Source organism: Indicator indicator, chromosome 12 (genome assembly GCF_027791375.1).
Source record: "Indicator indicator isolate 239-I01 chromosome 12, UM_Iind_1.1, whole genome shotgun sequence".
NCBI lineage: Eukaryota > Metazoa > Chordata > Aves > Piciformes > Indicatoridae > Indicator > Indicator indicator.
The window spans coordinates 20232536-20732094 of NC_072021.1; the positions used below are offsets into that span (position 1 = coordinate 20232536).

Below are 499559 nucleotides of genomic sequence, written 5' to 3' on the forward strand. Positions count from 1 at the left end.
AGGGCGGCGGCAGTAGCGGCGGTGTCAGGCGGCAGGCGGGGAGTTGGGGGCAGCATCCCCGGGCGCGGCGGGCCGCGCCGCCGCTCCGGCGGGAGGCGGGGGCGCCGGGCCGGCGGCGTGGCCCTGGCGGCGGGGAGCCAGCGCCCCGCAGGAGCCGCGCTAAGCGGGAGGAGCCGCCCCGGCCAGCGGGCGGGGGAGGCGGTAGGGCAGTGACGAGGCGCCCGCCCGGCAAGCTGGCGGCAGCCACGGAGCACCTGCCCGGGGCAGCGGCAGGGTGGTACGGCGGCGGGCGCTGCCTCCGTCCTCAGGCTAACGGGAGGAGTGGAAAAAAGCCGACAGATTCCGCGGGAGAGAGCGGCCAGGGAGCACGGGCAGAGCTCTTGGCCCCAGCCGGACACAAAGCCAGTGATAAGAAGAAAAATTAAAAAAAAAAAAAAAAAAAAAAAAAAAAAAAAAAGAAATAGGAAGGAAAAAAAAGCGCTACTTTCACGGCTGCTGCCCCGGCGCTCGGGGCTGGGGCTGCTTTATTTAGGATGATTTTAGAACAAAGCCATTAAGAAAAAGAGCAACCGTCCTCCTCCTCCTTCTCCCCAGCTCTTGACATCATCTTGTAGAAAATCGAGCCCGCGCCCCTCAGCCATCGCCTGCGCGTGTGTGAGGCTGTGTCTGTTAGTGTGGCTGCTCCGGTGTTGGCACGAGAGGCGGGAGCTCGCCCCGGCCTGCTGCGGGAAGCGGGTTAACCCCGTCGGCGCCGCCCTGTCAGGGAAAAGCCGCCGAGATCTCCCGGCGCAGTTCTTTCCCGCCTCCCCCGGGCTTGGCCACGCCTTGGCCGCCGAGCGGAGCCGGGTGGTGGCGGCGGCGACTGCGGGGCGGGGCGGGCTCGTGGCGTTCCCTCAGGGACAGCCCGGAGAGGGGCGGGCGCAGTGCGCCGGCTGTGGCCGCCCGCCAGTCGAGCAGGCGGTAGGGGCCGGGACGGGTGGTTGTGGCTCTCTCCAGTGCTGACGCTTTACGCCGGCCTGTCCTATGCTGGAGGCGGGATCGAGCGGGGCCGGCGGGACGGAGGTAAGGCTGCGGTCTGTGATACAACGCAGCTCCACACACATCCACAGCTTCACACACACCTACAGGTCCACGCACCACAGCACAAAACATAGCCCCACACAGCCACAGCTGCAAGCACCGCAGCCTTCCACACACGACAGCCCAACACCACCCCCACAGAGCCCCACACAGCACAGCCCAAGACGCACAGCTCCACACGCTACAGCACAGCACAATACACACAGCTTCACGTACCACAACCTCTCCAAGAGCACAGAGCTCAGCATACCACAGTTCCCCTCGCACAGCCTCGACACATAGGTCCACACTCCGGCGCCCCACCTCCACCCTCCCTCCGACCTTGAAGGTGGCCAAACCACTACAGACACCAAATCCCACTGTGCAGCCAAACACATGCTGCCCAACCACAGCCCTCCATGCACTGCCCCACCACCACACAGCAGCCCTCCACAGACCAACCCTATCCCATGTACACCACACAGCCCCTTCCCCAACCGCAGCATAACCTCCCCAAGCACAGACAAACACAGGCCAGGTTCCCAGTGCTCAGAGCTAGGCCTGCTCCACATCAGCCCAGCCCCATGACTCTTGAGCCACCGTGATTGTTCTGGGCCCCCTGTGAAACCAGAACTTCAGGTCAGGGCCCCTCCTGCCCAGCACACCTGGATCCCATTTCACCATCAGGTTTTCAGCAGCAGGTGTTGCCACAGAAGCCTGGACTGCTTTCATGTATGCCCTAAGACAAGGCTTTCCCTCCTGGTGTTTCCTTGCCTGTGAAAACTATAGCCTCCTCCTGCATTAGAGATAGAATTTATAATTTTAATCAATGAAAGCTGAGCTGCCTCTGGTATCTGAGCCTCAGGTGACATTCCCTTATTTTAGGGCTTTCTCAAATCCTAGAACCTTAGAGCTCCTTACTATGATGCTCCATCAGTAAGAGCAATTCCATCTGTCCCACTCCTGAGCACACACTGTTTAAGGCCTGTGGATGCCCTTATGAATACAAGGGGGCAATGGGAACATAGTTCCTTGCAAATGGATCAGATGTGCAGGCTGGGTAGACGGTCTCTCAGACTGAAATCCTCTGAAAGTTGCTTCTCAGACTGAGCAGACAGAACGTGTCACAAAGCCTTTGTTAAACTCCTGGATACAGGGAGGAGGAAGAATTTATTTCGTTATCTCAGCAACTAAAATTTCACCCAGGGCAATTTCTGCATCACATCACCTGAGCATTACCAGAACTGTTACAGCACCACATGGAGCAGGAAGGTCTCACTTGCCAAAGGAAGCCTGTATGTAACAGCAACAGGGGAAAGGAGGGGAAAGAAGGAGAAAAGAGCAAATATCTGGTTTCTATTAACTTAAAAATAGAAGTCTGATTATTGTTGCCCATTTCTGATAGCCCAAGGGAGAGAAGGAGAAGAATCATCTATAAATAGTTTGAAATACAGAAAATCCTATAGCAAAGTTGCTGAAAAAGATCAATAGCATGATTCAAGGAGGGCTCCAAATTACATCTCGGGGGAGAGAGGTGCCGAACAGAATTGATAAATGAGTTGCAAATGCTGTGTGTGTTGTGTGTGTGTAATTAACAGAGGGTGACTGGGATCAATAGCAATGAAGGAGCTAGTCTAAAAATAGCACTCAGGCAGGGATTGCAACCTGCAGGCAACAGCTTGGATGAAAATGTCCCCTGGAGTAATTAACCTTTAGATGGAAAATGGTGGTTAGCATGGGGTCAAAGTGGAGCCTGTGGGCAGCTGGGAGGATAGAGGTCTCTGTGAGACTTCGGGGCACAGAGTAGCATGACAGTTTCAGAGGGTATAGGCATGGCCATGAGATTGCACCCTTCCTCTGATCAGGCTGCAGTGTCAAGCTGGGGATTGGTGTAGTGCTTTCTGGGGAAATATCCAGGTGTACTGGTTTAGTATTTTGCTGGAGTTGTGGAACAGCAGATATCTGTAGTTCTGTGTACTTGCAAAGGTTTCAACATTGCTAAGAGAAAACTCACAGTCATTTTAAAACATCTATTTATATCCACAAGAATTTGGGAATTTCTTCTTTCTTGCTAATGGAGAATGTTATCCACCTGAAGATCTGTCTTTGCCCATTCAGACTCACCAGTAGAAGTCTGTATTTGAACCACCGAGTAAATAACATCCAAGGAGGACGTTCAGTCCTTCCATCTACATCAAAGCAGTAAAGCAAACTTCAGAGAGAAGGATTAACATTGGACAGGAAGAGCTATGGCTTAGCTCACAGGCTCTGCTGGAGTACCAAGCACCACCCCACGGAGAAGCAGAGATGTGTACAGCCAGGAACAGAAAGCTGGTTGTCAGCCTGAGTGCAGGACTGGGACCTGGGGTGTACAGAATGACTGAAAGAAAAGGAAAGCATAAAGATGAAGAATCTTTGTGAAGCTGACATGGAAAGTATAGGACAGGTCAGAAATGAATGAAGAGCTTTTCTCTCTTTATAATACAGATAGAAGTGCCTAAAAAGATCTTTTCTGGTCAAAAGTTTTCTCCATAAGGAAAAAAAAAATTATTTTATCCTATTGCAGAGGGAGACACTGAAGAAGCAAAGCTTGTTGAGTATGCACGATTCTTTTTCAGCTCCTTAAATACTCCCAATCTCAATCTATTTTAATTCAGGGGGGTTTTGAGCCTCAGTTAGCTACTCTATTTAGTGACCCATGGTGGATCTTTCTCTCAGCTATTTGTCCTCTCTCTTGGAATCTAGATAAAAGTTTTGCATCCTCAGCAAAAATTCTCATCATCCTCTAAGAAATTTAACAGATGTGTTATTCAGAGCAGGAAAAACACTCGGTTTTTATTTGTTCAGACCAGACTTCCTTTAATGATCCTCAGCCTCTCTGCTGGAAGAGAAAGCAAACTGTGCAACTTTTCCATGGTTTTGTAGAGACTTTGAAGTTCAAGAAGGTAGCCCCATTTTTGGCCACCTCTCCTATGCAGGAGCACAATCATAGAATCATTTAGACTGGGAAAGACCTTTAAGATCAAGACTAACCATTAACACTACCAAGTCCACCACTAAACCACATCTCTAAGCACCACATTTACACATCTTTTAAACAACCCCAGGGATGGTGACTCCACCACTGCCCTGGGCAGCCTTTCCAGGGCTTGACAACCCATTCATTGAAGAAATGTTTCCTAATGTCCAATCTAAAGCTCCACTGGTGCAACTTGATGCCATTTCCTCTTTTCCTATCACTTATTACCTGGAAGAAGAGACTGACTCCAACCTGGCTAGAATCTCCTTTTAGGTAGTTGTCAAGAGTGATAAGGTCTCCCCTCAGCCTCCTCTTCCTTTTAGGTAGTTGTCTAGAATGTTAAGGTCTCCTTGTCATTGGCTAGAACCTACTTTTAGGTAGTTGTCAAGAGTGACAAGGTCTCCCTTAGAACCTCCTTTTAGGTAGTTGTCAAGAGTGACAAGGTCTCCCTTAGAACCTCCTTTTAGGTAGTTGTCAAGAGTGACAAGGTCTCCCTTAGAACCTCCTTTTAGGTAGTTGTCAAGAGTGATAAGGTCTCCCCTCAGCCTCGTCTTCTCCAAGACTAAAGAACCCCAGTTCCCTCAGTCTCTGCTCTGTGTGTACAGGTGACCAAGGAGAAGTGTAGCCCTGTCTGCCCTGTAAAGTGTCTCTTGTTCTTTGGGGGAGTTTTTTGATTTACTACAATAAAAGTACTGTAAAAGGCATTGTCTTCTCCAAGGCTGCATGCTCCAAGAAAGCAGGAAATTTGCTGTGAATGTTCTTTTGAGTGACAATAGGCAATTAGTTGTCACACACAAGGAGTGGTTGTTGCCATGCTGTTTGCATGACAGGACTACTTCAGATCTGTAGCAATTCCAACACCTGGTGAGACTGGCAATACTTAAGAAAAACACTGCAATTTCAGTCATTAAGCATAGCTCAGCAGAGGTCCACCACAAAAATTCTTCCTTGCAAGTCTACAAAACTCTGTAATGAAATTGTTTGACCTCCAATGACTGTGCAAATATACACATCTGGTGGACTGTACATGGACTATGGGTTTATTTGGCTCACTGCTCAGGTAACAGGGTGAATACACTTGTGTCCTTAGAGCAATAATAGCTCAGGAAAATGATGAAGGACAGAACCTTCCCTGTGCAGACCTCATTTCATTGTACCTTTTTCCACTGATGTCCAAAGGAGGGCAACCTCTATTGGGTATGCTTAGGCTGGTCTCAAATCATTAAATAGTGTTCCTTTCCTCAGTGTTTACACAGAAGAAGGTAGAACAGAAGACTGGTGCTTTAATTTTTGCCTCCATCCACCCTGTGCCTGCAACATGACAGTCCTCTTGCAAGTAATCAGCAGTGACAGAAAACATGTACAAAGAGTCTCATTGACTTCAGGAGAGGGTGCTTGTGTGAAGCAAGTTCACATGTGGGAGGAAAAAAAAAAAAAGAGGATCATACCTACACTTTGTATTTTTCCCACATTCATTTCTTTTTACAGGGCATTCACTAATATTAAATCCACCTAGGTGGCAGGAATGTGAGCATCTGGTCCAACATAAATAGTCTCTTCTGTTCTATTTTTATATTTATATACCATTTTTATTCTGCAGAGCTTGTTCATGATGGAAAGGGTGAATTCACTTCTCAGTATACACACCAAAGGTCTCTTCCAGAACCGCTGTGAAGGATTTGAAGAATTGGAAGATGTGTCGCACAAACACAGAACTTATATATAGGCACAAAGCTTTCATTAAACATGAGCAGCTATGGGGACAGCATCAGCCATTAACAGTAATGCACACATGTCCTGTAAGCCCTCTATAGAGAAATGGGCTGCCTTGGAGAAACTGATACAGAGAAGGTGTTCATTGTTGATGCATTTGTTACTGAATTGACTTCACCTAAGTTTCCTGAGCCAACATGACTTCCAAACCTGCTTGTAGATTGCCAAATGCTTGCATTTACTGCAGATGGTGCCTCAGTATAATATTAATGCATACTTCAGATGACTACCAACACTGCCACAGAATATCTCTTCAGGGACAACCCTGGCAAAGTAGAAAATAAGATCCACGGTGGGCATCAAGATGAATGTGCCAGTCTTTTTTCAGTGGTGCCCAGTGATAGAACAAGGAACAACAGGTGCAAGCTAGAACACAGGAGGTTCCACTTCAAGAGAAAAGACACTTATTTGTGGTGAGGATGACAGAACACTGGAATAGGCTGCCCAGAGAAGCTGTGGAGTCTCCTTCTCTGGAGACTTTAAAAACCCACCTGGATGCATTCCTGTGTGGCCTCCCTTGGTGATCCTGCTTTTGCAGCGGGGTTGGACTTGATGATCTCTGGAGGTCCCTTTCACCCCCTAACATTCTGTGATTCTGTGATCCCTGTACTGGTACAGTTTTCTCCATAATCACCAAAAGAAACTGAGCCTCAAAGATCCTGAGTGCGAGGATCCTATTATATTCCTATAGCAATGAGTACTATATTTCGATACAGCAACTTCTGAATGAATTTGTGGAAGTGTAAATTTTGTTAAACTCACAACTGAAAAAGGAAATTAATTGCTTACAGGGCTTCCTGGCTAGTACAGTAAGCTGCAACAGTTACTAGGGGAATGCTGCTGTAAAGAGACAATAGGAGTTATTTCCTGTGGAATTGTCCAGAGGAAGAGACTCCATATTGCTTGGATAATAAGGCTGAATAAAATGTGCTGATAGATCTTACTTCTCTGTGTTGACTACTTCAGCAGCAGCACCTAGCTTTTATCTCCTTTGAAGAGATGGTTGATGTATACATACCCTTTTTATTTCGAAGAGATTGAGTGGGCTCTTCCACACCTCCTCCTATTTTTTTCATGTGTGAGGACACATGAATACACTCACCCTTCAGATACCTCTATAATTTTCAGAGTGCACTTTGTTCTAACACATTTTTTCTGACCTCTATTCCCATCATTTATGACCTGACAATGTATTTCTTCCCAGGAACAGAAAAACTTTTTCCAGCCAGCATTTTCCTCCTGCATATACTATTTTACAGGTATAAAGCAGGGAGTTTTACCAAAGCCATAGCGAAAGCCTGTGGCAGGTAGGGTATCCAGCTGCTGCCTTAGTCTAGATCTTTCATGAATGAAGATGGACAACCCGTGGGCTGTCCCTACTGCCTCCACTTGCATCTCTTGCAAATCTATCTCAGTGGTCCAAAGCCTGAATATTCCACTGTAATCCCTGAATTCTCCAACTGTGGGTGCAGTTTGGAGTCTGCCTGGGAAACAAAAGGGCCAAGCAAGCCTATCTTTTCTAGAGCAGGTGGAAGAACAGCATCTTCCCTCTTCGCCAGAGACATGATGGAAGTGTCAACTTTTTTCACCCAAACCAGGCAGTGTTAGGACTAACTAGTAATTAAGAAATTGATGCTAAATATTGCTATTACTGTATCTGACTGTGTTGGAATATAAGTAAGACTGTAGCAGTAGCATCAACCCCAGCTAATTCAATTACATTTGCTGTGCCAGAGTCTCTTACAGCTATTTTCAAAAATAAATTCCAAGCTGTATATGCACACAACGATAGACTGTTTCTTTGAAAGGAAGATTATAGCTTTACTTGTGTAGATCAAGCAGGATATATACTCTAGTGAAAACCTTTCCTGAGAAACTCAGTAAGCTAGGGCAAAGGCAGTACTATCTCATGAAGAGAATTTGCCACTACTGCATATTATCACTTAGTCTGAGACTGGAGGAAGGAGGGGAAATGAACCTTTAATAACTGCCCAACTAAAATCAATTTCAGTGCTCAAGACAGCCTGGAAACACACAACACATTTTAAAAAGAATTGATGCTGAGGAAAGTGAGGTGCATATTTTCCTGCTGTTGAAGTCACATAAAGCTTTTAAATACTTTCCATTTTTGAGGGTGTATAAATGCCTGTGATATTCTCTGGCTGAAGATGAGGGATTTGATTCTCAGCTCTGTTTACACGCATTAAAATCAGAATTAGCCCACTGAGAATTGACCTGGTGAGCATTTGTTGTGAGAAAAGAATAGAGCAAAAAACTTGTATAAAAGAAATCTAACAAGAGCATAAATTATAATGACTTACACTTTTGGGGCAGAAGTTGAGAGTCCTTTTAAAACCGTAATTGATTGATGAAGTGAATCACAACATGCCTGTGATTCAGCAAGTGCTTTGTGCAGCTTGCAGATGTTTCTCTGAAGCACAGCATTGTTATGTGGTTACAAGCCAAACTAATGAATTATTGGCAAAGCATGAACCAAATGCAGGTTGCTATACCCTAACTGTCAATAGAGCAGTACTTTGGGACAGCATCTCTTCCTTGCTGTTGCTCAGTATAGGCCAGTCTGACTGACTGAGTAAGGTTATAGTAACATCTAAAAAGAGTGAGAATTTCTGAGGTTTTGTCTCTCTTGGTTACTAAAAATGACAGCTTAGCATTGTCATTGTGCTTCTGCCTTTATACCTGCGTGGTGTATGTCAGAACTCATCACTCCAAGACCCATGGCTTTACTTAACAATCCTCTCTCCATTTAAGTCACTGAGCAAAGAGCTGAAAAACTGTGCTTACTAGTAGGTTTAGAGATGCTCAACTCATCACCAGGTTCAGTAACGCCATCTTGAAGGGTTAGACAAGACTAGAGATGGCTACCACCAATGGCTGACAGCATATATGTGCAAGACAAAAGATCATAGAATAATGAAATTGTTTAAGTTGGAAAAGACTTTTAAGATCATCAAGTCCAACTGTTAACACTGTCAAATCCACCATGAAACTATGTCCCTAAGCATCTCAGCTACAGGTCTTCTAAATGGCTCCAGGGATGGTGACTCCACCTTGCTTGGGTGGCCTGTTCCAGGGTTTGGCATCTGGTGAAGAAATCTTTCCTAATATCTAATTTAAACCTCCACTGATGCAGCTTGAGGCCATTTCCTCTTTTTCTATAATTTGGTACTTGGGAGAAGAGATCAACATCTACCTGGCTACCACCTCCTTTGTAGTTGTACAGGGCAAGAAGGTCTCCCCTCATTGCTCAGTGCTAGGGGCAGAATGCATGAACAGAATGACAGTGGTGTTTGTCATGCAGGGATCTAATCTAGATTGGGGCAAATAACAGACTGGGAAGAAGGTGTGGGGGACTGAGTAAGGAAGTGGGCAAAGAAATTAAGAGTTGAGGATACAGTGCTAGGAATGAGATGGTTGATGCAGTCAGCCACTTGGCACTGCGCAGAAAAAAATGCAGTCAGAACTGCAGAAAATGTTTATCAATGTCTACTTCAGCCATGTCTGCATCTTTTCCAGCTGTCTGGAGAGTCTGGCTGAATCTTTTTGGCTTTTTTTTTTTTTTCTTGAAGGCAACATAGTAGAGGAGGGAACAAATAGCACCCACTTTTTAGTTTCCCCAGAGTAACGGATAGTCTGTCATGCTGTGTTCAAAATCTAGGAGATTCTTGGAAAAGACACATTACGTTCAGTGAATTTACCATTGTACTGGCAGAATAAAGTGGTCACTCAGACCTGAACTATTTTTCCAATAGGCATTTTTGTGCCTGGAAGATTTCTGAGCACATCTCTTGCTAAGGCTTTCCTGTGGCTTGGGCATAACACATGCCTGTGCTTGCATGACAAGCTAATGGTGTGAGGCAAAACAGAGCCACAGCTCCACCAGCTCCTCTGTTTTCTGATCCCAGCCTCCCTATGCAGATGGAGAATCCGTTCATGTACTCATAGCTGAGGGGCATTTACCCTAACACATTTCTCAAACAACCCTTCTCACCATTCTCCTGAAAAGACTGCTTGGGACACATTGTTCATAAGTGAAAATTGCTGTTTAAATAGACTTTACCCAAGATTAATTTTATGCCTACAGTAGATGCATTTCCCTGCTGTTAAACTACAGTGAAAAAACATCTTTACAAGTATTTGTGGATGCCTGCCTGCAAAGCAGAGCTTTGCACAAGCTTAGTAGCTTTTCCCCATCAACAAAACAGGGCACTGTTGAGTTCTTCCTTGCTGAACCTGCTCTAAAGCTACATTAAATAATAGGCAAGAGCTACAGGTCAATAGTCTATGAGAAAATGACAAATGGTATTTCTGGTCTGCTGACTCAGGCAAAGAAGATGGGGAAGGAGAGGGTTGGGACTTTTCAGTTTTCCCTGAAGACTATGTCTTGGCAAGGATAATTATTTCTGGCAGATTGAAAAGTCCTGTTTGGCAGTCCTGAAAAGGCCTATTTGAGGCAGATTGGAAAGGTAGAATTCTGAGCTCTGAACATGAAGCTACTTGATAGCTTCATAAGACCACTTACTATCAATCTCATCCTCTTAGCAACTGTATGAACAGCAGGGCATATGATTGAATGTGTTTCATATAAACGTTGTGAAATAAACTGCACTCCATTTCCTGCTGAGGCTTCCTTCAACAGTAACTGTCACCATGCAAGATGAAACAGGGGCTGAGATCCACTCCAGATCGTGGCATCTCCTGCCTTTCAAATGTATGTAGAGCTGCCTTTCCATCAGCTATACAAGACTGAATTATCACACTTCCCAGCATATTGCTAAGTAAGCCAGAAGACTGATACACTACTAATAGTTGAGTCTTCTTATAGCAGCCTCATCTGTTATCACATCCTCCGCCATCATCCAACTTCTACTCCCACCTCGCAGTTACTCTGGCCCTCATGCTCTGTTTATCTTGCTCTTCCTTTCCTGATTCCATATCTATTTTTATATCTCTCACTTTCGTGAGTTCAGTTTGCCTGCTGACCCCTGATGTCACCAGCTCATGCAAGTCATCAACAAAAGCCATTTCTACCATGACACAACCCTGGGTGCCCTTTGTGGGATGCCACCATAGCTCTGTATTCCTGGCTCTGCACAGGGTGACTGTACAGCATGGTGCAAACATCTGCACTCCCCTAGGCCTCAGTTTCTTCATGCTTGGGAAGAAGAACCAATGGGCAGATGTTTGATTTCCTGTGTGTCTTGAGAGCTAGTAAATAAAAAACCTGGATTTGGTAGAATTATCTGCTTTCACTTGGAGTTTGCATGAGCAGAGTCTGAGACATGTAGGATTTAGGCCAAAGCATCTATTATGAATATGTCATTAAATCCATCCTAGCACAACTTATGGTTAAGGAATGGGAAACGAGTTGCAGGCCTGACCTGGAGCAGAGTCTGAGGGACCTGAGGAGGGAGGGAGAATTTTATTCTGTGTAATATAACTGCTAACTGCCACGTTGTCAGGAGACTTTACAGCAAAGGAGAATGATTATGGAGGGGGAGAACAAGACATCACTTTTATTTTTCAAAACCTTCCCATATCTTAGCAGAAGTTAAAACAGCACTTTCCAATTTTCCATTCTTTAATTCCACACAATTCTTCTCTATACTTGCAGTTAGATTATTTATTTCCCTGTCTTGTACTTATTCAGCACAGAACATCAAGTGGTTTGCTAGCAGATAGAAAAGCATGTCTCTTTTCTCCACACATAAGAGTGCATCCCTCTGCAGGACTAGACCCAGGTATTTCTGATGCTCATAGCCACTATTGCTCCGTTATCTAAATGCCTCACATTAACAGATTTCTCCTTGCATCACTTGAGTAAGGATAAATTCAGTGCTGAACTACCATCCTCATCTTACAGACAGAGAACTACATCTTAGAGTTAATTACAGCATTGACCCAGAGCGCATGGGAAATCTGTGCAGATCAGAAATCTCAATCAAAAACAATGCAGGTACAAAAGCTACAAACAAGAACCAAATCTGCCCCTCCATGTACCTCTATCTAGTACCTACAGGGACCAGATTTCCATGAGACTGCTTCCTCACTAAGCCCACACAAATGAGATTTCAAACCACTACACGATAATTTCAGAGTCATACTGAAATTTTTAGCTGACAGAAACTGGAGAAAACACACAGCTTCAAAGCTGCCAAAACCATCAATTTATACCTGCTGAGAATTTGGCCCGATCCATTCACTGCATCCAATTACACAGACAATAAACCACTGACCAAAATTGTCAGATATTATATATCTTTAATATAAGATCAAAGCAGTATTCTAGACTGTAAGATCTGAGGGATTTTTTTCTCTACTGGATTGGTAAGAATAAAATTTTTTAATGTGAGGCAAGGATTCTTTTTTTACAGTATTGCTTCTAAATTTACTAGAAATTGGGAATTTCCTTTGTGAGGAAACATGTGCTCAAGAGAAATTACTTATGAAGAAACTTTCCTCCAGCTCTGTATTTCTATCTAATATCATTCAGGATCTCCTGGTGAGGATACTGATAAACAGCAACTTTCCCAGACCCATGTAAAGTTTGACTAGGGAATGGCAGCACCGTACTCCACTACTTAAGGTGATTTTGACCTGTCAGCTTTTGGGCATAGCTGTTAACACAGCTCACTGCAGTTATTCAGGTCACAGATTTACTTTTTGATAAAGACAACAGTGATTAAAAAAAAAAAAAAACAACAAAAAACCAAAAAACAAAACACCTTGGAAAATCTGGCTTTAGCATAAGGTAGATAAAGCAGAAGTTGAGGAACATTCGAATGTACTCAGCCTTCCCATAGCACCGTGTCCATTCAAGTGCTAAGTGAACACCAAATAGTGAGTGACTAACATACCTGTACCCTTAAGGTCTCTTCTCAACACTGTACACCAGCATTTTGGCCCCCACACACACAGATGGTAAACTTCTCATTTATTTCAGCAGTGCCGTGACTTCATGCAGGGAGTTTAGATGATTCACCTGAAGTCCACAGAGCTGATCAATGGCAAAAGCAAAAGAAGAGCTCCACCTGTGTAAGAGGAGGTGCTTTGGTGACACAATGGTTTGCAAGTGCAGTGCTTTGGTAATTCTGCTCTGCTTCTGGTATTGAAGGGACTGTTCAATCCCATTTTTCTTTCTCTCTTGGAAACCTATTCTCTGTTAATGCTGTTGTTAGCCTGTTGTAGTTGTTATTCTCTCACAACGAAGTATGGCTTTATTAATCATTAAAAAAAATAAAAAAGTCTGTGTGTCTGCTTCTCTTCCTGTGGGAATTTGATCACATTTAGCTTTACAAATGCAGAAATAATCCCATTCAGAAGAGAATGCAGAGATATTCTTGTGTGTGTGTGATATCCAGTGCTTTGTTTCAGAACTGCAGGTTACAGAGGTCTCGTTTTCCAGCATCGAGACTCTTCCTCCTTAACTAAAGAAGAAGGAGAAACCTTTTCACAAGGCTTCTCATCTTCTCCCTGCCTGAAGGCTTTTCCAGCCATCTCTGGCTCCAGGTCATGTCCTTCTAGTCTCTTGTCAGCTTTCAGATTGTCTCACCTTTTCATTCCTATTTTCCTTTGCACTTCCTCATTATCTCTCTCCTTCATTCTCAGCAATCTAGTATTTGGATTAGGTAAATGTCAACTTTTCTCTCTACTGGCATGAAATGATATTTTAACATTTATGCTCTTGCTTTGCCTCAACTCATAATTAAAATGATCCAATTAGCTATTTCATTAAAGTCAATGGCCAGACTCTAATAGAACCTCTCTTTTAATATAATTTAACATCAGCATACAGTGCAATAAAGAGTCCAGCACTTTGCATACACCAGCATCAGCTAGAATAGATACCAGTTAGCTCTGAACCTAACTGAAATCATTGGATGCCACTGAGCTGGAAAATAATATTTTACAACATTTGCTGTAGTTTAAGTGTCCAAGACAAAGTATTCCAGTGCCTACATTCAACATTATGACAGGTGCCTGGATTCAACACAACAGCCATCTGATATGAATTGAGATTGCTTTATGCTACCTTCAGACTTTCCTGGTCCTAGTGGTGGCCCTTAATCTCTCTTCTATGCTATGGTTAAAACGGGCTCAAGTTTGTCAATAGATATTCCACCATCCATGAAGAGCCAGCAAGCAGCATTTGACAATGGCCTTCTTTGCCCCTGTGAGACCTATCACACCACCTCTAATATGAGAGCAGTTCATTTAAAATTACTGTATTGACTCAGTGCCTTGGAGAGATCTATGAAGGTTATGGAAAGACACTAAAACAGTTGTACTGTAATGAGAATGGGTCTGACCAGTGACAAACATGTGCTGAACATTTCCTTGAAGGGCTAGGTCAACACACACAGGAGAATAAGTGCTCTTGTATTTAAGTTATTTTGTTCTTTGCCTTTGCAAAAATTAACAACTTGATACTGGTATATACTTTGTCTTTTCAGAAGTGAATGACTCAGTACTGATAACAATAACTGAACTGTTTCTTCCAAGGGACTCGTTATTCTTTTCTAAGTATGCCCCATAAAGAGTAAGAATAATTTTACACAGATAAATATCAATATTAATGACCATACTGGGGTCTTGCTGTTCCCAGTGTGGGAAAGAGGAACTGTGAGAGAAAGGTGAGGAGTCTCTTGGAGAGTTATCCTGATGTTCATATTGCCTTCAGGAAAACCTTTCAGGTGGAAAACCACCGCCCACATGCCCTAAACCCTCATTAGCAAACCTTATTCCTTGGGACTCCAGTTTCAGCAAGTAAGTACTGTGTAACAGTCAGGTGCTCTGCTCCACTGGAAGTATTAAATGCCATAATATTGTAACTGTGTATCCCCAATCTCTACACTAATTTAATCTGAGAAACCCTCCTTAGCAATTACAATCATTACAGTGACTAGTGCAAACTACTCGGAATGCATCCTACCATTACATTGTACATGGAACAGATTTACTTCCCACAGCACAAATGCACTGGGATATGGTGGGTTTTCCTTCCTTTCCTGTGATATTCCACACTGGAATCTTTTAATTCTGTGAAAGTACTGGCAAAATGCAGGAAGTCATGCATAACTCACAGGTTATGTGAGCACTACAGGCACACAGAGGAGTGGCAGCTAGGGTAAGCACTGGGTATTTTGGAGGGGAGAAGAACCACTTTGCTGTAACAAGAAACACGGACATTGAAAATATCCTGTTTGTTAAATATGTCTCTGTTTACTTTCTTTACTTTTAAATTTTCATGTAGCCTATTTCAATGATAACTGTGCTGATGAATTTTGACTCTAGAAGCCAGGATAATATCCCAATTATTAATGTTATAAGTAACTCATCTTTGGACACAACTTTGTGCTTTCAGTGTTTCATATTTGCCCGTATTAAAGTTGAAGATTTTATAACTGCAGATGGGTGCCTGTAGAAACAGATTCTACTCAGAGGTACAGAGTGAAAAGACAAGAAGCAACGGACCCAGGTTGCAATGGGGGAAATTTCAGCTATTTGCATGGAAATGTTTTTCACAATGAAGATAGCTGAGCAGTGGAATAGGTTACCCAGAAAGGCTGTGGTATCTTCATCATTAGATACATTAAACTCATCTGGAGGAGACCTCAATCAAACTAACTCAACTTTGAAGTTATCCTTCTTTTGACCAAGAGGTTGAACTGGAGACCTCCAGAAGTCCTTTCTGATCTACAGTACTCCCTCATTCTAAAATAGTTTTGTAAGAAAATTTTATTTTCCATAGATCTTAGAAAAAGAGCAGTATTATCCATTCTAAATGGCACATTAGGTGGTTCTGAAGGCTTCTATATTTGAGCTCATGAGTTTCTTCTGCTTTTGAGTTGAAAAGCTAGCAGGTTTGGGTTTTTTTGTGAATGACATTTTTTGGAAGGGAACGTAATACACTTCTAAAAGCTTAAAAGAACAGCAAAATGTAACTGAATCAATCAGCAGGCTGATTCAGAATTTGGTTTTATACTTTTTTTTCCAGAAGGCTTTACTCTGAAGTTTCCTGCCATCCACTGATGGAAAAGAAACAATTCGTGTAACATATGTGTGTAGTCAAAACTGCTTGACCTTTGTCAATCATGCATTCATAGAAAAAGTTCATGATAGACGGAGACACAGTGGCAGAAATTGTTCAGCACATAATTCCAACCGTAGTCTATTCATGCATAGTCTGTGAAGAAAAAAAGAAAAAAAAAAAGGAAACATCAATCAGAGCAATTATTGATGGCAAATAACTCTTCCAACTCATGCTGTTCCCCATGCCCCCTTAATGTTACCTTACCTCACAGCTCAGAGGAAGGAAGGCTATTAGCCAGGCTGCTGTATTAACTGTCAGTCAACAAATGAAGAAATCATTGTATTTTGCAAACTCTGCAACCAAATCACTGTAATCAGTCTTCAGGAAGATGCACACTGACTTCACTCTTATGTAGCTGTTGGCATGCCTGTAAATAGAATTGGCATTGCTTAATTTAAAGTTTGATTTACCATCACTTACAGTGGACACATTCCCCTTTTTATTTTATTTTAATAAAAAACTAATTTCTTTTCATCTAACTTAAATCTGCACAAATATCTAAATAGTGTCATTAGGCCATTAAGGCCCAAATAACAAATTAGTTCAGACCAAAGCTATTAACAAGTTTGGTTTTGTGTTTTATCTGTTCTATGTATGCCATGACTACAGAAGGACTTAAAATCAAATGCTCTTATTCCACCCTCACCTAAAACTTTCTTCAATGATGATAAAAACTATGAAGTTGTAGCCTAGGACACACAGGATGCACTGTGGTCTAAAAAGAGAGGTGGAAACAAACCAAACCAAACCAAAACAATCCTCAAGGAAGTTTCTTCACTGAATATGTAGATCAGACAAACATCTGGTTGTGAACTTCTTTCAGTTCAATTTTCTCACAGGATCCTTGTTATTCCTGGGAGTCATGATGTTATTGAACAGGAATGGGACTACTCACCGCCTTAACATCAGGGTCTTTGAATATACCTTTAGCTGAGCTCCAGAATTTGCAGCAAAATATTGATCTATTAGACTATGTATTCACAATGTTGCCAGCAATTCTGAAGAGCATTCAGTGCAGTTGTACTTATGATCTTGAACTCAAACAGAAGTAAACAGGAGAACTGAGAGACCTGGGGCTGTTCAGGCTGGAGAAGAGCAGACTGAGAAGGGATCTTATCAATGCATATAAATAATGGTGGGCATCATGCAGATGGGGCTGGGCTCTTTACAGTGGTGGCCAGTGACAGGAGAAGGGTTAACAGGTACTAAGTAAAACACAGGAGGTTTCACCTGAATTTAAGGAAAAACTTCTTTACTTAGAGGATGATGGAGCCCTGGAACAGGCTGCCCAGAGAGGTTGTGGAGTTTCCTGCTCTAGAGACTTTGAAAACCCACCACACACGTTCCAGCGCAACCTGTTCTCGGTGACCCGGCTTTATCAGGTGGGGTTGGGCTAGGTATCTCCAAAGGTCCCTTCCAATTTCTACCATTCTATGATTCTGTGATTATTGTCCTCTTAGTTTTGTCTGCTTCACATTCCACATTCTCTTTTTCACAGCTAGAACCCTTCACGAGTCCACTTTTTCTCATGAGGCAACAGCTTTTCCAGGTGGTTCTCAGGTTTCCTTAACCTCATTATGGCATCCTTGATGTTGGTCAGAATTGGATTCCTAAGAGGGAGAAAGAACTGAGTCAGCATGTGCTGATACTTGCCCAGCCTCTGTAAACTGTCATCCAGGAATTCCTGACCCAGACATTGTGTCCTTAGCAGGTATTTTCTTCTATGAATCTGCCCAATCACTTCATGAACTCATGTAAACTTTTTCTATCTACAGTTTCCCATGGGAAGAAATTTCACAGCCTAATCATACATTACAGCAAGGAGTATATCCTCTTGTTTGCTTTGGACCTGCAATCTTCAGCCTCCTAGTTCCCCTATCATTCCCTAGTGCTTGAACTGGAATAGGACATGAAGAAAACTAGTATTTCATTTTAACCATACCACTCAGGTTTTAAAAAGCCTCTTTAAAATTCATCTGCTGCTGTTCCCTTTTGAGGGAAAAGAATCTTAGTCATCCCTCACACAGTTATCCCTTGCTGTGTCACCTTTTCTATAACTTTCACTTCCACTGTAGCTTTTTGAGATAGATGGGACACAACTCTATACAGTCATCAGAAGTTTGATAGTTGTGTAGCTAGTGGAATATTTTGTTTGCATAGAAAAGGTGTGCAGGTCTCCAGAGGAGCTTAAAACTACTGGCACACTGCACTGGAAAGGATGAAGCATCGCCTGCAAAACCCTCACAGGAATGTACACCTGTGGAAACCAGAAACTTCCACTATTGCTTTCTGTTGAGCATGTGTATAAATAAAGTTATCATACACCTTCCCCCATGCAGATGTGCACTTCTGAAAGGTACAATTGTAAGGTTTGAAATGAAATACAGATTAATTACTTGGTTGCCAGAAAAACTTTACATGGTTCATAACAGGCAGGGCACAGAACAACACCAACCATGAATGAATCAGAAAAAAAGCTGAAGTGCAAGCATCCAAACAGAAATATGACTGGGTCAAGTTTATTTCTCTGATTGTCTCTTTGCCCACTGGTGGCAATGGGAATAAAAACAGGTAAGAATATTCAAAAATGTAGAGTTTGTAAGCAAAACCCCATGCAATAAACAGGACTAGCCAGTCTGAGTGAGCAGAATGGAGCCTGCATGGTCTTCCACTGAGCTATATCTCCTGTCATTTCCTTCAGTTACTCTGTGTAGTTCACTGCCCTGTTTTTGTGAAATTCTGTTAAAGAGAATGTGTAATACAAGCAGTGATGGATTCACTGAACCACAAGGAAGGCTGACCACCTGAGAGACCCTTCAGTCACTATTAATGTGACATTATTCTGAGAGTCTTCTTTAAATGGATGCCACTACCTTCCTCATGGCTTCTCTGAGCCTTTCAGTCTGTGGAAAAAAATCCTTTTATTGTATTATAAAGACAAAATCTTTGAAAGGTTACAGGTGAAGCATATTATCCAGGCAGACATTTCAATATTTTGCAAAGGTGTGGTGTGTATAAGATTCACCTATCCTTAGTCCTATATATAAAACACAGGGTGAAACTTGACCCAAGATTAATCCGAAATGACCAGATCTAAAGTGAAGCAAGAAATCTCCTGATCTCCTTGACCACCTTTGTGCACAGTTCTTCAAATCCAATTTACACTGGAGCATACCGAGGTTATGATATAGCAGCCATTCTGGATTCAGCTTTGCCACCAACTATGGGAAGTGTGGCCATTCTGCAGATTATGCCAGCACTGGTAATACTATGATCAGAAAATGGGTACAGTAAATTCTCCAAATGCATGTTTATAAAGTTAAAAGAAGCTTTTTCTCCTAATACTTCTGCAATACTTCAGTTAGATCATGATTATGGACAGCAATGAAGGGGCCATGAACCAGTGTCACAGAGATTGCAGACCAGCCTTCTAGGTCTTTCATCAGACAGGTTTATCTTCTTCCAAAACACCTCAGATCCAAAACATATTTCAAATGCTAGGATTTTCTGTCTACATCTGCTGAATGGAGAAATGAATTTGGTGATCTCAGAGAATACTGAAGGAAAATGTGTGTCTGCCAAACCACTGAGCTAGCAAAGATTTTGCTGAAGACCTCAGCAACTTACAGCTGGCCAAAGGCCTGTTATTTAATTTACTGACAACAATGTTATGTTATTTTCCTTCAATGCATCAAGCTGAAGGACATTGTACCATACTTGGGCGGTACTCTCATGAAAGAGAGCAAAGATTTGGTTTGCTCATCCTAGATCTTCCCCAAAACTCTTTGCAGTGGTTTTCCACTTGCCCTAAAAGTAAAAGGTTCTGGTAGATGTAAATAACTAGGATATCTGGTTTATTGTATGCCTGTAAGTTCCTTCACAGGTCATACAGGACATTGTGTCCTTGGGATTTCCACTTTCTGACAAGGAAAAGTACTTCAGAAATTCTGAATTCTGTGAACCAAGCTTAGCTGGATATTAGCCAGACAGAAGAAAATGAAGTCCTGGAAAACACAGGCAAGTACCTTGTCTACCTATTTAGAATGCTTGCTAAAGTCTGGAAGTGTGTGTTCATTTTCTGTTTTGTGTCTGAGAAGGAGGACAGTGGAGCCCACATCTGCTATCCTCAAAAGCACCATCATGACTTCTACCCTTCGGGTAAGATGAGGGAGCAGCTCCATCCACTGCTTCTGTTGAAGCTGTTCCACATTGCAATTAAAAAACAAACAAAAAAACCCCAAAACAACAACAATTACTACTACTACTAATAAAACCACATTCACTCAGCACAGAAATTCATGAAAATGAATCACTAATTGAGTGATGAGTGTACTCTGCTGGGAGGGAAGGAGTTCGAGGCCCAGCTCCCCTTCAGAAGACTATGTGTTTTATGTGTTAGTGTGATGGATGCTTTTTCTCACATCCCAAGGCTTCCCCACTCCAACACTGCACCAATTACTTGCCAATCAGACTATCAGATTAGTACACACACTTTTTTTGGATGCCACCTCTGGTTTCCATAGAAACTGTTTTAAGCCTCATCCTCTCTCATTAGAACTTTTTATAATTTTTCCACCCTTATGAAATCGTTTGTGGTTCCCATGGTAATCACTGAAAATTTCTTCTCTCTCAAGTATTGCTTCTTAATCAGAGGTTTCACCAACAGCAATGTCCTGCTGGAGCAGCAAAAGGCACAAGAAGATTCTAATCCTCTTTTTGAACGACGACTCTGTCATTCTTAAGGCCATGTATCATAAATCCATATTGAGCCTCCTAACTCTGACATCAAGGTTTTGTTCACTGTAAATTTTGTTATATTCACAGGCCATCCTAAAATGTCCTCATTTTATTGATTGCAAAGATGATGCACAGAGGTTTACACTGATTTGTTCCACAAACAAAGTTATCTCAACGAAGCTTGAAGGAAAATTTAGGTCTCCTTTGCTGAATTTAACTCCTGTCCAGTTCCCTTTTCACTGGATCAGAGCTCCATGTACCCTCATACAAAACAGGTGACAGTGCTCCAAATGCCTCATGTGCCTGCATTTCATGTACAGACTCATGCACGCACACAATTTATAATGCGTATCATACACTTTCCTTCAAGCTAGACAGTAATTTTCATCACTTTACATATGCTAATCCATTACAGTATTTCCTGCTGCAGTCCCAGACTGGCTTTGGCACTAAATGCAGTGGTGTAGTTGACCTCAGTCCGTTTTCTCAAAAACCAGCCCACACTGCCCTTCTTACACAACACTACTACTGTACATCCTGTTCTAACCATTTTATCAAGATTCAGAACAAGACCTGGAGACAGTATCGTCTGGCCTTTCTGACTCAACCCCAGCAGGTCAGCAGCTTCTATCTTCATCCATCTGTGATACTATCGGACACCTCTCTGACAAAGCACTAGAGGTACTTGCCTCTTGCAGCTGAATCTGGAGCTCTTCCAGTTCCCAGTGATACAAAGTAAATTATTTCCAATTTTTATTTAGTACAGATTATAGATATATGTATATATCTTCTGATTGTACACAACATCACCTGATGTGGTTGTCTCCTGTTCTAGCAAAGCCAGGACTTCATACAAGAATTTCAAGTTGAGAGGGAACTACTGTAACTGACTATCTTTATTTCCACTTGCAACTGCTGCATTGAGTCCCTCCTTCCTCTTGGAAATAAGCAATATATTTTAAAAAATATATCTGCTCTTGACTGAAAAAAATAAAGTGAAATAACACTATTTTTCTTCTATAGAACTGTCCCTAGTAGTTAGTTACTAGAGATATGGCTTTTGTTTCCAGTTAAATGTACCACACAACACACATCGATCCTCTAGAAATTACTATCTTGTGCAGCCCTGTGTTCAATTCTTATTTGCTCCTGCTCCCTCAGCATAATATATCAACCCATCAAGACATCTCAGACATATCTTGTCTTCAGGAAGAATCTTACCATGTGTTTCAAACGTGGAATTTCTTTCTCAAAGTGACATTAAGCCAGGGTTTGGGCTGGTAGGATGTGGTCTCAGCTGTGACTGTATGAATATCATAATGTATTGGAGATTACATATCTGTTGGGACCTCTCCTCTAAAATAAAAAGGAATGTCGTCTGCAGCCCTGCAGAAAGGGTTCTTTGATGATGAAAACAATATATAGTTAACAACAACCTCATGCAGAATTGTGCCATTTTTTGTTCATCAGATCAGGTTATCTCCCATGCCCACAGAAACCCAAGGTTCACTGATCATACCCTGTATCATGAGCTGCTCTTTATGCTTCACAAGAAGCTGTGATACTGGCCTGCCTACCAGACAGGTTTTTCAACATCTTATTCTCTCCATGGTTGTCTACAGTCAAGATTTCCCAATCAGAAGGAACTGTGATTATCTTAGGTAGGCATTAGGTACTGTTCATTTAAAACAACAGAATCCTAGAGTTATTATGACACAACAGAATTTAAAAGAAGGCTCTGTAGCCTGGTATTCAAAAGGCATCTTGAACCATTTGACATTTTGGTTTGTCAAAACAGTTAAATGAATACCTGATAATCACATAACTGAACATTGGCATCCTATCATTGAAAAGGCCGGGGTAAAATTTCAGTTCTGAGAATAAATAAGTGCATATATATGTCCACAGACCATGAGATTTTCTGCTCAGAATTGCACGTGTGACGTTATTTACAATCATGTCAGTGAACACAGAACATCATCCAAAATGTTCAGCTTTTTGTATTGGCTAGCAAAAAAGTTCACACACTAAGTAAATCTGCCTTATAAATCACCTTGACAGTCCTCACAATTCAACATAATAGGCTTCTTTGTAGAAAGAATTGTCTTTCATCTGATGCAAGGGGATGGACAAGATAACCTAAGAGGAGATTATGTCTATGAAAAATTCAGTTCTTGACCCTTTTCTTATTCCTCTGTGATTCCACCCATTCAGGAGCAGTTACATCCTGAGTGTTAAGGAGGTTTCTCTCCATGAGCTCCCAAGATCTCTTTGCTAGTCAATATGCTCAGTCATTCTCCTAGTTAACATATTCTCTTTATATTCTTTGCTCCAAGACTCATTCTCCATTTATCTGCACCAAACTGGATTTGTCATCTTTTTGCCCAATTACTTAAATGATCTAAGACCTTTTGTGTCTAACTGCTAATTGTTCTTCATTATTTACCTCTCCTCACTATTTACTGTCACCTGAAAATCTTGCTTTCAAGACTATCCAAGTCATCTCTATAAATAATAAAGCCATGGTGTAACACCCATACTGAAATACCTTCCCAGTTGAGACATGGAAAACAAACACAGTTTCTGTATGTTTTACACATCCTAGTCTGATGTCTTCCTGTCACTCTTTGCTACCTGCAGCCTTCAGATGTAAAAGGCACATATTGAAGCTGCCAAAGCAAATGTTAATTTATGAGCTGACTATCTCAGGGCCATAAATCAAAGGAATATTTTCCACCCAGCTGGACTCCCTGGGTTGGAAAATAACTTTACGAGTACATTGATTGCTGTGAGACTTAGTAGTTATGTAGATCTTTTGTGCTGACTCAGTTGGCAGGGAGCTGTGGTGATTTTCTTCAAGCTACAATTCCCAACCTAACTGGAGAGGACCCCCTTCTCCTTACTGCTGTGGCATCTTCTAGGATAAAGCCAGGATAGTCAGGTCAAGCCCTTCCTTATTCTCAGGGTAACTTCCCTGTTGAAGGATAAAGGGATTGCAGGAAAATCAGATAGACACTGAAGAAATGAAGAAAAGTTTAGATGCCTTAGGAAACCTGAAAGTGAAGGCAATAATAGCAAGAGCTACAGAAAAGATCAAACAGCAAGCAAGGGAGCAAGTCTCCTCTGGTAGCCAGAGAAGAGGATACATTTTAAGGTAACATACTCCCCGTGAATGGACAGAAAGAGTTATTTTTACTTTTAAATGCACTCTCATGTTCTTGGGGTGGGCAGAACACACCACCATGACCACACACACATCCCCCTTCCCACCCTTTTAAAAGGCAGGAAGACTATATCCTACCTTTTTTAGCCAAACTCATTAGTTTTGGATGCTCACTTCATGGATGGAAAACAACCAGCAACATGTACACACACAGACACACACTCAGACTAACTCACCACAAATTCTACTTCGGCCCTCACTCTTAGTCCCCCTATCCTTTGCTCTGCTCACGCTGAGTATCACATTTAAAGCAGGTTGTAAGGTCATCCAGCATAGAAGCCATGCCACAACTATTAATTTTCTTTCCCTGATACACCTTAGTACACTTTTTGCAAGTTTACAGGCAAGAAATAAACAATCTTTACCTATACCTGTGAAGCCCGAGACCAGGCAATAACTGCAGCAGGGAAGAGCAGATGTTGGAGACACATCCTTCACTTGTGGTGACCAGTAAGTGAGATCTTTTTCTATCTGTAGCAATCCATTTTAGTCTTAATTCCTCCTCAGTCTTCCAAGTATGTGATGCCACCAAAGAAGGGCACTTCCAAATAAAATGCAGCAGCAAATACTTTCCATTCCTTCCAGACACCTTGCACAAACTCATGAAAGCCATGATGATGGCTTACATGGTTATCAGTAGCAGTATTAGAATGACAGGCATTACCTGTTTAGGCTGCTGGAAATGCCTAGATGCAGTTCTACTGAATCATCAAGACTTTCCACATTTGTTTTAGGGCAAGGTGTGGACATACTGAAGTAACTGGCAGTCCTCAGTATGCACATGCAGAATCCATTCACAGCTGAAGACCGATTCCCTTCCAGCTCTCCTGATGGAAAAAGGAAGCAGGAGCAAAGTCCTACCCCTTTCTTCCTCTCCTCCCTTTTGCAGTTAGGGCTGGTAGAACATCCATCAGAGTCATGCTGTAACTCATTAAGGGTTGCAGCAGTAAACAGGCTCTTGAGCAACACTAGGGATAGTCATGTTCTCAAGTGCAGTAGCAAATAAACAGCTGAGATGTTTCTGGATGAGCAGTTCACAGACTGCAACAGAGGCTACCAATTTGGTCAAGCTTCCCATTGTTGCCAGAGATCTCTCCTCCAAGGCTCTTGCTACATTGCAGATGCTGCTTATTGAGAATCTACACTGCTAACGTGCAGACAGATGACAACTGAGAGAGCACAAGGCATATAAGCAATTTCTTCTGGCATCTCTGCAGTTCTTACCTTTCCTGCCTTTTGGGAAGAGAGGACCATCCCCACACTTGGCTCCTTCAGGAGCTCATACAGGGATCAGAAGCTGAGGAAGGAATTAAAATGTATTTATCAGGCTTGGGAAAAAGGAGAATAGAGGATCTTGAAGTACTAGTGGTGCTTCACCAGTTTCTTCTGGAGTGTCATTTTAGATTTTAAGCACCAGGTAATGCCCATCATGAAAGGAAATGGAAGAAGGAAGGTTAGTGCATATGCAAAGGGTGACTACCTGCAGGCTTTCCTGGTGGTGTTAAGGCATATCCAATCTAACTTAACAAGCCTAACAGACAAGAGCATCAGCAGAATTTGAGCCTAGGAAGTCTAGAGCCACAATGTAAACTGTTAAACTGCTGCATTCTGCCACCTGTGGTATATATTTTAAGAGGAGCTAATCCCACTTGAGTTTGTATGTGTCTGGGTCATATATGTCCTTCTAGAACCAATTTCCATAGTTATTACCTGAATAGTTAAACTCTTTCCTTTTTCTGTTTTTTTTTTTTTCATTTCTTTCTTTCTTTTTTTTTTTTTAATTACATGTGTTTGAGAGATTTTATTTTTCTATCATGGAAATATGTCTTTGTTAAGAAATGTCAGCTTGTATAACAATGTTCCTTTTGCTCTTAATACTTGCACAATAAAAATTTCCACTGGCATCTCACTGCTGCTGGCTAGCTTGACACTTTCATAGATTTGCAGTTTCTTTCTTCTGCTCATTCCATTAGAGAAGCTGGAATGGGCCTGAAATCCCTAGTAGCTTGAGTTAATTTGGGAAGAAATAGAGTCCAAAATTCCACCAAGAAATGATGCTAAACAAATGTTCAGACAAGTAGTTTCTCCCCCTAAATATTTCATTATGACAGATTCCCAGGACACATCACTGCTCAGTCCCTACAGTAATGGACCAATCAGTTATCTTAGGCAAATTCATCTCAACTACCTTTACCTATACACAGTGTAGATGCCTGCACTTGAGGTTTTAACCTCCCATGGAGAGCTAGTGATATTCTCATGGACAACATGGAGTTCAGCATAGATCTCATCAGAGGTAGGGTCCTGACCCTATGGATCACACGGAATCACAGAATGCCAGGTTGGAAGGCACCCCAAGGATCATCTGGTCCAACCTTTCTAGGTGATTGTAGTTTAGATGAGATAGCCCAGCACCCTCTCAAGCTGAGTCTTAAAACTGACCAGTGCAGGGGAATCCACTGCTTCTCTTGGAAGATTATTCTAATGTCTAACTGTTCTCATTGTGAAAAATTTCTTCTGAATTCCAGTCAGAATCTCCCCAGGATCAGCTCTTCACTAGCTCTAAAGGAAGTGTGACTTTCTCAGGGGGAGATGGCTGCATTGTAGATTAACATGTTTAGCCATATGTATTTTAGACATGTACACCCAGTCCTGCCAACAAGGAGGCACAGTGAGGGAGTAGAGCACACTCATGGTGCAGGACATCTTAGCAAAACGTAGCATGCAGACTGAATATGTGCAAACAGATATTTCAGCAGCTTATGACTAAAATGGATGGGGATGGGCGTAATAGGAGTAGCAGAAGGCACATCCCTGGCACAAGGGAGATGTCATGTCTGCGATGGAACATCTGGATGCTGAACTTCCCACAAATCTCAGAACCTGGGCAAAGCAAGCGGTTTTTCCACTTCCACTGTTACAGTCAAATCACTTTTGCTGACATTGAGACAGATCTCTTTTAGTAAAAAAAAAAAAAAATAAAAATAAAAAAATTAAACCCCACAAATTTACCATGCAACCAAAGAAACATACAAACGAACGAATGGCAAACAAACAGACAAAAAGAAAACCCAGAAACAAGTAGCTCAGAAATAGGCAGACAGAATATGTCATCCAAAGCAGTCAAAGTTATTCCATGATTGTGCAAAATTCTGGCAAAACTTTAGAAAAGAGAGGTCATACAGCAGCAAAAGTGTCAGGTAGTTCTGTCAGCTGCACAGTCAGCTCTGACTGGGCTTGTTCCCAAATAAAGACCCAGCTAAGATTTAAAGCCTAACATTAAAACTATTTTCATTTGCTCCTTCATTTAGAGAGTGGTGGTTCCATAGACAAGAGGTTACTAATAAGATATTGAAATGGTGCAGAAGGTTATTGGATAGCTTAGATTAATCCAGGACTCACTGGTACACAATCAATTGTTGCTGTTATTGCATTCAGGGATATCTATATTTGATTGCCCAGGTTTTCTTTCACATTACCTTTAAAATGTGGTTCCACTACCTGTGATGAAGGTACCTATGAAATTAATGGGGCTCAATATTTTAATATATTTTATACTGAGTAACCCACAAATGAGGCAGATGTAACGCTGTTTTGTTAAGTGTTTAATGGGACAAATAACATCACAAGTTATCATAGTTAAGGACCTTTCTTGGCCTGAAAGAACACACTTTAAAAAAACTAACTAAATAAACAGATTTTGCTATGGAAAACCCAGTGACCAATGGTATCCTGGGGTGCATCAAGTGAGTCCAGCAGTTCTAGGGCAGTTCTTCTCCCCCTCTACTGTGACTTGGTGAGACCACACCTGTGTCCAGTTTTGGGCTCTCCAGTTCAAGAGAGACAGGCACCTGCTGGAGAGAATCCAAGGCAGAGCCATGAGGATGATTGGGGTGCTTGAGCACCTCCCCTATGAAAAGAGACAGAGCCCTGGGGCTGTTTTAGTCTTGAGAAGAGAAGACTGAGAGGGGATCTCCTCAATGTGTATAAATATCTGAGGGATGGGTGTCAAGTGGAGGGGGCCAAGCGCTTTTCAGTGGTGCACAGTAATAAGACAAGGAACAACAGGTACAAGCTGGAACATAGAAGATTTCACCTCAACATGAGGAGAAATTTCTTGACAGTGAGGGTGACAGAACACTGGACATATTCAAAACCCACCTGGATGCATTCCTGTGCAGACTACCCTAGGTGTTCCTGCTTTGGCAAGGGAGGTTGGAACCAATGATCTCTGGAGGCCCCTTCCAACCTCTAATGTACTGTGATACTGTGACACTGTGAACTGAAGTCACCCAGGGAACCACTGTCTTCACTTTTATTTAGCCCTGAAACAGCTTTTCATTTCAGGATGGGTAGGCAGGTGCTCTTCTCCAGCCCTAGACATCTGGCCACTGTTGACTGCTGTGGCATTTGCTTTTTCAGTGCCTGCCCAAACTTCCTCCAAGGCTTAACAGCTCCCTGATATTTCTTCACTCAAGACTTTCTGAGTTCTTGCCCATATAACATTACATACAAATCATCTGGTGTCAGTAGGACTGGTCTTGTATATAGACCTTTAATGCATGTGTAGAGGAACCATGGAGGGGACATACAGAAAAGGTACCCAGAGATGTGGGTGAAGGGAGCAAACTTTCCCTGCCAGAAAGAAAGAAGAGGTCACCTCCATTTCTTTGAGTCAATGCTTCATTAACCATGAATTTCATCACCTCCATGCCTTCAGTTTAGCCCTCATGCACCATCTCTCTAACCTTGATTTTGAAAATGCTGGTAAGCTCTCCTGTGTCCCAAGACAGGCAGTCCTAGCTAGGGTCCTATATACATGTACTTGACACAGGCCTTGCTGGCATCAAAATATGTAGGACTGCAGGGGCCCTCAAGCCCTCTCTGCTACTCTGCTTTGCATTTAGTTCCACAGATTCATCCCTCTTCATTGCACAGAACCCATGAAAATAGATGTGTCTAATTTACTTGATTTTCCTTCAGAAGTGCATGCCTTCATATGGAATATTGCTCTTTTAGTGCTATCATTCAGAAGGTTGCTGTCAAAAATGGTCAAGGACCTTGAGACAGTCTGCATTACTAACTGAGCCTGGGAAATTGTTATCTGTCTTACAATGCTGTACCTAGTGATGTTCTCCACAGTAATTAGTGAATATCACCTTTTTATATATCTAAAGGTTAATATTCCCAGAACTGAGGGATCCCAAGATTGGTATCTATTTATCAACATTCAGTCTGCACCTGAGAGCAAGTGGACAGAGGTGTAGAAAGACACATAGAGCTGACAGATGCATGCCATTACATGGACCACTATCAGGCTGAGCTGAGCTGACAAGAGGATCTACAGCATGAAATCAAATGGTTTGTTTTCAATTAAAAAAAAAAAAAGTAGTTATTATGAAGCTCCACAAGATCCAGGTGAGGTCTTGCCTTTTTAAATAGCTCTGTAACCTGGAAGGCTATAGAAGGAGCAAAGGGTTAAATGAATGGGCAACAGCAAGCAAGATGCAGCCTGAATAGATAAAAGGTAACACAGGATGAAGGTGAATCTCCACTCTAAAAAGTTTACCCCCAATATGTCTTTGACTATGTCAAAGAACTTCACAGAGCCACAAGTATCATTCCCCTTTAACATTTTCCTTTTAGCTAAAATTATACTGCTACTGAATTATTATTTTATCACAACTGTGTTTTTTCTCTTTCCCTCCAAGAGGCTGGAGCCAGGATTTTCTCAGTGATGCCCAATGACAGGAAAAAGGGCAATGGGTGGAAGTTGAGGCATGGGAAGTTCCATGAAAACATGAATTTTTTTTTTCCTTGTGAGGGTGACAGAACATTGGAACAGGCTGCCTAGGGGTGTTGTGGAGTCTGCCTCTCTGGAGATATTCAAAGCCTGCCTGCATGTGTTCCTGTGTGATCTGGTATAGGTGATCCTGCTCTGGCAGGGGGTTGCACTAGATGATCTTTCAAGGTCCCGTCCAGCTCCTAACATTCTGTGATTCTGTTGCATTTGCTCTCTCCTGCACACACATGCACAGAATCAATAGAAGGACATATTGAAATGCTCTATTTTCCCTTTCTCTTATAAAAACGCTTCTGCAGTGGCCAGAGGTTGTGGGTTTACAATTAAGTAGCATTGGTAACTGGACCTAGACAGAAATGGAAGTGAAACACACCAAAAGCTTGAAAATTCTAAGTACATTTAGTGCTATCTGTGCCTTGATTTTTCAGTTCTGAACCCTTTATTGAGTCTCTCATCTCTAGTGAAACAAGTTAATGGGGATAAAAGAAATGAAAAGCCCTTTTCCTGTTTTGTCTCTTAATAATTTAAGGATACCTCCAGCAAACAAAATAAATATATTTATCATCACACACAAGGCCTTTAGGCATGAACTCTAAAGAGGCACATTAGTGTCAATGCATCTGGCACACTGTCAGTTTCCAGTTTAGCTTAACACTTGCATCTCCTTTTTTCCTAACTCTTGTGTCTGTAGAGAGGCTCTCTATTGCTGCTATTTTTCAGGGAAAAAAAAAAAAAAAGAAAGAATGATATATAAAAATTTTACACTGATGGATAAATATCCTGGTCAAATTCAATAGTCTGGCTATGCAGAAGATGAGGTTCAACAATTACAATGAACACACTTGATCCAAGACCTGTGAAATACAGGTAGCCATTCCTGAGAAATCTGCTTTCATGTAAGCAGGATGGCTTCCTTCACTATAAAGGAAAAATTTATTAAGGTGCACAACACAATATCCCCTTCAAGGAATTTTCTCAGATTAAATGAAAGTAATAAGTGAAGGATTAGATCAGCAGCCCTGTCTTAGACAACAGGACTGCAACCTTTAAACCGAAAGGATTAAAAAGATACAGCAATGCATAAGTGTCTTGGTGTTCAATATCTGTTCAGAAGTCATGTTTCATGATGGAATTATGGACATCAACTTGAGGCAATGTTTCTTTTGCACCATTACATTCAGCAGCCCATTCTCATTCATGAAGCAAGTCAAGTGAGCAGTAAATGGGAAAAATTCCCACCTCTGCAGGTTAGTGAACAGTCTTCAGTCTTGGAAAGGTGGACTGCTGAGAATTCATAAACCCATTTTTACAGATAGGAAAACAAAGGCAGAGCTTCTGGGACAAGGTCATGTGGTAAGTCATTGCTCAAGGCAGACTGAGATGTCAGCACTTTTGGCTCCCAGAGCTGTGCTTTGACTAGTGAACCAAACCCTCCCATTCAGCAAGAAGTAAAACGTTAATGTCTGAAGAATGGGGTGAGTTTGCTTTGGTATATCAACAACACAGCAGGTCAGGCAGGGTAAAATCAGTGCAAGCAGCACTCCCAGAAGCCAACAGCTGCTGAACTGCAACTGCAGTCTTATGACAATCTGCAAGGGTCAGACAGTCCAGCTGCCTTGGAACACCAAAGAGACCTCTACTCACCTGCTTAAAATTGGGTACTGCAGTTGGGAACAGCATATCAGGATCCAAAAGGAGGCCACTCTCCACAACACAGGCTGGTCTGCAAGGCAAATGAAGCCACACCAAGCACATGCTTGTATTCATCCAACAAACTCAGCACAGTGCAGTCCTAAAGCCAGAACATGCCTAGAAGGACTGATTTGTGCTGTCTTTAGCCCTAGTTTCAGTAGTCAGTTCCCCAGACTTCAGTAGTGGCATCAGCCATTCTATACCTTACTGTAGAAGAAGCAGCAACACAAAGGAGATTTTCAGTTTCCCGCTGGAGCTCTTTCTTGGACACCTTCTCACAGCCAGACAGAATTATCAATCTCTTCTCCTGAAAGCTCTCTCAGGGATGGAAATCCTGAGATGCTGAAGGTCAAGAGATTTAAGGTACATTGGCAGAACTCTTTATCTCCAGCTTGCATTATTCTGGGTGCTGGCCAAAGCTATCAGTCTCTTGCCAAAAAGGAATAGCTATTATGGCATTGATTTTCTGCCACCAAAAAAAACGGGGAGAGTGACTTCTAGTTAAGTACAGCAGTAGAAAGTGCTCCAGCCTTTTACTGCAAAAAGGGCTGTGTCTTGATCTGTGATGGCTGAGACTGGCACTAAAACCTTTCTAATACCAGTTCTGCATAGTAGTGTTAGAAAGAGCCAGGAGAAACAACCAGCATGCAAAAAGTAGATTTTCAGAAATTGTTATAATTGGATCCCAAATACCAGGGGCTTCCAGTGACTGCAAAAATGTGTAGAAACTTAATAAATTGTATTGGAATGATAACATTCAGTAATAGGTTTAAATCTGTAAAATAAAATAGAAGAGGGCTGCACCACAGCCTTGATTTTTTACAGCATGTCTCTCTCTTAAAAATACTTTTATCTATTTATTAACAAAACCAAGTCCAGTCCAGGCTGCCCCAAACACTTCACATTTAAGCAGACAAAGAAACAAACCCAACAGTCACTAATTCCTAGGAGTTGTTGACTATCCAGATCACTTGGCCTCTGAGAATGTATTTTCTTACTGGATTTCTAGTGCTCCCACTCTGGTTTGCGTCTATAATGCAAGTTTTTTGGTACATCTTCCTTCCAGGTCTTGGTCAGAGTGCAGAAGAAGAGAAAGTAAGAAAGAGATGGAAAGACAGACTTGTCAGTATAGTAGAAGAGAGAGCAAACCTGTTCTGAACCTTAAATAAGTATCTACCTCAATTCAGTTTGACTCATGCAGGATGTGAAGGGTCATGTTTTATTTTTATTTCCACAGATTCAAAGAAGTCTAAGCACACATTCTCCAAGTTGAAAATGAACCTGAATTCCCTGTATCCAAAAGCAGCCTAATCCATTATCAAAGAATAAAAAAGGGGGAAAAAAAGAGCTAATTAATTTCAAAATTCACACTGATTTCTGCTGCTTTCAGTTTGTGAATAACATTGTACATGTGCTCCAGAACAGAGAAAACAAGAACACAAACAGCACTTAAATTCCTATCAGCCTGAGTTTGGGAGGATGCTCCTGGATGGCAGCAAAGGGGAGTTTAGCCTCTGTGGCCCAGCCAGTCCATGCCAGCAGCTGTCAAGGTACCATCTGCTGTGATTTTATTTTTAGTTTTAGTGGGATGCACGTTTTTGCTCAGAGACTGAACCTAGTTAAATATTTGTTGCTGATCCTGCTGCTGCTGCAGAAGGTTTCCAGCATCACTAACCAGGGCCAGATGGAGACCAGTGACCAGGTCTCCATGCATTAAATCGTGTCTACACGGACCAACGTGCAGGTGCGGAATCTCTCCTAACAGAGCAATTAGAGCACGCTGACAAATTTCAGCATCACCCCAGCCTTCCCCACTACATACACTTCTTTCTAAATCCATGGACACACTCCAGACACAAATGATTTATAGAGATAATACAAGAAGGAGACTTGGAAAAGTTGTCCAAGAGCAAATGCTGTCAAATATTGGTTCTCTGCATGGTGATTTCATGAAGGGCAAAGGAAGTAACCCTATCTTAATTGCCATATTTGATCCACGCAGATACTCAAGACAAGCTGTGTTTCCCAGCACATTTAGTCTTCCAATGATTTTGGTTCAACCCCCTGCAATGCACAGGATTTCCATACAGATATGATTCCCACAGTTTTCCTAGTGGTACTGCCAGCACTTGCTCTGGAGGATGAATTCAGGTACCCAGGTGAAGGCTAACTCCCATGAACTCTATGCAGCTGAAGATGCACACTCAAAATTTTTCATGCCGTAATCTCAAATATATTCATCCTTTCCAAAGAGCCTGATAGAAGGTGAGAGGACTCAGTACCTTCAACCCAGCATCCCCACACACGTGGGGGCTCCCAGTCCAATCAATGTGCAGGTGCTGGTAGGTGAGATGCAGAGCCAGTAACTCCTCTCTGCAAGACGGAAGGGAGGTGAGGCCAAGATCACCACCCATCTCTGCACAGAGGCCTCACATCTCTTTCATCTACATGTGTGTTTCTCAGCCCCAGCAACAAATATTCCTGGGCTCAGCCTTTGCATATGACTCATGCTTCTAGCTCTAGAGGCTTTTAATTCAATCCTAGGTGTGCTAACCACTGCCCATCATCACCAGTACATGTGAAACAGCTGTGTTAATCTAGTTGCAGCATAAAAAGGTAAAACAGAGCCATTTCTTAGTAATGAATCACTGTCATGGAGATTTGAACATGGGGACTAGAGAGGAAATTAAAGTCAGGTTTCTTGTATGGCTCATTCTCCAGCCCAGCACAGGCTCAGATGGGGGAGAGATTTGTTTTTAATTGTTAATAACAGAGGCAGATCAGCATGTGCTGCTTCAGAAGTATTTAAGTATAAACTTAAGGACTTTGGTGAACTAAAGCCTCATTACAGATTGTGCAACTCTGAGAAGGAAGTTGCCATCCTAAATTGAACATCGTGAGTCCAGCCTGGCCATCATAGAGAGGGCTCTTCAGGAGCCTTAGTGCAGGGGGAATAAGGACATACCCAAGCAATGCTACGTTTATAAGTACATACCAAACTATTGTTTCTTCTAGACCTCTGAATAATGAGCAACACAGTAATCTTATTAAAAAAGACTTTAAGGGCATGACCAGCTGCTTTCAGTGTCAAGCCTGACAGTCCTTGGAAGTGCTTAGTCACACTTTAACTCCTGTTATTATTTTCCTAGCCTTTATTTAAGTCAGACAGAAATGTGGCTTTTCATCAGCCAGTGCTATATGCCAGCATTTTTAACCATAACCATCCTGAAACAGTAGAAGGGCAGGAACTGCATCCTCTTTTACAAACTCAAAAGACACAGGCTGTCAAAATTATGTCAAGCTTTAACGTTATTGTTTCCTTCAAAACATCTGTTCTCAGGGCCAGCTTTTGCACTGATAGGGTGAAGAACCATCCTGGAAAGATTACCTTTACTAAGTACCACAGCACTCTGGAACTGCAGGGACCAATAAAGCAGAAATCTCCATGGGAAGGAAACACGTGGTTAAAACAAAAGGAAGATAAATTCTTCAACATGCCACTGAAGGGTGACAATCCCTGTTCTAGACAGTGTCACTTAGTCGTAGCCAGGGGCTATTCTTTTGATCTAACATGGCTGAAGATGTAGGAATGAAGCCAACAGATCAGGCAAATTACAGTCTTAGAAAGGAAGATGATGTTAGATTAACACCCTCCAGATGGGTGGTAGGTATGAGAAAGGCTCATATTATATTCATAAGTAACAGGCAAAACTTTGGTGTCATCATATTTAGAGTCTGTACCAGGTAAATTCCCTCTGCTCTGAAGACTTTTGTTGTTCTAAAAACTAAAGAGAGAGAGAGGACAAGAAGAGAAGGCGGAACAGAGGGAAAAGGTGGGGTGTAGGAAGTGAAGAAATAGTCTAACTGATCTCTCATGGAACATAATGATGTGATACAAAAAAACCCAAATCTGAAATCTCTTCCACCTAGCCCTAGACAGACTGACAGACCTGAAGATCAATGTCCATTATTAACTTGCTGACTTCAAGCACAATACGGCAGAGCGTGAACTTCTCTGGTTCTCTTCAAATTCGCCTTAATTGGATCACCTACAGGATGAGAGGATAATTTAGCTTGCAAAGCCAAGCACATCTTCATTGCACCCTTGAGCCTAGAACAAAGGCTCTGTTTAGGAGGATGTGGACATCTATGCAGTGAGATGCCCTGAGATTATCTGTCCATGTCTTCAAAGCCTCTGGTCATATAAGAGAGGGCAACCTATCTAGTCACTACTGAGCTGAATTCTTTCCAAGACTTTGGCTGGAAAAGTGAAATGTTGGTGTCAGACTCTTTTTGAAGGAATCCTAATGAGCCATCAAATAGAAAGACCACGTGGGCCACACTTCTGCCTCCAAACCATTCTCCTTAGGGATTTAATCTATTCTTACCGAAAGCAGTGTGAGTTTTCCACAATTTCAGTTGGCTCAGTATCCAATCTATGTGGTCAGAGTTGGAAGAGAGTTGCAGACCACAAGTGCTGCTTTTCTCCCCCTGGTCATCACTCAGAATCCTTGCACAGAAACATCCTCCGCCAAAGTCTCCTACTGAAGTTTCCCCGTAGAAAATTAACAAAGACAAATTTGGCTTAAAAAAAGAATCTAAGCCATCATATGAAATTTCATCAAATTCAGTTTGCTGCAGTAACTAAAAGAGTTTAAACCATCATTTAGAAGGGATGAAGCTGTTCATGATTTAGAAACTGGTTACTCAAAGGAGGAAAGAAGCAGCTTTGTCACCCTGGCAGTGAGAGAGCCGGGGGCACTTTTACACTTTAGCTGCAACACCCCTTCCCCGTGGTTTTGGTCTCCAGATGCTCAAACAGATCTGCCAGCAGAAGTTTTCTGTAACCTCCAGCTTTGCCTCTGTGGCCCCTGTGCATCAGTCAGTCCCTGCAGACCCTCAGGTGCCCTCTCCAGCAATGACTTGTTTGAACCCATTGAGCACAGTGTCAGAGTAATGAGGCAGGAGTTGTCTGTACTGCCACCACCTCCATTATCTCACACAGTAACAGGAGTGAAGAAATGGCTGCTGGGTTTTCTAATGGTCTGGCAGAAGCCTTGTCAATAACAATTCCTTACTTCGGCTTGTTGGAAATTACAGCCATCTCTTCTGTTCAACTCCATTTCCCAGCCTCTTGCAATGCTGTGGGAAATAGTTTTGAAACAGCTTCTATGGCTACAGAAGAAAAGAATAAAGGGGGGGGGGAAGCAAATTTGTCAGTGTTGAACATGTCTTTTCTCTTTCTTAACAACAATAAATGAGACTCTCTGGTCTCTTATCTCTCACTCTCCTGGTTCTCAGTTACGGCTTTGAATTTATTTTACTGGTCTCAACACACTTCTGGATCCCTGTGAGGAACTGATTCACACACATCTCATCAGAATCCCATGACACAGGGTCATCTCAAAGAGATGAGCAGATGAAATCCTGCTTCTATCATGTTTCCACCAAGCTGAAGTCAGTAAGGCACTTATACATCCTGTTCCCCACAGTACACTCCTCAGGTCCCATGCTGGGCCATGCGATGTTCCTGAAGCCACTTGATCTCATGAAAGATGCAATGATTGCCTAAAATCCCCTGGTGCAGCTGGACCTGTGCTGGGCTCCTTCCCTGGTGCAAGAGTTTTCTGTGCCAGTGTTAGACCTTTATTCCAGTGCTGTTCTGTTCTTTTAAAAAACAACCAGCAGAGGTTCTGGCTATGAACTACTGGCTTGTTAGTGCAAAACCAGTCTCAGCTGAAGTTCACATGAAGTCTCTTGAGGGCTGGAGACTAAGCTGATTTGAATGGTGGATGAAAAGCCAGACAAGAGCAAACAAAGTGCAGTCATAGCCCAGAAGCCCATATCCTGGGCTGCACCAGAAAAAGTGTAGCCAGCAGGGAAGTGATTCTCCTGCTTTACTTCACTTTGGTGAGACCCCACCTGCAGTACTCTGTAGGCCTCAGCACAAGAAGGACATGTCCAGAGAACGGCCACAAAAATGAGCAAAGGGCTGGAACACCTTTCCTGTGAAGAAAGACTGAGATGGGGTTGTTCAGCCTGGAGAAGGCTCTGGAGAGACTTTATTGTGGCCTTTCAATACTTATATGGAGCCTATAAGAAAGATAGGGACAATCTTTTCAGCAGGGTTTCTTGCGATAGAACAGGGGGTGATGGATTGAAAATAAAATGGGAAGATTTAGATTAGATATAAAGAACAAATTTTTTACAATGAGTGCAGTGAAACACTCGCCCAGGTTGCTCAGAGAGGTGCCCCATCCCTGGAAACATTCAAGGTGACTTTGAAGGTGGCTCTGAGCAACCTGGTCTAGCTAAAGGTGACCTTGCATATTGCAAGGGTGGGTTGGACTAAATGAGCTTTAAAGGCCCTTTCCAATCCAAATGATTTTATGAACCTGAGCTCTTCCTTTGACTGAAGTGGACCCACGACTCATTACACCAAGTGCAGCTCTGCTTTTGGTTATTTAACTCATTTCTCCTCTAGATGTTGTGCTGGCTGGCTCCTGAAAGTTTTTTCTTGCTAGATGTCCCTTAGTTTGCACGTCAGAGAGAAGCAATCTTTGCAGTCTGTTATTTTAACATCCAAAATTGCTGTAGGCGCCTCCTACCACAAATGGAAAGAGCTGGACTCTCACACACCTTTAAAACTTCAGACAGGCAGTAAAAAAGGTGAAAGTAAAGCTGTTACTGCAAGCAGTGTGTCAGCATGGTGGTCTGGCATTTGATGAGGGCAGGCACCTGAGAGGGAGGGATGGCCAAATTCAAACATGGCATCTGTGTTACGGGTTTAAGTGGTCTAAAGAACAGTGCTGCTTTAGACATGAAGAAAGAAGGCAGCAAGTCTTGCATCATCCATCTCAGCCAACAGTGCAGTGTGAGGTATTCTTCTATTCAAGAGGCAGCTAGGAATCATGAGGAGCAATCTGAGACTGGACTGCCCACAACATGTCCACCTAGAAAATGTTAATGCCATCTACAGGATTCAAGGGAGTCACTGATTGGACATGATGTGAGAAGAGGATGAATTTCTGTATGGGTCCAGTAAAGAATGGAAAATGGAGAAGGACAAAATACATGATGATGGGATGACCAATAAATGCAGAAGACTGGGAGAGTGGTGTCTTCGGGAGGCCCGGGAGATGGTGATGGAGAAAGGATCCAGTATAGAAAGCACAGACACAGACATTTGTTCAGCACAAAAATCTCAGCCAGTTCTTAGGAAATAAAGAGGAACCAATTCCAGGAGAAACACAGTCTAGAAAACAAAATAACTGGCTCCAATTAAAATGGCTTTCAGAGAGGCTGTGAATGGAAGGACTCAGCAAAAGGTTGATTTTTGTACTAATTATTTCACCTCCTTTTGAGTTCTGAGGCTAAAACACCAGCTACTTTCAAGGCCTGACAAACCCTCACTCCAGCTAGCAGGCTTTGCCCAGGCAAAGCCAACACATACCAAAGACAGTTACTGAACATTAATCATCTTTTAAGCTCAATACAGTCAGTCTAATTTTATAATTAGTTGACACAATCCAGAGAAAAGAAGGGAACTCTTTGCCTCCTCTCAAACAGCCACAGACACCTCATGGTGTCCCACCTATTTCCAGGCATTAAGTCCTGAATCCCAGTTCTTTTCTTTAACAGAGTTGAACTCCAACCATTATTAGGCAAACTGAATCCAACAGGCACATGTTGCCAGACAAATTGAATTTGCTTGCACTCAGTTAATTAGGATAAGCTTCCATGCTCACATCAACTGTTTTGCATTCATACGCAGACACAATCTCCTCTTCTGCTTCCTGCAGTTGCCAGCACAAGGCCAGCAGATATGGACACATACATCTTGTGGCTTTTCTGTGGCTGATTCAGACCTACCTCCTGGTTATCACAAGACTCTTTCTAGACTTGGATATCTAACACCTGCCAAAGAGGGGATCTCAGTTGCCATTGTCACATCTCAGTCCTTAAAAAAACAAACAAGCAGACAACAAACACAAAAATCAAAACAAATAAAAAACACTCAAGAAGAAGAAAGTTGTTGAAGAAAACATGTTTCCTTTTTCACCTTGTTCCTGACAAATAGATAGCTTTGATGGCCTTGTAGGTAAGCACAGATCAGCTCAGGAAATGAGAAACAAGCAGTGGGCTAGAGAACATTCATCCCAGGTCTTGGTGGTGCTGTGGTTGCCAGATAACCAAAAGAGAATGCTTCTTCTGTGCTCTCATATCTCAGTAGCAGGAATAGTCACACATATTGTCTGCCAATGTGCTTCGTTATGTGCTCATGCAAAGAGCCACACAAACATTATTTTATTACTGTTATCCAAAGGCCACTCTTTGCTAGGTCCCAAGGCAGGTACAAAGAGTGGTGGTTCAAAAAGAGGAGCTCAGCTAAGAAGGAGCTTTCTTTTTTCAAAATGTAAACATCCAATCAGATCTTCACCTTTTTCTCCCCTACATGTTCTGTGCACCTGAAGTTCAAGGTTATTTCTCTTAGCTGCACAAAGGTCTGCAGCATAAGGCCATATCCCTGGTCTACCCTAATTGACTTAGCCCACTTCTTTGAAGATAGATGCAAACACACAGCCTAAAGCACTGCAAAAGCTGAATCTTAACCAGAGATATTTGGTTATGCCAAGGTGCCAAGAACATCCTTACCTAGCAGCAACCTTTGTCTTTCAACTCCTCTTCCATGTGTTTTCCATGGAATCTGTTAAGTCCATGCAGCTTCTTAATCAAATCACCAAAAATGTGCTGAACAAAATAATCAACTTGTGATTACATTTTAGGGGATAAATAGCACAAGACCAGCATTAATCACTCAGTACACCCCGGGTGGGTGGCTGATTCCCAGGGACTCTGAATAAAATCTAAAAGTGCTATATTTTTCCCTGAATGCAGTAGCCTTCAACCAAATCAAATGGAATTATTTTTTATTTCAGGTCTAATTTGTTAACACTGCAGATCTCAGAATAGAATTGACAATGCTACAAAACTCACAGTTTAAAGTTATTATCCTCACTGAAATCCTATAGGCTTTTATTAGAGCTAATACAATCCCCCCAGATTCTAATGATAAAAATGTACTTTTCAAACGATCTTACAGGCACGTGATTGCCATTACTGTACTTATTGGTTTCCTTAAATACCAAAATACATTGAGGAGAAAGAGATTGTTTTTGCAGTTACATTTTCCACAAAGCATTGCATTAAGCATGCCCTGGCATATCTCTGGGATAGATGGATTTGAAACTGGGGAGACAAAAGCAGGGAAGGGAAAGGGGTGGGTGATTGCAAACTAGTTGGTGATCAATCCTGGCTGAAGATATGACATAAATTCACACACTTATGCCACAGTTTACACACCATAGAAAATCCCAGCCCCCACTGCATTCCGCTGTGCTACGCTCACCGCTTGTCCCATTATGCAACGGAGTTTCAAGAAGTGCACCCCACAGATTGCAACTGCTTTAATACTCTTTAAAACTGCTTTTTAATACTCTCATCAAGCCAAAATGTTCAGTTGTTGCAGCACAGTGGGTGGAAGGGGGATATAATCTTTAAAAATAGATCCTCCAGTCTTTTCTTAGATTGCAAAAAATTTCTTGAAAAAATGTAAAATTAAAAAAAAAAAGAAATGAAAAAAAAGAAAAGAAATCCAATCTACCACACACTCCCCCATTTGTCTGAAAGTGATTTGTTGGCAAGAATAGAAGTTTGGTTTCCAGGGTACAGTGAGAGAGCATAGAGACAGCCTGAGGAATGGGATAAATGTGCCATATTTCTCAGTTACACAAGATGCTACAGCTAAGGGGAGATGCAAAGGGGGTGCCAAAATGAAGCCACTTGCCAGAAGTGGCCCAGGGTATTTTGTGCCTTGTGCTCAGTGTTAGAGGACAGGTGTGACTCACCCCACCAAGGCTTGTGTGCGACCCTGTCTGCAGCCGGAGGACGAGACACTGCAGCTTCCTCAGACCAAATCCATGTGCCAGCTGCCCCTTGTGTGAGGACAGACTTCCTCTAGGTGTCACGGGGAGCCCCAGTGGCACTTACACTGTGTGCATTCTTCAAGGGACCTGAAGCCTGCAGGAGTTTCTGGTAGTGCTGGTGCTTTTGCTGCAAAAAATCATTATTAAAGAGCTGAAGTCCTGCAAGGGCACTTCACAGGCCATCACCACTTGTTGCTGGCAGAAATGTAACCAAAGCATCAAATGTACCACGGGACAGCCTTCAGCAGGGAGAGCCACCATAGGAACCCAGGACTAGGGCAGCAACAGTGAAAACTTGGATGTAGGTGAATGAAACTCAGAGCCTTGGAGTGGCCATGCCCTGTAGAGTTCATTGGAAAAGACTATGCATTTAATTTCACTTTGCAGAGAGCAAATCTGATGGCTCTGAGGCTGAGAGGTGCTTGGATGAGCAGTAGTTTCCTATACTGGCATGCTTTTGGCAGTCATGCTCTATGGTGGGATGGGTTTCACAAAGATAGAAGTCTTCTCAGAGCCATTTTCCATTGAGATGTTTGTTCTCCTGCTCAACCTGCAGACCAGAGGCTTTTAGGTCAATGACAATGCACTCTTCAGGTGCTGGGGTCAGGCCTGTCTGGGTTCCCTATTCCATCTCCATACAAGGTCCTCCTTTTTGCTTCTGTGGGCCCTGAGGGTTCTGGTACCCAACTGAAAAGCAGACATCTTTATGCCAGATGGCAGCTGAAGCTAAATCAGACTGTGAACAAGCCAGAAAGGAGAGCTGAGAAGCAACACAAGAGCTGGAGAGGAGATAGCAGTGTCCTTCAGGCTGCCATGCCCAGACCAGCCCGGGGAGGCCTCCAGCACATGAGTAAACTTCCTAACTTACTATGTTGATCGTTATTTCCTGCAGCATGGAGAGGTTCAGTTTGTGACCCAAATTTCCTTTCCAAGTTCTTTCTCTAGACACTTTTTTAGCATAAAATAATTCCTTTGTCTATCGATCAGCCCCACTGATGTTGAACCCTTATCAGATATGGCTTGCAAACTGATGCACACTGATGTGTAATGAGCCACTCTACTTCATCTCAACTTTCCATCTTTAGGAAGAAAAGATCTCAGCTCTTTGCCTGTCCAGACAATTCACCCATCCCATATTTCCCATACAGCAGCCCATGTAAGCTTCTGCTCAGGCTAGTGGTGATGTGAAGCCGAACCAAGCACAAAGAGATGCTCAGGATACACCACAGAGAAAGCACTTGGTAGACACTTGTGGATACCTATTTTCTTCCCCTGTGATAACCATAGAATCACAGAGAGAAAGGGGTTGGAAGGGACCTCTGGAGATCATTTCGTCCAACCCCCCAAGCAGAGGGGGTTCACAATTACCTTTGAATTCCAATTTTACCCGGTAAAAACTCTCAGCCATGGACCCTTCACTTTTTCCAGGTGGGCCCAGCTGCAAGCATCTACAAACTTCTGTGATAGCATGGGCAAAGATACCAAGTGTGTCCCTACAACCTGTGAGACCTGTTCCTTTCCCTGTGGCAGAGGGAAAGGAGGCATAGAATGAAAGAAGGCAAGACCCAGACATATTCTTACCTGAATAGGATACACCCAAAGCTTCTTTCAGGTTACTTCAAATTGTACCATCTAGGTCAATGAAAAACAAAAAACCCACCCAGCCAAACAAAACCAGGCATAAGATACCAAATGGAAGCCAAACAAAACCAGGCATAAGATACCAAATGGAAGCCAAACAAAACCAGGCATAAGATACCAAATGGACTTTCTGTACCTTCACCTAAAACCACAGCTCAGAAGTCACCCAGTTTCATGATGCCCTATCCACAGAGGGCCTAACCCAGCGCTGGCACAGGGTGGTAGAGCAGTTCCTCAGAGGGCCAGTTTGGGAACAGGGTCAGGACAACTCTCATACACCACCTTGGGGAAGGCAGGTATAGCTCAGTCCTGGGTACATGCCATAACCCCTGTTACACCCTGGGCTTCCTCTCCCTCCCCCTCAGCTTTGTCTTAGGTAGGGTTCAGCTTCCAGAGAAAAGTTGGAGGGAGCCCATCACCTTGGGTTTTGGGCTGCCTGCTGTGCCTTAGGTCTCTTTTGAGCAGCTTAAGGCAAGCTCCCTGCATTCCACAAAGGCTCACATCTCTCCACATGCCATGCAGGTACTGTTTTATCTGCTTTTCCTTCCCCACCTCTCTCTCTGGCTCATAATTTCAAATTATTTTAATATATTCCACCCCTTTATCCTCCTCCTGTTAGTATTATCGTAAGTCTTGCTGTCTGATGCTCACCCACCTTCAGAGCAGAAAGGGCACAGAAATTTTTGATGGATTCTCCCACTTCCTGGAATTGTTCAAGGCCAGGTTGGATGGACAAAAGGAGACTGAGAGGAGAACTTCTCACTCCCTACAAGGGGGTTGGAGTAAGGTGGGTCTTTTCTCCCTAGTAACAAGTGATAGGGCAAGAGGAAATGGCCTCAAGTTGTACCAGAGGAGGTTTAGGTTGGATATTAGAAGAAATTTCTTCATGAGAAAGGTTCTTAAACCAGTATTTGAAACACCTCCCCAACAGGTGGTTGAATCACTATACCTGGATGTGTTTAAAAGCTGCACAGATGTGGTGCTAAGGGACATAGTTTATCACCAGGTTTGGTAGACTTAGATAACAGTTGGTCTTTTCCAACCAAAACAGGCCTGACCGCTCTGCAAACCGTGTGAGCTCAGGAGTCTAGGACATGTCTTATCAGGAGCTAACAGTGCCAGCCCAAGCTAGGACTAGACAAAGCTAAAATTGCCACAGCTGCACACCTGCACATACATCAAAGATGGGAGGGGAGGATTATGAGTTAACCCCCTAACAATGACTCCTCTAATTAATTCACCTGCCACAGACCACAGAAGCCTCAGCTGCAAGGTGAGGAGACATTTTAAGCAAAATAGCTTTGGCACATTTAGCCCCAAGCCCTGCAACTGCCCCGAAAGGCCACCATGCTGTTATGCCACACTCTTTATGAAGCAGGGTCCTCCACTGAAGATGGAAATATATATGGTTCACAACACAGATAGCATCAAACATTTGGGTTATTTTCCTTTAATGAACCTTTCCTGAACTGAACTATTTTTCCTTTCTATGTCCCCACACCTCATCCTGCTTCCGCAAATAAAGGCATTTCCTTTTGAAGCCATAGGAACACTCCATCACTACACCAAACTACCCTACAGACTTCCTGGCTGTTTGTCCTCTGAAATGCCTGAATATGTATGAAGGCTTTCATAAAGCTGAATTGCTCACAAAAAACTAGGAGCAGAGCTCAGCAAGATGTTGAAATGCCAACCAGCACATGCCTGGGTTGGCTTTTCTCCTCATTCCCTGCCAGCATTTAGTATAACCTCTGCAGGATGGAGGGTAGGGTGTGGAGGAGTAAAGCGGGAGCAACATTTTGTGGAAGCAATGGGCTGTCTCCCTCCACTCAGCCATCCCACGTTCCACAAACAATGGGCTTTTGTTTGAAATCCTTGGGTTGTCTGGAAGGTTTATTGACTGGTGCAGCTAATGTATTGGGTAACTTGAACCATTTATTTACTTTCAGGAGAGTCACATTATGTCCTGATTATATAATTTAGGTTTTGTTGCAGATCTATACTACATTTCAGTATTAAACCACCTCTTTTCCTTTTCCTGTTTTGTTTGCTGGGTTTGTTTTTTTGTTTTCCCCAACAGGTATGAACATGGGTGATTCCTGGGTAGAGGAACATTATTGCTGTAAACCTGGACTGTGCTGGCTGTCCCATGTGGAGCATGGGAAGAGCAGCAGCTGTGGTGACGTGGTGGGAGCTATCATTTGTACTTCACTCACTGGAAAGGTCCCACCCAAACTCCATTTGTATGCTGTGACCATGGAGCCCTGCTCTAGAGAGATAACTTGGATCAGACAGGGTGTTTTAGCAGCACGGCAGGATGGGCTGCTAGACCTGGCTAGAGGGATCAGTGCAGATGGATTTCAGGCTGTGCTGCACAGCTCCTGGGGGAAGCAGCAGCACTGCACTTCAGTGGGATTTTTTTAAACTTGATTTGACTTTTTCTTGCCTGTAAAAGATTGCTGCGAACACTGAGGTTTTAAATTAAAGGGAGTTAATGAAAGTGTACCTGTGATAACTATTACTGGATCCCTTGTACATTCAACAGTCACATTAAGATGATTTCTTATTATCTCTAAATCCATTCCAGAGGCATGTTCTCACTGTTACAGCCCTCCTGTGCACCATTGCAGGTGCAGGTTTGCTGCCCAGCATGGCAGATAAAAAAAGGCTGACGGTGCTGCTAGAACCCTGATTTGGATTTTATTTCTTTTTATGAGACACATGATCTGGGACTTACCAGGAACTCTGCCTAACATTTCCCTGTGATAAAGCATATTTGTGTATCCACATCCCCTGGGCATTCTTAATGCAAATGAAGACTTCACCTAAGATGTGAGGAGATTTTTCTTTTGTTATAAGAATAGTAATGCAGCTTTCAGTTGAGTGTGTTGCCTTACATGAAACAGTATCAAACATGAAACAGTATCAAGACAAAAATGGAATATTGTGTTGGTGTAGCCAAGGCTGCTGCAACCACTTCAGTCCCTGGAGTTGATTAGACAGAGTTTATGAGCAAGGCAGACCATCCAAAATATATTTGGTGCATTGTCAGCTAAAGGTAGTCCATGAAATGTTTGTTTTCATGCAGCAGCCACTTAATTTTGATTGAACCAAGCATTCATCCCTGACCTCTTCTCTCTGATACAGTTGGTAGGGGTTGCCACAGTTTTGATTTCAATTTATTTATTTCAGGCATCCAGTTATCAGTAACTAGGTAGGTTAGAACTAGCAGGCAAGATCCATGTCTCCCAGCTTCTCCCAGCTTTGTTGGAGTGACAAATGAACAGCCACTAATTTTGTCTACTGGAGAGAAAGTGCTGAAGAGGCACAGAATACCCTCTCCACTTCTCACAGCCACTGTCTGCTATGGAGTGAGTGGCTTGATCCTGATTCATCAGCAGCTGCCTCTTCATATTGCTTGGTCCCTTCAAAGATGCTTGGCCTTGCTGATCTTAAAGGTCTTGTCCAACCTTAATGATTTTGTGGTTTTGGGGGTGAAGGTGAAGCTATTTCTTCACCCAGAGAGGGGCCAAAGACTGAAACAAGCTTGCTAGAGAGGTGTTTGATGCCCTAAGCCTGTCAGTGTCTAAGAGGCATTTGGATAATGACCATAATAATAGGTTTTAACTTTTGATCAGCCCTGAAAGGGTTAGGCAGGTGGACTGGATAATCGTTGTAGGTTTCTTTCAACTGAAATCACTTCACTTCACTTCACTTCTATTCTATTCTATATGATTCTATCTTGCTTTAGTTGCACCTACAAGCACAAGGTGGACAAGGTTCTCAAGGTGAGGGAAGGGCACATAGCTAGGTAACATGATCCCTTGCTCAAATTGCTGGTGTTGGTGCACACTGTAGCTTTCACCATAGGGTTGGACTGTCTGTAGCTTCAAGGCCTCCTCTCTTAATGTGAATTATAGTATCAAAGATGAAGACTTGAAAACAGTTTAAGTTGTCTTTATATCTTCAAATGGAAGTGAGAAAGAGAGCTGCTGAGGTGTTTCCGCCTAGGAAAGATTGGGGAGTAAAAATTAGCTTTGGGTCAAGCTAAGTGAGGCAGTTGCCTCACACTCCTGCGCTCTGCAGGGTGGTCTGATGAACCTATGCAGTGTGAATCTCCCTCCAGATCCCACTCACATGGATGTCAGCAGTACTTGGGATGTCCCAAACAAGGCAGGGAGACAGAGAGCACCACCACTGCTTTGGCTAAGCAACACGCTGCCATGAACCTGGGGATGGGGGGCAGGCTGTGCCATTCTGCAGACTTGATGTGCCCTTTAGCGTTAGGAAGAGGAGCTGGGAACGACATCACCAGCACCAAGCAGGGAGATGTGGAATTCAGCAAAGCTTAACTTCGTGCTGAACAGCAGGACTTCACATTCAGAATTTCACATGTAGCTCTGGGACTGCATACAGAGATGTTGTCACTAAGCAACAAAAGCAAGGATTTTGCAGGAGATAGTAAGGTGATAATAAATCTCCTTTCCTTCTTCCTCCTCTCCAAGGAGGAGACCTTGCACCAAGGTCACAAGAATCAGTCTTGCCCGTGTTATGGTTGGGAGACAGTGGGAGGACTGATAAACGAAGTGAGGACAACAGTATCATGGGCTAATTCAAACCAGGTGAAAGGAGAATCCAGCCAGTTAGGGGTTTTATTCTCCACCCAGTGCCTAACCTTGAAACAAGGCAGAGATCAGAGCTGGGCAGGAGGTGGACAAGCCTTTAGCAGGTGAAGGATGCACTTGAAAACAGAAAGGAGGCCTTCATCTACAGCACAGACCTCACAACTCTCTCTGACCACTTCAAACCCAGAAACTGAAGGTTAGGTCAAAGAAGCAAAACTATGCAGTCCATTTGCAGAAAAGTGACTCAAAGAAGAGTAAGGAATTGCAAAATACAGGAATTTTTTGTCAGAAAAAAATCCCTGAAATTGAAAATCTAGAGGCAGAGGGAAAAACTTTCGGAGCCAAGCCTAACCACAGCATGCTAAAGCAAAGCTCATGCAGGGGCTTTTTCAGTTTTGAATGCAGACATCTACCTGGCCTGTGATTTGTATCCAGCATCATTGCTCTTTGCATTGCCACAAAAATAACTGGCCAATGCAATGAGCAGAGGCAAGCTAAACCCCAGTAACAGTGATGGGTGACACATTTCTGTTAGCACCCTGTATGTGCAAACAGAGCACACTTCCAGCTGCCAAAACACTGCTGCCTTATCTCCAGCACAGCAAGGGGTGTGGGGAAAGAGAGAGGGAAAATGTGATGCTGCTCATTCAGTAACAGCTCAAAATGCATCTCAGCTCAGGGTCTCACCAGAGCAGGTTTACACAAAGCCAAGATAAAGCTGCAGCAGGCTTTCCCCTTGCCCCAGATACTGTACACCAGCAGTCCCCAGGAGACCTGTGTTTCCCCATCATGTGGCTCCTCTCTGACACACCACATGATGCCCTGCTAGCCCTGAAGGTCACTGCACACCTGGCCAATGGTGTGCACAGAGGAAAGGAAAAATACTGGGAATGAGACACAGTCCTGGCATTTGTAGCACAGCAGCACTGAAGAGCCCAGGTACAAACCTGGATGCCATGGAGCTGCACCCTGGATGAGGAGGGAAAGGGTCTTGTTCTGGAACACATCCAAAGAATTGAAACTTCCATGCTCATGCCATTTGCATGTAGAGGTGTCTTCCTGGGTCATTTTAAACTTCTGTGCACTTAGAATCATAGAATGGTTTGGGTTAGATCTTAGAAATCATCTAGTTCCTATTCCCTTACCATGGGCAGGGATACCTCGAACTAGAGCAGGTTGCTTAAAGCCCCATCCAGCCCGGCCTTGAACACTTGTAGGGATGGGGCATTCACAACCTCTTTGGGCAACCTGTTTCAGTGTCTCACCAGCCTCACAGTGAAGAATTTCTTCCTAATATCTAAGCTAAATCTATTCTCTTTAAAATCATTGCTTTTCATTACCCTGATAGAATCCCTCCCTACCCTTCCTGTAGACCCCTTTAGGTACTGGAAGGCTGCTACAAGATCTTCCTGGAGCTTTCTCTTGTCCAGGCTGAACAACCCCAATTTTCTCAGCCTGTCCTTGTAGTGGAGATACTCCAGCCCCCTTATCCTCTTCATGGCCCTCCTGTGGACCCACTCAAGCTGGTCTGTGTCTTTCTTATGCTGAGGGCCCCAGAGCTGAACACAGTAGTGCAGGTGGGGTGTCTGCCACATTAGCTAACTTTATCCATGTTTGATGGGACAGGGCAGGGCGATTCATCTCACTCGAATGCAGTGGTCTGGTAAATGGATGCCTCCATCTCAACTAGTGACCTTGGCCTTTACAGTCACTTGCAAAGAAAAAGGCATTTCAAGTTGGAAACATGAATTTTCTGATGCAGGGTGGGTGTTTCCTCCCAGAGGCCCTTTCTCTCTGAGAATTTCCTGGGGAGTAGAAGTGACTGCCCTGTAAATCACAGCAGCTCATCACAACAGCTCATCATGTGGCTCCCCTTCATATCTAGTGGTTTTAAATAAGAGACTTGTGATAATAACATCACTGATCACTCCTGTTGTTTCTGCCAGCAGAGCTCATGTGACCCCAAGCCCCCAGCATGGACTGAGCACAAGCTCAGAGGACATGACTTTACAGTGAAACCAAAAGCTGCCACCTTTGGAGAGCTATACCAAAGGGAGGAATCTGGTAGATTTACCCAATATTTGTACTGAAGATAATATACGAAAGCACCCACATCTCTTGTGTCTTACTTTTTTGATAATTTTAAATGCTCATTATCTGAGGGCTTTGTTTGACATGACATGGAAAAGGCCAATATTGATACACAATTCAAATACTACAAACCTGGGCCAGGCCCCTGCAAAGCCCTCCTCAACAGACTTGTAAAGACCAAGTTCTGTCTAAGACTTCAGCCAAATGGAGAAAGATAGCAGCATCTTATATCTTTTCCACTAACAAAAAGAGTTTTGAGGAGCTCAGGTCTCCAAGGCAGTGAGAGCTGGGGTGGGATGGGCATGCTTTACAACTTTACACCTTCCTCCAGGGTTTTTTTCACATTGCAGATGTCATGGTAGGGAAGGAGAAACCTCTTACCTGATCTTCCTGGTGCTGGTGGTCTGCAATGGTGGCATATTCTTTAGTAGCATCTTCCATGGTAAACAAATGTCCAGAGCTGCTGTAAGATTTATTTTAATGTATTAAATGATGCTGCTCAAGTCTCATTTCACAGCTTTTCTGCTCTACTCTTTACTTACTTCATGCTCACGTTACCTTTGCTCTTGTGCTTCCTCCAGTGATCTGCAGACACCCTGGCTGGCAATGTGACATCCTTCTGCATCCTTGGAACCCACACCCTCAAATGACACCAACATATTTCCAGGCAGGAGGGAGTGCATCCAAATACCACACTCATTCCATGACCCTTTTTACTTCTCAGCAGCCTGTAACCTCTCTAGAGGCAGGTGACAGAAAGCACTACCATTATTACACCTGTGATTTGAGAGGTATTTTTATTTTTTTTTAGAAAGTAAAAAAAAAAAAGGAAAAAAAGATGAAAGGGGAAAAGTTCCCTGTTTCACACTCCTTAAGGTCAAACTTCATATTAAGGTTCCATTTATAAAGAGCACATAAATGCTTAATACATGTTTAAGTGACTGATAAATCATTTATTGTATATGTCTATTAAACTGCTGGTCTCTAGATCTGTGAGTTAACCATCTGTAATACCTGCAGCTGCCATACCTACAGCCATCGATAGTGTCTGAACACAAAGTGTTTGCGTGCATGACGTGCTTACCACATCCAACATTTATGAAAGCTTTATAAACAATTTATAAATGAAATCTTAATATACAGTATAACCTATTTTTAATGTTGTGGCAGTTGCATAACCCATTTGGCCTCGATTCATCTCAGTTAACTCTGGGCACCTTGCAGAGGTGTCCCTGGTTGTAGCCCTGTACCATATCTCCCTGCATTTCTGCTCTGCCACTAGGTTTCTACCCCTGTGCTGCCCAAAAACGTGCTGCAGATATCTTTGAGGGGTGCTGCAGCCTCATAGGCTTCAGCAGTCTGGGCAATCACAAACCCCCTCACAGTTGTGTACATACACCACATGAAAACACTCCCCCACCTTTTCTTCCCTCTTTTCAAGCCAAATCCACCACAAGAGTTCAGCCTGGTCCAACCATGCGAAGAGATGAATCGGGCAAAGGGATGGAGAGGGAATGGCACCTGTGCTCTGGATCTGAGCTGCCGGGAAAGGAGGTGGTAAGCAGATGCCTAAACTGGGCAATGGTTTCCCTTCAGCCGTTGACTTGGATTATTCTGTAAGAACATGGGCAGACTTCAGAGAGCAAAGGGCCCTGTTTCTGACACAGATTAGTGATGACATCCTCATAGCCATTAACAAGATGCTCATTGTTAAACCATTTCAATAGTTGGCCTGATTTCTTCCTGGCAGTTGCTTTGTTCAAACTGAACAGACGCTGAGAAGGGGCTGAAATCACCCTTCCTTCAGTCATGGTAGCAGAGTACATTGGGCCATAACGAATTTTTCCCTTTTGGGGATCCAGTGCTCCCTTGTCACAAAAGTGGTGCTGTGTTTCCTCATTGTTAACATATGCCTTTCCTTCTGCCAAGTAATTTCTGAGCAGTTCCTGTGGATGTGGAGATGAGGAGGCTGAGAGGATGTTGGCGCAGCCTGTGCTGATACCAGCCCTTGGAAGAGGAACACTTGGAAGAGCAACTGCAAGCAGGAGATGGTTGAGCACTGTCTCGTCTAGTACACAGCTCCTAGGCTCAGCCTTTGGGTATAACATGATTTCCCAAGCTCGTCCATGCATATGCCTTCAAGGTTCATTATTGTGGTTGGTATAGATACACATTGAACACATCCTGGCCTGGAAGCATCTTCTGCATTCCCAGACTTGTATGTATCTCTCCTTCATGTATTAAAATGACAGTGTCCGATTTTGATGAGATGCATCCTCTTTGTACCAGGATTTCTGAGAGCCAGTGCTGATGGCCCATGCAACATAATGGCACAGGGGCCTCAACCTCAAATTTTCAAGTTCAGATGCAGATTGTGCATCTGGAAATAGGTTAAGCAAGTTGCTCAGGAGATGTGTGACCGAATTAGCTTCAATCATTTCATCTGTTAACATGCTTAACATTAGGCACATGCTTAGATACCCTGCTGAACCAGGAACACAGGAAAAAAAGTAATCAATACATGGTAAATGACATGTCACCTCCATACAGCACAAGTCCTGTTGGTGTTATGGAACTGATGCATCATGAACGTGGAAGCATAAGTATTACTCCAGCGAGCAACAATAGATGTCAATCAAATAGGCAAGGTCCCATTCAACTGAAATATCTCAAGATGCTTTTAAGAGAGGATATGAGAATCAAACTCCACTTTAACAACTGGTATTGAATTTGAAGCAAATTTTTTTCCCCAGTAGATGACCAAAATATTAGGAAGGCTCTAATGGAGATGCTGAGGAAGGAGTCAGGAAGAGGCAAAAAATAAGGTGAAAATGACAGAGGAGAAACCAAGAGTTAAACAGAAAGATGCAGGACAACCCAAGGATCCTGACCTAAGTAAGCCTCAGAATGGCTTAACCTGCAGAAGTAAACATGTATCATTGAACACAAAAATTGTCCAGATCTCTATCTGGAGACATTCAAAGTGAGGCTGGACATGGCTCTGGGCAGCCTGAACTAGTCAATGATGCCCCTCCTTAACTGCAGAGGAGGTTGGACTAGATGACCTTGAGAGGTCCCTTCCAACCCAGACCATTCTATGATTCTGTATCTGTTGTAAGAAAAGAGCCTCAATGTTTACAAATCTCTGCAAAGTATGTACCTGTAGGAAAGCCTTCAAATCCCACCTGTGCCCAAACAGCTGAACTGCAAGCCCCAAACTCTAGAAGGCCTATTTAACATCCCCAGGAGCTGGCAAATAGCACTGGGGCATGTAATGCAAGTAGGGTGGATGTATAGCCCTCTTTCAGTGAGAGACACCAGGAAGGGAGCCAGAGGCTCCAAGAAAGGGAGAGGGCAGCTGGCTCTCAGTAAGGAAAGTTAAGAGCTTCTAGATTGGGAACTGATCCTCAAGATTTTTTGACAGGAAGGAGCTCAAACAGGGCTGGATATCAGGTAGTACACACAAAACAAGTGCTTCCAAATAGTCTTCCCACCAGACATACCACCTCCATAATGTTCCTTTTTCCAGCCTTTGATCCGATTCTGCAGAGGATGGAAAGGATCATAGAATCATAGAACTGTTTGGGTTGGAAAGGACTTTAAAGGTCATCTCATCCAAAGCCCCTGCAGTAAGCAGGGACATCTTCAACTAGGTTGCTCAACCCTGACCCATTCCAGCGACGGAGCATCTACCACCTCTCTCTGGGCAACCTGTTCCAATGCCTCACCACCCTCATTGTCAATATTAGGATATGAGGCATAAGCAACCTTTCATGTGAGTGCACCTCTTTCTCCTCCACAGACAGCTAATGGACACTGGCACAGCAGCCACACCACAGAGGATAGATCTTTCAACAGCCCTGAGTTTATCTAGGGAAAGAAATTCAAGTGAAGCTGAAATTTCAGTTTCAGAGTCTAATATATTCTTTCAGAAATAGAATGCAGCAGCAAGAGATTCATTACTATTAGCAGCAAAAATACTCAAGGACAATATCAAGAATTATAGACAGAAGAGACAGGCATAGATGGTAAGTATTTATTCAGACAGTGAAGTTTACACAACCTATGCTTCTCCAATGGATACATATATTGGACCAATGTCTGCTCTCAGCAATGGTGATTTAAATTAGGAATGATTTAATTCAACCAAGTGGTATCATATCAGATTTACGTCTGTGTAACAATGTGCAGTTTGGTTCATCATGTTCAAAATAATAGCTGGGTGGCTTGGAGAAACAAAATCAAGTTCAGTTCCAGAAAAGGAGAGCAGGTCAGAAAAGTATGATTCAAGCACTGCAAGAACCAATCCTGACAGTGAAAACTTCCATTTAAAAGAAAACCAAAAGCAATGCAGTATTCTCATTTCAGTTACCTCCTCCTTCTCCAAATTACACTGACACTTAAATATTCGCCTTCTGGGCAAGTCACATATGATCCCCAGAAGGAAGAATTTCTTGAGTTTCATTTCTCTCACCAAGAGGAGAATAAGAAAACTGGGAAAGATTTCATAAAACGCCAAAAGCAACTAAGCATTGAAGCTGACAAGGCCTACTATATAATGAATAGGTAGACCATTAAGCATCATCTCACACATAAAATGATACACATATAGTAGATTTATAATAGTATATTAGAAATACACAGCTTGCTTTTGTTATAATAAAACCTGCTCCAACAGCTTCAGCAGGCTGTGGATCAGGTTCTTTTATAAGTAAAGGGCATGGGAGTGCTGCATCCCAGTACAGACTTCACAGAACATTATCCTCCCAAAAAATAAACTAGGAAATGATCCCCTAGCTGGGCAAACTGAAACATCTTGACTGCAACAGCATCTGCCTTCATAATATTTTTCTATTAAATGCAATGTGGTCCTTACAAAGTCTTAGCTGTATTCCTAGCATCTGCAGATTACCTGCTGGGAATACTGAACAAAACCGAGTTTGGATTTTGCTGCAACAGTGTTGTGTAACATAGTACAGAAACACATGTCAAAAGCAAGCTTTTATGGAGAAGACTAACTGCTTTAATTCCTGCTCTCTCAGGATCTTATTTTTTCTGTGTATGTGCCTATGCAATGACAGAGAATTCAACCTCATGGCACAAACTGGTCAACTGAGCTCCACTAATGCAAAAACGAGCCCAACTCAACTGCTTGGACTCTCTTCTTTCCATGGGTGTCTTTGGCTCAGAACCACTGTGCAAGTCTAAGGAACAGTTTTCTTTCTGGACATTACATGCTGGCAGCTGACAGAGCAGTACATCACTGCAAGTAAATCTTCAGTCTGCCTCAGATTTCCATCAATTTAAGACTAGAGACTTCCACTGTGGCAATCAAAGCTGTATGCAGAGCCACAGCTCAAGAGCAAACACTGCAAACATGGCCACAGTACAGCTTTTTAGAGATAATACCATGCATACTAGAAATACAGCCATCATGCTATAGCTACAGCTCCCTCAGACTAGAAACATATTTAGGATCAATATATTGCAGTCATTACCAAACATGCAAGGAACTGAGTTGTAAGCACTTTCATTTAGGAAATCACACAGTCACACCTAAAAGTACAACTGGGTATGGTGCAGAAAGCCATAATGATCTTCCTGGGCTAATGCTCCACAGGATGGAGCAGGGCAAGCTTGAAGTGGTGTGGCCACATTTGGATGAAGCCTAAACAAACAAAAAAATCTGCAAAGAGATTGTGCATGGAGATTTAGCATGTGTAGAGGTAACTGGAGCTAGCTGGAGCTCCTCTGTCACATCTTGGTGTATCCACCTCTGAAAGCAAATTAAAGAGTGGTGGCTGCAAAGTTAAGACTGAGACAGGTTTGAAACATATGGTCTACTAAGTAATATATTAATCATACAGCTAAGACATACCTCTGCTTTACATGGAGTAAATGTGGGTCTCTTTATACAAAAACATTATTGGGAAATTCAACAGGCTACATTTTCAGTACATTCATCCATTACTTTTATGGACAGGAACTCCATGGTCTTAATTGCCTAATAATTAAACTTAATCATTCTAAAAAAACCAAGGAAACAAACAGCCACATAATCAAGCCCAGTCTATTAGCATGAAAAATCTGATCACACAAGTTTGCAAAAACTCATGCAAGGTGAAATTAATAACCAGCTGATTAATTCTGGTGGCTCTTTAAGCATTTACAAATATTTCAAGCGATTGTGGTTGTATAAAACAGAACTGTGACAGCTGAAATTCACAGGCAAGCCCTAGGGAACCCACAAATTGGTTTGTTTTCTTTCTCAAGGACAGAACTCTTTAGCTCTTCATTGACTGCTTTCATTTCTCTTTCACAGATCTACCAAACTAAATGTGGTGACTTTACCAGGAACAAATGACACTGGGCTCAGGGGAGGAAGAGAATAACTGGAGGCACATTTGCTACTCTTACACTCAGTATCACAGGAAAATGCATCACTACTACTATTTACTATCAGGTACCAAATAGTTAGGAAACAACAACAAGCCTGTGAACAAATCTAAGAGAGAACTACACCTCAAGGATACACACCAGGGGGTCCAGTGTTAAGTCAGGAAGGAATTCATACACATATACAACTCTTCTTGAAAAATGCTTAAATTGGAATTGAGACCTTCAAACACATTGTTAAACTCAGCCCTCAAGACCCTTTCAAATCCACTGATACCAACAGTGTACATGGAAATACAATGCATATACTAGCAGTTTCCAAGGCTTTTTGAAAACAGAAGAAAATGCTAGCATAGTTATAATCTCTCTCTCTCTCTCTCTCTGAAATTAGCTAAAGCAGCTGCTCAAATGACTGTCAGCCAATTCAGAAAGTGTTCAGCTGTTCCTCTAAAGTAAGGATTGTGGCCTGGGGTTGGATAGAAACAAGCTGGGGTCAAGCAAAGGATGTGCCAAGCATTTCAGTGCACTGTGGTTAATCAAATAGCACGCAGCACATTTACAGCTCAGTTTAGACCACAGGCTCCATAGCACGGATGTGGACACTAGGAAGGCAGAACCAAGAGAGAGGCAGCTCCTTGCTGCAGTTGTCTTCATGGAATTTGATATTCAGGTAGAAATCACCTGTGTAGAGAAAGAGAAGTGCTCCAAAGTACACAGAGTCTTTGGTTGGCTTCACCTGGAAAAGAGAATAGCAATCAGTATAATTAAACCAGCAACAAAACAAAGTAATTGCACTTTGCCATTCAGTAGGTCCTTCAAATGATCTCAAAGTATTATAGATTCACATCTCATCACTGCCTTCATGCAAAAAGGACTAAAGATCTTGTCCCTATTTTAGCAATGTTAAAACTGGAGCACTGAAAATTAAATCCTGTACTGTTCTTTCATGAAGCAAAGCTGTAGCACAGGTTAAACCAGAACACAGGAGTTACTGATTCCAGAACAGTGTTTAAGGCAGAGGTCATCTAAACACAATCCTTCGACTGCATTTATCAGCATCTATATTAAAGGTTTAAATCACGGCTTGGAACACGTTAGACACATGGTTAAAGATCATTTAACACTTCAGCAGTAACAAAATCAATCCCCACTTATTATTAAGACACAATCTGACTGAAAATTCTAATCAGAATCTTTAATATTCACTATCATTGAAATAAATTTAGCAAGAAACAGCCCAGGAAATGTAGCCACCCTTACTTAAACTTGTCCAAACTAAGTACAGAGTTCACACTGTTTCTACATCTATATATTTCCATTCATAAAAGCTATTTACAATCCGTATCTTTACAACAAATACATATCTCAGTCCATGATTTCAGCAAGACATAAGTAATTTCTAAGTTTAGCAATCCCATGGTTGCTCAGCATATTAATATTTGCTTCAAAAGGAGGTTAAATCCAGTTCCAGAGTGTCAAGAATTAGGTTAAAGCTTCAGAAGATGCAAAACAAAGTCAGCACAAAGCCCACAAAAGCATTCCACTGGATGGAATTAATTAAAAAATTGTGGAACATCAACTTCATCCCAGTGGAAAAGATCAAATAAAGGGCATCTGATGCTCCTCAGTATTGGTCTACTCTCAGCCAAGATGATCTTACCAGTTCTCCTCTGCTCCCTGTACCCTGAAACTGTAGGCTCAAAATATACTCATGGGGTCATCCTTACTTTCACAGGTAGACCTGGGCCTATGTATTTTCTTTTTCTCTTGAATACTCACTGGCAATGGGCCTTTCTTTAGTCATCTCTAAACACCTCAGTGTCCATCTTGTTACAGAGTCCAGTGTTAATTCCAAATGACAGCACGACATAGCCCTGGTCAGCCAAGTCAAGACTCAAGCCCAAACACAAAGAAACTCTGGTGTTGGATCCAGGAGCACTGAGCTCTCCAGATGTGCTAGACATGATTGGATTCAGGGGGAGAAAACCTTTGCAAGGGACAGCACTAGGAACTGATGGGACATTACTGCCTGGAATAGTGAAGGGATGAAGCTAAGGCTCCAAGACAGGTTATCAATACTTTTGACCAGTCTAAAAATTTTAATCATATGGTAAACTGGGACATCAACAATAAGCATTAACTGGGAAAGTCTCTATGGATACACTTTGCTGAAGGACATCTTGCCATTGCACAGGAAGGCCAGAACAAGGATGTTGACTAGACCACGGTGGAAGAGAGGGTGGGGTAAAAAATTTTCCAGGGCTGTGGGGCAGCTCAGCAATACTGAGAACTAAAAACTGCCTATCACCATCTCCAGTGAGGAAGGTTCTCTGTAGTTTTTGGATGTGAGAGGCACAAGCCATTTGTTTCCATTTTCTTCTGTTCTAGGGTTTTTTTTAACCCTTATTGCTGGGTCCTTTAGCCAGCAGATGTGTACCTTGTATAGTTCCCACACTTATCAGGCTCTTTTGCTGAACATTCCCTAGATTTCTGCTCCTGGGCACAGGCCTGGCTATGCACAAGCAGCAACATCACCAGAGCTGGCAGATCCCAGGCTCCTTTTGGCTTTGATGCTGAGCACTTTCACTGACCTACAGCAAACTTGTATCAGCATCACATAACCTACGTCAGTGACCAGAGCAGTCACAGCTGTTCTCCTGACTCCTGTCCTTGGCATCTCCCCTCCACACTGGGTACAAGTTCTTGCCCTCTAGCATTGCGTCTGGACAAGCAGAACATCAAGCAGTCTCTCCTTTTGATTCCTCCCCCTCCTCCTGGGGCAGTCTGCCTTATTTCCACCTCACTGGAACTGATGTGGACTTGCATGCAGAGGACAGAGGGGCACAAATGCCAGCAATAGATGGAGACAAAGAGCAAATGAAGCCTCCTTGGGACCCATAACTTTCTGAAGCTCGCAATCCATTTTTCTTAATCTAGCTGTACCATGAAGAGATATCTGTAACAGCACTGATCAGAGCCCTTGACAAAAAGGAAGGTGGCTTCAGGCACATCAGCACCAACACTGTCTCCTCCCTAATTTGAAGTTCTGCCTATGTGGTTGCTTGTTTCTCTTGCCTTTACAGCACAAGTCTCTCCACCAGTCATCTTCATCATAATTGAGAAGAGCCAAGGAGGTAAGGTAGTGCTATGTGTCCTGTTCTGCCTACAGCCCGTTTCCCTTGTGCAGTGTGCACAGTCCAGACAACAATGTTCATGGTTTGGGGGCTATCCATATCCGTATCTGTACAGCCCTTACTCTAATCAACATTTGTCCTCTGAGGAAGAAACAGGGAAACAAAAGCAGCCTGAAACCTCTGCACTGTTGAGATGCAAGTGGCTCTCTAGAAGTTAGAAGTTTCTTCCAAAATAATAAGTAACTTGGGAAGGTAAGTCTGCCTCTCTAGTGGGGCTGCCTACAAACATTCTAGAAGACCACAAGTACATTAGCAGCAGTCAGCCAAACCCAACTACACAGGACTAGTTTTGAGATTAAATCACCTACGTTCAGGTGTCTTTCTGCACACTAGGTATCCAAGCACCTACTAGCATAAGAAGACATCTAGTCAATGCAGCCAGTTGAGGAAAGGCAGAATGGTCTACCTAATTCAGTCTATAGAGTCAGGATACAGGTGTATAAACATAGGCACCTTGTAACATTTGGGATGACCAAAACTGAGACACTGACTAAAACTGAAGCACCGAGACGTCTACACAGGACTGGTAAGATTTACAGGGTAACTTACAGGATATCTGACAGTATGTAGAGGCCAGGTGGGATACCCACAGCACCTAAATGACGGTAGACACCTGCTTCTAGGGAACTGAATCTTATCCCAGTTCTACTGACTGCAGACTACATCTCCATTAACTAGTGAGAGCTTAGTTGGTCAAAATCCATAGCAACACCTACTCATTCAGACCTCTCAGTCTGGAACTGAATCCACCCAAATGCCTGTTCACATCTGAGCCAGCTGTTCAGCATAAGGATTCATCTGATCAAATGTAGAATAAGGCAAAATATCTCCTAAACTTTATCAACCCTCAGGAGTTTCTCTCCTGTGAAAGGAGCTCAGGGTGACTTGTTCAGATGTGTAGGCAAGTTAGATGTTTCCTTCTGTATCTGACAGTACACACCATCCCACGGACTGCAATGCATGATGTAGATATCTATGAGAAACACAGAGATCACACACTAGTGCCTGATCCAGACCAAACCTGTATTGTCATCTGATCTAGCAGCACACGTCTGGTAGGATCATTGCCTACATGGATGCTTATAATATTGTGCCAATCTGGGATGCGGTTGAATACTTGATCCCATCAAATTGTGGAAACCAGAGATGTGAAGCTTCTACCTCAGAAAAAAAGGGAGAAAATAATGCCCACATTACTCCTCTGTTCTACTGAGATAGAAAGAAAAATTAAGTTTCTAGCTCCATCCTAATCCTTCCCTGATTCAGGCTACCATGTGGGGACTGTGATTGCTTAGAACTAATTACTACTTATTTATACTGCTGTAGTACTTAGGGAGCTCAGTAGGAGATTACAGCTAGTGCCAGCTACTGTTCACTGCCCCAAAGAGTTTACAGTGTGAGTAAAACAGTGCCAAGAAAACTAATTTGTTCCAGATGGGCCACAGAGGACCTGCCAGAAGTGAGGAAATATTCATCACAGCTTCTGAGCTGATTCAAAATGACCATCTACTAATGATTTTCTCTTCATCTCCCACCACCAATCACATGAGTTAGTAAATGATAACACACACAGGAAAAACATCTGCTTGAGAATAGTGATGGCAAAAGCAGGACAACACGGGAAGATGAACAACTGGTAGTTACAGAAATCTCCACAGAAGTTTTTTTTCTTTATTTTAATTTGGTAAGAAGTCACTCTGTCTGATTAACTAGTCAAAAAAACCCAAAACCTATTGGCAAGAAATAAGAATTTTTAATGATATGGCCAGCACTGAACTTTAGGTTTTGAACTGAGATAAAAAAATAAATCAGTAAATCAATACGATGCATTTTAATGGGTGGGAGTTCACCATGTTATCTCACATGTCAAAACACTGCACAAAAACATCTACTATCTAAATGATAACTGATGATGTCACCTTTTCTGTTAAATACAGATATAGGAAAGTAAGGATAATCAAATTAGAAGTTTTGCTTAAAAATAAAGATTTTACTTAATTCAAAATGCATGGAAATATCTCAGTAGCCATTAAAATTTTCAGTAAAAGAATTTACTTTTTGAAGTAGCATATCCCAGGGGAGAGTTTGTGACACACACTGAGACTGCTGCATTGGATTGAAGTAAGAGCACAAAAAGGTTGAGTAAGTACTCATTATGCTACCTGGACTTCAAGCCACAAGAAAGAGAAATAAAAAATTGTATGACTTGTACCCTTTAAACAACTTATATTCATACTATAAAGCAGCATGTTCATGCTGAAAATCCCCATACGTATCCTGTCTTCAAGACAGCAACAAAAACTGATTTGAAACCTTTTCATCTGGAAACAAAAAGTAATTGTGATTTGCTAAGTGTCAGACTCGGTATGAAACCACATCTAGGAATGCAGAGGGCACTTGTGGTTTGTTTGTTTGTTTTTACCACTGAGAAATCACATTCAGCTGACCACAAATAATGTTGTAGTTTCTGCACCAGCATAAAACCAGAACAGATTTCTAGTGCCTAAGAAGGGGCCTTCAGGGCCTTCTCTTGCTGTAACACCTGATGCTCCCATTTGCTTTTGACCATACAAAACTGATACAGCAAACCCCATACGCTAGTTCTCCATCCTTCCTCCCACCCAGCTGGGCAGCACAATAAACCATGCCACCACCTCCTTGCCGGTGTCAGTGTAAAGTCAGCCCAATTAGCTTAAACTGCTGATGAATGCGGGTTTTGCTAAACTGGCCAACTTTACCCAAAACCCAACATTCACACCATCTCTCCCGCTGGATCTGTTGGGGAAGATCAAAGAATCTCCCTGTACAGGGGCAGAAACAAGCACCTGGGAGATGGTGCTATCTCAAGCCACCTCCATTAACAGGACAAAGAATTGTGACCATGACCTCAGTTTATAAAAATAACGGGCATATGTTTAGGAGCTTCGACAGAGCATTACTGAATTACACCAGCAGGGAATCTGGTCCAGTATCTTAGCTTATATTTATAAAAAAGAGAAATTCTGGATCTCTTTCAGCTCACCCAAGCATGAGCTTCTTCAGATTCTTAACCAGCATTTGTCTGAGTTTCTGACAAACTCAGAGCATGAACACAATTCTGAGTATGTTCATTCCTCCCTGAAGCGTCAAATGCACAAACCAGGACTTTGTTCTTGTCTCCAAAGAGATGCAGCTTTCTCAGACCTTTTTTCCACTATGAAACTAATTATAATGGGGGATGAAAGGGCCTCTGACAACATTAGATTGAATTGAGCTATTTGAAGAATTTTATTCCATGAACAGGATTCTATGCCTCAGAAAAATATGACTAAGCATGTTTTCTAGGAGTCTGTGAAGGACACGTATCAGCACTATATACCACAAAACCTAATACTTCTTGTCTAAGAGTTGACATTTTCTTCATTTCACCTTTTTGAATGAAAAGCAGGACAAGCAGCAGAAAACAACTCTATTTTTAACTTCTGGGAGACTGTGTTTACAGGAGAAATGTCACAATATTGAACAACGGGGCAAAAGTGGGGACCGCAGCGTACGAGAAGGCTGCTTGGGCAAGCCAAGAGATATGACCTCCTGACTTTTTGCCCCACAGGAGACTCAACCAGAAGGTAAGAATACATTATGCTGACATCTCCCTTTTCCCTCATTAGCCTTGAGGGTCAGGGCCTTTGGCAGCTGGGCATCCAAACACTGCCACTCTGATTTAAAAATCCACATTGTCAGAAAGAGAGCCAAAGGAAATCATCTCTTAATTATTTCTGTTGACATATTTAAATTATTCACCTAAGAATACAGTTAGCCACCACTAAAATTGAAGTTGATGGTGTATTCCATGCTCACTGGCTTTTGGAAATATTTTCTTCCCATAATACATAACTGAAAAATACACATAGTGTCTATCCCTATGGTTAACCTTTAATTCTTTCTTAATAAGGTTCACTTATGCTTTCCCTTTTGATAGGTACTTGTGATGGTTTGAAACTGTCTTTTTAATTTTTCCTTGCAAAGTTCATTACAGAGAAAGTGAAAGAATGTAAATAAGTCACTATTGGGTGTAAGAAAGCAAAATAACGATTGTTCTAAACACTTCCATTGGATAGATAGAAATGTTTAAGAACTTATTACCCAAAACAAAGTAGGCACTCTGCACATTCTGTGTTCGGCAGTGGGGGCAGTTGCTGGGCTGTCTGGCTGCTGTTTCTTCTTCTCTTCTGGCTGAAGATAACACGTACTGACCTTGGCAGCTAAGTTAACAACTTTCTGCTTAACTAACTCTGCTTCTCTGTCCAGGGGGGTCTGGGGGGGAAGCTCCTGGGAGAGGGAGGCCCCTTTGGGAGGGTCCCCTTGGGGGGAAGCAAAGGGAGATCGATTGTGCTTTTTCTGTTGATTGTATATATTTGTGAATGTCGTGAATTTTGTATATTTGTATATATTCATTGCATTTCATTGTAGATTTTAGACTCTGCTTGTAAATACAGCTTTTCATTTGCTTCCAGACTGAGCTAGCCTGGTTATTGTTGGTGGGGGGGGGGAATTTCAGCTCACACCGACACACTTTTTATTTTTGGCGCCCAACGTGGGGCTCGATTGCTTGTGATTTATTTCTGCTCAGATTAGGAAGCAAAATGAAGCTGTTTTGGATTCTGAGTTATTCTATTTCATCTATTATCAGTGTGATTGTCTACAGATGGGCCATTTCTTGCATGATAGACAAGATTGTGAGATATGTGGCATATAAGTCATTTCTTTGGGTTAAGAACAAGTTACTGAATGTTGGTGAATTCTGTTGTGGTCTTATTGGGCTAAGAAGCTATGGTAACTCAACTATGGATCTGCTAGCAGACACATATGAGTTCGTTACTCCTCTTACAACTACAGAGGGTCTTTGTAACCAGTGGTACCCTAGATATCTTGTACTAGCCTTAATCTTAATTTTGTTGCTTCTTGGAATAATCATATGGCTACTGATAGCACTGTGTCAAGAAAGACATAAGGCTACTTGCTCTTCCAACTCTGCTGTGAATGTGAAAACCAAGCCAGTAAATTTGGTGGCCACTGTAACCAGAAAGCGTAGAGGAGATGCAGATACTGCAGGAGATGGTGCAGATGGAGATGAGGGTCCTTCTACTCAGGGTCCCTCTCTTAAGAAAGATCCTTCTGATGAGGAAAAGAGGGTTAGCCTTAAAACTCTGGTAGACCTCTTGAGACCCCACATGGATGATGGAGATGTAGGTCAGGATGTAGACCCTAGTAGATTAGCAACTGCTGGTAGTGCCTCTGAACTCAAAGAAATTCAACGGAGGATTAAAATAGGATTATGGGGACAGCGACCTCAGGATGATGATGATGATGATGATGATGAGGATGACATACAGTCAGCTAATGCACCCAGACAGGAAATTAGACATGTGAGGAAGGATTACATCAGAGGAGATAATGAGCCAGTCCTGTCTTGGCTAGCCAGGTGTTTTGATATGGGAGCCCCAGCATTGGTGGTAGGTGACAAGTCGGCCTCTCAGTTGGGGATGCTCTCAAAGGATACAGGCATAGACAGGCACCTAGGCAAGTGCATTGGTAAAGTTTCTCTGTGGGCACGCCTCCTACTGGCAGTCTCGCTGAGGTACCCCAGCAGAGATGATTTACCATGGAACCCTAAGCCTTGGACCACAATAGCTGAGGGAATCAAGCGTCTGAGAGAGTTTGCTGTGAGAGAAGTAATGTATGGAGATCATAAGACTCTGAATCCTGATGAAATTCCTGTTGGAACAGGCCTTGCCAAAAAGCTCATTAAGCTTGCTCCTCCTAATTATGCCACTATTCTGGCAAGCAGGATTGTGGCAAGAAATTATGGTGGAATGCCTCCCACTGTTGGCCATTTCACTGACCAAATGAGGCAGTTGGAGGATAGTCTTGCACGTACTTCTTTGGTTTCAGCCATTGAAACTTTGTCTGGAGAAATGAAGAATTGCATGAAAGAGCTGAAGGAGGAACTTAAAACCTCCATATCCAACTTGATGAAGGGGGATGATTCTGATTCCTCTTCCTCCAGATGGATACAAGTTTCAGCTGTTAGGAACAGACGTGCTCCAAGGAGGCCATTCCAGAATAGGTCAAACCAAAACAGACAGCAGAGGCAATCACGTGGCAGTATCTGGATAACTCTGCGTGATCAGTTTGGTGAGAACATGAACAGATGGGATGGTCAACCAACTTCTGATCTTTTCAAGAGGTTACGGGAGCTGCAGAGGGGCAGATCCCGAGGTAGCAATACCAGGAGGGTAGCTGTCGCTTCCTCAGTTTCCCAGAACAACTCTGATAGCTCTAACAGTGATCCTAATTCTGATGCTGGACATTGTGCCAGCTGTACATGTGGAGGTAATCCCCACCATTAGGGGTGCCCTGCCTTCCGCCAGGGGGAGGTAAGGGATAATGGAGATAACAGAATCTATTGGGATGTGTACATCCAGTGGCCTGGCACTTCAAAATTTCAGAAGTACAGGGCCTTGGTTGACACAGGAGCTCAGTGCACCATAATACCATCAAATTATCAAGGGGGAGAATCTATAACTATTCAGGGAGTCACTGGTGGATCTCAAGAGTTGTTTAAGATAGAGGTTGATATAAGTTTAACTGGGAAGCAGTGGAAGAAACACACTATTGTAACAGGTCCTAATGCACCTTGTATTTTGGGAATTGACTTTCTGAGAGAAGGGCGTTTTAAAGACCCTAAGGGTTACAAATGGGCTTTTGGAATAGCAACTGTAGAAATTGATGGAGGAAAATTGAAGTTGTCTATTAGACCTGAGCTTTCAGATGAATCTGCAGTTGTGGGACAACATGAGATAGAGGATGTAAAGCTGCCGGTTGCTTCTCAAACTGTGCCTCACAGACAATACAGAACCAACCGTGACTCTTTGGTGCCCATTCAAAACTTGATTCGTCAGTTGGAGAGTCAGAAGGTCATCAGCAAAACTCATTCACCTTTCAACAGTCCAATCTGGCCTGTGCGAAAGCAGAATGGAGAGTGGCGTCTGACAGTTGATTTCCGTGCCTTGAATGAAGTAACTCCACCCATGAGTGCAGCTGTACCAGACATGATGGAACTCCAATATGAGCTGGAATCCAAGCAGGCCAAATGGTATGCTACCATAGACATTGCTAATGCTTTCTTCTCTATTCCCATAGCAGAGGAATGCAGGCCTCAGTTTGCTTTCACCTGGAGAGGCATTCAGTACACATTCAATCGTTTGCCCCAGGGGTGGATTCACAGTTCAACCATCTGCCATGCAGTGATCCATGATGCTTTGGAGAAAGGTGGAGCTCCAGAACACATTCAGTTCATCGATGACATCATCGTCTGGGGTGAGACTGCTGAAGAAGTCTTCGAGAAAGGTAACAAAATCATTGACATTCTCTTGCAAGCTGGTTTCGCTATCAAGCGAGACAAGGTGAAAGGACCTGCCAGAGAAATCCAGTTTCTGGGAGTGCGGTGGCAAGATGGTCGCCGTCACATCCCAATGGATGTGATAAACAGAGTCTCCACCATGGCAAATCCCATCAACAAGAAAGAAACTCTGCGTTTCTTAGGCATAGTGGGATTTTGGAGACTGCACATTCCTGGATACAGTCAGATTGTGAAACCTCTCTATGATGTGACTCGAAAGAGAAACAGTTTCCAATGGGGTCCTGAGCAACAAGCAGCCTTTGACCAGATCAAGCGAGAGGTAGTCCAAGCGATGGGTCTGGGACCTGTCCGAACTGGTCCAGACATTAAGAACATTCTGTACACGGCCGCGAGTGACAATGGTCCAACCTGGTGCTTATGGCAAAGAGCTCCAGGGGAGACACGAGGACGTCCTCTTGGTTTCTGGGGTCGTGGCTACAGAGGCTCAGAGGCAAACTACACTCCAACAGAGAAAGAGATTTTAGCTGCTTATGAAGGAGTGAAAGCTGCTTCTGAAGTGATTGGAACTGAATCACAACTTCTTCTAGCTCCTAGATTGCCAGTTCTGAATTGGATGTTCAAAGGAAAAGGTTCTTCACCACATCATGCAACAGATGCTACCTGGTCTAAGTGGATGGCTCTGATAACACAGCGAGCTCGAATGGGAAATCTCGAAAGGCCTGGTTTGGTGGAGGTGATCACAAACTGGCCACAAGGCACAAGCTGTGCAAAACCTCCAGAGGAGAGAGTAACTCGCGCTGAGGAAGCTCCTCCTTACAGTGATCTGTCTGATGATGAAAAGAGATATGCTTTGTTCACAGACGGTTCCTGTCGTCTGGTTGGGAACAAGCGGAGATGGAAATCTGCAGTGTGGAGTCCAACGCGCAGAGTTGCAGAAGCGAGAGATGGAGAAGGAGAATCCAGTCAATTCGCAGAGGTAAAAGCTGTCCAGCTAGCTCTTAACATAGCTGAACGTGAGAGATGGCCAAAGCTTTATCTCTACACTGACTCGTGGATGGTAGCCAATGCCTTGTGGGGTTGGCTGAAAGACTGGAAGAAGAATGGCTGGCAGAGGAAAGGAAAGCCAATCTGGGCTGCAGATCTGTGGCAAGACATTGCTGCTCGCATTGAGAGAATCCCAGTGAAAGTGAGACACATCGATGCTCACATTCCTAAGAGCAAAGCTACTGAGGAACAACAACACAACCATCAGGCAGATCTAGCTGCAAGAGTTTCCCAGGTGGACACAAACTCTGATCCTGATCCTGATCTTGACTGGAAACACCGAGGTGAGCTGTTCTTAGCTCGGTGGGCCCATGACTCGTCAGGACATCAAGGCAGAGATGCAACCTACCGATGGGCTCGTGACAGATCCATTGACATTTCCCTGGATGCTATCACACAAGTCATCCATGACTGTGACATTTGTGCTGCTATTAAGCAGGCAAAGCGGATCAAGCCCTTGTGGTACGGTGACCGATGGTCCAAGTACAAGTATGGTGAAGCCTGGCAGATTGACTACATCACTCTACCTCGTTCTCCATCTGGTAAGCAGTATGTGCTGACTATGGTAGAGGCAAGCACTGGATGGCTGGAAACTTATCCAGTTCCTCATGCAACTGCACGTAACACCATTCTTGGCCTGGAGAGACAAATCCTGTGGAGACACGGAACTCCAGAGAGGATTGAGTCAGACAACGGAACTCATTTCAAGAACAATCTTGTAAAAAACTGGGCCAAAGAGCACGGCATCGAGTGGATATTCCACATTCCCTACTATGCACCAGCTGCAGGGAAGATCGAACGCTACAACGGTTTGCTGAAAACCACTCTCAAAGCCATGGGGGGTGGATCTTTGAGAAACTGGGAGAAACATTTAGCACAAGCAACCTGGTTGGTGAATAGTAGAGGTTCAGTGAATCGAGCTGGACCTGCCCAATCAGATTTGTTGCGAAAGGAAGAAGGTGATAGAGTTCCTGTTATCAGAGAAAAGAATCTGTTAGGCAAAACGGTTTGGGTATTTTCTCCTTCAGGAGAGGCCAAACCTGTCCGAGGGGTGGTTTCTGCTGAAGGTCCTGGTCACACCTATTGGGTGATGCAAGAAAATGGTGAAATTCAGTGCATTCCACAAAGAAATCTAACTTTGGCTGAGAGAGGTTAGATTCAGAGTGTTGCGCAGATACAGCATCGCGCCCAAGAGGAGAGTTCATGAGATCTACGGTGCACGAACCGTGAGAGCCCTGAGTCACCTGAGAGTCCCTGTTCCTTCCTTCGCTCCATCTGCGAGGAAACAAGCTGTTTGCTGTTTTTCCTGTGATTTGACTCTTTTGAATCATCTACATCTGAAATAGCCGGAATGGACTATGGTCTTTATTCACCTATTGTTGTAGATATTATTTTAGATTAGATAAATGATAGTAGCAGCCAATGGAATTGTTTAGAAGGGGTGGACTGTGATGGTTTGAAACTGTCTTTTTAATTTTTCCTTGCAAAGTTCATTACAGAGAAAGTGAAAGAATGTAAATAAGTCACTATTGGGTGTAAGAAAGCAAAATAACGATTGTTCTAAACACTTCCATTGGATAGATAGAAATGTTTAAGAACTATTACCCAAAACAAAGTAGGCATTCTGCACATTCTGCGTTCGGCAGTGGGGGCAGTTGCTGGGCTGTCTGGCTGCTGTTTCTTCTTCTCTTCTGGCTGAAGATAACACGTACTGACCTTGGCAGCTAAGTTAACAACTTTCTGCTTAACTAACTCTGCTTCTCTGTCCAGGGGGGTCTGGGGGGGAAGCTCCTGGGAGAGGGAGGCCCCTTTGGGAGGGTCCCCTTGGGGAGAAGCAAAGGGAGATCAATTGTGCTTTTTCTGTTGATTGTATATATTTGTGAATGTTGTGAATTTTGTATATTTGTATATATTCATTGCATTTCATTGTAGATTTTAGACTCTGCTTGTAAATACAGCTTTTCATTTGCTTCCAGACTGAGCTAGCCTGGTTATTGTTGGTGGGGGGGGAATTTCAGCTCACACCGACACAGTACTTTTCATTAGCAATCTGAAGAGCTGACCTAAGCAAAGGTCCTAAGCACTATCCCAAACAATTTCTTCTTCATGTTTATTTTATAAATTACCAGAAACACTGCTTATTCCGTACTCTGTGTGTTTTTCATTCCTGGTTTTTTTGCTGGTTTGGGTTTTGGGAGAAGGATGTGGGAGAGAGTAGCTTTGTCTTTATTTTCAGTGTCTTGCTTTAGAAGCAAAAAGCTCCTAGATGTGAATTTTCTAATGAAATTGAAAGGAAAATCAGAATCTCAGTTGTCCTAAGAAGAGACTTCTTTTTTTCATTTTAAGCATGATTTCTACTTTTTGTTATGTTTTTATAAGAGTGTGCAAAGTGATAAGGAAATGAACCAGTTCATCAGACTGGTCATTAATGTTTAGCATTTTCTTTTTTCAGTCTGTTGCATTTCTTGAGGACCTGACTAAAACTGATTTGCTGAGATCTGTGACTCAGCCTGGGGAATATTTCTTATGGACTAAAGAGAAAAAGTTACTTAAAATCTATTACAGCAGGTTGCACTGGATGGCTCAGGGGATTGGCAAAATGGTATGAAACATTTTATCTAGGTTACTTATTCACATTCAGTCAGATTTGGGGTGATCACGAGTGATTCAGTGATTTCCTGTGTCTAATAGTTTACTAGTGGTTTCCATGAAAGGAAATGACAGCCTTAAACTATTTCAGAGAGATGATTCTATATCCCCAAAGCTAGCGACACCTTTACCAATAGCTGCCATAATCATGATGCTTTCAAAAAATTAATCTGCTTTAAAAACAGCACATCATCCCAAATTGTGATACATCTGATAGAAAGACTTACTGAGTCGATGTAGAAGGTGTTAGATCCCACAAAGGTGATAGCATCTTGCAGCTCATAGTTGTGCACCCCGTTTTGGTAGTCCTGGTAGGGTGTCACGGTGAGAGCGAAGGGCCCCACGCTGTGCTTGCTCCAGTTGGTCAGCTTCACCTCCAGTGGGATGGGATCTCCTACTTTGCAGTTCACCACAATATCACAGTCACAAACCTTGCCATCAACGAGGATATCTGCAAATCAAGAAAACAATTCCATGTGATGTTGTTTAGAAGCTGTATGAATCTTGGTTAGAAAGTTAATTTAAAAAGTACCCTCCATGAGACCAAAGAATGCATGTCAGTTAACCTTAGAAAAGAAAACCCAGTGTGGTAGAGCTGTGCAGGTGCAGGGTAGTGTTACAAGGAAACTACTTACAGAAAACAGCTCTATGAAGGTCTGATAACTGGCCACAACTGTTGAAAAAGCTATGGAAAGAACCAGCTATGATCTATACACAGGCACCAGAAGAACCTTGAAGGCCAAAGACATTTCTCACACTTCTGCAAATCAACAGCATCAGGCAAAAGAAAATACAAACAGAAATAATCCATACAAATGGTAGATAGATAGATAGATAGATAGATAGATAGATCGACCTGGGGCTGGATGCCCATGTTCACATGTTACAGCCAGAATAAATCCTCCAGTATGGAGGTGACCTTTTGGAGCAGGACAGACACCACCGGAATGTGCAATGTAATACATATATTAAAGTCCAGATTATAAGGAAAAAAAGGATTTTAAAATTATACAGCACTACTACAAGCTAGTTCACTCTGTGTTTTAATTCATTCTGGAACTCCTATTTTTAGCTTTCTACTTTTCTTCCCCTTACTGGGATAGCAGAAAACATAAAGCCTCAAAATTGGTTACTGCTGGGACAACGACAGCCAGAGTAATGTGTCCACTAACCTTGCCCATTTGCTTATACAGAACCAAAATGTTTCGTTACCAACACGCTATGAAATTGCTGGTCCAATTCCCCACTCCAAAAGGGTTCCCAGATGTGCAGTATACTGTGTTTTTCAGATGAGGCTTATCTCCAATGCACTATTAATACAGGAACATTTCTATTTCACTATGGGTTCATGTTCAGAGATAAGAGAAAGCCCTGGGCACATGTAAGCAAGCATCCTCTGTGTGAATACCTGTCCCCACAATATCATATACCCACAAGGCATTTCAATCACTCCAGCTCCTCCTCAGTCACTTGCCTTACAACATACAGCACATTATTCCTCTGCTAACAGCACTGGATTTACATTAGTAATATCCCCTCTTTATGCTTCAGGAGCTTTCACAGAAAACAAAAAAAATAATCAAAATAATCCCCCTTTTTTTTTTTTTTTTTTTTTTTTTTTACTTTTTGCTGTTGTTGTTGTTGCCTTAGACAAAAAGCTACAAAATGATGCATGTTCTCAGGATGCCCTTTAGCCTGGCAAACGAAGCACGCCTTAGAACAGCAGCTGGGTTAAAAGAAAAAATAAAATAAGCTAGCACTAAAGTTCAGAAAGGTAGACTTATTCCAGAGTTTGCTGAGCCACCCAGATCAAAACCCCTCCATGACCAAAGCTGCCCAAATGCACAGCAGGTCCCAGATACAAGAGGCTTGGCAAAGGGAGAACAAAGCAACTCTGCAATGCCCAAGCTGCAGCTATGTAAACCCCAAGCCAGTGTCCCAGATGGACTTCTCCTGCCAAAAGTTTTCTTTTGAAAGGACATGCCCAACTTTTGACAAGAGCACTGGTCAGGCCACACTGGGAGTGCTGTGCCTAGTTCTGGCCTCCTCTGTATTAGAGAGACATGGACATGTTTTTTTTTTAACTGTGGGTGTGACGAAGCACTGGCACAAGTTGCCCAGAGAGGTTGGGAAGTCTCCATCCTTGGAGGTACTCAAAAGCTGTCTGGCCACAGTCCCTTGCAAATGGTTCTAGGTAGCTCTGCTTGAGCAGCAGGTTGAACCTCCAGAAGTCCCTGCTAACCTCAACCATTCTGTGAATCTATGAAAGGAAATTGTAATCACCACTGCATTTAAGGAAAGGGCTAGAAAGTCTGTTGGATGCTGGATTCTTTTGCAATAGCACACTCTAATGTTATAGGTTCTCTTGCCCAATATGATCAAATTGCTTCTTGCGGGATTGCCCTGAGATCACGGAGATGAAGTGGTTCTAATAGTATGCCATTATCTGGGATTAACTGGCTTGAATTTTTCAAAACACAAAAACATGTGCATGTGGATAATCTTTATGCTCCCCAGCCTCCAGCCACAGAAGTGAGGTCCACTTGCCTCTTTGAAAATAGATGCATTTTTCTAAATTCATTACTTACTATTAGTTTATGTTTTCAAGCTTCTCCCTGAAAGCTAACTGCTTTCGTTTAAAAAAAAAAAAAAAAGATTTTTTTCTGGTTCCTCCAGCCATCAGGTCTTGCAGATGTGTGATCAGTTAGCTTCCCAGACCAGCATAATCCTTCAGAAATAGTCAATAAGTTAAGTGGATAAATCTTTATTTTCAAGCTGTTCATCAACTTGCCTTTTACCTTTCAAATTCAATATTCTGCTGTAGGAATTGTAAATGAACCCTTTGCCCTCTGCCTCCACCCTGGTATCTAATAACAGCTCAGACCAATGCTTCCTACTATCTTCATGTGAAAACGGAAAATTCAAACAAAAGGGAAGCAATTAAATCTTGCTCAATCAGATTAATTTTCTTTCATATTCCTAAAAAAACCTCATTCATTTAAAATTGATTTAAGAGTGTCTGTGTGCACACGTGCTTGTGTACACATGGAGAGATAATTTCCTTCCCTCCCAGCACACCCCTCCCTCCTGCAGTACTGAAGCCAAGGATCTCAATGAGATGTCAGATGAGAAAACACACATGGCTGGCGTGCAAAATACTACGGAAAGAAGTGTTTAAAAACAGCCCCCTTTCATCAGAGAGAACAGCTTGGTTTGACAGGCAGCTTCACTCCCTTCCTGACACAGAAAACATCTCATGGACCATACGGATACGCTTTAATATTTTCATCCATGAACAGAGGAAAAGCCATGTGTACAGGGTCCCATTTCTGCAGATTCAGCTCACTCACACAGATGGCATATAAAAGCTGAGACTGCTCACACCACTGCTGTGAGAGTGAATCATTATTGGCTTCAGTACACAGGAGCTCTGAATCAGAAGACACAGTTCGCCAGCACAGAAGACAGTAGTGGCTGTATCTCCATCCTTCAAACATTCAGATACAAGAGAAACAGTACTTCAGAAAACCAGGAAGACCAAGTTTAATAAAACCAGCATACATAAAGTACATCAACAAGGTGGAAACATAAACTTTGTCTATGAGGGCCAAAAAAGCGCAAATCTCCTTCTAATGAGAAGTTAAATCCATTCTGAGTACTTTAATAAACCAACAGAATGCTGCCTTTTTTTCCCCCCGTCTCCTTTTCTGATCACTTACCTAAACATTGTCCACTATGCTGGCATCCTTGGGTGCCAATTTTGGCATGCAATGGTTGATAGCCTCGAAAAAAAGGAAAGATGCAGTCTTTGCCGTGCACCCACCAACAGGCACAAGACCATTTTATCTCTATCACAGGCTATTTTATCTCTAGCACCTTCTCTAAGTGATTGTTGTACCTAGAGAGAAAATGTTGTCCAACACATTTTGCAAGACAAAGTATAAGGATGATTCAAGCCACTGAGAACAGAGATTAGAAAGCTTTGATTTCTCACTGATGGCCTCAGCCAAGCCATTCAGGATATTTATGAATTAATCTTTTAATTGGAAAAGCCACTTCCATGGGCAAGCTGATAGAAGATGCTTATTGACAGCACAGAATGTCTGGGAGACCATTATATGAAAATAATACATTGGAATTCTCATAGTGTCTTTCCTTCGGGATCTCAGAACTCTCAGGGAAAGGGAATGAATGTTACTAACGTATCACCCAGAGGAACACCTTGGAAATTAATACCAAACATTATTAACATTTTGTTATTTACTCTGCTCATATTAGCACACAGTAAGTTGCTCTTGCTACTTTGTAAAGTTTCCATTTGAGCACTCACAACACCTTGGCCCATCTGTACATCCACAGTCCTGAGTCCAGACTACCTCCATTTCTGCACTAAACTCCCTATTTTCCAAGGTGAAAGTTTAATTTTGGAAAGCCATGTAAAAAGACACATTTAATCTCATCAGAAACACGTGTTCCAGCAATGTTTACTCTCCTCACTCAAGTTTGGATTGATATTAAAAAACAGGAGGTGAGATTAAAAAACAAGAGGAAGGCAGAATGTTTGTGCTCATCTTTACCGCAGGGGGTGGAGAAATTTCCATTGGATATTTGCTTTAAAACTGGATGTTGAATCCCCATCTGATGCAGCTGCAATGGCCTCTGCCATTCACTGCAGCTAGCAACCTGACTCAAGACTTTGAGCAAACACCCAACAGAGGCATGGTTTTTCACAAACAAGTAGATCAACAACACTCAAGGCAAGAAATGCCTAAAGGAGTAAAGACTTCTCACACAAAAGGTAAAAGCAATATTCGTGTCCAGAAAACCAAGCCTTGCTCAACAGTGCTGTGATACCTAGGGGAATTTTAGTCAATCAACTATTTTTAATGCTATTAAAAATGTTCCAAAATACCAGTCATACTCATCTCAGTCTGTGAACTGGGAGAGCAGTGAACTGAGGAGAGAGGAGCAACAGCAACGCTGATGTCTCTAGATAATGTCCACCAGGTACACTCATGAAGCAAAGCCAGAAACCAAGAGCCCAAGCCAGAGCTGCTGCAGTTAAAAAGTGTCACAGAATGAATCTTGTGTTCACCAATCCTTAAGTGCTGATTAAAATGTCTGTCCAGGACAGCCTTACTTCTAATTACCCTAAAAGAGTAAGGAAAAGGCCAGCCATGCTGTCTGGAACAATTTCCTCTTTTTCCTTTTTTCCTGCTGTCTTCTGAAAGAATGTTTGTTCAAAATTTTGCAAAGAACTTGAGAAGGCAAAGAGAATTACTTTTTTCTTTTTTTTCAATAACTCATTTCAAAATAGGTTCAACAATTCTGCCCATTTCTGGTCTTACATATTATACATACGCATGAAACATCAGAATGGAAAAAAAAACAGCTTGACTACAGGCAGACTCTATGTACAGGACACACTGACCCTGCCTGTCTCTATACAGGCAAGTTCCCTGTCCCTCCTTTCAAGCTCCATGTCACATCAACAACAGTTTTAGCAGAATGTTATTTGGGGTTCAGTTGGCTGCTTAGACAAGTAGCGTGTGGCATTCTCTGGAGACCACAGGCTCCTTGAATTTTCTTGTGCACATCCTCCAGTATACGAACCTAAAACTGTTTCTGTTTTCCCCTCTTCCTGCTTGCTTTCCCTCACATAGACCATTTCCTTTTCATTTTCTAAACCACCCATTCAAATTAATTACACATAGATACAGCATTTGTTCCATTTGTTTGTCCATTACAAGGTCTGCAGTGTTGCCAGAGTTGAATACATCCATACAAAGCATAATTCTATGAATATAAAAACTGTGTTCCCTGTCACTCTCATCATGAAATGCTGAATGGTTATTTAATAACTAGCACCTCATGGCTATTTGCATAAACCCTTCTGTATGTGGTTTGGATCTGCTCCTCACACCAAACCTGAGTATCTTCACTTGGAACAGCATCCTCGTGTTCATTCATTGTTATCCTGATACAATACTGAGCCAAATCCATCCCCTGCATAATTTCATTGCAGTCAATAGCAACAGAGCACAAAGATATACAGATGTTCATGTATTGTAACAGGTTCAAATGACATGAATGTCTCACCTTGCCAACCATTGCTAGTCCTCTGCTAGAAAGTGCCTTTATACTCAGAGCCTGCTGATTCAAAACCCCTATCAACCTGAAGTTCATCTCCCCTTTAGCTCAAGACCCTTGGACAGGGATGAATAAAAAAGACAGGAAAAGATATGAGCAAACTAGTACAGCTTCCTGCAAGTACCAACAACCCAAAGACCTTCAGCTAACATAGGGGCACAAACATGAAAACAGGAAAGTTGGCAGAATTGGGATGACTGAATGAACATAGGCTAGCGAAAGAGGCAGTTACATTCACAAGATCTCTGAGCTGCCTGGCAGACTTCCCATTCCCAAACATTTTACAATTGAATTAAGGACACTTTATTCGCTCCAAAAGCAATTAAAGAGAAAAACACATTTAAAATATAGTTCTAGTAACAATAAGCAATTAGTCTTTGATAATTGCCTGTATCTTCCTATTTAATCACTCTTTTGCAGTGGCCAGTATGCCGATGGCAGATCCCGACTGGTCCCATTATTGTTCTTGCCAAATTGAGTTTGTGTCTGTTCTTAACTCTGTGATGACAACAGACTGAGGATGCTGCAGCATCCCTGTAGGACTCACTTGCAAAAGGATTTTTCAACCTTGTTCATCTGCACTGAATAAGCTTTCTTCCTCCAAATCAGTAAAATGTTTATGTCCATTTTTAATTTCCAAATCTATCCTCGGCAGACGTGATCAGCACTCAATTTTAACAGTACTTGATCTTGGCTGTAAACATATATATGTATCGTAATCTTTTTCAATGAACTCTACACACCAGGGTCATGCTAGCTGAAAAGAGAAGCATGAGCATAACTGATGCTCTGGGTGTGACTGCCCTCAACTTAAACCAGCAAAACTAAAGGTACATTAACCAAGTATTTATCGAGGAAATTAATTGTTCGGTTAAACCTCCCTGGGTTTGGTGGGAGTTATTTTATTTCGTGCATGCCTTCCCTGTGAAACTGCTGGCACATGAGATGGCAGCTGCTTGTCTCATTTCTCCTCTGGCAGCCAAGATAACCTGTCATTGGGTGTTTTGCCCAATTTGCTATCAAAGTGAAAATCACTTCAGAGTTTGTGATGCTTGTGTCCAGTCCCAACCTAAATGCTCAAAGCCAGACTCCTAAAATTTGTAAAATTCTCAGTGCTCTGTGTTTTCCAATGAGCCTGAGCTCCTTTCAACTTATTTTTAAATATTCCATGACATAGTCCCATCTTGCTTAAATAGTCTCGTTTCTGAATGTAGGCCAAACCTTTTTTATCTATTTGTCACAAGCAGGTTTGCAGAAGACTTCTTTTCATTATCTGCTACATAGTCAGAAGGTCAGGCTGGCATACTGAGTATGCCTGTGGTCTGAAATTTGATGCTCCCAGGATTTGCATGTTATTTTAGGTTATTGAAAACTTTACTTCTATAGCTCATCTGTGACAGGACTATTTTTAGATCATTCCTACCCAGACTTTTGGGGGGGAGGGGGGCAAGGGAGGTAAAAAAACCAAAACAACTATATTCCATTTAAACAAAGGTAATCATCCATACTGGGATGTAACACTGTTCTTTGTACACTGGCAGCTTTGTGCAAAGCTGCAGCAGGTCACGAATGATGTGGCTTAACTGACAGCTTACTGAAAAAAAATCACCTTATACCTCACAGGTTGCATAATGAGACTTAAATTTTTCCCTTTCTGCCATTCTGCAGTGATGGATGTGAGGCAAACCTTTCCCTCTGCAGATTTAAAGGTCTCATATAAACTTTGTGAGAGTTTCTGGCATGTGACTAAAAGGTTTATGTCAAAAAAGGAGTCTGTAGCTCTCATACTCTGGTTTGGGAGTCTGTGTGCTCTCAAAGCAGGTTTACCCTAGATGCTACATAGGTTGCAGACCTCCATGGCATATTACCCTCTCTGGAAATCAATGATAAGGATGGTGATTGCAGCCTATTCCCTGTGGAGATAGTGGTGAGCTAGCACATAGTCACAAAAGAAGAAATGCTTGCTTTTATGACACAGAACAGCCTAGACACAAGACTAGGCTCCTGCACTGAATTCTGCACACGCGAAGTCAAACGTGGACTTCACCATGCTAACTTTTTTCTGGATTTTCTACTTCTGGAGTCTTGCATAGGTAAGGGATCATACTAAATAACTATTTTTTAAAATTGCTAGTTAAACTAATTCTATGTGCAGTATAATTGTCATATTTGAGGCCTGTATGATTAAATATGTAATGTACTGTCTAAAGCGGAACCCAAATGCAGATGAGAAGAAAAATGAGAAAGCAGATATTTACATGTCCAGATGTACAGAGACATAGGGGCAGGATGCTTTAAGCAAAAAAAAAAAAAGAAAAAAAAAGACAGTGATACCAATTGTTCAAAGAAAAATGATGTGTGCATGACCCATTTTCTATGCTTGTCTTAAAAAGGAACCATGAAATATTGTCTGAGATGTCTGGGCCATAAGAACTTTTGTGTCCTTGTGGAGCAGCCAAAGCCTCATGCAGGATAATATATAACTGCCTATTAAGAGGCAGGTAGATGATTTACCACGTCAGTAGCTGTGTAAATAGGAGCAGTAGGACACTGGGCCTCATGAGCCTCCTTCAGCCCCACCATGACTGAAACACAATGAGCTGAGCCAAATGAGAGGTACTAAAGAACGTCAGGTACAAACTGGGGTGCTGTATCACAGCACTGTGTGTACAGGCAGGTGTGATGTGTGGTTACTAGAATACATGTGACTAATGTCTACAGAGCAGAGTTGCTGAAAAGCAGAGGTACACATTAAAACAGTCATCTTCTTAATGAAATGTCTTTGATTGTGACTGACAGCATATTTCAGATTGATGAGTCCAAGTTGCTTTACATACAAGTGGATTGAGTTAAATTTTCACTATGTTCCCGATTTACGGTTAGGCTGTTCTGCCACATTTGCATTAAGACATGAGACAGTCATCCAGGTAGATGTCACTTGGAGATTGCTAAACTCTGCCATGGTGCTACATATTTATTCTGATTGCATCCTTCTTCTACATCATGGCCTGTCCCAAAATCCAATTTGAATCCACAAAAGAACTGCATTTAATAGACCTTGGGACACAAATCCCTATTTTTTCTTGTTAGACATATGAACACACAAATAACAATCAAAGTTTCTGAAAACAAGAAATCTCAAGCAATCAACCCAAACAACTTTTGGCCTCTCTCTGAGATCCTTCTGTTAATAATTCACTACTTGCTAAAACTGAACATGCTCAAGACGTAGCTCTTGCATTTTTCATGGAGCCCTCTCCTTTCCATACCTGTCTTAATTTCAGAAATAAGATCAGGCTCTTTCCTGACAATCTTGGTTTTCTCTTTGACTTGATCTCCTCCCATGACTCACACCTTTAGTCTGTGATTAAATCCTGATGTCACTTTCTACAAAACTTTTCCCAATTTGACCTTTTCCTCTGCCTATGTTGCCAGACCTTGTCTAAGAACTAATTGGATTATAAGCCCTAACAATTAAAATCTCTTCATCACTATTTTTGACACCTCCAAACTAGTTCCCTTCTATTGTACTGAAGACCTTGATTCTGTAGGTCTGTAACCTGGTTATGCAAACATGACACCTTGCACAGATTTAATTCCCAGCTTGTCTACTCTCTAGCTATAGCAACAGACCAGGCTAAATCCTCACATCCTGACTCAACTTTTCCCATGCGAGCTGAAACCTGAGGCCACACAGCAATACTCACAGAAATATGTTGATTGCTAGAGAGGTGGCAAGTTGTGCTCACTGCTACAACTTGTGTGCAAAACTACTTCACTCCTATTGCTCTGTTACAGTATTTTCCCCACTCCTCTTTCCTCCTAACATTTTTGTTTCCACACAACATATATACTTCTATAGCATACATATATATATATACACATACATATGTGTGTGTATACATATATAATACAAGAGTATAAGCTCTTAGTGAAAACAATATTCATGTTCCCAAGAGCTTACCAGAAGAACTTGTAAGGCTACAACTATGACCTGTTTTCATGGGATGTCCAGCCAGAGCTGCTAAAGAATGAGAAACAATAACAGAAATTACCTTGAACAAATTAAAAATATCTAAATCTATACATCTCAAATTTGAAGGCTATCTGGTGAGGCAAGGAACTAAGCATTGTACCAGTTTTCCAAATGGAGACACTAAGACATTTTAGGAAGGAGTTAACCTGTCCTGTGATGAGCACTCTGCAGTTTTCACTGAGCAGAAATGAATGAATGCATAAGCTACCCGCTGGAATTGACAGAGGAAGGTGACTTCCAGAAGTAAAGAAGGACATCTTAATTGTCAACTTTCAAAATCCCAGTGCTGGTTCACTGAGGTACCAACTCCTTACAAGAATAATTCTTACACTGAACTGAAGGTAAAGGCTGAGAATGTATAGGATATTCAGGGAAAGACAGGATAAAAAGAAATCTAAGCACAAAGAAAAATAAATTGAAAGAAAAAGAATGGTATTGAGAATTCTTTGATTAAAGAAATTAACTAAGAGCCTAGAAATCTTTTCTTTCCCAACACTGTAGTTTGAATGGATGGAGATATCAGATATCAGTCTGGTAAAGTGCAGAAAGAATGAAAACTTTGTGTTTAAATAAGACTACAAGTTAAAGAGGTGGGGGGAGGAGAAAAGAAACACTGAATTCAGCTAGAGAGAGTAAAATTAAATCCTCTCCATATCCAAGACTGCAAGACATGCCTTGGGCTTCACCTGTGAAGTGATGCAAAGCATTCCTGAAAATCCATATCCTTACAGTTGGCCATGTAGGTGGCAAAACCCTCACTCAAACTCTGCAACTGTACTCCATCCCACTGAGCCACTGAAAATGAGCAATGAGCAGGTGTCACATTTGGTCCTTTTATCTTCAGCATTTAGAAGACAGATACAATTATCTGCAAATCAGCGATTGCAGCAGCTGATTAGGTCTCTTTTCTAAGAATTATTTTCACAATTTTCTCTGTGCAGACTGGCCATAGCTATCAGCCCATTTACAGAAACAGTACTGTGTCTGCTCTACCTTCTGGAGACCCACAGACACATAAGCAGAGGAAAGAAATTATTAGCTCCTGACCCTCCATGGCAGGCAAAGCAACACTGCATTGTCTGACAAGCTCTCACTGATGCAATCTTTCAACGGTTTATGTATTTTGAGATTATGTGTGCATGTTTAGTACACATCAGTGCAACGCCTGCAGACATGAAAAGAGGTTGTAAAGCATAGAAGTGGACAAAGTCAAAGAACTGAAGCTAATAGTCTTCAAAATTGAATGCATGGAAAGATTTTATAGCTTCCTTAGTTGTATCTCTGAAGTCATGTAACAATTGGAATGTATACATATGAAGTGATACTGACTGCACCTTGCTTCTTCCTCCTACAAAACACCAATAAAAAACCCTCCTAAACCCCATCACCTCTGTACCTGGGAGGGAATGCTCTGTTGAACATGTAAATCACCTTGTGATTGTGATGATTGCATTAAGAACTGAGAAGTGTCTCAACAAAGATAACATCAACATCGTCCTGATGTGTCATCTCTGCCCCCTGAGACAGCAACTGCCCAGGGGTGTGGTAGACAACGGACAGCAAAGAGGGGCAGAGGCCGCTCGGCGCTGACCCTTGCAAACACATGGGAAAGACCCCCTGGATGTCAACCCCTGGAAGCCATGTATGCATTCTTAATGTGGGCCAGGTGGAGCTACAAACAGTACTCTGAGCTATGCCATCTTACTGGGGGGAACATCACCTGAGACATCTCAGCCTGGAGGCAGAAGCCCAGGAATGTTTCCCCCCCACCCTGATCAAAGAAAGACCATGGGGTGGTAAATATCTCTCCTGCTCTTTCTCCATTCTCTGTCTCTTTCTCTCTCCCTTTTCTTTTTCTCTGTTTGGTTTGCTCCATTCTCCCTCTCTTTAATAAACAGTCTCATCTTGATATATGACCTCATTTCTGTCTTAATTTCACTCATGGGAATGTTCAAAAAAAAGAATCACCAGCCCAATTTCTGGATTGAGACAACCTGCAGGGACTGTATTTTTAGTTTTATAAAAATCCATGGATTTACATTACCTAGGGATCTGGCAAAAGGTATTTCATGGAGTTTTTTTAAATAAAAAATAAACAACAAAAATGAAGGAAAGGCGCAAAACAGGTTTCACTGCTTTCAACTGATCCAAGAAATGAACCTATCTAGTTCATGGGAAATGACAGCTTTCCTTGCAGCCTTAATAGAAAGACTGAGGGTATATGTTGCCTTTGTTGCCACTCCAGTCTCAGAATTTCTACTAGAGCAATAGCCCTGAGAACGCAGTATTAAAAAATATCTCTTGATGCCATCTACATCATTGCTGCTCTTTGGATGAGTATAGCCTCCAAACTGTGGATATGGGACATGCCCCTTAGTGCTAACTTATCACCCTTCCATCCAAACCAAGAGAAGTTTCATATATATCATTTCTATGTAAACCACGAGAGAAGAGAGGATCATTTTGTCCTGATCCTTCCACAAAATACAAGATTTTAGTGCAAGGGATTTTTTTTGTCCTGAAATTTTCAGGTTTTTCCCTCAAGAGTTTGGGCCATACTTTTCCAGAAATATTTTTGAAGAGAGTGAAGTAAGGCTCAAGTTGGCTGGAAAATATCTAAGTAACACATGATGAAAACTGTTCCCAAGAGTATTTGCGATTTCAGCAATTACAGGGCATTGGGAGTTAACCACTCTGTTATGTGGTTTGTCTTTCCAGCATTAATTTGTGAAAAAGTCTATCTTATACACACTTGCAAACCAACAAAAGAACAAATTAAAAGAACTAAGCACATAAACTGGGCAATAGAGCACCACACCAAATGCTGCCAGCAATCCTTATTCACATTGTGTTACATGAACTGACCCAGAATTAACTATGGCTGCCCTCTCCTAGAAAAATTCTCTAAAACAAATGAAGTTCTCTCTCATCCATTTCCATTAATGGCATTAGTAGGAAGACCATAGGAGAGCATGAGAACTAGATAAACAGCTATGAGCAAGCAGTATCAGGCAACAGTAGAATTGAACTGCTTTTCTGTAGAGGTCTTGAATAAATGTTATAGTCCCTCTTGCACATCAGACTGAGCTCACTAACAAACTATGTGGTTCCTGGCTTAAAGTTTCAGAACTGATGTCCAGTGTTTGGATGGGAGTAAGAAGAAAACAACTTGCAGCCAGTTCCTAGAAGATCTTCATATTCAGAGACCTGACTGTGAGCTTTAGGAAACTTCAGTTGGGAATCTTAGTTCCCTTGAGTTTCACTGACTGAACAATTGCAATGTGAGCTCATGTGCTCTAAGAGGAGACTCAGAGCTGGCACCAGGCTCAGCAGATCATAGACCACAAGGCAAGAGCTGCTTATATGTGCTTGTGCACATCCAGAGAGCTTTTACTTCACTCTTCAAATAAAGATGGTCTTCCTGGATGATTCAAGAATAAATGAGGATGAGTAAAGCAGAAGGTAGCCACTTGCACTACATGCACCTACCTACCAATGTAGGTTGTTGCTTCCTTTTCTTCACTGTGTTCCTCTCTCCACATTGTTCCTGACCATTTCTTAATGTCTGCTGCATTTGTCTCTGAGATCAACCTCAGTGCACCACGCACTGCATGAAAACAGGCAAAACGTCTGACCTCGAATAATCAGTCTGTCACCAGTGAAATCACCACGCATGCAAGAAGCCCTTTCAGATGCCATATTAATTTGCCTCTGTAAAAAGTATCTGTAATAGAAAGCAGATGCTCCACAAGGAGTTTGCCAGCTGCTGAAGTGATATACAGCTGTTGAGCACACTGAACTCTGAACACTCGACCTTTCAGTGTGAAGAGAATTCACTCCCTGTCTTAAAAATGCATTTTGTTACCATAAAATGCAGTAAGGTACACTACTCTTAGGTTTTGTAAGTACAGAAGCAGCAAACCCACAAAACAAGCCACTGAAAAATGCTAGAAAAATAGTGGAAAATTGTCTTTGAAAGAAAAGATCCATTCCAGTTGTCTTTAATGACTTCAATCATACAACCCCTAACCCATCTCTTTGAGATCTAGTGTATATTAATACCACTATCTTCTCTAAAAAGTAGGATAAAGAAAATGAATAAAACTGTCAATTACTTAAAAATCAAGCAAGCATGAATTAGTATTACTTATTTGTCTAAGAAAATAATCCAGTATATGCTACAGTATTAATAATAATATCTGCCATATATTATTATCAACAATAATCAGAAAATCAACTTCTTGAAGGGGGACTAGCCAGAACTGAATGTTCTCTCACATCCCAGAACAACTACCACTAAAATCTAATGGGAGAACTATTGGCATTTTTTAACCTCTCAAAAGCATTCAGCAGAATAGACTGGTGTCTTCACCATCCCACAGCACCTCATTAAATGAGTGAGATAATCAAGTATATTCTGATAATGAGTAAACAGAGAACTGAGAATGAGAAAAAAACTTAACAGAGCAGACAACCTCTTTCCAACCTAGGAACATGTGTGTGGTTCATAAAATGCAAACCGTAGATTGATGAACAAAATATAAACTGTATTTATGTCTTCGGTGAGTAAACAGCAATTAACCTGGGCATAAATTCATGGGGATAGTTTCTGACAGGGATCCATGGGGACAAATTCTATCCTGCCTACAGTGTGACAGTCTAGAAAGGAATTATCTTACATAATTATAGTATCCGTTAGGTTGGGAAAGACCTTTAAGATCATCAAGTCCAACCATTAACCCAGCACTGCAAAGTCCAACATTAAACCATGTTCCTAAGCACCACATCTACACATCTTTTAAATATTTTTAGGCATGGTGACTCAACTACTTCCCTGGGCAGCCTGTTCCAATGCTTGACAACCCCAACAATAAATCTAAATATTTTAAAGAAATTACGGCAAAATCACTTTGGAAAGTCCATGTGAGATCAGCAGGAGTTTCATTTTCATGCAGCCCACTGAAATATTTATACAAATTTTGGTTCTGTGATTTGATTTGCCTGTTAATAACACTGATCAAGAATTTACTTTACCTAGACTTAGCATCCTATCAAAACAGTTCCTGTATGAGAATATGCATTGCCTGGATCTGAGGACTGCAATCTTCTCTTGGACTATTTGCAAGCATAGCTCTATTACTTGGCTGTAGTATGAACTGCCATCAAAGCCAACAAACATCCATTCCCTGACTGCCCAGTTGCTGAGCCCTGGGTAGAATAAAAAAATGAGACTGACTTTATTGAGAGCCATGGAAAACCACCTGCCATCTTCGGCTCTGACAGTTGAGCAGTTTCTGCTAGGCAGTCACATGAATAGCTTTTCTGTTGAGATTTCCAAGGGAGAACAATGCAGGCATTAATTAATAAAATAGCTCAAGTTTGTCTGCAGGTTGTTTATGCTAATAAGCAGAGCTGGTATGATGATCATGGCTTCTCATGTCACCATACTGCCTGCAGAAAGACACATAGCAAAGCAGGTAACAGTGATTATAGGAAATGAGTCCTAATATTCCTGATCACTCAAGTTAGGGGGAGACAAAAATGCCTTCCTTCCCTGAAGGCCAAAAAATTACTTTACTTGTCTAGTTGGTTTGTCTTACATTGATCTACTTTACCTTCACTTCACCTTGTCAGCACCCAAATGGATGCCTCACAAAACGTTCCCTACTCCAAGCTGGTAGCATGCACCTAACACACCACAAATCAATCAGCACTACACATTACACAGTTAATGAGCTCAGAGGCAAAGACTCGAAAGAGCTTAATCAAAGTGGCAAAATAGCCTGGCTTTATTTCCTGGGCCATTATTCTGGTTATATTAAACGCTCTTTGGATCCTGTTCCCAACCACCTATTCTCCACTGCAAGAAAAAAATAGAAGTTGCTACTTCTGATGGTCCTTAGAGCTGTGCTCCCATTTCCATCCACAACCATAGCTACGTTCTTCCTCACACTCTGCCCTGCCACCAAGGTTGGTCTGAAGTGTTCTTTTCTCTCCAGCCTTCTCCTAAAATATCAGTTATACCTGTGATGGCCTCTCCAGATGGCATCACTAGGTAACAACGTGACCTTGCTTACCACAGCAGTTCCAGCGCACTTCTAGAAGATAATGAACATTATTTCCTTTTACTGGGCATTGCACATATTTTCATAAAAGAGTTTTCCCAGCCTGATCATTTTGCTGCTCACTTGTTGCACCTGTCTCAATTTCACAGGGGCACCAGAGATCCCTGTTGTATGCATGTGTAGTGCTGACAGCCACTGGTGCTCAGATCCCACCACATTTTATTTATCATAATACAAGTTCCCACTAAGAATCCAACTCAGTGCTTCAGAAAGGTGTATTTCTTAAATTATAAAAATTCACTGTTTATCGTATTACTGATGCCATCATAGCCACTCAAGGAAAAGATGTTTCATTATGCATTATGCACTTTTTGTCTCAAGAAGTTTATAAACAATGAAAACAACAAGTCTTATTAGTTCTTTGAGTGGCAAGGCAGAGAATAATCATAGCACTTGTCTTCCCAGCAGGTAGAGATGGAATAAAACCAGAGCTCTGGTGGCTCCTTGGCTCCCCAGAAAAAGCTACAGATGTCTTCTGCAGTGCAGCCTTCAGATGATCCTATACAAAAACACAGTATCCTTTCCTCACCATAAATTCTTTCCAGTCGCACTGAATGAGCTGGATAAAGCAAAAGATGAGAAATAGTCAAAACTTAGATTAAAAAGAAAAGTGATCTCCAAGTGAGCTTCATGTGAGTCTATGATTGCTCCATGTAGGGTAACTATTCTACTTTACCCAGTCTAGTTGCAACTTCAAAATGCTAAGACTTCCACCATATTCTTTATGAAGTACCTCCACAGTTCAACAGCTCTCAATGTCAAAGCTCCTTAAGTCTCAGCTGAAATATGCCCATCTTCATTTGATCCATTACTCTTAGTTATAACCTATAGTCTAGCCTCAAAATAAATCCACTCCCACATGGTACTGGCATCAGAGCCAGTACAATCAGAGCAGCTAAAAATGGAGAAGGCCTATTAGATTACTGAATGTGTCCCTGAATACAGGATGTCTTAAATTAATCTGATACTAAAAGTGATCTAAGCCAAAAGGCCAAGAAGAATCTCATCTATCCTCTTTAACCTAGAATTTCTTGGGCTTTACACAGTATGTCTCCAAATGCTCATGCAGCAGCACCTGAAGGTATGTTAATTTATTTCTTGAAAGTCAAATTCATTTATTTTTTGTAAGAAAACGATGCACTTCCTCTTGCAGCAAACTTATCTCCAATGTGAAGACACTGGGCAGGACTTAAGAAAAGTTACCTGTCAAGCCTATATCTTCTTGAAACTTAGTGCAAAGGGAAATACTGCTGTGCCTGACTGCAGTCAGGTAGAACTGCTGCATCCAACCTCATCTGAGCTGCAGTTTCAACAAACACACATGGGAATGCAGTACTGGAAGAATATTTGATTGTGTTTGTTTACCAATAATGTTGATGCCAAGCAGCTTTGCCTGGCAAAAGAAACAAACAAACAAACAAACAAAAAAAACAAACAAAAAACCCCAACACACTGAAATTTGATTTTTAACAATACCATAACCCTGATAGGAACTGTGTTACAAGAAACATCATTTCAGGATATCAGAACGCAGATGGTTGAAATGAAGGAGCAATACATCAAAATCTCAAATCTGTAACTTTTGTGAAAGCCATTTTAAAGAGAACATAAATACGTATTCCAAAAGACAGACCATACAGCATGACTGTGATAACCAGTGGCTCCATTTCAGTCAGAGTTTGTTTTACATATCTTTGTGGTTATAGCTGAATTAACTCAAGATACAAGTCAATTCATTTCTTCAATAGAGGACCCTCAAGGAAAAACAATAGAATTATTCCTAAAATTTTTAAACCAATAAGCAGAGATCATCTCCAAAATGTCTAGCAGGCTTCAGTCTGTTACTGTATTTACTTTTAAATATTTGTCTTAAGGGCTGAAGATTTGCTTTGAAAGAATTAGACATCTCATTCTCAAATTAATTGTGTTTCTTTGAATGATCTTGATTCACAAATCAAAATTCATGAAAACACTATCTTCTAACAAAACTCTTCTTTGCTGGGTCAATTTAAAATAGATTCAAGAGCAAATAATGTTCCTTAGCAACTTAAGCAAAGCATAAAAACTGACAGTCACTACTAACTACTGAGGAAAAACCAAAGTGTTGGATTTTTTTGCTAAATTACCTTACTGTATTTTATTACCAGCCTCTTCAGGTCTATTATTTGAGAGACATTTGCTAATATATATAAATGATTGCACTACGGATGCTCTCCTTCTGCTCACAAGGAAAGGCTGAGTTTAGGTTTTCCCATCTGATTTGTTCCTGGACAACTTGAGTCACTATGATCTTCTGGTGCTCAGAGGGACCTTACCTCCTCCCTTTTCTATAAGCAGCACATTAAAAAAAAAGACATTTTAATTTCATTTCTAAATGCTCAAAATGTATGTGTAATGGAATGACTTCACATTCCTGAAAGATTAGGGGATGACCCACATCTAAATCACAACGGTGTAGAGAAAAAGGCATGTTTGTCTTTGTGTTTCTTCAGTGCCTAGTATAAGATGGTCATTGCTCTGGTGTTTTGGTTTTAGACAACATGAACAGCAAGCATTTGAATAACAGCACGTTGTTTTTTAAAGAAAAACTACTGTCAACAGCAATAATTATGACAAGCTTTTACTTGAACACTGCAATGAAAGAGATCTGCCAGATTCTAAAGAAAGAAAAATTCTCTTGTCCACAATGGTAAAAACTTACAGTGTCCAGAATATCTTTTCAAAAAGAAAAGGTTGTTTGTTTTTTTTTTTTAAATATACCTAACAGACTGTACCTGGAAGCACAGTCCCTGAACACAAGTTCAGATGATCTGACTGGCATAATCTTGATATCAAATTTGGTATCACCCTGAGTTATGGGCTGTTTAGGAAGCTGCATTCACTGTTGCCACACACTGTGGGAAAACATCCTTTTTTGTTGTTGTTAGTACAAGTTAAATGATTGTTATCTTCACATCAAGGTGAGAACTTAAAAGTCTGAAATGTGATGATCTCTAGGCAGAACGGAATTATCAAAACCATATGGGAATGGTGAAGAGACCACAAAACACTGGGAAGAATCCAGCCATGAGTCTGTTTTATGACTATCTTTTAGAACCTTGCAAATATTTATCTTCACTTCTGCTGGACAGCCAAGTTGAACCAGGTTTTGCTTGCTTGTTTGTTTGTTTTAAATATTTATGTGAATTCTATCTGGAGAAAGGGAAAAAGCAAAAGCACTGCTAATACGTAGAAGCTCTGCCACCCTATATATCACAGAGGTTTCTGTCTGTGAGAAGCAGTGTGTTTCTTGAATTTGTTCCTAATCTTTCCTAAGAGAGAAAGATGATTAAATCACATTGCCAACAGACCATAGCAGAACTGCACTGCTGATATGTGTCTCTTCGTTGTGCAGCATGCAACAGCTTTCCTCTTATTATATTGTATATGTAGCATCAGCAGCCTGAAATTTTGGTGACCAGAAGGAACCCACTAAGCCCTGCAAATGACAGCAATGTTTTACATCACCTGCTTAATAGAGAAAAGTTTACTTTGCTTCAGTGTCCTTCAGTAGCATTAGGTATCATTAAATATTGGACCACAAGGACTGACAGGAGAGCAATAGATGGCTCATGTCTTTCTCCTATCTTTTTGCCTGTTTTCCAGGGGACGGTTGCATTTTCGTTCTCCTCCTTAGCAAAACAACTGTCTGCATTCTGCTTGTCTGTGGGTCAGGTTTCAGAGTAATTTTTAGATATTAAATGAAGACACTTACACTAAGAAGCTCATCAAATGAAGAGTTTAATAACTAGTATGAATAGGGTATCTAACTATCACTCCAGACTTACAAAGCCAGCCCTTGGGGTTTTTATCATCATAGCAGAAAAGTATAATCTGGAATGATGATGATTATTATTATTAAGCACAGCTATTAAAATAAAATGAATGGGTGTTTTTCTAACTAACCTATGGCTTCCTTTTCTCCAGTATTTTACTTGCCAGTACATATTACAACCACTCACCTCATGGCCCTGGTTTTTTTAAGTGATGCTTTCGATTTGTAACCCTTTCTTTTAAGGATTAATTTAATTTTCAGCACTGTATTGTTGAGAGCTCAGTAAGAATCACGAGCCAAGCTGTAGAGGGTCTAACCATCATGCAACAGGGAGAGCTCAAGGAAACATCATGCTGCAGAGGTGCCCTCTTTCCCCAGAAATGCCTGGGCACAGTCTTGTTGTGAGTTTTACAAGGAATACATGAGTCCAGATGCTGACTGGCCTACCTCGACTTTGAGCTAGATAAAGCAAACTTCACCCTCCCTCCCAGTCTGTTTGAAATAATGCTTGCACAGCACAGAGAACTATTTAATCCTGCTCCAGCAGCTACTGTGACGAAATGGCATCAGAAACACACAGGAGAGGCCAAATGGAGGACCAGATCACAGCCTCAACAGGTGCCCTGTGGGTTTATCTTGAGATAAATTGCCTGTTCCTATCCATTAAACAAAAAGGTGGAAAGGAGGAGCTCCTAACAAATAGCAGAGTAAAAAGGATATTTCCCCACCAGAAATATCACAGAAATAGCACAGCTTTCCCATTTCTCCTATCACTTCTGACATTTGCCATGAACATCAATCCTGTTGGTAGAACATCCTCACTGTTACTGCTCTCAAACGCTGACTGCCCTTTGGTTCATTTTGACCAATAAAAATGAAAGCCAGCAGCACACCAAATGTATCTAGCAATTCTATATTGCTCACAAATTCCTCCAAATTAACATCTCATCTACAGTGCAATGATCTATAATTTTACAGCCCTCGAGCAGCAAAATAAGGCACCATTCAGAACATTTTGTAAAGTTATTTCACATCAAAATAATGCTGTGTTTGCAAACAGCTTTTCAATCCCTAGATAAGTTTTATCCATCTGCCCAAAAATCCATCTAATTTTTCAGTGTTTTGAGCTGATCGTTACCTATGCAGAAGTATTTTAGCTCCAGTTTGCTATTTGTAAAACGAGACCATAATGAAATACAACTCAGTACATTTCCATGTTGTGGCATATTTAAAGAAGGGGGGGAGGATGTGTGTGTAATGTCATTACTTTCCCAATTAAGCATTTTTGCTCTTTCTCTTTAAATGCCACAATTCCCCATCCCCTTCAAGAGCTGCAGGGAGAAACTCAGGTTGCACAAACATGGGCTGTACAAGTCAATTACTGAGATCTGAAGGAAATTCACGACCTCAGACAGCATCTCGGGTTTCACCATGAACACCGCCTGATCTAATTAGGAAACACTCAGCATCTTTGTGGCAATTACTAAAGAAAATAATTATGACATGACCACTGTCTTCCTTCAAATGGAGAAGCAGCAGAAAATGACAGGAAACAGAAGTCAGATGGGAGATAATAAAACTGCCTTTGGCAAGAGAGGAGAGAAACACCGATTCCAGGAGAAGGTACAATTTTCTCAGCCAGAAAACAAGAAAGAAGTAGCACATTGCAAGCTAAGGACCAACAGAAAGAATCCATTTAGTCATAAATGAGCCAGAGTCGCCCCATAATAAAGCACAGCTTATGCTTGCAGAGACTTGCCTGTCACAGTTCATGACAAGAAAAGAGCCTTTAGTGGGTGCCACAATTCAGTTCATGGCTGCTCTGCTGTCACACGTTTGCACTCAGGAGATACCAGGTGACAGTGCATTAACAACCCTACACCTATTAACATTACAAATTAAGTGTCTTTCAACACAGAAACCAACCTGATTCATTGAAAAAACTTTGAAGTCCTCATAGGAGTTAGTCTGGTGGTTTGCAACAGGGAAATGGAAAGAGAAATTCTTAATTGCAGCCCCAACCTTAATCACAGACTTGCTGCAAGAAATTAATCATGCTACTTAATCGGTTTGCCTCAGTTTACTGATGTGTATAATGTATAATCTTAACAAGGTGTTCTGGAGTAATCAGAATATAGCAGACACATTGCAAAACAATGAAGGTGATCAGTATGGCAGTTACAAAACACAGAGGTGTGAGTCTTAATTAATGTTTATAAAGTGCCTGAAGAGCTTGGAAGTCCTGGCACCCGGGGAATACAAAGTATCATTACACTTATTTTGCAAAGAGGTCTGAATATGTGATTATAATTTTATTACCCACGCAGATTTATACGCAGAGTTTGAGCACAAAAGAAATTAAACTTTTTGACACTTTCTCTGCAGCACAGGTTCATTATCAGAATAGTGTATCAAATGGAAGGGATTTAATAACTGGCTCTTAAGATCAGCTATGAAATCGTACCCAAATCTTCATAACTTCAGGTAATGCATAAGGAAAATATGTGTGACAAAAGTGTTTTAAAAGTTAGGATTGCTGGGTGGTGTTATAGCATGACACAAGCTGAGTACCTTCAGTGCAACAATTTATTGCAGCAACTGTAATTTCCCTGTATTTTGATTATCTTGACATTTTCAAATCATAAGAGTTATAAATTTTAAAATGATATGACAGGTATGATAGGCCTTTTTTAATGAAATGTTAAATTGTTTTTCTCCCAAAGGAAAGCTGTATTTTGGGGTTTGTTTTGTTTTTGCTTTTAGAATGCTGCCACAAATTTCTTCTGATAATACAGTTTTTGAGTTACAGCAGAGATTTTTTGTTTCAGTATTCCTGGATAAATATTGACCAAAGATGCCAGCTCTGTCTTTCACCACTGAGATGAATTAATTTGAGCACAATTAACAGCAGTTTTGTGGGTTTATCTACTTATTTATTTATTGTAGTGTCTCATATGACTCAAAAGTTTCTAAGCTGAGCTTAGAACTTTCACAGATCTTTCTTCTGAACATCTCTGGCATTATAGCTAGTCTGAAATTTGGCTAGTGGGGGACAGGTGTCTGCATGTTAAGTATGCTATTTATCCTGCTCCACTCAAATTCCTGTAAATTATAAGCTTTCTAAAGTAATCTATCCTGTATTTGTTGTCAAAGAGGTTGTATCCAGGTACTCTGTTCCTTTTACTGAGTATTCTCATTTCCAGCACCACAGGATATGAATTTTTCCTCCTAAGTTCCATCAGCAGCCCATTACCACTGAGTGCCATAGGTCAGAACAGCCTGGTTCCTCACAGCTTCACCCAAAGCCACATGAAAAGCTTTAAGAGAATTAAATACACAGGAATTGTATGGTTATGGAAAATCATGGAGATCTCATGTCACATGTCATATTGAAAGAAAGACTTTCAATACTTTATTAGCAAGATTCCTCATCTCAGACCTGATCCTCTTCTCCTTGGCAGAGGTTTTACTAATAATTAGAAGCCAGAAGGGCACTGTTGCTCCTGACTGTCCAGCAGCATTAAACTCAATGCTGTTACTTCCACCAAAAAAGACACCTTTTTCAATCCAGCTTTCCCTCTTTCTGAAAATTCAGTCCTTTCCAAAACTGCAAAAATAGTATTTTCCAGAATAACTCAAGCAATAAACTCATGAGATCTGTCCAACCCAAGAACAACATCCAAGTTTTACAAAGAACATGTGTACAAACACTTTCCAGCTATTGTATCTTATCTCTAACAGTTGTGAACCAATGTAAGAGGCAGCCTTATAACTTTGTTGCTTTCAGACAGATTTATTGGCACAAGTAAAAGCAATTAATTAGCAAGACCACACTACAGATCTCCTAACATTCATTCTCTTTTAGAAGCTATTTGTCTAATAATAATAATGGTCTCTCTGTGGAAGAGAGAAAGATATTTGGAGAGCATCAAGCTTACCATCTTTGCAGGTACCATTTGAATTGATTTTTTTCATAATTATTTAATTGCTTAGTACATAGACATAAGAGATTAAAAAAAAACCCCAACACTACTAGATGTCCTGGCAAGTAGTAGCATGACATGAATTTAGATTTGAAGCTCATTCTGATTCTCAGATGGGTATATTTGTGTGAACCAAAGACTCATTCTCTCTGCTAAAATGGCAAATAAAGAAGGTGCAGATGTCAGGTGGAAACCCAGGACTGAGATCTTCAACTATTATTTAGAAGACAATGCTTAGCAAATCTGCACTGAATACCAACTGATAGCTTAACCTAAGATTATTAACACACTGATTTCAGTGCTGAGAGCCACAGAGACCTATTCAGCAAGCACATCTGAAACACTCTTCCTTATGCATCTTTTTCAAGAGATCCCAAGTTAGTCAGGCAGACCTGTAACCCCTCCAGAAAGTTAGTGTACTGAGAAGAGTAGTACTATTACCCATCTATGTAACTCCCTAATGATCTTCTCACTAAAAAAAAAAGTCACACTGCAAAGACTTCCCTGTTTGTGGAACTCATTCTTCCTGCATACATTTACAGTGACCACACTCTTTGTTCAGACACACAGAGAGTTTCTCTCATGATACAGCTGTTTCAGAAAGGAAACAGCAAGACAGGCAAGGAAAACAGACTGCCAATGCTGTCTCTGCAGCAGAGCTGCTCTGAATGAATTCCCTAAAATACTTAACCCACAGAGAAGAGCTCTGTTGGCAACATCATTACCTGAGACCTTTGGAGAAACCAGTGTGATATGACCAAATGGTTATAAACACAAGGAGCGCAAAGTCAGATTGCCTTTGAAGTAATCAGATCATATCACTCTGTACTGTAATACAAACACAATGCCTTAGAGAAATAAAAGAAGAAAAGGATTATTTTTCTTTATTTTTGGTAGATGCTATAGTGTCCTAGTGACAGAACCATATCCCTCAAAACTACAAAATTCATAGTGCTGAAGCCTCTCAAAGCCACTGCAACTACACATTTTAAAGCACAGCAGACAAATACCCTATTTTAAATTCTGTAAGAAGAGGAAGGTGGTTTAGAAATACATCCATTTATGTACTCATTCCTGTTCTTGGCAAAAAATAAAGTTCTACACAGTGAAAAAAAGGATGGTGGGAAATAGAAATATTCTGTTATACACATGAACAACCAGCACAGAAAGTATAAAAATGTGCATTGGGCACCAGCTCAAGTTTATCTGGATTTTTAGGTCTTAATATTACAGCCATAATGCTTCATGCTGACTTTGGATATAAGTGGATGTATCCTCTCCTAAATCTTAGAAGCAGCTTTCAAGATAGTTAGCTCTGTAGTAAGAGCAAGGATATATACCTTTCATACCTTGGTTCTCCAGTCAGACTGAAAAAGCTGTATGAAGGTAGGAAGGCTCATTAGCCCTGCTTAATAAGAAGAAACAAGCACAGAGAGGTGAAACAATTTGCTTACAAGTATACTAGATAAACAGGTGGCAAATGGATCCTCAAACTCCTCAGCCCTGTCCAATATGATGCAGTCTCTATCAACCAACTCATTTCCAAAACCCATGAGAAATAATTGTTTCCAAACTTTTAAAATTTTATAAGCAAAAGAACAGCTTTACCTGCAGCTGGGCAAAACCATTTCATTCAGTTTTCTGCAGAAGAATGTCCCCTTTTGAGATTCATTTTAATTTCATTCATTTGTTCATTCCCCAGATCAAACAACAGACTCAGCACTCCTATGAAGCCACTTTCTTTGTCCCACACTGGCAATAGCTACACAGACAATTCTCTCTCCTTTAGTAAGGAAGGGTGAAATATAGTAGAGCTGTTTATCACAGGTTTAGGATATTATTTGATATATCTCTGTAAACAGCTGCAGTTCCATAGTGTATCTACTTTTATAGCTAACTTCAAAGCAACAGAGTAATAATGGATTTTCTAGGAATAAACAAAGTGGAGACAAGGAAATACAGCTCTGTGCAATGCACACTTCATGAAATGAGGCTGGCAAGAAGAAAAAAAGAAAAAGAGACAAAATCTTAATGTCAAGGTGAAGAGAAGGAACAGAGAGGGTGCATGATTGGAGACCCTGAAATTATCTTGCAAATGAAGGCCAAAGAGGCAGACATACAGACTAGAGGGAGAAAGAAAGTGGTAAGCCTGTCAGTGACAGCGTCGTGGACGGATAAAAAGTAAACAAGCAAAAAAAGGAGACTTTGCTGGTCTTCTCATCAACATTGGCTATATCATGCAATTGGAGAGACAAGAGGTAAAAGTCAGATTGCAGGGATGAGTCACCATTTACACATCAGCAATTTGCACTACATGCAAGAAGAGGGAACAGACCAGACATGCTGTTCAGTGAGTGGCTATGGTTTTGCTGTGAACTGGCAGAATGCTCATGGTACCTGCCACAACTGTAATACCCACTTTCACATCACTTCATTGCTAGTGATCCTGAGTCCCAGAGGCAGAACATGGGAATGGACCTCGTCCATTGGCACAGCAGAAAAGAAATTATGCCTTTTTAGCTGTAAGGCAGCTCTGAAGCACTTGGCAGCCACCTTTTCTTTTTTCTTTTTTTTTTTTAATTTTTTAAATTTTTATTACAGCTGCTCTGGTCAAGGCTTTGGCTAGCTGATCTACCACCCAACATGCTTCTGACTGATGCTGGTAGGTTGGACGAATTTCTGGATCTAGGGAAACATTTTTTCCAGGGCTGCCTGCAGTCCAAAACATGCCTTTCTTCAGCTAAGTCCAAATCATGCCTCTCTTCAGTTAACTAAATCCAAACCATGCCTCTCTTCAGTTAACTAAATCCAAACCATGCTTCTCTTCACTTAACTAAGTCCAAACCATGCTTCTCTTCAGTTAACTAAGTTTGCCACGTGACACTGACTTTCCTTTTGTTACCATTTCCGATTTAACAAATACCTCATTTTCCTACGTTCCTTGAATGGTCTCTAAACCATTCCTGTAGGTACTAAACCTACCTGTCCTAAACTACGTTTTTCACATACAATGTATGCATTACTGGAATTGAGCACTTAGCAAACCACCAATATTAAATATCATTTGCTACTGAAATACATGGATTTGTTATTAATTATATGCTGCTCTTTTCAGAAGAAATGTTCAAGATCTCTTCAAAGTATTTCTTTAACACCAGCTTTTCTCTGACTATGGGAAGTCTCTGCCTAGCTTGAGCTGAAATTCAGACATTTACCATCGGGCATCTGCCTGATGATCCTCGTTTAGCTTTCCTTCCTCCACCCTGCAAGGATGTCACATCAGTTCATCTCTACCAACTGTACCAAAATCTTGTGGCCTATTCTGTCTTTGGAAGATTTCCAGCTCTTGCAGAAAGCAGATTGCAGTGTACCACTAATTGTGGTTAGAAGGAGTAGATAGCTCAAGTAACTGTTATTTATTCATTTGACAGCCTTAAACATACACTTGGAATACCTACAGAGTTTCAACAAAGATTCAGTGATGTCTAAACCTGCACTTAGTTTTTTATCCCTGTAATTTGCAGGTCAGCCTTGTGGCTTCTTTCATTGCAAATAATTAAGGAATTCAAGGTACCATATTTCATTCACGAAAATTTACAATGCTCCAAGCAAACATGCTCTGGGAAAGCTGTGCTGCAAACCATTCCCACTTGTCTCTTCATGTAAATGGCAGGCACATCCCCAGAAATCAGGTACTTTGTTCCTCACTGCTGTGAGCCCTAATGGCTGCTCAGGGCTGTGACCACCCAGGTTTGAATAGCTGCAAGGATGGATGGACAGTCCACAATCTCTTTAGGCAGACAGTGCCAGTTTCAGACATCTTCACTGAAAAAAGTTTTTTTATGTGTCAAATAGCATTTCCTGAATTTCAGCTTGTGCCCATCACCTACTGTCCTTTCACTGGATTACACTGAGAAGTCTGGCTCTGCCTCTACATCCTCCCATCAGATATCTACACAAATGGATAAAATTTCTTGAGCCTTGTCTTCTTTGGGATGGCTTCTTACCCTTGTCTGAAGAAGGCCTCACCTGCTTATTCCTGAACTGGCAGTCTGGCAAACACCCACGACTGCACTGTGAGTGTGACCCAGCAGCTCCCAGCTGGGCCATCACTGGCTCCAAGGCAGAGCTCCACGAATTCCCCCTCCACTCTCACACAAAGTGCAAAACCTGCTGTGGATCCTTGCTGTCCTCCTCTGTAATTCCTATGATGGTTTTGCCACACTTAGTCAGGCAGATTCTGTCTCTTCATAGCTCTATTTGATCCTCAGAGTATATTCCATAGTCATAAAAAGCCAGATCCTTGTTATTGACATCAGCTGTGCAAGTAGTTGGTGACCTATGGGATCTGTCTGCTCCTTCTCTATCCCTCCCCCTAAAGGAGAAAACCACCGAGGACACAGCTCCTCAGCTGTGATCTGTGAAACCATGTAGCCCTACCTGATATGGTCCAGATTTCCTTTGCTGCTCAGATGGAAGTAACTCTTCAAGGACTGTAGGCAATAGAGAACAATGCATTGCAGTGCTGCATTTATAAATTTTTGCAGAAAGTGCAGAAATGTCTAATTCTCATCCCTCTGTCTTTACAACTAACAAAAAAAAGAAAAAACCAAAACCCACCAAAAAAGCAATTCTCAGGGTACTGGTTGCCCATGACTTCTTCCTTGTGGTTTATTGACTCAGAATCAGCTTGTTTTGTGAAAAGGAGGCCAAGAAGGAATCTAATCTCAGTTTACCACTACCCTAAGGAGAGTTGTAAATATGATGGAGACAGATGCTTCTCAATCATGGGTAAATGGCCTCAAGCTGGAGGTTGAAACTGGATGTTAGAAAAAGATTCTTCACTTGCAGAATAGTGTATCCCTGCAAGCTGTTACCTGGGGCAGCTCTCGAATTTCCAGATTTAGAGGTATTTGAGACTCAAGTTTGGGACTTTGAGCAGAAGGCTGGAGTGGGGATGTCCAACAGCCACTTCCAAGGGACGTTTCTACATTCTATGATATGGGCATAGTGGTGTCTGCAAAAGTTTTTGCACAGACTGCTGTTTGTTATTGCCTGTCCCTCATTTAAAGCCTCTCTCCTCTCACCCAGTTTCATATATTTGCAGGAACTCCATTGTCACAGCTCTCTACCTGTTTATCTAATTGCATAAAAGATTGGTAAACAAATCCAAAAGATGTTGAGGGATATATAGGGGAAAAAAGATACAGAAAGGGAGATGCAAACACTCACTCTTGCTTTCTTTCCAAAGAGCAATGACCACAAACTTTTTTGTTTTGTTTTGCTCCCTCAAAGTTATGCCACAGGGCAGATTGCCACAGGCATGTGGGAATTCTTGTCCTTTTCTGTATGTCCTTATCAGAGAGATATGAAGGCACAAGACTAACACTGATCTTTCCAACACTGATCTTTCCAATGTATGGTCCTACCCTCCAGCACACTCCTTTTCCTGAGGCACATGGTGCCAAATCTGCCAGACATAATCCCAGACAAGGACAACTGCTCTGACCTGGTATTTCAATTCCTGTGTTCTGCCTCTCACGTAACATTTATGTCCATGACCTGATTTGCAAATCCAGTTGAAGATACAGGCCAGGACAGAGTAGATGGAACAGCATGTTATGACCTCCAAGTGGTATTTCTTCTAATCCGCGGACTGAGCTCAGAAAACACTTTACAGTGTCAAGCTCTCCAAGATACTAAAGCAGAAATCAAAGTTAGCACATAAAACTGCCAAGTAAAAGATGTTCCGGTGCATCACAGCATTGTCAGCCAGTGAGTTCAGTGGGAAACATCTATCCATGTCGGGAAGTTGTTGAGGAAAGGATCTGGAAGTCTTATTTAATACTTCACACATTTAATTGTTCTTTTCCACGCTTAACAACAAACACAATGCGCACCCACAGAGTGCTTGAACTCACGTCTAAATTCCCAGCCATGACATTCACTGGGTTGAGAACAGATAATTCTGGCTTTCTTGGAAGAGATGAGCTAGTCCATTTTACACTCTCAGACAGGGATGCTGCCCCAGTGGGTAACAAACAGAAGACATACAGGACTCCAAGGAGCCATCTGAGTTCTGACTCCGTCTGTCATAAAATGTGTTTTATTTGTCACCACCTTTCACCAAAAACTCCCCAAACCTTTCACATATCACCAATACCAAAAGTCCTTAGGGTTTCTTGACAGCAACCTCTGTCTTGATAGTAACCCTAAATGAGAAAGAGCTTTTTGATCTTTGTTTTGCTGTTTTACAATGTTGGGTTTTTTTAATGCCTGGAAAGTGACAGCAGCAGCACTGTGAATGTCATCCACATGCTTTGTTTTTTGGAAGAAGTACAGCACTATTTATTAATGATGGTCAAGGCTTGGATACACAGCATCTGCCTGTGGGCTCATTCCAGCAGCTAAATGTGTCTGGAGCTTTCTGATCCACCTTACTCCTTCAAGAAGTCTCATTACACTACATCATTAAACAGGCGGAGCTTTTATGCCTATCTTAAGCAGTGTGAGACTGAGAAGTTAACAGCATTCATTGTTTTGACCTCAGGGGCCCCACTCCAAGAAAAATACTATCTGATGAAGTTTCACCTGGGCTTAGCGTAAGCTCAGAGACTAGGACAGATATAACCACCAACACTGGGCCAAGCAAATTCCAGTTTAAACATTTCTTAATTCTTGAGCAGAGCAATCAGGTCTTCCCTGACAGATAACAACAGTACTTTGTTCATATTCTTTAAGACTCAGGAGCATTAGTCAGCCAAAACCCACTGAGTCATTAGAAAAGCCACCCACTGACTTCCAAATTTTTATTTAGTTTTCAATCGAGAGGCTAAGACCATCCATGGCAGAGATATGCAAGAGAATTTTGTAAAACAGGTTTTCTTCTATAATTGTCTTAGCTTTTCCTATGCTTCTGAGCTCAAGCATCCTCACCCCCCCCCCCCCCTTTCTCTTTTCTTTGTTTTATACTCCTATTTGCACATGGTTTTTTATTCATGAAATTCATTAGGCATTAGTGTACATAGTTTCAAGCAGAGCACACCAAATAAAGCAGGGTGGGGTAAAAAAAAAAAAAAAGAGCAAGAGTGAGCATAATGGACCCACACGGGACAGCTAAAATCCATCTGTAGTTATTATCAGCGATAAAATTTTATAGCATGACGAGTTAAAACCAAAATGTAACTAAACCCAAACAAAACAATGCAGAAGGACCTTGAAAACAAGCAACCATATTAAAAAGATAAAGAGTAGCTGTGAATATATGACTCCTGATAAATACATTTGCCGGAATCAATCATATCAGCTAACACAATCCTACCTGTAATTATGTGGCCTCCTTTGCTACAGGCTCCAGTGGTTCCCTGTTCATTACACTTCTTCTGTTTTAAGCTTGTGCATTTCCCCAATGTGCGTGACTAAATTGTTTCCCAACATTTGTTGGAGCACTAGAGAAACCACTACTACTTCCTATTTTCTCCTTATATATTTTCCCCTAAGTTTTACCTTAAAGTAAACCAGATTCTCATGTTCCTTCATAGTTATTAAATTAGGAAATCAGAGCCAAGCAATATGCACACTTCCATTCCCAGCACATTGTCCCCAGCTGTTTCAACAGCTTTCTTTAGGAAGAACTTACTTCCATTCCTAAATTCAGGGCTGTATTCAGAATAATCTGCTCCCAGTAGCTAATTTAGGTATCATGACTGCTTTTCTCCACTGACAGTACAGACAGCCGGGTCTGGCAGTGCTGGGTTGTAGGTGGCCTGAATCACTGATCACTTTCTCAAATTCAGATGCTAAAGATAGGCTTCTGCAGAAAACCAGACTGAATATGGCCCCACATCTCTGCCAGTTTTTCTCCTATGATTTGTGTTTGCCCAGCTCTGAACCTCTCAAAATTTCATCAAAGATGCTGCAGGAATTGTTCAGCACTTTGGTGCCTGTTTCCTGGAACTTGTACCATAACCATAGCTCTTCTTCATAATTTCTATCCTTCCTCCCCCCTGCCCCCCCCATTAGTACTTCCATTAATTTGCATTATGTAATCCCTACTTGGAAATCATTTGCAAGTCATGTTTATACTCTATTCAACACAATGTACAGACTCCTACTTAGGATAAGACTGGTGTTGCACCAAGTATTACCGACCAAGTATTTCAGGTGCCCTCCGACACAACAAATATGCTCTCTCATTCAAGCTGTGGTCTCCACTTGTCTAAGACCTTTTTTTCCTTTTAGCACCTCTTCAAACTTCTACAGTTTAGTTGAGTCCACTCTAAATTCATCTGCTTTCTATTTACCAGGCTGCACTGCAGTCAAAGCCAACATAGTCAGCTGACTGACATGAGATTTGGTCTGAAATACAAAAAGCTGAGAATTTTAGCGCTTGATACTGTCAGCCTCTGTTCTAAGAAGTAATCCTTATTTACAAAAAGGGTCACCTTTGACTGAGCAGCAACAATGCTGATAAAAATCTGCAGGACTGAACTGTATAAATGTAAATTTTTGCAGGTTATTTAGAGAAAGCAAAACAAGCAGATGAGCAGACCTAGACATCTGTTTTAAAGGCAACTCTGCAAATTGTCTGGAGACTAAAACAGATTATTAGCAGGAAATGGAGTTTTCTTAGTATTGAATCTGATTCTGCCCTACTGAAAATCAATGGAATTTTGACCCAGACTTTCATAGGAAAGTGACTTAACATTTTACACTCCCAAAAACCTTACAGCACCTTAAAATGCAAAGGTACAGTAACTGTGAAGGAAAAAGTTTGTTTCTGATAAACTTACATAAAAGTGTTGATGCTGGAGAAAGAAGGAGAAACAATGGAAGACACAAGTATCAGATTCAAGCAGCATTGTTGAATGCATCATTGGAAACATTCAGCTTTCTATATGATCCACAAAGTATAAAAACCAAGGGAAAGCAAAGAAAATTCAAAAGATTTACATCCACAAGTGTGGTTCCATGCAGAAGTCATGCTCAGAGCACCATCCAACCTAACCTTGAATGTTTTCAGGGATGGGCCTTCTACTGCCTCCCTGGGCAACCCGTTCAATTTTTTCACCACCCTTATTGTAAGAATTTTCTCCTTATAACTATCCTAACTCTCCCTTCTTTTAGTCTAAAACCATTACCCTTGTCCTGTCGCAGCAGGTCTTGCTAAAAATACTGTCCACATCTTTCCTGCAGACCCCCTTTAAGAACTGAAAGGCCTCACTAAGGTCTCCCTTGAACTTCCTCTTCTCCAGGCTTAACAGCTCCAATTCTTTCAGTCTAAGTTCACAGAGATGGTGCTCCAGCCCCTCTGATCATTTTTGTGGCTCTACTCTGGATTTGCTCCAGCAGGTCCATGTCTTTCCTGTGCTGATGATTCCAGAGCTCCAAATGTTCACATGGAAAGAGCCAGTACTTCTGTTAGTGATTCTGTTTTCATTTTAGTGTCTTCAACAAAAATATCAGAATATTTTATCAACATCAATTAAGACTCAGACTGCTTCTGGGACACACATTCTTATTACAGCCATTTTTACAGACTAAAATGACACAGAGTTTGACTCATTAAAGGCCAGAAAATGAGTCAGCAAATAAAAAGAACCCAAAATCCCCAATCATCCATCGTCTGTGATAACCACTGAATAACCTCTCTTTCCTCTGGTATTAGTCAGCCTTGCGAATAAAGTCACTTATCTGAAACATAAAACTATTCCATACTTAATGTTTGCCTTTTTTGTATATTTGTTTTCCACTGTGATTGCCTCCTAACATTTCCCAGCCTCACACACAGACTGATGCACTTAATTTTGACAGACACAAAATCCCTCTTAAATCTGCTGTAGTATTTATACTGGGATGTATAAAAACGGCTTTGTGAAACAGTCTCAAAATAGAAAACAAGATTAAAAATATTTTGCAAATGAAAATTTCTCTAGGCTGTGAAAGAGTATTACAAACCTTTTTCTCTTGCTCCTGATTGCATAAAGGAGCCCCTACAGCAGAATTATTATCTTTAATCTTACGTTCTCTTTTCAGCATGTATTTTATTTTCGTTTCTCTGCTAACAATACCCTGGCCTCTTAGTAGTTCCTGAGTTCACCTCCAAATAAGATATTCCAGGATGAGACTTCTCTGTATTAGATTTGGAAAGGTTTAGAAACAAGTTGGGTGTTCTCTGTGCTAACAAACACTTGGTGGTAAATGCCTTCTCAAAGAGACTATTGCAGCAGCAATTTGGTCAGTGTATAAGCCAGTTTGCTTAACAAGCATGAACCTGCCTGGCTTCCCTGGTATTACTGAAAAATAGAATCACACTCCTAAATGGTTTCATTAAAGGGACACTGTGAGGCGGAATAGGAGATATTGAATGGAAACAGAGTGAATTTTTTTTGTCATGCCAAACCAGTCTGTGGCATCAGACTCAAAGGTTTCACTGAAAAAAATGCCTCTGTCACTTTATTTGGAGATGAACACATTTGCAATGATTCCAAAAGCTGTGCTGCCACTGTGGCTACAGAACACTCATCAGCCATGATCGAGCCAATTTATCAGAAGAACCTAGGATGAGTTATTGTCTGACAATGCCAAGACTTATACTCACTGTGGAAAATCATAATCATCCATTTCTTCCACCGATTCCAGTTGAGTTGCCTCTCCAAATTATTGTGCCACATGAAGCCATGATAGGAATAGAAAGGAGGGCTGCAGGCTCCTCCTTGAAGGAGTGTCACACTGAGCAGCTTGGAAGCTGCTTGGAATTCTGCATTTCAATGAAAACCAGGAAGAAGAGGGCCAGAAGAGTACTGTGTGAGGCAGCTGTCACTATTTTTAACGTACAACGATGCTGGAGCAAGACAAGAAGATAAGGTCTCCTGAAGGAACATCACCTATACAATAATTTAACGTGGATCATGGGCACTAGGGGTTTTCTTGCCTTTTTTTTTGCCTAAAGCCCACATCAGTATTTCTGGAAGACTGAAACATATCTCTAATGTCTTCAGGATGGTAATGGTGTAGTTGAATGAGACTTAGCTGTCTGTGACAAAAAGAGTTGATGATCTGTCCTCAGTTCCTAATTAACCTACATGTGCATTTCCACGTGGGAGAGTTCTTTACTAAGGTACAATACACTTCTTCCTCAGCACTGCTCCACAAAGTGAGTACTATCACAGTATCTTCTATATATATAAGCACTAGTATAACCATTTTCATCAATAGGATTAATCTCCTCAAACTGCAGCCATATAAAAGGCAAGATCCTCTTTAAGTTCATGAAGACAAATATGCTTCCAAAGGTTTCTCCATTTCATCTAATGTGAGAAGTTTTTGTGGGATGGAAAGAATTACCCTGGGACCGCTCATCTCACTTCACTGATGGTGGAGAGAGTGAGCACTTTCAGGCAATTGCAATTAAGGGAGATAAACATCACCTATAGTATACAAGAGAGAATTATGCACAAACTCCTACAGTCACAACTTCACAGTAATTCATTTGGATGCCTTTTTATTGTTACCAATATTTTGAAGGCACATTTCTAATGCCAAATCCACTTTCAGATAGCATGGGCATAAAAACAGTTGAGAAACATGTAGGTGTTGCAAGTGTAGGTGGGGTTTCTGCAATTCATCTTGGTTCACATTCAGTGTAAAGATAAATATCAACGCATAGCCGTACTACTGGAAGTTCTTGCTGCTGATTTATGGCTTACTGGTCATTAAGACAAGTCAATGACGTGAAGTTAGACTTCTGTATAAGCAGTCATGCAAAAATATAATGACAACAAGCAGATACAAACTTTCAATGGCTAGGAAAATTGAAGAGTTTAGCAAATGCATGATGTTACACACAAACCCCCTTAAAAAAAAAAAAAAAAAAAAAAACAGGAAAAAAGAAAGAAACAGAGAGCAAGAAAGAAAAAGACTGGCTTATTTCCCTGAACTCTCAGCCACCTTTCCTTCCAGCTTTCTCTGCATTACAAATCCAACATGTATCTCTGTCAAGCCAGCCTACGCGGTCGCACTGTAAGCTACTGTCCTCCAAGCTGGGGCCTGAAACAAAACTGAGAGACCAATAAATCATGCTACAAAAGGAAATCTCAAAGACCACACAGTGGGCTCTTTTTTCCTTCCTCTTTTGATTTCCTAGTGTTTGTTGTTTTTCTTCTTTGCTTTATGTGATGATTCCAGCAAAGGCATTTGGCAGATCAAAAAAAGCTTATACACAAAGACAGTTAATCCTCATCATCGTTAGCATGACTTGTACTAACCAATTAAATTTAAAATTATTTTCTTCATTAAATGAGCTTGGATTAAATCCTGATATTAGAAGTGACTGAACTTTCAAGAAGTGCATCAATAGGAAAGTTTTCTGATATTAAAGAATTTCAAATATCTATTGATAGAAGCTATTCATTCCACACACTGATTGACCATTCCAGTTACTGGGTAGGGATGGCTTTTCTGTAGGTTCAAGTCTGGTGTTACTTGCAATACTAATAAATTTCTGCAACTTCTTTACATGTTAGTTAATGAATTGACAGAGCTGAATCAAGCCAGTCATTCAGTGTGTCTGCCTACCTAGAGACCAAATTTGATTTTAGGCTGGGCTCTTAGCAACAAGATGAGTGTTTGGAGGTGGATATATTATGGGGGAAAAAAAACATCAAACAAGCTGACAAGTGACTACAGCATAGTCAGGGGTGGAAAGACTGATACTTGGGAGAGGATTTAACTAAGACAGGCAGAAAGTGTTGGCTACACACAAAGCATATTCATTAGAAAAATACTATCATGAAAATAAAACCAAATTGGTATAGTCTACCAAACATTTCACTCCTTTTCTTAAGACATCATGAGCAATGCTAAAAATACATCAGAGAAAAGGCACTCTTGGTACCCAAAGGTTTCTCACTCACTCACTCACTTCCACAGAAATTCCTTCAGTGAAGTCTCTTCACTCTGACAACAACTACATCTCTAGAGGGTTTCAAGACAATAACCATAATGAAGACCAAATTTCTTACCACCATGCAATGCAAAACCACGGCCACCACGGCAAAACCCAAATTTATCTCAGGATGACCATTCAAAACTTTCTGCTATGATTTTGTCTTTTCTTTATGCCCAAATTTGTTGTTGAGAGGCTGCTCAGAGTAGACAGCACCATGTGCTGCCAAATCTTAGATGCAAAATTTAGATGCAGAGTCTACACAATGGAAGTGTAAAGGAGCTGGACTGAAAATCTCAGTAAAAACAACTCAAAAGTGGGTGACATTTGCAGAAAAGCAGTAACTTAACAAATAAATGTTTCTGAGGCAATTTCACATGTCGTTTTCCAGGATCCAAGGGTCTCCGAACCACATCTTATGCAACTGCAGCTGAAAGCTTTTTGTTCAGTGTGAACAGCCCAATTTAGGTCAGATGAGTAGGTTTGCCTCCTGTACCAATACCTGCCAATATTACAGCATAAAAAGAAATTTGGATATTAGGATGGTGGTTTTTTAAAGATGGCACCTGGTTGACTACTGCAAAAACATCAGGACAGTTGTATACACCCATTTTTCATTTAAACTAAATTAGCCTTTTAAATCTAAAAATACCCTAGATTTCCCCCACCTGGCATTTTCTTCTTTGATGCTATTTCTGAGCTGATGCAAATTTTCATGAGAATTCTGTTAACCTTTCAAAAACTAAATACTGGGAGAATTCCTGGCAATGTGCACTTGCAGCCCAGAAGGCCAAGCGTAACCTGGGCTGCATCACAAAAAGCATGACCACTTTGTTCTACTCTGTTCTTGTCAGACCTCACCTGGAATACCACATCTAGCTCTGGGGTTCATAACATAAGAAGGACATAGACCTGTTGGAGCAAGTCCAAAGAAGGGCCATTAAAATGATCAGAAGACTGGACCACTTCTCCTATGAACACAGGCTGAGAGAGTTAAGGTTGTTCAGCCTGGGAAAGAGAAGGCTCCAGAAGACCTTAATGTGCCCTTTCAGGACCTAAAGGTGTCCTACAAGAAAGATGAATGACAAGAAGTAATAGTTTTATATTGGAAGAGAGTATATTCAGATTAGATGTGAACAAGTTCTTCACTGTGAGGGTGGTGAGATACTAGAACAGGTTGCCCAGAGAAGCTGTGGATGCCCCATCCCTGGAAGTGTTCAAGGCCAGGGGCTGGATGGGACTTTGAGCAATCTGGTCTAGTGGAAGATGTCCCTGCCCATGACAGGGGGGCTGGAACCAGATGATCTTTAAGGTCTCTTCCAACCCAAACCATTCTACAAATCTATGAATATATTAAGCAGAACATATAAATTAAACAGATTTTAGAAGAGTTGTAAAAGGCAAGAAGCAAACTTGGAAAAGGATGGAGGGATAACTAAGACTGATACACAACACCAAAATCTGATTTAAGTCCAGCACTCATTGGAAAAGAGTTCAGGATTCAGACCTGCAAATCCTGTTAAGATAACGGTTAACATTAAAACTGTAGTTTCCGTTCCAATTTGGGTGGACACAAGTAAATTTTTAAAATGTTATGCCTGTGCAGTGGTAGATTAGTGCACTTCACCCAAGCACACCTCTAAAAAAAGACATGATCCACAACATGATTTCCCTTTTGCAATGCCAAATCACTGAGCCAGGTGTAAAGCTTTAAGGGTCTGGATTCTCAGCCCTGTGGTTAGACCCCAGAATTAAATTACATCATCTCTTTTTTCATTTTCTTAAACAACTTTAAAAATACCTACTGCCTCAGTGTGCCCTGTTTCATATTGTCACGGATAGAAATTTTTTGTGCGTTATCTGCTTTTTAAGTCCTTCCTTTGAGCTCAAAGGATGGCTGAGGCAGGTCTACAAAATAGGGTTGAACCAGAAAATAATTATTTCCTGCTTCCAGCTGGGATAGAAGAACAGCAATGACAGCCTTTTCCATAGCACTTCACTATCTACCTTTCCATTTGTGGCCTGAATCTGTGTGTAATGCATATGATTTAAAAAGAATCTGCATTCAAAGAGAGATCATTGAAAATCTGGTATCTTTGCCACAAAAATTTTGGAGTATTTCAATAAAATGGAACCCATGAGGTTGAGTCCTGAGGTCTAGCCAGTATTTTCATTGACAATTTAATTTGGGAGTGGGGGAGAACTAAATCTAAAAAAATAAAGGAAAACCGATTCAGCCTGGAAGGTGCTACTGATGATACTGAGCACATGAATTAAAATTTAATGGGATTTTGATAACTCAGACAAAAATCAGTAACATGCTGTTCACTGAGATGAAGACAGAATACTAATCTCAGCAAGAGAGCAAATGTCAATATCTAGTGGTGAAGAAACCCTACCCGAACACCTGGCTTAGAAACCATGGAAGGCTCTCTGCTAGCAGACTGGCTAACTAGTCACAAGTGGCTTGTATAGCAAAATACTTGTGCATCCTTCTGAGCTGTACTAATGTATGAAGGAAAGTTCAGGAGGGCATTGCTCTGCTGCAGGCACCATTGCTGGCAGTTCAGCATGAAAACCAGGTTTGGGTTTGGTCCTCCCTTCGACACTTAGCACAGGTCACTGGGAAAAATGGTCAGAAGATGATAACAAGGGAAGAGGCTTTCACCTTATCAAGACAAAACCAGGAGGGAGCATGTTTGCTGACAACAGAAAATAGAAAATGGGGTGAGTGGGAAGCATGGCAACCAACCACTGTGCTGAAAGGATTTTAAACAAGATGGGATTGGAGACCTCAACAGGGCTCAAACGTTCAATGCAAATCTTGTGTTTATTACATCTTGAACGTCTGTTTCAGGTAGACTGTATTTAAATGTAAGTTCCCAGAGAGACAGAAAATCCCATTTCTCATATAAATTTTTGATGCACTTCCATTATTAAGCCAAATTTTATTCCAAGGAGCTTTGACTCTAAAATTAATCAACATACTTTTGTCGCACTCCAGATGAAGCAAACACAGAATTCCAGGAGCCTAACACAGAAACCAGACTTCTAAAAATAGACTCTGCAGAGCCTGATTTGCTGCAAGTCGAGTGGGTAGGTCACATATCACATCTCTCTCAGCTGATCAGCATCAGTCAGGTGCTGCTTGAAAGGCAGCCCAAGAGGGAAAGCAAATAGATTGATTCAGCACAGAGCTCAGAAACAGGCACTGATACCACAAGAGATAGCAAAAATTCCACAAAATAGACTAATATCTCTGTACATTTGAAAACAGAGTTTGAGGTTGATTCTGCGCCCCCCCCCTTTATTACTCTGCATTCAAATGCTAAAAATAAAACTTGTTAGTTATGAATAGGTGGGAGTTGGATGTCCATCCAAAACAAAATTATACCCTAAAACATCTATCTTGTTCTTCCCAATTTGGGCAAATTAATTCCTGTTAACAGCACAGATATTTCGCATGAGCAAAAATAACAGGAGCTATACCCAGGAACTATTTAATAATGGCCCATGCCCAAGGTCTCCCCTCTGTGCTGAAGGCAAAGCTCAGTAGAAGACCATGGAAGGGGCTTTCTGGATTCAGGGATCTAATATCAAGTCAGCAATGTTCACCACAGCAGCACATAGACACTGTGGCATTAGCTGATGAAGGGATAATTATCTAGGGGAAGAACTGTGGGCTGCAAAAGATGCTTGCAGATAGAGAGTGGTTGTTGCCTGTTCCTCCTGTTTGTGGAGTTACACAGAGCCACTGCTCACACTTGAGAGTCTCATGCTATGGAATTTGTTGAAAACACTTAAAAATGCCATCCCAATCCTCTTTTGCAGTGTCTGTTTCAGAATTTAACACCAACCGGAGATGTATGTAAATAAAGGGCAAGATAACAGTGAGATCATTTTTGTCCCTGAAAGAAAAAGGAATTTAGTCCAAAATTCAATCTTCTCATTAATTATTTGTATCAACAGACATGCTGACACATCAAACAATTTACTTGACTTCTCATATATTACCCTCAGGTGACAGCCTTCAGCTCAGTGCCCAGCAGAACACTTCAAAATTCCCAAAGAGGAGGTCAGATGATGGTTTTCAGGACTTGTTCCCAACGCTATGGGGATGTGGCAGTTCCAAGCACCACCATTCAACCACTGAGCTTCACTCGCTGCTCTCGCATCCCTTCGACTGTGCATTCAAAACCAGCAGAGTCATCCCCTAACTCACTACTTCAGCAATGGAGAGGGGAAAAAGGAAAGTTCTTAACCTTCATATCGAAGGTTTGTTCCACAAATGTTCTTTTGTGACACTGAGAGTAAAAGTGAGAGAAAAACTGTCTAAGGATATTACTTTACTCTTTCATGAGGAACACACAACACCCTCTGTCTGACTCCATTTTGGCTAGACGAGACTAGACTGTCTTCTTCAATGTATGAGACAGTACAGGAGTTAGGTCACATGCCTGGTTCAGTTCCAGCTTCAATCCAAAGTTGTTCTTGACACAAAACCAGAGAAAACTTGGCAGCATCATCTCCTGAGCTTGGGTTCAGTCCCAAGCAAAATTCCAAATGAAACACAAGGTCCCAAATCTGCATGGAGCAAACCAAAGAAAATGCTGGCACCAATGGCAGGGAGACAGCTAGCCAAGTTCTGCTGACATCCACACGGCGCTTCTCTTTCAGTGGCCCACAAAGAACTAAGGCTGCCTTACGCAGGCTATTTGTCCTGAAATTGTTATCTAAAACCAATGTGAGGGATGTCAAGGAAAACAAAACTGATGTCAGTTCTTGTGGCAGATGTGTCCGTGCGACATCATCTACTAGGCCACCACACACTGAGGAGACTGGAGCAAGCCCACAATGGGCAGTGCTGAAATCCCCAACAGCATGAAGTAAAAGGAAAAATTGAAGCATGACTAAATAGTTGATCACATCAAAGGAGGAGGCTGAGTTTTAGCTCATGAGGATAAGAGTGATCAATTCTTATGTTGTCTCTTCTTATGACACAGGATTGAGGGCTAATTGTTCCTGTACATTTTATACATGATTAGGCTAAAATTACTGAAACCATGACATCTTTGCTCAAATGAAGTAGGGTGTTTCTGCACAGTGCAGCTATCCAGAGGTTAAAACAATGCTTCTGATAAGGATGCCAAAATTGCCTCTTCATGCTTTCTGTGATTCAGCCCTCACTTGTGGCTGCCTTACTTCCTGAGACATAAGGCAGTACTGGTACCCACTGAAGTCAAAACAGGCTCTTGCGTGCCTAATTGCCATGAAATCATTGCATGGGTGATGCTGTAGAGATGCTAAATAAGCCTATGACAAGCTTCCTCCCCAAATACATGTGGATTTTCATTGGTCTAAACTAAATGGTGACCAGAGAAGAGAGTCAGACCTCTGTGGACAAGCAGACTGGAAGTGGGCAGACTCAATTGCTCCTTTTTCTTGTTACAGTTATGCCTAACGTTCCACAGCCATTGTTATATACAGCCTCTATATAAATGGCATAGATTTCTTGCTCCTTTTTCCTGTCAGTGGCAATAATTGCAAAAATCCCCAGGGCTTGGGCCTGTTTAGCTCCAATGGGAAACAGAATAGTGGACCCAGTGAAAGTAAAACAAGAGTCAAAAAGAGCAACATATTAATATGAAAACAACTGTAGCACCTTTCCAGTTTCATTAGAATGACTACCCCAATGGCAACCCAGCTCCTCAAAAAAGCATGCAGTAAATTGTTGGGGTTTTATTAAAAATGCCTTTCACCATCCAAAAGAATTGCTCCTGAGCATTGTAGCAACATCACAATACTGCACACTGAGACTCTGCTTGCAGTCATTCCCTATATTCCTTGAGCAGAAGGTTTGGAAAAGCTGATGAGGACTTGGAGCATGAATTTCCCCTGCCAGGCTCATCTCCAGGCCAGGGCAGGAAAACCGTATCTCTGTATCACAATTTGTAACTTCTGTCAGTCTGTGAGTTCAAAGTGAGGGGAGGGGATGGCCTGGGGTAAACTTTTTAACACCCCCTACCTTAAATGCACTTCTGTCTGCCTGACATACAGCAGAGGACTTGCACTATTCCCAAGAGAGGCATGTGAATATAATTTGTCTATGCAGGAGTACCAAGGGAGTATACCCCTCTACCTTCCATTTCTAACCTCTATAAACATTCCTTTGAGAGCTTGGGTAGCAAATGTAAGTTACTTGATATACCTTAAATCAGCTACTGTAAAATTCCAACATTCGTTTTATCTTCAAAAAATACATATTTTTATATATTCTTATATACATCCATCAACGTAAATAAAAGAAGACTATTTTAATTTTAGTCATATAGTGGCAGGCTTAGAGCTAGATCTAACAAACTTTTGCAGCCCAAATGAAATTTGGCTGGTTATGTTTGCAGGACCAAAGACAATTGTGGCATTAAATTTGTTACAGAGGAGAAATGGGAAAAAAACCACTCATGACTGAACAGCAGAAAATGAATGAGAAAGCTGTTTGGACTCTCATGTTCATTTTCTCCTGACTATGCAAGCAAAAGATCCATCAATAAACCTAAAAGATAAAAATTGATAGGATAAGGCAACACACACAGATTCTAATTCAATTAACCTGCAGAACTCTCTGCCAAGAGTTTCAAATTGGGGCTGATTTTCATGTGAATTAATATAGTTTTCACCATATCATCCACTAGATTTGAAATGTCACCATAGTTTATAGCACCAGAGAGTAAACTGATGGTTGTCTTTGATCAAAAAAATGCATGAATGTTCTACCATCATTAAATGGTAATTACCTTATATACATTTTCCCTCTGCTATAAACATTTAGCTTCGGTCATTGCTGGAGCAATACCAATTTGGTCCTGGAAAGATGTTCTAGTATTTACTTTAAACACAGTGACTTGAAAAAGGGGTATGTATACAAAAAAAAAAAAAAAAAAAAAAAGGTATCAGAGGAAAGGTTTCAGCCCAGGAGCTGATGGGCCAGATTTACTACCAGCCTGTGCTGCAGTGGTAACGACCAGGTTGTGCTGCTGCTCTGCACATGCCAAATTTCATTAAGATTCTCCAACAGCTGCTGTCAAAAGAATTATCATGAGAAGCAGAGCACAAAGCTATCAGAAGAGATATTGAAGAAAAATTAGCTTCATGTGAAATACTGCAATTGTTTCTTTAAGCAAGGAAGAGATGGTTTGTTAAATAATAAACTAGGACAACTCCAATAACATAAAAACTGTCAAAGCACCCTTTTTAAAGTTGCTACACAATCTTCTAATTTTGCTTCCATTACTAAACAGTAAAAGATTATGAGATTTTATCATTATCTTGTCTGGACAATATCTAACCAGCATTTGAATACATTAGAAAATGAAAGAATACCGGAAGAAAAAAATTTAATATAATTACTACTATCTGAAAATAGCTTGTGCATAACATTCACTTAATATAGCACAAATAAAGTGAGAAAGAAATCAAGGACGGAGAAATTGTTTCCTATTTAAGACCAGATAGAAACAGCTTGTCCTAACCATCTCTTTGGCACCTACTTCCCTAACCAAATGATCAAAAATAACTGCCAAAAGAAAGGACACATTACTGCCCAACCAGGAGCCTCTGCCTTAATTAAATCAAGGATTATCTGGATTCATCATCTACCAACCATGAGTCAGATGAATCCTTTCTGCAAGTAACTTTTCCTTCACAGAAAGAGAATGAAAGGACAGCAACTAAATGTGTGTCCCATTGCCATGCTGGCTGAAGGCCTGCCTCAGTCAACTGGTCAGTCAGGTCATCTTCAAAACCACAGCGCATGGTCAGGAAATTAACCCTTCTCACCATCCCCTGAAGAAGCCCCAATGCGATGTGCAGCAGCAGCAGCAGCAGCAGCAGCAACTCCCTCACACAATGCCCTCCATGTGTACACAGATAATGTTTTCCAGCAAGCAAGAAGAAGGACAAACCAACCAATTTCAGGCAAAAGCAATGTTCACTCTCCCACCTACTACACCATCACTCCTGCAATGTTAACTCTGGCTCCCATCCAGTCTTGTGGCACCCTCAAGGGTAGAGGAAACCATCTCTGGCCCACTGAGTTCTTCACCTGTGCCAAGTGGTAGGAACATGGTTATTTTTTGTGATTTCTGTCCTATTCCAAATATTGTTGAAATCAACCACTGTCCTGAAAAATTACAGGGCACAGGCATATAGACAGAGAGCATTACAGCCACTAATTTCTTTAGGAAATTGAACTGAAGACCAGCTTCCTGGCTGTTTTGCCTTAACCCCTTCCTTAACCCCCATATGTCTCTAGTACTATGTACAGCAATCCTTACTTATACCCAAGCTAAAGAAACAAGTCCCAGCTTTAGTTACTTCAATCATTGACACAGCAGCAGCTGATAACACAAGTGCACAAAGCACATGCATCTGTTTATTGCTAAGACCACAAATATCACACAGTCATAGAACTGTTTCAGTTGGAAAAGACCTTTGAGATCACTGAGTCCAACCATCACCTAGCAAGTCTGGTGCTAAAACATGTCCCTCAGCACCACATCTGTGCATCTTTTAAACACCTTCAGGGATGGCCTTTTTAATAAAAAAATTCTATCAGCAGAGAAACAAGGCACAGCTTTGAGGAAAAAATTTACTGCACTGGGTTCTTTCTCAAGGCCTTTTACCATTCCTTACAGAGAGGTGTGTGTCCTTTTTTCAACTAGTCTTGACTCTGTTGAGCACAAACTGAAAGGTAGAATAGAATAAAAATTGAACCACCAGCTGGGTCACTGTCTCTGTTTATGGAATTGATATTAGAGGCTACTTTCATTTATTTGACATTGGAAAGGTGCTCTACTCTAGCAAGGCAGAATGACATCCAGAGACAGAGGTTAAGCCTACAGAAATTAGAATGGGAAATAAAAGATTAATGATAGGGGTGGTAAATTTTTTAAGGATTTGAAAAATTCAAAGTAACATTTGACATCCTGAAAATCCTGCAGTCCTGTGTCCATCATTTCCTGGTTGAAGTGTAGAAATTAAGAAGTTAAGTAGTAGCATCTGGGATATTTAGGAACAAGACGACCACAGCAATTGTGTTTCAGACATTTCAACCATCAGATCTGTGCAAGGAAGGCAGTGAAGAGCACCTTAAAGAGAAAGCTATTCTGGTGAAAAACTAGCACCAAGTTCTGCAATGAGATTTCACGTGCAGTTTGTATATTTCCTTGATGTTTCTTGAAAATAGGAGATGGCCAGTTGCAGACCTCCCCGTGCCTCAGCACATGACACCAGTGACCCTACTGAACACACAGTGCCACGGCAGAACTCTGAAAACCTACATGTGGTTTAACATTGTGCTGCTGATATGCTAGGGAAACTGATGGGTCACTCTGTACCTTGGTTTCACCACCCATCAAGTGCAAAGGATGACTCTGATGTCTTCTGTTTAGTACTTCAGGATTTATGGCTGAAAAATATTCTACTAAAGCAAGGTTAGTGCTAGCCCAGGAAAATGTTTCATCAGTTAATTGTAAATCTTCAATAGAAAAGATAACACTGTCATTTTTGTTCTAAAATAACAGGCTCACACCATGGCAGGTATCTGCTTTAGAAATTAAATACCTTACTCAAGTAAAGGAAAAACCTTTGAAACAAGAACAAAACACTTTCTTTTTTTGTCTGTCAAATTCTTTCAGCATTTTTCTTCTATTCCTCTGCTTAAACCCAGAATGTAACAAAAATTCTAAATGATGTATCTTCAATTTATCAATGGGTGCTTCAGATTTTTGTTTGAAAGGTTCCTTACTTGCTACTTCCTGCTCCAAAGAGAACATAAAAGACTTCTGCTGCATTGATAATCTACATGTCAATTGTTAGGAATAAATTTCAGGGAAGGTTAGATGGCACATAACTTACTGGGAACCACTCTGCAGGATTGCAGGCAAGGTTGCAGTAATGTCCTTTCAACAGGACAAATAACATATCCATTCATTGCAAGCCAATCCTGTCATGTTACCTCATTTTAATCATCACTTTTATGATATAATATTCATGTGGAAATTGGGCTAAAAATATCCTCCGCCAAGGTGACTGAAGACATAAAACTGAAAACTTTATTTTGCATATTTTAAGATCAGGTTCTGTCCTGAAATAATGTAGCCTATTAATTGAGTTTCGTGCAGAGAAGAGAGAGAATGAAAGCAAGCAGAGGGAAGGAGGAGATGGTCCAGGACTTATCACCACTCCATCAATGATTAACTAGCTCAGGCTAAAGCTAACACAAGCAGAGCACTGTTATTTAGCACCATTTATTGCACTGAAACAATGAAAATTTGAAAGTCAAATGTTGGGCTTGGATGCTGTACAGATGCTCAGTAGCAAAATACAGGTGACTTGTCCTTCAACTGAGTCCCTGGTGGGGAGGTGGACAGATGTGTCACACACACACTTTCCCAGGACAAGACAGTGTTTTTTTGTGGAGGGGTAGACAAGGGGAGGGGGATTTCTTCTACCTGTAATCTTCACCACACAACAAAAATCAGATGTCTAGGGAGGTGTCATTAGGAAGAATTAAGCTTGCTTGGTCTGCTTCAAAAAGACATATATAAAGGAAAAGGAAAAACACTGACTTCATGTATCAAAACCATGTATAGCCAAAGCATTACAAGGTCTCAGAGCTGTTCCCCCAGATTGTCTTGTTCTCAGCTTGCTCAGTAACAAATCTATTTCGTGTTGTTCAGCCTGCAGCCTCTGCCTGGTGTAACAAAAGATCAGCTGGTGACCTTTCCCCACTGCAGTCCATCCTCAGCCCCACAACAAGGAGCTCAGAGAAACAAGTTGGTGACCATGCCACCAATAGAGGAAGCAGAGCAGGCACACAGGTTGATCTTTTGCTCTCCTATTGGATGTGCCATGCTGACAGTAAGGAAAATTTGTATCTGACAGTTTATTAAACTGATCAAAGTGAAAAGAATCACAGGGCATTGAGGCTGTGATAAGAACAGGGCAATTCTCTAGACCACAACTACGTGCTAAAGAAGTCCCCCTTCTTTTGCCCCCAACCCTTCAACTGAGCACACATAACCTTTTGGCAATCAAACTGATCTGAGGCTGAGCAGGCTCATCTTCCATGCACATAAAGATACATCAATACTATGCAGAACATGACAAGAACTGGCAGTTCCATACCAGTTATGGTTATGTGAAGTTTTGAGATGGTTTACAAAAGGGCATTTTGTCTAGACTAACTGCAGCAGTACTTCTGACTTTTTGCAGCTGAACTGAAACAGATGAGGGGCAATAGTAAGCCTATTAGGACAAAATTGAATATCACATTGCCTACAAAAAATTATAAGAATGATCCTTTTCCACTTTTTTATGCAATAATTCTAGTCTTCTATGTTGCCATAAAAACCTGCAAAGAACACTCTCATTCAAAAAAACCTCCCTGACATTAAGAACTGAACTTTCTCTTTTCAAGGGAAAAAGAGCCCTTGCTTGCTATAGCCATTTTCCTTTTCCATGGGTAAAAAGAAACTATCTGACCATAGCTACAGCGTTGCTACTGAGCCTGAACTTTTCACAAGTGATTACAGGGGATGTTTCTCAGGTATCCCTACTGGAGTTGATACCATTTCCCATCTTTTCCTGGCTGATTGCATGCAGGGTGCTCTCAGCAAGCTTGCAGATGACCCCAAATTGTAGAGTTAGAGCTGTAAAGATGATGGAGAATTTTACAGTTCAGAAGGACACTCAGAAGCTGGAAGAATAGAATGTCAGAATCTGCACAAAGTCCTGCATTCGGGAAAGAACAACCTCAGTACAGTCTGCAGTACAGACAATAACAACATAAAATGGACATATAATGCATATGTAAAGGCTAGAAAAACTGAGAGAGGATGTTCAGAGGGCTCCTCACCACAAATATCCCTGCATAAAGGGAACTTACAGAGAAGACAGGGCCAGATTTCCTCAGAGGTGCACAGCACAAGAGGCAATGATTACAAGCTGCAGCAAAGGAGATTTTGATCAGAGACATGGAAAAAAACCAATCCACACTAGGAGAAAGGGTGGACTCTCCATCACTGGGGATTTTAAAATCTTGCTGAAGGCAGCTCTGAACAATTTGACCTAACTTTGATGTTATGTTTCCTTTTCATAGAGAGTGAGTCTACAGGGCTTTCAGAAGTCCCTTTTAACCAAAACTTTTCTGTGATGCTCAATATCTAGCTCTGTACTCATGCACTTTTCTCTTTTCTTTTTTTTTCGTGATGGCTGTCAGTGGAAAAGACAGGAAAAGAAGTCTGGTTTCATTCATTACTTCTCCAGGAGAGAGAGATAGGGGTGTAACTTCTACCTGGCACAACTGACTGACATCTTTAACCGTCCAGAAATGGAGTAATGGGAGGAAACCCAAAACCTACTGTTCAGTAGAGCAGTACTTTACATGACCTCCCTGTTTCTTCTCATTTTAAAAGAGTGCCTTCAGCTTCTATACAGCCAGGGAACCTCAGTATGACCAAAAGCAGCTGATTTGTTCTCTCACTGTTCCCTGTGTTTCAGTCTGGGGGAACTGAGAAATAAAATAGAGAGCACAACAGCAAGTACATAGAGAATTATAAACCTACTGTTCTTCCAAACAGCAACTACCTCCATTTCCCTGTGTCATGCTTAGATCATTTTGAAAACTAGCACCCTTGCCATGGGTGCTACTGCACCCTGTAAAGTTACTGTGCAGCAACACCACTTTAATAGCCAAATCATTCCTTTTCAAGATGAAAAAATAGAGACTGAAGAACACTGAATCAGTCTGATCGTGAAGGACTGCACTCTGTGGAAGGGACCCATGCTGGAGCAGTTCACAAAGAATTGTAGACCACAGAAAGCACTCACATTGTAGAAGTTTGTGGATTGTCTCCCATGGGAGAGACCCTACACTAGAGCAGGGAAAAAAGCATGAGGAGCGGAGCCCTACCCCGAGGAGGAAGTGGCAGAACCAATGTATGAAGAATTGATTGCAACCTCCATTCCCCATCCCCCTGTGCTGCTGGGTGAGAAGAGGGAGAGAAAATCAAGAACAAAGTTAAGCCCAAGAAGAAGGGAGGTGTGGGGGGAAGGAGTTTTCATGATTTGGCACTACTTCCCATTACTCTACTCTGATTTGATTTGCAATACATTAAATTATTTTTTCCCAAAGCTGAGTCTGTTTTGCTTGTATTGGTAATTCCTGAGTGATCTCTACCTGTCCTTGTCTCACCCACAAGCATTTCCATGTATTTTCTGTCCCTTGTCCATCTGAGGAGGGGGAGTGATAAAGCAGTTTTGGTGGGCACCTGGCACCCAGCCAGGGTCAACCCACGACACCTAAGCAATGGTGACAGATTCCAGAACACATGGTTAGAGACAGAAGGCTTTATGAAGACAACACATAGACACAAACCTGATCACAAATACAAAGCAGTTTGGTAGTTTCCTTGAGGTAATACAGATAATAACTTTACTACAGGCAGGGAAACAATGACTAACTATGCTACAAGTAGGACTTCCCATAAAGTACTTTTAAGTGTTAAGTAATTAAACAACTGAATGCTTTGGTAAGTCAACAATCTTCTGACAAAGAGGTTCACTCTAAAAGCAGTAGAGCATGAAAAGGAAACATATTTTCAGTGTTTTGCCTCAGTAATACTCATGTCTTAACAACTTCAACAAAAGTGTAACACGTAATCTACACATAGCAAAACTATAAAGTTTTCCCAAATCTAAACTACATGGAGTTAAACTACCTTTATTTTATGGTTTTATTTTGGGCTTTGAGAAGCTCCTGAGGCATTAAGATGATCTGTGAAATACAAATTCAGAAAAGAAGTTAAAGACAAACCAACTAAACAACCCCCAACAAAACAATACCGCACCGCCCCCCACACTCAAAAAACCAAACCAAACCAAAAAACACCACCAAACAAAAAAAACCCCAAAACCTTGAAATTAAGTAAGTAACTGAATTAAGAGCTGGCTATTTCTTTGCAATACTTTTCATACTGGGATCATGGAACAGGTTTCATTTTTATGAAGGGTAGGTCCTTAGCAAATAGGCATACCTAAACTGTGCTTTTTTATAAAAATGTAGCCAGTGGAATTTACACATAATATATGACACTATAAAGCACCTAAATACACAGGTCTTCCACACAGGGATCTCTAGTAAAAAGCTCCTAAGAAGGCAGTCTGAAAACAGTAATAGGGAAACCAACGCAATTTCTTCAGAGCACCTGAATAGTGCCCCAAGGAATGCTATTGCTATATAGGTTGCAGAAAATTGAAAGAAAAATCACAGTATAAAAATGAAATGAAAAGTTTATGGTTTTCTTATTGCATGCACACATCTATCATAACTCCTTTACTGATTTTAACTGGTGAATCAGAGAAGTGTCATTGTTCTATTGATTAATCTCCTTGGATCAGCAAAACAGCTTTAGTTCCATTATTCACTTTTTTTGTTAAGTGATTGATTAGTTGGGGTATTGTATTCCTCTCCCCCTTTTAATTAAGATGTCCAGGGATGCAAAGCTTTCATTCAAATCAGAGAAATTCTTTGCTGCCTGCCCTGAAGCCAGAGGATGGCCTCCTCTAAAACTGTGAGACTAAAATTAGACATGCCTCTCAACAATTGATGCTGTAGCACTAATAATGTCTTTAAATTGCTGGGGTGAACTGAAACAATTGAAAAAAGAGCAAAAGCATGGATGCAATTCCTTCTCCTGCACTCATACACAAAGAAGTGTGGTGGCTTTCATTTAAATGGAAAGATTACCAACACCATGGAACGAGTATTTGTTACTAAGCAGAAAGGACTTGTGAAGGTAAGCCAGCCACCGTCAGTCTTGAAATTCCAGCTGACCATAGCTACCCATGCAGTCCTTGTTTCAGTTAGAAGGAGCCATCCTCTTGCTAACAGGAGCAGACAGGCAAGTTTATCTCAAAGCTATAAAAAGTAATGACATTTTAAGAAAACTGAGGCCTACTAATTCTTCCACAAGCTAAAAGAGGCCTTTGAAGCACGCCCCAAAATTAGACACAGTAGGCACAACTCTGGGCCCCTACAACATGTCCAGAATATTAAGAAAAATACCCTACAATCTTAACATGGGAGCAATTTCTAGCCATATAGGGGAAAACTGGCAATGCTGGGTGTGCTGGTTTGGGGCCAGACACAGATCCTCTCTTGCCCCGAAAGGGACAAAAGAATGAGACTCACACAAATGGATTGGAGAGTGATGGAAAGTTTAAATGGAAAAGCAATTGGTGAAGCTACAGAGAACTACAAACTACAAAGCATAGTGACAAAGAGTATCCCAAAGCGTACAGAGCCCGTTACATAATTCCCAAAGCTTCCCAATCCTTCCCTTCTTCCCACCTGAGGGTAAACCCAAACCCCCCAGGGCTCTTTCTTCCCCCTCCCGCTGCTAGGCAAGTCTCAGGCTGGCCAGGTCTGAGACTGCCCCCCCTCCATCCTCCTCCTGGCATTAGGCCTAGACAGGCCTAAGAGGCCTTGAGGATACTCCCCCGGCATTACCCGATAAGAGAGGACATGTCCCGTGGGAGCAGAGAGGGAAGAAAGAGGAAGAGAATGACTTTGCAGATGGCTTTATAGGGTGCAGGATTTATGGGTAGAAATACGTCATTTCCTGTGTCCACCCCTGTGGGTGGGCACCCAGGACACCAGAGGTGTATCTCATGCGGCAGTGGCAGGGGGCACCCAGCCTAAACTGCCACACTGGGTTCAAAGGGAGGGTGGGGAGAGAGGAAAACCTCCTGTTCCTGAAATTTTAGAAAGTAAATTTTTCTTTTCTGTATTTCCTGCAGAATTAGCTCTTCAAAGGCCATCTTCTTGCCCTCTGGGTGCCCTTTGCTCTGTGACATTTCATTGCCTGCCCTGAAGTCAGTCTTTCTAATATCTTGTTAAACGGGAAGGGAAACGTGCAACGAGCAAAGCACTCCAAAATGGAGGCACTTCTGCTTCCGTAAATACTTCGAGGATATATAAACCGTAAAAAAGGTTCTCTTATTTCCAAAGGCCAAACATATTTATAGAGTGCCTTCTACCAGTGTGTTGGGAAACTGCTTCCTATGCAATAAAGAAAATTGAACAACTGAGGATTTCACTGACTGCTGCATGTATTGTCAAAGATAATATCATTACTAATAAAAATAACATACTCTAAATCAGGATTCCAGAATGCAGTAGAAGAGACTCTTCACTCAAGCATTAAATTAGATGCTTGGCTGGAGACATATTTTAGTATCACTATGAAATAATATGCTAATTCATCCACCTATATTGAATGAATAAAAATTATTTTTTCAAAAACAAATAGATGTTCTTTGTTATCTTCACTTTTCCTGCAGTGAGAAATTGGATATACTTTTTCTCATCTATCAATGATTCCTTTGGTCCCTCCCCTTCCATGGGACACAGCAAACTTGAGAATCTCTTTTGTCTACAAAATTTATGCTGCAAAAGACACCAAATTAATTGCACTCAGTTAGACTGCATTTCTCATGTATCTTGTATCTTCTTTTCAAGAAGACTCTGGCTAAGATTAGCAGCCAAGCAGAACACTCCCTACTGTCTTAAAGGCACTTCAAGGGTAAAAAATTCAGGCTTTAACATTGGAACACTGCTGTTGTCAGAAAGTTTATTTAAAAAATAAATCATGGGGAAAAACCATAACACAAAACTACAAGGTGTTTAACACACAGGATTTGTAATTCCCCACTTTCATCTTGTTTTGATCTGTTCAGTAGCAGCAAGTGCCCTATGTGGTCCCTTCTGCTCAACTGTGCTTGACAGGAAGACTGTCAAGTTAAAAATTACTATTTTAAAAAAGATAACTTACAAAATAATTAATTCCCACAAATCACTGGGACAGCCACAGAAGAGAAGCAAGAAAAGAAAGCAGGAGAATTTACCACCCTGTGCATTCGTAAAATGGATACTTTGAAACAGCAGGACAGTAAATTTCTCCAGTTTCTCCAGTTGTGTTGCTCTGTAGCACAAGAGCATCAGGCTTGTAAAGTAAACCAGAGTTATGAACCCCAAGACCTCTGCAGTTCACCTCCCAGCACATCTCATCTGGCAATGATGGCTCCTCTAATCCAAACCACATCAGCCTAAAGGCAATGTGGCACACCAGGGAATTCCCACCCATCACACTGATAGTCTCTACAAACCTGTACTCCCCATGAAATTGCAAAAGGTGTGGCTGAGGTGAGACATTACTGATAGAAAAAGCTCATCATTTTCTTCCCCTGCTTGCTGCAGAGAGGGTTGAACTACATGACCTTTGGAGGGCTCTTCCAACCCAGACCATTCTGTGATTCTGTGGTTCCTTGTGTTCCTATGCACCTGGTGAACATTCAGTGAAGTCTTGACTCACTAGAAATTTTACTGGTAAGCTTTTGTCTTCAAATGACATTTCTTTCCCCTTTTATGGTTATGTCTGTCAACGAAAGCTTTATATTTCACCTAATGCCTTCAATACTTGGACATTAACAATTTAAGCTCCAGTTCCCAACCTTTTAATCAATGTAAAATAAACTTCTCAAAGATTGTTTCAGTCTCCTCTAAATCAGCATTGGAATATGAGCATCCAGCATCCAACTGTCCACGGTAACTCATTAAATTAGTATAGTATAGTATACTATACTATAGGTATAGTCATCATCACCAGAGTGATAGTATACTATACTATAGGTATAGTCATCATCACCAGAAAAGTCACTAGGTTATTTGATTAGTATTACTTTATTTATTAGTTACTGCTTGAGTGTTTGTGAATGTAGTTGAGAACATCTTATTGAAAGACACTGAAATCTATTATATATTATTCCCTTGATCAACATGCTAATCTTATGTATCACAACGTCTTTATGTTAAAATTGTCACTGAACACTTTGAAACTAAAATCTCCTTTAGCTTTTAAGTTACAACTCCCTGCATCTATGCAATTTTATACATAACTTCAGTAGTTTGAACTTCAGCTGCAGATTTTAGGGTTTTCAATGAATGACCTGACATGCAATTAATAAAATCTACTTTTACTGTTATCCTTGTTTCACACACATACTGTATTTAAATCACTTTTGTACTGGTACTCTCACATACATTCCTTCAGTATCTTGAACAACCAAGACATGAATTGTAGTCCTTTTTTGTTTGTCTGGACCAGGAGGTCCTATCCTATCCATGGACTAAACCTATTCTGTCAGGCTTCTTTTATTTGCACCCTTTTCACAAGCCTGGATTTGTTTAAAATGAAAACAACGACATCGATTTTAAAAAAGAAATGTCTGTTGTACTTAGCTTCCAATGTACAAAAGAAACACAAAGAAAGTGCATTTCCCTTGTAATGCTGGGGGACTACCAGAAACCACTCACAGCATGTGCAGATTGTACATCTCCACATTTCATATCTTTAAAGCCCCCATCTGGACAGTTTATTTTATCTTCATTTTTAGTGCAGTATAAAACCCTGTAAAAAAGCAATCCCCAGAACAGGGACCATGAGGAAGCAAGAAAAACCACCAGTGGATAACAAGACTTATTGTTTAGACTATGGAGAAAGGACAGAAATGGAAAATCATAAAAGTGATCCATGAGTTTAAGTCTCTAAAATCCAACATATTCCTACAGGAAATCAAGCATTCTTCTCATGCAATGCATTTCAATATGTGTAATATCATTCTGAAAAAGCATTTGCTATGCTATTAAGAAACCTCAAGTGATTTTTTTGGGTCCAGTTGCACGTCACTTCTATTCATCATACACATCTTGGAAATACAAACAAAGCCTATCCAATTTTTCAAAGTATCAGTTTTACTTTTGTAATCCTCCCCATCAAACACACATGACTGCCACACAAATACACAGCAATGGGTCATGAGGCCTGAAAAGTTAAGCCAGAGTTTTCAAAAAGCTCTCACTGACATATGTTCCCTCCTCTCTCCAAAGGACCAATCCTCTACCAATCCTCAAACTGGACATCTGGCAATAAAGGCATACCTAAAGACAGAAAAATTCTGAATAGTTTTTATTACTTGTGACCCCCAGCTAAACTTTTAATGTATTAAGGGAAATCCAACACACTGGAGCAACTAACTGTACAAGAAAAATAGACTCCTATGATTTGCTACAAAAAAATTTGCCTTTCTTACCCCCAAATGGTATCCACTATTTAAAAATACTATATCTAAAGACAGCGAGGTCAATGTCTTTTAGCTGTATAGAGAAACTACTACATCTTTTAAAAATGGAACAGAATTCTGATTAGTAAGGAAAAGACAAAGGTCTAAAACCTCTGCCCTAATGCCAGCTACTGAGGCATGGTGATGAAGAACTGGTCTCTGAGCATCTTGAGACAGATCACCTTGCACAAAGTCCATCATTTGGAAATGTGCACCCATCAAACCTCCAGCACTGTGGAGCAGTGAGTACTGTTTCCTTCAAAGTTGCCTTTGAAATGCATCTTCCTATATGCAGAAAAAAAGCAGAAATATCATTAGCTCTCTACAACTCAGTGTCTCTCAGTATAAAAAAATTACTGTTCTAGGACTTTTAACAATAGTCGCAGCATTTTTAATTATAGAGGCTTGTGGCCATTTGCCCAAGTAACGCCCACACAGGACAACCCTGGAGAACTTCAGAAGACAAAACCACGTTCCAAACTCGTAAGCCAGGACCATAGGTCTAAAATCAAAACGTGGAATGAAAGGGCTAGGTGGAACCTGCCACTGGAAAGGTCCACCACAACACACAACTATAAAATCAAGAATTCATGCCTAAACTGAAAAGAAGGAGTCTCTGAAGCTGATGCAACCCAGAGACGTTACCTGGCCTGAGATATAGTAAAGCTCTCAAAGTGTCCTCTTTAACACCCTTGTACATCCTTCAAGGTGAAGACTACCTGGACAGTGACAGAAGAGAAGCAACATACAGAATGCCAGATGAGCTCCTGAATGGGTAGACTTGTTATACAAAGAGAGGCTTGCTGCTCTCCTGTTCTATTAGAAGGCCCAGAGTGAGAAGAGGAGTTCTTTAGCTGTGACATCTTCCAGTCAGCCAGAAGACAGAGAGTCAGATCTATGTATCTGCACAGCTCAATGATATTACCACGCAGTGAGATCAAGGACTTTTTTTCCATCAAGTTGACTATGATGTGAGAAGCTCAAGTTGCCTGCCTAGAGCTGAAAGCAGAAAACAGACTGGATAGAACACAGAGGCCAGTTTGCCCACAGAGAGAATGCAGCCTTGCAGAAAGAAAAGTTGGAGAACCAATGACTTGCCCTACTGCCTTGGAAGCATCAGCACATGAAAGCCCTTTGGCTGAGACCATAAAAGTAAATAAGAACTAAAAGCTCATTGCCCACCTCGTTTCCTCACTGGGACATCTTTTTTCCACAGGCACGGTATCTGAAGATTATTTTTGTCTTACTACTGAAAGCTTCTACCTCTTCAGCAGCCTGGATGCAAACTGGCAAGCAGACCACGGCTGAGCTGGAGATGCAGACTCCTGACATTATGGATTATTAGGTTTCCTCCTGTTTGCTTTCCATCTCAGCACTTTGTAACACTACCAATTAAAGGCTAGATTTATAACGGGTGCGTTTTTGTAAAAAGAAACTTACTCAACACTTTTCACTTGCAATGTGATTATTTTTTTCTTCCTTAAAGTGTCCTAAAGGTGTTTTACAAAATTAAAAATTAGAGATAGCTCTAAGAAAGGAGAAAAATATTGAAGCCTATTCTAAGCAGCACAGCATCAACCACCAATTAGTGTAAAAAAACCTATTTACTTAGTATGTCAAGGCTAATTGTGGCAGCCCACTCAACACTTCCAAATAAATAATTAACAGCTGAATTTAGGAGCATGAGGTAATCAAACCATCTTCTGATTATGAAATATTTAAAAAATGTATTGGTTTTAGTTCAAAAGAGAGGAGCCTCTGCATAAAGAACATGTTATTTCTAGAACATGCTATTTCCAAGAACGAATGTGTATGTATGTAACAGGAGAAAGAGGGAAAAGTTGGAGAAAGAAAAATTAATTATTTACTTTTACTCCTAATTTATAGAAATTTAGACAGAGAGTTTATACAAGTACTCTACTTTTCTCCTCTTGATGGTAACAAAGATAGGGGCCTAAGAGAAAAGTGAGAGAGCAAGCCCGAGTCTGTTACTACTCTGATACGCACCTGATTGCATAAATGAAGCTTTAAAACAGTCCCTGTGTAGGAAATATTTTGCACTGTGAAAAGTTAACAATCAATTTAATTCTCACAGCATCTATTTTCTCCTGTGGAGTAACACACAGCCTACTCTCATTCTCAAACTGGTTTATAGTTTTGGATCAACAGACCAATTGGTTACTCCAGAAATTTTTATTTTGTTTTTAAAGTAAATGTTATTTTGACATGCAAAGAAGGAAAATATAGCCTTATACTACAGATGATGACGGAAATCACGTTCTCAAAATCCCAAAGTCACTGCTTGGCATAGTAACAGCATCAAATTCTGAATTCCATCACCCATCTGGATTACCAATCTTCCTTGTAACTCACATTAAAAAAGAAAAAAAAAAAGGCAGGACAGATTCATGAGGTACTGCTGATGTAGCTCGTGGTTAGAAGATGATTTATAAAGTATACAAAATCTTTAGGCATACAGCTCTGCAAGATCCCATGAGGTTTTTAAGTAATGACAGATCTGAGAGTGGCTGTTGAAACACTGAACTTTGTGGCTTCACTCACAACATCTCTAAAACTCCAGCTGCGTTTTACCATCCTTGCTAGCACTGGTAAGCCTTTGTCTGCTCCAAATATCAGCTATGTATCTGAAAGACTCATCTTCTCTCTTCACTCTGGCAGCAAGCTATGGTTAGCATACTGCACATTTTTCATTACATTGCAGAGATTGTTCCAACTTTCTACATATGTTTGTTCCAGATTTTGTACAGGTTCTCATTAAAGGCACCCAGACCTATTTGTATTGGGATAATAACAAGAGGCAAATACAGCACAGAGCCTGCCTTCTTCTCTGCGGTAATGTCCCCATTCTCCCACTCATGTACTGGAGTCAAAAGTTTGTTTAAAGTGCATTTTCAATTCTTCTGGATAATGCAGGTGTCCCAGAAAGCACTGAGTTAACCATCTGCCTTCTGCACAGGCTGATTGAGAAGAAATGTAGTTCTTACATGGTTCCTAACTGCACTGTTCTGAAATAGAAAATCCTCAGAAAAATAAGTAATGTCCTAATTTGAAGAATAAATTCCATTAGGGGCAGCTGCAAAAAGAGGTTAGTTCTCACTAACTTTGATTGAGTAACTGAAAGGATACCTGACTTATTTTTAACATTCATTCTTCTGTGTTTTATTTTTTTCCCCCATAGAAACTGTTGTCATTAACAGGTTAGTATGTTACCTCTTCAAGACTGCCAAAACCTGTGTCTCTCCAAATCTTTTCTTTAATTTCCTTATGCAATTTCTTGGGAAGGTGCATTCAGCATTACACTCTAAACACTTTTAACAGATCAGTGCCAAGCAATGACCCATTATTTCCTAAACTCCCAGTTTAATCAGACGTTTTTATTGTAGTAGAATACAGAACTGAAATAACCTGATTTTCACTGTAAGACTCTTTTTAGGGCTCTGAAATACTTTGCAGGTTGGTTTCTTTCAATCATCACCAGCATCATGTTAAAAAATGCACCCCCGCCCAAACCCTTTTAAGCAATGCACCCCCACCCAAACCCTTTTATGCAATACTCTTGGCGTAGAAGACCAAGCATATGGAACAGGCTACTCATCTGGGGGGTTGTCTTTGTGCCAGCACATGATGCAGGCAAGAGACAAGATCTTGCTTTTTATTTTTTCCAACAAGGAATTCATAACTGATCCTCTTCACACGTCAGTATTTGCAGAGCTGCTCTTACTCTGTAAAAGTGAATCCTTGGTATTTTATGGATAAAAACATATTTTATGTATGAAAAATAAAAACCTACAGCAACAGCATATCAGTGGGTCAAGTTTACCTGAAACTTAGAGTTACATTGAGTATTTCCTAACCTGCCTCCCAAAAAGAATTAATCAATTTTTAAATACACATTAGGCACAGAAATTCTTTACATCGAAAGGTCTGTAAGAAAGCTCATCTCAAAAAGATCATAAATAGAATGATGTTATTTGGCTAATCCTGTTTAAGTATCTGAGTCCCACTGCAAGTGGGACTCAATTAAGTGACATTACTGCTGCCGAGTTGTGGTTACTGTCAACCTGCCTCGGAGAAAAAGTACCAAAAAAACCCAAATGTCAGTTTCAAAAAGAGCCTTGTGAAGAAAATACTGTACAGAAATAACATTACATTAATTTCTTAGGAAGCACAGACATAATAATAAAAAATGAGGAGAGAGAATCTGTTAAGGGCAACACAGACCTCTCAGAGAGCTGGATTCATTCAAAGAATCATCACTGTGATGCATACACAAACAAATCCATAGATCTGTACTTCTTTAAATAACAAAGATTATTCTTTAAGACTGTAAGACCTGCCATGAAAATCAGTAGTTTTTAAACTGATGTAACAGAGTTATGATACAGATCCACATAATCATGAGTGACATGAAGTAGGTGCGCAGGGAGTGACTGCTCACAGCCTCATCCATCAGAAGCTGCAGGGGAAGTTAAAGAAAAATAGCAGGTTGCAAACAAAGAAAGGATATGCCTCACCATACCATCCACAGTTAAAACTTTAAAGTCTCTTGCCAAGACAAGTTATCAACATAAAAGGTTTCCTTGGGTTAAAAAAAAAAAAAAAAGTGGATGGACAAAAGGATTGAAAGAGAGAGTCAAGATCTGTGAAACGCAGCACCTCCTCTTAGGTGAGCCATAAACAGCTGTGTCAATCCCTCTGAATTGCTGTGCTCATTTTATTCTTATACCATTCCCTAGCATCTATCACTAGGTGCTGTCAGAGGCAGGATCCTGGGCCAAATGAGTGTTTAATCTAATCCTGAAAGGCCTTTTCTATGTTCTTGCATGTGAAGAGTCATAGGAAACGAGCAACTTTTCTTTCCAGTGCCATGTTGCATTAACAAATTGTGAAAAGCATAAACAGGCAACAAGCAGAAAGACACAATTTACTTTTCTATTTGCCATTGGTAAGATTAACTCTACCACCAGAATGTGGTTCTGGTGTCCCTTTTTCGAGGGAATGCAGAACAGGAAGGCAGAAAAATGAAAAAGAAAGAAAAACAACACCTGAAGGTTAGAGAAAATATTTTTCAAGCTTAATCTGTTCAGTTTATCAAAAAGGTTGAAAAAACCTGGTTGCTTAATATGGAGAGAAAATAGCAATAACTTAGTGAGAAATACATTACTAAAAGTAGCATCTGGAAGCTGGAGCGAGCGTTCGAATCAGAAAGGGAACAGAGGGATTACACCTATCTTGACCTCTTTGTATAGGAAGATGGATGCCTTTCTATGGTCAAACTCAAGTTATTGAGCACAATGGCCAGGAGCTAATAAGCTCCCAGAACATTGGGAAGATCACACTGAATGGTATCTCTTCACTGAAGATGCTTCTAAATCCCATGGACTCGAGGATATCCATTTGCAGTGGTTAGTAGGAGAGAAGGGAAAGACAGCAGTGAGCTGGGGCTTTCTCTGGGATAAAAGAGAGAAAGACTGTTGTCAAAACTGGGGGAAAGATCTGACAAAAATGAGCATCTTGCAGCTGTGTTGGACAAAGCTGGAAAGCCTCTATGGGAGGATGAGAAATGAAACGTGTGAAGGGTGAATGCAAATAACTCTAATTAAAGCAGTTGCTGAAGCGACCCAAGCAGGGAATGATGAGAGTGGCTTTAGCTGAGGCAGTTTGGGCAAGCCAGGAACATGGGGAACTAGTCCCTTGCCTGAGATAGAGATTCAGTCTCTGTTTGCTGCTAAAGGCAGAAGCTGAAAAAAAGTTTGTGGCTCTTGAAAGCAGAGCATGTGCCTGAAGGCATTGCTGCTGCCCCTGCTAAGTGAAACTCAAATTACATCCTCTTATTGTATTATTGTGTTCTGTTTCCTATATTGGTTTAAGTCATTTTATATAAATATACCCAGTGGGTCTCCCAGCAGGCTGGCCTGTGGACTAAGAGATTTCACTAAACTGTTTCTTTTCTTTTCCACATATTATCAAATTGCATGAAGTTAGAGTTCCCCATGCAATTCTGAAGAATTTCTGTCAACAGCACAGCAGTGGGCAGGGGTGAACTGGAAAATGCACAAGTCCTACTTCAATTTTCTTCCTTGGCAATGATTGGTACCCAAGAACAGGGAAAGAGAGGACCTTGCTGAAGCTTTGTTGTGTGAACTGGAGATTGTCACATTCTATATCCCAGTCCTTCTCACTGCTCAGTTCTCTAGTCTGCACTTCATCAATTTGTCTATGAAAATGTTATGTGAAACAGCGTTGAAAACTGTTCTAAAACCCAGACTTGTGAACCTACTGTTTTTCTTACCTCCTCAGTACCCTAAACTCCACCACCCCATGGTCACTGCAGCCAAGGGTTCCCCTGACTTTCACATCCCTGGTTGGTTGTTCCTTGTTTAAAGTGTCACGTCCAGGCAGATCGTGTCCCCTCCCCAGAATTGCAATCACCTTTTCCTGGAAGATGTCATCAATGAACTCCAAGGGCCTGCTAGAATTGCTCGTGCCTTGCCCTGTTGTCCCTCCAGCAATTTTTAGGGTGGTTAAGGTCCCCCATGAGGACTAGTGCCTGTCCATGTGAGACTTCTTCCAGTCATACAAAAATCTCATCTGTTTCTCCCTAAACAGGCAGTGTGTAGGAGGACACCCAGCACAGAGTTATCTGCATTGGTTTGCCCTCTGAACTTGATCCATCAGCTCCCAGCTGGCTCATCATCAGTTTATGTTTACATCCTTCTGTCTAAACATTTTGCTCTACTTATGGGTTTGTTTAATGTTTGGTATTAAAAGAAGAGTGACAAAGTGCTCTGGTTTATCTTCCCTGTTCAGCAACACTCTGATGCTTCCTAACTGTACTTCCAGAGACCCTGCTTAACCTATGTCAGATTCAAATGGAAAATAAAAATAGAAAAAGATGAATTAAGAAAATGACAACAAAATACTTAGTAAGCAGTCACAGCTGGAAATGTTTGTTGACCATCAATATTTTGGAGTTTCTCTCATCCTACTAAAGTTCCTTCTGTTCTCCCTGGGCCATTCAGTGTGAAAGCAGAACATTTCAGATTTGCATTTCTGTAGCCAAAAGCATGCTTATGAACTTCTTTATTTTCCTTCTCTTTCAGAAATTCTGCAAATAAAGTGTAGTTTTAACAGTCTGCATGAAAACACAGCAGTGACTAAGATCCATTACACTCCATTTCAAGCCCAGACACCTAGAGAATTAGCTAAATGTGCACAATTTAACTCCTACGTAAATGAAGACTATGGTTAGCTCTGTTGAAGTCAATGCAGTTAAGTTGGCGTAAGGTAAGATAAACTGGAGTAAAGTCTAAAGCATTCATTTTGAAAAGCAGGAAATATATAAAATAGAAATAAACAGACCACAAAGCTTTCTGCTAGAGAGCACTAACAACCACCTACATGAAGAAAGTAGAGTAGGTGTGTGTTGGTTATTATTGATATAATTAGGATTTGGTTTAAAAGACTACATTTTTATATATGAAAAGTTACATATTAAAAATACTTCTCAGCATGTTATGCAATTTTAATTATATACTTGAAAATTAAGCTTGTGTATCTGATATTTTTCTTGTAGATAAAGCTCACAGGACACAGAAGTTGAATACTACAGGATTTATTGTTGTCTTTAAAGCTATAATTTCAATATTTGATACTTTAAAAGCTGCAGAAAGACCAGAGTTTTATCTGAAACAAGAGACTGCTGGACATTGATTACCTTTTGTAAGGTGTTTTCACCTAAACAAGGTAAACTGAACAAAATGAGGCATCTCTTTCTCAGATATGAGTGTACACGAAAAAGGGTAGGAAGAGCTCTGAAAGTCTGCCAAATAGGCAGCAGAACTGGTAGGATGCAATGGAAAGGGCTAAAGCAGAACAAGATGGAGACCAATGGAAGCTAAAAGATGAGCTCAAGGAGCAGCAGCCAGGCGGCACTGAAGTGGAGGTGGTAAAATGCGACGAGTAGCCTGCAACCAGTGCCCGTTAAAAGAGATAAAAAACTGATGGAAACAGAATCAGACATTAAATTAGGAAGCCTGACTGTGAAGTGAACATACTCCAAGCTAAGAATGAAACTATGTCTGTGTTTAATACAAAAACACTGTAAATCTTATTAAGTAGGAAGCTTAAAGAGGCTTTTCTCTCATTTTGTACCTAAGAGTCTGAAAATCATTGCATTATTAGATTAGCTTGCAGAAAGGTAGTCATTCAGTATCACAATCTTATCCACAGGGGAAAATAATTGTTGAAAAAGAAGATTTATAAAAGTCACCAATGCCAACTCCTATAACTGGAGAAAAAGGATGGTTGAGCCCAGCGCTGGGCTAACAAATGCTAGCCCAGGGTACTGAGACTTCAGGGATTATAAAGTTTAAGAGAAAGCAGTCCTAGTCAGCCATTGCTCAGGTTTTTCCAGCATTGAGACAAGAATTAGTTGCAACTACTGGCTGCAATTGTTCATACTCACTGTACACCTTCTGTCTGCCCTTAATCACAGTTGAGGAGTAAGTGTTCATACCTAAAATCAGTCCTCACTCCTCGGTCCAAGCAGGACCGAAAAGCTGTATGGAGAGAAATAAATCCAGAAGGCAGTACAGAGTTTCAAGATTTAGTGACAGTGCTGTAGCCAAGGACTTGGGAGACCCAGGCTTCATTCCCTGCTCTGCCAAAGTATTCTTGCACACCTTGAAGCACGCTATCAATTTTCTCTCCTTGCTTCTCAGCTGCACAGCAGAGATAAAAGTTCCTCCCTAATTTAGGAGAGCAATGTCAGACAAAAAAAATGGGGGTGCTCAGACATAACCACACTCTAAAAAGTCAAATCTTGAAATTAAAAAATAATTTTAAAAATTGTATTCAAAACAATGCCTAAGCACAAGCTTGTTTAAACCATTATAGAATAAAAATCTAAGGGCACTTCAATTTCAGCACAATCTGATGTGTTGTCCTAAACACAGATAAACTTCTTGAATACAGCCAAAACACAAAGATGCACACCTGTCAACAGAAAAAATAGCTGAAAGGAGTCCAGGAACCGAACTTCAAAACTAATCTGATTTAGTTAGCACAGCAGAAACAGGAACCTACGAGATGATAAAAATATTTTTTTATTTCATACACTTTTGGTACCAAAATTCACATTGTTCTCTAAACTATAAATTAATTTACCATCTAGGTGTAATGGAAACTATCTAAGTATTTCAAGCATAGTCTCATCGGCTGTGACTCACTCAGATGAAACAGAAAAAAAAGATCATACACTTAGATTAAGTTCTCTAAGCCATCAAAATAACATAACCAATCTGCTCTTTTTCAGTCATTGAAGCATAGCCTCAGCAACCAGACATCAAAATGGAAGGACAGTTAAATATTTTTCTATCTGCTCTTCACCGTTGAAATTTAATCTCATATGCTACATGCCAGCCATGAAGGTATTACAGAGCTTCATGTCCATCACTTTTTAATCATATTCCTGTTGGACTTTTAACCTCTTACAGTAAAAAAAAAAAAAAAAAAAAAAATTCTATTTATCTCAGCAGCATTTCAGAGGTCTTTTTGGCTATTTCCTACATATCAGCACACATGTACTGGGAAGTTGTTTCTCTGATAGCCTTGTCAACTTAACAGTTGTTTTATTCTTTTCAATGTTATGCTTTGCTTTTGGTTAGCAGTGCTGTTCTGTAAAACTCTCTGCAGCACTGCACACAAACAAAATGGGAAAACCCACACAGACTGTCAGTGATAAACCAGCAAAAGAAGCCTCAACCAAATTGTGAGGCTGCTTGAATCTGAAAAGTCCACAGATTTTAGCTAACACAGATTTTAACTAACATAAGCTCTGTCCAATATCCTGCATGCAGGCAGTACCTACTAGCAAAGACACACAACAGTTTACACAGGATGTCTGCACCAGTCTCAGTGTTTTTTTTTTTCCTAGAAGACATCAGCACAAGCCACTGGCAAAGTCAGAGGGCACCTCCATGGCCCTATTTGCAATGCCACGTCATTGACACTTGCTAAACAAACTCCTGTAGTGCCAGAATATGGAACAATGCTGTATTTTAGTGCTGAAATATAAAACACCTTTCTTTATCTACATACAAAACAGAAAAAAAAATAAAATAAAATAAATTTTTTAAAAAGCCAGTATCCAGTATCTACTCCTGGTAATACCACTCTTTTTAAGCAAAAATGACATATTTGAGAAGTAGAACTGAATTTTTGTTTTCTCCAATAAGTTTCTCTTATTTCTCATTTCCTAGTCTTTGATGATATACATATTGTGATTGATAACACTTAATGGGTTTTCACAGTATCCCAGTACATTAGAGGTTGGAAGGGATCTCCAGAGGTCATCATGTTCAACCTCCCTGCCAAAGCAGGATCACCTAGGGTAGTCTGCACTTGAAGGCAGCCTACTCCAGTGCTCCATCACCCTCACTGTCAAGAAGTTTCTTCTCATATTGAGGTGAAATCTTCTATTTTCAAGCTTGTACCTGCTGTTCCTTGTCTTATTATTGTGCACCACTGAAAAGAGCTTGACCCCCTCCACTTGACACCCACCTCTCAGATATTTGCACACATTGAGGAGATCCCCTCTCAGTCTTCTCAAGATTAAACTAAAGTTCTGGTGAAATACCAACATGCATGAACAATTTCTCTACACCATTAATGCCACAGATACTTGATTACAATTATTACATTTCAAAGGAGGCACAATAAGCTGTTAGACAAAGAATCCATTCACTGTGTAACTTCATGTCATAGAAAAAAATTAAGAGGTTTTGCCATTTGCTTTCTATGTGCTGTAAGAGGCTGATTTTCCTTTGCTGTGTCACTCGTTTAAGGCAATGGGTTCTTCCACCACTAAGAATAGGTCTGAATCACCTGAATAGGCTTGAATAGTCAGCATCCCTTCAAAAGATATTTTGTGTAGATCCATTCAGATTCTACTCCTAAACTACAGGATTTTGAAGATTTTTTTTTCCAGAGATAATAATGAAAGTTATGAAATGAGTTTTCATGTACTATCTTGGGATATGTGGGAAACCTTCTGGTACACCCTAAAAAATACATCTTTGAATCAAGAATGATAATGTCCTGGTAACAGCAGCTTGGGAACATTTTCCCACATGAATCTCAAAATTACTAGTCTTCCTTCAGCTGTCATTTATGTCTTTGCAGTGCCTATATTCTTTATTATGTTTATCTTCATTGTAGACATAGATGGAGACCATAAATATTTAAGGTATAAAGTGAGGAGTTATTTTCCTTTAAGCTCAATCATAAAGTATAGGAAAACTTGGGAGGAAAAAAAAGTGTGATGTTTATATATGCATTGAGCAAAACAAAAACAAAACCAAAATGCCAAGACTTGCTCATTCATAATACATGTGTTTTTTTTCTTATAGCATTGCTAAGGCACTTCTCACTGTGATAGTTTAGTGCCAAGACAAACATCACCATCAGCACATTGTCTGCATAGAGTAGATGTCTCCCATCAACAGCAAGAAATGGTTTTGGTCCATTGCCCGGTTCCTCATACAGAAAATTCATAACCTCATAGAATGGTTTGGGTTGGAACAGACCTTAAGGATCATCTAGTACCAACCTCTGTAGCATGAGCAGGGACATCTTCCACTAGATCAGGTTTCTAAAAGCTCCATCCAACCTGGCCAAGAACAGTTCAGAGAGGGGGCATCCATATCCTCTCTTTGCAACCTGTTTCAGTTTTCCACCACCCTCGTAGTGAAGAACTTCTTCATTACATCTAATCTAAACCTACCCCCTCCCAGTTTAAAGCCATTACCCTTTGTCCTATCTCTGCGTGCTCTTGTAAGAAGTCCCTCTCCAGCTTTCCTGTAGGCATCCTGTAGGTACTAGAAGGCTGCCATAAAGTCTCCTTGGAGCCTTCCTCTCCACATCCTGAACAAGCCCAAGAGAAGGAGGTGCTCCAGCTCTCTGACCATCTTCATGACCCTCTGGACTTGCTCCAACAGTGCTGTCTTGTACAGATGCAGTGTTTGTTAACAACCTTGGATGCCATTTAACCCCGGTGGTTCTCAGTGTTGTACTATTTTCTTCAAATGTGTATCCTAACACCTAACTCTAAACTGAGCAGCGCTGTAAATCAACATATTCTGAAATTCACTTAAAGCCACCAAATTTCCTGTTCAAAGTTTAAGAAAAATATCATAGCATCAGTAATTCTATGGTGTGGTCAGTTGGCCCACCAGTGTATCCCAAGAAATGCATCACATCAAGATTTCTATGACTACCAAGCCTACAGTTAACCCTTTTAGTTATTTGCTCCAAGCAATTATCTAGCACTCATTTTCACTTTCTCAGTAATAAAATGAGAGCATGCTGCAGATAAATGGATTCACACAGCTACACAATTGATTATTTCCAACTGGAAAGAGATTGCTGTTGCCATGCAAGTCAGCAGGAACCTTGATTTTGCTTGCTTTCCTCCTCCTCTCTTTTTCACAAGCTCAGGCGGAGGGGAAGTATGCTGGATTTGTCAAGATGACTTTGGGAGGGATAAAAAGAATTCACAGTGGAACGAAGTGCTTTTACAGAACAAATAAATCGAACAATCTTGCATGTCTACAGGGAAGTAAAACGAGTTAACATCTAAGCCTCTCTTAAGGACTGTATCTGTAGTGTCCACCTGCTTCTGCAGTGTTTACCTGTAGTATCCATGGGGAAAAGGACACACGTCACAAGGTCTTGACAATGTCAGAGAGGTAAAAAGAAAGCAGGATGACTGTCAAACACATTCAAACCTCACTTATATGATTCCTCATACATACAGACACGTTGTTAGTCTCATATAAGGAAGCCCTGGAACCCCTGTCAGCTTTACAGCAATGTGGTTTTCAATACAAATTTTTCATCTGAGAAAGGGAAAGAAAAGTAAGAAAGCCTCAAGTAAAACATCATGGTGTGTAGAGCTTATGAGCACGCAAAGGAATGGTTTTGCTGAGCTCTTGCATATTGCATCCACACATCCTGCTTGGAGTTTGAACCTGTGAAATAACAGGAATCCGCATCAAGGCATGGTAGGTCCCCATCTATATTTTGGGTCAGGTCATGAAACAATTGTAGCGTATGAGAAACTTGAATGTCCATCAAGGTTCAAAGTCATAGCAGAAGCCTTAATTTTCACATGACCTAACTCTGTTGATTTGACTTCGCACTCTGACCAAGAACCTTATTGATGAGATTTACAGCTACAGAAATTGTGGCCTCACCTTGAAAGTGTCTTGAGTATCAGAAAATGACATTTTCTTTCCATCTGCAGAAACTAATGAGGTCATGTTATAGCTAAACATCCTGCGCCCCACTTCAGAGAATAAGGCTGCCTTAGCTGTGCTTAAGAAAAGCACAGCATTAGACTGCTGTGGTATTTATAATGACCAAGAAAGACTACCAAAGAGAGTTCCCAAGTAGTAATGCAATTCAATAGACTGATATTCACTTGTACTTTGGAACAAAGCCAATAAATTATGTCAGAAAAAAATATGCTGAAGGAATATTTGTAATGTATGTACACAAGTCACACATTTAAGCAAGAGAGCCATCAGAAGACACAGCATTGGGGTTTCATTTCAAACAAGATCTATACTAGGTGCTTGATGTGTCCATACCAAAGAAAAGGCTTTCAGTGGTGGGAACAGGAGACAAAGATGTTTATCTGCCACAGGGGCAAAAGAGTTATTGGTATTTTGTGACAACCACTCTCAAACCTCTGATGTTTCTAAGGTAGGAGTCCGTGTTTCCCAATATTTCATTTACCTCTCAAATTTGCAGTGATTTAGATATTTCTTAACTGCTTTGTAATTAAATCAGGATGTTATTTTTCCTACATTTGCTCTGATTTAAATATTTGGTTAAATACTTTTTAATTAAGGCAGGATATTATTCATATGTGAAGACTGGTACTTCACTGCATAATGATGCAAAGCAGAGAGCTGCTTTTCTCTCCTAAGGAACCATTTCAGATCACAAGCTTTTCAAAATTAGAACCTAAAATGTGAAAGCCTGAGATTTACTTCTTCCCCTGTTGACCTTAAAGATTAAAATATAAGAATTAATTTTAAAATTTGGTGTCTGGGGTGAAGAAGTCTTCCATCTTCAGAATATTGTCTCCAAAGATTACTTTTTCTTGGAAAACCTGTAAGAACTTCTGAAACTGTGATGTACTAATTTTCCAGCAATCAAAACTGCACTGAAAATAGCAATGAAATTGACATTTGCCAACAGTATCAACATTACATTATTTAGTGCTGACATTAAACAAGTAATATCTTTCACTGCCCCTGCAAAGCTTATACTGCATCTATCAAGCACTTTTCAGGTTCCCTATGCAGTCAAAATGCTAATCAAGTTAAAGAGTTTCTGGGTACCTCTTGATTTAATGTTTGCTTTGATTTCAGTACCTGTAAACTCCATATATTTGATTATTAGAACCTAAGTGCAAAGTACTACGTGGTGTCAAAGAAGAGCAGAGGCCATGAGAACCCAGTTATAAAAATGAAGAATCCACTGGCAAAGGTTTCAAAATCAGCTCATTTGGACCCAAGTTTAAAAAAAAAAAAAAAAAAACAGAGGCTGAGAGATGAATATTAGGCAACACAGACTTCCCATTTGCAAGATTAAAAAATGAAATAACTTTTTTTCCTTCTGCACAAATTAAGTCAGCCTTTACCCTCCAAATCTGCTATTATTATGCTGCATTAATAGGCAATACAATACATTTTCACTATTTCGAAGACCATGCAGGAATTTAGTGGTAAATATTTCATTTTACAGAAGGCAACACTGAGAAAGAGATGACATGGAATGTGCTTTAGATCACACAAAAAGACAGAAACATCTATTAAGGTAATTGCTTCCTCCTTAGGATATTACAGCATGCAAATGTTTCCCAATGAAAATTCAAAGTTTCAGCCCAAACACTGCATGAAAACACAGTGCACAGCCCTAGTTCCTGGACAAACAACACAAATATTTTTTTGCTTAGATATCAGCAGAAAACCAAGAATGTCCAGCGATGCCTTTCTAGCTGAACCATCAGATTTTTACAGGCCAACAGCAAGAACCTGCACCACCTGTCTGCAGTATAACAAGCTATTAGCACCTTCCTTGTAGTAATTCCCTGATAAACACAGCACTGCACAGCACACTTCTTCAGGGTGCTACATAAGACTTCTGCAGTTGGTGGATGCTACCATGACAGGACTGCCTGCTCCTGCAGGCCAAGGTTTTGTTCTCCTGATTGTCAAACTCTGTAACACCCACTAGGAAAGATGTGGCCATTGAAGCAACTCCTATAAGGATCTCCATCTATTTTACAACTAGTTTATTTATTCCCCATTAAGAAGTAACACATGTTTTTAACTGCAACTGTTTGCTTGCCAATCTCAAAACACTGTCAAAGTGTGGGTGTAAGAGGAATCCTGTAATGAGGCAGAGCAAAAGTCATCCTTTATCAGCGAGTTTGATGAGCACTTGGTCTACGCTCTCTTATTTTGCTTTAATCAATGTTCACATAAAGAAAATAGTCAAACACTGAAGACAAGTGTGTCTAAATGTTTGAGATAATGTGACATATAAACTAGTACCAGTGTTTCTTCATTAGGATCTAAATAAGGAGAGGCAGCCTGAAGCCAGAGGCATGCTATTCATTAAGGTATTTAATGAAGACTGAAGAAGGGAAAAGGTTACTACGAAGTGCTTCTCACTGCCACTGTCCAGCCACAAGAAAGATATAAAGTCTCAACATTGCCCAGAGGATGAAGCTAAGGCTCTGGATGAGGGTAGGATAAAGGACAAATCTTGTTTTGGGGAAAGGTGGAGAAGGCAGACAAAATCCATCTTGAACCAGAAATAGGAGATGCCACCTTAAAAGCTAAAAGAAACAGAGAAAACCACTACGACTTACAAAATTTCTCTGACTTTTGGCAGGGAAACATCCCTCCCTGGCACACCTTGTAACAGTGGAGAAGCACAAGTATACCTACACTTCTAAAGAGAAGAAATTCAAGTCCAACTGATTAAACTGATCTGCCTCAGGCCCTTCAAAATTTTCACAACATTTGCACATCTATCCAGAGACTTCCACCAAAAGACAGCCTCTGCATAAGAGACTTCTCATTTGGCTGGCAGACTTGGTTTGTAAGATCAACATAGCAACAAAATTTTCCTCTGATCCTCATTCAGATCATCACAGACCCAAGAGGACAACTTGCCCTGTGAAAGAACAGATACTTTGATCTGCAGTCCATGGATAGTCTTATTTTCTCCTCACTACGAAAAACACAGAAATGGAAGGACAATGTGAAGGATTATGTTCAATGCCATCAGTTTTTGTATTCTTTTCACTTAGATTAATACTTTATCCAGGACCAAATTCCTAAACATTATAGCCTAAATAACCTTGAAATTTTTACCAGAATATGTCAGGTCATACTGTCTTATTAATGACTACAGAATAAAACATATCCAATATAGGACCAACCACAGAACAAGTATCTCTTTTTACCACATCCACACTCATCTTTCACAGATATAAATAAAGCAGAGATGAACATTTTCTCCAAAAGAAACAAAGAATAAGGGATCTTTTATTTTTTTCTTTCTTTTTTTTTTCTTTTTTTTTGGGAGGAAGAATTTGGAATTTCAAATTGGTGGCTCATTTTTTAACTATACATTCATGACATCCCCTCTTTTCCTGATATTTTCAGAATACATTAGCTCAGCAGTATCTGTAGTTTGCAGTAGCAATTAGCATCCTGGGGAGTCAGTCGCAAATAACAAATTCATAAACAAAGTAGAATTAATCAAGTGTAAAATTAAAAATAAGGAGGAGCTTGCATAATCTTAGAATGACAGAGCAGCTAAGAGAAGGCCTTGCTCCAGGCAGGGATTAGTTTGTCAAAATCATGGTCAAATATTTAACTGCACTTCTTTTTCCTTAATGGTTTATGAAATTCATGACAGGTAATTATATAATTAAATAATAACTACACTATGGCCTAACAATAGAATTGGAATCATAATCACCTCACCTCTCTTCAAGACGTTCTTGCAAGTTTTTTGATTTTAGAGATGTGAAGGTAGAGATGAGATGCTCTTAACCACAAATGTGCAGGCAGGCAAAATAGTGGACAACAGTGTATGGTTTCTGGGAAAGAAATCCAAAGCACAACTGTTCCTAAACATAATGATATTGTAGGAAGGTCTTCTGCCATTACACTATTAGATTATTAAATCAACAGCATGTAAAAATCAGCCTGTCCTTTATTTTAGATACATAAGATGGAAAGGGACAATGTGTGAGAACATAGCACAGAGCTGCAATGCTATCCACTGCTTACTGAAACCTACACTTAATTAAATGAAACACCAGGTTAACTTCATTTTAACCAGGCTTTTCTCAGATAGGCTTCAATGTCACACCTCATTATCAGGTACTGCATACCAAGTTACAGCAATTGAACCAAGTCTCAAATGGATTTTTTTTTTGAACTGCAGTGAGGGAAGAGGATGGACAGAGTGGAGAAGGCAAGGAGGTCTCCTCTCATTTACTTTTTCTTGCAGTTAACAGCTCACAACATAAACTAGAATCATATTTCTGAAATCCTAGTCATGCTGCTGCATGAAGTGATACCACACTTCATAGTCTGCTATAATTACATGGTAAACCCAGCCAAAAACATTGGCTACCCCTCTACCTGGCTGTGTACTTCAGACTCACCCTGGAAGACACTTACCAGGCATTTCCACTCATTCTCCTGTTTCAGCTATTCATATTATCAGGGATATAATTTCATTGGCTGTAATTTTATTTATTGTTCCCAGTCTAGGGCAACCAGGAAAGAGTCATCTTTAAGGGGATGTTTTTAACAGAGCTCATCACGAAAAGCAGCACTCAGGGCTACAGCACTTCTGACCAGCAGATTAATGTCCCCAGGAATACCAAGCCAAGAGCTGTTTTACTATCAGAAGGACAACTTACATGATTTGGGGTTGTTTTATGAAGCTTACCCATACTTTACACAACAGTACTTTAATGAGCATATTCATAAGCAGAAAGCCATTTGGAAGAACAGTTCACAAAGTCTACTGAGACGCTTGCTGTGGTAAGTCTAACTTACCTGGGAAGTGCTGAAATACTAACAAAGAGAAACCTTTCTTAAAAAAAAAAAAAAAAGAAAAAGAAAAAAAAAGAAAAGAAAAAAGAACAAAGATCAGAAAGAGAATCATCTAAGCTTTTCAGAAAGGCAGGTAACATTGTCTGTCTTGGAAACACTTCTACTCAAGTAGACCTTGCAAACTTACAGGTAGTGTGAAGTTATTTGCATCCTTAAACAGTGGCAAGATGAGGCTGTTATTGAAGTGCTGTGATTTGCTTTGCATTCCCATTTAAAATAGTTTCCCTTTAGAATATCCTATTGAAAAGAAGAGAAGGGCTCTGAAGCATTATTTCCCCTGCATTTGTGAGAAAAAGCCTTTGTATCTAAGGCTGTCCAAGACCCACAGTGTAACAGGATTGCAAAACCCTCTCAGATCACTGATCTCATACATGAAGGCGCTGAGAACAATTCCACAGGAGCAGATTTCATACACACCATTTTAATACAGAAAAATCAAAGCAATGTTTGCACATCATTTTTTTTAATACCCCCTTGAACACTAAAACATTTGCTAATTAGACTTCCTAACACTCGTCCTGGCTGTGTAACGATTATCACCACCATTTTACAGGTTGCTAACCAAGGAGATTTGCTCAATTAGAAGTGAAAGGTTCTCTATGAAGCCATATCTCAAGTCAAAAGAACAGAAGTAAATGCAAAGTGAAGTGCTTCAGTCCATTGGGTGATGTGACAAGGTGCAATTAGTTATGCATTTTCTCTGATCAAAGACAGAAATTTCTAATGGCCTGCCCTGTGATGGCTCAATGTGTCGCTATCTTTCCTCTTTGTAACAGCAGAACTGCAGTGAAAAGCAGCTATTTTCTACAAAGCAAATCCAAAACACAACAGTGCAGAAAGCTATTTTTGCAGCTAATGCTCAATGTTTCATGACCCCTCTTTCTTCTTCAGGCAAAGGCTACATACTTCACCCACCGCAGGCTGAGAAGTGGATCTGTATACAAAATGAAGAGATCTCATGCCTTAACATGCAGCAAAGCAGATGAATCACTTTCAATTATTATCAATGATAACAATAATCCTACAGCTAAGTCTTGAAAACTGAAGAGAGATTTCTGAAGTAATTTCTTAAATTTTCCTAAGAGGCATTTCTACCACTTAATCTAATACAAAGCAAGGGATTAACATTACAAGAATTTTTGTATTTGACAAGGGAGATTTGAAAACTTTACACTCTCATTTGCATATTGGTTCAACCTATTTAAAACCTCTGTTCCCACTGTCCTTCAGCCACATACAGTAATTAAATGAAGCTCTGGTTTATCTAAATATCTGCAATATTTTAGTATTTGCACCATTTTATGCAAGGTATGTATCTTAGTAAGGGTATTGAAAAAGTATTTATGAGTTGAAACAGGAGTGATGGGGAGCTGTAAATCCACGTCAGCCACAAGGAGGTATTTTAATTTCCCAGAGCCTTGTATTGACTAGGCCTGGCTTGCCAGGAAAAATCAGTACTGGGCAGGTGCTTCAGTTCTTGGCTACAAAAATAACTCATCCTCCTTCTCCTCACATTTCTTTATTTTAAATCCTCAAAGCCTTCATTTTAAATATCTGTAAAGTCTTCTGAAAGCAAAGCTGGACTGATGGTCAAATCAAAACCCTGAAAGACTCTGGAAAAAGCATAAACCTTCCCAGATACTGTTAAAACAACAGGCTTTCTCCACTCTGTGTGTGCTTTGCACGCCATTCAGGACACGACCCAAAATGGCAGCTGGACCATCTTGGCTGTGGCAGGGAGCTCGCCAGTACAAGGAACGGATTTGTGCTTTCGGTTCAAGTGTTCCTGTTTCAGCTCATCACCTTTTGGCCAAGACTCTTATAAATAAGGAGACTGATTATAAACTAACTTGATGTATTGTAGTGATGGAAATGACATACATGAAAACACCTTTTTTTCTCTTTTGGCTATGTCTCCTAATTTCTCTGCCTTCCCCCATCATATTTTTTTTCTATTTATTCTCTTCCATATGCTTCTCTATAATAGAGAAAGTACAAATAAACTAAGAAGTACAAAAGAGACATCTCTCTATAATTATAAGTTGTGTCGTGTGATGCTTTCTTTCTGGTAAGCATTTGGGGAAACAGATTTTATGAACAGGTTCCATTAGCAGTAATGGGACAAGCTTCAAATGTAATACAAGCTGGTGTACTTCAGAAGTGCAAAGGCTTCAACTACAATGCTTCAGGCATTTTTTTTCTTTGCTGTGCAATAACTAAACCCACTAATCTAAAGAGTAAAATCTGCAGCCTTCCAGCCTCCTTTGCAATGTAATATAGTGGCCTTCACTTACTCCCACAGTGGCAAGTGCCTGCACTGTAAATCTCTGCTCAGGAACATTGATGACATAGTGTTGCAGGGAAAGAAGCAGGGTCTATTTTTGGTGTCTAAAATCTACTGGTTCATTTCCTCTGTATGGTGTTCACTTAAGTGTTCCAAGTAGACAAAACTACCCAAGAGAAGTTAACCATGTCAAAAAGCATGTTCCATTTGGTGTAAGAAACACAACAGTGGAGCATGCAAACTATTGGCACAGCCTCCAAAGGTATTCAAGCTGTGGATGATGATGTGCTATATAATGAGGCATATAACCTGAGCTGCAATATCTATTTGGTTGTGCTTCTCTAACAAGAAGAAAAAAACAGTATTTAAGTCTGCCATTCTCTTCAATAGCAGATGAATAACTTTTACTCAAAGTCGAAAAATTATGTATTAGTCTTCAGGCAGAAATAAGGATGGGAGAAAAATCTTCTCAGAGGGAAAATTCAGAAAAGTTTAATGATGTAGTTAAGGAATTGGAATGGAAACATTCGTGCAACCCTAAATGTGATGATTTTTGCAGCACTTTTTATAATGAGTGTGGATGTATTTAGGTAAAATCTAATTTTCTAGGGAAATCATAAATGCTTCATTTTCATGACAAGCCTGAGGGAGATGATTTCTACCAGCGATAACACAGGGATTGTATCAGGCACAGAATGCAATATCTTTGGATATAAATAACACGAGGAAGTACAAATGCAATTTCATCAAATATCACCTCCCCAGACTACAGACAACAATACACATACTTTGTAAGATAACTTCAGCATCTTTCTGGTATATTTAGAAGGTCCTCATTATAGCAGGATTAAAAGCTGTCCTGACTGCCATGTTTAAAACATGCTTCTCACCTGCAAGGTGCTAATGTGCTTTCTCTGGCCAGGCTTGAATAGTACTATAAATTGCTTTGCAAAATAGTACATCATGATGGGAGGCTATAAAGTGCTTTACAGCACAGCTTTGTGTCCACAGTTTATAGCTCAGTTCATCTCTGTATCTGCGAGGCTGAAATCTGTTTAGCCCAAAGTTTACACAATCTACAAGAACAATCTAAATATTTCCATGTTTTAGGAATACTAAAATGAATAGTCATTAAATGAGTGCAAATATGTGTATTTTACCCATCATTAACAAGGATACCCTCTGTTATTTCAAATAAAGCATTGATGTTTTCTCACTCTCCCTTTTCAGAGAACTATTGTAGCCCAGCTGCCTTAAAAATAGTTTTTATTTTTGCTTTCCCAGAACTTCTGTGATTACCTCTGACATTTTTAGCCATAATTTGAATTAAGGAGGTAGAAGAACAGGAAAGTTCTGAGTACTATTTCATATTCTGGTAAACATATCTTGGAAATAATACATCAGCCTCCAAACCACCAGCTCAGAAAGTGGTAGAAATCCCATTGCTAGATCTCAAGAGTACATTAAAAATAAAAGCTACGAAAGAAGTCAGCTTTTACAGAGGGACTGGAACAAGCCAGGTTTTGTTTCAGAGTTGCGAAAGTTTACTTCACAAAAACTGATAGAACTCCAAATTTATTACTGACATTAATATCCACTCTGTAGGCACACAAAACTGTGATTTCTATTCTTGTGAGATTGTTAATCCCTTGGCTAGTGGATAACCTGAAATACATCTCTGCCAGGCCCTCCTTTATAGCACATTATACTGAACACTTTGTATATGTAGGTATGTGACCAGCAGAAGGACCTGGGCACACAACCAGGAACGGAAAATCATAGTTAATTCCATGTGCCACTGGGTATCTTCCTTTCAATTCTGTAAGATTTTAGAGGAAAAACTTTATTTGTATTGTTCATTTGAAGAACATGCAGATCAAATCAACAATTTCTTTTTTCCCCCTGCTTCATTCTACACAAGATTTTTTTTTTAATCATCTTTAGTTAGATTCAAGTAGAAGTTTTTGTCTTGACAAATTGGGTTTTCATGTGAGACCTCTCCAGCCCTAGTGTTTGGTATGTCTGGCTCTTTCCACCTTTCTTCCTCTTCCAACAGAGGTTCAATAAACTTGGAAAAGCACAGTAATACGTCTTCTGGCCACTCATGAAAGCATTTTTGTTGGGATGATCCAGTCTGACTCACACACAAGCCACCTCCCCTAGGAGCTCAAGACAAATTTGCAGGAGTCTGCACAGACAACACACCCTCTCCCCAGTCTTCTCAGGAGACTTGCAGAGATGCTCATCCTTCACTGCTGTTGACACAATGCTTTGCTCATTACCAGGTTTAATGACTGAAACATCAACTCACCAAGAGGCAATGTGTCACACTAGTCTCCAGTGCACTTGTAAAGGAAGATGAAATAGAATGCTAGAACCAAAGTTGAGGAGAGACCAATTCTGCCATCAGAGAGTGCTCAGACAGTTCAGCATCAAGAAGGTATAAAGTTGTGACACGAACTGGTTTATCTTTTAACTTTGGCCCTTATGAGTATCTAACTGGAGTCAATACTCATGGTCGTGACAGTTCACAGCAGTGATTCCTAAACATTTTCAACCATAAATTCACTTCTCTGTGCAATAAATCAAATCTCACTTAACACTGCCAAGCTCTTTCCCCAATTCTGAGGAAAAACTTGCCTAACAAGGATGTGACAGCATAACCCATCACACTCACAACTCATCTCTGACAGTGTGATACCTTCAGGTTCATACCACCTGAGGCACAAGACAACTCCTCTAGGTTTGACATCCGCTCCTATCTGGAGGTTAAAGTGCAGAACCACGACATAAATTCTGTAAGAAATTTAAAATTCTGACCCAGGGTAGAAAGCATATGTGGGAGGGCAGCACAAATATTCATTGGTACCTAGCTTCTCTTTAATTATTTTAACATTTTTAGTTGATTTTTCCTTCCCCCTCAACCGGTCACTTGTCATTGGATACAGTCCTACAGTAGGACTGTTACCCCCACCTAAAAATTAAGACCTGAATTATTTGCTGGGCTATGCTGAGTAACAAAAACAAGCCCAAGCACAGAGAGCAGTATCCAGTGGCCTCTACCTCTCCTGCAGCTATTCAATAACTGTGTCTGACTTCAAAAGACATTTTAAAATTCCAAATGCAAATTTTACGCACACAAAAACACCCCATGTTGATACTACTCAGCTGATTAGTATTTTAGATGCAGTAAAATCAAAAGACAACTTCATATAAATATTTTAAACCTACTTCTCCTAAGTATGAGTTAATGACTCAGTAAAATTTTACTAACTTTCCTTTCCCTGTTAAAGAAACAGACTTACTGAAATTAATAAAGACATGGCAGAGATGTACATTTTCATCTTCAGGGGAACAGGTGAGAGTCTAAAAGGCTTATGAAGCCATTTTGTCTCTTGGCAAGTATTTCCAAAACGTCTGCTCTCAAGGATGTTCATCTGTGCTCTGGGGGACAAGGCCCATCTGAGCTGGTAAGCTAGATTTTGTGTTCCTGTTTTATTTTCCACCTGCTGTCAAGCAGGGCTGCTAATGAGAAGACAAAACAAACTAGAGGAGATAACAACCAAATTTCATGAAACTTTATTGCCTCAATATTACTTTTGAGTTTTGTACTAACAGGCACCGCAGTAATGGGGTGCATTTACTTTTGTGGGGAGATTGCTCAGTTCAGCAGCACTACAATAAACTGAGGGACATTGAAGTGATAAATCAGGAAGGCTTGGTGGAAACTACAATTAAAAGTAAGCCGTACTACATCTTAAAAATGGCTCAGCTACATAAACAGTTTGATGTATAGTTTCTATTGTTGTTTACAGATAACAGTTATCTGTTTTCTCTAGCTATGAAGTGCTTTCTGTAGTAAAGTACTACTGCCATCATAAACTACTTGTGAAAATTAACAGCCAACCTCTCTTCTGCCCTGAATATTAATTACTATATGAACATTTCTTGCCACATAGCTTTCAAAACATCCTCTCTCCTAGGATACTTAATTTCATGCAGAAAGCACTTTTGATCAACTTACACAAATTAGTGAATGAAGAGGACATGGTGCATCTATCCGCCTGTCTGAATTCTGGGAAAGCATTCCCCACTGTGAGTTATTAGACTTAAATGAAAAATTAATACTGCTTTTTATTTATAAACAAAAACTGATCAAAGGATACAGAAGAAGTCAGAATGGTAGATAGCAGTGTGTTTTTAACAAAAGCTAGAGCTGTGAGGCAAATGCTGGACCCTGATTTAGTTAAAATGAAATGGTTTTATGTATTGCATCGGAGTGGGTATTGCTAGTATTGTCAAGACAGAAAAGGTTAAAATACAGCAAGTATTACATGTGAGACACAGTAGTATCAAAAAGATATTTGAGAGGAGAGAAAAACCTTGAAAGCAGCAGAGGCTATAGGGAAACAAGAGACAGAAACAAGAGAGACAGCCTTACAACTGGCCAAAACAGCAATGCTGTCCAATTGCTTAAAGAATACAAACATTAGCCTATTCCAGACACACAATAGTTATTGCTGCTCAGCACATTGGGCTTCACATCAAAACCACTTCATACACTTCAACATCTCAGGGCTGGAAAAGTTCAGTGAGTTTTCTAAGCACAGTCAACATTAATCATTCAAAAGCTGGGAGTGCCTGAATTAGTATGAAAGATACTGCAGTAAGTGCATCTTGGCCAAATAATTATTAAACAAATTCTGGTGGAAAATAAAAAAATCAAGAAAAGACAAAAGACTGCACTGAACAACTGCTTTGTTCAAGGAAGGTGGAGCATTAAGCAGCAGAAGAGCCTGTAACTACTGGATCTTCTGCTGATTACTTCTGTATTTTTATCATGGTGAACTAAAAACTACAGTAGTTATTTTCTCTTTTCAGGCCCTAGCCCTAGAAACATTTATAAACAGCACTAAATCTCTGCTTCCACATATACAAGCCAAGGTTTCTGCAAAAATGTTTCCAGTATCCTAATTCTGATTTCTCCATCTCTGCTGAAACAATGCAAAGGTTTCATAAAGCTGCCCATAAAACACAATCTGAAAGCTCACACCTTACTTTCCCAGCAAAAGCAACTGAAAATGATGCCTCATGCTATCAATTAATTTAGCTGTTGGTTCCTTTCACTTGAGTCAAATACCTCTGCAATATTATTCTCATTTCCTTCCCACTTTGAACTGGTATCAGTCAGCTCACATTAAACATTTTGCTCAAAATTACCCTGGTCAAAACCTTTAAGAAAGAAAAAGACACCAATTTCCCCATGTTTTCATCTGTAAAGCTTCTGTCTTGCTCTTGATAGTATGCTTATAAATAATTAAAATATATGAACAGCAATAATAACAAAATACTTCCCTTATTAGGCTTGAACTCAACTTTCTAAGCATATTATCACCATGATGAGCCTCTATTTATCTTTCCAGTGGCAGCACTTCATAATGATTACATGAAGAGGTCTATTTTAGGAAGGTTATATCTTTGATCTCTTTTTATATACATAGAAATCATTTGCAACTGACAGATCTGTTACTACTGCACATGATATACTTCATTTGTAAATAAAATACTCTATATAAACAACTTAAAGAATCATTTTGCTTCCTTTAGAAAAGTGCATTCCTGCTTCCCTCAGAACATATAAATTGAATCCATACTGTGAAAATCAAAGAGGGTATTGATTCCTTAGGCAACCATGTAGAATTCACCACAGCATGTTTGTTATTTGGATTTTTTTTTTTAAGCAACTGCCACATAAACAGACCTGTTTATAAATCCTGCCTGCAAACAAGCCATTCACACAAGTGTGAATATCCCAGAAAGCAGAGATACTGAAGAAATTGAAAGTGGTTTTATTAGCTGGCCGTACTGAGTGAGCACACAGCCAAGCACCTTAAAAGCACAGGACTTAGTTCACAGTACCACTGAACCTGTCTTGCTTCCAATGCCATCTTCCCCATCATGCTCTCCATCCCCTCTCTTTGAAGCCTCATGTTACATTCTGTGGCTTTATTTTCTGTGTATCAGTCTTGAAAAAGTTCAGGCAATTACAAAGATAATAAATTCCTTCCCTAATGTCTTCAGTAACTGCCTTTAATAGCTAGTGTTCATTATCTGCTTTATCTGACTAAAGGTACAAGGACAGTTACTAGACTACAGGGAAGATGTATGGGGACAAAGCTGAGATGCTGTCTTCTATCAAAACTTACCAGTATACTTCCAAAGGAAGAAAGAGGAGAAGACCACTGGGGAAGGGAGTATTTCCCAAGATTGCAAGGACATTGTACCAAAGAAGTAGTATCATAGTGTCTAATCAACAAACTTCCATCAGTCTCTATGTGCCAAAGAAGAAACGTAAGGTGAGGAAAAACAACAATGGGGAGGAAAAGATATTGAAGAACAAAAAAAAAGAAATACATTTCTGAAAGGGAACTATCCACAGCATCAGCCAGCCAACGTGAGTTGAGGATGCTAATCCCTGCTTCATGATTAACAATGCCACCCACACAGTGGCTTTTAAAACTTCCTAACACAGCCTATGTATTCCTTTGGTAAACTGAATTGCTTCAATTCCTGAATGAGCCAACTCTCAACAGTTACAAAGGGAAGTCTTAGAAGTGCTATGCTGTTCTATTTTTATTCATAGCATCCAAAATTCCCCTGATTTAAGTCAGATTTCATTGCTGCATAAAACATGGAGAATTGCTGTTCAGATGGCATAGGCTCATGTACATTAGTCCTGGTTTGATCCTGATAATCTGCAAGCAGTTTGCTATGATCTAATGGACCACATTAATGAGACAGAACAAATGTTGCAAAGTACTTACTTATCTACAAATAAATACGTACCTGCCACTGAGAACACAGGACTTTGTCCAATACAAGCTCTAAATTTGAAAGATGGAGAAAATACAGCTCTGCTCCCCACTGGGGTACACTCTTTCTGCCAGAGTGTAACTAAATCTACTCTACTGGCAGGCTAGATTTAATAACGTTTTCCTCCTTCCCAAGAATGGTATAAAGCTGCATTAACATCCTCAGGCAAAAAGTCTCCACACAAATGAAAAGGAATATTGTTTCTATTTTAGAGATGCGACAAAACCCCGTAGCCAACCACCTACATAGTAAGTATTTCCACTCATCCTGGTTACTGAAAAAAACCCAACATTTAGATCACCTCTAAGTTTAGAATAAAGTAGTATGGAAAGTTAAACACTCAAGCAAATGCAGAATTGCAATTACCTTGGTTAAAGTGCAACCTTGATTTACCATCCAATTCTTACTAAAAATCTATCGTCCTTCCAGAATGATTACACATGATCAAAGAGAGAAGGTTCAAGTCACACAGGAAATAACATGAATTATACAAATTTTGAAGGTTCTTTCATATATGAAATCTTCAACATCTCATTGAGAGAAAATCCATAACCAGTACCACGGGGTGTGGGGGAAATCATCAGAAAAAGAAATGTAAAACAATCGCTTCAGCAGTTATGACCAGGAGTCAAATGAGCAGGACTAAAGTGCACTTCCCAAAATCCTTTAAATTCATCATCCTGGTATAGATCTCTTTGCTCAAATAAAAAACCAAACCAAACCAAACCAAACCAAACACCCACTAAAAGCCACCCAACCAGGCCAAAACAAACAAAAAACAAACCAAACAACTAAAACCAAAACAAACGAAACCAAAACAAGCAGACCCTCGATTTTGCTCACAGAAGCTTTAGGCAAAGTTTCATTGTTAATGTGGAACATGAAACAACAACTCTCTACCAACATCTAAATACTACAAACATGAGCACGTTTAAAAGAGGCTAAGCACTGGTATCTACAACATCAAGAGCTGGGCATGTTACTAACACTTGCTGCATGTTTCTGACCAACAATTTTACCAACAGGCATAATCCTTATCTATTCCACTTTTCTTTTCCAAAGCACAAGTGTAGAACACTACCAAATGCAGTACAAAAACATCATTCCTAGTTGCTTTATTCGAACACTAGCAAGGTTATGGTAATATTTTCTGGAGAGGCAGCTCTGCAGTGTTACCATGTGATGGAAATTTTATTGAGATGATATCTTCATACCTCTTCTGATTGATTGCCTGATCAATAAATAAATATATTAATATTTTAAATAAATAAGGAAATTGTAGATTCCTTCAGTCCTTCCCAAGCAATCCATAAAACTACTACAGCACATAAAAGTCCAGGAAACTTCTGGGAATTACATCAGCACTTACACAAAAACTTTGCACATATTCAAATTCCTAACAACATCAGAAAACTTCATCACTTTCACCAAGCAGGAAATACATGCAGGGCCAGCACTTAGACAACACTTTACAAAGTAGAATAACCCATGAGTGACACCTTAATACATGGCTCTTAAATTGCTAGGGAACAGAAGCATTTCTTCAGAACCAATGTCATTCTTCAGAATGGCTAAATAATGTGGTGACTCCATTAAAATGACCTGTCTGAAGTTGGTCACTTTGTCTTTGGACAGTTCCTGTAAGTCATTCTGTTTACTGACGTGATCTCTGATGCTCCCCTGTACACTATGTGCTTGCCAAATGCACGCATATAGGCAGAGGCATGGTACTGCTGTGATGCTGCAAGATGCTGCAGAAGATGCAGAAAAGGATGGTGGTGGAAGGGGTGAAATCAGTAAAAATGCCAGGGTTGATTTCAAGCTGCAGCTGTGTAGCAGGTACATCTGCATCTGATCTCCAGCCTCCTGTAACCAGCCCTGGACCTGACGCCTGGGCTTTGTGGCTTGACCCTGGAGTTTTCTCATGGCTATGGATTTACCAGGCTGTGTGACACACTGAGTAATCTCTCTGGCCCCAGTCCTGCCTTGCTGTCCTGCATTCTGGCTGTCCTGTGTACTCCATCATCACCATGATTCCTTGTCCTTTGTGGAGTCATCAGCCATTGCTGCATCCTTTGGCGTTTGGAGTCTATCTGTTCTCATACGTCATCAAGAGCACCTGAAATTCTTACAAATCTTCCTGAAGTCTTACTAGTGAGAGCAAAGCATACCCAGGGAAGGCATATTAGGATGATGATGTGACACAGCAGTTAGTGCCTTACTACATGACTACAGACTGACAGATGTAGTCCACTCCTTCAAAGTGAACTGATTTGAATGAGATTAGAAACTCCAGGAGGTAACATTAAACACCACCTGTACCTGTTCTTGGAATAAAGAGTTAATAACTTGACTTTTTATTCTTATTAAGAGCAGCACAATTACTAACATTATAATGAAAAAGATCCATGTTCCTTGTGGTACTCTGATTTGTCTGAGAAGTAAACACTGCTTCCCAAAGCAGAGACCTTTACAGTGACAGAACAGTGAGACTGTAGAAATTAAAAAGCTTTTTATCATACTAGACTATCATTTTGCTGTGTTAATTTTTCAGACAAATTTAGAAGTCAAGCAACTTCTGCTCTAGTAAGATTTGTATAATTTTTTTTTTTTTTTTTTTGCTATTGTCATCATTATCCATCCTGGCTCAATTAGTTTTCCAGCTAAGAAAGCAACGCACCACAGGGACATCCTTCCCCTAGAAGTGCCAATATGTGCCAATAACAAGATTGATCCACTGAGCACAAGATCTTTTTATTTTACATGTGTTAGTTGGCAACATGGATGACATCCTGCCCTAAACTTAAATTCCACAAAGGATTTAGAGTTGGACAGTAGGACAACTTGTTGACAATGATGATTCTAGATCCTCCAGTTTATTTTTGTTTCTAGTCAGATGTTTAACCTTTTCCTGTGACCTCAAGTGGCAGTAGATAGCTTTTGCTCAGACAAATACTGGCTCAGACAGAAAACATGGAAAATTCAGACATGTCCCTGAGATAACAGTAAATCCATAAATTTATTTGAAAACTAGATTCCCTATTCAAATGATAATTCATAAATGTCTTAGAGAATAATGATTCAATGTCACACACATGGAATTAAAAGCACAACTCTATTCTTGCTCATCTGTGGCAGTTGCATGGTGAACAGAGATTAAATGTCTTCCTAAACTTAATAGAGGCTTTTCCTAGGACTAAAAGTAATATGCAGCTTTAAGTAGGCTGATATTTATGTTTAACCACAACGTAGCAACACTAAATGCAGAGAGAAATGTAACTCAAGCTTTGGCGAAAACTGTAATTAAAAGATGAATTAAAATGAAATTAATCTTTGCACTATCCTGGTGTAATGCTTAAATTGCATTTATGAAACCTCTAACAACAAAATAAATAAATGAATAAAGAATAAATTACACATATAGCTGAACAAAGGTAAGGAAAGCTAGAGGAGAAATGCAGCAACTCATCAATAAAAATGCTTTGCCTGAGGTCAAAACTTATTCATTGCACTGCAGTTATTTGAACTCATCTGCATAGTTGAAGATGGCAATTTTACAACAAACTTCTGAAGTTTTGAATGAAGTAGACTGGCATTTGGGGAAGGGTATTTCTATAAACAAATGTTGACACGTGACAGATGGATACAAGGGCTATTTGAGGACTACTGAATGTATTCATGTCATTCACATCACATTTTTCTTTACAGGCTTCTTAGCAACAGAATTTCTAACTAAATTCATAAGAAACCACATGCTCTTTGAAGGACTCATTGCCCTCCCCCCAGGGAAAAAGCATTTGTGGGGACAATTCAAGAAAATCATTCAAGTCAAGTACTAAACAAGTGCTTCTCCTCACTAGCAGCAGAAGTACATGAGCAACCTGAACAGGTTCTGTTGAAATTTCTTAAATATAATTTTCCACATGGGATGCATTCCAAATGTGTAGCATTTTTTTTATTAAGCTGAGTGAGCACTGAAAACGTTGTCATTAGCTCAGAGAGGACATAACCACACATGGTGAAGGCGTGATTCTTCACAGGATTTACAGGGAAAAGTCAGGACCTTCAGGCCTGAGCCAGGTAATCTTACCCTTCGCTGGCCACAGCCAGTAATGCCAAAAGCTGCGAGAAACAGTAGGTGTAATACTCCTTGTGAGCTTCCATTTCAGCTTTTTAATTTCCTGTGCCTTCCAGAAATGCTGGAGAATCTGTCTGTGGCTTAGACATCACAAGGTTCAAGACCTTAGAGCTAAGTGGAGCAGCCCTGGAGAACAGGGCAAGGGGGAATGCCCAGGGAGTTGACTTATAAGTAATGACACTGAAGTTAACATAACCAAAGGTCTTCAAGGCATTAGACAATGCATTCAGCCAAATGACAAATACATACACTTGCAATTGAAAAAAAGAAAGTGCTGCAGAGAAGTCACTGGAGGATGCTGATGCTTCCTTCATTTGAAAAAGAAACAGTAAAAAAGCCAAACCATTCTGCTACAATCTGGTATTTCTGGTTTGTTGGTTTTGTTTTTTTTTTTCCAGATTTCAGAATGAAAGATACTAGATTTGCAGTGGAGATGGTCATAGAGGATTTCATCCTATTCATTCTCACACCTTTAACATGCTGCAGCAGACACACTACTTGAAGACACAAATTCAACACAGAAAAAAGATTTGAGGGCATCGAGAACACAGAAAAGAAAATAGACAAAAAATAAAGGACTATTGCTAAAGGCATTTCTATTTCTAGCAATGAACACATTTGGCTGTTGCCTTTAGGCTTACTTTTGATTTATTTTTTTTCCCTTGGAAGCCAACTATGTTTTTATGGTTCCTCAACATATTCAGCTCAAATAAGTAGATTCTGGGTATGAAACACATCTCAGTAAAAATCATGATCTACCACTGACTCACTAAGAGAGTATTTCCCAAAGATCAAAGCATGCAGGTTTAATCCATAGAGTGTGAATTTATTGGTATGAATCATTCTTCATTCACAGACCATGTCGTGAGGATCTCTTAATGGCTTAATCATGCATCAGAAATGTGAAACTCCATTAAGTGTCATATACTGCAATTACCACAGTCTGTATTTCCTTAAAAATCTTAAAGCCATGGAGATGTTCCTTACCATCTCCCCAGACCTCGTAAGACACATGCACCATAGTCCTCTAGCAGCACTGCTCAGTGTGCCATTCCTAACAGACATCTCTTCATCCTTCATTTTAACAGAGATATTATTTTAACAGGCTCCAATAGCTTAATTTTGACTGACCAGTCTGCACTGAAAATTTTCTACTTGCCAAACAGCAACTTGCCGGGAGGTCAAAACTTGCAAATAGCTAATTCATCCTGTACTTGTTCTCATTTCCACTCTGGACATCCTTTCCCAGAGTTGGGACAAGGCTTCTTCCTAGTGCCAGTTCCAAAGGACATGGTGTGTTCCTGTTACATTAATACACACACCAGGAACCCACAGGCTGTTTATCTCCAAAAGTATAGGGATCAAAAAGCTTTTATTTTTGCCTTCTAATCAAAACTAACACATAAATATATTCTGCTAAAATCTATATTGCACTCATATAACATAGGAAAGCAGATTTCTCCTGCATAGACTGTAGTCTTTTCAAGCATCATCAGCAAAAAGTTGAAATACAGATCACTGGAGGCAACGTGGACATGGATGGATGTGGCAGTGTAGCACAGCTTTCCCTTGGAGAATTCATTTAATAAAGTTCTTGCTATTACCTCAGACACCCCATTTACATATATTAAAGCCAGCTCAGTTTTTATGTTCTAGTTTTGATAATTCATATACTCTTTTGGATATATTATTGGGCATGTTTTCAGGTTCTTTTGCCATCTTGCTGTCTTCCTTGATGTGGGGGGTTTTGCCATATATTCATTATGATATGGATCATAATTTTTAAGTAGAGTATCTATTACCCAGTAGTTCACCAAGATATTTCTTAACCTCTGTCAGAGGGAAACTGTAAGTTTTCATATTTAAACGATGCAAAACCCCTCATAAACTTCTGGAATAATTCATTGGATTTATGCCACTTTATGCCTTTTAATCACAATGCCAATGACAGATGCATTCATCTCCTGCATGCTGAGTGAGTTCATGACACAGTGGTATTTCATCTTAGACTTCTAACGTCATAACATTTAAAAGTTAAAAGACATCTACCCATCTCTGGGCACTCACTTAGCAGACACCCTTAGCTATTTCAAGTAAGTGCCTCTGCAGTAATGTTTAACTTTTCCTTGATTCTTGTTATATCAAAACAACTTTTAGTGAAGACATATTTGACTACCACTGGGAAAGGAAAGCAATAAGAAATGGTGCATTCTTGACTGATGAATACCTTCAGGGATCAGGTTAATAAGAACAACGAATTAAATGGAACACAGAAATGAAAATCCATCTCCTGTTGGGAAAACCAAACCTCATAGCCCTGATCCCCCCAAAGAAACTGTACAAATTTGTTTTCAGAATTAATATCAAAGGTTGTGGGGAAAAAGGCACATATGAAATCAAAATATGTACGTATCACTGACTTTACCACAGTGTTTACCTTGTAAATGTTTCGAGGAAAAGAGCTGTGATTTCTTTTGTAGAATAGTAGGGCATACAGCAGGCTCAAACCCCAAATATGTCCCCAAACATTAAATTCTACTGTACCTTCTTGTAGTTTTGATTGCTTAAAAGAAAACATATGAAATAAAATTGATCTAACGTACTACTAATATCAGCTGCAATTATCTGGTTGAATTCAGCTTAATGGCAAACACATTTGAAAAACTATTTAAATGTACTCACCTATGTTTATCACAATATTCTGACCCAAAATGTCAATCCCTAATTTTCTAATGAAGGCATTAAGGCACAGTTCAATGGTTTGTTCAATGCCCAAAAAGACATCAGTGACAAAGTCCTATATTCTTCTCCCACCACTAGATAACGTCTCCTTACTATAGAGCTCAGTAAAGTGGTTTTGTTAAATCTCTTCCACATTTGAAATAACAGAAATAGCAATTTTTATTTTTCTGTTCCAGATCAGTGCTTTCATTTTTCATTCCTCTAAGAGAAAAAAATCTTAATTATACTGTATTTCCTGACATCACATATAAAAAAAACCCCATAGCTTCTTATTCTATTCCTTTAATAGCTTCCGTAAATTCAACTTGCAGTTTACGTCTTGGCAGTGAAAAATGTAACTAGAATTATTTCTTCCTAAGGTAACAATTAGGAAAGAAAAAAGAATTACAGAGCAACCACATGGACTGTTAATTGACTATCATCACAATTACATTAACTGAGGGATATTCATTTGAAGAAAGGGTCTTTGCAATGAGACATTAAGACAAGAATACTTTCTGTGTCTTGGGTATCTTTTATCAGAGGTTCTCTGTGCATCCACAGTCATTCATTAAGTAAAACATAAGAAGCTCCAGTGTCAGCAAGCAATTACTGCTTATCTTCCCTTAGTAAGTCCCAAATCAGGAACAAGGACAGATAATTTTTATGAAGACTTAAAATCTGTCCTTCCCAACTGACATTACTTTTAAACAAATTAGGTTTCCTAGGTGGGTATTTGAGATACTTATGAATTGCACGTGAAGCAGACAGAGATATGAAGCACAAGCTGGTGCACACAAAGGACATGAGAACCCAAAGCTACACAGAGCCAAAACACACTGTGGAAAAGTGAGCCTGAGGATTTCTGGGACAAATTCTAATCATCCCTGCCTCATAAAATGCACATCCACCCCACATTTTAGGTTTCTTTTACAAGTAAAATTGCAGTAATGGTTGAAGTTTGTAATTTCATTCATTTACACAACAGGTTACATTAATTCTTCCCCTGTCTGTTACCATTCAACTTTGCAAATTGTTTTGGACTCTCCATAAAATAAGCACTCCTATTAGAAGTAAAGATGTATAATTTCTCATTAATTTTGTTTTAAATGCCCAACAATTTTGAAGATCTTACAACAGTCCTATGGTTAAAAGAAGAACATATTTATTATTTTAATATAACTTCAGTTAGACCTTTGCTACAAATGAGAAATAAAAAGAGACAGCAGAGACTGCCTTCTGCTGCAGAGTAGGTCTTTTAAACTTATCCCAAATGAGGAGAAATATTTCTTTGTAGCAGGTAACTACTATAAATGCCTTACAGAGCAGTTCCAAGACACAATAGGTTGCATATAATGTAATACCCTTTTAATTCAGGAAGCTGAGATTCATATCTACATAGGACAGAAGTTAAATTAATTTGATGGCCTCAGAATAGACCTACTTGACCTAATTAACATGCCAAAACACTTTTAGAAACAGTACTTGAGAATCCCTTAAATGAGAACCAAAACGAAGTAACACTGTAAAGCCTGAGGTGACAAAGCTCAAAGGGAACAGTCATTTTGGTTCATGATTATGTTTTCTATAGCAGAGGGAACAGGAATGCATATTAATGAGAATGAAGGATTTGTAGAGAGCAGTAATAAAAGACATGACCTCTTCTCACAAACTTCACCTCATTTATATCCTATCAGACTATCATGGCTAGAACAAGGTTACTATGAGCGGTCCTTTTTCACGTGAGTAAATGCAGTTAGTAGTGGAGATTTTTTAAATCACATCTGGCTATATAATTTAGAAATAAACAACTTCATGTAGTTGTTGCATTTGAAAACTCGTAAAATGTTACTGAAGTCCTTTTTTGCAAACAACCTTGGATGGTTGGCAGTTCTTCATGCAGCTGCCTATGAACAGAAATGCAACAAGTTGAAAAGAGCAGGCTACCTCTTACATACAGTTTGCTCCATGCAACTTTTTACCTCCTACTTCCAGAAAATAATGATGTTAGAGAAAGTCAACTCTTGTTTCATCTGAAGTGTTTTGGAAGATGCTGTGGATCAAGATTTTTACCAGTATTAAGCAATGTGTGACTGGAAACCAAGTATCATAAGCACCATCCAACAGTAGGCTCCAGACCACATCTAAAGCAACTGGTATAAGCAATACCTCAGCCCCTCAGCCTCCACTACTAGGAGGAATCCAGTAGTGAGGTGGCTACAGAAAACCCCACTGCTCTCAGGAATACTGCTGGACGTTCATGTCCCTCAAGTGCCATTTCTTTGTCTGTTTCTCAGAATGACAGCTTTTCCTTTCAAGAAAAGCCTTACAGCTTCATCTTCAATAACTCTGAATTGAAGCTAAGCTTTGGGGCATTTTAGCAGCTCATCTTCCCCCCTTTCTACAGCTTAGTGTGATGTTTATAGAAATGTGTGTTTTTATGTTACAATCATGGGGGGAAAAAAAAAATCAAAAAATTAAGTACCTATGTTTCGCTTTTACTAGCATTCTGACCACTAGCATGTCCCAGCCAACACTGTCTGCAAAGCAAGACTAAACTAGCATACAGCTAAACCACCAAAGGCAGAGCTGAAGCACAAAATAATCCAATTCACTAACATGCAGTTGAGTTATTTACAGCTAAATGGTATTACATTGTCACAGAGGGCACCAGACCAGTCAGTTGAGTGCCATCTTCTCTCTATTGCAATTTTTTACCTACAAAATGGTGTTAATGCCACCTGCCCCTTTATGGAGTCCTTTGTGTGGTACAGATAAAGAAAAAAAAAAACCACCAAAATATAAACCAGTTACTATTCTCAGCATGAGTTACATGGTTTTAATCAAAGGAAAACATTAAATTGGGGAGATCATTTCCCTTGTTTTAGGCTAAGGGAAATCGTGTTCAAAATATAAGTGAGACAGACCTAATGAAAATGAAGTTTCTTAGGAAAAAAATACATTTAAACAATACCATATTAATTATCATTTGCTTCACAGTTTTAAGAATAGGAAACCTGAGAAATTTCACTTGTGTAACTTTGATGTCAAACAATATATCAGCCATGCAATGCATCAAAAGTGATAACTTAGCAGAGCCCCAGTGGATCAGCAAGGTGATCTTGCCTTATACTTCAGCCTTAAGTAGCCACTTGGCACATGCAGAGCACGAGACCTCTACTCCCTCTTTTCATACAGAATAGAAATGCCTCATATCAGCAGAATTACTCCATCATTTAAAACCACTTCACACCTCTCTGTTCCATACAAGGATATTATAAACTTCCAACATAAAGACAACAACCTTTGCTGTTGCAAAATAAACAGCAGGGAACTTCCTAGTTTCTCATATTCAACAGCAACAAATTTTAGTCCAGCAGAAACAAAGAGACACTCCTGCTGAAGTGACACTCACTTGATGAAATACCAAAACTGTTTTCAACCCTATTGACTCCTATTTTAAGTTCAATTTCATTGAACTATATTATTTAGGGAAACAGTCTACAAAAAGCATGATAACAAGCTAGTCTCTAGGACTTCAATAGTGTCTTTTCATGGACTTCTCTACTGAACAGTGTGGGAATACATGTGAAGGAGACATGAGAATTCACTGTGTTACAGAGGCTTGATGTGATACAGACATCTGAGCTGCTTGGAAGTCCCAGCAAGTCTTTGTCTGAGAAAACAAGTAAATAGCTCTTTTTACTTGGCCTTTATTAGAATAATTGATGTTGCTATAGAAAATATAGTCATAAATTTGATTATTCTCTCAGAAAACCAAAAATAATCTCCCTAAATAACAGTTTGAAAGCAAGTATAATAATTTAGTGGATAGAATTAACACAATTGTAACTGCAGACTGAATTCACCTTGCAAATTAAGAACCTACATGTCTAAATCTATACATTTAAAGGGGAACACAATGTTACCTTTGCTCAAGGCAGTTCAAATATCAAGTCAAATCAGAGTTGTCAGATGACAAACACTTCAGGTATTTATTTTTGACAGTTTATAGGTTCCCTTTGGGGGGAAGCAAAGGGAGTTTGGTTGTGCTTTTCTGTTGACTGTATATATTTGTAAATATTGTGAATTTTGTATATTTGTACATATTCATTGCATTTCATCATAGATTGTAGATTTGCTTGTAAGTACAGCTTTCATTCACTTCCAGACTGAGCTAGCCTGGTTATTATTGGTGTGGGGAGAATTTCAGCTCACACTGACACAACAGGAGAAAAATCATCCCAAAGAACTAAGAATCCAGTTAGACCTCAACATTATTTGAGAATTTGGTGGATAAACAACTGTTTCAACTATGAACACAGTAACAAAGGGATTCAAGGTAGATTTTTTTTCTACGCAAAATAACTTCAAGCAGATTTTCATAAAACTAAAACTGTCTTGTTATGCATCCTTCAAGTATATATGCCAGTGACTCCATGAAGGGGAGCTGGGTAAGCACCCTAACATACAATTCCCCTTGTTTGCCTGAGCTCTGTCCTGGGAACTGCTTGCTGTCTCTCAGAGGTGGACTGATATCAAACTTAGATAAAGGCAGGTTGCTCAAGACAGTCGCCACTGGAGAAACCAGCCACAAGACAGCCTGTACTCCTTTTCCCTCCGGATAGCAATTCAGTTAAAAAAATTAAAAGGATGCAAGTTAGTTTTTAACCTATCATTATCCAGACAAAACCACCTCAACTGGAGCTTTCAGCTGGTTCTATGGAATCTCTTTTATCCAGATGGGAAAATGTAACCATCTCCCCATCAATATGACTCAGAAATGCAAAACTTCAGATATTGTTACATCTTTTGTCAAGAGGAATCTATAGTTTCATTACAAAGAGATTGCTATTGTCAAAACTCTATTACCACTAAAATGGCATGTACATTAGTCACTAGAAGGCTCAAAACATTGGCCAGGTTTGATAAGCAATATTGATGCTGTGATATGTATTTTCATCCTTTCTTGCATTCCTTACCAATGCCTGTAACATTCAGCTGCTATGACCAAGACCCACTACATTCTACTGCCTTACAGTGGACAGAATTGTCCTTGCTTCTTCCTCCTACCTGATGTGACAGGAGTAGCCAACAGTTCTAAATTTAAACAATACATGTTAAGGGCATCATGTTATTTTAAAGTATCATAAGGATAGGATGCTTTAGCAGAAGCTAGTGTAGATCAGTAAGATAATTTCATGGTAGTTTGTTTGTGGAAATCACTATGCTGAATTGCACACAATATTCATGCAGTCCACCACTACCTCTGCACCAGATAGTTCAGACAGAACTGTGGGGAAAAGGGAGGGGACAAAAAATGAACAGCACACCCTTTTAATTCTTCTGCCTTGGTCCAAGAAACATGGCATTTAACAAGACTTGGCTTTTCCAACAAAAGGATCAAAATCACACTAAGCCTTTTGAAAACTTCATCACAAAACATTTACAAAACAGTGTCAAGAGCAGTTTTCCATATCTTTACCTATTTTCCAAAAATTTCTCAGTTTTCTGAAATGCGACTCAGATGGCGATTCCTTTCCACCCAGCAGAAAGAAGCTGGCAATCAGCCCTTCAGCTTCCCATTGAAACAAAGCAGGATTTTTAAGAGTCTGTAGGCATTACTTTTACAAGATCAGACAGGAAGGAATAAATTCTGTCTGCATGAGCCAACAGGAATTGCATGTCATGACTTTATGAGGAATCAAATTCCCTTCATTTACTAAAAATCCCTATATATCCTAAGGATTCCTATATGAAATAGTCAATCATTCCTAAGGCAAGATCTCCCTTTACAGTTGCCTGAGGTAGAGTCTGAGTCAGACCTTCAGAGCCGGGTTCCTGGGTGCTCAGTGACATACAGGCAGAAGTGAAAGTTTCTCCCAGCTACAATGTCATATTCTGATGAAGGGCAGATCACCTTCATTTCAACAGGAACATGACTTGGGCTTGTGACTTCTGCCCTTTAGAATCAAAATACATCAGCCTTGGAGGGAATTTTCAAACTGGCAGCTCTCTGAAGAGAAGCCCAATCTGTTAGTATTCTTGGTAAAAACTCCTCAATCTCTCTACCCTTATAGGGTATAAAATCAAACTGTAGTTCTAGTCTGGCCTGTTTCCAAAACTGGAACATCTGTAAACTTTAAATATTTTTTTTTAACTCTAAAATCGAAACAGGCTTTCCTGGGAAAGAGTTTGCACATATTCTGAAAGCTATACAGTACTGAAAAATTAACCCCCTAAATATACTTCCCTGGGATTAGAGTGCTCTATAAAAATGTGAACAAAAGAGTAATAACCTAGTAACTGTAATTCTACTTCACAGATGGGATCTTGATTTGCATACAAGGACCTGTGACTTTAATAGATGATTCAAAACCCAGTTTAAACAAAACCAAAACCAAAACAATAACTCTATTTCCAGAGGAACCCCCCAAGAACCCAAGATACTGCTGCACACTAGTGAAACAATCAACATAGATCTCATCTCAGTCGCATTTAGCTTTCTCTGTTCTATCACACCAGCATGTTTCACACCTTCTCTCCCTTGAAAGGGAACACTATGCATATTAATGGCTCTCAAAGTATCTCTAAACAGGATAATCTGGTCACCTTATCATCTCAATTTTTAGTTATTTTCTGGGTCTCTGCTGCAGAACTTCAACAGGGCAGCAGTCCATACCACCAGAAATGCTTCTTTCCCTTCTTCTTTCTGCCAATGTACTCGATGCTGAAATAGCCATTTTACCCTAAAACAGGAGAAGTTATTCTAGTAGGAGCAACAGTGTCCCAAATTTTAATCACTTGATGTGCACCTTGACAATATATTGAAGGACATTTAACATAAACTAATTATGACCATCCCTACTTAAAATTGTTCAGTACTTTTAAGTCATTAAGATATACGTGAAGCCCAGAATTGCAGGATCAACTCCTCTGAAGAGCTTTATGTCTACAGACAGAAACCAAGTGACTGCTATAACTCATAATGAATGGCAGAGACCAAAATCAATCTAAGAGCATATTTAAGAGACAAAGTAAAATAATAATGAAAGGATCTTTAAAAAATCTTTTTCTTTTTTTTTTTTATCCATTAGCAAACTCAAAGGCAAAGCCATTCCCCTATTTTACAGACAGAGAAATTTGTGTTTATTCCACAGGGCAGAGAAAAACTTGGAAAACAAAATCTCTTGACACCTAGTCTAGCACCCTGCCCACTGGACTGTCCCCAAAACTAATGAACTGTGCTCCCAAAACATAGTAACATTAAAACCTGAAGATCATCAATTAACTTGAATCATTGAAAACTGCTGAATCAAGGGATAAACACCGATTTCCTTGAGGTAAGGACTTTACACCACTTTTTGACAGTTATACCCTTTAAAAGCAAGACTGAAGAGTTAGGGAGGATGAAAGCCTCAGGGAAAAATAGGCATCTACTCTTTTTCACACACCTATTAATGGTGAAAATGTGTGGGACTGTTTGAACAAAGTATATGTAAAGAACATCCAAAGGCTGAGAAAGAGGGTTATCTTGCAACAGAAGCATGTTTCTGATAATAGCAGCTAAACCTGAATGAAAAAAATGCTCACTAAACCTGAAATACAATGTGGTAAAGGTATCGGTAATTTCTGAGCAATTATTTCCAAACAGCTTCCACCACTGGCAACTGAAGACAAAGCATGCACACCTGCCTTTGGTGTAGTCCTGTGGCATAAAGACAGACATTAAACTCAAAGTGAGCTTCAGTTACTTTCCATAAGTTATAATTACCACCAGTACTTTAATTACTGCATTTTGCAGATGACCCATACAATAACCATTGAAAAAAGTCATTAAAGCTAATGAAAATTTCAATTCCAAAAACTTCACAGGACTGGCTTCTAAATCCAGCTTTTAGAATCTTGGAATAAAACGCTTTGACAGTCTACGTCATTAAATAATTGAATGTCATATAAATGTCCTCTTTTAGTTATCAGTCATTTAATTATCTCCACTGTTGAAATAATGCAATAAACCCATGCTGATCAGTATGACTTAGCACTTAGAAGCATAGAGCTAAGAATACAAAACTAGTTACAGTATTTTTCCTCAGAAGGATCAATTTCAACTTCAGTATAATATCTTCCAATATGCATGATTATTAGCTCCTACTGCTGGCTTCACTATTCTAACTGGAGTGTAAGACAAGCATATATATTACATATAAAAAAAGTTTAGAAGAGGGTAAGAATTGCTGAAATTAACTAGGGATTGAAAAAGAGAAGAATCTATTAAAAAATAGATCAAAGTTTTTTTTCCTTTCTCTGTTATCCCTACAAAGAGATTACTTTCCCTTCTCCAGCAAGTCTGGAAGCCAATTGCTAGTTGCTCACCCTTTGTCTCTGGAGTGTAGCTGGGATTTTTTCTTTAACACTCCATGGTACCAAGATGATCACAGTTAGCCCAGATGTGAGATTTGAAGGTAGAAACCCTGCTATAATTTTTTTTTTGAAGTGTACATTTCACAAAACTCAATTTCATAATGGAGTTTATATCACAGTGGCATCTCAGAAGTTCTTAGAATGGAGAACACAATGCACAAAAAGCACAATATTTCATGTGCCACTGATTACTAAGGATCAGTAAATATGTATTTGACTATGATTCATTGGTCAGTAATGCCTTTAACATTTAATAGAATTTTAAATGGCAGAATTAAATCCATGTTATCAAAACATTTAAAACTACATTTACGGACATTCACAAATATGGATATATTTACATGTGTGCATCACTGCTACAGGTTTCTGTTTTCAACACTGAGATCCCATATGTGAAACAGAAGTACTGTTTCTCAAGGCCATAAAGTCACTTTTACTCACGTGAAAAACTTTCAGGTAAATTGATGTCTACTAAGAAGACTCCTCAAGGTTCTTTTTTACATACAAAAGGGACATTTCTGCTTGATAGTCCACTTGTAACAAAAGAAAATGCTGACTGAAATTGCCACCATTTCTTCTTAAGCATTTAACATTCCAACTTTATTCATCCTAATCTCTGGATTGTTTTCAGCAACTAACACAAAAGAAATGCAGAGTAATAACAAAGTTTCACTGTTAGCATGGAATCAATAAAAAACAAAATCTGAATTCTTACAATGTTCTTCCAATACTGCACTAACTCCTATGAAGTGTGATTGAAAACAATTTAAAGAAAGCCTGCATCCTTCTCTGATCACCACAGACTTCTACAAGAAAAGATCTCAATTCAGAAAGAAAATAAAACAGATTTAATAAACCAAATCTATATTTACAAAAGTCCTTAACATATAATAGGCCACAATCTTACCATCAATAAGCAAAGGCTTTTTCACCTCCTCTGGAAAACTCATCTTATGGCATTAAGCTTACATCAGGGGGGGGAAGCTAACTGTAGCATGCTTATTTTCAATCTAAGTCACGCAACGGGATGAATCATGTGCCTGAGAGTGGAGCAGAAAAGCTTGTCACTTTGAAAAATGATCACCCATATATGCTGGCTACAATCCATACCAAGAATATTACTTAGTAATGAAAAGGAGAACAGGAACATACGCTTCTTCCCTCTAACTGAACTTCATCTTCTTCTCATGATGTAGGCAGTGACTGTTCCTGTCAGTCTGCCTGCTACACATACAGGAAGTAGGGCATTAGAAATATTAGCAAACATTTAAGTTCACAGAACAATTACACCCGTAAGGAGCCCTGACATCAGATCAGCCATTTAGTTGGATCACACTATCACCTCTTCAGGTTGCACCACTTCTAACACATCCACCTACATTAGCCATAACTCAGACAGAAAACAGATCTCAGAATTTGCAGCATGACCTATACAACATATGCCACCAAATTCCTCCAATTTATCCGTGTCCACACAGGAACAACTTCTAGAAACATTCCAGGTGCTGAGCAATGGTAAACCAAACACCCTTCACGTGAGAGCTCCTGCGGCTAGTGACTGATTCTCCCAATTCAGAAACACTACCCAATTCAACCTTAAGCCTCCAGTCTCCAGCTGCTAGATATTTCTTTGCCATCACTAGGTTTTCTTTCCCTCGCCAGTTTTCTGTTTCTCAATGCACAGATTGTCTTAGAATCTTGTTCTTTCAATCTAAATACACTGAGCTCCCTCCCAATCCTTTAAACATGAGCATTTCTGAATGCATTCAGTTTTCCAAAACTAGCTCTTTTTCCTCATAACAATAGGATTGATATAAGCATGGTCTAAAGATATAAGGACGAATTCTATTCACATGTTGGAAACCCATATAGCTTTAACATAACATTTTAAAATTGGTATTATAAAAGAACTATTTCACAGAAAGGAAACATAAAATTAACTTAGAACTGAGGAAGTGCGAAGAGTATATAACATTCTTAAAAATTTTATTACCATATTCAGATTTTATCAAGATTACATAAGGTAACTGGAAAATGACTGAATTTAAGGCAGTGTATATGATGGGTGCTGCCTATGAACAATGACATTTTGCTGGCTAATGTTTTCTCCAAAGCTTTTTTGTGAGAAACATGGGCTAGCTCAGAGGAGATATGGAAGACATGGGATAGAGGATGTAAAGCTGCCAGTTGCTTCTCAAACTGTACATCACAGACAATACAGAACCAACCGTGACTCTTTGGTGCCCATTCAAAACTTGATTCGTCAGCTGGAGAGTCAGAAGGTCATCAGCAAAACTCATTCACCTTTCAACAGTCCAATCTGGCCTGTGAGAAAGGTGGAGCTCCAGAACACATTCAGTTCATCGATGACATCATCGTCTGGGGTGAGACTGCTGAAGAAGTCTTCGAGAAAGGTAACAAAATCATTGACATTCTCTTGCAAGTTGGTTTCGCTATCAAGCGAGACAAGGTGAAAGGACCTGCCAGAGAAATCCAGTTTCTGGGACTGCGGTGGCAAGATGGTCGCCGTCACATCCCAATGGATGTGATAAACAGAGTCTCCACCATGGCAAATCCCACCAACAAGAAAGAAACCCTGCGCTTCCTAGGCATAGTGGGATTTTGGAGACTGCACATTCCTGGATACAGTCAGATTGTGAAACCTCTATATGATGTGACTCGAAAGAGAAACAGTTTCCAATGGGGTCCTGAGCAACAAGCAGCCTTTGACCAGATCAAGCGAGAGGTAGTCCAAGTGATGGGTCTGGGACCTGTCCGAACTGGTCCAGACATTAAGAACATTCTGTACACGGCCACGAGTGACAATGGTCCAACCTGGTGCTTATGGTAAAGAGCTCCAGGGGAGACACGAGGACGTCCTCTTGGTTTCTGGGGTCGTGGCTACAAAGGCTCAGAGGCAAACTACACTCCAACAGAGAAAGAGATTTTAGCTGCTTATGAAGGAGTGAAAGCTGCTTCTGAAATGATTGGAACTGAGTCACAACTTCTTCTAGCTCCTAGATTGCCAGTTCTGAATTGGATGTTCAAAGGCAAAGGTTCTTCACCACATCATGCAACAGATGCTACCTGGTCTAAGTGGATGGCTCTGATAACACAGAGAGCTCGAATGGGAAATCTCGAAAGGCCTGGTTTGGTGGAGGTGATCACAAACTGGCCAGAAGGCACAAGCTGTGCAAAACCTCCAGAGGAGAGAGTAACTCGTGCTGAGGAAGCTCCTCCTTACAGTGATCTGTCTGATGATGAAAAGAGATATGCTTTGTTCACAGACGGTTCCTGTCGTCTTGTTGGGAACAAGCGGAGATGGAAATCTGCAGTGTGGAGCCCAACGCGCAGAGTTGCAGAAGCGAGAGATGGAGAAGGAGAATCCAGTCAATTTGCAGAGGTAAAAGCTGTCCAGCTAGCTCTTAACGTAGCTGAACGTGAGAGATGGCCAAAGCTTTATCTCTACACCGACTCGTGGATGGTAGCCAATGCCTTGTGGGGTTGGCTGAAAGACTGGAAGAAGAATGGCTGGCAGAGGAAAGGAAAGCCAATCTGGGCTGCAGATCTGTGGCAAGACATTGCTGCTCGCATTGAGAGAATCCCAGTGAAAGTGAGACACATCGATGCTCACATTCCTAAGAGCAAAGCTACTGAGGAACAACAACACAACCATCAGGCAGATCTAGCTGCAAGAGTTTCCCAGGTGGACACAAACTCTGGTCCTGATCCTGATCTTGACTGGAAACACCGAGGTGAGCTGTTCTTAGCTCGGTGGGCCCATGACTCGTCAGGACATCAAGGCAGAGATGCAACCTACCGATGGGCTCGTGACAGATCCATTGACATTTCCCTGGATGCTATCACACAAGTCATCCATGACTGTGACATTTGTGCTGCTATTAAGCAGGCAAAGCGGATCAAGCCCTTGTGGTACGGTGACCGATGGTCCAAGTACAAGTATGGTGAAGCCTGGCAGATTGACTACATCACTCTACCTCGTTCTCCATCTGGTAAGCAGTATGTGCTGACTATGGTAGAGGCGAGCACTGGATGGCTGGAAACTTATCCAGTTCCTCATGCAACTGCACGTAACACCATTCTTGGTCTGGAAAGGCAAATCCTGTGGAGACACGGAACTCCAGAGAGGATTGAGTCGGACAATGGAACTCATTTCAAGAACAATCTTGTAAAAAACTGGGCCAAAGAGCACGGCATCGAGTGGATATTCCACATTCCCTACTATGCACCAGCTGCAGGGAAGATCGAACGCTACAACGGTTTGCTGAAAACCACTCTCAAAGCCATGGGGGGTGGATCTTTGAAAAACTGGGAGAAACATTTAGCACAAGCAACCTGGTTAGTGAATAGTAGAGGTTCAGTGAATCGAGCTGGACCTGCCCAATCAGACCATGGCAATTTTAGTACTGATGCCACCTAAACAATTAGACAGAAGAAGAAAAATAAAATTTATCTAATTTTAAAATGCAATTATCTTTGAGAGGTGTAAACTAGCATTACTTCTTCTAAGTACTTGGATAAACATAAATGGGTTTCTTGGATATTCTCCAAGTAGGCAAGTGAAAGAGAAAACTGAAATATTAAAATGGAAGAGTATCACAAATCAGGCAAACAAAAATGTAGAAGTTTCTTTAGGGAAACATTAACAATCTTCAACTCATAAACTGTATTAGTACAGTTCTTATTTTCGTGATTAATACCTTCTTGGATGTTACTAATGGTCAGCTTTGCTTTTAGATAAAATATATCAAGCTTAATTGATGCATTTTATCTTTCTTGATGATACTGAAAATGGATTCAGTAACTCACTGGTTCAAGAGATACCTACTCTTGAAGTTCATACACAGTGCGACGGTACAAGTAGACATGGAACACGTCACCAACAACAAGCAAAGGTAATCTCAGCCTGGTAAACTGAAAACATAGACAGTGGGGTAAATAACAAGTGTTTCACAGCATGCAGACATTTAGGAAAGAAATAAAGATGCCCACAGCCCACCATAACTAATCTATACATTATTCTTATTCTGGGCTGGCAAAGGACAGCTGATTAAAAGTACACACCAAACACATGCATCTGACATACATGCACGCCATGCCATGCCAGATAGCTGTAGACACTCTACAAAACTTGCATCATTCCTTAGCGTGATTTCCTTCTAAATCTAAAACCTTTCTGACAACAAAGTATTTGTCTTGTCTTAATGGTAGTTTTAAAGTGATGAACTTATTTCATGGCATGACAAAAACAGCAGAGTAGGAACCAACTGGAACCTTTTAGGTTTACAATTTGTAGGAGTAATGTAAATCAAGTAATTCTAGATATCAGCATCATAAATTGAGTTTTAAGTTCATGAATACCAGAAAAATGTTTCAGACAATCAATAAGCCACATAAAAATATTTGTGCTTTATAGAGTTAATAATACAGTTGCTTACAGATTTAAAAATGAGCATTTTGGTGCAGTTAAATGAAAGAAGCAATTGGAAACCAATTAGCTGAACTGAAAATTGAAATGGTTTCAGCCCCAATCTGCAATCTGCACTAAAATTTGCATCAGCATCCTTATTTTATTTTACACTCTGAAACAGGCCTCACGTGATGAAGAACTGCAAACACTCCTTGACTTGGTAGAATTTGAGTATTTCGATATTTATCAACAGTGACAGCAACCAAACCACCATTGATGGTTTGCTTTATTTGCATTCCTAAGTTTATAGATGTTTAGTCTATTTTGAGATATGGCTTTCAGACCAGGATTTTTCACCCAAGGCTATTCCTCCATGATGGCTATTTGTAAAGGAGATGTTCTGGAATGGGTATAAAAGTGGTTATTGTCCACAGGTTGAGCCTTACACACTATTGTTAAGAACCAGCACATGAAATGTAGGTAGAATAGAAATAAAATAGAAATGTATGTAATAGAGAACTGTTAAAAAGGTAGATATCTGAGGTGATTACTGGCAATGTGTCTGCTTGTTCTCACTTAGTAAACAAACTTTATTAAAGGAGCTTGCTATGACATATTAAAAATAAATCTACTGCAATTGTCAATAACTTAAATTTATTTTCCCCCCTGTTGGAGTCTCACTTGTCTCTACTGGTAACTGGTCAGTGATCTCCCTGTCCTTATTTTGACTCAGGACCTTTATCTCTTATTTTATCTTCCGCATCCTGTTGATACAGGGAACCAAGACAGCGGCTGAGGGGCAGGTGGCCTAGGTGAACCCACTGCACCTCTCCTCAGGAAAGAACTGTTTAGGAACTTCTGAGTAATAAGGAGAAGAAAATGTACTAGACATTGGCTACTAGACAATTTAATTCTCAGCAAATATCCCTTCCACACACACCCAGAGTTTAAGTGTCACAGACTATATACTGATGGCACATGGTATTCTTTAGAAAATATCATGTGGCCATGGCCAGACAGTGGCATTCTGCCACTGGCAGTGTTGCTACTGAGCCTATAAAAAAGCTTTAACGAATTCTGACTTCATAATATCATATAAGAAGTACAGAAATGTAACGCTTGTCACATTTTGTTGCTTTCAGTCTCTTCCACAGTCTGTGCTCCACATATTCCTCTTGTTCTGCACTGGATGACTGTGCTCCCCTCTAGCAGGCTGTGTCGGTGTGAGCTGAAATTCCCCCCCCACCAACAATAACCAGGCTAGCCCAGTCTGGAAGCAAATGAAAAGCTGTATTTACAAGCAGAGTCTAAAATCTACAATGAAATGCAATGAATATGTACAAATATACAAAATTCACAACATTCACAAATATATACAATCAACAGAAAAAGCACAATCGATCTCCCTTTGCTTCCCCCCAAGGGGACCCTCCCAAAGGGGGCCTCCCTCTCCCAGGAGCTTCCCCCCCCGACCCCCCTGGACAGAGAAGCAGAGCTTAGTTAGAGCAGAAAGTTGTTAACTTAGCTGCCAAGGTCAGTGTGTTATCTTCAGCCAGAAGAGAAGAAGAAACAGCAGCCAGACAGCCCAGCAACTGCCCCCACTGCCGAACGCAGAATGTGCCGAGTGCCTACTTTGTTTTGGGTAATAGTTCTTAAACATTTCTATCTATCCAATGGAAGTGTTTAGAACAATCGTTATTTTGCTTTCTTACACCCAATAGTGACTTATTTACATTCTTTCACTTTCTCTGTTCTGAACTTTGCAAGGAAAAATTAAAAAGACAGTTTCAAACCACCACACAGGCCTGTGAGAACATCCACTGCCCACCTGTTTGATTCTAAATCAAGCTCATTTCAAGTTGTTGCTCATGCTGCCCATTGACTCTTGGAAGAGTTATACTGTCTTGCTCCCTTCTTAAAACATTTTGTTGGTGTGATGCACATAAGGGTTTCACAAGGGTAACTCTTGACATGTCAAAGACCGCTGCCTATCGTAGTGAACCACAGCATCTCCTTGTTTTCTTGAATTCTCCCTAAGTCATTCAGTTATTTTTTTTCCTCTTTTACACAGATGGTTATTTCTGGATGCGTTTTACCATTTTGTCCCTTGCAAAGTACCAGTTAAATCAGCAGGATTAGCAGGATTTATAGGTTCTATGCTAGCAGAAAAAATAAATAACTTACTAGGAGTTTGGAAAAATAAGTGATTTTGCCACTTTTCAAAGATCATCTTTTCTAATTTACTTTCCTACATTAGTGCTTACCAACGCTAATCTCTCAAAAATCAGATACTATATTTTAGGTTTCTCCTTGTTTTTCTTCTCTCTTTTTAAGTAAAAAATTATGCATTTCCTAATATTATGACTAAAACTACATCTACATACTAGAGATAGACAGATGGAAATACAATCTTGAAGGTACCAATGGTGTTTTCATTGTCAAATAGGAAAAATTTGGATCTATGCCTAGTGGCTGGCTGTTCAAAATCCTCACCAGGGTTCATAGACATGGACAGAAAAAGCAGTGTTATTTCAGGTTGCTGGAAGGAGGTCATTAGTCACAATGAACATGTTACAGTTGGTACACGTTGCAGGAGCTGTTGACCAAATGACCCTGTGTGTCCCCTAAATGCTGCCCTCAGATGCTCCAGGAAACTTCACATTGGGTTCCAGGTTTCCTAGAAGCAAATTCCACTGTGAAATTTTACCTCTCACAAGAAACATTCCTCAAATTAGTTTAATTTGCAAAGGACCTTCTTAAATAGATTTTATCAAATGGTATTGCCTTTTGGTATTATCAGTTTTACCTCATTTATAGCTTCCATGCATGGTGCTTCCATATTTTCTTTAACATTTTAATATGTATATGCTGGTATTGCTTTGGTATAGCATGTATGCCAGTTACTATTAGCACGTTACAGCATACTGTAAAGCAACATTTGGATTGGTAGTTAGTGCAAACCTTGCTTTACTTCGTAATAACTACAAAGATTTCATCACTATGTCACACCAAAGCATGCTGTATGGTTGGAGCTGTTTCAAGGCTGTCTTCTGTAACTCACAGAGCTACAGAAAAAAAAACCTTAGTTCCTTATGTACCTTAATACAGGAACTAATTGAGGATTAATTCAGCTGAACAAATGTAGATGGTTTTCACCAGTTTTACATCTGTCTGTGCTGCTCTCAGTGTCAATGGGAGAACAGATATTCTTCAGTCCTGACCCCAACAGCAATACAGGACAAGCAACAAAAACCTTGCAAGTGTTTCTTATTGTCCTTTCAGTAAGAATAGGCAGGCTAATGAAGCCTAATACAACAAGATTAGATACAGACAGCTACATCAAACAACACAAATCTTGTCCTTATTGTTTCTGTTTGAATACATCTTCCTTTCACGGAATATTACCTGAGATAATTAAAAACAAAATATCATTTTTTGGATGCTTATACAAACAAATAATAAATAAAAACACAAAGTCTCAAATGCAAGGTTATTTACTTTCTTCTTAACTAAAAGTATAAACCCTGTTTTGAATGGAATAAATTTGTTGATTTGTTTATTTCTACCACCTATAGCAGTGACACATCTTTCATCCAACAATCCTCCTTGGGTCTTTTTGATGCCAAACGGCAGGTTGGTTTTGAGGGGTGTTTTAGGGTTTCTTTCTGGGTAGACAATGACAGGGAAATAGTAGCCTGTCATAATGCAGCATCATCAAAGAGCACAACATGATGTTAACCTGCCATGGAAGCTCCAGACAGGTCAGGAAGTAAGAAATCATATGCACAGTCTTTCTTCTTTTATGTACTCATGCAGATCGGGAGGAAATTACCAGGCAGAAACTTTTAATATTTATGCAAAGAACATCTGAGATTTAAGGTTCGTATAACTGAAATGGAGAAAAGGAACTCTGCTGCTGCTCAAGATGCAAAGCAGCCAACCATCAGGCTGTTTTGCTTAAAATAAATGGAGCAGGGTAACTAGCTCAGACTTACGCATGTTTCTTTTGGAAGTTTGTCCCTGATTCACAGATGTTAGAACATATCATATTCTGTCGTCTCCTCTGACCTCTTGTACTTCCCAGGACATACAAATTCATTAACTTCTCCTACTGAAACTCCAGTCATTTGTGTTTGGCCACGAATCTCCCTGCCTGGAGATTAAGTTTATAGTCTTCCCTCTCCAAGATGTCACATATGAACCAGTCCTGGAAGATGCTGGAGATTCAGCTTCTGACCTGAAGCTCTGACAGCCTCAAAGACGAAATTGGTATACACAAATGAAATTCACCAGGCAGGTTAGAGCCATGATATGTCTCACACACACATGGTTAAATTCTCTTCCTCCCCAAAACAGTATAGCCTCATCCACGGTGTCACTGCAGGCAGTTGCTTGTTATTCCACTAAGACAATGTGTATGGTGACTGACTCTCAGCCATGCCTAGAAGAGCTGCCGGTGAAATCTTTACCGGTAGAGATACTATCTTTCATATTGCCTTCATTTTCTCTCCAACAAAATGGAAGGAAAGTATGGAAGGGGTGATTCCTCAGCAGGAGGCAGCTACTCTAGTTCTCTTATTTGTCTCTTTTATCACACAAAAAGCTAAAATAAGGCATTGTAACACAGTGCTAATGGGGTCATAATGGACATAGAGCCTGGTGCCTTTCATTTTCTGGCTTTCCTTCCAGAAACATCTGCTGATAAAAACACTTGCCTGAGAGAGCTCAGCAAAAGGACCATCTTTGCCCAAAGTAAGGACACAATTTAGAACTGCAAAAAACACATTAGGGAGTCAAATCGTTATCCAGAAATAATTATTTAGTGGTTTAACATACAGTTAGTAATTTCCTTCTCAAAGAGAAAAACTAAGAGAACTGCTGGAGGCTCTAAAGACAGAAAATCAAACTGCAGATGCAACATGGCTCGCTCCACTATCATCCCTAAAAGAGCTGATCTACCTTTTTAAGGACCTATAGTCTTAAGCATGATGTAGAACACTACAAATGAAGTTACTTTTGGCAGTTAATACAATTAATAATAGATAACACTATACAACAAATACTATACTATGCTAAATAAAGCACAAATTCAAGAGGGTAGGAAACTGTATAATATCCCTGCTTGGTTCACAGCAGTGTGAGGAAGGACCTTACTGTGGTAACTTCCTCAGGGAAATTGCTTGCATGGCAAAACCAGAATCAGTATGTGCAATGGGAATTACTATTTTGGGACCCTATGAGAGCAGCAGAAGAAAAGAAACTAGAATCTTTACCCCTATATTAATTATTTCTTATTTTTTTCTTTTTCCCTCAGTCCTAATGCTGTTTTATGCAGCTATTTACATTTATTAAATAATAATTTATTTCAGATAACTCCAAAGGAAAATAGATATCTGAATGCTTTGCACTAATGAACATGAAAACCAATATACAAACAAAACTGCTAATATGATAAAAAAATTATATCTAACCAAGGCAGAATATCAATCCTGCTGTTTCTGGCTCACATTCAATCTTATGAAGAGACATAATGAAGATTTAAAAAAAAAATTCATAAATAGCACACTAGCACAATCTAATTAGAACAAAAGCCTCTTTTTTCGTCACTGAAGATGAGGGACTCACACTAGGAAGGGTTCCAGTGCTTTCAGACATCTTACTCCTTTTGGGGATAAAGCAGAAGATACTCCCCATGGCACAGGGTATTTTAATGAGAAATAAAGCATAAGCCATGCTGGTACAGTATTTCTGCCACCACAAGTGCTGCCCAAGACAGCTCTACAAATGCCTTCCTATGTGCTCCCATTTTCCAGCTCTGCTAGGAGGAAGATGTGAGGGCACAACGAGCTTAAACAAAAAGTCACTCTGACAAATTTGCAGATGCAGGAAGGCCTAGTGGAGTAAACACCATTATTTTCTCAACCTATTTTCACAAATAAAAGTATTAATGGAGAAAGAGGAGTCAAGAGCAAAAGATGCTTAGGCGTGTATTTAGTGCACTTGCAGACAGTGACAACCAAGTGCCTTAACTTAGTCTCACGGTGACTGGCAAAAGGTCACAACCAGCTGACAAGAAAAGCAGAGAGAAAGCCAAGAAAAATCTCTCGCCTCCCCAGATATGTCTGGTTGCAAAATCATGTCCATCATTCAACATCACTTATTTGGCTTGTTGATATTCACAGCTATCTGCCAACACAATACCACAGCTGCAGTCAAGAAATAAGCATTGCTCTTCTCAGAGGCAGCTAAGCAGTACGTACAATACTTCCAGGGCAATTATGTTACATGATACTCTAAAATAAATTAAATTATGAAACAATACCATATGTCACTTCCCTCCAGCTGAAAACACAGCATGCAGTTACTTTGTTAAGAAATCAAAACCTGCTGGAGTAAGAAGTATTAGGTGTCACTAGAAAGCCTCTTTGTTTGCTGCAGTTTGGAGTGACACTGTAATTACAAGTTTTGATAAACTTTAACCTCCTCCCCAAGTACTTATTCAACATCTCTCTCATTTTACTCTCCCATTCACAAAATGCCTGTGTACCTAAGTTCTCATCTCCACATTTCTTCCTTTCCCTACAAGCACACCTGCAGCACCTGCTCTGCAGCTAACATGCAAATTCAACACAAGCCTTGATGTGTGGTTTCCCAGTGCAGCCTCCCAGGCCTCACAACCAAGAGGGAACATCACACACTAGCAAAGGCTGAATTCTTTTTCCTCCCATATTGGTTTCCACATCTGGGAAGACCACTCACAACCTCGTGCTCAAGCAGCTTTGCAATACTGCCATCTGCTCACTTTGCTCTCAACACAGTATCTGGATGCTCAGCAGGTCACATCACTTTCCTGCTCTGCAATTTACTGAATATCACACACTCTCTTATCAGCCCATCTAAATCATTCATCCTTACCCTGATCATCTCCTGCCTCAATTACTGCAACTCCTTCCTATCTGGCATCCAATTCCCACACGCTTCCTTTCTCGCCAGGTTGTTCAAATCACAGCTGCTAAAATAATCTTCCTAGTCTGATAGTCTGGAAACATCCTTCACTTCCCTCTAAGATACGTAAGTTTTACTATAGAGACTCCTCCCCTCCCACTCAAAACATCACATCTAACAACAGCATATGCATATTCTCAGTTCTGCAGTGATCCTTGCCTTGTATCTAGGATTTAATTTCCTATTGTGGCCCTTTGCTCTTTCCTTAAGCCACCAAACCCACAGGCTTTATTTTCTCCTCACTTTTGTTCTTATTGCTCCTCTATTATCCTTCCTGAATCTTCCACAAATGAAACTGCAGAGTATCTCTTACTGTAAAGTTTTCCATTAACGAAATTTTCATTACAGGAAAAGCTCAAGAACTTCCAGATAAATTGCTTTATATAAAAAAGTGGAAATACTTAATATGTTATAATCTTAAAAGTAGTCCCTTATAACAAGAACAAATTTTAGTATGTAAAAACTCCTATTTTTCTTCTTTGCAGGAATCATTACCTGGATAAATTTTACTATTTCCTTTGGGGTTTATAAGGATGCATATTATGTTATCATGGAACACTGGCAATATGGCTTGGCAATTTAAAAGCAAGTTCAGGTATTTTAAAATCTGTAAGACAGACACTCTCTGGTATTCGTCTTTTAGAACCATCTGTTAGTAGCATCAAACTGTTTTTTAATATCTGAGTTCACCTTTATGCTAAACTTGCAAAAACTATAAAAAGGAAAAAGAAGCACTAAGAGACCAGAAGCCTGCAGTGTCACTGCTTGATGCTGGTGTTTGAAAGAGGAGATGTCAAAATCTTCCAAAAATACCATTCCTTGTTCACTCCCCACCTTTACTGTTTCGGTTACAGAACAGATACTCTATAGAAGATAGCAATTACAAGTGCTCTTTCCCATAATAAATTCCCAAGGAGGATCACAGTTCTCAATAACACATGGAATTTGGCAAATAAAATATGGTTGGTTAAGTAGGAAACAGAATGTGCAGGAGACAAAAGAAGAGACACAAGCAGCCTCTGTGAGGAGAGAGGTCAACGATGAGCTGAGATCAGAAATTGTACCTCTAAAACTGAACCAAGGAGACAGGAAGAACTGGAAGTACAGGGAACTGGAAGTACAGTCTCCAAGCTAAATACATTTTAAAGCTACAAATAAGATAAGACCAGTCAAATGAAGATAATTGTAAAAAATAAAATTAAAAAAAAAATAAAAAGGAGTCCTACAGAGACCATGGAGCATGAGAAAAGTATGAAAAAAAAAAATCACAGTTATAACATTGCCAGAGGAGCAATCCTATTAAATATTAAAGCAAGCCCATTATTCCCTCCTACCTGGTAAGAAACATGCTGAACGCTGTACATACGAGATCACCCACCAGCTTAGGGTGAAGAAGATGTAAATAAATAATGAGCAGTATTCCTAGATATTCAGCACACTTTTACTGGTGCCCCTTGAAAATGATGAACAACTTTTTAGAACTAAGAGAAAAAGGGAAGAAACATAAAAACCAGAGCTGGATACCAGCATGGCTGTGATGAAAAGTATCCTTAATTGACAAAGCTTCCAATCCTAAAAGTCAAGGACTGAATACTATCTGACTATCTGAACACTATCTCATTAGCACTGGAATTAAAGCACAAGCAGATCTGAAACTTTTTAAAGAATAGAGATGTGAGGGAGAAACTAAGTCTTCTTAACAGCAGAAGACAATGTGGAGAAAAAAGTCAGATGTGACGCTTAAGGAAAAAAATGGACAGTGAAATCAGGCAATTCATTAGGAATAGTAAGAAATATCTGATAACCAGTTCAGAATAAACAGTAAAACATTTTGGACATGTTTTATAAAGGATTATGTGGAACAGATACATATTCTTTACACAAAAGACAACCAACTGTCCTATGGATTGACACCAGCTTTAGTAAGAGAAAGATGACAAGATGAGGCTGGATAATCCAATTATACATGAGTTCATGTCTGAATTTTACATGCTTTAAAAAAAGCTTTAAATCTTTACTAGCAGATTTCTTTTATATAATTTGGCAAAGTAAAAGCATTCCCTTCTCCCACAACTAAGAACAGGCAGTTGTACTTAGAAACCGGATTAATGGCTTGTTATATAAAGTTCTTGATAAAAATGTTGATGCAGAGATGTTTACCAAACTGTCAACAGATAGAATAAAAGCTATACTAATTGGATTTATGCACTTAGAAGAGGATTTATGGTAGACAAAAAAACAAAAAACATGTAGGTAATCATAGGAGGCCCTTTAAGCTGCTATAAAACATGCATAAAAAATTACTGCGATGTACGCACTGGGAATTACAAGTGGTTTTAAAGACTAATTAGATAAATCCATCAAAGAAAGTTCAGCATGACCTAATAAACACAAATCTGTGGATACAACCCCTGGCCCAAAAAGTGCCTAGGATGTGCTTTTCCAAAATGAGAAGGCCAACATTTGGGAAAATGCTGGTTTAGACATTAAAGTTCATTCCCTAAGAAAGACTCATGCCACTGGCCATAGTCATGAAAAGGACACTGGGTTAGGGTGGGGCCTCTAGTCTCACTTAAAACACATCTTGGTATGGTTACTCTTTCTAGATCCCAAAAAGCTGAAGAGAAATATTTAAGTGCTCTGTGACAACAATTCTTTTACAGTGTAATTTGTGGGCATCTGTTTGTAATTCGCATAAAGACCTTAGCCCTGTTGGATGGAAATACAGTAGGCTAACGATGAGACTGTCAGAGATGTTGCACCAGCTCAGACACGGGAATGATGCTGAGAAGTTCAGCAGGAAAATGTGGGCAATGGCTTGTAATTCATAGGTAGACAGCAGACAGAGAACAAAAAGGGCAGATACACATCTCAGTTCCAAAAATTTTGTATCGGTTTGACTAGAAAAATAAATGGAAACCTACCTTTTTTCCAGTGTGCCTTTACATCTCTACAGATCCTCTTTTGAGGACTGAAATGCACAAGCCAATAGTTATTTTTATTTGTGCTAGACTACAAAATTTTCAGATGTAGAAGAGATGAGCTCCTTTTCTTCCTGAAACGTTTCTTTGTGCTATATTCTGAGATATCCTTGGAGCTAGAAGCATATCCGAGTGCCATCTGCCAGAGTAGCCACTTTCTGGATTATGCCTTACAAAGACTGAGATGCAGCCTAGCTCTGTGTTTTAAGGCACTTGGAAAAACTTACAACATGCTTGGGATTGAAATGTGTTTGTTACCTAACACAAAAATATCAACAGTAAAACAATGCATGAAAATTATCATTTTTCATCCCACATAAATATTTCTCTCTATCCACGTGACCCTGCAATCTCCCTGATTTGGCCTACAACTGTCTACCCTGGAAAAACAAGCAAGTTTTCTATTTCTTCCCCAAAATATTGTAAATTGCATTAAATATACCTGTAGATGAAGAACTCCATATTTTGTTATTTTCTCTCCTACTGAAATTCCAGCAACAGGTAACAGCTTCCAACAGCAGGGCCTCTTAACAGTAAATAATTGCTTTGATATAGGCAAGTTTTCTAGAAGAAGTAGTCTCTTTGGTTAGACCAACTACTTTAGCTAACACAATCATCTAAAGCTCTTCCTCAGATCCTAAAGTAAGACAGAACAGCAATAATGATGCCATGAACCACAAGACTGGCCTCATGCTGAAAGACACTGAGAAGGAAGCTTCTCCTGAAGTTCCGGAAAGTGCTGAATCTCCTCTAAGAACCTTTTCGCCAACTGGATTGGGAAGGTCTCAATGACTCATGGCATCAAGTGATGCCATACAGACTGGCAGTCTAAATTTTCTTAAACTGATGTCTAGCCATGATGCAAGGCCAAAACCTATGTTATTCAAAAAAACAAAAGATTTTTGGCTTAAAGTAAGAGCGTAAACCCATCAAATTTTCCATTTTGGCTGAAGGATCCCAATGCAGAGTGACTATCACCGAGCAAATTTCCAAAACATTGCTAGCAAAAGGCTGGTAAACCATTTGAGAGAGTCCTGAGGAGATAGAGGATACTGACGGACCATTAGCCCCTGATACAAGAGATGTACATCAGAAAGAAGTGGGAACAAGATATCGAAACAATTTGCCACACAGCTGTGTCCAACAAAAAGGTTTCCATTTTGGCTTTATTTGTGCTCCAGATAATCTTTATTTTATCCAAATCTATCCACTAGGCAGTGGCTTAGCTAAGAAATATGTTGTAGTCACTGCTTAACATCACAGGACACTCTAGTGTGAAATGCAAATACTTTTGGATGCATTGGGTGAATGATACACTCTACTCAAAAGATTTTCCCGGGCTATTCCAGGCTGATCGCATGGCCAAGTGTTCAAAAGCAATCTAATTTCACCACAGATTGGCACCTCCACTGTGACAGTCAAGATCTGGAAGTTTATTGCACTGCCTATGGCAAAGCAGAGCTCTCTGCTAATGTACCCAAGCAGTAATCTTGTCCACATAAAACCCCCACATCCTCTCAACAGAAAGGTTTTGACAAGCACCATTTACATTGCACAAATATGTATAATTTTAAGGGTTACCTCTAGGCATTAGATGAGTCAGCTAACAGAGACAATTCTTTTTCTGTGGGAACTTAATTATGTCCTATGGCTTCTACACCAGATATCACAGCCAATGACCACACACTTTAGACTCTGGGTGCTGGTAACACAAGCCAAACACAAACACAACATGCCAAACACAGCCATAGTATAAACACTTCCATATAAAAATTTGCCTGCAAAGCTACTTGGGATAACTGCGCATTCATTACTGGAAAGAGAAGAAGGGGGAGGGATTTTCTAAGTTTTCTACATTTTCTAGTCATGGCTGTTTATTTGGAGTGATGCAAAAAGCTTGACACCTGGATACTCATGTAGCAGTTCAAGGAGTTACCAGCAATGAATTCTTAATTCAAACAAGAATTTCTCAACCTATAGAATAAAAGATCCCGTTTCAAATCGGTACCTTGCCTTCTCCCAGTCTAGTAGCTCCAAGAATAATTCCACATTGCCAGACATAAGCATTTACTGTCACAGAAGAACCTTGTAGTCTGTGTTTTCACAGCAAAATGGTGGGATATGTAAGTGGGAAAATTGGGATGAATTGAATAGCAATCATTAGTCCTTGATCGTTGGCCCTTGTGCTCATGGGGAACTTCAACTTCTCTGATATTTGCCGGCAATATAATACAGAAGAGAGGGAGCAGTACCAGAGGTTCCTTAGGGTGTGTGCAGGATAATTTCCTGACACAGATTGTGACAGAGCCAACTTCGGAAGGGACCTGCTATCTGAGGGTGAGGTAATGGTTGGGGCCATCTTGGGCATTTTTGTAAAAGGCACTCAACAGTATTTTACACTTACAGTACTCTGACTCCAGACCACACTGGAATATTGGACACGCCAACCACCCAAGGTATTGCTGAAGTGAGGCCAGCTTTGGAAAACCGAAACTGCTTGTCAGGTTTGATAGTAAGGAGTTGAATCCTGTCCAAAATGCTGTCTTCTCTCATCAGGCAAGTTTCAAGAGTTTCTTTCTATGACAGGTACAGCAATGCCTTGTTTTCACGATAAATCCATAAAAGGATGTGAGAGTTGCAATGCTTGTAGCTTATTTTGAGCTAATTTGAACAATTAATCAGAAAAGGCTGCAGAAATGAAACAACTCTACTAGTCATTTTAAACCAGTTGTGATATCTGGAAATTGATTAAAAATCTAAGCTAAATACCAATGGCTGACACAGGAATTATGAGAAAAATGGAATTTCAGAACATATTAAAAACAAAATTCTTTTCCTCCTGCTTGCAAATTGAAGACCTGGAGGAGACCCTTCAGAACATGCTGCACTTACAAAGAACTAACATTTTGTACTCTTATATGAGGCTAAAACATATCTAAGATTGAAGCTGAAATGAAATACATGGCTAAACTGTTATTAGCCTAATTCAGTTTTATCATTAGCTCAACTCAGAGGTTAACACACTTCATATTTCAAATTACCCAGTCATATCTGCTACAAGCATGCTGAGCAAATATCATATAAATCACAGAGCCTGACAAGATTTAATACGAAAAAGTTGCTAAATAGACCTATAAATATAACACATTACAATGCATCACTTGGTGCTGCCACTTTCTTGGAAACATTGGAACAAATTAGGATAGCTGTCTAACACCCTCTTTCAAGTTTCTTACATGACCACAGGATGAATATTCAAAACTTAAACCAGGGAACCGATCCCACACTCAGTGTTTTACACCTGAGTTACACTTGAATAAGGTGCAGAAATTTAGAGCAAACCTCCACCACCTTCCCCTGTTCTAATCACCTCTGATATGTCTGAAGCAGCAGCTCACCTCTTTGACAAGTGCACTTATTGTTATTTTAAAAACACTTTTTTGAAAGCTAGCAGTTCTGCAAACCCAACTTGCTTTGAATCTCATTCCCTCTTTTCTGGAGGAGGCAGAATTTAATATTTATGATCTCTGCTCATGGAAGGGAATATTTGCAATTCTTCTGATACATGTTACTGTGTTAATAATATTTTTTCCCCTCAAAATTTAAGTATCTTTTGTTCCTACAAGGTAATGAAGGAGAGTTACTCATCTTAATAATCAATCTTGAATTTTAATTAATCCTATTAACTGAACATGTCAAATATTTGTCACTTTCAAAGCAGTATAAAAATAACACTCAACAATAAACATTACTTAGCTATTACTCTGAGTTATATCATAGCCACAGTATCTATAACAAGATCTTTATGCTATTCTGTTCAATATTAATGTGATTTATTATGTTATAACAAAAGTATTTTATTCATTCCTCTGTACCACCAGCAGCACAAGAATACATTTCCTTGTAGAACATACTGGTGTGTCAGGTACAGTACACTGTGAAATAAATGAGCTTGCAATGGCATGTATGTACTCCCTGTCTTCCTTAACTTTGCATAATAAACTCAAAATCCACTACTTAGACACCTCTTATTCTGCAACATCATTCTAGCCAAATGAACAACTCACATGAATAAACATAAGGATAAAAGAAAGCATTTGAAAGATCGGAGCCCAGAGACTGGAAGCAGAGTGGGGATATCCTTCCCCATGTTATTTGAATAGCTTATTAAAATACATGATATGAAGGACATGAGAGATGAGAAACAGATTCTGCTCTGAAAAGTATTCCTAGAAAACAGCCTTATGGGTTTCCATGCTAAGAATCCATAATGCATCAATTCTGCTTTCTCCTAAAAGCTAGTACTTCATGATCAACTTGGGATCTAAAGAGATCTAAAAAGGAACCTGCGTGATCATCGCACATAGCACACATCGCACGTATCTTTGCACATAGCACCACCAACAGCAAACATCACAAACCCAGTGCTACACTGGTTACAACACACAGCCCTACAGTTCTTAATGCCTGCAGGTGATTTGCAGTCAAGACACCCAAAATGTCACTAAATGACACCACTTTGGGGGTATGAAATACATTCTTCAGATACAACGGTACCAGAAGAAAACTGCCCAAGAGTCAGAGGATCTATCCAAGGCTGAAGAAAATGTTAGATGTCATTAGCCGTGTACTCACATTCCAAATATATGTGAACCACAATTTTGCCTTTGCTAACAAAAACGTATCACATTAATGAATTATTGACTTAAATAGTGTTTCTACTCCCTTATATTTTTTTTCTTGGTAACATGGCAAGAACACCACTTGTGTTTATAACACAAGATGCCAAGATGGATGCAGTACAGGTAACTGCATTGAAGAGAACAATGCAGTCCAGCATAGTCCTTTCATTAAGGTTATAAAAACCTCATTATGGTGACACACAGGCAATAGCTGGCTGCCTTTGGTCAACAGGCTTCCAGGATCTCTAATCATAAAAAGCAGAAAAAACACTTTGCCACACAAATCAGCAGATGCAACGATGTGAGGACAGCCATAACCAAACTTTAAAGAGTGCCGTAAAGGTCCTTTCTAGGTAACTGGGTGCAATCAGGTATTTTCTTCTCCTTATTATATCTGATAAAGTAACTCCAGCTATTTAAGTCAAAATAGCAGCCAACTCTCTCCACATTAGCATTTAGTTTTCATTACCATTACTTTGTAGGGCAGAAGAACAAAGCCAACTAATATTGTGATATTTGGCTACTAGAAATCAGTGCTTTCACTTGAGTTTTGATGACTTTCATAGAAATGTACACATAGAAGCTTTTCAGTAAAACGGGAGTGGGGAGGGAGGGGGAGGGACAGAAAATGGAGTATTCCCCCAGGTCCAAGACAAATATAAAATAAGCTGCTTATGCAGTGGGCTTTTGATACATTAGTACAAAGCACCCAGGTTTACCCTGTTATAAAGTGACATGAACAGCAAACAGTCTTTTTACCTGGGAGTTCAGGTAAAGAAAAACTACATGAACCAGATCTTTCACATCTTCCATATTTTTGTCAGCATCATCCCAGCCTTCTGAAAAGCTGGGAAAGCAGAAACACTAAACAATATCAGAGTCACCACCATAATTCACAGTCTTAATGCATATATTCTTGTTCCATTATACAGATATTGATTTACTCTGTATTACAATGAATATTATGGAAGCACCTTGACACAGATCAGCTTGCAAGCTGGTAATCAAACAAGCATAACAAATCTATAAAGAAGCAGTTTTTACCACCAGCCAAGTGCCAGAGCAAAGCATGGTGATGCTAGAGTCATGAAGATGAGGACAATCATACAGTAGATGGATGTTCATATGGAAAACAAACAAACAAACAAAAATCCAGCTAGATCTCCTCTTCCATCAATTAGCAAAGTGTTCAAGCCAAAGTGTCCATATGGAAGTGCTTTCATTTGCCCATCTTGGAATTTCAGTGACACACATGATTTGCAGAATTACAATTACATACATAACTAGCCCTTGGAAAGTCACTGAAACAGTGGAAGTTGAAAAAATAAAAATAATTATAAGCCTTGTCTTTTATCTGAATGGAACTAAAACAAACAAAAAGAGAACAAGAGGAGTGGTAAGTGTTTAACATCAGATGAACATGACTTTGGATAGAAATAACAAGCTTTGGCCAAAAAGAGAATTAGGTTGGAAAAGTGAGATTTCCTCTGCACTTTCAAATGGATTCTGAACTCCCTGGTTCAGGCTCCACGTAACAGGAATGACAGAGGACAGTCTTGCACTAGCTGTGGCAAGATGCAGGAACCTTAACAGGAGACATGGTGGAGACCACAGAAGGTAGGAGGAAGAGGAGGAAATCAGACATCTTCTGGCAGATCCTTTGGGTAGACTTTCTCGCTTGCTCCAAGTGATAGTCACACATCCTCAGCTGAGTGCAGAGGCACACTGCATATCTACTTGCACGAATTTCAAAACTATCAACTCAGATGTACATCCTTACATAAATACTTTGCCTCCTTTTATTCCAACATTTCCAAAACTTCCCCTAGGAGGCTGTGTGCATTAGGAGAGTCCTCGAATCACTTTTGCTCAATTACTTAATCCAGCTGACCACAGTCTTCTGTGACCACCCAGAACATGCACAATTTATCACTAGTGATACACCTTGACTAGACACAAAAGATATCTTAATGACATACAAAAGACTCTTTTGCATAATCGTTTCTGCAAAAGAATTTGTTTATTATTAATCATAGAATCAACTAGGTTGGAAGAGACCTCCAAGATCATCCAGTCTAACCTATCACCCAGCCCTAAGCAATCAACTAGACCATGGCACTAAGTGCCTCATCCAGTCTCCTCTTGAACGTCTCCAGCGATGGCGACTCCACCACCTCCCTGGGCAGCACATTCCACTGGGCAATCACTCTCTCTGTGAAGAACTTCCTCCTAACATCCAGCCTATACCTCCCCTGGCACAACTTGAGACTGTGTCCTCTTGTTCTGCTGCTGGTTGCCTGGGAGAAGAGACCAACCTCCACCTGCCTAATACATTTCTTATGGACAATCTGGTTACTTCCACTGCAGGAACAACCCAGGACAGTCTTTGGGACACTCTATGCAGATCATTAACGAACACTGTTAGTCAATTAATTAAACTAGCAGAGGAGGAGGTGCTGGGCAAAGTGCCATTGGTGCTACATACAACTGGACAAGTGAAAACCTCAGAGCATAAATTCATGCAGGAAAAAAATCAGGTTAAAAAACGGGTTACAGTAGTAACAGTGTGTGTGTAACTGTACACTCATAGGCATCTCCTTCTGGTAAGGAAGGCAGAGATGAGAGAAAAGTGTGAATTTAATGTAACACAAAAAAAAAGACCCACACTTTAGATGAGAATGTAAACAATGTACTATATCCCTCAAGAAGGTCTTAAAATGGGTATTAAAAGGTATTAAAATGGGTAACATATGCATTTATTTATTTGGAAGGTAGAAAGGAAAAGTGGTAGAGATGGAGGAATCAATGCACACTTTACTGTAGCTGTAAATTAATGTGCTACCTCAGTCTCAATTCAACCCATTCCATCCAGACAAGCCTACACACTTTTTAATCTTCAGTTGGTACAGGGGGACAGAAACAGACACAACGTGTTAGCATGACCTTTTAATGTGGACAAAGGAGAAGCCATATTCAGAAAGTATTCTCTATGTAAACAGAACATGGTGATTAGGTACTCCAGCTTTGCCTCCAAAGACACTTTATTTGGGAGATTTTTACAGCATCTGCCTCATTAGCCAGCTAAGGTTGTAAATCTGTGCCTTGTGATTCAAGAGCCTGGAACAACACAGTTTCCACAGACCTCCTTCAAAATACAGGATCAGGCCTGAATGGTCAGGTGTCCCCACTCCTTTTGTGGTACTTACATCAACGATATTTTGAACATTTAACTTTTTGTATACCAAGCTGATGGGGGAGCATGAGCACCTTCTGAAGATGACTCAGCATCAACTTTCCAGGGAAAAGTGTTCTGATGTTCTAGCAATGACAGGTATATAAAGTGTAGGCACAGAGGTATTCACATCATATATAAGGAAATAAAGTGAACATGATTAAATGAATAGATTAGACAGACAGTACAGTCTATTTTAAAAGTTCTAATAATAACCACCTATGAGAAAACAAAATAATAGTGCTTCAGGAGACAAAAAGTAACATCAGCTGTCCACTGTGCTCCTGAGCTTTAGAGCCACCAACATGAAATGGTCATAGTTTCACATAATTCATGCTTTCTTGATAAACTATCCATTTCCCTACCAGACATTAGCATTTGCTTTATATTTTCTAATTGATAATCTTAAGAAAGTTCCATGACTGTATCTGTTTTATTCAGGCTGGGTGTGCAATGCACAGAGATGTAGCAGTTTGCTTATAAGGAGACCGTATCGCAATAAGAGATGCAATCACTACGAACACAACAGTTACTTCTTGAAATGGAGCACTGTTATGGATGTTACCCCATTGTGAGTACAATTTAACACATATTTTACTACGTGTAGAGCCTGCAGAGTCTAAAGAGGGAGTAAAATAAATGGGGTGTGGGGGTTTGTGTGTGTGTGTGTGTGTGTGTAATCTTTCCATTCTAACTGCCAAATTATGAATTTCTGTTTCTGTTCCTTAGAGACAAGCAGTAGCATTTCTGGTTCTGCAGAAGCAGCTTAAAAATGTGTGAAATATAAGACATGACTGGACAACATCCATGCAGCTTCACGCTGTATTTCAGTCTGCTTCTTTTTCCATACACAACAGAAGGGCTCTTGCAGAGCTTAAGGGCAGGTGATCAATGCCAGGAGAAGTGCAAACCTCTCTGATCCCATGACACAAGCTGAACAAATAATTAGCAAAACCAGAGCCCAAGTACTACTGGTGAGTATCTCATGAAGTTTTCTCCTCCTCTTCCAGATGGATTAATTTTTAAAGATAACTTGATTTTCTTTTCCAGTGGGGAAAGAGTGGGGACAGACTTCCAAAAATAGGCTAGCCTGTCACAACTGCTAACTGTCACGCGGTGCTGAGACTGAAGCTGATCTCTTGGGGAGGCGGCTGAGAACAGAGGGGAGTAAGAAAGTAGAGAGAAAGGGTAATTTCTCTTTCCATAGCCCAGCCAAAAAGAAAATGAATAGGCAACCTGCAGTCAATCACAAATAAGACGTAAGCCAAAAATCACTCATTCCAAGTAAAAACACATAAATATATCAGTTTTCCAGCAGTTATTAGCACAAGTGCTACGTTCTACTGCACCAAAAAGGATGCCCAAATGTACTCTCTGTCCAAGGTCTCATCAGGACAAATACAAGATTATTGCCTATTTAAACAAATTGATCCAGAAAATTAAACCAAAATGCTCTCTTTAAATTCAATTTTCAAATGCTGTCCTGAAAAGGCTCCTGTCCATGTGGCCTCTGAAGTAAATAGACACACTGAAGTCACAAGATGACTGGAAAAACTCATAGTTAGCCTTTTGTGAGAGGTAGCATTCAGATTACATAAATTGAGAGTTTATATAGAAAAAACATAAAATAAATAAGCCTACCTAAATGCAAGCAAAATTTGCTTAGCACTAAATTTAAAGTTACAAGAGAAGGTAGAGAAAAAGTCTACAACTGCATCATTATTAAATGAATGAGAGTATAATCTCATTCAACAGTGATCTTAGCTCTATGCATCTAATGCATTCATTTTATTAAGAGTTCTGAAGTGGAATACTTGAAAACAGAAATCTTATTAAGAAAGTCTTCATCATCCTTGCTGGCATTTTTCCTTCCCATTGCACAAACTAAATGTATTTTGTCTGTATAATCTTTGCCAATAATGGACTAATTCTTTTTCATTACCTGCCTTATTCACATGTTGTTGCGAAACTTTAAATACCCACTTTGTTAAGCTGCAACACCAGGTGTTTCCTGATGCATCCACATAAGATGCTAATAATGGAATCTTAGCATCAGCACACACACACAAAAAGACAACATAAAATTTGATATCATCATTAATTCATTGATTTCATTTCCCTTTCTAGGTCTAAAATGCAGCCCACTTGTCCGTAGACAACAACAGGTTTTTGTTGTGTAACGTCATGAAACATTTGTTTAATCCTGACCAAAACTAGATTATTCAATTGTTTTGAGCAGTGCCCATACCTAGAGGCATCATTAATGACACAGCCATGACTTTGGGTGCTGGGTACAAACAGTCACAGGACAGGCTCTGCCTAATGGCCATCTCCTTCCCTTTCTGTGTAGTGCTAACAGGATGTACAACAAACACCATAGCTAAATTTTATTATTATAACGTTTCTTGAAGGCAGTATAAAGCATTGCTTTGCTCAAGATCTGAAAGTGCAGTACAACCACTATTCGTTATCACTTTCCGTGGGTAAAAACTTGGGTGCTGCTCCAGCGATGTACATCAAGAGGAGGCAGCTCCCATGCCCAGAGTCCAGGAGGGGCCAAGAGAGCAACATCTTTAATTCCTCCTTCTCAACGACTGAGTCAAGGCGAGGTCTTCTACTAAACTTCTATGACAGCCCATTAAAATGAGGCTGACTTTATAGGGAACAGTGATGATTAAGGACTGTGATAATGGACACCAGCATTACAGTCATCACCAGTAACTAGGGACTTTAACACAGGGGTATCACAGCTTCTTCCTCCTTTCCAAACTTAAATTATAAAAACAAATGTCTTCTTAAAGAAATAATAGACAGTGTCAATTTTTATTAATGTCAGATACCAACTAAAACTAATTCCAGTAGAATCAGAGAATCACTTAAGTTAGAAAAGACCTTTAAGATCGAGTCCAACTGTTAACTCAGCACTGCCAAGTCCACCATTGTACCATGCCCTGCAGCATCACATCTTTTAAATCCCTCCAGGGTTGTGGACTAAACCACTTCCCTGGACTGACAGTTCTAGTCCTTGACAACCCCTTTCAGTGAAGAGGTTTTTCCCTAATGTCCAGCCAAAATCTCCCCTGGTGCAACTTGAGGTCATTTCCTCTTGTCTTATTACTTGGAAGAAGGGACCACCACATTGCTACAACCTCCTTTCAGGGAGCTGTAGAAAGCAGGAAGGTCTCCTACTCAGCCTCCTCCTCTCCACACCAAACAATCCCAGTTCCCCCAGCTGCTCCTCACAAGTCTTCTGCTCTAGACCCTTCGCCAGCTTCACTGCCCTTGTTTGGACACACTCCAGCACCTCAATGACTTTCTCGTAGTGAGGGGCCCAAATCTGAACCCAGTATTTGAGGTGTAGCCTCACCAGTGCTGAGTACACCAAAACCAATCCCTGTCCTAGTCTGGTTGGACACACCATTTCTGCTGCAAGTAAACCACTGCTGAACTGAGAGTCTGAAAAACAGTGCATGAGAAATACAACACACCTTCTAAACAAGCTCTCACCTGGAACCCTTTTACTCTTACACAGTAAGTGTTCATGAGAGTTTTTATGAGAACTTTTGTATGGCTCCTCCATATCATAACAGATACAGAGATTACTGTCTGAGAGAGTTTACTAATAACACACATGATAACTCGCTGTGAGCCAAAAGACTGCAATGAAAAATCATACAGATCACAAAACAGCTGAGATATGAACAAAATAAAAGTTTCCTCTGGGTGTAGCTGAAGAACTTTATCTGAAAAGAGAAGATGACTGAAGTCCTCAGGCAATTATTTTATTATCTAAAAGTGGGTTTTGAAAGTCAGATATTTTGCCTCAAAACTTGAGCAAAAGCAGTGGCTGCATGTAGGTGTAACAATTTTTGGATATTAGCCCTTTTTCTAATACAAGTAGCCTGGAGAAAACCAGCATATTTTGGGTACATCACTAGATCTTTGATGGCCTCAACAAAAAATTAGACCTAACTTCAAATAGTCTTCTGTTTTCGTGTTAAGAATAGCCAGGAAAGATTGGTGGGGTAAAAAAAAAAAAAAATAAAGAAAAAACCCCAAACATCTCTAATACAGAAGTCATAAAAAATATATACTTAAAAGACCACATACTTAAAGGAAATTATTCCATATGAAATGGGGCAATCGCAAACAATTACTGCAATTTCTTCCCTGAGTTACATCTACTTAAAGGTACTTCATGAAGGTGCCAAAGAAAAAAATACTGAAGGTACAACATGGTCACTTTCTAAAACTTCCTGAAACACTTTGGCACCCCCCAAAATTGGCATATATTATGACTTCAGCTCAGGAACTGACTCTCACTGACTATGTCCATCTTACGTAGCCATCCTTATCCAAGAGCCAGTGCCAACAAAAAAACTTCTTTGCATTTGTGGGTAATAACCTTTCAGTTCCACATTTCTAGGTGGAAGGGGCAGGATGGGAAAGATGAGTCTGTGATACTGAAACTGAAGATGCACAAAAAATCCTCTTCTAGTTATCTTCTCAGGTCAGATAAAAAGGGTAGTCGAATTGCTTGGGTACCAACAGGTATTTACCGAAGCAAAACAGTGATTCATTCTCTGCATCAGCACGTACTGCTGGTTAATACTATTTGCCAACTACCTGCTCCCACCTTTCCATTATTGAGATAGCAATGCACATATCACAAAGGTTTTTGACTGCATGACAAAGATTTTTGGCTACTGAAAAACAGTGCTGCACAATTTACAATACTGGAAGGTTATTTCAAGACAGAATTGCCATGAAACACAGTCATTTAAATAATGAAAGGCTATGCTTGCTTGCTTGATTTCTTTATCTTAAAATATTTTTTCCTGCTGTCAATTGGCAACAAATACATCTTAACATTTGAATTTCAAGCTAGAAGAGGAATCCAGAGAGTTGCTCCAAAAGGACTGGAAAATATTCTCTCTGATATGTACAAACCTATCAAGGCTACCTAACATTCAGACAGGGAACACATTCGCTGTTTGTCAGGTTCAGGACGAACACAAACTTTGCTTAGAGGATTTGGTAATTGCTCATTGTGCATTTGAAAAAGCTGTTCAGCCAGATCCCAGCCTGCAACATCCATTCAGACACTCAGATCAAAATGGAGCACTTTGTTCTGCTCACTCCCCATAATCCACAGCATAATTTATGACCAGCAGAAATAGGGTTTAAGTTTGTTGTTGGGTTGGGGATTTTTGAGAAGTGTAGAAGTGGGTAGGAGGCCTTTATCACTAGCAGTCGCTGTCAAAATCATAGGTCAAGTATTCAAACAAAATAAAATATTCATCCAAGTATCATCAAATAGGTCCACCTCTGATTATTAATTCAGTGTAATTATGAAAACTAAAATCTGGCTCAATTGCTACCAGACTTCATGTTTGCAAAGACTTAGTATCTACCTGGGACATAAGCAAAGGGAGATATGGCAAGAAATCATATTTCAACTGTTTATACCTTTGTAGGGAGTGAGCAAATTTTCAGTAACAGATGTTAGTAAGAACACTGAACTAGTGCATATGTTTGGGCAGAAGGGAAAAGAAACAAAAAACAGGCTTGATACAAATATTTGGCTATGAGATGCCCATCAAGCAAACTGGTGAAGCATTTTGTCTCATAGTTTTGAGTTTGCTGCCTCACGGGACTCAAAGCAGCTAATTTAAAAGCCATCTCACTCAATTTCTTTGCATACCATGGGCATTTGTCATGGAAGTCCCAGGCTGAAAGGCTGCAGGTGTGGCATGCTCTGCTCCCTCCCTTATGGAAGGGAGCACAGATCAAGCCTCCCTAATGATAAAACCTACCCCCAAGGCAGCTTCCCTGTCCCCTTGCTGTGATGCCATACCAAGTGAGCAATAAAACAAAACACAGTTAACATCCAGTTCAGCTGAGGAATGCACTTGGATTTACGTAATCTAAGATAACAGTTCATGTCAAATGGGGTTGTGCCACTGATTTGCTACCATGACTTCAGAGATCAGCATAAATAATTATTGTATAAATTAGCAATTAAATAATGGTATGTGATAAATAATAGGATAAGAAATCAGGTTAGGGAACTGAGTATGTGAATGATACCCCTTCAAATACACACACATGTATAGAGAGACACACATGTGTATGTATGTTTCCATTGCTGACTCACATGTTAGGTGGGATACTTTTAAATACTGACAAGTATCTCTGTCAAAAGAGAGAAAATATTGAAACAGATTAATTATTCCCCACCCCCTTTTGTTGTTGTTGTAAGCATTTGGCAGTTTCTCAGTGAATTATTTTCACTTTATTCCAATAGGGAAAATAAATCCACCATGGCCTAACTCCTAAGATTCTCGCACTCACAATTAAATCCTGACTGTTGCCCACTTCCAAGCACAAAAGAATACTAAACAGCAAAACCACAGTTTTTTGGGCTACACTGAAATTAAGAGAGAACTAACCTCCAAAACTATTTTAACACACAGGGAACATTAGAACCATAGAAGAAATCCATAAGATACAGACACCCATTGAAAAAAAAAATCACTGAGAAGTTCTGCTACAGATTAGAAAAAATGAATTTCAGGAAATCCAAGTGTAAGGAAACAGATTTCTTATCCATAATTTTTTTAACTAGTGCAACACTTTTAGTATACAGGAAGATAAGTGAACTTGTACAGGCAGAGGGTGGATGAGATGACCTCCAGAGATTGAAATTATTTTATGGAAAGGAAGCAAGTACATTATAGAATGAAGTGAGGATGGCAAATCGCTGCAGAGAAAACATCTTCCTAGGTACTTGAATAATTTATAGCAGTAGGATGCAATGCTCACTCCGGGAAAAATTCTACCATGTTCAAAGATTCTAAGAATTCAAACGTTTTCATAATTTTATATACTAAGATTACTTTTCTGCATTAATGTAACATTTCAGAATTTAAAAAAAGCTTTCACAGTATCATATCAAATGGATGATCTTAATGGTATTTAAAACACAGTATCAGGCAGAGATTCAACTTACATAGCTTTGAGGGAAGCAAGTGAATTTAGAGGCAGCTATTTATTTCTCCCTTACACTACTTTTTATTCCAGAATATAATACTGAGAGATTATAAATGCAAAAATGTAATAGAAATGCCTATTTTGGGGGTATCTAATACAGTGTCAGAAAAAGGTGAAGAAATTAAACCAGAAATCTATCTGCTGCCTATGCAATTGCTGATCACATTTCTGTCCATAAGGATCTACAAATTCACAATGGCTTTTGGGTACATTTTTTCTCAGAAACTAAAACAAATACTAAGCCAAGCTGGCAAAATTCAAAGTGATCCTCCCTGAGTTGCAATCCTACACTAAGACACAAAGGTAACACCCCAAACCACAGTTATTAATAAAGATATGCAGAAAGCAGCCCTGTCCTTAAAACTTGGAAGACCACAGATAGCTGCGGTACCCAGGAAATGGCAAAAGTAAACATAAAACTCACAGAACTGTGACCGTACCCAACTTCTCAAACTTTCCCTAACCAACCAGGACATAAAACAAAGCTGCCTTAGGATACAAAATGTGCTGTATCTTTGTGTATGTGCACATTTATACACGCACACACTGCAAATTCTAGGCGAAAAAAAAAATCCTTCAAATATTTGTTATATGCCCTGCAGTCATTGCTCATTTTCACAGTATATCATTTCTTCATAACTTGTAGCCTTTTCATGAACAAACTCAGGGATATAAGGACAGTATAGATCACAGACTATTTTTACCTGGATAAGGAGAAGTAGCGCTAGGAGTTCAGCCTGAAACCAGACTGTATCATTTTGAGATGTTCTGCACACAGAGGCCACTTGGCCATTTTCAGCAGCTCCTCTATCAGCGTATCAAGCCCATTTTAGTTTGCAAAACTGGATGCAGATCCCAAACCCTCCAGTATATATCCTGGCAAACCTGGCAGTGAGATTGCAGTGTCCATGTTCTCATAACACTTGTCTCTGCAGTAGTATTCACAAGAATACTACTACAGCTGACTGCTTGGTCTTGATGAACTAGGAGTTTATAAAGATCTTTAACCAAACGATAGAAATGTGTTCCTTGGATTATTCTCTCACATTCAGTGCAAACCTGAATATAAGGATGGCTTCAAATTCAGCAACAGAACAACCATGAACCACAGTCCTCTGAAAAGTCACATTGTCTTTTTTTCTTTCAGGTTCATAAAAAGCTCTGGTCCTACTAGCCTTAGAAGGCCAAAGTTATGCACAGACATTAAACATGCCCTTTGGTACCTTGTAGAAGACAGCCAGTGACCAGGACCTTGTAGAGCTGTAGCTATTCCCAAGGCAGTATTTTCTTTTTCTATTTTGTTACCTAGAGTCAGTCAGTAATAATTTTCCTCTCGGGATCTGCACTTATTTTAAAAAGGTGATTACTGTAGTACCTGCTCTTAACACTTGACAGAAAATCAAAATTCAACCATATATGTTCTACTTTAAACCTGTATGAGATAAACTAGAGCAAAAACAAAGCAGTTACATTCTACAATGTTATTTCAGGTCTGCTCTGAGAAAGCTTTAGAAAACTGAGATATATTTAGTAAAAATTAAGGTGGCACTATATGTCTGATTTGTTCAAAACCTCATAGGAAAGGAATCAGGAACTGAAAAACTTTTACATTCATTATCGCTTTTGTGCTTCCTGAAATGGTAGCAACCATGGCTACCAGACGTCAGTAGGCTCTTATTTTCATCACCCAGAAATACCAAAATGTAATATATTCTCATCAAACTTGTTCTTAGTTTTGTATTTGTCTTCTTTTATATTTTATGGTATCAGCTGTAACAGGTGCTCCTGCACATCCTACACATTTTGCACAGAAACTTGTGAAATCACCACTTGTATTAAAATTAGGAGTTACAGTAGTAAAAATTGGGCAGCATCCCATCCTTAAGACACCAGCGCCAGATAACAACTGGGCCAACACAATGTATGAAAAGAACTACGACTTGCTTTTTCCTCAGTACCCACTTAGTTTGGAGGCAGGACAATTAATGAGCAAATGAATGTCATTCCAGTGAGATTTAAACAGTTGTAAATGCTGCAAGGTGAACTTTGATCGTTTTCAAGCACATCCTGTTTTACCCATTTCAGACTAGAGCAGTATTTGTGGGATAACAGGCTGTCTGTCTCCTCTCCTCTCCTCTCTTCTCCCAGAATAAGTGTCTGCAGCAGCTTAATTATCAAGTTACAAATAAACATATTCAGTTTGGTGCATACATTCATTACAGATAATGAGCTCTAGACAAAAGCTATTGAACTATAACTGATACTCTACAAGCCGGTACAAAACAAGCAATGATTAAATGATATGGACTAGGGACAAGAAAATAAATTTTTATTCTTCCTTTGAAAAACATGCAAAGCAAGGAGATTTTCTGGGGAAAATGTGACAAAGAGGTAATTCTGAATCCTATTATTTTCTCTGGTCTCAATCATTTTTTCATAATATTCCAGTGAAAGTTCAAGTTGTGCTCCGATTTTTCACTTATGTTGTTGTTTCAGTGAGGTGTTTACGAGTAAAAGCTTCAAGTGCTTGCTAAAAGTTGGACTTTATAGTGCCACAAGGACACACTGTAATGTGCTACACACTTGCAAATAAAACTAAGATGAAGTGAAGCCTGCAGGCACATCATAGTAACCTCAGTAATTTTAAAAGTCTGTAGTGATAAACCAAATAAACTCCAAATACTAGAAAGTCAGGAAATTCAGACTTACAGTTTACTTTAAAGGAAATGAAAACATCAAAAGTACAGACAGGAAGAAATTAAGTCAGTGGAAAACTGACATGTGTCCAATGTGTTGGCATGGTCAGGAGCTGCACAGATTAATCTTCCTCAGCTTCAAGACAATATACAAATAGCACATGTAGTGCTTTGAGCATGTTATGGCTATGGACAGCCATGAAAATGTTTTGCTCTCTGACATTTTACATTGCCTTTTTTCCTTATAAACTGAGTTTTCATTTGCAATGGTGTAAGGATTTGAGGGTTCCTCATGCAAACCTTATCAGAAATACAGTTTTTTTATCTCTTCAAAAAGGACTGTTGCAATGTTCCATCTGAAAGGTTTGGTGTAATCCTTCATTCTGGATTTGGTTTATTCAAATTCTAAATATAAAATAATCTGGAAATATTAACAATTGCTTCTTCCTAGTATCTGTCCAGTGATTACAAGTTCATCATAATTTTTCATTTTGGTCAAGTCAGTTCAGACTGCACTTTCCTGATAGCACAAAATTAAAATCCCAGATGCCTCCTACTTCCAGCACAGCAAATCTAGGAGCACAGGCAAGTAGAATGATTACAGATCACAGAAGGCTTTTGCAAGAGTTATTTCAACTTTGTTATCTATTGCTAGAGGAGAATTGATTTCTCTGATCACAACCTGTGGCTAGCTTTAGAAAGACAGCAGCTATGACCTACAAACATCCCAATCAGCCCCCAGTTTAACTGCAAAAGGGGGTGTGGAAAGCACTGAACAGTGGAAAGGATTCAGTTTTGAAAGTTTACTTCTTCCTAGTCAACAGGACACTGACGATTTGCTACAGGTAAAAGTGACAAGTTTTCCTCCCTTTTGGGGTAGGTGCAAGTAAGTGCAATCTACAGGCAGCCAAAGAAAATTCACCTTGTACAAAATAACTTTTTCCAGTAATCCTGGAGCGTATTACCATGACAAAACCCAGCTGCTTTCTCTTAAGTATAACCCAGCTGTCAGACACAGTCTTTGAAAATACTGCTCCTTGAAAATAATTGCTTCAATAACCAATCTTCAGTACAGCCCATATAAAATTTTGCTTCATCTCCTCTTGGAGACATGCTTTGCTCTCAGCAGGTCAAGGCTAGATGACTATTCTACCCATCCTTGCTGTTGCAGCTGATGACTGGAGTTATACGTGGAAGTGATCATGGCACCAGACCTGCCAGAGGTCAAGGATTATCTGGACAATGCTCTTAGTCATATGGTTTAGTTTTATATAGTCCTGTGAGGAGCAGAAAGTTGGACTTCTGGGTCCCTTCTAACATGAGATATTCGGTGATTCTATATAAGTCTTCTTTTGTTATGGTATCAACTGATTGTCATCATCCAAGTCTTATTGCAAGGATGAACAAATCTTTGAAAGTGAAGCCAAAGCTGTTATCTGATCAGGTGATGAACTAGAATCCACATATAACTGATACAGCCAAATAGATGAGGAAGGAAGTTCACTTCACTATTTTCAGTTCATATGGTATCAGTAGGGTAGGAAAAAGTGTCTAAGGGATCAGTTAGTAGCATTTAGGAGCAACAGAATCCTTCGATCCTACCATGAACCTCTCAGTTCTCTGATGTTTTGCATCCTATGTCCATTGCCTGAGCAATGCACTGAATTCAACCCACTGCAATAAATACACATGAGATATATTTCTTTATCTGAGGAAATGTATCTGAGAAGGGTCACATTCTTTGGTATTGAGGCATAGTCACAGCCCTTTGGATTAAGGAATGAAACTTCTTCACAGCCTCTGGTTGAAATAACACACATAGGCAACTTCACACAAAGGCCAAAAGCAAAACCATGTGTGAAACAAGCTACTGTTACTTTCCTTGAGCTCCCTTTGGAGGACATTAGCACTGCTCATGGAAGAAATGTGCACTGTACTGCTCATGCTCATGAAGAGAGGGATTCAGACCACCTAGCTACTGCACCCACAGGTTCTGTCATTAATATACAACATCAAATCCTTAAATAAGGAATGGTAAATACATTTTCTTTCTTATCTGTAAGAGTTACAGGAGTCAAAAGAAGATACATCAAGTAAAATATAAAACTGTACCCACAGTACATTAAAATAACTGATTTAAATTGATTATTTAAGTGTGCACATTTAATTTTTAAATGAGTCCAAATAAATGAAAAAAATAAGACACTGGGCTGTCTTGATGTTTGGTATAGTACTAGAAGGCAGCTAGAGCTAGATCCACCAAGAGAAACGGATGTTACAGTATTCTCTCTCATCATATAATTTCAGTCTAGATGAAGTCACACACCTGAACTGGGAAGTGGAAGGACACCTGCACAGATGAGTTGCTGTTGCAAGAACCCTACAGACCCAGCCAAGCTTCAGAGGAAAAAACAAGTTCAACTGGGAGGAAACACAGATATGATGTGCATTTTTACATCTTGCCCTCAGCAGGAGCAAACAGCAGTGACGTGTTCTTTCCCCAAAAACCATAATCCTGATTTGACTCTGAAAGGTAAGTGTCAGCCTTCTTAAAGAAACAGTCACGTTGTCAAGAACTTGCTTCATGTAATTCCTTGGATTCTCCCAAAATGTGGGAACCTGCCTCTCCCAGCACCCCCAGCAAGAAAATTCTGGATCAGGAACCTCACACTTCTGTTGCATTCGTTTGAGGATCAGTAAAGTATCAATTACTCAATTGAAAAGAGGAAGACAGTGAAAATGGTTGTGATGCACTGTATTACCTTCCAGATGTGTTTCTCAGAGCAAGGTAGGTTGAAGAGTCTCTGTGTTGTGGATCATGATGACACTTACACTTGCAAATGCATATGGCCAGTTTTCCAAAAATCATGCTACCTGTGTGGTTAACTACTTCCTATATTACATCACTTCAAATCATTCAACAACTTTGTCCAGCCTTCTCTTTACTGCTTCTGTTAATTGTAAGGAATTTTCCTATGTCACAAATAGTCTGGCCACAAAAATATCCACTTAAATAATCAGCACTGAGGTCTCTCTACCAGTACACATGTATTATTCATCACTGTGTAATCTCAGCAGTTTGCTTAATGTGTCAGGGGCTTCTCTAACTTCCCACAAAAAGGCTGACAGAGAACCTTTTCTCCATTTTTCAGCATACACAAATTACAGGTGTTTTTGTTATCAATTGAGTTTTAAATTCAAAACAGCTATTTGTGATCAGCCATCAATAATGCAGGATGCCTTTGAAATAACATTTATTCTTTTCATTCCACTACAAAAAATTACATGAATGGTTCTTTACATCTTTACATTAAACTGAGCTATGGAAAAATTCTACTAACCCAAAGCATATTGCACTGCATCTAACTAAATTATTGATTCTGACTAAGAAGCCCTTCAATGACAGCTCAAAGTCATATGGCCAATCAAGAAAGAAAAATAAAGTATCTCTAAAAATCAGAGCCTGGATTTATGGTCCTTCAATTAACAGCTGACCAAGTTCTTAAATAGGCAGCAAGATAATACTCTAATTTTCTGTTAAAAATAGTTCTAGTTTAAAAAGAGATCCTGTTGATTATATTAATGTCCTCCAGTATTAGACAGAGGGGTTGGAACATCTTTTTACCACATATGACAGTGCAGGTCAGACTCCAAAGAAACATGTTGTAAAGATCACATCAGTAGCAAAAGTAACCAGGTCTCTAATGCACCTTGAGAACTGCCAAAAATGTATGATTTTTATGAACAAATACAATCTTTTTAAGCATGATTTTTCATGTCTTACAGCACTGCCCCATATGTCCAACCAAATGCCATTTTTAAACCCTGAGGATATATTTAGCACAACATACATCATCCCACTGTCGTCATTTCATCAAACAAAGCAAAACACAGGATCATGCTAAATGATGCATCCTCAGCTTGTGTCAAGAGCACAGCACTGGAAGGACTGCAATACCAATGAAGTTTCCAACACAGTCAAATAAGCTAAAGAAATCAGCAGAAGATGGCAGATATCAATGGATTTTGAATTATGAAGTCAAAAATAAAGAATGGAAACTTAAAATATGCTGACATACAAACTGTCTGTTCCTGACTAATCCCTGTTCCCCTGCCATTCACAAAAGGCACCATCTGATTGCTCAAGTTTCTGCATGCGTGATGAACTCTTGGCTAGAGCCTGGGCTAGTACAGCCAAATCTTTGTGATTCCACCTGGGCAGGACAGAATGAGAGCTAACACTTCTGATTGGCACAATTTCCTGTGCCCAGAGTGACCCTACATGACAGCTCCATGCCTCATTACACCAGCCAAGAAATTAATGTACATCACCAGCCCAGTATAGCTTATTGCCATCTCACTAGAAGCTTGAATTCAGTTACCAAAATTCAAAACAACTGAAGCCAGTTTTTGAGTTTGTTTCTTTTAAAGCAAAGTTTAACAAAGAACAAAATTTATCTGCTTGGTAACAACTGCAGCTATGTTTTGTTATTCTGTACTCAGCATCCATCACAATAAACCATTTGCTTTTCTCACCCTCCTGCTAATAAACTATCTTTCTGATGCTGTGCTCTTTGAACCATGGTCAATCATCTACTGGTTTATAAAGGATTAAGCCCCATTTTTTCCAGTAAAACTGAGTGCACAATCCTTTTTCTAGCAGAAAGACACATCAGGAAGCAAAGACAACTATTTCAGTCTTTAGCACTGCACTGCCACTGGTACAACTGGCAGATGAACACTCCAGCAGCACTGGACAGGGCGGGTTCCTGACCCAGGGGAACTTGAGAGAACTGGAGAGTCCCACCAGGAAGCTGCAGCTCACACCACAGCAGCTGAGGATACCTGGGAGGGGCCAGGAGTGATGGCAGTTTAGGTTGCTCAGTAGGTTTACAAAGGCAGTATGGGGTGACAGAGATAAGCACAAACCCAGAAAGCCTCATCCCACAGGAATCAGTCTAAAAATACAAATAAATGCAATGATAGCAATTGCACAGATTTGCTCTCAGCTGAGATAACTGCCTAAAGACTTGACTTTAAATGAAATCCTTTCTCCCATAAATCATCTTACTCAGAAAATACATGTTTCTTTTAAAAAGTATTTTGGGGAGGAAGTGGTTACTTTTATTTTATTCCTTGAATGTGTCAACTAAGACATTTGCACTAAATAAGCAAAGTATTTTCTCTCTTGATTTTGGAGATTATCATTGTCAGTAGCGTGATGCACAGTTCATCCATTTTTCAAATATAACATTAACAAGGTTAGATTAAAAACATATCACAGACTTTTTTTTTAAGTTTTACTGTATTAACGAAGGGTAAATGGTTCTCTTATTCCTCTCTGCAATAGACATTTTATTTCCATTGTGCATTTTCAGAACACTTACGCTGTGGCCTTTGTTTTCTTTTAAAGCTAACTAAAGCTTTAGTTTCTTGTTTTTAAAAATTAAATAAAAGTACAATAATCTATTTAAAACCAATCACATCCAAATCAAGTATTTTCCAACATAGCAAGATGCACATCATGCATGCAAGCTCATTTTTGGAGACCATCTCTGCCCAAAAAATAAGCAAGCTAAATCCCTTTGCCCACTTCAGTGGGCAGACTTGATCTCATCACCAAGGTGGTGCTGGTCCACAACAGCTTTTCTAGTATAAATTCACTAATTACTTCTCTTCTTCCCAAGAGCTTTGCTTACATTTTGGTATTGTTACAAGACCAGGTAGTGAAGGTTACTCTGCACAGACTGCTCTTTGTCAGCCTGGGAGATCACTTCTGATTTAGTTATGGGGTTTTTAAGCATCGAATCAGAGAATCAACCACATTGGAAGAGACCCCCAAGATCATCCAGTCCAACCAATCACCCAGACCTAAGCAATCAACTAGACCATGGCACCAAGTGCCTCATCCAGTCTTGTCTTGAACATCTCCAGGGACAGCGACTCCACTACCTCCCTGGGCAGCCCATTCCAATGGGCAATCACTCTCTCTGTGAAGAGCTTCCTCCTCATATCCAGCCTATACCTCCCCTGGCACAACTTGAGGCTGTGTTCCCTCATTCTGCTTCTGGTTGCCTGGGAGAAAAGACCAACCCCCACCTGGCTACAACCTCCCTTCAGGTAGTTGTAGACAGCAATGAGGTCACCCCTGAGCTTCAACCCCTGCTCCCTCAGCCTCTCCTCATAGGGTTTGTGTTCCAGGCCCCTCACCAGCTTCATCACCCTTCTCTGGACATGTTCCAGTACCTCAACATCTCTCTTGGATTGAGGAGCCCAGAACTGGACACAGTACTCAAGGTGTGGCCTGACCAGAGCTGAGTACAGGGGAAGAATAACCTCCCTTGTCCTGCTGGCTATATAATTCCTGATACAGGCCAGGATGCCATTGGCTTTCCTGGCCACCTGGGCACACTGCTGGCTCATGTTCAGCTACTATCAACCAGCACCCCCAGGTCCCTCTCTGCCTGGCTGCTCTCCAGCCACTCTGTCCCCAGCCTGTAGCACTGCTTGGGGTTGTTGTGGCCAAAGTGTAGAACCCTGCACTTATCCTTGTTAAATTTCATCCCATTGGCCTCTGTCCACCCATCCAGCCTGTCAAGGTCCCTCTGCAGGGCCTTCCTACCCTCCATCAGATAGACACCTGCTAATAACTTAGTGTCATCTGCAAACTTACTGATGATGGACTCAATCCCCTCATCAAGATCATCAATAAAGATATTGAACAGGATGGGGCCCAGCACTGATCCCTGGGGGACACCACTAGTGACTGGCCGCCAACTGGACGTGGCACCATTCACCACCACTCTCTGGGCCCACCCCTCCGGCCAGTTCTTGACCCATGCACGTCATGTTGCTTCAGAGAATTCAAGGAATACAGTAACTTCATAGGACAATAACATTTCTGCAGGTTCAACATGTCCCTGTTGGTTTCCAAGCTGGTGGTTTCTCTTTGAAAATCCTAAGCCTGCATTTGATTCTTACAACGTTTGGTAATGTGTCCAACTCTACCACAGTTTGCTCAAAGTTCATTAATTTGGAAAGTTTTGACATGCATGGAAAATCACCATTGAGGGCCAGGTTGCCCACTTCCATTCTGCTATAGTCCCTGCTGCTGCACTTGAATAAAACCTCATTTTGGTAACAGTGTTTGTTTTGCAGTGTTTGCTGGGCAGCAGCACTACTGCAGTCTCCAGAGCTCCCATGCCTGTTTATTTTCTGCTTATTTGAAACACCCCTGATACACCCCAGGGGACTCTGAACTCTGCTATTCTTGTAAGCAAGAGAAGTAAAATCCAAACTACTGAAACAACTCCATACAAATAGAGAAAAAAGCCACAATGTGGAGATAGATGGAGTCCAGGCTCTCGCCCACAAGAAGGCGAAGACTAAGCAATGCTACAAGTGCCAACACACCAGCACATCTGAGGTTCAGATGAAAGTCTCCCATCTAAAACTCACCACCTCTCATCATCTTGGCAATCTCTTTGCAATACAAGAAAAGAGGAAGAAATGAGGACTTCGGGGGTGAAACATCTGAATTTCAACTGGAAGATCCATAGAGAAAAGTAAACAGGGGATGGCATCAGAGTGAAGAGTAGAAAATCTCTAATAGAAGGTAAGTGGGAATGAGACGGAGCCTAGAGAGAGGAAAACAGGTATCCTGCCAGAAGAACAGCCAATGATAGCAGTACTCATCATATATACTAATTATTTCTGCTACCAAACAGCAGAGAACATGCAAGATTGAAAACTAAACTAAACTAAACTAAACAATCTAGGCATAGCAATCATCTTCTGGTTTTGACTGTCAGTTCCTTCAGACAAAAACTTAAGATTTCAGGAAATAAGAATAATTTCTAGGGAGTCAGACTGATGCCCGTGGCTTCAGATACAGAATATATTCATAGCAGGAGGGCTGTAGGGCAGAGCTTGCTTGACAGTGCCTAAGGCATACAAATCTTTCCCTGTAGCACAAGTGCTTAGATTTGCTACTCAAAATGCCTAGATTGCTACTCAGATTTTTTTTTTTTTTTAAAAAAAGCATGGCTTGACTTACTCTGAATCCAAATGTTTTCTGTTGTTACACCATAAAAGTGAACACTAAAAATAAAACCAGGCTGCAAGGTAAGGGTGCAAGTACTGCATTTACTGTTTACCTTGTGCATACACAGTGTCTCTGTGTGACACATAACATCAAGATGACACAGAGTTTTCCACCCCATTCCAGGAAGTATTCAATATTTAAAGCATGGCTGGCTCTTCTGTCCCAACTACAGAAAAGTGAGATTTCCCATGAAGCAGACTTCCTCCTCCTCTCATCATTTCTTTTGTGATCCCTTTGCTGAAGTAGCCTCTGAGCCACTAATGATATCCTTTCTGAAGCTCTGACTCCTGTTAGGAGAAACACCATGATGCATGTAGTATTTTACAAACAGACGACACCACTGCACTGAGAATAATTTGCTGGGATGCAAAGACTTCACCTGTGTTTACACGATAAATATTCCCCTTATCTAATCATAGTAATTCAGAGTAATGCATGCCACAGGAGCATGAAACATATCAGACCATTAATCTCTATTTTTAACTATGACAATTCGTTTGGGTTTTTTTGTCTCCTGTATTGCATAACCACCTTGATTCCATTAAAAGTTATCACAGAGGTTGATATTCTGAGGTTAGCTTCTCCACAGCTCAAATAAATCACTCAATGAACAGCCAGGCTTGGGAACATAAGACCGAACATGAACCATTCTTCTTGCTTCACTCTACCATGTATCTACTAAACTCTATCCAAAATAAGACTTTGCTGAATTCCTGGCCTTGTTCCCTGCCTCTCTTGCCTTTTCCTTTTTTTCTTTTTTTTTTTTTACATTTCTTTACTTTTTTCCAATAGAAAATGTTCAATTTGTTCTCTTGGCCCCACATGTGTAAATGCCATCAGATAAGCACACTTCATTATCACCTTCTCAGGCTATTGACAAAACAATAAATGCCAAAATTCTCACCTTTTAGATGGACTTTTACTGGAACACATTCTGAAACACTTTAAACACTTCAAACTGACTGACTGCATAAGCTGTAAAACAAAATCTGCCTTTCCCTTCACTCTTGAAAAGTTCTGCCTCTGTAAGAAGACTGAGGGCAATAAGCCACAGTGACATGCTGAATTACAAGGCTTGGACAAAATATGTAGAGGACAGTAAGATGTCTATGCAGCTAACACTATTCTACAATACACAAGTCCTTCCCCTTCTGTGGTCCTCACAAAGCAATGGACAACTGCAAACTGGCCACACACTAGATGCAAATGTCCTTAATGAATCTAAATATAATATTCAATGAAACTAGCTGACAGAAGAGGATAGCCAGGCTCAGCAAAGTGTAGGTGTATAGCAGCAGAGCTAGTGGTGAGAGGTTAAACCAGCTCCTGCAAAGAAGAGAGGCAAGTCAATTAGGAAGCTCTCTACTGGGTAGTGGAATAGGCCATAAAACCAATATCTCAGAGAAATCTTTTATTTCCATCAGCTGTCAGGAACTGCAACACACAGGTTCATGTTCTGGAGATGTTTTGTGGAATCCTCTTGGAAATCAGGAGTAAGGAAATTACTTGTAACAATGATTCTCCCACTAATGAATGAGTGCTTCTGCCTGGCAAATGGTTTGTGATGAAATTCTACTGTTAAGACTCATCTTCCCTCCTCCCTCAACTTCTGCAAGTCCCTATGCTTACCAGCAAAAACACATAGTAGGGGTGCACACTGAAAAGACTTATTTCATGATTCTGCAGATAGCACGGATGATCATTGTTAAGCATCAGAAAGCTGTACTCTGTTCTTTGTTTTTGGCACTGACATGACGTTTTCATTTGGTAATACATCTGTCAGTACTGGGGAGACGTTTGAAAGGTGGGAGAGAGGGCAGTTTACATCTTCCAGCATAGGCTACAGTTATTTAGTGTTTTCAATGTAAGATTGTTGCAATCAATAGCTAGGGTCAATGGGACCTTCTGTTTTGTGGTGTGCTGTATTTCTCTGTGTATTACAGCAGCACACTAAAAATGTCACTGTGTTCCCTGGAGGAGCATTGTTGGTAGGCAGAAATCATGCTCATGTATGCAAGGCTTTGCAAAGCACCTATTAGGTGTATAACATATCCATAGATACTTCCTTCTAACATTAAGTATTCTATGTAGTCTTAATAGATTAACTACTAGTAAAGAGCACAGAAATTATGTACTAGAAAAAAATAGGTTAGCTTTTAAAAATCTTTAGTCCCAATTTGCTTCAGATGCTTTTGCTTCGTTTTGTTTCTAAAGGGTAAAATTAAAACTTCTCCTTTTTTATTTTTTTCCCCCTGGAAATACTGGTAGAAACTTTATACTGTTTTCTTTTGCACTAAATAGGATAGTAAAATAGCCTGAGAACAAATTTAAAAAATAAAATAAGTAATTTATCTTGTGATCCTGGCTTCTGCTGACACCAAACTTCTTCTAAGAATATGCATTTCCTGCTCATAGTTCTGTTAATTTCTGCAGCACTCTTGTGTTATGTTCATTAACTTCCTTTTGACAGTATTCCATGCAGCTGGAAAAATAAAGGTGCAAATGGAGCAGAAAATAGAACAGGGACTACAGAAGTTTGTTAGTTAACAGTGAAGCTCCAGGAGCAGTAACATTTTCAAACAAATGCAATACAAAATCCTCCTACACTGCAGTGTAGCGATCAATTTGTTTGCCTAGAAAACTTCTAAAGCTTTTTTAAAGGAAGAAGAAAAGTTAAGACAAGTCAACAATATCATGAGATGGAAATTGTCAGCAAAACCTCCCTACAGCAAATTACAGGCAAAAAAGCCACAAAGCTTCCAATGAAAATGCATTGAATTGAAAACAATAATTAGCATCCCCGTCCTTATTTCAGCAATACTGACCATTTTCACTTGAGTCTTCATCCAGGAAATTACCAAAAGGTAGTACAAACATTTTGGGTTTTTTGCAAAACCCATACTCAGAGAGAAGACTTTCTAGTGAAAACTGTAAAGCTGTAGGAACTTGGAATGCTCCAATGGTGCCTTACTTCAGAATCAATCAGCTTAATCACAAGCTGAATACATTAAATACACATCAAAACTATGAATAAAACAACACTTCTATGCATATACTTATAAATTCAGTCATTTTTAGAGCAAGAACAAATGAGGACATACATCTGAGAGAAAGAGGAAAAGAGGACTTTATATGCATAGAGAAATATGAATAAAGGCAAGAAGCATTAACACATCACCTCTGATATTCGTATTTCCCTACAACAAGGTTCACTTCAAAGATCTGTCATTACTGTGTCCAGTTTTGGTCACCTCAATACAAGAGAGATGTTGAGGTGATAGAGCAAGTACAGAGGAGGGTAATGAAGCTGGTGAAGGGTCTGGAGAATAGATCTTATGAAGAGTGACTGAAGGAGTCGGTGCTGTTCAGTTTGAAGAAGAGGAGGCTAAGGGGAGACCTCATCACTCTCAACTACCTGAAAGGACATTGTGGAGAGGTTGGTGTTGGTCTCTTCTCAATTAGTAAGGTAATTAGCAATAGAACAAGAGGGAATGGCCTCAAACTGCAACAAGAGTAGGTTTAGACTGGATATGAGGAAAAAACATTTCACAGAAAGAGTAGTCAGACATTGGAATGGACTGCCCAGGGAAATCATTGAGTCACCTGGATGTGTTTAGAGGTTGTTTGGATGTGGTGCTCGGGGATATGGATTAGGGATGAACTTTGTAGAGTAGGGTTAATGGCTGGACTTGATGATCCCAGGGGTCTTTTCCAACCTGAATGATTCTGTGATTCTCTGATTATACATGCTACAAGTTTAAAATTAATAGCTTTCCTGAAAAAGAAATCATTCCTAAAGACATACGCTCTGCAGATGCATCAGTACCGGCTCATTTTTTTTCCCTTCTAATTAAAAGATCATTCTAACTTCTGGTTGAAATTTTCTCTGCTCCAGTAGAGGATTTTCCAGAGGGCTGCACTGACATGACTTCGCACACGCTTCCAAACAGGGCATCACATCTGCATAACGGTAGCTTCACTTCAGACTCCAATTTATTCTGGGATGGATTACATGGCAGAGATTCATTCAGCTGATTTCCATAATGACAACAGTAGCTGAAAAAAGTACTCGGCTACTAAATTGAAATGTGACATCTATATCATGGTAAACATCCAAGTCTTCTGAATACTTTATTGGCAGCCACACTATTTTAGCTTCAAAATAAATTTTCCCCAATAGCAGCTTTTATTTAATTTCAAATCCATCAGCCCTTCCAGCTTCTAATTCCCTGAGCTGCTCCTTTGAGTTTTTAATCTTATCTTCCTAGTGCGAAAGTGCTGTAGACCAGCACTTTTAAACACAATAATGCAACAGTTTTTGAAAGCTATATAAATCGTGTTGAAAACTATCCTATTCATTCCCTTTCTCATTACCAATTTTTCTCTTTTATTTACAGGGCTTGGGGACATGGAAATTCAGTTACTCCCAGGAAAGAGAGAACTTCAATTCCACCAAGACCTCCCCTCTGGCTCTTGACATTTTCAGAAACCTGTTGGACAGTAACATTCAGGGTCAGCCCAGACATGGAAATTATGTCAAGCCTAAACTAGATCAATTCTAGTTTCTAGCTCTCAGATAATGACTTTGTGCTCAAGGCACTTTACAGATACACCGCCCAAAAAAAAAATCAAAGACACCCCAAAAAAAAAAACCAACCAACCCCAAACCACAAAACACCCAACACCAAACTCTCTTCAGAGTATCAGGCTGGTAGTACTAAGAAAAAATCCTGGATGGAAAACAGGATGATAAACTGATTAAAAAGAACCAGAGGGTAAAGAGCAACTTGTAGTTTTATTCTGCTTGCAAAAACCAATATATTTTTACCAGGCAGAAAGAAACTATCCTGTGAGCTGTAACTAGACAGCTCTCCTGGTTTAGATGCAAAACGTCTACATGTAATAGATGCAGTGGAACTGAAAGCAAACTTTTATTAGAATACCATTGTTGGATTCAGCTCATTAACTGAATTCAAGCCTAGTTTTTAATGGGACTTTTGGTTTTTAAAAAATCATTCTCAGAGGAGGAAAAGGATTAAGATGATGCCACACGCCATTAATGTGCCACTGCTAAAATATTTTATTTGTTCTCTGCACTGAGTTAGGAGGAGTGACCTAAGATACTTGGAAGTTACAAATATTAAACTAAAAGACTTGTCTCTAAAGCAGCAAGTTTGTACCACTCTGATCTGGGCCACAACCATATGGATAATTCTCTATACCAGCTTCCTTTTACCTCTACTGGTGCAGTGGAAGCTGCAAACCCTCTAAGAAAAGTTTTGCATCTCTCCAAGCTCCCTGAAAAGATATGTCATGCTCAAAACCCCTGGCCCTGCCTACTCAAGATATAAATCTGATTTTGCTAGAATATATGACCTTTCATACATTAACATCTGCAAGGGTGGGCAACTTACAACACCAAATTATCTCCACCAGCACCAAATATGATGCCTACCCAACCTCTCAGATTCTCATTTGAGATAGTGGCCCCTCATGCATTTCTGATTGCAGACACTGATGGCATTCAGTGCCTTTTTAACTACCTAGACAATATTGAAATTTCACAAGTTCTAAAGTTTCTCGCCTGTGCCCCATCCAAAAATAAATCTTCAAAGATATATCTGAGTACCCTTGGGCTGCGCTCAGTTCCTCCTTGTCACAGGTTCTGATTTGCTGAAAGAATTAATTGGCTTTGTGGAGCATGAAGAAACAGAAATGGCAGTATGTACCTCAATTAGACTCTATTTTAATTTTTTTTTTTTTTTAAATTATGAGACTTTAAGGACTTTGACAAGTTTGCTTGATTCATTTTGGTCAAACAAGGTTAGGAACTCATTGTACAGGCAGCAGTTTAACTGTATTAAAATACACCATCAAGTCAACCTTTCTGTAAGTGATTTCGAAGCGCACAGTAAGCAGATCTAAAAAGCCTTGCAATTTGCAAGTGGCCATCATCATTCTGGTAACACAGTAAGAGGCTTTCTTAATTCCACTGGTGTTTAAATTCATGAGCCAAAACACATCACAAGTTGTCTTTTATCACTATCAAGAACAACGATATAGATTCTCTTAACAGCCTTTTGTAACTTACTGGTATGCTTTGAATTTCTGACATGTCTTTGCTTCACTGAACAGTAGATCGAGACTCCCATTTTTATGTTAGAAAGACACAACACAAAGTAACAACCTTAAAGCCTGCAGTCAGAATTCACTGGCTCTCTACAACCAAACTTACATCAGTTCTTAATTATTAGACACTTTCGGCATGGCAATGAGACAGGGTAAATGCTCCAACTGAGAAAGAAAAGAAAATGGTACCTTCTGCCAGAAAGCTGAGTGTGCTTTGCCATACTCTGCCAGTGCCTAAAGGAAATATAAATGCATTGAGGAGGAAACACATGATATGTCACTGATAAAACAATCTGGCATCACAATGGGACTGGTAGCTACAGCTCCACCAAAAAGATCAATAAATGTGCAAATAGCAGCTTCTCTAGAAATCATTGCTTTCCTTCCAATACGTGGTGACAAACTCCATGATAGCATTTACTTCATGCTACCAGCTTCCTCATCCACCCACAAAGCCAGCTCCAGAAATCTATGGAAAATATTGATTCTTCTTGATTAGGTTCAGGTCAAAGCTGCAATGCAATAAAATGGCTTAAGACAACCACTCCCTCTCCAGCTGGTAATCAGAGCCTTGAAACCACGTTTCGAGGTCCTGGTTTGGGATCTGTTGTCAATTCACTTTGACCTTAGGCAAGCAAATTTCAATACTTAGGAACTTGCCTCTCATTGTAAACAAGCATAGTTAACTTACCTCAGAAGGCTGATTGTTTGGCTTTGAGACTTTTTTGTTCTTTTGAGTTTTAATGACTGAATGAAATCCATTTCACTTTAAGTTCATTAGATAAAATGCACCTAGAAGTAAATTCACTATATGTGAAAGATTATGTATCTGAGAATCTACACTGGGAGTTGAGTCTCCCTGTATGTCCAGGAAGAGAAACAGGTTCACCAGAGCATGCTTTGTAGGAATCACCCTGTATGATCACTGGAAGAAGTTTTTCTTGCATTGCCTTCCCTAGGAGGACCCATTTATTCTCCTGAAAATGGAGAAAGTTTTGAGCAGCAAAGAATCACAATTAATAAAGTCAAATCAAGAAAACAAGAACTAGTGACTTTGATTATTAGTTTTAGATAAGATGCAGAACCATTGCCCTGCTACCACAAGGACTGAAATCAGAGAGAAAATTTTAGATGCATAAGTGGTAATGAGCTGTCAGCTCATAAAAGGTGCTCCTGTTGTCCAGATCAAAAGAACAAAAATGGTAGCTGCTTCATCCAATTGAGATTCACAAAGCGTGGTTTGGCATAAAGAGATACAACAAATCAGAAACAGAGTTTATAATGAAATGTATTACTTGCAGATCTAACTTACATATGCAGTATTTAATACCTAGGAAAGCTGATTGTACCAGACCTTCCATATAGCTTAGAACAGGTTTTAATAGAACAGACACAGAACTTAATTTTTTTTCCTTCCTGGATTCTATGATCCTTCTTTAAATATTTTTTATCATTAGCAATGAACATAGCACACAAACCACTTTATTCCTTTCTCCAGACAGCAGCTCATAGCTGAGGTAGGTGCACCACAAAACAGCTGCAAGGAGAACACTTGGTTCACATTCTACGCACACAAAAAGAACAACAAGGAAAAAAATTTCAGGCTATGGAAAATTTTAACATGAAGAGAGTTTACTGTCTTAAGAAGAGTAGAAGAAAAAGATTGCTTGCCTCTTCAACAGTCTTATTTGGTCTTCTATTGCTCTGCAACTTTACAGTGAATTCTGGGAAATTTCTGTACAATTCCAAAATCTGGAGGAGAATCCTTTGCACTAAAATGCTCAGACCAACCTCAACAACATCATCAGGTGTTCCTGTCTTTCCAGACTAAATGAAACAGGTCTCTCAAATGTTGTAGTAACTCTTCCAAATTCAAGCTGGCAGTCTGCATTAACATCAGGCAAGCATTAGCAATCTGCATTATAAGCCTGTTCCACTCTCCTCGTGCTGTCCACTTGAATTTTTTTAACAAGAACCTGAGCATTGTGGCATTTCTATTATAACTTCTTTCTGGCTTAGGGGCTGAATATTTAAGGCATAGCAATGTGCTTTTATGAAGTGTCAAGCATCCTTAACTACCTTGCACATAATATAGTCACAAATTCACACAAAGTCCTTGAAATGTTTAGAGTCTGAGCATCAGCTTTGAACCAAGGAGAACTATCATCATGTTTGCTATTCCTGAGAGTACAGCCCATGACAGCAGTGTGCTGACTGAGCTTGCCTAACTCTGTGATTTTAAGGAGATGAACTTTTTAGGGGCACTGTATATTCACCTGCTGAGAGTTAAACAAAACTTTCAACTTTCATTACTCTTCTGGTAATGACAGAGCTCTGGAAGGAAGCAGAGTGCCTATGTACCGAAAATATCCAGCCTATCCCATGAAAGCTAATGGCTTTTCCCATTCTTCCTTATGGAGAATGAAGGAATAATGGAACAGTTCTTGAGTCCTAAATTTGGTGCCAATCTATGCAGTTTTTGCAGTTTGGGGTTAGTATTTTTCCCAGATAGTGTTGAACATCAGCTATGCAGAGTCTCAGGACTACTTTGAAAACAGAAATGCTGTTCAAGAGCAAAACATCAAAAATACAGGGTTTTAAATCCTCGGAGCTCATTTTTGCTAGGTAGGATATGAGATGCACATTCAGGTCGTTAAACTGTCTCTCTTCAGAATATATTTATAGGAGTTCTGTGAGCAAAGAGTTCCTGCAGAGAGCTTCATTCCCAGGGAAAAACACCTGCTCCTCTAGCCAGCTGAGCAAGCCACTTACTTGGGCTCTTGTGAAACCACATGGATAACACCAGGCTGTCACCCACTATCCAAGGACTGACAGGTCTGCAATATACAGACTCACATGTATGCACATGCACACCCCAAAGCTAGCTTTGTCACCAGTACGCAGGCTGGCCACCACGGGGTTGTACCATGGACTGATTCACCTCTATCTCCCATGGCAGGACTGAAGCACAGCCTCAGCTAGAGCACACAGACAAGAGTAACTCATCTGTCTCCAAAGCAGAAGTGCTGGCTGAGTTTGGTTTTTTGTACCATTAAAAAAAGCTCTCAGTGAGCAAACACAGTAGCCTTAATTACACCAGGCATCTTAATACATTATACAGATTGAGATAGACAACTGAGGGACAATCAGTTGGGTCAGCATCACAGCAATCCTTCTAGACAGCTTCTGGACAAGGCTGCCTCAGGTGCTGGGTTCAAAGGGGCTGCAGGGAATGCTCAGACTCAAGGCTCAGAGGAGAGCTGGCAGTGTCCTGGCATGAGCTTGTAGCTTCTCTAGGTGAGCTGGGCACTCCATCACCTCCAAATAAACTGGAACTTCACACTGCAATTACAAAAAAATAAAATCCCAACAGCTTTTTGCAACTTTAAATATGGCCCTGGTTGTGCTGAAGAAAATGGAAATAACTGTCTGACTTGTAGGAGAATTCAGTTTTCAGCTAAGGAATGGACTTACACAAAGTGAATAGCAAAAGTTGTTTGCAAGCAGAAGTGCTTACCATCTCCTCTCTTTCTTTTTTTTTTTTTCCCAAAGAAATGTGAAATTGTTTGCTTCTGAAACAAGAAGGATTGCAAAGCTTCAAATCAACAAGATAAGAAAAAACAATACTGGAACAAAGCTACATTTTATTGGCTGTACAAATATTCACACCCACACACATATTAGCACAGTTTATATGCTGATCTCAGTTTAGACTAACCTGCTACCCTTTAGCTCAGAAGAACTGAACAAACTCTTAGAACACCTGAACTATTATTACATCACAAGCAATTAAAAATAAATAAATCAATAAAAAGCACCTATCCCTAACATTTCCACAGCTCCACTCACTGATTCAGAAAGCCACTCTGCTGCTTCATACAATGAAGGAACTAAACTGATGTAACTTTTGGAAGATGCTCAAATTCATCTAGAACTCCAAGTGGAGACCATCAGCTTTGTAAGAAATGCTTGTAAGGACAGAAGAATAATCTCCAGTTTCTGAAAATTAAACCACAGTTTTTCTGATCCATAAACAACAGAACTGTTGCCATGCCTGTTCCCAAGATTCACATATACAACAAACCCAGAAGAACTTGAGCTCTGCAGGGATCTGCAGACTGTTCATAACCATACATTTTGGTATTGTGAGCTTCCTCTTAGCCTCCTATTCTCTCTGGAATCCTCTCATGCTTTATCTTGGTTTTAGTTTAAATATCAGCAGTTAGTGTACTTTCACTAAACATATGAACAGGTGTTAACACGTAAATACAACTAAGACTACTACTAAACTTAGCGACCTTCTGTATTTTCATCTGTTAGTCAAATCCAAGCTTCTAAAGATGTCAGGGTTGGCTCTCAGCAAGTCTTAAGACATTCTTTGTACAAACTTTTTAAATCCAGAGCCTTCAGAAAATCTCTCGCATTACTAAATTCCAACACCACCAGGCTTAGGAGTTCTTTGTTGTTCTGTCATTTATCCTTAGACACTTTCCTGCAATCTCAGTGTGCAGTTTCTGAAGTAAGGGTAAAAATAAAAAATTTATGTTGCTCTTTCTCTAGTCTTCTGCAGAATCTGAAATATTACTTCACCACTTTTAAATTAGATGTTAGATGTTGCATCTGTGCAGTTTACTACACATCCTGCTTCCACTGTTAATTAACATCCATTGGAAGGAGAGTAAAAAATAATTGGAAATTGCTAGTAAAATGAGTCAAGGCAAAAGAACATCTCTTAACTGCATGAAACCCTTGTACTTTAGTTTATTCCTATCATACAAAGCAGCTACCAAAAGCAGACTGAATATTTATCAGTGAACTGGAACAGAAGCAGCTTTGCTGCGCATTTTCCATTTTAAATCATCTTTGTTCAAGAATCGGTTCAAGGATGGAGGAAGAATTATAAAAAGACCTAAAGTCTTGAGGGGAAAAAAAATCAATTTGATTATCTTAATGGACAATGTCAAAACCAACAGCCTGCTGGCCGATCTGTCTGCCAAATAGTATTTATTTGCATAAAAGTAAACGCCATATCCCTTTCTGTATGCAGCAGACATGTTAACACCTGCATATTTTTCAATTTTATTTTTTTTTAAGTTGGAAAGGCCAGCTATTTCCTCATGCTTCCTCTCAGGAGTACTGTAATGAGAATTTTTATATGCCATGTGACGAATTTCAAAAGTGATACTTCTTGTGCATTCTATAAAAAAGCACCTGGAGCACTGTGATTTGCATCTTCGTATTTCACTAATCCAACCTAAGACATGTCTTGATTTTTCTTGAATAAAGAATAAGTGAAAGTATAGGAAGTTAAACAATTACCATTTTGATTCTATCATCATCTAGAAAGTCATTAAATAAATTCCTCATTGCAGATTCTCTTTAGCAGTGATTTCTAGTCTGAGAAGAGCAAGAATTGACATTCAGATCACAAGTGGAATTGAAAATCAAACAGCAGCTCACCAAGATTCAAACGTGAAAATTCAGTACCATTTGCTGGCTTCATAACACGCAATACACCCATTTAAGAAAAATCTTAAATAAGGATATTTGTCTTGAAAATAATGGCAACTGTTTGTTTATAAGGCTTTATATGCAAGCAAGGAATTCAAAGGAAGTCCCATGTCTGGTACTACCAAACGGTTGATTTTGACTGCATCATAATTTCCCCAGTAATATGTTCTCCAGCCTCCCTGTATTTTTGTGGCCTGAATTTTCATTTTCTTGCTATAGTAGGAGACAGGAGACAGCATTTCCTCATGCGCTGCTTTTAGATCTTTCTTCATCTTTGTTCTCCAGAGTCTTTTGAAATAAATCTCTATTTTCTCACCATCATCTATGAAGAAGCTATGCTTCAGGCAGAGGCACTGAGCACCTCAATGTGGAGCCTTCCACCAGCTGCTTTACTCCTCCACTCCTAACTGCACTGTTCTAGCAGAGAAATCTGTGGCATGAAACATTTCTCTAAACAAGAACTATTTGGAAAAACTTTCTCTTTCAGTATCTTAATGGTTGGACTGTCTGCCACTTGCCTTCTTAAAGTCAATCATAGAACAAATGGAAACTGATCAAGTTATTTCACCGTCCCATGTTAACAGTTTCCATAGGTAGATAGGAAGAAGACCAAAGAAGATGTAATTGCCTTGATGCTCTAATCACCCCCTGCTCCCACAGATCCTCCTGAATTCAGCTGCACCTTTCAGGAAACCCACACTTTCTGAACGTGAAGAGACTGCCAAGGGCAACAGACCAACAGTTACTGAGTTGGAGAATGAGGAAAACTGAATTTTCCATCGCTGCACTGGAGCATTGGCTCTAGTACTCTAACAATGAGCACTTCTAAGTCAAAGATTCAATAGCCTAAATGCTCTTTTACCCAGATAATTGTGTATGTGCTTGCCACATAGAACTAAAGCCAGATTAAAGGTCTACATATGGATTAATCCAAGTAAGGTGCTTCCACAATCATTTCTTCATCTAAAAGATCACAATTAATTAGTTAGTCCCAATTTAACTTCAGACATGAGGAGGATGAGATTACATTTCTGATCCTTCCAATTTAATTTTAGTTACTCAGTTTGTGCCACACACACAAGCTGGCACTCACTGATTATGGCACGTAGTGTTACTTCTCAAGGATTTAAGTACTAAGTCAATGATACAGATCAAAGACAACATCTGGCAGCCCAGAACTCTGCTGAAGCAAGAAGGCTGCCTCAGACAAAGGAACAAGCTATCACTACCAAAACTTAGTACACCATGTGCTCAGGGCTCAAATTTCAATTTGTCAGTTAACAGGACAATAATCAGAGGGATAGAAGTTACCATCAAAGGGAATTTAAACTTCACTAGCATGCTTTGAATAGCATTTAAGAATGAGTAGTATTTAGGAAGCAAACCTATTTCTGAAAGGTAATATACAACACACAGTCAAGTTGTCAAAACAACTCTTAAATCCCTGTGTTCTTCACAATTCCTAAGTGATTTTTGCTCCTTTCCGTGTTTAAAGCATCCTCACTTGACCCTTCTGTCCTACATCATTTGCTGCACCTTTTCTCTAATTCCTTGACAGGTACACTTCTTAGAGAAATCTGCCCTGTACAGGGAAGACACATGAGGACAGAAAAGGGGATATATTGATGAGATGTAACACAAGGAGAGACAGCCCTTGCTGTGCTGCCAGCAGCATGTAGCTGAGGCACTCATTGCCAAAGAGCAAAAGGTATAGAACTTGACTACTGCTCGTTGTGTTAGGTTTTGTGATGTACTTTATTTCATCTTTTTAAGCAGTACAAACAAAGTTCTCAGAAACACTCCTTACACATAGCTACAGCTGTCCAGCATTGCTATGTGTCCTTCTGCAGCCTTTCACTCACAAATAAACCTATGAAAACGAGGAATCTTGGAATCCGAGTTGATGTGCCTTAAACGGCCAATTTTGTTCCGGTTTCTGCAGCTCCCAGTTGACATCAGAAAAGAGGAATTAAAGGGAAACAGATCTCTCCATTTCTTGAAGCTCAAGTCAGGACCAAATATAACTCAGGAACCTTTTCAATCAAATACAAGATTACATCTCATATAGAAGTAACCTGGAAGAAGTCTACTCTGATTTCCTGTGTTATATGGAGGAGCATGCTGTCCTTTAGACTGCTCAAATCACAAGTCTACCAAGACACTGTGATTAAAAGTTAGCTCTAGTGGTTTTGGTTTGTTTCACAGGTTTGAAAAACAGATACCTCCCCAACCATACAAATTAATTATGGGGAGTAGCTAAGCTGTAACTGCAATGAAAAGCCAAGTATTAATAAATTCTCCACACATGACCTGGAGAAAAGAAAACCTCTAAGACCAGGCTTAATGCTTTGATATAGAATATTCTTTTATTTTTACCTGATTTGAATGGTCAGGTGCAGCAGCACAAAGGTGATGCTGTCAGGTTGCTTGTACAGGCAACTCCCTGCTTTCTGGAAAGCTCCAAGAGACCACTGGCTAATTTAAGTCAAATTCAAACACAGATTTCTGTTTTTTTCTGAAAGTACTGAGGCATGCACATAGACATAAAATTAATTTGCTGTTCAGCTTCTTACATAAGTTAGATAATAACAGCTAAATTATTTCTAATTTATCCATTAAAACACTCCATTGTCTTCCAAGGGAGTTTTGTAAATGACTGAGCATTATTAAATGTCTCAGCACATGCTTTTTTTTCTATGGATTTTTAGATTTCAAAAGAAAGCTGCTGGTAATGTTTTGTTGATACATCAAAAAGTTCTATGTGTTGCTTTATAATCAAGTAAAATTTAATACTGGGTAATTAAAGCATTAAGTTGTTGAACATTAAGCTTCTCCCAAAATCTTATTTAAAAAAGTGAATTTCTAAATAAATTATATGTGGAAGAGAAAGCAGCAATTTTCCCTATTCAGCACTTAAGAGTTATTTTCCCTAAGTTTTGTTAAAACGCTGTCAGCTGATATTCCTCCAGCATAAACACTGCATCCTCTCTTACAGCTCTCAAATGTTAACAAGTACACATCATCATGAAAAACCAGACTACTGAAGCTGAGGTACAACACAAAACCATGACAAATCAATGGTGTCTAGTATTCTGCCTCTACCCTTTCTGTCAACTGCAACTACTCAGCAACATACAAAATAATTTGCCTAATTCTGCCAAAAGATAGATGTACCTTTTAGATCTTACGTATTTTCATAACCTTTTGCTTGTAGCAGAAAGACAGAAAGGTAAACACCTATCTGAAGAAAGAGATCATTCAGTATTCAACATGTTTGTGTATGTGTGAAGGCTGTGTTTTACATGATTTTATTTGAAATGCTATCTTCCAACTCTGCTGATGAAACCAATAGCAACATGTCATGATTGTGACAGGTTTTTAAACAAGTAACTGATCAGTTTTCTATGTGATTCTTCTATATTTAAGAAAGAAGACTAAGAAAAGGAAAACTAAGATTCAGTTTGAATACAGTATTATGAAAGCTAATTTAAATTTGAGAATGAACTATTAAACAGACAGGAAGCCTAGAAAGAAGTTTTGGATTAAAAAAAAAAAAATCATAAGTAACAGCCATGTTATCCTCTGTACTACACTGCAATAACACTCTACCAGAGGTAAATAAAACAGAAACTCTGAAATGTACAGGCTTCTGCTTCCACGGCTTCAGTTAAATGAAGAAATCAAGGTATGGGCTGAATTTCACTGCATCTGTGGATTTATACTGACATAAAAATGCAATGAGACAGAGCTGAATGGGAACTATATTCCTGCAGGCTCAGCTCTTTCATCTTCTCTAATAACTCCTACAGACCACTGAGTACATACTTTTTCTATTAAGAAATACTGACCTTAAGTGTGTGTGTGTGTGTGTATTCCTTGATGACAAATTACTCCTACCTGTATCACTTTCTTACGTATTTCTCCTACATCACCTTATGACACAGCTCCTGCAATTTAATGTGTTTTTTTAAGCTCACTTTTCATTCAGAACCACTTTTTAAAGTAATATTTTTGCAATGGTAAATCTCCAGTGTGAATATTGTTAGGACCTGGGTCCACTGAGTTATCTACATTTAATTTTAATCATATGAACAGTCTCCCTAAGATGCAATACTTAGATACACTTAATGCTGATCATAATTATTAATTGCTTTTGTATCAAGCACTGCCTGGAGACATTAAGGGTAAAGCGTCATTCTTCAGAGGTGCACCCAGGACTAAGAGATGATCCATATTTTGCAGCACAGCATATCACAGACTAATTAAAGTAGCATCAAAGGAATAACAACAACTGCATCGTTTGTCATTATTATTCACTACATGCTCGGGGAATCAATTTTTTTCAGATTCTTTATGAATAAAATTTAATATCTTGTCAAATGGCCCTGCAAAACCCTGTAGTTAATTTTCCTATAGTAAACAAAGAAAACTACTTTAAATTCTTCACCTCTCCACTTACAGCATAAAGTCAAGTTAGTAGGTTGTATGTATCGCTTGGCATCTTTACATGGCAAGCTTTCATCATAATCAGAGATTTAGAAGATCAGCAGACTCTTGAATCCACTCCCCCGAAATACTAACAACTTCTGCATATTATCCAATGTTTTGCACCAGAAGAGTGAGTCCCATCCATTTAGACATGCAGCTTGCTGCTAAAGATGATTTCTCACAGACCACCTCATGCCTTCTTACCACAGTACTTAATCCAAAACTGGAGAGAAGATTCAGCTCAAAATTATGGCATTTACTTTTAGTCATCTGCCTGTGCAGTTGATGTTTACAATCCCATGTTAGTGAATGGAGATCATGCTTGCATCGTTTAAGGCACTCAAGAGGAGAAGCTGGGCAGACTTTTGGGATCTGGAGACTTGCTCTTCCAGCTCCAGCCTTTCACTGTCTGAAACAGCTGAGAAGATGTGATCAAGAACTTATAGTGGCCTTCCAGTACCCTAAAGGGGGCCTACAGGAAAGATGGGGAAGGGACTCTTTATTAGGTTGTGTAGGGACAGAATGAGGAGCAACGGCTTTAAACCGAAAGAGGTTAGATTTAGATCAGACATTAAGAAGTAATCTTCACTACAAGGGTGGAGAGGCACTGGAACAGGTTGGCCAATGAGACTGTGGATATCCTGTATCTGGAAGTGCTCACGGCCAGGTTGGATGGGGCTTTGAGCGACTTGGTATAGTTGAAGGTGTCCAAGTCCATGGCAGGGGACTTCGAACTAGATGGTATCTAAAGTCCCTCACAACCCAACTCATTCTATGAGTCTATATTCTATGCTGAAGAGTCCTTTTAACATGTGTTACAGCATACATGTCGTGTGTAATGTAACTTTTTTAACAGGCAACAGTATTACCTATTACCATGTATCTGAAAATTTTCATTGATTACTTACAGGTTTTGTACACTTTCCTATGCTCTAATAGTGTTATATTTCTGTCAGGCATTCTCATTATTAAGCCTGTAGATGGATGAACATCAGACAATAAATTACAACAGCACCCATCAAACATACAAGTAAAGACAACTTATATATGGATTCTGACCTGGTTATTTTCTTGCTCTTAAATGTAATACTCAACTTCTTTTAAAGACATAAACGTACCTGCTCTGTGCTAACATTGCATGCTTGATGAAGCCATTTCACTTTTCACACACTTTTCACTTGTATGAGAAGCCATAATTTAACACTTTCAAAGATCAGCTGAAAGCTTGTAGAAAACTTCCAAAAAAGTTGAAGCCGTTTTCATAATATTTGGTATATTTTCTGTTGTCTTATTCATGATATGCAACAGAAAACTACTTTTTAGGGCAACATCTCTTTCAAAGGAGTTGTCCCCAAAGAGAACAGCAGTTTCCACAGCAATCGGTTGTGAAATCTTAAGTCCAGGATTAACACATAAATAAAGGGAAGTGTGAAGAAAAAGGTTCTTTTCTACTAAAATTGCTCTGTAGTGAAGAACCAGAGGAAAACAATCTCAACAAATAAGTCTAGTGGAAGAGCTATACACAGTTTTGGGAACTTCAGCAGTTATGCCAGCTTACCACAAAGTCCTCAGTAGTTATACTGCATCTGAAACATCCTCAACTGGTGGGCAATAAAAATGCACAATTCACAAAGTCTGTTCTTGTATCACGTTTACCTCCTAGATTTTCATTTCTCAGCATTTTAATGTCTCTCTTCCTGATTCTTCCCTTTTCATTTTGGCATAACTAAGCAGAGTTGAAGCTCTCTTGAGGTTCAAGTGTCTGAGCAGTGTGTCACATGGGAAAGAACATGTTTGGAGAAAACCCAAAGATATAAGTAGCATCACTGGGCTCGTAAAGATGGCTTTGCTGCAGGGATATGTGTAATCCCAAAAGGCCCATGTGTGCCTGGAGAGTAAGCTGAGCATCCATATGTGGATGACATGATAGCACTAAACGAGAAAGGAACAGGGAAGTCTGCTAGAACATTTGCAAGGCAGACATGGGGTTATATTTTTAAGTACAGATTAAGCAGCTAATTAATTGATTAATCAAAACAATTAACTAGATGTCAAATCAGCACAGCAGCAAATTTAAACAGTCAATTAATTCATATATTCAAAGGAACAGTAAATAATTAATAAGGAATTAAAGAGTTTGTTAATTACATAGCAGTAGATTAGTTATGTAGAAAAATAAGTGAGAAGCAATTAATTAATTATGCAGAGAATCAAATGAGCCACAATACATTTATGGAAAGAATCCATACAAATGGGCAGTTTAAAAATGGGCATTTAAAAGTAGATGGGTGGCAAAAATGCTGAGATGTAAAAAAAAAAAAAAGTTTATTAAGGATCAATTACTGGCAACTGTAGTTAGCAAAGCTATTAAGAAAACAATTTGAATCAGAAATGAAAGTCAGGTCAGAAATCAATTGATTGAGAAGAATTAGGTTATCAAATAGATTCTAAAATAAAGACTTGTCCAGACACTGGGAGTTACTACAGTTCCAAGATGCAGGTCTGGTTTGGAAACACAGGTCAGTGAAATTGAAATGGATACTAAAATCACACCTTTGCCACAGCATACTGACAGTGGTATCATAACATTGCTACCAGCTTTGCCATCTCCCCTTGCTTCCTGCCCTTCTGCTACACCCTGCACTGTATTCAGCTGAGATGATGAATTAGGACTTGTATCTTAGGTACAGATCTAAATTGTTGTGCATACAACTGTATCACCAGACAAAAGTAATACTCTGTGTATGAATATCATTCCCAAAGTTTAACTCCCTCAACATGCCTTTATTAAAAGCTATGTAATGGAGCTGAGAAAAAGGCTCCATTTACATTAGTAAAAGGGAGTGAAATGTACATTATGGCATCAATACGTCTAGAAGGTAAGCTACACAGATGCGATGCTACAAACTTGTCCAAGCTGTGCCTTCATAGCTGACTACACATAATATTAGAGTTCAAGAAGATACACTGTCTATCCATAGAAATATTTGATTTTAAATGCCTGTTCTATTATTCAGATGATTTAGATTAATTTTAAACACATCTACTAATGCTAACCTACGCAAAAAACTCCAAACCCAGAGACTATTTCTGTGTTATGAAGTAATGCAAATTTTAAAAGACAAGGTGGTGAAAATTTGATGTGGTAGGCACAGCTATAAATCATCTGGAATTTGTTCATGTTTAATGTTCAGGGTGCCACTAGTTATATTAGAGGAGGAAAGCATAAAGTGTACCACAGCTGAAAAGGTCACTGTGCCCCCTTAACAGCTACAATGAAACCCACTTTTAGAAGCCACAGCTTTACCACCCAGCTGGTTTGGGTGCCCTATACTCTTCAGTGTGTCATACTGCTCAGCACAGGTTGCCAGTTCAGGATAAAACTACAAGAAAGTTGTGGAAGGTTCTATTATGCAGCAATGACTTTTCTAGCATTATGTGGGACCTGCACTTCAAACAAAACCTTTATTTCCTCCTAGTGAAGGGCAGCTTTTCTTTCCCCACCACCATCATATGCCATATAAAGACAATTCAGAAAAAGTCACTTTTAATAGAAGGATCCACATTTTATCATGAAGTGAGAAATGCCACAATGCCTGTATTTATTGTGAAAGATGTCATAAATGGACAGGTCTTCACGTATCATCTTGTTGCTTAGCTGTTGGAAGTCCAAGAAGGATGTTTTCTAGAAGCTGATTTGTTAAAACACTGATTTAGGCTGACTACCTGATAGGTTACATATACTGCATGAGACAAATATGCAAATCTAATACTTAATGATGCCATAGAACTGTAGCACATCAGGTTGGAAGGGACCTCAAGAATCATCTGATCCAAACCTTCTTGGCAAAAGCGTGGTCTAGATGAGATGGCCCAGCACCCTGTACCACCTGACTCTTGAAAGTATTTAGTGTTGGGAAATCCATCACTTCCCAGGGAAGAATATAATACGCAAACCCATCTTGTTATCTAAAGGCAGGGAGCATCAGAATTGAAAAGCATATTCTTGTGAGCATCTTTTCTCTCGGGACTTCAGGTACTGTGATGGCCTCTTGCTCTACAAGATGCCAAGTTGTAAATAAGAAAGAAAATAAAACCAGTAAATTATACTTAAAATAGTATTAGAGACAGAGTAAAATAAAATGCTTGCCAAGTGGGAAAAAAAGAAATCAATATTATTTAACACATTTCTAAATTGCCAACCACCACGGCACATAGGAGCTTACAACAATAAAAATACAACTTCAATACAGTACCAACAGTGAGCAGCAACAAAATCGATCAAAAGCTAAATGAAATGCATGAAGCTTTGGTTCTAGCTGAGAAAGCTCTCCTGTCCTCCCAGAGCAGACTGCAAAAAAAAGGAGAGTGAGTTCTGACTAGAAGTCTTAATGCTTACAGCAAAACTAAGAAAAGCAAGGTTACAGCCTGGGCTTTATATTCATGGTTAATACTGAGGAGAAAAATATTATGAAGTGGAAGAAAAACTAATTACATGCACAGTATTTCAAAGACTCCAATACAACAAGAGGTCTACTACATGCAAATAATCCACAGTAATATTATTCAAGGGTCTCTCTGAATTCATCACAAGACCTAACGCTAAGAGGTAGAAATATATACATGTCAGGTAAAGTCATGTGAAATTTTCTTCCAGGAAGGAAAACCTAAAACATACAATGGAGAAGCCTATTGTTATCAAAGATCTTACTGTAGCACTTCACTCCACCTAAGGTCTTACTTGGAGCAATGAGTGCTTCTTATACTTACAACTGAAAGAGGTCAGCTAACTGAATTTTAAGTGAAGAATTATTTTGTTCTGAATGTTCATTCATTAGTAAATAAGAAAAAAAAATCATTGGATGGCTTTCCATACATTATGCTTTATCTGACTGGGAAATAATTTTTGTTTTCAGAGTAAATACAGCTTTTTACACATGCACTTAGTAACCTCAGCCCCCCCCCAAAAAAAAAAAATTATATGTCTACACTGTTGTGACACTTACCAGCTCTGAGTGGATGAGAAAAAGGGGGAGGCAATCTTAACCTTTTGATTTACATAAGGGCTGACTAGGTTTCCCCAGATCTCTCTGTTAGGAAATGATGTTCAGATGAATTCTGAGGATTTCTGACATCTTTCCAGATAGCTGAAAGGCAAGAGTGAGGTACTGACTCCACTTGGCAGTCCAGACATTCAACCCACAGTGCGTGTGCCCATCAACAACACGGGGAGCAACTCCAAAGCACCTGTCAAGCATACACAAATAGCATCCGAATGTGTGTTGACATTCTGGTGAGTCCAGAGCACATGTGAATCAACAAACCAATGCTACATAATGTACAATGACATTTCTCTCCAGAAACTCCTGGATAGGAATATGTAGGCATGTGCTATACATCTGAGATATATCTATAGATATAGATCTATAGAGATGCATTCCAGCTGTTTCCTATCTTCTATGCTGCCAGAGGCTCTGTTGCTTTCCTTTCTGTCGCTGGCAGTCAGAGAAGTGAGATAAAATGCAGGAGAAACAGATCTACCAAAGGGCATAGCACCATATGCTACAGAGAAACACAGGAGTGCACCAGCATCACCACAAAGCAACAAAGTACTGCAGAAGACTGATACCTGCAGCAACAGTAAGGAGAGAGGGACGGTGGGACAGCCTGTGGCCCAAGGAATCTGCAAGTGGATGTACACAAACCAGAAAACTGAAACCCGAGCTAAAGGCGTCCTACTCCTGTTTTACATACTCACAGCAGTGTCTTAATCAAATTCAAGCTCCTCAGCTCAGTCTCTGTTTCACTGCATGAAATGTAATGCTTTCAGTTCTTAAACTAAATGAATCTATGAAGATGAATTTTAATACTGGGCCTGGCAGTGTGACACCACTCATGGCAGTGTCATCTTCTCACAAACCAAACCTTGACTTTGTAGAAAGTCAAGAATAGAAGCTGAACATCTGACTCTTTGGACCTCTAACTGTCCTCAAGACTTTCCCAGTTAGATAGTCTTTATTAATATGAAGGGACATACAAGCCAAATGCTTTTATTGCTTTGCTAATCACCTTTATTGATATTTGCATGAAACCTGATTATTTTCTCAGTCCATCTGCTCCTGCTGCTCATTTATAATGTGAACTTCTAATTCTGCCTTGTTAGAACTGGCTCATATGGAGGTAATTATGTGATCAAAAACAAAGGATCGTGATTTCTAACTGAGAATGGGAAACAGAAGCTCTTAGATTTGCTACTAATGTCATTTCTAATAATCCTTAAATAGAACTAAATCCTTAAATAGAATGCTTGTACATACAGACCTTTTAAGAATGTATTGACTGCATTAAAAAGTCAAATAAAAGTTATGGTAAACTAAAAAGCAAATATTTTCAAGAGTAAAATTATTACCTTTTCAACATTTCTTAAAAGCAACCAGAGCAATAAGTAATGATTTGAGGTGTTTAGAAGATACCAAGCTAGTTTCACTCCTTATGTATGCACTTCACAAGTGCCACAGAGACATTAGACAACTCCTCATTCATATACTTAAGATATAAATACAGTAACCACCGCTCTTTATAATTATTATCTCTGCAGATCTACAACAGAGTTCCTCACTGATGTTATTTGTAAACCAACTGGTCCCATTCCTTTGGTGTCTGGGTCTCATCTATTTAAATAATAGCAAAATGTGCAACCTACACTGTACTGCAAAACTTTTGCCAGCATATCTTTAAAATAGATAAGATGCATGGCTAGCCCAGTGTACACTCCACTCTCCTGGCACAAACACCTGCTTTAGCTGGTGAACTGCTGGTGTTAAAAAGACCTCTAGAAAAGCTGTTATATAGGGAACTAGTACAGATATTGGTTTTGTCTGTCTGAATTGAAAACTAGGCAATGTGTAATCAATGTTCTTTGAGTTGCATTACAGCTTAGGAGTACTCACTCAACACACAATCTAGTGTGAGGTGTCCTTGCCCATGGCAGGGGGGTTGGAACTAGATGATCTTTGTGGTCCCTTCCAACCCTGACTGATTCTATGACTCTATGATTCTATGCCAGTGGGGATCAGAGTAAACATACATATTCATTGAACTTCAAATCTGGTTGAATACGTACAGTGAGGCCAATGGGTATCAGAGTACACACCCACAGGGTAACATACAAGGAGCAGAAGATTTGGATTTGCCTTAACTGTAATGGTGAATGGCACACAAGAATGGGGACCTGAAAGCCCTGACCACATAAACCCAGACTATCTCATCTCAAGATGATCAAAACAGCATTGTCTGGAGGAAATGGAATATTGGTTGTCCAGGTTTTCTATTAATCAAGTTTCTGCATCAACAGCAGGGCTGGAATTTGCTTTCTCTTGGAACTTGAAACAGATCATATTACAATTCTGATTGTAAAGCACAGCCAGAAATTCTTTCCTTTACGTGCAGAATACACTGGTAAGAGGGTGCTTTGCCATGTAGGTTTGGTTTCTTTCACAGAAATGCTTGATTACAATAGCCAAGAAAGGACAAATTTTGACAGCAAAAATTATATTTCCTTTATACCACCATGAAAGTTGATATCCTATCAAAGACAACTGATAATGTGCCCCATCATGCCATGTTGAACCTAAGATTCAAGCTTGCCTCACACATTCTAATCCATATGTCAAATTTTACTTTTAAAATAAAGAAATATTTTTGAGAAGGACCTGAAAATTCCCAGGGCTAAAACCAAGCTTACTCAGCAATCTATTAAATAAATGTAATTTATTTTTCATTGGGAAAATAAAATGGTGTGTGTGAGACATTCACTACTTCATGGGTAACTCATATTTGTAGTATGAAACTCCTTTCAATTTACACAGATAAATGCCTTGATTTTTTCCTCTTTGCTTAGTAAAAGCATACAGGGTAATACAAGCTGGAAGAGATGGCATTTTTCTTTGAGAAAATTCTACTCAGCAGGACCCAAATCCTTAACTGGAGAAAATCAGCATATTTTTTTTTAACAGTCTTATCTTTCTGAGAAGTTCTGAAAAATTAGACTTTTATTTTTTTATTACTATGTGAGCCTGCAGAAAGTTAAATTTGACTAGGGTAATCAATATTGCTTGGAAATCATGATACCTAATACCAAAGTAGCTCCTTCCTAGAAAATTGAGAATGGAATGAATGAATGAGGCATAGCCGCAATGCAGTGCTTCCTCTAACAGACCTGCAAACTTCCCTACCAGTTCTCTAAATAGCAGCTGTGATTTCTTTTTCTAATTACAATTCATTTTCTCTCCCCTCCTCCAACTCCAAACTAATTTTAACATAGCTTCTTGTTAATTAACTACGTTAATTGGTAACGCTTCTTGGCAAATTTAGCGGGTTTCTGCAAGCACTGGCTCTAATATCTATGTCTAAATGCATATTCATCCTGATAAAATTAATGAAAAATCCCTTCCTCCACTCTTTGCATACTTCTATGCTTTGCATACTATCTTCGCTTACCTAAAGGCTGGATGTGAAGTCCCAGAAAGTCCTGAGAAGATCCCTACTGAATACACAATAAACCAGAAATTTAAAAAGGACTTCCCATGCTATAAAGCTCTGCTCCTCAAGATACTTTCTCCTGAGGTTCTTTGGATATGTTGCAGTTATTCATGTCTGGATTATTAGGAAAAAGGCAAGTGCAAATTAATTTCCTCTAGTCCTGTAAATACATTATCAAGTGCTGAATCTTCTCCAGGGTTTGGAATGTAATGAATTAAAGAGTCCAAGTCATCTCTAATGGCATGGAGCCCTGCTACATGCAGCTGAATTTAGCCACAACCATTACTGAGTCAATGGAAGCCATTGGGATTTGCTTCACTGAAAACAGCGATTTATTTAGGAGCTCAGACGCTGGTTTCAAAATGCTGGCTTTAATTATTTCAAATTATTTTTTATACACTTATCTTCTGTTACAGCAATGCAACCAAACTACGTCATGACGACAATGTTTTTACCTAGTTCTTAGAGGAGGGTGTCTTGCATCACATCTCCTTTGATTAGCCAGCATCTCTCATTCCAAGAGCCCAAGATCTTGCATTGAGAAAGCACTAAGAACCTCCTTTGGAAAAAAATGCATCAATTGCTTTGGAAATTCTTGCAGTGTGTTATTGCAAAACTCAGTTTTCAGGTTTTGTGATTTGATGACCAGTAAAGAAATTACAATAGCAACCCCTCCACTCTCTTCTTCATCTTTCATGTTGCTTACAATCTGGAGCAAGACATGGGGTTTTAGAAAGCTACCTTCTAGAAAAGTGCAAAACTGTTCACTGCAGGAATGATTCTGCAGTACCTAGAAATGGGGAATCTCCTCCAAAAGTGTGGATTTCAATTTGTCATAATGTATGTATCCAGTATGAGTCATTCCCTCTTCCCTCATGCTGCTGTTGTCAGTACAACACTACTTCCAGTGCATATATGTAGTGAGGAAAGAAGAAAAAAAAAAGGACTTGAAAGCATTAGAAAGTCATTCTAGACAAGATTCTACAACCACATAACACTGAGTAAACAGAAGAGTGAAACCGCTGGAGAATAACTGCTAATAGGACCAGGAAGAAAAGTGCCAACTGCATCTGTATAAGAAATCACATCCACAGCAACACATTTGCCTGACCTGCAGCATAAAAGTCATTCACAAGTCTTCGTCTACAGAGGGATAAATAGCACTAAAAGCTATAAATCTTTCAATTGTTCATTACAAAGTGACAACTGTTACCATGCCAGGAAGGTGTCATCTCTAATTTGTCTCTGCACCTCTCTAATAAGACACGTCTTGGTTTTAATGTAAGCCTACGAATGCACTCTTTTAATCTTTAGAGATTTCATGATTTTGTGTACCCATTTAGATTTTTTTTTCATTGAAGTCGAGAATTACTACTGAAACTTCCTCCCCTCAAATCCAGCATGGACTCTTCTTTCAAAAGCTCTCCAGGGATGAGAGATCGCAAATACCAAAAGAGAAAGGATTGAAATAGCATCAACACAAGAGGAAGAAACAGCGGAAGAATAAAACCCACTTGATTCAAAACTGCTCTGCAGAATCTTCTTTGCAGCTCATCAGTCCAAAAACCCTGCCAAGACTATTCAATCTGTTAAGACCTAACCTACCACACTGGGAAGAGTAGACAATTGTACTAGCAAACCAAAATTAAGAATTAGTGAAAGTAACACATATACAAAGAAAAAAACAGAAATGCATCCTTAATGCAAACACAAATAGCAGTTCGATTTGGCAGAAGTGTGTCACCTTGGCATGTGGTTCAAACCAGACATCCTGGATAATTTCAGTGCCCAGCCATTAAATAGTCCAAGCCATTTCACATGACAGAAAACACTCTAGCTTCAGGTATGATGCTATATTAACTTAATAAACTTCAAAATATATATTTCCACACGGGAATTTCTCTGTGCTGTTTCTTCTCTCTGTACACTTTGAAATGTACCAGTCTTCAAAATTCATGTGGCTATATCTTTAATAAGCAGTCATACAAAACACTTTTTTGCATAAACAATATTTCATGCATTCAGCTTTTGTTGGTTTTGCCTTTATCTACTTCCAAGAAGACATGAATTCAAACTCTGAACGCTAATAAGCAGATGCTCCAGGAGTTCCACTTAAATCTTCCTAGCAGCGAAAGCAGACAATGAGAGGAAAGCTTACTTATGCACATATTCAATGAGATTTCTTGAATTTTACTATACATTGTTAAGCATCTACCATGTAATAGCCCATCTTAGCTTGCAAAGAACAGACCTTTCACTTGATCTAGTTGAAGAAATACCGTAACAAGTTCTAGTCAATGAATTTGTACTGTCACTAAGAATGGCAACAGCAGCAGCAGCAGCAAAGGCAGGACCAGCAAAGCCTTTGACTCCAGCTCTGTAACAAGGCTGAGTGCTAATTCATTGGATAGCTTATATGGGAACTGGACTTTCTTTCCCTGCCATTTTACCCATCAAAGCTTGATAGAAATAAACATGAAGAAACCTACAATACTGCAAATATCTCTGGCTCTGAACAGAATGACCAAGTGGAGATTCATAGTCATCTGTGTCTGGTAACAGAGAAGTGTTCTTCAAAATTGTTTTTTAATTTTTATAGAACTACTGAAAGTTGTTTACTTCAAAATGTATGACAGCAGCTTAACCACTAGAACCACCCAGCAGTCACACTTGTAAAGCAGCAGTGTGGAAGAGAGGGGACTCTGCCTGCCATCATTTCTGTAGGAACTTTCATCAGAAGTTGGCCTTCTCTTAGTAAAAAATAAAAACGAAAATTCAGCAATCTAAGTATGTCAATACATCTGGTAAACAGCTCTCATGATAGTCATTACAATCCACTGCTGAAATATTACCAAAGAATATTTCAATTATCAACTTTTGATACATTATGTTTTCTAGAGTTTTATTCTGCCATGGTAGCATACACTATCATACTACTTAAGGAAATACAGAAAAGGATATTAAATACAAGAGAATTGATCAGATAAAATTTGGGCTTTGAAAAACAAGATCATAAAACTGAAATATGCCAGCATTACTTCATTCTGATGTTCAGACCAGGGACATAGAGCAAATCAACAGAGGGAAAGAGCACTTATGTGCATCTAAATTTGGGGAATATCAGATGATCAATAGTTATTTGCTTGCTATTTTTCTGTCTAAAGATTCATAACACATTAATGGCTGCAGCAAACAAAACAAACCAAAAGTTATTTCATATTTATGAGCAATACCTCAAGGTTGATGATGATTCATCCTTAAATCCCCATTTAATCCACAGAGAGGCTGCACAGGTCATCGCCATGTGAACCTCTCACAACCTCACTGCAATGGGGCAATGAGCCTCTGCCCTAACCAAATCAAACCACAGAGACGATAAGGAAGTTTACAGTTTACTTCAACACCTACAAGTCCCTGCTCTGGTTGGAACACAACAGTTCTGAAAGCAATGTGCAGAAGGCAAAGAGAAGACCACCAAATTCTTCACACAGAGATCACTGAAAAGCTTCTAAAAGAGAAAGATGTTTGGATATCGTGGGGGAGGAGGGGGGGAAATCTCAGTTTGCTAAAAATATAGCTAAACTTACCTGGATTCTACACCAAGGAAACACACAGGGGACTTGTATAGCTGAAAATATTAATACACAATCTGGAAAATGATTGACTAGCATAAGGCTGAATTTTGTTAATGGAAAATTGTTCAAAATAACCAAAATCGAAAGGTTACTGTGAAAAATTGGCACACTGCACAAAGCACCTAAGTGATGGGGCAATAAAATGGCAGCTGAAGTGCAAAAGGCGGCAGATAAGTCTGAAGCCTGTATTGGGTTTGCATGGCAAGGGTTTGCTAACACTGGGGGCTACCAAGGGTGGCTCCTGTGAGAAGCTGCTAGAAGCTTCCCCCATGTCTCATAGAGGAAATACCAGCCAGCTGCAAGACAGACCCACCGCTGGCCAAGCCTGAGCCCATCAGTGATAGCAGTAGCACCTATGGGACAACATATTTAAGAAGGGGGAACAAAACCTGTGCAACAGCAGCCAAAAGGAGGAGTGAGAATTTGCAACAGAAAAAGATATCCTGGTGCCTGCAGACGGAACAGAGATTCCCCTGTAGCCTGTGGTGAAGACCATGTTGAAGCAGGCTGTCCCTCAGCAGCCCATAAAGGTCCACAGTGGAGCAGATGTCCACCTGCAGTCTTTGAAGGACTCCACATCAGAGCAGGCAGATGTGCCTGACGTAAGAGGGAAAACACTAATGTCCTACTGCACAGAAATTTATGGTCTTTGCAGGCAAAGCTGCCTCAGAGCAGGACAAGAAAAAATCAGGTTGACCAAAAAAGAGATGAAATATGTCACTTTCAACATGAGAAAAAAAGAGCAACTTGTATTTTGATTCTACAGATGGTAAAATAGGATCCAATACAGATGTATAAAATCACAAATTAGAAAATAAAGCTGATGAGGAAGCAATTCTTTATAGTTCCACATGACACAACTGGGAGACAAATGAAGTTATTCAGTAACAAAGGTAAAGCAAAACCTAGGAAACACATTTCAGACAGCACAGTTGAACTGGCAGTTCACCACTACTGGATACTGTAGAGGCCAAGAGTACAGAGGCTCAAAAAGAGATAAGGCTAATTTGTGTATCATAACACTGTCAGCAGCCATTATGTTCATTGCACCTGCAGATAAAGAAGTCCTAAAGCTAGGAATATAAATCCCAGACAGGTACATATGGGAAGGGATGCAACTGGGGGCCATTAGAAGTCAACTTGTGGGGTAGATAAATCTGTGTCCTCCACCTGCATGGCTGCTTCCATTGCTGATGTGGGTGAATAAATGCCTGCTGAAAGGCCCAACTGCTCAGGTGAACTAGGGTGTCCCAAGGGAAACATAATTTAACTGGAAAACTGGAAGGATACACAACCCTTCATCCTCCTCCTCCCTCCTTTTGTCTGCAAAGGAGAATCTTTTTTAGTAAGTAGTTACTGTACTGCTCCACTTAGTTTAGGTACTCAAAGTGCTGTACAGTCCTTTTGCTATTCAATTTACTGAACATCAGGTATCACAGATAGTTCTTCCTGCTCCTGGAGAACTTCAGATGGTCACTTCTGCTTTCCCAACAGAATATTTAAAGGCAGAAATATAGTTTATGATACCAAAAATTGTCTAGTGCTTATGATTTGTTTCTGTGTAAAGGGGATCATTCTTCCATGAAATATTAAAAGAGAAACAGAACAAAGAACAATGGCTGAATAAATAGTCTCCTCTCCCAATTTCAAATCTACAGCATTTTACACCAAAGTAATTTTAACTGAAAGGAAAATCTAAGTGGCCATTCATCACTGGAAAGAAACGCTGTTATAAATCTCCAGGCCTAGCAGCTGAAGCCTGTGAGATGCCATCGCTGTTCTGAACAAGTCAAAAATACTTAAAGTACTGATATAAAATTCTGGTTCTTCGTAATTCCATTGTGAAAACTTCCAAGAAAATGTTGACTCAGTGGACACTTGATCCATCATTAACTTATGTTAACAATTTGTCTTTTCCCTTTTTTTCCCTTTAATATTATTTTAATTACAGAGACAGATTTTAAAGTAAGATTGAAAAACTGACAGAGTACTGTTAATGCCAAAGAGGTGTGCAAGCACTCTTATAAAGAAGATTTTGGGGGTTATGTCTACTGCTGCAACTGCGTTTGAATGCTTAAGCAATTTGTAGGTAATTTGAAGATAACTACTTCAGAAAGATGATCATTAAAAGAAATTTACTTGGACACTGCTCAAATTCCCATTTTTTCATTTTCTTTTTTATGACCTTGCATTCAAGGTGCAAATTCAGGAACTTCAAATCAGAAAAAATGAGAGAATGGTACATGTATAAATGAAACAGACAATGTTGTTAAAATTTCATTTTTAACAAATGCCTTCAAAATGCACTCATAATTTGTCTACAGTTTTGTTGGCATCATAATGGAAATACATCTTCTGAGGGGCTCTGAATACCACATTGCCTAGCATTGGCCTAGCTAGAGAAAAAACACAGATGGACAGGGGCAAAAAGCTGAGAAAATATAAATTATAAGGTGGTAAAATGCAAAGCAGGAACCTCAGAGGTACATCTAAAGTCTCTCATCTAGTGATTTAAGCTGGCATCTTCTTTGAAAGTGCAGGTACATTATGAAACAACTCCAGTAAGTTTTTAAAAGAGTAGAAGTTGAAATATTTCCATCCAGTAACGTGTTAAACTTACTTCTATTCCTAAAAATCACACTATCATTCAACACACCCAGTAGTAGTTTATTAAATGCTAAGAATAATGTTCACCAATTTATAACATGGTTAAGAAAAAGACCGTTTTGAAGTTTATGTTACCTATTACTACAATTCTGAGTACAGTTTGAGTTGAACAGTTCTTTCAATACTGTTCATTATACAATTTCAGAGTTTGTTTTATCAGCAGTTTTTAATGAGATAACATCAATCGCAAGGCAAAGTTCATTGAAACCATTAATACGTGGGTATTAAAGGACTAGAGGAAGAGACACTTGGGTATGCCAGGCAAGAGGAAGGTAATGTCTCTTAGAAAACTTAAGAAGCATCTAAAAGTTTACAATAAAATTGATGAGTTACAAAGTTTTTGTATTATTAAAAGATTTTATACCACAAGCCTTAAGGTTTTATGTATATATTTGATGGCAGAAGGTTAAATGTAGTTGTAGACTCTCAAGGTTTTACACTCTTTCAAATGCAAAACAGACACCTATGTACAACTGCTCCAAAACGATTAGGAGTCCTAACAAAAAAGAAGTCCTCTTATATGTGAGTATCATAAGAGGTAAAGAAAGAAAGTAAGTAAATAAAAATAAAAAAGGGGCTGTCAAATCACCTCCAGCTGGAATTTTTGCCACACTGCTCATAATAATCAAGTCAGTCCTTAGGAGGATGAAAAAAAGCACTGATATAGCTGAAAAATCTGATTGATCATTAATTCATTGAGTTTATGCTATTCAAAAAAGAAGTGTTCATAAGCAATGTCCATGCCGTTCAGAAAACGGTGAAGTGCAAATTCTCCATTTCAAAATAACCATAAAGAGGCACATTTCAGAAGTCAAATCTTACCTCAAGAGAGTCTGTACACAGAGACATGGCAATCATTCACATGAAAAGCAGAGCTTTCCACAGCAACCAAATTGTGCCTACTAATGAAGAACTCCTCAAAATCCCAAACATTATTTTAAAAGGTCTACAGTTTTCAACAATTGAGTTATAGCTTATTGTCATTTGAGAGGTGAGCTTATATGTCACTTCTGAATTTTATCAATCACAATTTCAAAGAAATGTGACATCAAAGGTGAAATCCTTGTCGTCACTCAACCAGAAATCACATCCTTACCAACTAAAGTAAAACAAGGATATCACTCTGAGAAGATCAAACCACACCATGGGATGTACAACATGTTTCAGTACATGGAAACTTCCAGTGCTTGAGGAAGCACTTAGAAATACACTGTCCAATTTAAAAAAAAAAAAATAGTTTCAAGAAAATAATTCTCACTTCTTATTCACATGAAGGATGTTGGAATGAAAACTCAGCAGAGTATTTAGTTGTTATATTTTTGCAAAGACAATGAATAGAAAGGACAGCAAAGTTCCCCTTTGCCACAGCTACAGTTGAGTGTCTCCCAGGAGTACAAACTTTCAGTAATTAAGAGGGTCTCATCAGCTCCCAGGGCCCACCTCACCATTTCATTTTTTTAAGACTGCCAATAAAGATGGCAGTTACAGCTAAATATAACAGAACAAGATATGCTTTTGTGAAGTACAAAGAAAGATCACAGTCGATTTCAATAGGTCATCAAATACCTAACAAATTGTAAAGGGCTTTCATCACCTTGATTTGGAAAAACAAGAGAGTAAGCTTCATAAAAAAAAGCTTTCAGAGCAGTTCTGTCACAACTTGACCAACTTTGCAAAGTTTGGAGATGTAAATACATTATTTATTTAAAGGAATTAACAATATTTTAAAAGAGAAGTATGTTATTTATTCAAAGGAATTAACAATATTTTAAAAGATGCGTATGCTGAACTTCTTAATTCTCCTCAGAATATCAGTAGTGGAATTGCTAACCCCTACTATCCTAAATGAAATTGTGAACACTGAAATTAGATAATCACAGCATTTCATTTTGTCTTCTTCAAACAGTGTGGTCTGTCCTGAAAAACAAACCCCAAAAACCTCCCATATTTTACCTGCTCTATTTATTCCAAGAAGTATTTCTGTCTTTACACAAAAAGCAATTAAATATTGAAAGTAAAAGGTACTGACACTATTAGAACTTCACCCCCCTGGCTAAGCAGCTGTACAAGTAATGTGCATAGCCTGCAATTTTGCTTTTGCATGAAGAAGTTGTATACCCCTTAAGGCTGCCACAGCACAGCTGGTAATTTTGAATACCTCTCTTACGACTGGATCAGTAAACTCCAAGTGGGGATGAATAAATAAGGTACATGGTGGATTTTAAAAGGCAAGTGAGACAAAAATAGAGGAATCTTTTTATAGCAAGAAAAGCCTGGGGGAGATCTCACCACCTCCCTGCTGCAAAACGCTATTTGCTTTTTAATTAAAGCTTATACAGTTTCTTTTTGTGTCCCAGTTTTCTCTGAGCACCAGCATGACTGTGGAGATGAAAAATGCACAGAGTAATGAATTTTAGATTTGGAAGAAGTCAGCTCTAGAAATAAAAAAGCCTTCTACATGTAGCCAAGATTTGAAGGTAAAGTGATTTAATGGCTGACTCGACTCATTATAATTATCATTATTCATGTTGTGGTGCCACCCAGAGGCTCTGTGTTAGGCACCATACTAATAATATGCTTTCAACAATAAATTTGTTTGCAAAACCATGTGAGCATTTAAGAGACCAGGCAGACTTTAAGCAAGAGGAAGAGCAGATGCATGGCAAAACAATGGAAAATGAAACTTCACCAGACAACTACCAACACATTAGCCAGTTTATGACCTTACTTTTTTAAACAGAAGAGTAAAGTCTTCAAGGTAAAATAATCTCTCATACATCACTGTTGCAGGGAGTAGGGGAAAGAAGGCACCACCAGTTGTCAGACACAGCCAAACAATATATGTGCATCAGAGAGGATGGGACATAGCTCAAAACTGTGTATAAAAGGGGAAGGGTCAAATCATTCTCAGCAAGTGTTTTTTATGGTGTCTCAAATTGTCCAGGTCGTATCCTTCACTATGTCAATTACATAGCTCAAGTAACCTTGTCAACAAAATTTTGCTGTGATACAACTCATATGCAACTAAATTTTGTTGAAGTGACAGAAATCTGACTTTAATTACAACAAAAGTACCCCACTAACTTGCTATGATTCTGTCTGTGGTCATGTCTTTGGGAGCTCTGCAGTGCTTGCTTACGTTTAGTAGTTGTCCTGGAACTCTCTTCAAAGGATACCCACATGTGTTGCAAATAACAAGAATTAATTTATTTAACCTTGTGGTAATCAGATCTAACCAAAGGAAACAATAATTATACTAAAATAATTCTAACTCTTATATCAAAAAGCATGCTTTTCCACAAGTAATATGGAGCTTAGTTTTAAGACAGTAAAGCAAAATTACTCTATATTTGCCATGAGAACCTAAACTCAACAGTAGTGATATTAATGTATATTTCTGCTTAATTTCCTTTGAATTTATCACTGCTCATCACTCACAAGGTATTTTCAGTCTGTATGTGTACAATCAGGAGGTTGTCAAGTACCAAAAATCTTTAAGACAGTATTTATCCAGACTATCCTTTATGTTAATTAAAGACACACATCCATTTATTCTCAATGGCACAGTGCTACTGGTTAAATAAAATGTAACTGCAGTCAGTAATTCCCAGCCAGACCTGAAAGGATACAAGGTCAATTATTTCATCCTTGTAAATTAAAGGCTGAAAACAGCATACCAAATAACTAAAAGCCTAACAACAGACAGGCTGTTTTCATTACACTTCATATCAATAACAGTTGTCAAAATGAAAAGAACTGAATTCAAGCTTCATTTGCTTCCTACAACCCATTAGTAAATGTGTAAGTTTCTGTTTTGATAGGCAAGGGAAGGCTTTATAGTCTCATAAATGTAAAAATAAAAGATCTAATTTATTCACTCATCAACAATGGAGGATGTAGCTTGACAAGTTTATATGCCTGAACACACACCCACCAATTAAAATGGTGAGGATGGCTGATCACATAAATTTGGGGTGTATCACATACGGCAACCTTGTGAGATTGTCATGAAAATTAGAAGATCTTGATCCTGAATAAGACATCTACTCTATCTCCGTTTCCCACAAGAGGATCTTGTTACACATCATAATTTGTGAGACATATTTGTCTAGTTGGATCTCAGAGGCTTCAATGGTAAAGCTACCACAGCCTCCGAAAACACTCATCCATAATTTTGTGATAATTTACTTTTTTTTTCAAACATGCTTTATAAATCTCTTTCCCTGCAACTTTATTTCAACATATGTTTTAACCAGAAACACAAATTGTCATTTTTTGTCCTTGTCTTTATTTTATAGCAGAGGTGTTGTGGTTAACCTCCACAGGCAGCTAAGCACTACAGAGCTACTTGCTTAATCCCCTGTAAATTGGATTGAGGGGCAATCAGAAGGGCAGAAGTAAGAACACCTTTAGGTTGACATAAAGACTGTTTAATAGGTAAAGCAAACGCTGTGTGCAAAAAAAGCAAAACAAGGAATTCGCTCACCACTTCCAATCAGGAGGCAGGTGTTCAGTCAACTCCAGGAAAGCAGGGCTCCATCATGTGTAATCATCACTTGGGAAGATAAACTCCATCATTCCCAACATTCCCCCTGCCTCCTTCTCCCAGCTTGAGCATGATGAGCATGATGTCATAGGTTCTAGAATATCCCTTTGTTCTCAGCTGGGGTCAGCTGTCTTTGCTGTGTCCCCTCCCAGCTTCTTGTTTACCCTCAGTCTACTCACTGGTAGGGTGGAGTAAGGAGCAGAAAAGGCCTTGACTCTGTATGAGCACTGCTCATCAACAGCAAAAACACCCCTGAATTATCAACATATTATCCAAATCATACCCCCATGCCAGCTACTATGAAGAAAACTAACTTTACCGAAGCCAAAACCGTAACAGGTAACATATTAGAGAGCTGTTAGGTCTTCTGTAAAGTTAAATAACCTCAATTCTCTCACTCTTCCCTCAAATCACACTATAGATGTCTAATCATGACAATGACTGTACTTCGAAATCTCTATAATTAGTCAGTACCCTACTGGAAAGGCACATCAGAGATCAACAAAGGGGTCCCATCTAACCTTAGTAGTTTGTCCTTGTTCCTGCAAGAGTTCTTGCATTTCACAGTCAGGCTCTTCAAGTAATTTTGAACTTTAATTCTGTATTCTGAGACGCTTGCAATCTCTCCCGGCTTCCTTGCATCTGAAAATTTAATGTCTTCATCCACCACCTTGTTTGGCAATGAAAATACTAATCAGAAATATTTTTGCTGAGTTCCATTCAACATATTCTTTTAGTCTCAGAACAAACCACTCACACCTGTTTTCTGCAGGTGGTTTTCCAAGGAGACCTATACTCACTGTACAGCAGAGTAAACCATGTTTCTTCAGCTTGAAGTGTCATGAGAAGGAATGTAAAAAAACCTTATTAAATCCCCTAAAATACATCACTTACTGTTTTTTCTCTATGCATAATGCTTGCCACTTCCTCCTGAAAAATTAGGCATTTCTGAGCATTTCCTCCTCATTGGTCTTGATCCTCTTGTTTGAGGGTGTTAATGTCTTCGATCATTCTTTTCTAGATCAAATGGATAACCTGGTTTTACTCTATGTAAGAGTTTCAAACTATGAGGTGGACATGCCAATCTATCAGAACCTGTATTGCTATCAGTCTGATGGGCAGCAGCACATACAAAATTCACTAGAAGTGACAAACAACTCCACATGGAAAATGTAGCCCTTTGAAAGAGCAGACAAATGGAACACATTATATTTTTTATAACTCTACCATGAGAAATAAGTTATTGACTGCTTTAAAGTATGAGTACAGTGCTCATTCTTGATAGACTTCAGGTTTATGTCTCCTTTTGTGCAGTGTATTATGGCTCTGCCATATGAGTCTGTTCTGAAAAAGAGTAATAAATGGCTTTGTAGGAACACTGATGCTTTTGTGAGTCAATGCTTCTAGTCCAACAATGACTTTAGATCAAACCTGCTAAGTGTACAATTAACATTCTACTTTTCAGCTACGTACCCTCTCAAAAACTCAAGTTGATTTATCTGTCATAAAGAACAAACGTGATATACCACACCAAAACAAAGCACTATATTAAAAGATACAAATTTATATTTTCTAAACAAGTAACAGTAAAATACAGCTATCTTGTCTGAAAGCAAGTATACACTAAGACAGATGCCAAGTATTCCTGAATTATTCTTTCTTTTTAATGCTGTATCTTAACCAGATTCCCAGTGAAAAGCAAAAAAAAAAAAATCTTTTAGCTGGTTCATTTGAAAAAGAAAATAAGAAGTAGAAGTATAGCAACAGGTAGTCACACCTGCTTCAAAAACTTAGATTACTCAGGTTTCATTATAAGAAAAATCTGAGGGCAGCTCTATGTTCACTGCAGAGCGCAATTTATATGAGTATGAAGGAGAAATGGGAAATGTTATTGCAGAATTAAGAACTTCCTTCTTCCTGCCTATATACATATCATCTCTATGAAAAGACATCGTCTATGAAAGTGCAGAGATTTTAGAAAGTGCTGAGGTTTCAGAAACTTCAGGCTACTTCCCCGAGACAGAAATACAGATGAAAATGAGAAGAAAGAAAGACATTTTGTCCTGCTTTTGTAAAATACAATTCACACTTTTAAGAACAGAGTGAATTGGAATTCTTATAGTTTCACATCAGAAGCACAGGTTGCTTTAACACAGCTCACTCAGCAGAGCTTACAAACCCAAAAGGAAAGAGATCTTTAGCTTTTTCTTAGTGAACGCTGAGCAGAGTTCTAAGTGTTTCTTCATGGCAAGAGTGGTAGGCTGTTCAGCAGCATGCTTCCCACTGCATGAGCAGGTCAGAGGATGTCTATGAACAGCAGTGAGTATTGTTCTGCAGTTCAGTTTTCTCCATGCTTATTCCAGAGTGCTCAAGAGCAGAGTGGTAGTTCTCGACATCTTTGCCTTGCAACAGTTAAAAATTATAAATATTCAGGTAAAATGCCAAAGAAGACTGTAGCCATAAGAAAATGCCAAACGCATTTTCTGGAATTTGAGATTGAAACTTCATCAGGGAAGCTTGGAACTTTTAATAAAATCATTTCAGGGACACTCCTTCTGTTCCCAATTCTTTCCTCTATGCAAAGCAAAAGCCACAACAAAATAGAAGAAATGAGTTTAACACACTGTAAGACCTTTAAAACCCTGACAATTCTTCCTTGTATTTGCAAGAAATATAAAGACTTTTTTTCACAGAATCACAGAATGGTGGGAGTCGGAAGGGATGTCTAAAGATTCTCTAGTCCACCCTCCTTGCTAGACCAGCATCACCTAGGTAACACTGGATACTTGCTTAGGATGACCTGTGATCATGATAGTGATATCTTACTGCGTTGAGTGGGAAGAAAGACTTTACTGACAGTCATATTTTTCATTAAATGTTTTGTGATGAAAGAAAGCAGGCCCAGAGAAAATAAATGATAATCCATCTGTTTAAAAGCATACGGTTCTTATTCTACTGTAACAAATCTTGTTCAGATCCAAAAAATTATACACTTTAGTACTTCTCCCTCTGCTATAAAAATTAGTTCTAGGGGAAAACAACAGACACAAAGTAATTTTATAACAGTGTGACATTTATAAAAAAATAATGTTTCTGCTAATTGATTGGCTGGAGAAAAATATATGGAATCAAGCCAGCCAAGTTACAGTTTGATGACAATGCCTGCAAATTAAAAAAAAAAAAAAAATCTCAATATCTGGCTCAGATTTGCTCATCTGTTTCAGGTTTCAGAATAAAACAAGGTTTACTTAGTCACACAGCCTCCAGATTAAATTGCCCCTTTCTAATATTTTTTAGTACTTTTTATTATTTCAACCAAATTTGACAAAAAGTGTAAAAGTCTTCAAAGGATAATGTTCTGAACAGCTTCTTGAAAAATGAATGCTAAAGAGCAGAAGAACGTCACCATGTCTCACACTTAGCTAAAAGCAAGGAGAAAGCCATCCTCCTGCTCCTAAATCCAACACTTTATGCTGTTAGAAAGACAAGATTTACATTAGTTTTAAGTATAACCCTCCATCCCTGCATACCAAGGAAGATATTAATCTCCCTGCATTTCCTGTTCTTGGTCAAATCTTGCTGACATTCCACAAGAAAAAGGGAACCATGTTAATCTAAAATATCTCTTAAAGGCTCAATCTTTCTTTTTTTCCTTTCTTTACTGTTTAAAATTGTTTTCTCTCTTTTTAATTTAAGATCCTCAAACTCAACAGCAGTTCATGTTTCCTTTCTTGTCACAGCTGTGGTAACTGGGAATGAATGACAAAAATGGACATAATGAAAATGCGGGATAAGAGTCTACAGTAGGCATGAGAAGGATAACATTCAGGGAGAGATTTAGCAGGGAGAGATTTAGCAAGGTCCCAGGAAGCTATAGGCAGTGTCTTAAGTCATGAACTTGAGAGAGAAAAACTGACCAAAGAAGTCAGCTTGCATGTATGTCTACAGAATTTAAATAAAATACATATTGTATTTTTGGCATGTTAAACTAATTTTAATTAAAAAATACTTTCAATTGCATACTTTAAATGCAACTTTTAATTTGGCTCACAGTAGCTATGTCTAATGGTAAGAGACGTTTGCTCTTCACAGTACCCAAGAGTCCTGGACCTCTTACTGACAAGACTGGAAGGCTTTCTACAAATAAGGCTTCACTCACTACACATTTGTGGTTGGTCCCACACAATGTTACAACATACAACAGGGAAAACAACAGCATCATTTCTGCAGAGGACTCTGGCATACTGTAAGATAAAGCAAACACGACATTACATATAAATAAAAGCTGTTACAAGCTTTTGTTTTCTAAAATGTCTGAAACTGAAATGGGAGATATCAAGAGTTCTTCATATCTGAAACAATGCCTAAAAATCCAGCTTACAAGTCACAGAAACTTTTGTGTTCAGTTTTATTCTCTTACTCAGGGTTCAAAAAACAAAAAAGATTTTTAAAGTAAAAAATGTTCCCTGTATCATGTTAAAAAAAAAACCCAACATATCAGCATAATAATTTTCTACATCTATGTTGATGTTTCCACTTTACAACCAACAGAAAAACTAGAGACAAGACGGGGACTTGAAATTTTTCCTCTGTTGGCTTTCAGCCACCTGTCTCCACCTGTGAGGAAATTAGCACTAACTAGATACCTTCTGCTAGTTATCAATGATACATCTTGTATATTCATTTGGGGGTTCTTTAAAAGTATTTATTATCAATGCATGTTTCTGCAATTATAGCTCTCTCTGGTTTAGTTTTCTTAAAGATCTAATTTGCATTGCATTTGTTGTTCCATCATGGCAAAATCGCTTTTATTTAGACCCATATTGCTGTGAAATATGATAAATAGTTCAAAATAAACTCATTTAGCTAACTTATTTTACTAAATGAATGCAATTTGGATTTTTTTAGAGCAGTCAAAGAAAATGCTATAACTGCACATTACAACAGCAGTCTGCAAAGAACAGGCAATTTTTTCTGAAAGCAGAGCATCAGCATGAGGTTATGTTTATCAATACTCTGCTGGAATCTGGGAAAGAAACTTTAGAGAACTTTCTATTGATAATTTCCCTTCCATGGTGATTGATGGTGACCTTTCTGCCAATGCATGAGATACCATGTGCAGACCGAAGCTTTCCTCCCTCAACATCCTACAATAGGTTAATAATAATACTTTCATGTGCACAAAACACAAATATTCCATGTACCAGCACCCTATTTCACATTTCTAACTCCAAACTGTTTTTCCACCTTATGACGCATTCTCAATTCATCATTTCTGTTCTCCCTTTTTTTTTTAACTCCCAAGGGAAATTTGTGATGGTAATGAACACTTGAAAAATAAATTCCACATATTAAAAATTCCCTTATCCTACCAAGAATTACAGCTTCAAGTCACTGGTTCAGCATCCTACAAATCATTATGATGATGATTATTTCAACTGAGACTGCGTGGGTATGTTATAAACTGTAAGATTTCACACAATACACATAACAGACCATCACCATTTAAACATAACAGAACATCATCTTTAACCTTAGCTTTGTCTACACAAACCGGCTGACCCACAACAAGTACTGGCTTCCAGACTTGTAGAGCAGGCAAGTGTATTCTTATTTCAGGAGCTGAGATTACCAAATGATCTGAAAAATCTGCAGAACTACACATTTTCCCAGAAAAATCGCATCACTCAATTTTAAAGAAAGTAAATATTATTTTCTCTAAGACATCTCAACCTTCATACAAATGACAAAATTTGCAACAAATGACAAAAATATTGCAGGCTGAAGCTCTGCAATAAAACTCATCTGAGCCTTCACTGGGTATCTGGGTTTTATTAGAAGAGTCAAGAATGAGACTGCTTCATAAAGGAAATATAATTTCTTTATCTTGTTCCTTTTTGACAACTTAAGTTGCAAAGAATATTCTGTATAATCCCTTTTTCTATGCTGTACAAAGCATCCAATACAAATGCAGATTCACTGCTTTCCCTCTGATATCCCATACCAATAAATGGCTATTATTTTTTTTCTTCACTTACTATTTTTACAACTGTGGTTGTATTTGACACTTACTTCAAAGCCAGGGGCACTCAGAGTCACCCTCTTCCATCTTACCTAGGTACAGAGCCCTGAATTGAAGGAGTTGACATGCAGCTTTGGAAAGACTGAATCAATGTATACAAGAACCACCTGCTTTGTGTCTTCAGACCTCTCTACTTCCATCACAGCTCCAGGCTCAACTTCAAAACTATCCATTCCCTTTGCTACCAAAATCCTCAGTAAAATACAGCTATGGTCTGAAACCAATGAATAAAAAACTATTTCCATTATTAATGCATACCTCATCCATTTCTACTGCCAGCAACATTTGAAAACTTTATTTTTTGCTTTTTCATTTTTCTCCTTGAAAGAGCATAAATTTCTAGGAGCACAAACACTGACTTCTAGGAGCACAAACACTGACAAATTTAAGGTAAAAATAATGAAAAATAGATGAACACAAAATCTAATGGAACATTCACAGGGATGAGTACAAGAATATAACTCATTTATATTTGATGAGCAAGAATATTTTGTTATTTGCTTTGGGAACAAGAACAGGAACTTTACCTGATTTCTCTTAAAATCAGCACATATTAAAAAGAAAGATACCGAACCAACTCCTGCACTCACACTCCACCCTTTGACTTCATAGGACCATTGTTTTCACTTGTACTGATGCTTGCTCCAAAGAGAAAACATTTGCTCCAAAAATACACATGAAAAAGGTAGATTCCCCCCAGCACCTTTTTATTCTCCTTTTTTACTTTTGCTTTCCCTCTTTATTTGCAATGTTGCAGCTACACTGCTTAGCCTGTTCAGTGAGAGACATATCAGTTCCTGACATAACCCACTTTAAGACATGAGGCTCATGTGGCAGTGTGATAAATCTGGTCTCCTGTACTGAAAAAAGTGTCAAGACATAAATGAAATCAAAGGACTTGTCACTGATGTCAGAACTCTGATACATAAATGGAGGGATAGGCAAGCCACCTAGTGTAGTAATCTAAAGCTGAGTCCATCAATATTTGGGAAATGTCTGATTTAAAAAGCAACCAACCAACCAAACAAACAAACAAAAAAAACCAAACAAACTATTTTTGCAGACATTGCCCAATAACTTTGTACATGCAATGTATTATCATCTCCCTACCTAATGACATTAGAATGAACCTGGCAGTAGTCCAGTTTTAAACCTGGAATGAAAAAATAACTACTTTTTTAAATATTTGAAGAATTCTCTTATATTTTTACATTGCTTGTCAAAGGAAGGTCAGACTTGTGCCAAGCTTCCTGGTTAAGGTATACAAGTAAAACACAGGTGTACAGGAATCATCAAGAGATCGATCTCACTGCTGAGAAACGTTCTGATGGGAAACAACTGGTTACGAACCCATTACACATCCCTGCATATGAACCCACTACACATCCCACTGGAGAAACCAGATTTCAAAGCACACACGCTCGTGCCACAGCCGTACGCTGCGTTTCCCTTCGGTTTTAAAGGGAAACTCTGCCAAGATAATCACCCCACTTGTCCACACTGTTAAAAGCTACATAGATGACAAGTATGCTGTATAAACTACTGTCAGTTTTGTAAGTTTCCAGTATTTTAAACCCATTTTCTGTGTACAGAATCATTACTAATGAACAGAATAGGATGGTAACTTGACTCCAAAACAACATCACCTCTGATCACTGCAAGCAGCAACATCTAAAAACTTCAGCATTATGCACCAATCATTTTGGCCAAAGAAAATGACAGCTTTGGCCACTACCAAAGACACCTTTAAAAAGAGATTAAAAAAATAGCTCAAAAATAACTGATAGATGATTTTGTAGAAAAACTTACCATGATGCTTAGGACAGATCTCACTCTAACTCTACTCTAAAGTAAGGATTTGCTTTGTACATGGGTACAGACTGAACTTCGACCCACAAGAGTAAAATAGAAGACAATTTTTTTTCCTGAAAGTCTCTTCAGACCAAATTCCTTGTCTTGAAAGAAATATTACTATAGTAAATTGCAAATTTGCAAGAATATGTCATAGTAATAAAAGCCCATTTTGCTGTAAGAGCTAGCAGGGAAAGCAAGGACAAGTACAATTGCAAATATAGTTGTGAAATGAGACAGGACACAGCCTTCTGAATTTCTCGTGAAATTATCACCAATACTACATTTTTCTACAATATGAAGTAGAAATTTACTTTAAATAGAGTTTGCTCAGAACAGCTAGATGAGAAAGAATGAAGATAGAGGTTGAAACAAGCTTTGCTGCCATCTCCAATTGCTCTTCTTTCTGAATATCTCCTTTTTTATCACCTTTGTGAGTGGCAACAGGCTTAATCCACTCACAATCAAGCTACAGGGTCTGGCTGAGTTTCTCTTCCCTTTGCCAGCAGTCTGCTTCAACAACGTGCCATTCTGCCTGTCCTCCTTTGAAGGAGGAAAGCCTCCAATTTGAACCCCTTTCTCGTTCAGAAAGGAGTAATCCTCTCTGTCCCACGCTGCTGCTCAGCTAAATCCCTTTAAGCAATACTGAACAAATAATTTCCTATTAGAGCTGCATAACAGGACTGCTTTAGGACCTCCTGAATCCATCACGAAAACACTATAGAACTAGCATTTTTGCTAACAGTCCTCTTGGTTCTGAATTTGCAAACTACATTTGGACAACCTCAGTTTCTATCTGAAATCTGCACACAAAAGATTGTGATAGGAATGCAATAGGAGTGCAATGCTTCATTGTATTACAATACAAATTTTTATTTAGAAATATGTTATAAAGACCCTGTGAGTCCTTCTTACTTCCTTAATTTATATTAAAATCAGCAAGCAATACACTTATTTTCTCTCTCAGAAGCATTATGAGCATAGGTCATTGCGATGTCTTAGGTGACTACCACGTTGGACTTGGCCAAAGATGTAGGTGACTAAGAAGGAAGCAGAGGTTACACAGTCACTCACTGCGGTCCTGAATGAAAACAAGATGTTTCCAAACAATTTTATTTGAGAGCGAGATCTGGTAGGCTGCTAGTTTAACATGTTCTGACTGAAACAGCTGCCTATCACTTCACTTAAAAATTGAAGGAAAAAATGGGATGTTAAATTGATGAAGAAGTAGCCTATCCATAATGAACATTCTATATGATAAAAATTATTATGTTGTCCCTAATTTCCTAAATGTTAATAGATTTATCAAATTGGGTAAGTTTGGTGGCAAACATTAAAGTAGAAAAAAATGCCAGAGGAGGTGAGGGTGAGCTAAAAGCCATGGTGTGGACACAGTTTCCTGATATTTTGCACCTATCAGCAGTACAAACTACGTTACAGAAGCAGTAGCATTTCCTGACCTTTTCACCCATATATGCCCTATACCTGAGCAGTCAGCCATGTGGTTTCTAAGATGCTTCAGGAAGAACTAATTCTTGATACCATGTATGTTTCCCCTTTCAACTTCTGTCAACTCACTTACTGTGAGAGGAAGAATACGCAAAAAAGTAGACATAGAAATTCTTTCTACTATGGACACTGAAAGCAATAGCTGTCCTAGTATGTCACAAAATAATTTGGTACAGACAGCAATAGTAAAATAAACAGCTTAAAGTAATATCTTTCATGATAGTTTTGCTGCACTTACACACTGCAGAAAGCCAGTAACAACGCTCAAGATAACAGAAGCAAGTCATAGTGAAGCTCACTGTACACCAGGATAAGATGCCTGAAACAACACCCCTAAGAATAAAGAATTAGCAAAACTGCTTCTGGGTTTAATTCTGATTTTATTGCAGGCCTCTTTCAGAACCTGTCTCCACGCAGAGCAGAAAGAACTACACTGTCAAACAGTGATTTATAAATTGGGGAAGCAGAAGGAGACCTCCTAAAGGTCAATTTTCCTGCAAAAAATGTAAAGACAAAAGCAATTTTTTATATTTAGGAGGCCTGTCAGGGCACTGTGCAACCTGAAGAGTCTCTGGTAATATTAGAGTGATGGTATACAACTATTAAATAATTCTTACCATGAAGATTGCTGTTTCATCAAAACTTCATTCACCTTTCCCGCAAAGACCTCCACTTTTCCCAGAACAGAAACAAAAATAAGTTTTATGTCCTAATAGGCAGCTGGAAGTCAGAAGAGCTATGCAAGATCTAGGAAAAAAAAAAACTCTGGAAAATTATGGAGGCAGAAACAAAAAATAAAAGAATGTGGCACTTGGTCAAAGTAAGGTGGTAGCAGAATTAGGACAAGTACTTCAGGCTCCCAGGACTATGCAGAGACTAAAACCTGGCAATGCCCAAAACCTGGAAGGTATGCAATGTGAACAACACATGGAGTTCAGCACGAATACTTCTAGGTGCAAAATTACTCACTGCCCAAGTATTTAGAGAATTAAAGTTTAAATTATCAGATAAGAAGCATTTTGTAATTAAAGATGTATGCCTGTAATACAAGTTCCACATTCTGGCTTACACTACTCTCTACCATGTATGCTTGACATTGAGAGTGGCTAAATAAGTGAAGTCTAGAAAAATGCATCTAAATTATGTCTGTCCTATATAATTATTTAGAAAATGGCCTTAATTGGTTTAGCTTCTTTTAGGTTAGGCAGGAGACAAACTACAGAAGGGAGAAAATAAATTTGAAGGGGAGGGACGTAACAGTAAAAACAAAAGCCAGGGGAACTTTAACTTGGCATATGTATCACTTTACACTTTGGTTTTAGTAACTGTTTTAAAAGATATTTTCCTTGATAATTACTTTGCTTTAGATAATTGCTTTGTTTTACATTTCTTACTTGCCTGTATCCACACAATGCACTGCAACAAATACTGTTGCCCACTCGTTCAGCCAGAAATAGTGGAGAGTTAAATATAAAGCACATAGTGAGCAGAGAAAAATGCAGTTAATCTCTTCTAAAACAAGGCTCAATGATGCTGCTTGCTAATCCTATGCATTAAAGTGCATCACCAAATTCCTGACCAGGGTATTCTCCAGGCATTCCACTTAGTTAAATCAACTTGAAATGTTGCAATCAAGAAAGTTAGTATGTCTTAACAGGCACAAACTTCTTTTTTTAGCTTCTGTGTGTCACAGAATAAAACTGAAAGTAATGTTTGCAGTTTAAGCCTCACTGTGAATACATTAAAATAAAATTTTAAATTTACAAGAGTTAAGTCTTATGGTAGGATTTTTATAAATCCTGATAAATACAGTTTAAAAGACTATTTGTAAGCCTAAAGGGTTGAAGCTTTTGGAACTGAATTTTGAGACTAAGGCTATGCTAAGACCAGCTAGTGTTTCTAACAGCCTTTGTCATTGAAGAGAACGGCAAAAATTTTCACCTCAGGGTAATCTGGAAAATGGTATTAAAGGCCTCCAAAATAATTTTAAGGTACACAGGTCAGCATAAATGTCAGTATTATGAACAGCCAAGTAAATAGACTGGAGAAAGGGAGATGAGGAAACAGTGGGTAATTAATTAAGGACTGTAATGAAACATTAAAATTCTTTCTGACATGAAGAGTGATCCTGTTTGTTCGCTGTTGCTGATGAATGCCACCAATTTTGGTTCCCTTTCAATTTGCTCAAGGGCTTTGAGAAAATTTCAGCAACAAAAAACATATCAATAATGTCCTTATGGCGTTCTTCTGAGTTGGAAAATCACTACAGTATATAAAACAAAATTCAGCAACGAAAGAAGTAAGAAGGGTGCTTCAGGTGATGTAAAGATAATCATTGAAGAAACAGGTTATTGAAAAAACATTCTATTAACACCATTCAGCCCATGCATTATTTAGATAAACTTGCTTTATTTAAGACATGAGTATAGTCTCTAATGATTATGAAATTCATGTATTCAAAATAAGAATTTATAAGCTAATTTGTTGACATTATTTGTAAAGTCAACATTGGATTGCATTAGTTTGTTCACCCACAGACTCACAATTAGGGAAGAGAATCTCTGTTTCATGGTGAGCCAGTTAAAGGTTTTCAGAAGAACAAAGAAATTTTTCCTAACTATTCTATTTTAAAAGCATTAAAATTAATTAGACATCTCTCAAGTTCTATATTTCTGCCCTTTCTTCTGCATTGCTTTCCCATTCATCATTTGCCACATACCTCCATCGTGCTTAAGAATATTTGAAATATCAAATATAGAAGGCAATTCTAAGCAAAAACATCAAGTCTTGGCACTGCCCAAGATCTCAGTAATATATATATGGACCCTTTTTATTTTGTTGTGGTACATCTCACTTATTAGTGAGTTTTGAACACTTGGGTTTTTTAATTCTCAATAGTGCTTACATCAGATTTTGGCAAATGGTTAGTGTACCTTCTAGGATTTATGAAATGCTCTTTTTCAAAATGCTTGCAGAATTAGTGCGAAGCTTAAGCAAGCAATACAGAGGTTTTAATCAAACACATTATGAATTTTATACATTCACAAAGCAGCTAGTTAGAGCACACTTTCATCCCTTAAGGATTTTTTATTATTGCAAAGCAATCAAAACATTCATGATATTTAATTTATTTTCTTTAAAAAGAAAAAAAAAATTCTTCCTTTGAAACTGTCATTCATTTTACTATTTCTTCACGCCTTCCTTACATTTTCCTGATAGTCTATATTGTCCCATTGTTTGAAAAGCCAAACTCCACACCAACAAGCTTTCTTTCCAAGTAGTATACATGCTATTTTCAGCTTTGCAACGAACAAGAGATAGGATTCTGATCATACAATGGGAAACAAGTTGTAGGTTATATCCCATTAAAAGCATTATTAGGCTATACACGTTATATTCCATCTCTACTTTCACAGATAATTTATGATGGGGCATTTGCACTTAAGTACACTTAAATGCAACAAAGAGAGTTCGTGCCTCCTTAAATACAATTCCAAATCCTTGGTGTCCACCCAATTCTCAGAAGTACAGAGAACTTGACATTGTAGACCCTACCAGAAAGCTGGGGATGCTTTGCGAACTCAAACCCAGCAAGTTAAAAGTACTGTGAATTCTTTATTTTCTCTCTCTCCTTTTTTTTTAAATACATGTCTGTAATATTACCGATTTTATTTTATGTATCAGTACAGAAAAGTAGCTGGAAGAACTTTTTTTCAAGCAGTTCTCTCAGTCTTTCCACACTCATGTCCTACAGATATAACATGACCAACTTCACAAAAAAAAGTGTGAGTTTTCAATTCCACAAAAGGTCGTCACTCTCACAAAATTCATTTTGTGGTAATTCTGATGTTCTTCAGTGGGGAAAAAAAAAAAAATAATAACAGCATAATGAAGTTAGCTTGGCAACAAGCTCCCAGAAAAGAACTGGCACTTAAAAGCAAATGTTAGAGAAAAATCATTACAATCATCTCTGAAATGGAGATGCTGATAGAAAACATTCTCTGGGTGCCCCAGAAAAATGTGAATTAAAATACATAAAAGTCATTACATTTGGCCATAGCTCAGACAAAACTTAGGAATCCTAGGAGTTAGAACTGGAAAGCTTGAGTATATCATAATAGCTACAAAACTTACTTTAATAATGACAATTCTAGATGTTTTAACCTCACAGGATCAGATTCTTGGCTGAACAAAAGAACTGAATAAAGAGCAGCTTTCTTGCAACATTTTTAAAGCAAACTGTTCTGGCTTTATCATTTCCACAAAAGAAGGAGCTAAGACATACTGGTCTCTGTGTCCAATAAAACCAGACATGAGCCCCACCAAAGAAATACAAAACATACTCCAAATGTGGATCTGCAGAGGCCATTCAGTGTTGGAGGCAAGCAAACAGCATCACTTTTCTGTAGTGTCTTGCACATCCTTGTGTGCCAGTTGCAATTCTGTACACCACCAGTACAGCAAGGCAAGGAAATGTCATAACCAGAGACAGCAGAGCAAGACAGGCCACTGCTAGCTCCCTTCTGTTGCACTGCATGATTTGTATATATTAATAAATTTTATTTGTAACAGTACACTGCCCAGAATTCAGGGATGAGAAGAAAAATGCAAACATGTAACTGTAAATACTATAATTTTTCCCAATGTGCTCAGGTAAATTTGGATTATGTTCACCTAAACGTGTTGATCAGTAGGAGATGATTCTCCTCCTCTACTCCGCTCTTGTGACACCCCACCTGGAATACTGCATTCAGTTCTGGAGCCCCTATTACAAGAAGGATCTGAAGGTGCTGGAAGACAGGCTGAGAAAGTTAGGGCCATTCAGTCTGGAAAAGAGAAGGCTCCGAGGAAACCTTATTGTGGCCTTCTGGTATCTTAAGGGGGCCTGCAAGAAAGCTGGTAAGGGACTTTTTAGGGTGTGAGGTAGTGATAGGACTAGGGGGAATAGAGCGAAATAAAAATGGGTAAATTCAGATTGGATGTTAGGAAGAAATCCTTCACCACGAGGGTGGTGAGACACTGGAACAGGTTGCCCAGGGAGGTGACAGAAGCCCCATCGCTGGAGGTTTTTAAGGCCAGGCTGAATGTGGCTCTGAGCAACCTGATCTAGTGTAATGTGTCCCTGCCCACGGCAGGAGATTTGGAACTGGAGGATTCTTGAGGTCCCTTCCAACCCTAACAATTCTATAAACACTGATTACAGATATATGCTGGTTTGGATTTCAGTTTGGTTTGTTTTTTTAGGAAAAAAACCTACATTTCAAACAAACATGATGCTGTATACTTTAACCAGATGAAGTTAAATGCTAGGAAGCTAAACCCACTAGCTAAAATTTTTAAATGCATGTTCTTTTAAAAGAAAAGATGAAAGGAGGAGAAAACAGTTACCTACCAACAAAATTTTTCTGTGTCAGTCTTGCACCAGATTCAGGCAACAGACTCAGGGCTTCCACATTAGAAAAACTATTTAACTTTCACAACTTGTTTCTCCTTTCCTCATCATAACCCTATGTCCTTCATCTCAGCTTAAATTCTAAACGTAAATAATGTAATTACTGAAGAAAAATTACAGTGCACATAGGAGACCTTTGCAGATAATTATAAGCAAGCTAACTAGAAGATGGAGCTGGGGTGGGAACACACAGTCAAATCTGTCACAGGCTGACCTTGGGAACTTGCACAAAAACTGTGGTACCTCTCACATCTGGCCTGACTTGACATTTCCTTTTCATATTAAGATTGGACCTGCTCTGAGCAAGGTCTGGACCAGACAATGGCACAGTTCCAGGCCAACTACGCTGTGCTGTTTCTGTACTGTACTGTCCAGAGCTTTTCAACCTCTTTAAAACTTTCGTATCTCACTCAGAATTCTCCTTTCAATCAAACCAAAACAAACTTATCCAAAGTATTGCCACAAATTTACAATAAAGGTGGAAGACAAAATCAGATATTCTGAGATGTGGAACTTCAAGCTTTTGTCATAAGTTTATTTCTTACTTCTCACTCTGCTTTGCTTTAGTGTCTCTACCTTTCATCTACATTTTGTATTCTGAAACTATGGCTTTAGAATCATTTAGAATTATTTGCGGTATATAAGTGCATTTGCAAAGCACTTCAAAAGTGAAGTGTAACCACTAGAAGCTACTTCAGAATTTAAAAATACCTACTCGAATTTTAATACATGCCATTTTTCATTTGTCCTTATTCCTGTAAATATTTGTTCCAAAATATGCCACAAGTGTCAAATAAAAGATGTTACAATGCAGTCTATATATGACATGTATGAGAAATTATAAACAGTACAAATACTCAAAAAGGTGTTTCCATCTGTCGTTCAAAATAAACTTTGTACACAAATAACAACAATAGAGACCTCCACATCCTCTCAGATCATTATGTGGATACCAACTTTTTACTCCAGTGTTTCCAGCCCTCTGGGACAAGGCAGAAGCATCTGCCTTTATTTCAATTGCCAGTCTAACGGTATGTTTTAAGATAAATCACCCTCTCTGAATAATTAATATCACTCTCTCAAATTTGTGATTATTAAGTCATTCTTTGTTTATTTTCACTGAAGATTATTTGGTTTTCCCTTCACACATTTAGTCATACAATTCTGGAGGAAAATGAAATTTCATCAGATAATTTGCATATTCTGGTTAGAATTGTGTAGCCAGTTCTTAAGAGTTTTGTATTGAAATACTTAGCTGGATAGAGTTTCAGGGATATTCCGCTATCAAATATCTGGTATATATATATTGATATTCCGGTATCAAATATCACAGGATATTCTCCAATGGGGTTTCATATGCACAGAATCAGCCTTGGATTATGAAGTACTCTGGAAGCAGGTGGTCTTAAGGTTGGTATGATGATGACCAGAGTGAAGGCCATCATACATGACACAATTTTTCATAAGGATGACAGAAAAAAGGGTTGGAAGAGTAATGAAGGAGATACCACTTCCTTAGAAAACTATTTTGTCAATGCAATCCTCCCACCAGCCACTCAAATTGTTAACTCCACAGAAAAGTAACTGTATTACTCACTGGGTTTGTCTTCTGTCAGACTGGTGTTAAGCAAGTGCAGGAAAGTCTGGGAAGATGCAAAGTTGGTCGTACAAATTAAGTACTACAAATTAAGTAGTAAAAGTGCACAAAGTAATCAAGGAAATAAAATGTAGGAAGACTTGTCAGTGAGGGGAGAAAAATATTTTCAGTGGGATCAACTCATTAATTTGACTTGCCCAGAAGCAACAGAAACACCAGCACCAAAACCCAGGAGTTCACAACTGAGAAGAGAGGAATGCACAAACACTCCCTTGTATCAGCCCTCATCTTAGGTCAGTTGAAAGTCATCTTCAAACTACACTTGAGGAAAGAGAAGGAGTAGGACATTGCAGGATCAGGAAGTCACCAGGAATTTGACTATCTGAAGGTTCTCTGAGCCTTGATACCAAGCTGGCCTTGGAATACACTGAGCATGGATTTGTGGATGCCCTAACTGCAATTAGAGGTGGTATCTTGCAATTCCAGAATGAGGAAGGTCTTTGGACAGAAACATTGCTGTGGAAGGTATACGGACATCTTGACATTCAGGAGGACATAAACCTGCTGCCACCTAATTGGCAAACCAGTGGCAGCTAGAGGGAGTAACAAAGACTTTCTAAACAGCTGAATTACAAGTGAAAGGACTACTGTGACACACTGATGTGTAAATAAAGATACTGGAGAAAAACATTTGCTTTGCTTATTAACCAGGGTATTGCCAGAAGCAAAATACAGACCAAAGTTTTAGTTTAATTTCAAAACTGGTGTGAAAGTCAAATTTAATTAAACCCTGAATAAAAGACACTGTTCTGACCAACCATTTTCTAAGCTTTATTTACCATCATTCATTCCTTGTTCATTTTAGGCCAGTATCATGAGTCAGTCACTGGTTAAACTGGGAGATGGCAAGACCGAGCTTCCCACTATATTACTGCCTTATTTTGTAGCCTGAGGCAAAGTAATGATCTTTTCTCAGTTTGTCTATATATAATATGCATGTTATGTTTCTCACAGAGATATGATTTGCTCACTGATAAGAAACATTGAAGTGTCTCTGTGCAGAAAAACAGCATTATAAATTCATAAGAGGTAAGCAAGAGAGTGAAAACAACTGTCTTCTTATACCACTGTGGTTGGACAATTTAAAACTTACTTTTTAGCTAGAGACATACCCTTCTCCAGGGGCCAAGCTCTCTAAGGTTTGGAAAAAAAATTGTAATAATAAAAAAAATCAGCTTCCCAAGTAAACTTGCAGTCTTATAAACACAATGTTGGCCAAAAGAGTCAGAAGTTCATCCTGCCCTCAGAAAAAGATACTCATTTGATCATTTCGGGATTTCTTATCTAGAGCCAGAAGGGGTAAGGATCTTTCATGTCATCCCATGAACCCTGAGAGTGAACAGGAACAGCAAGACTTAAGACCTGTCAGCTCAAGAGGTCAACACAACCCAGGAAAAATTAAGGATATTCTGGGAAGCATATTAACATAAACTGAGTTGGAAAGTGCACATGGAAGGTTTGGGGAAGGAACCAGATAAAACAGTGAAGTTAGGATTTGCTTCTGCAGTTAAAAAGACTTGCTCATTTGTTCTATTAAAATGCCACTTCGGCCTTGGTCGGCCATGCAGTTGCAGAAACTGATACGTTTCTTCTGCTATGCACAGTACACAAGAGGAGCTCTAGCATTCCCACATAAGAATTTAGAAACATTTCTTCTAGGAACTAGTTAGAAACTTCAGCAATCAATGAGGTTATCTGCTTACACAATCATGTTTCTAACTCATATTTCACTTGGTTCCTAGATGCAATGCATGATGTCCAAAAGAGACATCTTCATAGGCTTTGGCTCCTCCACATCATCCCTACATTCTCCTTCATGTTTTAAAAATTGGTTTGGATTATTCATTTTATAGTTCCTAGACTCAAAGTTATTAGGTGAAAAGGCAAAAATTATTCTTTCATCTTCAACTTTTACTCCCTAGGAACAGATTGATTATTTTGGAAGTCACATGCACTGGTTGAGGTATTCTCTTCAGAAGCATCAAGGAATGTTTTGGAAGGAATTGTTTTGGCCTACTGTAATGCAATTTGGCAGAAACATTTTTTTCCTGGTGAAGTCTTGGCTTATTTATCTATGTTGATATTGAACATTACACAGAAAAGTTCTGTGGATTGATAAAATAAAACCAAAATATGTTTCTGTGCAGTTACTTTGACCTCTATATATAGGAATAAGCTTGTAGGTGTATTTATGGAGCAAACACAATACATGTGGGCAGGCAGACCTGACAATACCTTTTATCACATCATATCCACATTTATGGCTTGTCAACAGCACAAAGTCAGAATCTTGATCAAAGAGAAAGATTTTACACTGAGACGTAGTCATTTAATTGACAGCAAGGTCAACGAAGTTCCTTTCCAGAAATTTTTTACCCTTAAGTATCTCTGTTTAGACTTTGTTACCATAAATCACACTAGATCCCAAACACTGAAATGTTGATGCAGTCAGTCAAGGCCACCTAGAGATCTTAACTCTTTACAAAACTTGAATGGCACCCAAGTACAAGCAGGAAATCACAGCAAACGTGATTTAAGACTCTTTCAGAGATTCAGGAGAGCGTTAGATAGGTAATAAAACAAGTCACTAGTTACACCTACCATCTACTAGCAGCAAGTCATTAGTTACACATAAAACATGCCCACTTAACAAATAAGACTGGAATCAGAATTCATCCTGGCTTTTGTATTATGGAGAGAATAGTAGCATCAACAAGACTTCCAAAATGATCAAATCTAAAGGACAGGACAAATAAAATATTAGCCACCATCTGAAACTTTATTTGCAAAAGTGTCCTCAACATTTGTCCTCAGCATTGTATCCTCAACATCAAACTCTTGCTTCAGAGAGAGTTAAATGCTACCACTTAGTACTTCATTTTAATTTGACCTGCATCTACAGCAGAGATTCTGTGTATACAATACACTGAAGTCATAGATTAGCTCAAGCAGATGCTGCTCTGTACCAGCTAGAAAAGTGCCGGAGAAGTGTTGCCCTCTCTGTTAAAGAAACATATTGAATGAGAAGAAATATCCCTAAGGAATAGCTACAAGCAAGTCGAAAGCTTATGGGTAAGAATTAGAGATCAAGTGAACAAGGGGAACCTTGTGGTCAGTCTACTACAGGCCTCCAAACCAAGAGTAGCCTATTGATGAAGCATTCCTCCTTGAGCTACAGGAGGCATCACACTCACAGGCTCTTGTTCTGCTGGGGCACTTCAACCACTCCAACATTGCTGGAAAAATAACACAGCAAGCTGTAGGCAATCCAGGAGGCTCCTGGAGTGCCTTGACAATAACCTCTTGAGACAAGAAATAGACACCCCTATCTGAGGGGATGCAATACTGGATCTACTGATTACCAATGCACGCAAGCTCATCAGGGATGTCAAAACTGAAGGCAGCCTGGGCTGCAATGATCATGCACTGATGGAATCCGTAGTACTAAGGGACACAAATCAGTCAAGGAGCATAGTCAGGACCCTGAACTTCAGAAAAGCAAACTTCAAGCTCTTCAGAGAGTTAGTCAGTAGGATACTCTAGGAAAAAGTCCTCAGAACAGAGCTGGCAGATCTTTAAGAACGTGTTCCATAGAACTTAAGAGATCCAAATGTGCAGTAAAGATCACGGATTATGATTTTAAGTATTTTTTAATCATACTGTCTGCTGATTCCTTCTACACCCTAGCAGTTACAGAAAGAAACCAGAAACAAGAAACATCCTGAATTCTTTATTTTGAAAGAAGTCTTTCTGCTACCATCAAAATCCTATGAATTTTCAATTCTCTCAATACATTAAATCCATCACTGATGTTTAGAAAGGCAATGTGCACATATACACATCACAAAATCACAAACACAGGACAAATTTCTCTGTTCCATACACAATGTGTGTAACTCACATATAAGCAACAACCTACCAAGTCAGTGTTGAGATCCAGGCAGTGTCTTTCTTTTTCCAAATATCCATATTAGAAGACAGTAAATCAATAAAAAACACTACAGGATCTGAAGCTATGAGGACCAGATACCAATACAGGTTTAAAGAGTTAGAGCAGGGATGGGCCAAGCCATTTGAATGCCATCAGGACAGCTTTCGACAGTGCCTTCTCAAGACATTATCTTCCTAATGAACACTGGTACATGAGCCACTATCCACCTATCATTCCTGTTCTTCAGGTTCATCCTCAAACTTGTCCCTGTGTTTCAAATGATGGTAAGCTACATTAAGAGCTCATCACTGCAGCAGGCAGGAGGACAAGCTGGTTCCCTCATATCCTCCACTTCTGCCCACCCTGGCTCCTCACTGCACGAAGCTCCTTCCTCAGCACTCACTGCTCCTGTTACACAGCACACTGATTCAACCTCCTAACCTGAACCCCCCCCAAAAAAAAAGAAAGTACTCTTTTTTTTCATATTTTTTTCCTGCTATTTTAGTGAGCTAATTCACTGTGCCATGAAGTGACAGAGCCAGGTACACCTAAGTTCCTTTCACGTAAGACTGAAAGATGAGAGATAATGGGGCTAAGCAACATCTGTCAGGTTTGATAGGACCAAGCTATTAATGTCTTGTCTTTTCATAAAGCCATACCCCTCCCTTTCTCTGTCAAACCCTTCAGCCAACACCCATCTACCTAAATTTTGTTCCATTATAAAAGAAAATAGTTGTAGAATTTAGGTCTCTTCAGTTTCTCAAATTCCTTTTTGACAAATCCTTAATATTTGATTTATTTATGTATGCGAGCCTGAGGACAGGAGCTGCCTATTAATGTGTGCTCACTCTATGCTGCTGCCTAGCATGATTCTAGGAGACAGAACAATGTAAGAGTTACAACCACATGGATCGTCAAATACTGCCTATAGAGAAAGCCTGGAAATGATGGTGTAAAAAACTGGTTTGGGTCTGCAGAATGAGTAGAATTAAAGTAATTTCCTGATATGAAAGAACCTCTTTTAAAAGGTATATGATAATGGATTCCATGTGTCAGAAGATAAGAACAACTTCTGGCAGAAAGACCTTGAAGAAATTCTTAGAAGAGAAGCACAATTAATTTCTTCATACCCTGAGAAGAAAGAGTACCCATCAGTGTATTATCTTAGTCATACTTTTCCTATGCTACATAATGTTTGGTGAATAAAAAGGGTTACATAGCAGCTTATTATTATTAAAATATGATAGTGCCTTTGCCTCCCCAAGCAGCACAAAACTCCAGACTCATATCCTCTGAAAGATCTTTTCATTTTTATAAGCTATCTGTCAACAGGCCATTTCTTCTCTGCCTTTCCTTTGATCATACAGCCCTAATTTTCTCAATGGGGCAATTAATCTTTTTCCCCCCTGATTTTTCTATAAAGGTATTAGAAAACCCTCTGAAGCCTCCACATTGTACACTCAGCTAATACATGCAGCCTTGTATTTCCATAATTATCCCTTTTCCCCCTCCTTTCTCTGTTCTCTTTTACATATCGAACACCATATCCTGTTTTAATAGGACCACATGATCTTTTTGTGCTTGATGAGTACCTATCCAGTGTGCTATGAACTGTCCTGTAGCAGATATAATCGCCACTACTCAGGATTCTGTTCCTCAAATTAGCAATAGACACAGCCAGGCTCTTTTTTCTTTGGCAAACTCCACATTAATATTATGCCTCCCATTCAGTACCACTGCTAAGAAAATGAATGGTGTAAATGTCAGGCAGAATAGTGCATATTTAAAATTCTTCAGATTGCCTTTTGCTTGCACTAGGTCTTATCCCCTTTAACAAAAAACTTTCCTAGAATGGATATTTTGACAAACAGGTATTGAGATAGTCTTTGGGAAAATAAATCATTCACTTAAGCAGAAGGAGAGCATTTAATGTGATTGGATACATCATCCTTCCACAAGTATTCATTTCATGCACAAAATCCTTTTGATGTTTTATACCTTTAGTGTCACAATAAAGAAATCTTCTTATTACTGAAGAATGATAAGAGAGTAAACAGCAGCTGTGTGATAGCACTGATGTAGCAGAACATATTCCCGGGAGGATTCTTGACCTTTCAGCCTCAGTTTTCAATGCTGCAGCTAAAAATATCTTTCCTCCGCTGACAAACATTACAGCTACATGCTGTAGAATAGCAATGAGGAGCTTTATGCTCTAATGGCTTTACTATAAATAGAATCTCTTCAATGTTAAAAGCTCTTCATTAAAAGGAGTAGTGACTACAACACACAACAGGAACAACCGATACCAAACCTCAGGCTTTGTAGCAGAAACTTATTTTAAATTTATTAAATTTAAGATTTCCAAAGTGATGTGTGTAATTTGGTGAGTAAAGCAGAATGAAATAGAACTCTCCTCCCCATGCAACATTTCAGAGTGATGTCTTTGATATAAAATTAATAGTTTAAGGAATCAGCTTCCTAGTATTCTCATTTTCTCCAGTTCAATACCAAATTGACTGTGTAATGCAATGTCAAAATGAAGTACAAAGTCACAACAAAACTGATGTCAATACTTGAGCACAATAAATGATCAGTTATCTGCTAGAGCAGAAAAAAAAATTCTTTCCTGCTGGGTTTAAGATAGGAACACAAATTGTCACAAGGCTCAGCTTCAGCTCTGCAACACTCAGCTACATTGCAGTAAAAGTCACTCTCACTAACTGCAGTAGGAGGATGACAAACATAGGGACAACGAGTGGATAAGCAGAATAGGGATTCTGCTTTGCCACCTTTAGGGGGTTTCTTTGAGATACATGGGCAAATATATTACTAGACTGATGTGTCATAAATACTATGCCACGGGAAAAAGGCTGGAGACCAGATGTAAATCAAGCAGAAATAAGGCACATCTTTTTAAGTGATGAGTTATCCTAACACAGCAACAGTGAAGGAATGACTATGAAGTCAGAAACTTTGAGAAAGATAAATGTTACCTGCCAAACAGGAGATAAATCAACCATCTACAAATATTAGAAATAACAGGCTTTTCGAGTACTCTGTTAAAAATGTGTATGAAGCATTCAAAGAACTGATAAAACTCACTGATAAAAATGGTGGAGTGTGTGCAGTCTATCAATGAAATGCAATTCCTTCCAAGAGTAATCCTGTTTGAAGACACGCAGTAACCCTGCACATCCACTGTGAAATTTCCTTCATTCTCAGATACAGTTTACTTGCTCCCATCTTAGCCTGCACTACCAAGCCACCTTTCAATGAACCCTGACCACAATTAGCAGTGCATACAATTAGCCTTATCAATGGGCTAATACATCTTCTAAGTACCAGCTGGCCCTGGGACCATACAAGGAAGACTTCAGCCTCTAGCAGAAGGGTATTTCTTGCAGCACCTCAGTATATATGTGAAAATATTATTTGAAAGTGCTCCCGAACAGATCACAAAAAAAAATGTTGATCAGAGAATATGTACTGAAAGACTAGAGGGAGTATCAAGCCATCAAACTACTGAGGTTGTTAAAAAAAGGATCTCCATGGGTCTCTTCTTTATTTTTCATTGAGAAGACTTTGCACCACCTTATCACTCATCAATGAATTCTACTTATGGTCCTCTTCTTACTTCTGCAATTCTCTTTTTGCTTCAGTGTTTTTAACTTGTTTGAATGAAAACAGATATGGTAAGGTAATTGTAATTTTTTTAATAAAAGTCATACTTTTGCTTAGTTAGAACTAATGGCATATTGAACTATATTATGGCTTTTCCTCTTTTATATTTATTAATTGCTAGAGAACAGAAATTTTATAAAGCATAAACCAAATTTAGATTACCAAAATAGCTAAGGATAGCTTTTTCCCCTCTGACATTTAGACTAACAGCAGATATTGATTTCCTAGAAAAATTGCTAATATGCAGACCTACATACTTTTTTTTTCATTTTAAGTTAGAGGATTTGCTACTAACATGCCATATGCTGTGTGATATGTTTAACAGAATGTTACGCTTCTAATTGCATACCAATCAAGGGCTCATATTTTCCAACAATTAGCAGGGTAAAGTATAAATTTCCTAGTGTCGTCAGTGCTTTCAGGCATCCAACAGAGCTTACAATATTTTAATCTACACCTCCTCAAAATTACAAACATGGTTTAGCTTCAGAAAGAGACCTCCACACATTGAAATGGAGAGGATGAGGAGAGAGAGGAGAAGGAAAGATTCATTTCCAGTGAGAGAACCATCCTTTTAACTTCTCAGGATTTCACACAACTGTATCACAGAATCACAATATTTAGGGGCTGGAAGGGACCTTTAAAGATTATTTCGTCCAAACCCGCTGCCAGAGCAGGATCACCTATAGCAGATTGCACAGGGATGCATTCAGGTGGGTTTTGAATAGCTCCAGAGAAGGAGATACTCAGTAATGGAATAGTTGACTCCAGAAATGGGGTAGAGATCCCAGGTGGAGGTTTCTGGGGACAGCTGGGGTTTTGGTCAGGGAGGGGTAATCAATGTATATCTAGCTATAATGCCTTGGTCTTCCATGACGAGGTTTCTCTGCTAACAGAAGCTGAAAGGAAGAAATATGCAGCTCTTTCTGACATCTTAAGGATATAATAAGATGAGCTTATCTGAACATTTTAAAATCATCTAGTTTCATGGGTAAGCCCAAGAAACTAAATATTCTATATTCTTGCCAATTATAACTAGATCGAATGGGGTACAGGAATGGGAAAATCTGGAAACAGATCTCAGTTAATATCTACTTTCTTAAGCAGTTGGTGGTATCCAATCCTGATCTTCACCATACAGCTTTAGAAAGTTTTGAAGACATTTTATGCTGACACTAGCTTGTTTTTTTACTTGTATCTATTAACTTACCTGCTGATATTCAAATATCACTAACAAGTGATGAGTCTTACCATCATATCATTTATTATTTATGACGGAGCCGGAGTGAGCTACTTAATGAATAGCAAGATGACTTGGATTCATTTTAATCTCTGTTTAAAAATAGACAGAATCCCAGAAGACTTTTCACCCAGATATTATTATATACAAGTAAAATTTTACTGAGCAAACTACCTGTGTTTATTTCAGTGTTTGCAAACTTTAATAAATTCACTTTGCCATCAGAATATGAAGTAATGGCAATTAAAGACTGTCTAATCACTGCCTATAAAGATAGTTTTAATTTGCTATTAATTGCCAGATATGGCATACTCAAATTTAATTTCTATGAAATGCTCAAGGCAATTCCACTTTACCACTGAAAATGTTTGAACCCGCACTTACATCTCCTGTTTCTTCTGTGTTATCTTAGAGGTCAGAAAAGCCCTTCATATTGCCTCAGACTGAAACTTTACACAAAGGACAAAAGTCAATGCTACCTGTGGCATTTTACATCAATTCAGTAACACTACTGGATTATTAGCAAATTACCAGATCCAATGCAATACCAAAGATAGTTTAAATGACAATGAGAGGGACTTAGAATGATGCTGTCCAGTATGTCAGAGGTGCTCTTAATCTCACAACAGTACACTGCCTAAGAAACAATTTATTGCAAGAACAGAAGAAAACCTTTGAAGGTTAGCTCTACATGATGATCAAGTAGTTGGATATTTTCACACTCTCAAAATAACAGAAGAATTTCACTGTCTGTCATCATGCCTTTTGAAGACCAGCTTCCAGACTATCATCTCTGACCTCTATTACACACTGCGTACTCTAACAGGGCTGTATCGCTGCATGTCACTGTCCTGGTTTGCCATTGCTCATTTTTACCTGGCTGAATTATGCACAGCTTTCCAAATGGACCTCCTGTACCAACACTATATACCGTGACAGCTAGAAAACCAAAATAATCAAACAATTCTCTATTGTCTCATTTTTACTCCTTGCCTCGGGAGCTTCCAGCGTATTTTTTACCTTTGCGTAGTATCTCTTACTTTTGCAGAGATTTCTGAGTATCACTGGCTCCAAGGAACTGCATGGCCTGTGCTACAACCTCCTGGAAAGACAATAACTGAAAGGGAATATCCAGTAACAATTTATGGTGAGTTGACCTTGGCCAGCTGGCAGATGACCAATCAGCGCCTCATTTACTCCACCTCCATAACAAACCAGGGGAAGAAAATGGAACAAAAGAGGTCATAGGTCAAGATAAAGACAACGAGATCACTTAGTTAGCAACAAAGTAAAAAATTAAAACATCTTCCCATTCCTTTAACAGTCCTACCTTCAACCCTTCGCTCTTGCTCCCTTCAGCACCTTCGACCCTCCTCCTTCTCTGGACTCAGGGTCTCTCTGCTGCTGCTCCTTCCTTGGCTTCTTCCCACTCTGCTTCCTTTGGCCCTTTCTGAAACTCAATTTCCCACAGGTTCCTCCAGCTTGGCTACGGGGCTCAGCTGTGTCCTGCAGTGGGGCCACTGGAGTCTGGTACAGGGCAGTCCCAGCCTCTCCTCACAGAGGCAATATCTCAGCATGGACACCCCACACATTCTGATTTCCAGGATCTGATGCATGCTTGTGCCAAACCCCACAAGCATTGTGTAAGCCAAACTAAACTAAACTTGCAACTCATCTGTAGCTCTGGGCTTCTGAACAACTACTGAATTTCCAGCTAGCAACACCAGAGGATACTACAAGAAACGTCTTTTATTCTACATTCATAAGGACAGTACAAGTCATCTGGATAGACAAATGTCACTGTCACTCAGAATGCAAGCCTAGATAATAGGAAAAAATAGCTGTTATATATCTGACCACTCAGTGAGTGAGCTGCAGACATCAATCCAATTCCTACTAGACAGCCACCCAGGTGCAGGGTTCACAGACACAAATGGGCTGTTTCCTCAGCATCAGGGGAAACAGCAGCAAGAAGGAGCCTTTCCTTAAGAAAATATCTTCTATAGCAACGTCATCAGTACAGCCATGAGAATATCATAAACCTGGCAAATACAACACCATTCCAGCTATTCCTTACTACTGGCTAAAAAGGACTTCTAGTGATGATAAAACTGAATAGATCACACAGGAATTCCACATGAACAGACAAACTACATATTTGAAATGTTATAGATGCTTCTTCACAAGATGACATTACCCTTTGACAAAAACAAGGCCTGATACTACTTAACTACATGGTGTCAAGTACCTGAAAATTGAAATTTAATCAAATTAACTTCTGAAAGTTTGGGCAATTTCATTATTTTGTATTTACTCAGTGTGACTTTATTATAATCTACCTTAAACATTCAAGATGCTGCTATGTTAGGGAGACAGCAGCAACTAACCACTGTGTCGCAGCCAGATACCAACAAAATTCATACTGGTCTTAATGCATAAACTTTTAAATAAGCCAGGTTTAATAACATGGATTTACTCTATCATTGCCACTTTCAAACTAATGCCTGTGAGAAAGGCAATGTTGATTTCAACAGCGTACATCAGGTTCTGTGAAATATTCACTATGATTTTGGTGATTGATGAAGGACAACAGAGAGTCTTGAAAATGAAAACACAGATTTACTTTATTAACGCAGAGTTCATTAAGGATCTGTATTAGGAACAATGACACTGAAGATCTCACCTTGTCATCCAGATCTATGGAAACAAAAAAAACCACCCTGCTTTACAACAGACACAAAGGCCACATTGTCAGGTAGGCAATTAAAAAACCCTATGCTATCAATGAGACTAGAAGAGGTAGTCCTGACTGCTGTCTGGAAATGCTCAAAAGAAAGAGCAAGAGTGAAAAAAAGGGCAAGCATGAGAGACTGAGAAAAGTTACTTAAACTAAACAACAATATTGACATTAGAACAAAAGGGTGGGAAATGAGTCACAAATTTTATCTTGAAATTCCTGTTCAGAGCAAGCTTCTCAGATGGAGCTCAGCAAGTTTACAAAAGGCTCTTTAAACAAAATTATAATGAAATGCCTTCTGCAATCTATTTCTGAATTAAATAACATAAAGATGTGTATTTCATGTTATTAGATGAATATGAAAAAAATATGTGGACAATACAGATCACTACCTATTAAGTACTCAGAAATAATTCCTTCAACTACAGTCTTTTTAACAAAAGTAATTCATAAATAGCAAACAGCAAGCACAGTGCTGATTAATAACTTCATTAGGAGCAGATGTTCAGAAATTCACTGGTTGCTCCAGCAAGTTACAAAAAATTATTGTCACTAGGAAACCAAAAGAGGTCATTTTGCCTCCTTAACAGGTAAAGCTTAGGATGTATGCTCTAACTGACAGCAGTTTACTGATCTTACTTTCATTCAAATTTTGAAAGGTACAATTACGTTTCTCACTTTTCACAGAATCACAGAAACATTCAGGTTGGAAAAGACCCTCAGGATCACCAAGTCCAACAGATAACCCTCCTCTACAAGGTTCACCCCTAAACCATATCTACCAACACCACATCTAAACGACCTTTAAACACATCTAGGGTTGGTGACTCAACCACCTCCCTGGGCAGCACATTCCAATGCCTGACCACCCTTGCCATGAAATTTGCCTAATGTCCAGACTAAACCTACCCAGTCACAGTTCAAGACCATTCCCTCTTGTTCTATCACTAATTACCTGGGGGAAGAGACCAGTACCAGCTTCTCTACAACATCCTTTCAGGTATTTGTAGAGAGCAATGAGGTCTCCCCTCAGTCTCCTCTTTTTCAAACTAAACAGCCCCAGCTCCTTCAGTCACTCTTCATAAGATTTACTCTCCAGGCCCTTCACCGGTTTCATTGCCTTCCTCTGCCCTGGCTCCAGCACCTCCACATCTCTCTTGTATTGAGGTGCCCAAAACTGGACACAATACTCGAGGTGTGGCCTCCCCAGAGCTGAGTACAAGGGGACAATCACCTCCCTATTCCTGCTGGACACAGCATTTCTAATCCAAGCCAGGGTGCCATCGGCTTTCTTGGCCACCTGGGCACACTTCTTGCTGATATTCAGTTGCTTGTCGATTAGAACCCTCAGGTCCCTTCCTTCCAGACAGCTCTCCAGCACACGTCCCCAAGCCTGCAGCATTCCTTGGGGTTGTTATAACCCAAGTGCAGGGCCTGGCATTTGGCCTTGTTGAAGCGTATCCCGTTAACTTTTCATTAAGAGAAACAACTAAGTTTTCCTTCTGGAAGTGAAGTACATAAGGGAAAACCATGATTGCAAAGCAAGAGGTGATGCAGGTATTGGGAGTTAAATGCCATGAAGAAGTCCTCTAGGCAGGACGCTGTTCACACCCTTCTCCACGAAGTCAGCTCCCATTTTGGGAAGACTACATTTCTGAGCGGAATGAAGGAGCTACAAACATCTCTCATTTCAAGCATGGACCCTGAATCCAAGTGGCCTAATGTATAGGTATAAAGTCATGTTTTACCCAGTCTACTTGTCTAAGTTATGAGTAAGGCAAAGTTTAACCCAAGAAGCCTTGCCAGAACTCTCCTTACCCCCCAGCTCAGCAATGCTCCACCTGGAGTCTGGAGTTTGTGTGTAGCATAGAACCAACTCTGGAACTTAAAGTCCCACTAAAAAAACAAACAAACAAACAAACCCACACAAAAATTAAATGCTCCCACAGCTGGAAGCACTGTTGGAAGACTTCCAACCAGAACCATTTGGGGTTGGTGGATCCATTTCTGCTCTAAAGCTTCTGATTGATGGTCTCTGATACTTTTAATACCTGAATTTTTTCTTCGGCTTGAACAACCCAACCCCATCATTCACTCAGATAACTGACAGCTGAGTCTTTATCAAAGCACAGAAATGTAATTATCCCTTAACACTTCTTTTAATTATTAAGGATTGCTTCTGCTGCTTTTTTCTTTCCTGAAGTTTCCACATGAGGCAACCAATTATTTCTCTCTGTGTAATTTCAGACATTGCCAAGACATTTTACCCTTTCTATACAATACTAACATTTTAAATTAACATTTTCCTTTATTTCATCTCGTGTCTGGCCTTGATATAAAAGTTCTGTAACAGCTCTGTACATATCTGATGTTATCGAACCACAACTTTATATGATACTATACAAAATGGAACGAGTAACAGAAAACAAGTCGTACAAAGCCAACCTATAGAACAAATTGCCTACTATCTCTTTTATATCCTAGAATGAAAAAATAAAAGAGCCCTTCTTCTTCTGTAACTTTTTCTAATGTATCCATAGATAGTCATAAAGCTATTAAAGTGAATTTCTGCTTAATAAGGAAATATACTAAATTAAAACATCTCAGTTCAATACAGTGTCTGCAGTATCAATAAGCACAGAATCACAGCTCAGGAAGGGTTTTTTCTGCTTGACTGGTTTCCTTTGTAAAATTAAATTAATCAATGGTTCAAATCAACCAAATTAAATTCTTTCTTGCCTAAAAGTGTACAACCTTTCTCTTAAAAAAAAATGTTATGACTGCTTAATGCAAAGGTCTGGGATACAAAACAAAACCAAAAGTCCTAATTCTGACATTGTTCCACCAAAGAGGCAACAGGGAGAAGGAGTATGTTCAGAAGTATCACAAAATTGGGGGGGAAAAAAAATCTCATGCTAAGAAGTTGAAAATTAGCTGCCAATTTTGAGTGACTTAAAAGGAGAAGAGTACATGAAAGAGAAAACTTCAGTCAAAGCTTATGTCTCCTCATACAAATCTGTCTGTTCTGTGCTTGTACCGCTGAAGTTTTGACAATTGGAAGTTATTAATTTCAGTATTACAAGGCTTATTGAGTTGGATTTATGTCCTTGACAGTCATTAATTCACTTCTGCTTCCTTGATGAAATAAGGGACTACTTCAGAATAAACACTGAAAATTAAACCAACTTCCCTCCCCTCAAAAGATCTGTTTGCTGGAGAATTTCTACTGATGATAGGTCACACTGGTCTTAAGTGATGAGTCAAAACATACGGGGGTGGAGATACAACATGTGCAAATACTTGGAAATTTTGCTTTTATTAAAAAGGGGGGGGACTTTTCCTATTAACTTGATTAAGTAAAAACTTTAAACTTTGCACTTCTGCTGAGAATATCTAATGGTCCAGTCAGAAGACGTGCTTTAGCAGCAAAAAAGAGTCTGATCCAAATGACAAAGTAATCAGTGAAACACTGCTTTCATTAACAACATTCAAGGCCTTCAGTTCCAAGCATATGCATGCTTTTTTTCAAGTGAAATAAACCAAAAGCTGAAAAATGTCAGAAGCCAGATAAGGAAAGCTCAGCATACGTATCCCGGAACAAGGCCTCTCTTCCTGCTTACCTGTTGAACCTGTCCCTCCACTACAATCAGCATATTTTCCATTTCTCATTCTCTACACATTTAACTGTACAATTCATTGAATTTGCTGGGCAATTAAAATCCTACCTGATCAAAGCATCTTTCTTTCCTATCTTCTTAACATATACATCTTCTGATCTTTGTTCCTTTTTTATTAACTGTCCACAAGCTGAATCATATTTTAAAAACTTTTTATTCAAATGCTATCTTCTGTGCCCAATCAAAGTTATAGACATCTATTTCTCTGCAGATTCGGAGATACTTTTTACCAACTGTGTTACAAGGCAGGTATTTGTCTTTTTGGTTTTATTCTTTACAATTATCTTCACAGCTCTTTTTGAAGGTGTAACCCATTTTCATTATTATTTCCATAGATTTTCATTTTTTAATTTAGATGTTCAGTTAATCTATTACTCAATTTACTTCTAACAATACCTAGGAAATAAAATACCTTACATAACTGTGTCATGATTTATCATCCTTACGGTGTTCCTCAATCACTTGTTATGCCTTAACAGAAACACTGCAAGAAATACTGCTCTAAAGAAGTAAACTATGTATAGCTTTTTTTCTTTTTTTTTTCTTTACAAATGCAATGGTTTTGCAAGTGGAATACTGAAAACACAGTCACTCACTCAGTGTAACAATGTGTATTAGCTACATGTGCCTGAATCAAGCTTGAACGAGTTAATTTTCTGCTACCACAATGTCTTGTTTATTTTTCTCTTTTTCGTACCTGATGTAAACAACATTTTTGTGGTACTTTCTTCTCTACCAGTATTTCTGCTGCAGGATTGTGGTGAAAACCTTAATGGTCTTTAAAAGATCTAGACTGCACTTACTAACAGTTGAAATAGTGAACACAGAACTCATCTGCCAGATTCATTCAACTTTTGAGAACTGATCTAATTTTCTTCAGTGTAGCATCTCCATAACATAAACAACAGTAAGTCCTTATTCCTAGATCACCTCCAAAACTTTACTTTTTCCTGTTCTGGTTTGATCTGAGCTCTTCTGTAAGAAGTTTCCCATGGGAGGTTTCATTAGAGACTTGGCCAAATGTCACCTTTCTTCACAGCTGAATTACACTGGTAGCTCAGAGTAACACTTAATCAAATGCTTCCTTAACACTTAATCAAATGCTTGTAAGAAATACAGAGAGAGACTGTTCTGGTTTGAGCTAGAATGGAACTAATTCTGTTCAGTGCTTTTACTTTTCAGCTCAGACTTTTCTAAGTTACTGCACTTTCTAAGTTAACAGCATATATTTCTTAGAGACTGGCTTCTAGAAGTGGTAACACTTGGTGTTTCTAATTACTACAAGGACTGGTATGCAGAAAGGTTCTTGCTTATACTTGCTCCTATGAAGACCAAGGTCATTGCTAAAATCTGTGCACCACATTGGGTGCCACAAATTAAAGGTCTCACCTATGGGAAGGAGCAGATGGGACAGATGACTCTAAACTGACCAGCAAGGAATTCCATTCCATATATGTCACATTTGGTACAATGCTGAGGGATTACTACAGTCAAGCTTGCTTTCTTAATTGTTAGCATCCAAGGACGACTCTACCTGTTCTGACTTCGATCCCAATCCATGCATTCCTGAATTCAGTTCCAAAATCCAGCCAGTGAATGCAGCTCCAGTCTGCCCTCAGTACCTACCCAGAGCACCAGTAATGATGGTGATGTAATTGCCATCAGAGGAGTTGGGTACAATATTGATTTATTTGCATATATTTCATTTTATTGTTATTGTTTCATTACAGCTGTTTTAGTTTTCTTTTCCAGTCTGTAAGTCTTTCATTATTCCCTTTCTCTGCCCCTTTGGAAAGGCAGAAGGCTTAATAGAAAGTGTTTGCCTAGTGGGTGGCTGTCCCAGCCCTAACACTTGACAGGGGCTTCTGACAAACACCTGTAGTGACATGACAAGGGCAAAGATTTTAAACTGCTTTCCTTTTTTTTTTTTTCCTCTAGCAAAAATCACTAACAATTCAGACTGATTAAACTGGTCCTTAACCAACACTTGAACAACTCCATTACTATTTAACACTCCCTTTTCCTTCCTGCTTCTTCTCACTGCTTTGTTAGAAATGCTGGACCGGCAGCTTCAGCTACCAGCTCTGTCAGAATCTGATAGGAAGTAACAAGTGACACTCCACCCAACCTGTCTCAAGCTATCTGTCTTCACATAAGAGGTTTTGTTAATTGATTTTCACTTTAAGATGCCCTCTTTATTCATAGCATCTTTTCTTTGAAATCACTACTGTCCAAGTATGTCTGAAATAATTTCTCTACATGTTTCCCCTTTAAGTTTAGGGTAATGAAGGCTTCATTAGGAATTAGAAACAACAGCTGACTTAAAAAATACCACACAATAGCATGTTTTGACATGCAAGAACATTCTTCATGTGCCAGATGCCCTAGTTTTATCAAGTTAGTCCATTTTTTCAATTTACTACCCTAGCCCCCTAACACTTCCCAGTAGCTAAAGCATGTTGCTTGTTTAACACTGCCAAAATATCCTACAAAACAGCCCGCACACAAGCTGTTAAGATATGAAAGTGTTCCCACCTCTCTCGTATCTTAAAAATATAAATGAAAAACCTGAAGATTTTTCTAAATGGATGAGAAAGGTTGGTCACCTAGTAAAAAGTAAAATCCATTTACAACCACATTGTTTCTCCATTTCAGTCTTCCTACAAATCAGACACTGATTCTTCACCTTATAGACAGCTTAGGTTTGAGATTTTCTGTCGAATGCTTGGTTTCATCTTTCCAATGATGATAATGGCCAGACTACTGGAATTCCAAAATAGAAATAATTACAGAATAGTTTACTTTGATAAATAACATTGGTAATTTTTTTGAAGGGCAGACCTTCATACACCCTGCTAATTTCTCTGTATTTCCAGGCTTGTATCTATACAATCTTCATCCTCCTGTGGAAGACCTGTGGGGGGGGCTGATTATTAGAAGAGAAAGTAAAACTACTTCCTTACAGTTCTTATTAAGATTGTTCAAGAACAATACTGTAGGACTGACTCCACTAGAGCAAAACTGTTAAAAATTATCATGCCTGCAGAGACTGGGCTCTTTTTAACTAGGTCCTTTGGGACAATAATCTCTCAGGGTGTTAAGATGGTATCCAAAACAGACTTAGAAATGTGTCACTTTCTCATCTACTCACTGACAGACACTTTAAAATATTTTCCTCGGTATTTAGGATGCAGTGATTTGAGAGAGCTACAATTCCTAAGAGGTAAGAACGTAAATTGTGGAAAGAATTAATCATGGTTTAAGGTCAGACTGCACTGCAACATACAAAATAAAATGGGTGAGTAGTTTTAGTAAGATCCATGAAATGCATAAACAGACAAAACTGGTTCTTCCTTTGGCGCTTTCTAAAACACCAAACAAATTATCAAGATAATTTAACAGTAATAATTCTCTAAGGTGCTTTGTGAAAGGTAACCAGGTAAAACTTCCAAACAAGCTATCCAGAACCACATGCTCCTAAAACACTTCAAAATACTTTTCAATCTACCTCTCCTATTAATTCCAGCTACCTGTGAGGGACAATTGAAACCACCTTTCACTTCTGGTGGGTTGCTTTTATTGCAATACACCCACACAATGCAGGTAGACATACAATTTGTTGTGACCTTGCAAGAAAATGTCTAGCGTTCTCCAAGTAAATAATCAAGAAATAAGTTACTAACCATCACTTTTCTTAATTATGACCTGAACAGCATTCAATAGCAGTGTTGTTGGTTTTCCCTTTAATCACGTACTGGAAAACTAAACACACTGCATTGTGAAAAGGTATCCACAATTAATTTAAACAGGATAAACTGTCTTGAAATTCGTATTTATTACAAAGTAAGAAGTGATGAATGAATGAAAAAGAGTGAATGAAAAAAATATGAACGAAAGCAAAAAGCTGTTTCTGGACTTTTCCCTCAGTGAAGTTTGACAAATGTATGTTTCTTATATTATTACTGCAAATACAGTCATTAGAGTTCATATATAAACACTGATTTTCAGTTATTCACTTAGTTTCTACAGAAAGAGAAAAGTATTTGCATGATATATTAATACATTTAGGTGTCTACAATTCTAAATTCCTAAATCAAATTTCTCAAATAAACCTTCACTCTTACACATCTGAGGATCATCAGGAAAAGATGTCTTTGTGGTCTCAGGCAGTGAAGGAAGTTAAGTTCATTTTGTTTTAAGTAGGAGAATTTCAAGTTTCTGTTGTGAAATTTGTGTGCAGCACGTAAAGTGTTAGGGAACCTCTCACTTAGGAGGTACTTCTCATTTGAATGCAGAAATATCCTGAATCTGCCCTATTCTGAGTTCAACCAACAGTTTATTTCAAACTCAGACTATTTCAAGTTCAGTAACAACATTTTGTGCATAGCATTTGTAGCTATGATAATTTTGCTGTGAAATGCAGACGAGTACCATCAAACTGATAAATGTTCAGTCTCAGAATTTTGCTTGCTTGCAAAACTTAGGAACATAAATCAAACAAAAATTGAAAAAATACTGCACAGCCAGCAACTACAAATGCCTCCAGCTGATAATTTTCAAATCTAACTGTGGAACTTACACATGACTTTGAAGAGTCTTGGTTCTCCTCATTAAACTTTGCAGGGTATATTTTCTTGATTGGATGATATTAGTATATTCACCTTAAAACCACATCTACTCCTACATTTGGTTTGTTGCCCAGCAGTAAAAAGAAAATACATCATAAATTTGAGAGTACACTGAAGTTGGTAGAGTTGAACAAGATTATGTTTTTCAATTCTGTGTGATTTACTAACCAGCCTAATAGACAACTTCATTTTACAGAGATGTCCTAAATCTTAACAGCAATTTTAAAAACATATTAAGAACTCTCATTTTAGCCTTTGGCATATTTTCTATTTTATGATTCCTTATGTTTCAAATACTTTTCCCTTCCCCAGTCATTTAATTATATGAAATCACAACCAAGAGTGTTCACTAAGAGATATATTTTTTTACTCTGCAACCTTCAGAGCTGACTTCTTACTCTCACACCAAAACTCCAATACCACTTTTAATTCTACTCTTTGCCTTGCCTTTAATAAAAAAAAGAAAAAAAAGACAGGATTGTCAAATTTACATGAGAAATTATTTCAATAAGCCTTTATAATTTTAGAAATGTAATATTAACTTTAATATGAATTAAACATGCCAAATTTAAAAGGAATTTTGAAGTCCAGCTTTTATAAATTTGAACAAGTGCCAGTCATTTTTTTAATCAAAACCATGTTAAATATTCATTCATGTTTCACTGTGAGCACTTACAATAAAGTAAACCCTTCAATGTAACCATCAATACAGCAAAAGCCTCGAATTTTGCAAGTTTTCAGCCAATACATGCAAAAATTGTATTGCAGTGATAGCCAGTAGTAACAGGTTCACATTAAAACACAAGTTATTCCTAACACACAGAAAAGCAAAACTCGCACAAGGAAAGGCTGTGACCACAAAGAGTGTGATGAACAAGAGAAAAAAACCTGGCTGATACTCCAACATAACAGTAGTTTTAAAGCACCTCCTTATCCATGACATCAAAATACTAGACAAAAAATAAAATAAAAAAAAGTATTTCTGTGCAAGCAATACTTTTTGCCACCAGAACCGTCCAAAAGAAAACACCGTGTATAACTTAGAGCAAACCAAGTTATTTGGTATCTCATAGGTTCTCCCTTTCCCTCCTTTATTTAACACTGAATACTAGCATGTAGGCCACAACTCATCAAGAGCTTGTGCATCAAAAGATTTTGCAGTTATGAGGCAGAGAACATCATAGAGTTTTGTGTGGTGTTCATACATTCTGAAAACTAAAGTAACAGGGATTCTTTAAAAGAAACAAACACCAGTCTGAGAAATTACCAGCTCCACAGGGAACTAGATTGTGTTGTGTATCAGTGCTAAGTTCACGGCTTTCAGCTAGTGCATAGCTTTCAGCTAGTGCACCAAAGTGCCTACAGATATCAGCATTTAGGCAGAAATACCAGATGCAGTCATATGACTCTAAAAGCTTCTTTTAATAAGAAAATAGTGGGATTTGGCATAAAATGAAAATTGAAAGAAAACAGGAAAATAAAACAAACAAAACATCTGTTTTCACCCTTAAGGCAATCTCCCATGTAAAAGTGACAAGGAAAACATTTTAAACAGACTCCAGTCTAGAAACTTTAGGTCAATACCACTCTGCAGAACTGAGATGACTCTCAAGTGATTTGCCTGAGTTCACAACAAGAATCTGACACAAAACACTCGTTTTACTGATGAGGACCAGGGCAATCATAGCCAAAACCTGTCATACAAGCAAGTGCTACTAAATCCTTAAATCCTCTGAAGAACAGAGGCCAGGTAAGTATGAGACATGTCAGACATTTACAACAAAGAACTCCGAACCATTACCAGTTTTAATCTTCTCCCCTATAACAAAGTGCATATAAGTTTCAACATATAGTTGAGGATGGTCCACAAGCTTAAAAAACCCCAAGCATTTAAAGGGTTCACAAATACTAGTTTGGGGTTGTTTTAGTTTTCACAGTTGACATAGATAATAGTGGTGGTTCATTGTTCCTTAAAATTAGTCCTCTCAAATTGTTTAAAATAGAAAGTACAGAATTAAATCTACTTTAAAAGCTGAAGCTTTGAAACCAATTTTCTGATAAACTGGGGACTTTTTCTGAAACTTTTAACTGATATAGATGTGTTGGAGATAAAACACACCATGTTCAAAAGCCTTTGAACAAGCCTTCTTAAGAACCTCAGACAGAAGGCACATTATTACAATTCTTCAAAATCAAATTAATTCCGTATTTCACTGCTGAAATATCATTCTAAGTGCAAAATCATTAGAAACCATTCTTCCCCACTATGCAGAGTAACAACATTTTCTACACCTAAAACATCAGTAATACAAATGTCTAGACCATGATAGGAAATATAACTCAAAGTGGATTACAATTCCATATCAAAATATTTCAGAGAAATTACTTTAAAAACACTCACAGTCAAGCAAAGAGAAAATGTAAGCAGCAGCCACCTCTCCTACACACAACTAGGGCTGCAAATTACAGAAGAAAGTGCATACTCAGGTTTCATACTTACTACCATTGAACAGTGACACTGAAATACGCATCAGTTTTATATTTATCTTCAGCTAAGTAAGATATCTAATGGAAAATAAAATTCCTGGCAAATTTTCCTGTATCATAGATCGTCAGAAAATGAAAATATTACCATTCTCATGCAGCTAAAAATTGCAACTCAGTATGTCCTCTAAAAAGATCATCAATAGATTTTGATACTACTCACCCCACTGGAGAGGAGCCAACTGTAGATGCTCCAGGACCAGCTGATTAAGAATACCTTCCACACTTGCTTCCCCTTCACGCTTCAAGGAAGGGTAAATTGGAATTAAGGAAAATTTTGTTTCAAAGAGAGCATGTAGTATGTACAATTTTCATTACTGCAAATCAAAACTGCAAGCTAAAGACTCATTAAAGGTTAATGCCATGTTTAGTTTATTATGGCATGAATTGGCTAACAATAATAATTACAGTAGTTGATATAAAAAATAATTCCATTGAGTGTTAAATACAAAGATGAAAAGGTAAAATGTACTTGAACCATAGAACTACACAAAGGGAAACAAAATGGAAGCTGTAAAAATGCAGAACCTGTAATTATGTGGGGCAGGATCAGAACTCAAAATGGCAAATTAACAGCAATCTGAAAGAAAAAAAAGAAATAAAAAGGATAACATTTAAGGCAATACAAAATAGAACAAAGGGGAACTAGGATAGGTTTGAATATTGGCTTGGTGCCAGTTGTGTGGAGGTAAAGGGATGTTAGACAATGCAGAGATAGTGTCATTATCAAGGGCAAACACCATACCAGCATCACACAGAGACATAGCATGCAAGCTTCCCTTTCTATTCACTCCTGTATGAGCTCAGGAACAAGCTCAGACTGAAAGGAGAAAAAGTTAGGAAGTTTTTCTTACTCTAAGGACAGGGAAGCACTGAAGCGAACTACTGGGAAAAGCAGAAGCAGGCACATCTTCTGATTGATAATGTTCTCATCTCTGTAATTTAACGAAAAATTAACAAGTACTGCAGATAACTAATTTCTATCATAAGACACAATTTTGTAAGCTCTCCAAGAGATTTAAAAGTCTTGAAATCTCAGATCAAAATGAGATCTAACAATGAGTGACTGAGACTCAAGAGCTCAAAAAGATGATAGAGAAAAATCAATACATTATATAGCATTCTAGCAATTTTTTCTTTTTCTTTTTTTTTTTTAATACTCTCATTAAAACCACAAAAATGGCTTAAATACCTTATTTTTTCCTAAAAGGACTCCAGACGAAGAATTCATAAACCCAAGAGAGTCTGAAAGCTGTAAATGCCATTAAAGAAAAGCACCTACTTTGAAAATTGATGGCAGCAGAATATCACCTCACAAAAACATCGCTGCTGAAAAGTGAGACCCAGGGCACCAGCACAACAGAATAATTTCCATAAACTAAACTATAGGATAGAGAATACATAATTTGGATTACTTCATAGAAACAGCAGATAAATAACTCTGTTATCACATGTATGTTAGGAATATGAGAGAAAACACTAATAAAAAGGCAGTATTTAAAATAAATTTTTAAACAGAGTGGCTGCCATTAACTGTAACATTAAACTAACTTAACTGCAATTTACTTATAGCTGGCTCACAGTGGTGCCTGGAATATTACAATCTTTTACTGCTTAAAGCTCCATGGAAAGCTTAATGTCTCAGACACCATTACAAAATGACTATAAAATAGGTGATTCTCCACACTTTATCACTGGTAAATGCTATCAAAGCAGATCCATGTATTCACACAGATTCACATGGATCTACAGAGGGATCTGGAGTGGCTGGATCAATGGGCTGGGGCTAACTATATGAGATTCAACAAGGCCAAGTGCTGAGTCCTGCACTTGGGTCACAACAACCCCATGTAACACTGCAGGGTGGCTGGAAAGCTGTCTGCAAATGCAAACAACAATTTAGGAAATTCATCACGTTAGAGATGAAAAGCAACCCAAATAAAATGTCAGAGGAAAATGACAGAAAAGCTTAACTCAAGAATTTGCCTATTTTCTAAGACAAGCCTTTAGAAGCCAGTGAAAGCAAAGCTGTTGGAACAGGGGTTGCCAATACACTCTTTCATTCTTAGCTCAAAATCAAACCTTAGAAAAGACAAAAGCGTAAGATCCAGAATATAAGATTCACTGAAAAAAATTGCACAGATAAACAGAAGTACACACTGGCACAGTTAAGTCTGACCTTGTAGAATTTATGTATTTAACCAAACCTCCAAACGTTTTGCTGAAATCTCACTTGTGATTACAGACATGCTGTTCTGTAGGAGTCAAGATTGTTAAATGCCTTTGCTAACCCAGGTCTCACTTTCAACATTCACAACTTTGTTACTAACACCACATGCATCAGCCAGGCCTGAAACAGTTGAGTTCCAGATTCCAGTTGCAACTGTTCACATTTGGCAGTTCAAGATACTTTCATCTGCACAATCAAATGAGTTTCAACAAGGGCCTCAGAGCCAATCAGCCACCAGATGCTGTCCAAAAAACCCATAAAAAACAAAACCTCATTTTTCACAGTAGACACCTTTACTTCACATTTCTTTAGCAACAGGGCATATATTTTCATATTGAAAACCTGAATGACAGTCAAATGAACTAGTTATTTCCCCAAGGAAAACTCTGGGGTTTTTACAATATCTTGATTGTCTAATGTGTAGACAGGCACCCACAGTTACAGCACAGCATGTTGCCTAAAACCTAGTGCCTAAAAATACAATAGATTTTTTAAATGGTTTCTATATCCAAGTTACTCATCTTTTTTCTCTTTGCTGTGCCACATTCCGTATCTTGCATCCTTCTAAACAGATTCATTTACAATAACATATTTCTTAGTTCCTTCACATGTAAATACACGTGGAAATGCTCAATCATAAACAAATTAGCAAATGTTCATAAATAAAAATTATACAAATAAAAAACAAATTTACATGATTAATGACCATAGTCTGCTTATAGCTGCAGACTTAGTCATATTTTATGACTTGATTATTATTGTGGGACTTTATTATTAAAACAAATTACATGCAGCTATTGAGGTTTTTAAATAATAAGTTACTTTTGTAAACAATTGTTGATGCTAAGAAGCTACATGGAAATGCAATACTGCATCCATCTAAAGTACTTCTAAGGAAACCTTTACTGATGCACAAAAGTTCTACAACATGCGATACACATAACCAAATAGTCATAATTATGATCAAGATGAAGTCATCAAAAGCAGAAAATGTCAATAACAGTTATCAGTGGCTTACTGTTAAGCACAGACAGCATATCAGACGAAATGATTCTGTCTAATACACACTCATTTCAAATGAGTGATGGAGAAGATGTCAGTGCTCACAAACCTAATAAATACATGGAACCTAGGAAGACTATTTTACATGGAATTTAATGAAAAGTTCTAAGTATCATCCTGGAAGGAATCAACAAATCTATAAATGGCAGTCAGGAAAAATTATTCACTCACTTTTGCTGGGACACATGTAAAAAAATCATTCATACATTGGACACTTTTAAAGTTAGTCAAGATTAGTTCTCAGAGTAAGCACCATACATGAAATACAGCAGGTGAAGCTTTTATTCAATGACAAACCTCACCTGAAGCATTGCTTCCAACTCAGGATTCCACAAATTTAGAAAAATATAGCAACACCGCAGAACAACATCAACAATACAACTGAAAGAAAACGTGCTTTGAAAAAAGGTTGGCAATTAAGTTTAAATATAGAAAAGAAAAATCTGAGTAAGGGGCACACAGAATCCAATTTCAAAAATGTAAGAAAGCACTGCAAATGGAACAGGCTTAATATAAATCACAGAAATTCATGCTGAAGTAAGAAAAAAAAAACCCAACCACCAAGTACCAGAAAAGTTAAAAATGGAACATGCTATTTAAGGTGAGACTGGAAGTCTCATATTTTAAAAGCTGTTAGGGCTGGGTTTCTAATATTTTCAAGAAAATGACTCCAAAATGTTACAGTCTCATTTCACTGAAATAGCAATTCTTTCACAGTACATTAGAATTTACGTTTTGTTTTTTTTTTTTTTTCCTGGCTGTAATCAAACCAGGGGAGAGCAGGAGACAGTGGGAGGAAAAGGAGTTTAGTTCTCAACAGTCGCTCTCTGATCCACTCCATTTGTGGCTGCACAAATCACAGAGTAATTTACACTGAAAGGCAATTTTGGAGTCACTGTCCAAGCCTGTGCTCAAATCATGGAAAATATTGAAACTATATCAGGTTGTTCAAGGCTTCATCCAGAATTTTTCAGTATCTTTAGAGACAATTTTACAGCACTTTTGGACAGCCTTTTCCACTACTTGAGCACTCTCACTGTGAAAAGGAATTTTCCTATTACCTAACTGTAACATGGCTGTAACTTGTTACCTGGTGATATACCTTGCTTGAAGAATGAGATGTACATTGTTGACTGCTGCAACCACTGGACTTTGAGAAGATTGCCTCTGGAGGTCCATCAGCTCTTCTGGACCTCTCTGTCCCTGAGGGCAGGCTCCTGCGCAATGCAGGACCTGGTACTTGGCCTTGTTAATCCTCATACAATTGACCTTGGCCCGTCAATCCAGCCTGTCCAGGATCTTCTACAGAGCCTTTCTATCATCAAGCAGACCAATACTCCAACCCAGTTTGGTGTCATCCACAATCTTACTGAGGGTGCACTGAATACCCTCATCCAGATCACTGATAAAAATATTAAACAAGACTGGTCCCAAAATTGAGCCCTGGGGAAAACCGCTAGTTATCAGCCACCAACTGGATTTAACTCCAGTCACCACTACCATTTGGGCCTGGTCATCCAGCCAGTTCTTAACCCAGTGAAGTATCCACCCATCCAAGCCGCAAGCAGTCAGTTTCTCCAGGATGATGCTGAGGGAGATGGTGTCAAACACTTTACTATAGTCCAGGTAAACAACATCCACAGCCTTTCCCTCACCCACTAAGTTGGTCACCTTGTTATAGATGGAGATTAGATTCATCAGTCAGGACCTACCCTTCATGAACCCCTACTGACTAAGCCTGATCTACACATGTTGCATAATGGCACTCAGGATGACGTGCTTCATGACCTTCCCTGGCACTGAGGTTATACTGACAGGTTCCTTGGGTCCTTCTTCCAGCCCTTCTTGTAGATGGGCATCACATTTGCCAATCTCCAGTCAGCTGGGACCTCCCCTCTTAGCCAGGACTGCTCGTAAATGATGGAAAGTGGCTTAGTGAGCACTTCTGTCAAGTCCCTCAGTACCTTTGGGTGTACGCTATCTGGCCTCAGAGACTTGTGTATGTCTAAGTGGTGCACCAGGCCACTACTCATCTCATCTTGGATTATGGGAGCTTCATTCAGCACCCCATTCCTATCTTCCATCTTACAAGGTACAGATGGGTATCCAGAGAACAGCTGGTCTGACTAGTAAAGACAGAGGCAAAGCAGCTATTTCCTCATCCTTACCATTAAGTTCCTCCCTGCATGCAATAAAGGACAGAGATTCTCCTTAGTCACTCTTTTGTGGCTAATACATTTGTAGAAGCATTTCCTGTTCTCTTTAACAGCTGAAGCCAAATTAATTTCCATTTGGGTTTTGGCCCTTCCAATTTTCTCCCTGAACAGCCTCACAACAACTTTGTAGACCTCTCAAGTGGCCTGCCCCATAAACTCCTTTTCTCCCTAAAGTGCAACCAGATCTCTCTCTTCGGCCAGGCTGGCCTTCTTTCCTGCTGATTCATCTTTTGGCACAGAAATTCTGAAAATATTTGAATTTCTTAAGTCAATACAGATGGCACAAATCAATGGAATACTCTTAAAAGTAATTATCTATGGGGGGGCCTAACTCAGAGTGTGTAAAGATTATGAAGAGAAGTTTTGCTTGCCCTTCATCTTCTAAATGGGGAACATGAAGTTTAAGATTTTGATGATCTTTTTACTGATATCTTACAGCACTCAGTAACACAGGCAGAACTTTAGATACTTTAAAGGACACTTAGTGCTAATGCCTTGGTTCATGATTCAGAATCAACAGAGGATCCCTGAAGAAAATACAAACTGTGTTTAAAAACATTTAGAAAGCATGAAGCATAATATGAGAATATTAGCCTACTAAATGCCACATGTGCTATGTCTGTTCTAACCCTGTGTTAAAATAAAACCCAGTTGTGAAGCTGATACCAGATTTTATCTAAGATATGCTTAAAAGCAAGACAGCATATTCTTAATTTAAATGATCTCAATACACCTATAATCTCAAAGGTACACTAAATTACATTTTTCCTTAATTTTTCTTAACTGAACTGGCATGGCAGTCAGCTTGCTTATAAGAAGGTCTATCTTCCTAATAATTTTAATTCTAGATTGAATTGAATAATATGCTGTGTTGCCTTCACCTTTCGCCTTTGTCCCTCTAAAAGTATGTGAAAATACATCAAAGTTTACAATACCTTCAAAATGAAGCACTGAAAATTTCATCACTTGAAATCTTGCATATTTTAGTGGATAAAGCCATGGAAAATGGGTTTTCCATACTGGAAAATACTTCTGGCGCTCCTCAAGACATAAAGATACAACCTGAAATCCTCATCCTTTGTGAACTAATTTTGGCCCTCACAGGAGTTCCATATAACTAACTTTTCACTGCATAGACTTAGAATCTGAAGTCTTTGTTTATGGAAAGTCATGCTTTCACAGCACATAAACATGGTATCAACCAATACTGTAAGGATTTCAGGAACAGCAAGCTAAATGACACAGCCCTTCCTCTGTAAACAATGTAAGATTACTTAAAGTCTGAAGGAGTTCTCTGAAATAAACATTCCTCTTCTCATGCACATACTTAGCAGAGAAAGCTTAGCTGGAGAGTTCAAAGCAGTTCACAGATGGTAGGCACCAAAAACATCATTTGGTCTTACCATTCGAAAGACTCATGCAAGAAGAGCCTTCTCTAGTAAGAAACATAAACAAATATATCCCTTTTTATTTTTGCAAATACTTTTTATCTGTCGGCTGCATTTAGGCTGACTTCTGAAGGACACTAAGACTCATGATGCTAAGCTATCCATCCATTTCTCTGTTCATCAGCATGCCTGAAATAAACTTTGCTGACCAGTGTTAAATTGTTATGGCAGGAGGACAGATGCCTCAGAAATGAAGTTTCTCAAACTTCGCAGAAGTGAGAGGAGAAATGTTTTTGTACTGGCTCACATCTAAATGTTGCTGTAAGAAATAAAAAAGACTGACTCTAGCTGAGACATGAAATCTGGAAAAGAAAGTACACTTTTCTTCAAGACTTCTTAAGCATACTTGCAATTTGTTGCCTTCCATTAGAACAGTTTTAATTCTAGGAATAAAGACAACATTTATAACTAATCTTAAACCCACTAATACTTACACTGAAATTTACAGTCTGAATTCATGCACTGTTCTATTGGTTTTCTAAGGTACTGACTTACATATCAGCCACGACACTTTTGGTATCAACACTGGGTTTAAATACAGAACACAAAATGGATGTAAACAGTGTTGCTAAGCAACAGAAATGAATGAGGATGTATTTTTACACTCTGATAAAATTATTAACAACTATGCATTCAATTCCAGCACATGAATTCAACTATGCTATCAAAGTATATTTACATCTTTCCACAATATAAATTTTCTGAGTGAGTTCTGGTTAAATACTGACATTTTTGCACACATGAAAACCTTTCTGAAGTGTTCCTTAGGGAACCTGGACAGAACCAGGCACAGGGAATCTCATTTATGTCTCAAGTCCTGCCTTTGACTAATCTTGTGCAGCTAATTTAATAGCTACTAATGAAAAATCATTTCAGATCACTAGATAAAAGTACAATTAAAAGTATAAAAAGACATCTCTAAAGATATATCATGATTTGATTGCCACTTTTCCCTGCCACCCACTATCACATGAATTTGAAGATGATCTGAGTGAAAAATATCATTCTCCTGGAAGATGCCTGGGGGGCTGTTGAAGATAATGAAAAAGAGTATTTTTGACAAGCCAAGCACAAGATTTTTTTTAAGGAAATCATTAAATTTACAGCACACCATTGGTTTATTTTAACTTTAAACTGAATGTAATTTTTTATTGATAATCATAAGCAATATTTTACTGCATTAACAGTAATTATGAAGATTTTATGTTTAGAATGACTAAGCTATCACACAACTCCTTTCTAAGCCTTAAAAAGACCAGGCAAGATCAGATATATTACTAAATTGGTTAAAATTATTTGGAAATAAATTATGCTAATATATTTTAATTTGCTCAAATGTAATCAAATACATGAAAACTCTCAAAATCCAGATTCATATTACTGCTACTACTACTAATCATCAATCCTAACTATACTTCCTCAACTCCCTAGAAGTTGTGAAAAACACACAGGGTTTGTGGCAAGCTCAATGACTCAGAAAAAGCCATTACAGTAAGACCTAAGCACTGTCTAAATAACATACAGAACAATTAACCTTAAACAGTCTATAATTATGGTTAAGTTTCATAGTTCTAATTAATTTTCTTTTCAGTAACACTTCCATAAAGTGAGTTGAATTATGAAATAAAATATGTCACAGGGCATCTATTTATATATTTTTAAAGCAAGTATTTATGAAAGGATATAATTTTCCAACAAATATCCAGCTTGCTGTTAATCTCCAGACCTCTTGCTTGTTGTCTTTCTTCTTCCAACTGTTTTGCATTAGCAAACTGTGTCCCATCAACAGGGGATTCTGGGAAGCTCTCAAAATTGAACTTGTCCACTTGGATAGCCATACTGTAGCAGAGAGAAAAGAAAGAGAGGGGAAAAAAAACCCAGGAATTTTATTCTAACAATTTTACACATATTATTTATGCAGAAAATGCAGACCATAGTGAAACCAACTGGAAGAGGGTAAGATTTTTTGCAAATCATCAATCAACATCTTCATGCCTTTCTGAATGGTACACAAGACATTTGTTTTGCAGTTGCAACTTGTTGACTTTATTGTAGTTCTGAAAAGGTTCATCTGCCTTCACTCTTGTTACGTAAAAGCTCCTGGTATGCTTAAGACTTGGGAAAAAAGGCAACGAGAGTGGGCCAAATGCTGATGAATACACTATTTAAAGTAGTTTATTAATCCCAATCTATATACAAGTGAAGCAAAATATTACATACAAAAATGTCTCCTAAACTGAATGGTAACACACTTGAAAAGCCACATGCACTTCACTGGTTTTACGAGCCAACTTCCTGAATTGTCCTTTAAAATTTCCTTAAAAACTCAGGAAGGAAAGACAAATAACCACAGTACCAAGGTCTATATGTGCTCCTTTTCATTTTCTTTGAGAAAATCTTCCTTAAATACTTTAGAAAATACTTGCTTAATGTATCTTCATGTATTACAGGCAATACTAATTTCCTTTACCACAGTACAATTCATTGATAGCAAATGGTTAACTAATAGCTTTATTAAATGTACAGTAAGGCATAAAAGCAAATTACATTAAATATATTATGCTATAATGCATGCTAAATACTTATATGTTAAGCTAGAATCACTAATCTAATATAAAAGGGAATTTAGACCAGCTCACATCATATGAAATGTGGTTATAGCAGATCTAATATACTGTGCTGCCAAAACAGCCTTAATTTCCTGAATCGTCTGAAATAGAAAAATAATTAGGGAAGAATTAAAATATATTGCTCTTGAGATGACTTAGCCCTTAAGGAGAACAGAAGACCAAGCAACAATGGCTTTGAAAACTATCCATGATAAAACGCAAGTACAGTCTAAGGAGGGATATGAGAATAGCATTTCACAAAACCACGGGATTACTATTATTTCTTTATCTATTTTTACATATAAAGAGGGAAATATATTTTGTAAATGTTGCCAAAAGGAAAACACTAGTAACAAAAGTCAGCAAGAAAAGGCTTTGAAATCTTCCCAAACCAGAAGAGATTTTCTATGATTAGTTCTAATTTCAGAGAATCTTGACCCTAAAAGTAACTGGGAGAAAATATATGGTAATTACTAAAGCAAGGAATAAGTTTATGATGTTTAGTGTGGAAACATAAATTTGAATAGGCCCATCGTGCTTCACTCTGAGTAGCAAAATGACATCTGAGAAGCTCTTCATGTTCCCAGACTTACCTTCATCATTAAAAAGTACACATACAGCACTGAAACAAAGGTGGCACAATTACTGTTTCTATAAACTACTTCCGCAGACTGAGCCTCACATTTAAAAATCAAAAAAGGAAGAGGAATCAATATATTTCTCTGTAAGGGGTCTTTTTGTTTTGGCTATTTTTTTTCCTGCAGTAAGAGATCATTAAGAGCTCTTCATTTGACTGCAAAGACCAGCAAATGATTGGCATATAAAAAAGCTAAAATGAGCTACAAGTATATGACAGTAACTGCAGGAATGAAGGCAGAAATAAAGTAATGAACAACAACTAGATACAATCTGTAGAGTAGATTTAAAAAATATCACACCTGAAACTATGACTAAAAACATTAATTCTTACTGGCACTGAAGTGCGATTCCATTCTGCAAACACAAGTTGAGTTTCTTGAATTTTGCATGAACAATGTGTGTGGAAGACAAAGAGACACAAATGGAACTTTACAACATCATTTTTTTGTTTCCAAGATAATTTCATCACCCTGTGGCAAATGAGCAGATGCAAACCCAGTACTTGATTTCTATTACATACACAGTACTGCTGAAATCCTCACATAAATAATCACAGTTAGTTATTTACAGTCATAGTTTGACAACAAATTATCTTAGTTTCTAAACAGTAAAAAAGATTTAGAGTCCATCTCTGAACAGACCTGTAAAACAGCTCTCATCTAATTATTGTGCCACGCTTTTCTGAGTGAATAATACGCTCCTGCCTAACAATATTTAGTATGTAATTGAGGGCACTCAGATTGCATTCTTCTGTTAATAGATCATGGTCTTTTTTTGTCTTTTTTAAAATTATGTATGCATGTAAGCACTTTGTTGCACAACAGTCTAGAATAAATCCACATCAGCTCCTGGAATACAGCCTAACTTACTCTTAACAGTGGTTCATAGTATTTGAAACAACTTTTGTTAAGCTCTAAAGTATTGAAAACTTGAGTAAATATAGCTCTAGTACACAGAATAGCTATTATTTTTCCAGGTTTTAGTTGTGTTTTTATTTTTTGTGCATACTGTATTTAGAATTGTGACACCTCATGCCACATAAAAAGACACACAACTACCACCAACTACATACTTGTGAGATAGAAAGTGGCCTGAGTGAATGAGAAATGCAGAGAGAAAAATATCACACCAAACAGTATTACAAATACAGCTGTAGGCAGAAAGCAACAGAGATTTAAAAAAAATTCAAGGCTATAGCTGCACTCAGACATGACAAAATTCAACCCTAGCTCTTTTTCTTAAACATATATAACTTTTATCATCAGTATTTTGCTGCTTCTTGTGCCAAAAATATATGTATCAAGCTTTGCCTCTGGATTCTTTTATCAATAATGTTGCTCCAGTATTCATTCCTGAGCCTGTGGAATGTGTAGTAAACTGGAAGGCTTTACACAAAAATCCAAACCAAAAATAAATAAATAATCTAACCTAAATCGTTTTTAGCCAAAAAAAAGGCCACTGTATCTTCATAAGACTCCCTCCTTGAGCTCTTTTGCAGGCCAGCTTCACAGATCTTCATTGAACACAAAAACCTGATGATTGTAAATGACTTTGGTCTCGAAACATGGTAAATCAGCTTGCCTTTCTGTCCCACAGCAAGCTGGGCAGTGTTACCACACCTGTGTTTGTTGTTTTCCACGCTTCTTCTTCATTGTTTGTTGGTTTGCTGTGATATACAAGAATCTATAACAAAGGACAATTCAGACTGACATAGACATTCAGTTTATTACAAAGGGTTAGGATAGCAATGGCCCACATTCTGCAAGGGTGTCTGTATACATTGTACCGTGCCCTTCACAGTAATTACATATCAAGGGAAACATAAAAGATCTTAAAACACAGAAGTTCAAACATATACTTGCTTCAGGAAAAGGGACTAGAATTTCATTATAACCTTCTTTGCCTCATGGGTAGCTATCCAAATTTCCTGTGAGGAGGGTTTTAAATAAATCATTAGATATTTGTATAAAAAACACTGCATTATGTAAAAATATTTAATAGCCAATCCTGCAAATGCAAAACAGGTTTTGTTTCTCTCCAGCTAACCTTGCTTGTGCAGGAGGAGGGATAAGTAACAACAATTCTCATGAAAAATGAAACAATTGTGTTTTGAAACTACTGGGTTTTGTCATGAAATGAGCCCAAGACATCGTGACAGCCACTCAGACAACCAATCGTCGTTACAGGGATGCAAATTATTCAAATACAAATTAAGTGAATGAAGAAGAAAAGGTCAGCTCATTGGCAATGCTGATGGTATGTCTGCATGGTACCTGGTCAGGATGACTTATAGGGGAAAAAAAAAAAAAGACAAACCTCCTGATGATGCAGCAGACATTGCAATAACAGTTATCTAAAGTCGTATTACAGTAACAGCACAGAATTATTAAAGACATCATACAGTTGATTTTTCCACTTCTCATAAAAGAGTTTCAACTTTACTGGAAATAGTACTCTATCCCCCAACAACAAAGTGCACAATGGAAAGGACTTTGTCTCAAGGAAAAGACGTCTGTGTAGAAGACATCACGACCATTTACTCCTGAGCCAGTGCCTTGCATATCCCTCTTTACTAAAGCAGTGTCAGTTAAAATTAAGCAACGCTGACAGTTTCACAGAAGTGGCAAGTAGCAGATAAAATAGGTGAAAAATTCAGTAAGGGAGTATTGCCTGTGGTGCTATAAACTGCTGCCCTTTTTCCTGGCAGGACTGTGGGTAGGTCCCAAGCATACCCTAGTGATGCATCTTATCTCTTTCCTTGTCCTCATCTCTTATAAGAGGATCAATCTATAAAGTGAAATTGAATATGCGACACTCTCAAAATAAAACAGGGTTAAAAGCAGACATGGTATTAAAAGAAAAGCAGCAATCTGGTTAACATAACAAGATTTCATCTTTCATTAAGTAAATAAAATACTGCTGCTTAGGCTGGAAGAATAAAATCTAGAGATAGTCCTTATTCAATTATCTTTAGGAAGGAACAATGTAACTGGAGCCCAAAAACTCTTCCTCATGGCTAACTAGCTATTTAAATGCTGTAATTCACAGATGAGTTTGCAAGCTGTTCCCATAATGAAGCTGAAAGGAAGCAGTTGGAGACTTCACTCTGTATTATGTTTCCTGTTCATCCTCCATTCTTATATAAAGTAGACAGTAGGGACACAGATTCAGACCACATTATTACTACTTATGCAAAATACTTATGTGTACGAGTAGTCCCTGTGTAGTCAATGACTTTAAATGCCAGGAAAAGCTAGAAGTGAGACTGATACTCTTATTCTCACTTTCAGGAGGGGAAAAAAAAAAAACCACACAAAGACAAGCCTGCTTTAAAAAAAAGAAACTTCACCTGATTCTGTGCTATCTCAGTAAAGTTTTTATGACATCGTATTTCAGGTACACACAACTCCATCCTAAATACAAGTTCTGCAGCTGACACAAGAAACATCAGAGTAGTGATATCCCAGTATATAAACATTGCTAGGCAAAGAGACACCTTATGAATCAAATCTCTTGTGAGATGAATACGTATGTCTCACTAGATGAAAATGAGAAAGCAAAATAGTGCAAATTAACATATACCTTGGGTTTACTTCTAATTACTTTGCTGTTGCACTGAAGTGCAATCTGTATTTCATCCACTATGGTAAAATGCAATTGTAAAAACAAGTAGCTCAAGCAACTCGTAAGTAATGATCTTTCCTGGCCTAAAACTGAGTTTATAAAGAAAAAGGATTGCTTTAATATCTGAACTACGCAGAGCGAAAGATAAATTCTTCCATTAATATTGGAAAGGTCAATTAAATTAAAACATTTGCATTTAGAACTTAATTATTTATTTAAAATAATTGGAAGAGGAGATAAAAGCCAAACTATAGTGCTGAAGTCTGTAAAATTCAACAGCTTATACTTATCTAATCCAAAGCATTCCAGATGATAAAAAGTTAAACTAGGAAAGAATAGTTGCACTGTATATAATGTAATACTTCAAAAAGGAACAGCATTAACAATAGTAAGCTACATAAATCTTCTGTTTAAATGAGATTATAACACACATGCTGAGAATCATAGAATCATAGAATCAAGAAGGTTGGAAGAGACCTCAAAGATCATCGAGTCCAACCTGTCACCCTACACCTCATGACTACTAAACCATGGCACCAAGTGCCACGTCCAATCCCCCCTTGAACACCTCCAGGGATGGTGACTCCACCACCTCCCTGGGCAGCACATTCCAATGGCCAACCACTCTCTCTGTGAAGAACTTTCTCCTCACCTCCAGCCTAAATCTTCCCTGGTGCAGCTTGAGACTGTGTCCTCTTGTTCTGGTGCTGGTTGCCTGGGAGAAGAGACCAAACCCCTCCTGGCTAGAATCTAGCTTTTTAATTCCTAACTCCAAATCTGAAAACTATAAACTGGAACTGAAGAGGCATAACAATTAACTTCAACTTGTTTCATCTTTTTTCACTTGGCCATTTAAACAATATGGTCTTCTGTGGCAATCATCATGTAGAAAACTGCTAGCTGCTTCATGAAATAGCAAAAATTAAAATAATAATAATATCATTCATAGCCTATTCTGTAAATATACCAATTTTTATAGGGGGTATAAGAGACTAATAATTGATAATCACTCACTCCAATAGGAAAACCAGAAAAGCCTAAGCATAGGAATACTTGAAGACTGAGTTGAATTTCCTCCCCTTATCTACTCCACCTGAAATACACAGGGATTCTAATCCTGTCATTATCCAAAAACAGTGCCTCCTACCTCTTCGTGGAATATTGGCAAACAGAGAAATAAATTTCAAAATATGTATGTTTATATTTCTGTATTCAGCTGCTCACTTGTATAATTCAGTATTGCCTTTATATGGCAGAAAGTTCCAAGGAAAACATATGTGAATTAAAAACACAGAATTCTGTGCTGGATATAACAAGTCCCAAAAAACTCATTCTACAGTCATACCTAGTTACCACTGCAGCTTTCTCAAGCTTCTCAGGAAAGACTGAGAAGATTGCTCACCACAAAATATAAAAAGAATTTTTTAAAACAGTGGAATAAAGCAAGCATCATTTATGTTCTGAGCATCTTTCCAGCTTAGCCCCAGGTGGAGGAATCAGGTACTCACCTGCTCCAACCCTTCCCTCTGCATATGCCTAGCATTAAGCAACATGGGACAAAATCCTCAAGTTCCTCTGCTTTTGAAACACCCCAAAGAAACTAAAAAACACTGGTAAGGAGCACTGTGGTCAGGAATCCCCATAAGATCATTTCACAGCATGGTGTGTGTCCTGTCCCAACACCGATGTTTGTTGTTGGTTCCAGGGCACACAAGAGGAGTGGCCTTAGGTCTGTGTAGGAATCTGCATAGGACACCAAGACACTCAGGGAGTGCTCAAAACACCAGTACAGCCTATACAACTGAGAAATCATTCATAAACCAACTAGTCCACCTCTGTAATTGCACAAGAAGATGCAGAGTTTCACCTGAACTTTTCCATAAAGGAGGTGATTCATACATTTTGGGGGTGAAATGACAGGATGCATGAATGTTTATGTGTAAGTGTATAAATTTCCCCACAGACTGCCAACTTCAAGATTCAGTTAGACTTTATATTCATAGGGAATCATTAATTTTAAATCTACATGCTTGTCTTCTCTTTTTATACAAAGATAACATTTGCCCATTTCCCACAGCACTGCACTAGTTCACCTCAAGATGATTTACTGTGGTAACTAAATTCTTTTCTGAGTCACCGTTTTCCTGAACAATTCCCTTCCCAGATGTATGCCTCTATCCACCTGTATCCACTTCTATCACACAAGGGACCTTCACATTTTCAGGATTTCTTAAAGATGTAATAGCTGTTCAGAGTGCGCCTAGCTTAGTTCCTTGAAGTCTTGTATTAAAGTTATCCCAGTCTCCAGACTTCAGAACGTTCATTTTGTCACAGCATCATTGATCCTTTTGGTATATAAAGGAGTTATACAGATTTTATTACAGACTCTCAAGTCCCAGAAGCAAGTTTTGTGAGCAAGACCATACTCAAACTATCCCACAAAGTTGGGGGACACTCAGTACATAATCAGTTTAAGAAATCAAAGTACCAGTATCGCAGCAAACATCTTCCACTGTAGCAGCATTGTCCATTTATTTTGACCTGCAGAGCTTATTTTGTAACTAGTACCAAGAATAATGTTCACAAACATGAGTGGGGGCACAAGAAGCTTTCATCAGGCTCTCTAAATCTCATCTCCTGGTAAGCTTCACCTGAGGAGGTATACAGGATCCACAGCACTCAGCTGCTTGGCACTTTGTAAAAATTTTACAGCTCTCACACACACATACACAATTATCACCTAAACAGTTCTTTTCTCAAAACATACTGTATACGTGAGAAGTTTATTTAATGTTTCCTCCTAAATGTGTTTAGAAGCATGCTCAGGAAAAAAAAATATTTCCAGAAAACAAACTCTCCCACAGCAGCCTTAAGTCCAGATCCTTAATAAATATTAATGTGATAGCCTCAAAGCACTTCCCCTTCACCCAAGAGACAACAGTAAATAAACCAAGATATTTCTTCTACTGCTAACTACACTCAGCCTTTCGCAGCCCTGGATCCAGCTTCAGCAATATGTAGAGCTAGGATTGTCTTCACTTGTTTCTCATCATGTTTACACTGACTTACCTTTGCATGCTTTGTCCCACATATTAATGTGCTGTATTAGTTGTCTGATTTGTCTTGTATCAGAAAATGAGCACAGATCTCAAATCCCTTGTTATTTTAGCCAGAACTTCCCATAGCTATCAAATAACTGCTCAGCCAGTTGCCCTCTTAAGTCAGTGATCTGTGAGCTTGAGCTCCCATGGGACAGGACAATAAATCTAAATGGCCAAAAGCCTCAGATCTCAATGTTACAGCTAGAAATTTGGTATTTAGTTCATTGTTACAGGAAAAAGTCCTCATTTTGGAGCATGTGCCTACATCAGTCAATTAGAGCAGCAGAAACCACACATTACATGCAATCAATTGTGCAGTGACACAAGCATCTTCAAAGAACTAAAGCACATTAAAAACCCCATTCAAATCAAATGAGATCAAAGGGCTTTTTACTCTTTTTTCCTACAGTTCAGAAATAGTTTGAACACAGTAGTTTGAATTTTAGCAAGGAAAATTTCACCTGTGAGCAAAGTCATATCTGAGATGACTTTGTAGAGCAGGCAGCTAGTGTGCCACTCATAAAACAACAATCCTCAGAATTGTCATATACAGGAATTTCTTATCTGAGAATGGATTTCTTCACTACATTTGGAGAAAGTGCAGGGAATGGGGATTACAAATATTACATTGTAAGCAGTCAACTAATGGTGTCTGAGATGAAGTTACTTACATTTTGACAGAATTACAGAACCCCCCCCTAAGCTATCACATTGAGCACAAATTTCCCAGCACCCAGTTATCAACTTTCAGTTAGAAGTTCACAGTGAAAATATTATTTTTGGTGTGCTACTAAACTTTTTCAAATTTTCCTGATTTTTAAGAGAAAGCATTCTTTTTAATATGAGGAGTATCCTTATCAGGATTAAGGAGTTGTATAATTGTTTCATCTAAACACTTCACTAATGTGTACTTGAAATTATGATTTAGAAGTATTTAGCATTAAATATATATATTTACAGATTAATCTTGTCAGTGCTTCATAAACTGAGAAATAATTATTTCAAGCAAGAAATTAACTTGGTATTACATAGATGCTTTGGTAGTGTTTTAAGATACAAAAACATTGAAAGTGGTGGGTATTTTTCAGCATTTCCTTTTAACCTGTAAATTTGCAAAGTCTTTTCATCTAAACCTAAATGTTAGGGACATAAAAAAAAAATTAAAGGCAAAACTATCTGAATCTCTGTTTCTTTGTAATATTTCTTCATAGATAAACACAGCTCAGCATAATGTTATCTAAATTTCTTCTAGATATTTTTTCCTTTGGAAAAAAAAAAAAGCAAACTGAAAGGTAGAATTCAAATACACCAAACCAGAAAACAATCACCTGCAATCTCTTTTATGAAAAGTACGTATAGCTTCCACTCGGACTAGATTCTTCTGACTATAATAAAAACACATAGGCACATCTAGGTGTAGGCACATCTAGGTTTAGGCACCCAGTTCAAACCGATTAACTGAAACACATCTTGTCTCCAGCCTTAAAGGGAAGAAAAAAAATCCCTATATTTTCATTTACAGAGATCTGAAATTTCCAGAGATCTGAAATTCACATGTAGATAGATCACCAAAAATTTGTTTTGTAAACCATCCTGTCCTACCTGGTTCCCAGTTCCTGCGAAGCCAACCCCCCCAAGCAAATACTTGGGCACTAGGTTCACACACACAGTGTTAATTTGACAGTTAAAAAGAAAATTAATATTTTCCATATACAGAGACCAGGTTAACACAGAAAAATCCCAGAATCAGCTTATTCCAACATTACAGTTAGTACTATCAGACAAATCATACCCCACAGCTGGTAGTAGTTTTATAAACCTTCCCATCCACAGCCTAGAATGTGCTAATTTGCTCTGGGTTATTCAACTATACAGGTATAAATGGATTATTAAAACCAGAAACATGTATTATTAAAATAGGGTTTATAGATCATACACTAAGCAAATAATACTGTAAGCATACTAAGCAAAGATTACAAGATCTGCTTTGTTCAGAAATTAAGCTCTTCTGTATAAAGATTGCCTTTTTTCATTCTTTACTCTTCTCCATTTTTCCCATACAACCAAAAAAGAGACACCATCAAGTAGTAAATCAAGAAATAAAGCTGGAGAGATTTTTACTCCCATTTATTTCCACTAAGCCTCCCTCAGGGACATACAAATTGGAAATTGCTAAATTATCATCTAATAGGCAGAAACAACGTAGGCGAGACCAATTAAGTAAAAGGCAGAAAGTTGTATTACACATGTAATTAAATTAAATTCTTTGACTAGACTACATTAGATTTATTTCCCAAAAAGGACAAAACCTGCCTCTAATCAGTACATGACACCTTGCATGACATGTCACTAAAATAGTACACTAGGAGTTTTAACATTACTCAGAAGAGCAGTTTTCTTAATTGTAAATCAAGTTACTTCCAGGCAGTAAGCAATGGGCTAAATTGCATCATTTCTTCCTAAATATACATGAGTCTAATGATGCATAATTGAGTACAAAGTCATAGAAGAGTAGGGGGTTTTTCACCTGTCAAATCCTTCAAAGAGGATTTTTTCAGTCAGACTGTTTTCCTCCATAAATCCCAAACACTATCATAGAACGCAGGAAATCACTAACTCAAATCACCACCTTAATTGCCAATGGCAGTGTGAGTGAGAATAAGCAGGGATAATTCTGGCTTGCAATCACAAACATCAAAAAGAATAATGCAGGGCAGGGAAAGAGGAAGAATGCAGTGCAAACTATTCTCATTTACAAGTTTTCAGGCTCTTGATCTCTATCCATTGTCAGCATTGAAGCAAATAATAGTTTGCTCATTTCAGGCGCCAGCTCATGACTGCCTGGAGCCTTGTCCTTGTGCCGCTCTACAGGTGCTTTGGTCCAGCAGCTACTTCTGGAGCTGGAATGCAGGCTGGGATGAAAACATATTCCAAAGGGCAGGTACAAGGGACTCTCTTGGGCTACACATTTCAGAGCAGGAGGAGGAGCAACACTTACTTCTCCCTATGATGTTCTTCCACACTTTTCCTTTATGAAAATTGTCTAAACCAGTCAAGCAAGGCATCTTCACTCCATTTTGAGAATACAATAGGATTTAGCTAAACCAGTAATTGTTCACCTGAGAATATTGAATATGGATTAACCACTCTAAGTACAAATTGCCTTTTGCAAATAAATTGATTCTGCAATTGTTCAGCAACAAGAAGGGCAAACAGTACCTGTGTACTCCAAGCCAAATCAGTCTTTTCCTTCAAGTATTTCCCAGTAATTCACTTTTCATCTATCTCTTTTTATATTTCTTTAGACAGCACCATTTCAGCAGCAAATTTGTGACCTTTTGTCTCAAGAAAGTTTCTATCCTACCGGAATACATTTGCCAAGCAGGCTTAAAAACCCTGGTTAAAATATTATCATTACTGGAAATACCAGTTTATTGTTTATTTCATACATGTATACAAACTAAAATGGATGACTTGGACAGGAAATAGTGTGATTTGCTTTTTCAATTGAACTGTATGAAAATGCAGGAGGAAAAGAGAATAGCCACATGATTTCAATTGCCTTAGGAAAAAAAAAAGAGCAAATAGCTTATTTTGAAAATGTGGGATTTAAAAAAAGATTAATTATTTGTATAAATCAGACCTTGTGCACAAGGGATGACAAAATAAGTGAGCTTGTGTAGTTGCCTGCAGCTCTGAAAATAGCAAGAGGCAATACAAAAGACAAAAAGCAGGCCTTGTTTTGGTGAGAGTGTGTTCAGGACAGATAGTACAGACATAACCAACTGTCTAATGTCACTGTGTGCCTGAAAGTATCATTGTACAGGAGTCCAGCCTGCACAGCCTCCCAGATATGATGCTAGATAAAAGAAGCTCTCCTTCAAAACTACAGATGGCCAGGTCTATTCAGAAAAGAAGATCTAACAACAATATGCAAGAGAGAACACAGGAAAGACGTTGTCTTCAGCCCACGTAGAACAGCCTGGGAAACAAACAATGAGGAGTACTGGCATAAGAATATTCCTCATCTAGATTGAAATTCTACAATTAAAGCCTGTATGTATGCATTCATTGCCTGCTGTCACTGTTTTATCATCACTCACTTCTCACTTCATAACTTACTTTCATAAAATTCTCTATTTCATATTAAGAGGTCATGGCTCTTAATTAAATCCTGCCCTACTCAAGTCCCTGTGTATCAAGGAGGAAGATTAGTGATAGTCAAAATAATCTGCTAGTGATGACCATCTTGAGACATGCTTTCCACCAGTATGTGAAGGGGAAAAAAAGGAAATATTGGTAAAGTATCATGCACCTACTGTGCCTAATGCTGTTGAGCACAGCAGTGTTGCTGTAGGATAAGATGAGATAAAGGCTGCTCGTGAGTCATACAAAATACATTAATAAGAAGGTTTAACAAATAATTGTTTACAGAACACAGCACAATCTAGTATTTCAGTCTATAGATATTTTAAGCAACATCTCAATGACTTAACTCAAATCTAAATTCAAGTGAAAAACAGGACCTCAGATCACAACACATGCTCTCCTATCTTTAAATTAAGGTTTCTGAACTTCTTAATTTTCACCTTTCACTTCTTTTTACACATGTAATTTGCTTTTGCTTCCAGTGAATAATGAGTGATACATGATACAGAGCACACTGCTTAGGAATGAATTGAAACTGAATTCAGGGGGCCAAATGCAACTAAATTGTTGCACTCATGTCAGAATCTGGAATAGTAAGATCCAATCAAGTACCTAAAAAGAAAACACTTGTAGCAATAATGGATATCAAGTACATAAGGAAAAAAAAAAGCGCTAAAGATTTGCAAGTGCATGGAATTAATAATGATGAAACATTTACTAAATCTACAGATGTCACTGCATTCCTTTACTTCCATTTCTTTCAGAGCTCAGTAGATTTAATAATGCCATTTTTTTAATAAGGGTGAAAATTTTCAGTTTCATGATTTTACCTGCATGGGTAAGTTAGGAGCTCTTAGAAAAACTTAAAAAGAAAAAGGAGGTTTATAATATGCAGAAAAAAGGTCTGGTCAACTGGAAGGATTACAGAAATATAGTCAGAGAATATGGAGATGCAACAAGGAAGGCCAAGGCCCTCTTGGAACTGAGTCTTGTGATGGGGGTGAAAGAGAACAAGAAGAGTTTTTTCAAATACATCAATGATAAAAGGAAGAGCAGGCAAAAGGTGGGCCCACTACTGAATGATATAGGAGATGTGGTAACTGATGATGCAGGGATGGCAGAGTTGCTGAATGCCTTCTTTGCCTCAGTCTTTACTCCTAAGACCAGCCCTCAGGAACCTCAGTCTCTTGAAGCAAAGGAGAAGGTGGAGGGAAGAGGTCACTCCACTGGTCAGTCAGGACAGGGTTCGAGATCTCTTATACCATCTGAAGACACAAAAATCCAAGGGCCCCAATGGGGTGCATCCATGAGTGCTGAGAGAGCTGGCTGATACTGTTGCTGAACCTCTCCCCATCATTTTTGAAATGTCATGGAGAACAGGAAAGGTGCCTGATGACTGGCAAAAAGCAAATGTCACTCCAGTCTTCAAAAAAAAGGCAAGAAGGACGACCCAGGCAACTACAGACCAGTCAGCCTCACCTCCATCTCTGGAAAGATGATGGAGCAACTCATCCTGGAGGGCATCTCTAACCACATGGAAGACAAGAAGGTTATCAGGAGTAGCCAACATGGATTTATCAAGAGGAGATCCTGCCTGACTAATCTGACAGCTTTCTATGAAACGATGAGGGAAGAGCAGTGGATGTCATATACCTTGACTTTAGTAAGACTTCTGATACTGTCTCCCATATTATCCTCATAGAAAAGCTCAGGAGATGTGGCATAGATGGCTGGTCTGAGAGGTGGATTGAAAACTGGCTCAACAACAGAGTTCAGAGGGTTGTCATCAGTGGCACAGAGTCAACTTGGAGGCCTGTGGCCAGTGGTGTCCCCCAGGGATCAGTATTGGGTCCAGTTCTGTTCAATATCTTTATCAATGACGTGGATGAAGGGAAGTTCGCTGATGATACAAAACCAGGGGGTTGGCTGACACCCTGTCAGGCTGTGTAGCCATCCAAGGTGACCTGGACAGGCTGAGAGCCGGGTGCAGGCAAACCATGTGAAGTTCAATAAGGACAAGTGCAGGTCCTGCATCTGGGGAGGAATAACAACAGGCACCACAACAGGTTAGGGGCTGTGCTGCTGGAAAGCAGCTCCACAGAGAAAAACCTTGGAGTCCTAGTGGACAGCAAGTTCTCCATGGGACAACAATGTGCCCTTGTGGCCAAGAGAACCTATGGTATCCTGGGGTGCATCAAGAAAAGTGTGTCCAGCAGGTCTAGGGAGGTTCTTCTCCCCCTCTACTGTGCCCTGGTGAAACCATCCCTGGAGTACTGTGTCCGGTTTGGGGCTCCCCAGTTCAAGAGAGACAGAGACTTGCTGGAGAAAATCCAATGGAGAGCTGAGAGGATCACTAGGGCACTTGAGCACCTCCCCTATGAAGGGATACTGAGAGCCCTGGGGCTGTTTAGTCTTGAGAAGAGAAGACTGAGAGGGGATCTCCAGATTGTGTATAAATATCTGAGGGATAGGTGTCAAGTGGAGCGGGCCAAGCTCTTTTCAGTGGTGCACAATAATCAGACAAGGAACAACAGGTACAAGCTTGAGCATAGAAGATTTCACCTTTCATCTTTGTTCTATCAATAATCAAAATCATTTTTCAGAAGAAAATATATAGACATGTTTTTAGGCAAAACTTCAGCTCTGACCATAAATCCTCAGTTCTTACACTGAGCAAACCTGAAGGATAATAATCCTTTTTAACGGGCACTTTTATCCTAAAAAGCTATTCTACCGTTTATTGGCTCAGTGACTCCAAATCATATTTTTTTATTTATCACTTAATTCCACCCTTACAGCCTTCTAATCCCCACACTCAGATTATGAATTTATAATCTTTTTTCCATTCATCACTATCAATAATAAACTTTTCCAAAGTCTCTGTTGTGCCCAAAAGAGAAGGAAGAGCAAAGGAAGGTCAGAATTTGGCCAAATTGTTAGAATTCAGTTAAGGTTTCTTTAGAGCATACATGGTCCAGACTATAATGAAACCCTTTATCATACTCTTCCACTCCAGTGGCCAAACAGGTTTTATTATTTATAAATATGGAAAATTAAGGTTATTCACCAACCTCTGAACGTTCTTTTAAGGTGTACTGGTTAGCTTGAGTGTTTACATATTGGTTCCACTCACCTATGTGACCCAAGCTACCTTATCACCTCACTTAACACCTGACTCAAGCCATGACCCATTTGCATTCTGCTGGAAAACTACCCAAGAAAGAACCGCATATTTCCCTCACCCTCTTCAGCTTCTCTCACTGTCCAAACCAAACTAAAAAATAAAAAATGAAAACTGATGAAAGCAAGCACTCAGCTAACTTTTTAAACTGCAGACTTTAAAGAGTTTGTAACTGACTCCATCATGCTCTGTATTAAAATTAGTCTGTGGCCTCTCCATCGCTGTTAGGAAGATAAAAAAAAAATCTACCTTTTCCTGACATTGAAAAAAAAAAAATATGTGTGGCTGATTTGGGGAAAGCTTGCTGTAGATCTGTGAGTCACTCAGTTAGGTGAAGATATACTCCCCAGACCACAGACATTTGATCTGAACTTTGGGAGAGATATTGGAAAACTTACTCATGATAATATGAATATAATTAGTTTAGCAGCCTTTAGCATTCTCCCTAAGGTATTTTCAGTGAAAGCTGGAATGAGGAAAGCATGCATCACTAGTTAAAAGCAGTGAATCAGAAACACAAATGAGTGAACTAGAAACGTATCTCATCTGGGCCAGCACAGCACCCACAGCAGTCAACTATCTTGTTGGCATCCAACACAAATGGAATTCCAGACAAATGCAGTGTTGAAAATTAAGTAAAGGAGATTATCTTGGATGTTAGCTTTTCATCCATCTTGGATGTTAGCTTTTCATCCGAAAGCTAGAAATGACTCCAACAAATCAAAATGCCTTGTGCTTCATTTTACACAAGTCTCCTGACCTCACACCTCACAGTCCTATTAGTACCCATCAGGACCGGCAATATGATCATTGCTGATATAAAAGGAGCCCAGAACTCCAATGCACTTACATGTCCTGAAAAGTGAAAACCGTAACAGAGGAGGACTGAAGATGAAACAAAGGCATCACTGCTTCACAGATGCTGATCAAGTCTAACCATAAAACAAAAAGCATGGCTCTAACTTCAGTAAAGGCAGCAGCTGCACAATCATCTCTAGGAATCTTTGTACCTGTTTGAAGTATGATTAAAAAAACCCTCCACTTAACTTGAAATATCACAGCACATTAAAGGTTGGAAGGACCTCCAGAGATCATGAAGTCCAACCACCCTGCCAAAGCAGGAACACCTAGGGTAGTCCATACAGGAACACATCCAGACAGGTTTTGAATGCGTCCAGAGGAGACTCCACAACCTCTCTGGGCAGCCTGCTCCAGTGCTCCATCATCCTCACTGTCAAAAAGTTTCTCCTCATGTTGAGGTGAAATATTCTATGTCCAAGCTTGTACCTGTTGTTCCTTGTCTTATTACTGTGCACCACTGAAAAGAGCTTGGCCCCCTCCACTTGACACCCATCCCTCAGATATTTATACACAATCTGGAGATCCCTTCTCAGTCTTCTCTTCTCAAGACTAAACAGCCCCAGGGCTCTCAGTATCCCTTCATAGGGGAGGTGCTCAAGTGCCCTAATGATCCTCTCAGCTCTCCATTGGATTTTCTCCAGCAGGTCTCTGTCTCTCTTGAACTGGGGAGCCCCAAACCGGACACAGTACTCCAGGGATGGTTTCACCAGGGCACAGTAGAGGGGGAGAAGAACCTCCCTAGACCTGCTGGACACACTTTTCTTGATGCACCCCAGGATACCATTGGTTCTCTTGGCCACAAGGGCACATTGTTGTCCCATGGCGAACTTGCTGTCCACTAGGACTCCAAGTGTTCATATCCACTGGTGCAGAGACCTCCATGAAACGGAGTTGTACAGATTCCAAACTACATGTCCTTGTGCTGATAGTGGTCTTGACCTACGAAAACTTGATTCCATTTACACAAGAAAATACGAATAGCACAGCCCTCAGAAGTTGTATAGGGAGAAACCAGCTTTCCTTATGAAGCAATAGAGTATTTCACGAACAGTTTCCATATTTAACTTGAACCTTAAAAATTGCTCTCCAGCCTAAGCAGATAAGGGAGATAGACAGATCCCCTGTAAAGGTGAAGATCAATGTGGGAGCCTGATTAGGGGGACAGAGAAAATAGTAACAGTTTTATGTAAAGTTAGTTCAAGCCTCAGAGGCAGTCATTAAGCACAATAAATTGTATTGCCCTCTTCTCCACCTCTTCCACAATGGGGTTTCCCATTGGCAGAGCATTTTGTCTCTTACAATTCTGAGAAAATAGTATGTAAGCTGCAGCACGTGCCCTTCGCATCAACCTAAGATACACTACTGACACAGCTTTGCCTTAACTCAGTATATTGACTGCAGCAACAAGTGTGTAGTAAATAGCCCTTTATGGGTAGGAATAATCCAAAGACAACGGTGACATACTTCTATTAAGGTAATAAAAGGTAATAGCATTACCAAGAAAAACTTTCCAAGATGTTCTTGGAAGTCCTGGAAGTTCTAAGGCTCTGGAAGCTCCAGGGAAAGACTGAGATTTCCCTGGAACTGTGCAACATAGGGGATACTGAAGAACACTGTGACCTAACAGGCCTGCAGTAAAGCAATATTCTAAAAGGAACAAGAAGATAACTAGAAAAACACCCCTGGCAGCATCATGCTAAGAATGACACAGGTAAGTGGTCTCCTTTAGGAGGTACTACAGAGAAGTTTAAGTATTTCATGGCAAGCAGTTGGAAACACGTTAGAAAGCATACACAGAGAAATCAAAGAACAACTCAATTTAAACAACAACAAAAATGCTACAAAGAGAACAGATGTAGTTGGTATAAAGCATTATTTCCACAGCCAGTTTTCATTAACAGAAAAATACCTGAAGATCCTAGACTTTGATCAAATTATGTGTGCAGAAGCAGAAAGATATTTCATGAGATTCCAAGTCACACCTCCCACAATTCCATCAGGTGAAAAAACTTAGAATGACAAGCAGGTGAAACTGCTCCTGTACCAGTACCTTATACATCAGTCTTTTTCTGGACTAAGCTTTAATAGAGAATTTATTGAAAATATAGTGATTAATGTGTGACTAGTTAGGGTATGTTTTGGGCTTTTGTTTGTGGTTTTTTTGTTGTTGTGGTGGGGTTTTTTGGTTGGTTTTTGGTTTGGGTTGGGTTTTTGGGGGGGAGGGAGGGGCTGTTGTTGTTTTTTTTAACCAAGTTCAAATTGCTGATTGGTATAATCTATAGGCAAATCGCTGATTGGTATAGACTATAAGCTAAAACATAGCCTGTAGGCTATTTTAGGTATACTGAGCTTTGGGGCTTAGCCCAAAATTGCATTGTTTATAAGAATGATTGCCCATTAAGACAGGAAAAGATAGCATAAAGATGATACATAGTAGAAATTACACCTGGTCTTTTTAAGGGAGAAATCCACACAACCAGAGCAAGGCAGCCAGAAATCACTTTTCAGCAAACACACAGTTGTATTGAATCATTAAGTCAGTGAAGAGCTTAAAAGGATAAATCTCAGCTTCTATGTACAAAAATAATTCAACTACCAAACCATGACCACTGCCTCTTTAACACTTTAAAAAAAAAGCTACTTGGCTTTACAAATGTAAAAAAGTCAGTGTCACATTAATATACTCAACAAACAGTCTAAACATAGCCAAGATCCCTACATGCAAGGTCAGAAGCAGCAGACACAAAGAACTAAAGCTCTACAAAGAGCTTCCAACTAGGAAAATATCTACTAAAGAAGTGAGGGTGTTGCCACTTGCTTACAGCCTTTTCTGTATAGTTTTTTAGTGCCAACGTACACCAAGTTATACTCAAGGTAAAATGGGTTGAGATGCAATTCCCATCAGTGAACCACCCTACTGGTGTTCAGAGCACATTTATTTGAATTTATTAACTGAAACTAAACTTTGGCCATGTCCCATCCACTCTTAGGACATACACTAAGGTAGAATAAAGTTAAATGTGTTTAAGATGTGTTAAAGCAGAAACCCTAATATTTAACTAGTCAAAGTAGCCTATTGTGCCTTGTGAATACGATTCAATACAACTGGGAACAGCGCTGTTTATCATCTTTGTCAGTGATATGGACAGCGGTGCTGAGTGCAGGTTTGTGGATGACACCAAGCCGCATGGTCCACTTGACACACTGCAGAGAAGGGATGCCACCCAGCAGGACTTGGACGGGCTTGAGAGGTGGGCCCAAACCAACCTCATGAAGTTCAACAAGGCCAGGTTCAAGATCTTACACCTGGGTTGGGGCAATCCCAAGCACAAACATAGACTGGGTGAAGAGTGGCTCAAGAGCAGTCTCGAGGATAACTTGCAGGTGTCAGCTGATGATAAACTCAACATGCGCTGGCAGGATACACTTGCAGCCCAGAGGGCCAGCTGTATCCTGGGATGCATCCAAAGAAGTGTGACCAGCAAGACAATGGAGGTGATTCTGTTCCTCCACTCTGTTCTCATGAGGCCCCAGTTGGAGTACTGCATCCAGTTCTGGTGCCCCAGCATAAGAGGGATGTGGAGCTACTGGAGCGGATCCAGAGGAGGGACACAAAGATGGTCAGAGAGCTGGAGAATCTCCCCTATGGGGACAGGCTGTGAGAGTTGGGGCCGTTGAGCCTGGAGAAAAGAAGGCTCTGGGGAGACCTTGTAACAGCCTTCCAGTACCTAAAGAGGGCCTACAAGAAAGCCAAGAAGGGACTTTTTTCAAGGGCTTGTAGTGATAGGATGAGAGGGAATAGACTGAAGCTTGAGGAGGGCAGATTTAGACTGGATATTACGAACAAAATCTTTACAGTGAGGGTGGTGAGATACTGGAACAGGTTGCTGAGGGGACACCATGGATGTCTCCTTCCTGGGGGTGGTCAAGGCCAGGTTAGATGAGGCCTTGAGCAACCTGGTCTAATGTAAGGTGTCCCTGCCCATGGGAGGGGGGTTGGAACTAGATGATCTTCAAGGTCCCTTCCATCCCAAACCATTCTATGAATCTATGAAACATGTACAAAGCTGATCACGCTACATCATAAGCTTTGTCCATGTGGATCTTCTAATGGTTTCTTCTCCGATTTCTGGTTGAAACTAGATCAGATGTACCACAGCATAACCATTATCCTAGCACACTTCATACTTCTCAGAGTTAAAAAATAAAGTGGAAATAGTGGTAATAACAGGGGCTCAGACTTCCCTGAGATTTTTATTTTTGGCTCTAGCAGGTCTACTCTTGGTAGAATATCATATCACAAGAGAGTTCCTCTCTGTAGATCTTGGGGGAAAAAAAAAATCTAACAAGACCATCAGTAAGCATTCTCTGAACACCAGTAAAGGGATTCAACAATTTAGGAACTTCAATAATTCTGCATCAAGTCAAGTTTATCTAGCTCACAAAAGATGAAGGACTAAGTCGATCCTCCTGAGAGTTGAACCTCTGATTTTAGGAGTCTAAATATTTCAAATCTGATGTTTCAAGCATTCTCCCATTCCCTCTAGCTACACTTTTCTTTCTTACTATGCATCTCAAACTTTAATATTTTCCCTAAAAATGGGCATAGACAGTATTTGATGACCAAAGCAAGAAGTCATGGGCTGAAACAAAGCCAAAAGAAAAACCGCAGCCTGTCAAAGGTGATAAGTGCCTCTGCTTATCCTTGACTGCATTCCCTGGGCTCAGCATTTCATTAAATAGCAATGCTCTCTTTTAAAAATAGATTTACCACTGTCATGGCCTGAGGATCTTTCATGGTTTTAGCTAAAGCTACATAAGGAAATACTACTTCCCCCAGTAATTATATTTGATTTTCAGCTTCAGTGTTACTGATAAGATTTGTTAAGTTTGGGTAATACAACCTAAAACAAACCATGGAGACTAAACCAGTTTTTTGTCTCTCTTTAATAATTTCTGTTCAGCTGGCTGAATGAGAATAAACTCCAGGGAGAAACTGCAAACTGCCTTAAGAATTATGTATTAAATTAAATCAGGTGAATTTGGCTGTTACAACCTTGAAGAAGGACAATACAGTCAAACACCAATGCGTGTCAAAACAAATTAAGTTTGTTTGCTGTATATTAAAATCCTTCTATCACATTTCAGGACAAAAACGGTCTGCATCACCCACTTAATAGTGCCAGATCAAAATCTGTAGCTTGTTTGTATTGATTATGATACTGTTTCAAGTAAAATAACTGACATGGTGTTAAAAATAAGAAATATCATATATTCTTGTGGGTGGAAATCTTAACAAAATATTTAAATAGCAAATACATTTTCAAATAAATCTTTTTTCTTAATGTAATAGACATAAATGGATCTACTCTGTAGAATACTGAGTTTTTATTTACTGTTAACTGAAACTCAGAAAACACTTTCCACAAGATGTCAAATTTTCACTTCTTTTCTTTATTGGTAGAACATTCACCAAACATCTGGTAAGGTTAATGTGACATTAACAGAAGTCAGGACAGAAAGCAAAATTAAAAGACAATCCTGTCTCTAAGAAGAAAATTTAAGTTGCAGCATCCCACAGGTAAGCTTTAGAATAGCAGATAACTACAGATTAATTGCTCATAGGGAAACAGAATTATCTAGTGCTTCCTGCAAGTCAAGATGTTCTTCTAAATTGGAAACTCTAAATTGAATATTAATAACTTTTGAAAATAGTTCTGAAATGGTCTACCATCGCATTTGTAGTAACAAGATGCTCAGTCACACAAAACCTCTTTAAATCATACCTATAATTTATCCTAATAGATCAAAACAATAAGGTATATATTAAACTCCTACCACTGAAAAAGATTAAATTAAATTAAAGGAATGAGGTTTGACCTGGTATCCCAAATCAACAACTGATAACTTTTCATTGAAAATAAAGCTAAGACAACAAATAAAAGGCAATTACATGGCAAAAATGCAGTTTTGTATTCCCTTTTTGATGTAAATACAGCAGCATTTTGAAAATAAATACCTTTGGCATCACCATACCCTAAGATGTAAAAATGCAGGCTTCTGTGGCTCCATTGCATTCTATACCAATACATAAAGTATTGAGCTACAGGTTGAATTTCCACTTAGAGAGGGAAGGACAAGAAGTCACTCTAAAGTTTATTACAGAATGTCTATCCTCTAACAGTTCCGGATTCCAGGTATGTTTACTAATAAATAATTAGAAAGCAATGGGGAAAAGTCTTCAGTTGCTAATAAATAAAATATTTTTAGAAAAAACCAAAACATTAAAAGGACTGAAAAACACAGCACAAAACATTTAGAAGATTGCTCTACAGGAATAAATATTGATGTCATCTGCAAAAGGAAAGCATTTCTATTTATCAGGTGAAGTTATGCAGAGTTGGATTGTTTGCTTTTATATATTCAGAAACTTCAAAAGCTGTTGGCATAAGGTGTAGCTCAGAAAAGATGTTAACACAGTGGAAAAGTACACGGGAACCTCTGGGGTCATCTCCTGCTCATTATCTCTGCCCTCACAAAATCTGGAATTTTTCTTGTACATTCATTTTACACATTTGTTTAAATTTATCATTCTGTGATTCTGTGGTATTTCACAAAAATGAATTCTCCATAAGGAAATATCCAATTATGAGTTATTCCCAATACCTACACAAAATGTTACCTGAAGGTGGGGGGCTGGGGGGAAGAGAATCTTCTTTTGCTTCAGAAATCTATTCATTTGAGGTGGTGAGTAGCCTAACGTGAAGGGATAAGAGGTTAAACTGTGGAGTAAGTGAGAGGGAGAAGAGAATAGAAACACAACAGGTTGATGCCCCCCACCAAGGAATTTTATAATGCTGATTTGTATACATGGCTACTTAATGCACCCAGAACTGATACAGGGCAAACACAACACATAATCCAGGGCAATACCCAAGTACAGTCTAGTAGGTACCTCTGATGAATTTAACACTTGAACAGCCAGGGACAAATAAATAGGTAAGACAAATTTCTACAAGTATGCTGTTCTCAATCACCCAACACCTTTCAAAGGGAGCTCTGAACTTCATATAATGAGAGTTTTAACAGCAAAGCTCAATCATCACAATGACAGTGGAACAGCATCTTACTATGGCTTTAATTAATAGGGAGTTTAAGTTTACGAATTTACTCAACGACATTCCGTATCAGACACGTTATTTATGGAGTACTTAATAAATAGAAAACTGAGTTCTAATAGGAATTTCCTGAAGTGCTAAGTTCTACCATGCAAGGAGGATATGCTGGTTAAGACAGTCATAAGTAAAGCTAACCATAATACACCAAGATAGCTCAGACAAAACCCGCATCATTAAACTTCAGATAGATGAAGAAGTTGCTGTAACAGTAAAAAGTTCTATTCCTTTTATTTGAGAAGGTCATAGATGTTAGTCAGCATCATTTATCTTCTGGAAGCATCCTGAATCACTGAGACTTGGGATTCCATACAGGCCTTCCTAAATGGGTTCAAGGGTGACTTTCTGTTAGATTCAGAATAAAATAAAATACTCTTTGGTATTCTCTCATATTGCTGATCATCATGCAGCAGACCAACATGCAGTGCTTATAAAACTCGAAATAGCATGTTCAGTATGTGGTATCCATTCACTCTTGTCAAGACTTAGGGACAACCCTTGGGTTGCTAACTCTTCCATAGCAGACAGCTCTCCTCCACTTGAACTGCAAAGCTTCCTATTCTCACATTCTCTTTTTGAGACCAAAGCACGTATCTGACTCTGCTATCAAAAAAAACATTGCAACAATTATTGCAGTAACAGACAATTAAAAGATCATCATATCTGTACATGCTCTTTACTCTGGTTTTATTGAGCATTCTTTGTGAAATTCAAGGTCTCCAGCTTTACTTCTCAAAGTGTTCCATGTTATAGCAGTAACTATCTGTAGTTCTTTTCTTACATAAACAACGTGCCTTTCAGGATGATGTTAAATGGTTGTAAATGTTTTTCTTTAAAAAGATAAAGCATTTCTTAGTTTTTACACTTATTTCCATTAAATTAATTTTCACCTATGTAACTCTCCACAATTTGAAACACTTCAAAGATCAGTTATGAAAGCAGCCTCTTCAGTGTCCCCTTCTGCACTTAAACCAGAGTTTGAAATGTGTGTTAACCAATTCTTTTTCATCTCCTTCAACATCCAACCATATCAAAGAAGCCCTGCTCCTCCTTCAACACCAGCAGCTCCTGTTGGATCAACAGTCCCAAACACTGGCTGCCTTCATTAACACTCCCTGACAAATCAGGAGGATACTTCACAAGAGACTTGATTCTATACTGGTTTGAAAAGGCTTGAAGAATACAAATAATACCACAGTAATTAATTAGTGCCCAGTCTTTCCCACGGCTACCGCGTCCTTGACCAGTCTCATTATTACTTTCATTGAAAACCACTATATCATGTAATAATAAGTGTTCTTGAATGTAAAAGGCTAAAATAATGGAAATAAGGAGCACATTACCAAAACATTAAAACTGTTTTCCAAGGTTATACCAGTATGTTGAGAACAAATTATTTCAAATTAGTGACTACTGATGAGTGCAAGCAGAAAATAGAGAACTAATGGCAGGCCATGCACCCTGCAGTAATTTCTCTTTATTTACTTTCTCTAACTTCGACTTCTAATTCATTTCACTAGCTAGGAAAAAAAAAGTAAGGGTGACAATTGTAACACAACTCTCTATCATTATGTGGCCTTATCTGATTTATGACCATTTAATTCCTTATTGATTCTTTCTTTTTTTAATCATCCCGAAAATGAAACTGATTCTGTGCCCTCAAAATACGAAGCAGAAGACAAATAAACAAAGTTGCAGACCAGCATAATAAAGACCATTGTGTCTTATTAACACAACACTATGTAGGTGCAAACCTTTCCTTTACCATGACAGGTGCAATTCAAAACCATGCACACTGTGAAATAAAAATATTGAAACTGTCAGATATAATCACACTTCTGGCACATGATGCAAAATTGAACCTTTATTTTACAGACAAGAGAGATGTTTTCTGGCTTTGGCAGACCAAGGTCTCAAAGATGACTTGGACTTACTCTGAGGAACATAGAATTTAAGAAGGCAGATAAACACAAACCAGACAGACAAAGCCCAGTCTTCCAGTGTATGTCAGAGGGGAGTCTGCAGATGAGAGAGGACAATTTTACTTTTCTTCATACCAGCTTTATATGGGGCTGTGTTTTGGATTTTTGCTGAACAGTATTGATAATTCAGGGATGTTTTAGTTATTGTTGAGCAGTGCTCACACAGAGTCAAGGCCTTTTCTGCTTCTCACCCCATCACACCAGTGAGTAGGCTGGGAGTACACAAGAAATTGGGAAGGGACACCACAGGGACAGCCAATCCCAGCTGACCAAAAGGATATTTCATACTATTTGACATCATCCTCAGCATGTATAGTGGGGGAAGGAAGAAGACTGGGACATTAAAAGTGATGGCATTTACCTTCCCAAGTAACTGTTACATGCTATGGAGCCCTGCCTTCCTGGAGATGGCTGAACACCTGCCTGCTGCCAAGGAGTGATGAATAAATTCCTTGGTTTTTTTTGCTTGCATGCAAGGCTTTTGTTTTACCTATTAAACTTCCTTTATCTCAGACTACAAGTTTTCTCACTTTTACTCTTCCAGTCCTCTCTCCCATTCCACTGTCAGGGAATGAGTAGCTGTGTGTGGCTTAGTTGCCAGCTGGGGTTAATTCATGAGACTAACAAAGACTGAAAAACAGAATCATAGAAAGGTTTAGGTTGGAAAACACCTTTAAGAGTTTAAAGAGTTTTTCTCATGTCTCAGAAGAAAGAAGGTCAAATGACTGCTGGCTGCAAATTTGGGAGAATCTCTGCCACACAGAAATTGTCTGAGTGCAAAACAGAAGACTGAAAGTGCATGTGTATCCTTGACTTTACTGAAAAGTTGAGAATCCTCTGCCCCTTCTCTTCCTCTAGTAGTATGGTTTGATTTACTCCTACCCTGTTGCCTTCTTCATGGCCATGTTTTGTACCTTATCATAGTGTAATCACATTTCTTGCTGTTCTGCAGAACTGAACTATTGCTTTCACACTATCAAAAGTTACTGTGCTTGACAGCCCCCTGTTCCTCCTGTAACTGTTCTGTGCTGCTCCATACCCATGAAATGAATACTCTGGCACTGCTCATCAAGTCACTGCTTTGCTGTCTCAGTCTTGAGCCTGGAAAATGTAACTGAAGTCAAACAAGCAATTAAACTGGAGAGTTCTTAGTCACTAGAAATGTTGTAGCAGCAGCCCTCTAAAACACCTACAGGAAATTAAACGGTGATATCATCAGCCTATGTATAAGTAACTTTTTAATTTAACCTGCTGTACCAGCAGATGCCAGGTAACTGCATGCACACTAATATAGCACCTGGTCAGGTGCTAATATAGCATGAGGCAAACTCTTATTGTGTGGTCTTGTTTGAAAGAGACTTACTTCAAATTAGCTTTTTCAGGTCTTCAGGATATGGCGTATTCCCTTGTATCTCTGCTGGCTGTAATATCTGGTAATAAACACCATGACTAATATTTGGTAATAAACAATAGCAGAAGCCTTCATGAAACAAAACCATGTTTCAAGAACATCTATATTACTTCATATCAAAACATCTGAAGGACAAAGCATGTAACGTTTTAGTTACCACTGAAAGTTATGATTTAGATTTTTCTGACCAAGCACTGAAAAAGAAAATATAGTGTCTAGTTGCCCATTACACCTGCCCCATACAACATTTTCTCATCAACACCCATTCTGCCAATTCATTCCATTTAGGATCTGTAACTTAAATAGAGGAGGATGGGATGATCTAAAAATAGCAGCAGAAACAATAACAGAAAAAAGCCAATTAGTAGGAATTGCCACAATAACCTTTGTCAGGATAAATTTAAGGTATACAGCTCAGAGATAGTTCCTATGGCAACCACAGGCACTTGCAAGGTACTATTAATGAGAAATGCAGTATCTGTCAGACAAGGAAGTAGATGCAGCAGCAGCCTGACAGGCTATTTAAAGACACTGTTTTTTTTTTCTCTGCCCTTTTTTTTCAAAGAGCAGCAGGAAAGTAAACTGCTACACAAGTAGTTTTAGTATGTGTATTTTTCCGGTTTTGTATTCTCTTTCCACTTCTTCAGTTACTGAATTGTTAAGACCTCAGCCTCAGATTTATTCAAATTGAACAAGTTAGATTTACAGACATTACCCATGGCTTGGGTACTCTACTCTGCAAAACTAACTTGGCTCATAAGTCATACAAAAACTCCAGCAAAACGTGAAACACTTCACATAGGTACTCAAAAGATACAGCTACAGGACTTATGGTAGAATGATAGTTTTATTGTACTGTGAAAAAAGACATTCTGAAACTAAGAAAAACATTCATAAAAAAAAAAAAGAAAGGTATAAATTTTCTTATTTGCTGATGCAGTGGTGCAGCCATTACATTTACAAAATATATTTTACCAGTAGGAAATCGTCTGAGGTGTGTATCTGCTACTTTTTCCAAATGCATGTATAAAAGTACTGTGTGTGAATAGCTTTTAAAAATGTCCATTTCACTTCCATTTCTAGTGTTTACCCAAAATAAGGCAATTTCAAATCTGGACTGTCCCCATCACAAGCACCCTCACTGAAGACAAGCCTGCATTAAATTATTACTGTACACACAAAATGACACAGTTCCCGTAAGGACCCTAAATAATGCATTTTTCAGTAGTCTACAAAAAAAATTAAATGTGTGCTGATGCAGCTCCTTCGTATCCCACCTGAAGTATTGTGTCCAGCCCTGGAGCTCAGCACAGGAAAGACATGGACCTGTCTGAGAGGGTCCAGAGGAGGCCACAAAAATAGTCAGCATGTTGGAATCCCTCTGCTGTAAGGACAGTATGAGAGCACTGGGGTTTTTTAGCCTGGAAAAGAGAAGACCTTATTGCAGTCTTCCCATATGTAAAGGGAGCTTATAAGAAAGATGAGGAGAGACATTTTACCAGGGCCTGTAGTGAAAAGACAAGAGGCAACACTCTTAAACTGGAAGAGAGTAGGTTTAGATTCAATATGAGGAAGGATTTATTACAATAAGGGTGATAAGACATTGCAAGAGGTGCTCAGAGAAAGTGCCAATGCCTCATCATTGGAAGTGTTCAGGGTCATGTTGGATGGAACGTTGAGCAACCTGGTTTAGTGGAAGGTGTCTCCTGCCCCTGCCAGGGACATTGGACTAGATCATCTTTAAGGTCCCTTTCAACCCAAACTATTCCACGGTTCTACAATTTCAAATTACACATGTGGGTGGAAAGGTTTGTTTAATACCACCACCATTTTCAAAACCTGGGCCAGCTATAAGTGGTAATTCACAGATGCTAGAATCAGAGGGATACACCTGGTTCACATACAGTATCATTCACTGTATCCACTCTCCCTATTAATGCAGATACAGCTCACTAAAACTGCCTTCTCATACCATTTGAAGTTTCTTCTTGACTGAGTCTGCTTTTGTTCATAGCAAACAATCTTCATATACTAGAAGAATCCTGCTAGAAGGATCTTCTTTACAAGCTCAAAAATTATCAATAAATTATTATTAAACTTCTCTCCTTTCAAACATTGTAAATTAAACACTAAAGTATTTCTTTAAAGAATACATCTCCTAAAACCAAAGTACTCAAGAGAACACACTGCAAAAAACAGAGCAATGTTAGCTTGTGATTTAAATAGATTAAATGTGGTCTTGGCAATTTCGCAGCCAAGCTTCAGCACTGGTATTAGCAGGTGTTAGATCTCCTTGAAGCTGCAGAAGTTCTGCCAACTCATCAGGAGATGCACGACTCATTAACACCATTTTGATATAAAAGGGCTGAGAACAAAGATTCCCTGATGCAGTAACCCTGCAAGGAAACTTTGGTGATCGGCATGATTAATTTACACGTTAGGCCCTCATTTGTCAAAGGGAGAGGTTTTAGCTGAGATACATCATCCATGACTGGGATTTTGCCACACATATCACAGCAACTTAACAGAATTTATATTCTGCCATGTCTTTTGCAGAGCTGACATACAAGAAAACCACTTCAGGAAAAATACAGATGATCTAGTAAACTGTTATGGCAGGACTACTTTAGTGAGAAAGATTACCTCATCCAAGCGATGAATCAGTAAATTCTTTCCAAAACAAGATTAGTTTCTGGAGGCTTACGCAGCAAAGAGGAAAAATTATTCTAATTGTATTAAAGGCATATAGCAACACAACCCACACTATTCTGTTACACTGAGTATATCTAGTTTCAATACATACTTGCATTTATCCAATTATTTTTTTTTACTTTGCCATATAATTTATAACACTTGCAGCTGATTTTAAAAATATTAAAGTAAAGGTTGCTGCTCCTGCTTGTACACTGTTTGCCACTCTCAGTTAAAGGACAGACCTATGACTAGCTGATTTACATTAGCACAGTTCATGGGAAAGGGTATGAAAGGATGAAGACAATAAGCAACTGAGGAACATAGAAATATCATAAGATTATTTGGAGAATCCAAAAGACCATCTGTCATTGGTGAGGAAAATCTCTATTTCATTTTAACAATCCAGTATAAAAAAAATTCCAACTCATTATCAGCTTCTCCCCTCAAAGCTCCAAATCAGCAGTACAAATCTTGCATTAACTGCATGTGTTGGAATACTCCAGAAACTTCAGATCAAGAATCAGGAAGAGATCTGCATTTGTGAAGATAAACATCAATAGACCACTTTCCATTTAACCACTTTACCAATTTTTACACCAGACAGAAATCCCATTACTGAAAGGAAAATAAAGCTAAGATACTAGCAATCACTTCAGCTATTAAAGTTGAAATAGTTTTATAATTCACTCTCTGATTACAATGTGTGCTTCCTTTCATTTCCTTTTTTTTAACCCTTCAAGTGTAACAGCATCTACATTCCTGTCTTGTATTAAGTTCTATTTTATAAATATTTTTTCCTAGCACTTCCATCAAACCTAAATAGTTTTCTAGTATTACCTTAAAGCATCCTACCCCACACTGATGTAATACACCTGGTCAAAAAGATGCTTGTTTTGTATTCAACTAATATTGAACTGAGGGCAGCATTTTCACAGATGTGTTAAAACCTGCATCCAGCTCCCAAGACGATGATGAGCTCTAACCTCATCATTCACTACTTAAAGTTCAGATTCTTTTTCCACCCTGCTCATCACTTTGGATTTATTAAGACTGAAGTTCACCTGCTAGTTTATCACTTGTCCTTCTGTAATTTCTTCCAGTCAGCTTCCCTCAATAGACCTCAGAGTTTACTGTTCAGGAACTCTCCAGCTCACTGCTCCCTTCTCTTGCCACAGTTTCCAGAAAGGTTGAGCAGCTCAGGGTCCAGCCCAGATCCCACAAGGGCTACAATGATGATTATTCACTCCTCTGTCACCTTTCCCTTCTTATCCCACAGCAGCTTGGATCTTCTATCAGCCTTTGGTGGGGAACTCTGTCATATGTCAATAATTGAACTAATTAGATCCTCCTTATGCAGAAGCTCATTAGCTCCTTAATAGAACTTCAGTGGATTTATGAACTGCACCTTCCCTGCATACAAACATGTTTACTCTTTCCCAACTCAGCAGACTTATATGATGCAGATATATACAAAAAACCTGGAATAAACCAATAATTAACCTTTTATTTTTATTACAAGTAACTATCTTTCCTGAGGGTAGTCATTTATGATTCAATACATTAAATCTGGATGTTCCCATAATGTCATGATTTTTCATAGCCTGAAAGCACTATATAAGATGCACTATATGAAGGTTCTAAACACACCTACCACACCACATAGAAATCAAAGCACCACAGGATTCAGAGTTCCTCTACTTCAAGTAACAGCCCTTCTGAGGAACAGAAAATTAAACAAATCCAATGATGTTTGTTTGAGATCTATTATACTTTAAACATCAAAAGCAAGAGCAGAATTCTTCATTTTTATTACAGCTGTCAACTGTAAGATAACAAATTAGAAGCGATATGAGTTTTCAAAAACTAAGCAAACATGCTTTGAAATGCTAAGAGCATACCAAGCACATGTGAAGAAAGCTCTCCCTTGGCATGATTCAGCCATCAAAAGAGTGGGCCAGAGTAGAAAGACAAAGAGGCTGAAGAAGAAAGGTTATGGACTTATTAACATCACCCCATTACCTGTCAAGATGATACACTTCTATAGGGCAAATAATACATTGCATTCACACTCAGCAAAATATTTTTTTTGTTTCTTTTTGAATTTAGAACCTATCAATTTCTGCATTATTCCAAAGAATGGTTAAACTTTCTGCTTGTGATCCCAGTTAGGATAGCAACATCAGGAAAAAAACTAGCAAACAAAGACTCTACTGAAAATCAAGTTCTGGAGACACCTTCATAAGTGTAAAATGGAAATGTCATAAAAAGATGGCTTTATATACTATAGCATTTGCATGATGGCTTCCAGTGATCTTTCCAGATTATTGTTTGAGCTTTTGTTTCCTCTTAATGAAGAAAGAAGTAAATGGATGTCAAGACTGAAGAATACATTCAAGATGATGGAGTACAAATTTTAAATGTCTGTTTGCTTTGAAGGAAAGACTCAAAGTATCTATTTTAATTATCCTTTTGATCATCTAAAATAATAGAAATTGGGTATTTTCATTTCCAACTTCAAGAAATCTATGCTGTACCATCATGATCTTTCACAGAACACCAAAGAGCAGGCAGAAAGCCAAATGAGAGTGTAACTTTAATAAATCCTTGGCCATTAAAGTAGACACAACTGGCAGACACTCAAGACAATTTTCTTTCATCCCATTAATGCAGTCACCATGTCATCAAAACATAACAGTGCTCCTAAATACAGATATTCCTATAGGCTAAATTAATCTATTTATCTCCACATATTGATCAAACAAGGTGTGACCTGGAGCTGTACCACCCAAATGCTCACTCTTTTACTGGCAGCATAACCAAAACTGTCCTGAAAAGTCTTAGGTAGCTTCTTCCTCAAAAATAAAGATGACAGTTAATTAGGAAATGGACTGAAACTATTCAATTATCTTCACCATTTGAACTTAAGATCTCTAAAGGTTTGACCTGGCATTCAAAAATTTCACTAAGTAAATAATTTTTCCAAGCACTAAGGAAGGAAGGAAGAAGTCTAGTTTGGGGGGAAAAAAAAGGAAAAAAAAAAGTTCTTTTAAAAAATAATTTCTAAATTTGAATTCTGAAGTCAATTATTCTGAATTTTTTTAAGAGCTCATTTTTTGATTTTTCTACAACCTGTGATCTAGTTAAGATTTAAGGGGAAAATGAAGATTAGTATTTTGTATTTTGAGTCATTTATAGATCATCTAAACCAAGGATAGCAAACTCATACTCTCTTTATGCAATAGTTTGTGCAAGGGCCAACCTATCCAGCCAAGTTTACACTGCACCCTATTAAACTTAATAAATCCTGTCCAAGACAAACTTGGCCTGCACTCACAAACCTGCTGTCTTCCCAGCTGCATATGCCAAATATTAGAAATAGTGCAAACTGGGTCTCCTGAGGTGAAGTCAGTGTTCAAAGAGATCATAAAAACTGCCATGCAGGCTACATCCAGCAAGTTAGGAAAGCAGTCAATTTGCTTAGATCTACTTTTGAAGGAGTAGGAAGAAAAGAAGAATCTTACAAGAAGGCATGTAACACTAATCCAGCTGCCTACCCAGTGCAGCATCCTCCAACTGATAAAATCATTACATTGAGTCGTTCAAATGAAGCTGGAGCAGAGGAGATTGTTCTTTCCACCATGTTACATTCTAATTAAACAGATTTGAGAAAAGCCTATGCAAAATGAAAGTCTCTGCATCAGCAATTAGAGAAGTAAGGTTTATCTGTGTTCCAAATATGTCTGATTTTGACAGGAATAGAAATGCTAAATTCCAATGCAAGTCATAGGAAAGAGATTGTCTTGTACATTTGCTTATAGAAATACACCATAACTGTACATTCAGAAGAAAAGAATGATATAGCTCTGGGGAGGAAACCTATAGAGGAATATGTGTTTATTCACCTATTTGTTGCTGTATAACCTACAATGGCACTTGTTTTCCGATCATCAATGAGAGGGACAACCCTGGAAAAGGTCTTCTTGTTGGAAAGTGTGGCAATTGCAGGCAGATCTTTAGGAATTCTGCTGAGAACAAAGCAGCAGCCAGGTTCTAGAAGCAGCCAGCAGCACTTCTCCGTGATTGCTGAACTATCAGATGATGTTCAGTCCTGAAAATCTCTTAATTTCTACTCACAGCTCAAACCTATTCATCTCCCTTACCTTTAAAAGAGTCCCCTGCCTCCAACTACATAGAATATATTAATTCCTTCTACATTTTACTGCACAAAGTTAACATCTACATTATTTCCATCAGTTATCTGCACCTTCTATCATTTGATCTCTTGTACATGTGTGGTCAGAATTAACTTCATAACTCTCTTGTTTTCTATGTCCTATTGTCAGATCACTTTTTGCAGCATACACACAACCACCCTGCAATTGCCAAGGATGCCTTTGCACCTTCCCAAAGAATCAAGATTCTAGAAAAGCCAAGGTTGGAAAACGCTCAAAGGAGCATCTGGACCACTTTCCCATTGGAAGCATGAGTATTCCAACTATAAAGCAGTCCAAAACTGAAATTTCTGTTTATTATTTCTTCTATTTCTCTTTCATGTTTTTTATTGCTCTGTTTATTATGTTGCCAGGTATAATTTTTGTAGATCGTTCCTGTAACATCTACATTGTGTTGAAAAACACTTTGAAATAAATACGAACATCAGAATTGGATCCTATTATGGATCTGACCAGTGCTAGATATATCACCCTTCCCTAACGACAAAACATAAATGAAAACAAAACAAAAATGATCACCTTGAAAATACTGGGTGATTTTCATTGGTGTTTTGGGTGTTCATTGGGTGTTTTACTTAATACAAACATTTATATCATTTCATTTGGGAGGTATCAAAGAAACCTCCAATTGATTTAATAAAGAAGATACAGGGGAAATTGCTGTGAAATTTTATTTTATCTCAATATCAGCATGCCAAGCCTTAGTCATAGAAGCTTTATCTTTAAAACATAAACTAAAAGCAATGTAAGGAAAAAATCATTAATGTCTCATGCCCTGTCATAAACAAATGCACAAATTAAACAGTTAATTGGCAGCTATGAGAAACAGCAATCATGATTTACTTACATATGGACAACAAATTTAGTAAGGGAAGTTATGGTGTAAAAAGTAGCAGAATTTTTAATTCTTACACTCTTTGGAAGAGGGCTTATTTCAAAATGTTCTCACTATGTATATGCATTGTTAACTAATACTGCAGAAATTGCAGTATAACACATCACAGATTTTGCAGTTCAATTAATCAATGCATTTAAATATAATAATTAAACAGTAGTCAATGGCTTTCATTAATAGTATGGACACAAAGGACTTAAACATTCTTTACATTCCACAGTTGTCAGAAACACCATACTGTGTGATGAGAGGTGTAAAATGAAAATAGTTATTTGTTTTATTATTGATGCATTAGAGTATAACCAAAAAAAAAAAAAAAGGTTTTAAAAATACCTACTAAAAATAAATAAATTCATTAATTAAAATAAAAACAGCTTACTATAGTTCATATGTATAAATGAACTCACTCACTTATCCCTATAAACTGCTAAAAGGCAAGAACTGCCTACCCAACAAAAAGCACATCCTAAATATGAAAAAAAAAATGAAAAGTCAAAAATTCCATTATGTTTTTCACACCACATTTTTTCTTTCTTTTTATATTCCATCATATTATTTCATGGATCATCAGTACTTGTCAGAACTTCTAAATTTCGCACAAAAGCCTCTGCCTCCTGAATTACCAATAAAAACATTTCCTCATTTTGGATGGCCTGTACCAGGGATGCACCTATCCAGACGCCTCAGGACTGCTTGTTATTCTAAAGGTAACACAGCTCTCAAAAAATTTTAGATTCCATTTCAGCACCTAGTGGAGAAGACATCACTTCTAGTGGGGAAGATGGCTGAAGGATTACGAGATCCTTCACTGCTCCTCCACGACTGACACCATTTGAACCTTTTTTTCTCCAGCCTATTCTTACCCACATTCTGTTCACTCTTCATTTCTCAAACTCCTCACTTCAGCCCTAATGCTGAGCACGCAAAGCGTTAATCCATATGGTCCTCACTAGAAGGCCAAAACTGTCTGAAATCTGTAATGTCTAAAGTGTCACATCTACAGCCACCAACTGTGAAGCCTCATACCCATGAAAGACTTCAACAACTTAGCTCTGTTGTATCACAAGGACAGACGAGAAGACTGATCTACTCAGAACATCACCATGATAAATCTCCCACTGACGATGATGTTTGCCATTCCCAAATGCCAGACATACCGTGCACAGAATAGAAATGTAAAGGCAACACAGGGTATGCTGTACAAAATGGGATACCCTGGGGCACGTAATGAGATAACATCTATTACCATAAATTATGAAGTGATTTATGCATAAATGAGGGTTGTAGTGAAATTTAATTTTAATGGATTGATAATCAGGTAAGAAACGCAATAATTATCATACTTACATTTTTCAATGAATTAAAATCACTGCTAGTGGCAACATTTTTTTGTTAACATACATAATAAAATTCCCTCCAAGAGCTGTCTCCTATATTCTTCCATTTCAGAACAATTTGTTGAATATCACATCACTGTGATAAACAAGTTTGGTTTTACTGCTGATTACATTCAAAACATTTCCGTGTTCACAGCAAAGCCTCTTCAACAGCATGCAGTTGACTACCTCAAGAAACAGCTTTGCAGACAGAAGGCTCTGCTAGTCGAGACAAATACCTGAAGGCTGAACTTTCTAACAGCATATATCAGAGAATTTGCTTCCCTATCATCGCATGAAGTATACTTACCCACATAGAGTAACAAAACTTTTTGGGACCAATATGTGGTATATCAAACATTTTTGAACCTACCTTTGTAATAAACCCTCTATTTATTTTAAGGAGTTCCACAAAGGACCCTCCAAACCCCTTGCTCCTCTCTTTTCTTCAACATATCACCTAACTGTCAGGGGAGGGCAAATATCCTTTCTTTCCCTCTCCCCTACAAATGAGTCTTTTTTGTCTCTCCTCCCCATTCCAATCTTTTGAGAACAAAAGACCTTAACATAAAACTCATCACTAAGTGTCCCACAATGAGACAGGGAATATTTCAAGTCATAAAGAAACTACAAAGGGGAGTATGAAAACCACTAACATCTTCAGATACAAGAAATGCAAGCGCAAGGCTGATCCTTTCCATTTGTGTGTCTGTGGAATACTTAATGCTAAAAAGACAGAAAAATCAGTGAATAATCACTCAGCCCAAATTATCATTTCTTACTCTAAAACAGTAAGGAGCAAAGCATGTGTTCCTCTGCCCTAAAACTGAGGGCAGAGGAACATATGCTTGTATACATATCCAAGAACAGTTACAATGCACACACTAAATATTCCCAATTGATGGCTTAAAAATTACTGTCAGTTGTAAGCTTAAGAGTTTCTGAAAGCTAAAACTATAATCACCACTAGTCAGTAGAATAATCTTACTGCACAAAACCCATATATTTTCTAGATAGTATTTTAATGGCCTTAAGGTTGTCTCTTTTCCTTAATAATATAATAGCACTTTTTCATTCTGCATGCACTGTTACTGTAACAGCTAGTATTTCCCTATCTCTAGTGTTAATTGAAGCAAGCTTTAATTCAGACCTTGAAGTAGAAAGGATGTTTAGTATTCTATGTATCTATCCATTATACATAAGTAGTAATAAGTCAGAAAACAAGAGGGGGCTGGAATACGCCAAATAATATGGATATTGCAAAATTAATACCAAGGACTGCCCTGAATGGACTCAGAAAGACTTGGCAGAGCCAGTGCTGATCTCATGATGATCCCAAACATTTTTGGAGTTTCTTCTCTCCCCGCTTCGAGCACCTTAGCCAGATGTATACCTTCACTATAAATCAAACATGGTATAGAGAGTGCTTTAATAAGCATAGCATCCAGAGCCTTCCATCCCTGTCTTCATTGTACATAAAAGCAATGGAAATTCCCCCTGCAAATTCCCTCTCATCAGACACAGGAGGGCAAAACATACAGCAGTAGCCCCATAATATAGGAAAGAGAAGCATCACACATCAGAGACTTCCAAGTTATTTTACTTTCTAAACACAGAAAGTGAGAAGAAGCAAGCATAAGCAAGACAAAGCATTGCCCTTCTTTGTAGGTCTGCAGGCAGTCAATATGAGAACAATCTCCAGCAATAGGAACAGGAACGAAGAAAACCATTTCCTGCTATCTACACTTTGTCAGTACAGGAGGTTTGGAAATGATCGTGATGAATGGAGGGAGAGTAAATTACAAAAGGAAGCAATAGTGACCAAAGCTGGAAAAACAATTATGATTTAAATAAACGGGGAATGAAGAAAACATTGAGAATGGAATCAAGAAGGCACAGGGAAGGAGAAAAAAAAAATGGACTTAACTGAAGAGCCTCTTTTTAAATATTGACAAAAAATGATGTTCAAAGAAAAAATCTACAAAAGGGAATCTAGGAGTAGGCCTTGTTGATAAGCACTGTATATGTCAAATGGAAACACTTGGTTCAAACAAACTCCTGACTGCCCAGCATTACAGAAGAAAGATCAAGAACCATTGCTCAAAAAGGTGAACTTTTTAATTTTTTTAGTAAGATTAACAAGAGCCCTTTACTAGGAGAAGAAAGCTAATTTTAAGGTGCAGTGTATGTTCCACCTATTTTTGTAGCAGATCCATCTGAACAAAACTGAGAACTCCAAGCAGCATAGGAGGTATATACACAATGAGAGAAGTTATCATTCAAAAAACAGATAACAAATGAGTTTAGAACTGACAGAAAACTCAGTGGAACTTTTAATCAAGAGTACAAATAACAAAATATTTTGCGCTAAAAGTAAAAATCACTATCCTTAAAAGGTTTAAATACCAGCAACAAATATACAATCCACTTTGATGACTGCTTCAAAACACTGAAAGGGTTTACATCTACTACAATATAACAATTTAAGGATATTTAAAATTAAATTATTAAATCCATGGGAAGTTGAAAGTAAACCAGTCACAAAGATACAAAATAATTTTATAACCTTACTTGCAGCATTATTATTACTTGTTACATATTGTCCCAAAAATTGAGAGTGAAAAAGTTCACATTTACCAACTTCAAAAACAATGTGAAAGAGCAAGAGACATAAAAAAAAGACATTACAAAACTTTACAGAGAAGAACATGAACATTTACTGAATATTTAAACTGCTTTTCAAAAAAGAAAATTACCCATTTCTTTCTAAATAAAAGGTACAAGTATTATACGCTACTGATATTTTTGCCCATTCCTTGATAAAGTAAAACAGAAAACTCAGAGTTGGTTTAAGTATTTTCTTGTGGTTGCACTTTTCAAGTCATTAAGACAACTGCATCTCTTGCAATTGTTGTGGTTTTGCTTTGAACTTAGTATTTAGACTGAAATCTGAAGACAAAAAAAAAAAAAACAACTCTCTTTAAATAAGTTAATCAATTGTATAATTTAAGACAGCAGCACAACTCTCCCAAAATAGAGAGCTGTGCGTATAGCCCATGACCAAATGGAAATAATTCCTTTTTCATAGTTTCATCTTTTTAAGATGAAAATGGTATCATCTAAATGTAATGATCATCTGAAGGAGATAAACCAGATAACCTAGGGTACACCCAGCAGGAAGAATCCTAGGTAGCTGTATTATGACATATAGTTGTTATAGCTAGCTAAAAATGACCTTAATATCACCATAGTAGGGTTGTACGAACCAATACACATAACAGCCTACTTAATCTAAAACATTTTTTCCACTGAGATTGTGATTGCTTTTTCCTCAGTTCTATATTTCTTCCCTGCAGTTTTCTTCCTACAAAACCTGATGAAATGGCTGGGGAACCTCATAAAGACAAGACTATTTAAAACTGGGAAAGGATCATGAGCTAGTGAGATCAGTTTTTAACATTAGAACTGCAGACAAAGCACATGAAAATTATATTAAAATATTCTATAAAAACAAATTAAATGAGCTGTACACCTCAGAACCAACTATTTTGTATTTTGTTATTTTCAGTACCACTAGAGTCACAGCCAAAACAAATTTGCTTGAGAAATTGCTAGAACTCAGTGGTGCACCTTGAAACAGTGAAACATTTTGTTCTTTGACATGTACAATGTTTAAAACTAAAAGATAGGTCCCAAATATCATCAGTTGTGTCTAAATAAATAACAAGGTTAAAACCAGAGCCCTTCCTTTTAATACTGAAAGCACTTACCGCTGACATTCCCCAGCATGCAGAATCAAATCTTCGTTATTCCTAGCACTGATGGTCAACTCATGCTCTGTGGAATTGAAGACATCAAGAAGTAGATGACATTGCCGGGTGCTGTTCAAATGTGAGGAAAAAAGAAAAGCACAATTTCAAGTAGCACACTACAGAATTATTACACATATATCAGAATTCTTATTTATACATAAATACATATGAATAAATATTCATAGATTTGCATATATATATATATATATATACACACACACTCCAGTCATAAGAGTATCGTATTTTTTTACTAAAAGTATTTATTTCTTTTTAGTAACTGGATTTTTTTTTTTACTAAAATCAGACCCAAGTGTATATCCTAAACAGAAGTACCATGTCAATTACAGCCTGCACAATATTAAGCCTCATATTTTTTCATCACCTGTATATATTCTCACTCTTGCAGCTATAGATTTGGTTTTTTTGTTTCTTTGAGCACTCACATAAAACAGTTTTATTATTTCAAATTACCTTGGCATTATCTTTTTAAAAAACACATCTACAAGTAAAAATTTAAATCCTTACCCAGTGTCAGGGAGCAAATCCATTTGCTGCAGTAGCTGATTTGTCCACAGACTAAAGCAAGCTGGCAGCTAGCAACCTGATCTAGTGTGAGGTGTCCCTGCCCATGGCAGGCGGGTTGGAACTGGATGGTCTTTGAGGTCCCTTCCAACCCTGACAATTCTGTGTAACTAGAGTAATTTACCATTATACCAACTACTCTGAGGGAGACTACTCTGTCTCTTCTGTAAGCAAGGCAGACAGGCAAATATCACAGAAAATCTTGTATTTGTGAGGTACTGTCCTTCAAATACAAATTTCCGTAGAAGCATTCAGTATAAATAGATCAACCACATTTCTAGTAACCTTAGGAAATAACATTGACAAAGCTACAAAGTAGAAACTTTATTGTAAATTTTTAGTCTTATTTATAAGTTTTTCTTGTGAAACAAAGCACGTACAGAGGAATTGAGTGACTGTAATACAATACACATGGGAAAATATTAGAACCAGGTATCAAAAAGGGAAATCTAATCATGCAGCAGCAATAATGCTTAATCAGTCTACTCTGAAATTCAAACCTTCCTAAGAAGCTACTGAACAGAGAAATATGCAAGCTTTAGGCACCTCTACAAATTAGCTTTAGTTATCAATGATTTGGAAGATGCAATGCACATAAAACAAAATTAGGTGACAATGTGAATTACAGTATAAAGTAGTATAGCCATTATATAACCAAGGATTAAAAATCATCTCATCCCACATAATTGCTATCAGAATCAGTAAGTAGGGAAAAGTACCTTGTATTTGGTGTCAGAGGTAGAACCCACCAGCAGCATTAATTTGAGAGAGTTCCCTTAAAATCAGAAACTTCCCAAATGGGAAGAGAGAGGAATATGATGGTAGGCAAGTGTCATCAAAGCCATCCTTCAAACAGTATGCATATTCAAACTCAGTAAGATACAAGTGTGTGTTTAACTTATTGCTTAATAATTTACAATTAAACTTAAACACCAGCCATTTCAAAGGCAAATAAACTTGAGAGGTTTAAGAGTTTAAGAACTACACCTCTACTCTGGAAACAGGTTCTCTGGTTCACAAATTGATTTTCTCCTGAAAATCAAGCAATATCATTTTTAGACCACATTCAAGGGGAACCATGTTGATACCTTGTGCAAACCCATGAGGTGGAAAAACTCATAGGACAAATATGGGAGGTAAGGTTCAAGTCACAAAAGCGATAGCAATGTCATATGCAATCAGGCACTAAACGACAAGCAAGCACTGCTGCAGGACAGTAACACATCTCTTCACGAAAGTAAAAAGCAAAAGTAGGGATGGGGGCATTTTTTTAATGTATAATTTAAGGGATTTCACTCTCTTTGGGTAAAATGAATACAGAAGACAGAAGAGAATGCATGAAAGCAGCTGAGTGCCTGAAGCAAGCATGTCCAATCTCAACAAGTTGAAACAAAATAGGGAGCCATAGAGCTCTTACGATAAACTCTCCTCCTTAACAATTGACAAGAAAGAGCTGGAAGGGCATCGTTTGAGTTGGTAGCTGTCCTGCAACTAGTAAAGAATTTAAAAGAATGGGAAAAAAAGAAAAACTGGCTTCTGTCTCATCATTGGGAGGGTGGAACAAGACCTGTAAAAGACACAGCAAACTTTTGCCTCTCCCGTAGATCCCAAGTTAGGACCTACAATAGAGAATGCTAGTGTAGACTATGTTTGCAAAATTCAGCATGGAAGAAATTTCTGATTTTGCTATGGGATGTATAAAACAATTGTCTGAAATAACACTCAAGCCTTATGCAATACCTTTCAGAGGCAGAACCAAAGTTTTGTAAATAAAACAATTCCAGCCATAAATATAAAGGACAGCAGCCCTTCAGGACCAAACACCAACACTAACACTGAAAGTTCCCAAATATGAACTCTTGGACTACGCAGTGGAAATTATTAATCATCATGACATTTACTTCATCCTCCTCAAACACTACATAAAATAGACATGTAGGGGAAATGTTTCTTTCTTTCTCAATGTTAAGTTTATTCTCCAGAAAAATTCTTTAGTAAAAAGAAAATATTAAAATCAAAGTTACAAAATTATTACAGTACATTGAAAACTTAGAAGAATATGATACAGATAAAAAAAAGATTGACATTAAGACTAGAAAGAAAACAGTAGACATTCAGAGCAAATACAGGACAGCATCAAAGAGACTGTTAGAACAATGACAAACAAACACAATTCCATGTTACAAAAATATCTGAATTAAAGAAGCAACCTTCAAATACTGGAAGCTGTATCCAAGTAAGAAAAACAAACAAACAAAAAAAACACAGTTAAAGAGCAATTTCCTAAATATCTGAAAACTAGCATAAATTACTTTTTTCCTAACATGCTACAATCAGTAGGACTGCGTAGAACTGATGATGCTGAGTTACAATCTGTATGAAAATGAAAGTTCCAAGAAAAGAAAGAATTAGTGGAAACGCCAATTTAACTATTTATGTCCATTTTCACTACAGGTTAACATATATAATGCCACTCATTGAAAGACAGGAATTAAAGAACCTACCTAAAAGTGGCAGTAAATGAGATTTGAGAGGTGACTCGTATTCATGCAAGTATGATAAAGAAATTCAAACATGATTTTGCTAAACTACTACATATAGGAGGGCCACAAAAACAATCAGAGGACTGGAACATCTCTTCTGTGAAGAAAGGCTCAGAGAATTGAGGGTGTTCAGCCTGGAGAAGAGAAGTGTCTGGGGAAAACATATTGCAGCCTTGCAGTACTTTAAAGGGGCATATAAGAAAGATGGGGACAGGCATTTTAGCAAGACCTGTAGTGACAGAACAAGGGTGGTGGGTTTAAACTAAAAGAGAGGAAATTTTGAATAGATAAATGGAACAAATTTTTTTATAGTGATGGTGGTCAAATAATGGCCCAGGTTGCCCAGAGTGGTGGTAGAAGCCCCATCACTGGAAACATTCCGAGTCAGGCTGGATGGATCTCTGAGCAATCTGATTTAGGTAAAGATGTTCTTGCTCACTGCAGTGAGGTTGGACTCGATGACCCTTAAAGGTCCCTTCCAACCAAAGTATTCTATGAATCTGTGAGTTCAGTCAGCAATCTGTTGCTTACGCTATGATCTTCACCAGAGAATTTCAAATATCATACAGTTTTAAGGATTTTAAGGTGACTGAGCAAATCCTACACCATTAACCCTGGCCTCTGAACTATATAAATTAATTAATATTTTAAGTGCATAAGCATATAAAAAAAACTTAAAATACTCAAAATAATAGCTAGATATAAACATGATCAAATTATATACCGCAATAGCCTACTACTGAAATTTTTGGCTGAGGAAAACAAATCAAAACTACTGATTCCTGGAACAGGGAAAGACTATCTCACATTTATGAAATTTCTTCTTCTTTTTCCAAACTACCCACCACCATACCACAGTTTACACTAAATATTTAGTGGGTTGAAGGGGGAGGTACAGGATGAGTTACTAGCGAAAAAATCCACTCTGAATAGATTTTGGATTCTCTAAGTCTAGTTAGGTAGATGCTTGTTAGCATTCATCCCAGAGAAGGCAGAGAGCTCCATCTTCAACATCTGATGCAACGTGCAGGATCATTAGTGGCTTACCAGTCCTTTTAGAGGTTTTGGGTCATTTTGCTGTTACTAGCTCCTTTTTAAAGATCACACATTAACACCCCCTCCCCCCCCCCCAAAAAAAAAACAACCCACCATCTAGTTTTATTCCCTATAATTACATACTTAAAAGCGTTGAGAAAGCAGTATGAATTAGTAAAGAGTTTCCTATTTCTGCAAAACCCAAATAATCCACACTTCATGGATTATTTTGGAAGATACTAACAGAAATGTACTGTTGCACCACAAAAATCTCAGGTCCCAAATATCAAGATTCCTATTTCCTCATCATACACCCCAACCTACCCTTGGCTTTCTCACTTGTTCATCAGCCACAGTGGGCAGCACAATGGTTTTTTGGCTCTCAGCTCATCCATGCCAACCGGCACAGGGAACAGAGCAAGTTACTGCTGAGTCCTCACTTCTGTCCTTGCTCACTGGGACATAAATTAAGAGTATTTCTTCTCTGTCCAGTTACCCATTCTTAGGAATGTATGTAACTTTTCCCTGAAGTTGGCTGAAATTACTGAAAATGTACCTAGAGGAGAGGGGGAAACAGTTAAAGTGATCACAAAAATTTAATTTCCCTAGGAAATAAGATGTAGAATTATCCAGAGAAATACAGCAGACACGACAAATACAATATCTGTCTTTTCTGCAGAGTATGATACACACATTATTGCATTATGTTTAAAGTCCAAATTAAATGAAGATGAATTAAAGCTGTACTGGACTGTATATAGACACTAGGATGAAGAACTAAGGTTCTTTAAAGGGGTTTACTCTTCTTTCCATATGTCATTTAAACTGCTAATTGAGAGGAAATAACCCTGGGTCAAACAAACACTTTCAGAGACTAAGTGGAAGAATACTAAAAATTACAATGTACAAACATTTTCCATTTCAATGATCTTCCTTACTTGTCCATGATGTTTTGTTGAAAAAGCTGACATACATTTCATATTCAAGATTTTCTTTTGCAAGTAACACAAAGGTCTATACATCAGAAGGTTGTACAGGTAAAAAATAGAATAAAAAGAAAACATTTTCAGTTGACTGATTGATTTATAATCTAAAGGTTCTAGAATAACATGCAAATTTAAGTCAATACTCATTTCAAACAATAAAAATAATACTAATAATTCTTATTTTTTAATTGAAAATGGAGTTAATTCAACAGTGTCTTGAAAATTTATCATAGAAATTAATTTCTGTTATCCTCTATTGTACAATTCAGAATACAACACAAACAAAAGTTAGTGACATGATGAATCGTGCTGTATTTTTCAAATCTTACAATGCTAGTTATTATTCCAAAAATAGTCACAACATTGGGGTGATGGGAACTTAAGGCGAGAGACAATTATATTGTGATCTAGAAATTTCTTTCAGGGGTATTGCCACTGCCTTTCCAATCCACTCTGAAATGACAGCAGAGGATGTTCTTCAATGACATTTAACACAGAATTTAAAAACAGATGCAGCTGCCATGCTCTAAAGATGGCTCACTTCAGTGAACGATCTTACTGTGGTTCTGTTACTAGCTTAGTTTTAAGGTTCAAAGAAGAAACACTCAGGGAAGTGGGGTGGGTGGCAAGTTATCTACATTCTGACTCAGCTGTATCCCTATCAACAGAAATCATGGAGCATTTTCACATCCATGCTTTTGTTCACTTCTTTTCTGTTTTCTTCAAACAGGCATTTCTACTCCAAATGAGCCATCACAATCTGAAAAGAAGCAATAGCAATGACCACAGGCAGTGGTGTGCCAGATGAAAACTGTTCTCCAAAACCAACTGAAAAACACAGACAGCAACACAGCAAAACAACTATCTACAGTGTATTTGTTGGTGCTACTGAGTTTTCTAAGAGGTTTCTTCCATTTATATGTTATTAAATTCTCTGAAAATTAAGCTTTTGAGACTAACTTCAGATGATGAAGACAGATTATCCATTTTAGTGTTAAAAGGTCTTTTCACATATTCCAAGAACTGTCCTCATCTGACTTCTCCCAGTTGAAAACCTTTTCAATTATGCTAAATATTTCCAGCACATCTATAAATATTTGCAGATTTATGTTCTCACGTCTTCATGTGCCAAAGTGTACATACTTAACATTCTGATCTCAAAAATCAATTCCCTCAATCTGTAGGATACTTTTTGCTGCTCTTCTGTGAACTCACTGCAATGTCTTGCCATTAGCAGAATTTCAGATTAGCAAGATGATTTAACTATTGGATTTAACCTCCCAAGTGTCATGGGTTCCAACTTGGTAGAATCCATATTGATCTCAACAGTGTGTGTATAAATAAAGACTATATTCTAGAAAGACAGCCAGTCCTGAGAACATTAACAAATTGTTGTTAAATCCATTGCTTGATGGATTTTTTTCCGTTTATCAGTCTAATTGATCAAAATAAGAACTATATTTGTAGTTGAATTTGCCTGTAGTTGCATTTGACTAGATTTTATTTTCTCCATGTAGAAATGTGGCATATTAAAGGCACAGACCCCTGAAGAAGACTTGATGAGACTTGTGGATAGCTCAGAAATATCCATTACTTTAAACAGGTCATATATTAGCCTTCCTCCAAACTAAAGAGATTGCTCTTCAAGCACCCAAACAAAACAGTTTTTCTCCATCCTTCAAAGCTTCAAGACACTTGAACATTGAACTAATGAGAAACAGAAGACTAGAAACAGCTGCCTGTCAGTAGGTAGCCGATTCCAATTCTTAATGCAGTAAATATGAACATTTAATTTAAACGTTCAGCTACATAATACCCAGAAGTATTTCAGAAAATGTTACAGAATTTCTTTTATCACCTAACACAAATGTTGCTAGAACATGGATGAAGAATTATGCTGTTTGCTCTTTCCCTTTTATGACTTGTAAATACATAATGATCAGGATTTCTAACCCAATTTCCTGTCATGGAAATGTGGGCAACCCTGGAAACAGGAATGGAAATTCTGCAAATTATGTCTGATTTTATTAAGAGCCAAAGTATTATCCACCAAACTGAGTAACTCCTGAGAACCCTCAACAGTGTCAAGACTGCTCTTTTTTCAGTCTCTAAACACTTTGGTGAAACTAAGTTGACAAACAATGGATCCTAATTTTAAATACAATGAAATGATGCAGGCTTGTTATGGACTGATATCTTCTTTATAAAACCACAATATTTCATTAGATGGTATATCTTAATAGTATAAAGGAAAACTAACTTGATCCTACAGTTAGATGGACTGACACTTTGACTTGAACAGTGTCACACCTGCTGCAGTTCCTATTTTTCAGTCTGCTTCAATTAGAAGAACAGAGTCCAAGCCTCTGTAATTGCCAAAAGAGATCTGCAGCTGATGCCCTGTCAACTTTATGGTTTTAAGACAGGCAGTAAACTCCTATTCCTAAAAAACAATATTACCTTGTTCATCAACTTGAATTTGAAAAATTTAAAAGTAAGAATATTCTTACATTACCTGGCTTCTGAGCTTTGCCCAAAATTGAAGGCAGCATCATCGCTGTACTGCAGATGAACTTTATCTACAAATTCAGACCGTATCACTGCCTATGTAATAAGTAAGACCCATGATTTTCCACCTCTTTCTAGATGGCTTTTACTTAAGACACTTTTGTAGTTAAGGCATAAGAGCAAGGGACAAGAAGAGATCAAGAAGCACCTCACAGCACACAGAGCATGTCATACCTGAATTCTTAACAAATGTGCAGAGTGAAGCAGTACTTTCTGGCTTTTTTTTCATGCTCTCTGCTCTTTGACAAAGGCAGTAAGGAAGGACACTCTGTGCCCACCAAAGCTGGCAGATATGCTTTTGAAAGAAGCAACACGTATAAAGGATATAGTTCAAGATCCAGCTAGCACAAGCTTCAACAGTAGACTTTCTTAAAGCTAACAATACGTCAAAACGAAGAGCTCTATCACATCAAACTGCCAACGGCATGTTTGTCTTACACCTAACCTTCAGCATCAGATCTCCCTGACAGTCTGGGATCAAATCATCAAATTTCCCTGGCAGTCTGTAATCTAGTGACAACGGAACTGGTTGGAGACTTGAAATGACACCAGTAGTTTTGGAGCTAAGATCTGATAAAGAATTAATTAACATGATATCTCTGATTATAGAAGACAATTAATATCTTTTTACTATATAGAATTATCTGCATTTGATGGTAAATAAACAGTCAAGCAACTAGATCCCTGAAGCTCTTTGGTGATCTGCAGGTCAGTAAACTGCAGAACAGACTTGGTAAACGGAATTCCAATTATTAATTCATTATGTCTTATATCCCTTACTTAGACTGCTTTAAATACCTACATTCTTGATTATGCATCATGGGACAATCATCTCTGGGCAAGCACAAACAACCAGCATCAAGGATTGCAGGTAACATGATCAGAGGCAAACAATTTCCCAGCACAAGGCTGTTCTGCAAGTTCCTTTGGATGCGGGCCGTTGAGTTGATACACCTCAGAGCAGATTATGGCCGTTAACTGTCAGAACATCATCTCTTCTGACAGCAGAGCTGGTATCTGAATCAGAATTAGGTAACAGACTAAGCACAGCATCATGTTAAGGGCGGCATCAAGCTAGCTACAGGTGCCTCCACAGACCAGCACGGAAAACTGTTAAAAGGAACTCTTGTCAGGATTAAATGCATCTTGCATCTTAAATGCAGGGGGGTTGGACCAGATGATCTTTCAAGGTCCCTTCCAACCTAACATTCTGTGATTCTGTAATGTAACAACACAACAACAACAACAAAAATTTAATAGCCTTCTGACAGGCTTTACAACAAAACATTTTGGAAATTAAGTATTGTGGTATTTTCCCCAACTCAGTAATGCTTTTAAGAACTCTAATTAAAAACAATCACATCTTTAACTACATTTCCAATCAACAAATCACTTAAAATTTCCACTGACTCAAATACTGATCACTATGATGAACAGGCAAAGAATGAAGCAAATGCATACAACATGAGCTGGAACACTTGGCTGAATTTGAGCCACTATATATAGTATCTACTGCTACTAGGCTTGTAAAATTTACACAGCTGAACAACACAGGAATTCTACCTTTGAATTAGCACCTCAATCGATTTTTACAGATTTCAAGAATAAATACGTTCCACACATGCTAATTTCTGAGGATAAATTGACAAGGCAGGTAAGATAGTATCATCTTACACAAAACATAGCAAGGGAAATCTAGCCAGCTTACCAACAAGAGAGCTTCAAATAAGAACATCACATTGTATTTGAAGCTTTTATGGAAGGTTCACAGCTTTACACCCAAGCTACTTTCTGATTATAGGAAACTTACTGCAGTGAACCCAAAAAGCAGTCACATTGCCCATTTGAATGTGAATACAGAGTTCAAAAGGACATTTTTGACACTGAATTAAGAGAACTGTGAATGCAAATAAAGGCAAACTGAGTATTTTATCCTGTATAATAAATCTTCTTGAAAACTACTTAAAGTAGATGCAGTGGTACTTTCAGGCTGCTAATGAGGAACCACTTATTAAACCAAAACATTACAAAAGCCTAAGAATGTGCCACTGCAGGGATGAAACTCTGAACATCATTAGTAAGGTTCCTGGAATTCTACAAACATCTGTTCCAGATATTATGCTCTGACTTTGTAAGTAGCATTAGATTTACTTTATTAGGGCAGTTTGTAAAAATATAGACTATTATGCTACAAAATTCTTGACAAACTTTTTTACCGATAAAGCTGTGCAGTTTTAGGTCTCTTTTATAAGAGCTGGACACAATCTACACATTAAAATAAATTCTTGTTTGTCTCATTTTTAAGCATTTTTACAAAAAAATATTTCAGAGTTTTATGATTTTTGCCAAACTTAAAATATGTCATACCTGCTGTGAAAAACAGATACCTATCCTCTTGGCAGTATAATGAAACACTCAAATTCCTGGTCACTCCTTTTGCTTCATCAAGAACAAGAATTTCTTAACCTTTTGCTTTAGCATAAGTTACCTTTTATGAATTTTCTTGCTCTAGACTTTCTCCAACTCGTCTACTTTTCTTCATGTTTCTCCAAGTCCAAGCCCCAAACTTTTCCTCAAGGCTTTACTTCTTTTGTTTACAGGACAAAAGAAAAACTTCATGCTTTGTAAGCTACATTGCTGTCCATCCATACTTTGACATTTTTGCAGTGGTATGGTACTGGTCACACACTAGACTTATATAGCCTTCTTGACTATCTTTAGGCTTTATTTCTGGAGTCTGTCATGAAAAAGTTCCTAGGACCAGGAGGAATCTCTTGAATGGGTTAAGTTCACTCTTAACTAGTAGTAGAATTAGTAATAGTACTACATAGTCTCACTGAAATAATTTCAGAATTTAAAACTATGAAAATGCTTGGTCCCACTAGTACACAGGCTTTCTTTCAGATAATCCTGCTACTTGGTAGCTGGTAGCTGATTATTACAAAGGCATTTTTAATAAAAGCATATTCATACCCAATTTGTAGCAATTTTTTCTAATTTCATCCCTCATCTAAAAGTGTTTCCTCCTCTTCGATATTTATATCTGAGATGCACTTACACACTGAAACAAAGTTCCTTCTCACTCTTCCCTCCCACAAACCCAACCTAATTTATTCATCTTTTCAATGACAGCTGTTCAAAAGCCACCTCTGGACTTGTCAGTTTGAATACATCCCAAATACTTAAAGATTGAAGAGCATAAATTCACTTACATTAAAAATAAAAAAAAGTTGATTAACAGTAAAATAACTAGCTTACAGAATTAATTTTTGCAAAAGGTGCTCCGCTTAAGCAGTTTGTAAAGCAATATAAAATTAATAAAAACAATTAATAGGAAGTGTACATTTTGCAGCAAATCAAGATAATTTTAGATTCAAAAAAACAAACTGATTACACTCAGTGGCTGACAAATTTTAGGCAATCACATTTTCATGATTAAGCCATTTGACCATCATCACCTGTTGACATAATTTTTTTAACTCACTATGGTATATGAAACTATTCTTGGGCTTACAAGAGTAAGCAAGCACTAAAGGAGAGAATGATTGCAATTTATTCCTCACATGCAAAGACAAATATTTACATATGCATATTAGGTAAGACTGTATTAGAGAAACATTGAAGAGAAACATTGTAATAAAAATACACCACAGCAGCCAAGAAATGCAGAAAGAAGTCAACAACATCCTGTCCTGGGTAAAACAAAAAAAAAATCATGAAAAGACGTTTGAACCTCAGGAATTGTCTAATGCACATGGATTGCTTTAATGATAGCTTACAGTTAAAGGAGGATAAAATCCTGAACGAGGAATTCTGAAAAAACTGCTCACACAATTCTTTACCTACGCATTGCTGATGATAATGAAAGCTTCCAGGATGCACTTGAAGTTATAGTCAATATAATAGAGACACTGAGACAAATATACAAGAGCCAAAAGACGACTTACCTTGTTGCTGGAAGAGTACTAACACGTGTAAAGAAAACAGATGGTTCTACTTCAACATGAAGGCCTAGTGAAAGGTTCCGGTAATATCCTTCAACATGCCCTGGCCCACCAGAGTACTTAAAATTCAAAATGGCTTCCAGTGTCTAGAGAAACAGAAGAAAATTACTTACTAGCTATGTTTCATTACTATGCATTTCACAAGGTCAGTTAGATTGGACCACAGAAGTCATCTACCAACAAAGTTTCTACACTCTCAAGAATCTGCTTTCCTACCCCATTGATTCTACTATCTCATGAAAAAAAGACGGTCTAACAAATAGCAGCATCTTAGGTAAACAGATGATTTTTTTTCCTTCCCCATTCTTCTCAAAAGCTAAAGAGTACAGAACACAGCTGGACTTCCCTTTAGGTAATTTTTCAGCATACCACAACTAACACTGACAAAATGAAGATTTGTTTTTGTTTTAGCTTAGAAAAATTTAGGGTTTATTAAATGATGTGCTCTTTCCCACTCTTAAAAAATATGCACCGCTTCATTACCATCATAATCAAATGGAAAACGTTTATTGTTTCAGTGTGGACAGATAAAGATGGTACAAAAGTAAAGGCATCTGGTCTCTCAACAAGTCACTGTAAATGTGCTCATCCCTATTAATTAACAGATTAAAACAACACTGTTGAGTAGATCTAGTGCATGAACCTTTTCTTTCTTTGATGTTCATTTTATATAACATGATTTCTTTGCAAATATTATAAATGAAGATGATCCTCTAGCATTAGTTTCATGCACTCATTACTCTCAGTAATGTGTCCTTTCCCTTAACAAACAGCACACTAGTCCTCATGTCACCATCGATGTTCAAGCTCAGAACAAATCTTTGATTCATCTAAAGAGATTATACATTACTACTTCTTTCATGTGTTCCTGAAATACAATTTCTTGGAAGCAAGGCAAGAATTTCAGAAGTGTCACTAGATTTTTATTTTTATGTTTTCTCAGCTCTTATTCCAGTCCCTAGGCAGCAGCTATTACCACATCTCAGAGCAAGGACAGGGGCAGCAACAGACCTCAATCCTAAACCTATCTCTAGAAGGACAGTCATTTCTTAAAAAAGATTTAGAAACAATGCTTTTCTCCTTTGTTGTTGGCCCTTAGCTCATTCTTGATTAAAACTAACAAACTCAAATCAATCACTTATCCATCCAATCATATGTAATCAATATTCAAAATACTCTCCCTTTCAATTCAAAATTTACAAAATAATTTATGAAACTTGTTTTTCATAATCTCTAAGGAACAATAAGGATTTTCTAATTTACAACAAACCATGTATGTTTGATACCATTCTGTTCCTAGGTCTGGTTAAAGAAACAAAACCAGAAATATAATAAATTTCTTAAAATGACCACAATCAAGTGATTTAAATACCAAAACTCTGATTTAAATACCAAAATAAAGAGTTTTGTGTATTGCTGCATGTACATGATTAAATATTTTGCCTATTTACCGTTCATTTTAATTCAAGTGGGTTGACTCAAATTCCTAATTTAGTTTCATTAAAATTCATGAGTCACCTTATAATACATATAAAAAACCCTTTACTGGGCACTCCGGACATACCCATCAACTCTGTTTATGTCAATGCCTAATTTGTAGTTAATGAACTCAAATTTATGTTCTGTCAGGATAGCTAATCGATATTAAGTACAAAAAATTTAAAAAGCACAAGGCCATTCAAAACATACTTCAGGCTAATTAATCAGCTGGACCATTTAACAAAAATCAGAGCCAGACTCCATAAGTACAGGGCTCTGACACTACTTACATCGTAATGTCAGAACGGGCTTCAATTTCCATTAGAAAACTTGCTCATGACCCCATGTGATCAACACCTCATACTACAGAGCAGGAAAAAGAAATCCTAATGGTCTTCTATTAATCTAGACAACAAGAGGACATTCTCTTCTCACCCGAAAATATAAACTCTAACTAGATACATCTAATACTGAAGTTGTGAATCTGACATGTGATCTGACATCTACAAAACAATCCAATTCTCTCTCTGGTTGTGAGAATTTGCAGAGTCCGGCACACATGAACAAAGATAAAAGATCAGGCAGACTTTACATGAAGGTTGTAGATATGTGTAGGAGGGGAGCATGATTGAAGGAGATATTTTTTTCACGAGAAAGAGAGTACCTCCTTACCTCTTTCAGGTGATCAGAGAAAGTTTCCTTGCTTAGGATTCATGCAATATGAACAGAATGTAAAAAAAAAAAAATAAAAAATTCAATCTTCTTTTAACTACTCTATGCACACAAACCTTGGAAAGGACTCTGCATATGGTAAGACAGATAGAAATCCAATCTCTAGAATAGCAAAAAAAAAAAAAAAATAAAATCCCCAAACTACAATTTCATAAAATTGTAAAGATCCAATTTAAAACAATTTACCACCTTCCCTCACAGCACCTGCAGAGAACAGTCCAAGTGCTACAGCCCCCAATGATAATGTTGCGTACTTACTCCAAAGGTCTTGTCAAACCTACACCAATAACAGACCGAGATGCAGATTCTATTCATCTTCACAAATACCAACAGAAATTTATTAGATTACTCCAAAATGTATCACTGCAGACCAAAAAGAAATGGCAGAGCATCACTACAAACATAATTTTGCCTGCAGATGATCCATAAAAAAGAGAAGGAAGGAAGGCTGGAGCACATTGGCCTATCAGGGCAAGCAGCCAGGAAAAGCAGCCTATTGTTAGCTGAACACATCTGGAATTTAGAACATTTATGGACTTGGGCAGGGATTCTTGGTTTTAAGCAAAGCTGCTTTCTGGAAATTCAAAAACACGCATAAATTGCTTAACCTGTAAGATGACTTAGGCTTGATAATTTTTTTACTACTTCATTGGTCCTTCCTTCTACTGATGAAGGAAAGGAAACTGAAGCGTTTCTAAGTTCCACATGACAAGACGTTGAACCAACAACACCAAACATTAATATCACCTACTACACTGACAAGAAATTTTACAGATAAACCATTTTTAAAAACCCCTGTTTTAGTTTCTCTCACACATTTTGCCCTCAGATATATTTTCTGTATGAAACAGGTACCCTTTTTTTTTCCCCAAAAAAAGTCATTCTCTCCAGCTTGCTCATGAAAATCTACCAGTAGAGAAATGAAAGCCAAAATCAGAAAAACTATTTGAATAACATTGTGCCACAAAGGAGATGCAAAACATTTAACACTGAAGTTTCCAAACTAAACGAAAAAATGTTAGTACTCTTCTACCAATACCTCAGTAGTGACTAAAGAGTAGTGTCTTTTATATGCTGACTTCTAACTGCCAGTTCCAGCAGTTGTAATCTACCACTCAGATGAAATATATCTACTAAACTGCTACTACAATACTTTCTATGCAAAGTAGAGAGTAAATCTAAAGAGAATTTCCATATAATTCTACAGAATATTGCTACTGACACAGAAGCTAGAATATTGCTGATTGAGAACAGACCTCCCCAAAACAGCTAATAACACAAGAAACATAAAGGAGTAGGGGAAGAGCAGTAATGAAGGGGATTTCTTGTGCTAGGATGATAAATAGGATGCTCAATCCTTTCTGTATGTTTGTTCTCAAATAAGGAGGCTGAATGATTACCAATGTATTCAAAGTTATATGCAGCAAAGAACTCTAATTTTGCTCCAACAATTGGCTTAGAACAAGAGTATACTAAAGTAACTGTAACTGAAGGATGTAAGAATCCACCTGCAGAGACATAATCTTTATATCCTGTATGTCAAGGAAAATAGAATACCACAAACCATTAGCTTAATTTAACATTAGCAACTCTCATAATTAGTCTGTTTTTTTAAAGAAAAAAGTCCTTCAAGACACAAAAAGCCATGGAAGAGTAATTTTAAAAAGAAGGAATAATTGCTGAACAGCAACCTTAGATATAACTGAAAAAGAAACTACCAATAATGAGAATAATACACACAGTAACTGAATTAGTAGTCAGGAAACTCAACTTCATAGTGATAGAATGTTAAGGAGTAAACAATCCATAAAAAGTTCATGTCCTTTCCTCCTCACTGCTAAAAAATACTTTTTTTTGCATCTAAATTTTTGGATCTGTAAAATTTATAAAATTTGAAACAGTTCAGGTCAGGAGCTCCTGGGTTTAATTCTTCTATCACCTATCATGCTTAGTAGATTTGTTTCTTTATTCCTAAACAATTTTACTAGCAATAGCAGCAACTCAGCTTTTATCCCTGTGTGCATCTTACTACTGGAAGAACAAGAGGATTCTGGTTTTTAATAGTTCTTCTTACAGTATCTCATCATAATGCACACTGCATTTTGTGTTTCAGACAGCAAAGCAAGGTTTTGTCCTTGCTCTTTTTTTCCAAACTGAAACACTATTAAATATGTTTTCCATAATTCAATTAACAAATCACACTTCATAAGAAAGTCTCGCATACACTACATTTTCAAGTCTTTTCTAAATTCCCTTAGTGTAGCAGAAATGACATTAAGTAAATCTCTAAATTTAACACAAGATGAAATGCCAGTACTTAGCTACAGGCAGTTTGCTCCTGAGACTCTGCAGATACTGAGTGCAATAACTGTGAAGAAATACCAGAACATACTATTGCAAGCTCCCAGTAAGGCCTCATATTTAAAAATAAAAATAAAATATAAAAATAAAAAAGTAGCATAAAGACCAGACTAAATAATATGTCTACTTTAGCTTCTGAGCTGCTTATAGAAAACAATTCTTAACAATTTCACACAAGATTTTAGGGCTGAAAATTTGAAAAATAATTTATGCTAGGCATATAATCTTTAAATATACATTCCTTTTTAAAAAAATAAATAATTACTTGCCCAACAGTAAACTTTTTTTTTTCCCAAAACGTCATCATGCTCCTAATATCCTGCTTCTCGTGCAAATTACCATAAGCAGGACATGTTCCATGCATTCATCAGTGTTTAGCCATTCTTTCTGACCTTGAGTACTTCTCCTGATTGGATACCATTTGTTTGGGTTGGTTTTTTTCCTTAAAGAGAATATAAACTCTAATTACATTAAATTCTCCCTTCTTCCTTCCTTCTTACCTCTCCTTCTCTGACCATTCTACCATATTCAACTGTGATGGGTAATCAATGATATTCATCAGTAATAAAGAGAAATGTAAATGTATTAGTTCATCAGTTCCATCTAGCAAAAGGAACACAGAATCTCTCTCTACAAAATTAATCTCACCATTTCTTCTGTTGGGTGCCATGCTTAAATTCTTTTAAGAGTTTTGAGGATTGTATAAATAAAATCACAGTTCAGGAACTTCAGCTGCTTAACTGTAACCAATTAAATCATCTGGCAGTAACAAAGAGAAAGTGAGTTTCTCCAATTAACCACACTCTTTTCAACAGCAGCAGGTAACCCTGGCAATAAATACCTGAGTAACAACAATTAGAGAAGGGATCTGACAGTGTGCTCAGAGTGCCAACAGCACTGACGCAGACCACATCCCACAGCCTCAGCTCTATGGGTGCAGCAATGCAGAGATGGTAGCATTTCCAGGTCTCTGCCCTTTCACAGCTTCCTTGCAGCTTCTGGAACATCAGACTATGCTCTCCCCAGGGCTGTCATACTTGAGGCCCTACAGGGCCTCTGCAATGCTTCAGGCTGTAGACCACAGTCCCAAAGGTGCATTCACACCTTTTTGTGCTCCTTGCTGCCTCAGGTCAGTCCTACTCACTCACCTTTCATTAATGTTGAGAAGTCCTGTAGTTCACCCTATCCACACAGCACACAGCTATCATGGAGGGGGAGTGGGTAATTGCCCTAGGTAGACTAAATTTTTCATATTTCTTGCCATATGTGAATCCATACCTGAATTACCATCTTTACCATCAAAATTACCCAGATGAAGCATTACTGGACCAAACCCATTAAAGTGCAAGGCTTGCAAAATGCAAGCTTTCAAATCCAAGTATGTAGGATGTGCTGCAGCACCAACATGGTTCATCCAGAAATGCAGTACACTGAACACAGCTGAATCTTTTTTCAGGAAAAGACCAGAATGTGAGCACTGGGTGGGAAATGGAGGTGGTAGAGAGTTGATCTCATGCAAAAAATCAGTCCTGGAATTTAGAAACACATCCATCTCTGCCTATGTATTCATGTGGCTTTCAAAACTAATTTAAATTAGCACTTTGAGTTTTAATTTACAATACTCCAATAACAAAAGACAAATAATTGTGAATTTTGCTTCATTGTCCCATCACTGAGTCTGCAGTCAATGATTCTACAAAGTAACCTGATAAAAGATAAAGTCTATATAAAAATCAGGCTTAAAGGATAAAATCCGTGTAACAGAAAAATGAGGCTTAACAGCAGTGCTGAGAGAAGCAGCATGTGCCTTTATGTATATAAGCTGAATATCCACCTGCTAATTTGTTCTCAGAAGAATAAAATTAAATATTTTTTTTAAATCTACTTCCACATCACAAAAGAGGGAAAACTGCTGACTAGGCAGGACAGAACCTTTCAATCTCATAGGAAAAAAATCTCCAACTAAATGTCAGCAGCATCATATTTATTTACTCCCTGGTGATGACAGCTAAGCAAAGAACAGCATTACTGAAATCTGAATGTTCTCACAACATCGGACACTTTCAAGATTTGGCTGGACAGGGTGCTGGCCCATCTTATCAAGACTACATTTTTCCCAAGAAAGGTTGGATCCTTCCAACCTGGTATTCCATGACTCTATGACATGTTCTCTGGTTTCTGAGATACACAAACTCCGTAGCATTACATCTTCAGTAATCATTTGGACTTGGATGCTGGTATCTTCCAAGCAGGAATTCACATCATTTGCTGAAACACTTACACCTTCCTTTATTTGAAATACTGGTGTCAACAGGACATTTGGGAGAAGTGGAGTATGCCATTCATGGTAAGGAGAACACCAAGCTTTTTACCTCACAAGGTCTATTTCAAGCTGAGCATTATTCCAAAACTGAAAATAATCTTGTCCTCCCTGATATTGTTAGTATTTGGTACAAATCTTAGGCTGCTCAAGAAAAGCCAACAATTAGAAATGAAGATTAGAAGTGGAATATACGCACAACCATTGTGGCAGTTTAGGCTGGGTGCCTCCTGCCACTGCTGCATGAGATACACCTCTGGTGTCCTGGGTGCCCACCCACAGGGGTGGACACAGGAAACGACGTATTTCTACCCATAAGTCCTGCACCCTATAAGGCCATCTGCAAAGTCATTCTCTTCCTCTTTCTTCCCTCTATGCTCCCCTGGGAGATGTCCTCTCTTATCGGGTAATGCCGGGGGAGTATCCTCAAGGCCTCTTAGGCCTGTCTAGGCCTAATGCCAGGAGGAGAATGGAGGGGGGGCAGTCTCAGACCTGGCCAGCCTGAGACTTGCCTAGCAGCGGGAGGGGGAAGAAAGAGCCCTGGGGGGTTTGGGTTTACCCTCAGGTGGGAAGAAGGGAAGGATTGGGAAGCTTTGGGAATTCTGTGAGGGGTTCTGTACGCTTTGGGATACTCTTTGTCACTATGCTTTGTGGTTTGTAGTTCTCTGTAGCTTCACCAATTCGTTTTTTCATTTAAACTTTTCCATCACTCTCCAATCCGTTTGTGTGAGTTTCATTCTTTTGTCCCTTTCGGGGCAAGAGACGATCTGTCTGGCCCCAAACCAGCACAACCATATATGACATTTTTGACACAAAGAAAATCATAGAATCGCGTAGTTCATAAAAAGTAAATTAAATAATAAATCAAATTTTTACATTAATTGTCAGAATGAAGGTGCATATGCAATAGTCATATGCAATTTGCAGAAATAGATCTCTTCTCATTTTCTGTTATGCAAAACATACTTCATTTTCTGTATTTTTATACACAATAATTTTCTTTTTGCTAAAAATTAAATTCTGTATTTTAAGGAAAAATTAAACAGCCAAGAAAAGACAGAAAGTACCTACACATTTCTCCTAATGCATATCATGAAGCAAATCTAAATCTACTGAACACTGAAATAATCAAGGTAGAATTCCTGGTTTTCCCCAAATAGGAAAAGGAGACTCTCCAGTAGACATTGTTTTTTACAGCACCAAATAGTATAGTAAGTGATAGCATGAAGCCTGATACATGCTTTATAAAAAGGATATGCATATGTAATCATCTTGTAGTGCATATGTAATGATCCTCTAGGACTGAACTGCAACAAGCACTCTCCGTTCTAATTTTTCTCCTCTGTATTCTATTAAAAGTATATGTGGCAACTACAAAAGCTATGATACAACTCTAAATAACTGATTAAGCAATGAAATAAATTGTGCCACTGCAGTAACTCAGACCTTTTTATGTCGATACAAAGCTCATATTATTCTTCCTGTTAAACTACTTTATCAGTGTAAAGCAAAATTAAATACAATTTTGAGCACATGTGTTAATCAGGTGAATCTACACAAGCAGTCTGTTGAACAAGGTGCCCGTTGTGTTCACGCTCTAGTACAGTTTTACTCAAGTAGACCTATTGCATACACATTGACTTTCAGTAGCACTTTTTGCACTACACCAATGTTTATCTAGCTCATCCATCTACATTTATGTCTAGTTAAGCCCCTGAAGAATGAAACTGCTGCATCCCTTTGTAAAAATAGCACAAAGGCAGTGACAAGTCACTGAGGCTAAATATAGCTGCTGCAGGCATATGCTGGGAATTAGTCCATTTTAGCCCTCCCCAATCCTAAATCAGTAGGCTTCAACAAGAAATCTCTAGTGAATACACACAGGAGCTCAATAAATCCCCCTTAAGCTTACAAGGCATATTCTGAATCTGTGCTAGCTAAAAATAGCCTGTTTATAATGAGAATGGAGATGTGAGCAGAATAATATTAAGTTCAAAGACAGGCATGCTGTAGCCATTCTGCATTAAGGAATAGGGTGAATCAAAGGTCATTCTATCACACAGGCACAGATAAAATACAACATACAGAAACCTTTTACTGAACAGCACTCATATCACATTGGATTGTGCCATTCCTGATTGGTTTTTGTAGCTCACACATGAATGAGTTATTTTGTGTGCCTTTTTTAGGTAGAACACAAGCTGTTCCAAAAGGCAGAAGAAAGAAGAATATACAGCATTATTCCTCCAGACAGTATTCCCTCCTGGAGTCCAATACCCCTCCAGAAATATTCAGAAAATACAATATATAATTAATCTTTTAATATTAATCACAGAATTTGGCTTTCTTTAATTAAAGAAAAAAATTGCATCCAGGTCTACAGGGCAGTATTGCTGTAGCTGAATGCCCAAGTGCATGATGCATGGTCTTAACTGCCTCAAAGGTTTTACTTCCATCAACTTTTGATACGAGCACTACTGACCACAGCTATCCACAGTCATCACAGAGTCTGAGATACAGATGAGACAATAAAAATAATTTAAATACAAACAATTTACGTGGGACGTTCTCATCAAGAGTTTTCCATCTACTGACACTAAACTGCAGAACCTCTTCGAAAACTGTGTGCTGGGAACTTAGGCAATCCTGCTTTCTGGTCACCCTAATACCCAGTCTCTTTATGAGCATGCACAGTCACATAACAGACCCCTCAGAATTTGGCTGGAGACCACCTTTCAATGGCCCTTTATCCTGCCTTCAACCAGCTCTTACCTCAGGATGGACCTCACTTTTACCTCACAGTGTATTTGTTTCTCTCAAAGAGCCTTTTGTGAGAGTCTTTTTGGAAGTATTTTAGGTATAGCTCATGTGAGCTTCATTAAGTTCAACAAGCCCAAGTGCAACGTCCTGCACCTGGGTCAGGGCAATCTCAACCACAAATATATGCTGGGCAAAAAGTGGACTGAAAGCAGCCCCGTGGAGAAGGACTTTGGGTACTGGTGGATGAAAACCTGAATACGAAGCCAGTGATGCATGCTCACGTATGAGAAAACCAACTCTATCCTGTGGCTGCAACAAAAGCAGCATGGCCAGCAGGTCAAGAGAGGTGATTTTGCTGCTCCGCTCTGCTCCGGTAAGACCCCATCTGGAGTTCTGTATCCTGCTCTGGAGTCCTCAGTGCAACAAAGACATGGACCTGCTCTAGCAGGTCCAGAGGACAGACTCAAGGATGATGAGGTGCTGGAGCACTTCCCCTGTGAGGACAGGCTGAGAGAGCTAGGGTTAGTCTGGAGAAGAGAAGGCTCTGAGGAGATCTTACAGCATCTTCCCAGTACTTAAACAGAGCCTACAGAAAGGATGGGATGGAACCCTTTATCATGAAGCACAGCGATAGGACAAGTGGTAAACATTTTAAATTGGAAGAGAGTAGATTTAGATTAGATATTAGGAAGAAATTCTTTAATGGGAGGGTGGTAAGATACTGGAAGAGGCTGCCCAGAGAGGCAGTGGATACTTCCTCCCTGGAAGTGTTCAAGGCTAGGCTGGATGGGGCTTTGAGCTACCTGATCTAGTGGAAGGTGTCCCTGCCCAGGGCAGGGGGGTTGAAACCAGGTATCTTTAAGGTTCCTTCCAACCCAAACCATTCTGTGATTGTACAAATCAAGTAAGCAGTACCAAGGATTTTACGTTTGTTCATTACTGACAAGGCAAGCTCAGCATATGCATCAAAGAATTTTGGCACATTTGCTTACCATGATTGCCCTTCATAAAACCCTCTTTCAACAGTATCCCAACATATGTACCTTGTTATTAACTCTGTTACATTTCTGATTTTACTACAGTTACCAATTATAAGAGTAAAGTAATTGCTTCCCCGATGGCAATATAAAACTTAACTTTTCAAAATTTACAAACTTTTAAAACACCATTGAACATGACAATTGTATTCCAGACAAGCAAGGCATAGTTGCATACATTACCCTATGGGTGAAGGTTCTGACACAGGTCCAAGACCACCACCATTACCCAGTAAGCAAAATTTGGAGTTTCTAATTTACAATACACAAATCCATCCCACACAAAGGAGACACAAAAAGTAGAAGTAGTTTCCTGAAGATCTCAAAATGATCCACTGTTCAAAACAGCCTCCTGAACAACTCAGTTCCATTCAGTATTCATATACTATTTGACTCATAATACTGCTGTATTGCATGCTAAGCAAAAATTCAACCCACAACCTCAAAAGATAAAACAAATCCTCCTCTGCAACAGATGAAATAATGCATCCAGCAAATCAGAAAAAAAAATTACTGTAACACATGAAAGATTCTTGAAACTAAGTATCAGATTTTTACATAAGAGCTCTCTGGTATTCTCGCGTTAAACAATTCTTTATATTTTTTTCAGGAATTCCTGTGATTAGGCAGGATAAGCACAATTAAGTCATTGTTCAAAAGTAGCAGCATGTGAACAAAGGCTTTTTAAAACACAAATGCTTGAACAACTTAATAGATCTGTTTATTCAGCATAGTCATTAACATATAAATATGGAAGTCTGAGCACTTCAATTTTTCAGCTGCTACTTGGGTTGGAAATAGAGGCTCTAGTAGCACAATAATTTTCAAAATCAGTGAAGTTATTGAGCTAAATTTATCACTGACCTAATGAGTTTGATATGGAATAAATATTGCAAATTCCTACCCCTTAATACAATGATAAAAAACAATAACAACAAAAAACTCCAGTGAAACTCCTTTTCAGGGAATAACACTTCAGAAATCACATTTGTCCTACAGTTTTGATAGAAATCAGGCCCTAGTCTTGCAGAACAGCGTTTTCTATTCTAATGCATCTTCTTTCACTGGGCATGCTATCTGAAAGCTAATATGCCAAACAACCAAGCATCGACTGACATTATTAGAACATACAGTTCTTATAATAAACTCAATCTATGTGATTTCCTCAAAAGTCTTTCCTCAATATAGGGAATCTAGACTTAGCTCTTCAGTAAAGACAAGATGATAATTGCAGATATGAATCAGAAGTAGACATGACACTGAAATTAATTTCCTCTCTTCACCAATCCCATTTTGCCATAATTCATTCAGGAAAATCATAGCAGCACTGCTCACTCCTATTTCCACCTGCACCAAAGATTCCTGAAGGCTAAGAATAGACATTAAATTCTGTGACATTACAACAGAACAAGACAACTTTTACAAAGGCAAAGGTCTTAAAGCAGATGAAAGGCATCACAGTGTTTTACCAGAAAGACAGATTTATAAGGGGCTGGATACTGACAATTTCAGCAGCATACATCAGACCGGTCTGCAGTGTGTGTTATCATTGATTACTGAGTGTGATCATGCCATTCGGACAACACTTGGACCATCACTGTTTTTTGAGCTCCTACTACTTATTCATCTGTATTCCACACATGGAACAATTATGTTCTAAAAGTAGCAAAATGTCCTGTAAAAATACCATTGAAAAAAGGCGTAGTGTTTGTTGCTATTTTTGGAGGACATTACCATTATGTCCAGTAACTCAACATTAAAAAGACAATTAATCAATGGATTCAGAGATTTTCTCCTGAAGAAAAGAATCATCAAATCATTAAAATGGTATGGGTTCAAAAGGACGTTGAAGATCACATAGTTCAAATCTCCCTGCCACAGGCATGGACATCTCATACTAGACCAGGTGGCTCAGGGCCCTTTCCAACCTGGCATTGATCACTTCCAGGGCTGGAGCCTCCACAACTTCTCTGGGCAGCCTGTTCCAGTGCCCCACCACCCTCATCATGAAAAATTTCTTCCTAATCTAAATTTAGTTTTTTCCATTTTGCAGCCACCACCCCTCATCCTATCATTGCATGCTTTTGTATAATCACTCTCCAGCTGTCCCACACAGGTAGCCTTCAAATAACAAAATGCTGCAATAAGGGCTCCCCAGAGCTTTCCATGACAAATCCAATTCCAAAATCTAACTTGTAAAACCACCTAAAACCATCATGCAGCAATAAATCAGGAGAACTCTCCACTTTCTATCAGAAGGAACATAAAATCTTTTATTTGTGAATAGGAAACAGTCACTTTCCAATTCCTTCTTTTTTCCTCTGAGACACTCAAAAACATCGAACACATCCCCCATCTTCTAATAACTGCTTCCACATAAATAGAATTTCACAAAACAACTCATTCTCATGTGACTACTTCAGTCTCAAACAACCCTTAGTGTTGAACTGACCTAAAAATAATTCTTAAATTTAGAAGATTTTTGTAAAATATGTGAATACACATTTTTACATATAAATACACACACGTTCAAGGAGCATCTGGACAACGCTCTTAGTCATATGGTACTCCTATGAGAAGCAGGCACTTGGACTCTCCAAATGAGTCCCTTTCAGGTTGAGATATTTTATGATCTTACAAAATTAGACAGATAGGCAGGCAGGCAGATAGAACTGGTGCCTGACCTGTAAATCACTATTCTGATTTTATTAAGGATGCTAACTTGGTTTCCAGTCTAAGTGGCCAGCATCTATTTAAAAGGATTACAAATGCTTACTTAAAAAACAGTGAGTCAGCTCATTCAGAGAACTTCATAAATATGCAGCAGGAAACTCCCAAACAGTGACTCATATCTTCAGAGGTTTAAAACAGGCAAATAATCGTGCATTTTCCAACTGTTACTCATACTTGGTTAAATCCTAAGACCAAAGCATCTTGCTTCTGTGAATTCCACTTGACTACCATTAAGTTCTACAGACATGAGTGCTATGGGGAAAAAAAAACAAAAGCAAAAGCAAATAACTGGGAAAAGTGCTAATTCTTAGAAACTTGCAGGGGAAAACTATTTTATACAAACATACACTGAACCATAATTTCAAGTTAACAGGTGTAATGACTGTAAAGATAGTGAGTTCTATAAAATGAAAAAGAAAGCCTCAGAAGCTCATTCTTGCAAATCTTAGTAAAATACTGGCTTTTTTAATAGACTCTATTAGTCATTTCACCAAAAAACAAATAATCATGGGTTCAATTTAGATTTGCTGCTGTTATTCAAAACCATCCTGCCTCCTGCCAGCTTCAAAATGAAAGTGCTGGCTGGAGCAAAGTACCATGGGGTTTGAAGTACAAATTGTAACATGGGAGGCTTCCCGATTTTAGGTGTTGGCTCTTTTCCACAGGGATGGCAGTGATACCGGTGGGAGTAGGGCAGCACACTGGTTTTGGTTGAATACTTCCCAGTTATTACGGCAACACTGGCTACAAGTCAGGAACAATTTTTGGTTTATTCTCGTTCTATTACATAGAATTATAGAATGGCTTAGGTTGGAACAGAGCTTAGAGATCATCTACACCAAACTCCCTGCCATGGACGGGGACACCTCTCAACTAGACTTGGCTGCTCAAGACCTCATCCAGCCTGGCCTTGAAACACCCTGGGGAGGAGGCATCCACAACCTCATACTGAAGAACTTCCTAAGATCCAGTCTGAACCTGCTTTCCCTCAGCTTAAAACCATTTGCACTTGGCTGGTTGCTAGACACCCTTATGAGAAGTCCCTTTCCAGCCTTCCTGTAGATTCATTTCAGGTACTGGAAGGCAGCTATAAGGTCCACTAGGCTGAACAACCCCAGCTCCCTCAACCTATCCTCATAGCAGAGGAGGTGCAGCCCTTGGATCATCTTTGTGGCTCTCCTCTGGACTAGCTCCAACAGCTCTGTGTCCCTCTTATGATGGGGGCACCAGAAGGGGATGCAGAATTTGAGGCAGGGTCTCATAAGAGCAGAATAAAGGGGCAGAATCACCTCTCTTGATCTGTTGGCCACACTCTTGATGCAGCCTAGGATATGATTTGCCTTCTGGACTGCATGAGTGCACTGCTGGCTGGACATAATAGTCCAATATCCTATTCCCGGAAAATCTGCATATAATACGAAGTTCTGAAACAATTAAAAAAGAAAAAAAAAAGAGGTAAATTAAAGAATTAGAATAATTATGACAGAATTATAATTTTAAATTCAAATTGATTCGACCTGAATTATGGTGCTTTGCTTCCTTCAAAACCTAATTAATTGTTGGCAATTTTTTGTGTTTGTGTTGTCAGTTTGGTTTTTTTGTCATTGTTGGTGTCATTGTGATTTTTTTGGGGGTCTTCTGTTTATTTTGGTTTTGTTTTGTTTTCAAAAGACAGGAATAATTATATGGCAAATTAGATTTGATTATTTAAAATATCAAAAATCCACAATTTCAGCCATTTAGAAGTCCTCTTATGTCCTCTTTCCTTTTTGTAATGATGAATTATTAAAACCAGGTGATAGTTAATCTATAGGAAACTCCCTTCAGTTACTTACTGGGAAAAATTACAAATACTGACTCTTATGCCCTCATAGTCCATTACACAGCTTTTTACTAAACAGTTAGAAACTATAATATTTGGAAGTTGTTAACAGTTACCAGTAATTTGTATTATAGTCTCCCTAACAGAAGGTAAATAGTCAAAACTTTATTTCCAAGTCAAGCAACAGTCAAGGATGAATAGCTGACTATATGTTCTTGCATCTAGATGACAAGTGTCACACCCTGCTTAAAAAAAAAAAAAGTTATAAATAATCAAGTTGTTCTTGTCCATTTCTAACATTTTAATTTTATCACACCAAATGGTAAACAATCTGTTTGGCAGCTTATGATCTATTTTTACCAGGTAACATGAGGGCAACTTTTTCCTATTGAAATAAAGACACATAAGAACTCAGTTGAAATCTGTAAGCCCCACAGCTTTAACATAGAATAAGAGTAAACTACTCCTAAGAACTGTGATTGAGGGTTGGTTTGTTTGCCTAAAGCAACGTATGTCCATTCTGTCTGTAACAGAGAAAAAAAAAGCTATATGGATTTTAGAAGGGAAATTAAATTTCCCAAAGCAGATGAGAAATCAAAATTACTTTGAAAAATACAAATTATTAGAGTTAAATCTAACTAACAGGCCAAAAGGGCTTGTGTCAGTTCTTGGAGATACAGCCTTCTCTACCTGACTGTGTTTTGACTGGGTAAATTGGATTAAACCATCTCCAAAGGTACCTTGCAACAGAAATGATTCTGTGATACTAAACTGGAGGATGCACTCCATCTACTCCTAGATATTCAAGTCCATGATACCAGATTAAAGGCAATTCAAAATAAAATGTCTCATCTCTCCTCAAAAGCATTGACAGGAGCAACTGTTTCACTTCAAAAACATGCATTTTTTTGGCAACATGACTTATGATATGGCCCATTCTATTACTAGAGAGATCTAGCAATTAAATTTTTGCTATTCCCATGAGCCTCCCTGGCTGCTGAAGTCTAGGTTTCCTGATGGCAGAATTCCCATCCTTTCAGCCAAACTTCTTTCCCTGTCATGACTTCTGACCTGCTTCCACAAAGGAAAAAAACTATATTTCCCCCTCCAGAAGTTTCAAAACAACCCAGCACAGAGCAGAGCAGGAAATACTGAGCTTCTAGGTTTCTTCTCTGCTACCCAGCCATATCCTTGTAGAGCAACACAGCCAACAGCTACTTTTACCTGAATCTATTTGTGCTGGACGGAGTTACACAGGTCTTAACCATGCATTTTTAAGTATTATAATCAACTTATGTTAACACTTCACCACTTTCTTAAAGTGATGTGGACAAGAGCCTGCACCGTGCTAAATATATCCTCAATTAACAACAAAAAAAATGTTCATGTCCTCAGGCACTGCGATTTAGCATTTGTGCTTGATTTATGGACTCCATGTCCATCACCGCCTTTCACTTCTCAGCTCTTTCTCAGTTGGATTCATTAGAGCACTTGTTCAAGCAGAATAACTCAAAAGACTTCGTCAGCACACAGCAATCTGTAGGTCAAGCCTCAACCATCTGTTTCACCAACCATAAGCCTCTAATATTTTGAGGGGCAAATGCAAGAACACTGTTTTTGTATTTCTTTGTTTTGCTCTAGTTTTAGTCTTTTCAACTAAATGAGAAAAAGACATTTGAGTTGGAAGAGACCTTAAAGATCATCTAGTTCCAACACCCATGCCATGGACACCTTCCTTTAGACCAGGTTGCTCAAAGCACCATTCAACCTGGTCTTAAAAACTTCCAGGGATGAGGTGTCCACAACTCCTCTGGGCAACCCATTCCAGTGTCTCACCAACCTCACAGTAAAGAGCTTCTTTCCAATGTCCAATCTAAATCTAGTTAGATTTAGTTTAAAACTATTGGCCCTTGTCCTGTCAGCATAGGCCCTTGTAAACGGTCCCTCTCCAGCTTTCTTATAGGAACCCTTTAGGTACTGGAAGGCCTCTATAAAGTCTCCTCAGAGCCTTCTTTTCTCCAAACTGAACAGAACCAACTCACTCAGCCTGTCCTTATCCAAGGTAAGACAAGAAAGTGTTAAGTAAGATTACATAAAAGCATAGTACAGATAGACAGCATTTTAGTGTGTTTATTTTAATATTTCTATAGATAGAAAAATGACAAGGAAAAAATATAAGACAACTCTTAGAAATTTAAATAAAAATGCAATCGCTTTTGACATACATAAATACCACCTTTTCCACTTACAGGATTGCCACTTGTCTTGAATTTTGTCACAGGAGACTCCCAATTTTGATAGATCTGTCATGTGCCCTGTCAAACAAGCTTGAAAGATAGTGTAAAATTTGTAGAGGGAAGTATCTTTCTACTGTGGTGTGGCTATGACAGCTTTATGAATGACGTCAAGAAAAAAATGTTGTTCTACAGAGCAAATATATGGCAAGTTATTTTGCACTACTCACCCTCTGCCCACATTACTCAAATGTGTCAGACCTTTCTTCCCTTTTCTCCTACTTCACATGAACCCAATTCTTGCACTTTTGCACACATCAGTTTAAAAAGCTGAAGAAAGGCCAACACAACATACAACTTAAGTTTGAGAACTAGAGAAGAATCATTAGGGAGTTTAGCCTTTTTCCTTACAATGGAGATGAAAATAGAAACTTAAACAACCAAATGAGATCGAAGTGGCTGTATGTTTTCACCAATTCTCTCAAAATTCTAACACCATGTCAGACCCACTCTCGCATTTTGAAGTGCTTCTTTTAAATGTTTCATGCAAGAATCAATGCAGGAATATACGAATATAAAACAAAGATAATGTAGTTGTGACACAAATTCAAATCTTTAAAAGTTAATGATCCATACAATAATGCTAAAAACAAACCCATTTTACTTCAGATATTTTGTATCAGAAGACCCAGCTCCTGCCTATCTCCCAGTACTTGCTAGAATTAATCTTACTCAAAAATATTTAAGAGGGTGTCTTTAATGCTCATTTACTGTTCTTTCTTTCAATTAAAGGCAACTATGTAGCATGCCCAATGCTTTCCTTCAGTGGACACCTGCTCACCTCAATTTACATAAATTTACTAATATAATCTAAAAGCAAAGAGTCTTATATCAGAACTAAGATAAAAATTAACCAACGGTACAGTCTGCAAAGAAAAGTTGAGTTTTGTTCTTGTAAGAGTAGTCACATACAGTGACCAAAACAGGATTCCTAGATAACAGAGTAAGAACACAAAATACTTCCCAATCCACTCCCCAAGTCCCAAATAATAAGAGATTCTTTGAAGTAACAGTGAATTCTATGTATTCATTAACCTCCACAGAGCTGCTCTTTTCTGAATCTTTTCAGTGTTTCTCTGAAACCCATAAACACCTTCGCCATTTTCCTCCTTCAAGTGTACTTCAAAGTACTCCAGTTTGTGGAGCATATGGACTGTGAAGCACTGATTTCAGAAGAAAAATAAAAAAGCCTTGTCCCCAGTGTATCAGACATACTCATGTGTCCACCAAGTCTGTAGTACAATTTCTATCAAAGTGTCCAATAGAGACACCAGGCTTCACAGTACATGGTGTTATAGATCTGGAATTCTCAGAAAGTACTGGCATCATGTATACCATCAATCAATCCTCAAGCACAAAGATGATTGAAAGCAGGAGGTGACAAAGTACAGCAGACAACTTCATTACATCAGTTCATGGAGGTGATCTTACTGACAATAATACTGTTTTTGTTCATTCCTACCACCTTATTTTGAACATAAATCTGGATCCCAACAAAATTGTTTTCAGGGCACTTCAGACATCATCTTGCTTTTAATGTACTCTTTTGCCTTAATCTTTAGACATGCCAATTTCTTCTGACCTCTTGTCAAGTCATTCCTGATAGGCTCCTTCTATGAAATATTTTTGTATTGTACTTCTGACTGGATGCCCTCAAAAAAATTAACTCTCAGCTGTTCTGTTTCTTTTCAGTTAGCTTTTCTCATTTTTATGAATGCTTAAGTAGCTTTAAGAACCTGTGCACCAGTTCATTGACTGTTGTTGCTGTAGCCGAACATAGCAAAATCACTATTACAAGGTAGCATTTTAGCCTCATATTTTTAAATCAGGGCCTACAATTCCCCAGCAAAATGTCAGAGAGTGACTTTCTCTCACTGGCCTTCTAATAAATTGCTCCACAAAATAGACATGTCTGCAAATTTAGTCTGTCTCATGCACCAGGGCAGCACTGGTTCAACAGTAAATAGTTGGACTTATCTCCTACTACTGTATCCAAGCCGGGAATTATCTGATGCATCATAAATTCAGGATTGACCTCCTATATTTTAAGTTATTATTAATGAAACTCACTACTTTGTCTGTGCTTTTAAGTATTATTGTATCGCTTAAAACATAAGACATGTGACAGACCATGCATGCAATGCTGCAGGTTCATTTATCTACAGATGTGGGATGTTTTCTTCAACTTCAATCAAGCTAAGAAGTTGGTGACAAATATTTTAACATATAGAAACGCTACTCAAAAATATTTAGCTTTGTACTGCTGTAGATACACAGTGCCACATGGAGGAGAGCAAAAGAAATAGGAGAAAGGACTGTGGTTTCATCTTCTGTGTGACACTTGAAAATCGTCTCTTTGAAAGACATCTTTCTCTTGTAAAAAGTGCAATACTCAAAATATGACCTGCAAATGCTCTCCCTTCAAATTTTCCAAGTATTTTAACAGGAAATTGCTTGTTAAATTCACAGCTACACAAAATAAAGCTTGGTTCTGCTATTAAACTAGCAGTTCCTTTGAATGGCATGCTAAGGTTTGCATAGCAGTATTTTCATGTTTTAATGACACACATCTTCAGTACAGGCCTCAGATGTTTCTTACTGCATCACCTCAGAATGGATCTGGTTTTTCACCACTACTGCATGCTCAACTCCCTTCTCCCTTAATTTGTTCATATTTATGAATTAAATTAAATGCCATGATTTTAAACAACTCTCGACAGAATCTAGTGTGCTTGTTAATAATTATGTGTATACTGGAAAATAACAGAAAAAAAAGCACAGAACTTCTGACTGAGGATCAAAGATGTAAATAAATAAAATACAGCATCAAACTGACAGATTAAAATTAACAATAATATTGCTTTCAGTATTTGTTTTAAATTGTCTTCCTTAATGACTTGTCCTTTTCAAATGATTTGTTCTTCTGTTCCAGCCGATGTGTCAGCATGGCAATCTGCTGACTTGACTTGGTCTAAATGCAAGCAGCTTGTCAGAAACATCACCAAATCTGAAGTAAATATAAGGGTGAACCATATTACATGTACCACTTGTATTGTACTCAGCTTTACCAGTTTCCAAAAATTAAAGGAACTAGTCATTTTCTCTGTTTCTATTAATAATGGGGTTTGCCCATTGCAAGCACTAGAAGTCCAAAGGAAGCAGAAAACAAAGTAACAAGGGGCCCAGTTGCAGAAAGATTTTAGAATTGCACTTCAGTTGTAGAAGAAATTAGTATATAAAGTACAGATATATAAGCTAAAGAAAATCATCACCTTTCAGAAGGTATCACTCTTTCTTTAGGATGAGGCACTGACTTTATATCCTACAATGGTATTTAAATAAATCACTGAAAGCATTATACTTCTGACAAGACATAAACCTGGAACTCTGCCCCTCATTCTTAAAACCTGATAGTTTTTGCAAGCAGAGAAGTGTTAACCTTCATGTTTTAGACAAATTTCATTAGGATAATTATATTCCAACTAACTACTTTGGTAATTTCAAATGTTTAAGAGTCACCAAAACAAATTACATTATACCAGAATATAAGGAACTAGAAGGTCACCGAGATAAACAGCAATAGATTGGTAGACAATTGTAAATGTCAGCAAAGCAATTTTGTGTAGGATATAAAATGCAATAGAAAGCTAAGGCATTTTGGGTTTTTTTAATTATGCTCAAAAGTATACAGGTGTGATGGTTTGAAACTGTCTTTTTAACTTTTCCTTGCAAAGTTCGTAACAGAGAAAGTGAAAGAGTGTAAATAAGTCACTATTGGGTGTAAGATAGCAAAATACTGATTGTTCTAAACACTTCCATTGGATAGATAGAAATGTTTAAGAACTATTACCCAAAACAAAGTAGGCACTCTGCACATTCTGCGTTCGGCAGTGGGGGCAGTTGCTGGGCTGTCTGGCTGCTGTTTCTTCTTCTCTTCTGGCTGAAGATAACACACTGACCTTGGCAGCTAAGTTAACAACTTTCTGCTTAACTAACTCTGCTTTCTGTCCAAGGGGGGTCTGGGGGGGAAGCTCCTGGGAGAGAGAGGCCCCTTTGGGAGGGTCACCTTGGGGGGAAGCAAAGGGAGATTGGTTGTGCTTTTCTGTTGATTGTATATATTTGTAAATGTTGTGAATTTTGTATATTTGTACATATTCATTGCATTTCATCATAGATTGTAGATTCTGCTTTGTAAATACAGCTTTCATTTGCTTCCAGACTGGGCTAGCCTGGTTATTGTCAGTGTGGGGGGGTGGAATTTCAGCTCACACTGACACAACAGGATCTTTTGCAAGAATTGTATGTACAGGCCCTGGACTGCACACATTAACCCACCTGAGGTTCAGTTCAGACAGTGGCTCCTTTTACAACTTTTATTTACTAACAAAAGCTAGCACCCAGTTCAGTGCAGTTGCTTTCAGCACTTTGGACGATGAAAACAAACAAAACAACTAAACACAAAAAAACCCCAACCACACAGATTCCTGTAATATATCAGAAGAGTTAAGGCTATAATATAAAAGGTTACATTTCACAAAATAGAAAAGTTTGAGAAACGACAGAATAGGAAATGGTATTTCTCACATAAGGAACTTGCTAAGTTCAAATCAACTGCGCACATCAAGAAAATGGAGTAGAACAAGAATGTTTTCACACAGAATCAGAGAGTATTAGGAGCTGGAAGAGACCTCAAAATATCATCTAGTCCAACCCCCCTGCCAGAGCAGGATCACCTATACCAGATCACACAGGAACACATCCTGGCAGGTCTTGAATATTTCCAGAAAGGGAGACTCCACAACCCCCTTGTGCAGCCTGTTCCAGTGTTCTGTCACCCTCACAAGGAAAAAATTTTTCCCCATGTTTACACGGAACTTCCTGTGCCTCAATTTCCACCCACTGCCCCTTGTCCTCTCATTGGGCATCAGCAAGAAGAGCCTGACTCCATCCTCTTAGCACTCACCCTTTACATACTTATAAACATGAATGAGGTCACCCCTCAGTCTCCTCCAAGCTAAAGAGCCCCAGCTCCCTCAGTCTCTCCTCATAAGGAAGATGTTCCACTCCCTTAGTCATCCTTGTGCCTGGACTCTTTCAAGCAGTTCCCTGTGCTTCCTGAACTGAGGAGCCCAGAACTGGATACAATATTCGAGATGCACCCTCACCAGGGCAGAGTAGAGGGGGAGGAGAACCTCTCTCGACCTACTGACCACACCCCTTCTAATACACCCCAGAATGGCATTGGCCTTCTTGGCCACAAGAGTACATTGCTTGGCCAAAAGAGCACATTGTTATGTGGGGGGGACAAAAAAAAAAAAAAAAAAAAAAAGGAGGAAAACAAAGATTTTGGAATTAGGAAAGAAAAAGGCAAGAATAGAAAGGTGATTTTTTTTTTAATATAATTTAACAGGAAAGTTTAGCACTTACATTGGAACTGCTAAGATACCAGATACCTGGAAAAAATATATTAAGTACATCAGGGAAACATTTTCAGAGCGAATTGATTTACCTAAGATCACTTTCAAGATGCATACTCCATTACCACTGCTGATATAAAACATCCTACTGAAAGAACCTATTGCTCACTTAAAAATACATGTAACCACTAAAACACTGCTATAGTACTTGACATCCAACTACATCTATTATTCAAGCCATAATAATTTTTCTGTAAAAGCTTCTAAGGCCCTCTCTGAGAAGTTTCTATAGTTATCACAGACTATATTCATAGATACGCTCTACACTTTGAAATACTATGACTGTATCATGCTTATCTTTTGGAATAAATTAAAACCTAATGTAATAATCCAGAAGGTTATTTTCCTTTAGTGGGGAAGAGATCATTGCTCTGTTTTGTGACTAATACTCTGTTATCAATGTATCTCAGACTTAGACTTTACTACTTCCATTTGATACCACATAGATGAAAGTCACCCTTTCAAACTGCTCTACTTTTTAACCTTTGCTGGTAAGCCTGCTTTTCATCAAACATGAGATTTACTTTTTCCCTTAGTAAACTTACATATATTTTCCATAAGTAACAACGTATCTTGTTGAACGCTTCAATAATGTGTAAATAAATATGCAACCAGCACATTTTAATCCTGGCATACAAAACTGCCTTGTAGAAGAAGGAGCTAAAGAGAAAGACTATAAACAAATTTTTAATGTTTGTGAGCTCCCTCTTAATACTTCTAACAAGTTACATTAAATATTTGCATCATGAAAACAAAACTGATTGCTCTGCAATATGGTTTCTCCTTATAAGCATTTTACATTTTTATTACAGTCATTTTATAAGGGCATGTAAGTGCTTTATTTGTGATGAATGCAACTCATCCATCTGGGACTCACAAAACGCACCTATGCACCACATAGGAAGCATGAATTCAGAGTGCTTTCTTCAAGTGCTCAAAGGAGGCTGCCCATAGAGCTTGTGGAGTCTCCTTCTCTGGAGAACTTCTGTGAGTTCTTTCATTCTGATATTTATAAGAAAGCAAAATGGTTGTTTGAGGTGTTCACCTTGACACAAAAAGTGCAAGTTCAAAACCAGATACTTGAGACTCACAGAACTTTGCTCTTTGTATATAGCTTTGCATTTCTCAGCAAGCTTAGCTAAAGGCACAATAGAATTCAAGAGTCTCATTCACTTTGACAAGTTCCTTCTGATTGATTCCCCTAGTCCATCATGGCTCAGAAATTGAAAGTTCAGGCAATGAAAACAATACATGGAGTATTATTAATGTAATGATTAAACATTATTAACTGATTATTAAGGCTACTGAAAAAAATATCTAATTACATCACTCACCTAATTAATGTTCTTATGTTGTCACACTATTGAAAAAGTACTGTTTGGGTAGGTGTTTCACAGCCAATCCTGTACTTTAGACTTAATGTTTGCCTGACCTTTCATATCTACAAAAACATAAAATCTCAGAGTCAACTGAGGTTCTAAACCTATTTAAATTTGCTGAACTGTGACACAGCAAGTTGGACTGCAGAAATCACAGAAAACACTGTACAGGCCAAACTCAAGCAGTATGATGCAATCTTGCACTAGCAGCAGGATGCTAATGTGTAGTCTTGAAAAACTAAAACAACTCAGCAGAAAAGAACAAAGCCTCAATGAAGTGGTCAAAATATTCTGAAACATTAAACTTGCCTCCTGTTCGCTTGAGATATTGTATTATGTATGATAAAGTCAATGGGCATCTTAAATGAATCAGAGACATAAGATAGTACTGAGACAAAACCAGAATTTGGAAACTATTTTCATTTATGCTTTTGTTAAGCAAGCTAATAGTCAATAACCATTGTTTCTAAAAATTGTAGTGACTGTAATACGATTTAATGTCACTGTAAGTGGCAATTAGTTCTCTCAAAAAAAAAGTCACTAACACAAACTGTCAAAGGGACAACAAAACTGGCAGAAAAACAAAGTACAAGGCTGTAAGAACAACCCCAGAAGCAAAGTTTCTTTAGACGTGTAACATAGAGACAACTACCACGCTAAAGGATAGCAGCCTAAGCTACCAAGCTAAAACTAAAGAAAAAGAACAAAAAATAAAGAAAGAACTCAAAGAAATTTTCTGCTGAAAACCATATTCAGATAGCCAAAGGAAACAGACTTTTTACAGAAGATCACCTGAATGCTCTATCCCAAGTCAACAGAACTCAAGAGTTACCAAGCCCAAGGCAAAAATTACTCTCACAGATATACCACACATCTAAGCAAACTGAAATGGGGTACACATTGCCTATATACACTGCCTAGGCTGAAGTTTTTAAGGCCAGTCTGGATGGGCTCTGAGCAACCAGATCTAGCGTGAAGCATCCCTGCCCATGGCAGGGGGGTTGGAACTGGATGATCTTTGAGGTCCCTTCCAACCTTGACAATTCCGTGATTCTGTGACTTTACAGGACCATGTGGCTCCACATAAGATAAAGGTGAAATGTTTACCAACGGGGAAAATGGGTTAACACCTACAGTAAAACACATATCTTAGCCTCAAAGCTGGAGAAACATCAATCTCACTGGCTACACCTGCAGTTTGGCATCACTAAAAGATGTATTACATTAAACCTTTCCTCCATGCAAGAAAGCATCAAAAAGGCAAAGCCATCACAAAATCCAAGACTTTCCTCCACATGTTATTAAATGCAGTAATTTCAAGCTTAAGTTTTATTCAATATCGCATTAAAACTTATCTGCTGTTGATATACAAAACTTTGCAACTTAAAAATACTTCTGACTTACAAAGGTACTTTTTGGTTCAGAGTGTATGGGCTCTAATGTCTTTTAAAAGCTGTAACTTTAATTACGAAAAAATGTTGTAGTAAATCATTTAATATATTCTATCCAAGGTGACAGCTTAATAAGATAACTGCTCCAGCAAACTGAATAACCAGCTCCATGTATATCACTCTGCTACTTCAAATTTAATAGAATTCAGTCTTCTTTGAATTAAAATGCCTTTATCAATATGTCAATTTTTATTAAAAATAATAGAACTGGTGCTCAGTGCCATTAAATCTTTCAGAAGTAGTAAAAATAAATTTCATAAGCATATATAACATGTAAAAATAAAATAAACCCTGCTAGCAGTACATACTGCTAGGTTAGCCGTGCTCAGAACATCAGTACTTGAAAATACAGGCAACCAAAATATTCATGTTAGCTGCCTTCATCTCTGGAAAGAATAACCAATGCATTCAGTATTTCATTTAAACAATATCTAGGATCTTCAGAAAGGAAGCAAAAAGAAAGCAAGGGCTGGGAGAATTTATTGGCCAATTCCATATCCCTGTTTAGTTGTGAAACTGTAAAGGATTACAAATGATAATCAATTGAAGGAGTTGATACTGATTTCATGGAGGTTTAAAAAAAAATCAGTGAGTGAAATGAAATTTATGAATACTTAATCCATATATTATATCTATAATCCATACATTAAAGGGCAGATTATTTATTTCAGGGACTCTATGTTGAATTGAGTTTCTGCAATCAATACAATTATTGGTCTTAGTGCAAACACGTAAGGTGCATTTCCTGTCAAGTACTGCCTTACATCAGCATTATGTACTTCTCTGCTGGGTAATTAAAAAAGTCTATCCTATTTTCTTTTAATGCAGAGTATTTCACAAGTTTCCTACTGCTTGCAGTTTGATGAAGCAATTTAAAAATTGTAAGGGGAGAAGAACATTAGTGGTTTTTTTTCCTTAAGTTCAAATCAGTATAACATTCATTTATTTTCTCAATTCTTTTACTGCTTTGTTACACTTCTGCAATAAGTTTTTTTCATTCAATAAAAGTCTAAAGGAATAAAAATTCATGCCCTTTGAAATAAATCCTTAAAATAAATTACAACTACCTGGCATCCAAGAAAGTGCAGGTGTTCTAAGCTCTGTATCAGAGACGAACAAAGAGTTTACCTGTAGTTTCTCAAACTACATGCTGGTAGCAGTCATTGACCTTTTCTCTTCACCTGACTTAAAAAGCCTTTTTTGAAAGAAACACCATCACTGAAGATTTGCAAGAAAACTTTCACTGTTGCTAAAATCAGTTTGGCATAGATTGACAAACTAGTTCATTACCTGACAGTTGATGACAAAAAAAATTTGAGCACACAATGATGAGATACCATTCAATTTATAATCAAAGTCATTCCAATGTTAAAGGTTTGTCAGAACTACCATTTACCTACAGAATTCCAGAGGATGGTTTAAAGTTTTTTTAATCAACGGCAGTTAAGTCTGAGACTGCTGCTTATATGGACCACAGTTTTCAGTTCTAGCATTGAATTTAATTCAGTTTTGTCTCCCATCTGAAGCAGCTTGGTGACTCCAACCGAAACACTTTCCACTCCAGGAAATCATCTATCTAAGCTCAACCAGATGTAGCAGGAGATCATCTTAAGTCAGATTTTCCCCAAAATAACACTGGTAGATGTTCCTCCTAAAGTGACAAATGAAGTAGAGAGTCTGTTTTGAAATAAAACTTTAGCCATTTCCCACTTAAAGTAATTTCCCCTAACTTGTAAGATTTAAAGAGGTTTCATAGAAGAGAACAAGTAGCAGTCTAACGCACAGAGGATCCACTGAGGAGCAAACCACGAAAAGAAGGGGCGACAGAAAAAAGGGAAAGTTTTCTACAGCCTTCTGCAACAGCAAAGGTTAGAGATTATTAAATATAGACTGTGGGATTTCCATCTTCAGATCTTCATCCAGAACAGCCAAGGAACAGCTTCTCTGTAACCTGACCTTTGAGGTAGCAGTTCTCTTACAATCCCTCCCAGCTCTGCCTTCTCTGATTTGTTCTGCACCTCTTGTACAAGCACAGAGAGGAAAATTTATTGACTGTGGCTGGAATATGTGTTTAACAAGTTAGTAATGAAACTGACTACATGGTAAATGAAATCCTACTTTTTTCTAGAAACCTACTTTCTCTTCAGGCAGATCAGAAAAGGGTTTTTAAAGGTGCTGATAAAAAACTTATCATAAAGCAGTATTATTAACTGAAGCTATTTTACTTTAATAGCATACACATAAAAGTACAGTACATTGACTTTTTTTTAACCAGGAATTTTAAAATAATTTATATTTTACTTACTTTAAGATATCAGCCACATAAGCACATCAATGTGTTCAGCAGCTAGAGAACAGATAACCTTGCCTCTTAATGAGAAGAAGACAGTCAAAGTATAATGAGAAACATTTTGTAGTACTGCTGTCTCCACATCAGTGATCTACTGGTTGTGAGGAAATCTGCAATTTTTCAAGTTCTAACCTTTGAACATATTACTATGCTGAACACTCATAAGATCAAGGAAACATGAAGTACCCAGAAGCATCTCATGAATCTAAAATTTAACCAGAACAATCTAAAGTTCCTGATAGCATTAACCATCAATTCTACACTTCCAGACTATGACAGATTAATACAACCACCATAGCTAGCACATACATTTTTATCATGAAATACAAAATTAGTACTATTTTAATCTTTATGGGGCAATTAATTAACACTCTGAGTACTCTTAAGATCTAAATATTTATCTAGAGATGGGACACTGTCTTTCCTAATGCATTGCTTTTATCACCAAAATCTATGCAGTGGAAAAATAAATACATACAGAGATGTAACTGGTATCTGTCTTATCATTCCTACACAAAAAGTTCCCAAACATGGGACAAAAGATATTACACCTTATACAAAAGATTCCAAAGCTTTTCATATACAGCACATCACCACAGTCCTGTTATCTCATTAATTCTTAGCTTAGAAAACTGTATTTTCACTATTTCTTCCATCATTTAAGGTCAGTCCTGATCCTGCTTTAAAGTTAGTCTCCATGGTGCATTCATCTGTGCTTTCAGCTATTTTGTGAATCACAAAGTGATTAACCTTTATTCAATGCATTTATCATTCGCTGACAAGCATGGCATTTCTCCCTCAAGCCTCTCTTGAAAAAAAAATGTTACTATTGTAACTGTTACCAACCAACAATGCATGCAAACAAATACTGTCAAAAGTAGAGCAATACACACAGATGTATAAACAATCAAGCAAGTAATTTCCACTAGCTCCCTTACAATTTCCCTTATTTATAACTAGGTCAGAAAACAACCTTCTTTACAGATAATTTTGAGCCAGAAAAAATCCACAGTGTTTCTGGGGTTTTTTGGGTTTTGTTTTGTTTTGTTTTGTTTTTTTTAAGTTTTAAGAATATTCCTCTTATTATTTTCAATATCTATTCAGATCACAACAATGCTTCCAATTTTTTTTATTTTTTTTCTGAGCAAACTTCAAATCAAAAAGGTTTTCAGCATTTCTGGTACATACCATTTGAATCATTACTCAATAGCATTTTTTCAGTCATTCATATTTCACAGAAGTAAAGAGGAAGAAAGATTGACTAGACGGTCCCTTCCAACTCAGTGGATTCTATGACTCTACAATTGTCAACATAAATGCATCAAAAACTCTCTGGCATAGCTCTCCGTGGCTGACACACCACTCCATGGATGGATAGTATGTTTTCACAGCTTTTCCTTTGTTACATCAACTGTTTACACATCTAATGTTCCTGAATCTAATGAATACACAAGTTAAGAAGAGAGGAAATTACTGAAGGGCTTGCTTGACAATTCACAAGATGGCAAGTCCCACATCTCTCTGTGGGACTGCTGTAGGTAGCTTAATAAACGCCTGTAACCAGACAGTTTTATTGAATTTCAACTGTGCACATAGCAGTAAAACTTTCAGTTGTGAAGGACAGAGACATCCATCTGGCTGGAAATGTACTGCTTGCTGTTCACTTAGTGTCCCGAAAGGGGATGCCAAAGAGATTGCTAAGGCTCACGCAGTGTTAAATCACTGCCTTCCATTTCTCACTCCTGTGGGCACAAACAGAGACTTAAGAGCATATACCACCACCAGTTCACTTCCCCTGGATACTGACACTCAGGAGGATGGACATGCTGGTAGAAGTGGAGGCATCCAGCAGATCACCACCTGACAACACAGCTAGTTCTGGCAGCTGGACTCTCTAGAATGAAAACCACTTCAAAAACACAGGATCCACCTAAGGAAGCAAGTCAAATGCATCTTTGCCAAACTGTCTAACCTTGTGAGGAATGCATCTAAGCTGGCCTCCATTCTGGGATGGAGACCAAAGCCTGATGGAAAAGAAGCATGGAATAGAGTATCAAAAGTGGCTTTTGCATTGCTCTTAAGAGTACAACCAGGGGTCTGTAACAAGTGTCTGTTGACAAATGCACTGATCTTGGGAAACAAGCAGAAGGAACTAGGAAGTCTGTGCCCAGCAACAAATAGAACTATAACGTAGCTGGTATTCTGCACAGTTCGTGGGATAGCCACATTGTAACAAATAGATAAAGGCACTTAGAGAATAAGATGTAGAATAGAAAGGACAGAAAGAAAAACACCTGGAGCTTTGCCAAGATCAAAGGAATGTTACCATGGACAACTTAGTACAGATTGCCTGACCAAGAAGTGGAGAAACCCTTATTTAAACAAATTAAAGGCACCTCTCAACTGCAGTCCTCCTTCTAATGGAGAACAAAAGAATTTCAGTGTCCACTAGGAAGATGGAATGGCAGGACATGAAAAATCCAAGAGAATTCTGCAGTGTGAAAGGAATATTTTTTTCCACAGATGATGCACAGGTCTGTTTCTTGCAGAAACTTCTGTCTGCTTTAAAAAGTAATGTTGTGTATGTCAAATTACCTTGTTAAAACAAATACTTTTTGCACCAGTTTGCTTACACAACACTTTTGAATAGAGTATTCTTTTATCAAGGAAAAAAAGTGTCCTTATATTAAGGCTATAAAAACTAGGGTTTTATACTTATGACTCAGAGCTTTCTGAAAAAGCTCACTCCTTTTTCTCATAATGGAGCATTCAGCTTCCATCAGCACTGCTACCACTAATGATCCTAAAATTGACAGTCTACAAAACATGGTGAGTCTTTACAAGGAATCTAGTAGCAATTATCCTCTCTTAAATACAGGCAGAGCAAATAGATGCTGAGCTGGCTACAAATTTTCAAATACAAATAATGTGCTAATGATGGATTCTTGAAAACTATGAGGAATGGGACAGTGGAATAAGCACTTCTAGGATTTCTCTTGCAATTTAACAGTGAAAAGTTCTGCTAGAACTTGTGGATGTCAAAATTTAAATGTTATTATCAGAGGATATACAGACAAAAGAAGACCTCAAAGAAGTCTCATCTATCAGTCAAAGAGAAAGGCCTTCGTGGTATCAGACTGAAAACCCAAGAGCATGGCCCATATCTGCAAAGTGAGAATCATGGTTCTCTTTTCCGGACATGGCATTACACCTCCACAACCTTCAGGAATTACACTATTTTGAACCCTTGGTGAGACACTGGAACAGGTTGCTCAGGGAGGTGGTAGAAGCCCCATCCCTGGAGGTTTTTAAACCCAGGCTGGATGTTGCTCTGGGCAACCTGATCTAATGGGAGGTGTCCCTGCCCATGGCAGGGGGATTGGAACTAGATGATCCTTGAGGTCCCTTCCAATCGTAACAATTCTATGATTCTATGAAAGTTACGGCCTTTAAAAGAAGGACCATAATAAATAAAAATACTAGTCTATGATTCTCTCAATTGTGGAATAATAGTAACATTTTTTATTTAAATTTTTAGACTTTCTGAAAGGGAGAGATTGAGAGATAAACCATGGATAATTTCTTTAAAGAAAAGGAAAAAAAAAAAAAGAAAAAAAAAGGGGGGGGGAATGACACAGCAAATCAGACTATGAGAGCTATACTTTTCACAAAGCTCAATTCATGTACATCATACAGTTGCTAGCAGATACCAATACAAATTTGTGGCAGTTTAGTCTGGGTACCTCCTAAACTGAAGCCACAGAGTTACACCTCCAGTGTCCAGAGTGTCCAGCCTAGTGGGTGGACACAGGAAATCTCGTTGCAAAGTCATTGTCTTTCTCCCCTCTCTGCTCCCATGGGAGATGCTTTCCTATCAGGTAATGGTGGGGGAGTATCTCAGGTCTCTGTGGCCTGTTTAGGCCTAATGCCAGGATAAGAAAGGGGGGGGGAGAGGTAGTCTCAGGCCTATCAAAAAAAAAAGCAAAAGCAAGAATCTAAGCCAAGTATCATATGTCTTAGCAACTAAATGCAGCTACACCTTCGTCAAGAAACAAATTCCTACCTTCTCATCTTTTCCCCTTAGCCAACTAGTGTCATCTGCTTCAGTTAAGATGAGTTTCAGCCAAGGAGCTCTTTGCCAAAACCCAATTTCAGTCACACATTGATCATCTAAAAAACCTGACCATCTGTGTTTCATGAAAGGGAGATATAAAAATGAGTATCAGCACCATATTGATGAAACTGCAAACCAATCTGTCACAACCTCCTTTGCAGTCTCACATAAAATGCAAGGTTGGCAGGAATCTGAAAAATTCCATGGCAAAACTTCTGGAAGAGAAGAAACAACTGCTTCAAACAACTCAGTTATCTGGGAGAGAAGAACAAGGGAATAATTAAAGCATGGTTCTGCTCAGTATTAAGATAACCTGAAGATCTGGCAACCATCTTTTATGGCCAATGAAACTGAATACATCACTCATGCTTGACATCTTCCATTATTTAATACAGTGTTTCTAAGCAATAAAGCCAGGCTGATTTCTATGTGTTAGGAGGAAGTAGATTAAATGTGCTTGAGAATTTAGCAATGATCAAGCTTCAAAGGACAAGAGGAAATGGCATCAAGTTTTGCCAGGGGAGGTTTAGGTTAGACATTGGGAAAAACTTTACTGAAAGAACAGAACAGGCTGCCCAGGGAAGTGGTTGTGTCACCATCCCTGGATGTATTCAAAAGCCATCTAGATGAGATGCTCAAGGATATGGTGTAGTGGTGGCTCTGGTAGAGTTAGACAATGGTTGGACTACATGATCTTAAAGGTCACTTCCTACCATAGTGATTCTGTGATTCTGTGTACAGTTGTATGATAATACTTCATAACAGACAGAATGAAGAACAGCTGTCCCTTTTTCCCAATGAGGACACACTCTTGGGGCATATTAAATGACATACACTGTGACTACAAAGATCACTTCATCACAAGAACTTTGCATTTCTCCTTGCTGAATTCCTGAAGTTCCTATGGGACCCAACCTCAAATTTCTCAAGGTAGTTCTGGACTCAATCTCTATCACTTATATTGTCTACCTAACAGACAGCACCGTCCATAAATTTACTGAGAATATATTCTGTTTCACTATCTGAATTGTTGAAAATGGACACTATCCACATCAGTACCATCAGAAAAACAGTCATTTCATCCAAGAAGGCAATCAGGTCAGTCAAACTTCAGCTGAGGTAGGTGAGCCCATATCAACTGTGCTCAATTACGCTGCTGTCTTTCACATGTTTGGGACAAGCTCTATTACCTTTCAGAAACTGAAATGAAGCTGAGCAGCCCATGTAACCTTGAATCTGCCTCTTCATCTTTTCTTCAGGTGGGCACAACATTAACTTTTTTCCAGCTATCAATAACCTTACTAAGTCACCAATCTCAAAACTACTTTTGTGTAGAATGCTATTCAACAATAAAGTAATTCCTCCCTTTAAAGTTCTCCATTTTATCCACACATTTTTTCATGCTCTCCAGCATTACCTTTAGAAACTTTGAGGTTTTACCACAACTTCATCTTCAGACATTTTTTCTTTCCTTTTCTATATGTGCCCAGGATCAAACATCAAGTTCTTCCACTTGTTTCTAGGTACATACATATGCAACTCATATCTATGTCTTGCAGAAAACTGATACATTCAATGATAATAAACTAAAAAAAAAACAACCAAAAAACAACGTTTATGATTACACTAGTTGTATCAAATCTGTATCTAATTAATTCAAAGGCAAATAAAAATTAAACATTGCTGTCCATGATTCACAGAAGCCCTTTCCTCAACTCTATAAAAGAGTAAAACTAGACTAGGTCATCACTTTCTCAGTATGGTAAGACATCACCCCAAAACCAGTATCACCATTATTCAGAGCCTTTTATTGCTAACTCACCCTACAGTCCAATTCCCTGCAAAATGAACAGCAGAAGTGTAATGGTTTAGCACAAAGGCTAACCTGCCTGCTCCTCCAACACAAAAGTGAGGGGAAGAGTAACACACAAAACTCAAGGTTGAGATAAAGAGATAAGAGTTTAATATAACATGAGATATCATAAGCACAATGCATAATTACCTTAGTAATAATCTAATTAACCTCATAATACAATGTGTGATTACCTTATCTTACCCTATTTGCAGAAGCACAGTGAAATACACAGGGAAAACAACAGCATCAAACAGAAAACCAAAACCAGCATCTAGCTGACTCCCACCCGTTCCACCGCCATGCCTGCAGAAAAGAGCCAACACCAGAAACAGCAACCTGAATGGGAAGCCTTCCACGTTGCAATCCAACCTTCAAGCCCCCTAAAGCTTTGCTCCAGTCAGCACTTTCATTTTTGAAGCTGGCGTGACGGCAGCATGGCACAAATAACAGCAACAGATTCTACTTGATCCATGACAAAAAGCAAAACAGAAATAAACCAAAAGAAATCCAAAGCCTTGACAGATCCCCTACCATGCAGCCCCACACTCTTGCCTAGCCTGCTTGTCAAGCATGCAGGCACATTACAGTGCAGCCACTGGAAACACACTCTATTCCAATGTGGGACTTAATGTCCTCACTCCAGTCACACTTCTTGAAAGCCTACTCAGTACTTGGACAAACAAATAAAGCAGTTGACTCCTAGTCTCTGTACTATTGCTTAGCAAATATTTAACCAAAAGAGACTATGAAGACTGCAGGACCTTGGATCACTTAGATTTTGAGCCCAAATAGAGGACTATCTAAGGCTTCTACATGACACCCAGCCTCAGAAAAGACCCAACTGCTTGCTGTGATGCCAGGCAGTCACCTAAAGCCACTTCTGGAGGCTTCCAAGGGAAAGAGCATCTCATGAACCCACGCTTGGAGCCCAACACACAAACACAGCCATGTGAAACTTTTCATATAAAATTGTATTTTTAAGCAAACCAATCTCTAATTTAATAACAATCTGAATTTCCTAGAAAGCATAACACCAACTTAATCAGCATTTACATCTCTACAAAAACTGTAAAGTCAAACTGCTTATATTAAAAATAATTTCCAGCAAAATGCAGTTAAAAACTGTTAAAAACAGTTTATTTCACACCCAGACTTCAGAATGTGTAATACTAAAGAACTTACTTGTTTTCTTAAGCAAGTAATTACACTGATTATAATTTCTGTATGTGCCTTTCTGCATGCATTATTTCTTTTAATATGTCTAGCTTTGTTCTTTCTTGCAGTGTAAAAAAACGTGTTAGCATACTAAAATATTACTAAGTGTGTACAGATGTATAGCTTCTATTTGAGCAGCCAGGGGAATGGTAACCATGGCACTGCTTCCAAGAATAGAATTATCATCTGTAACAGCACTCATGCTGTGGCAGTTGACAGAATGGTTATAAATATATCTATTAGCAGCCTGAGTTGAATCTTTAAACAGCACTATAGGGACAGCAGTTGACTAAAAATAGCTCGACAATATTGCATCTGAACACTTGTCCTCAGAAACACTTTGTCACACACACATAGTGAATTTCAATCTTTTTCTGCATGAAGCTGAAAACGAACATCTGTGGCACACAGGAGACAGACAGCATGGTATTTTTTGACCTACCTTCTCCCTGTAACACTATAAATAACTCCACAACAGTAAAAATCTTGAAAAGGCTGCAATAAAACATGAAGTAATGCCTAGATTCTAAGTACACAAAACAAAGGCAGAATCAAAAAATTGGGTGTTTTGTGTTTTGGTTTGGGGTTTTGTTGTTTGTTTGTTTTTTTTTAAAGGAACACATTGCAATCAACAGCACACAAATCTGAGTTGTTGGAGCTCAGCTTCATTCTAATATTTCATAGAACTGAAACAAGGAAATTATGGTTACGTGGTTATTACTAACAACTGTATGAGCTACCATTCAATATGAGTGAAGGAAAACTATCTGTAAATAGGTATCTCAATTCAGTAGTCAGGAATTCAGACATACTGTCTCAGGAAAAAAAAAATAGAGAGATAATTAATTTTTTTTCTCTTTTCATCTTCTGCATCCCAGGGTGGAGGTAGTCATCACTGAAGAGGCTCCTGTTTAGTCTGTTGCCCACTCAATCCTTCTCTGCAAAGCTACCTCAGCCTGCACTGTTGCCTGAGACAAGTATGTCATTTTAAGTGTGTATTAAGTTTCAGTAATAGGCTTTTAAACAGTATTATCTACATTAAAAATAAGAAATTAAAGTTTAAAGTGAAGTGGAGTTCATTAGGAGTAAAACCAAGACTTTTCATGTATTGTTTCAAATGCAAGTGAAAACAAGACACTAGGAAAGAAAATTAGTCTCCTAGATAAATGAAATACAGGGTTTAGAGCATCTTTCTTTAAGCTTAAGGATTAACTATAATTTAAATAGACCAACTTATATCAGTTGTATCCTTCTCAAAGCCTCCTATTCTCTCTTAAAGAGAATGTAAACTGCCATATAAAACTTAACTACTGAAAAGGTAAACTATACCAGACTGTAAGTCTTTAATATTTAACCAAGAAAAGAAGACCTTGGGATAATCAGAACTGCTGTTTACATAAAGAATATGGATCCACCTGACCATGGCAGTGAACTTCGGCTGTAAGACAAAAGGAATTAATACTTTTGTTCAGATTTGTCCATTATCAACTACACCCCAACTCTTTCTTTAAAATTTAAACACTTCCTATCTTTTATCTGGATTTACCACACAGGAATTAGGACACAGAGCATACATTACAACTCTGAACTTCTGAAAATCTGTATGAGTACTGACAGTACTACTCCACATCTCTCTAGGATTTTTGCATATCTGCCAAGTGATATTCCTGCCACTAAGATTTTTACTCAGCAGGTCAAAGTGTGATACTGAGGACTAAAGGGAAGTGATGTCAGATGTGGTTAGATATCTTTCTAAACAGGAAAGTTTTCATAAAATTAGCCATTAGAATGAGCTTGACTGATTATGCTCTTTTAAAGTATCATTTAGGTAGCTGATTCTTACAAATAAAAGAAAAATTAGATGAAACTTCTGTGCTCTTAATTTCATTATCTACTGCAAAATTTACAGGCAATAAAATGTTCATTTAGAGTCCCCGTTAAACTTCTGCCACAAATTGGAACATAATATTATGACTGTTATTTGACTCTGTTCTGGTATAAATGTTTGGTCAAGCAGCATTTGACTCTGACCGGATTGATTGCTTTCCTCAAAAAATTTGCTACATGTATTTGCATAGAAGTAAAAGGAGAGTATCAAAAGTTGACTGAATTTATCATTATTTAAGTAGATAGTCTAAAATTAATCATTAGCAAAAATACAATGGATGGCTCAATTTTCAGAAGTGTTTTTGTTTGGATAAACCAGCAGTTCCTAACCGCAATCTACTGAAGCTAAGGAAAGGTATAGCTGAAGTTCTGGGGAGGGGAAAAAAAAACAAAACAAAACAAAACAAAACAAAACAAAACAAAACAAAACAAAAAAAAAAAAAAAAAAAAAACACCACAACCCAACACACCCCCTCCTTCCCCCCAAAAAACCAAAAGCACTGACTGATATAACAATTTCAGAAAAAAAAACATTTATTCCAAGATCTAGCTGACTATATTTATGGTTGCCTTATTTAAATTTCAGTCGCAGTGCCATCTGGTGACTATTTATATTCCCATACATTTTCAATAGATAGTATGTTTTTGGCTCAACCAACCACCTCCTGTTATCCATTACCCTACATTAACCTCATCCTCTCGTGTTAAGTCTTATCTGAAGGCAAGGACAGAAATGATTCTCTGTGAATTGGAATGGTTCATAATTTCCAATTTGCATGTTGTTCTTGCAAACTTCAAAGTCCACTACAAACACAGTGGACTTTAGCCACCAAGTCATATGAATATTGTTATAAAATAATGTTTCTGTTAATGGAAGTATCAGCATGATCTCAACCATGAGATATATGGGGGTATGAGATATATGGGGAGCATGCCTTTTGTTTGCTTTTCCCTAGAATTTGGCCTCTAAAATCCAGCTATGCAAGGACAAACATGGCTGAACATTGTTTTTCAAGTTCTGTTGTTAAAACTGCCATAGCATTCCTTTTGAAAGTGATGTCAGATAAATAAACTTAGTGAAGATAAATCAGAATATCAAACACAAAATGTATCGATCAGCTACTGCATTCACATATGAAAAAGTGAGGCTTCCCACGGTCATTATAAATATTTGATCTTTTAACAACTTAGAGAAGTGATGAGCCAAGTTCTGACACTTTGATGAAGACAGAAATATTTCTCCTATTGGTGTTGACCTTTATTTTTAGTCCTTCCCCAAATTCACAACAAACACTGTCAGTGTTGTTCCCCCTTCAACCTTTCCCACAACACAGTAAGTGACAAGACCACAACACATTGTGTTTCTATACAAGAGGGGTGTCAAGGGAAAAAACGTACTATTCTTGGAAACACTTATCCTTAATACAGATCTGCTGTAAGAATAACTCCTGACTGGAAGTTAAGGCAGTACAAACAAGTCAGCCTGGAACTGCTACACAAAAAAAAAAAAAAAAAAAAAAAAAAAAAAAAAAAAAGACAGGTAGTGAACAAAACTTACGAGCAGTCTTCTGTCTCTCCTTCCTTCTTGAATAAAAAGCTGTCATGTAATGCTACATTTCTTAAGGTTTTTCAATAAGAGCAATCAGATCTCAACTTCATATGACACAAATTGTGCATATCTGATGAGTTAGAAAATTATTTCATATCATTGCTACTTGTGATCGTTACTATTACCTCAATGTCCAGTCCAATATTCCTTCTATTATTACATACATCCACAAGGTATCATGTTTAAAACAGCCAATACCTCTGCAGAGGCTACCATTTTCCTTCAAAGTAGTAACAAAATACTTCATCTATCACACAAGAAAAACAGGTGAGATGACCAAATTGAACAACCATGTACTATTTTCCTGAGGAAGACACTTTTATGCTCCACTTCAGGTAAGAAATGTCAGCAGGCATGCTATGCTATTCACAGTGTAAGATGGGGAAAAAAAAACAAACCAAGCAGTAAGATGTTGCAAAAAACCCCAAAATCCACTGCTTCTAATAGTTTCACTGAAAGAATCTACTCTGATCCCACACTCAGTAGAATTATTCTGAACAAACTCTGCAGGTCAACAATTTCTGACATAGTTTTCTTTCCGTATTAGTAATTTTGACATAGTCAGTTTTCTAGAAAGCTCACATCTAAAGATACCAGCTTTGTTTTAAAAGGGTAGTATAACCTATTCCTGACAACACTGAGCATACATAACAGCGTGATAAATTTGAAACAAAAAGAAACAATCTTTCTGAAGGAATAGTGGTGCAGGTCATCCAGTCTCTTAACTGAATATTCCAGAATGCCATAGAATCATGTTCTATTCTCTTGAATGATCTTTCATTGGAGGAAATGACTGGAACTCATCTCCAACTCCCTTGTGTACTAATTATCTACAAACAAATTTTGCCTCTTCTAAGCTGGGTAGTCCTGTAATATGATAATGTCTTAGCTAGTAATGGACCAGAATTTCTGTGGCGTTCTGTTGAGGTTTGTTCAGCTTTATGAGATTTAGCTACCACAATGACTTGTCCAACCAACCCAGATACTATGTCTAATATGTTTCACTTTTTTTGGTACAAGCACAGTTTTATCATAAATCAAAAAAATCCCTGCACAATGATGGTCACTTTGAGAGGTGGCTGCAGCGCAGGGGAGTACAGGCACAGCATGGTAAGTGATGGGATGCACACTTAACAACAGAAACCCCGAAAGCTGTAAACAACTGACCAAAAGTCCGATGAAGAAATGCAGATAAAGACTTGGACAAAAACACTCTTCAGGAGTAACAAAGAGGAGAAATAGTATATAACCATATGACAGTTCCCTCTTGATTCAAGCTGAACCATTCCAAGCAATTGCCCTTACTACCAGTCTATTCATCGGCCAAGCCATTGGGATCCTGTTGTAACAAGATATGAGAAATTTACCATAATGTTTCATTAAAACTGCCACATCCAACCATTACTTAGACGTTCTTAATTCAAACATTCTACACAGAAGTTTATTATAAAAGCTCAGTCCACAGAACTCTTAAGTGTAAGCACTCTTATAGCTTCTCAGGAAAGGCTGGAGAGTTGCGCTATGAGGAACGTAATGAAATTCAACAGGGCAAAGAGTAGCATCCTGCACTTGGGCAGGAATAACCCCATGTACCAGTACAGGTTAGGGGTTGACCTCCTGTAAAGCAGTTCTACAGAGAAGGAGCTGAAAGTCCTGGTGGACAAGAAGTTCACCATGAGTTAGCAGCATGCTCTCATGCAAAGGTGGCCTGTGGCATCCCAGTGTGCATCAGGAAAAGTGCAAGCAGCAGGTCAAGGATAGCTCTCCTCCTCCGCTTTGTCCTCATGAGGTCACATCTGGAGTATTGTGTCCAATTCTGAACTCTGATTTAATAGAGATAGGGAACTACTAGAGAGCGTCCATTGGAGGGATTCATAGATGAGAGGAATGCAGGACCTTCTCTTATGAGGAGAGGCTGAGAGACCGAGACCTTGCTGGGGTTGTTTAGCCTGGAAAAGAGAAGACTGATAGGGGATCTTTCTTCTCAGTGCATATAAATACCTAAAAGTTGGGTGTCATGAGGATGGGGACAGACCCTTGCAGTAGTGAACAGTCATAGGACAAGGGGCAATGGGTACAAACCAGGACACAGGGGGCTTCACCTAAACAAAGAAAAACTTTCCTCTGAGGATGACAAAACACGGGAGCAGGCTGCCCAGAGAGATTGTAGAGTCTCCTTCACTGGAGATTTACAAAACCTGCCTGGACCAATGCAAACTGATCTAGGTGAATCTGCCTTAGGAGATTTGGACTAAATGATCTTAAAAGGCCCCTTCCGATCACTACCATTCTGCGATTGTGACTTCTCAGCAGAAAGTGAAAAGAATCCTTCTACAACTACACATATCCACACATACATATAATTCCATGTAATCTATTACTCAGTACAAGCAAACTAGCCCTCAAATTCATATTAAACAAATAATGGTGGTTGTTTTTATAATCCGCTTTCAAGTTAAAACTACAAAATAGGAACACTGGAAGACATGGTTGGGCAGGCAATTGAAACAGATTTCTGAAAATAAAACAGTCAAATGCTTGACTTAAGCTTTCACCTAAATAAGCAGCTTCAAAAGTAGCACATTTTCAAGCATGTGTTAAACAGAAACAGCAGCAGCCAAATTTCAATTTTAAATGAACAAATTTGTAAACTTGTTTAGAAAGAAGTAAATTAAGAACTGACAGAAATGACAGCTGAATGTAGTAGAAGTCACAGTACTTTTCTAAATATAAATCAAGTAAGACTGAAATATCTTCAGTTTCATTTATAAAAGCAAGTTATAGTTCTCCTTTTTTTAAAACTACCTACTTGTATGCAATCTTAACTGGCATTAATCAGTTTAAAAATGTTTTTCATACTGCTGGATTGATTTCTCTTGCAATTTCCATGTTATTTGTAGCTTATGTAGTTCAGATCTTCAGCTACAGTTTAGTACACTAAAAACACTGAGGCATATATCTAATTACAGTAGTACAATTTTCCAGTTGTAACTTCTCACTCCTACTCTGACTTAACTGGTAAATTGGTAGTGGGTTTGTTGTTTAAATTAAATTGATTTCATTTCTCCAAGTCCATTCTATCTTTTGCCTGAGACCATAACAGGTGAGTGAGCTTTCTCTGGCCTTTGCCTCCATCCTCCCTGTCCCACCAGAAGTGGGTAGGAGTAAGTGACCACCCATGTGTGTTAGTCCCAGCTGGGTGGGCTTAAACCACAACAGTACAGCAATAACCAGAAAAGTCTTTCTTAATGTTCCTGTTTTGTCAATCTTGGTCCGTATTTCTCTTAAAAATGTATTATAGAAATACAGAATATATTAAACAATAGTTTTCCTTCAAAACGTAGTGACATCCTTCATATCTACACATTAAAATTCATTTAACAGTAGACTTCACTCAATCCATATTCCTTTCACTTCAGAATTCCCCAGAAAAGTCTCATCTCCCAGGAACCCAGTGCTTTTCACACTCTACACTGGAAATGCATTTTTTAAATTTTCCACAACTACAGCCAGCCGCTCCAGATCTGAACCTACTCCCTAACTACAAACCCTGCAGAGAAACCTGCAGAGTAACTCTAAGACCGTAGTGTCTATTTTCCACTGAATTGCTTTCAAATTGAACAAAGCCCTGAATAAATATCCACTTGCACAGTGGACAATATGGAAATCTTTTCTTTAAATCTAATGCTGTTCTTCAGTTTTCCAAATTCATAAAACAGCAATAAAATATAAACAAGCAACCTAGTCACACAGAGAAATTTAAAAAAAAATCACTTTATAATGTATTATGAGATCAAATTTAAGGCTCATTTAATAGTTAGAAAACAGGCACACTAAAACTCCCAAGAGATAGCCATGCAAATGTTACTTTTTTTCACTTCAAGCAGGAATTAAACGATCGAAAAAAAAAATTGTACCTTCCTTCAGAGGAAGAATACAGCAGAGGAAAAAAGGTTAGAGAAGCTGTGAAAAAGTGTTGAGATGTAATACTGCAAGATACTCATGTGCCAATCCATCACATTTGTTTAGGTTAGTCCAAGGCTAACACTTCAGTGTGGCTGACAAAATTTGAATGAAGTGTTTTACTATACTACAGACTTTAACTATTTGAGTAGAAAGGACTAATAGTTCTCATTTTGATGCATTCTGAGTGTTTTGTTGTTGTTTTGGTTTGGTGTTTTTTTTTTTTCTTTCAGAGAACGGGTTTAAAAAGGACATTTCCTATTGTTTTTTCTGACCTGAAGGGTTTGGGTTCCAAACCCTAGTCTCACTTCCATAAATTTCAGATATTCTGCAGGGGAGCATACTGAATAGCAGCTGAGCAGTTTCTTCTCTTTACTGAGATACACAGAAAGACATTCTAAGTCTTCTGAAGGAAACTGTACCTTCATACACTGAAAAGAACCTAGTAAGTTTTTACTTTTGGTTCTCTTTTGGTGGGACAAGAACATGGTAAGAATACATTATGTTCACCATCAGATCTATTATAACAGTGTCATATTGATTGGATTACAAAAATGAAAATATTTAGTATTAAGGTACTATTATGCCTGTTTGAAGACTTTAAAGAAGTTGCTTTATATTAAACTACTTTTTGTAAAAAAAATTAAAGGGCTAGAAAAACTTGTAGCAGTAAATTTACATTCACTCAGCATTTTGGAGATTCTCAACTAACTCATATATTTGAATACATGAGAAAAATTGACATTTTTAACTCCACCTATGGCCTCATTACATTGTACACACTATGAACATTTTGAAAGAGGGAGATTTTTTTGTTGAACCCAAAAAGGAAGCCAAAAAAATAAAGATGTAAACCAAAAATGCATCACAATCTTGATTATAGACTGAGTTCTATTCCCATTTGATATTCTGCATATCATTAAAAAGCCCCACGTTCATACATTTGATTTTCTGAGTTAAATGGCAAGCTGAACAAAGTCTTAGTAACTTTCGCACTTTAGGCTAGTACAAGGTACTCAACAGATGGCAAGATTGCTGAAAAAGCAAGCCAGGGTTTGGTACATGGTAAAACACTGCAGTGAGTAGAAAATACTACGAGATGAGAAAAGACAAAAAAAGAAGCAGAAAAGCTTGAAACAGCATATTATAAAAATATTAACCTACCCAGCAACAATTGCAGGAATGGCTGGGCACACGCTAGTGTTACAAAGGATGAAAATGTAGGTAAAACAACAAGGCAGTGGTGTGTGCAGAAATTACACACAGAAAGACGTAGATATGGAAGTGGAAGACGACGCTTCTCCATGCATGCCGCAGCCCTTACACAGTTAACATTCAGTTAAATACAGGGCTATGTCTGCTCAAATTTGTCCATAGCTTTTTCCTTTCAGGTGCATTCTCTTAAGTTGAACAAGCAGCACTCTGAGCAATACTCACTGAATTAAGTGATGGAGAACATGATAATGCAATTATTATTTTTATTAATTTTTCAGTTAGAAATCTAAAGATTGCCTAACATTTAAATTCCTTCCATTTAGACTGGGAGAGCATATGCCACACTTGGGTGCCAAAGCACAATTACAAGTCAATCAAAATATTTTATTCCTTTTGCAGTAGAAAAATCATCTCATGAAGTTCTACATCAGAGCTGCATGACAGTACCACCCCAAAGGAAACTCAAAAGGTTATTTCAGAACTGTGACACTTAAAAACATACATTGCAATTTGTAAAACTTTAAAACTTTACAGAGCTACACTCTGAATAGCAGAACCAGCACTTTTGGGGAAATCACCATTGAGCTGTGTAATAGTACTAGGAGGGCCTTGTTCTCCCTCCTTCTGAATTTGACATCTGTCATACAGCAAAGTTCAAAATAGAACTGAAAATAATTGGTCTCACATGAACTCACTTATAATAATTAGAGAGAAGATATCTAGGACAGGAGGTCCTTCACTTGCTTCAAAATCCAGTGGTGGAAACTGAAGGTGCCCAAATTAAGGCTAATGGTAAAATGCATTATTTAATAATATAGCCATTCCACCATTCAAAGAACTGCTGTAAGGATGTACAAAGCTCTCTACCACTGAAATACATGAATCAAATTGGAAGACTTCTTAAAAAAAGAAAAAAACCAACCAACCAAGCATGTTTCGGCTCAGAATTCTTGGCTTCATGCTGAAATCACTTGGGAAAATTTATCAGATTCAAACTAGATAGATCACCAGCAAAAAGTTTTCCACCAAGGCTACAAGAAGAGAGCTGCAGCAATTGGACATCATTCCACCTTTTTGCATTTCAAGCCTTTGCTCTCCATGTGTAGCTATTCCCCCTACCCTAGACTGAAGCAGAAGCTAACAGTACAGTCTACAGGGCACTGCCACACAATCAGATACACTCAAGAAGAGGATTTGGGTTGATCACAGCACCGTACTGACCAAGAACAAGGTGGAAAAATGTATTAAGATGCATCAGAAATTAACATGGAAGAATTACAACAAAGAGACATGTAGGAAGCAAGCATTGGGCATGAGGTAAAATCTAGAAATGGCTTTTGGAAACAAGATGCTGAGCAAATAAAACTTCATGCTGAGTTTCTCCAGCAATGAAAAATGTGTGATTTTAGCCTTTTTTTTTTTAAGGCTCTTAAACAGGATTAGATCACCTATTTCTTACCCTACTCACAATAAGGAACATTTGATGATTGTATCAAAAAGAGTCCTAGCTGTACATCTTGAGTAAGCCATCTACCCATTGTTCTGGACTGTCAGCCACTGTACTGAATGGCAGCAATAGTAATAAAATTATCTCTTTATCTACTACTTGTATTTGTGTAGTGTCTAACAAAAAACGGGTGGAGTTTTATGGAACAACTTAATCCTGATGAAGTTACATATACATTACTTGAAATGTACTGCTCAGTTTGCTAGTAATTTTATACAAAGATATAATGTAACTGAAAATAAACCCAAAATCTGTATGAACTACCTACCACCATAAAGCAATCTCTAAGCCTCTCTGCTCCTAAGATACACTTTATTAAAAACATGCATTTTAATTGCCTCTTTTCTCTCACTCAGATCTATTTCAGCTAAATCTGCAACACATTTTAAAATTCCCAGGTTTAAAATTAGCTAGTCATTATGAGTTTTTCACATTTACAAATCTAAGTGTAGAAAATGATATATTAGGTTTACTTTACTTACTGGCTAGTCTGATGCATAGCCAAGCCACTTAACAGTAATGTTTACACCAATATATTGTCAAACTACGTATCACCAAGTCAAGGCCAGAGGATTAATTTTTCCACGGTAATAGTCACGGTATTTTTTTTCTACTTCTTCTACCATGTCAGAGAACACAATTTTTATTCCGTTTAAACACAGTAACATCAGAAATTTAATTTACTGTAAATTTACACCTATAGAAAATCAGGTTTAAACCAAAATAGAGAAAAAAACCAAGAAATTACATTCTGTTTGATCTGTATTTCAAAATTCCTTTCCCCTCTCCATGTGGGAAATTATTTCATTGTTTTTCCCCCTCTCACATCATCAGTCACTGCAACATACAGCTAAGTCTAATGACAATGCATAGAGAGCATTTTCATAAAACTGCCAACAAAATAAGAGTTAAAACTTGGATCTATTTCATTTTAACACAATATTTAAAACCACATTTATTTAACTCTTTGGGTTTTCCCCTCATCTTGTTTTAGGATTTTCCTCTCCCCCACAATTTGACACAATTTTCATTTCCTGGAAATTTAAGGTCTTTAAAGCCAAACTTGTCCTTCTCACTCTAATATAGAGACAGCCTTGGACATTGGCTAATGAGAAAGTTAGCACCAATGTATTCTTACTACTATACTAAGATATAAACTAATATCAGAAATTGAGATTTCAAGCATGCTTTCACTGATAGCAGTTGAAAGCCTTAAATAAACTGGAATTCTCCTAGGCAATCCCTTAATGAGAATATCAGTCCAAAACGTCTTACTAAAAATTGCAAACTATGACATTTAAAACCTGTCTTACCCCATAAACATTAAATGTGGAGCTTGCTGTGATGAATATTCAGTTGTTTCCCTAGGTGAAACAAAGTTGGTAAAGTAGTTTCTGATGTGCCCTTTCAAAAATGGCTTGGCATCAATTACAACTATCACATCATGTGTTTCCAGTTTCTTCTGAGGAAAACTACCACACTTGACCTACTCTTTTTAAGTCCCCGCAGTGATAAATTATGGAACTTCATTCTCTTTCTTGTGCTCCTGGGTAAGGCAGCTATTCAGTATGCCACTTTTAACTAAACAGAAGATATGCAGTCTAAAGATTCTTCTTTTTTATTAAGTTGCACTTTAGCTCTTCAGCTAGTTCCCCTAAAACCAAAACAAACCTCCATGCATAACTATCATCTATGCCTGTGATGGATAAACCAAGACTATTTCAAGATGACAGTTACTTGAAAACATAAGAAACCAAACTTGAAGATTTATTTATTCTCAAACTGAGAGAAAAATAACTGAAATGTATTTAAAAATATAACAGAATAAAAACAGAGCCATTTCAAATTAATCAAGGATATACTGCTAAGAAAGTCCTGCATATGGTACATGGTGTTTATATCAGTCTTGAGAAAAGCTATCATTATTTGTCAATGCATTGGGTCTCTGTGGTTAAAGGCCACAAGAGAAGACTGAAGTTATAAAATTTATGGAAGCTCAAATACAGCTCAGGACAAGAAGCTCCAAATGGAGGAAAAAAGCTAAATTACTCTTTCTTACCCATGTCTTCTTCCACATACTCAGAGGCTGTTAGTATTTGGCTCTGAACAAGAAGGGTGAACAGAAAGTGCTAAAAGCAGGAGCCACACAAATGAGCACACAGAGACATTGTTTGCTACCAGCAGCTATTAATTAAATGAAAGCCTTAACAGGCAGGTTTGGATGTGAAGATGATCACCATGCATTTCCTGCACAGCACCACAAGTGGCCTGACATTTATGGAGTAGTTGTTCCTGTTACCGTTGTTTGGAAAGCACACCTCCTTTCTCACCGTCTACTCTTCCGAAGAACACACCATTTTTATCCTAAAATACTGTTTATAAGCTCGTTTGGCTAAGTGTATCAAATCAGAGTAATTATTTTTTTAAGTAGGCCATTAAAACAGCAATACAACATCATTATTAGGATAATGCATGCCCACAATGCTGCATGTAAGATTACAGTTCTGACTAAATCACTAACTTATTTCCTTCAGGCAGCAGTTTTCCAGCTCTGTAACAAAGCAGTCTCCCTCATTTTCAGGGGAAAAAAAGAGTCACTGAAATACGAAAACAGTAACTTAGACATCTACTAGGCCCTAAAGTTATAAACTAACAGCTATCAGTGAAGAAATCTTGGTATAGAGTTATAAATTAAAACCTACAAGGTGAAAAGAAGAAATTGAGGAAGCAGAGGGTGAATTAATCAGTAGATGAACCACAAGCTAGAGAATTGCAGATGGGAGACCCTTAGCATTACTAAGGCGCATATGGAACTGCGCAAGTAGAAAGATAAATGTTCAAGCAAGTTCTTAGAATACTGACTGTAGTCCAGCATATCTTGAAGAATTAATATTTGAACATCCAGCTAAAAATGGAAACGTAGCCATGAATTTTACCAAACTTCCACAGAGCAATTCACAAATGCAAAGCTACTGAACAGAATGTACAGGTACTGAATTGAGGACAACTGTGTGTCATACTAAGTAGCAACAGGATTTTGAAACAGATGAAATAACTTTCAGAATGAAGTAAAAAGCATGATTCCATCTATTCCTTGTATTCAGCATCTTTCTTATATTGCATAACATTTTCTTCTATGCATAGATCTAAAGATTTGAATAAAATTCTCTCTGACGCTCTTCATTAAATAGCAATGACCTTGCTGTATTGGGAACAATAACATCCTCAGGGTAGGTTACAGTTAATTGCAGTAAGACAGCACCTATATAATACATTTTGTATTTAATTTCACACTCACATAAGTAGAATTACATATCATAGAATGGTTTGGGTTGTAAGGGACTCACTGGGGTGGGCCCAGACACCTTCCACTAGATCAGGTTGCTCAAGGTCCTGTCGAACCCGTCCTTCAGCACCTCTAGGGAGTGGGCATCCACAACCTCTCTGGGCAATCTGCTCACTGTAAAGAATTTCTTCCTAATACCCTAAAATTTTGGTTAGGCTTTCAAAAGCACAGGAAAAACTTCACTGGATCAATGTATGTAGACATTGGGGAACCCTCCAGCTACTCAGAGCTATGCTATCACTTGGTCTCCTGTCTTCTGTTTTCTAGTGTATTTCAGCTTCTGCCATCATGCTTTCTCACCACAGCAGCTGCCTTCCTCGCAGCCAGTTCCACACTTCCAGCTACGTTAAAATGCTAGAAATTATCATCACGAGTCTAGCAAAAGTGAGCACAGCAAAATTCTGTTTATCCAACACCCATGAATGAACTGGATGTAAACACTGCACAAATCTTCGTAAGGATGAAGTGTAGGAATACATATGGCTGCAAATTTATATTATAATTGAAAACCAAATATCAAATGCTTTAAAGAATCTCTACTTACAACAGAACACGACTCTCCTACATGCACAGGTAAGTCATTCTGGAAGCATTCTTTTGTTGTAGAGCAACATTTTCTGTGCTTAGGGGTAAAAGATATCTTATAAGCCTTACCTACAGCTTTTTTTTTTTTTTTTTCATAAAACTCAGTCTGTTCAGAACCCAGTATGACTGAACATGAGTCAGTTAAGAATTGGAAGAAAAGTAGTCAAAGAAGCATAGCACTACGAAAAAAATAATCACTGCTGAAAGAAAGGGTTTATTGGCTGAAGCATAGCATGATACTCAATATACTACAGGGCTTCTGATTCACACCTGGATGGTACACTCTCATTTTATAAAATATCATTCAAGCACAATGAATCAAAATCTACCTGCAGAGGAGATGAAAAAACACTTTAAATTGGACATTCAGACCAAATCCAAAGTGTAAGCAGGGAGGCTGAATACTGACAAAAGGCAGTTCATTATTGTGAACTTAGTTTAATAAGCAGATGAAGTCTTCAGAGGGCTAATCAACAGTGCTCCTCACCCTTGATGCTGAAACCTCCATTTGGCATAAGAGGTCTTGAGGACTACTGCAGCACCTCTTGACTGACATAGGATCCACAACTTGACTACTATAAATATACACAGACTGAGAAGCAAGGCACCTGAAAGGAGTCTCCTTTGATTTAAAACCCATGTCTGACCTACCTCATCTGTTGCCACTAAGAAAGGAAAACTAAACATACAAAAACTTGCAAGAGCGAAGTTGAAGTGTATAAATCTAGAGGTATTCTGAATTTGTGACACGTGACCATGTGGCACATACCAGTTCACATTCTGACAGCTCTAGGCTAAAAGTGATCTTTGTCCTCTGGAAAAGCTGTTGCAAGGAAATGTATCATCTAATGCAAGCAGAACATTCAGGCAAACATCTCAGTTTCTAATTATTCTTAAATTTTCCAACAGAGTTGACTGGTCTTCCACCACACTGTTCTAAATGTTGGTAGAACCGTCTCCCCACTTCAAGTTTTAACCTCAGCAAATCTTCACATTAGCCCATCTTTTCTTTTTCTTTACTACTTGCAACTCAGTCACCTTTCCCTCCATTTTTTCCTTCCCTTTCTATAAAGCTGATGCCCACTTGAATATTAAAAAATTTCTACTTTCTTATCATAATGTCATTACGGAAGTAACCACCTACTGCTATTCTAGCTGTCGCGAGCACTTCTTAGGCATTAGTATGATGAACAATCTAAAGTAATTGTTGAACTTCACAGTGATCTCAGGCTATCTTCCATCCCCAAATGGGTTCATCTACCATAACCTCCTGAGTTACAACAGCTGTTCAGAGGGAACTCTTTTTTGGCTGAAATATTTCCAATCTGACAGCACCGGAATGCTCTGACCACAGATAACAGGCATCTATGAGTGATGTCTGCTGTTGCAACTCACTGACCATATCAATGGCTCAAATGTAGCCTGGCAAGCTGATGAAAAACTACCAGAAATTTGTTATCTGACCTATCCCTAATTATAGCAACAGGATTAGATTGCAGTTGAGTAACAAGGTCAACAATGATGATGGCCCTGAAGGCCAGGGATGATTCCTTTCGGGAAGAAGCTCTCACAGTTGCAGAGTCTGTTACTGTTCATGTAAGCACTGCTTATTGTGTTGATGTCAACTTTGATTGACAGATGAAGTGTGGTTTATATATAAGATTGTACCCACTGCAACTACCCCTGCTGAGACGTTTGTTTGGGTATAAGCAGATGATCACCTCGAGTTTACTGATTGACAGTGAAGTCTCAAGAAAAGGGTGCTTTTGACAGACAGTGAATCTATCCAGTTTTTTTCTATCAATACAATTCACAATTTTTAATGCTTCTTTCATGCCAAATCAAATGGCAAAAATAGGAAGTACTTCAAGTTGCAAAATGTGTTGAATCAAAACTGTAGCTATTACAATGATAATACTGAATGTGAAATACCAGATGAGATTAATTAATTGCATTTATTGAAATCCAGGGGAGAGCAGCAAATTTATTTTTCCTGTGGCTCTACAGAATAGCTTTAGTAAAATATTGTCTTTGTGTTCTGAAGTACAGTCCTCTCTAGGGCACAACAGAATGTCCACTTCTTGATGGAACAATTCAGAGAAGAGAGAGTAGGTGAGCACAAATAGTGCTGAATATTGAACTAACAAGTTATAGAACCCAAAATCACTGAAAGGAATGTAAGCCATACTGGGCAGGGAAGGACAGCCAAGAATGTTTAGACCCTGACTACTCAAAAACTGAGGGCTTTTGTCCAAAACCAGATCATAATCCAGTTTTGCAAGCAGATATCAACTTCCCAGAATCCATCTCTTGGTTTTGCAGAATTCTATTGTCATTATCCACTCTCTCTCTAGGGAAACTGCAATTCTTGACCAGGAAGACAACAAAAAAACCACATTGTTGACCAGGCAAAAGTTGATTTGGCTCACGGCTCCAATCTGAGCAGACCAGGAAATATGACTGGCTTTCTGGTACCTCTCTCACAAATGTCAATTAATTATACAACCCCGTATATGTTATCTTTATAAAAATCAACTGAGGAAGCAAAAGAGAGGTTTTTTTGCTACTTTTTTAATCTTCTTTTTTCTACAGGCTTCAGAAGGATTAAGGAAATAGAGACATGTGTCTTCCTTTTTATTTTTCTTCCTAAGTCTTCACAGAATCACAGAATCAACCAGGTTGGAAGAGACCTCCAAGGTGATCACCCAACCCTATCTGACCAACTCTTGATATGTTTAATACTGAAAGAAAACTCAGGGTGACAGGATTTACAAGCTTAGTATTAAATTTCAAAATAGGACAGTGTGGAAGTCAAACATCTAACTTGCATTATACAGTTGTGTCTAAGATGTCATTCCTAAATTCACATGTAGCCAACCAAAAAGAAGGAACCTAAATTTCAGTTGTGCTCTACAGATTTGAAGTTCTCACTAACTTCAGAATTATAAGTGTTTAAAAACAAACTTACACCACAAAAAAAAAAAAAAAAAAAAAAAAAAAAAGCCAAAAAAAAAAACAATCCAGCTTGTTCTGCTTAAGGGTTTAAAATCAGATTAGATTTAAGGCTCATAGGTAAAAGGAATTTGAGTTTAAGCATCAACATCATAAAGTTTATCTCCACTAACAGCACAGTTTTATACTAGAAGAGCAGAGCCTGAGAACTGCATGGAATCTGGTTAAGGCCTGTATGTCATTTTAAGATAGTGCTGATCAAATCAGAGAAGATACACTAAAGATGGTATATTAAATTAGGTTAGCTCTACACACCTTATTTTAATGTGTCCTACCATTTACTGATAGTGCAAGAGCAGAGTAGGTTCCTTTCCAGGTTCTGCAGTTAAATCTCTAGCATTGCAGCTCATGTTTAGTATGCAGAGACACATTCTCCTGAACATGTAACTCTCAAAAATTTAAAACTCAGCAGGGGCCCCTACAAACTATAAATCAGCCCTCAGTCTGCTATGTAACTGGCCAGTGATCAGTGCCTACTTGACAGTTTAAGACAAAAAAATCCCTTAACATCTTTCAAAGTTTTCTTCACCCAACCAAGAGATTTCTCCATTTCAGCCCCTGATGTGGTATTTTGTCCACTTAAGGTCATGGAGCATATCTTAATCCCAGATTTATTCCAAAGAAATCATGGACATTAGGATGAACTGAGATATTCTGATGAATTATTCTCCTTTACACCTTGTGACAAAAGGCAGCTACCAATGAATTACCATTATGTGATGACAGGAGCTGCTGTGACTTTATGGATCAAATTTCCACAAGTCCATATGTTGTGTGGAGTAAGAGTGTTTCTTCCATCACTGAGAAAAACTAGAGGGAGACAATCTCACTTCCAAGCATAAAAATCAGTACACATTATTTTCTAACAGAACACATTATTTTCTAACACATCATGGTATTTATTAAAATTTTTCTCTGCAGCTTTTGCATTAATTCACAGATAGATGAATATCTAAAGACACTACAAAGTTACTCAAAAAATAACAGACTCAGCCTTAAAATAGGCTATTTCACATACCAATATAACCATAGCAGTGCAGAGCTCAACAAGGGGTAAATCACTCTGCCATACAGATGTCCCATAACAGCCAAGGTTTTTAGACAATGCTTACAACAATTCAGTCAAGAACAGTAAGAAAAGAGTATATCTGAACATAATATTGCACCATATTCTATTCAGCTTGAGGATATAAGCAAGCTTTATGATGTCATAAAGTAATTTTTATATGGAATTTATGAGATCGTTATAACAGTCATTTTCAGAAGCCAGTGACTGGTTTATTGGAAGAAAGCCTTTAGCAAAGTTGAAAACATAGATTGCATAGAAATTCAACTGCAATACTTGAAATATCCAAAACTGAGCACAAAAATTGCAAGGCAAACAACTAAGGAAGGAAGGTTTAAGCATTAAGACTTATAAATATCTGAACAAGGACATATCAGAGTCAGTAACAAGAGAAGCACTGATTTACATTCATTTTCTTTTGGAAAAATTCACTCTTATTTAAAGACTATCTTAAGTACAGCATACAGGATTGTAAACTACTACTCCTGAATATTCACAATAGACACCTATTGCTAAATCATGAATAAATGACAGCATTTTCACCACAGAAATTGTTTAAGATTACTACTTTTTCTTAACTTAAAAACTCCCACTTGCTTCTTACATTAGGCTTTGTCAAACCACTTTAATTGGCTTGAATATTACAAGACAAACCTTAAAACATAACCAAGCAATCACCCAGGCAATAACCCACAAGCACTGAATCGTTCTGCAGTAATGGAGAAAAAAATGAAAGATCTTTTAAGGAGGTTTTAGAGCACTCCAAAAGATTATAAATATCAAATATTTTGAGACTCAAGTTCCAAGGGTACTGTGGATCATCTCTCTTGTATTCATCCCAGCTTGTGACACAGAATCATACAATGGGCCAGGGCAGAAGGGACTTCCAAAAGTCACTGAATCTGACCTCCCTGCAGTCAGCAGGGACACCCCCAACTAGATCAGGCTGCCCAGAGCCCTGTCGAGTCTTACCTTGAACATGTCCAGGGAAGGGGCCTCAACCATCTCCCTTGGCAACCTGTTCCAGTGTTCCACCACCCTCATAGCGAAGAACTTGTTCCTAACATCCAATCTAAATCTGCCTTTCTCTAGTTTGAAGCCATTGCCCCTTGTCCTGTCACCGCAGGCCCTTGTAAACAGTCTCTCCCCATCCTTCTGGTAGGCCCCCTTCAAGTACTGGAAGGCTGCTATCAGGTCTCCCTGGAGCCTCCTCTTCTCCAGGCTGAACGACCCCAGCTCAAGGCTCTTGCTGAGGAATAGCATGTGTGTTTGACAACAAACATATATTCACATACTCTTTTGAAAGACACCCAGTCTAAAACCAAGCAAATCAAACCTAAAGGTACAGCAAATTTCTCAGAACCCAGAGAAGAAAACTGGATCAGATACCATTAAATGCTTAATCGGTACAATTACTGACAATAACTGCCTGAACTTACTAAGAATCTCTGTAACTTTTATTTTAAGCTACTGGTAGTTCTTCAGTTTCTTCCTACTAAAATGTACCGTGTCAAAGGAGAGAGAAGTCACAAATAAAAACTAGACAGAGCTGAACAGAAGATGCAGACAGCAGGAGAAAGAGCTGTATATAATACCTTATCACAGAATAACTAGCAGTCAGTTGCAGTGTAGTTATCTAAACCGACAAGCACGGTCTCTGCTACTATGATACAATTTCTTCTGGTCACTTGCCCAGTCCCAACTATGTATGTCCATGTACAGAGACTTAATTATCTGGATAGGCTGCTGAATCAAAAAATACTTCTAAATAGCTCTGAACTCGATTAGCATTTTTAATGTGGGTAGATGAAACGATTGGTTTATAGTAGTTTAATTGGGACAATGTGGTAAATAGAAAAGGAAGTTAAAGAAATGGAGTGTAAATCACTCTACAGATGATGATAATCTTACTGCGTTTTTTTTTCCTCATCACCTACAATAGACCAATCTTATAACCCTGATTTTTCCTCTTATGGATGTTGTCTGCAAATGATCATAATGATAATAATTTAAGTAATTCAAAATTTTGTAGACTTTCTCCGGAGCTTTATGCTGTTGACTATTTTAACACTCTGATTTTACCTTTTTTTTTTTTTTTTTTTTTAAATTAGCCAAAAGTGCAAGGTTAGTGATTAAGCCTGATTTAGAACAGATGTCAACACAGTAAACTTTTAATTTTGGAAACACTATGGGACCTGTACAGCAGTCACACAGGTGAGGCTGAATATACAGATAAATTTCCTGAGTAGGGAACCCCTTGATGTTATTGGAATGTGCATTCTCCATTGGATATAGTTTTCATCACCTACAAGGTACTTCATCACAAAATACCAATCAATTAAGTCATTGTATCAAAGCATTAAATTTCATCCTACAAATCTAACAATAGAATCAAGCACATGCATCTCCAGCAGGCTGTTTCACTATACACTGCAAAAAACCAATTTTTTTCCAACATCCTTGAAATACCATCAAACACATCATTGTGGATCTCCAACTACTTGGTTGCCAGGATAACCAGCTGACAAGCCAGAAGTGCACCAAAAGAGGGTTTGGGGTTTTTTTTCATGTATCTGGTGCAAAGAAGTTCTACATTTATGGATTTTTATTCCAATTTCAAAGTAACATTCCCCTTGCTTCCAAAAGTCAGAAGCGTGTTTAGATCAGATATTCTACATGAAGTTCTAAACTTATAAACTAACACTGGACATTCTATCCACTTATAAGTGTAAATCAGCATCATTAATTTGATATTTAAGAGCAATTGGGAAATACTATGCTACACCATGAAATATGAAAAAAGGCTTTACTAATTTTTTACCATGTTTCATACATATCCTGTCATCAACCCTTTAGTACTATAAAATGGAACGATGATGAATCAGCAGTGCTAACAGTCCAAAGGAAATTTATCTAAAAATCAATAGCCTCACCTGTTTATTGATCAAATGGAACTGTAAATAACCTCACTGGGAAGAAAGCAAATTCAAATGAAAGGCAAGTTACTGAAGAAAATCAAAGCCCCCTTCTTGGCCAAAGGCATGCTAAACCAAACACTGCACCATACAACACTCCATCTAAATTCTCACTGGATGAGCTAGTGCAGAAGACACACCCATGCAGAAAATAAGGATTAACTTCTACAAGGCATGCAGAATTTCACTAAAGCTATGGAAGAGAACAATGAAGTGCTATAGCCCGGAGTTTTTTTTCCACAATCCATTGTTTTCACCTTAAATTGTATCTTCTGCAAATCTGGCCAGCATGAAACTGTTCTTATTTTACTGATAAAAACAAGAAGTTCACATCTTCAACAATTAAGATCTTCAACAGAAAAGCAAACAGTAGCATACTCCAGGGAAGACTCTCTCAGTAAGCACAGCGCAGCTTCTACCTACACAATTGCTCTTTCATCCTGTTTGTATTTACTTTTCTTTTGGCCCTCTCAACTATTTTATTACTTATATGAACACCTCTAAAGGGATTACTACTGGAAGTGTGAAGACTTTGATCCCAAAATGTTTAGAAGGTACAAATCCTGACATACATTTTAATATAAAAAAAACCTGAGAATTCGTAGAAAAGCATCTTGCTACAGAGTATATAGCATAAGAATGCGACAGGAGGTGAAGAACCTGACAGTTCCTTGAGTATGCCATAACAACAGCCAACTCTTTACAATTTCTGTTCTTAGTCTGATCTTGTTTCACCCTTTTGTTTGTTCTAATACAATAATCCAAACACAGAACAGCAAGCTGTTCTAAAAACAAAAACAAAGGGAAATATTTATGAGACAAAGAAACCTTCCTTTTTTAATCACACAACAAACCATAACACAGTCCTGTGAAAACCACATCTGGTACTTATTTTGATGTCATTTACTTACCTTCACGTGACTGAAGTCACCAACTTTGCTGCTTTCTTGTGGATTAATAGGTTTACTCTCCACTCTTGGTTTGACAACCTGCCGAAAAGGACTGGAGAGTGGAAGTCCAGTAACACTGATTCCATCTAGAAACAGAATAAATAAAATTACTGTTGCTTGTCTGGTGTTATGTTTTATTTCAATGAATCTGCACTGCATTATCAAAAGAAGACAAAATGCACCAAAAAAAAAAAAAAAAGAATTACATTTTATGCAAAACAAAAGGTTAAAATTACTTTATTTTTCACGAGAAGCCAAGAAAAACTCAAGACAGGAATACACAGAAAACCCAGTGAAGGTCACAGGAAAGGAAGTTAACTGCATTTGAAACATCGCAACAGAGGTCTAACTGCCAAAAAAATCAGGAGGGGTAAATCTGAACACAGTAAAAATGGAAAGACAATCATATGATTTATTATAGGACTATCCTGGAAATCCAGACAATTTTTATTAATATGGGACTAAAATTAAGAAAGCCTTTTCTTTTATAATGTAACTACATTAAATCATGAACTAATCTAGTCCCATGAAGACCAAGGGAAAGGCAGGGAGATGAGAGCACGAACAATTCTGTATGGACTAAGAAGTATTTTATTTCTAACTTGCACAAGAAATAACAAAGTATTAAAGCACTCTTATAACCAATTCTTAGCATCTTTTAAAACCAACCAATATCAAGGGAAATAAAATTATTAGCCTATGATTTGAGGGGAAAAAAAAATTAAAGTTCAAGACAGCTTGCCAACAAACAAAAGTATTTGATTGCAAGCTTTGAAATCCACTCTTCAAAAATTAAAACAAAAAGGTTTCATAAATTGATTTTCATCAATTCTTTACTTAGAACAAAAGTTGACACTGATTAGTGTATTAAATTACCCCAAAAAATTTTAAGAATCAAGCACAAAAAAATTGCATGGCATGAGTCAGATTTTCCATTTTATGTAAGGCACAAATTCTCTTTTCTTTAAGGAACAAACAAAACCTACACACCGAGAACCTACAACTAACACCTCTCTTCATTTTCTGCTTTAAAAACCTCAATCTATTTTCATATTTTTATGGAAAAAGAGGAATACAATGGTTAGTATTCCTGAGGAAGAATGAATTTTTACATCTCTACACTGTACCTGCAAAAGGAGTTATTATAGCAAAGCAAACATCAGTTCTGCTTCAGACTAAAAAGGGAAGTCTAAGGTAACCAATGTAGTGGTCAAACTTTCTGTTTTAAGTCTATAGCACTCAAACCTGGCACAGAGCCTGATACCATACACACTAAAATACTTCAAAAGGCTCACTCCTTAACTCTGATTGTGCAAGGAGACTTCTCTGTGAGAGGACAATAAGAAAAACTAATGTTCTCTTGCTAGCCTTGTTTTTTGTTGTTTTGGTTTTTTTGTTTTTTTTTATTATTTAGCTTTTCCTTTTCACCAGGCAATAAAGTTGGTTAGACATTTTCCAGTTCCTCAGAAATACATTAAACCACCACAGAATGGGAAAACATTCTGCTGGAAGTTCTGATAGACTGCAGAACTTAATGATGGCAGAAGAAAACAGGTAGCTGAAAAACCTAGAATATCCATGAAGCAGTTCCCCCAGAAGTTTTAAATTACTTAGTATTTACATTTTTGAGACTTTTCACGTTTTGTTTTCTTTCATGAAGTTTAAAGATATGAAGATGCTAAATACTGCAGTTTTCATGAGTCAATACATATTGTCAAACCACTTGAGTAGCCTTTCACTATAAAAAGAACAATTGTCTTTCTACTCTGTCCAGGAATCTTCCTAATTTCTAGAATCTACATTGAGTATTCCCATGGTAACAGCACATGACCAACTCTTTCTCCATGGTAACCACAAGAACACAGCTTGTCTTCAACATCACAGTCACTGCTGTCACAACAAAGCAAAATCCTTTACTGGCATTTCCTCTCTCCTCTCAAATGTTAAGTAAATTGTCAATTTAACTTCATTAGCCACTTTCACAGCATGCTGCACAGAATCCCACAAAACTTAATTTTTGAATAAAGAAAGTTTACAAAGGGAGTTAAACTTGCAGATTCACAACCTGATGACTAGGCACTAAAAAAGAGTTGACATTGGACAACTTCCCTCCTGTTCTAATAACTCCTAAAACCATCACTGGTCTGATCCAGGTGACAAAAATATTTGCACTCTTCAGCTGGGGTGGTCTCATACTCTGTGGCAAGGAAACCCTTAAATAACCTTAATACTGAAGCCAGAACCACAGATGTTTGTTTGTATTCCAAGGCAGTCTACTGGTAACCTGCAGCATAATGTCACGTGAGAAGCAGAACAGGCTAAGATTTTAGGTTGAACTGCTACTTCTCTGCACAAGAAATACCAATAATCCAAGAGCAATAAAAATCTACTTATTGCTGTTTTCTGAAGGTACATTAAGCATACCTAATATTATATATTGGATAGCTGGGGCAGCCTTTGTGAAGAAAGTCCAGACACAGTCAGTTCCAGTCAGTCTCAGCCAGCTACAACCACAGGACGAGCTGAGACCCTCAGCCAAGCTGAGGACACTTGAGGAGAGGGGGGGGCGGGAAAGAGTTTTTAAAAAGGGCCATAGGCAGCACAGGTAGAGGAGGAAGAAGCCAAGGAGGGAGCAGCAGCAGATGGACTCTGAGGCCTCCAGAGGAGGAGAGCAAGAGGTGCTACAGTTCCAGAGCAAGTAACTGGTGAGAGGAGGGCATTTGGCCATTAGTCAAGATTAACCATCACATATTTAAAAAAAAAAAAAAAATTACACAGTGAAATAATAACCCAAGAGATATGTCAGAGTTTTGAGAAAGTACAAAACTGGAGCATGAAATATGAAAACTAAACGCCCTCTCAACCCATTTGTTTATCTTGTCAATCCATTGCCTGATAGACTTTTCAAAACAAGAAGCCTCTTGGCAGGCAACCTCTGTTAAGAATACTGCAACAGTTTTAAAGTACTTTCAGCATGCAAAAGAAAAAAAAGGAAAAGAAGAAAAAACTTCAAGTCAAGACAGGGGAGAGTGTGCTTGCCAAACCAGAATATGCCACCATTTTTTTTTCCTTAGAAGAATGATCTCAAATTATGCTTAAAGTAGGCAGAATTCTAGAAACTTAGTATCGGCAGCAATCAGGTGGGGAACTATATGAGTAGGTACCACTTCAGACAATATAACCTGTTTCACTCTTCACACTACAGGTGGGCAATAAGATGAATTTCCTTCCCTCACAAAAACATGCTTAAGATGATGACACAAGAAACCACAGGTAGCAGTACTCCAGGCAACGCCAGGAGTGCATCAATTCTCTGGTTCCCAGGAGCAGGGTAGAGACAACACATAGCAGGCTAAGCACTTCTTTCAGACTCCATTATGTCTGAATAGGATGGTAATAACAATTAACAACAGCAAATGCCATGTAAGTAAGGATTCCTTCTGGAGGTTGGTGAGCAAACTAAACTACAATTGTAAGTTAAATTTAGAGTAAGGATGAATACAATGAAAGGGAGCAAATGAAGTGTAAAGAAATGTATAATCGAAGACTAGAGATTATTTATGCACACTACACTAGATACTAACATAAAGTGCCTCAACATGGAAATGGTGCAATGGGATGGCAGGTCAATTAACCTGTATGTGCCGACAATAAATTTATTGCTATTTGCCTCATGCCTGTCTTGCCCATTTACTTTTGTAAAGATTTTGGGCCTAAAATGCCTCTTACTAAGATATTTGTAGAGTGGCTGATACTACCAATATATGCTAAGCTCCTACAGCACTTTTATATACTGTTAAAAACACCCTACCTTGTACTATAAAGATTATTTATCTAGATCAAAAGTCAATTGGAAGAGAAAAAGACACTTTGTCTTCTGTGAGCACTGAAGTTGGAATTCAAGAAGAACTCCGTAAGAAAAGTTCTCTAAAAGTTAAGATTTTTAAAGTAGCATGGCATAGTGAAAATTAAAACTGACATCTTTGAACTACAGACACAAAAACCTCCTTAGAAATGAAGTCACTTTGAAAAAATATCCTGAATTATTAAATGTAATAAAGGCAGCCAAGCATAGTAAAATGTAAATGATCATACTGAATTATCTCTGAGGACTTCCACCATCATCAGTAATACAATTATCCTAATAGAGTCCTCTAGGCTACTTAGTTTTTCAGAAGACCTGTCAAGTCTACATGTAAATTCAAAACCAGGTATCTTTCTAAGAAAGAAATACACTATGTACTATATGAGTAGGAACATATTTGAGTAGACAAAATCTAGCCATTGAAGCAGCAAAGAAACAAAGTGAGTATGAAACATACAATACTCTTGCATGCCAACATTAAAAAAAAAAAATCAAGCTCACTGCTTTTAGTAATACACTACTGCTTCTCTGCAACCTTTTTTCCCCTAGAGAAGGAAAAGAAAGATTTAAGGCATAGCTTTGCTTCTCAATTACATTGTAATTAATCAGTTCCTTTGATGAGTGTATTAATGTAATTATTCTCACACCTGTCTTTAGGTTCCCCATACACAGAATGAATGAAAACTAGGATTTTATATAATTAAGTACGCATTGCAGATTAATTAATTAACTTTGCAAAACATGGTTTCCATTGTAGCAGAAGCTTTTTTCTTCCCGCTAAGAGTTACCATACACAATGCAATCCACAAAGAGCAGCTATTGTTCTTTTCCCATCAGGGAAGGAGAATTCATTATACTCATGATGTGAACATCTTTTACTTCCCTAGATCACCCTAACTGAGCAGATCAGACAGGAGGAAGCATTCTAACTATAGCAACAACCTTATAATCAAATTCAGTACCCACACTGACTTTCCTGACCAAAAACACCAAGAATGTGTGGAGAAGGAACCCTGAACCATCCAGCTGCGAAGGACAGGAGATTCAATACCCCATTAGAATTTGCAGCAAACTAATCTGAGACAGGGAATCCCTGAATTCTGATCAACTGCCTTGAAGATGTAAGTTTGGTCTTCTTAATCTTAATTCAGAAGACAACCTGAAGAGCTAGAAGACCTGAACAGCAGTTCAGCTGTTCCAACTGCTTGCAAAATAATTAATTCCAGAGTTGATAAACCAAGGCAATACAAATTGTGACAGGACCCTTAAATGACATCCTTTAATGGGAGGTGCATTCTTCTGCAGTGTTCTCTAGCACATTATTCAGCTGTGTTTGCACAAATCCAATTCCCATCACGGAAGCCTCTAAACACAGAGCGGCTCATTCCTTACATCACACGTAGGATCTTACAACACTTAGTAACTGGGCAATAAAACATCAAATGAAATTCAGTATCAATAAATGGGAAAAAACAACCTTAAATGTATCTGTGAAATAAGAGGCACTTAGCACACCGTTACTGTTCAGAAGAAAGATCCTGGAGCTGTGCTTCACAGATCCATGAATCTATGAAGTCAATGTTCAGCAATCCTCAAAAAAGTAAATGACAAATTGTACATTGTAGCACTGCTATAAGGAAAGTAATACAAAGAGCATCGCTAGGTCACTACAAAACCAGTTCACCTTTCAAATTGTGTGTACAGCCTACATCAGACATGCAGAACTGAAAGGATTCAGAAGAGACAATAAGAGTGACCAACATAAGAAACTGTTTCCTTAAACAAGGAGAACTAAGTCATTTAGAGAGAGCACTGTGACAGCAGCATAAGGAAATGCACTGCTCCCTGTTTCCTGAAATACAAGAACTAGGTAATATTTGAAAAATGTCAGTAGGTACAAAGTTGCTAAAATTTAGCTCCAATTCTTTTTGCCACAGCAAATTCTTTTTGCACAGTCCTGATAGAGAGAGTGAAGAATTTTATGAATGAGAATCCCACTGAGAATGACTAACAAAACCTAAAACCAGAGAAACCATGTCATGTTTTGGAAGTTCCTAAGCTAACAACAGTTGGAGCCCAAAAGCCTAGAGGAAAGTAACATGTATGTTCATGAGTTTTACTATATTCTTTCCTCAGGCATCTGCTCTTAGCCACTATCACAGCCAGGATATTGGAACAGACAGTCCTTCATCTGATCCTGTACAGTCACTCATGTGGCTTTGCTTCCTTTAATCTAGAAGAACATCTAACATTTTCTTTTAGGAGACAGTATACCAGTAACACACAAGAATTAGATCAGCAGTTTTGTTTGATAACTTCGTTTACTTTCCAATTGGATGTCTATCATCAGAAACACCAGTAATTCATCCTTTCTGTTCTATCTCTGATTACAAACAGCATAAAAGGAAACAATTTCAGCAACAAATGAAAACAGATCAAAGTAACAGATGCCCTGCTAAGGGCATTACTTTTAAAATACATAAGTATTTCAATCATCATTATAAATCGGGTCTTCAGAAGAAAAGGTACCACAACTACCATATGATTAAAAGTCTTATTATAGCTGCCATTGATTTTTCTAGCTCTTTACTGTTCTTCACATCAGGATCTTACCTGTCTCTTTAGAAGTACAATATTTGTAAAGTTAAAAGCAATATAGAAAAATTACAAGAGCAAGTAAAAATGTCAATGTACTTAGCATCTCTAACAATGCTTTCAAAGCATACACAAAATATATAGCACCCAAAGAAACTAAAAGTTCTAAAGAAACATTTATGGATTCCACCCCTTCCTTTATCATCACTGAACAAGAAAACGTTTAATTGCCTCTAGGCTTCAGTTACACAACCTTTCAAAAAAGACATAGGCAGAAATAACAAGATAAAAATGTTCTTCCACATTTTTGTGAATCTGTGGTCCCATAAAAATTAGACAGAGGCAAAAAGAACTCCAGGAACCCAAATGTACTACCTCCCAGTGTCAGTGCCAAGCAGCAAGTTACCTTCTCCTTCTTTAGGATTTTTTGTTTGTGTTATATTAGTCTGTAAACCTGCTGGGCAACTGGAGCTTCAGATTGCCTCTGAAGTTTTTTAGAGACTGGCAAATTTGGAAGTTACAGAAATGAAATCAACACAACTCTCACAGAAGTGGTGCTTCCCCATTATCAGCTTTTTGAAAAGTTTGAAAGTAAACTATAGTGTAGGAATACTACAGGGTTTGAGTGTGCAGTTAAATCCTAAAATATTTTCATAATTGACATATTTTACATTAGAAAGGTTTAAAAAACAAAGGAGTGTTTTAATCTTCACTTAATGTAATTTCTGTCTAATTGTAATTTGCAAGATGACTCACAGATCTTGCTCCTATTTAAATTGAGTAACCTGTGAACACAATTTTGTTGCGTTTTTTTTAAAGATAAATTATACTGATAATGCATACCTGCAACTGCATCTTGGGAAACAGTCCAATTTTTCTTTTTAATACAGGAATACCTTGTTTTGTCACATTAATTCAATCAGTGTAAATAAAACAAGCAATTGAAAATATACAGAGTATAGCAATTACTCCAGTGAGATGGTGTGTTTATTATAAAAAGGAAATCCTTCTTACAAGTATCTGGTACTTGTAATTTCAGGTAATTCTAATACAAGCAAACATTGGGGGGTTTTATCAAAAAGAAACTATGAGTTTAAGCACATGAAGCTTTCTGTGCAGCACATACATTAGGAGGATTATGCCCCACATAGCAGTTATGTCACCTCTGGCCAAAATGCAGTCAGCCACCATTCGGAATTCTACAGTTTTGGATGACTAAATGATCAAATTAACATTGTTTCTCTTTAAAACTCACTGATGTTTGCAAACTATTTTTCTTTATCTTCCTAAGAAAAGGATATAAAGAGACACACCAAACCCACTCTTTCAAAAAAGTTTTAAAAAGATAGCAGGGCAAATATGTCTCATGATGGGACAGTTTGGTCAGAGGGCCATGCCAACAGCTGTTACAAGAAGTCAGGCTTCACTCCATACAGCTGACTGAACAGCTGCCTTTGCATTACAAGACACAAAATATGAAAACAGCACATTTGGATAAGTGTTTCTCAGAAGTACATACAACCCTCCTAAATGGAGTATTTAAAAACTCACCATCAGAGAGATCTTGCAGAAGGTTCTCTTGACATGAAAAGTCCAGCTTCACTTTAATGTTTACAGTAAATGTTGCAATTTTTCCAGGTTTTAGAGGAAACTGAGAGAGGGTGTCTTCTAGCTTCCAGCTCAGGAAGTCCCCATACAGCTTCTCTGTATTGAAACAATAAAAAATTTCCTAAGCATAACCACTGTGTTAAGGAATTTTAAGTTTTTACTACAGAGTATTAACCGATTTGCCATTTTCTGTTTATATTCTAAAATATTCAAAATTACGGCATTAAAAAAGAATGCAACATTCATTTTTAGAGAGGCTACTGACGTTGACCTGGAAGTATGAAGATCACAAAACTCAAAATGTGACTCTAAGTGCAGAAGAATACTACCAGAAGAAAAAAGATTGCCTAATAGGCAGCATTAAATACACATGCTGAATACTTGAGAACACAGCCAGAAGGGGACCTAGAAATTCATATGGGGTGAGAGCTTTGGTGAGGGCCAGAGTCAACCCACCACAATCTTAAATCCATGAATATTTACAAGACCATACAATGCTAAACATGGCATAAAAGTCTGTTAGTATATAAAATAAACATAATGGTTTGCCTGGGAGAATCTTAATGTATGGATTTATTGTAGCAATACATACTGTCTCCAAGTTACACTGACGAATTTTTCTAAAGGCTCATTTAAACACCAGTTGAGCATTGCTTTGCACCACACATGGGACCACTGAAAGTCACAGTTCATCTCTACTTCATAACAGGCTACTGCATATAGAGCAAACTGGCATTTTAGTGTCTTTCCAAAATCACCATCTAAGATTCATTTTTGAGAAAATAGGGTGGAAAGATTGTCTCAAAAACTACAATCTTAAGGATCTTACAAAGAAAAGTAATTAGAATGGCAGTCCAAACTTTGTTAATTTGCACAGAAACAGCTGCATCTAGGGAAAGAAACAAAAAGTATGTCAGTGTTTTTCCATTATCTACTACCTAAACCGCAAATGCTTTGCCTTCTTTTTCTCACAGACCATCAATCGTTATCTTGTGTCTTTTCTCATCAAATCAATATTATGGACTCTTTTATATGAACAAAGAGAAGATAAAAATTTTAAAAAAACTTTTAATAACTGTTTCCCTAAAGTCATCTCCACCACATCTAATGATTTAGCTGTAATCATAAAACTGTTCTGGTTTCCTTCTGTTTTCAATAAAAGCAGTAGCTCAACAAGTACAGCAATCTCTAAACCCTTTCTTGGTAAATGAAAATATAATATGCTAAAAGGCTGTTTTTCCTCAATATAAGCAAAGAAGAATGACATAACCCAAGCACCTGAGTGTATCTTCAGTTTAATGAACAATTTCCAAAAGGTATTTTCATTAAGCAGGAGATCTAAAGATATTACAAGTGAAAAGACCTTCCCAGTGAGAACAACCCCTGCAGATTGTCTCTAATTTAACACCGGTAATTACAAGACAAGGTCTAAATGCTCGACTTGAAGTTCAGTGGTGGCAAAAGCCTTGTTTATATTCATCTGGCATGGGTTTATGGTTTAATGATGTTTTCTTCACCTTGTTCACTAACCACCATTACAATGAACTAAACTATGGCATGGGGCTTCAAGCCTGCAGTTCAGTGGGCAAGATCCTTGTTTAGGGCATGTCTGTATTCAGTTGTTTCTGGAGTTCCACATTTTTGTAACAAGTTACAAGCAACTGTTTGTCAAGAGTTTATATTAGTGACTTATTTAATTATTTTACTGGATACCAAATAATTAAAATTGCAACAAATATTATATAACATCTTACCTACATCTAACTTTAGATTAGACTGGTTAATTGCCATTGTAACTTTTAATGGATTTTAAGGACTGACAAAAAAAAAAAAATATCCACACTAGTATTTTGCATAAAAAAAACCTCGAGAGCAAAGCAAGTCTTCTGATATCACACAAATCTCAATTCCTCAATTCTTTAAGTTCCCAGGTAAATCTGGCATTTTGCTGCAGTTCATTTTAGCATAAACATATCTATAAAGTTCTCTACTGAAATAATTTAACTCTCTGCTGTATATAACTTCTCCTGGCTATTAAGAACACTGGGAGACACTATATGCTGTTTGTACCTGCCCACCAACACAGATTCTTGCTATTGTATAGAACAACACTTATTAGGTCTGCTATCATTTTTCTTGGAATTATTTGCTCTTAAGATAACCAGTGGGGAAAAAATATATAAAAATAAGACTTTAAGAATTACTTAAATAGAAACAAATTCAAGTTAGACTAGTTTAGTATTTGGTACATTTTAACATTAATATCTCAACCATATAGATTGCAGATATGTAGATTGATGGGCTATCAAGCTGTTAATGTCTTTTTTCTTCTCTTCATAAAACACTTAACAGAACAGTGTAGAGAGACATTTCTTTGAATAGCAATATTTAAGGCTATCAGCATTAAACTGTTCTGCAAATTAAATCCAGCACCTGATCAGATCAATTTCCATAGAGAGGTCTGGAAAAGACAAGAACAAGCTAAACAGACCTAGCCCAGGATATTCATCCTTCTTTACAATGGGTTATCTGCACCTTGGAGTAGATTTTTCATTTGTGGTCTTGCGCAGCTGAACAGCTGAGACCAAAAGCAGATGTATTCAAAGACTATGGGGAAAATATAGCTAGACAGGTGAATTTATTTCTCTATGTTTAAATTCCAGAGGTCAATCAACTCTAAGAAAGAACAGTGAGGTTTTGCTTCATCATCCAATTTCACCTAGTGTGTGCAGCTGGTGCTCACTATTAGAGCTTAATAACCAGTGAGGCTCCTATAAACATCCGGCACGTTCTTCTTAGTGCTTCAAGTTTGAAACCATCAGTGTCACATTTGCCTGAGTGGATCAAATGGTTGGGTTATCAAAGCTTTTAGAGTGCCTCTCCTAACTGAGACATAGCAAGCCTCTGACAAGAGCTGACTGGAGAAAAAGGATGGAAAGGCATAACCCTCTGCATATGTCAATGTTCTAAAAGTGTATTAGGCCTTCTGACCTAGCGAGGGACAACAGAAAGTGACAGAGAGCTGACCTTGACGGTATGCGTGTGATGCGCAACCCAAAGATACCACAGCCTGGTAGACAAAAGTGCTGCAATGAGATATTAAAAGACGTGACAGACATGTTTATTGTGGCAGCATGACAAGCCTCTTTGTGCTTATTTGCCTCAGGATCTGTTCCATAGCACGTGGTTCCTACAGGACCCAAAAACCTTGTGATGTTCTTTACAAACTGCACAGGGTGACCTGCAATTTCTGCACATTTATCTGATGACCAGAGCAGAAAAACTAAAGAGCTTCACTTAAAACAGAAGAGAGGAAGTAAGGGAACACGAGTTTGAAAGCCTCATCTCCAGAGGTTCTCACTAACAAGACACACTGAAAACAATACTAGAGAAGTGGGCTTCCTCAAGAGAAGTACCTGGATATAGCTAACATAGCGGAGGAGGGAGGTCAGGTTGCTGCACTGCTGCAGCTACTCCCATCCCCTAATTTTAACCAAAAAACCCTGGAATGTTTACCACTTAGAGCATTCATCTTTGTGCTAGAAGTTATGGCCCCAGAAACAGAATGTAAGGAAATGGAAGTCAGGCAGGCATGGAACAACTGCAAAAGATTTACAAGCAACTGCCATGATTAAAAGAGCCAAAGCAAATCATGTGAAACAAAGGATGACAGAAAGCTCTTTGTATTTGGCTGAAATTGGACAACAACTTCTCATGGGCTCCCAAGTTGACAAGCCATCTGTGGTCATGGCAGATGAAGATGCCTAACAGCTTTCAAGGAGAAAGGAGGGCAGCTTAAATCACAGTCACATTTCAGCAGAGGTGTAGTAAAGAACATTCAAGAGGCAAATTCTTAATGCTCTACGGGTAGTTTATAAGCATCTGCATATGCTCTCAACTTACAAACAATAGTATGCATCAAGAGTTTGTGTTTGTATTACAGATGACTTCATGTCATATCCACAGGATTTCCATGCATGTGGTATTCACTGACCAAACTGAGCTGCTGACATGACAAATCTGTTGATTACCAGAACACTATGCCATGTATCATTCTGTACCATGAGTCCACCTTTATGCATGTGTCGATTTATGGTAATAACCAAAATAGTTGAGTCCACAAAAAAGGCAAAAGTCCATCCTTTGCAAGACGACTTATACAATCCCATTTGAAATAAAAATCATGACACATTTAGTATGGACCATCACCTCTTTTGCCATGGATAGCACTTTGCAGTGCTTTATGTCACATCCACAGCACATAGTCATGTAAACAGTCATACCCCAGTATGTATTTTCCTCAGGTAACACGCCTCATCTCGAGCAGCTAGTTCCTAACACAGGAGTTCACTTCACTGCTCTGAGACAATGCAAGAAAATGAAGATTCCGCTCGACAGGACCTTTGATAACTTCATCTAAAGGTTTGCTTTCAAAAGAAGGTTAAGACAATTTGCAGAGGTCCCTGCCCATGTAGACTTCTACAATTCTATGACTCTGAGGGCATGGTTCTCAAACCGTTAGAACAAAAATCATTTGGTGCCTCAGAAGTCACTTTCATTTGTTTTTACAAAATGGTGATTTATGTGTGGCATTTTTCTGAGCATGCATATTTATGACCTTCTCATCAGAAAATGTCCTTGTTCTGATAAAAACAATTATTATCACGCTTAATAATATCTAAGAGACTGTTAAATACACAAAGAAGCTTTACTGTAAAAATTTTCTATAGAGAAAGAAAACGAAGAATAAAGGAAAACTAGACATAGCTGAGTATATTAACTCTTCTCCACTGTTTTTAACGTAAGTTGTAACTGAGAGATGAGAAGCAAAATAATCTTTACCTGCAATAGAAATACCTTATTTTACAGCAGGTTTTCTTCTGTCAGTGCCAGAGTATTAAAATGCAATGTGGTACTTGGTTTCAATTTTTTATTTTTCAGCAGAGTATCCTCGTCTCAGCAACGTGAGAATAGGAATTGCCAATCATCTAAGAATAGATTTTCTCTGAGATTTGCTACCAAGAATAATTTTAAATGCTGAAAAGTATGACTTGTTATTTCAGTAATTTCAAGACGCTCTTACTGTGCTAGGTGCTGTATGTGTGTAATGGAAGGACCAAATGCAGCAGGCATATTAAATGGTGAAGTTGGTGTAAGTGAATATATTAAATGGTGGGATATATGGGCCTCTGAAACAGATATTAATCAGATTGTAGTACACTATGCAGTTAATTGCTTCAGGATTTTTAAAAATGGAGTCTTGTCAACTAAGAGATGACTGCTCTTCTGCTAATACCATTTTCGTAACAATGCCTCAGAGGACAAACCAAAAACGATAAAACGCATTGCAAAACAAATGCAAGCTTCACCTGACTACTTTTTAATACTAATATGTACAGAGTATTTTAAGAGAATAAGTGAAAGCAGTTCTACTATATTTCTTCCACACTTTCAATCATCCTTTTAATTCATAATAGCTTATTTTATTTATTGCCTTGGTTTTTAAACTCTTACTGCTCACTGAGTGAGAAGTAGGCTTATTTCCTCCCACTCCTTTAAGCAGGACTACCTTATCTCCTAACGATAATTTATTTAACTAATCAGAGTATTTAGACATAAGGAGAAAATAATTTAGACCCAAGATTCTTGTGTTTTACTAATTATTGGCTCAGGGTTTTTTTACTTTTTTTGTAAGTAATACTAAAATGAAATCTAGATTTCCTAAGGCAGGTGACCCTTTGGAACACAGATGGTTCAACAATTTCTTTCATTTTCTTTCTGTATTCACTCAGATTCTCTTTTATTTCTATACTATAGAGTAAAATCAAACTAAATTATTCCAATTCTGTTACAGGCATTATATTTATTCTAAACTGATCTATAACACAACTAGTCTCCCTTTTGTCAGAGGAAATGTGATCATTGTTTCTAAATATACATCAGCATACACACCCTTAGTGTTGACTATTTTCGATGTGACCTCCAGTGTCTCCAGTGGTTCTGTTCCAATGTTTTCTAGCTTAATGATAAGCTGTTGGGTCTCTCCATTGTAAAGCTGGACAGACACATTACTGGAGATTTCATCCCCTGAAGAAGGCTGAAGTGTGTGAGCAGACCTACAAAATGCAACACAGAAACAAAACATTGTGATAAAAATGTTAAAAGCCTGTCCAACTTACTATAGTCTATTAACTATTCTTTGAAGACTTTGAAACTACTACGGATGGTAGCTTTCATTTTCCATTCTCATTTTATAACCATTGAGGACAGATGTTAATATTTTATGCACAAGAAAAGTCAGATTTCAAACACTATAAAATATGTATTGTTAACTGTGAAAGAGTTTTAAAAATTGCTGCAAAAACCTTAAAAAAAGGTAAAGGTGGGGGGGAAGGGGAAATCAGAACAGATCATTATAATGAGCAAACTTTTAAAAAGTGGTATCTGACCTACCAAGTGTTTGAACACTAGGGCTGAGTAACAATGAGCATTAAGAGCTGAGTGTAAAAAAATAACAGTAATAAAAAACAAAATGGAGGAGAACAAGAAGTTGAGCACTACACAGGAAAAATCAGGGTGAGAGTCTTCTGCAAGACCCTGAAGTTCATACTGTGCTCTGATCAGCCCGTGAGAATAAAGTCAACTGGTACAAGAAATCTCAGGAGATATGAAACCTTTGTCCTCACAAATGAACTCCTTAGAACTCTTTAGAATGAGGCAAGGAGGATTGCAGAACAAGACAGATGGGCAGCAGTTCTGTTTCTGACTATTGTTCATGCTAATGAAAAGTAGTCAGAAGGGCAAAAGCAACTGAGATTAATAAATCTGCTGATAAACTCAAGTTCAGTAATTTCTTTTGGTAGGTATTTCTGCCATCCTTCCTTTCTACCCTATCCTTCCTTGGCACAAGATAAACAGCATTCACAAGCAATAGCAAATTTTAGTCTTTCAGAATGCATCTAAGACAAGAAGTACTGAAAACACACCATTTTCATAATTTAAAATTTACTGTCATGTACATTGTCATCACAGCCCTCTGAAGTTTGGGCATTTGGAGTGACAAAGAAGAAGGAATTTTATTTCTCACCTCACTTAGACAAAAGCATCAAAGAACTGTATACTAGCCAATCAAAGAAATGGTACTTCCAATGACTGTATTACTGTGCATTGGAAGCCTGAGCCCAAACTAATTCAGCTTACACAGCCTTTTCTGTTAAAAACCATCTCAGTTCTTCTTTAAGGACTATAAAGTCATTATCTGTGGCCTCACCTTGCATGACTAGGGGAAGTGATTGTCCTCCTGTACTACACACTAGTGATCACACACCTCAGATACGGGGTTCAGTTTTGGGCTAGGAGGACATTGAGGTGCTAGAGGATGTCCAAAGAAGGACAAAAAAGCTGGTGAAGGGTCTAGAGAACAAGTCTTCTGAGGAGCAGCTGAGAGAACTGGGTTGCTTAGCCTGGAGAAAGGGAGACTTAGGGGGCACCTTCCAGCTCTCCACAACTCCCTGAAAGGTGGGTGTAGCTAGGTGGGGGTCAGTCTCTTCTTCCAAGTAACAAGTAACAGAACAAGAGAAATTGGTCACATTTTTCATTAAGAAAAAAAAAAACAAAAAACCACACACAAAAATGCACACACACACACAAAAAAATCACAGAAGTAGTTACCCATGAAGATACATAGATCATGCCCTGAGCAACTTGATCTAACATTTAACTCTTACCACTTGTCAAAGACAGCCCTGCTTTGAATAAAATCCTGGACTAGATGATCTCCAGAGTTGCCATTTCCAAACTACACTACTCCATGGACTGCCTTTTCAAGATGTTATGAACATCTTTAAAGGATGCAGTCTTTTAAAAATATTACTTTAATAATGAATAACTGTTACACTTCCTCAGTTGTTTAAATCAAATAATATTTTCTATGAAATTCCAAGGTTTCAAGCAGTAAAAACACCTTAAATTCATGTTCTAAAGTAATTAGCACAAATAGAGTTTATGTTCTGTTTTACTAAATCACACATTATATTCACATATGAAGGAGGTTTTATTCAGCATGTGACTAACACTTAAATATGACCAAACAAAATAATCATTTCATTCAGTTTCTTACCTTGGAAGGGAAGTACTGATCTGCAGCCTTGGCAAAGCTGGAATCACTTCAACAGCGCAGCCATTGGTCTTCACTCCCGGAAGATTGTCCAGAAGGCAATCACTGAAGACTCCAAAAACTGAAGTATGGTAACCTGATTTTTAGGAGAAAATGCTAGCATGTTATGACTTTTTCTGTTTTTTGAAAGATGTAGAAGTACTAAGTCTGTAAGTCAGATCTTGCCAACTTTTCTGCTACCCGAACTACCATCTTCTGTACCGGAAAATCTTCTCAGGACACAGAACACACAGTCTGTTTTCAAACCCTCTAAATTAAATGAGTTACTCAAACATGTCCAGAGAGGAGCAATGAAGCTGGTGAAGGATCTGGAGCAGCTGAGGGAACTGGGGTTGCTGGGTGTGGAGAGGGAGAGGCTGAGGGGAGACCTGTTTGCTCTCTGCAGCTATGTAAAAGGAGGTGGTAATGAGGTGGCAGTCAGTCTCCTCTCCCAAGTAATTAGATAGATAGAGGATAGAACGAGAGGAAGTAGCTTCAGATTGTGCCAGAGGAGGTTTAGGTGGACGATAGGAAAAATTTCTTTACTGAATGAGTGGTCAGGCATTGAAATAGGCTGTCCAGGGAGGTGGTAGAGTCACCATCCCTCGAGGTGTTCAAGAAAGTGCAGACAGGGCACTTCAGAACATGGTGTAATGGCCATGGCGGTGTTAGGACTGGATGGTAGAACTTGGTGATCTTAGAGGTCTTTTCCAACCAAAACAATTCTACAGTTCCATGATTCATAACTACGTGGTAACGTACATGTACACCCTTCTATCTGTGACATGCAAAATAAAACAAAGTAAGCGAGCCCATGATTTCTGCCACACATTACAGTAAGTTTTGCAGAATCCTTTACAAGACCATCACAAGTCATAGTACAGAGACCACCACTTGATACTACATCACCCAATCCATTGGTGCACACCAAACTTGTTACTCTGTAACATATCTTAACATAGTTCCTCAAAAAAACATTTACAGGAATTGTCTTAACTTTATCCAGAAGGGAAAAAAGGATCCTAAAGGAAACAGGGGGAAAGAAGGTGTATAGGCATATGTGCACACACACCCTGCCGTAAAAAAAGACTACAGCTTATCTTCCCAAAGTTCAATTTAGCAGGAAAGTAGCTCTGCACCAGTTCCTTACCAGACAATTTATACAAGCTATATCTGAAGGAAAATTTTATACATGGACACACAAACATCCGCTGAGTACAGAAATTGCCTCCTCTACTGGCAATATATTTTTAGTTTATGAAACTAAAAGTAGATAACTATAGCACAAATGTTCTGAATGCTTTGATGCTACTCTGTAGTTACTGAAATAGATTTGGGGTGAGGGGAAAGGGTAACAAATTAGGAATCACTGTATGAGCAGATAGAGAAGCACTCAAGAAAAACTCATTAAGAAGAGAAATCTCTTCAAGCTTAAAGCCATCTTCTCTTGGTGTTTGGCTCTACCAAAACAGGTCTTTTCCTGTAACTGCCTTCCAGGAACATGCACCTAAAACTGCATATTGGTAAAATGATATGGTCCTGTTTGTTGAATTTATCATCTTCACATACACGTCCTTTTCTACAAGTTTCATCTGCTCCTCCTCTACAAAAGCTCTTTAATTCTCCTTATATACTACACGCACAATTTTATTTAGGCTTATTAATGAAATGATATCTCAGCTGCAACAGACTACACACATCGGTGAAATTGTTTCTACAGCAGCAATCTGCAAAAATTTCAGTAATCTTACATGAAGACAACTAATTAAGCAAATTGAACTGCAAGATTATCTTCTGCATTCTCATGAAAAAGTTCAAGTAATTCTCCTCAGAAGCTTTCCAAATGAAAGCATTAATAAAAGGAAGTTTGAACTCATTATCCTTTTCTTCTCATACATGAGATATTGTAAATATGTGTTCAGTACTGCTGTTACAACCAAACAATTTTTCAGGCTATGCGTTTTGTGAAGTCTAGTATAGAAAACAGATTTCTTGTTTTCTTTTGTTTTTCTTTTACTTACTGAGAATTCAGTGTTGCAAATATATACATCACACACAAAATGATGCAATCCACAGAGATATAAAACATGTGGTGCTTCTGCTAGGAAAAAAATGACTTGAGGCATCCCTTACCATTGACAGTGATCTGTCCAGTAGTTTGAGGAACACCAACAAGTGTTACTGGATAGAGACCAGATTCTGCAGGTAGAGAAAGAGCCGCAGGAAGAGATTCGAATTCTACTCCTGTTGTCAAGAGACCCTGAAAAAGTCGTATTACATAGATAAATCCATTTATGTTATACACTTACATTTTTATGACGTATACTTGTATTTTAATCTCTTGCATTATGTCATAAAAACTGTTCCATTTTGTTCCAATTTGCTCATAGCAGTTATTTTGGGTTTTAAGTTCCAGTGACTGAAGCACACATCTAGAATTACAGCAATATATGTACTGAATAACAATACACGTTTCAGGATCTGAAGTGGGAACAATTTGGGGGAAAAAAAAAGATTAAAAACTTATACCCAAGCACAGTAAAAAGAATGAGTGATATAATCTGCATGATGACGTTTAGTAGCTACACTTAACTGTATGTGTGACCTTACTAATATATTTACTTATATTTTGCATAGCGGAAATCAAACATCCATAGCAGCTCTTACTTAGCTTTAATTAAAGTTCCTGGGCAGAAAATATTTATCTATGGGTAGGGGAAAATAAGTATCAGTATTTGCAGATAATAGAGAAAAATTTAGCTTTACTATCCAACCTAAATATTTCAATGTGTTGGAATGAGACATTTATTTTGCTAAAATAACCCTCTATCAAGACTAGACGCCTGCAGTTAGATTGTACAACCTGCTCTCTTAGTGCCAGGGAATTGCTGGGCGTCCTAAATTTAAAACATGAGGCAAAATAAAAAATTAAGAGAGAAAAATATTATTTAATAAACTTTTAAATACAACATTACTGTCCTTAGTTCACTGGAATTTTTTTAAGCTTGGTTAATGAATTTAAGATGCTCAAGCACAGAATGTGTTGCTACAAAAAGAAATTTATTGTATTTTTAAGTCGACTGCTGCTTTTTTATACACCTTTATTTATTTACTTACACTAATAAATATGCCATCCAAATATCTCTATCAGTTAATGCCAAAACAACTGGTTTAAACCTCAGCTTCATGAGGATTCTTCACAGGAACTCAAAACTCCATGAAAGAGGTACATACTATTTTTGTACAGAAATAAAAAAATCTCATAATCTGAGCCCACAGAAAACCAAAAAGAGAGAGAAGACTCAACCAGGAGTTCAAGAAACATCAACATTACCTGCACAGTACCAGAATACCACCTTTGCTTCACTCTGAAAACATCTATGACTGCCTAGTTTTTAATTCAATTGGGTTTGAATGGTATACCTCTAATGCTCATTTCAGCTGCAAAAGTCAGACTAGCCCTCCTATGCTTCTAATTCTCAACTAGAAATTAGGAAAATTGATATTCAGATAACAAGTACTTAAAGAAACGCAAATGGCACCACTGGAATTACCCAGTCAACGACTGAAGTGTGACCTGGTCATGCACATTAAGTCTTTAATGGTCTGTTTTGCATTGGGATTAACCAGCAGCAAGTCTTCTTCAATAAATTCCTAGACATTAACCATAATCTACCCAATAATGGTCAGAAATTGAATTAAAAGCAATTGTTAAGAATTCCTTCCCTCCTCAAAAGGCAATGCACCTTCTAAAATATTAAAAAACTATCTTTTATGTATTGCTTCATTACAACTAAATAAATGCTTTGTACCAAAGATTTTTAACAGTGAAGTCCTAAACACATCACAGTCTTAAGAAAGCAAAATGAACGAGTTTGTCAGGTTCTTGATTTCTTTCCTACTGAACATCTGAAGTCATCAAGACTACAATACATTCCAAATCTATGAAACCCTGTGTTACAGCAATTACTTCTTTGCAGACTTGACCCTGTTGAAACAACATCTAATTCTGTCTGAGCTGCTCACAGGGTGAACATTCACACTTTAATATGGACTTAGCCTCAGTCTTCATCATAATTATTCTGCTTTTGCTTTGGCTGAAGCAAATCTTAGAATACAGACAAAAGCTGACTCCATATATGCTCCAAAACTTCCGTTTAAAACAGGTACAAAAGTCTCTTTAAGGTTAAGTCACAAAAGCACTAAAATATCACTTGACTGTGGGAAACTGTGGCAGGTCTGCAGATTCCTTGCCTGGGAAAGAAGAACTTAACCTTGGGCAGATTACTGTGTATCAATAAAGATATGGAAGGTCCCAGAGATGCAGGTGGTTTGCAAGGACGAAGAATGCCTGGGAAACTGCGATAAGAAGGCTTGAATCCTCCCATGTGTAACATAAATAGCTATGACCGTAGTGATATGGCAATAACCAATAAGAATATTAAGAACAACCTGTTAACCAATTAGAAGCAGTCACAATAGCATAGAAAACATATAAATGTGTGTTGTTAATAATAACAGAAGCTCTACACTGTTGATGACTACAAGTGTGTACATGTCGCTCTGTCCGCCACAACAGCGACATCTGGTGACCCCTGACATGATTTGGACAGGCCCTTGGTGATTGCAGCGGTGGCGGAGCGTGGTGAAGCTTGAGAGCAGAGGGGAATCTGCTTGGTTCAGACATTAACTTAGACATCTATTAAGGTGAGCCACCAGGAACATAATGGGACAGAATTTAACAAAAGAAGAGGACCTGGAAACGCTACTCAAGTGTAGAGGTGTAAAAGTAGTGACTATGATTTAAGAAGGCTGCTTTTATGGGGTAAGCAGCTAAGGGTTTGAGCCCTCCTGCAACAGTACCTTTAGTATTGCTGCATGGCAGAAGCTGGGTAGTCATTTATGGGATGCCATAACAAAAGGAGATAAAGAAGTTGTAGATAGGGCTACTACCTGGCGAATACTTAATGAAACGCTAAAAGACACCAAGCGAGAGCAAGATAAAAAGGAGGAACTGAAAAAAGTGGTAAAAGAAAAAGGAATTGAGTGTGGGAGAGATCACTAAAGCAGTTGAGGACATGCTTGCACCCTCTGTCCCCTGCTGCACCCAACTGCTCCGTCAGCGGCGGAGGAAGAGGGCACTGGTGAGCAGAAAGATCCCTCTCCTAATGAGCAGCTTAAGATCCCTATGAAGTGGAAAAGTCCCCAAGACTTTGCTCAGTTGCCACTGGTCTATCAATCTCCAAACGATCAGTTGAAGGAGCACTTGACAAAGGAGGAGTGTAATGAGCCTAGTGATCCACAGACACAGCAGCAGTTTCCTCCATTGCTGATTGACAGTGGAGAATGAGAAGGGAGCTCTGGCCCGGAAAGTGTGGTCACAAAAGACTATGGGAGGAGGGGGATGTTGACCTCCCAGTGCATCTGCTTCATGGACTTTGCCCCCCTGTGATGTAACAGTAACCCCTCAATCACCAGCGAGATTTTGGCAACAGGTTCGTCGGAAGGCTGCCACACAGGGGGATTGGGACTTAGTGGAAAGGCTGGAAGTGCCACATACGATCACCATTCCAGCACAGACGTGTTCCCTCGTGAGTGTTCCTGATGACTCCAGTGAGCCTGAACCCATGGCTTTTCCTGTGGAAAAAGTGGCTCCAGGGACTAGTCAGCAGGATAACCATCAAGTTTTGGGCTGGAAAGTTGTGGAGGACTTGCAGTCCACAGTGGCAAAGTACGGTGTGAATTCCAGTGAGACAATGCAGCTTTCGCATGTTATAGATACTGATTTGTTGTGTCCATTTGATATCAACCACATTGCACAAGTGATTTTTCAGCCTGTTCAGTTCTCAGTATTAGAATCTAATTGGAAGAAATTAGCTGAGATGGCTGCATTAGCCAGCTCCCTAGATGCCTTGCATGTTAAGGAACAGAAATGTTTTGGATCTGGAAATATGGGATACAAAAAAAATCAGAAAAAGCAGCAGTTACCAGGCCTTGATCCTTTAAAGAAAGGTCACTCAGTTTTTTTCTTCGCCAAGAAACAACTGAAAAAGCATGCAATCAGAATCTTCATTTGAAACTTGAAAATCTGCACATTTCTGAAGACAACAGCTTGTGAACAATGGGGGGGGGGGGGGGGGGGAAACAACAAAAAAAAGAGTGCCTTCTCTACTGCCACTTGCCCCACCACCCCTACCCCCTTCTTTCTCCCACTCCGTTGTTTGCAGCCGTTTATGGTCCGCAGAAACCTGAGTTCTGATTTTTAAAGTAAGAGTGTTAAGTTTTGTTAAGAAAGGTATCTCACCGTTTTGTGAATGCGAACTTGATATATATATTGCTTTTACCATTATTTCTGATTGTAAGGGATTTGGGAAATTTATTATTTTAGTGCTTGCAATCGTCGTGTTTTCACAATAAGCATAATGATTAGTAAGTACTTGTATGACAAATATGGTATTTGTAATAAGGTATGTTAAGTGCTATAGATAATAATGATTGCTTATAAGTCTTTAGTGATTATGTTGAAGTATGTTCCCTAATCAATAAGCATAATACCATGTAAGTGCCACTGGGTAACGGAATAAGCGGTTTAAGAGTTCATAGTTTAAGGAGTTTTTTTCCCCTCCTTCTGGTTCAAATCCCTTTTTTTTTTTTGAGTGCGCTGGCAATTTCAAAGAGAGCTCTATATATATGGCAAAAAAGTTCTCATTTTGAAAAACGCTCTTTATATAATATACCATCTTCTTTTTTTGTTGTTTTCCTGCACATTACTTTGATGGTTTAATTGTCATGTAGTTCTGTAAGTTTTTAGGACTTTTTGGTATTAGCATGACTCAGGATTTTATTTTAGGAACGTTGTAGAATGCTGTTTTGGTTTTTGTATTCACAAAGGTTTTAAGATAAGGATTACAAGAATATGAAAAATGACAATTTTTTTTTTCTTTTCAACACAGAGGTTTACCCTAGGGAAAAGTAAAGGCTAGGAAAGGGGGATTCATCTTTTCCACCTACAGGTTTTCCTGATGCCAGCATGGCAGAGCCCACCCATGACATGATCTGCAAAGATCGGTTCTGCAAACATCTCAGCAGAAGACAGCGCAAGCCTCAAAGGATGGGACAAACAGCAGTTCCTGACAATCTGAAACTGACAATCAGCTGACCACCGAGACTGATCACAGTGCCAGTCCTGTTTAACTGAGATCAGAAGCATTAATCTGAAGCTGATCGCACCAGTGTCCCCCAAGGAATCCTCTCATTTGGGACTGAATGTCTCAATGCCTTAATGTCATGTAATTAGGGAATATGTTCACATGGATTTATACCTTAACTCACCAGAATGTTGAACAATGGTTACTCAAGAAAGACTTTTTGGGATTTTAAAGTTATTGTGGACTGAAATCCAAAGATGACACCACCCTTGCTACGTTCTACATACTAAGAGCCACACGACCCTTCCTGGGTTTTTGGTGGAGAGGAATACAAATGCAGATGCACTTGTCTCGGGTGTAGCAATGGGGCCTACTCCAGACCTTAAACAACAAGCCATAGCTTCCCATCAATTTTTTCATCAAGGTTACCGTGTCCTGAAGCGTCAGTTTCATTTGTCCAGTACTAAAGCCTGTGCTAGTGTTGTCGCATGCCCTGACTGCCAGGGCCAGCATATCCCTCATTACTATGGGACCAACCCTAGAGGTTTGTGAGCCCTCCAAGTCTGGCAAGCAGATGTTATTCATATTGCTGAATTTGGCAGGTTAAAATTTGTTCATGTAACTATCAATACATTTTGCTCTGTCATCATTGCTACTGCTTATACAGGAGAAACTGCTAAAGATGGCATTTGCCACTGGCAGCAAGCCTTTTCCATTGCTGGAGTACCACATCAGATAAAAACAGACAATGGCCCAGCCTACCTATCGGGTAAGGTTAATTCGTTCTTGCAGTTGTGGGGTGTCACTCATGTTACCAGTATTCTCTATTCCCCCACTGGTCAAGCCATCGTTGAACGTGCGCATGGCACAGTGAAACACCTTTTGCAAAAAACAAAGAGGGAGAATGGGGGGGGGGGGGGGGATTCTCCAGAGGCCTGGTTAAACAAAGCTATGTATGTTTAAAATTGTTTGCAGCTCTCTGATGATTCCCAGGAAGCCCCAATGATACATCATTTCAATAATTTGACCACCACCAGTGCCATCAGGTGTCAAAGTTTGGGATCTAGAAACAGGTCAATGGTCTGATCCCTGTGAATTAAAAACCTGGGGTAGAGGATATGCTTGTGTCTCAACAAGTTTTTGGACCACGCTGGGTCCCAGTGAGATGGGTTCGGACGGTGCCTTCATCATCCTTTGGATGCTGACTGCAGCAGCGGCCTTGCAGATCCCAAAGCAGCCACAGCAAAAGGCTTGGGTCACGCTTGCCAAGGCCCCAGGACAAGACACGCTGTGCCTCACCGTATCAACACCCACCAATCCCTTCAGCACCTGCCCAGTGGGCATACCGGTGAATGGGGGGAAGGATATCACTGAGAAAACAGACCCACTGAACTTGAAAAGATCATTTTACATGCGCTTCTTGATACACTTCAATAAGACACACAGGGGACTTAAAAGGTTTCATGGTTTTGAGTGGGAAGGATTTGAAAAGACAAATTTCACATTAGAATATACAGCCAAGGGTTGAAACAATTGGACTCAGTGTCTTCCTTTAGCTGAATTAGAACCTCAAGAGATTAGTATGTTAGGATTGGTAAAAATGAATTTCTGTGTTGTATTTAATTTTACATCAGACAGAGCCACAAATATCCAGGACGTTACTCAAACAGGGAGGGGACACAGAAATTACACTGCATGGTGCAAGCGGACTGAATTCATAGAAGTGAAGAGGCATTCTCATCCTCATCATCTGCCTGCAGGTGTTTTCCTTATTTGTGGAGATAGAGCCTGGCCAGCTCTGCCCTCATCAATCAGGGGAGGACCTTGAAGTCTCGGTCGTTTAACCATGCTGACACCGAACGTTTCTATGATCTTTGATGACCTTAGGAAAAGGCAAAAGCGTAACAGTCATGCTTTTGAAGCAGGTTGTGATGACAAGGTAGAGTTTTGGAGAATAGAGAAGCACATCGTAACAACTATATTTTCTGGAATTGGAACGGCACATGCTTTAGCAAGCCTGAATAAATTGGGGTGTTGGTTGGCAAAACAGAATAATGCCTCCTCCCTGGCTCTGAATGAACTCCTGTTGGATGTGAATTCTGTCCGACGTGCTACTTTGCAAAATAGAGCAACGATAGATTTTTTTGTTGATAGCACATGGGCATGGGTGTGAAGACTTTGAAGGGATGTTTTGTATGAACCTGTCAGATCATTCAGTATCTATACATAAACGAATTCAGGAATTGGAGCAGGGGATAACGCATTTGCAAGTAGATAATGAGGGATGGCTTGAAGGATTGTTCAAGGGATGGAGAATTACAGGATGGCTCTTCTCAGTCATCAAGGGTTGTTGATTTTGGTGATTATGATGGTAGTGCTGTTAATGTTGCCTTGTCTGGCTAGCCTACTGCAAAGGGCCCTGCAGCGGGCAACCAATGCAGCATTTTCAGCACAGTTACAGAAAGGGGCAATTGTGGGAAGCTGTGGCGGGTCTGCAGATTCCTTGCCTGGGAAAGAAGAACTTAACCTTGGGCAGATTACTGTGTATCAATAAAGATATGGAAGGTCCCGGAGATGCAGGTGGTTTGCAAGGACAAAGAGTGCCTGGGAAACTGTAATAGAAGGCTGGAATCCTCCCATGTGTAACAAATAGCTATGGCCATAGTGATATGGCAATAACCAATAAGAATATTAACAACAACCTGTTAACCAATTAGAAGTAGCCACGATAGCATAGAAAACATATAAATGGGTGTTGTTAATATTAATAAAGGCTCTACTCTGTTGATGACTACAAGTGCATACGTGTCACTCTGTCCACCACAACAGAAACACTTGACCAAATTCTAAATAAACTCAGGTTACTCAGGATTCATCGCAACTAAGTACTTTCATCCAAGGATTTAATGTCTTAAAGAAATTAATGACAAAAAAAAAAACAACCCTCCTTGTTTGTTATTAGCTATAGCAAAATTAAATAAGCAGAGCCAAGAGGGATCCCTAAGTACTACCAAACCCATCTCCCGACTTGGAAGCATAGACAACTCCACATTAATCATTCCCAGCATGTTTATCTAGAGAGTTTTGGCAATTCCATCAGTGGCAGTGTCCAAGAGGGGATCAGGGACCTTAATGCAGTGGTTGAAACAGAAAGCCTTTCCAGATCAAACCTCCTCCTAATGCTACACAGAACTTACCTTGTAAGAATTGATAGTATCATCATTTTTCCACTCCTAGCTAAGTCCCCAGATGAGCCAGTACATCAAGCTAAGAAACTGCAGTGCACTGCAAAATTGTCAGGTCACTTTTCTGAGTTGAGAGAAAATCCTCATTAAGACATGGTCCTAATTAGCCCAATTTTCCTTGGGGGAAGGGAAAGAAGGAAGCAATGTGTAAATACAGCTTTCTCCTATGTTCTTCCTCTTCTACTTCACATTTTTATCAAGCTGATGTCAGGGCATACACACAGACATTAATCTCTCATCTTGCAGTAAAACCACTCTCTTGCTTGACTATAATACTATAATTGACTATAATACAGTTGTTGGACCTAATTCATACTTTGTATGAATTATTCATACTTTGCATGAATTAGTCCTTATCCCAGCAATTAGACATCCTCCACTATCAAGCTGGTTTAAAGGGGTGCATGGGAAGACATTGCCCTGAAAGACTTTCAGGATCCAGTGAAGGAAAAATTGACCTGAAGGGGACCATAAACCAGCATAGCCTCAATAAATGTTTCTAAAGTAGCCATGCATGCATATATACAGGCTGCCTCATGACCCCAAAAGTTGCCTGTCAAAACCTCACCACCCAGCTAGAGTTTTGATCTGTGACACCTATAAGCTCCCTCCTTGGAGAGAATTGAACCAAGTGACTCTGGAGAAGCCAAAGATCATAACCATGGAGAGGAAAAAAACTGGGAAATTAATTGAGAAATATTAAATAAATCAATGGTAGTATTTTCAAAAGGTAATGGTCGAGTTTCAAGAAAAGCACTAATCACAACCCAGCTGTCAGAGAAAGCATATTCCTTGCCAAAGGATTCACACTGAGTATGTTATACAGCAGATGAAATCCAGACAAGAACCTAGAGTAATAGACAAAAAGGCACATGATGACATCTGGAGTACAATCACACAAAATATGCATGTGCTTATGGACAAGATGGAAGAATTACTATTAAGAGATACTGCTCATATTAAACAGTATTATTTCATAACAGTAGAGAGAAAAAATCCTCTATAACATGTACACTGTTCCCTAACCCCTGAAATTATATCAAACTGACACCCTTGGATAATGTTGATCACAAACACATCATGTTGATTTCAGAAAACTGCTTAAGTAAAGTAAGTCCTCAGCAAACTGTATTTTTCTTATAGTGCATTAAAAATGCATTCTCAGTCTAAGTCTTTAACAACTAAGCCCAGGAAAACAAAAGCTTCTCTAAAGAACAAATGCAATGCAAACATCAAAACACCTTCATTAAGCACATACTATGCCTAGACTAGAAATTAAAAAGTCTCAAGTGTATTACCACACATTTCTCTCACTGAGAGAGTTTTACTATTCAGTAACACTTCATGCTTTTAAAAGTAAAGATCAGCATAAAAGTTTAAAAGTTAAGAAAGCATGAAAACTCCTTGAAATGGAAACAAAAAATCCAATATAAACCTCAGCGAGGCTTCAGAGTTACAGAAATATACTGAAATCAGGATACTTACCCTCAAAACCTAACCCACACAAGTAAGTTTTAAAAGACAATGACATATCCACAACGTTTGAAAGACATTTTCAGTATCACTATTTGCTGGAGAGCAGAATTGAGCAATATTTGCCCAACATTGCCCTCTGGTGCCTATGAGCTTTTCAGATTAAGTACTGCTACATCCTTTACCTAAACACATCAGACACCCTGAAAAAAAGGGAAGTAACTGTTAAATTTCTTTTCCCAAGATTCTTAATTTCAAGTAATAATATTTAATAATCATTGCTCTTTGTGATCTTATAGGAAACCTTTACCCTGATAGAAGGTTTCCTCCAGGGAATAGAAGAATCACACACAAAACCCCCCATAATTTTACATTTCTTTGTATTCTTCTAAAGCAATGTAAATGTCTTAGAGTACATATATGCGTGCAGTTATCACACCATGTCTTTCAATCACTTCAAACCTCAATTTAGTTCTAGAGAAAGAGAACAACTTGTACATAAATGGCAGCATTTGGGGATGCTGTTAAAACAACATGAATATGTAACTGCTTTTTATAGGCTTCACTTACCAATCCTGAAATGCAATCACTCTTTGTTTAAAGCATCGCCACCTTCAAAGTTAGTTTTCATGCTGAACGTACACTACATAATGTTAAATACTTTACAAAAAAGTTAAGTGTTTATTCAAAAGGAAATTTTCCCCACTATTTCTAACACTGTTCCATGTCTTCATAAGTCATCTGGATGATGGGATCAAGTGTACCCTGATGAATTTTGCTGATGATGCCAAACTGAGTGGGAAGATGGATGCTTAGAAAGGGAGAACCACTCTACAGGATGACCTGGATAGGCTGACAGCATGTGCTAACAAGAACCTGATGAAGTTCAACAAGGACAAGTGTAAGGTTTTGCACTTGGGAAAGCATAATCCAGGAGTGCAGCACAGGCTGGGATCTACTTGTCTGGAGAGAGCTCTGCAGAAAGGGACCTTGGAGTCCTGGTGGACAACAAGGTCTATATGAGCGAACAGTGTGCTGCCTCATATGCATTTTATTTTAATAGTAGATATCACTAGACTGTAACATGATTTACCACTTTAAACATTTGTCCCAAGATACAAAATGAACCCATAAGAATTTTTTTTAATTTTTTTTCCTGAAGGTTAAGTTTTTTCTGAGCAGAAAAAAAGGCTTGGCAACTGAGAAAGACACAGGCTATGATTCACATATCTGAATAACTCTATAGAGAAATCAATATTCTTGGGAGAAAAAAAGTGAAGTGGTATTTCCAGCTGAACATCACATCTCCTGTTAACTTGGGCTTCATCACCAGGATAGCAAAAATTGCAGTCAAAGCTAGTTAGGCTCATTTTTGTCTCTCTCTCTCTCACTCCATTGATTTAAGGTACATGCTAAATTCTGTCAAACACTTCTTCTGACCATCCCTATGATCTCTCCAACTTCACTTAATTGATTATAATACAGATGTTGGACCTAATTACTTCCATATTCCATGGCTACCCATTTTAATTTGTCATTCTACAAACCCTATTGCACCTCTCACTGGATCAGATTTCTAACTATATGGGCAACAGAAAAACACAAAATAGAAAGGGATAGAAATGCAATGCAAAAATGGGACATGCATGAAGAATGGCTATTTAAATAGAGCCCCAAATCATGAATATGCATAACAGGGAATAAGCAGCAAGAACAAAGATGGGCATTGAGCTTTGAGAACAATAAACTAAAATAACAATCAAGTTTTCAGAGAGTACAGGGCTTGTCATCTGAGCAACACTGATCAAAGTCTTGTCTCCACAGTCTCATGTCAAGTCTAAAAATTCATTTTCTTTTACTTAAGTATACATCAATTAAAGCACATGTACTTAGCATGAATACTTCAAAGAATGAACAAAGCTAGAGAAGCCTTTCAATCAGGAACCGCTCTCCTTAACTTCTGCTCAATACTAAGTTGTGCCCCAACACAACTTTCAGACATAACAAATAAGAAGACACATTTTAAAAAGCATGGTGATAGAAGTTCAGATCAATACTTTCAGCATTCATTTAACATGAAAAAAGTAAGCCAACAGACCAAATCATGAACTGAAAGAGAAGGGAAAGAGGAAATTACAAAAAAGGGTATGACTATAGATTTTGGGACAGTTACATGTTGATGAAACGTGAACCACCAACAGGGTAAAGAACAAAGGAAATCAAGCAATGGAGAACTCAAAGAACTGCCAGTCATTGGAAGAGACCTTGAACATACTGCAAAGGTAAGGCGCTGAGTCAGATGGAAGAACAAAGTTGTGGTACAAAAGTTGAAACTGCAACTAAATGACAGAAAAGGATACACTCGTTGTGACAGTAATTCTATGAGACTAAATAATATGAAAGAATGTGATAGACGATAGGAGGTAAGACAACAAGGGGGCATGAAGATTGCAGGCATGAGTACATCTTAATAATAAAACATTTTAAAATATTAACCAATGCTTTGAATTATTAAAATAAAAACAAAAGAGTACTCTTGTGATAAAGTAATAACTATTTCCACATTCTAGAAAGCTCACAGATGAGACTGGAAAATCATAACAATTCAGGCTCGAAGGAAATGCTAGAGGTCCTCTTGCCCAGCCTACTGCTCCAAACAGGGGCAACTTTGATGATGGCTTAGGTTTTTCACTTTCCTCTAGACTCAATTTCTTAAAATTTCTAGGGATGGAGATTCCATGTTCTCTCTGGGCAACCAGTTCCAGAGTATGATCACCCTCATGATTCAGTAAAAGGGATTTTTTTTTTTTTAATCAGGAAAGTTTTCCTTTGCTGCAATGTGTTCACTGAGCACTTCTGGGAAAACTGGCTGCATTTTCACTGCATCTTCCCTTTTCAGCACTGAGGAAAGCAATAGGAATTGCCTCAGTATTATTCTGTCAACTGAACAGACGCAGCTTTTTGAACCTGTTCTGATCTGTCATATGCTCCAGGCTGCCAATCACCTTGGCAATACTGATGGACTCAAACCAGTATGTCAATATTTCGATTGTATGGGGAACTCAAAACTGGCCTTGGTTCTAAGGACATTTTCTCTCAAATGCTAAATTGAGAGGAATAATTACTTTTCTCAACTTGCTGGCTACAGCCTTGCTACCATAAACAAATCAAGCAAAATCAACTAATTTCTACCAATGAGATGACATTAGCATGCAGCAGAATTTCTCAAAGCACTCTATTTATGGAGCACTGACTGAAGAATTACATTAACCACTTCAATTATTTGTACCTAGCTTGCATGCCTGCTTCCTCTTGTGCTTATCAATGAAACTGAAATTCAGTATTAATTCAAAGATAGGACTTGATCATGCTAACAGTAGCTCAAAGTATTCACACTACTACAATTAATTTGCTCAGGGAATGGATGGAGTGCACCTCTGTGCAAATAACTGTATTATGAGTTCTTAAGTGTACATAAGTGCTCCTAAGAAATTTCCTCATTAAGAAATTATCCAAACAGTTTTTAAATATATAATTACATCACTATTTACACAATAAATTAAACTATAAATCGAAATGCTCTCAAATAAATTAATTTTCTAATAATTCCTAACAATTTGAAATATTTCTGTGAGGGACAGAGAAATGCTGCTGAAGAAACCAGGCTGTTAGTTTCTAAGAACTAATTTTCTTATGCTACAAACACATTCTTTGGGCCGGTTCATTTCCCATGCAAAAACACTTTATTATATGTGGTATATTATCAGTAAGTTAGGTCAAATTGTTTGACTTGCCACTGCAGTAATGATACTATACTAACTTAGGCACATTTAGGAATAGTAATCCTCATAGAATGCATCTATTGTGTAAACTAAGAATTATTAGCTGTGTAAACAGTAAGAAGTTGTGATTGTGGCTTGAAAAAGATGACATTAAGAGCAAACTCCCTCGTCAGTCTGTCTCGTCAACCATATCAGACAGCCTAAGAGCATGTGCAAAGAAGTTCAGCTAAGGCCATAGAAAGGAAGAGTATGGACACCCTAAACGACCATTAGGGACACCCCCCTTCCCCATATATAATGAGCATGGCTGCAGGAGACTAGATTATGGAACAAATTTCATGAACTAATGTAAATATAGTAACCACTTCTTAGAAAAATGATGATTCTGTATGAGATGCAAGCATATATTGTCTGAATTTTACTGGATTTTGTACACTTAGGTGGAGAGATTCCCTATGTGTCTGGCATCAAAATAAAGAAATGCCTGCTTCCTAATACTCATTGGTCTTTGTGAATTTTCTTGCTGTATTCAGTAACAGTAGACCTATCAATATTAAACCAACCAAAAATCCTGGGCAAATAAATATGTATTGATTCACTTAACCTAACAGAACAATGGACATTAAGAGACCAGATTTACTTTTTAAAGCAATATTAAATGTAAAAACATTTACCGTAAAACACCAACACGGTAATAGAGGACTTTCAACCTTTATATTATTTTTTTTTCTTAAATCCTGTTAGTTGGCATAAAGAAACTTGGTTTCAGTATAACAAGCAGTCAGGTGAAGTAGTAAAGGGCTTGGTCTTGATCTTCCTAACTTTAGTTGCCTTTTTTTTTCCCCCCTCCTTCCTGTTCATTTGACCGCACAGTGTTTTCAAGTAACATGTATCAGCTTCTCAGAACTATTTTGATTTCTTGGAGTTTTAAAACCCAGTCAAAATGGGAAAATCCCAAAACTAGGATCCACACCGAATTTTCAATTACAGTAGCAACCACACACTAACGATTAGGTTTTGGAATATAATTACTGCTTGAAAACCAGTGTATGTAAATTATGCAGGATGAGTTCTAGTCATTGCAGGAAGGTAATAATTGATTTCTGGGTCAGTAACTATGAAGCATTGAAACACCCTGAGTGTCAGAGATCTTCATTTCGATACCTCGTCAAAATAAACAGGAGAAAACTGACAGCACTGTGCTGATAAACTGAGGTTATACTGGGTTAAACCCTATTTGGTTTATAGAAAACCGTATTTGAAAATCCAAATAGGATTTTTTTAATTATTATTTTTATTCAGAAAAATAATAGGGGAGATTTGAAAAGATACCTACCATGTTTTCTACTCGGAGTTCAAAAGGCATAGGGTTGTACACCATCAGCTGAACTTCACACACATCTCCCTGGACCCACTGGAAGTCTACACAAAATAATTATAGAATTAACGCAGGAATTACCTAATGATAGTGGTATTAAAAACTAGCATTGGCTGGGCTGTCATTATATATTCTCTTTATGTTCTCTCTCTGTATAATCTTCACAACCCCAAGTCCTATTCAAGTGCACTGTGGGACACAAGCTGTAAGTGCCAGGCAAAGAAATGGGTTAAAGGACCAGCAGTATTCATTAATATAGAAACAGTGCTCCAAAGCCCAAATACTTCACAGGCAAAATTAACTGGAGCATAGTTCACAAAAGTACTTAAACACACTCTTAACATTAAGCACTTAAAGGTTTACATTATTGGAAATGTACAAAGTACACATTGCCTTGGATACTTAAGCCTGAGGAAGCAACCAGATAAACAAACACAAGAGCAAGAAGGACATTAAAAATAATGGAAACAAGTCTTCATTTACACACAACTGATAATACAGAGTAAATAAATACTCCAAATTAGGAAGGAAACAACTGCTGATCACCTTGGTTTCTAATTTTCTTGGGAAAACAGTAAGTAGCACAGGAGATACTGTTGGAGGGGAAATGACAGTAGGATCTATAGGCACCGGGTTTTTTGAGGTTCACAAAATGCACACTTAAGCAGTAACAAATCAAGTAACTTGTGAAAATACTAGAAGGAAAAAAAAAACCCGAACAAAACCAGGTCAGGTGATATGATGTACTTCGGGTTTATAGCTCACTACAAGAGAGAGAGGTTCAATTTTTAGACACTTCACCCTGCCAGGTTTAAAATTTTGGCGGGTTCTAATCTAAAGATGCAAGAAGTTTATGCAAGTGAGGTCAGCATCAGATACACCAGTTCTTAGAAACTGTTAAATCAGGAAAGATTGTTTTCTATCTTGTCAGCACACAGGATCATGTCTACCTTCCAAATTTCTCAGTTAACCGCATGCACCTCACATTTACACTTAAAAGTGAATGTGGCAAGATGCTCCACACAAGCTGAGGATCTGCAGTCCAAATACACAAAAGGTTGGTTAACTGTATCTGTTAAATAATCATGACTATAAGCTAATCTATAACATATATGGATCAACTTTTACTAGTTTACTCAATAATTTTAAAATATATTAATAATGCTTTTTATTAGGAAGTGTCCCACTAATTAATATTAAGACTGCAATTCACAGCTGAAACCATCTGTACTCTTAATTGTACATTCACAATTATCTGCTATCTGATTACATTTCACAAGCAATATTAGAGAAGCTCGAGGGAGATGCACTTAAGGCAAATGTGTATCTCCAGTTAGCGTTAGTGAAAATTAAAAACATACATTCACAGATATTAACAGGCTCTACTGTTACAAAACCTGGACAGCCAAACTCGTGATTAGAGCAAAATGTTCAAAACCACAATTGTGTGAGATGTTATGTAATTTTTATTTGCTTTCCTGTCCACAATGTCTTGTGCATTCTGCAGCCTCCAAAAGAATCAGTTGGTCCTCTGAAGATGTATTGTGCAGTGCTCCAAAGGTAAGTAAAGAATATGGGGTACCTAAGCGATTTTTTTCTCTGTCTTGCCAGTCAGAAAGAGGGATGCAGGCAGCAGTCAATGCATCATGCAGATCAACACACAGCTTTACAGCTGGTGTCACTAGGGCTTTGCAGTTTTTTATCACGGGAAGTCCTTCCATAAATACATCCTATTGGGGAATGAGAAGATCAAATCATCCAGAAAAGGAAGCAGATTTTTCCCTAGCAGATAGAGTGACCTGCCAGTCTTGCTTGAGACTAAGGTATTTGAGGTAGTGTCCAAGGCTCTAACAAGGGCAAGGTCCTGCACCTGAGATGGTGTAACCAAAGAGAGTCACATGGCAAAGACAAGGGGTAATGGGGGTACAAGCTGCTACTGGGAAGATTTGGACTGGATAATGCAAAATAATTTAACCAGAACATGGCTTACATATCTCCATGTAAGAAAAACAGTTCCTCTGTTATTGTAGTTGTTTCTAATCAAATACATGTCATTAAAATATTCTCATTAGTTGCAAAATTTCTTACATTTCCCAGCCTCTTTCAAACAAAGTATCTGATTTGATTTTGTATATTCTGTTGTTTGCAAAACTTTGAATGAAACATTAGAGGCTTTTAAAAGTGAATACACTCTCTATGTACTTCAAAAGACAAATGCTTAACAGGATCACAAGCAGTTCAAACATCTCCTTAGGCTAAACAAAAGCCTAAAAGGAGAAACTGCCTTGCATAATATAGTACTCCTATGGTACACAGAGCACATAAGCATATTCAAAATGAAATGTTTGGAGAAAAAAAAAGCAGGTTCCTTTTGTAACCATCAAGGAACAAGAATTCTGTATGATATCACTGATGAACAAGATTAGCAATAAGATATTAAGGTATTAATTACATTTGAAAAACATGACAAGGTATACCTAAGACATTAAGTGACCTTTTTTTAATCAAATTAATAGAAGGAATAATCTATTTCACAAAGATATTTCCTAAATAAGAAAGCATTTTAAGATGTTCCCATATCTCTTTTTTTTTTCCAAATTTCCTTAATTCTCATTCACCCTTTTTTTAATTTCTTATCCTTCATCTTTTGAACAAATCAAAATAGTACTACAGCGAAGTAGCACTAAGCTATGTCCATTCAAACTGCCAGATTCATACCTCTGCGTATCTCCTAAATCCTCATGTTTCCATTATTCATTGAAAATACACAGCAGCAGCAGCAAACATGTTAGAAAACGTGTATGTCTTTCTCAAGGTGAGGGATATCATCTTAGTCATAAACAGAGGGCCACAGCATAGGCAGCTTAAGTCCAACATCTACCCTGGTAGACTGGAAAAAGCCTACAGCCCCACATGTTAAAATGAAGATTCCTGACTGCCAGCTCTGTAAGCCAGGCACAATGCAGACGAACAAACCGATTGGTTGGTACACTGCTGAAACAAATTGATTTTAAAAGCAGATTAAAAAGGACTGTTAGAAAGTTAAAAAAAGACAAAAAAAAAAAAAAAAAAAAAGAGTCCCAGAGAAAAATGCAGTACTACAATACAAATACACTACCAGTAACAAGAGAAATTCAGAATATGGGACAGGCTCTGGATAGGCTCCATGAAATCAGTCAACTGCCCAGCTTGCTTTAAAGTCAGAGGAAAGTAGTTATTTCCCACTGTTCTTTGTATCTTAGGATGGAGTAATCCTGTGCAATCCGCACCTCCCTCACATACATTCATACTTGAAAGGGGCAGGAAGCAGGGGACAGAAAGTGAAATTCTGAGGTAGAGGAGTACACATGCTTGTCCTACTCAACACTTCCTAACTTGTTCCTGAATTACTTATTTGAATTAGTTGGAGCCACTGCTGACAATGACCTACTACGTGTTTTGTATTTTATAGTTCAAAGCAACGACACAGAAAATCTTACCTACCTTAAATACATTTCAAAGCACTGTTGTTTTGGGTGGTGTTTTTGATGACTATACAGTACTAAAAGCAGTAATACAAGGAGCCAAATTAAAATAAACACCATGTGGCAAATTTGCGTATTTTGACAACCAGTTCTGTTCCATAATCACAGGAGTCCTTTATGTGCTGACACTAATGCTTATGTTAAAAATTATCACCCATGGAAAAAAGCAATAAAAAGGACTACCAATATTTGTAACTACACCCAGCCTTCAAACGAGCTTTTTAATCTATTTCCAATGCACAATTACTGCACTGAAGAGCTTGATAATGTATGAAATAATCTTCTAGCAGATAATTACTAGTATTCCAAACATTGTTCATAGGGCGTTTTCCATTTTTGTTGAACTATCTTGAAGAAAAACTGACTAACCAGACATTTAATCATTGTAAGCTAAATCATAATGGGGCATCAACTAGATGCATTTTTTTCTCCTGAGAGAAACTGAAAACAAATTTTAAAATCCCAAAGGTCTTAACAGTATCAACTAGAAATAAATGTAAAAAAAATTTCCATGGATGATGAACTACCACAGTTCAGCTTCCTTTGGATTTGCATCTTTTGTCCAAGTGTCCAAATGTCTTCATGCTCAGGATGATAACCCTACCAAAAAAGGGGAAACCCCAACAGTGTATTTGCCTCAGGGTACCACACATGATTAACTGGTTACTCTGAACAGCTGTCTGCTGCTGAACAGAATGTGTCAGAATTAAATTTTCGTTTATTTCTCCTTTGTTAGAGAAGGAAATAAAACTCATTTATATACTCTGAAAAAATCAGTTTTATCAGCTATGAGAATTTATTCCTCTCTTGAATTTGAAGCTGTCCCATGGAAAACAAAGCTTTGCTCCTTCAAAACTTTAGGCTAAAAAGCTAATTATTTCAGATATGAGATGGCAATGTGCAGGTTTGTTTTCTTTGATTAGGAAAAATTTTCTAATTTAACAAAACAACAGAAAACACTGCAAAATATTCTTACCAATTTTCTTACTTCGTTCTTCCCCACGACTGTGTGCAATAATTGGAGAATATATGAAGGGGCTTTTAGTTGACACATTCTGACCAAGCAAACTTTTCATTTTGTGAGGGCGGAGACTAGTCGGGAGGTTCAAGAGCTTCACAGATCTGTTAAGTAAAAATAACTTTATTTGCCTATTCTGTTTTATTTTATAATAGATGGTTAAAAATTAACTCATAGACACTAAATGGCACACTGTAAGCAGGTATCGATTAAAATACTTGAAATGGAAAACATGAAGTAAATACCTACAGTACAAGTAAACACCAGCCTAAGGGAACTGAAGGCAAAATTCAGAAAGTTCTCAGAAAACAAATACCAGATCAGTTATTTCAACTGCAGCTATTATTTTCCAAGTGAAAACTGAACACTAGATACACTACAAAGCAATCAAACATTCAACTTAAACCAAACTTTGTTCCAAACTAGAATGCAATATGTAAAACATGTAAATCAATGAAGTGCCAATAAAAATTAATTTTATTTTATAGAAAGAAGCGCTTTGGCTTACCATCATTTTTTAAAAAATATTGGTGGATAATAATTTTTATCTTCATGAACAATAAGTGTTCCTCAACCATCAACATTAAACACCTACAGCCTCACAGGTCAAATGTTGAATATTAATTCCTTTGTGTGAAAAGCTTCAGTAACATACATTTTATAGCCCCTGGCTCAGCCCAGTTGAATTCAAATGAATGATAATTAGGAATCACAAGATAATTTCATCAGCTACCCAAAAAGATCAAAATCTTGCACTTGGAAAAAGTTGTGTTAATTAAACACAACCTTGCTTAGAGGTGAAACAGAGCGAAGGAAAAAACATGACCTAGAAAATTTAAAGTAGTAAGAAAGGTATATAAGGAAAACTAACCAAGAAGTGGTAAAACCAGAAAAAAAATTCTCTTCCATAAGTTTGCTTGTAAGAAAAAATAGTTTTAACCAGGGAGGTAATGCACGACCTCTCCTTGGAAGTGTTCAATGCCAGGTTGGCTGGGGTCTTGAGTGACCTGGTCAGGTGGAGGGTGTCCCTGCCCATGGCAGGGAGTTGGAATTGGACGATCATTAAGGTCCCTTCCAACCCAGGCTATTCCACAACTCTATGCTTCTATAAGAGGAATAGCGCATAGACTAGGAAGACAGTAAGGTCTTCTATTTCCTTTATATTTAGATGCACCTAATATTTTGTTGGCTTATCAATACAAATCCATATGGCTTCTACAGAACTTTCAAAAGACAAGAAGGAGGAAGGCAGAGCAGAGAACAAACACTAATTCCTAGCTGTTAAGTAAAGCTGACACTGAGTTCCTCACCCCGTGGCAAAAGAGCAGCACCTACATTTAACATTCCAAGCACAGCCAGGCAAGCACAAGTTAATAGCATAAATGAAGCACCTGGATGGTGAGTGATTTCTTAAAGCTAGCCCAAGAAACAACAAGCAACTATAATGTCCTTTTCCCCTTCTCTCAGCATACAAAAGCAAGGCAAAGTTTGGTAAACTGTTGCCAAGGTCTGATTGCTTCATGATAGGCTTTAATCTCAACAAGGATGGAATTCATTGGATGGACCGCATGACAGGTCTTTGTGCACAGGCATGAAAAGCAGCATGGATTGAGATGAGGCCAGTGAAGATGCCAGCTCAAAAATGCAGCATCTGAAAAGGAACAGCTACAACAAACATCAGTATTCGCTGAATTCCAGGTTCCATGGATGGAGACAGCATCCAACTCATGGACTTTCAGTATGATCAGGTACCTAACTTAAATCTCAGCTGCAATGACGAAATATTTTTCTTCAATTGTATTACCAACTCTTGAATAACAGTTTAAAAAAAAAAAAAACCACCACCACCTCAATCCTTCTGAAACTAAAGACCACAGAAAGTATTTTCTACTCAAAGGCTCTATTTTTGCCTAAGAACTTCTCAAAACAATTTGACGATTTGACATTTTTCCATCTTATTGTGAACAACTTACGTAAAAACTGAGCAGACTGCACCCTTCCAGTATCCTTTAAAATTTGACAAGTACTGTGAAGAATTTAAAGACTGGATTTTGGAGTCTTACCTCACAATAGGCAATTTGGTGAACGGAACAGGAGGTAATTTCAAACCATCTGGAAGAGTGATGAATTCCATTGTACCAGGGCATTTTGCTGTGTAGCTTTCCAAGCTCTGCGTTACATCTTTCTTTTCTTGAAAATAAATGTGATTAAAATGAAATTTAAAAAATTACAAACTTGCATATAACGAGTTTAAGATGAAGTTACAACCTAAAGGTCTGCATTGTTTTTTGCATTTATATAAAACAACTCTAATGAAACGCCAACTGTTTTTTTGCATACAATGCTTACAGTTATGCTCCAGAAGCCTTAACAGATGTATCAAATGTAACTCAATGATCTTAATAAGCAAGATAGTTTCCAGGACTTCTCAGAATTTTTCAAGTGCCAGCCTATGCTTTTTGGTAATTTTTTCTACTATCAAAATTAAAATTTCTACCATATTGCTAGTAAATCTACATATCTAACACAGTTAGACTTTAGCATATACAGGTTATTAATAATAGCACTATTATGTGAACAAGCCCTGTTCTGAAACAATACCGAAGACGAAGATAAATTGCTAGATGTTACCTCATGTTAAAAGTACCTAATTCTTGAAGTAATTGCACTATATTATGCTACTACACCATAAAAACTGTTAAGGATTTTTTTCTTTGGTTCTAATTAAAAATAAAAGAACATTCAAACAAGCATACAAGCCAAAAAGAACATCCTGGGGCCTGAAATGCACACATCAACCCACTCAGTTTGTAAGCTTCTAAGGCTTTAAGTACATGGCTCTTTCAAAGCAAATAAACACTGACTGTAATTGCTTTCATTATGAAATTAATGCTACACAACTAACAAATCACCCTCCTTGTGTCTGTGTTTCACTGAACTCCCACAAAGAAATGTTCCCAAAAGTACATTGTTAGATGTACAAGACTGAGTATTGTTGTAACAAGTTCAGGCTATTTGCCGTGTTCTGTAAGCAAGGGTACAGTGTAAGTAGAATCCACTGAGATGGAAAGCATCACAGCTACCAAGAATGAAGACAACACTACAGCATGCACTTGACAATGAAATGACAGACCTTCAGTTTCAATTTTTGTATTCAAAGAAAGCATGCTGCTACTTGCAAAATAAATTTGTTTTTTGAATTTTAGAGTCCCATTTTTATTTCACAGTAGAAGCTCAGCATGCTTTCTGCAAAGACAAGGCTAAAATAAGATGTTTTTCTAAACTGGTGTTGTACAGAACGCAGTTTAAGACATTCATTCCTCTTTACTTAACACTGCATCTCAGCTGAGATGATAGTGGTATTTACATCAATAGGACATATGAAGAAGCATTCACGATGCAAAAGAGCAAGAGATCTATGATCTTGCACAATAAAGTCGTAGAATCACAGAATTGTTAGGGTTGGAAGGGACCTCAGGGATCATCTAGTTCCAACTCCCCTGTCATGGGCAGGGACACCTCATACTAGATCAGGTTGCTCAGAGCCACATCCAGCCTGGCCTTAAAAACCTCCAGGGACAAGGTTTCTACCACCTCCCTTGGGCAACTCCTGTCACTTCTAAAAACAAATGTTGGAGCCTTTCACCCTTGACTTGACCTGTCAAGGTCAAGCACCTCTGCTGCCCGATCACTGCAGTATGAATGAACAATAACAAACTTCTCTACTTACTCAAATTTGCAAAGCCTAATAGTTGCCAAAAACCTCCTACATACTGCTGCTTTCAAACAGCTCTGAACTCTCCTAGCATCTGCCTGGCTGTCATCGTATTTTGACACAATGAGAAACTGCACAAACCTCCTGGGACAATCTATTCAACTACTACTAAGTCTCCTGACCTACAGTTTAGAAGACTGACTGTGACTGTAATGGTTATCACCAGTACTTATTTTTTTTCTTTGCAAAGGAAATAGAAAACACCTACTCTTTACCCACCTAATGCCTTCATACTTGTCTATGTCAGCAGGAAAGGAACTGCCTCTCAATCCTTTGATCTGTGAATTCACCCTATTAGCTTTAAAATCCTGCACTGCAGCTAGAAACACTACTAGTTCCTCCTGTGTAGCAATTACACAGATGCATTTAGTGAGAGATTTTCCTATCTGAAATAACTAACTTTAAAAAAAATATATATTTTATTTTATTTTTAGTTTCTTTCCAGACACTTTGAAAGCTCAGGGATCATAGAATGGCTGCAGCCAAATAAAACTGAACACCACCACAGTCAGTATTGCTGCTGGGGCACAGAATTCTCCCTTTTTTCAGTCCACCAATATTCTTGCTCACTTTTTGCTTAATTACTTCACACAGAACCATGAACATTGGTTTTGTCCCAAAGCTGCTTCAAACCTTCCTCTGAAGAGAAGGTTTCCAACACAGGATCTCTTATTTAATACTATCAAGAAATAATATCACATTCAAGTCTACTCTACAAACTCTTCTAAATAACCCTAGATCACAAAAAAATTGTGATATTGCCATTTTTGCCAGCTTCCTAACAGCTTACAACTGTTTTGAAAAGCAAAAGCCACAAGACTAATAATCTCTTTCCTCAAGACCATAATCTCATTCACATAGTTTCCCTCAATCTCTTCTAATCATCAATTAACGTATCAAAATTATTTGGTTTTGTTTTGCTTGTTTGTTTTTAACTTCAGGAACACTACATTAACATCACTCCTCGGAAGGAAATCAAGCTTTCAAGTTGTTCTAACTTCTTCTCATTAGATCACAATTGCCTATATGCATTATTTATTGCAGTATCCTATGATTTACCCAGCATCGATACCAAATTCACAAAAATCCAGGAGGAATTTCTTCTGATTAGCTTCTTAACTTTTACGTACCTCCTCCTCTTAAAATTTAACACTACTGTCATCCATATTTATTTATCCAACATTTTATTTCTCCTACTCATAATCTTGTTTCCTAAGACCTAATTTTGAAGAACAAGGAGAAAAAAGAACACTATGGGAATAGGCAGGAGGAGCAGCAAACAGAGGAGAGTAATGGTGAGCAAATAGCTCAAATTAAAATGAGCTGCAGCTCTCAAGAACTCTTTGCTGCAACAGCCTGAACAAGTAAAAAATGAGAAAGTAAGGCATAAATGAGATAACAGGATACGGCCAGGTGAACACAGAGTAACAAGGTACTCCTGCAGCCCCTCAAAACAAGAGGTACTTTTAATTTGTTCTATACTCCAGCCCAGCAGCAGGTATTTATAGGTTTATAGGTTATTCTGTGTGGTGAACTATAACTCACCAAGAACCCATACAACTTCATCTCATTTTCCAAGGTGTTTGGGCAGAAATTCAACACAGTGTTTTAAGGAAAGATCCTCAGAAACTGGTTTGGTCTTTACTGCTGCAAATAGAGCCTTGGCAGAAGAGTTACACTTAAGGGCACTTACACATTCATTTTTGGTCTAGCTGTCTGTTTTTATGAGCCCAGTTTAATATTCTCTCTCATTTCCTATATTTCTACATAGCAATTTGAAATTTAAATCTCACGAAGTGAATGCATATGCAATCTGTTCTATAAATAAGAATGTAAAATACTGCATCGTTTCCTCTTCCAAGCTGTGAGATAGAAAAGCATATTTTAAGACTTGTCAGACGCCACATCTGACATCATCAAATGTGGTCCAGGCTTAACCATAATTTCTGAAGATAACCAAGGTTTGGGGATTTTTTTTCTTACATCAAGCTCATCACTTCTTTGCAAAAGACACAGACCTCACGCCAGCAACTGACACATCAGCTATCACCTCAGCACAGCAGTCTTGAAAGGAAGAGGTTCTGAAAGTGATTTCAGATTGTAAGTATGCAGTCCCCAGTCCTCCACTACCAACAACTCTAGGCTGCCAAGGCACCAAAGCAGTCTGCCCAGCCAGCACTGACAAGTCTGTCACAGGACATTTAGACTGCTAGGGATACTTCTGAAAAGTCAAACATTGAAAGGAACAAACCCCTTTTTCCAAGTTAAAACTATGTTTTTATCATACCGCTGTCCACGTTGCTGTCTGAGATAAACCATAAAGACAACTACTGACCAAGTACTGATCCCAGCCTCTCCATGGCATTTCCTGTGCAATGCCTATATGGAAATACATCAAGTAGGAAAATCAAAATCCACACACAGAAATCCCTTCTAATGGAGACTGAGGAACTCTGTTTATATGGTTGCTTCTGAAGATAAAATATCCAGCTATGGCAAGGAAACCCTCTGAGTCTTACATCTATCCTCTGGTTGAAGAAAAAGTGTCATAACAAGTGAAGTTTTCTACTACAGACTTCACACATCTTTCAGCAGAATCAATGACCACACTAAGGATAATGAGTTTCCACTCTGCAAAGGGCATGCCTCTGTCACAGGGATATTTGTAATGAAGCTCAGACTATCATTTTTAGTTTGTTGGGGTTAATATAAATTTCTTCACAGCATCAATAGAAATACAAACAAGCTGAAATTGTTCAAAATCTTCTACTCGGTGAGCAAAGAAGCCTGATAACCAGATAGCAAAGCTGGAACAAGTGCATCTTATTTGCCAAGCTACCAGATATTCTGTGGTCATGGCTGTGAAACTTAGCCTACTTAGTTTTGGTCACTGCTGCTGCTGAACAGACTAAAGGGCAATAACAACCACAGGACAGAAAGATCTTAATGACAGGGGCATACTGAGCAGCACAGAATGGTAGGGATTGGAAAAGACCTCTAGAGATCACCAAGTCCAACCTCCCTGCCAAAGCAGGATCCCCTAGGGCAGATCACACCAGAAAGCATCCAGATGTGTCTTGAAACTCTCCAGAGAAGGAGACTCCACAATCTCTCTGGGCAGCCTATTCCAGTGCTCAACCACCCTCACTGTAAAGAAGTGTCTTCTCCTGTTGAGGTGGAACCTCCTGCATTCTAGCTTCTACCTCTTTTTCTTTGTTCTACTGTTGTGCACCACCGAAAAGAGCCTGGCACCTTAATCTTGACACCCACCCTCAGATATTTATAGCACTGATAGGATTCCCCCTCAGCCTTCTCTTCTCAAGACTAAACAGCCCCAGTTCTCTCAGCCTTTCTTCACAGAAGAAATACTCAAGTCCCCCAATCATCCTCATGGTTCCCTACTGAACTCTCTCCAGCACTGAAAAGTAAAGTACTGTGCTTCCCAAATAACGAAAAAGACTAACTTCCAGGATTTTAGCAAGCTGAACACAAACACACACACACACACCCCCCCAAAAAAAAAAGGGAAAGAAGGCATTCCATTTCATCCTATATCATGAATAGTGAGAAAAGGTAACCTCAGTGCACTGAGATTCTTTCCACCAAAAGAACTACAAATTTAAAGTCATTTTCTCCGCAAAATGGCCACTTGCACAACATCATACAATAGCAACTTCAGAATTAACATAAAGAACTTAAAAATCAGAAATACATTTCCGGCACTGCAAGCCACACTCTATCTAGTTTGGAACACCACTAACCATCTCTGAGCAACATGCTAGCAATAAAAGACTTCAAGCACAACAATATGTTCTATTTTGGGTGTCTTCAGGAGAAAGAAAAATAAAGATTCAGTTACTTTTTAAACACATTGCAGAAGATTTAGATTGAGTTTTCAAAGATCAAAGTTACCATAGGTCTTACGAAACTGGAAGTTTTACTTGAACATACAATGTCTGAAGACAAGAAACACAGAAGATGCTCCTCTTTAACATTCCAAACCTTTTTAGGATTAGGGAATAGCACTATCACATGTAGATGTGCACAGCAGAAGAGCTTAAAAACTTGTCTTCAGCCAACTTCCCATACATAAATCAACAAATACTTAAAGTCTTGAAAATCCAAGAACCTTTTGACTGCAAGATCTACAAACAGAAAGATAATTAATTCCAGTTTATCAGTTCCTTTCAGCTCCTTTCCTTCTTTCACTACTGATTTGAGCCACTGGCAGGCAAAGTCCTAATGCTCACCATCAAAGTTACCCAAAAGTGGCATCTGGTCATAACTAAAGGACAAAAGAAAACCTACACCATTTTATGCCCATCTTTTTCATCATAAATAAGGGAACAATGTAATTAAAAAAAAAAAAACAAAACCCCAACATTTTTTGCTTAGCTTACTGTGAATCAAAAACATTTTGAAAACCTGAGTGATGAACAAACCTGTTTCAAATATTTTTCTTGAGAAACATAATACAAACAGTTGTCAATTCTGCATTTCCAAGAGATTTCACAAATGCTGCATGGTCCTCCTCTACAAAAGGGTCCTCACACACATACCATCCACAGACACATTCAATACCATTGTCATCCACTCGTAAATTTAATAAATCCCACTGAAATTTATTACTGAACTTAAAAGATTTTTTTTTTAAAGAAGCCACAGAAGCTTATGGAAGCAAACCTACTGTCCTAGCCTACTGCTCAATTCAATTCCATCACATTCAGCTTCTAAAAGTTCATTGTCTCAAATACTGCTCCCTTAAGATGAATTCTGTATCTGCACTATGAATGTTTCATCAGGAAACATATTTCATTAAAAGTCTCATGGTAGATTCAGCCTGAACTACTGTACACTCTTCTCTTCTGAATTTACTTTTCATCCTCAACTTCTCTCAGTCTCTTCATTAATAACATTTAACAGCTGCTAGTGTTTTTAAGTAATACTTCTTTTCTTAATCCACACACAAATTGAGTCCTATGATGATATTCTTAATATCTGCAGAAGAAAGAGCATTAGAATGGAGACATTCAATCTACAGATGGAAAACATTAAAGTTTAAAAGGGGGGACTTTATAGCTGCCTCCTAATACCTGAAGGGAACCTACAGGAAGGCTGGAGAAGCACTTTGCATAAGAGTGTCTAGCAATACAACACAAGGGGAATGGTCTTAAGCTGAGGGAAGAGTAGGTTTATGCTAGATCTTAGGAAGAAGTAGAGGTGGCAAGACTTGGGAATAGGTTGCCTAGAGAGGTTGTGGAGGCTTGCCTCCCTGGACGTGTGCAGGGCCAAGTTGGATGAGGCCTTGAGCAACCTTGAGAGGCATCCCTGCCAGTCTACGCCATTCCATGATTCTAGATGCTACTCAGGAAGGTCAGAACACTAACATTTAAAACTAGTAATACTGTATTGATAACCATCAACAAGTAATTTCATGTATACACAGAATCCCTTCATTTCTGTGCCCTCCGTTACTCCTCAAATTAATTGTATTTCCAGTAAAATCACATTATTTGATTGTAGGACAGAAGAAAGTGCAAGTACCTCCTCTTTTAAAAATCATACCTTGATCAGACAGAAAATCCAGCATGGTCTGGAGAAGGAAAGACAGATGCCTGACACACAGAGCAGGGTTGCCCATTCTTCTGGAAGCATACACAAGCTCATGAAGCAAGCGCATCTGTACTGCAGCCCATCCTCTGTGAGTTCCTATAAAGAAAGCAGTCACTTCATACTTTTCTAAAACTAGAAGTTGTCAGCACAATCCAAATTGATTTTGGTTTTCTTTAATTAAGCAATTACTTAATGGCAGGTGGAATCAGATTCAGAAGCCTGATTCTAGAACTGGCTTCAGGAACTCATGGGTTGAGATCAAAGGCAGGACAGAGAGACTCCTCCTTAGATGCCAGCCATTGAAGAAGGGAGTTTGATCTTCATGATCTCTCAGCTTGATCCCCAATATTTGGAATGGAATATCTCACTGGTGAGTTTAGGGTTACATGAATTATCCACTCCTCCCCACAGGTGCAGTCTTTTACTCTGCACCCCAAACATGGTACAGAAGATTTATCAATGACCTTGGTCTGCACACCAGCCCTTGGCAACAACTCTAAACATCAGTGTTATCGCTGAAGATGCAGATGCTGTCTGTGAAAACACACCATTAACATCATGAAGTGCAGCTACTTAGGAGAGACTGAGCTGAGAAGGCAAATCACTGAACAGACTACACATTCTGTGTAGTCCACAGGCCATTTTCTGCCTCCTCTCACATATAATTTTCTTCGGTGACACCAATTATAAAAAACCAAAACAAACAGACAAAACAAATCCCTATCATAAACAAAAATACGTCCACACAGAGTGGGTTGTCTTATGACTCTTCTGTCAACAGAACTAAGAGAGCTTAGAAAGTATTACCTAGTGTCCAGTCAGTCAGTCCGACTGAACTGACTGTCACTTCAACAGTTAAATGACCTGGCACGTACAGAAACAACTGAACTTAAAACTGAACCTACAAGACAGCACTGAACTGGAATCCCAACAATATTCAATGTACCATCACAAAAAAGAAGAACACTGCAGCTGCTGTTCATTCATTTTCAAAGCAGTTCACATTATCTGAAGTGGTGACTCCACCTCCTTTCCATCAATATATGCTCAGCACATGGCTTGTTGCTTCTCTCCTGCAGTTACAAGTTAATGAATGTCCCCAGGAAGGCCACTATACAAAAGAATGCAAGTTTTGGGGCAGCATAGAATGGTTTACTCAAAACAAGTTCCCAAGCAAGATATTAGCTATCTCTTCCTTCAGAAGAAAACTGTAGAGTATAATAAAATCATAACAGCTTTTAAAAGTATTACTTATATATAGCTTTAGATAACATTGGTAAAATTGCTGAAGTACAGCTTACCTAAAGAAGGGCAGAAAGTAACTTGCAGAAAGTGAGCACAGTACTTAACAGCTACAAGAACCAGTATGTGTTTTGATTGCCTACCATTCCTTGGGTTTTTAACAAATGCAATGAAATAACAATTCAAATTATTTGTAGCATCTAAGAACTGTTGAAATATCTTAATCAGAGACAAGTTTTACAGATAACATCACTCTGATCTCATCTGTTGAAAAATGTGACATATCTGATCCTACAGACACAGATATATTATATGCATGTATGTGTGTCTATATACAAAAACATATACAAAACAATGATTAAAAAAATCATTCTTTTGTTTATGATCAAAAATGTCAAAAGAAACACGATTTCTGATGCAGAGGTTGAAGGTACTTAAATTGAAAATACTCAAAATATGACCCTTTTTGGACTGAGAAGTGCATGATCAAAAACAAAAACATTTTGGAAACGAAGTAGAAATTAAGCTCTCAAATAAAAAGCAACTGTCTACTGCAAACAGAGAAACACAGAAATACATTCAGCAGTGGCTCACAGAAGTTTAAAACTATTGAAAGACACCCTAAGAAGAAGTGAAAGTACAGTGTTAAAAAACTACTCTATTTGCCACAATTAGTTTCAGACAGCTAAATTACTTTGGTTTGATTTGAGTTATACAAAGCCACTTGATGCTAGTCCATACTTTCCTGGAGACACTTTACCTTTGCTGAAATCCTTGGGATCCAAGGATAAGCTATAGCCAGGGAGAGTTTCCAACAGCAGTTTGTAGCAGGCCCTCCATCCAGGTTCTGGGATGCTGGGTGCAGCACACTGCATCGCTGCTATACGCTTGAAAAAAGCAGACTTGCGGTGAAAACCAATACGTTCATAGAGCTCCGAGAGAATGCTGTAACGCTGGATCTTTTCCTCTTCTGAAAGCTGAAATTGGAAGGGAAAGGAGAAAAGGATTGCTTTTTATCAAAATTTTAGAGTGTGTATCTGAGGCTTAAAAAAAAAAAAACCTAAGAGGAGGAAAAAATCTGTAGTAGACGTATCTCCAACACTACAGAAGGCCAGTGAGTTTGCATATAGCCAGTCATGACAGCTTCTGCCAAGAAAACTAAGCTTGCTTCAAGTTCAACAGCTAACAAAAGCAGCAAAGATAGAGGGGTTTTAGCAGCTTCGTCAGTGCACTAGAAAGCAAATAGTCAAAATAGTCAGTAACAGCTAAACAGCTCCACATTTTATGGAAGACATTTAACATGTTCAAGTGCAGAATAAGAATGCAAAAATATACCACTTCCAAAATCTAGATTTGCTGAATTAAACATTTTCATCCATTTAAGATTAAATCTAACAATTGACCTTGAAATCTCAGCCTACAGAAACAAAGAAACTACTGTCTCAATTTTCATATGTCTCTGATCTTGTAAACCACAAAATTTTCATTCCATGACAATATACATATGGAGGCTGCCAACTAGTGAGAAAGAATGTAGTGAAAGATTAAGCCCTGTTACACTTAAAGCTGAAATGAACTTGATAAATAACTACCAACATATGCTTCTTTTGCTTATCAATACATTGGCATAAGATCCAAGTAATGCTTTCCCCTCTGCTTTGCATGACAATCTTGTTTTGAAGCCAGACAGTAAGAAACTACTGCAGAAACTCTGTCAGCTACCACTACTTCAAGTCTACATCCCAGTAACAAGCAATATTGAGCTCTAAAAGTGGACCAATGCTGACACCTAGTGTGCAACATCTGCCATGCACAGCCACAAGCAACAGAAAGTGCTTTGTTACTCTGAAGCTGCTAACACATTTTGCAGAGACAGTTAAATTTACAAACTTCATACCAAAATAGCACAAAAGCCTGAAGGCATCAATCAGTGAATTCTGTGTGTTTAACTCCAGATACATAAAGTCTTGGAAAGTCAAAAGAACGCTGGTTAACTATTACAGAAATAATTAGGCCTTCAAACATCTTCTTGTCATTTCAATTCTAATACAATTACAAAATAGTATTCAAAACGTTTTCAAAAGCCACTTCAATTTTGGATATAAGGACATGAGAGATTTCAAAGAAGCCTAAAGTTTTCAGTAGACATTGTGACCTTATCTGATAGTTCAAATGTTACTGCTTCAGGATATGAAGAGACACAAATAGGTAGACTAGCAAATCATTTTGGAAAAGTTTCAGACAATTTTTGGAAGCTGCAATTGCTATTTATCCCAGAACTGACAACACCAGGAAATGAGGAAATGGCCAACGCAAAAATACTGCCCATTCATATAAAAGACAAATCCTTGTAAAAGGAGTTGCAGAAGGCAATTGCACCAAGCTGAAAACTTGCATCAATCAATGCAGCTGGAAAGAACACAAGGCACAAATAGAAAATACAGAACAATTTGAAACTAGTTTATCCGAATCTCCAAAAGCTATCATTCAGAAAGAATGTGAGGGATAGAATTTTAAGATTACCTACTCAAGCAGAAAAAAAAGCTTCCAACCTTTTTTTTTTCCATTTATGTAATTTTTTAAAGTTAATACAATTAAAAAAGAAAAAACACACAAAAAAACCCACTTTAATGAGCAGAGTTGAAAAGGGCATGAGCATAGCATCACATACCAAAGTTAGAAAAGCTTGGAAAAAAAACCAACCAAACAAACCCAAAGCTATTCCTCAAATGTGTAACACTGTCAATGTTCACACACCTATGGAAAGTAAATTTTTAAGACAACAGAGTTATGCTATTTAGGGAATTATGAGAACTCAGTAATAAACAGAACATCACAGACACAGCAGATTCTCAGAAAGTTTTTTTTTCCTCATATCAAACTAAGTTTCTAACACTGCTACCTGACTTCTTGTTTAATGATTGTCCACAAAGTTATCAAGTATTTAATGGAGTTGCAGGAAAATTTTTTCATCATCACAAAGACAACAAATTGTGTTTTCCCTCACCACAAATAGTTGCACTACCACCCAGGGAGAAAACAAAACAAACAAACAGGAAAAAGAAAAAACAACAAACCAACCACACACACAAGAACAAAACCCCACACAGACACTCAAATACTCCAAGCAATTAATTGTGGGAAGGCTTTAGCAGATGTTCTGCAGGCCATTAGAGTAGCATTCACAAACATCTTCTCTGACCTTATAAATTTATCAAAGCTTAAGCCTATAAAGTGGCTGCAAAATAGCTAACACCTGAAGCACAGCATCTCTTCCATCTGGTTAATTTTCATTTAACTATTGTAACAAACCAAGTTAGCAATTCTACCTGCAAAGATTGTAGTTCACTATCCAAGCAACTGAGACAGTTTTTTCATAGGCTTGATTTAAGACAGGCTTCCAAGAGGGTAGGGTTTTTTAAATTATTCCTTACTACATTAAAATTCTATCATCTCATTTTGTAATTAATGTTGCAATTTACTCCTCATATCTGGATACAAAGATAAGTCTTATTGCCCTGCAGCTCTCTATAATCAGAAAACACCAATTACATAATGTTACTAGACTGGGTAGGAGATTGAATATCTTGGAAGACACCAGTTTTCCTGTTTATCACAGGCATACACTCTATTCTGTGATGTGCTTTTTCTGCTGCTGAATATTAGTTGTGCTGATGTTCTATCTGTAGAAAAATATGCTGTCTTACAGTTTGTTTCCCTAACTTATCACAGGATGACTTCTTCTTTGAATTAGTCCAATTTATAAAGGTAACTAGTATCTGCTTCCATATTATATATAGGAAATACTGAAGAGCTGTAAATGTAATTCCCAGCCATACTCCTTTTTATGGAAAATACATTCCCCAGCACTATATTTCTCATAGCACTTTCTAGAAATACCTTCACCCAAGAAAAGGACAAAATAGTAGACACATGCAGTTATGAGCTAGATGAATGTCATCCCTGACTTCAAATCAATAAAGGTCATGAACGGTTCACAGCTCAGCAGTGATCCTCAGTGCCCAAATTATCAATACTGTCAAGGTGTCAGCCTGTGCTTTTTTTAAGCAACTATATACTGAACATCTACAGTGGCATAAGAGCAAATGATCCAAGCCAAACTATTAGTATGATTCCTTTAAAAAAACCTTAAAAACTAAAAATCAGTGAATCACTAGAGAATCACCAGTATCACTAGAGAATAAAAATGATCATGCTCCTTAGTATCCAATTGAACAATTTTTTTTCCTGTGACACATCTACTGAATACCATCACTACCTAGTCTGATCTTCCATGTTACATGAATGGTAAGAGTTACACTCAGTGTGGCAGTTCAGGCTGGGTGCCTCCTGTTACTGCCACCTAAGCTACACCTCTGGTGTCCCGAGTGTCCGCCCAATGAAGTGGACACAGGAAACGGCATATTTCTACCCAGAAATCCTGCCCCCTATAAATCCATCTGCAAAGTCATTCTCTTCCTCTTCCTTCCCCCTCTGCTCCTGTGGGAGATTCTTCCCTATCGGGTAACGGTGGAGAAGTATCTCAAGGCCTCTTAGGCCTGTCTAGACCTAATGCCAGGAGGAGAAAGGAGGAGGGAGGGGGGGTAGTCTCAGACTTGGCCAGCCTGAGACTAGCCTAGAACTGGGAGGGTGAAGAGCGAGCCCTGGGGATTTTGGGTGGACCCTCAGGTGGGGACAAGGGAAAAGTTGGGAAGCCTTTGGGTGTTATGTAAGGGGCTCTGTACGCTTTGGGTTGTTCTTGTCACTATGCTTTGTAGTTTTGTAGTTTCACCAATTGCTTTTCCATTTAAACTTTCCATCGCTCTCCAACCTGTTTGTGTGAGTGTCATTCTTTTGTCCCTCTCGGGGCAAGAGAGGATCTGTCTGGCCTCAAACCAGTACACTCAGTAATACAGAATCATCATAGAGCTGGAAGGGATCTCAAAAGATCCTCTGGTGCAACCGTTAATGGCAAAGGGAGTCTAGATGAGATCACCTACCACTCTGTCCAGTAGCAGGCAATTCTCACCATGACAGTGATTGCTTCCATTGGAAAAACATCACAACAACACTGGAGGTTGCAGGCCACGAGAATAACAGTGCTAGAACAAGGTGGGAAAAACACTGCCACAGCAGCTTACATGAAAGGCTACAGAGCTGCCAGCATGAGACAGACACAGAATTAAATAAAAAGCCCTTAGCACTGCAAGCATTACAGCATTTACAAGTATTCTACAACAAATACCATTATATTTTATCTCTTATCAATTGATTTCCCATTTATGTTGGGTTACAAAATTGACTTCACAGAAAGGATTTTCCACAAATGCAAGTATTCTACCTCCCTCAGAAATGTACTGTCCCCATCCAGGCTTAATAAGCTCAGTAGTGTGGACTTTAACTGCTAGTCTTACCAAGATGTAACAAACAAACAAACAAAAAGATAAATTGTAAGAAATCTAACAGCTTTTTATTAATTCTTTCAACCACAGCAGTATCTCTAGCACCAGTGACACCAACCTTGAGACACTGATGAAGTGTTAAGTCCTGTTCTGTGGTGGTACTTGAGTGTTTTTCTCACAGTTCCAAACACTCGTTTTCTCCTCCAAATTTGTTTTTGATTTGGCCTTACCAGGACTACAGACTACACAATCAAAATTCAAGTGATCACGTTGGTCAAATAAAACTCACTTTGCAAGAGGCCATTCCTGGCTTGCCCACAGTTTCATTGAAGGATACACAATAAAGGAAATAAAAAAAAAAAAAACAACAAAATGAAACAAATCCATTGCAGATCTGTCACAAGCTCTTTTTCCCTAGTACAACATCACAAAAGAACAATAATGTGATTTTTTTTTTCTTCACAAGGGAGAGCAGCAATAGAGTCTTTAATCTCAAGCTAAATCCTCAAGTTTTCAGATGAGCTCTGAATACCTTTTAAACAAGGTTTATAGATGTGAAAACCCTAGATGTGAAAGCCCTAATGAGAAGGAAGGTAGTGTTAACAAAAAAATCTCCTGGATCTACACAACTTGCAATTTCAATATGATCTCTCTAACAAGAAGAGAAAAATAACTGGACTTTCTGCACAGACCTGACGAAGGTTGATATAAACAGCATTTTGAAGGAACTCTGAGGCTTCCATGCTCCTTTTCTGGATTGCAAGGACTCTCACTGCCTTCACACAGGCTTCCAGCTCAATCACACCAGCATTCTTGTACTTGAAGAGGGAAAAAATTAAAATAATATATAAGTATTGCACCTGTTGGATTAGATCAATTTCTGCTCAACACATAAATCAGCACTCACATCTTCCAAACCTAGCAGTTCCTTGATGCTAGTGACTATACTGTTAAATTATCAACATATGCCCAAGTGAAAATCAAGGTGTCCTCTAAAAAAAAACTTTTCAGCCTCTTCACTCACTTTCCTTATTAGCATAAATATCCTGCCCTAAGTCCAAAGTCCACTCATTTATACTTTACTCATTCTAGATGAGCAGCTTACCCTTCAGGTAACATAAAACTGACTGCATGCTTGAGAACTGTCCTATCGATGGATTCAAATTTATCTGAAACTATCCCCAAAACTGCCACTTTTCGTTGCTCTTGATCATAAATTAAGCACAAAATGTATCCTGTTTCACTTGGACAATCTTTCATTAAGGCAGACACAGAAACGACAAATCATATTTACATAGCTTAGTCTAAAGATACTTTAAATACCAGATGAGATACCTGAAATTAAAAAGCAATTAAAACATAAATAGCTACTCTACAATTAAACTTATGTTTAATGTTGATGTGTATATTGAGCCACTATTGTCACAATTTTTTTCCTCTTCATATTATGAATGCAGCCATTAAGCTACCTCACTACCTGATTCTCTGAGCACTTTCAGAAAAATCAAGAGAAGTGCTCCAGCAGAGCTGAAAACTGTTTAATTTTTATAAATCCTCTTTTAAGAACATTTGTCCTTAAGATTTCGCCTGACCCCCTACCTCTCTACATGCTCCAAATCCCAGCCCCTCTGACCTATCCTGCAATATCACATCCATCAGCAACAGCTCCTGAATTCCCTGGAGATCACTGCAGCAGGCAGGCACAGTAAATAAGCATTCAGCTTACACAATGCATAAAAGCATCACTGGAGTTTATGACATTATATATTAAGGACCATAAGCATCCAAACAGTTAACAAATGCTCAAATCTCTAACACTTCTGCTCATAGTGCTTTAAAGATACAAGACAATTTCTCCAAAACCTCCTGGTATGAGCAGGGACAGTAAATAGTTTACCCAGTGCCCTGCTGGTTTAGGTGTTGTCCTTGACCAGAGTTCTGAGATTGCCAGCATATAAAGCAAGCATTTAGCTCAGTAGTCTAAATTATGCTGTTGAAAAATCATGGTGTTGCTGATCTTACAGAGTTCTGGGACAGTCAACCTGGTTGACTCTCCATTAGATGGGTGAGCTTAGAAGTGTTGGTTGGCCATGCCAACACTGTTGGTCCTGCCAGATCACCTTACCCCTGCCCCCTCCCTGGAGGTGGTCAAAGCCAAGCTGGATGAGGCCTTGAACAACCTAGTCTACTGAAGGTGTCCCTGCCCATGGCAGGGAGGTTAGAAGTAGATGATCACAGAATCATACAATCAGTCAGGGTTGGAAGGGACCACAAGGATCGAACCCCCCTGCCATGAGCAGGGACACCTCACACTAGAGCAGGCTGGCCAGAGCCTCATCCAGCCTGGCCTTAAACACCTCCAGGGATGGGGCCTCAACCACCTCCCTGGACAACCCATTCCAGGCTCTCACCACTCTCATGGGGAAGAACAACTCCCTTACACCCAGTCTGAATCTCCCCACTTCCAGCTTTGTTCCATTCCCCCTAATCCTGTCAATACCTGATAGCCTAAAAAGTCCTTCCCCATCTTTCCTGTAGGCCCCCTTCGGATACTGGAAGGCCACAAGAAGGCCACCTCAAAGCCTTCTCTCCAGACTGAACAGCCCCAACTCTCTCCGTCTCTCCTCACAGGAGAGGTGCTCCAGCCCTCTGATCATCCTGGTGGCCCTTCTCAGGACACCTTCCAGCATGTCCATATCCCTCTTGGAATAGGGGCTCCAGAACTGGACGCAGTACTCCAGGTGGGGTCTCACTGGAGCGGAGTAGAGGGAGAGAATCACCTCCTTTGACCTGCTGGCCACACTTCTGATGCAGCCCAGGATCTGGTTGGCTTTCTGGGCTGCAAGTGCACATTGAGAGCTCATGTTGAGCTTCTCTTCTACCAGCACCTCCAAGTCCCTCTCCTCAGGGCTGCTCTCCAGCCAGTCACTGCCCAGCCTGTATTTGTGCCAGATGCAGGACCTAGCACTTGGTCTTGTTGAACCTCATGAGGTTGGCTTGTGTCCACCTCTCCAGCCTGTCCAGGTCCCTCTGGATGGATCCCTTCCCTCCAGTGTGTCTGCTGCACCACGCAGCTTGGTGTCACCAGCAAACTTGCTGAGGGTGCACTCGATGCCACTGCCCATGGCACCCACAAAGATGTTGAACAAGACTGGTCCCAGGTCTGACCCCTGACGGACTCCGTTTGTCACTGGCCTCCACTGGGACACGGAGCCACTGACAGCCACTCTTTGGGTGCAGCCATCAAGCCAGTTCTTTATCCATCTCATGGTCCACCCATCAAACCCATGTTTCACCAGTTTGGAGACCAGGATGTCGTGCAGGACTATGATCTTTAAGGTCCCTTCAAACCTAAACCATTCTATGAATTTATGACTCTATGAATCTATTTCTTCTATTATCGTATGCTTCACAAACTTTATTGCATATGCTTTACAATATCATCTGAAACCAAAATGACATTGGTTCATTATTTGCAAGAATGTCAGTGAAGTTTCCTAAAAATAAGTGGTATTACCTTCCCATAGTAAGAAATGGCTTCTTTATATTTATCGATGATGTCTTCAGGACTAAGGCAATTCTTAGCACGTCCTATCTCAGCACTGGTGTCTGCATTGATACCATTTGAAGTCAGTGCACCTGGAAGAGAACAGGGTAAGAAATGTGTAGAAGGACGTTTAGCAAACACAAATTATCTAAAAAAAAAAAAAAAAAAGGATATGCTGTGGGTTTGACTAAAGCACACACAAAGAATACTTCCCCTACTGGAAAGTAATCATGTCCTAACAACAAAACATGAGTTCTATTGGAATATGCTATTTTAAATATTACAAATGAAAAATGGATTCAATCATAAACCATCAAACAGGAAATAATCTTCCACTTAGTAGAAAACAAATATATTCATAACCTCTTACACTCACATGATTATTTAGACTATGAATAAAGTATTAGATTCCTAACATCAGATTACGGCCACACCTGATTATGCATTTTTCATATTTGAATTATTCCTTGTTCTACTTAAAAACTGTATTTCTAAACCACACCCAAGTATAAAAAAAGGGCTATTTTTATAAACTAATTATTAGAAATTACTTCCTTCTACAATCATTTAAAGTGAATACTTCTCTATGTCTACTCACAGAAAACCAAGTGTTATACTGCAACAAAGTCCACCAAATCTGAGCCTTCCACATTAAAAAATAAATAAATTACCTGAGGCTCAAACAAAACAGTAAGAAATTACTTTTATGATGTAAGAAATAAGGTGAGCGAAAGAAAGAGTCTTTACATGCATAAGGTATAAGAATCTGAAATAGAAGCAAAGGAAATCTGAGGTATCACAAAGAACATGAAAATGTTATTTCTAGAATTTAATTTTATTGCAGAGTTAACACAATAAAATTGAAAATATACAACAAAGGTTTGGCAATGCTCTACACCTTTTTACAGATTCATCTGTAGGATTATGTAGTAATTTATTTCTCCAAGAGGTTTCTCTACTAACTTTGCAAGAAAATCTCTGTTTTCAGAACTGGATCTAGCTTTCAATAGATATTTTCTACTCCCTTTATATGTTCAGAAATATGTTGTTTTACACACTCAAATGCTAAAGAAACTTTATATATATAGTTATGAAACTTAAAAGAATCTTACCAAGGACTAATTAATCTGTAGATTAATTAGAGGTTTTAAGGAAGTTAAGTGCAAAATCTTTTTTAATGATGATTGAGAGAGTTACCATGATACTATTAAGACCACATGTGTCAATTAAAGAAGATTTTAAAATCCTCACCACTTATGAGAAGAAACAATATTGATTATGATACAGGGGCACAGTCACAGAATTAGATCATTTCTGTTGTGCCAGTTACCATTCAACCTCTTTGCTTCCTCAAGATTTATAGCCAAGCATATGGAAGCATCAGGAATCAGTACTAGTTTTGGCAAGTGGCAGTAACTATACAAATGCAAAACATATGCAAGTAATGAGCGAAAATACTTTGGAAACATGCATGAAAATAATGTACCTGGATCAATGAGAACTTCTTGTGCCCCTAAAAGGAGGAACAAAAATGATTTTTTTTTTTCAGCCTTTACATACAGCCAACAAAATAAGCTCTTAAAATCTTATAACTAACATTAGGCTTGAACAAACTTTTAAGATTTATTAGGATCATCATTTGTATTTTGTAGGACTACCAATTAAAGTTCGAGTAGTCACCATATGTTAGATTTTTTTTTAATTAAATGTAAAAATCCCATAAACTTGAAATAGATTCTAAGACACGTCAAGAAGAACTAAATAATTTTCCATGTATAATTTAAAGCCATATCCTTTTTTTTCTTTATTCTTGTTTTAATTGGCAAGTTTCCTTCACAATACATATGCTGTATTTTAATATCAGGTGGTACAGTACTTAAATCTCCTTGTAGGAGATCATTTATTCTGTATGATACTCTAGAATAACATTCTCAAGTAACTCTATTCCTTTCAGTTTGCTCCATCAATTTTTTTCTGAATAATTGAGTCATGCCAACCCAACAAGCCAGACTATTCACATGAAATAGCTGCTAAGAGTATTGCAGACTTGGACTATCAGATGCGTAACACTTCATTGCCCTAAACTTTGATTAAACGTGGCAACAAAATTGTTAAAATCAAGGGTGAAGAAGTCAAAAACAATTGCTCTGAGAAAGGACCTCACTTCAGGTAATCTGCTCAAATTAATGAAGCTGAGATACAGAGCTACATCAAGGTAACTCTAGCACTTCACTCAGGTGTCCCAATTCTGCTTGGGGAAAGAGGAAAGTCAAGTGAAAAAATTAAGAGCTTAGTACTTCAAATAAAACATAGCAGAGAAAGCCAAAACAGCTAATAAGCTGAACATAAAGCAATCTAAACTCAGCTTATTCAAAAATCACACAGCCAACAGGACGTGCCCAGGTTCATGGCCAGCAGGATCTAAGCAGCTCAAACTCTTCCTTTACACAGAAAGCTGCAGACACAAATCCAGTCATTCAAGGGGACACAATCTAAAACTCTCCCACTACAAACAAAAGGTTTTAAGAACATGAAAAGTCACACTTCTTTAGAACCTCAAAGTTCCTTTTTCATAACCAGCAAGATGCTGCAGTCCAAGAGCTCCGGCAATGACCGAGGAAGAACACCTGTCCCTGGAGTAAGCAAGACTCCACAACTCCTTCCATCAGACAAGTCCTTTAAACACTCCATAATTAACTATTTCTCTTCTAAATTAACTATTCCTATCAAAAGAGTTTCAAAAGAAGTTGAAGGGTACAGCAACAATAAAAAGCACCCCACAACATACAATATTTTGATTGTTACAGATAGGAATGAAATACATTACATTTCTCTCCTGTTAAGCTTCTGTTCTGTATTACACAAAGAGAGACAATATTAATGCTTCTCTTTCCAAAGATGTTTCTATTTAAAGCAGATACCTCAATACTGGGGTTTTAGCAGCCAGGTCCCACACTATAGGCTAAAAACACTAAATGGTGGAAATCAGAGAGATTCAAGAGAAAGATGTTTCTCTTGACTGGGTCTTGGCACAAAGTCAGTACAAAGAAACATTGACCTGTCAAAGCTGAAGTACAGGCACAAAAAGAATTGCAATTCCAGACACATCAGGAAGTGCTTAAGTCAACTCTGCCATCGATAAGCCTCAAAAAACAGGCATGAATTGAATGGCAGTTCCAAGTATGGCATTTCTTGATTTGCACACAGTTTGGGAACTCCTTTTGTTTCTAGCCTTCTCCCACAGAAAGATTCCCACTGGAATTTATTCCCCAGATAAAATACTGTCTTCACAAAATTCATTATAACAAAGCAAATTATAAAGAAAGGTGCAGTTTGAAAAGATTTTAAGCAAAAGGTGTTGCAGAGTCAAAAAAAAGACATTCAGAAAACTTTGTAGGATTAAAAAAAAAAGATATCATAGCACTCACTATTTGGCTAGAGAGTGCAGAAGCTTAGACCTCAAAACATTAAAGAGATCTTAGCTAAAGAACAATATCTAATGTACCATGAAGAAGCATTTTTGTCTGGAAGGGAAAACCAAGGAATACCCAGATTGCAACATCTACTGTTAAATATTCACAGAAAAAGTAGACAGTTAAATAATTACGTAAAGTTACACTCTAACAGCCAACATAAAATGCACTCACAGGTCATGGGACCAAATGCACAGATTTTAATGACTAGTTAGTATATGAAAAATATTTTACTATCACAATAACCTGGTGTCAATATACATAGTCGGTAAACTAATACAAAGTAAGCATTACTAGATTGTGACTTACAAATGAATAAAGATGGGTGGTTGGGTGTTTTAGGTGAAGAAATAAATGTTGATCATATTGCACACAGAACTTACACCATTACCAGCTTGTGTTTTCTCAGTACTGTGCAAGAACCTTAGTATATGCACAGAAATGGCTGTGCTGGCTCAGACCAAAGGCCTGTCCCACTAATAATAAACACCACATTTTAATTTCACAACCCTAGCCAGCCTCCCCTGGAAGCCACAGAAACTTTCAGAAGCCTTTACACCAGGTGGCAAGCTTTCAGTTCTGTGATTAAACGTTCTCTCCAAACACAAAGGAGCACAGAGGAACACTGACAGATAGCTGAACCCCAAGAGCTTAATCAGAGCCCAGAGAGCTGTCTGGGGTGAAAACCATCAAGATCAGCTAATATGAGTAGCTCTCTGGAGAACTTACTGTCTACAAAGGACCACAGAGAAAAAATAGAAAAGAGAAAAAAAAAAAAAAAAACCACGTTGGGATTGTACAAGATTTCATATGGGATACATAGGGGATAAACCAAAGACAGGGAAGAAGGCGGCTCAAGGCAGTCCAAGGAGTAAGAATGAAAACAGCCAGAATGGGAAGCAGGATGAGGCTGTCAGTGGCCTGTGCTTGCATGAGTGCTGTGTTTTCTCTCTGTGTTGGTCTGTGGCCAGCTGTGCATATCAACGCTGTGTGGGTGTCTGTGTGTACACCTCTTGGGAACACACACTCTACTTCATGACTGGGTGGACATGGGGACATGAGTTACATGAGTTGTGCCTCTGTCACACTGCCAGATCTAGCAACTTCTAATAAGGAGTTCAATATCATACCTATAAATTGCATAAAGAGTAACTCTGTTCATCTGCTTTTCCATCTGTATTTGATACCCTCTAGTTCTACTAGCAGCAGCAGCACTGAACCTCTGATCCCAATCCAACCTCCTCCACAACATTCACCGTATTATCAAGGAGCTCTTTCATATTTCTCCTCAGTCATATCATTTGAAGAACTTCAGCATTCTAGGCACTCAGTTATTCTTTGTACAGAAACCACACCTAGATAATCTTTGCTGCCCATGTGCAATCTCCTTCAAGTAGAAAACTGGGAGACAGGGAACATGAACAGCCGCCTGAGCTAGGAAACTGAAATGGAACACAATAGTCCAGATGGAGGTGAATCACAGACTTAATAGTATTTTCTATTTTTTTTTCCCACTGCTACTCCCCTAATAATTTCTAAAATAGTTTAAGGAGGCCAAGGAATGGCTACCACACCAATACTAATACAATCCTCATATTAGTTGTGTAATTTGACAGCTCAGTATACTACATCTTAAATCTTAGATTGGTTTATTGGTATTTAGTTAATTTAGTGTTGACTTTAAAAGAGCAAACACCTCAGAATAAGTGTGCCTAACTTCATATGCTCAACAGGTGCATCACTGCCACATCAGTTGCACTTTTTATGAAAACTGCCTGCATCTGCATCTGATGCTAACACAGACACTGTTAATCAGATTAAAAGATCAAAAGCTTTGCAACTGCATGCAAAGCACACGTGTTGGCACTGACACCAAAACAGCAGAAAACTCATGCATGTAAAAATCTTTAAAATTGTGTTCTTCCCTCCCACCTCACTCTTCCAGTTTATCTTGTCATGGGTTACAGAGTTCAGAAGTAGGGAAGAAATTTCAAAATGTTCAGTGGCAGCAAATGAGATAAAAGCCAGATCTCATCTTTACCTGGTCTGTGTCTGTTGCCTGCCTCAGCAGAAAGAGAACCTCCTTGTGTTCTGCGAGATCCCACTTTTCCTCCAGTGCCACCAGGATAATGATAGATGACTGATGCTGAGCATAACCCCTCAAGAGCAGCTGCAGAATAAAGAAAAAAGCCAATACATTGGTGGAGATACTTGCAAGAAAGTAAACTGTCATCAAAAACACATACCTTCTAGAAAAGCATTAAAAAGTCACACAGAATTTATTGGTTTTTTAAGTATATGCTTTACTACAATAATACATTTTATGCTGCGGGTTTTCTTAAACACATTGGCTTATATTTTAATTTTTATTTTGACTTAATTCTTCACACCTGATCACCAAAATCATATTCATAGTACAGAAGAAAAGTTATAGAAGATAGCTTGATTTACTCTGTTTTAGAAACTAAGTATTCGATTCACTATCGGTTAATCCTACCTCCAAGCCACAGGAAGTCATTCACAGACCGTAGAAGTTCCACTGCCATGTGATAGTGCACCAAGGAATCTTGTAACATGCCAGCTTGTAAACACAGGTCACCAACATGCTTCCGCATTCGGCCTTGGCAACGCTTCTTATAATGTCTGGAAAATAAAAGGTACAATTTAGTTATTCCTCTGAAATAACTATGTGAGGTAATAAACACTTGAAGTCTCACTTTTCTTTCCTTCATAATAGTAGATGAATATTTTACTATTTAATCAATTTACTATTTCTCTGAGCAAATATCCTGTATGAATTCTAACCAGCACGGTATGCAAAGAAACAACATTTTGAGGAGACACTGATCAAGAAAAATCCCAATGCAGCACATATTTTGGCTACACAGCATTTACACACAGTCACACAACTGAAAGACTGCACTTCAGAGCATTTTAATATTCTTGTGACAAATGAAATAAATCAGAGTCATAGTATCGCCCAGGTTGGAAAACCTCAAAAGCCCTTCTAGTCCAACCATGTTAGATAAGATTATCTAGTACCCTGTCGAGACACATCTTGAAAACCTCCAAACCATGGTTTTAATAGCCTGCAACATGTATTTGGCTGCCCCTCCAGAGCTGTCTATTTGCTTTTAAGTACACCCAAAAGCTCATTGTGAAGTCAGGGTAGTATCGTGTTCTGCCTTGTTCCTTTGCCATGGTAGGGAACGGACTGCTCAAGCTTCCAGGAGACTGTTCTTTAATGTTTCTTAGCAGTCACAGGTTGCTTTTCCATCCGTGGATACTTCCCATGGAATCCCTCAGATCTTGGCTCAGATCATATTGCAGTTGGCTCTTCTAAAACATAGGACTTTTGTTCCCCTACTGGTCAGTGTGTTCAGAAGGATCTTAACCTTCATGATATTGTTGTCACTGCACCTAAGGCTACCATTGGTAATTATCTTGTCACAAAGTTTTCTTGGTTTGTGCGCAGTAAATCTACCACAGCACTGTTCCTACTCAGCAGCTCCATCATTTCCAGGAAGCAGTCCTCAATGCATTCCAGGAAACCAATGGGCAACTTGTATACTGCTACATTGCTGTCCCAGCTGAAGTCCATGTAATCAAAGAGGAGCAGATTCTGATGGCCTGAGACCTCCTTAAGCAGCCAAAGTAATGGGAAATTAGTAACAAATATCTGACGTAAGATGTCCCTTGATGATGACCCTTCCAGTCTTGATCCAAAGACACTAAAAAACTTTCATAATCTCCATAGCTCAGCACCATACATTCAAACTCCTGTTTCACATAAAGTGTAAATCTATCCCCTCTTCTTCCCTTCCTATCTTTAAGAATTTATAGCCATCCACTGTGGTATTCCTACCAAGTTTCTGTGGTTCTCTGCTCACTGCTCACCCTGTAACTTGCCCATGCTGCTTCCCTCAGGCACCACCCAGCTGAGGAAGAAAGAGGAGGGAAGAGGAAACAAGAAACTTTTCTGATCCCATCATATTCACAACTGATGTGGTAATGACATTAAATGAAGATTAATACAACTGTTGTCTTTCAGATATGTCTCATCTTTTCTTTTTCAACAAGCATGCACTCTATAGATCTTTTTAAGGAAAAAATACATGAAAATTCAAGTGAAAACCAAAGCTGCTCTGCCCAAACTATGGAAAGGCACCAAACTTTACCAAGATTTCAATTTGAGCTTCAGGGTATAGAGAAACACTTCTGCCAAAAAGCTACTTTATAATCTTGAATCAGTATTGTATAGGAGAGTAAAAGTTGTCTACAAGTCAAGTTTTACTAATCTCTGCATTCCATAACAAAATTGAAATTGTTATAATATTTTTAACTTTTTTCCTTATACAGCATAAACAGTGTAAATAGAGAATCACCACTTCCTTACACAGCTATACTACCTCTTAAAAATGCTGAAACTTCAAATTTCCTCTCTCTACACTTCCAAGTAATCGCTACATTTATGGACTAATTACATTTCTTATTCTCTCAAAAGCACATTTTTCAAGTGTTTTTCCAGATTTTCCAGACTGCACATGATTAAGTTCATATGCATATGATTAAGTTCATAAATATGAGTCATGCAGCAAAAGGAAAAGAGATATGTTAGACTCTTAAATCAGAACCTAATACTGGAATCATTTCAATCATGCTGCCTCACAAACAGCTCTTCCTAACCAACACCTAATTTTGCTGCAGGCTTATGCATACGTAAATACATGCAAAGTTTGAACGCATTTATTTACTTAGCCATCAGTAAACATTGTTCATTCAAAACATTTCTCTTTCAGAAACTCTCCTTGTTTAAAAACAAATGGGAATTTTAATCCTGGTGATGAAAATACTTACTATTAATTACTCAAAGACTGAATTCATACACCTACTTACAGGCACTTAAATGTGGTGCCAAGACAGGCTCTCTCTCACACAGTCCCTGCAAGTCTTCACTGTCCTTCTGGAAAACATTTTCTCACTAGTTACAGAGCAAGTTTGCACCATACGAATGTATAAACTATGTCTTAATTTAGTTCTCAAAATAAAGTATAATTAATTCAGGTGATGTTTTTATCCCAATTACTGCAAGTATGTCCAAAGAGACAAAAGGCAAAGATATCACTGAAATGAAACCCACTCTCCACAGACACCAAATCTTAATTTACTTCATATTAGGGAGGCCTATTTTTAAAAAAAAAAAAATTAATAGCTACAATATCAGATCATTAAAATCATGTCTAAGTGACTGATGATTTCTTCAGTGGACACTGGGGTGCAAATTTAATGGAAAAAGTCCTACATGCATATATACATATATGAGTATCAAATTAACATTATTAATTTTAATATCTAGCTGGTTTTGCTTTACCTAAACAATCTGGCCACAAAGCTGAAAGTGAGAAGTTTACAGACTCCTTCTAATTTTTTTTTTTTTAATTAAAAAGTTGTTTAATTCCTGTGAGACTCTACTGCCTAAATCAAATCTATTGATGACAAAGTCCATGTGAATTGCCTGCTCCCTTTTCTAGGATAAGATGACAAATCTTTTTTCTGGCCAGCTCCTTAGAGCATCATACCGTTAAGAGCTGTTTCTATTTATTTTTCCCCCAGAAGAGCATTTAAAACATGAAGTTTCAAAGACACACCCAAGCCTTTCCCAAAGACACCCCACAAGCTCCTTCTAGAGTGCGATGCATTCAGAAATGCCCTCAAGAAAGGCAATGCTGCACAATGCAGAACCACATATGGAATACTCAATAGCATCACTCATCCGAACTCCTCTTCAAAGGTACTTTCCTCAACACATTGACACATACAGTTGACTACAAATTCAGTTTAAAAACCTTACTCTCTAAAGTCAGTTGTGTTAATTTGGTACCTTACATAGTCTTATATATTCTCTTCAGAATAATAACCACGATTGTTATTACCATCAGCAACCACAACTACTACTACTTGAAAATGGAGGACAATAAACCTACTTCAGGAACCAAAAAACACTATTCAATCTCATTTCCATTTCTGTTTTATTTGCCATGTAGGATAAATGCTTTTCTCCTTCACCTCCAACTCTTTTCTAGAATTCCAGGAAAATTTTACAGAAAATTCAAACCACCGGTATTGTATTTCAAGACAGAATTTGTCTTCACTAGAAATCATCCAGCAATAGGTTTGAATGAATTTCTGGATCCTCAAAATTTCCAAGGGGCTAAATTTAAAGACAAGAAACATGCAAAATAAATTTGCAAAAGTATTCATGCAAAATGCTTCAACAAAAACGTCCATCAAATTCTGCTAATTCCAATTAGCATGCAAAACTGCAAATATCACCACTCATAACATTATCCAGACTAAAAAGGCACAGCTATGGCATTTGATCAACTGCCAGAACTTTCAAATTTGGAAACCAAACACAGGCAGCAACAGCTTCATGGCTTTGGATTTTAAAAACTAAAGCAAATTCCAGAGGCCAGCAGCCACCTAAGCAAATTATGTGTGTCCTATAAAAAAAAAAAAAAAAAAAGAAAAACAGCATTGCTACCAAATATAATTGCTAAATGCACCAAAAGGGGTAAACCACAGTAATAAGGCTCCAGGCAGCAATGATTTTTGTGTGTAGTGAAAAAATAAATACAAAAAAGCAACACTAAAATATGCAATGAAGGCGGAGTGGAAAAGCAGTACATGGAGAAAAGCTAACTATTTTAAAAAGATACACAATCACAGCCTACCTTTTTAGACCCAACAACAAACTCACAGGGCAGTATGAGAGAAGAGGAAAAACAAAAGAAAGGAACAAAACCAAAATTAGAAGGACAGAGAACAGAAAAGAAAATTAACAGCAACACAGAGATACTGAGATACTGTAAACTTCAATAAATTGGTGAACAAATCCCCTCTAGAAGACTGTGTAAAAAAAAAAAAAAAAAGACAGCTATAAAATAGAGCCCTACTATCTCGTCTCTTCGTAGTACTAACTGGATGCCTTACCAGTATTAAAGAACGAACCTAAAACACAAACTGATGTAAGCAACGTTAAAATAAGCTTATCCAAGTAGATTTATAATCATACACGAGTATGGTTATTTTCTCAGCTGCCAACAAAAATAAAATACAAAAGTTAAACAAATGGGATTTCTGGCAAGTGCATTTCCTGGTTTCAAGCTTGTAAAACCTTTGTGTCATCATGACAATGATGATTTTTCCACTTCCAGACTCTACAAATAACTACCAAGAGCAACCAATTTTAGAAACTTTTCAGTTGTCCTCACCTAATTCACACATAAAGAGACAGGAAAAAAAGTAACAGATTTGCAAGGATCACCTATCAGCTGAGTGCTCGAGGATAACAATGAAGTCAGACTTCCAGTCCTACAACTTCTGTTTCACAGGACAATCTTTCTTCCAAACTTCTCAGGATTTAATGCTACTATTTCTCATGCATAAAGTTTTCCAGCAGAAAAAAAAAATCTACACAAATAATATAGTGAGTTTACGTACGTTATGATCTCATTACGAGCTCTGGAATATTCTCTCTTCTGCTCATCACACAAGCAACTTGCAAAAGACAAAGATCAGCTCCACGTCTTCTGAGAACTAGCTTATTTGAAATGCAGCATAATGATGCATCTACCTAAATTATGAATGCTGCATCCTAAAAGAAGGCAACCATGTTCCAATTACTGTACAACCAAATTAATGCTAGTCTTACTAACTGGGTAAAAGAGATCAGACCTATGTATGTAGTCCTGATTATAAGTATTAAACTTTATATTTTCCAATAAACTGCTTGGGGGAAAGCCTCTTTTAAGATTCAAAACGTTCATTAGTCTGTTTAATCTTCAAATCATGTGATTGTAATTACTAATCACATCTAAAGACGTAGGCTTGAAAGTGTAGGTTAGTTTAATAAACTGATCTTAGTTCAATCACCTTTCATGGTCCTGACTGTCTGTTAAGTAAAATCATAGAATGGTTTGGAGAGACCTTTAAGATCATCTAAATTTAATCTCCCTGCCATGGGCAGGGACACCTTCCACTAAAGCAGGTTGCTCAAAGCCCCATCCAACCTAGTTTTGAACACTTCAAGGGATGAGGCATCTACAAATTCTCTGGGCAACCTATTCCAAGCGCCTCACCAACCTTATTGTGAAGAATTTCTTCCTAGTACTTAATCTAAATCTAATCTCGATTTGAAATAGTTACCTCTTGTCCTGTCACTACATTACCTGACAAGAAGCCCTTCCTTATGTTTCCTGTAGGCCTCTTTCAGGTACTGAAAAGCTGCTACAAAGTCTCCCTGGAGCTGAACAACTCCAACACTCTCCTCCTGTCTTCACAGGGGAAGTGGTCCAGCCTTCCCAGTAGAACACAAAAGCAAAGATGCATCATGCATTGAAATGTGCCTAGAAAGGTCCCTCTGCAGACAAGCTCAGGTACCCTATGCATATCTATTTTTCTCTCAGTCAAGGACAGCTGCTTTTCTTACATTTACTTGAGATCACATAAATTTCTCCTTTCTGTTACAGAACTCAAACATGTATATAAAAAGTCCAATCATTCAAAGTATTTTCTTACTCATCCATGCAAAACACTAAACTTAATATAAAAATCTTTTAATTCAGCTTGCTTGTATATAAATGCTAAAGTTTCACCACGAGAAGTACTACCTTCACCACAAAATTAAGCTCAAAAACTTGCTTACTACTGAACTGAAAGCGGAAAGATTAGAATATTTAACACCTTTTCTTTGAGCAGTGAAGTGTAGTAAACATTTAAAGTATATCCTTTCATCTAGACTTACTGAAAAACTATTTGGTGTTCAAAACACCCAGCAAGGCCATACGTGTGTCTGAAACCGTGATTAACTTGTGAGTTCACAGAATCAGGGTCATACACCTCCCACTTCGCCAAGACTTCAAGCATCACAGTAAACCTGTTTCAACTCTTCAGTGCAACTACAGAAATATCTTCTTGGATATGAGTGGACAAACACACTGCTGTACTGGAGCTCCCAATCAGGTCAGAACTTCACAGGAAATACATGCTAGCTACAACACAGCCACTGCTCATGAGTAATTTATGTAAGGAACTGACTTCCTGAGTACAGTTTGGAAACACGCTGTTTAGAAGACACCATTAAATAGCGTAACTAATGGTGGTCTTAAGATTCGTGGTTTTCCTAGCTAATTGGAATAGGCAATCTTGGGGATTATATCCAACCACAAATCACCTAAACAAAGTAATTAAAGGCCAAGATTCTAAAAGGCCTCATCTAGTCTACAAAACTTAACCACCTATGTGGAGTAGAAAATTTTTAAAAAAGAGTAACACAGGAATTTATAACACTAATAAAAGTTGAATAGTGCAAGGAGTAATCAGAACACTAAGAGTAGTTCAACTAGGGCACACCATTGGCTAGCAAGTTCAACTGCTCACCAGCAAGGAGGACCAGGGCAGGCAAGAAAGGTACTGTTGGTCCCTCAAGCAATCAGAGAGAATTTAACTGAGGGCTTCAAACTAATGCAAAACGTAACACTACTTTCTTAGAGTATACCATATCCTTATACAGAGATTCTCAAGCTAGAACTAATTGTGCAGGCCAAGGTGATTAACATGATCAGATGGCTTTGCAAAACTGCCTGGATAGCTCTGGAGAACTCTGCCAAGGACCCTTTGAGCCTTTATACACAATAACCACTGCTGACAACCCTAGCAGTACAAGACAGATATAAAAGATACTCTTCTCATGCATACAACAATGTATTTGATGAGGCATCCACAGCTCTGTATTTTCCAAGTCAATGGGAGGATGGTTGCTTCTGTCCTTTGAATCTAACTGCAGGCAAGTGGCATTCACACTTGCATGTAGCTACTAAGCCAGAATTACTAATCCCAAACACAAGCACCATGTAACATGCACAAATCTGAAAGCTGAGCATGCAAATGATCAGGAAGGAATGATACAAGGGCAAAACAAAACACAAGAAGTCCTGTAACATACACAAAACCAAACAGAACAGTTGTGAGAAGAATGGCAGCAAAACAAGACAGGACAAGAATACAAACTAATTAAATAAAAACAAAAGACAGGGAAAGATGCAGGACTTAGTCACCAAAACAAATGGATGAAAAAGCAGACAGAGGCTTAGGGGAAAAAAGATACAAACATGATAAGCAGGATTAGTCAAACACTACATAAAATTACTTCTCATTGATGTTAATTGAATTTACTAATAAATTAGATCTATATACCATTTGAAGCTTTCCAGCAAAGTTTCTTTATGACAGAATCTGTCAAAACTTTCCTATGACTTCTTCCTACTATTTGATTAGCCTCATAAATTAAATATGCGTATATGTGTGCGTGTATAAATATATATATATATATATATATATATATAAAATGTAGAAACTCAAAACATCAAATATGGCCAGACTACAAATTAAACAGTCAGACATACACAGTAACACAGGCCTACAACCTCTGGTTTAACAAAGTGTGCTTTGTCCTTTCTAAAAGGCTTATTCTTAAGTCTAGCAATTGCCACATTTCTTCGAGACTTGTGACATGACAAAAGTAGCTGCTTACCTACTATCGGTGTCCAGACCTACAAAATCCTTCTTCTCAAAAGGGACACACAGGAGCGGGATCTTGTCTCCAGACTTATCAGTGGCTCTGTCAAGCCGCTTAGACTCCAACACTATAAAGAGGGATTCAATAAAATCTTCTATTCTCTTCTCCACAGTTTCACACTCATCATAACTGGGATAAAACGCCACATCGGTGCGGGGCTGCTCTACAATCTCTCCTTGAAGCCCAAAGACAAACAACCGGGAATCATAGAGAGTAGAACCATACATCTCCTTTTGCAGATGGAATTTTTCAAACGTCTGAGGCCAGTCCTTTGCAGAAGCACAGTCTGTAATAGTTATCAGCCCCACAACCTTCCTATGTGTCTGAAAATCTCCCCATTCATTGTTCTCAGGGGGATAATGGTGCCTGTAACGGATATACAACACACGCTGAGAGTCACGCACGTTAACTTGACTCACTGCTGAAATTCGCTTGTAGATCCTGAAAAAGCTCTCTTCAGGTACAACGCCAATTGGCTGAACCACAACCAGGAGAGTCTGATGATCCTCAGCACACTGCATGTAGTCAGGAACACTCATTTTGCATCAACTGCAGGCTAGTAAAAGAAAACGTGTATTATCTTTTAACATTCATATGTACATACAGTTGTAGAAACAAACCAAGACTTTGATGCTAAACACTTCTGCACCCTGTATAACTGTGTATAACTAATACTTTCCTTCATCATTTTACCCAATCTTCAATCATGCAGCCTACTGAAAAAGATACACAAGGAATGTTCTCAGTCTTGGCAAATTAGGTTTTTCCAGCCGAGAGTGTCATTCACCGTGCACCTATACAAGCAACCTAACACACGGGCGCAGCAGAGAACCCCTCCCTGCCACAGCCACTGAATAAACGCTTGCTGAAGCACCACCTCAGGAGAAATGTCCTTCCAGACTCGGGCTCCCCAGGCTGTCTCCACAATACCCTTTGGGGAAAAATACGGAAAATTGTATGAGGTGAGATGTAAAACGACACCACTGCGGAACGACCAAATTTTACACAGTTGTCAGTGCACATGGCCAGGCAGAGGAAAATCAGGTCCTGAACACTTAATTTTTGAGAAAAGGGAAGTCATTCTTTTCTCAAAACACAGGCAGGTTCATCAGAAGGGCCAGCCAATACTTTCTACTTTTAAATATTTATAATTCCTTCTCCCTTGAGCTATCCAGAAACGATAGTACTGCAGCTGTGTCATGAATGAAAACGTGCATAGCTAAGCCCGCCTCTCTCCTCTGAGACCTCCCAGACCACACAGATCCCTTGGAGGACTTCAGCTCAAAAGCACCCTCTAAAACGCACATACAACTCAAACAACAAACCCACACCAACCGCAGGGGGGGGGGGGTGGTGTGGAAGGCAAGCAAGAAAGCAGCAAAGAAAAGCCAACAAACAAGTAAAAAAGCCACAGCACAGCTTCCGACCGACACTTGCTTTGCGAAGTGACATGAAGAAAAAGAGTAAAAGAGTTTGCAGCCCGCGAGCACAGATAGCAGAGCAGCAGCTGTTCGCGGAGGAGGAGCTCCTCAGAACTCCTGATGGTGCGAAGGTCCCCCCACCCCACTGCCCAATTGTCAGCTCGAAGCGCAGCGCCCTGCCCCGCGGCCCATCCCGCCGCTCGCGACTCCGCGGAGCGCCGCGTCCCGCCGCAGCGGGCGGGCAGGAAGGGAGAGCTTCACCGGTGCGGCGCTCCGCTTCCCCGATTTCCCTCTCCCCGGAAAGATGCTCGCACTGGGCGCGGCGAAGCTTAGGAGAAGAAAAGAAATAAATGTTAAAGCGAGAAACAATTCCCGAGGAGGCGCGGCGTCAGGTGCACGCTCCCCCCGCGCCCAGTCAGGAAGGGAACTGAGGAGCAGAGTGAGGAGAGGGGAGGCCCAGAGGAACCGCTGTGGGGCACCGGGAAGGGGCAGAGTCTCTCGGGGAAGGGGGTATCCGACTCAAACCAGGCACGGGCTCCTGGATAGCTTACGCGTTAGGGGTAAGGAGCACTCACAGCCGGGACAGGAGCCGCCCCGCCTCCTCCTGCAGCCGGACGCGAGGGGCGGGTAGGGGCGGTGCGCGACGGAACTGACGGAAATGGGCGCTCGCAGCCGCGCCCGGCCGGGGGAGGGCCGCACATGTGCAAAGGGAGAGGCTGTGAGGGGGAGGTGGGCTGCTCCGTTTACTGTAAGAGGGAGCGGTGCTGTCTCTTAGCGGTCCGCTGCACGCAGTGCCTTTCGCCAGCCGGCGTTTCACACAATCATACTGTGGTCCCCAAAAGGCGTCCTCTACCCAGTGTGCAAAGCCCACCCACATGGAGTAGACACTTGCTTTGTTTCGGCTTGCAGAATCGGCTGCGAGGTTACAAATCAACAAATCCGGCACACCCTTGGCTCAAACGGCAGCCGTTTATTATGTACAGTACAAATAACACATATGGCAGAATCACAAAATGGTAGGAGTTGGAAGGGATCTCTGGAGATCGAGTCCAACCGCCCTGCCAAAGCAGGTTCACCTGTATCAGGTTGCACAGGAGCACATCCAGGTGGCTTTTGAAAGTCTCCTCAGAAAGAGACTCCATAACCTTTCTGGGCAGCCTAATCTAGCGCTCCATCACCCTCAAAGTAAAGACATTTTTCATTATGTGAAACCTTTTATGTTCTAGTTTGTACCTGTTGCCTGTTGAACTATCACTGGGCACCGCTGAAAAGAGCCCACCACCATCCTCTTCACCACCCTTTAGCTACTGTTCAGCATTGAGAAGATCCTCTCTTAGTCTGATCTTTTCCATGCTAAAGAGCTCCAGGTCCGTCAGCCTTTTTTTCTAAGAGAGATATTCCACCCCCCTCATCATCTTTGTGGTCCCCTGTTGCACTCTCTCCAGTAGTTCCCTGCCTCTCTTGAACTGGGGAGCCCAGAACTGGACCCAATACTCCAGGTGTGGCCTCACCAGGGCAGAGTAGAGGGGGAGGAGAACCTCTCTTGACCACACTCTTTCTTAATGCACCCCAGGATATCATTGAGCTTTATATCCATGATGGCACACTGTTGGCTCATGGGAAACATGGAGTCTGTGGGTGGCCAGTACTGGGGGAGGGAGGGCAATTATTTGAGGTCACATCTACATGGGGTGGTTGAAGTTTCTGAGCCTGGATCATAACAACCCTGAGACAAGGATGGATCTGGCTACCATGTGGTATACTGGAGATGATTATTAAACCACTCAGTCTCCTGAGATCCTCCAGGATGCAGGCATGCAATGCTCTGAGTAATTCCAAGTGGCAGAAAGATCTCTGAAATGAAGTTGCCTAAAGTATGTATATATCAAAAATGGAAATGGCAGATTACACATGGTGTTTTCTGCCTAAAAGCTGGGCTCCCATTAATTGATTTTTGCTTTTGAAACTATTCATCGCTCCAGATATTCTAATGGAAGAACTCCTACACTGAGAGCCTTGCCTGAGACTTCTAAATGTTAAAGTATCTTAAAGTCACCGTTGTCACTTCAGTCACTTTCTGATTGCCTTTATGCATTCACATATAATTTAGTAGCTGCTCAGCTTTATCTTTGGAGTATGATGCAACCTCCTTGTTCCCACAAATCAGTTTAATCAAATCCACTCAACAGCCATTAATTTTTCAATTTAAAAATATACTAAAAATGTTAAATCGTTAAATATCAGTAATATTGCAACATCATGGTATACTGTGTGTGTGCACCAACCTTACGCTATATTGCTTCATCGTGAGTCCGTCTCCCCCCAGACTAAATCTCTGCAGCATGGAGAGATGCCTTAAGCTTGCTGTCTTCATGCTGCTGTTCTCTAGAGATCAGTTGAAAGCTGTCATCTGTCCAGCATGGTACTGAATTAAAAAAATGTTTGTCCAACATGTGGCCTTTCAGGGAACACTGCATTGGAAAAGAGGAAACATCTGATAATGAGATATGACCTAGAGAAGGGGAAAACAAGTCCTGGTTTGCCCAGACCACCTTAAACTGCATTGTCCACAGCTGAGCAGAATGACTACAGACAAGTCCTTAGATCCTATGGGATCTGTATGGATCATGACTCCGTATCCAAATAGCTCAATACCCTCAGAAATCTTGGTATATTAGTGTTTATATGTATGTTAAAATCATGAAAGATCCCAGTAATATAAGAAATTCTCAGTCATAGTAATGCCAACTGCTACCACAAGATGTCACAAGATTGTAAAGAAGAAATTGAGCCTGCTAGAGATCCCTTGTGGCATCACAGGACATTATGCTCCACTTCAGATGTAACTTAGACAGAATGGCCTCACAGAGGTTGTAACCTCAAGGAAATTCAGAGAATTATGCAGCCTAAGATATGTAAATTATCTGCAATAGCTAAGTGTAAAAGACATCTCCAAATAGAGTGATGTTGGAATTGGTGCCAATGAACACATCACTGTATGATCCTTGTGCTAAAGTGCTTATGACTGCTTAGGATGCTATCTTTTATTAATAAATTAGTATCATATACAGGAAAGCCTTGTTTTTATGTACCGGGCAAATTCTATATAATCTAGTAACAGTTAACAAACTCCTTGTCCTTTCCTTTCAACATTATTCTTTATAAGTACATCCCTTTCTGCCCTAATTTTTTCAAGCTGTTACTGAAGGCTACAAAAAAATTCCCATTCTTCTCTCTCATGCTAAACAGTGATCAACTCATCAGCCTCAGCAGACTTCTTACCAATACAAATGATCAGGTGTATTGTTTGAAAGCATATTGGAAATTTTTTATTTAAGCCATTAGTGAAATGCAAACTATGCATCATCATTTCTGGACGTGCTAACTCAACTCCCATAGAATCACAGAAGTATTCTGACTGGAAAAAACATTCAAGATCACTGAGTCCAACCATTAACCCAACACCACCATGCCCACTAAACCATGTCCCACAATGCCATGTCACTCCCACTGAGCAGGGTCCAGCAGACCTTGCCCAAAGAGGGTCAGATGAACTTCTGGGACCAACGCTACCGGTAACAAAGCCGCTGTTGCCTAGTGCAGGCGTACGCTGACATATTGTCCATAAGCATTTTACAGGCTACCTACAAAGCAGACAGACTAGGTTAATACTCTGTGGAAAATGTGTTAAGAATAAAGACACAGACTGATGCTCACTTAATAGTTTATATGTGCACTCCACACCTCAACATATCTCTGACAAGTGTCAGGATTACCAGACAGCATTCCCTTTTCCTGTACTACAGCAGGGAGAAGTATTTAGCAGCCTGTAATTACAGCTCGAATTAACAGTGTAGCCACTGGCCTGTAATTAGAATACATATAGGATGAGGCTGTTTGCTATTAAAAACAAGTTCCCAAAAGTCGCGTGCTAGTCTGGAGCTCAGCGGCAGGGCTCATCAAAAGAAGACCTGAATCCCCCAACCCTGCGGAAACCCGTCCAGTGCCCTCGCCCGCGGGGCCAGCTGGGAAACTCCACGTCCCCGACAGCCTCGGCTGCCACAGGCCTCCTGAGAACCGTAATCCCCCGAGCTGAGGAGGAAAGAACCAGCTAGGGCTGCTTCGCGGGACTTGTGGTTATCCCGCGGCTCGGCGAACGGGCGGGGAGCGCGGCACTCTATGGAAGTTGTAGTCCCGCCGTGGCGGACCGCGGCAGGGCGAGGCGCATCGCTTGGCCACCGGGGACTACAGCTCCCAGCGGGCCGTGCGCGGCGGCCGCCCCGTCCTTACCCGGTGAAGGGGGTGTGAAGGGCTGGAGCCGGTCAGGGGGGAAAGATGGCGGCGAGATTGAGCGGTGGAGAGAACCGGTTGGTGTCGCTGCCCCTGTCGCGTATCCGCGTGATCATGAAGAGCTCACCGGAGGTCTCCAGCATCAACCAGGACGCGCTGTTCCTCACCGCCAAAGCCACGGTACCGGCTCCCTCTTCCCTTCCCTCTTGGCCGACTCCGCTTTTTCCCCGCCGTGCTGGGCCTGTGTCTCCCTGAGGGACCGCAGCCTCCGGGCTGGGCTCTCGCGTCGCTCCTCTCACCGGGCACAGCCGCGCTGTGTTGGTGCCGGCCTCGTTCTCAGCGAGCGACTCCCGCCTCTCTACACCTCCTGCCTGGGTCTCATCGGCCATGGAGCATCAGGGTTCAGGCTCCCGCTGCGCTAAAAGGGGGTTTGGGCGTCGTCCTGTCCTGCCCAACCGAGGTCCCAGAGTCAGTGAGCCATACAAGGGGTTCTTGTTTACACCACTGTCCATTAGTATAAATTAACCCGTGTGGAAGTAGTAACCTTGTTGCTTTCTGAGCCAGAGTGACCTTTGCTAGGCTGTGGAAAGTGTAGAAGAGCAGGACAAATTCAGTTACGTACAAGAACCCAAGCCTGCAGTCAGTGCTCCAAGGAAATGCAGCCATATCCTGTCCTTGAGCTTTTCTGAAGCCTGTGAGTTTCTGCACAGCTCCCAGGAAAGGTGCAGCTAAATACGGTGCTTGTGCCTTTAAATAGGGATCAAAGAAGACCGCTGCCAACTACATATGTAAATTCAATAGTCTGACTGGTCGCTTTTCTTTTAATTTTTAGGAGCTTTTTGTTCAATATTTGGCTACATACTCCTACAAACATGGCAGAGGCAAGGAGAAGAATGCTCTAACTTACAGTGACCTGTCTCATACTGCAGAAGAGTGTGAGACCTTTCAGTTCCTTGCAGGTATCTATGGTAAATTCAGTAGTAATTGGGAAAATGTAATCTTGCTCTTGCTGAATTGTTTTTTCAGGACACAGTTCTCCTATTGGTCATTAATCTTCTCCATAACATTCAACTGGAACTCATAAAATACATCGCATGTCTTTGTGAATGAGGATTTTTCTCTTGCTTCAAATTATACAAAGCTAATTAGTTCTCAGCATATTGCCTTAAGCATCTCTTAAACTCCAGCAACTCCCATCTACAAGCCTTCAGCTTATGAAACAAGATCACTGCACATCTTTCTGTAAGAAATTATGGGACCCCAAAATGACACATTTAAATCTGTAATGTTTGTTACTTCTCAAAGTGATTCATTGTGGTATCCTCTCTTGTCGTGTGTATATAGATATATACACATACATATGGCTGCATATGTACATGGTTTTAACTGATACTTGGATTTTTGTTCTAACACTCAGCTCAGAAAAGTTATGGGATATAGGTTGAGAATAAAATATTCTTAGCCCTGTCTTTCTCTGGGTTCCTGTGGATGTGCTTCTAAGAGCACAAAGTTCTGCTTTGTCCCAGGTCCATCATTATTGCCCTGAACAAATATCTTAATGCAGAAAAACTGTTCCTGCAGGACTTAAATGGGATGGCTGGCTTGCTGAATCTAAGGCAGTTGAGTAGTTGATCACTATTTAACATAAGTAAGTAATGTACATGAGCAGATAGTAAAGAAAGTTGCTAGTAATCAGTTATAAAGAACATACTTTACCTTTGGTTACTTGTACCATAAGTGGGTATTTCCATCTTGTTCTTATAACTGTATAGGTCAGGCTAACTAATCTGATTATTCACTTAATGTTTTTAATAGAGCCTCTTTTTGACTTAACTTCATTAGTGCTATGGATGCAGCAGTACTAATAAGGCAATAAAATATTCAAACTGACTAAAAAAGAAAGAATTCTACCTTCTAGATATCTTGCCAAAGAAGATCCTAGCTAGCAAATACCTAAAAATGCTTGAAAAAGAGAAGCGAGATGGAGAAGTGGGGGAAGGTGATGAAGATGAGGAGGAAGAAGATGAAGATGAAGCTGTTGAAGATGTTCAGTCTTAAGATCAATAGAGAACTGTTTCGTAGTTGATCCATTTTCTATTGTATAAAGAATGTTATTTTTGTGACCGAGAATCCAGATGCTGGATATATTTATATACTGAGCCATCTGCTTTTGCTTTAAGAAGTTTAGAAACTGAACTTTATACTTGCTGAAGAATGGAATTCTCTCAGAACCATGGTGGGGTAAGAAGAGCTGATGTGAATCTGACAGCAGAACTTGCTCAGATCATTTATAATAACTTCTTCAGACAATCATTATCAAAATTTAAAATTTCTTCCAGGCAGCTTTCAGTCCAAAAGCTCTTTCACCCTCTGACTAGAAGGGCATCTTGCTCCAATTTGTTTCTCTTCAGAGTGGAAGATAAGGTTAGGGAAGGTGTTTTAAGCATAAGTGTCTACTATCTTCAGCCCTCTTCTTGGGGAGCCAATGAAATCCTCCTTCTGTTTTCTGAAACAGTGCCAGGGCATTAGCAGTGGACCAAGCCTATTAAAAAAAGTCTTCTGTGAAAACAGCTGCTTCTGTAATGCACCCCAAATAGCCACACTTGCACAGAAACAGGGCAGAGAATGAAATCCAGTCCAAGTGCTAATGTGGTTTTGTGGCTGTGGTGTTCAAAAGAACACGTGTTAGATAATGATGTAAATACATACATCTAGAACCTTTTTCTTTAATGAACTCTTCTTCTTCGTCCATGGGGTTCTACCAAAACACACATTGAAGTCTCTTATGTGTGGATTGTTGAGAACGAGCAACCCTTTGACCATTTGAGTGACAGAGCTGGATTTTTCCTTTGGTTTTGTTTTGTGGGTTTTTTTGGTTGGTTGGTTGGGGTTTTTTACTATAGAAATGGAACCGTCCTGTGTAGAACTTTATATGCAACTTTTTAAAATAAACGTTTTGTATGAAAAGTGATAGTGGTTGCAGAGACTTCCTTCATGATTTTCCACCTTCAGTCACATCCATGAGCAGCACATGAGCCTAGCATACTTACTGTTCAGCCTTCCTGGAAGGAAGGGGGGACAGAAGGCTAAGTGATGCTTTGAAGTCTCTGTCAGCAATCCTAACTGGATCTAGTCTCCTTTGAGAACCTTAGCTGTGTTAACCAGCAGGCTGCTGATACACAGCTAACATTGCACAGCAGCATGGTCAGTCAGAGTGAGAGAGAAGTGATGATCTCTCCCTGGGTGTGAAGAATGCCCCGTGTAAGCATGGGAACATTACTGAGGAACAAAACCTCCCACTCCAAAAAGCTGGGCAGGCACCTGCCCTGATTCAGTCAGGAATGGAGATGTCTCAAGCAAGTTAGGGTGAACGCACAAATACAGTAAACTCTTCTTAAAATACAGGGCAGAAAGCTCTAGCAACTCCATCCATCTGGCATGCTCCAGGTTTGTTCTAAGAAAGCAAAAATAGGGGTTCAGCAGGCAAGATCAGAGGCGCTCAGAGGAGTAAAGCTACTGAGCCACACAATAAACCTTCTTAACTTAAAAGATGTAAGTGTGGTGCTCCATACGTTTCTTTCCCAAAGTTACCGTAAATGAAAATTGTATCAGGAATGCTGCAGTGAGTGCCAAGTGGTGCTTTCTCCCTAGAGAAACTCCCAAGTGGGAATGCAGACCGATACTATTGTTGAAAGAGGTTATTTGCCTTTTTTTTTTTTTGTTAATATTATTAAAAGTGCATGGAAACCTGTGGGAAACTGAGGACTGAATGGTATGTATCTGGGAAGAGGAGGCAGCTTGCAGTAGGATATGTAAATGATGTGGCATTGCTCAACACTTAGTGGGTTTGGTACTCCCCAGATTTAGTAAAAAAAAAAAAAAAAAAAAGATACTTCAGCACACAACTGCATGGTAACTCTGTAGCATAAACAAGGTAGAGGGCAAAAAGATAAAATCATTGAGGACCCATCAAACACTGGTCACCACACCAGTTGTGTTGAAAAGTATGAAATGAATAGCGTGATGCCAGAGCTGGCATCTCCACTGCTTAGCTCACTGGTACTACGACAAAGGCCAAACAATACCTGCCCACACTTACATTAGGTGGGTTGCATCTGAAGAATACAATGACCTCAAACAGCTCCAGCAAAGGAGCACGTGTATTTTGAGGTAAAGCTATCAAGGCTAAGTTTTTAGGGGAAAAGTTTATAAAAATTACAGTTGGCAGTAAATTATATTTTTCCCCAAGTCAGGTCTGTTTGGCCAGTGACACTGGTAAGCGGCCTCCCTTGTCTTTGTCTAAGCTCGAGCTTTCTCATCCTATTGTTTCACCCTGTCCTGGTTAGCATGGGGACTGAGCAGCTCAGGGCACATCCAGCCCCAAGGTCAACCCTTCACAACCAGAAATGCCAAACCAGCACATTGGCACTAGGCTACACACTGATGGAAATGGCTCTCAAGTGAGATAGGATGCACAGAGCAGCCAGTGCAGTGGGACACTACTGTAAGATTGCGTGTGATAAATCCCAGTCCACCTGCAGCACGCTTACCCCTTGTAGAAAATGAAAGGCCGCATTCAGAAGCTAATAAAAAGCTCCAGCTACAAACCACATCATTTAGCATGAGCTTCCTCAGGCTCATCCTAAAAGTGCCTGAGGGAGCATTCAAAAAAAACAAAGCATACAGCCTGGTCTTACCGTGCAACTGGATAACTTGCCCAGCCTTCACTGAACTCTACAGCTGAAATCCTTGGCAAAGCAGGAAAAAGTGATTGTCTCAGTCTTCATTTAGAGTTTTCTTCCCCAGCAGCACCAAGCTCTCCATTGCTGTTGAAGGACTCAAGCAGATTATGCATGGTTTGGTCTTCTGTGATCCTTCTGCTTTGCCACAACTGCCCCTGTGGACTTTAAAGTTTCTGGTTTTTTTCCCTCCTACCAGCCTTTCAGACAAGCTTACTGCTCGTGGATCAAAGCTGTGGGATGACATGCCAGGCCTTGCATTTTAGTCACAACCACCCCAAGCAACCCTACAGGCTTGGGGAAGAGTGGCTGGAAAGCAGCCTGGTGAAAAAACGATCTGGGGTGCTAGTGGACAGCTGGCTGAACATGAGCTAGCAGTGTGCCCAGGTGGCCAACAGCATCCTGGCCTGTATCAAAAACTGGACTAGGAAAGTGGTTGTGCTCCTGTACATAGCCCTGCTGAAGCCACATCTTGAGTACTGTGCTCAGTTCTGGGCTCCACAGCATAAGAAAGACATTGAGGTCCTGTAGCATGTCCAGAGAAGAGCAATGAGGCTGATGAGGGGTTTGGAGTGCATCATACAAGGAGCTGGGGTTGTTTAGTCTGGAGAAGCCTAAGGGCTTCTACAAGCTCTCTACAACTACCTGAAAGGAGGTTATAGTGAGGCTGATGTTGGTCTCTTATCCCAAGTAACTAGCAATAGGATGAGAGGAAACAGGCTTAAGCTTTGCCAAGGGAAGTTTGGATTGGACAATAGGAAAGAATTATTTCCTGAAAGAGTGGTGAGGCATTGGCACAGGCTGCCCAGGGACGTCATGGAGTCACCATCCCTGGAGGTCTTCAAGAAGGCTGTGGCACACTAGGATATAGTTTAGTAGTCACAGTAGTTCGGTTATGGTTGGACTCCAAGGTCTTTTTGAACCTTAATGATTCCATGATTCTATCTATCCATCCATATCTAGTATGATAAACCACTATACACAGCTAATCTCAAAGAAATTACAGGCACCCTCCACAGGGCTCTGTGGTGAGAAGCAGCCAGCTTTGCTTGCCAGTCACATTGTTTCTGCTTTCTGTAGTTTTCAGAATTTACAGCTGCTGAACGTTCCTGCCCCGCAATGAGGCCTGCAGTGAGGCAGGCAGGAAGCTGGGGGTACTACCAGGGGTATCTTGGCCTGTTTGAAGTCTTCAGGGATTTTAGACAGTGGAATACAGCCTAGGGAACACTTTCCAGGATGAGTCTATTATTATATATATATATAATTCTATTTTTTTTTTTCCTTCAATACTAGCTTATGAGATCCTAACCCAGCCAGCTAAGGCTGCTCAAAAGAGATGGAACTTGCTAAGCTTGCAAAAATGACAAAAGAACTGTGGTTACAAAGTATAAATTAACATATTTCATCCCTCTTAGAAGTTTCCTGTGGGATGATGAACATATTCTGTTAATTAGCAAGGCCACAAGGATTTGAACGCCCTTCTGGATTCATTCAGATGAAGCCCTTAATGGGGACTTCAGAGCTGCCAAAAACTGCCAAGACCATCTACAAGGCCTTGCATCTGCCAAAGCTTGCTGCCATCAAAACCAGTAGGTGGTATTTGTTTTCCCCAAGATCTTGACACAGAGAAAAGCCATGTCAAATTCAAAGCAGTATTTCATAAACAAGGGAAAAAAGTAAAGCTCAGCCTGAAATGGAAGAGACAGCTGTGACTTGACTTCAGACTACTGAGTACAACCAATCAGTGTTTGCAGGCTTGGGCTCCCAACAAAGAGCTCCTCAGCATAATTGCAATTCTTTCTGGTATCCTCCTTCACTTGATGCTTTATAGTACGTAAGTACTTCTTTTCTCCTTAAACACTGAACCTGCAGGTGTTCACTCAGGAAGCAACAAAAGATGGCACTTCAAGGCAAGTGGTTTCCAAAATGCTGACCTTCCAGAAACAGCTTCAGGATTGTAACTCATAATACACTCAGTTAAAAGCAGCATGTATTGCCTCTGGAGATTTGGGCACAGAGCAGGCCAAGTGCCCACAGAAACACACCAGAGTAGTGCAATGCAAGGAAGGGCCATGGGACTAGCAGAACTTTTCAGCTCTCTGGCAACAGAGATCTTGTCACCAGCAAAGCCTCCAGACCAGCATATTTACACCGGGATTGCAATTAGAAAGAGCAGGATTTGGGATAGCGTAACAATCTATGCTCTAGAACGATCTCCAATGTGACATGGGGACTTTTAACAACAGCTTCTGAGCTACAGACTAAATGATCAGTATTTTTAGTTTTGATTCTGACCTCTGGCAGCAAGAAAAGCACAGCACCAACACTACAGGCTAACTGCTATTTGCATAGCACACAGGGACTTCTTAACCATGTCATAGGATCCACTCTGTTTAGTGGTATTCTGCACCTCCCCGCCTAGGAGATCTTCTCCCACCACTCTTCTCACTTTTTTTTCAGGCCAGAAAAACGTCCTGCTGTCTCCTCATGGGAAAAAAAAAAAAACAACAGTCTCATAGTGCACCAGTAATTGCAGAAAATGGCAGAGTTAAATAAAAAGACATCAAACAAGGACTTGTAAAGATGAGGACTTTTATTTTATTGACATACTATGAGGCAAAACAAAATTGACACCATACAAAAGAACTTTATAAAATATCATTCACATCATTATTTTGTCAGGAATTACAGCATTCTGAGCTTGTTACAAGTCTTATGTTTTGAGGTGAAAAACACTATGCTAAATCTTTAGTATTAATTGTATATATACAGTAAGAAACCAAAACAGAAACTGTTAGGTTTTTCATGAATTTATTGCAAAAGTAGTGCAAACTATTTTACCTTGCAAGCTATAAAACAAACTTGGAAAAGGACCCACCCTAAGCTTAAAAACATGACAATAAATGCTCAGTTTCACAGCCTTTGAAGCTTCCTTCAACAGTTCTCAACAAGGAAATTCCCCATCTTTGCACACTTTTAGATTTTTACTGACTTGGAAAGGAACAAGTTAGACAACAGACCCACACTAGCAAGTGGCCAGAGAGCAGGATGGATCCTTCTCTCACATGGGGCACAGTTCTACCAAAGGCTGGCATTTGGGCAATTTGGCACGCACCGTGGCCAAGCCCATGTCCTGCTGCTTCTCCATCACCCCCAAAACATCAACCAACAGGGCAAGCTTGGTCAGTTTGGTTTTCCAACATTTTAAGTAGCTCTTCTCCACACTTGTATTTGAGAAAAAAGTCAAGAAAGCAGTACAAGCAAAAAAAAATACAATAAAATCAGGAGTTAGGAACATGCATTGTCTGCTTTAGGATTATAGTATCCTTTTCCAGAAGTCTACCTAAAGCGTATTTCCTTGTGGTCCCCCTCCCCTTGTGTACACAACGCAGGGCAAATCCCATCCCGAACTACTGCATGAAACAAAGGATACTACATTCCAGGAGAGAACAAAAAGCAATGGTCTAAAATGCTACTGGGGTCCCCCAAAGCAAAACAGGTAGCTAGTAATCTACTAAAAAAAAAAAAAAAAAAAATAGAAGCAAACAAATGCTACATGAAAATGTTAAAGAAACAAAATGCAGCATAATCAGGCTCTTTTTTTTTTCTTGAGGTACCTATATAAATATTACCTTCTGCCCAAAGTACTATTTGTTTTGTTAAAAAACTAAACTCCTTATCATGAGCCAATTGCAGGGCATACATTATTATTGAGAAAGTGCAACCATGCTGATAATTTATATGCAGCATATTAAAGGATGATTAGGCCTTAGAAAATATAGCTTAAGTATAGACCTGATGGAGCAGTTTTTATAAAAACATTTAACAGAGGCATTTTCCTTTTGTTCTAGTGTCTCTGCAGCAGAAAGCCTTAGGAAACAGCTTTGAAGTCCTGCCACGATGGAATGTCAGCACTTTTACAATTTCATATATAGATTTTTTTTCTTTAATATTTAAACTAAATACAATTTTACAGAAAAGATTCCCCCTCTGTAGTAGGTAATGGTAAAAAGTCAATCTTTTTTTTTCTTTTTCTTTTTTTTTAACTTCAAAAAATGATAGCATATCACAACATAACATTTTTCCAAAAAATGAACTATTTTTTAAGTAAAAAAGGTTTACATAGTAGAAAAACTTACACATAGTTGTAAACTGTTACATACAAAACTGTGGAAAAGTCAATGACATTTTAATCCCTCACCCTTACATGTGTATCCCTTCATTTTAAATCCATGCACACACAGACTCAGAACTGTGTGCTGCAAATGCATGCAGATACAGATACAGATGTACACCTCTAGGGTCAGGACTATGTATTTAAAAAATTCTTGGGTATTTCTCTTTGCCTAGGTCTGCTGTGATACTGTACATTTTATGAGGATACACCGAAAAATAATCTAAACTTCGCTAAAACTATCTTCTGTGGCTTTTTTTTTTTTGCTTAAACTTTGTGGTTAAAATTCATTTGCTGTTTTTAATTAAAGAATGTGACTTTTGATTGTTTTGCACCGGGAGAAAAACACAAAGGCACAAAGAATCAAACTCAAATACAATATTGTTGTCTCTGAACAATAGAGCCAGAGGTTTTGGTTCGCAGAGTGCCGCCTCAGGAGAGGTCAGTCAGCACCCGCAGTTTGGTCGGTTCTGCCAATCTCATCGACAATTTGAGTAAATAGCACCCAACTGTTTAAATGAGGTAGATCCAAATCAGGAAGAAAGGAAAAAAAAAAAAAGCTGGGTCCCCAACACTTCATTTGCCTCTGATTTCAAATGTTTTAAGGATTATATGTCAGTCCTAAGAAGGGGAAAAACAATGGCACTATCTGAAGCAAACACAGAACTCAAGAACAGCTTCTTTCAATGTAAATTCTAAGTGTTAAATCACGATCCTCCTTCAGGCAGAGATTTCCTAGCAGGGGGAGGGAGGAGAGTAAGTTCAACAAAAAAGCAAAGCAAAAGCTGAGGTTTGAGACAGCCTGGTTTCAGCAGACTGCCGGAGAAACACACAAGAGCCAGTTTCTGTAGAGCAACAGTGACAACCAGTGCCTAAAGAGGTCAGTCACAGTATACAAATCTACAAGTTTCCCTTTATTTCTCATGTGAGGAGATTTCCTTTTCTACTAGTTCAGCTCTGTAGAACATCCTACCTTATTAAACAGTATTTTTGCATACTCTGAGAAAAATCTGACAAATTCATCATTTCATTAAGGCTTAATTTAAAGTGGCATTGCCACACAGCATCATGCAAAAGTTAAACTACATTAGCAAGATACATACATTGTACTTAAACTACATACACCTATGTGAAACCTCATCATCTGAGTAACATAAAGCCACACTTACAATCTATGTAGTAAATTCTACAATGCCATCAATGTATTTAGAAGTCAGTCGAGGGTATTTGTGTCTGTTTTGCATTACGAGTGCTACTCTTACCCAAACAGCACTACATCAATTTATATATTGCAAGAACAAAACATCTTAATACAGATGCAACACACGTACAAACTAGTCAACACGCATTTAGTACCACCTGAAGTGAGGCCCTTAACATCATCTTTTTTTTTTCACCTTTCCAAAAATAGCAAACTTTAAATGATCATAAAAACATTTTGATTCAAGGGAACACTTACAATATTAAATTTCTCAATTGATTTTTGGTTCTTTAGTTATTTTATAAAAATAATTTTAAAAGAAATTGAAAACTACTAAAACAAAACATGAAAATCTTAATAGATGTCAGTTAAATCTGCAATGTACCAAAATCCAAAGGAAAAAAAAAAACCCTATTTGATCAATACATTCTATTTTCCATCTCACCCTCCTGAGATCAACCTAACCACTTTGCTGCACAGAAATCTGGGACTGGATCTTTACTTATGAACTGCCCTAAAGGTGCAGATTTTTGTGATTGTACAAACTAACAAAGTAGCACAGAAGCCAGTGAAATTGTTTTCACCAAAACCTTATCTTTTAACAGTCCTGCTCTCCTTCCACTAACAGATGTGTGCACTGCTATACACATATATGGTTACACACACACATAAGAAAATCTACTAAGCTTTATCAACACCTTACAGAAATCAAGCAGTAACACTCTTCAGGGTAGCACAGAACTTTGCCAGACTTCCTCATTGCACCTAGTTTAACAAACGATTTTCCAACATCGTAATTTTGAAACTTGTTTTTTGTTTGGTTGGTTGGTTTGTTTAGGTTTCTTTTGGGGTGGGTTTTGTTTTTTCTTTTCCCCACTTTTCCTTCTTTTCTTGCCCTAGCCCCCCCACCCCCAATGTCTTCCCAAATGGTCTATTGGTAATTATTCTTTGAGTAAACTTCATTAAAGAAAACCACATAATATCTAACCCTTCCACACCATGTACTCAAATTATTTCTACTGCCCAAAACTAAGTAATAAAGAATTGGAAAAATGCAGCAGTCTCTTGGTGGGAGACATTCTGGGGATTCAATACTGACAAATAACTGAGAGGAATTAAAGATTCAAATTGGTCAGGCAATTAGTGACATGTTATTCACCAAAATAAAATTACGAAGTTATCATTTATAAATGAGAAGTAATTTAAGGGCTCAGTCTTGTTAAGTTCCATGAGAAAACACCAGGAATAACAAAATTACAGTCAAAACACTTTTTTTAATAACACATAACCAGTGGGATCTGAGCATCTCACAGCTGATGCAGAATTAACTTTGGTGAAATCCAGAAATAAACTTCTTTGTATGGCATGTGTTATTATGATACATGATGGGCACCATCCTACCCCACAGCACACAATCCAGAGTCCACTGAATGACTGACATTTTGGGATGCCTACACAACACAGATCAGATCTGCTTCGAGTCAAGTACATGACAAGCAAAAATGTGCAATTTTGCGTATACTAGGCATGAGCAAAGCTCCCTCTGCTCATGGTTTAAAAAAAAAAAAATCAGGAAAAGATATAAAATTACAGAATAGAGTCCACATTAAGTGTATTTTTAATGTTGGGGTGGGTTTTTTTGTTGTTGTTTGTCTGAATGACAGAAAAATCTAATCTAACAAACCAAATACAAAGAGCACCAACCAGGGCACTAGAAACTCCCAAGCCTGCCTGCTGATCTTTTTACAATTCCTACTTGCCAAGAACACTCAAAACAACTCTAAAATGGCCAGAAAAGTTTAAATTTCTATTTCAGGGACAATTCCAAGGCTTTCTCCCAGGTTAGTCAATATCTGTGATCCCTGCTGATGATTAGCAGTTACTCCAGCAGGTCTTTTAGTGTCGTCCTTAGAGGCAAAGGGGGGAAAAAACAGCAAATTTAAAACAGGCCAGTACAACAGCACAACCAAAGTGTATGTGTGACAGGAGAGAAAAATCTGTGTACTCACAACAGCCATATAAAAATGAGTATGTGCTTTAATACAGATTTATAATACAAATGCTAGGCTCTTCTTCAACCAGCCAATCAATCTATGCTGTTTTGAGTAGCCACAGGAACTTTTCAAGAAAGTGAACTTCACAAGAAGTGAAGCTTCAGAAGAAGTGCCACAGGCAGTCCATGGACAAAATAAAAGCAATTACTCTTCTGAGAATGTTTAGATGGGAGGGAGCAGCCAGCCCTCATCTTGTGTTGGGGTCCACATTCTTAACACTGCCACATGCAAAACTCCCAAGACTAGTTCTAGCCAAACTCTCAAACCTGCAAATTCCCTGTCTGTGCTCCAATCAAGTCCAAAGCTCTCCAATATGGAGAGCTGAAACCAGAAATCAACTTGAGGCAACTGCCTACCAATAATCCCCTTTGGGGCAGGTGCTGACAGACATCTGCAGGGTAGGGGATCTTTGAGGGGCTGCACTCGAAGACCTCTTGCAGAGGAAAACAAAGGGAATATTATTTAACTGTCACCTTGACAAGTGCTTAACTAGCAATTTTGCAAGAAAAGGTTTTCCACTGCCTCCTTATCTCATTTCCATGAGAGATGGGGTAGCTGGCATAGCACAGATGGCATTTCTCTTCCATCTAGCACCTAACACCTAGTCTGTGGCAAGCATCTAGCACACGGCTTTCTCCTTGTTTAACCTTCCCAGCGCTCCTTTGGGTTTGCAGACTTAGTGCAGAAAGCACACATTATTCCTGTAATTTTACAAGGATACACTCACAGAGAAGCACGTTCAGCACACCTGCACACTGCAACCCTTCAAGACCACAACATCCCTAGTGTCCATGGATCCATTATACAAGAAGTAGTGAGATATTTTCTGAAAAGCAGCTGTTCACCCTAGAGCAAACCCTTGCACTTCAGGCTTTTAGAGGGAGTTTTGTTACAATAGAACTGAGAACTCTAGAAATCTCTCAAGGTTTTACCCTGTTATTAGTAAGCTTAGTTATTCACTCATGACTGCTCAACAAGAATTGGCTTCCAGAAAGTCAAAGCTCCAGAAATTCTCCCTGCCATCAGTAAGCTTTCATTAGTGTCTACACCCAAAGATTAAGAGAAAGAACTTATAGGTAGCATATAATCCCAACAAACTTGCTTCTGAGATGCCGACCTGCTCTGCATAAAACTCAGTTACTTTTAGATAAAAACTCCTGTAACACTGCCATGAAACTACACCAGCACGTTGTGCTTAAACAGGTAATATTTTTGTCAGCAGAGTGGTTAATTGTAAAACGAGGAAACTTGTTTAGATTCATTGTAAACAAAATATGATGCATCAACAGTTTCTACAGTTTTGTTTCAGGTCATTTAAAGCACCTTTAGCCTGCATACGCTTATTTCAAGGTTGAGTCACGGCCAAGTCTTTGTGCATAACTAACACTAAATCATCACAACATGAACATACTCAAGTTTAGAGTTGCTTTTTGATGTTTTGTTTGGCGTGTTTCCCCCCCCTATTTTAAAGTTCATAATTATCTGAGCAGGGAATATAGTACTTTCATGGTTACAGTCTCCTATCAACTTATCTTAAAAATACACTAAAAATATTCCAATACCTATTTTTTGCCTCAGATTCAAAATATATTTCAAGCACCTTCATGTCATTTTTCAGTGAAAGCATGACATTTCTCAGCCAAAAGCTGAAGTAGGAAAACATTTTTTGTTCAAAAACAGCAGACAAACACAGTGAAGAGACAGGTAACAGAGGGAGTGGCTGCTATTGATTAGCCCTGCACGACAGTGAACATGCCAGCCATGCTATGTGGCTCACCATTTCAGACACCTTCTTACACCTTGCATCAACAAGTCACATCTAGGCCTTAGGAAGACAGGAGCAACAAGCAGCCATCCAAGATCACAGTATGGCACTGCTAGTTCTCCAGCAGGAAACAAAACAGTAAAAATACTGTTTGTTTGGGAGCATTTTTGGCTGCTTAGTAGTAAGTTCACGTTAAAATTAATTCATCAGCGGAGGAGTAGAGGTAGCTTTTAACTGCATCTGCTTGGTAACTCACAAAACCACCTTTTGTAGTGATTTGGCCAAGCCTTTACATTCATATTAACACTTCAGGCAAAGAAATGATACAGAGCAAGCAAGTGAAACTCTAAATGAGATAAAACGGATTATACGCCACACCAAACACACTCAACTACACACCCCTCACCCCATGCCCTTTGGATTAAAACCATCTCAGAGGAATGCATCTTTCCAGTCAGTAACCTTCAGAAATAGGAGGCAAAACTTACTGTTTCCCATCCTAGTGGTAGACAACAGGACTGGAGTTTGGGTCTCTCCTGTCCCAGAGAGTTATAGAAGCCAAAGGCAGTTGCTGATGGACAGGACATTGATGGGCTTCTCCTGTGGCCAGAGATGCAACACTGTTTCTTACTTGAGAGCACTTAAACACCTACTGTGCTCAACAATCCCATATCCATGAGGGGAAAGAGTAGGACATTGTAACTTGGACCCCAAACCCCTATTATTCCCCTAATTCTGCCACACAGACCAGTTCTTCTTCATCTGACACAAGCATCAGATGCTGGAAGAAGCAAGGAAAATGTGTGACAGATGATAGTCCAGATATTACATTAATGTTATTAGTCATCTAACACTGATATCAAAGATTGGCATTTGAACATTACACAGACAACAAGCACACTGTTATCTCAGGAGCTGTCTTCACAATGTGGAAGAAACGGGCATAGAGGTCAGAAGGAAGAAATATTTTATAAATACAGATGAACCCTCAAAATTTCCACTGTAATAAAGCAGCTGCGCCCTTGGATTCATATCATAATGCAACCACTAAGTATAGGAACGTTTAAAACCAAAGCTCATATCTCAGCACTGTAAAATATGGCAGTATTTCTAAAAATATACGAACAAGGAATGGCATCCACAAAACTTCAGTATTTGCTACACATAGCACTATTTACAGTATTTTTAAATACCTACAGCAGATGCAAAAAAGAAGTCATACAGTAAAAAGGGAATTTAAAAGAAAAAAAAACAGTGCAATTACCTTCTACTTGAAGTTTTCCTTAGAAAAGACTGCATATATGCATCAAGAAGCATGTTGCTAAACGTCACATGAAAGTAAAAAAAGTACTGTCGTGTATTAGAAATGGAGAAAGCCACACTAGCATATACAGAAAGAGATGTTACTGTAGGAGAGGACTATTAAAAACAGGAAAAAAAAGTGATTTTATTACAGATACTGAGTGTGAAAAACACTGCGTGAGAACTTTTTTATATTCCTTTATTAAACATGTAAAAGATCTCTTAGGAGAGAAAAACAAACAAACAAAACCACCAAACCTAACCCAGTCCCTTACGAGTTGTTGATACCACCAGAGATGTTTACTGGACTACATCCAGATATGAGGATGTCCATCTAAATCTGCAAGTCTAGCACTTAAAAGTCTGGAATAAGCCTGACCTGCGGAACCAACCTTAGCTGACTTCAAAACACCAACATTCTTCCTCAGAAACAAACAATCTGCATGTACACTACAAAGGCCAGAACAATGCACTAAACCTGGTCAGGGGGTGTTAATACAGACGTTCCTCCTACCCTTGTTCTCTGTTAAGAGATTCATTGGCATGAAAAAGATTGGAGTTTCTCCAGGCAAGATATACAGGACCACTGTATCTGAGGTATCTGCTGCTGCAGCAGACAACACTGGCAGCAACACACAAAGCCCTCCAAATCACAATCTTCCATTTCATACAAAATCTCTGTGCACACACATGTATGAATTGAGTTAAGTTTCAGAAGCATCTTAACTCAATTACTTTCTGAAAAGATTGAAGTTTCTAATCTGGACACACAAAAAACCTAAACCCACACCTACCCCTTTGAAAGATGAAACAAAATCCTCACGGAAATATTCTCCCTTGTCTTAGTAATAAAAATGATCCACTAACAAGCATCAAGACTGAGGTAAAAAATGGACAAAGGCTGCAGGACTTACTGATAAGAGACAGAATTAAAGCTAAAACTTTACAACACTGCCTGAGGGCCTCGATGAGGATCAGAAGGATTATGAATTTCTTGGTTTAAGCATAAGTGTCCTGTAAATTTTCCATGCTGACTCTGGCATATCAAGACACAACCCCATTCCCTAACATCAGGGCTAAGCAGCAAACTCACCCCAAACTTGACAGATCAGAAACAAGGAAATTCATGTCGAATCTTCTGGAAGATCATTGATTGTAATTCAGCAAGGTATATGTGGATGCTAAAAAACTATAAACCAAACCAAGCCAAAAGAAGGAGTCTTAATGAAAACAAAATGCAAGTGTTACAATTGCATAGGGCTATCCAGGACACCAAACTTGTGTAAGGCAGATAAATCCACCTACTTTCAACATTTCTCAACAGCATGCTTCCTTCTAAGGATCAAGTCAGCTCTTTCCTGGTTGCTAAAAGAGGTGGAGTGGATGCTTTATTCTATTGAGACACTGGAGCAGAAATTTCCAAAACCAAGCCAACCCAATTATTGTACATTAAAAGGAAACAAAAAACCAAACAAACAAAAAAGTATTTTATACATATTGAAGTATTTTATATTTGTCAGTATTACTTTTCATGTCCCTGTAGTAGCATTTTGCATTTGCTGCTGCCAGTTTCCAGGGTGTTGCTACAGAACCATGAGCTTTGGAAGGATTTCCTAGTGATGTCTGGTCCAGTCCACTGGCCAAAGCAGCTCCAGCGAATCAAGACTGCACAGCAGTCTGTCCAGCCAAGTTTAAGCCTCTCCGAAGACAGAGACTCTAAAATTTGCTTCAGTTTTTGAATATTTTTGTTTCACTAGTGTTACCATTATAAACCCAAACAAAAACCAGAGAAAACTAATCCATAGTAGTCAATTAATTAATATCTGTTCATCTCCCAACCATGCTCCTTTAAAGCAAAATTAACACTGTAGCACTGGCAGTGGTCAGTTTGTCCATTCCACTGCTCACGCCTGCAACAGGAGTAAGCTATTTTTGTTACCAGGCTTCAGTTACTATCAGTTTTGAGACTGCTAAGCACCAGGACCACTGGCACAGAGGGCTGAAATCAAACAGAGGTCACTGCCAGGTACATAACGGAGAGCAAGAGGAAGGCAGTAATGAAGTCCTGCCCTGAGCTGGTTTGCCATGGGAGTCACACAACTCCTTTGCAGGGGCTGAAAAAGCAAACAAGTGCCAGAAGGTAACACACATTTGGTTATTGCTGACCTGAGCTGCATAGTGATTTAGTGGTTTTAACTGTCTACATCAACTGTGACTTCAACAGCAGGAATGTGTGTGTGAGATAAAGACATATTGAGCTTTGTGTTTACCTGAGATATTGCTGTTCTTACAAGACACATGGGAGGTAAGGAAAAAAAAAAAACCTCAGAGTAGGGTTTAGGTATTCATGATGGGTTTTGTTTCTTGACAGGAGAAATATCTGAATATGTAATTTACATTAAAACTATTCCCAGAAATATAGCAGCTGCACTTAGAGAACACTGTACTTTTCAAAGTATGCACTTAAATCACTATTTTTTTACTTTTTTTTTTGAGAAAAAATGCTTTAAATTATTCACTAATTCACCACTTGCAGGGGTGGAAGGGGAAGGGAAAGGAGGGAGAAAAATCAAGACAAAGATTTACCAGCATCTGAGGCTTAAAATGATCTGTAAAAGGTGCAAGTGTCCCTTGCCTGAAATGCATATAACCATCCCAAGTTCTTCATACTCAGGGAAGGAAAGCTACACAAAATTGCTGTTCATCCCAAGAGGATATACAGACAACAGCTACTCGCAGATTAAGAGTCTGACTAACAACTCCCTATTCTCAAAAAATGGAGCTGCAATGACTATTGCAGCCCAAAGAACACATCCTAAATAAAACATAATGAAGTCCCAGACTGTTTCAGAAATAAGATTTGAGGTCAAGACTGATTCTGCCCTCCTCACCCTATGTGACTACCTTAATCATTTATTCCAGATCTGCACCAAGAGGAAAGCAGAGGATGGATTTCACATCCAAGAGGTCTCTGAGTAACAAAAAGGAAATAAACTAAATGGCATCTTAAAATGGTTTCCTCCTAATTGTTACATCATATAAAAAAATAATTCTTATATAAAACTCTGCCAAATTAAAATCTTCACTGAAATATGTAATCTCTCAAGCAAACGTACAGAGAAGCGCAACATACCCACCATGGGAAGGTTTTGCAGTTTAGCAGTACTTTACGAGAGGTATGTACAGCCTGGCTGGAACACAGAAATACAACTTGGAATTTGCTTTCTGCTACACCAGCAGCATGTAAAGTCTGGATTTACATAACTATGACCAAGAAAATGTGACCCAACAGCCTAATCACCAAATTAGAATGCTACAAATACAGTTACTCTATTAATAGGTTTTACACTGTTATTTCACCTAACAACATCAACAACACTGCTACAAAATGAAGATCTGAACTTGCACAAAATTATGTACCTAAAACTCTTTATGCAGCAAAGGTTGGGCATTTTCTAGCTTATTCAAGAGCAGCCGGCTATAGTCTCTACATTGTATGGCACAGAACTCTGTACTGGGTAAAGCTACTTGCCCATCTCAGTGGCTAGAGGTAAACGTAGTCAAAACAGTGACTGAGCATCTGCTAAAAGAAAAGGAAAAGGATGGAGAAAAATGCATCAGTGGAAGAGAATGACATTTTAAAAGCCTGCCTCTTAGCATGTTATTTTAGTTATCCTACGAAAAAATAAAATCAAGTCAGCATAAACAAGTTTCCCAGGCTTTTTGCATTTTCTTCTAAACCTGCTTGTGGCATTGTAATTAGTGCAATGGTTTACATATGTATTATGGTTTTTATGAACCCAGTGTGCAAACTAACAGAAACATTTGTCTAATAATTATCAGTTTTAATTCATGCTTCTCCTAAGAGAATGGCAAAACTCACATTTACTATTGACCTTATGCATAATGAAGAGAGTTTTACCTCCCTTCATAAGTAAACTTCAGTTTCCTAAAGATTTATCTTTACTGCATAGATTCTCTGACTTTTGTCTATGTTACAAAGAGTGAGTCACTCTCCTCTATTAGAGCTCCTGCTTCATCAATATTCAACATATAAATAAAATACAATTGTTTTGTGCTTGAATGAACATAGAATGTTGGTCTTG

The 499559-nt window shown here is 38.8% G+C and overlaps 2 protein-coding genes across 2 annotated transcripts; one reads left to right on the forward strand and one right to left on the reverse strand.

The window, feature by feature from the left end:
* Nucleotides 1–56727: 56727 nt before the first annotated feature.
* Nucleotides 56728–475046, reverse strand: TRAPPC9 (trafficking protein particle complex subunit 9). The gene is made up of 22 exons (XM_054385350.1): nt 474463–475046; nt 466366–466511; nt 465910–466038; nt 461882–461908; nt 460366–460487; nt 457541–457666; nt 452207–452423; nt 450157–450300; nt 442880–443006; nt 440775–440920; nt 436233–436318; nt 421382–421508; nt 419213–419345; nt 417046–417209; nt 411037–411189; nt 402987–403111; nt 345475–345617; nt 333772–333882; nt 293758–293911; nt 285280–285370; nt 70676–70899; nt 56728–56895 (listed from the first exon to the last, which is right to left on the reverse strand). The coding sequence occupies exons 1-22, from the start codon at nt 475044–475046 to the stop codon at nt 56728–56730; spliced, it is 3447 nt and encodes a 1148-aa protein (XP_054241325.1).
* Nucleotides 475047–480263: 5217 nt separating this feature from the next.
* CHRAC1 (chromatin accessibility complex subunit 1) lies at nt 480264–482303 on the forward strand. The gene is made up of 3 exons (XM_054385446.1): nt 480264–480398; nt 481051–481177; nt 482137–482303. Exons 1-3 carry the CDS (start codon nt 480264–480266, stop codon nt 482274–482276), a joined length of 402 nt encoding a protein of 133 aa, XP_054241421.1. The 3' UTR covers nt 482277–482303.
* Nucleotides 482304–499559: the final 17256 nt, after the last annotated feature.

Bases quoted from the DNA above. Each gene is read 5' to 3' on its own strand.
- TRAPPC9 (XM_054385350.1), bottom strand. From the start codon at position 475,046: ATGAGTGTTCCTGACTACATGCAGTGTGCTGAGGATCATCAGACTCTC. The intron at 461,909-465,909 runs GTAAAGATGAGA...TCCTCCTTTTAG, and splicing joins AGGCAACAGACACAGACCAG to GGGCACAAGAAGTTCTCATT. The intron at 293,912-333,771 runs GTAAGTGCTTTC...TCTCTGCTACAG, and splicing joins CATGCTGGGGAATGTCAGCG to TATGGCTATCCAAGTGGACA.
- CHRAC1 (XM_054385446.1), top strand. From the start codon at position 480,264: ATGGCGGCGAGATTGAGCGGTGGAGAGAACCGGTTGGTGTCGCTGCCC. The intron at 480,399-481,050 runs GTACCGGCTCCC...TTTAATTTTTAG, and splicing joins TCCTCACCGCCAAAGCCACG to GAGCTTTTTGTTCAATATTT. The intron at 481,178-482,136 runs GTATCTATGGTA...TCTACCTTCTAG, and splicing joins GACCTTTCAGTTCCTTGCAG to ATATCTTGCCAAAGAAGATC.